This window comes from Myotis yumanensis, unplaced genomic scaffold (genome assembly GCF_028538775.1).
Source record: "Myotis yumanensis isolate MYYU_CA2020_CCGP unplaced genomic scaffold, mMyoYum1.0.hap1 SCAF_10, whole genome shotgun sequence".
In the NCBI taxonomy this organism is placed as follows: Eukaryota; Metazoa; Chordata; class Mammalia; order Chiroptera; family Vespertilionidae; genus Myotis; species Myotis yumanensis.
In genome coordinates, this window is record NW_027223761.1 from 72435180 (window position 1) to 72960440 (window position 525261).

Consider the following 525261-nt stretch of genomic DNA (forward strand, 5'->3'; position numbering starts at 1 on the left):
TTATAAAATATGGCCATGGTGTAAAAGGTCTACTTTTTTTAATATGGAAGATATTTTTGTAGTAAATCCTTCTTGGAAGATGTTGGTTTTTTTTTTGGCGCTGAACTTTGACATTTTGTCATGAAATGTCAAATACCTAGGATTAGTGTGACATGTTCTCTAGATTAATTCATAATTCTACATAGTTTTTATTATTATTTCATAGTTATTTTTAATATTGACATGTTATTTCATTAGTATGTTACAAAAGAGAAATGTTTATGTTCTATCTCTAATTCTTAAATTTCACAATAAGTTGAAGTTAAATGGGTTCAGTTTCTTAATATTTGCAATTTAAATATGTTTATCAAATAGATACTTGATAGTATTTTATTTATTGCAGTTTTCAAACTTCAGGCTTTGCTGTGATGTCTTAGAGGTATAACATTCATTTATTCTGTGTCGGTGAATTAACAAACAATTATTTGCAGGGCATTTTGTTACTTGCTGGTAGTGGAAAAATAAAAAACTACTTACCTACTTTGAATAATTTTAGAGTCTAGTGGAGAAAGAGACATGCTCATAAATAATTATAGCACATTGTACAAGTTCTAAAATGAGATATGCACCAAGTGTGTGCAAGGACAGTGCTAAAGGACTGTTCCCATCCCTCTGTCTTCATTCTTAGCTGATGACCTTGTCCTGTTTTCCTGAGGAAATACAACCAAACAGAAGGGAGTTTGTACCATATCTACCAATAGACCGGCCTCTGTATCCATGTACTATACGTTCCCTCTTGCTAACTGTAGATAAGTTATTTTGTTACTCTTATTTAGGGCTAATCCACTCACTTATACCTGGATTTCATCCTTTTTCACCTTCAATTGCCCCTGTTTTCTTGGTGGTGTTAAGTTTTTCCTCTATGTAAGATTACTTCTATTTAGCATACAAATCATTGTATAATATGTCAACACAAACCCTGGCATCCTATTCCCCTCAGCCATTTCTCGTCTCCAGTTGACAGCAAAACCCATTTTAAAAATATATATATTTTATTGATTTTTTAACAGAGAGGAAGGGAGAGGGATAGAGAGTCAGAAACATCGATGAGAGAGAAACATCAATCATCCGCCTCCTGCACACTCCCCACTGGGTATGTGCCCGCAACTGAGGTACATGCCCTTGACCAGAATCAAACCTGGGACCCTTCAGTCTGCAGGCCGACGCTCTATCCACTAAGCCAAACAGGTTAGGGCAGCAAAACCCATTTTTAAAAATCTGTTTCTTCTACTAAAACTAATTATGTTAAGGTCCTCGGTGAACTTTCTACAGGGGCAACTCGAGTAACTAATGCTCAGTGCTCGTGTTACTCTACCCATCAGCATCACTGACGTACTCGGTCACTCCCCTTCTTGAGACACTTTCTGTGCTTTGCTTCGCGAGCACCATCTGTTATTCATCCTCCTTCCTTACTGGCTGCATCCTCTCAATCTCCTTGCTGGTTCCTCTAATCTTTTCCACCACTAAGTGTTGAAAATGCACGTTCTCAAACCTATCTTTTCTCTAATTCACTCCTTCACAAAGGAATCTCATCACTAAAAAGGCCTTAAATACCATTTTTAAGTTGGTTCCCTTATTCAACAAATATTTGAGTGTCTGTTTCTATATATCAGTCACTGTTGTGCATGCAGGGGATATGTTAGTGAATAAAACAAAAATCCTTTGTGGAGTTCACACTGTATTGGGGAAGACAGACAGAAGACATTAGACATAATAAATAAATTATCTAGAAAATGTCAGAGGTGATAAGCACTATGGAAAAAGGAACAGTAGAACAGAACAGAAGATTCTCCCAAGTTCTTATCTTCCCTCTGGACCGCTTCACCGAACTCCAGAACGTATATCCAGACACCAACATGACATTTCCACTGTGTGTGTGTGTCTGCCGCTTCACCAAACTCCAGAACGTATATCCAGACACCAACATGACATTTCCACTGTGTGTGTGTGTCTGCAACAGGGATTTCAAGACTGAACTCCACTTTTCCTGTTTGCTATTCACAACAACCACTGTATCTCATGGTTTTAGGCCTGAGGAATTTGGTCGGGGCTCAGCTAGATGACTTGTCTGCTTCAGGATGTTTGGGGCCTCCGCTGGAGGGGCTCAAACATCTGGAATGACTGGGGCCATGTGTGTAGGTCCTCTGTTCACAGGTCTGGTGTCTGCCTGGGAATGACGAGCAGCTGGCATCAGGCTGATCATGCTCTTCTTAATGGATGTGCTGTGTGGCTTCTGGCTGCCTCCAGAGCAGCCATCCCAAAGACAGTTCCAAGAGAGAAGTGGAAGGTGCCATTGTTTTTTTTTTAGGACTGGGGCCTTTTTAGCAACAAGGCCCAGAAGTCAGCACAGCTTCATTTCTGCTGTATTCTATTTGTTAAAGTTGTCACCTGCTGTGTAGTTGTCAGAGCCCACCTACATTCAAGAAGAGGAGTCATAACCCGACCTGCCAATGGAGTAGTGTCAAATAATTTGTGGCCATCTATCTACCACAATCTACCCACTGGCTACAAATTTACACAGTCCCTTCCCCACCCCATGACAGATATATCCAAATCCTTCCAGAAGTCTGATCCCAGCAGGCATTACGTTGCAGCTCAGAATTTAGAATCCCATCTAAAGCAGCCCCGATGGAGAGGAGGCTGCTCAGTGCTTCAATGTGAAGGACTGTGGACTTAAAAGACAGATTATCTGCAACACACACACACACACACAAACACACACACACACACACACACACACACACACACACACCATACAATAAGAAGCATACAACCAAAGACAGTGGGCGCAGTCATTGAAAAAGACCAGAAATCTAAGGCACATTGCAATCACTGTTCACTAGTGATTCTCAAATTAAGTGGAGCCTATGTTGCCGGTTGCTTGATTAGGGTTGTAGTCCTGCTTCTTGAGAATGATTCTCTGGGGGCTCCTTGGTTCAACTCTGAGTCAGCCTTTCTTTTTCATAAGAAATAACTCAAGACTTACGCTTCCACCTAAGGCAAAGTAGTCATATTATCTTGCTGACTAAAACAACCTAAAAATAGATAACATCTATGAAATGATAGTTTTCAAGACCTGGGACATCAGGCTAGAAAGTACAGTGATCCCGCAGAGACGGGAAACGACGAGATGAGCCCTGACATTGCCCTGCCTTACTGTGTTCAGAGCATTCCCATCTTGTGGTGCCAGGTGGGTGGGGTCGGGGCAGAGCCTATTCAACTGAGTGGAGGAAATGGAGCTCAGCGAGTCTGGGGAGATCAAGACAATGGGTCAGGTTACTGGAGAGAGGATCACCGCCCAGAGAGAGAACTTCAGAAGGTCCCTTCTAGCATCTGCACTGACCAGTGCACGCACGTGCAGAGACTACCTGAGAGGCAAAGTTCACCTACCTGAGCCGAGCAGAGCTAACGTTTCCCACAAGCGGGAATGGAAAGGTCAGGGTTGACCAGGAATTGGGGAGAGCACACAGAATGGTAGTGTGTAGTGAAGAAGAATCTAAAGACTTAACACTGATCTAGTCTTGACAAACCAATCTTAAAAGCAAGATGCAAAAGGGATCAAACTGTTTCTAACCTGGCTGGAGTGGTTCAATTGGTTGAGTGTCATACCGAAAAGTTGCCAGTTCGATTCCCGGTCAGGGCTCTTAATGGAAGGCAACCAATCGATGTTTCTCTCTCATGTTGATCTCTCTCTCTCTCTCTCTCTCTCTCTCTCTCTCTCTCTCTCTCTCCCTTCCTCCCTCCCTCCCTTCTCTAAGCATGTCCTCGGTGAGGATAAAAAAAAAAAAAAAAGGAAGAAAAGACAGAAACAGAAAGTGTTTCTAAGTAACTTAAATGTATCCCAGAACAAAGCTCAAAAATATTTACAGGAATAAAAATACATCCAGTAGTCACAACATACAATTCAGTGTCTGGCATCCAGTTAAAATTGATCAAGCATACAAAAAAGCACTGGAATGCCTGTGTAAATACTAGTATATGGGCTTTTTTTCGTAGATTTCTTTAAAAGATATTTTACTGTTTAAGCAAAAAACAATTAGTGTGAACTTTATAACACGTAAAAGCAAAATAAATGGCAATAATAACACGAAGGTGGGAAGGGAGAAATGGAAGTACATTATTATAAGGTGGTTACACTGCACTTGAAGCAGTGTAATATAACTTGAATTTAGACTTGATAAACATGTATAGTTAAGAACTCTATAAAGCAAACCCTAAAGTAAAAAAAACAGGCACATAAAAATTTATAACAGCCAAGAAAGAAGATAAATTGGAACATAAAATCATCTCAATCCAAATGAAGGCAGAAACAGAGGAAAAGAGCAATAAAGTACAGATGGAACAAATAGAAAACACGACGCAGATAAATGAGAGATTTAAACCCAAATGTTATATTCATAATATTTTTTTTATTGCTGCATGGCAACCACAAATGTGGCCTAAAGCAACACACATTCCTTATCTCCCCACTTCTGTGGGTCGGAGGTCAGGTGCACCTTGCCTGGGTCCTTTGCTGAGGGTCTCACAGCTGTATCGAGGTGTCGCCAGGGCAGGGATCTCATCTGGAGGCTGGACTGGGGAAAGGTGCGCTCCCCCACTTACGTTGTTCTTTGCAGCATTTAGTTCCTTTCAACTAGGACTGAAAGCTTCAAGGTTTTTTTGTTTTTTCCACCTGTGGGCCAGAGGCTGCCCTCTGGTCCTTTTCAGCATCAGCACTTCCTTACCGCACGGGCTTCCCCAGGGGAGGAGACTCCAGCAAGGTGGCCACTGTAATCTCTCACGGTGCAAGCACGTAATCATACAAAATCACACTCATCTGTTACCATTCACTATTGGTCAGAGACATGGCACAGGTCCTGCCCACACTCCAGGGGGTGGGATCACGCAAGGATGTGAACACCAGGCTCAGAACATAATGGAGACTACCTAAGAGTTTGTCCACCAAAAGTACGCCACTTTCCATTGTAAGAACCTTAAAACTTGCTTTCATGTCTCTGATCTTGTCCTTTGTTGTCCTACATTTTACTTCTGCATCCGAATTCACAAGAATACATTACTGTCATAGCTTTAAATACCTTATTCTATTTCAAAGCAATTTTTAATGAGAAAAAAATCTGTTGATTCAAATGCTTGCTGTTCCCAGTCCTCTGCATTCCTTTGAGCAGCCCCAGATTCACATTTGGCGTCACCTGCGTAAATGGGCACAAAGCCAGTCTGATTATTTGTCAGCCTGGCCTATTCTGTTTGATGCTGTTTCTAATTTGTTAATTTATTATGTAGTGATGTTGTTTGTTCAATTTTTGCTTGCTCATTTTTTATAGCTCAGTGATTGTCCAGATTCTTTTTTGTTAAATCATCTTGTTTCTGAGCTTTTGCTTATTTCATTCAAATTTTCTTCACGTTCCTTAAGAAGCAATTTATAGAAATCTATTTCTTTTGTGTGAGTTTTCTTCAGATCATGATCTTTGTAGTTTGCATGCTTTGTTCCAGTTTATTTATATATTTACTCTTTCATTCATTGGTTGTCACAGTGTGTATGCAATTACCAGGATGTTTCTTTTCATCTTGCTCCTCCTTGGAGGTCTGTGCTCTACATTCTATAAAAACTGGTATCACTTGACTTTCTTCACACTTTAACTTGATCAGTTGTTTCCCAGTTAGTGCTATAGTTTGAGACCTGGATATTTTATATTCTCTACTTTTTTTTTTTTTTTTTTTTTTTGACATAGGGAATTGTCAGGCAAGGTGGAGAGTGGAGGTGTGGTTGAGATGGTTTCTTGTTTTGTGAGATTACTGATCTCTCAACTCTTTCTCTGAGATAGTAAATGTTTTGTGTCAGAGTTTATATTATCTAGTTAGGAATCTTTCCCATGGGGGAAGACCCGTGAGGCTTAAATTATTTCCCAGTTCAGTGTCTAGCACTGCAACATTCACTTTAAAAGGTCGGTTCCATTGGTCACTTTTTCATAGATTAGCCTGTTTATCTCCAGTCATTTGCACTGTTTTCTCCAGTAGCTACTTATTTTTGGAAGCTACAATAGCTGTGTTGATCCAGTTGCCCAATTCAAAGCAAATTAACCCAGAATACTTTTTACCCCAGTCTTCATCTTAGTTGTTTTCTCTGTGGGAATGGGCATTGTTCAGTGTTACTTGAAACTCCTCTTCTTACTTCATTGGTAGTCTTGTCTCTATTTTCTTATTCTCTAGTTGTTTCTTACAGGTATTGTTTCTGGTTCCCTTTTCTTTGTACTCTCCTTAAATGAGTTATCTACCTAAATACTCCATAAGGTACTTCAGAATCAACATATCCCAAGGAAAACACATTTTACTCTTCTCCAAAACTTTTCTTCCTCCCACAGTTTCAGATTTGGTGAATGAATCCACCAGCCCATAAACTTGAGAGTTATCTTTTGCACATTTAATCAGCAATCTTGTCCCGAACAGTATACTCTCTTAAACATCTCTCACGTAGCCTCTTTATGTCCATTCAGTGTGACCTCTTCATCCCCCTTCTGGATTACTGTAATAGTTGTTTCCCTTCAGCTTTGCTCTCTCTTCCAATAACGTCAGAATTATTTCTCTAAAAGATCATGTAACACCTCTTCAAGGGCTCTCTACTGTAGGATGATGTCCTAGTTCCTCAACATGAGAGAAATGTTCTTCATAATGTGACTCTATTCTACCTTTCTATTGTCACTTCTTCCTTTTTATGCCAATCTCACTCCTGGCAAATCATTAAATAAACCAGATAAAGAAGGTTTATTTGGTACAGAAGAATGCACAAGGCAGTGTCGGTTTAGAAGTGATGAACATCAGAGAAGTCCGGCATTGGGTATCACCTCTGAGGTTACTCACCGATTCCAGAAGCCACGCAGCATTACATCTGCAGCATCTCGTTATTTAGGCAGCCATACAGGTCTTCCCGGTTGCATGGGGAGGAGAAATAACTCCTTTTGCTAGGGGAATGGTAAGATACTAGAAGAGCATGCAAAACAAATGTTAGAAACATTTTTGGAAAATACAATTTGTTATGGGAGGTAAATGAGCTAAGTTCAAAGTCTGCATTGAAGAAGACAAAGTACCCACTAACATTAGACTTTGACAAGTCAAGGATGCATGGTGTAATGGTTATTTAACAGCTGTAAGAACAGTTAAAGAGGGATAGATGGGGAATATGGAATAACAAAAGAAGGGAAGAAAGGAGAGAGAAAACATAGAACCTAAATATACCAACAGGAAAGATTATCAATCTGTTTAAAAAGATCACATTTAACCAATTTTCTGTGAAATGTAGAGCTAAGAAGGAGGGTCATGGTTTCTGCTCTGCAATCTGGTCTTCCATTTCCCACAGTTCATTAGTTAAATAAGGATAGAGTCAAATTGGCAAGTATTTACTGAGTGCCTACTATAAACAACAAAATGTTTGGCACAGTGAAAATGTGGAAAAGAGTGAGATGGGCTTTTTATCTTCAAGGAGGTTAAAGTCTAAGATGTTATAAAGAAGTTCAATCATGTGAAAATATTCAATTAATATTTTTTTGCATTTATTTTTTAAATTCTTTATTGTTTAAAGTATTACACAAGTCTCCTTTTTTCCTCCATTGACCTCTTCCCCAGCACCCCTTCCCCCAAACACAAGCCCTCACCCCCTACTGTCTGTGTCCATTGGTTTTGCTCATATGCATGCATACAAGTCCTTTGGTTGATCTCTTACCCTCTCACCCTCCTATGCTCAATTAATATTTGACAAAGGAGGCAAGAGCATACAATGGAGTAAAGTCTCTTCAATAAATGGTGTTGGGAAAATTGGACAGATACATGCAAAAAAATGAAACTAGACCACCAACTTACACCATATACAAAAATAAACTCAAAATGGATAAAGGACTTAAACTCTAACACAAAACATAAAGGCAGGAAACCATAAAAATCTTAGAAGACTCCATAGGTAGCAAAATATCAGACATATGTTGTAGCAATATCTTTATCAATTAATATTTTAAGACAAATGAAGAACTTGCAGACCACGTCAAAAGGATCTCGAGGGATGAGAGGTAATTCAGGGATGGGACAATTTTACAAAACTACGGAATTTGTAAGTCAATGGATAAGATTTGATCAGACAAAGTTGTTAGGATATCATGCTTTGGTTGGAACAGTGAGAGAAAAGTGCAAAAGTGCTAAATACACAAACCACATTTGGAGGATAACAAGTCAATCAAGTGTTTCTACGAAAGCCATTTGGAGAATTCTTAGGAAGTGAAAATACCCTGAAGGTTTGGGGACAAATTTTGCAAAATCTCAGAGTCTAAGTAATTGTGGCTTTTCCCTGTTGGCATTGTGGCATTTGTGCAGAGTTTAGAAGGATGGTAACCTATTTGTAGTAGTGTATTAAGAAATTAACCTTGTTGTTCCCCCTGCTTAAAGCAATTGATGCATAACTATCTCTGTCTAGCACAATTCCATAGCTAGGCAGAGACGCTTGGCCTCAAATATGGTTAAAAAAAAAGAAAGAAATTAACCTGGAAGAGAGTATAAAATGAAGGTCATTTTGAAGGCCTTACCGTCATCTTGTTATAACAAAATAAGGGCTGGAATGAGCGTTTTAATTTTGGTCAAACATTCCACAGACACGTCAATGTAAAGATGAAGGAACAATGCTTCTAGAGTACCAAAAGGAAAAGATTTATTGTACTCTCTTAGAGATACTGATCTATGCATCTTAGTTGATGCATGCAACCTTCTCCCTGTTCAGGTAGAAAGGAATTGGAGCAGGCTTCTCTGGTCCCATGGTATTCATAAAGAGCAGCAGTTAAATGAAATGGTATCACTTACAGTTTTTCCTTCTTTTATCATTTGTATTTTTATATCATTAGAACAGGTCAATTTATAGTACTTGAGAGAGAATCCCTGAGCTATTGACCACAACACAGCTGTGGAATTAAATGAGTTATTTACCTAAATACTCTATAAAAAATGGAGAGTCCGCTTTTGGATAGAGAAGGTGATTCTCTATCAAGATTCCAAACTCCTAGTCTCTTAAACATTTTGATAAAAGTTGATAAAGCTTTGGAGTCTTTCAAATATCACAAACTCCACTAGCAAAAAGGGCATTTTCTTTCTTGATGATTTATCTGTATCTCTATGCTCCAGAATGATCATCCTGGATTTATCTCTATGAAATATGTGGTAACAGAATTTATTGCATAGTTAATGCTTTTCATCAATCTTATCTTTCAAATTAGTCTCGACTCAAACATTTTAATGATAAACAGTAAGACATGCCAACCTTCCTATTAGTTATCTTTTATGTGCTGCATATTAAGGTATTGCTCATCATTTACACAACTGTCATATTTCATTATAGTTAGTGTTATTTGGTGCAGCTCAATGTCAGACTGCCCACTGGGTGCTCTATACAAGTCAGCTATCATAATAAACTCATGTATTTTGGGGTTTTAAATGAAAGTGTGTAGCAACAAAGTAAATGCAACTTGCTTCAATTTATTTAGATTTTCCCACTAATATCTAATATCTTATTTGGAATCATTGTAAAGAGCATGGATTTTTTTCTTCTTCTTTAGAATGTGTTTCTTTAGGCTTGTTTTTCTGCAGAGTGTAACTCAAGGGAGTGAGGAACAAGGCATCATTGAGATGTATTAAATTATGAGCTGGTATAATTTTTGAGAATTTCTGTGCAGCTATACAAGGTGATCATAATACTAAAAGGAGCTTACTTTTCTAGACCTTACTTGAATATTTCAAGCGATTCATCTTTAAACACTATAAAGAAGATCCAAATGGGCCATATTGGCAAATCAGTGATCAGGGACTTTGAATGCCCATGGTAATATATTCTATTAGAAGACAAAATCTGTTTTTTCTCAAGGGGTTTACTATAATTAAATCTTACGAACTGTTCTTTAAATTAAAGACCTGCCCCTAATGAGGCATGATATCTGAAGAGATTTGACATAGCAGTGATGAGAGTCTGCTCATCTAGCTGATCACTAATCTGACATTTGGACTTAAAGTGTGCATGGCCCAGAAGGAGCTAGACATACAGCAGACAATGACAAAAAGACACAAAGGACTAGTGAACTGATTAGATTGGAGGAGACTAAAAAAAAAAGAAAAAAATAATTAAATACTATGTGCATTTCCTGATTAGTTTCTGGATAAGAAAAAGAAAAGAAAACAACTATAAAGGAACAGTTGGCAAAATTTGATTGGAGCAAATGGCAAAAGTTGAAAAGGGATTGTATCTTAGGTACTTGTTTTTATCCATGATAAATTTCCTGAGTATAATCATTGCATCGAGTTATGGATAAGAATGCTTTTGTTCTTTGGAGATGCACACTGAAGTAGTTAGGGATGAAGTGTCAGAATCTGCAAGTAGTTTCAAATGGTTGATGAGAAAATAGATAGGAGAAAGCAAATGTTAAAACTGGTGACTCTAAAAGACTATCAAACAGGTATTTGTAGTAGTATTCTTACAAATCTTGAATGTGTGAAATTTTTTAAAATACAAAATTTGGAAATGCTGATACAAATCATTGAAAAATTAGATTGGTTTCCAGTTATCAAGCATAGCACACCCAGTTCTCATTTTTATAATAAATACTAGAGGCCCGGTGCATGAATTTGTGCACAGGTGGGGTCCGGCCGGCCCGCCCTGATGGGGGCTGATTGGGGCCGGGTTGGCAGGGGGTGGGGATGTGGGAGGTTGTCTGGCCAGCTCCACCCCCAATAGGGGTGGGAGGGCCAATCAGGGGCTGGGCTGGTGGGGGGAGGAGCCCCGGGAAGTTGCGGGTGGGGGGGAAGGGGGACAATCAGGGCCTCAATCAGGCTGGTTGGCTGCCATAGTGTGCATCATAGCGACTGGTTGTTCTGGCCATTCCAGTTGTTCCATCGTCTGGTCGCTTGGCTTTTATATATATATAGATTTTAATGCCATCTTTACTATCTGGATGAAATTCATAATAATAAAACCTACTTAAACTTAAAATCTTAAAAATTGATAGAATGCCCTATTGTAACATAAAAGAGGACAAACGATCATGTTCTTCAATGGTTTAATTCTTATTATAGCTGCTGTTAGGATAATGTCCCCATAGGTTTCCAGAACTTCCCCTAGGGCGTGGTAGTGCCCCTGTTGTGAATAACTCAGCTAACTATTTGCTGGTGTAGCAGGGATACTACCCTGAGACATCACTGCGATAAATCATGACCATATGTGTTTACTAGTGGGTGAGAAGGCCCAGGAAACAGCGATCTGTATGCACTACTTTGCCTGAAGGTCTTGAGTTTTGGCTACACTGGGAAGGAGAGTAAGTGGGTGCCTGAGTTACAGGTGAAAGTACTGTAGGGTACTTGTTTTCCCGCTTGGTTCCCATAGGTTATATTTAAGCTCCATGGAAGATTAGCATTCTATGTAAAGTTGAAGAAACTTTTTTATTTTTAAGTTTCTGGGGGAGAAGTAGGCACCAATGTGTTATTTGTGAATTGATATGTTTACAACACGGCTGAATGCAATTTCTTCTAGTCTTCCTTTTTTTTTTTTAAATTTATACAAAGGAGGAAGTTTTCCCCACACCCCGGGATGAAATTTGGGCAGGCTCCTGGTTTTCCTGAGCAGTGTGAGGTAATGTTACCTAATAGTAGGTGACGCTGAGTTGCCCTGATTCCACGGTTCAAAATGCTCAGCTTGATGTATCAGAACACTCTTCATTCCAAGGTACAGACTTCCTACTCTCTACTTGGGGCCTGTAGTGGGTGGACCCCAACCCTCTCTGGAAGAGGGTGTGGTTGACGTCTTGATCTTTTCCCTCCTTCCTTCCTAGCCACTCTTATACTGACAACAGCTCCAGATGGAGTTGGAATGCTGAGTGGGGAGGGGAGGGAGACCGGACAGTTGCAGTAAGTCTTAGGGTAACTTCAGGCTCCCTGGCTCTGGCAGATGTGGGCAGTTGACTAACCTGTGGCCTCACTCATGGCATTTTGAGGGTGCCCTGCTGGGCTGTGCTGACTGTCCTGTGATGGCCTCTCCTTCTTCATTGTCACTTGCTCTCAGCCCTAGTTTTTGGCAGCTCCAGTCTGGCTATCTGCCACTGGAGCCACTTTCCATGGAAAACATTCACGAGTCCTTTGACGCATAAAGCTGAGGAGGGCAGGGCAGCACCAGCACAGCTGCCTCTACTTTGCTCTGACCATTGGACACCAGCTGGCCACACTGTAGTGGAGAAGCCATTAGATCTCTTAGGTGTGACAGTTTAGTCCACTGCTTCTTCCAGACTTTAGAAGCTACCTGACAAGCCTTCTGAGTGACCACACTGAAAGTCGTCTCTGCAGACCAGAGGGGAGGAAGCAGAGATGCATTAGAAAGAAGCAGAGCTGTGTTAGAAGGAAGTGAAGCTGCATCTTTGCCCCACCCCTTTGGGGAATGGGTGGTTCTCATAGTACTCAGTTGCTTTTTTCAAATATTTTAATATATTTTCATTGATTTCAGAAAGGGAGAGGGAGAGAGAGATAGAAACATCAATGATGAGAGAGAATTATTGATCAGCTGCCTCCTGCACACCCCACACGGGGTCGAGCCCATAACCCAGGCATTTGCCCTTGACCGGAATCGAACCTAGGACCCTTCAGTCTGTAGGATGACGCTCTATCCATTGAACCAAACCAGCTAGGGCCCTCCAAATTTTTTCACAAATCTCTACTACATTCCACTACCTTGATTCTCTTATATCCTTGATGTGACTTCAGAGTTGTCCAGCCTCCTTTCAAAGTCTGCACCTTAGAACAAATCACTATGGAATTTTATGTCTATTTTGTGGTGGAGCCTCAGTGGAAACTCCCAGTTTAACATGTCACTCTGCTTAGGTTCCCAGGTGGGCAAGGGGGCAAATGTGGGTTAAATTTAAATTTGACTTTGGATTTCACCACTAGCAAATTACATAACCTGTTTGTAAAATAAAGGTAATGTATTACTAGGACTGTTGTAGGAAGTAGATCATTTAGACTGGGGCATAGTAAGTGCTTAATAACATCATTATTATCCTCTCCATGTCTACATATAGCAAAGGGCTGCTCTGCTGCCTTCTGAGCTGGCAGATTTGGGAACATTATAACAAGATATTTTCTGGAAATGTATATCAGCATTCTTATGGTAGGCCACCCAGAGCAATGATGAGGTTCCCTCTGTGGTTTCATGGGCAGCAGGCACCAACCAGGGGGCCGGAGCAGTAGGAATGCTAAGCTGGACTGTGAGTGTCTGTGAGACACCCCGGGAGGTGCCTCGGTATAACCTGGTGAGATTCAGCAGGAACAGAAGCCCTGCGTGACCTTTCTGTGGAAATTACAGTGAATCTGTTATTATTGATAAAGAGCCCATCAGCCAAGTGTCCCAAAGTAAAGAGCAGAGCTTATCAGGTGTACTTTTTAAAATTTTTATTAAATTTATTGGGGTGACATTGGTTGATAAGATTGTATGTTTCAAGTGTGCAGTTCTATAATACATCATCTCTATGTTCACACCCAAAGTCAAGTCTCTTTCTGTCACCATTTATCCTCCCTTTATCCTTTTCTACCTCCCCTCACCCCCTTTCCCTCTGGTAACCACCGTACTGTTATCTGTGTCTATGAGTTTTTGTTTATTTGTTGCTTTCTGTTTTATATCCCACATATGAGTGAAATCTGTGGTTCTTGATTTTTTTGTCTGTCTCATGTCACTGAGCATGACATCAAATTTGTTAAGACATGGAATCATATTTTCTTTTGTTAAGAGACAAACACTGAAATTGTTAGAATGTGTTAGCTGCAACTAGAATACCTAAGGGAATAAAACTTCATTTTCTCATATAACAGCAAGTCTGGGAGTGGGCAACGACTTGTGTTGGTCAGCTGACTCCAAATTCTCATGGCCAGCCATCTGCAATTCTTTTAGCCTTCCATCCAGATCACAAAATGCTTTCTGCCTTTCCCAGCACCAGCCAGTTGAAGGCACCCCGAGGCTCACATATGACACAGCTCCAGGGGCGTCATCACATAGCCCAGGAGGCGGCACCCTGGAGCTGAGCAGTGCACACTTTGCACAGTTATCCTATTGGGAGTGTGCAGGGCTAACACTCAAGGTCTCATCTCTTTTGACTCCAGAGACCACGTGTTCTCCCTGCTATACATATCACTGGGGTTGTGGGCCCAACCAGAAGGAGCAAGCACAGCTCTTAACCCTAGAAAGGCAAGTTCTGTTACCAAGTCTCAGCCTAGAATCTGAGAGGAGTTTGTATTTGAAAGGTACGGAGTGGGCCCGGGTCGCGCACCTCTGACATGAGGCCGTAATGTATCAAAGGAACTTTTATTCCAAGCGTCTGGGTGCAGTCGGGTTGAATCTGGAAAAAAAAAAGGAGTCAGCCTCGACTGAAGAGGAGGAAGGCTTTTATCAGCCATTGCTGGCTGCAGGCAGTTTCTGCTGATGTGAGGGTCCGGTCCTTCGTTCTTCCTGTCGCCAGGTGTCCTCTGGTTATCTGAGCTGTGCGGTGCTCAAGGCTGCAAGCTTTCTGCAAGATACCTGCTAAACACAGTACGTTTCCTCTGCCCCGTTTCATTCTTTTTAAGCCTTTCAGTATTATCTCAGGATCTTCCGATTTGGAAGTGAAAATAACCACAGCCACGCTTTTCCTGTGCTACAGGTGCTGGTGAGTACACAAACACTTCCCCGCAGCCTTCAGAGCTGAACTCCAGGGCTGTAATCCAGGTGTGAGCGCTCAGGTGAATTCTTATAAACTCTCTGAGTTCATGACCAACGCGATGCCTGCTTAATCCCATGTTGTTGTTAAGAGACAAAGTCTAGAGAATGTCCCATGTTTGGTTTCCCAACAGTGGCAAATGCTATGATTTTAAATTTGCGTCCTTCAAATCAACATCTTTGGTAGAAGACTGTTGAGCCTTGCGTTGACCGGAAGCATGCACTGTGCTGTGTTCTTACTTAGTTATTACATTTCTTGCTTCGCTACCTAAATCTTTCGTCGTTTGAATTTCACATTTGACAAAATAGTTTACACATTGCTAAACAGCACTCATTGTCTTTCAAAGCTAAGAGTAGACAATAAATAGTCTGGCATTTTAATGGGATACTTGCCTGCGTGTGCATTTCAGCAACCATGTAGCAAAGCTGAGTAAAAGGTGACAGTTTGATCTGCCTTCAGGCATCCCCATCCCTCCGCCTGCATCAGGAAGGTGACAGGCGTGCAGGATGAGAACACCTCCAGCCGGACCTCGCTGCTCATTCCCACTGCTGTTCCGTTCACTCGATGGCTTTCTCTCCGTTCAGCAGTGCAGTGGTGCTTGTCAGCAGAGCACCTGCTATCCTGATACAGAGTTGTTTTTAAGATGTTGCCATGAGGAGATGAGATTGTAGCAGCCCAGGTTGCCCCCCTCTTCCTCTCTGTTCTGTGTCTCCCACACCTGACAGGTGAGAGCTCGAGCTCTGGGTCTGGGCTGGTCTTCTGGGAACCTGGGACTGGGAATGCTGCCCTCTCTCGGGGCGTGAAGCTGAAGAGAGGAATCCACAGGCTGCCTCAGTCAAACCAGGCAGACCATCCAACCGGATTGTGGATCCAAGAGGGCTAAACCGAGAGGGAGAATCTAGGTGGGAGACAATGGGTCGAAAAACCAGGGAGCCCAGGTAAATGCTAGAATTGGAAGCAAATGGTGGGGGCCAGATACAGAGATGACTGAGGCCTTTCTGTGATAGATCACATTACAGCAGCAGCAAGATGTGATTCCTGTCCTCAGAAAAGCTTAGGTAACAAGAGAACTACAATACGGGTGTTAGGAGAGGGGTGGACACCAAGTACTAGTACAGTGAAGGAAATTCAACTACCTGCAGTAGGTCGGAACAAGTGGAAGGTCAGAGACCAGGTAATAGGGAAGAAGGTATGGGTGCTGAGCCTTGAAGGATGAATGGCCTTTAAATACGCAGGAGATAAGGGAGAACATTCCAGAAAGGGACAACCTAGTGCAAACTCATCAAGTTGTCAAAGATTTCAGAACTGCTGTAACCCAAGGTGAGAATGGAGGAGACCCAGGAAATGATGCCGGTGGGTGGGAAGGAGCCAGCACTTACACGGACATTCCTTCTATACTCACAAGTTAGGGTTTTATCTCTGGGTCCTGGGAATTACTGAAGACTTTAAGGTGGCACAGAGAGGTGATCAGATTTATTGTTTATAAATACTGTGGAGGATGCCTCAGAAGGACCTGACATGAGAGAAGGGAGATTGGTTTATAGGCATTTGCAAGAGAGGAAAGGACGTGGACCAAGGAAGTGGTAGCAGCAGGTAAAGCTATATTTGAGAAATGTTTTGGAAATAGAATTTTACAAATGGGTCATAGATGGGAACCAGATTTTGGATGGGTGGAGGGGACACAGGGGGAGGAACAGGGGAGATGAACCAAATGAAGTTGGATTCAGAATTTTTGAATGTTGAGAGTTCTAGGACATCCAGGAGGCTGCTCCCAAAAGCAGAAGAGATCCCAGGGCAGTGGTGATCCTGGAGGCAAGTCTGTGTTTCATCAACTCATGGATAGGAGTTGAATCCATGGCCTGGATGAGGTTAACCAAAGTGATGTGAGTAAATTCTGGAGTCATAATGCACAGCCTGATGACTACAGTGAAAAATGCTATCTTGTGTATTAGAAAGTTGCCTAGACAGTATATCTTAAAAGTTCTCATCACAAGAAAAAACTCATGACTGTTAGGTGATGGGTATTAACTAAACCTGTGGTGATCATTTTGCAATATGTACATAGTACATCAAATCATTATGTTGTACACCTTAAACATATACAATGTTATGTGTCATCTCCATAAAACTGGAAAAATCAATACAAAATATAAAGGCCAAGGACAAAGTCATTGAGTTTTCAGTTTTGTCCAAAGTGTCTGAGAGTAAGTGAAGGGTTGCCAAGCATTGTCAGATCTGACAACAGTGGTCTCGGACAGAGCATTTACACGGAGGGTCAATTTTGGGTTGAGGAGAGGTGAAGAAGTCAAAACTGTGACCACTCCATTTTTCTAGAGGCTCGACTATGAAGGGAGAGAGAAAAAGATGTGTAACAGCTGGATGAGATAGGCAGGTTGATTATTATCTTTAACAGATGACAAACCTGAAGCTCCGAGAGTTGTACTTTGCCCAGTGTTAACACTGGTCAGTAGCACAGCCAGCCACAATGAACTTCCTGGTCTTCAGATGCTGAATTCAGATTCCCTTCAGCTTGCCCACCCAAGTAACTGAAAGATCACCCAGTACAGTGAGTGACATGATTATAATCAGTGTAAATGTGGTATTTCGTCCAGAATTTTAAGTATTATAGTGCAGGGGGTGGTAGGGAAGGGGAGAATTATTTTGGTCTGAACTTGTGAAATATGGACAGAAAAACTTCATTTTAAGCCTCATTAGGCATGTTTTCTTGGCTGGGTATGAATGTTCCGGCGAACAAATCCTATTTTCCTCCTTAGCTATGCCCTGACAGCCTTGTGCTCCTGTTGTGATTTCAATTCGTGACCCGGCCAAGGATGATAAAAAGTAAATTGCATTCCCAGGTATATTCATAGCACAGGCCAGTTACTTAGCTGCCTCATATACTCCCATCACTTGGAAACATGCATCAGATGGAACCTTACTTCCTTGATTAAAGAAGTGCATTTTAGCCGGTGTTTTCTTTGGAAATGAAAGCAACTGTCCTTGCAATGATATGCAGGCTGTTGGAGTCAGAACAGCCATCTGCACTAGTGAGGATTACGTAACGTTCCTGCTTCTGTGTGAAGATAAACTTCACATGCAGATGTGATGTCACCAGGTTCTGTTCTGAACCCAGGCACTGGGAAGGGGCAACCACTCCGGCCTCCTCACCAGGGACCTAAAGTCCTGAAAGTAGCATTAGAGGCAGTGCTTGGAGACAAAGTTCACCTGGGAAGATGGTATCCATCTGCATTCCCACAGCTTGTGAATGAGCCTCACCTAAAAATGGACTTTTGCTGTAATGACTCAAACCCAAATATTCCTCAAGCAGCCAATTTGCCTCCTTCTTGTAAGAAGTAGCAAGTTAAGGAATGATATTCCTTGAAATAGATGCTAAGTTCATTTAAATATTATATATATATATATATATATATTGATTTTTAAAGAGACAGAAAGGGCGAAGGATAGAGAGATAGAAATATAGTTATCATTGATCAACTGCTTCCTATATGCCCTCTTCTGGATGGAGCCTGCAACCAGGACATGTGCTCTGATCAAGAATTGAACTGTGACCTTTTGGTTCCTGGGTAAGCTTCTTAAGAGTAGGAATTGAGTCTTCCACTTATTTCCTAATAATTATGTATAATTGCTATATCCCATAGATTAACAAATGTTATGAGCTAATACTTATTACTTTTTTAACATATAGTGATGCCAGTAAATAACTGCTGGTTGATTTTATCCCATTCTAGGTTTCCTTAGCAACTTAACTGCAATTTTTTAAGTCGAACTAATGCCCACTCAATCAAAGAACCAGCACTAACAAACTTCAATAAAAGCTGCCTGCAGGGGTTACTTGCTATGCTGAATGTGATGCATCCAGGAAAAAAAACACAATAAAAATGCGACTGTTTTCTTCAACATTTTCTCTTTCTTTTTTTTTTTTTTTTGTCCATTAATTGTATTAACTATCTAGTTACATCTTATCATAGGTGCAGCTAAAAGATAGCTAGGAGTTTTATTTATTTTATATCCAGTTATTAAATGGCTTTATGAAATAAAAGCTTAGCAATGGTAAGATTTTCTTCTCTCCTGCATCCTGAAGTTCAGTCCTCGCCTGTCTCAACAAGTTGTTCCCCACCCCTTTGTATTCCTATGTATTAGGAGGACCTGAATCTAATATTAAAAGGCCCCATGTGGGCGTCCATCAGAGTTTGGTATTTTTTTATGAGAGCAGAACTCTTCTTGAGCCAGAAGCCCTTCTCCCGTTCTCAGATTTGTGAAAAATATCCCCATCTACAGTCTCACCAGCCAGCCTTCCTGCCTGACCCAGTTTGAGTAAACAAAGCTCGAGTTCACAGGCCACTGAGGCAAGATCCTAAGTCAGAGAAGGCGCTGGGCTGCTCGTGAAGGGAAAGCGCCCCAGAGTTCTTCCTAACTTCACGACTGTATTAAAACTAACCTCAAAATCTTCATAGGCTGCACATCCAGACAAGGAATACGAACTCACTAACACGTTCACGGATCTCATTGTGCAACGTGGCTTGGATCCTGATTTTCCCTCATTGCTGGGGAATGTAGGAAAGCTCTATCTTTGAAACAGTGGCAGCTTTTGCCACTTTAATGAACAAATCCAAAGACAATATTGAAATCTTAGCCTGGTAAATAGGACACAGAGCCTGATACTGTATCTGGCACATAATCAGTGATCAAAAAATACTTGTCACTTGAGTTTCCCATTCCCCCCACTCCACCCAACCAGATTTGTCTTTTAAATTTGCTGCATACAAAAAGACAAAGGGTATACAGCTTTTTTTTTTTTTAAAGAAATATGTTTTTATTGATTTCAGAGAGAGGAAGAGAGAGAAATATTGATGAGAGAGAAACATCAATCGACTTCCTCCTGCACACCCCCTACTGGGCATGCGCCCTGACTGGGAATCAAACCTGTGACCTCCTGGTGGGATGATGCTCAACCAACTGAGCCCCATTGGCAGGGCACCCGACCAGATTTTTAACTCGGAAAGAAATGAATGCACTTGAGCATCATTCATGGCCTTCATTACTCCTTATTCAAATTTACTTTTTGGAGGCTCTACTTAGCCAAAAAGTATCAAAGGAGAAAAGCAATGGGTCTACCTTTCCCTCTGTCTATATAATTGGTTCATAAACAAGTTCAAGTCGGTTACTCACATATAGCAAAGGTAGAAAGGGATTTTTAGTACTAAGGCTCCATTCCTGGCTTCTTTTTTCTTCCCCGTTCTCTAAGGGAGGTCATGACTATCCTCAAGGACCTCTGGACACCTGGTAACTGACATAAAATGAAACCGAGAAAACGATTCCTCACTGTTGGAATGAACAGTCAAGGTTCGTTTCCAAATGTAATAGGCTGTTTAGTGGGACATATGTTATCGCCTCCGAATTTCAGCGCCAGCCTCAAAGCTGAAGATGATGGGGGAGGTTCACTCACACTTCCTAAGAAGAGATGTTAGAGTCCCTCACACAGGGCCTAAGAACGGCGCCCATCACTCACCTCTGGTCCATAAGAGGAGCCTAGGAGTGTCAACAAGATTCGCTGAGGGAATTTGTAAGAGTGAAGGATGCTTTGTCGTTTGTCCTCTTTCTCAGCTTCCAGCCAAGTGGTAGAAGATTCTAAGGAAATGGCTCATAGCGATTAGGACTCGCAAGAGGGGAATACTGGAAATCACAAGAAGGGAAGCGGTGTCTCACTCACTGGCTGAGAGGTTTACTTAGCTGTGGGAATTCCTGGGTCCATCCTGGGACGGCTGCAGATTTGGAGCATGGCGAGGGTTTTTGGAAGGTGCTGAAATGGGTCCCCATGAGCTTGAGGGAGCACCTGAACCAGAGACTAGCAATTGCCTCTGTCTGGAGGACCTGGAAGACAGGAAGCGGCTGAAATTGCCTGTGCTGACAGCAGGATGGAAAGCAGCCTGCACGGGAAGGTCAGGTGGCTGCCGTGGAAGACCCTGCCCTGCCGCTGAGGGCTGCAACCAGCGTGAGGGTCGCCAGCGGAAAGTGGCTGTGGAGGTGTCGCTGGGTGGCATGCAGGTGGCTGACAAAGGTCAGAGTTCAGCAAGAGAAACATCCATATTGGGCAAGAGACAGCACAACGTTGCCCAAGGGGGCTCTGTTTTTGGAGAAGCTGCAGATGTGCCCCCAGGAGAGGGCCGGCTTCCCATGTCCGTCATAAGGGGTCTCAGCAACCAGAATAGGACAGCCTGAGCCACTCAAATCTCAGCGCCTTTTGCTCTAACCCCCCTTTGCCTGCCCCTGCCCTGGGAAGAGCCTTAAGCATCAGAACTTGGGGTGGCCCAGGAAAGAGGGTGACAAAAGCCAGGAGCATAGTCTAAGAGCAGACTCTGAGCCATTCCCCTTCCCTGCGGTGGGTCTCAACCCTCAGAGGCAGACCCTGGCTTACTGGGAAGGGAACAATGTACAATAGGAAGAGAGATTTAGGTTTGATTTAGGTGGACCTGCCATTTTCATACCTGAAAATGAACTAGATTAGAGAGCTGTGCGCTCTGCCTGATCATAGAGACAGGAGGGGAGATCTGACAGCAGATGGATGGCAGCAGTGGAGAAAGCCTTTTCTTTAGAAACCCTTCAAGTTAAGCAAACCGGTCACATAGAAAGTGAACGGTGAGAGCTTAGCGAAGACATTGGGTGGAAGTGGGGCGTAGTTGTACTGGTGTGAGCATGAGCAGCTAGAGAATGAGACTTTCCTGTTTACTGGGCAAATCCACTCTATTTATTAGCAGCTTTGTTCGTATGTCAGCAGTTTTATTTAGAGCAGCATCTACTAGTTGCTAGTTACCAATGTGGCCTTTTCCTTCTTCCTTAATTAAAAAACCCTCAACCATGGGACCAGGTCATACCTAATCTCATGCAACAAGTCTTGGCTGTGGGGTTAACTTCTTGACAATAAGAGTTAGTGGAACTTATTGGGAGGAAATTCTAGAAAAGCTTTTGTCATGTGAGAATTTTTCCCAGGACTTCAAAGTTAGGAATAAAAAGGTCTGCCTACACCAATAGTCTAAATCCAGAGAACTGCCAAAATGGACCGCAGCCATTTATCCATATAGCTTACTGAAAAAATCCTAGCTCAGAGAATTGGCCTAGCATTGCCTCTCTGTTCCTCCAACTGCCTCCCCCCATCTCCTACTTCTCATGCTTAATATACAGAGAGATCTGCCAGCAGGAGGCTGCCTTGGGGAAGTGTGATGCAGTTACCTGATGAAACTGTGATTTTCTCCCCTCAAGACTTGCAGGGTCTATAGAGAGGTGATGGTGGGGGAGGCATTGGTCCCTGCAGTGAAGGGAGAAGGGCCCCTTGTAAAGATGGGGTGAGGGGTAGGGAGAAAGGGGGACTGGCAGGTTATCCCCTGCTAACTTGCCTCTGTGTTACCACAGCAGGGCACAGAGAACGAAGGGCATCGCCTTGGGGAAGGAACTGCCAAACAAAGATGGGGCCACAGCTGGTTCTCTACATGGAGGCCAATAGAATGATTCCTCATGGGCTGATGGCGCCCAAGATGTGGCAGCATCGCCCTAATGACACTGCGGCCTAGAGTCGTTGCTGGGAGAGGACAGGGCAGGACAGGTTGCAGGGACCACCAGCGCACAGGGAGCCCACGGTCCATGCCCTAGAACAGGGGCCCTGGATACAACCGAGACCTCTCTCCGTCGAGGGTGGAGATGTCTGATTTCTCCATTCCCCTTGCCTGCTCTGCCTGGGAGGAGGGCATGGAAGGAGGTGTGAGAGACGCAGGCACGCCTGGTCCTCCCGCACAAGCTGCTAGGACCATAAGGCGAGCCTGAGTTAGGCCTGGGGAGGGGACGAGGTAGGGAAAGAGCTTTGAATCATATGAAATTGAAGTTTAAAAACGAACAGAACTGATTCCTAGCCATTTTCCTAAGACATTTTTGAAACCCAAAGGTGACTAAAATGTGATGGAACCTAGTCAAGAGGAAAGATGGGTGTGGCCTCCTAACATAGGGTGGCAATTTTTGTGGGAAAAGGGTTTCTCTTTTTATCCCAACTATGAGACTCCTCAATAAACTGGTTGCAGCATTTGCCATTCATCTGCATGGGAAGGAGCACAACTTTCAGGGAAAAGCCACTCTCTAGCTGATCTTAGAAACAATTGCTAATGCGTGACAAGCTCTGCTTTTCGGGGGACAGTCTTAAAAGGGTGCTCATTAGCAGTTGATATTTAACGTGAGTGCTTCTAGCGTCACTTCAGTTAGAGCTGTTTTTAGCTAATGAGCCTTGGGAGGCTGTAATGAAGCAACACACCCCTGTTGTTCTCACGTGTTTGATGTGGCAGAGAAAAGTAGGAGCTTTGACACGGAGGCACGCTCCGCCAAGACATGGCACAAACGTGGCTGTGGGTCTTATCTAACCTCAGTAAAGAATTAGCAGTTTCAAAAATGGTGAATTTTGGAGAACTAGAGTTAGGCTGGAAGCTGGGTTGGTCCCACAGCCAAATATGTGAAGTGATGCCTTCCCTTCTTGCTCTCTCTTCTCCTGGCTGGTCTAGACCCCATCTCTTCTTTATTAGGCCAGCTCTTCTTAGTCACTCAACCCGTCATCCCTAACCTAAAACAATGTTCTTTTTTCTTGCGTAAAGGAATCAACAGGTAGCCCGCTAAGCAGAAATATACAGGGTTCTCACTGAGAAAGGTTCTTCAAATACCTGGTATTTGAAATAGATCTTGTTCTGCAAAGTGACACTTGGCTGCCTCAACCCACTTATGCACATGTAAGTCAACTGGACCAGCTCGTGCTGAGAGTCGCTGTCCGTTCTGTAGGTTTGGAGGGAGGTGGTCACCTGCTTGGGAGGCAGATCTAAGAAGGCCTTACTGAATTGGGAGAGGCTGGAGAAAATGCCTCAGTGACTGTGGGTACCGCAGTTAGGGCCCCACTGACCCCGTCACAGTGCATAGAGTTACTGGGCCCAGCTTGTCCCTTTGAGGGTAACCTCTGAGCCCAAGCCTGAGTCCTGCCAGGGCTGTGTGGGGTCAATCTGGCATTGCTGTGGGGAGGAGCCCATGGGACTCCACCAGCCTTTGTGTGAGCTGAGCTGAGAAAGGCACGGGGAGAAAGCAGCTTCTTCTTTCACACGGCTGCCTTGAAGCAGATGCAGGGCAACTTTCTCCCCTACTTCTGGGTGGTGTCTTGGGTAAATCCCATAGCTTTATCTAGCCATTTGCATGTATAATAGATAATTCTAATTTTCAGGCATTAAAAATTCAGACCAGTCTTAATATATAATTTTCAGCCTCATCCAATTCAGAGTTCCTTCCCTTTTCAAGCCAAGCCTCCCAGATGGGGGACCTGCAGTAGAAAGGTGGTCATGGGGATGCTGTAGTCATGCCCTTTCCCTGCTCAGCTTGCTGAGCTGCCTCTGGCTCCACCACAGTTGGAGCAGGAGAGAAAAGAGAGGTAAGGGGCAAAGCAAAACAACACAGAAAACCTCTTGTGACGTGGTATCAGGTCCCTCTGGGGGTGTCAGACGTCCCAAAGCTGACTTTTTTCTGCAATTTCCAGAAGATGGTTCAGGGACTCTTCAGAGAATCCCCTTTGAGGGCTCTCTTTCGAGTGGGTCTCCAGTCCAGGTCCTGCCCTTGGGAATGTCTGCGGTCTGTCCCACACAGACTTCTATTTGGGGGTCAAGATGGTCCTCTTGGCTGGGATTTTTTTCAAAATGACCCAAATCCACCTATCTTTCAGAGGGTCCACATCTTGGGAAGTACCGATGAACCGTGGAAGCACAGGCCATTTCTGAAGCAGCCCTGGTTCTTTGCTTTGTCACTAAAGACTGTTCCAGTCAGCTTCTCACTCTTAGAATAGCTTTGTCCCTGCCTCCTCCAAGTTCCAGGAGAAATATGTCACCATCTCAGTGATTCCCTGAAGCCCTAAATGAATCCTCAACGTACAACCTCTAGTTCTACCACGAAGGGTCCCTCTTGTGTGTTGGGTCACATCTGCTGGACTGGGTTGTAGAGATCATCCTAATGAGTTTTGCAAACATTGGTACTTCTCTTTGGAATTGTGAGTACTTAATACCCTTTGTTCTTAGCTTTGTAATACTGGCCCTGACTGAGAAAACAGAAGTTCAATTTTTAATGTCATCTTACACTAAGATGCATTGGCAGGAATCAACAGCAATTCTTGCCTACCCTCTTCACACTTCCCTGTGTGCCCCACCAGAGGACACATCTACTCTTTTGTGGCACCAACATTAGGAAGGTGCATCAATAACTGGCCATCTGGTCGCCCTGCATATTGCTGCTGTACCACCATCGCATAGGGTCCCTGTGGTCCAAGACTCTGCACCCAGCGCTGGGAATCTTTGTGAAGTCATGAACCCCAGTGCCTGTGGTCCAGTGGTTTCCTGGGAGGTGTCCCTGTCTCTGTGAGTGCTGACGGGGAGCGGAATGTGTGCCATGCTCCTGTCCCTGATTCTGAGGAATGTGCCTCTTCTGCTGCTGCCTTCCTCTTGCTCGGAGTGTCCCCACATGACCTCCTCAACAGGTCAGGCTGTAAGGAAACAAAGCAGAAGAAGGCCCAGTTTTCTTTGAGAAGCAGAGTAGGGGAAGTTTTAGATAGAAATAGACATACATTAGCATCTCAACACATTGTTATGCCTCACATGGGTGAAAATGTGTTTTAAGAAGGGAGAAGTATAGGGAGCTGGCTATATGAGCATAATGAGGGGACCGAATTTAACTTTAGGGTGGGGGTAGGGCATCAGAGTGTCCCAGGCAAATGGACTGTGTTACTTTCCTTGACTGCTGTAACAAATGATCACAAACTTGGTGGCTTAAAACAACAGAAATTGCCCTTGCCGGGTTGGCTCAGATAGAGCATCAGCCTGCGGTTGGAAAGGTCCTGAGTTCAATTCAGATCAAGGGCACATACCTCGGTTATAGGCTCCTCTCCAGCCCGGACCCTGATCAGAGCTTATGCAGGAGGCAACCAATCAATGTGTTTATCTCACATTGACATTTCTCTCTGTCTTTCCCTCTCTCTAAAAATCAATGGAAAAATATCTTCGGTGAGGATTAAAACAAAAAAAAAACAACAATAAAAAAACAGCAGAAATTTATTCTATCATAGTTATGGAGGCCAAAAATATGAAATCAAGGTGTTGGCTGGCAGGACCATACTCCCTCCAAAGGTCCTAGGGGAGATTTCCTTTTTCTCTTCCAGCCTGTGTGGGCTAGATCACTCTAGTCTCTGCCTCTGTGTTCATATCATCTTCTCTTCTCTTTCTTTGTCTCTTATAAGGACGGTGTCATTGGGTTTAGGGCTCACCCAGGTAATCCAGGATGATCTCACCTCAAGATTCTTTTTTTAAAAAATATATTTTTATTGATTTCAGAGAAGAAGGAAGAGGGAGAGAGAGATAGAAACATCCATGATGAGAGAGAATCATAGATTGGCTGCCTCCTGCATGTCCCCCACTAGGGATCAAGCCCACAACCTGGGCATGTCCCCTTGACCAGAATCGAACCTGGGACCTTTCAGTTCGCAGAACAACACTGTATTCACTGAGCTAAACCAGCTAGGGCACACCTCAAGATTCTTAACAGAGTTACATCTGCAAAGAGCCTTTTCCCATATAAGGTCACATTCACCGGTTCCAGGTGTGTGGACATGACTTTTGGGGACCACCATTCAGCCCTCCACAGGGCCCAACAGACTAAGTCCCTGAAGTTTCTATCCTGAACTCTGAGAGCAGCTCATTTCTGTGTCTCTACTTTAACATGCTCTGTGCTGTTTGCATTATTGTCTTTGGTTTGGGAGATGTTTTCTACCTCCAGAGCAGGCGTGTGTTGAAGGCAAGGACTTGTCTCTGCTAATGATGTGTCCCCCTCCCCCACCACCCTCTACCCCTAGAGCCCAGCACAGTGTGTGCACTCAAAGCACTGAATTCAGCTGCAGATTCAGCATCATGTCTACTCCAACTATTGGGGGACAAAGTAAGGAAGTGACAGGTCTTGAAACTAAAATTAATAAATCATCATAAATGAATTAGACGGCCTATCTGTAGAAATCTCTGGGGGGAATGATTTTGGTGATGCTTCTGATAAGATCAGGGAGCTGCTTAGTTCCCAGTCAGGGGCCCAAGGTGCTCCCCCCCGAAAAGGCAGGCATCAATTTCTAGTGTAACTAATGAACGAGAGGCTGTCATCTTGGAAAGGGTGACATGTCTATCTTGAGGGTCTATAATAACAGAAGTCTCTGGTGGCTGTTTAGGGACGTTGAAGAAGCGTTTGGGATGAATTTGTAATTGCTACTCTGTCATTGTCAGAGGCTCAGAGACATGGTGTCTGCGGTCGAGTGAAAGCTGCACCGCCGAGTGGAGTTGGGATAAAACCCCAAACGTCGCCATATCTCTTTGTCTGTGATAGCATGCTTGCCACAGACCTTAGGGTGACACGTCAGTTTCCCAAGTAACTTGACAGCTGGAGGTGAGGTGACAGGGGTGAGGGAGGGCTGTGCCCTGCACACTATCCATGAGTGTGCCAGTCACCAATAAGAGCAGCCTTCTGTCTAAATTAAATCGGCCCTGTTGGCAGTGACTTATGACTTTGGACAGCAGCAGTTCATTCAGAGTGTGACTGATCCTACAGCAAACAGATAAAAGGATCTGAACTTGGCAGACCTGAGGTAGGTTCCTCCTCTCTTGGTTGTCCCTCTGGGAGGGCAGAGACCCGCCTATCTCTCTCTTACCACTGAGGTTTGCTGTTGGAGTGATTGGGCAGCAAGGCCAGGGGAGGGAATAGTGGCCCATAGGCAGGATCTAGCTTTGACTATTGACTTGGCTGCTGAGGAAAGAGTTAAGTGGGGAGGTAGGAGAGAGAAGGGTGAGGGAAAGCAGACACAAGATTTTATGTGGAAGGATGCTCAGATAAGGTGTCTAATGTTGCCTTCTTTTAAAAGCATGGAGAGCATCTGCAAATAAATCAGACCAGAGACAATAATTCAGCACAGACGCCAGACTCCCAGATAAGCATCGGTGGCAGCACCATCCCAGGGTTCTCTTCAATTTTCTTTAAGATGCTGGGATGCCTGAGACCCATGGGCCCGAGTAGCAACAAGGAAAATGCTCTTGGATTGATAGCTGCATGTCATCTACTTAAACAGCCTAGGGAGAAATGTAAAAAGGAAGAAACCACGCTTGGCTCAATCACAGACACTCTGCTTTTAAGCAGATGCACATTCAATTGCAGACTTTGTTTTTCCTCCAATTAGTCTCCAAATGAGTAACTCACAGTTTCCATTTGCACGGTTCATTTTGTTTCCTAATGAGGTAAATGATTATTTCTTGGTTCAAAGAAAGTCTTTTCAAGGACACCAGACTGATAGTGTTTTAATCCTTTAAAGATGAAAAACTTTTCCTTTTAGTAGTAAAAACAACATTTTGAACTGAGATTCCAAGGTATTTGCTTTTTTCCCCTACCAGCCTCGGTGTGTGGATGGGTGTCATGTGCCTCTCAGGAAACGGTAGAGAGACCAACGGATCCCCTCTCTGGTTACATCTGACCCAAGGGCTGTCAACCCATGGGCCTGTGAGCTGGCCTGTGAGCTTGCCCGTGAGCTGGCCCGTGAGGTGGTCCGTGAGGTGGCTTGGCGATGAGCTCTGCTCAGAGGACGGAGCTGGGCTGGCTGGACGCCCTCTCTCTGGAACTCAAAAGGGGAAATACGGAGACAACTAGGCGGCCAGTAGTAGAATCTGAAGCTGATGAGAAATAGGATAAAAAGAGGCCAATCTGAGAGCCATGATATATCATGAGTAAATAACCCAAAGTTGCAAATAAAAGTTATTCTATAGAAAAAGTCTATACAGACAGAGGTCAACAAGCCCATTGGGAGTGGAAAAGCACATGAAGAAGAGCTGAGTCATGTTCGGGGCAGACACCAGCATGAAAAGTCATGAGCTGGGAAACCATGTGGCCATTCATTCCCGATTATCTTCCATTTTTGGCTTCAAGGGGCCCTGTGGCTCCAAAATGTAACCTACCTCCTTTGCCTGAGGTCCAATCACTTTGCTTGGTCACCCATTTCCCTAGTTCCACGTCAAAGAGCCCCATGGTTAAGACACTATTTTTGTTTATTTTTGATCATGAGTGGAACTTATTGGCTCGGGTAACCAGGGAGTCCCAAGTTGGGAGATTTCAGTGGGCATTTTCCATGGGAGCAGGACCGCTGCCACCTCCGAGAATTCTCACCTGGGACCCTTGTTAGGCTGAGTTCATGGTCACACTGGCTTCTTTTCCTTCTGGTGTGAATGGCAGCAGCTCCTGGGGACTTCTCTCTTCTCTAATTGCTCAAAAGAATTCCTGGAGTTCACTCCAAGTTGCCAGCTAATGGACCGTACCTGTCTCAGCATGGGCCAGTCTCCCCTTTACTTGAGGGGAAATGGAATACCTGCTAAGGAGGAACTGCTGTGTTTACTCAGGTCTTCATTCATTGCACATTTTATGGGTTTGAAACCATCAATGGCTTCCCATAGCAATGAAAATAAAATAAAAATTTTCATCTTGGCCTGGGAGACCTGTGTGACCTGATTCACGCCTGATTCCAGGGCTGTGTCCTGAATCCTTCCTCCTCCTCCTCACTTTGCACTCCATCCACACTGGGTTTGTTTTTCTTATTTTTTCCACCACCATTTATTCCCCATGTACCCTTTAGCAACCTCCCCCCACCCTCCCCATGCAATCACCACATTTTTGTCCTTGTTCATGAGTTCTTTTTTGCTCAATCCCTGCCCCCTCCCAAGACCTGCTCCCCCTCCCCCAACACCAGAGCTGTCAGCCTGCTCTCTATCTATGGGTCTGTCTCTATCTTGCTTGTTAGTTCAGTTTGCTCATCAACATTGAGTTTTTAATTCCTCAAAAGGTCCAATATCATCCCCACTTCAAGGGCATCACGCACGCTGCTGTAGCATGCTCTGCTTGGGACTCCCTTCACCTACTGTTCATCTAGATGTCAGCGTGTAAGCTTAGGCTTTAAGACGAGGACAGGGTCTTGAAGGAAAAGTAAGTAGAGCTAGAGAGTAAAGAAGGGGAGGAGACCTGATCTCGATGAGGGAGAGGCAGACAGGAGGGCTCAGGAATAGCCTGCTGAGCTGGTGAGTGAAGGCTGGCGAGCTCTCATCTGTGTGGTACCTGATTCTCTCACTAGACAGCGCTCCAGAGGTATGCTTATGGGCTGGCTAAATGGGCCAGCGCTATTGTTTCCGAACACCAACGAGAATGTCAAGACTGGGAATGCGGACATGACTTGCCCAGTGTCATCAGGACGAGTCCTCTAGGAAGTGACTCAGACAGGACTAGATCCCAATAGCAACCCCTGGCTCGTGTGCGCCACAGGGCCCCCCAAACAGAAGCTGTAAGTGGATTTGTGCTTCAGGTCCAAAAGGCGAAGAACACCCTGAGCTCCGCTCAAACTGGATGCTCTGCCACAGCTGTCCTGAGCTTTCCACCCTGCGTCCCTGCCCCTTCTATTTGTTCCACCTGGAAAGACTTGCCTTCTTGTCTGCCCAAACCCTGCTCCCTGTTCAGAGGCCACCTCAAATATAGCTTTTAAACTCTGTTTGTACTTTTGTTACGATGCCACCATCTGCCTTATGTTAGGATTATTTATGTACACCTCTCTCCTGTCAGTTAATTCCCTGGAGAGATGAGGTCATATCCTATTTGTATTCATCACCCTTAAAGCACTTAGCACAGTGCCTTGCATATGCTCATGACAAATTACAAGCCTGGATTCTGAAGCCTCACCCCGTGCTCTCGTCCACAGCTGTGTTTCTCACTCAAAAGACAGGGAGCTTGGCTGTCCTCTTGCTCACTGAACAGTGTGGACGAGAAAGCATCTTGCTTGACTTCCAGGCTCGCCTCTGCTGGGGACCAGCCAACTTACTTAGTCTCTCAGCCCTACCCCCAGCCCCTTTAAAAATAAATTGGGAAACCTAAGATGATATATATAAATATAAATTTAGATCCGCATGGACACAAGTATATAAACGTGAACTATTATATCGTTCGACCGTTGCCTCTTGGTGTCTTGGAGGTGTTGGCTGGTCAAACATGTTGATGAACCAACTTCCTGCTCTGATTGGCTTTCTCAGGTTGCTTTCTTTGTTCCAGCTCTTTAGCATTTAAGTGGATGCCTGGCTCATGGTTTGTCAAGTAAATAAGTGCAAGAGAAGGAAACAGAAAATGTACTCCCTCCCAGCACTCCCTATAGTGGTCTTACACCAAACTCTCATGATCCAGTCATCCACTCTGGTTCACCAGGCTGTACACCAAGAAGCCAGCTGGCGGGGACAGGTCACCCATTTCTTGAGCTTGTCTCTTGGCAGAAAGCCCAGTGTACACACGGCCACGTCAGCACCATCAGGAGGGCCTGACCACCCTGTTAAATCCTGGTGACCTAATGCTCAGGCGCAGGCCTGCGCTCTGCCTCGATGGCCTCGTTCTCCGTCGCCCGCTCTGCTCTGGGGAACTCTGTGTTTCCGGGGTGGCAAGGCAGGGCTCCAGAGTGAGGCTTCTCTTTGCCTTTCCAGACAGCAGTCTCCCTTCCCAGGCCACCTGGATGCCTGGCTGGGAAATGTCCTTACCGTAGTCATATGATAACTCTAGAGGCAAATAGAAAGCATCATTAGCTCTTGAAAGGTAGTTTTCATGACACATATGCCTCAGGGCTTGTAAGGGACAATCTGGCCAAGCCTGTGAGTGAAAGAGAAAAAGCGCTTTGCAGATCCCCCTCACGTAGTTTTAGGCCTTTGTTATACTTGTCATTGAGAGAAGAAAAGTCCCTGTGAAACTCCCATAATGAGTTTGAATGACTCATGTTCCTGCCTAACTATTAGAAAGCAGTTTCAGCCGAAACCGGTTTGGCTCGGTGGATAGAGCGTCAGACTGCGGACTGAAAGGTCCCGGGTTCGATTCCGGTCAAGGGCATGTGCCTGGGTTGCGGGCACATCCCCAGTGGGAGGTGTGCAGGAGGCAGCTGATCGATGTTTCTAACTCTCTATCCCTCTCCCCTCCTCTCTGTAAAAAATCAATAAAATATATTAAAAAAAAAAAAAAAAAAAAAGAAAGTAGTTTCATAGACTTTTGTCTGGTCCTAACCTTCATCTTCAAATGCAGAAAGCCTGTCATCGCCAGGGAAACTGTTTGCATCTGAGGATTCTGTGTGACGTTGTATCTACAGCTGACAATCTGATGAAGAGGCTGTGAACGGGAGTCATGAGGTGGGAACTCAAGCAAGCACCGAGGTCACTGCTCAGCCAAGGCGAGGCCCGCCTGTGGGACAGTGAGAGTGGGGTGTGAGGGCAGGAAGGTGAAGAGCTCAAGGTCTGCCTCTCAGGACTATTGGTGTGTGGGAGGCAACCAATCGATGTGTCTCTTCCACATAGATTTTTCTCTCTCGCTGTCTCTCCCCTACCCTAACACTATCTCTAAAAAAAAAAAAAAAAAAAAATCAATGGAAAAAGTATCCTTGCATGAGAATTAACAACAAAAAATAATAATACATACATAAATGAATAAATAAATAAATAAATAAACCCAGAAGGTTGGATAGGTTTTCATGTGTTTTTTTTTTTACCATTTAAAGTTTTCCTTTGTAATTTCTCCATTTAGTATATCTATATTAATGTATTTTAATAGATATCTAAAGAAATTTATGCTCTAATAAGGATATAGGTATTACACTTAGACATACACACACATACACACATATATTGTAGTTGCATGTCATATCTGTTACAAGTATTGCAATTGGTACTTTGGTTTTATTTTATTTATGGAAGATTTTTAAAATAAACTATTGAAAAATTTAAAAATTAGTTAAAACTATCAGTCTTTTTCAAGCTTTACTAAAATATAATTGATAAATAAAATTATAAGATATTTCTTAGGTTGTTTTTCTTTTGTGAAATACTTGGAAAGACTTCTTCCTTCAATCAAGATTATTTAAATATTAACCTATTCTTTTTTCCTAGTTCTTTGAAGTTTGCTTTATTTTGCATTTAATTACATTTGGATTTATTTTGATATAGTGTGAGGTAGGGCTTTTACTGCATTGCTTCATAGATGCTCCAATATTATTAATTGCATAATTCAGAATTCTCCACATTATTCAAAATTCCACCTTTGCTCATACTACATTTTTATATATATGTTTCTATTTTACTGAACTGTGTAGAGTTGGTTGGTTGTTGTTGAATACTGTTATAAGTTGAAGAGAAGAAATGATAAGCTTAGGTCAATTAATTACCAATTTCAGATACCAGATGAAATCCGTAGGCCTCCTTGACAGTCTTTAAAGATCTCCCCCATCTCCTGAGTTGAGTCCAATTCTGCTAAAGACCAGGCCCAACACTTAATTGTAAAATTGGCAGAACTTCATAGAAGGCTGAATTTGCAGCCTCACAAAATCGCCTGCTCCAAAGTCAGAGCTCTAGTAAGGAGACCCTGGGATTAGGGTTGGGGTCTCCTGGGCAGATGCACCTCAGAACTATTACCCCCAGGTTTCTCTGAAACTCCTGGGCCTGCAGGAATGGTCAGTTGCCCTTCGTAGAAAGAAGATTGCAGCCTCCTTTTGCTCCCAACGACCAGGTCTGAACTAAAGCAGACACCATGCCAGATACTTAATAGCTTATTAAATTCTAGCTTAAGAGAAATAACATGGACTTTGAAATCAGAAGTGCATGGGTTTGACTCCTTCCTGTGCTACTACCATGTGACCTGGACAAGTTATTTATTCCCCATGAGCCCCAGTTTCATCATCTGTAAAATAAGAATCATACTAGCCATTTCACAGTATCGTAATGAAGCTAATTATTATTATTATCAAAGGAAGATGGAGATAGGATAAGCTCCATCCCCAGGCATTAAAATAGCCAGCAGAGGTCTATGTAGTCTCACAGAGTCCATATTTTTAAATGTGGCTTTTTTTTGGGGGGGGGGGGGTGGTGGTTATAGAAGTAACAGTTACTTGTTAAAATCTCTGAAAACTATTGAAAGAAATTATTCATGGTCCCAACATACTAAGCAACCAGCACAGTGATTGGCCTTCCCATTGAAACAGTGCATGCAAGGTAGAAACCTGAGTTGTTTGTCTAGCCCTGTCTGGGTTACTTTTACAATGTTGGCCAAGGCACTCCACCTCTCTCTGCCAAGGGGGTGCTGGCTTCCACAGGAAAGAGTAGCTTCCCACCTGGTCACGGAGGGCAGGCCTCTAGCAATCTTACCTCTCTAGAGGCCTGGGGGCAGATTCTCCTAGAGCAGTGATGGCGAACCTTTTGAGCTCAGCGTGTCAGCATTTTGAAAAACCCTAACTTAACTCTGGTGCCGTGTCACATATAGACATTTTTTGATATTTGCAACCATAGTAAAACAAAGATTTATATTCTTGATATTTATTTTATATATTTAAATGCCATTTAACAAAGAAAAATCAACCAAAAAAATGAGTTCGCGTGTCACCTCTGACACGCGTGTCATAGGTTCGCCATCACTGTCCTAGAGTGTTTTATGTAGCTGGTCCAGGAAGAACAGACGCCCTTTCATACAATTAGTACCCATTTGAGGTGTTGAGGGGAACATTATAGATGGGTCTTTCTGCATTAATTTTCTGGCAGTCAGGTGCTGTGATTTCTTTCTTTGGCTTATTGGTATGCATGCAAAATGTGAGCGATGTCTCCTGTTTAATTCTGCTGGAAGTTATCTGATCCCGGGGGACACATGCTTTGACCCTGAGTTGTCTGCCTCTGAATGGGGTTCTTTGATGGTTTCAAAAGGCAATTCAATCTGAGGTTGTTCCAGAATTTTAAAGCATAAAAACCAACAAGTACAGATATGTATGGAAGAGGCATTCTGAAAATGAACTACTGTTTACATAAAAGAGGTGGGAAGAGACTGTTACTGCCAAGGGGATTGTGGTTCCAGGGGATGAATGGGCACCTTTTCCAGGGCAAGACCTACCTCACCTCCCAATCATGTTGACTTGAGCACAGAACCAGCCTGAAGAGCCTGAGTAGCTATATTCTAGAACATTCTCCAAAGCAAATAGTCCCTTGCCTGCATTTATGGCCTCTCTAGCACCATTTATGGCCTCTCTAGCACCATTGCCCTGCAGAAATTAACCCACACACACCCTGTTAACTTGTTCTTCCCTCATGCTTATATCACTCTGCCCTGGGATGGTTTTCTTTGTCTCACCAAATCCTCCCTAACCTTCGAGCTGCCCAAGTCCTTCCTACAAGGTTGGAGCCGGTGTTTTGCACGCCCTGAGCACGCCACTGCCCTCTGAAGCAGCGTCTCTCTCTCTCTCTCTCTCTCTCTCTCACACACACACACACACACACACACACACACACACACACACACGTATACTTTCCTGGCTCAGCAGGAAACAACTAAAATATTCATACTCTAGGGAAGAGCTAACTGGTGATTATACCTCCTTGTGAAGCAAGATTAGGAGCTAAATTCACTTGGGTTAACCAGAGGCACCCAGTCACGTGGCTGCCCAGGGTGCCTTGGTGGGGAGGAGCATGCTCTGGGGACTCCTTTGTCCACAGAACACGAGCCTCTGCACTCTGCGGCCGGGAGGGCCCTCCTGGGTTTCACCCGAGTGCTTGTCTTGTAACCTCTTGTTAATAACGGGGACACACAGCTCACCACAGCAGACATTTTGATGATTTGCCTAATTTGAATGGGCTTTAGTGCCCATGGTACCTCTACCCTCTTCAATCTGCGAAGGGCTGGCAGTCAGCTTTGGGTGCCTGGGCTGAGAAGACAGGCCGGTGGTCGGGCCAGAGAAACTGCACTTCCCTGGGCCCTGTCTTGCTGTCCCCTTGGCCCATCCTTAATCCCATGTTTCCAGGCTGGGCGACCTGTGCCTCCAGGGGACGGGATGGTGCGCTGAGGTATGAAGCATCTTCCTCAAGTACCACTTCTGCTTGGAAAGTAATTTTAAAGATTATTTTTAATTAAAAATATGCATAATATTAATTTGATTAGAAACTATACATTCATTAGAAAAACTTGTATTTCCAAAATATTTTATATCTCCAAGGCCCTGGAGTTACAGGTTTATTTCATCTTTGTTTATGTATTAGGGGCATTCTAAAGGAAAAGCTTTAACAGCACCGATTTAATATTATTCACCTGTTTCTTTTTCTTTTTTAAAATCCTTATTGTTGAAAGTATCACATATGTCCTCCTCTTCCCCCATTGACCCCTTCTAGCCCGCCCCCACCCACCACCCCAGGCCTTCACCACACTATTGTCTGTGTCCATGGGTTACGCATATATGCATACAAGTTCTTTGGTTAATCACTTCCCACCCACTCACCCACTCCCGCCTTCCTTCCGAGATTCATCAGTCCTTTCCATGCTTCTGTGTCTCTGGATCTATTTTGTTCATCAGTTTATTTTGTTCCTTAGATTCCACATATGAGTGAGATCATGTGATACTTGTCTTTCTCTTACTGGCTTATTTCAATTAGCATAATACTCTCCAGGTCCCTCTAGAAGCATAAGCATGCTTATGCTTGGATATGAACTAGTAAGCATTCTTTGGACCAGAAAGGGTTAGAGATAAAGGGTATGACAGAGGAACCTGTCGGGAGGATGGTGGACAATTGGTGGTAGGTGCAGTGGGAAGTGATGCTAAAACCAAGGCCATCTGAGCTGAGGCCAGTATAAACAGTTTACCATGCTTCAGGCACCTCTCCCATGATGCCAGAATGATACAAAGCCCTTAGCCCCTTCCAATATTTAGTTCCATCCCTAGGAAGAGAAATTAAGATTAAGAAGGATGTTGAGAATTTAAAATTAATTGAATTAAAAATTTTTTATTGGGATGATGTTAGTTAACAAAATTATATAGGTTTCAGGTGCACAATTCTATAATACATCATCTGTATATTTGTATTGTGCATTCATTACACAAAGACAAGTCTCTTTCCATCACCATTTATCTCCCCTATACCCTCTTCTACCTCTCCCTCTGGTAATCACCATCCCTTCACCTTTTCCATCCAGTGCCCACAACACCCTTCCCTTCTGACAGCTGTCAGTTTGTTCTCTGTATCTATGAGTCTATTTCTGGCTGTTTTGTTTGTTTATTTTGTTCATTAGATTCCATATGTCAGGGGTCCTCAAACTATGGCCCGCGGGCCACATGCAAATACAAATATTGTATTTGTTCCCGTTTTGTTTTTTTACTTCAAAATAAGATATGTGCAGTGTGCATAGGAATTTGTTCATAGTTTTTTTTTTTTTTAAACTATAGTCCGGCCCTCCAACGGTCTGAGGGACAGTGAACTGGCCCCCTGTTTAAAAAGTTTGAGGACCCCTGCCATATGTAAATGAAATCATATGGTATTTGTCTTTCTCTAACTGGCTTACTTCACTTAGTATAATACTCTCCAGGTCCATCCATGATGTCACAAATGGTAAGATTTCCTTTTTTTTTTTTTTTTAATGGCCGAGTAGTATTCCATTCTGTAAATGTACCACAGCTTTTTTTATTCACTCATCTACTGATGGGCACTTGGGCTATTTCCAAATCTTGGCCACTGTAAATAACACTGTAATGAACACAGGTGTGCATATATTATTTTGAATTAGTGTTTCTAGTTTCTTTAGATATATTACCAGAAGTGGAGTTGCTGGGTCTTAAGGCAGTTCCACTTATAATTTTTTGAGGTAACTCCATACTGCCTTCCACAGTGATTGCACCAATTTGCATTCCCACCAACAGTGCACAAGGGTTCCCTTTTCTTTACATCCTCACCAACACTTGTTGTTTATTGACTTATTGAGGATAGCCATCCTGACAGATATGAGGTGATATTTCCTTGTGGTTTTAATTTGCATTTCCCTGATGATTAATGACATTGAGCATTAATCTTTTTCAATTAGTCTCTTGGTCATTTGTATGTCCTTTTTGGAGATGTGTCTGTTCAGGCAGGTCCTTTCCTCATTTTTAAATTGAATTGTTTATTTTTTCGGTATTGAGTTGTATAAGTTCTTTATACATTTTGGATATTAACCCTTTATCAGATATATCATTGGCAAATATGTTCTCCCATACAATGGGTTGTCTTTTCATTTTGTTGATGGTTTTCTTTGCGGTACAAAAACTTTTTAGTTTGATACAGTCCCATTTGTTTATTTTTTCTTTTGTTTCCCTTGCCCGGGGAGATATATTAGAAAACATATTGCTAAAAGAAATATCCTAGATTTTCCTGCTTATATTTTCTTCTAGGATGTTTATGGCTTTGAATCTTATATTTAACTCTTTAATCCATTTTGAGCTTATTCTTGTGTATGTTGTAAGAAGGTGATCTAGATTTATTTATTTTTTGCATGTATCTGTCCTATTTTTCCAACACCATTTATTGAATAAACTGTCTTTACTCCATTTTATGCTCTTGCCTTCTTTGTCAAATGTTAATTGACCATAAAGGTGTGGGTTTATTTCCAGGCTCTTTTTCCTGTTCTATTGACCTGTATGTCTGTTTGTATGCCAGTACCATGCTGTTTTGATTATTATGGCCTGGTAGTATAGTTTGACATCAGATAGTGTGATTCCTCCAACTTTTTCTTCTTTCTCGAGATTGTTGTGGCTTTCAGGGTCCATATAAATTTTTGGAATATTTTTTGTAGTTCTGTGAAATACACCATTGGTATCTTGATTGGAATTGCATTGAATCCATAGGTTGCTTTAGGTAGCATGGACATTTTAATGATGTTAATTCTTCCTATTTGTGAACATGGTATATGCTCCCACTTATTTATATCTTCTCCAGTGTCTTATAATTTTTCCAGTAAAAACCTCTTTTACATCCTTCGTTAAATTTATTTATAGGTATTTCCTTTTTCTGATGCCATTGTAAATGGGATTGTTTCCTTAGTTTCCCTTTCTAATATTGGTGTATAAAAATGCAACTGATTTCTGGATATTTATTTTGTATCCTCCTACTTTACTGAATTCATTTATCAGTTCTAACAGTTTTTTGGTGAACTCTTTAGGATTCTCTATATACAGTATCACGTTATCTGCTTAAATTAACTGATTTTTTTTAGCTCAGAAAGAGTCAATTTGAGTTTCAAAGCAGAAATGATTGGATTTGTGTTAAACTACAATATTTGTTTTTCTGCCATTAGTGAAAGTGGGATGTTTGAAACTGAGCAAATTCCAATTATAAGAAAAATAACTTTATATCCATGCAAATCAGAGTCCACGATTATGTTAGAATTTACATTCCATAAAATGTTTACTTCAAGTATGCATGTTTATACCAGCTGTGTATCCAGTACATGGGTTTCGGGCTGGTCTGCTTTGCTCAGGTGCTCAGAGGACTCTGTGGTACTTAATGAGAGAACTAGGTCAGGCTGCTGTTCAAAGAGAATGCTGAGATTAAGGCAGGATTTGGCTTTTCTTTATCCTGAGGCTTTGGAAAGAGAGAGAGAAAACAATTCTTATGGATTTAGAAACATGAGGCAGGAAATTTTTCCCCTTAGATATCTGCTGTATTCACCTGTCTTTAAGAAAACCTATTATACTAAAAAAAAAAAAATCAGACTGTATTAGGAGACAACAGAAGAAATAGAGCTCATTATTTGACCTAGAAAATAATTCTTGGTAGTACAAAAGTAGTTTTTTCTTTCCTCAAATTCTTGTTTATGGATCATTAGCCACTTGACAAGAGAGATTGGGAGGAGTCATACTAAAAGTTAAAGCACTAAGGACAAATAGCAAATTGGAGATGAATCATAAATGAAAAAGTATCTCTTGGTAATTGCCATTCATTGAGAAAATATAATTTAGTTTACAAAGTTATTAAAATTCATCTGTTGGGGAGTGGCAGGAAGCTGACCTTTCAGTAAAAGCATTTCTTGTTTTGATATTTTATAAAAAAATGTAGAGAAATCTCTTTGCCAATATAGCCCAGGAATCTGGAATCCCTCCCCAACCTGCCACCTAACTATCACCCTGTGTTGGTTTCAACCTGTAAAGTGTGTAGTTATGCAGGGGTCATATTTGTTATAACCAAGGCTGTTTGTTTTCTATTGAATTTCAGTAATATTTCTGCAGCCTGGAGCTTGCTTACATCTCACCTGTGTCTCACCTGTGTGGCTCTCCTCCCATGTCTTACATTGTTTTTCTGCCAGCACTTCCCAGGGCAGGATGCAACTTGCTTTCAATTAGAGTTCTGAGGACTCTGTCCAACATCCTTCTACCCTAAGCAAAACACAGCAGCTGCTATGCTCACTCTCTCTGTATCCCCCTCTCGCACTCCTCCCTCCCTCCCTCTCCCTCCTTCCCTCCCTCCCAAATGTTATCTCTACCAAGAAGAAGGCACTTGCCTCTGCACAGGGAAACACAACTTCCTCTTCAAAGGGAGCTCAGTTAGAGACCTCTGTGTGCTACTCGAGTGAGCGGAAAGAGCCAGAAGAAGGGAGAGACTGGAGGGAGAAGAAGGAGGATATTGGTGGGGGACAGACTAGAAGGAGGGGGGGATGGGGAGAGGAATGCTGAGGGAATGCAATTAGTGGTACCCAGAGCACAGGTATACACTGAGTGGCTAGATTATTATGACCACCCCATCAGTACTTCGTTGGACCACCTTTTGCCTTCAATACTGCGGCGATTCTTGGCATTGACTCCACGAGATGTTGAAAGGTGATGCGAGGAATCTGACACCATGCCTGATGAATAGCACTGTCCAATTCTGTGAGATTTGATGGTTGTGGAACCAGCTGCCTGATGGCTCTTTTAACTTCGTCCCACAAATGCTCAATTGGATTGAGATCTGGTGATTGTGGGGACCACCTAAGCAAGGTAAAGTCTCCCTCATGTTCTTGAAACCACTCCTGCACAATACGAGCACCATGGCATGGCGCATTGTCTTGTTGGAAGAAGCCATCTCCATTGGGATACGCCCTCAACATGATAGGATGAACTTGATCAGCAATGATACTTAGGTATGTTGTGCTATTCAAACATTTATAACGATCTGGCCCTCTAGCAACTTCAGCGCAAAATTATAGCTAATTTGCCTACAAACGTCAAGTGGTCATAATAATCTGGCCACTCAGTGTATATATTTCCTTCAAATAGGGCAAGGGGCAAATTTTCCTTTGAGAAAGGGAACTTATTTCAATTAAGGAAAATTTCTCAGTGAAGGGGGTAGATGTTGACCTGGCCATTTGACATGGCCAATTAGACATAGTGCTTTTTACAAAGACAGAAGACACTTTGAGAAATCCCCCATTATTGAAACGCATTCCTTTACAGGAGGCTGAATAACGCTCCTGCGTGTGGGAGCAGGACCACTGCACCTGCTGTGCTACTACAGGAAGGGCATCTGCAGGCGAGGCGGTGGGATTTGGAGCTTCTGCTGTGACCTGGTTACTGTACAGATGAGCATCAAGCAAGTACAGTTGTTTTAGCTCTTTGTTCTAGGTTTACGTAACTTTACCTCATGTGGGAGGTTAAGAGTTTGGGGAAATTTTTTTTAAAGTTTGAACTCTCATCTGGCAAAATGTAGCCAGTGAAATTTGACAATTTCAATCCCGATTCTTCTCATTCAATGAGACGTCTCTGAAAAAGCTGAAAAAGCAAACAGGGATGCTTTATGAGGTAGCTGATTAGGCTTGCGATGCCTGTAGGCACTGAGATTTGCGCTGGAGGACCCCTGGAGTTGCCACTGTTTTCAGGCTGGAAAAGGAAGCAGGGAGAGCTAGATTTACTAATCCAGCCGCGTGATTCCATCTGAGGCATGAGAAAACGTGCCTAGATTTTTTTTTTTTCCTGGAGAAAAACTGAAGCTAGTGAATGGGAAAAGCAGGTGAAAGCAGATAAATCCAAAAACGTCAACCACAGTCTGCTTGTCAGAGGCAACGCTGATGGCACGAAGTGTATTCTGGGCGTCTCTCACCTTGCCTCTCTCATTCTTCTTTCCTTGCTGGGCCTCCCCACCCGACCCCACCTTTACTCCAGCCTGATCCTAAGAGCTGATGTCCCCTCATGTCAATTTCCCCTTCTGAGATACCATGATGACAATAATTTCATTTTCTAGACAAAAATTATGTCACGTTGCTTGACAAGAGGTTTACAAATGTATTTATGTAAAAGTCACACACTTTTTATAGTTGTAAATATACATAAATCCTGATTCAAAGTGACCTTTTTCTCATCCCTTCCCCTCACCCCAAGCAGTCACATTCCTTTTCCTTCAGTCCACCAGTGCCACCTAAAATGGAGTGGATAAAAGAATATACTTGGAAGTGCTGTTGGCTGATAACACCTGTTGTGGGTCTTAGTGATGTGTGTGTGTCCGGGACCTCTTTCTTCTTCTGAGATTCCCACTTCCTTCCTTTCTGTGCAGCAGTTTGCTGCCTCCCCCCACAGTCCTATGAGACAGATGAGAGTTTTTATCTTCTAATGACTCTGCCTCCCTGGCCATAGTGATTGGTTCAGAGATAAAAACCTAATCTAAACTGGCCAGTCAGAGTGCTCCCTAGGAATTCCTACAACGATCAAGGAGATAATAGTCTCTTTTCTCTCTGATTTTTGAGGGCGAAAGAACAGAATCCCATAGAAGGCTGTAATTGCTAGTGTCCAGGTTTTCAACTGTAGAGACGTTAAGATAAAAAGCGAACACATCTGAGAGTTAGGGAGAGTCCTACAGTGCAGCCAGGGAAATGTAACTTTGGCAAGCCTCTACTTCCGGTTTAATCGTGGGCCTACCTCTTCGCTTGCCTTTCCTGCAATTTGCTCATCGTAGTCCATAAATATCTACTCCTCTGCTTCCTGGTTTTCTCATTTTTTCCCCCTTAAATATCCATCAAAGTTCTGACTAATATAATTCCACAATGAATTAACCCCATCTAAGAAATGTGTGTTTTTTTAAGGGACATGGCACTGAGATTAATAAAGCCCATTTGCTGGCATACCCGGTAGTGTGGCCATTGGAAGAGAAGCAGTTTGCTCCACCCGGAAGCCTCTCAACTCCCGCCACAGCAGTGCCCGTTGGTGCTGCTCACCGCCAAGCCCAGCCTCGCTATGGATCTGTTTAGCACGTGGAGGCAGCTGAGTTGGTGACTCTCTTCAGAACCGACAGCCATGTCCGGCTGCTTCCTGAGAGTTCGGCCTGCGTTAAGCGGTGCTTCCCTATTTCGCCCTGTGGGTCTGATCTTCCTAACAGCCCTGTTAGGCTTGATGCCACCAGGCCCTGTGGCAGGAGCCTGGGAAAAGTCCTTGCCCTGGCAGAGAGGATGTGACTGCGGGCCAGCCACGCTGGGGTTTCCTCGAGACTGCGCAGCCTTTCAGCTGTGCAGAGCCTGGGTGATGTTCTTTCCTTCTTTTTCCAACGAGAACCTCAGCTGGCTGGCTGTACAGGAAGTTCTCAAGCTTGGGGCCAAGGTTCCTGGGAAGCGCAAAGTCCCTTTTGCCCTCACGTCTTTGAAGCTGACCCCTGGAGGAGCAGGCGTTCCCAGCGTGGGACCAGGAGAGGAGGAGAGAGTTTACTGCGGGACAGATCCACTTGCAGCCACGTGTGAAGACAGTTGGTGGATATGCTTCTTGATCTTCCCTCTGACAGCCTGTTGGGTCAGGCTGGCTTTGAAATATCCTCATCGAGAGTCTGTGTTGACAAGTGACAACATTTCTGCATCTGTTCATGGTGGGAACGAGCCTCATGGAGCATAACAGAAAGTTCCCAGGAAGCCTTGTGCAGCTCTCAGCCCAGGAATGAGCGTGGGCCTAGTGATGGGCCTTAGAAGCAGTGTTGGGTGTGACTGAGGCACTCGGTGGGTGTAAAGTGAGTATCCAGCATCGTGTTTCTAAGAGAGAATAGTATCAGCCATGTAACTTTCATTGAGTACCTGTTATGGGCTATGTGCTCTTCTAACTAGGTTAAGTGGACTCCTCCTAATTCCACCAAGTAGCTACCTTTGTCACCTCCATTTTATGAGAAAATGAAATGCAGAGAATTGGAATACATTGCCCAGGGTTACTGTGGTAGCTCACCTCCAAAGGTGAGTCTTCTAATGAGCCATGCCTCCTGATACCTTGAATGTCTCCTGGCCACTGTGACTCATGCTTGACCATCAAAACATAGCACAAGTGATGTCACGTGAGTTCCAGAGCTAGTTCGTAAGCCTTACAGATCCTTCCTGGTTCTCTTGGAATGATTGCTCTTAAACTTTTCCTGGTTGCCTGTAAAAAGTCTAGGAACTCACCTACAAAAAGCCTAGGAACTCAGTGGGAGGCCATGGGAATGTGTTCTGTTCAGTAGCCCCACTGATCTACCAGGTGGGCCTTCAGATGACCGACAGCATCTGACTGCAGCTGCAGTAGAGACTCTAAGCAAGTACAACCCGGGTAACCCCAGCCACGAAACCATGAAAGCAAATAATTAATTATTGTTTCAAATCACAGTCTTAGGGTGGCTTGTTACACAACAATAGATAACACGAAACACTCGCACAGCCAGTATGTGGCAGAGCTGGGATCAAAACCCCAGAAGCTTGGGTCTAGACCCCTTATTCTCAACCAGTGTTCTACACGGACCCTCCACTGCTTTCTGATGTTCTGTCCTCATGATGAAGATGAGAGATGCACTGCCCCACACAGGCAGGCATGCAGACAGTAAACAGAGTGGGTGTGTGGAGAAGCTGGATGTAAGTGGAGTGGACTATGCCTGGGATTTTGAGTCTAGTTTTGTGACTCAGACAACTTACCACCATTTGGGGTCCTGATGGTGCCAAGGGTCAGGGTCTCAAGTCAGCAAGTGCAGTCAGTTCTTTCAGTACAAATATTTTTTGTCATGTGTCTCTGTGTGGCCATATACTCTTTAAGGTCAAATCTTTTCTCTGTAAGACACTGTTTGACATCTGAAGCAAATGCTCACTGTGTGACATGTTTGGGGCTATGGGCACTGTTAAAAGTAAGTCTTTTGTTTTAGATTTTGACTGGATTTGTATATTTGGATTCATTTAAGTTGAATGTGTTTAGGAAGAGTCTTCATCCTACCTTTATGTGCTTCAGTTCCCTCCTATGTAATATGGGAGTTAAATGAACGGCACAGGGTTCATGCGGTATTAACTGAGATAATGTACGAAGAGTGTTTGACACTTGCTTCATTCAGAGCAGAGAATTCCTTAGATGCTCTCAAGGCCGGACTGGCTGTCCCATCACTTACTAGGCTCCTGTGGGGAGAAACATAGATTGGTGATATAAAAAAAAATTTTATGGGACCAAAGAGGTTCATTTACGTCACCAACTAGTAAGTCAAACTTTTTTTGTGTGCCTCAGACAGGGCTCCTCAAACTACGGCCCTCGGGCCACATGCGGCCCATCGAAAACATTTATCCGGCCCGCCAGGTGTTTTTGCCGCAACTGCCTGTCCTGCTTAGCAGCCGACTTGCCCTGGGCCCACAGTGCGCATGTGTGGAATGTCTGAGGGACAGTGAACTGCCCCCTGTTTAAAAAATTTGAGGACCTCTGGCTCAGAGATAGAAAGTTTTCTATTTGCAGTACTTCTCACTGTATAGTGGACGAATCAAAAACATGATATGACAATTAAGTAAAGAGAACTCGTGTACACTAATCATGCAAGGGTTAGTGTATTTCCTGAGAGTCTGGTTGTAACAAATGTAAAGTTTTTCGACTTTATGCTTGTTGCTTCCATAATTAACCTGAAGAAAACTGTGATGGGAATCCCTGCCAATTCTCTCATGTATGAACAAGCAGTGGAAAGAGAGAATGGAGGAGACTATATTTGAGGGTCCTATTTCAATATTGCCGTATCTCTGCTTTTTAGAGGACTTGATTGCTAAATCCAGCTGTGTAAACCCAGCTGTAGCTGTGTAACCAATCACCCTACGCTCTAGCACAGTAACCTATTATTCTAGGAATAATAAATAACAATTATTCCTTACTGCTCATGGTATCTATGGGTCAGGAATTCAGAGAGGATAAAATGATGACTTGCCTCCCCTTCACATGTCCCAGGACGTGTCTGGAATACTTGACGGCTAGAGACTTGAGTCGTCTGGAGTCATAAGGACTCACATGTCCCATCATAGATGCTGCCTGTTGACTGGGGTACTAGCTCGAGCTGCCAGCTGTGTTGGCTGGAAACACTCATGTGTTTGTTTTAGGCTGTGCATAGGCTCTGCCCAGTTGCCAGGTTGTCATGTTAATGAATCACACTGAGAAGTCCTATGTCAAGACGTGAACCACAGTCAGGGAGGAGCCAAAGGCGTTCAGGGAGCTCCACTAGGGGAGGGGCAGGGAGGAGTTTGGGAGGGTTTGAATAGTGAACCCCCTCACCAGGGTGTCACTGTGGATACTCAATTAGAGAAAAGTGTTGAGACAGCGATTCAGAGCTTCCTGGCATGGAGCGTTCCCACAGTGCTGGCTGCGGCTGAGCCGGTGTAAATACACTCAGTGTCTCCCTGAGCCACGTGGTCTTGCCCACTGTGGGCATCGCTAAGAAAGGGAGGTCACCTCTGAAAGAGGAGGGAGCTCAGCATCAATGGGCTGGAGCGGTCCGCAGTGTCCAGCAGCCGCTCTTCGCTGTGTGCTGTCCCTCAGGATTCCCTGAGGCGGCTGAACGCTGAAAAGACAATTCTTGGTGATGATGAAGGTGCAGTCAAGTGAGCAGATTTGAATTTTGTAATTACGGAATGCGACCAATGTTACTTTATTTTCTTCAATTAAATATATTCCTGCAAGTCATTCACTTATTCATGTACTTATGGTGCTGAGAAAAATTATCCAAAAGTTGGAAAAGAGAAAGAAAAAGAATCAGCTCCCCACATTCATAAGCTGGCCTGGCATTCACAGCGAGGCTATGTTATTCTCCTATTAGATATAAACCATCTCACAGAATTTCAACTTCAGACAAGGTTACTCAGGGAAAATGAAATCAAGGTTACCCTGATAAAAATGAGACAAAACCAAACCAGTTTTAAGCACAGAGAAAATACAAGGTCACTGTGCCATTCACAAAACAGCAAATACCCCCTTTTTTCGACCAAAATGAATGTCTGCTATTTTTTTTTTTTTTTACCATCAAAACATTGTTCTTGATTTCTTTTTTCTCCCTATAGATGTGACTCAGTGAGACACCCAACCATAAAATTGCCCCTGCTCCCTGACAGCGCCCAATCTAGGGCAAACCCTGGCTTTCTTAGACACCTTTCCCCAAAACTTAACCACAACCCAAATCCTGTAATAGTTTCTTCTTCCTCGTATCCTCTTACTGAGACTCCCATAGTTCTCTATGGTGAGCACTGTCCCTCTTTACAGTGAGTAATGAACCCAACTTGTTCAACTCTACATGTGTTCTTGGTGGACTTTGGCTGAGAGTGTTAATAGAATTGAGGCAAAAAGATGATTATGTGAAGTTTTAATGTCATGGGAAGAGAAATCATCTAATGGGTCTTAAAAGATACTTTAACTCCGGAGAATCAATTTGGTACAATTGAGTGAACCATTCTGTAAGCTTAATAAGACATAATAATTTTAGATGACATTTTTCATTTTCTGTAGAGAAGATAACACCAAAGATTCTGGTTCCATTGTCCTGGAAGAGATTGGCCAATTTGACATTTAATGTAGTAGTCTAATTTTAAAATTTCTTTTTTCCATTGACAATACAAATCTTAGTTCTTTAAATTCTCTTGGAATCAATTTTGTAATTCTTTTGGTACCTGCACTAATGCTCATTCTCTATTTGTATGCAAATTAAGTTGTTAACATTTCGAGACTTATACACAGATAGTTTGGACACTAAATGGAATGCTCAAATATGGAATCTCGAAGAAACAAGCCAAGATGTTGCTTGAACCTCACCTACTAACCCAGGCTTGTGGGCAGAGGTGTGAAGTGAAGTTGTGGAGTGGGGAAGGAAGGGGAAGTTGAGAGTGCTGGTGAAGCAGAGGAGTTTATTTCTGACCAGTTTAAATTTTCCCTGGTTCAAATCCCTCTCTCCCCTCCCATTGCCATTGTGCCCAGCCCTGAGGTCGTATCTCCAGCACCACGACTGCATGTCTTGGAGGCGGTTATTAAATCACATTTAGACTGTTCTTCTTTGCTCTAAATAATGTAGGAACTCATCAAATATGCATCCACATTTATACATCTGGGAAAATGTGCTGAGGTTTTAAAAAACGATCATATAAATGACTCTCACAGTGATCTTTGACCAAAAGCAATAAGATCTCAGCTGGGTAGAGAATGAGATGACTTGAAGCTTTACTCCCAAAGGATAGGGTACACTCCCGGCTTCTTAGTTTGTAGAACAGCAATGAATACAAAAGCACAGCGGTTTTCCAGCAGCAAGTAAATGAGTACACACCCAGAGAGCAGAGCTGTGAAACATGCAACTGCATTCCGAAAAGGTTTATTTAAGGGATGTTTTCTATCTTGACATTGTAGAGAAGCTAGCCGTTCTATATCCAGGTTACAAAAAAGATAAATGGCTGTAGGAGATTGGATTCATGGTGACTGGTTCGCCCCCTTACTTTCCTGTGAATGACTGTTTAAAGCAAGTATTTTTACCTATGGATTTATTATCCTTGTAGGATGTCAGAGCTGTACCTCTTATACAAGAGCCTATATGGTACCTTGGATAAGGACTTGGGAGATTTATGATCTAGGTCTATCAGAAACAAGTTCAAATTCTTTTTTTTTGTGTATGAGATTTTTTCTTTCATCTGTACTTTCTTCTGTTGTTAAATTGGGGAACAGATAATCCTATATAATAAAAGGCTAATATGCAAACTGTCCCTACCTCCTGGAGTTCAACTGAAAGTTCAACTGGGAGTTCCTCCAGGGGGCGGGCCGGCCAGACCCCACACATGCATGAATTCGTGCACCGGGCCTCTAGTATCAATATAAGTCAAGCTATAGCCACTCTTCATCTTGTGTAATTTGCCTGGGTCCTGGGGATAATGCAGGCCAGCTGCAGATTACAGTGAGAGGCCTTGTTATTTGCCTTTTCATTAATTTAACAAGTGTTTTTGGGGCCTCATTAAATGCTAGGCTTTGGGGAATGTAATGGTAAAACAATGGTAACTGAGATCAGCAATTTACTGTCCTTATGGAGATCAGAGGGGAAGGATTAAAAGGTAAACTTAATGAAGTGTCTCTGGACATCAACTGGTCTCTAGAGAGAGATTGCCTGGGTTCATGCACCACTTCCGCCCCCACTGTTTTATGACCTGGGCACATCACTTAGTCCATTCAGGTGCTATAACAGAATGCCATCACAGACATTTATTTCTCAGTCTGGAGACCAGGAGTCCAAGATCAAGGCACCAGCAGATTTGGTGTTGGGTGGGGTTCATAGGCCAACTAGTTCAGAGGCCATTGTCTTCTTGTTGTGTCCTCAAATGGTGAAAGGGGCCAGAGAGCTCCCTGGGGTTTCTGTTATAAGGATACTAAGCCCATTCATGAGGTCTCCACCCTCATGACCTAATCACCTCCCCAAATCTCCACATCCTAATATCATCACCTTGGGCATTAGGTTTTTAATATAGGAATTTGGGGGAGACACAGACATTCATTCTATAACAATGTAGGTGGAGGGGGGTGATTAGTAGATTGAATGGGGAGGGAAGATTGGGAACTGTGGGAGCATAAAAATAAGTACTTCTAACCTAGACTTGAAGAAGGGGTACAGAAGGCTTTCTGTAGAAGGTGATAGCTAGGCTGAAACCTAAAGTGCCCAGGAGGAAGCCAGCTCTGTGGGGAGAGGGTCCAGAAAAGGAGCAATGGCCTCTGCCAGCACTTCTGTCTGGGAGAAAGCTGCCCTTCCAGCCCTCGCCATGATACCAGGCAATTTAGTTCCTCCTTGTATGTCCAAGGTTTTTCTCTGGGCTGCTTCCCCAGCATTGGAGCAGGTAAGTCCATGCACAACTCCTTTAAGAGGAGCACCTTGGACTCCAGCAGTCCTCTGTCTCACTCAGCCACAATCCTTACTGGTTTTTACAGCCAGAATTAATGGGGCCTTCTCTTCCTGGCACTGGAATCCTGGGCTGGGGACATGGTGTGGGGCGGGGACCCCCTCACTTCTCAGGGGGGACCTCCGCAGCTGAGATATCCCTCCTGATTTTTATCTGACACATGTGGGTGTGGGACCAGCCTGTTCTGTGTTTCCCTCCTACCAGGCTCGATGTGGCTGCTTCTTTAAATCCCTAGTTGTAGGACTTCTGCTCAGCTAGATTTCAGGTGGTTCTGAATGATGGCTCTAAACTACAGGTGGTTCTGTAGTTTAGTTGTAATTTTGGTGTGATTGTGGGAGGATGTGAAGACCTCATTGACCTACTCTGGGCCACCTTGACTGGCAGCTCTGGTGGTCAAGTCCTCGGGTGACCTTCTCCAACACTGACTAAAGCAGATTGTCCTCCCAGCCCGTTGAAGGCCTGAATAGAACACAAATGCTAACCCTTTCCTGAGTTGGGAAGAAGCCTTTCTTGCCTAACTGCCTGAAAAGTGAGACGTTGGCTCTGTGTCCCAGTTTGGACTGGAACTGGAACAGTACTCGTCCTGGGTCTGGAGCTGCTGCCCTTTGGATGGAAGCTATGCTTTTGGCTCCTCTGGTTCTCAGGCCTTTGGACTCAGACTGGAACGAAACCCTCCAACTGGGCCTAAACTCTTCTCTCTCCAGCTTGCGAGCTCTCCTGTGCATCTTTGGAACTTGCCTGCCTCCCTAGTCACATGAGCTTATTTCCTATAATAAATTCAAATATATATATAGTTTTCTGTGTGCATATATATTTCTGTTTCCCTTGGGAACTCTATGGCAATGTTTAATTGGCCAAAGGTGGTTGGTAAACTGTCTTCTAAGGTTGGGAGACAGGAATTTTTTAAAAAAATATATTTTATTGATTTTTTACAGAGAGGAAGGGAGAGGGATAGAGAGTTAGAAACATCGATGAGAGAGAAACATCGATCAGCTGCCTCCTGCACACTCCCTACTGGGGATGTGCCCGCAACCAAGGTACATGCCCTTGACCGGAATCGAACCTGGGACCCTTGAGTTCAAAGGCTGACGCTCTATCCACTGAGCCAAACCGGTTAGGGCAAGGGAGACAGGAATTTTGTCTTGCTGAACAGACCATGTACGTTGGGGCCAGACCTGGGCTGCTCGGTATTTACAGAGAAGAAGCTGAGCTTCTCTCTCCACTGGCATCAGTTCAGATGCTTTCAGTGGTTCTCAACCTTCCTAATGCCGTGACCCTTTAATACAGGTCCTCATGTTGTGGTGACCCCCAACCATAAAATTATTTTCTTTGCTACTTCATAACTGTAATTTTGCTACTGTTATGAATCGTAATGTAAATATCTGATATGCAGGATGTATTTTCAGGGGTCGCGACCCACAGGTTGAGAACCACTGCAAATGGAAAGTTAGAGAAAGCTTTTCTCAAACTACCTTAAGCAGTAATGTAACTTGCATACTTAGCAGTTCAGCGGTAGGGTGGGCTTTAAGGTGGGTTGACTTAGCAGCACAACTATTGCATCAAGAACCCAGGTTGTTTTCAGTCTACCATCCACAGACTTGGTGCCACTGCAGGCATAATTTCCACTGTAGGACTAATATGGCTCCACTATGAATAGCTCAACAAGGCTACATGCTTCCTTTCTTTAGAGAGAGGAAGGGCGTGGAGGCACAAAGGATGCCACAATAATGGAATGAGTCACTTTTTTGGGACCAATTTAGATCAGAAGCCTACCACTGGACCAGTAACTAATGCTAGAGAAAGGCCATGAGCTGGTTGATTATGTGTAGGCTCCTGAAATAATCACTGACTTGGGGTTACCAGGGTTGTCATAGACCATACCATGGCTCACAGGGGAAGGACATTCACTTCAGGGGAATTTGGAAATTTGTAGTGAAATCTTTTGGTTGCCATAACGACTTGGACATATTGCCATTTTGTGGGAAAATGGCAAAAGATGACAAATAGCCTGTACATCCAGGACAATTTCTCACAGTAAAAATTATTTTATATCCTAAGCAATTTCAAATACCCCAAAACACTAAATCCACTCTAAATATAATTATTGGTAGAATTTTTACTACATATGATAAACAATTTTTAGTGAAGTTACTTGAGATATGTAAGAATAGATTTTTTTAATGGAAAAAGTTTAAGTTAAATAAAAACAATTATGATGGAGTTGCTTCTGGCAGACAAATATTTTGTACTGAGAATAACTAAAATAGTCAGGTAAAATGGAGAAAAAAAATGTATTTGGAGGCATTGGAGGGTTGCTGAGGAAGTGAGAGACTTAAGACTTTATCCCAGAGATAAAGGAAGCTGCATACCACTTCTACCCTCAGACCATTCACTGATTCCTGGCTTGGGGACGAGAATCTGGGCAGAAGTTGAAGGTCCCTTTCATTACTGTTGGGATAGATTTCTGGTTTGCTACTGTGACCGTAACTGGTGTGAAGGGAGCCTGTCCTTCTCTTCCTTCAGTGAACAGTGGCACCTAAGGGCACACCACCAACTCCATGGTGCTTAAGATGATCAAGTACCTGATAGGCTGGCGAGATTGCTAGGTGTCCCCTGCCATCTGGACCCCATCTCCACTTGCCACGGATGACAGTCTGAGTCATTGTGATGCTGTAGCATGCTGGGCACCATCAAAACCCCACTCGTCAACAGCAATGGAGCTCCGGTTGTCATCTGACCTTGACTGACCCAATTTCCGAGGCTCTTCTTAGGAGCACTGATGCTACCAATTGTTTTAGATTTGGTTCCCCCACAAGTGGGTCTTATAAGCATCTACCATTGTGAGCAGCTGGAGTTAATTCTATGGAAAAACTATGGAAAAAACCAAGAACACAGCACTCACACTTCAGTGTTATGTCACCTAAGGGGGGAGGGAACCAGGGTATTTCTATATCAGCTCCCAAGTGTCACTCATGGGGACATGCTTCTAGGGGCTGATAGTCTTTTTCTGGACTGCCATGTATATACAGGTAGAATAGCCTTCTGCAGTTCCAGAAAAGTCCCTCAAGTAGGTAGATTCAAGATGGAAACAGTTAGAGATTGGCCAGACCACAGTGAAATGGCACAGACAGGTTCGCAACACCTGGGAAGTCACAGTGGCCACTTATGCTCTGACTTCAAGACTTTGGTGATAGGAAAGAAAAACATGACTCAGAGCATCCAACAAAAGTTTTTAGAGGAGAATAATGTTTTTAAAGTGGAATAAAGATATTTCTACTCCTCTTCCTCTTAGAAAAAAATCCCACAAAAACAAACACAAAATTTAAGACAAAACAAGGAAAAGAAGCAGTAGGCGCATCAGTAACTCTAAACCAGCAGGTGAGGATGAAGGGGAGATGAAGGAATGGTCCGCTGGCAGCAGGGTGGAAGTCAAGCTCAGGTGCATATGGAGAGGATACTGATGAGACACAAGCCAATCCATTCAGCTGGTTCCCAGAAAGTTTCAGGAATTAGATGCATCAGGTGCCCAGAAAGTGTGAGGCTAGGGGAAGAGGAATGAGTTAGGAAGCTGAAAAGATGGGATTCCTGGAAAGTTTTATAAGGATGAGAACTCTCATTTGCATAGTGAGCGCCTTTCCTCATACCCTCCCTCTGCCCAGCTCTGGGACACTAGACCTACTAGCGGGGGCAGGAGTGAGGCCTCAGGCCCAAAGTTGAGGAATTGTATAAAAGTGAAAAAGTGGAAAGAGAAGGCCTGCTTCCCCAGACAGCTCTGAAACATGAAAGACAAAGAAGCAATAGTAAAAAAAGCAGAGAGTAGAAGAAATGAGAAAGAGGCCCAAGAGATGAGACTTTTTTGGGGATATTTATAAGCAAGATTTAGGATGCTATAAGATGATCAGAAAATAGTAAAGGACTTTTATAAATAAAAAAAAAAATAGTAACATGTAAAAATTAAATGAATCTTCTAGAAATGAGGTTTAAAAGGCTTACAAACAAACAAATAAAAAAAAGAGCAATAAAGGAAAAGAGTTAAAAAAAATTAGAGGACCAATTCAACATTGGACTAATAGGAATTGCAGAAAGAGTAACAGTAAAGATGATTTCAAACATAGGATGTTTTCCAGAAAGTGGAGTGAAGAGGTGGACAACAGGAGAGGTGATAGCAAAGCTCCAGGAGCCCCAGCGTCAAAACGTAGGTTCCGGAAGACGAGCAGGAGGACAGAAAGGAGTTAACATAATAATACAAAAAATGTCCCTAGAACTGAAAGATAAATTTGTTGATTGAAAATGCCTGTTGAATACCCAGTGTAATGAATGAAAGTCACAACACAGGGATTAAAAAGAGATTTAAAAACTTCCAGAGAGAAGAAAAACAGATCCCATACAAAGGCCTGGGAATCAGAATGGCATTGCAGTGCTCAGTACCAACACTGGATGTTAGAAGATAGTGGAAGAGGTTTACCAAATTCTGAAGAAAATGATTTCAACATAGACTTCTAAACCAAGAAAAATTATGAGTTCAGGATGAGGTAGAATAAAAAATATTTCAGGCATGTACGATTTCAAAAATATGCCTGCTAAGTGCCCTATTTCAAGAGGAACCTAGAGGTTCTCTATTAAATTAAAAGCTAAAGGAAGAAAGAGGAAGACAGTGGAGTCTGGAAACTGAGAATTCACACGAGAGAGGCAAGGAGGGGTTCACCCTCACACCAGGCTCGGGCCAGCCAGTCCAGACCAGATCCGGGAGAGGGAGGCCTCCGGGAGAGAAATGGATGCAGTAGGAAATCTGACAGGTTCGACCAAGAGTAAAATCGTTGTAAGCAGCTTTTCAGACGATATGGAAAGAAAATTAAGAAATTTTAAAAAGTAATAACAAAATGAGGTAATTATTAACTCTAGGGAGAAAATTTTGTACAAGGAAGAACCATAATAATAGTTTGCAACTTGGTCAGCATAAGCAATGTAAACGGAGTCCAATAGTGACTTTATCGTGATTAAAAATATCGAGGATGTAGTAAGAGAACTGAAATTCTCTTCTACTGCAAGAGTTAGTCAGTAGATACTGTTTAAAATTCAAGGGAAGAGTATGCATAAGTTATTTAGGAATGTGGAGGTAGTGAGAGTGTATGGACAGCTAAGAGTCAGTGTGCCTCTGAGGAATGAGATGGGGGCGGGGCAGTAATGGTGCTGGGCTCTCTCCTGCCCTGGCCTTGGGACTGCCTGAGTTTACCTGCGCTATTACTTTGCTAGAATGGAAAGGCAGACGATGTGTTCAGGAAGTAGAAACTTTGCCAGCAAAGGCATGGGTGGAGACCAGTGTGATCCCCACTCATTTAGGAACTGTTGAGAGACCCACTGATAAGAGGGAAAGGAATCTGGAAGGGACAGGAAAGTGGAAGCTGGAGTGAAGGCCTGGGCTTTTGAAGAAGGACAATATGGTAAAACATATTTGAACTGATGAAAAGTCTTCCCAAGTTGAATGCATCTCTAATTCCATTCTTCTTCATGCTGTAAAATATGGAAGCCAGAGTACAGCTGGTTCAACATAGTAGCAATTCCAGGTACATGCTGTACCATGGTCTGCTCTAGACAGTACCGCCTTTTCAGGGGCGTTTGGTTCCAGAGTGCTAGTGTTTGGTTCCCGAAACAGCCTCCTCAGGTGGGCGCTGCAATGCGGCTGATTCATCATCTACTAAAGTAGCTCCCACCAGACTTGGGTCGATTGACTTGGTTTGGAATAAACTTTACTTGCCACATTTATCTTAAAGTGTTTGAAGGCATATTTTCCTGAAAGCGCCCTTATTTTAAGAGAAGATTCAGGAGAGTAGGGTTAAGGGACCAAAAGGTGTAAAGGTTAAGTAGTTTGTCCAAGATCCTACAACTGGTTAGCGGTGGAGCTGGAACTTGGAGCTGGAGATGTTATACTGTGAGCCTCCCCAGCCTGGGTTCTGTCCCAAACTGCTCACAGTCGCAGGCAGCTCAGCAAGATGGAGGTGGAACCGTTGAGGTCTTTGGTTCTCTGATTCCACTCCAGCATCTGAATGTCACCCTCGAGCACGGTGGCCTGTGAAGAGTGACAGCACTTAGAAATGCCAACTGTCATAGAAACAAAGGGCCATCTCTGGCACTGCAACACCTGTGTGTACAATGATACATGTCATCATCAGCCATGTCAGTGATTAACCAACAAATGTGGGCCAGGTGCTCTGTGCTGCCCGCTGCTCTCCACCGCTCTGTCCTGAACTGTGGCATCAGCAGACGCCCACAATGCATATTGCCACAGCTCGCTGCCCTCTTGCTTTGCAATGGCAACCAGCTCTGGCTAAAGGGTGCTCTCAGTTTTATGGAGACATTTTCTAGTCCTCAGATCTGTAGGCACTTGGTACAGAGATAGGTAATAAAAGGATATATAAAGGAGCTACTTTGTCATTAGGTGTAATGCCCAACTTATTCATACTCATGATTCTTTGCAACTCACTTGTTCTTAAGACATTATTATTAAAAGCAATTGACTTACATGCAAAAAAAAATATGAAGTTCAAGCACTGTTTTTGTTGCTGTACCCGGGTGGTATCTCGTTTGCAAATGCAGAGAACCAATAATAATATCAGTGCTAAAATTTTTGTACTTCTTTATGGCGTATAAAGTAAACCATGGAATCATTACAAGCCCTCTGTGAGGTAGGGACCATTCCATTATTTTAGAGAGAAGGAAACAAAAGCCCAGAGGAGTTAGAGCGTTAATTATTTATTCATTCAGCACTGTGCAGCATAGCACAGTGTCGGGACCATAGACTTTGGAAGCAGACCAAACTTTTAATTCCATTTCTGGCTATTTTAGTAGCTGTGCAATGCTAGCCAAGTCTCCTAGCCCTACTAAACTTCAGTTTTCTTCTCTGTGCTTTGGAGCCAATCAAAGTATCTACTCATAGGGCTGTAGTGAGAATTAAATGAGATAATTCCTGTAAAACATTAAGCACACTATTTGAAACATAGCTGTTGCTCAATAAAAATGGTGTCTGATATGGCTATCATATTAATATTACTGCTTTTTTTGCCTATGTGTTGGCTATTGTGATAGGCACTGGTGACCTAATAGTAAAATACATCGTCTGGTGTCCTTGCATAAATATTCCAACTAGTAAGTAAAAGAGACAACACATGTTTTCTGTTTCTTACTATTTAAACGAATTCAGTGTTGAACGCATTAATCTCTTTGCAGTGAAGAACATGGAGAAATTCAAAGAAATGCAAATAAAAGCTAATTAGGCAAATGCCGGTGCCTCCTCAGTTGCTCAAAGTAAAAATGTTTTTCCTGAGTTCTGGGCAGATTCCCTTTTCCCTGAAGTAGAGGCCATTCTGATTTCCAGCGGATGAACCCGCCTGCAGTGCAGCTTGTGTGCGCTGTGGCCAGCTGATCCTTTTCTTATGGAGCCTTCACAGACTCCAGGCTTTCTCAGGCAGATGTTGAAATCCAGATCAAAACATTTATCAGGGATGTATTGCAAAGACTATTCATCTTGAATAAGATGCCATGTTGCAAACTGTCTTGTTTAACAGGATTACAGAATAGTTACAGTTTCCATAGAAACAAGACTAACTCCTTTTAATACAATCCCGGAAGTCTTGGAGGTCTCAGAAGACTTGCAAAACATGTCATAGACTGTTAAAACATTGCTTCTGTGACACAGGGAGGGAAGCATTATGGTTCCATCAAGCTGTCCTTGTGTGGCACGGTGCACTGGAAATTTCAGTTAGGATTCTGATTTTTATCAAGAAAGTGCATCTTCCTCAAATATCCACTTCGCTCTTTAAAGCAATATTCAGCAGGCCAATAGTCCCAGGAGTTAAATCCAGACCTTTTTTATACACACTGTGCAGGAAACTTCTAATAGAAGAGTTTTCCAAATGCAAATTCACCTGCTGTAGTTTCTTCATAGTAGACTTGTCATTTTATAGTAATTACACTTTGTCCTTGACCTACAAGGTAGGTAATATAGTTCACTTTTCATTTGCTGGAAAGAAGCAGCAAACCATTGGGAATTTTAGCCATCACACTGCCAAAAAGCCCTTGGACTCAGTTAATTTATAATTCTCTTATTGTGAATAAGAATAAATATATTGATTGATCCACACTATAGGGAAGCTCTGAAATACATAAATAACTTAAAGGGATAAAAAAAATTCAGGCTTCAGTATTTTGATTTTAAACCAAGATGGAATAGATAATCCATTTGAAATGGTCAATTACTATGGACTAGCAATAATAAATTCTTAATGGTGTGATTATAGTGGTAAGACTAGCTCTTGTGATAACCAAAGTGGATACACAGGTAGGTAGAGAGGTAATTAACTAGGGAAAGCAGGATGTTAACATATAATTTTAGTATAATTTTTTTTGTTTAATAGTTAATTCTGGACTAGGTCAATGACGTGTTTGTGAATAATTTTTACCCTTTATTACTATTTTTTTCTCTTTACCTTTGGCCACTTACTTGCTCATTAGTGTCCCATTGAATGACTTTAATTCCCCCATTTTTTCTGTTTTTCAAAGAAATACATACTTATTGCAAGAAGTTATAGTGAAATTCAGTAAATTACAAAGAGGAAAGCAAAGGCCAACCATAAGCTGATTGTAATGGTAGTCTTACTACTTGGGTGTCCATTTTCTTAGAATTTATGCACATATCCTCGCATAAATAAACTTTTTAAAGACCAAAACAGCCATGAATGAAAGACATCTTGGAACTCTCAAAGGAGGGTAAGATTGAGCCGGGGTATAGGTGTTCATAAAACATAATGAAAATGCAAACTTCTTCCTACAAAAGCAATGTTTCCATGTGTAGGAGGCATCTCTATCCCTGGATTGGACGCATACTAGCCAGCATCAGACATACACTTTCACTCTGGTCTATAAAACTTTAAAAACGTCTAGATGAAACATCATTCCTGTTAGGTGCATCTCCATTTGATGAAAGGCCTGTATTTGGAAATATTCAGATGTTTGGTGTGAGAACAACCCAATTTTCACTGCAAAGTTTTACTTCTCCTCTTGAGATTTTCATTCACTATTAACAGTGTTTTAACAACTTTGATTCAGGGCTGAGTGGCAAGGTCAATCAGAAGTTAGAGCAAAGGCCCAGCGGTTGGATGAGGTTGAGTGCCTTCCTTGTAGAACGGGCTTCCACCTGGCAATGGCAGAGTTAACCTCTCGGTCTCACCTGTTGCTACAGGCAGTTTTCTGCAGACCAGCCAGGTCAGTGGTTCTCCACAGAGCTGGTCGGGGTCTTTAGGAAACTTGTGAGAAGGTTTGGTTGTCATATGACTGGGAGTGCTACTGCCATTGCAGAGATCTGAGCCAGGGGTGCTAGACAGCCCGCCCTGTATGTATGCAGAGTTGATACAACAGAGATTTGTCCCACATTCCATGTGGGACATTTAAATATTAAAATGTTATTATTTTATTACAAATGAATTCCCCTTTATTTACCTTTGAATGAGATAGATGCTGGTGACCAATTCCAGCATGTCATAATTTCAAGAGTTTCATCAAAAGGTTGATGAGACTTGGGGACTCAACATGGTTGAGTCACACGTGTAGTCACCTGCATCTGGGAATGGCTAAAGGCATTTCCCCAAACCTGAATAGGTTACATTAAATTGATTGTGGCTGCTATCAGTTAAAGGGCGTCTTAATCTACATGTTATTGCCTCCTACTGGCCAAACACCTGAACAGCCGTAGGCTAATTCCCCCATTTTGACAATGGACTCTGTACTAAACCCTGACCCTTTGAAGTGTATATCTCTTCCTTGCCTCAGGACAAATTGTGTTAATAAAAAGCATGGGGTCCTGGGGACTACGAGAAAACTTAAGACCTTAGACTTAAGATCTTGGATCTTAGCTCCTTTAGCTAAGCTCCTCTGACCCCCAATGCCTTTCAAAATTATATTTAGTCTCCGGATTCATTATTAGTCTCTGGATTCCTATTAAATCTACGCACAGCCCCTTCTCCAGATTCCTGAACCTTTCTTGAAGCTGGGACAAGAGCACCAACGATGGATAGACAGATAGATAGATAGATAGATAGATAGATAGATAGATAGAGATATAGATATGTTGTAGGCAGCGGGAATGGCACCAGGTGTTAAGACTGGTGGGGTTGGACCAGACCTGGGCTCAGCAACCTCAGTACTTGAGTTCTGGCTAGGAAAGAATTCAGAGCCAAGACTCCAACTATAAGAGAACATTTATGTATAAAATCACAGAGGTGGAAGAAGTAATTCGTAGAAGAAATGGGCTGAGGAAACAAGTTGTAGAAGCAGAGAAAAGGCCCAAGGAGGATGGGAGTGAGACGGTGATGGCAAAGTGGCTGGGGTAGGGGGAGATGATGGAGGAAGGGGAAGGAAAAGGAAAGGGAAAGGTGCACTGGGTCCTTGTCCTAAGGGTTTTAAGGGTGGAGAGTTAGGAGAGGTCCCAAGGGAAGATCTGTTTTTTTTCTTTTCTTTTCTTTTCTTTTTTTTCTTTTTTTCCAATATATTTTATTGATCCCTTACAGAGAGGAAGGGAGAGAGACAGAGAGCCAGAAACATCGATGAGAGAGAAACATCGATCAGCCGCCTCCTGCACATCTCCCACTGGGGATGTGCCCGCAACCCAGGCACATGCCCTTGACCGGAATCGAACCCGGGACCCCTCAGTCCGTGGGCTGACGCTCCATCCACAGAGCCAAACCGGTCTCGGCCCAAGGGAAGATCTTAAAAGAATATTCAGCAGAGTCTAGGTCTTCACTGATTGATTGACCAGCACAAGGGCAGGGGGTCATTATCCAATGCAACTGGTCCTGAGGTCAGCCTTGGGGTGACTCGTCTGTGTGTTGCTGCTTTTCTGGGCCTGGAACTGAAATACAATTGAGGCCCAGATGTTATCTCTATGGAGGAAAGTCAGAGGGTCCAAACCGCATGGCCAGCGATATGCTAGGGGAGGAAAGGTCACCCTGGGGGCGAGGTCCCCCCTACAATTGTCCTTTGCTAGGCACCCGGGGCTTTCCACCTGGTGACTTTCTGCACCTGGCCTCTGGTCCTTGCTCTGCTTCTGTCTGACTGCCTACCACAGACAGACAATAGATAAATAGGTAGATAACTTATCTTAATTTTATGTCTGGGGAGTTAAGGGGGCTTTAGAGAATATTGGTTTTGGGGGAGTATTGGGTCTCAAAGAACCGGATCACACACTTCCAGAATAAAAGTGCTCTGGATGAGCACAGGGTTTCATTTTCCTTAGAAACGGAATTCTAGGTGAAAGTGAGTAGGTGAGCCGTTTGGTGAAAATTCAGAGAGAGAGAGCTCCTGAATTAACACTGGGACGCGTAGACTCTGACACATGTCAAGTCTCCCCGCCCCACGTCTGTTGGTTTCCTCTCCTCTTTCCCCCTGAGCGTGAAAAGGACAGCGTTTGGGGAGGGCAGATTTTCCTAAATGCACGAGAGGAATGCAGATCGTGCAGCCTGGAAGCTTCCTGCTTTATGTCTGACACGATCAGATGCTGTCTTGAGGAGGATAAATCTGACAGCAGACTGTTGGGCAATTTTGGATAAGAAAAATCACATCTCCCAGGTGTGATCTAAAAAAAACATGACATTTGCCATTTTTTCTCCTACTTAAATCTTGCTTTTTCCTTTCTGATCATGCTTCCTGATTCTTAGAGCTCTTTAATCCCCTGTCCTGAAATCTCCGAGGAGAGGATTCTGTACACGAGATTATGTAGATAATAAAGTTGAACCTGTGACTGATTTGGGACAGCTCCCAGTGTTGGTTTATCACCTTAATTTCTCAGCTTGCCCTTGGGGCGGCAAATGCAAGCTTGTTTCTTTACTTTCTAGACTAACTCCTCTTTGAGGCCTGCATCCTTGGTGCTGTGTGAATATAAAATTCTACAGCTAGGGATTTCAGGATCTTACCTATTATCCTATGAGAGTATTTTAGAATTCTGCCAACGCGGACTAAACTTCAATTTCTAGCTCCTCTGTCCATTTACATTTCCCAAAAGGCATCTTGTGTCTTTTGCAGGGAGGAAAACATGGGTTGATAACTAGCCACAGTCTACTTTCCTCCTCATTATGTAACAGTTTCAGTGACCATGGTCTATTTTAGAGGCAGTAAAAAGGAGGATGGGCATGCTTCCTGCACCAGTAATTATAATCCTAAACTACATTTCTACCTGCACAAGGACAGATTCCTAACTGACCTCTTTCTGATGTTGGGTTGACTCTTTTGTCCTCTCATGTTTACAAGAAGGAGGTAAACTTTGGAAAACAAACAAGCTCCTGTGAATTTTCCTGATGGTGTTTGTTTTGTTTTTGCAAACACAAAGGCAAAAGCAAAACCAAACAAAAATCACCACTGAGGAGATAAGAGCCTATGGGAAGGAGCCAAAGTTCCAGAGGAGAGGGGGGCAGAGGGCTGGGAAACCAGTTTAAGTGAGACTTCTGTTCCCAATACTGTTTCTATTAGATTAACAAACAAACCCAAGGCCACCCAGTACTTTAAGGCTTTAAACCAAGGCAACTGGGACTGGTTTGAACATCCTGATGTTCATTGGACCAAAAATTCTATCAGAAGTAAAGGCCTTGGACATTCTGGAAGGCCACGGTATACTGAAGTCTGGGAAAGGAAACTCAGTAATACATCACCATCCATCAAATCCTTGATCAGGTTAGATGTCTAGTAAGACCTTGGGCAAGGGCATTGGAAGAGAAAAGGAGGAAGAAAGAGGACAGGAAAGCTCCATAGACAACTTTGCTAGGAAGGCAGGTGGGACTCACCAGGAAATTACGTGAGGGCCCTGACTGTTGAGGGGCAAGGGGACCTGGGAGGTAGTAGAAGGACAACTGACAAGGGGGTCATGAAGGACTCAGCAGCAAACTCCCCCGATGTGTACAGTGCCCAGCATAGTGCACAGAGCACAGTGAACTGACACCACAGATCAGTTCCTCCCCTTTCCTCTCAGCTCCCTCTAAGAGGGGCCTGTCCGGCAGCCTCTGCAGCTGTCCAGGACTTGCACTGGCTGGACCAAATTGTCCTTTGGGCTCCCAACCCTGCTGCTCGGTCAGCAGTCAGCTATAGGACTCAGAGTGATGCTGGCACCACTGCTCTCCCGGCGACTCGCCCACATGCTGTGCGCTGCCTCCAGGCCTCTCCGGCAGCTCCCTGTGTGCCTGCAAGACACTGTCTTCCCACCCTGCCTCTCCTCCCTGGAGTTCCTGTGTCAGGACCTGAGATGCTCACTCTTCGATGACGAATGTACGGAGTTCTTCAATGATGAATGTATGGAGTTCTGTGCGTATAATATAGAACCCGATTTTACATTAAACTGTCTCAAATATTATCAGACTATTTTATCCTAAGGAATTCAGTCTTGCAGAAAGTGTGAAGTTTGGAGCTAGGGTATAAAAAAAAGCCGTCTTCCCTAAGAAAAGCAACTTGGAAATCTCCAAGTTTTGCATTGGGAGGGCAAATTTTGCTTTGGGCGGCCCACTTGCATCAGTGATTATAATTACTGGTTGTACTTACATTGTCCTGATTTTACTTTCTCTAGGGATTTCCTTATTTGGTTTATTATTGCCAGCACTCTTGCTTCAAAAGGAGTACGGATCCTCTTCGACATCTTCTGCCAGGTGTCAAAGTCTTTTCTAAGAGCCCTTTTAAAGTGGCTGCGTGAGTTTGAATGTCCGCACTTATTTTATTACATTGCGGGGAATGACAAAACGGAAATAAAGAGTTCAAAATGCCTTCATTAATGGCATCCTCCTGAGGTGTTGCTTTTCTTTTTTTGAATGAAGTCTACAGAATGCTCGTTCTCCAAGCTACTTATAACCCTGGAAAGGGCTTCTCTGAGCAGCAGGCCCTGCATTCTGACCCCAACCCCAGTGTCCTGGGCTCTCTTTTCCCAGGCTGCTCCTTCCTCCGTCCCAGGTCATGGTGCAGTCAGACAAGGGGGGCATTAAATGCCGCGTTTAGGCAGGTTTAGGCTCTGAGGCTGAGCTGAAAGTGGAGTCTTCCTGGAGTTGGAGATGTGACAGCCACGAAGACTCCTGGGCACCACGGCCACTACATGTCTCACTGGCTGCCATGGATTGGAGTTTTTATGTAAACACTTCATCCAAATGGGTGAGAATATCCTTCACAATTTGTCTCACAGATCCTGTTTCCCTGGGAAAGTCTGTACGGTACAGAGCACATATCTTATACCTGAGTAGGATCCTAAAATGTTCCTCAGTGTCTCCTGAGGCCCCTCGCTCACCAGATGAGTTTAAATCTCTCTGGTGCATAAGAACTTTGGGTTCAGAGAATCTTTTGACAGCTGATGAGCAGAGAGGTGAAGATCCATTAGAAGTATGAGTTCCAGACCTGGCCTAGCCCCGCTGTAGGCCCTGTGGAAAGTCACTCACAGTTCTCTGGGTAACTAGACACTGAGGCCAACAGTGCCTGTCTCACCCTGGAGGACGGCTGACAGAGGCTGAGATTCATTTTTAAGTGCCTCTTTATGGGTGTGCTGCCCAAGCCCAAGCCCATTTTCACGCTCAGGTTGATGAAGTCTGGGAAAACACAGGTTATACTTGGATTGAGAAGTCTGCTCGGTAAGCCCATCCATCTGTATCCTCTTGCCTCTTCTCTGCCTTTCACTTTCTCGTTAGTGTTCCTGTTGAAAAATTTCAACAGATTTTTGCCTTGTTTCATTAGGCCAAGAAGGAAAGGCATTTTTCTACTCATGCCTTCCAGCCATTTATAGACCACATTGAAGACATCCTTGGGGGTTCAGGAACAAAACTCCTTTTTCAGTGTTAGAACAATTATCTATTCCCTTTTCTCTCCACCTTCCTCCCCCAGTTATGCCATTCATTTTTCTGGATAAGGGGTTAGAATCATAGTCTGTGATCCCTTGTTTGTAAAATGCAAGGGCCCTTTGTAATGGAAGAGCAGGCCAGGAATGTTCAGTGGAGGGGTGGGAGAGGGGGTTTCCTCCTTTCTACCACCCTCCCTGCGGGAAGTGGTGTGCAGGCTGTGCAGGCCTCCGGTGTGGATGGGCTCACACTCCTTTTGGAGGTAGATCGGTCATTCCATTTCATCTTGTGCAGGCATCTGAGTAGAATGGGAGGGTTCTAATTATTAGTTAGTGAAGTGACTCTATAGGGCCCTATGGAGCCTGCTTTTAGGGAAAGGAAATTGCCTTTCTTCTCTTGTCAGTTTTTAATAATCTGATGGTTGGCCGACCTGAATTTCTCAAGTGCCTGATTTTGTTGTATATTGCAGAAATGCTTATCTTCTGTTCTTTTGATGTGGTGGGTGGTTCTACACAAGAGGGGAGTCAAAAAGAGAACCTAGGTGGGGCATACCTATCAAAAGAAAACAGAAATACATGTGTATCAATAAAAGAGCACAGAGAAACTCCAGTTGGCTTTGCCCCATATTCATAAAGGAACCTGACATTGTCCCAACTCTCTCTGGGTATCACTTATTTTTGAAATCGTAAGAAATGGTGTGAAAAGTAACATATCACACACACACACACACACACACACACACACACAGTGAGAGAGAAATAGAAAAAGCAAGTAAAATACAACTCAAATGAAAAAAATCAAATTACTACAGAGGCTCATGTTAACTTTACCTGGCTTCGGGTTGACATTCTATCAGCTGCCCTCTGCCCTCTGGTATTGCTGCTTGAGTCCAAACCCTGGCCAGTGATAACATACGCAACCAGCGTTAGCCCGAGAGGGTGGCCAGACATTGCATGTTCTTGGGGACAGAGAGATGAGCACAAGCACTTGCTCTTGGACAGGTGTTACTCATTCTTGAATTCTCCACTTGCTGATGGCTCCACAGGCTGACATCACAGGCAGGACTTTGCTAACATTTTTGGCTTCAGCCAGAGCAGTTTGCTCTCTCTTGTCTGTTTTATATAGTGAGGTCCTATAAAATATTTGGTTTGAAGGAATGTTTTCTGCTCTTAGAACAGGCATGTATCTCATGGCTTTAGGAAAAACATATATTTAAAAATAGCATGTAAGCTCATTTGTTTTCTGAAATCCAAACACTTAAATTCTGGAAGGAAGCTCATTATTTCAAGGTAACCTCTTTAGTGTATTCTTCTGGGAAGCAGAGTATTTTTGTAAGCTTAATGATGATTGCTAAGTTTTTTTTTTCCTGAAAATCCAGATCTTTCTTAATATGTTAAATTTTCCTAAAGGGGGGAGGGGTATGTCTGTAAAGATCCATCAGAGCACTCATGCATATCTCCGACTTCTCCCCTTGCTGTTCCCATGCTTGTCGATGCTCCATGCCTTTGCTTATGATTCTTCTACTTTTCTGAAATAGTGACCTGCCCCTCTGTCTTTGCACACCCTCCCTTTCTGCAGGGCCCAGCTAGGAATTGGCTTCTTTACTGAATTCCTCCCATCGATAGACACTTTGTTTTCTTCTTTTTGGTTTTGTTATATAGAATGGATAGTATGTGGGCGCTTAAACTCTTATTGTGGCTTCTAGAATATTGTGTTGTTATGTATTACTCAACATTTCCACCCGCACAGGAAGAGAGAGGAATTAGTGTCAGAAAGCACCAGTGAGCACCTACTCAGCAGTAGGCAGTGTGGCAGGGGCTGGCCTGCACTTTCTCTCCTGGTGCAGAGCTACGCTGTAGATTCCAGGTGAAAGACTAGCTCCTTTGCTCCTGGGCTGTGTGGCCTTGTGCAAGCTTCTTTGTGCTTCAGTTATTATTTGACATGGAAATTGGAGCCAGTAACCCCATTTGGTTGTTGTGAGGATTAAATTGGATTATATATGTAAAAGATTTGAATACCTGGCACATTTTAAGCCCTCAATATATATTAAATACTAGAGGCCCGGTGCACGAATTCGTGCATGGGTGGGGTCCGGCTGGCCTGCTGTTGGGGGGCAGATCGGGGCTGGCCAGGGGGAGGGGCTGGGGGCAGTTGGCCAGCTGGCCCCGTCCCCTGGTCGAATTCCAGGTTGAACTCCCAGTTGAGGGCACAATTTGCATATTAGCCTTTTATTACATAGGGCTAGTGGCCTGGTGCACGAAATTCATACACATTTAAAGGGAATTAATTAGAGGAAATATTTTAATATTGCTATTTGCCCTTTCTCTATAATAGAAGCGTTAGAGATGAAAGAAAATTAGTAAAATGTATATGAAAATCTCCCTCCTGTCAGAGTCTGGGGTGTGCCGTGGGACCTAGAGTCAAGTCCCTGCCCACCTCCCGCACGTGTTTCGAAAACACAGGAGACCCAGACCCAGCCGGCCCCACCCCTATTGGGTGAGACCCAGACTTGGCTGGCCCCACCCCCATCAAGCCCCTCCGGGTGGGAGGACACGGGTGCAGCCTCAGGTCCCCCAGCCTAGATCCAGGTGTGGGGGCACAGCCTCAGGTCCAGCACTGGGGCGTGGGGGGGGGGCACAGCCTAAGGTCCCCGTCAACTCCTGCAGGTTGGGGGGAGCAGCCTGAAGTCCCTCGCCCTGGCCAGGTGCCATGCAGCCTCAGGTCCCTGCTGTCCGGTCGTGACGTTACGGCGTCTGGGCTAATTTTCATATTCCTTATTATTTAGATAGATTATTACTAACCTAAAGAGCCACCCTAACAGGTAGACATTCTCTCCATCTTGCAGCTGAAGAACCTGAAGCTGGCAGGTTAAAGGAAAACCATTATTGACAAGCACACATCTTTTATACCATCTCTTGAACTCTTCTTAGCAATAACATTGTTTTGCTTTAAATTTATATAGAATTACCTATACCATATGACCTCCTTATATATATTTTTTTTGCACTTCCTATAACAGCTGGCTTAGTGGTGGCAAATTGGTAAAGGCAGCAAACACATGTCAATTAAATGAGGTCATGAATGTGAAAGCATCTGGCAAAATGCTTAAAACTTATTCTGTCAGATGCTATGAAATCCTTGGTGGGAAAGGCCACACAAGCATAATGAACTTGTGTGGTAAGCACACACCTCATAGTGATGAATAGTGCAATGGGAAGACTTAGGTTTTACTGAGATTAGAGGCAAGGAATGTTGTATTAAAAAGGGATGGTAGACCACCGGTTTTCAAATAATTTTTAATTATTGCATTCTTCCTTTTCTCTTGATTAATTAAATCTTTCTTGTAAGTTCAATCAATAATAAAATAGGCCAAGGAGAACTTCAGGTTGGAGTTGGATAGAGGGAGCACATTTTCTCTGTTAAGATCACCCTCTTCTTCCCTTGAGGCACCTCCTCAGAACCTTAGATGACTTCAAGTCACAATCCTATTCTTTATTTTTTACTGTGAAGTAAATGGGGCTGAGAAGTTATTGGTCCAATATCCTAAGTACAAACTCAAGAACTTGGTTCTTCCCACTCTGCCTTTCTGCTCAAGGAGACACATGGTCACCTCTTCTGCTTTGTTGTCTAGGTTCTTATGACTACTTACACTTGGCATAGTGAAGACAAAAGTTACCTCTCTCACTTCCCAAGTACAAGGACACAAATGCAACCAGGCATGTGTCAGAAGCCAAGAGCTTTGACAGGCAGTGAATTGCCAATGCAAGAGTTTTCCAAGGAGACCAAGTTTTAAAAGTCTTTCATTTTAATGAGTGCATGAAAAGAAAAGGAATAAAATGAATATTTAAATTTTTTCTTTTAAAGGACATAATGCATTTCAAGGCTATTTAGCTTAAGCGAGTAGGAATGATCAGAAGGTGACTGAGCCCCTGGTTTTGTGGTCTAATTTTGAGGAATGTTCTTCACATTAATTGGCTCTCCTTGGTGTAATTATTGTACGAGACTTGAAGATAGACAACGAAGGAAAATATGATATGTGAAATAAAGCCCTCATCTGTAAAACCCTAATAAGATCAGGGGATGCCATCAGTAAATAAATGATTTCAATCCTACAAGGTCAGAATGGGAAGTCACAAGCAAGTGATATCCAAGAGACAATAGGAAATGATATTGCTTACTAATCACTAGATAAGCATCTAGTTCCCTCTGGGAGCTCTCTGTAAAAAACTGATAGGGGAAATGCTTAAATCCAGAGATATTTAGTGAGGCCTCCTGAATCAAAGATGGCTAGGTCAGCAGAGCCTGTCCTAGTTTAACTTATCCATGTAGTTATAGATCAGTGGTTCTCAACCTTCTGGCCCTTTAAATACAGTTCCTCATGTTGCGGCCCAACCATAAAATTATGTTCATTGCTACTTCATAACTGTAATTTTGCTACTGTTATGAATCGTAATGTAAATATCTGATATGCAGGATGTATTTTCAGGGGTCGCGACCCACAGGTTGAGAACCGCTGCCCGGGTCTAACCAAACAAAATTATCATCTTTTTCTATATCAATTTTATATTGCACTTCCAGAGCACAACACCAGGGGGGAGGAAGATCTGCATTAATTCATTGCCTCCTGGGATTTGTATTTATTACCTAAAATGGAGAGTCTGACAGAGACGGATAATATTTCAGCAGGGCCACATGGGATAAATGCTTGCCATCCACTGTAAATTGGATTAGGGATATACTCATTATTATGTTTCTAAGTTTAGATTTTAAATAAGCCATCTAATGCCATAAATGTCCAATGAGGAGACACTTGAGGACACACAATTTACCATGTCTGTTGGCAACACTAGACTTGATTAGGTCTCAACTTAGTCAACAATCAATACAAAAAAAAAAAAAAAAAAAGCAAAGCAAAATACTTAGGTCAATGAAATATTCTACAGCACCAAGAAGTACGGTTAACTTGAAAGCTCAAAGGGATAGTAGAATTGAAAATTATTTATGTTAAAAAATAGACAACCTAGATAATCTATTTAGTGTTTTCAGTGAAAGGTTTGAAGGTATGACTTTTATGAAGCACCAGTAACTAATAAGAGAATACGGTCTGGGATAAAGGACAACATGGAATGGAAGGTAGTTATTATGAAGAAAAGAATGCAGGAGCTTCAGTACCTAGGAGCAGAACCAAATTATCTGTACGACACAGAATTGGCAGTCTAGAAAATTTAATCATGAGACGAAAAACTTTCAGTTTCACAGACTAAGTGGGAAAGGAAATATAGAAATAGAGAGAAAACAAAACAATAACAAAAATGGATACATGGGGTGTCTACAAATTTTGTGTTCCTAAATGAGGTTAAGATAGATAGACCACAAGCATTAATATACACTAAAATAGGAATAGAATTTCAATGTAAGTCTATAAGTTATAAAGGACCACTGTTTTCTAGGTAAACTAATGGTAATACATCTATAAGTAGGCATCATAGAAGACACTGAAAATTTCAAGAATAATGAAAAATATTCATGACCATCAAAATGGAAAATAAAGTTCAGTTTTGTTTAAGCAACATGAAGCACGCTGACTTCATACTTTTAAAATAGTACATGCTGGCCATGGCCCATGTGGCTCAGTTGGTTGGGCATTGTTCTGTGCACCAAAAGGTTGCTGGTTCCATTCCCAGTAGGGGAACATGTCTGGGTTGCAGGCCTGATCCCTTGCGGGGAGTGTACAGGAGGCAGCTGAGCAATGGTCCACTCTCACATTGATGTTGATCTCTCTCTAAAAATTAATTTAAAAAGTCTTGAAAAAAGTAAAATAAAATACTACATGCCATAAAAAAATGGGGCAACATAGAGAGAAAGTATCCAGTAGAACTGTCCTTCATTATCATATATTAAGGCAAAAGATATTTCTTAATGTAGTCAAAGCTTTAGCATATGTCAGTTATGGAAAACTGAATGAAAAATAATTACTCAAAGGCATTCTTTCCTAAAAAGATTCTTTTGGTTGAGAGATGAATTATCCAAATCCAAAAATAAAAGTGGAGAAGTCATCAGGTAAGTGTTGAAACAGTATAACTATAGAGATCAGAATAAAAATATTTTAAGTAGAGAAAAAAAATCCAAATGTTTAAAAATTCTTAAAAATGAATAATTGCAGAACTAAACAATATTATAAATAAACAATATTATATGCTGGGATATTACATCAAGTAAAAATGTTCCTTAAAAATTAAGAGAGAGCCCTAACCGGTTTGGCTCAGTGGATAGAGCATCGGCCTGCGGACTGAAAGGTCCCAGGTTCGATTCCGGTCAAGGGCATGTACCTTGGTTGCGGGCAACATCCCCATTAGGGGATGTGCAGGAGGCAGCTGATTGATGTTTCTCTCTCATCGATGTTTCTAACTCTCTATCCCTCTCCCTTCCTCTCTGTAAAAAAATCAATAAAATATATTTTAAAAAATTAAGAGAGAAAAACTTTCAGATAAATAAATATTTGGGACTATTTGCTGCTATCAGAAACAAACCACAAGGAATGGAAAAGGCCGTTCTTTAGGCTGGAGAAAAGTTATCCCAAGTGCAAGGAGAGCACTATACGTGGTTAATATGTGCATTTAAAACATCCACTAAAATACCCTTAAAAGATTATTGATTGCTTAAAGTAGAAATAATGAAAATGTATGGTAGATTTATATTATGTTTAGGGGTAAAATATTTATGACCAACGTGACACAAAGGGCAAGGAAAATAAAAAGTAATTTTACTGTTATAGGTTTTTACACTTGATGTGAAGTGGAGTGATATTGGTTCAATGTAGACTGTGACTGTGATAGGTTAACAATTCATATTGTAATCTATAGAGAAATTATCAAGGAAAACACAAAGAGGTATAGATAAAAGGCCAATAAAAAGTAAAGTAGAATACTAACATACTCAATTAACCCACTTATATCAGTAATTACATTAAGTGTAAATAGACTAACACTCTAAGATATGTTAGACCTATATATGAAGAATCATAAACTATATTCTGTTTATAAGAGATATCATTTTAAATCAAAAGACACATATAGTGAACATGAAAAATGGAATATATGTATGTATGTATATATATAATAAAAATACTAATCTTAAGAGAGGTAATATGGCTTTATTAATTTTAGATAAAATAGATTTCAAGACAAAAAGTGTTACCAGATATAATGAGGGATTCTTCAAATGCTAAGATGTTTTATCTAAAAGATAGATGTATAACTTCCAAACATCTAACTTTTATAAAAAGGTAGCTTCAAAATTTATGGAAAGAAAAATAACTTTACTAATAAAAAATAGATAAATAAACAAAAAGAATTGGATATTTGAAAACTCCTCTCTCAGAAATTATTTGAACAACAAAGAGAATTCTTAAAAACATAAATTTGGAGAAGTCTCTATTCAGGTCCTTTGCCCATTTTTTAATTGGATTGTTGTTTTTTTGGTGCTGAGTTTTTTAAGTCACACGGCTGGCAAATGAGATATGAGAAGAAGCTCAAGGTCACTAATCATCAGAGAGGTGCAAATTAAAACCACAAGAAGCTATCACCTCACACCTGTCAGAATGGCTATCATCAATAAATCAACAAACAAGTGTTGGCGAGGATGTGGAGAAAAGAGAAGCTTCATGCACTGTTGGTGGGAATGCAGATTGGTGCAGCCACTGTGGAAAGCAGTATGGAGTTACTTCAAAAAATTAAAAAGGGAACTGCCTTATGATGCAGCAATTCCACTTCTGGGAATTTATCTGAAGAAACCCAAAACACTAATTTGAAAGAATATATATGCCTCTATGTTCCTTGAAGCATTATTTACAATAGCCAAGATTTGGAAGCAGCCCAGTATAGATGAGTGGATAAAAAAGCTGTGGGACATTTACACAATGAAATACTACTGGGCAGTAAAAAAGTAGGAAACTTTAGCCTTTGGGACACCATGGATGGACCTGGAGAGCTTTATGCGAAATGAAATAGGACAGTCAAGGAAAGACAGGTACCATATGCTTTCATTCATATGTGTAATCTAATGAATATAATGAACTAACAGCAAAATAGAGATAAACACATAGATAGAGAGCAGGTTGACAGCTGGGGGGTGGGTAGTGTTGGGGTGCTGGGGGGGCGGGATGGAGGGATTGATCAAAAAAGAAAGAAAAGAAAAAAACCATGGACTCAAACAACAGTGTGGTGATTCCTGCGGGGAGGGGAAGGGTTGGGTGGGAGGAGGTAGAGGATGGTATAGAGGGGATAAATGGTGACGGAAGGAGACTTAACTTGGGGTGGTGAACATACAATACAGTGTACAGATGATGTGTTGTAGAGTTGTGCACCTGAAACCTGTATAATTTTGTTAACCAGTGTCACCCCAATAAATTCAATACAAAAGAACATAAATTTGTACATTACAGACTAGACTAATCTAATCGACAATTATAGAATACTATATACCCAATAATCATAGAATACTATATACCCAATAATCATATTATTTTCTAGTGCATGTGGAATATTCACTGAAAACATGCTGGAGTGTAAATAATCTCAACAAATGTAAAAGAATGGAAATCATACCATGTAAGTTCTGTGGAATTTTCTAAAATTCAATGTTTTAAAGGATAGCTAGAAAATCTCCAAATATTTGGAAATTTAACAACATAGTTCTAAATAACCCATTGAAATTAGAAAATATTTTGACCCTAAACAGCCAAAAAGACACTGTACACATTATGAGAATGGGAACGAGCGGCCACAGCTTCTCTTTGTTCTCAGCTGGGTATGTGCCTCTGAGGGCACTCAGACTTTTGGCTGCTGTGAACATCTACAAATGACGATGAAGACACCCTGAGTATGGTTTTGGGGGTTACAAACACATTTGAATGAGTAGGTACATTTGCAAATTCTTGGTGAATATTATTAGAAGATCAAAAAACTCTTTTCCAAATCGGTAAAATGAAGCTCAAAAATAAAATTAAATAGAAACTCTAAGAAAGATAAAATATTAGAATTATATAACTCTATAGTTATACTTCATACTCTTGGAAGAAGTTGATCATTTTCTGTTAAAATATAAATCAGCAACAAACTAAGAATGTTTTTTAATATATGCTAAAATTTTTCAGAACTTCTAACCAATTAACGATGACTTAAAACAGAATAAACACACACATCAAAAGATAAGACAGCCCAGCAGGCATGGCTCAGTTGTTGAGCATTGACCTATGACCCAGGAGGGCCATGGTTAGATTCCCAGTCTTGAGCCCCAGTAGGGGACGTGCAGGAGGCAGCCGATCAATGATTCTCTCTCATTATTGATGTTTCTATCTCTCTCCCTCTCCATTCCTCTTTGAAATCAATAAAAATATATTGAAAAAAAGATGAGACCAATTCATAATTTCCAGATATATTTACATTTTTTCCCTTTCTCTCTTTTTAAAATATATTTTATTGATTTTTTACAGAGAGGAAGGTAGAAGGATCAAGAGTTAGAAACATCGATGAGAGAGAAACATTGATTAGTTGCCTCCTGCACACCCCCTACTGGATGTGCCTGCAACCAAGGTACATGCCCTTGACCAGAATCAAACCTAGGACCCTTCAGTCCGCAGGCTGATGTTCTATCCACCGAGCCAAACCAGTTAGGGCTCCTTTCTCTTTTTTTATTTAGAAATCCAGAATAATATACCAAGAAATTATTAAACCGAAAAAGCTTATTAAGGTAGTTGTGTATAAAATAAATATTTAAAAATTCAATTTTCCTATACCAGAAAAATTATAACAATATGTGAAAATGATGCAACAAAAATGGAACTATACATGAAAACTATGTATAATGTAAATGAAGAAAAACACAAAACTTTATTAAGTGGCACAAAAAAACCCAGGTTAAATTTTAAGGCTGAATATTCATCCAAAGTAATCTAAGGGTTTAGTGCAATAGGATTTCTTTTTAAGTTTGCAAGTTTTCTTAAGTTTATTTTGAAGGATAAACAAAAATATCTAGAATAATATTGAAATAAAAAGTATTGATAAGGTACAGTGGAATGAAAATGGACTGATTAATAACAGATTCAATTCCTGATATTGAATAGATGAATAAAAACTACGATAAACCAGTCTTCATTTTTGCATAAATTAGTGCAAAAATGAGAAATTACTCAAAAAAATGATGCTGGGTAATAAATACTAATTTTCACCTTATACTGTATTTCATTATTTGAGGTTCCGAAAGTATTCATTTTAAAAATCAAAACAACAACAAAAAATTGATAGAAGACCAGAATGCAGAAAGAATACTTACAGTTGAATAATCCTATATAATAAAAGCCTAATATGCTAAGTGTCTGGTTGTCAGGTTGTCTGTTCAACCAATCAAAGTGTAATATGCTAATGATATGCTAAGGCCGCTCAACTGCTCCCTATGACGTGCACTGACCATCAAAGGGCAGACAGTCAACCGGGTGACCAGTCACTATGACGTGAACTGATGACCAGGGGGCAGATGCTCTGACTGGTAGGTTAGCTTGCTGCTGGGGTCTGGCCGTTTGGAACTGAGCGAGATGAGCTGACATGCCCTAGAGCCCTCCTGTGGTCCCTCCTAGGCTGGCCAATCTCCCGCATCCTTCCCTGGTCCAGCGATCGTGCACAGGTGGGATCCCTCGGCCTGGCCTGTGCCCTCTTGCAATCTGGGACCCCTCAGGGGATGTCGGAGAGCCATTTTTGCAACAGTGGGACAACTGGTCACTATGATGCACACTCACCACCAGGGGGCAGAAACTCAACCCAAGAGCTGCCCCTGGTGTCAGTGTGCTCCCACAGGGGGAGCACCACTCTGCCAGAAGCTGGGCTCTTGGCTGGCTAATGCAACAGCAGTGGTGGGAGCCTTTCCTGCCTCTGTGGGCCTAAGCTGTCAGTCGGCCATCCCCCGAGGGCTCCTGGACTGCAAGAGAGTGCAAATTGGGCTGAGAGACACCCCTGAGTGCACGAATTTTGTGTACCAGGCCTCTAGTTTAGCAATAAGAAGACAACCTGATTTTTGAAAAGTGGCAAAATATTTAAATAGACACTTTATCAAAGGATGGAAAATAAGCAAAAGAAGAGATGCCCAAGAGCATTAATTATCTGAGAAATGCAAATTAAAATGACAGTGAGATACCTCTACGTAAACACTAGAAGGTACTCTGTGGCAAGGTGAGAAGGCCAGTCTGAGAAGAGCATATAGAAGCTGGAGTGGGGCTTTACAGGCTACATTTGTGGGTGCATTCAAGAAGAGAGTAGTAAGACCAGTAGGTGTTGGGTCATGTTCCAAGACAAGAGGTGGCAAACTATAGCCCACAGGACAAATCTAGCAAGAATAGCAACACACACTCATTTGGAAGAACAAACAAGCAAGAATAATAAGGATATTAGTGAAGAAGAAGAGCAACTCACGAACATAACCCGATTATGTATTAATGAAACAGTGTAGTATACTAGTAGGTGTGAACAGACAGACCAATAGAGCAGAGTAGAAAATCCAGAAATAGATCCAATTACATATAAAAGTTCACCACATGATAAAGCTGGCACTTCAAATAATAGGACAAGATGGACAGTATAATAAGAGGTGATATGATAACTGAATTGTCACATAGAGAAAGATAAAATTAGATCTATTCCTTAAATGCTAACCAGGATAAATTCCCAATGGATCAGGGATTTAAATGTAAAACATGAAGCCATTTAAGACAAGAATAAAATGTGAACTCCTCCATTAGCTGGAAGACGAGAAACATTCCTAAATAAGACAAAATTCAGATGGAGTATGTGAGAAAATTGATAAAGTTGAAAACATAAAAGTAACTTTTAAAAACTAGGCATGGAAAAACACATATAAATAAAATAAAAAGAAACACACAAACAAACCTACACACCAATAAACTAAAGGATGCATTTAGAAATATATAAAAACTAAAGATTAATATTCATGATATATAAAAAGCCTCTGCAGATAGAGGACAAAATGGTGAACACTATGATGGAAAATTGAGCTAGAGAAAGTAACAGTTCACAGGAAAAGAAATGCAAATAGTTCTTACTCATATGAAAATATGATCATTTTGCTCATAATAACAAAAATGTAACTTAAAAGGTGCTCTGTAATTGCACTTCTCAACTATCAGACTGAAAAAATTCAGAAGTTTGACAATTTATTCTGTTAGTGGGACTTTGGAGATGTAGGTAGTTATAGATCCAATATTAAAAAGAGAAAAAGATATATATTTTTTCTTTTTAGCTGTTTAAATCCCATCCTCTCATTTGGTTGAAATACAGACATAATGCTATCCTGTGACAAAGTTTGGAATTTCCAGGTGAGAAATTGGCCAGTCTCATTGAAGATTAACATACCACAGAAAAAAGGCACAATCCCCACAAGCCAGGTCTGTGTCTTTAATAAATGCTAGGGCTCAGTGAGTGTGTGGTTCTGAGTTCTTAAATGTGCTCTTTATCTCAGGTGCTCTGCCCAGGCAAAGAAACAAAGAAGGGAACCTCCCTCCCAGGCAGACCTTGGGCCTGTCAGGTGTGATTTATGACTGTTTATTCTAATCGCTCTATGAGTAATCAATTCTCCCCCCACCCACCCCGACAATATACACTACTGTGTAGTTTTGCCAAGTTTTTAATAATGAATAGAACTGGATTTGGAAATTGAAATGCTGCCAGCCGTATATGTGAGTGTGCATGGAAAGCTATAGAGGAGGCAGCTGTGTCTTTCTTGACTTTCTATTTCCCAACACTTGAGACAGAATAGGTGCTGAAAAAGTGACACTGAATAAATAAAACAGTACATCCTCTGGAATCTTCTTAAAGAATGGTACTAGGTGTAGGGAGCGGCTATAGGGTCAAGCCTCGGACTGACCTGTGGCAGGGCCACAAACAAGTCCCAGCTTGGAGGGCAGAGCCCTCTTAGCATAATTAAGCTTGACCTTATAGTTCCTTGTTTCTCCTTTGTTCCTTCTTAGGTAGCTAATGGGCTGTGAGAGGTGCAGCAAGTGCTGCCAAAACAAGGTGTAAACATGTTGACCACTTCCCTTGTTTTGCTTTGTGTGCTCTGACTATAAAATAAAGCCTCGGCTTGCAGGCTGTGTCACTGTGTCCTCATCCAGGCACAAGTGAACCTACCTATCCCCAACTATATTCTCTTGTCTGTCCTCTTTAATCCTTCACCACCCCTCTTCAGGTACACCCCTAGCCGTGCTGGATGCGGTTCAACTAGGAATGGAGATGCACCAATACCTATCCATTGAAGCTATGGAATGGGATCTCTGGGGGTGTCCCTGCAACCTTGACATGCTTACAATAGCCTTTCTCTCAATTAAGTCAGGACTCTTGGTTGTAAGTGGCACAAATACATTCATTGTAGGCATAAAAGTAGATTTGTTACTGCTCTGGACTGAATGTTTGTGCTCCCACCCCCAACACATATGTTGAAACTCCAAACCCTTTTGGAGATAAAGCCTAAATGGAAGTAATGAAGTCATAAGGGTCAGGTCCTGATCTGATAGGATTTAGTGTCCTAATAAGAAGAGAAGAAAGATGAGAACTCTCTCTTTCCACATGCCTGGGAAAGGCCATGTGAAGACATAGCAAGCAGGTGGCCAAATGCAAGGCAGGAAGTGAGATCTACTAGGAACTGAATTGGCCAGCACTCTAGAAATGTGATCTTAGACTTCCCAGCCTCTAGAACTGTGAGACATAAATTTCTGTGGCTTAAGCCACCCAGTCTGTGGTACTTTGTTATAGCAGCCAGAGCAGACTAATACAGTCATTCATGTGGTAGACTAGAAAATTGCATAGCTCACAGTGTTAAAATAGCTGTAAGAAGTTTGGCCTCAGGGAAAGCCACCAAGACTTGCTATCTCTCTGTCTTTTGTATGTGTTTGTGTCTGCTTTTTCCTATTGAAAGGCTTTCCATGTGGCAGAAAAAACTACTCAGATTTAGACTTGCATTCTCCTACTTCAGCAATCCCAACAGAAAAATGTTCTGAAAATCGTGTCTGAAAATCAATCCCAGAAAAACACTTTGTCACTGCTCAGAACACAGGTTTACAATTTGGGGTAAATCTCTCTTGTTGTGAGGACAGTTGGTATTGACAAGGCCTGGGTCACATGCCCATCACTGTCACTGTGGAGAAGAGAAGCGCCAGGTGCAACCCCATCAAAAACATGCAGAATGGGTTAGTGGCGGTTCTTTAAGGAAAAGGAAGGGTTGATGTGAAAGGATATATGTCCACTCCACGTAGGCTGGGGCAGCCAGGCCTATGAGTTGGGGGAATTGAGCACCTCCAGCAGTGCTCAGCAATTCAGAATCAAGCCATATTTGGACCAGTGTAGCTCTGACGGTGCTTCCCATGTTCATAAAATAGGCTCTGTCTAGTTCCTGAGCCAAAGCTGTTGCCCAGGACTTTGGCTCTGAGTATCTTAACATTGTTTTGCCACCTGGTAGTTACAGAATAGTCACGGAAATGTTAAGTACAGCATAGGGAATATAGTCACTAATATTGTAATAACTATGTACGGTGCCAGGTGGGTAGCAGAATTATCAGGAGATCACTTTGTACATTATGTAGTTGTCTAACCATTGTGCTGTATACCTGCAACTAATCTATATACATAAAAGCCTAAGTGACCATTACGACCGGATGACCGGATGACTGGTCAGTAGCTATGACATGCACTGACCACCAGGGGGCAGATGCTCAATGCAGGAGCTGCCCCCTGGTGGTCAGTGCACTCCCACCGCCAACCTCCTGTGGTCCTTCCCCCCGGCTGGAAGGCTCCAATCAGGGCCGATCGGGACTGGGCAAGACAGCCCCAATTGGCCCTGATCAGCCTCGACTGCCCCCGATATGCCCTGATCGACCCCACGCGTGCACAAATTCATGCACTGGGCCTCTAGTATAAAATAATATTAAATGTCAATTTAAATATAAACTTAAATATAAAGCAAAAACCCCACTGTTTTGTTTCCATAGGGGGCAAATACATCTTTATCACATCTTAGTGTTTCTAGTTCAGTGATGGCAAACCTATGACACGCGTGTCAGAGGTGACACGTGAACTCATTTTTTTGGTTGATTTTTCTTTGTTAAATGGCATTTAAATATATAAAATAAATATCAAAAATATAAATCTTTGTTTTACTATGGTTGTAAATATCAAAAAATTTCTATATGTGACACGGCACCAGAGTTAAGTTAGGGTTTTTCAAAATGCTGACACGCCGAGCTCAAAAGGTTCGCCATCACTGTTCTAGTTCCTCTGGAACTGAAATGACCAGAAATCAGAATCCTATGGTTGGATCTACTCTCTGAGACCACGTTTTTGCCTTTTTGTTTCCTGAGCATCATTTGCTTCTGGATTTCACATTACCATGCTACGTCCACAGTACGTTTATTTGAAAAAACCATTTTCCTCAAGTTAGGCTCAGCGAGGCTGGCTGGTGTCTTGGACTTATTACTGGTGATGACCACGCTGGAGGGGCTTAGAAGTTTGAGTGCAGGGAAGCCCTCCTGACCCTCTTTCAGACCACCTGTCCTGGGCGACTGACATGGTCCCTCTCAGTCCTCCTCCGCCTGAGTTGTCCTCCTGAACTTTATGGCTTTACTTGAGATAGGGAAAAACTCATTTCTAACTCAGATTGTCCAGGGTGTATACAGTGCCCTTTGATCTTCACATTTATGTAGTTTCTTCTGATGTTAGTCATTAGCAAACATGACACAAGCAGAAGCTTGAAAATCATTTGCATAGCGGGGCATTATATGCTTGGACTGTTCAGTCTTGGAGTCCTGAGCCACTAAGGAAAGAAATTCCGCTCCTCTATTGAAAAGACCACGTGAAGAAAGAGAGAGTCCAGAACCGCAGCCCCAGCGGCGGCGCCAGCGAGCCTAAGTACCACATGTGAGAGAAGTCAGCTGGGATAATCCAGCCCCAACAGAAGAAAAGCCAGCTGAAGCCTACCTAGACCGAAGAATTTTGAGAAACAATGAATGAATCATCACCGTCTTAAACCACTGAGTTTTGCAATGGTTTGTTACACACAATAGATAACTAAACACTCTGCTTTTTATCAAATATGGAGATGCCAGTCTTTTGTCTTTGCCTTGCTCTGGTTCCATTCCAGAAGTCAGGATGAGTGCTCACTCATCCATAGATGCCTCTGCTTCAGCTCCCATGCAAGAAGAAGGTAATAGGCTAAGAACCTTCACTCTGCAGTGGGGCTAGAAATATCCGGGTCCATTCTCTGTCCACGGGTGGTGATGTCTGTATGATCCTTTATAAGCTATGGGATGTTGGTTATTTCTTATGGTGGCTGAGAGGATTTGATGCAACGATACACATACATAAAGCATCGGGCTGAGAGTTGACTATCTGTAGCTATACTTCATTCTTCTAAGGTTTTCATTTTCTCTGTGGCCCCAGAACACAGACAACTGACTAGGGGTTTGCAGGTGGGATGACTCTCTATTTCTATCTAACTGACTGAGGATTTCAGACATCTTTGTCTTTAATTTGAAGGGCACAAAATCTAGGGAAGAATTTGTCAAGGATTTTTTTTTCCACCTGATCTCTCTCCATACTTCTGAAACCACATTCCCACCATGTTCTCATAAATGCAATCTTCCTCCGGGCTTCTGCTCCGTGCTCTGGAATCAAGGTGAATCCCTGATCCCCATGCCTGAACTTAGTCTTTTAATATCCAACAAATCCTAAGCACGTGGATTTGGCTATTTTCCCAGCTTTGCTTATGTTTAGCTGGAGTTGTGACACACATTAGAAAATATGATTTTTGACAGATTCACACATTAGGTCTGAAATATGTTGTGGAAAGGTAATTGGCTAATGCCCATGTGATAGCTCTCTCTTCTTTGGGGATTAGACATTGAGAATATTTGAAAGAAAATGAGCTGCGCAATCTGCTGATGAAACTTTTTGCCAAAGGTTATGCTAGTTGCATATACATGCTCAAGTGATATTTAATTAAAAGTTAGAATTTCTAGTCCATGGTTTTTAGAGCATCAGAATTTTTTAATAAAGCTTTCCTTGTACAGATATATTTTCAAGGATTATTAACTAAAATGTAATTAGAAAAAAACTTGATTATTTTGCTTTTTAATTGAATTTATTGGGGTGAATTGGTTAATAAAATTATATAGGTTTCAGGTGTACAATTCTATAATATACCATCTGTATATTGTCTTGTGTGTTCACCACCCGAAGTCAAGTCTCCTTTCATCATTTATCCCCCATATATCTTCTTCTATCTCCCCATGGCTACCCCTTTCCATAACCACCATACTGTTGTCTGTATCTATGATTTATTGTTTTTTCTTTGTTTGTTTTTTGCTTAATCCCTTCACCTTTTTCACCCAGCCCAGCAACCCCCTTGCACTCTGACAGTTGTCAGTCTGTTCTCTGTCTCTATGAGTCAGTTTCCATTTTGTTTGTTAGTTTATTTTCCTCATTAGATTCAACATATGAGTGAAATCACATGGTACTTGTCATTCTCTAACTGGCTTATTTCACTTAGCATAATGTTCTCCAGCTCCATCCATGGTGTCACAAAGGATAAGATTTCCTCCAAATGTACCAGTTTTTTTATCCATTCATCTACTGATGGACATTTGGGCTGCTTCTAAATCTTGGCTATTGTAAAGAATGCTGCAATGAACATATGGGTGCACATATTCTTTCAAATTAGTGTTTCAGGTTTCTTTGGCTATATTTCCAGAAGTGGAATTGCTGGGTCACAAGGCAGTTACATTTTTAATTTTTTGAGGTAACTGTCTACTGCTTTCCACCGTGACTGATTCAAGCTGCATTCTCACCTGCACAAGGTTTCCCTTTTCTCCACATCCCTGTTGCCAACACTTGCTGTTTGTTGATATATTGATGATAGCCATTCTCATTGTGGCTTTAATTTGATTTCTCTTAGTGACATTGAGCATCTTTTCATATGTCTTATTAGCCATCTACATGTCCTTTCTGGAGAATTGTCTATTCAGGTCCTTTGCCCATTTTTTTTAATTGGATTGTTTATTTTTTTGTTATTGAGTTGTATAAATTCTTTGTAAATTTTGGATATTAACCTCTTATTAGATGTATAATTGGCAAATGTGTTCTCTCATTCAGTGGGTTATCTTTTCATTTTGCTGATGGTTTTATTTGCTGTGCAAAAACGTTTTAGTTTGATGCAAGTCCCATTTGTTTATTTTTTTTCTTTTGTTTCCCTTGCCTGAGGTGATTTGTCAGAAAAAATATTGCTATGAGAAATATCTGAGATTTTACTGCTTATGTTTTCTTCTAGGATTTTTATGGTTTTGAGTTTAACATTTAAGTCTTTAATCCATTTTGAGTTTATTCTTGTATATGGTGTAAGAAGGTGGTCTAGTTTTAATTTTTTTGCATGTATCTAATTTTCCCAACACCATTTATTGAATAAACCATCTTTACCCTATTGTATATTTTTGCCTCTTTTGTCAGATATTAATTGACTATAAAGGTGTGGGTTTATTTCTGGGCTCTCTATTCTGTTCCATTGATCTCTATGTCTGTTTTCATGCCAATACCATGCTGTTTTGATTACTATGGTCTTGTAGTATAGCTTGACATCAGGTAGCATGATTCCTCCAACTTTGCTCTTCTTGCTCAAGATTGCTGTGGCTATTTGGGGTCTTTTGTGGTTTCATATAAATTTTTGAAATATTTGTTCTAGTTCTGTGAAATATACCATTGATATCTTTATATGAATTACATTGAATTTATAAATTGCTTTGGATGGTATGGACATTTTAATGATGTTAATTCTTCCTCATGAATATAATATGTGCTTCTACTTATTTGTATCTTCCTCTATTTCATTCTTCACTGTCTTATGATTTTTTGAGTACAGGTCTTTTACATCCTTGGTTAGCAATTACAAGTATTAGTTTAAAATGTCAATATTCCCTTGACAACTGTACCCCTTTTTTCTATTTCAACTATCATCTAAATTTCTGTTGTCACTTTCTTCATGGTGTTCTTTTAGACAATCTTGATTTTAAAGTACTCAATTCTATTAATCTTTCATTTATTTTTAGTGCCTTTTTGGGTCTCATTCAATGAATTTTATTAATTATTATAGCCTTATCATAAATCTTGATAGCTAGTAGAACAAATTTCCTATATTATTCTCCTCAACTATTCTTGGGCCTTGATCCTTTAATGTTAATTTTAGAATCAATTTGACAAGTTTCTCAACAAACTATGTTGAGATTTGATATTGCATTACTCTATAGATTAATTTGGGCAGAATTTACATCTTCAGAATAAATTTTCTATCCATAAACACTGTATATATCTAATTTATTAAGACTTATTCAGTGTTTTTAAGTATATTAAATATATTTTAATATTTTTATCTTGGGTGTTCAGTTGTTGGGTGTGTGTGGTTATGCTTCATAACTTAAATATATGCATTATGTATCAGACATAATCTTTTTTAAATGTGGAAATATGTCTTATTTGGAACCTAACTATTAAAAATGATGGTCAAGTTATTGATATGGAAAGATCCATAGCATATTAATAAGCGAGAAATGCCTTTTCATAGTATAATGTGTTAGGTAAATGTCATTTATTTAAATACATGTAAAATCATAAGTATGAAATAAAGAGATATTTGGACAGCTGTTAAAAATGCAGAGTAGAATAGGAGAGTCATATGGAGAAGCACTTCCAGAATGGTGGAGTAAGGACTTTTGAAAATATGCTCCTCAGAAAAGCAATGATAACACTGGCAGAAATTGTCAAAATTAAATTTTCGGAACTTTATACGTTAAAGGATTGCAACATTTGAAGAGCATTGTTCAAGAAAATCAGCTGGATCCTGGTAAGAACATTGAGCTTTATGGTGTTTTACTTTGCTCTCTTCTACCTCCCTCTCCTTAGATCTGCAATAGCTTTGAAAACCAACACTCGCAATCACAGCAACTATAATATCCAGCAAACTCATAGCTCCTGGAGGGGGTGATATGGGCTTGGAGCTTTCTAACAGCTTTATCCCCCAGAATTTGAAATTCCTTAACCTGTTTTGTAGCTCACTAAAAAGCTCCATTTCCAGGGCTTGTCTTTTGACCTGACTCAAAACTCACTGTATGTGAATAGCCATATCCCTGAAACATTTGTCAAAAACAATCAGCAGCAATTGTTTAACACTGACCAAGGTGATATTATCTACCAGTTGGGGCTAAAAGAGGCATGTCACAACAATAAAAAGGGAAAAAGTTGGGAATAAGATAATGTATACATGGGGCTTTGAAAATCTCCAACGTATTCCTGGGAATCTAGAAGGCCACACATGGATATGTGCATGCCTAGAAAAAACCTGAGAAAGCCCTAATTTTTCATTGATCTTGAGGTTGTGCAAGCAGGAAGTAAAGGCTAAGGAAGAGTTGTGAACTGCCTTCCATAGCATTGAAGGCATCTCCCAACACATTCACAGAGCTCCTCAGCAAAGATTGGGACACTTATTGATCCAAGGTATTAAGGGAAAATCTCTGTCCAATCTTTACTTGGCCATTAAGTTAGTCAAGCAGAGACTTCAGTGGCCATACACAATTCATAGACTTTATAGTATTATTTCAGAAAAGTCATTAAACAAACAACAACAACAAACCCTGGGCAGGGGTATCAGATTTTTTATATAATTAAATAATATGTATCTTATTTAAACTATTTAGTATTAATTGAAAATTCAGAGACATACAAAGAAATAAGAAAGTATAGCCCATACGCAGGAAAATATGCTGTTAGTAGACACCATCCTTAGGAAAATCTGACACTGGATTATTACACAAAGATTTTAAATATGTTCAAAGAGCTAAAGGAAACTATGTTTAAAAAACTAGTGAAAGTGTGCATATATTACAGGAGAAGGTGTTGGGAGAAGAATCTACTTCAGGGAGCCTGATGTGCAGCTTCAACATCCCCGTGGCCTTTTTCACTTGTCGCACTCTCACTGGCCGGTTGGCCAGGGAGGGAGAGAGCGTGAGACAACAATCAGGAAATGTGAGTGGGTGACCTTCTGAAGGTCACTTTACCCAGTTCAGGGATTTACTCTCCATCCTGCCCCAATATCCTTCAAAAGCTACATATTTAGTGTTTCTCCATCTTAAAGTTTTTAATGTCTCAGGGGAGAGCTCATTCTGTGCCTTCTGGGTCTTCTTCCAGTCCCTTAAATGAAGAAGGAAAGGGGAAGAGAAAAAGGTAGAGATATGAGGGTGGGGAAAGAGGAAGATGTGATGCCTAGACCAGTCTCTTAAGGTATTTTAGTATTTTTAGGCTCCATTCCCCTGTCAGCTTAAGTCATGTAGATGAGTCCCTTTAGTCCTTCTCCTCACAGTTCATCCTCAGCTGTCTCTAATTTTGAAGAGCAAACTCTTTTTCTCTAGATGTGAAAGTGGATTTGCTTCTGTGCTGTCTGCGTAGATAGAACTGATTCTGAATATCTAAACTCTATTCAGTCAGAGAGAAACTGCTACTTTTCCAAGCACCCTCTCCCCCTTAATAGAAGGAACCAACCATGAAAACTTCCCTGTTTCCCAAGGGGTACACATGACCCATCAGAGGTAGCCACTGACCTCAGAGCCTCGGAGGCCCCGAGGGAAACAGCCTTCCTTGCTTTCACTCCACAAGGTTCTTCCAGGAGGGAAGAATTCATATCCTGCTAAATGGAACAGGCTAAAACTGCAATGGAAATAAATGGTATTTTCCTGCTTCTAGAAGCATATTACAAAAATAGAAGCTGAAAGTTAAAGGGAAAAACAAAGAATTCTCATCTGCAGTGTGATGAATTGAAATTTCCCTGAAGAATTTTGGTTTCAGGAAAACAATTTTTGCAACTTCCCACACCATCCCGAGAGTGGGATGTTAAAATCCTTAATAAATAGTATTGTTAATTCAGGACAGCTGAGTAAAAAATGTGACTGTCACTCAAGGTTTCCTCTTCCTTGCCATCTTTTGATTAAGAGGCATTTTCTTCTCACCATACCTTAACTCCTTTCTAGCTAACCCACAATTGCCTTGGTCTCTAGGCTAGATATCACTTTCAGTGGTTCTCAACCTTCCTAATGCCGTGACCCTTTAATACAGTTCCTCATGTTGTGGTGACCCCCAACCATAAAATTATTTTCGTTGCTACTTCGTAACTGTAATTTTGCTACTGTTATGAATTGTCATGTAAATATCTGATATGCAGGATGTATTTTCATTGTTACAAATTGAACATAAGTAAAGCATAGTGATTAATCACAAAAACAATATGTAATTATATATGTGTTTTCCGATGGTCTTAGGCGACCCCTGTGAAAGGGTTGTTCAACCCCAAAAGGGGTCGTGGCCCACAGGTTGGCGACCCACAGGTTGAGAACCGTTGGCTTAAGTGGATTAGTATGCCATTTAAAATATTTTGCACAGTCTACTGCAAATTATTTAAAAATACAAGCAATCAAATCAACAAACTCATGACCCCTGCTATTGCTACTAGAAAACACAGTTGCCAAGGGAAGCATGTAGGTTACCAGAGATATCATTTTCACGGTGTGTTTCTCTGCTGTAGCTGGGACAGGTCGGGTAATAGGTTGGCTGAGAAGCAGGGACACGCTCCTCATACCAGGGGACTGTGTGCAGCTGGAATGAACACACATCAGATGAGATGTCACACTTGCAGAAACACTGGAGAGCATTTAACTCCGGCCAGATCTCGGCGGCGTGCGCTGCCTTTCCCTAATCTGTATGTCTATGCGGAGAGTGAATTTATAAAACGCCAGAGTGGGGCTGACAGGCTGACAGCCGGTGGGAATTAGAAAGAGAAGAGGTGAGATTGTCTGTGATATTGGGGCCTGGTGGAAGTGGGGCCTGGTGGACAGGGGCCTCGTATTGCTATTGCATTAAGTTAATGTGTTGGGACAAGGCTGTACTCAGGACTTGGATTGCTCAGTGTTGCCGGCGTGCAGAGAGGCTCCTGCAGCTAGGCCTCTGCAAAATGTAGAGTGCAAGATGCGAAAGGGCTAACCATCCGTTGATACATGCTTTAGCTGTGGCCTTCTAGAGATATTGTTTCTAGCTTTGCTGCCCAGCCTGGAGAGTTACGCACAGTGGGGATTTCAGGCCAGAAAAAGCAGGGGGCTATGTTCATGCAGAGAGAGCTAATTGACCAAGGCCCTCAATTTTGTCCTTCGTGTGGCATCCCTTGCTCTCTGTACGGTAGCCCTTTATCACTTTCCTGGCCTATGTCCTGGATCCTGTCTCAGGTTTTCCCTAGTCCACTGATGGCGAACTATGACACGCGTGTCAGAGGTGACACGCAAACTCATTTTTTTGGTTGATTTTTCTTTGTTAAATGGCATTTAAATATATAAAATAAATATCAAAAATATAAGTCTTTGTTTTACTATGGTTGCAAATATCAAAAAATTTCTGTATGTGACACGGCACCAGAGTGAAGTTAGGGTCTTTCAAAATGCTGACACGCCGAGCTCAAAAGGTTCGCCATCACTGGTCTAGTCCATGCTACCTGCCCCATGGGCCACACACTGTGCTCGGTGCTGGGAATACATATAGAGGTGCCTGTGGTCTCTGCTCATGAGATTTATAGTGTGGGGGGAACTGCAATTCTATGAGCTGCCAAAGACCTGGACAGAGTGCTGGGAGAGTATCAGGCATCTTTTTCTCTAGTAAGCACTATTGATTTTAAATCAAGGGTGGTAGTTTCTTTATCTGCAAATAGCCAGTTAGTTTTAGAGTCCTTTGGTGGGAGGAGTGGTGTTTCTGGTCATCCACAGGCAGGGGTAAGTAAGAATAGTCATTTTAAATTTATACACGAGAGGCAAGGCATTCAAGTCCATATGGCAAATATGTAGTTGATTACATTTTAAACCCTTCTCAACAGATAGCCAGTTATATAAGCATATATCACTCATCAGAAGCAAACACATCTCCAGAACTTAACAGAGGAACTCTAACTTAAAATTTATAACGAACCTCTGTACGTGTATCAATAGTGTAACTCAGACAAATCTTTCCTTGTATTCATGGTTCCCTTAAATGTAACACACTAGGTGCCAATTTCCAGGCCTGGCACCAGAAGCAAACTGAGGAGGGAGAGAGAAAGTCTGGGAAGACCTGTGAGTACAGAGCTGTAACTCCTCTCAAAGGCAGGAACGGAAACTCTGAAGTGTCTGCAGGACACCAGAGTTTTCTTGGAACAGGCTGATTCCCTTTCCAGCCTTCCTAATGGGATTTGATGACTCCTTAAAGGCATTTTTAATTAGACACTCCGATAACCAGAAGACATATGGTGCTAATGTTTCCCTGGCCTTTTACGAACAGAAGCAGCTGGTAAGCAGAACAAAAATATTTTTTAGAGGAACAAGTAAGCCTCAGGGGATAGAAATTGTTATCAGTCAGTCCTGAGGTCTTCTGGCTTCATTCATGTCTTCAACGAGCTGGAGTGGGTGGAGAGCACGCCCAGGGCTGGCTCTGCTGGAGGAGCCTGGCTGGGAATGTGTCACCTGTGATAGTCTCCTCATTGGGCCTATGGGCTCCTTTTGTGACAATATATGTGATTATCATATATTTCTAGGTGCATTGTTCAATATGCAAGTTAATACACCTAGAAACTATGTTTCTAGAGCCAAGACGCGATGCGAGAGGCTCCAGGGAAGGTGGGGAGAGGCTGGTTGCCATTGGCCGTGTGGGTGGGGTGGAGGTGGTAGAGGGTGGTAGGAAGTGGTAGCGGTTGACCAAACTGCCCCTGTGTCTCCCTCTTAGTTCTCAGAAGCAGCTCAATCTCATTTTGTAAACTAAAACCAGGGTGACTAAACTTGGAACAAATCCAAAAACCAAGTGGAATGATTCACAGTGATATTGAGAGGTAATTTTTTTTTAACCAACTAACTTCAAATTATATTAGGCTCCATTTCTGTGGCTTGTTCTGTCTTCCATATTAAGCAAATTCCCAAAGACTTCTGGAACCGTCTCTGTTTCATTTGAAGTCCCTTTTATGATAAACAGATTGCTTTTTGAATGCTGGACATGTACCAGGTATTGTCTAATTTGAGTCTTGTAAAGAACATATTGCCCTGCCCAGTTGGCATGGCTCAATGTTTGAGCATCATCCTATGAACCAAGAGGTTACAGTTTGATTCCTGGTCAGGGCACATGCCCAGGTTACGGGTTTAATCCCCAGTGTAGGGCCTGCTGGAGGCAGCCGATCAATGATTCTCTCTCATCATTGATGTTTTTCTCTCTCCCTTCCTCTCTGAAATCAATAAAAAAATATATATTTTAAAAAAACATATTGCCCTTCTAGAGATAAGGAAACTAAGGCTCAGAGAAGTTAAGGCACCTGCCTTGTCCAGCTAACCAGTGGCAGAGTTGGATTTGAACCCCAGCTTCCTTGACTCCAGATATTCTCTGACTCTTGCCATATTTGGTGGTGGAGGAATCCTAATTGCTGAGATCCTTCCATGATCACACTGTGATCTTGGACAAAGACTGCCAAGGCTGTGTATTTTTAAAAAATATATATTTTATTAATTTTTTACAGAGAGGAAGGGAGAGGGATAGAGAGTTAGAAACATGGATGAGAGAGAAACATCGATCAGCTGCCTCCTGCACACCCCCTACTGGGGATGTGCCCGCAACCACAGTATATGCCCTTGACTGGAATCGAACCTGGGCCCCTTCAGTCCGCAGGCTGACACTCTATCCACTGAGCCAAACCGGTCAGGGCAAGGCTGTGTATTTTAATGCTGCTAAGGATGAGGATACACTTTACAAAGAATTGTGTAATTCTCAAACAATTCAGAGACTGGGCATTGGTCTGAATTTTGTATCCTTGGCAGTAGAGACTCAGGGCAGCACCGTTTAGTGCTCCTGGAAGTTTGACCTGATGGAAGAGAGGGCAGAGTCCAAGTTCTGCTTGGAGTATATTCTCTGACTTGAGTTCTGAAGCTCTATGGCAGCAGTTCTCAACCTGTGGGTCGTGATCCCTTTGGGGGTTGAACGACCCTTTCACAGGGGTCACCTAAGACCATCGGAAAACACACATATAATTACATATTGTTTTTGTGATTAATCACTATGCTTTAATTATGTTCATTTTGTAAAAATGAAATTGGGGGTCACCACAACATGAGGAGCTGTATTAAAGGGTCGTGGAATTAGGAAGGTTGAGAACCACTGCGCTATGGGGAACCGACTGCCCAAGCTCTAACTCTGCGTGCTCTGGGAAACATTCTCCTCCAAAGCTGTTTTATTAAAAATATATTTTTTATTGATTTCAGAGAGGAAGGAAGAGGGAGATAGACACATCAATGATGGGAGAGAATCATTGATTGGCCGCATCCTGCAGGCCCATTACTGAGGATCAAGCCTGCAACCCAGGCATGTGCCCTGACCGGGAATCGAACCGTGACCTCTTGGTTCCTAGGTCGACACTCAACCACTGAGCCACGCCAGCTGGGTCTCCAAAGCTGTTTTTTTAAACATGAGGTGAGAAGTCCTGAAGAGGAAGGTGCACCAATCATTCTTCTGAAAGGAAAGAAGGTTTTAACACCCACTGACAAAATGTGCGCCACGAGGCAGCTGAAATAGATAAAACTGTCACTGATTTCTTTATAACTTGTCTGAGACAGCGCTGTTGGCCCCTTCCCCTTCATCTCTGGTCCAGACAAGCCCTCTGCTCCACCTCCTCAGCTCCTGGAGGAGAAAAGAGAAAGAGCCTTTCTACTCAAGCCCTGTCCATAGAGTGCAGGTTTAGCCCTTACAGCTTCTGCCTTTTCTGCTACGTGACTTTGAGAACAAGTCATCTTGCTGACAATGCCTGGCATATTTTGTATATTTATATGTGATCACAGGCGTAATTCCTGTAAAGGTCTAGCTTCCTCTAGTGACTAATCCCTCACATTTTTATACTGCTATTTATCTGAATGCTTCCAAACACACTGTCTCATTTAATCCTCACATTAATTCTATGCCATAGGCAATATTATCCTCAAATAAAGAGACTGAGAATCGAAGGCCCGTGGTCGTGGAGCTTGTAAGACGCAAAACTGGAATGCAAGTTCAGGGCTGTCTGATCCCAGAGCCTGTGCTTGTTAACCACCACCCCACTCTGCCTTTTACAGACGTGGAAACGAGGGCCCAGAAATGGGAGGCAACCTACCGAAGGGAGAACGAGGCAAAGGCCACGTGACTTATTTTGTTGTTACAACTCTCTGCTTTTCGCTCTTAAAAAAGAAAGTGGCATTTTTTATTATTATTTATTCCTTTATTCGTTCCTTTTACAAATAACCTTTAATTCTGAAACAGTTTTAGATATACAGAAGAGTTGCAAAGATGGTACAAAGAGTTTCCATATGCCTCTAGCCCAACTTTCCCCATTACTAACATTTTATATGAGTATGGCACATTTGTTATGATTAATGAATAAATATTGATGTATTATTATTGACTAATGTCTATATTTATGCAGCTCTCCTTAGTTTTTACCTATTATTTTCTATTCCAGGATCCCATCCAAGGTACCATTCAGTTGTCATGTCTCTGTAGGCGCCTCTTGGCTGTGACAGTTGGGAGAGTACTGTCAGGAACCTTGCAGGATGTCTTTCTATTGAGTTTTTCTAATGTTTTTTTTTCTTTTCTCATGACGAGTCTGTACTTAGGAGGAAGAGCACAGAAGTAAAGCGTCATTTTCCTCACATCATACTAAGAGACATACTGTCAGTGTGATTGCTGTTGACTTTGATCACTGGGCTGAGGTAGTTTATGGCAGGCTTTTCCTCTATAAAGTTGTCCTTTTTTTTTTCTTGCCCTGGATACTACACTCTTTGGAAGGAGGTCACTGCACAGCCCTGTTTAAAGAATGAAAATTTATTCTTTGTTTTCTTGAGGGTACAGCATCTGCCATAATAACTTGGAATGTTTCTGCATGGATTTGATTCTTCTCCCCATTTACTTATTTGTTCAATAATTTACTTATGTCAGTATGGCTTTATGGATATTTATTTGTATTTGACATTAAAGAATATCTAGTCTACCAGCAATAAGAAAGTAGGTTAGTAGAGTCCTGCCTTTCTTTAGTTAAGTGGTAAACATTTCTGGTTATTCTGAAGAGTCAGTGGTGTATCTAAAGGGCATAGTCTTTCTGTGGGCTGTTTATTGACTTATGGAATGTTGACCCTGGCAAGTATCATAGGCATGTTTTATTTCCTCATGAGGGAAAGTACTCACAGCCATTATGGCACCACTGGCCCAGTTTATTTTTTCCTGTGTTCCATCTCTCCTGTCGCCCACATCCGGCCAGATACCGAGGGAGGCCAGAATCTATTCTGTTACTCATAACTGCGTCCATTCCTGGTCGGAACCAAGACAAGCAGCTTGCACCTCATGGCATGCAGTTCCCATCAGGGTGCTCATCTTTGCAGCACAGTGAGGACCAGCAAGCTTTGCTCTTTCCTTTTAAGACACAGAGAGAAGGGCCAGGTTTTCTTTAATGCCCTGTAGCTATTAGAAGGATGTGGAACTTGAACTTTTGTTTTCCCTTAAGTACTTAAGGTGTTGTGTTTTGGCAAGATGAGCCAAATATATCTGGGCAGCACACTCTAGTGTGATTTTAGTACAGATTTTCAAATTAAAATGGTAATAACTTGGGATTTGCACCAGCCCAGCATGAAAGAAACCCATTAGTAAGTCTTGGCAGCAAGAGTGAAATCGTATCCACCTCCCCATGCTGTCCGTATTAATCATCTGCACCACGCTCTGTGCTGAACAGAGGTCTCCTCAGCCGGCTCTAACATTTGCCAGCACAAGAGGAGTGGGACCCTTACCTTCCGCCCTTGCATGGCTTCCTTAGGGAAACAGAGGTCCGTTGCCCCTGACTTGGAAAATCCTCATACACCTGTAATTCTCAGAAAATAGTCTTGGTTTTAAATATCACCATTTGGGTGAGATCGCTCTGCTGCTCTGGGACCTCCCAGGGCATCAGGGATTACTCGCCGTATTTGCTTTCTTGTCTGGTGCTGCTCCAAGACGGAAATTGTTTTGTGTCCTTATTTCAGTGACATAGTCTACCTTTCCGGGACACGTCAAGTGTGTCTGGTCTAGGGAAGCAGACAGCCCTGCAGAGGCGGGAAGCTGCCAAATAATATTCGGTCTCTTGGTGGAAGGCTGTCCTTCACAGAGTGGTGTGGGGCCACCTGGGGCAACCTGCGCAGGGGAAGTGGAGGGTTCCAGCTAACACTAAAGCCAGGCGGCGTAGAGTAGGAGGGAAGCACTGACATAGTAATAAGAGAGATTGGACTTGTAACTGCTCTGTCCCTCATTAAACAAGTGGCCTTGGGCTGTTACTTTACCTCTGTGAATCTGTTTTGAAATGCTTACTTTAATTGATTTCTGTATGCATAACTATGTAAAAAAGGTATAAACAGAGCCTGGAGAATAATAGGGGGTCCATAAATGCTAGGGGTTATCATTCCCATCATCAAAATGTTGTTGTTATATTCTCTATGATTATAATGCCAAGATTCTGAAATCCACGTGGTATGTTCCAACTTTTCTCCCTTTGGGCTTGGCTTCAGTAAGTATTACCTTCACAAGGGAAAACCCTCTTACCCACCATCACTACAGCATCATTTTCAATTATTTTCCATGGTAGGTTAATTGGTTCAGACACATTCTCTTTTTCTTTCTCTCCTGATTTTATTTATGTTCAGCAATGAACATTTATAAGATCATTGGCCCTGGATGTGATGGTGGTCAAATAAAGAAATGGATACTGTTACACGGGGATTGGAAACAGGACCATGACCTCACAACTGTGAGCAGAACTAACTGATCATGGCAAGTATTGGCACTTCCTGGAAGAATGTCTCTAAGCCTGCAGGAGGTTCACTTGTTTTCATCATTGTAAGGTGGTTTCTTTTCCTTAGTTGCCCCATAGCAAAGCAAGCTCAACTCTTTTTATCTATATATATAAAAGCCTAAGCGACCAAACAACTGAACAATCAGTTGCTATGACACACACTGTCCACCAGGGGCAGACACTCAATGCAGGAGCTGCCCCCTGGTGGTCAGTGTGCTCCCACAGCCAACCTCTTGTGGCCCCTTCTCCCGGCCAGCCAACCTCCTGCAGTTCCTCCCCGCAGCCAACCTCCTGCGGCCTCGATCCTCCTTGATAGCCAGCTAGGCCAAGGGACCCCACCCATGCATGAATTTGTGCACCAGGCCTCTAGTTGATGTATACTCTGGTGTGCAGAGATGAAAGCTGCTTTAAGGTTTTACCCAATACATATAGACATAGACATTCAAGGCTCAAGGAAACCTCACTAGTTTTGCTGTCCTAACTACCCTATAATAACTACTTGTGGGCAGTTAGGGTACATTTTCAGGTTTTTTGCTGGGTTGGACTAAAGATATATAAGCATTCACTTGCCATAAAAATGTTTTTGACTCTCACCTAACATTTCTTAGCAACCTCTCCATATTCCTGGCTAGTCCCTCATGTTATCACACTATACCTTTTCTGTGACCTCTGTGAATGTAAGAAACATTCAAACCTGTGAGTTTAGTTGAGCGAAACTGTCAACAATTGCTAGGAAGCAGAATCTCAACGGATTGAGATTATGCTCCAGAGAATGGCAGGTTTTCACTTTGTTTCATACATTACAATAAAAAAGGAGACATAAGTGGGTTACATGAAATCCATTAATGATAGATTGGGAGGCGGGGAGAACTTCTGGAACTGGATAAAAAGTAAAATTATAGACACATGCTTCTTTTACATAGGTGGGTACAGGGTACAGGATAGTTAACAGTCAAGAATTAACATGATAACAATAACAATGAGGGAATTTGTGATCTCTGCCCTGGTGCATCGATTGTGCCCCGAGGGGCTGGAAAAAGGAAAGTTACCCTGACATTCCAAAGGTATGTTATCATAGATGCAAAAAAACAGAGGCTCAGTTAAGGTCAAAGTTGATCTTTGTCAGGGAAGATACCGCCTAAGACACGACTATTAGAAGTCAAGGACGCAGTTGCAGAAAGAGGAAAGTATGCTAGAATGTCAGATACACTAGGAAGGAAGATAGAATTGAGGAAAGGTAATTTATTAGACCACTGGGAGGCTACTGAATACGTGGCCCTCAGAGGAGCAACTTCATAATTATGGTGGAGACAAAAGGCAGAGTGTAAATGAGATAAGGAGTGATCTAGGAGAGTATCTATTCTGTTGTGAAATTTGGACGTGTGGACGAAAAGGGACCACATGCCAACCTGACAAGCTCAGAGAAGGCCTACACAGCAGCCTTGCAAACTCAGAAACATAAAGAAACCACAAAGGAAGGTCTGCAATCAAAAATTTTAAAATTAAAAGCAGTGTATGGCAGGTAGTCATGTCTTCTTACCAAAGGCTCCCAAATCTTTATCCAGATCTTAACTCTCTCAATCTCCTATTCTCTCTATTCAGTTGCTTGTTGAACCTTTTCACCTGTGGATCTATTAGTACCTCAAAAACTTTATATGTAAATTTCTGTCATTTATTTGAAGGGTTTTCAAGTCATGGTTTCCAGATCGCTATTGTTCATAAAAATGCCTTAGATACTAATTTGGGATGGGGCTGATGGTTGTGAGAATGAGCTAACTTGGAGGACTGTTTTATATATGGGACTTCCAAGTAATATTTCATTTTTTTCTCAAGGATTGTGATGCTGAAAAAAATGTTTGGAAGCCACTGAGTTGCCCAAATTAGTCCTGAACTAGTTCCTTTTACTTTTGATTTTTAAATTTCAGTTATTGCTATTGGGAATCACAAACTCAAATGCCTACAGGGGCCAAGCAGGAAAAGTAAATGAGAGAGATTCCCTGAGTCCAAGACAATAACAGCGAGTAGTGGCAATTCTGGTGTACTGAAGATAACTACCTCTAAAGGCCTTCAAGTAAAAAGTTAACTCAGTGGATGAGCCATAAGTTCATATCTGTAAGCTTCATCTTCCCAAGAGTTATACAGTTGCAATCTTTGGGTGGCAATAATATCCTAATTGCCCAGGCTAACCACCTTGGAGGGATTTCTCTCCTTCCTTTTTCTTCCCTGTCCTTAGTTTGCTTTCTTGTCATTGCATTCGTGACCAAATGTAAGGCTTCTTCCTCCCAAGGATTCCCTCAACTGTCCTTTTCACACTGTTGGTTTAACTTCCTTATTAACTTGTTCCTGGGTGTTTTCTTTGCTTTTCCCTCTGAGTTCTTCTACACGGTTGTCCACATTTGCTATGGTGAGAAGCCAGTTACTTCAGCTTGGTTTTCAAGGCCATTCACCTTTCTGCATTATCTTTGCATTTTCACAGAATCCTATATAATAAAGAGCTAATATGCTAATTAGACCAAACAGCAGAATGACCGTCCAGACAACCTTCTGGACAAAGCCAGGGCCACAGAGCTGGCCAAGGCTGCGAGGGGTTTCGAGGGCTGATCCCCTTGCACAAATTTTGTGCACTGGGCCTCTAGTCTGATTATAGTCATCATCTGATATCTAAAAATATCTAATTTATTTACTAGATTGAGAACTTCTACTGTTTCATTTAATACTAGAGGCCTGATGCATGGATTTGTGCACCAGTGGGGTCCCTCAGCCTGGCCTGTGCCCTCTCACAATCTGGGACCCCTCGGGGGATGTCGGATAGCCGGTTTTGGCCCAATCCCGGCAGGCCCGATCCAGACAGGAGGGAGCCCCAATCCCTGCAGGCCCAATCCCCACAGGCCCAATCCAGACAGGAGGGAGCCCGATCCTGTGTGTTGAGCGTCTGTCCCCTAGTGGTCAGTGCACGTCATAGCGACTGGTTGACCGGTCACTCGGTTGTTTGTGGTTTGGTTGCTTAGGCTTTTCTATATATAGATAGGTATGCATTTTTTCAGTAACTACCATGTCTAAACAGGTACTGTTTTAAATGCTCTGGACATAATCTTTATTGTCAGAGAGATCACAGATGGACCATGCAAACAAGTAATTAAGACGTTAAATAATGACTAAAGATATGCACAAAACACTATGGGAGTATAGAAAGAGAAGTAGTGAATTCTGAACAGTTTGAAGAGTCAGTGACAGATCAAGGAAGGACACTAGTGCTGGAGCTTGAAAAAGGTCCCCTTGATGTAGCAGTTCACCAGGATGTAGGAGACAGAAGGAAAAATAATTGTAGGCATTCCAGATGGCTGAAACAGGATCTTTGAAATAATGTTATAAAAGGACATGCAGAACGTATTGGAGCTATATGTCTGGAGAACAGGTAACATATTTGAATAGGGAATGAAATCTTCCTAGGTAATAGTAGAACTCATCTATGGAATTTACAGAGAGAAATTTTGGATTCAATATGATAAAGATGCATAGGAAAAATTGGAAATTAGCTAAATGTCCATCAATATGTAATTGGTTAAATAAATTATGGTACATTTGTACAATGAAATATTATTTAGCCGCTAAAATTAACATTATAAGAAACATTTAACAACATGGGCAACCATTCACAACCTATTGTTAACTTTGAAAAAACAAGTTTCCTAAGTACTGTATTCTACTTTTATCCTATAGATGCATTGATTTCTGAGATTTGTGGTTATGGAATATTTTAGTTTTCCCTCTTATTTATTTGTAGTAAACACCTTTCTACACTATACATATAACACCTTTGTAATAATTTAAAAGGGTATTTTTAAAACAGAAGGAAAAGAATCCCTAATTTTTTATGAAGAGATACATTTAAAAACTTTTTTAGAATAGGATTATAGTTTCTTAGGTATCAAAACTTTAGGGATTAATGGCCCAAGTCAGTTTAATTCAGATGTGAAGAATTAAATGTTGACAAGCAACATATTTGTTACTAAAGGAACACAGTATTCCCCACCCGTTTTCTTGAGGGAAATTTTCTAAGACCTCCAGTGGATGCCTGAAACTGCAGATAGTGCCAAACCCTATACACACTGTTTTTTTTTTATATACACATACCTATGTTAAATTTTAATTTATAAATTAGGCACAGTAAGAGATTAACAACAACAACTAATCTATCTACATAAAACCCTAATATGCAAATAGACTGAATGGTGGAACAATGGACCAGCCGAACAACCGGTCACTATGATGTGCAATGACTACCAGGGGGTGTGCGCAGAACATGGCGGGATGGTGGAGCAGGTGAGCTGGGGAGCCAGACCAAGGCAGGGCACCAGTCACTGTCATTGGGGCAAGCCTCTGGTGGTTACTGAAAATTCTTTGTGCTTAACAAGCTGTACTTGTTTTAAGGATCCACTTTGGAAGGGAGACACCCCTTTTCTTTGTGCTTTATATCATAATATAATCATGTTCTTAAAATCTATTCATCTTTCTCCCTTTTCCTTTCTCTTCTCTCATCTCTCCTTTCCTCTCAGCTCCTTTCAAGGTGCAGAAATTCATGCTCTGGGCCCCTAGTAATAAAATAAAATAATTATAACAATGTACTATAATAAAGGTTATGTGATTGTGGTTTCTCCCCCCCCGCCCCCCCCGCCCCCCGCCCACCTTTCTCTGATAATCTGATACCAAGGTGTCTCCTAAGTGACAGGTGAAGCGTTTACAGCGTGGAGAACGGGACAAAGCGATGAATCACATCCCAGGCACGACAGAGTGGGATGGCGTGAGATTTCATCACCTTGCTCAGAATGACACACAATTTCAAACTTATGAATTGTTTATTTCTGGAATTTTCCATTTAATATTATGGACCATGGTTGGCTGCTGGTAACTGAAAGCATGGAAAGCAAAGCCCTGGGTAAAGCAGGACTGCTGGACTTTGAATGCCTAAATAGACAAAACCCAAGGTAGTTAATTAGACGAAGTGCTGCTGGGGAAGGCTCTCCTCTGGCGCATCGCCGGGAGAGATGATTAAGGATGCAGAAAAATTAATTTTGCATCCAGGGAAAGGTGAAAGATGCCCAGTGATTCATTCAGTGGCTGTTAAGGATGTTTTGGCATCTGAGCTGTAAAACAAAATGCTGTCTTTGTGTGAATGATGTTTCCCTGACGGTTCCCGGGTGGACACTGCTAGGCCCAGGGCTCACCTTTCCCTCCACATGTTCTTTCAGTTGGGGGAGGAGGGGTGTTGGGGGGAGATTATGGATCAATGAGAAGATATTGAAGAAGCTGTACTTGTTTTAAGGATCCACTTTGGAAGGGAGACACCCCTTTTCTTTGTGCTTTACATCATAATATAATCATGTTCTTAAAATCTATTCATCTTTCTCCCTTTTCCTTTCTCTTCTCTCATCTCTCCTTTCCTCAAACCTTTTTCCCTTTTCTTGTCATAAACCCAAATACTGTTTAATGAACTCAACATATCAAGCAGTCCAAAAATTAATTTATTTGATAACTACGCAAAGTGAAGGGGCACAGTCTGCAAGTTTGGGCTCAAAAGCCCAGTGTTCTTAGCTATGGGGATCTTTTCTCTTACACACAGGGAATACTGACAATACTCTTTAGGTACTGAAGTCAAAGGTCTGTATGGTTCTGCTTGTTCTGCACCAGCTTTACAAATATGCTGAAAAGTACACGAGGGCGTGCACTCACATTTATAACTCCTAACTGTAAAAGGAGACATAACATTTATCTGCTCAAAGTTCTCATGCTTTCAGAGTAATCTCTCTAAGCAAATACAATTAGGAAATGCTACTAATAGGCCAGCAGGACAGTAGGTCTTTGAGCTACAAACACTGCAACAGCATGATGGTGTCAGTGTTCAGTGCACAAACGTGTTTCCTGTGGGTCTAAATGCCAATTAGTATGATGTAGGAACTGGCAACACCAATGCGGGGTGCAAATGTCAACATCATTAATTGTTTCTAGCTGTTAATTAGAGACTAGATGCATGACTAGGAAAAACTCTGAATGTCCTAAGTCTGTTAAATGAATGTTAAATAAACTTTCAAGTTCCTCATTTTGATTCAGCAATGGAATTGTCAGTGAAAAATACATATGAACAGAAATTTTATTATTATGTTCTCCTTATTATGTTCTCAATATGTTCTTATGTTGATCTTTTTTTGTTCTTTTACTTAAAAGCATCCTAATTTACTTTCATCCTCACTGGGCATAATAATCTGGTTGAAATATGCATTGAACTTCCTAGCCAAAGGCCAGGCATTCAACACATGTTAGATAATTGGATGCTTCCTCCTTTATTACTTAAATTAGAAATTTATTATTTTAGAGCAGTTTTATCAATTATTTTTTTCATGAATTGTACCTTTGGTTTTTTTTTTATCTAAAAGGTCATCACCATACCCAAGGTATCTTCTAAGTTATCTTCTAGGAATTTCATAGTTTTCAATTTTCCAGTTAGGTCTGTGATTATTATGAATTAATTTTTGTGAAGGATAAAAGGTCTGTGTGTAGATTTACTTATTTTACATGTGAATGTCCAGGTGTTCCAACACCATTTGTTAAAAACACTTTCTTTTTTCCATTGTATTGCCTGTGCTCCTTTGTCAAAGATTGGTTGACCATATTTATGTGAGTCATCAATTTATTGTCTATTATTTGTCTATTATTTCACGAATACCTTAATTACCATAGCTTTGTAGTGAGTGTTAAAGTTGGGTTCAAAACTGTGTTGGCTATTCTGGGTCTTCTGTATCTCCATATAAACTTTAGAATCAGTTTGTCAGTATCTACAAGATAACTTGTGGGGATTTTGATTGAGATTGCATTGATTCTATAGGTAAAACTGAAAAGAACTAATATCTTGACAATATTATCTTCCTATCCATGAACATAGAATATTTCTCCATTTATTAAGGTCTTCTTTGATTTTGTTGATCAGAGTTTATAGTTCTCCTTGTATAGATCTTGTACATATTTTATTAAATTTATTTTAATATGAGCCAAACTTGTTCATATTTTTGGGTGCTAAAGTAAATGACATTTTGTTTTTCATTCCAAATTCCACTTGTTTGTTGCTAATGTACAAGAAAGCAATTGACTTTTGTGTATTAACCTATTGTGTAACCTTGCTTTAACTACGTATTATTTTCAGGAGATTTTTTTTTGTCAATTCTTTCAGATTTTCTACATAGACTATATTCTCATCTGCAAACAAAGACAGTTATTTTTTTCTTTCCAATATGTATACCTTTTATCCCACTTTCTTGTCTTATTGAATTAGCTAGAACTTTGAAAGGAATGGTGAGAAGGAACATCCTGACCTTGTACCTCATCTTAAAGGGAAATCTCCAAGTTTCTCACCACGTAGAATGATGGTACCTATAATTTTTTTTCCAGATATTCTTTATCAAGTTGAAGGAGTCCTTCTCTATTCCTAGCATACTGAGAGAGTTTTGATCATGAATGGTTATTGGATTTTGTTGATTGTGGTTTCTGCATATATTGATACGGATATGATCATGTCAGTTTCCATTTCTTATTTCACTTGCAAAACTCTAATTAACAATAACAATAATGATGGTGTTATAAGCATGATATGTTTCATTGCCCCTGGAAAACTAGCTAGTATGACTTTAAAAATAGTCCAGCATAGTATGTGGATGACTAAAAACCCAACAATATTTGACAACAAGCCTTTCTACCTGTTTATATCTACATGTTGGTCTGCAGTTGTAGACATTATAAAAAGATTCTCAATTCTTATCTCTCTGTCTCTGGATGTAAAAACCATTCCCTCATGGATGTGCCTGAGTTAGGTCTCTAAGCCAACCTTGTTTTATAGAGACCTATAGATATGCTGCATTATGAAAAATGGAAGATCAAGTTCAAACTTTCTCCTAATTGCCCTTGAACCTTTTATTGCCAGCAGCTTCTAAGGTATCCTACACAATGTCATTTCTTTTCATCCTCTTACAAGTCCATTCTCAATATATAACATGGCTCGTACTCCAGGGCATGGCTGAAGAAAAGATATTATTGCACTTATTTGGATAGGAAAACATATTGAGAAAATAACAGCAAGATAATAGTGAGAAAATAATAATGATGTTGAGAAAATAACTAGCAAAAATCTCTTCAAATATTCATTTTTCTTTCACCAGACTAGAATTTCAGATGGAGCAACACATCAGCCAAAGTGCACAATAGTGGGTAATGGCCTATTTCTCTTGGAACACTATTCATGTGAAAAGGGGAGGGGAAATTGAAGGCAAGAGGAGATTGGTCCCCTAGCATAGGTGGAAGAGTGGCTTTAATAGCAGCCCAGACCCCTCACACACAATGAAAGGGAGGGGAGGGGAAAGAAGAGAATGTGAGTATAGGTGCCCAAAGGTGAGACAAGGAGGTCATTATTATATCTTTAAATCTATTTTTCAATGAAATTTGAGTGGGTGCATGAAGGCAAAGAGAACAATTGTGAAAAGGTTATTTTGTAGAGTGGGAGAGTCCATATGTTAGAGAAAAATAATAGGTGTGCCAGGCCATGCCATGTGCCTATTTAAATTTATTGTCATGAATTCAAATGATGAACAGTCAGAACAGTGTTTTCTGATCCTCCACCCATTTTCAGCTACTCAAACAATGGCTCAAAGAAAGTGGCATTTGAGATTAAGCAGCTCTGAGTTTTTTCAAGTTAGGATAACATAGGAAGAGAAATGAGAATGGTTCCCAGATGGATTGTATCAGATGGAAGTGAGAAAGAAAGAAGTGACAGATAATGAAAAAGAAATTGGGGTCAATGTATGAGATGTTCTGATGAGAATAGGAGGTAATGATCAGAGAATGTGAAGCTTAGAATCTAGATTTCAGACCTGATACAGTTATCAGGGGGATTATGGGTCACGAATATGACTACGAAATTGGGTAGCTGAGGAAAATTGTATAAGCAGTGAACTCTTCATGACCATGTATATTCATGTAAACCAAATCTGAAACAGAAATAAAAAGCAAGTTCTCCTTATATTTATTTCTGTGTTGACTCTTCAACTATATTATTAGGTACAATACATCAGAGCTATATACCAATATAGTAAATCCTTGGTCATAGTAACCTTCCAGATGCAGGATTCTGTAGGACTGAACTTGGTTCCACATTTAGAAACAAATGTCGATTCCAATAGTGTCAGTTAATTCCTTTCCAATTCTGTGTACTTGAACTATGTGAAGCAGAAAAACATAGTCTAAGACACATCCATTACTTTACATATCTACCTGTGTATGCGTTTAAACATGCATGTTCTACTCTTTTAGCATATTTCAATTATATAATACTTGAGCTAGATAAGACGCTTGGGTAATCAAATCCATTGGGTCCCTGCATTGTCATGGCTGAGAAACTGTTCCGTGTTTTCGCTACCCTGGCCAGGAAAATTTTGTCTACTATATAAACTGAAAAGAAAATCATGGTTTAAATCACTTTTCAATATTAAATAAGGGCATATAATCTCAATGTACAAGGTTAGCATTGCATCTGGGCACTATTTGGGACCCATGTAATATGCTTTTTAGACAGGCTTCTGCACCAATAAAAACCTCATGGATGGAAGAGTGAATTATCTTTACTTCAACCCTCTCACTTCCATTGAGCACCATTTGATATCAGGCATTGTAAAAAACACAAGACTTACAAAAATAGAAATAAAAACACTTCCTTGTGTTTGTGATATGTATGGCTGTATATGTATGTGTGTATTTAATTTTTATATAAAATAATTTTTTGAAGTTAGTATATGACTGACCATAGATACGTGTTATTGATTGAAAATAAATCATATTCTCCTCCTTAAAGAAGAAATGAGTTAGTGGGAAGAGAGATATGCAAATCAATTATTATAATACTAGTGGCCCAGTGCACAGATTCATGCACATTGAAATTAATTAGAAGAAATATTTTAATATCATTATTTGACCTTTCTCTATCATAGAAGTGTCAGAGATGAAAGAAAATTAGTAAAATGTATATGAAAATAATATATAAATTGATTATTAAATAAACAATACAACATGATATAACAACAACAAAGACACGATATAAAAACAACATTGTTAAAAACAATGACTGATAAATTGATTAAATTTATTCTAATATCTCCCTGTACACCACATTAAGAGTGAAAACACTTTCAGAGTGGTTGACTAATTTCCCTTGTGATGAAGAATTTACAACTTTAACTAACATCACATGCTCTTCGAATTCGAGAGAAAGCAACATATAACTGATCATGTGCAAAAACGGGTTCAGGTAGGAATATTCCTACTCTGTCTAGAGTTTGTCCTTGTAATTTATTAATTGTCATTGCAAATGCTGGCATCACGGGAAACTGTCTTTGAATTAATTTAAATGGGAGGGGAGTGTCAGATGGGGATGTATATCATGCATGCACAAGTCAACGTTTATTTTTAAATTAGAGGCCCGATGCACAAAATTCATGCAAGGGTAGGCCTTCCTTCCCCTGGCTGCCAGTACCAGCTTCTCTCTGTTACCTGAGACCTGGGCTTTCCTCTAGCTGCCAGTAGGCACTGGGGACCAGGGCTTCCCTCGCAGCCCCGGCTTTGTCCGGAAGGTCATCTGAAAGGACGTCTAGTCTAATTAGCATATTATGCTTTTATTATTATAGATTGCCAGTGCCTGTCATATGTACCGGCTGGTCGGTCATACAGTCGTATGGATGTACAGTCGGTCACTTAGCCTTTTACATATATAGATAATAATTGCTATCATTGTGGTTATTATCAAGAGTAGTGGAAACATTGGAGAAAAAGAGTCTGCATCCTTGGGAGAGTTGGGGAACCTCCATAGCCTGCAGCTCTGTTGCTAACTTTTTGAAGGAGTTCATGTACCTGTGGCTGAAGTGGTAATTGCATACTTAGATAGTGAATTGAATGTACCTAAGATATAGGTATACATAAGGTGTTGTAGAAGCTAATATGAAAGGAAGCACCACTGAAGCTGGGTTTAGAAGGATGAGCAAGTGGAAGCAGAGAATATGGTAGAGTTACCATTATCTGTGGAATAGAGATCAGCATGAAGTCACGACTTAGCTTCACCCAGGGCCTGATTTTCCAGTCCATCATCCTGAGCAATCATAAAGCATTACTCCTCCCCATGGCTGGGTATTTAGATTAACCTTTGGCATCATGGCATTCTGGGGAATTTTCTTAGGCTCACCTTTCAAGATTTCAAGTATTTAATGGAACTATTATTGAGAATGACACGATTTAAATGAAAATCAAACACACACATAATTTCCTCACATGTAAGAAACCCTTCTATTATTCATTGGGCATAATACTTTTGCAATGCCATCTAAAATCTTATTATTCATCCTTTACGGGAAGATTAATTCAAAGATTAAAATGGGTGGACACATGAATGAACACAAGCAAGTGATGGAATGCAGACATCTATGCTTTCATGCATTAAAGCGTGATAACTATGGTGCACTGCGATGGATCTTGTAAACACATTTTAATACAAGAACATAAGTGAGATTTGACAAACCTGAGGAAGGAAAAATGTACTTCCTCTTTCTTGTTCTTGAAGGAATCCCCCTCCACAGACTATATGCTCATATAAATGAACGGCACTGTATGTGACATTATGTTGTTCACAGAATAAGAGCATTGTGTGATTTCAAGTTTTAATGAGCCCCCCCACAGCAGTATTTCATACAAAGGGCCTTCCTTTGCATAACTTGTGAGGATTACTTGGAAGACAAAAACTTAATGTGTTCAATGAGCACAGACATATTTTTAAAACACGTTCTCTTCAGGAAGGTCTATAAATATGGATTAGTGTCAACAATAAAAAGAAAGTTTAAGAAAAAAATATTTGAGTTTCCAGGATAAGAGGAACCAAAAGGACTCCACCTGAGATGGAGGGCACATGCCCACCGCTTAAAACCAGGCAGTGGAGTGGGACTCTTTGCAACCATGAACACATAAGAGGCTGCAAGAGACTGCTCTGAACTGATGCCCGGGGCTATCACTGCTGCGGACTGAAGGTTTAAGGAGGCAGGAGAGGATGGACACATTTTTTCTAAGAATCTGAGAAAAGGCATTTGCTGGCTCTATGGCTTGGTCTACAATATTCTCAACATTACCATGGGGTAGTTACTTGAAAAACGCACCCTAACCCCTGATTCTGGGTCAGTGAGTCAGAAGGCGGGTAGAGATAACCATAAGACTAGCTTAGTGGATGGGAGGGAGAAAGAGGAAGAGGGAAGACAACATGTGTTAAACAAACAAATGTCACTTTCCGTTCAAAATAAGGTTGAAAATTAATATCTCCAAACTCAAAAGACAATCAACAATCAGAAGTTGAAATTAACCCAGATAAAATTAATATAATATAGCCTGACAAAAAATTTAGAACAAGTATTTTGAAGATGTTCAAAGGCCAAAATAAAATCTTTTTTTATTTAAAAAGCACCAGAAAGTTTGAAACAAACAACATACAAGAGAAGCAAGAACAATGCATATGAAAAATATATTATTTAAACTAAAAAATGCAATCATGGGTATAAATTCTAACCAGGACATAGAGTGAATTTGACAAGAATATAGTTTCCAGATACAAAGAAGCAAGCTTTAAAAAGAATGGATAAAGGTATGCAAAGCAGATCAAGAGGTTCTGTATTAGTTACATATTATTGCATGACAAATGACCCCAAAACTTAGTGCCTTAGCCCAACATTTATATCTCAAAGTGTCTGTCGGTCAGGATTCTAGCTTGGTTCTGGCTCAGGGTCTCCCAGGAGGCTGGGATGTTGATTGAGGATGCTGTCATCTGAGGGATAACTGTATGATGCAGCAAAATTTATAAAAATTTATACTTTATTACTATCAATTATCCTTTGTTTCCCCATGTTTTCTTTTTTTAAACCCTATTAATATCTAACGTCTAGTTTCCTCGTATACTTCTGTGTGTAGCGTATTTTCCTAGGGTGATTTGGCCCATTTTAAAAAAAAAAACTTTCAATCTTCCTGAGTGCCGAAAATGCATTTCTTATGGACAGAAAATATTATGTCTTTCTCCCCCCACCCCCTAGTCTGACAGTGTTTTTCTTTTAATAGTTCAGCTTTTCTCATTTTCATTATGACACAGGTTTGATCCGGGCTGTCACTGTATTCTGGCAAAATGAGAATTCGTGTTGGTTTTCGATTTGGAAATTGTCAGAAGAACTTCTATTAACTCAAGCTTGTCATAAACAGCAGCAGCAGGAATCACTAATAATATAACCTATCTCAACCACCAGAAGTTTCTCTGAAGTTTTATGGTGTGTGTCAAGCAGGGCTTAATCCAAGGTGAAAAAGGGGAGAGAGAGGAGAGGGAAGAAAATTTGCAATAAATTCTCTTGTGTTTAAAATGATCAACAATGGACATAATTATGAGTTATCAAATTTTTATATACTGTTTATAAAATTATTTGAAACATGTTTCATAAAACTTGAGAGTCATATATTCAGAATATCATTTCCTCAGCTTTATAGAAGTATGTGATATATAATAAGCTATGTCTTTTTAAAGTATATAATTTGATAATTCTGGAATATGCCTAAAACCATAATCACAACTAAGTTAATGAATATAGCTATCTTCCTTAAAAACTATATCAAGCACTATCATTTCTGCACAGAAAAAAAAGACCCACCATCAATAAAATGACAGGAAAACCTACTGTAAGGGAGAACATATTCGTCAATGATACATTCTTTTAGGGGTTAATTTCCAAAACATATAAACTCATACAACTCAACAGTAGGAAGACAAACAATCTAATTAAGAAACGGGCAGAGGACCTGAATACTTCTCCAAAGAGGACATACAGATGGCCAACAGACATGAAAAAATGCTCAAGATCACTAGTCATAAGAGAGATACAAACTAAAGCTACAATGAGGTATCATCTCACACTCATCAGAGTGGCTAACATCAATAAATCAACAAACAAGTGCTGGTGAGGATGTGGAGCAAAGGGAACCTTTGTGCACTGGTGGTGGGAATGCAGACTAGCACAGACACTGTGGAGAACAGTATGAAGTTTCCTCAAAAAATTAAAACTAGAACTGCCTTTTGACCTAGTGATCCCACTTCTGGGAATATATCCTAATAATCCCAAAATACCAATCACAAAGAACATATGCATTGTTATAGCAGCATTATTTACAATAGCCAAGCTATGGGAGCAGCCCAACTGCCCATCAGCAGATGAGTGGATATAAAAGTTGTGGTACATCTACACAGTGGAATACTATGTGGCTCTAAAAAAGAAGGAACACTTACCCTTTGTGACAGCACGGATAGACCTGGAGAGTATTATGCCAAGTGAAAGAACCCAGTCAGAAAAAGACAAATATCATATGATCTCACTAATATGCGGAATCTAATGAACAAAATAAACTGATGAAAAAAATGGAACTGGAAGCATTGATACATGGAACAGACTGGCTGATGTCCGAGGGGAGAGGGGCGGGGATGACTGGATAAGGATGGTGAAGGGATTAGCTAAAGAACATATATGAATACTCTATGGACGTTCGCCGCAATAGTTTGGTGAAGGCCAAGGGAGGTGGAAGCAGGGGTGGGTGGAGGTGGGCAAAGGGGGTGGGGAAATGCGGATACCTGCAATAATGTCAACATTAAAAATAAGAAAAGAGAAAAAATATGCCTAAAACTATAACCACGAATAATTAATGAATATATTTATCATCCTTAAAAATTTCTTCAAGTCCCTTTGCACTCTTCCTCTATGCCCGCCTCCCTCTTCCTCCCACTCCCAGCATCTATAGTCAACCATCACTTGCCTCCTGGCACTGTACATTTCTTCACATTGTCTAGAATTTTAAGTAGGAGAAATCATGCACTCTTATGTCTCTTTTCTGTCACTCAGCGCATAATTATTTTGAGATTTGGTTATGGTATTGTATGTGTCGATATTTCATTTTTCTTGCTCATCAGTATTCCTTTCTATGGATATACAGTAGTCCCCCCTGATTGTGGTTTCACTTTCCAGGGTTTCAGTTACCCATGGTCAAATGTGGTTTAAAAATATTAAATGAAAAAACACAGAAGTAAATAATTCATAAGTTTTAAGTCGCACACCATTCTGAGGAGTGTGGTGAAATCTTGTAGAGTTCACCTGTTGATGGGCTAGTTCCAGTCTTTAGCTATCACAAAGAGAAGTACTAAGAACATTTGTGTACAAGTCTTTGTGTGGACATTTGTTTATATTTAGCTACACGCCTAAGAGTATAATGGCTGGGTCACAAGTTAGGTGCTGTAAGTTTTCTTTAAGAAACTGCCCAACTGTTTTCCAAAGAGTTGGTACAATTGCACATTCCAACAAGGGTATTGCTGACATTCAGTTTGATCAGGCTTTTAAATTTTAGCCATTCTAATGGGAGGAATCTCATGATTTTAATTTCCATTTCCTTAATGAATAATGATGTTGAGCCTTTTTATTTTTTATGTGCTTATGCTCTGTGCATATATTGTCTTTGGTGAAGCATCTGTTTAAATCTTTTGCCCATATTTATTATTAGGTCCTTTGTCTTCTTATTGAGCTGCAAAAGTTATCTATATATTCTAGATATAGGTCTTCTGTCTGATAAATATTGTACAATTATTTTTCTCCCAGTCTGTGGCTTTTCTTTTTATTTTCTTGATATGTCTTTTGAAATATAAAATTTTTAATTTTATTAAAATCCAATTTTTTTTCTTTTATGGTTTGCGTTTTTGTATATTTAAGAAATCATTATGCAAGTGAAGGTAACTAAGATTTTCTCCCAGGTTTTCTTCTAGAAGTTTTATAGTGACAGCTCTTATATTTATATCTATGATACATTTTTATTTAAATTTTGTGTGAGGGTGTGAGGGAAGAATCCATACTGATTACAGTTCTTGCACAAATAATCAAAACTTTATTTCTTTATTTACTTATTTTGCCACTTTCCCAACTTTGTTAAAAATCAATTGACTATATAGGGGTGGATCCACTTTTGGACTTTTAAGTCTGTTCCATTGATCGATTTGTTCATCTTTACATTAATACCATACCTTTTGATTAGTGTGATTAGTGTAGCTTCATGCTAATCTTATAATCAAGTTGTGTAAACTCTTCAAATTTGTTCCTCTTTTTCAAAGTTGTTTTGCCTATTGCAGTTCCTTTGCATTTTCATATAAGTTATAGAATTAGCTTTCAATTTTTACACAAATGCCTGGTGGGGTCATCCTTCAATATTGGATTGAATTTACAGGTCAATTTCATAGCAATATCAGGTCCTCTGATTTATGATCAAGTTTCAGACATCAGTGGTCTTTAAACAGGGGCCAAATGTTGATGGCTGGTATTTAGGGAAAACAATGCAAGGGAAAGAGAAAGGGAACAAGCTAGAGCAGTAAGTAACTTTAATAATTAACAATAATACAGGTCATGGGGTCTCTCAGTTACAGCTCTGACCTGGGTGAGCTGGAGAGTTACTCGGCTAATAGAGAAACCATACTTCTCACTGGCCCTTAGCATGCCTACCTAGTGTTGATTTCTCTACACATTGCAAAAATGATTGCTACTCACTCCTTCTTTTCTACTCTTCCTCACTAACAGCTCACAAGTCTGAATAAACCCTCTTTATACCTTGTTTCCTTTTCCCTGTGGCTTAGTCACAGTCCTTTTGCCCAGGCTCCTAGATCCTGCTACGTCAGGCAGCGGGTCATTGGTTTGTTGCAATTTGGCCACCCAATTTAGGTGGGTTTGGGGCACTCCCAGAATTCTACAGAGACATGTCTGTTCTCAACATCTCTCCTGCACTTGGTACAAACTGTACTGTATTTGAATACTGTCCTTGTCACATTGTGACTCAGAGTTGCAGCTGTCCTAGTTTCATCAGAGATGGGGTAGGTTCTTTTTATTGCTCTTCCTTCCTCCCTCCCTCCCTCCCTTCCTCCCTCCCTTCCTCCCTCCCTCCTCCCTCCCTTCCTCCCTCCCTCCCTCCCTTCCTTCCTCCCTCCTCCCTTCCTTCCTTCCTTCCTTCCTTCCTTCCTTCCTTCCTTTCTTCCTTCCTTCCTTCCTTCCTTCCTTCCTTCCTTCCTTCCTTCCTTCCTCCCTCCCTCCCTCCCTCCCTCCCTCCCTCCCTCCCTCCTTCCCTCCCTTTCTTTCTTTTGTTTCTCATTCTTTTTTTTTATTTTTTTATTAGGGCTTGTTTTAGAAAGGACATCGTAAAGGGAAAAAACACACACAACTAAACAAAACCTTTGTCATTCCACCTTGGTTAACTTTAAGATGTTAAAACCATCTTTCCCCCGCTAGGGCAGTGCTTGGCTGAGGAGAGACAGGAGAGCAGGGATGGGGAAGGGACTTTGCTACAAAGGACTCTGCAGGAATCTCTGTTTTAATCTTCCTGGCAGGACTTTCTCAACATGGCTTCCATCCGTGCCCTGCAAAGATCAATAACTGCCTTATCAAACAGATTTACCAAACATCTTGTCTGTAAGCCAGCCGAGATCAAAAGGATGACAACTTCCAAGAATTCACAAAGTTACAGTTGACATACCAGTGTTCAGGAACCTTCCTTCTAGCAGCTACATACCAGTGTCCCCTGTCCGCTTAGCTCAGACCATTTCTGGCTCTCGTTCTTCAGGCTGGATTCCTTTGTATGGATCCGGTGCATGTTTGCCCTCCAGTAGCCTGCAGTATTTGCATACATTTGCAAATAAGCACCAACAATATTTGCATACAGTGTGAAGAAACTGAAGTTCAGAGTGTTAAGTGACATATTCAAAGATGTTAATTCAGACAAGGCAGAGCCGAGACTTAATTCTATCTTCTTAGCGATAGGTGCGTTTACTTTATTTTAAAAATATATCATATCCATCCCTGTACGGGTGGCACCGTTGGTTGGAGCATTTTCCTGTACACCAAAAGGTTGCAGGTTCAATTATCAGTCAAAGCACATACCTAGGTTGTGGGTTTGATCCTTCCAGTTGGGGTGCGTACAGGAGACAACCGATCAATGTTTCTGTCTCACATCATTCTCTCTCTCTCTCTCTCTCTCTCTCTCTCTCTCTCTCTCTCCTCCTCTCTCTCTCTTTCTTTCTAAAATCAACAAATATATCCTTGGGTGAGGAATATATATGCGATGTTCAAGGATATATATATCCTCCAGTAATTGTCCAAGGATATATATATCCTCCAATAACTGTCCTAGGAGGATTATATTATTTCTTCAGAAACTGACTGAATCAGAGAATCAGTCACTTACCTCAGGTCATACAGATATAATTGTAGAGCTGAGCTAGGACCAGGTCTGACCTAAATCCAGGGTGTTTTTTTGGTGCAAGAGGCGACAACCTAAATTGCTTAACTAGCGCTTTCTTCCTCTCTCAAACCAGCATCTCTGACCATATTTCCTTGGCTATATTACTATTTTTTAAGTCTTGTCTGTACTATCTGCATTCCTCAGATAATTTTGTGAATTAGTCAAAACAGTATAGTTCAGTTTTTCTCTATTATGTCCCCGGGGTCTGGAACATTGTGCCGGCTGCTTGTGAATATTTAAAACTTCTCAGTCCTTTTACTCCCACCAAGGCCGTTTCGGACTTTGAATGAAGCCCATGGAGAAAAACCTGTGCTTACTTATAAACTCTTTATTGACACTGTTCTAAACAGTCATCAAGTAACAGAGATTTGGAAAGTTCCCACCATAACCAGTGCTAATTACTGAGTGAGAGGATCTGGGAGTCAACGGCCTTCTTGTAAATATTGCAGTTTAATTTTCTGACCTTCTTTCAATGTTTACCCTGCCTTGAAGAAGACCGGACTGCTTATTGCCTGGAATGGCAGAATTTTCATGAGTTATCAGAAGTATTACCCTGGTAGGAAGGAAAATTATTTTCTTGAACTCTTTCAAAGGTGTCTTTTGAAAGATGTCCACCTGTATTTGGAGATATGAATAAGGGATCTTAACATTTCATGAACATCAGCTGATTTCAGGCCAGAACATGGGCAGGCCTCAAACTGCAGGGTTACTGGGGAATGTGGGGCTCAGGCAAACATCTTAAACCAAATTCAAACATATTTAATTAAATAACCTTCTATTCAAAACACCTTTGTTAATTACAGTCAAGCGAATTTCAACCTTACAGAACGTGGTTTATGAGATTGCAATGTTATTTGGAAAGAATATGATCTTTTGGCTTTTAAAAGGGAGCATGGATGTGGATAGTACCTAGTGAGTTTAAACTTGTAACATGTGAAAGGGTGAAAGAGAATAAAACGGGGCAGAGAAAAGCTTACTATGCTTAGCAGATACCTTGCAGAAAGCTTGCAGCCTTGAACACCACATAACTTAGATCAGGGGTCCTCAAACTACGGCCCGCGGGCCACATGCAAATACAAATGTTGTATTTGTTCCCGTTTTGTTTTTTTACTTCAAAATAAGATATGTGCAGTGTGCATAGGAACTTGTTCATAGTTTTTTTTTAGAACTATAGTCTGGCCCTCCAACGGTCTGAGGGACAGTGAACTGGCCCCCTGTTTAAAAAGTTTGAGGACTCCTGGCTGAGATAACCAGAAGACACCTGGCGGTGGGAGGAACGAAGGACCAGACCCTCACGTCAGCCAGCCGAACTGCTTGCAGCCAACAATAGCTTATAAAAGTCTCCCCCTTCCTACACTCTCCGCTGACTCCCCTTTGTCCATTCAGCCTGTCTGCACCCGGACGACTGCAATAAAAGCTTTTTGATAAATTATAGCCTCATGTCATAGGTGCGCGATCCCCGCCCACTCCGAACCTTTCAACATGTGGAATCACTTGTTCTTAAGGATTCTGAATGATTTAGGACTGCATTCATCAGTCTTCTTTAATATCCAGTAATCAGGGCAACAATCTTGCCCTTAGCTTGTTGTTTACAACAATGCCCACTGCATGCTGGGTGACATTGTAGACTCTTCCGGTTTGGCCACAGGAACGTTTGTGGGGCATTCCTTCTGAGCAGTGCCCATTCCCTCGATGTCTACAATATCACCTTTCTTGTAGATTTGCATGAATGTGGCCAAAGGAACAACTCCATTTTTATTAAACGCCTAGAGAACATACAGTAGGTGCCTCTCCTCTTTCCCTTTGTGTTGGTCATTTTGGTGCATTACTGGAAGATGGAAGTTCCAGCCAAAAGGCTAGTCTGAATACATGTTTAAAGAGCTTTTGGATATCACAGTGCTGTGAATTAGTGGATGTTAAATTAACTGGACTCATGTGTAAAACTGCCAAAGGCAGAAGGACAACCTTAAAACATCATGAGAAAGTAAAACATTGCCTTTTATAAGAATAAATCAGCCTGGCCGGTGTGCCTCAGTGGTTGGATGTTGACCTATGAAGCAGGAGGTCACGGTTCGATTCCCAGTCAGGGCACATGCCCGGGTTGTGGGCTCAATCCCCAGTGTGAGGTGTGCAGGAGGCAGCCAATCAATGATTCTCATCATTGACATTTCTATCTCTCTCCCTCTCCTTTTCTTTCTAAAATCAATAAAAGTATGTTTAAAAAAATAAAGAATAAAGCAATATATTCAGTTTGATATGGAAGGAATTTGAGAGAGCAACATGCAATGATCAAAACTGGTCTTTGATCAGGACATGAAAACTAAAAACAGTGATTAAAAGCTACCCACAACATCCTTTGCTTTTGTGAGCTCAAAAGTTGGAGACAACCTACAGACACCATATGAACAATATCTGAAAGCTTCCGTCCCAGAGCAATCTGAATTTCAGAGGAGAAATGTTCTTTTTCCCAACAAGATTCCCAGAAATACTTTAAGCACAACAAAGCGACCCACTAACCTTTGATGCTCTCCACAGATTGGGCTGTTTTGGAAAGAACTCAAACGCCGTCTTCTCACGGAAGCCAGAAGTCAACACTTGTTACACAGAGCCGCATAGTCACCTCCTGGCCTTTTCATCAGAAAAAGCCAGGGACACCCCTCCCCCCACTCCCACGAGCAACAGAGAAGGGCAGTCCACGGAATTCCCCAATAACAGAATGACTGAGCAAAGGGGAAAGCAGTCAGGCTGCTTCCGGACTGGGCTGCCCTAGGTAGTTATGGCATATTATCGACCTATGCAATTACCCACACCGTGATTCCTCCTCTCGGCTGTACTTGGGCCTTCCGTTAGGGAGAGTAAGATACTCTCCTAATAGACTTCATCACCACACAACCCGTGAGATGGTTATTGTAAAATGAAATGGAAGCACAGAAAGGTCAAGGAATTTTCCAAGGGCATTTTAATCAATTACTAGTGGTTGAGTTGAAAGATTCAATACCTGGGTCAGTCTGAGGTCGAAGTCTTCTCATACTCCTCTTCTACCCTACATTCCCAGGAGCCTTCCATTTTATTCTCTGGCTCCTTGAGATGTCAACTCTCAGAGCCTCGCAAGGCACTGTTTTCCAAATTAGGGGTGGGGTGGGGGAACCCGTGCTGTTGTTTCTGTTCTGTCAGGGATCAACTCCACCACGGGCTTTGGGGACTTTACTGCCCTCAGGAAATACAACTCCTCTCTCAGCTACTTAGTTAATATCAGCCTTTGATCTTGACACAAGCTCTGGCATTTCCCAGAGTTTTCCTTTATCCACAGAGGTTACTTCAGAAATTCCATTTTTGGATTCAGAATTTGTTTTTCAAGTTGTATCGCTATTGCCATCTCCCTACATTCCCGACTCCCAAAATATCACCGGCTCCTCTCTACCACCGGTCTAAGAGTTAGGCATTTCCACATTGAACCCTGCTTACCCACAGCTGACTTCCAGCACCAGCATTCCTCAAGCAGTCTCCTGTGCACCATTGCCTTTGCAGGAACATAAGGATTATGAAGAATTCTTTTCTAAGTTCTAACAATTCTAGCCTCTTCTTCAGGAGCTACTTCCTACGTTTGTTGCCTCCATGATGTCATGGTGTTCTCCTTTCACTTTCCAGTTCTTCAGTGCCTGCTTAATCATCCTGCATATGAAATTCTCTCTGTTGAAATTACTGGTATGGATTTTTTCTCACGACAATACTGATTGATCCAAGACTCAGAAGCAAGAGATTATAAACTTTTCTCTTTTTGATCTAGAGCAGAGCCATCACAGTTACTCAGAGCAATGACAATTTTGCTCTGGCCGTGTTTTATTTTTTCAAATGTCCAGGACAGATTGACTGGCATATACCAGGGGTCTATTTTTGGTCTAGCTTTAGTAGAAGGGAAAAGGCCAGGTAGTTAAAACATGTTTCATTGGGAGCTGGCCCCAGAGAAAGAAAAATTATAAAAAGGGCATCTACTATGTAATTATGACTTCGGGTAATTAAACAATCCTAAAGGACTGAATCCTTTTGAATCATGAAAGGAAGAATACAGTATTTCATGCAGAATTAGTGTTGATTCTATTGTACCACATTCTATTTTTTTAAAAGAATTGTAAGAACTTAATTAAACTTGCCATTCTATGGATGATTTGATAAATAAGAATATTTCAATTTTGCCAGAATCTCAGCATTTAAAACATCTAGTTTCTGGAAAAGTGTTTATTCTGGGAGAGAAGGAGAAAGGAAGGGAGTGGGAGAGAAAATAAAAATATGAAAAACAAATTAGTTGAGTAATTTGGTATATATATATTACTCTTACTCTTAATTTGTTTATATCTATACTAGAGGTCCGGTGCACAAAAATTTGTGCACTCCGGGGGGTCCCTCAGCTCGGCCTGTGCCCTCTCGCAGTCTGGGACCCCTCGAGGGATGACCACTTGCTGGCTTAGGCCCGCTCCCTGGGGGATTGGGCCTAAGCTGGCACTCAGACATCCTTCTGGCATCCCGGGAGCCCTCGGGGGATGTCCACTTGCCAGCGGGGAGCAGGCCTAAGCTGCAGTTGGACATCTTTAGTGCTGCTGAGGAGGTGGGAGAGGCTCCCACCACCACTGCTTTACTGGCAGCCGTCAGCCTAGCTTTTGGCTGAGCAGAGCTCCCCCTGTGGGAGCGCACTGACCACCAGAGGGCAGCTCCTGCATTGAGCGTCTTCCCACTGATGGTCAGTGTGTGTCATAGTAACCAGTCATTCCCATTCGTTCTGCTGTTAGGGTCAATTTGCATATTACCCTTTTATTATATAGGAGTGCCTGGCCAGCCTGGGTGAGGGGCTGATGACTGCTTGCAGGCTGGCCACACCCCCTTCAGGGTGGGGGTTCCCCCTGGGGTGCCTGGCCAGCCTCATTGAGGGGCTGAGGGCCATTTTCAGGCTGGCCACACCCCCTTCAGGGTGGGGGGGTCCTGCTGGGTTGCCTGGCCAGTCTGGGTGAGTGGCTGATGGCAGTTTGCAGGCTGACCAAGCCCCCCAGGGGAACCCTCACCCCATGAGGGTGTGGCCAGCTTGGGTGAGGAGCTGATGGCTGTTTGCAGGCTGGCCACAGCCCCTTCAGTGTGGGGGTCCCCACTGGGGTGCCTGGCCATCCTGGGTGAGGGGCTGAGAGCCATTTGCAGGCTGGCCACAGACCCTTCAGGGTGAGGGGTCCCCGCTGGGGTGCCTGGCCAGTCTGAGTGAGGGGCTGAGGGCCGTTTTCAGGCTGGCTAAGCCTCCCAGTGGGGACCCTCACCCCATGAGGGTGTGGCTATCCTGGGTGAGGGGCTGATGGCTGTTTGCAGGCTGGCCACAGCCCCTAGCCACCCAAGCTCCCAGTGGAGGCTGGCTGGAAGCAGGTATCTGGGATTTATTTATCTTCTATAATTGAAACTTTGTTGCCATGAGCGGAGGCCATAGTCAGCTCAGGGCAGGTGGGAAGCTTGGCTTCCTCCATCGCCCAGGCAACCAAGCCTCCTGCTTGCTCCAGCTCCATGGCTGCCGGCCGCCATCTTGGTTGGGTTAATTTGCATATAGTCGCTCTGATTGGCTGGTGGGCGTGGCTTGGGGTGTAGCGAAGGTATGGTCAATTAGCATCTTTTTTTATTAGTATAGATATCTATATATCTATATATCTATATCTATATCTATATCATCTATATCTATATCTATATCTATATCTATATCTATATCTATACCTATCTATATCTATACCTATCTATATCTTCAGTGAGGACATACTTAGAGAGGGTAAGGGAGAGAGACAGAAACTTTGGCAACTTTTTAAAAAAAAATATATTTTATTGATTTTTTACAGAGAGGAAAGGAGAGGGATAGAGTTAGAAACATCAATGAGAGAGAAACAATGATCAGCTGCCTCCTGCACACTCCCTACTGGGTATGTGCCCACAACCAAGGTACATGCTCTTGACCAGAATCGAACCAGGGACCCTTGAGGCTGCAGGTCGACGCACTATCCACTGAGCCAAACCGGTTAGGGCTTTGGCAACTTTTTAATGACAGGACAACACTGAACCAACTGAGCCACTCTGACTCAGGCCAGGGTGGTTTTTATATTTTTATGTTCTGTTTGTGTATTTTCAAGAAGCCATTAGTAACTCATGGATTCTTACTCTTACCCACCAAATAATGTTGATACTTAGAAGTATAGTCATGCTGTAATCTAGTGAGTTCTGTGAAGAAAAATGTATAGGAAGTCTAGAATTTATTAGTCCCAAATCATAGAATGTAAGAGCTAGAAGAAATGTTATGATTTAGGAATTCCTTCATTTGGAAAATACAGAAACTCAAATTTAAGGAGGTTAGGTAGCTTGCCTAAGGTTATACAATTTGCTGGCAGGAGATTAGAGACTACATAGAATCTCATCAGTCAAAGCAATCTAAATGTTTGCTAAATATTCACTTTGCTATGTGTTGTGGCTATTTATTTATTTATTTAAAATACACGAATTAATGATATTTTAAAACATAAAAGTAGAGGGAATGACATAATGAACCTTCATGTATCCATCATCCAGCTTCCATAACACATGCTCATCATAATCCATAAACAAAATCTTAATTTATTTCTTCTTGAGTGATCTTTGGTAGTTTGTATATTTCAAGGAATTTGTCCATTTCATATTTTATTGTTCTCTGAACAGATGGAAGATCTATAGTGATGTACCTCTCTCATTCCTGATATTGGCAATGTGTGAATTCTCTCTCATTTTTTCTTTATTGCTCTGTTTCATAGGTCTTTGAGGCACTGTTCATTTTTCTTCATTATTTTGTTTTTCTTTTCTTCAGACTGAATAGTCTCTACTGACCTATTTTCAAGTTTGAGATTATCATTTTTTAAACCAGCTTAGATCTGTTGTTTATTCCCTGTAGTGGATTTTTCATTTCAGTTATTGTAGTTTCAACTCTAGAATTTCTGTTTTTATAAGATAGATGACTCTTATCTCTTTTGTGTATAATTTCTCTTTTTTTCCATTTGACAAGAAACCATTGTTATTCTTTCCTTTAATTCTTTAGGAATGGCTTTCTTGAGTTCTTGGTCATTTTTGTTATGGCTGATTTAAAGTGTATGTCAACTAATTCTAAAATGTGGGCTCCATTAAGGACATTTTTTGTTTTTATTTTACTTTTTGCTTTCCCCTCTCCACTCCCTCTCCCCCCCCAGGAGTGTAGTAAACATTCTTTTTCTTTTCATATCTCATAGTTTTTGTTGAGAACTGGACATTTTAAATCATATATTATAAACACACTGGCATCAGATATCTGTATTTTCCTTGAGTTGGTTGTCATTTCTGGGCTTTTGTTGTTTCCCTTGTTGCTGCTTATATTTTTAGTAACTTTCCTGGACTAATTCTATAGATTCTATAGTCTCTGTTGGGTGCAATTATTAAATTCCTTGCTAGATTTTTAAAATTACAAGTAATCATTTAAAAATTTCAAACATGGCTTTCTAGGGTCATCCTTGGAACAGCGTAATTCAGTGATAAGTCAATAATCAATCAGAAGATTACTTTAAATGCCTTGTCTATATGTCTCCTTCCCCTTATAAAGGGTAATTATCTGAGAAAGCACACCTTCAAACTTCCAGAAGTATAAAAACAGTCTTAGCTTTCATTTCCTACTTTTGCAGGGCCAGACGGTGATTGGGACCTACTTCTTTCTCTGTCCCCTCTCTCCCTCCCCCATTTTCTGGTCATTCACATAGCCTCGTACATATACACAGGAAATCTCATAGATTTTCAAAATTTCCTATGGCCATTTATTTTCCCAGGATTTCCTTTTAAATTCACAATCAGGTTCTTGTTTGCCCCTCTCGAAATCACAGTCTTAGGTAGTATTGTCAGCACTTTGTTATGTTTCTGGTAGGCTTTGGGGCCTGGGCATTTAATTGTTTTTCTTGAGGTGACCTCTTAGTCAAGTCAAATAATCACAATATCCTGGGAATAGAGATTTTCCAGGGGACTGCAAGTTTGTAAAAAACATTGACCGTTTTCTGAGGATAGTGCTTTTAATAGCCTCTCCATTGGCTGCAAGACTGGTGGGTGAGAAAGCAGGGATCGAAGAAGGTAATAACCCCAAATTAAATATCACATCCCTCACTATTTTATCAAGGTTCAGTAGTCTCTCTTGGATAGTCAGTTTTTTTTCCAGTTTATCTATAGCATTGATATATTTTTAGAGTTCTGAAATGATTGAAGTTGTTCTGCCATTACTTTCATTGCTTTCATGGGAAAATTAGTTCAGCAATGTTTTCAATCCATTGTTCTAGAAGTCAATCCACCTGTCTTTTTGAAATATGTTTTGGCTGAATATAGAATTTCAAGAGCTTAGTCCATTGTCTTCTGATTTGCATAGTTTCCGATGAGACATCTATCTTAATTCTGATATTTACTCATTTGTGCATAATGTGTATTTATTTCTCTGCTTTTAAGATTTTTTCTTTTTCATTGGTTTTAGTCATTTTACTATAATTTGCTCTGGGGTGTGTTTGTGAGTGTGTGTGTATGTGAGTGTGTGTGTGTGTGTGTGTGTGTGTGTGAGTGTGTGTGTGTATGTGAGTGTGTATGTGTATGTGAGTGTGTGTGTGTTTTCTTGTTTATTCAGTTCAGAGTTCTTTGTCTTGGGCCTTGGATCCACGAGTTTATAGTTTTTATCAAATTTGGAGAATTTCTGGTGAATATTTATTTATTTTTGTCCCCACTCTTCTTTCATCCTTGGACCCCAATGAAATAAAATTTAGTTGGCCTGTTAATATTTTCCACAGGTCACTGATTCTGTGTTCTTTTATTTTTCAGTTTTTTCTCTCTTCATTTCAATTGGGATAGTGATTATTGCTCTGTCTTTAAGGCAAACCATATCTTATTCTATACTGTTTAGTAAGCCTATTCAGAGAATAATTTATTTCAGATACTATCATTCTCATATCTAGAAGTTTCTTTGAGTCTTTTTCTTTTCTCCCATTTTCCTCATTTATGACATTTTTACATCTTATGTATATGGAGCACATTTAAAATAGCTGTTTTAATGTCTCCTATCTTTAATTTCTGTCATCTTTGCAGATTCTACATCTGCTTATACTAAGTTATATTTTTCTGGCTGTGGGTAATATTTTCTAGCTTCTTCACATGTCCAGTAATTTTTACTGGATTGTGGTCACTGCAAATTATACATTGTTGAGTGCTTTATTATGTTCTTTTGAAGAAATTAGAATTTTAGGGTGTACAGTTACATTACTTTGCAAGCTTGATCTCTTTGAAGTTTGTTTTTAAGCTCTTTTAGGACAGATCTAGAGGGGTCTTTATTCCTGGGCTAATTTAGCCCCTACATAAGCCACGGTTTTTCTAAGATCTCAGGCAACTGTCCATTATATTCACAATGGTCTGTTCTCTGACGTGAATAAAGTTGAACAATTTCCAGCCCTTAGTGAGCTCTGCAAGTTACACATCTAACAGCTTCTTAATAATTCTTCTTTACTCAAAAGTAGTTCTAATCTGGCCTCAGGTGGGTTTTATTGAGGATATATAAAAATCTACCAAAACTCAACAAAAAGAAAATAAACAATCCTCCAAATGCCCAAGCTGTTTGAGCAAACATTTCACCAAAGAAGATATATGGATGGCAAATAAGCCCACTTAAAAGTGCTCAACATTATTACTTATTAGGTAAAGCAAATTAAAAACACAATGCCATACTACTGTACACCTATTTAAATGTCTAAAAAACTGACACCACCAAGTGCTGGTGAGAACTTAGAACAGCTGAAAATATCATATACAGCTTATATGAAAATAAAATAGCACAACCACTTTGGAAAATACTTTGGTAATTTCTTAAAAAGTTAAACATACACTATTATTATCTAGACATTCATACTGAGTTGTTTACCCAGATGAAATGAATGCATGTGATCCTACAAATACTTACCCATTCATGTTTATTTGTAATAGCTCAAAACTGAAAATAACCCAAGTTTCCAGTAGCAGTTGAATGAATAAACACATTGGGCTATATACATAAAATAGAATATTACTCAGCAATAAAAAGGATAAACTATTCATGCATGCAATAACCTAGATGAATCTCGGAATAATTATGCTGAGCAAAAGAAGGCAGACAAAAACAAACAAACAAAAAAGATGTTATGCTGGGCATTATATAACATCCCTGAAAATGCAAACTGGATAGTCATGGTCATACTTACCATATTGTGCAATTTAAATAAAGGACTTTTTCCTTATCTTAGAGAAAAAGCTTCCAATATTTCATCATCAAGTATAATGTTACTTGTGAGTTTGTCAAACATATAAAAAATGTTCAGGTATGTTTTTTCTGTACCCACTTTGTTGAGTTGTTTTTTTTGTGTTTGTTTTGTTTTTAAATCATAAAGGTTGTGGTTTGTCAAATGCTTTTTTGTGCATCTGTTGAGATGATCATCTGATTTCTGGCTTTTATTTTATTAATGTGATATACTGATTTGTGTATGTTAAACTGTCCTGGCCTCCTAGGAATAAATCCTGCTTGACCATGGTGTGTGATCCTTCAGATGTGAATTTGGTTTGCTGATATTTGTTGAAAATTTTCGCATCTTATTCATCAGAGATATTGGCTTATAGTTTTCATTTCCTCTAATGTCCTTATCTGACTTTGGTATCAGGATAATACTGGCCTAATTAAACGAGTTTGAGATTGTTCTTTCAATTTTCAACCTCATAGAGGCTGTGAGCGTATTGGTCCCAGGTGAAAGGGAGAGGGAAACAAAAGGGTTTTGTGGGTCTCTACTCACTAACCTGACAGAGTTGTGTACTTGCTATTCCATATTGTTACAATTTCTCTTCTTTTTCTTAAATCTTATCCCTACCAACCTTTTCTTTTTACCACTCTGTGTGGCTATCTTCCGGGTTTCTCTCCCATATTCACTCTCTACCCTGTCTTTGCCCGAAAATGTTCATCCACCTCAATAGCTCCGTTTCTTCAAATTCAAGTTGAATTTGGCTAACAGGGAGAATCACAGGGGTTGGAGGGAGGAAGCGAGTGAGGGCAGGGCATTTATTCTCCTGGTTCCCACTTTTCAGGAGTGGGGGTGTTGGTTCCTCTTCAAATTATGAAAGGCCACAATGACCCCACATAATCTTTTTTTGTCTCCAGGTTCTAGTTAACTCTCCATTCCCTCAACATTCCAGGGCCCTGAGGGTGAATGGAATCATTATTCCATATGATTTCCCTGATGCCTGCTTACACCTTTGTAAATAGCCCCTTTATTAAACTCTCATCAAATTCTCCAATTTGCGTGTGCCAGCTGTTTCCTGCTGGGACTCTGACTGATACAGGCACTGTGCTCACCATCTTGCTCCCTTCCTCACTCTATTATCCATTCTTTATTTGAAGAAAACAAAGGATGAATGCCTTCCTCTTGTAACAGCATATGTTTTAATTAGTTTTTTTGTTTGTTTCTTTTGTTTTTAGGTTTCAAGGAGCTGAGACATACTCATGCTACCGTAAGTAAGTGGGAGTTTATTGTGAGGTCATAAACAGAAATCAAGAAGACAGTAATTTCTATCACAAAATCAGCCTTTACAGAAGAGCTGAGGCTGCACGAAGTTAGCTCTCAAGGGAACTATAAAGCAGTTCAGTTTCTATTCAGTCGCAATCCCTTTTCACACTCCTGTGAGCACCAGGGCTCCTATACACATTTTTCTAGATTCTCTCTTGACCTTAAGACTCCTTGGGAAATTTAGGGGCCATACGCAAACCTTTTGAATGTATTCAAGGGCATATGATTATGGCTAAGTCCTATGAATCTAGCATCTGCCAGCCCTGGCTTGAATTTTGACTTTACTTACTGTCTGTGTGTTTTTGGGAAAGTTGTTTAATATTTCTAAGTTAGTCCACTTGTTAAATGGGAATAATGACCAGTCTTATTTCATTTGATTCTTGGAAAAAATTCTATCTGAAAAAGATGGGCTGGGTAAAGAACAAATGCTTCAGGATATGTAAGGTACTGCTCCTATCATTTTCATTAGAAACAAAATTGTTTTGACAATGACTTGGGGGAAAAGAAATCACTGAACCCCCAGTCTGGCTGGCTGCCCATGGCAGGAAGATGAGGCTCCGGTGCTACATGATGTGATCAAAGGAGTTCTGTGGACAAGGACTGTACAACGTTGCTGAAATGGGTCCAACCAGGGTCAAGCTCAACTATCGGCAGGGTGCCTTGGGGACTGGTTGCAGCACCAGCTAAACAGGGAGCCCTGGTAAATCTTGCGCCTCAGTTACTAGTTAGGGCTCGTTCACTCCTCCATGGAGTTGGTACTTCTCTTTCAGCTCTAGGGAGCAGACACTCCCATTCATCCCTCACAGCAGTGATTCTACTGTCTCTCCTTTATGTGCTAACAGATCCACATTTGGTCTCTGCTACATTGTGGGTGTTAAAGGTTAGCTTCTAGGTCTTCAATTCTCTGTTCCAGAGAAGGATATGTACAGGTGGTCACCATCTTTCCTACTTGGTGGAACTTTGTTATTCCCTCACCTCCTGGGCTAAGGGACACCTTTGGACTGGCTGCCTTTGGGTCTGGAGGGCCTCCTTATTGAGTTGCTGGCATAGCAGAAACACCATGACTTATGTGAAAGTAGTTAAGAAGGAGACTCTAGGAAGGAGCCCCTTACAAGGAACTTTGCAAATAATAGTTATTTGAGAAATTGGCCAGCAAGGGATATAAATTCTACCACCTGAGTGAATTTTCTGGCATGTAAATTATACCTGATTAAAGCTGTTTGGTAGGAGTGGAACAGAAAAGTCAAATGAAACAGAGTGTGTGTAATGACCATTGGGGAATCATTCAAAAACAAGTATTTGTTGACATCTATGTGTCAAATACCATCCTAGCTATTGAATACAAAATATAAGTAGATATATTTCCTGACCTTCTTGAGATAATACATGGGGTATTGATCTTATTTTTAACTTCTTGGTAGAGGTGCAATGTAGATGGCATTGTAGTGTAGAATAGATTTTGTTTTTCTGGGCATGTGATAAAAAGCCATATTTCTGTATCCTGTCCACCAAGTATAAAATATTTATGGAGTGACACAGTGTGTGTCAAGGAAAATTATGTTTCAGATCAGGCAAGCTTTCCCCCTGGGCTATAATTTCCAATATTGAGTAGAATTACAATTTTGGTGACTTGATATCCCACTGACAATATAAAACTAACTATACATATTTTTTCATTTCCTGGAGATGTCAAAGAAGTAGTTCTTGGCCTCGTGACAATAAAAAATACTTTTGAACTTGTAACTGTCATAGGCATATATCTCATAATTCTTTTCATGGCCTTGGAACAATCTGTTTAATTTACTGTCCTCATAACCCACTTCTTTCCTTTTTCTTTTTTCTTTTTGTTTTATTTGTGGATCTGAGTCGACAATGGGTGAGAGTATATAAGAGGTTTCTGGCTGTTTGGTTTTCCTGAAAGAGCGTTTCCAGCTACACCATCGAGCAGGCAGTCATTCTCACTTTCATTTATGGAGGTGTACATAGTTGATGTTTTACCATATTCACCTGTCACTCAACATCTATTCATTTATTCAGCAAACATGTTTGATACCATTTGTCAGGCTGCGGTCTTGCTACTGGATATACAAATGCAAACTGTAGTCCTTAAAAAAATTACTGTCCAGTGAATGATAAACAGTGTCCTGCACGTGGTCATTCCCTCAAGTTTTGTAAATTCCTGAATGTTATATTATTTCAAAGAACAAATACAATTAAACACAATTAAACACAATAGTTTAATTGACAATATCAATCAGGGGCTTTATTATTCTCAAGTCAAAGATGTTCGCTCTCCTAGTAAACATATCACTCTGTGAGCTGATGCTGCCCACACTTCAGCTAGGAGCCCATGGTTGTACTTCAGCTATAGAATCTGGGGACAAAAAGTATTCTGAGTTAAATTTGGTTAGATTATGTCAAATGATTTATATTCTTACCTACAGTGTACAAACTTGTATTTCTCATACACTTGCCAGTCCTGGATATTATCAGTTTTAGATGACATTGGAAGCTAAGCCCAATGTGCAAAACAGATTTGGGCTTGGCCACCTTGGCAGCAGTGGGACCCAGCTGGGGAGGGCTCAGCACCCTGTCCTGTTGGTTTTCCCTTTTTTTCCCCTCTGGGTGCTCCCTGGCATCTCTGAGGGCTCCCAGGACTGCATTCATCATCGCTTGAAAATCGTGGTTTTTCTAGTTTGTCGTTTGTGGCTGCAATTGGTTGGTTTCTCATGAGTGTAATGACATATCTTTTATGGTACTTGAAGCAAAAATACATGGTTTTGAAATTAACAGTGTGTTTCTTTTGTTAGTAATGTTTGAGTTATAGTGGTATTTAAATATTATTTCTAGTTTTCCAGACACAAAATAAAAAGTCATTATATGCTTTATGCATTGTTTTAAAAAAACTTCCTAAGATTGCAGGAGGATGCCAATAGAGAGCTTTGTTATTTTCAGGGCTCACATGCTACCCTCACTACAAATTCAGCCATGTATGTCATATTGACTCATTCAGGTCACAAGAGAAACAGCTAGCACACCCCAAGAGGAACATCTCTAAACTTAATACATTAGTGTATTCCATTATGGCGTGAAAGGCTTTCCAAAGGACTGATCTAATGTTTATGGAAATATGCATGCTTAGGTTGGAAGACTTGTAAATACCAGGACAATCTCGGGAATGTACAGGGCTCTAAATACACCGCATTAGCTTGGACAAGGGTAGAATGTGGACAGATGTACCAGTGACAATGGATCTTTTGGATCATGCTCTCCACTTACTTTTCCCATAAAGGCACATCCCGAAATTGCACTAAGTATGCATCAGTTTATAAACATGGTCTGAAGCACTGAGATGAGCTGACTAGACATGAACTCTTTAAAAGGTGATAGGCTTCCAGGGCCTCTCAATTTGGGAAAAAAGTGGAAGGGAGAGCAGTAGTGCCCTGCCAGTCCAGGAAGTCAACAGAGTAGCCACTATCGCAGAGCAGTCAAGAGCCTTGCTTTCAGACATAAATGATGTGTCAATGAACCATGGGGTAGGTAGCTCCTAATGACTCCCCTCAGGGTATTTATACCCCTGTGTCAATCCCTCCCAATGAGTGTGGGTTGGGCTGGATAACTTGATTCTAATGGACAGAATATAGAAGAAGTGATGTGATGTCTCTGAGATTTGATTATAAAAACACTGCACTTCTATCTTGGGTACTCTCACTCCCATGGCTCTCCCTTAGGGCTTGAATACAACCTCAACCTCATGAGAGCCTTTGGGACAGAGGTCCCCAACTAAGCTATTCCTGGATTCCTGACTCAAAGAAACTGCTTTTTGGGGAGTTATTTTGTTATTTAAGCTGCTAAATTTTGCCGTTAATTTTTTATACAACCATAAAGAAACAATATAGACTGTTTTAAAAATACAGGTCTGTAGGGAGCTGCTATAGGGTTAAGCCTCGGACTGACCGGTTGGCAAAGCCACAAACAAGTCCCAGCTTAGAGGGCACAGTCCTCTTAGCATAATTAGGCTTGACCTTATGACGCTCCCTAGATCCTTCCTAGGTAGTTAATGGGCTGCGGGAAGTGCAGCAAGTGCTGCCAAAACAAGTGAAACTCACAAGAACATTGTAACTATGGTGACCACTACCTTGTTTACCTCTGGCTATAAAATAAAGGCTCAGCTTGCCTCTGGATCTCTCTCTGTGGCCTCAGCCAGGCACAGGAAGATCCACCTAGACCAGTGATGGTGAACCTTTTGAGCTCGGTGTGTCAGCATTTTAAAAACCCTAACTTTGGTGCCGTGTCACATATAGAAATTTTTTGATATTTGCAACCATAGTAAAACAAAGACTTATATTTTTGATATTTATTTTATATATTTAAATGCCATTTAACAAAGAAAAATCAACCAAAAAAATGAGTTCACGTGTCACCTCTGACACGCCTGTCATAGGTTCACCATCACTGGCCTAGACCCAGCTTATTCTCTTTGTCTGTCTTTTCTTCATCCTTCACTGCCCTCCCTCAGGCTTTTGGAACTCTTGGCTGAGCTGGCTGGGCACACAGGTCCTTTCTATAACATGTAAACAAAGGGGAAGAAAGTTCTATGCTAAATGGTCCTCTGTTAGTAAAACGTCAGGAACCTGGATCTTTGATGATAACTCATCCAACAGAGAGGCAACTCGCTTGGCCAACATAATTGTCACCCCACATTTCAGGATAGCCATCATCACCACTGATTTTACAGCATGCTTAGGCTTCTTTACAGCATCTAAGTAAAGAGTGTTTAACTGACACTACCCTCCATCTTACTTAATACCCAGGTTCCATGAAGCAGTCTAGGGACTGCAACTCTACAGAGTTTAGAGGTTGGTAGTACCATATTAGACATGCCCTATATACTAGCCTCCTCAATCTTCATAGGAGCACTGTGCAATAACTATTGTCATCATTATTTTAAAGATGTGGAGACAAGCAGATGTTAATACACTAGTCCAGGAATCATAGGTAGAAAAACTGAAGAGAAAATTAAAAGCCAGGTCTGCCTGGCTCCAAAGCCAGGGCTCTTTCCTCTTTATTATTCCTCCTCCAGGTGTTGGGCTGACACTCCGGTGAGCAGGGTGCACACAGAGATGATTATTTGGGGTGGAGAGGGCTTCACAGAGGGGTGCAAATTTGAGCTTACGTGTTTTACAGGGAACCCAAGAGACCTGTGAGCAGGGAAGGGCGAGACACAATGAAGCACCAGGAAATGCATCAGTGCAGCCAGGAATGAAAAGAAATTAACCTCATACCATTTGCTGATGGGATCTGACACAACCCTGCCAATTCTAAGATAAAATAAACTGCCACTTACACTCATTTGACCTCCTTCTAGTCCTAATTTATTGTCCTGAGGAGAGATCTTGGAGCAGGAAGTTGCTTCAAATCTAAATACGCATCATCTTTACAGCAAATACTTTACTTACATCAGGCTTTAGTGTGTTCTATTTTGTTAGCCCAAAAATACCAGCAACAGTTTGTAATTATTTCCATTTTTCCCCAAGTGGTTACAATCTTTATAACATTGAATTTAAATAATTATATCCTTCTGGGATTGATTTTTTAAAAAAACATTGTGTGTTAGGCTGAATTTGCAATGTTTCATTTAACATTGCCGAAGGAAAGAACACATATTTAAAATATTTCGAGCTGGAGCTTTACATAGACAAAGAGAAACTTCAAATATTGATTACTAGTTCCACTCATATTTTGCACCAAAAAAATAGGAGGAGTTGCAAATACAAGTTTGAAGCTGACCATTATGGGTAGTAAGAGCATCAGCAGGTGATTCCTCATTGGGGTGACTGTCTCAGGAGTTCTGGAATATAGGGGATCTATGGAGAGTCCTATTTGCATGAGGATATACAAACATGGCTGATGGAAGAACTCTCCAGCACTGGGGCTGAGGGTTTTTTAAGAATATCGTTATTGTTGAAAATCACACAGTTCCTCCTTTTCCTCCCATTAACCTCTTCCAGCCCACACCCGTCCCCCCCCCCCCCCCATCCTGGGGCCCTCACCACCCCATTGTCTGTGGCCAGGAGTTATGCATATATGCATACAAGTCCAGTGATTGATCTTTTCCCCCCACCCTCCCCTGCCTTCCCTCTAAGTTTCAACAGTCTGTTCCTGCTTCTATGTCTCTGGATTTATTTTGATCATCAGTTTATTTGGTTAATTAGATTCCACATATGAGTGAGATCATGTGATACTTATCTTTCTCTGACTGGCTTATTTTGCTCAGCATAATACTCTCCATCCATACTGTTGCAAACGGTAAGAGTTCTTTCTTTTTTATTGCCACATAGTATTCCATTGTGTAGATGTACCACAGTTTTTTAAATCCACTCATTTGCAGATAGGCACTTAGGCTTTTTCTGAGTCTTAGCTATTGTAAATTGTGCTGCTATGAACATGGGGGTGCATATATCCTTTCTGATGAGTGTTTTAGGTTTCTTAGGATATATTCCTAGAAGTGGGATCACTGGGTCAAATGGAAGTTCCATTTTTAATTTTTTGAAGAAACTCCATACTGTTTTCCACAGTGGCTGCACCAGTCTGCATTCCCACCAGCAGTGAACCAGGGTTCCTTATTCTCCACAACACTTGCCATTTGTTAATTTGTTGATGATAGCCATTCTGACAGGTGTGAAGTGATATCTCATTGTCATTTTGATTTGCATTTCTTGGATGATTAGTGACTTTGAGCATTTTTTTCATATGTCTCTTGGCCTTTTGTCTGTCCTCTTTTGAAAAGTGTCTATTTGGGTCCTTTGCCCTTTTTCAATTGGATTGTTTGTCTTCCTTTTGTTAAGTTGTATGAGTTCCCTATATATTTTGGAGATTAACCCCTTATCAGATGTATCATTGGCAAATATACTCTCTTGTTATTTTGATGATGGTTTCTTTTGCTGTGCAGAGGTTTTTATTTTGATGTAGTCTCATTTGCTTATTTTCTCCTTAGTTTCCATTGTCCTAGGAGATTTATTGGTAAACATATTGCTACGAGAGATGCCTATGGTTTCTTCTAGGATTTTATGGTTTCACATTTTACATTTATGTTTTTTATCCATTTTTGTTTATTCTTAAGTATGGTGTAAATTGGTGGTCTAATTTCATTTTTTTGCATATATCTGTCCAGTTTTCCCAACACCATTTATTGAAGAGACTGTCTCTGTTCCAATATATGTTCTTGCTCCTTTGTCAAATATTAATTGAGCATAGTGGCTTGGGTCAACTTCTGGGTTCTCTGTTCTGTTCCATTGATGTATATGTGGAGCTGAGGTTTTTAAAAGAAGTAGTGTGGGGGGAGGGAGAGTCAATGCTGCCTGCCAACTGGTGAACTTGAGGGTTATAGCTCCTACGTTTCCTCTTGGAATCATGGACTTGAACAAGATGTGGTGTTGTGTCCTTTAACAGCCTAAAATGTAAGGGCCAGGCTACTGTTTCTGAAGCCTTGTAAAAGGTTCAGTATTCCTCGTCTGCCTGAGATCTGTGTATGTGGTAGAGGGTCAATTGCAGAGAGGATGGAGAGCTTGGGGTTGGCAAGACCAGCATCTGTAGTCTCAATGAGAGTTGCTGAAACAGTCTGATTTTTCACCATGAAGATCTCATGACCTTAACAACAACGTTCAGGTTCTAGCTCCTGATATCATCAAGCAGCATCAACAGACACTTACACTCTCATTTCCACGTAATCTCCACAAAAATCCCACAAGTTAGAGAACATCGGCTTCATTTGGAAGATTTAGAAACTGAATGGAAAAGGCTAAATAATTCTGTAGTTACTATTTGAGCCTGGTTTGCACTTAGGTTCATCCAACTCATGCTATTAGCTCAAAAATTTGTGAAGAAACATAGCTGTACTCCTGAGATATTCAGACATCCTGGAATTTCAGGAATTACACCCTTGTAGAAGGCTACCCTTATTCTGTGTGTGTGTGTGCATGCACACGTGTGTGTAATAACTTTGATAAATGGGTGGAGCTCCAGGGTATTGTGTGGAAGGCTGAGTTATAAGAGTGATCATGGCAGACATGTGACTAAATCTTTACTGATTTGCAATCTACTTTGCCAACCAGTGGGAAACAAAATTGATTCTCATTAATTTAGTTATCACAGTTTAGAGGGAAATTGACAGCATATTGAACTGTGGTTCTAAATTTTACCCTGAGAAAGCCCCATTCTAAGTTAGGAATGTTTTCTTGAGGACTGTTTGCATGGTATTATTTTTCAGTCAAGTGCAGTTGAGGGGTAGCCATTCGAATTAAGAAGAGTTATAGTTCACGGCAGATCCTATGGATTAGCTGGCTGAATTACATTCGAAGGTCAACTTGAAAGGAAAATTGGAAATGTTGCCACTTGTTTATGCACAGAAGGAATAAGGAACAGCATAAAGGGAGGGGAAGAGAATATCAGGAAAGAACTTTTAATAACAAATTCTTAATATTTGTTGATTTTAAGTTCCTTTTTTTCTAATAAAATATTTAAGCTTTTCATTATCAAAGTGTGTTTTTTTTTGATAGGGAGGATATATTTCTAAATTTATCTGGTTTCTCCTGTTTATATTTATGGCCCAGGAAGAATTATTAATCTCTCCCTTTCTTTCTCGAAAGTGTTCCTGTTGGGGTGATTAAAACTACATGGTCACTCTATTTATTGAACACTTACTATATGCTAGGCCCTGGATATGGACACAAAAGTGAATAAAACAAACACCTATCCTCAAGGAGCTTGTGTTCTAGGGGAAGGTCCAGCCCTCACCTTAAAAAAAAAAGTCACAGAAAAAAAATAAACAAAAGAATTGCAGGGTAATATGAAAGAATCAAGCCAAGACCTGAGCTAATCATTGAGAACGGGGAACACCTTTAATAAGAGTAACTAGAAATAGAACTTCTGAGGAGGAGACATTTAGGCCAAAACCTAAGGGATGAGGAGTTACCCACACGGAGTCATGGGGAGAATATCTCTGGCAGGGGAGTGGCAGATGCAAAGGTCCTGAGGGCCTAGTACTATGACACGTTTGAGAATTTGAAAGCATACAGTGAGGATGTTGTTTAACAGCAAAGAAGATTGATATGAGGTGAGGGATAAGGCAGATCATGCCGAGTCTAGGATTCACATGACAGTAAGAACCCTGGATCATATTCTCTATACATACTAGGGAGCTACTGATGATATTTTAAAATAAATTTTGTTGTCATTTCTAAGCAAAATTTTCTTTTTAAAAACTGTACAGCATTTGTCGTTTGTGTTTTAATACATAAAAATGCAAAAATTAAATGATTTGTAATCTTCCTGCTCAGATAGCCTAATGATATTTTTATTAAAATGAAAGTTTTGTGTTTACATATTTACACACACACACACACACACACACACACACACACACTTTACTTTCTTACTTTGATGCCCTTGCCTTTTTTCCAGTGTAGCCACTATTACATTTTTCTTGTGTTTCTTTCAAAATTTCATGCAAATACTAAAATATTTGTATATATAAAAAAGATCACATTTATTTATGTTATGTACTTTATATTTTCATTTAATAGTAACACTCAAAGAATATCTCATTCTTTTTAAAAATATATATTTTTATTGATTTCAGAGAGGAAGGGAGAGGAAGAGAGAAATAGAAACATCAATAATGGGAGAGAATTACTGATTGGCTGCCTCCTGCACACCCCACACTGGTGGAATCAAATCTGAGCCTGTACCTGGGCATGTGCCCTGACGGGGGAATCGAACTGTGACCTCCTGGTTCATAGGTCAACGCTCAACCACTGAGCCATGTCAGTCAGGTGAATATCTCATTCTTATAAAAAACTGCATAATATTCTATTTTATTGGTGTACAATCTTTCCTTTTTTAATCATCACCTATTGATTGATATTTCTATAGCTTTTCTTTTTGTTATTGTTTTGTCATAAAAACAATGCTACCCAAAATATCCTTGATAATAAATCTTGAGACATATTTACAAATGTCATTAATGAGTAACATTATTATGTGTTTTTAAAAATTAAAAGATTGCTGAATTGTTCTTGCAGAATGATTTCACCAACTTAACACTCTAGGCATGTGAGAGTGCCTGTTTTCCTGCACTCTCCTGAATACTGGATATCATGAAATATTTCAATTCTTTCCTATTTGGTAAGTACAAAATGGTATCTCAATGCCTTTTGAAATGAATTTCTTTGAATTGTGATGGGATTGAGTTTTTGTGTTGATAAGTTTTTATATTCACATCTTTGTGACTCTCTTGTTCATACATTTTAATCATTTTCTACTGGGTAATTATTTTCATTATTGATTTATACAAGCTCCTTGTGAAATGACTAATTTGTAATTAAGAAAACTATGCCTGGCAATATTGCAACAAATATGTTTCCCCAGCTTGATATTTTGCTATCCACAGTTTAGATTTTCAGGTAATCAAATTTATCAAGTTGTTCTTTTTTTTTAAAAAAAATTATCTTTATTGTTGAAAGTATTACAGATGTTCCCTTTTTTCTCTCATTGACCCCTTCTAGCTCACACCTGCCCCCCACCCCAGGCTGTCACCACACTCTTGTCTGTGTGCATGGGTTATGCGTACGGGCATATAAGTTCTTTGGTTATCAAGTTGTTCTTTATGGCACCTAGATTTTATGCCAGGATTAAAAGACCTTTTCCATAAATAAATTATAAACAAATTCAACTATATATTCATCTGAAACTACTATTTTGAATCATTTTAGGCAGAGGTATGGAATTGAGGGAAAAAATGGCTCTGGGGAGACTATTAAGTGGCAATTAGGTAGAAAGAGAACGGGGCCTGGCTTAGTATGGTAGCCAGAGCTCCAGGGAAGTGGACAGTTGCAAGATATTTTGGAGTTTGTGCCCACAGGACTTAATTATGTACCAGATGTGGGTGGAGTCAAATCCAACCCATGGGTTTTTAGTTTCTGCAGTAGGGTGGATGTCAGGTTACTCAATAAAATTAAGAAGGTTGGAGTTGGCAGCAAGGGTGTTTTGTAAAAGAAAAATCTCAAGTTCTAGTTTAGACATGTAAAGTTTGGCATGTTTGAGAGACATCCCGTTGTAGCTGCTCACTGTTAGGTTGATGACTAAATATACTGATCTGTAGCTAAGGTAAGCTCTGACTTGGATGGTATTTCAGTAATGAGATCAACCAGAGAAGAATCTAGAAAACTCTGACACTTCGGTCAAGATAAAGGAAGGAGAAAAAGCCAACAAAATAGGATGAGAAACAATGAGTAGGAAAGAATAGAGAAAACCCTGGAGAGAGTGGTATTGCTAGAGCCAAGAGAGGGGAGCCTATGGATTTTGTGATGGAGGGAGCAGTCAACTCTATGAAAGGCTGGTGAGAAGGCAAGTGATATGAGGGTTGGATTGGTCTATGGCCATCATTGATGTTCTTCATAGAAAAATCTCAGTAGGGTTGTGCTGTGGAAGCCAGACTTGATGGATTAAATTTGGATGGTGAGCACATATTCATGTGTGCTCCCGTTCTCCAACACTCACAACACTATCTGCTTTGAATTTACAGGAATAGTCTCATTATGGCCATTACATATGTTGTGTCTTTATTAGAATCCTGGTTCTCTTGGCGCACCCTCATGTCCCATACTCTAATTATCATAAACACCTGTGCACTTCTTATTATATTAACTTCCCCTTTCTCCTCAACTTCTGAAATGCTTTCACAGTGCCCTCTGAAAATCACAGTCCATTACTGGCAAAAATTTCTGTATCTTAGCCATTTCTCCGAACACCTCTCGTCCCTTCTTGCTACAACAGAAACCTTGCCCGCCCAGAGGACCTTATTTTTCCTGCAGTCATCCTAAATGATGGCTGTTTTTTTTTTTTTTAATTTCTTTACAAAATTATCTTTATTGTTGAAAGTATTGCAGATGTCCCCTTTGTTTGTTTGTTGTTTTTTCCCACTGAACCCCCTCCACCCTGCACCGGCCCCTCCCAGGCCTTCACCACTCTATTGTCTATGAGCTATGCATGTATGTATATAAGTTCCCTGGTTAATCACTCCCCCCTACTCCCCCGCCTTCCTGCTGAAATTCGTCAGTCTGTTCCATGCTTCTATGTCTCTGGATCTATTTTGTTAATCAGCTTTTTGTTCATTAGATTCCTTATATGAGTAAGATCATGTGATACTTATCTTTCTCTGCCTGGCTTATTTCCCTTAGCATAATGCTCTCCAGGCCCATTCATGCTGTTGCAAATAGTAAGAGTTCTTTCTTTTTCACAGCTGCATAGTATTCCATTTTGTAAATGTACCACAGCTTTTTTTATCCCCTCATCTGCTGATGGACACTTGGGCTGTTTCTAAATATTTTCTATTGTAAATTGCACTGCTATGAACATAGGGGTGCATATATTCTTTCTGGTTGGTGTTTCTAGTTTCTTAGGATAATGATGGGTGTTTTTACTCCCATAACCCTAGCAGTCCTGGAGAAGGGATGGTTGCCTTATTTCCTCTTCATCGGTGTTTTCAGACCATGCTCACTCTTCTAAAAATTTCCACCTTTGGCTCTCATGTCATTAGATTTATATTACTTACTATGCTCATTGTTCCTTTCATCTTCACTCTCCGGAAGCATTTCCCCTTATTTCTCCATTATTTGAGCTCCTGCCTAATTGGGATTCTCTAATATGACTCATTATTCTTAGTTTATTTTTTTAAATAAAATTGATCCTTTTAATGCCTGCACTGTCATTCCTTGAAGTTATCTCTTCCAGTGTCCTCCACTCTACCTGAGTAGCTCATTCCCATAGGCGTACCCTAGAGCTTGTTACATAAATACCTGCAACTTTTCCATCATGTCAATGGCATCCTCTTTTCCATCTCATTGCTGTTAGTACTCCAATTCTAACAATTCTTTAGTCCCACTAGAATCACCAATCCATTGATTGGTTTTATCTCTTTTTCATTGACCTTCACCCCTTGATGTCTCCTCTTCCCCTCTTACTCAGCTTATATTTTATGACCAATTATTATAATCACTCCTTTGACTCTCTTAACTGCCTTGTTAAATTTGTGTACATGAACCACAAGAATTCCCTTAATGTTGCTGAGCTCTCTTGCTGTATTTTCCCAGTGTGTTCATTCTCACACTCTCTAGACAATTACTTGAGACCTTTTTTCTCCTCAAACATCTAACATCACCTTCCCCAAATTAAACTCAGCCTATGAATTCTTTTACTTCACTAAAAATTTGAAGCACCCAGACAAGATCTTACACTCTCATTCACACATTTATCCACCTACCAACACTTTCATCAACATTTCCTGCTTTCTCCCTCATTACCATAAATAACATATTGATAATCTTATTTAAAACCAATCTTGCCAGTTGCTTACTATGTGCCTCTTTCACCTCTCTCACTTACTTAACCATATTGCTCCAGCATCTTTCCTTCTCTCACATTATAAAATTTTACTCTTTACTCATCAGCATATAAACATAGCTATTTATCCTTTTTAAAAAAATACAGAAACAGAAACAAAACAAAATCTCCTCCTACAGACCTATTTATTTGCATCCCCTTTTAGAAAATGTTATTTATTGATTGATTTTAGAGGGGAGGGGTAGAGAGAGAAACATTGATTTGTTGCTCCACTTATTTATGCATTTATTGATTGACTCTTATATGTTCCCTGACCAGGGATTGAACCTGCAACCTTGGTGTATCAGGACAACACTCTAACCAACTGAGCTACCTGGCCAGGGCCAGCACCCTTTTTTTAAGGAACTCCTTACAAGTACTGTTTACACTTGCCATTTCCAAGCTTCCCAATTATTCTCTCCTTCTCCCTTAAACCAATTCCAATTCACCCCTACTACTTTACTTAAATTACTCTTCTCATGGTCATCATAACCTTCATATTGCTGAACTCCGTAGTCGATTCTTACTCCTCATTTTAGTTGAACACTCATATAAAGTTCTTTTGAAATCTCTCACTCTCTTCTGCTTCTTATACTTTCTTCATCTGGCCTCCAGCACACCACACTATCCATATTTTCTAATTACAAGTCATTCCTCTACAGTCTCTTTTGGCTGAATCCTCTTTACTCTTTGACCTCTTAATTTTGGACTATCTCATGGCTCAGTTCTCTGTCCTTCTTCTTTTGTTATATGCACTTACTCTGTTGGTGATCTCTGGATAACAATGATTCCCCTTGTATCCCTCTGATCTAGACCTCTCTCCCAAACTCCAGAGATGTATCCAGCTACCTACTTATCACATTCACTGAGAGACTTCCAATTCAGTTGTCCAAAACTGAACTCAATTGTCCTCACAGACCTGCTCCACCTACAACTTTCCTTTTTGCAATTGGGGGCAGCACTATTCCTTCTTGCAGCTTCTCACCCCCGATGATGTTATTCTTTTCTCCCTTTCAATCCCCATATCCAATCTCTCAGGACATAGTTTTGATTCTACCTTCCAAATACGTTCAGGATCAGACCCTGTCTCACTATCCCTAGTGCTGTCATCATTGTGTTTCCCAGATTTTGAAACAGTCTCCTAATAGATTTCCCTGTTTCCATTCTTTCCCAACCCCTTGCTCCAGTCCATTTTTAACACAGCAATCAAAGTAACCCTTAGAACAGCAGTGGCTCCAATTCTTACAATGTCCTCCAGAACCCTGCATGACCTGCACACTCAACCATTCCTTTTTCCTTTTTGACCTCTTTTCTTACTAGTTGGACCTTAGCTCACTCTGTTCTAACCAAATAACTTCCATTAGGTTCTTCAAGTGCTTCAGATATGTCTAAGTTCCTCACCTCCTTCACATTTTTCTTTGAATGTCAATAAGGCCTACCCAGATAACCTATAAAATGACAATCCCTTCCCCTTACTATTCCTATCATCCTACTCTATATTTTCTCTCACATTATACTTAGCACATTCTAACATGTCATTCATAGTTATTTACCTCTTTATTATAACTATTAGAGGCCCGGTGCCAAAACCAGCTCTCTGACATCCCCCGAGGGGTCCTGGATAGCGAGAGGGTGGTTCTCAGGTGATGCACCCCAGAATCAGGCTCCCTCCTCTCTGGTTCTGGGTGCGTCACCTGAGAACCGCAGCTGCCAAGTCACCGCAGCTCAGCATTTCCTGTGTTGAGTGCCTGCCCCTGGTCGTCAGTGAGTATCATAGCTACCGGTTGGAGCATCTGTCCCCTTGTGGTCATTGCACATCATAGCTACCGGTCGGATGGTTGAATGATTGGATTTTTGCTTAGGCTTTCATATATAGAGATTGCTTATTTACTCTTTCTTCCTGTTATAATAAAACCTCCAAAAGGGCAGGGAGCTTAGTTTTGTTCTTTGTTGTATCACAAGTACTTATATTGCCTAGCACATTGTCAATACTCAATAAAATATTTTTGAATGATTGCATAATATTTTTGAATATTATGTTCTCAACAAATACTACATACCCATATACCACATCTTCCATCACACACATATATACACCAAAGTTGTTAAAATAATAGAGATTAAAACCTTAGGAATTGACGTGGAAACATTTCCACTTCTAAAATGTTTCCAAACTTGTTTAAATATATAGTTCCAAAGTTACCAGTCATCGGTAGAGTCAGGGCCCCATTCTTGTGACCAGATACTGTAGCTTGAGCTCTTTCTTAATCAATCAATTCTAATTCCTTTCAAACCCTGTATTAGACAAAGAGTAGATGTTGCATGTACAAAGGCAAAGGAAATTGGCGCAGACATTTATTACTCTGTAAGACATGATCAAATGGGCCTACTTATCATTCATAAGGGTTACTTTGATTGCTGTGTCAGAAATATATTAGTCTCTCTAGGGTCTGTTTACCAAGATCAATACTACAAGCCATAATATCAAAGAATTATGATGGCAACAATGAGAGCTGGAGTGCTTTGATACACAGCCAAAGATGTAGGCAAGTGAAGCCAAAAGAACACTCACTGTCTCTTTTAATATTTCTGATTGATTAAATATGATCAGTGAATTAAGTTCTACCTAAGTTATTTTGTTAACCGAAAAGGCAGAAAAATGAATAGTATTCAACATTGTGAGTCTGTGATTAAACTAACCCAAATGGTTCTGGAAAGTTGTATAGAGTTGACAATACTGCATTATCCTCCCCTTTAAAGAGGCGATGATGATGATGATGATTTGGTGGTGACAATGACAATGATAGCTATATTGATAGTGATGAGAAATAATTCAGTTCTGATAGCTAGATACCATGGTATATTTAATTATTTCTCATATGGTCAAGAGAGGCTGTATTTTCTTTCACACTGTATTTGCAGATTAGACACTGATTTATTATTTTTTAAACAAGTTTGGCAACATTTTAGAAGTTTTGGAAATGATTCCACAACAATAAATAAATGAATTTTTTTAAAACCTTTGGTCTTAAATTGGGATAGCGAGCGGGGATAAGTTGGTAGGGTTTGTACACAAAGTAAGCAAAGACCAGGGCTCAGTCAACTTGTTGCTTTGCACATTCCCAAAGCTGAAGTTTATCTTAGAGTATTGATGAGGTTGCACCTGGTTGTGACACTTCATTTGAAATAATTTGAACATCCTGCTATGGGTAAAAGTGAAGTGAAAGACTTGCACTTGAATAGAGCTCTTCCAAATTCTGAAAAACCTACCATAATTTTAGTTCAGAGTTGAATATTTATGTATCCAGAATTTTACTGATCACAGAACTACATTTTATTTCAGTCTTAGTTACTAACACAACTGCTTCTTAGGTAAGGCAGGTTTCAGTTTCAGTTTGAATGCCTAAATCTGTTTTACAAAGCATCTTGAACAAAGGATATGTTAGTCAGGGTTCACCAGAGAAACAGAACCAAGAGGATGCGTGTATATATTTACATTTAAAGAATCAGCTCATGCAATTGTGGAGGCTAAGTCCCAAGATCTGCAGTTGGCAAGCTGTGGACTCAGAAGCGCTGTTGGTGTAGTTTCCGTCTGAAAGTGAACAGGATTGAGACTAAGGAAGAGCTGACGTTTTTGTTTGAGTCTGAAGGCAGAAAACCCCCCCAAAAAACAATATTCCAGCTCAAAGCAATCAAGCAGGAGGAATTCCCTATTATTTCAGGTTGGAACGGGTCAGCCTTTTGTTCTAATCAGGCTGATCAGTTGAGGCCCACCCACAGTAGGGAGGGCAATATGTGTTACACGTATCCCTAAACACCCTCAAAGAGACACTCCTAATAATGTTGCACCAAATGTCTGAGCACCCATGTCCTAAGTCAACTGGCACATCAGTTAACCAACACAAATTCTTGCCAACTTGGCACCCATATGCATCTTCTTAAACCATTCTTAATCTCCAAATGAAGATGATAACAAGGTCATAGTTCTGCCTGTCATAATGCAACAATCCTACGTAGGGGTGCAATGTTATGGACTGAAATTGGTCTCCTTCTGCCCAGTTCATCTGCTGAAGCCCTGATCCCCAGTGTGGCTATATTTGGAGACAGGGTTTCTAAGGAAGTAATCAAGGTTAAATGAGTTGTAAGGGTGGGGCCCTGATCTGACAGGATTAGTGCCCTTCTACAAGGAGACACTAGAGCATTTTTCTGCACTTTTTCTCTGTGTGAACCCACCAAGGAAAGGCCCTATGAGTAGGTGATGAGAAGGTGGCCATAAGCAAGTCAGGAGGCAGCCCTCACCAGAAACCCGAGAGGTCAGAACCTTGATATTGGACTCCCACCCGCTAAAACTAAGAGGAAATAGGTTTCTGTTGTTTAAGTCACCAGATTATGGTATTTTGTTATGGTGGCCCAAACAGACTAAGACAGAGGAAATCTATGGACAGAGAGTAAATCAAATCGTCAAGCTTCTTGATATTAGGGAGTCTTTTTTTTTAGCAGCACATTCATTGCAGGTTTCATGACATATTGTTAAATGATATTAGTTATTAAAGAACAGCAATGAGAAATGGAGAAGTCCTTTCTGAGCAAGTGTTTCTATCTGTACATTGAACAAAACAGAAAGTGAATAAATGAGTGAATCATTTAAAGTGAATAGTGAGCATTTATAAAGAAAATAGTTCAGAGAAAAAATTGAAGGTATATTCACATTGTATTCACATGTGCAGGGGTGGGGAAAAGTAGGATTACAGTTGTGACAAAAGTAAATAATACAATAATTAATAAATAATAATGCAAGAATAAATTCTCTATTTTCCATAGTCACAACTGTGAATCTTCTTCTGCCCACCCCTGTGTATTTAGCAAATTACTCAAAATAAAGGTACAACAGAAACGACTTTAATTATCTACCAGAAGAGGGTAGTTACATAATTTATGGTTGACCTCCTCAGTGGAATCTAACATGATAATCCAACATGAGAGCTATGAATGCCACCTGGAAAATGTTTATCATTTATATTATATGAAAAATATACAATGTATTCTGCTGTGATTATACTTATGTAAGAGTGTGCATGCATATTAATAAGACCTCTCTATTTGTTTCCTGGTAATTTTATACTAATAGTGCTTTTAAAATAATGTTTAGAATAATGTTTACTTAATGACATAAGGGCCTCAGAGCTGCCAGTATCTATGCTCTACAGCCTGTCCTTCATACTCTTCACATGGGTGATAGATCCCTTTGCTCTAAGGAGCCAGATGGCACGCATACATCAGAGAGGTCTGAGCTTGACATCCATTTGATTTGCACTAAATGTTTGGTTAAACATTTTTCTACTCTGAATCATTCACATTAAGAGCACAGTTTTCCTTTTTTCCTCTGCAGAAGCTTAAGTGATACTGAAGGGAAGGAAGTGAGGATTAAAATGATTAAAGATGTCAGATGGAAGAAAACTTTGAAAAACTAAAACTATGTTTGGAATCATAATCCTTATTGTTAAAGGGACAATCGTCCACTTTAGCATCAGATTATTACTTCTTAGCAAAATAATTTCCCCACACTACCATCCTTTCACACTTGTGCACAGACTGCTTTAAGTGCTTCTAAATGGCTCAATATGTCCTTGGCGTTTATTGACTATAACATTTAAAAGGGCATTAGATGTCTTTAATGGCCATTCCAGCACCTTCTTGCAGGCTGCTGTGATTGTCTAAAAGAGAGGTCACTTGGTGCCTGGCATGGGCTTCAGTCCGTCACTGCCACAGGGATCTTTCAGCTGAGGCTTAGGGGCTGGACAAGGAGACGAGTTAGAGGTTTATGGAGAACATGACTAGACAGGTAACACAAGTCCAGACCGCGAATGTGCCAAGTACACACCAACATTATAGTCTTTAATATCTGTTTATGTAACAAAAATATTCTGTCTGCCCGAAAAGAAAGCTGGAAAGACGTTGGAGAGAAAGGATGATAAATTTTAGCCTTTCTTCAGAGACTCTTGTATCCATAGAACCTATTTGTCATTTTCATAGATTTATAGCCTAATTATTTCTTTGGCAAAATTTCCTCCTCGGGAACATTTTCTTTCAGATATTCTGACATTTTTCTATCTGACATTAAGGGGCTGGGGAAGGGAACTCCCTGATGTTGTACCTCCTGGACAGCTCAGGCACCACGCCAGGCCCTTGGCACATGCACTCAATCGATCATTAAACAAATATCAATGAGTTCAAGCATCAATTCAGCTGATATTTAATTAACTTCTGTTATGTTCCAGGCGCTGTTCTGGAGCTGGGATACGGTGGTGGGCATGACAGACAAGGCAGCTTGGAGAAGGGAGCATCTTCTTTATACATTATCCATTGACAGGCACTTAGGTGTTTCCATACATGTTCATGAATAATGCTGCAAAGACATTGGTTTTTATTTCCTAATAAGAGTGGGAGGCAGTTTCTACAGGAGCATCTAGGGATAGGCCTGGCAGGGAGGCCAGAATGGGATGTGCATGGCCTTATGGTCAGACTCTCTGGAGAGAAAGCTGCAGGCAGATGCTACAGGCGCTCTTTCAGCCACGGTATCTGTGAAATTGGGGAAAGACGCTGTGCTTCAGCTGGATGGGCAGTAGGGGTGCCTAGTTCCAGAGGACTTGCTGAACACAAGTGTGAACACTTGTGGGCCAACAGCTGCTGAAATGTTGCATTATTAATATTGATATTATTTCATCTAGAGCAGCTGTTCTCAACCTGTGGGTCGCGACCCCTTTGGCGGTCGAATGATCCTTTCACAGGGGTCGCCTAAGACCATCCTGCATATCAGATATTTACATTACAATTCATAACAGTAGCAACATTACAGTTATGAAGTAGCAATGATAATAATTTTATGGTTGGGTCACAACTTGAGGAACTGTATTTAAAGGGCCAGAAAGTTGAGAACCACTGATCTAGAGGCAGACAGGTGGATGCGACTTGGAAACAATTAAGCATACTAGTAAGTCAAATGTTTCCTGGATTATTCTTTGCTACTAACTGTAAGCTGTCCCATTTAATAACAAATATTTCTTTTTTCTTTGCAGGGATTAGAATCAAGGTAATAGGTAAATTAGATGTCTATACCAGTTTTAAGAGACATCCTGATGCCAGAAACTTTAAAATGTGGAAGGGAAAATGTTTCTTTAGGAATAAGAAGTAAGGTATACAATATGGCATTCCAAATATAATAGCATATTTTATTGGCATCAACTCAATTGCATCACTTTCCAGCAAAAGCTTTGGACTCAAAGATCTATCTGGGCTTGTATCTTGGCTCTTGATCTGCTCTAAGTTACTTAAGGATTTATTTAGGCTCCCTAAAGCTCACTTTTCTCTTTAGTAAACTGAGACAATAACCTATATATAAAAGGCTAAATGCCCACCTGACTGGTAGCTATGACATGCACTGACCACTAGGGGGCAGACGCTCAACCCACGAGCTGCCATGCCACACACTGGCCATCTACATATATAAAACCCTAATATGCAAATAGACCGAATGGTGGAGCAACCAAAAACTGGTCCCTATGACATGCGTTGACCACCAGGGGGCATGCGTGGAACATGGCAGGCATCGGCTGCAGTGGGATGATGGAGCAGGTGAGAGGGGGCACCAGATCAAGGCCAGTCACTGTCATCGGGGTGAGCCTCTGGTGGTTACTGAAAATTCTTTGCTCCTGCAAGCCGTGGTCCTGCCTGGTGCTCACACCTGCTGCTGGCACCTGCCCTGCTCACACCCGCTGCCAGCGCTGGAGCCGCTGCTTGCACCTGCTGCCAGTGCCCGACACCGGACCTGATCCCTTGGCACCGTCAACAGGTGTGAGTGGCGGCTGCCACCCCGATCACCCCTCAGGGATTCTCCGCCTCTCCCTGCTCCTGAGGAGCAATCAGGACTGGCAGCCGCTGCTTGCATCTGCTGCCGGCACTGGAGCTACTGCTCATACCCACTGCTGGTGCTGGGCCCACTAGCACCTGCAACCAGCGCCAGAGCCACCACTCGTACCCACTGCTGGCGGCCAGCACCGGTCCCGATTGCTCAGCGACCTCAGAGGCTGCTGGCCCTGATTGCCCCTGAGGGCTTCTCCACCTCCCCCTGCTCCTGAGGGGTGATCGGGGCAGCAGCTGCCATTCGCACTTGCTGATAGCGCTGGCCCTGCTTGTACCCGTTGCTGGCGCCAGCCCCAACTGCTCCGTGCCATCAGCAGGTGCTAGTGGGGCTGGTGCCATCAGTGTGTGGGAGTGGCAGGAATGGGGCTGCTGGCAGACAGGGGACTGCTGCATGAAATTTGGGCACTCGGGGTGGGGAGTGTCCCTTAGCCCAGCCTGTGCCCTCTCGCAGTCGGGAGCCCTCAGGGGATGTTTGACTGATGGCTTAGCAGTTGGACATCCTTAGCACTGCGGAGATGGAAGAGGCTCCCGCCACTGCTGCTGTGCTCGCCAGCCATGAACCTGGCTCAGGGCTTCTGGCTGAGCGGTGCTTCCCCTGTGGGAGCATGAAGACCACCAGGGGGCAGCTCCTGTGTTGAATGCCTGCCTCCTGGTGGTCAGTGCGTATCATAGTGACCAGTCGTTTGCCATTCGGTTGATTTGCATATTAGCCTTTTATTATATAGGATTCTTTTATTTTTGTGCAGTAAAAAGTAAAGTTTTACTGATTACCAAATCACAACTTAACAAGAACATTAACATTTGGAGAAGGATATCCAGGCTGCAGAAGGATCTACTCAACAAATCATATGAATACTTGCTGAAAAAGTGAAAATAATTCGCCGTGAACAAAGCAGAAGTGAATTGATAAAGAAAAACAGCATAATTATTAGCTGAAAAGTAGAAGTACAGTCATGTATGGAAAGTGGGTATGTAATTTGTTGTGTGAAAACTTAGATTTTTAGAAGGTAATCAGTTCCATCCATGCTGTTGCAAGTGGTAAGAATTCCTTCTTTTTTTACAGCAGCATAATATTCCATTGTGTATATGTACCACAGTTTTCTAATCCATTCATCCGTTGATGGGCACTTAGGTTGTTTCCAAATCTTAGGAACTGGAGAGCATTATGCTAAGTGAAATAAGCCAGTCAATGAAAGAAAAATACCACATGATCTCACTCATTTATGGATAATAAAGACCATTATAAATTGATGAACAAAAATAGATACAGAGGCAGAGCAGCATTAAACAGACTGTCAAACTACAGTAGGAAGGCTGGGGAAGGTTGGGGGGGATAAGAGATCAACCTAAGGACTTGTTTGCATGCATATAAGCATAACCAATGGACACAAGACACTGGGGGGTAGGGGAGGCCGGGGGAAGGTCAAGGGGAAAAAAAAAGGAGACAAATGTACTACTCTTTGTAATATTTTAAGCAATATAAGTAAATAAATAAATAAATGAATAAATGAATGAATGAATATTAAAAAAAAGAAGGTAATCATCCTCATGCACTAATGACCGGAAATTTAAAAATGAACAAACCTTTATACATTCTTACTCAGACCAAGCTCTGTTGACTCTGATCTGGTCACCATTGCTTTTTCTGACCACTTACTGCCTCCCATTGCTGTTGCTCATTTTCAGCTTTGATCTCAATGGAGGGAGTGACAGTAAGACTTGCTGAGTTCAGTGCCTTAGAAAGTTGAAGCTAGTAGGTTGCTCTGACATAAGGTTAGCATGATTTGGCTTCTTGGATGTTTTGGTGGCCTCTAAACAGCCTTTATTTGGGGCCTTTCATGTAGTGATGGGAAGAAGCAGGGCATCTCTTGGGAAGAAGAAATTGAATAGTGGCTGAGGCAGGCTTAGTCTTTGCGCTATTAATCACCATCACTAGAATGTTAGAAAATTCCCTCTAATCGCTCAAGCTACAAGCTCCTTATCTATAGAAAGAAATTAATGAGTACAGTGCTGGAGCCGCATATAAAAGGGTTATTTTCATCTGGGTCTTATCAGTTTGACAATGTGCTCGAATGAATGGCAATGAAAGAACAAGGCTTAGAGTTCATAGTATGAGTATCGTGATGTCAAGATTACCAGTGTATTCAATACGGCCTTCAAAATAGCAGTGTCACTTGTGATTGACTATGAACACTGAACCGTATTCTTCAAATGCAAAACACGGGCCTGGCAGAGCCTGCAGATGCTCTGTAGCAGAGCTGGTATTTCATCTGTCTCATTAGTAGACCTGACCCAAATGTAGCATTAGTATAGTGCTCTGTGTGAGCTGATAGAATACTTAGTTTATTCATAGTTGTATGTCTCCCTCTGTCATATGTTTAACAGGTAAGTTGCTCTGTAGGTGTTGCAGTCCTGTGATGGGAACAGGTGCAGGTGTAAGGAGCTCGCAGAACAAAAGGCAAACACAAAGGCAAAGGAGAAACATTAGCAACCTAAGGCTTGGGACTGGGGAAGCTTCATCGTAACTGTCCCACAGCACTGCTCATGTGACGTTGGCCACGCTAGTTTCATTGCCACAGGCAAGTAGCTGGATTAATCTGCTTTCTGCATGTGTTCCATTGTTGACCTGTCACATTTGCAAGAGTGGAAGGATGCAAAATGTGGATCAGGAGCTTATATGTGCCAGATGGGAGTGTGTGCTGTGGTCTCTCCTGACTGCGGAAGAGCCTGGCTTAGAATGTTCCTGAGTTACAAAAACATCTCCTCATTACCGTGTACAATTAATTACACAGCGTATTGTTTGCTGTAAATAGCCACAGATTTGTCTTCAGTTCGATTTTAAAAGGCTTACTCTTTGCCTAACAAAGCATTAATTCCTCCCACCCCCCAACAGGGATGTGTTAGAAATGCAGATACTGTCTCTCCAAGGGAGATGTGGCACAATCCTGACAGGACACTGGTGTTTTTAAACAGTGACTCCTAGTTACAGATTTTCCTCTTTTTAATCATTAAGGACCTCTTTTATTCTTTAACTCTGTCAAGCATACCATATTTTGAAAATTGTTGTTCATCAAGCTGCATGTACTAAGTAAAATTTCTTCCCATTTTAATTAATTACAACACCTATAATTCAATAGTTCTGATCAATTAACACAATTATAGCCAAGAAAGAAAAAAATGATGTAGTCAGGTTTTTGTTGATTTTTTAGAGACAGTGTTATTTCCATTAGTTATTATTGAAAAATAATGAGAAACAGATCTACAACTTTTTTTTATCCTCACCTGAGGAAATGTTTATTAATTAGAGAGAGAGAGGAATAGGAAAGAGGAGAGAGAGAGAGAGAGAGAGAGAGAGAGAGAGGAGAGAGAGAGAGAGATTGGTTGTCTCCTTTACATGCCCTGACCTGGAATCGAACCTTGGTATACAGGAGGACACTCCAACTAATTGAGCCACACAGCCAGGGCTACAACTTTATTAATTCCTTCACAGTCCACTAGGAATTCAGGTACTTTATAATAGACAACTTTGAATTACCAATGTCCTAACATCATATAGCTGCTATATTTTTATTAGTAATTATAATTACAATTGAAATAAATAACTTGTTATGCAGATATTTTTGTATTATCTTATGTAAGTCATCAGAATAATTTCCTCAGATAAATATGTTGTTCTCCCGTATCACATAGCTGTTCTGCGATGTCAGCTTCAAAATCAGGCTCAAAGCTCCCTTTTCAAACATTTTGGTCATGCACACTCATTCTGTAAGGTTTGAACAACTCTGCACTCCTTTATGCATTTTAAAGTGGATATGTAAAATTTTTCATTACAAGTTTAAATAATTTCAAATGTAAAGTTTCCAGCATATTGTAAATATTTTCATTTTAACTAGAAAACTGTTCCACCAGTCTTTGAATGTGTAAGAATTACACCCACGTGTAAAATAGAAGTCACACACACACGCACATACACACACTTAGAATGTGTAAAATATGTAAAAAATATCATTCATTTAAAAATATATATTATTCATTTCAGAGAGGAACGGAGAGGGAAAGAGAAATAGGAACATCAATGATGAGAGGGAATTATTGATAGGCTGCCTCCTACTGGGGATGGAACTTGCAATCTGAGCATGTGCCCTTGACCAGAATCGAACCTGGGACCCTTCAATCCGCAGGCCGACACTCTATCCACTGAGTTAAACCAGCTAGGGCTCATTCATTTTTTAAAAAAGAAACCCCTAGTTAATTTTATAGCTGTATTTAAATATGTCACATACCCAAAACGTCGCTTAAAGTATCTAATTCAACCCTGAAAGAGATCTCATACTCATAAGCAATCAATCTCAATCACTGCTCCTCCAGCCCTAAGCTGTACACAAATCCACTTCCCTCCCCAGTTTTATTGGGATGTAAGTAATTTATAATATTGTATTAATTTAAGGCTTACTACATAATGATTTGAAATGTGCACATATTATGAAATGGTTACCACAATAAATTTTGTTAATACCTATCACCATCCACAGTGACACATTTTTTTCTTGTGAGAAGAACTTTTAAGATCTACTCTCTTATCAACTTTCAATTATACAATACTAGAGGCCTGGTGCATGAATTCATGCCCGGGTGGGGTCCCATAGGTTGGCCTGTGGGGATCGGGTGAAACCCACAGTCTGTTGCTGCCTGCAGCTCCTACCTGCCACTCCCACTCATCCCAGCCCCACTGCGCCTGCAGCGGGCTGGCGCCCAGTCAGTTATGATCAGAGAGGCTCATGCTGCTGCAACAGTGCACACCAGCCATGAGCCCTGTCTCTGGCGCCCTCCCAAGGGGAGTGGCCTGTGGGAACAGCCCTCCAACATCCCCCAAGGGGTCCTGGATTGCGAGAGGGCTCAGGCCAGGCCGAGAGACCCTACCGGTGCACGATTGGGGCTGGGGAGGGACTGCAGGAGGGCTCCAGGGCATGTTCGGCCCCGTCTTCCCCAGTCCCGATTGGGGCTGATCAGGACTGGCCAGCCAGGGAAGGAAGTGGGAGGTTGGCCAGCTGGGGAAGGACTGTGGGAGGGCTCCAGGGTGTGTCCAGTCCATCTCTCTCAGAACCAATCGGCCAGACCCCAGCAGCAAGCTAACCTACTTGTCGGAGCATCTTCCCCCTGGTGGTCAGTGCATGTCATAGTGACTGGTTGACTGGTTGACTGTCTGCCCGCTGGTGATCAGTGCACATCATAGTGAGCGGTTGAGCAGCCTTAGCATATCATTAGCATATTGCGCTTTGATTGGTTGAACAGTCAATCGGTCACAGGACGACCGGACACTTAGCATATTAGGCTTTTATTATATAGGCTAATATTGTGAACTATAGTCACCATGTTGTACATCACATCCCTAGATCTTACTTATTTTAAACTAGATGTTTGTATCTTTTGACCCCCTTCCTCTCCCTCCACTCCCTTACAACTACCAATCTGTTGTCTGTGTCTATGAGTTTGTTATTTTTTTTAATGATCTCACATGTAAGTGCGATCATACAGTATTTGTCTTTCTCTTTTTGACTTATTTCACTTAGCATAATGCCCTCAAAATCCACCCATATTGGCACAAAGGGCAGGATTTTCCTCTTTTTGATGGCTGAGTAATATTCCATTATATATATTTCTAAAGATATATAGCTGGAATTGCTGGATCATATGGTAATTTTATGTTTAACTTTTTGAGGAACCTCCAAACTTTTTTTCTATAGTGGCCTTACATTCCTACCCACAGTGCACAAGGATTCCCTTTTCTCCACAACCTTGCCAACACGTGTTATCTTTTTGATGACAGCCGTTCTAACAGGTGTAAGGTGATATCTCACTGTGGTTTTACTTTGCATTTCCCTGATGATTACTATGTTGAGCAACTTTCATGTATTAATCTACCTTTTATCTCTATAAATTTGCCTATTCTGAATATTTCATATAAATATATATGTGGTCTTTTGTAACTGACTTCCCCACCTTTATTGAGATTATAATTGTCAAATAAAAGTATATATTTAAGGTACACTGTGATATTTTAATATACATGTACACTGTGAAATGATTGCCACAATCAAGCTGATTACCATATCCATCATTTCACACAGTTAAGATTTTTTTTTGTATGGTGGAAACACTTAAGATCAACTCTTTCAGCAAATTTCAAGTATACAACACAGTTTTTATTATTAACTATAGTTATCATACTGCTCATTAGATTTCCAGAATAATCCTTAGTTAATTGATCAGTTTATTTATGAGAGTGATTGTTCAACAGTATTATTAGGGATAAAATTTAGTGATGAGAGCCCTAGTCGGGTGGCTCAGTTTGTTGGAGCATCATCCCAAACACCAAAAATATTGTGGGTTCAATTCCTGGTCAGGGAATATACCTGGGTTGTGGGTTTGATCCCTGGTCTGGCGTGTTTGAGAGGTAACCAATCAATATTTTTTTCTCTCTCTCCCCCTTCCTCTCTCTCTAAAATCAATAAATATATCCTTGGGTGAGGATAAAAAAATTAGTGATGAGAAATTTATCGAAATTACAGCAGTATTGATTTGTCTTGCTTTGAGATATCCTACAAAAGACAATTAAATGCATTAAGCTGGTAAAATAAGAATACTTTTTTATTCCAAAATTATTACTTTTTTTAAAATAAAGATCAGAAACACTACAGTTGGAGGAATCGAAGATGGCGGCATAGGTAAACACCAGAGACTGCCGCCGTGGACAACCACTTCAAAAATACAACTAAGTCGGAGCGGACATCAACCAGAACCACGGGAAGGCTGGCTGAGGAGAGTCTCTTCAACTAGAAGCAAAAACTACAGCATTCCGACGCTCAGCGGAGGCGCAGTGTGGAAAATTTAAAGGTACAGCGGTGCGGTGCGCGAGTGTCGTTTTCAATCAGGAGCGAGTCTCAGACTCTGGGCTACAGATCCGGGCGAGTCTCTAGGGACCCAGACTCAAACGGGAGAAGCGGGACTGTCTGGCTACGGCCCCTCCGAGGTTTGCAGCGATTGCTGGGACAGAGAGGCAGAGCCTCTGGGGACGGACTGAGAGCGGCCATAGCTGCTCCCTCCCCCCGCCCTGTTGAGCCTGCCCCGCCCAAACCCTGCGCACAGCCATTTGCCGATCGCCTCAGGCAAGGGCTGGACTAGCACCTCCCCTGAGGACTGAAGTTTTCCCACAGCTGATTTCCACAGCCAGTCGGCCTGGTGGTCAAATCCCTCTAGTGTTAACTACAACAATTAAGGCTTGGCTAGAACAAGACTGCGCACAGAGACCACAAGGGGGTGCACCAAGAAAGCATAAAAGATGCGGAGACAAAAAAACATGACAGAAATGGAGGATATGGAGCTAAGAATCGCAATTTTGAGGGCTTGCCATAAATTTGTGCAGAGCCTCACGAAAACTAATGAGACCCTCGATGCTACGATAAAGAAATTAGAAAGTAAGCATACACGGACTGAAATAAAGAATATTATACCCAATAGCAGACCAGAGGAGCACAAGAATCAAACCAAAGATTCGACAAAAAACACCCAATTGGAAAAGCAAAATGAAAAAAGAATCCGAAAGTGTGAAGATAGTGTAAGGAGCCTCTGGGACAGCTTTAAGCGGACTAATATCAGAGTCATTGGAGTGCCAGAAGATGAGAGACAGCAAGATATTGAAAACCTATTTCAAGAAATAATGGCAGAAAACTTCCCCCACCTGGAGAAAGAAATGGACTTACAGGTCCAAGAAGCGCAGAGAACCCCAAACAAAAGGAATCCAAAGAGGACCACACCAAGACACATCATCATTAAAATGCCAAGAGCAAAAGACAAAGAGAAAATCTTAAAAGCAGCAAGAGAAAGAGGCTCAATTACCTACAAGGGAATACCCATACGACTGTCAGCTGATTTCTCAACAGAAACTTTGCAGGCCAGAAGGGAATGGCAAGAAATATTCAAAGTACTGAATACCAAGAACCTACAACCAAGATTACTTTACCCAGCAAAGCTATCATTCAGAATTGAAGGTCAGATAAAGAGCTTCACAGATAAGGAAAAACTAAAGGAGTTCATCACCGCCAAACCAGTATTATATGAAACGCTGAAAGGTATCCTTTAAGAAGAGGAAGAAGAAGAAAAAGGTAAAGATACAAATTATGAACAACAAATATGCATCTATCAACAAATGAATCTAAGAATCAAGTGAATAAATAACCTGATGTACAGAATGAACTGGTGACTATAATGAATCAGGGACATAGAAAGGGAATGGACTGACTATTCTTGGGGGAAAAGGGGTGTGGGAGATGCGGGAAGTGACTGGACAAAAATCATGCACCTATGGATGAACTCAGTGGGTGGGGAGTGAGGGTGGAGGGTGGGGTGGGAGCTGGAAGGAGGGGAGTTATGGGGGGAAAAAAAGAGGAACAAATGTAATAATCTGAACAATAAAGATTTAAAAAAAAAAATAAAGATCAGATGGCTACCTCTTAAGATATGGGTATTTTAGTACACTTACATGTCAATTTATGATTAATTAGAAATAAAAATATAACATCTGTGAAAACAAATGAGTAAATATACCATTTAAATATGAAAATATTACCCAACCTACAAAGGACTTGGGTATGATATTTCAGGAACCTATTTTATTGCGTTAAGTAAGAGTACCTGTCTTTCCCCAGGTTTTTCCATTTACATTAGCTACTAATGATAGTACATGAAAGGGATTCTTGGACCATGTGGTTTTATGTCATATCAATGATACAATAAATTGAGTATTGGGTAATGTCACTTGAAGAATGTTCATAATTCAGACTATCTTCAAGATTAAATTTGCAGGCCACTTTGACACATATCCAAATACAGGTATTTTTTTTTTAACTTGCTGAAGCACCTAATTTAATCAAGTTCAGTTATATGGTCATATATGAGTAGTTCTCAGTTTGATAATTATATATGGGTAGTCATGATATTCAGAATCATACTATGGTTAACTATTTGAATTAGAAAAACATATATAGTGTGAATTGCATAAAACAAGTTTATTTAGCATTGGAAGGCTAAAGACATTTCTAAATGCATTTCCAGAAACTGCTGTGCTTTTACTGCCCAAAGACAGTAAAAAATGCATTTCTCCACTTAATTTTGAATGTAAAAAAAGGAAGTCAAAGAAATAAATTACAAGTTTACTTTTTATCTGAATGTCACTGATCAGCATGAATTTTTAATTTTTTTGCTAAAATGCCTCCCTTAATAGCTTTGTAAACTGTCATTTGCTCAAAAATTATAATGGTAGTAGAGATGGTAGAACAACATCATTCTGTTCTTCTTGAGTGGTCTAACTTTCCCTACCCACTTCCCCAAGATTCCTTTGAGCTTTCTTACTTCTGGTTTGCTGAGGAAGAGGAAATTACATGAGGACTTATTTTAATAGCACTGGTCTTCTGTGAAAATTATACTGAGAGCAGTGGTTTATTCAAGGAATTCAAAGTAGTTCACAAACCCCTTGAATGTCTTTATTATGTAGCCAAAGAATAGGACACCGTTCACTCAGTGGCCATGTCTTTCCCTTAGCCCACTTTCTTTTGGCCTAAACATAAGTATGAATAGTCTCATTTTTTGCCTATAGTTTCAAAAACATAATAGGACAGTGAGAGCCTTCAGTTACACTTTCCTGGACTACCACAAGGTGGGGCTAAATTTTAAGTAGAAAGCTATTTTTGTGATCTGAGCAAGCCTTCCCTAATTTTATTTTGCTATTGCTGCTGCTGTTGGGGGGTGAGGTGAGGTGGTGATTTTCTAAGAATGTAAGGCTTACACAATTTAATTAGTAATTGAAATATTTTACAATAACTCTGTACAATATTTTACAATATTTCTTCTTTACAGAAGATGTATATACTTTTTTTTTTTTCTTTTCCCAAGTAGTGAGTTTGAGTATTTACTATATAGGTACCCCAAATTATTGTACTGATTATGATCTGCATATATGACATAAAATGATGCTTTAAAAGAGAGTTTTATAGCATTCCATAAGATAAAAGAACTCTTCCTAGCCTTTGTTTCTTTCTCCCTTGCCTCCCCACTCCTACTTCTTTCTATTTCGTCTTCTTTCTACCTTTGCACTGTTCTCCAACTTTTACCAGATGACTAATATGCTAGGACATTTTTCCATTTTCTATTCTTCCTCCCACCTCTGTGACTGGGGAAGATGGGCTACCCATGCTAAGATAAAATGAAGTAATTTTCTGAGTTGGAAAGAGTGTGTACCCAAAGAATTTGGGATCTGATGATCTGATATTATGTGCCAAATATTGATACAAATACAATTATATTGATAATTATTCGTTAATCAACTATTCATAGAGAAATGGCTCTGGGCCAGGTGTTAAGTATATATTAGTTAAGAAGACATACACAAATTCTTTCCTAATCAAGTTTTTATAAATGCAGATAATACATTTTCAGTTGAAAGTCCCCTTATGCCCCTTTAGCTCATTTTGAGTCCATTTTCCCTGACCAGCCCCTGTCCCCAGTAACCATTCTGATTTATATCCCTATAGATTAATTTTGCCTCTTCTTAAACTTTATATAAATGGAATGTACTTTTCCCTTTTTAAATAAATCTTTATTGTTGAATGTATTATATATGTCCCCTTTCCCCCTGTTGCCCTCTCCCACTCCCCTCCCCACCCCAAGCCTTCACCACCCTATTGTCTGCGTCTATGGGTTATGCATATACCTATATGAGCTCATTGGTTGACCTCTTCACCCCCTCTGTCTTCCCCATTTTTTTATGTATGACTTTTTTTCCACTCAGCATATTATTTTTGAAGTTTATTCATGTTGTTAGGTGTATCAATAAAGTGATTCTTTTTATTGTGAGTAATCTTCTATTGTATAAACACACTACAAATTGCTTGTCCATTCTATGATTGGTGACACTTCTGTTGCTTACAATATTTGACTTTCATGAATAAAGATGCTATGACCTTTCTTGTACATGTTTTTTTCCACAGACATGTGCTTCAATTTCTTTTGGTTGCATATCTAAAAATGGGGCTGCTGGGTCCTAGTGTAGATGGATTTTTAACATTACAAAAAATTGCCAAATAGTTTTCCAAGATAGTTATACCATTTTATACCCTAAAGAATAGCGTAATAAGTTCCTAGTTGCTCCACATACTCAACATTTGGTACAACCTGTCTTAATTTTAGCCATGCTAGTGGGCATAAAATAGTATTTCATTGTGAGGATATTTATTTATCTCAGTTATGAGCAATAAAATAGATCTCTGGAGTCATGGTGGGAAAAACTGGGGAGATCAAGAGTAAAAAGAGGACTCTTGGAGAAGAAAACAAAATAGCACTAAAAGAACACTGTGTGTGAGGGGATCAGAGTCTTCCATGCTGAGCAGCTGTCTAGGAAAGCGAGGTAAGGTCACTGAAAGTGCAGGTGGGAGCAGGGAGAGACCTCAGGAATGTGGTGCATTTTGCTGTGTACAGCCCAAATGATAGCTTAGGCTTTATAAGGAACCTACATGATGGTAGAATGTTTACATTATGATAGTCCAGAACCTCTCCTTGATCTCAGTCTTATGGGATCTTAAAATGTGGGTCATGCTCTATTAGAGCACTTAAACCTTGTTATCGAAGACAGTCCATCCTGAAGAGTACTCTCATATTAAATATACCACTTATGGATGGGACTTCTGGTTCGAGACCTTTTAATCATAGCTGGAAAGGGGATGTTATTTAGATCTTCTGATAGTAATATGAACACAACGCCTACTAAAAGGGAATGTAGAATTTATTGGTACTATAGGTAATTTGGCAAACTTTTATTGGTCATAGATATGATAGAGTTAGTATATTTAGAACTTGGCATTAAAAAAATTTTGCATTGCCCTAACCAGTTTGGCTCAGTGGATAGAGCATCAGAGCATCGGCCTGCGGACTGAAGGGTCCCAGGTTCGATTCCGGTCAAGGGCATGTACCTTGGCTGTGGGCACATCCCCAGTAGGGGGTGTGCAGGAGGCAGCTGATCAATGTTTTTCTCTCATCGGTGTTTCTAACTCTCTATCCCTCTCCCTTCCTCTCTGTAAAAAATCAATAAAATATATATTTTTAAAAACTAAAAAAAAATTTGCATCACTGTGGTTACTTTTTAAATTCAGCATTTTAAAACTTGGGAGCCAACTTTATAAAAAATAAAAAATTCATGAAGATAATAAAGAGATCCCATATACCCCCTCATCCAAATTTACCTAATGTTAACCAGCTTATATAAACACTAGAGGCCTGGTGCACAAATATTTGTGCACTCTGGGGTGGGGGAGGTGTTTCCTCAGCCTGGCCTGTGCCCTCTTGCAGTCTGGGACCCCTCTGGGGATGTCCACCTGCTGGCTTAGGCCTGCTTCCCAGGGGATCGGGCCTAAGCTGGCAGTCAGACATCCCTCTGGCAGCCCGGGAGCCCTGCAGGGAGCAGGCTTAAGCTGCAGTCGGACATCCTTAGCGCTGCTGAGGAGGCGGGAGAGGCTCCCGCCACCACCGCTGTGATGGCAGCTGTCAGCCTGGCTTGTGGGAACGCACTGACCACCAGGGGGCAGCTCCTGCATTGAGCGTCGACCCCCTGGTGGTCAGTGTGTGTCATAGAGACCAGTCTTTCCCAGTCATTCTGCTGTTAGGGTCAATTTGCATATTACCCTTTTATTATATAGGATGGTGCATTTGTTAAAACTGAAAAATTAACATTGATAAATTCCTACTAACTCCTGAGATCTGTAAGAATTTCTTAGTCTTTTCTTGTTTTTCATGATCTTGATAGTTTTAAAGAGTCCTGGTCAAATATTTTTCAAAAAGTTCCACAATTGACATTGCCTAATGCTTTTCACATGATTAGATTGGAGTTATGATTTTGGGGGACAAATACCACAGAGGTAGAGAGCCCTTCTCATTCCATCATATTAGGGTGACATAATATCAACATGACTTATTACTGGGGATGTTACCAAATTTCTCCATTGTGAGGTTACTATTTTTCCTGTTCTACTTTATTTTTTGAAAAGTGGGAGGTTTGAGTCCCATCCACACTCAGCATGTGTGTGCCTTGGTATGGGAAAGGGGAGACTGGAGATTAAGCTCCATCTTTTGGAGGGAGGAGTAACTACATATATTTTTGGAATTTTTCTGTAAGAATAACTTGCATCTTATCTTCATGCATTTACTTATTTGCTAATTTATTTGTATCAGGTATGGGCTTATGGATATTTATTTTATACTTTGGGTTATAGTCTAATAATACACTATTTTTCTTCAAATTCTTACAACTTTGGTCTTTGGGAGCTCTCAAAGGAGTTCCAGTGTCCTTTTGACATACGTACCCCTATTTATTTATTTTCCATTTTAATGCTTCTTTACTTTCTAGCACATCTAGAAGATGCTCTAGACCAGTGATGACAAACCTATGACATGCGTGTCAGAGGTGACACGCGAACTCATTTTTTTGGTTGATTTTTCTTTGTTAAATGGCATTTAAATATATAAAATAAATATCAAAAATATGTCTTTGTTTTACTAGGGTTGCAAATATCAAAAAATTTCTATATGTGACATGGCACCAGAGTTAAGTTAGGGTTTTTCAAAATGCTGACACGCCGAGCTCAAAAGGTTCGCCATCACTGCTCTAGACTCATATTTTCTTTGTACTAGTCCTAGAGTCAGCCATTTCTCCAAGGATTCTGAATTCCTTTTATTGGAAAATTATCTTGGTTTTGAAACCAAGATCTGAGTACTAAGTGTACTTATTGTTGGGGTGTCATTGCCTCTAGGCTCTCTCTAAATGCAGAGCTATGAAATATGTGTATGCATACCAAAGATATATAGGTATTTATCTATCTATCTATCTATCTATCTATCTATCTATCATCTATCATGTATCATCTGTCTATATTAAAAATACCACAGGGATTATCCTACACTTTCCCCTTACTTATTTGTAATTTCTTTTTCTGATAATAAGAAACCTAAATCCTATTTATCTAGCATTTATTCACTTACTTTTTCAATCTTAGTAAGTATATAACATACTTCCAGAATTGTTCATGGATACTCCTATGAGAAACAAATTCGCTAACTAGCACACTGTGTTCATGTACATTTTTTGGCTTTTAGTCTTACAGGTTTCATCAAAACACCATCTTCCCAAGTTAATTAGGTAAATTCCTCTTTCCCTTTCCACCTCTAATGAGGTTATGTCATACATTATAATACAAATGAATTCATATGCCAATCAACTTTGTATAAAAAGGTATATTTTTCTCTCTGTTGCTGTTCCTTTGTTTAGCACTGTAAGTTGTGATGGTCTATGGATACCCTTTAAATTTTGAAGAGATTTTAGTAGTCAAAGCACAGTTTTCAGGGGTAGACTATCTGGGTATGAATTTGAGGACTGGCTTGTATAGTATTTAAAGTTCTCTATGAAATCTAAGTTATATTATGGAGTGTTTTTTAAACAGAAGAGAATTTTTACAGTGGCTTAGGAAATAAATTGACATGAAATATAGGGCATACCAATACAAAAGTCAAAAGATATGATGGAAAATATCTACTCCATGCCAGATATTTCTCCTTATAATGCTTCTTTTGGTAGACACGGGTGCTAGAGACTTGACAAATCATTGATAGACCATCGAGCTAATTTTTCAAGTGGCTGAAAAATTATGTTTTGATGTTTATTTCTTAGGACAGAATTTATTATTCTTTATCTCTCCTTCCTTCAAGATTTTAATCTGAAAAAGTACTGCCATAAGTACTTCTATCACAAGTACTACTTTCACTAATTATTCAGACTACTCCTGTAATTGCTTGCCACATTTTATCATTTTTACACTTCCATATTTAACTACAGTCATGGGTTTCTTAATGATGGGATATATCCTGAGAAATATATTGTTAGGTGATGGTCATTAAGTGACCATCATAGACTGCAAGTACACAAATGTAGCCTACACACCCAGGTTACATGGTATAGCCTATTGCCATAGGCTACAAACCTGTACAGTATGTTACTATGCTGAATACTGTAAGTAATTATGTAAGTATTGGTGTATCTAAACATATCTAAGTGTATAAAAAACAGAGTAAATATACAGTTTAAAAGATAAAAACTGGTACACCTGCTACAGGGCACTTACCATGAGGCACTCAAGGACTGGAAGTTGCTCTGGGTGAGTCAGTGAGTGAGTGGTGAGGCCTAGGACATTGCTGTACCCTCCATACACGGGTCACACAAGGCCTCCCCCTGCTTCTTTCTGTCAGTGTCAGAAATAGAACATTGAACTGTCAATGCTGCTCCACACACAGGGATTGGGCTGGATTGATTGGAAATAATCAAGGAGCAACTGGCTGAGTAAGGCACAGATCACCAAAATAGTGACTGTCAGGAGGGAGTGAAAGGTGGCCTGAGGATCAGTAGAAACAGGAAACCAAGATGCAGAAATGAAGAAACATAGGGGGTTGTCATGGTGATTTGGTTTTGGCTGGTGCATGTTGGTGCAGTGGTCAGATTAAGGAACTTGGTGATAGTCACACAAAAAAAGAGGGTGTGTAACATGGAGGTGGTGTCACACTCAGAAATATATATTGTTAATCCTCACCAGAGGATATTTTTTCCATTGACTTTTTAGAGATTGGAAGGGATGGGGAGAGACAGAGAGAGAGAGAAACATTGATGTGAGAGAGACACATCGACTGGTTGCCTCCCACAGGTGCCCCAACTGGGACCAGGGATTGAGCCTGCAACCGAGGTAGGTGCCCTTGACTGGAATGGGACCCGTGACCCCTTCAGTTCACAGGCTTACGCTCTAACCATTGAGAAAAACTGGCTAGGGCAGGATTCAATTTTTTTTTCTTTGGAAGTTTGTTTTTGGTTTCATTGACTCTATCTGGCACAAAGGGCTCTCTCTGGCATTGAATTGGTGGAAAAAATAAACCTTATCTATGCTTTACAGCATTAAACTTGAAAATATTTCCCAAGTACAGGGTCAGGCTGGCTCCACACTATCACAGAAAGCTTTTACTAAAGTGGCAGTGGCACTAGATACCCGTTAAGGTAGCTCTTGTGGACCTGTGTCCTTGCACAGGGCCATCGGTCCTCAACATAGAATTTACATAATGTCCTCGGAAGACCATCAGCTAGTCTGGGAGGGCTCTAGTGCCTCTACGTATGTAATGCTGGGGATATCTCCTCTGTGCTTAAATAGGCCACTGGCTGACTGATTGGGAGGTGATCTGTCAAAATTAAGGTCTTATGAGTGAGAGGGACTCTATTGCCATGCCCCAAAGATATTGCTGCTGCGAGAGAAAAAAAAATCCTCCTGAACCACGTATCCTTACATTTCTTAGTGGAAATTCAGCTTCCTTATAATCTTATGGAACCATTGTCATATATGCGGTCTGTTGTTGATGAAAACATGTGGAACGTGACTGTATTTTTCTTTACCTAATTAGTCCTGATATCTTCAACAGTTAAATATCACCACCCATAGCTACTTTTCCACTTTTCTTTAACCATCATCCTAGCTGGTTAAACCAGATACAGTTGCTTAATCCTGTTTTAATACTGCCTGCTTTACTCCTAGTATTAAGGTCTTCAAGACATCCACTTCTTTTTTTTTCTTCTCCTTTTATAATTAATCTTGGGTATCTGAGGGTTGTACTCCTTACCAATTATTTTTTAAATTTTTACTGCTATGAACTTAATGTCTTTTCTATACATCTCTCTATATTGTATGGCTTTGTTCTTCTTCTTATTTTTTTTCTCTTCTACAGATTCTTATTGTGCACATGTTCAAACTCCTCTACTCTCCTATAATATTTGACTGGATAACCGGGCCTTTATTTGTTGATTATCATTTGTTGGAGTAGTTGGGGGATATGTATTTATTTTATATTATCTCCATGTGGAAATAAGAGTAGAGAATAAAATAGTCTATACCTGATAGCTCCAACTCATTGCAAACTGACTTCTAGTCGTCACTAAAACTACTCTCTTCAAGTTTCCCGAAGATTTCTAATTGCAAAACCCTAAGAATATTTTCCATTACAAATGGCATTATTGAACTACTTTGCCATGTTTAAATATTGAGTCCTACATTCTGAAAATTCTTTGGCATGACATTCTTTTAATTCTTTCTAGGCCTTGTCACACCATTCTCTCTCCCATCTGAAAGCTGTCCTTCTTAGATGTTGGTGTTGCTCAAGTATTTTTGTTTGCTTTTATGTTCACTATATTCTCCCTATGTATGTTTCCTGTTGCTGATATAACGAAGTACTACAAACCTAGTGGCTTAAAACAACACAAATTCATCCTTTTAGAGGTTTGGCGGTCAGATGTTGCAAGACCAGTTTCAGTGGACTCAAGCCAAGGTGTTGCAAGGGCTGGAGGTGATGGGGAGAGGATATGTTTCCGGTCTCTTCCAGCTTTTAGTAACTACCTGCACTCATGGCTCGTGGTCTCCTTCTCCATCTTCAAAGCACATCACTCATATCTCTGATTCCGTCATCACCTTCTCCTGCAACTCCGATTCCCCCTGCATTCTCCTTATAAGGACCCCGTGGTTACAATATTGAGTTTCCCCAGGAATCCAGCAGAATCTCTGTATCTCAATTCTTTTGCTTTAACCACATATACAAATACCTTTTTGCCACATAAGGTAACATTCATAAATTCCAGGCATTAGGATCTGGAGATCGTTATTCAGCCTGTCACACTCTTGTGACACTCCTTCATTCTTAAGTTGTGATGAAAACCTCAATGCTCATGATTTCTGTATCTGCTTCTCCTACCCAGCTTTCTCTCCTGCCTTCAATATCCCCATGTCTAATGCTGGCTAGACATTTTCATCTGGATCTACTTCAAATTCCATTATAAGACATAGACCTTATCGTCCTCACCGTACCATTTCCTCTCCCTGTGCTCTCTGTATCAGTTAATAGTCTCCATAATTGAAACATGGGGTCATGTTGAAAAATCTCACCCCTCCCTCAGTTCCTATACTAAATCAGTCATCATGTTCAGTTAATTAACTTCCCTATATTTATCTAATCTGTCCCTTCTAATGCATCTTTACTTTAATTGTCAATGTCTTCTTTTGCCAAATAGGATGATAGTGTTTAATTCTTGTGAGCCTATTGCATCAACTTCACAGATGGAATTGAAGCATAGGGAGGTGAGGACCATGTGCAACATAGCGAGAGAGTTGGGATTTAAGCATTGGATCTGGCTTCTTCTACTGCCCTAGTTAAAGTCCTTGTACCTTTTACGGGTTCCTCAGACAGCCTCCTAACCATTTTCCTTGAGAACAGTTCTGGCTCTTTGCGTCTATTCTTTATGTCGTAGTCACATAATCCTTCTGATATACACGGCTCTCTGTGATCTGAGACCTGTCTACCTCTGATTACCATATTTTGCTGAGCCCTGCTTTAACTTCACACTCCAGAAATTTTGAACTCATATTTCTTGGTGTACTAACGTTGTTTTTCAATTTTGTGCCTTTATTCCGCCTGACCCACTACCTAGAATACTCTGCCTTTAACTCCTCTGTCTTCAAAGAACTATTTATTCTTTAAAACTCAGCTTAGACATCTTCACTTCCAACAAGGTCTGTACACTTCATTTTTAAAAGCTCTATTGCTGAATCCTGGAAAATAAAGACTGTATTATCCTCCTGTCTCTTCACAATACCTAGTACAATGCCAAACACAAAGTATTACTCAATAAATGCTTGTTGAATGAAGGAATACATTAATGTATATGTTGGTTTTATTATATTTTTCAATAAAATCATAAATATTCTTTGTGTCTTCTTCATGGGTCTTTAGACAATAATCATAGTAGAGGCAATTACCAGCAATTACCATGTGGAAGAAAAGCAAACGAAGTCTTTTTGTTGTTGTTGTTAATTCTCCCCTGAGGATATTTTTCCATTTTTTTTTTTTTTTTCCTAGGGAGAGTGGAAGGGAGGAAGAGAGGAAGGGGGAGGGGGGAGAGAGAGAGAGAGAGAGTCAGTCATCAATGTGAGAGCGACACATCGATTAGTTGCCTCCCACATGCACCTTCCTATCAACTGAAACTGGGGATCGAACCTGCAACCCAGGTATATGCTCTTGACCAGAAATTGAACCAGAGCTCCTTTGGAGCATGGACCAATGCTCTAACCATTTAGGAACACTGTCCAGGGTCTAATTCTATATTTTATATGGATTTCTGTCTTAATAAAAAATTGTTTTATGCAAAATAATAAAAAAAAGAAATCATGAAATTAATGTTTAATACTAAAAAGAATGATTTCATTACCCTTAAGAAAGTATTTTCTACTTTTCTCTGTTCAAAATAAATAAGTTAAAGGCATAATGAAGAAAACATATAAAGGATCATTATTCAAACATAAATTCCTCATAACTAATTAGTGATACTAGTAAACTTCCTTCTTGTTTGTATATGTATCAAATCAAGCATGAAAGTACCAATAACTTGTTCCAACTTGTCAATTTTCTCAACAGCTATATGTCTATTTTTTATCTCACAAACTGGGTGCTAATAACTTTGAATAAAAAGAATTGGTTTTCTTTGTGAAAAGAACATGCAGCTTTGTTTGGAAGTGGATCTTGCCACAATCTAATATCAACTTGTTATTGATTGCTGTATTCCAGTGAATTTGAGTGACAACATAGCTTTGCCAAACATTTGCTCATGTTTACTTAATTCTCAAATGTATAAAGGATATCACAATCAATTTTATACATTTACATTAGTTTTTAGTGATTAATATTGACTTCCTTTAAATCTGGCCAGATTTTATAGAAATTATTTTATGCCATTTATATAATGAGAATAAGCTATTGTCATGGACAATAGTTTGATAAAGGCCAAGGGAGGGGGAGGTGGGTGGAGGTGGGGAAGGGGGGAAAAGGGGGACACTTGCAACTATGTCAACATTGAAATTTTTAAATTAAAAAATAAGTAAATAAACTGCAATAATAAAGCTTTACAAACATAAAAAGACTAAGGTATTATTTTTTTTGCTAATGGAAAACTACCAATAAAAAGCAAACAGCAAAAAACAAAGGTGTTCATTTTTGAAATAGGACACCACCTAGAGCAGGGAACAACTGAGGAAGAAATGCTGCTACACTAATCGGAAATCAAGGACACTGAGAAGCAATGACCTCATCAGCCTGGAGACAATTAACTTTAATATGGTTCATTACATAATCTGAAAATATAAGCATAATGTAAACCATGAAAAATGAAGAAGTGACAAGAAGAACTATGGAAAGAGAACAAGTCGAGCATTTCTCCTTGGTAGCTTTAATGCTATTTGAGTTTTAAAAATACTGTAGTTATCTTGTTAAAAAATTTTGGAAGTAATTAATTATGATATTTGAGTGGGGCATTTGCTTTTATTCTCTAACCAAATTATTCAAACTACTTTTTGATGAATTTAAAGTTGCAGGTAGTGGCTACTGCCTTATAAAAATGGACAGTGACGATGGGAAATTTGGGACATGACTCTTGATTTCAAAACCTCTTTTATTTGTTGTCTCGTACAAAAGTACTGAGCACTCTCAGTTGTGGTGTCTCTGAACGAAGATGCCATTTGTTAAAATGCTCAGTAATATACTCATCTGTGCTTTCCCTGAGATGCTCTTCTTCATATTGTGCAGATCTAGCCATTGCTTCAAGATCATTCCCATCTGGTCATTTCAAATCCTGCCTGTCCATTCCTTTAGGCTGGTCTTAGTTGTAGGATTGTATTTATTGCTGACCATTTGAGTCATCTTTTCAAATCTCAGTATCCACACAGTCATGTCTCTCTTTCTCTATCCTCCTTGCCTCCTGGACCCCCTGGACCTGGCCGACAGCGCTTTCACAGTATATAATTGTTCTGGCTCACTAACTGATGAGAAATTCCCGACAGCCAATCATTCTAGTTTATGTGGATGAACATTCTCTTTTGATTATTGAAAATAAAAGGTAGCAAGCTCAAACATTTTTTCTGGTATAAAGGGGCAGTATATTAGATTTAATGTCAGAGTACATTTAATGTCAGAGTACATTACTCATATTTGGTATGAGTCAAGGTGGGATGATTTATCTTGCCCAACCTGGATTAAAATCCTCTTCACTGAGCCAATCAAGTCACAGTCTTAGGACACCAAATGAAGGATGTTGGGGCCTCTTTATTAAGTACAAGGACACATCTGGCCCTAACATAGAAGTGGCACTTACTAGATCTTTTTTTTTGTCCCATTAAAAAATAGTTTCTGTAGAGGGTAGCTTTTCTTTGTATTGATGTATTAATGACTGATGTGCTTTGAAAATCGGCCATGTTAGACCGAAAGAAGGTGAAATAAAGAGGCTGATGTATTTTATTGACTTCGATTATATTTTTGGATAATATTATAGGTAGATAATATATAGCAGGTATGTTCCAAATTTGAATGATATAAAAATGGTGTGTGTGTGTGTGTGTGTGTGTGTATGTGTGTGTGCGTGCTCTCATGTGAAGTGGGGGAGATCATGAAAAGGCTACATAGCTAAATTTTCATGGTATGCAACTGATTTCCTAAACAACTGAGGCAGTTGGACCTGCTAGTTTATGTTCCTGGGACTAATGGACTGTTATTGGATGGGTAGCTTTTTTGATCTGTACAACACTCTTTTCATGTCACTTCTCAGGTCAAAAGTTAAAATGATTTTTTTCCCAATGACTGCCAGAGAAAGTCCATCTTAAGGCCTTTTGCAATCTGGTCTTTATTTTCTTATTCTAATTTCTCATTATTCCTCAATACACATTCTCTGATTGAGATTGGATGGTATTCCCAGTATATCCAAACACAACATACTCTCTTCCTTCTCCATGCCCACTTCATTCATTTCTATCCATTCAAATTTTACTCATTTTTCAAAGACCAATTCAAATTCCATTTTCTTAATGAGGAGATATCTGAAGTTCATCTATTTTTAAAAATATTATAATACTTATTTTCCATATGACATCTGATGTGGTACTATTTTGTAATGCTATTTAATTTCTGATATTATTTAACTTCTCTTATGGTTATTAGAGTGTAACTTTTCCAAAGGCCGGGACCATATCTGATCTTTATAATATCCACTTGTGCTTGGTTTAACACCAATCTTTCAGTCACACACATATGTGTTGAGATGAATGGATATGGACGAATTAAATTAGCCACGACGAGTATGTGTAACTGGATCAATAAAAATCTATTTTTACTACCTAAGAAAATAACTCAAATGATATTTTCTACAAATAATGAGTTAGACTTTTCTTCCCTCCCCAAGGGATAGTCTTTCTTAGAGACAGCCTTCTAAAATAGAACTACGAAATGAGATTTTGCAGTGCTAAGGGCCCAGCTGTGATTAACTATGTGCCAATGGACCATGGACAGGTTCCTCAATCTTTGGATGCCTTTGCTTCTCTATCAACAAAATGCAATAAGGTACCTTCTTTTCCCTGCTTGAAAGTAGAAATCATAGGTAATAATGAGTCCTACCCTTGCCTTTCTTGTTATTTTCAAACAAAGAATAGTTATCAAGGTTTCAGGGTCAAACAACTAATCAAACAGTTCCAATTATTTAAGAATTAAATACAATATTATTTTCCACTTTACATGTATTTTCAAATGCTACTAAGTTGTTAGGATATACATAAATGCATATTAAATTATGTGGGCGCAACCACCATGTACATGGAATTGTTAGGTATTTCTCTTGGCTAAGGGTGCTGTTAAAAATTAGTTAGAAAACCTGAAAACCAAGAAAATGTGGGAATTTTCTTCTCTGAGATAAAAGTGCAAAAACCTTAATGGATGGAGCAGACACACGTGCAGTTTATGTTTGCATAACCCGCAGGGAAACACAGAGTCCCTGTTGGGAGCTGGGTGTAGAGGACTATAGGTACATGCTGCTCATTAGGAAGCAAGGATTCCTCTACTTACTAGTATGTGGCCCCAATAAGATCCTGTGCAAATTGTAGAGATGGAGCATTTCCCACCATCTGTATCCAGTGGTGGTACAGATGCCTGTCCATTTTTGTATACCAAGAGAACTTTATGACCATTTTGTTCACTGTAAGGAGAACTGAGAGAAATAGGTAAACATGTTTTATCTTCAAGGTTTCACATCTTTTGGTGGAGAAATGTTTAGGATTTATTTTAGCACACACTTGTGTTTTTAAGTTTGAACTAATCTATTTATTGCTGAAGTCACTCATTTCAATATCCATATTGAAAGTTTTTCCAGAAGTGATTACAGCATGAGTATAAATTGTAATTTGTTTTTTTAATTTCTTGCACAGAAAAATTTTCCTATTAATTATTTTAAGGGATGTGAGTACATTGCCACTTAATCATGATTAGGAACATTTGGTTAATGTTTATTTTATATCTAGTGACAAGGGTACAACATTTTATTCTTAATGTTAATACTTTTAAGAATTCCAATATTTGTGTTAAAATTGAATTTTAAAAATAGATTCTTTATTTTAAAATAATGATTAAGTAATAGATTGCATACTGGTGACAAATTGAAAATATGTAAGTAAATGTCTATTAACATTAACAAGGTTACATCAAGACACTTATCGATACTTCATGCTTATTATTGTTCACTGTCAAGCTCAGTAAGTTGCAGACAGGAGGATATAATTCTTTTCTATAATATAATAAAGCAGACAGAAGAATTAGGTTATGAAAAGACAGGGAGATGCTGAACATCTAACCAAATATAATTGGGTTGAAATTTTTCTTTTTGATCCATTTAATTCTGTGGGCCATGTTCATGGTAGCTTCATCTAAGCAAAAGACTTTAGGCGGCTATGGAAGGGATTTGCAGGGGAATTGCATTCTCAGAAAGGACAGGGAGAAAAAAGAGAAGCTCACCTTGCAATGTGCAAGGGGACATTTTTCTAGATACAAGCTATGTCTGAAAGAAAATGGATAACTCCCCAAATAGAAAACTTATAAAATATTGGGGATTGGTGATAGCCCAGAGATTTTACCCAACCCTTTTAAATGAGAGAAGAGGGGTCTGCGCCCCAAAGAGGTTAGGTAACTTGCTTTTGGTCTTGTGGCCAGTTATTAGCAGAGCATCTACTGCCAAGTAGAGCTTCTGCACAGACCAGGGCTCTTCCCAAGCCACTGTGCTCCGGGGAATAATTCCAATATGTTAATTGTGTGTGCGATATTTATTGGCAATGCAATAAACAGCTGACGTTAATTAATCAGCTCTTGTTTCTTCTCTGTTTTTAGGACATTTGAGGACAATTACAAGAGGCAGGCCGGAAGCATGTTTCAAAGGAAATAACATGGACTTAGGAGTCAGGCCTGGAATTCTGACTAATATTTATCAGCTTCATGACCTTGGGGAAGGCATTTTAAATCTTTGTGCAAGACTTTTCATATTTGCAAAACTGGAAAAATACGACCTATTATGGCAATGTAAATATTAAATGAAGCAACAAGTAAACAGGCCCTCGTCCATACTAGATTTCTCAACAAATGTTACTTTTACTTAAATAGATTTGGAAGGCAAAGGTTTGGAAATAAATTGGAAAGCAAAGGGTTTGGGTGGAAAGAAGTATTTAGGAAAATTATTAAAGGCTACAGTGGACCACATGAGAGAACATGGCTATTATTAGACACATAAAGACAATCCTGTGCACAGAGAAAGGCACAGTAATCTTCCCATTTAATCTCCACCTAATTCCTGAAAAAGAATCCTAACTTCAAAAAAGTGTGTAGAGAGCTAATGATGCTGAAGACAAAAAAGTTGGGAACAGTAGGTGGCATTGACTTACAGGGCCTCTCCTCAGAGGAGGATGGATTTCCGCAGTGCGCGGCTGAGATTGCAAAGCCACATATGGCCACTTCAAGTCAGGTAAGGAAGAGAGTATTGTCTGTCAAAGGCACCAAAAGATGCTGACTACTGTCCCTCTTTCTAGCTTTCTTGGACATGGTGACCTCAAAACAAGGCAGCCCTCCACTAATTCACAAGAATCTTTCTCATTGTACAAAGTCTATCAAGTGTTGCACTGATTTTATTGTTTTTCTCTACTTCCTCCTTGCCCCTCCCAACTCTTGTTTTGATTAACAAGTCCCCGGTCCCTTCAGGATGGTTTTGTGATGAAATATAACCATCGAATGATGAGTTGCATTATCTTCCATGTGCCCCTTTATATATGAACAAAATAGTTGATTCTTCTCATTTTGATATTTTCTTTACTATTAAGTTTTCCTTACAAAATTATGCAAGAATATAAAGCACAGTATATCTACCCTTATGTGTTCACAATCTCTCACTGAGAAAGTATGTTTGACCTGTTTTAAATAGAGAATATGAGAAAGTGGGAGGCAAAGAAAGATCTCCAGGAAACACGGACAAAGGATTAACTTGCAGGGGAGGAGTAGGTGTATGTGTGTTCATTTCTAGGTTAGGGATCCACAAAAACTTGCCCTAGTTAAGAGATCACCAGCTATTATATTTCTTTAGAAGAACTTGCTTTAATGTCACATGTACAGCTCCCGTGAGTTGCCAGGTTTATGTAAAGATGGACTAGGAGGAGAGTCCCTCATTCTCAGGACATCAGGCAAGAACTCCGTTCTAAAGTACGCTTATCAGATGTTGCAGGTTTTCCTGCTGGAGACTTAGGTGGATGGAAACAAATTAGGAAAGAGTGCAGAACTCTGAATTTGTAAAGAATTTGGGGCGTGAGGACTGCTTGTAGTTTTTACTTGAATTTGACAGAGGTGAATTTTCCCTAACTACTTCTCTGGGAAGAATGAAAAACAAATTAAACAAGCCAACGTAAGGGGCAGGAGTTCATAAATAGCAATGCTGTCTGTGAAGGTAAGGCACACACGACAACCGATGTTTTATGTTTACAGGGGAAGCAGTCACCCTCTTTATTAAGGTGGAGGAACTACTCTCTGAAGGAGTCCTTCCCATTGGGTGATCAATCTGAAGTGAGTTCTCAGGTGCCCTCGCCAACTTCACAGGCAAACCAAGTACATTGGGAGTGGGCTTTAAGGAATGTATTGAAGCACAATACCCACAGCAGAAATGGGCTTGTGGGCATGCATAGGCAAGTTTCTTTTTCTAACATCCCAGCAGAAACTTCATTTTCCTAAAGTGTTTGGATTCCTTTTACTAGCTCCAAGGCTTACACATTTTTTTTTTAAATGGAGCATAGGTTACTCCCATTGTCTCCCTTTAAAGACGTTAATTCAAATATAGAACACAGCGTTCTTCCTATCAAGAGCCTTTGACCCCGCTCCTGAACGAAAACACAAAGGAAGCCCTGGCAACCCTGAATGCAGACGATGGATCGTCTCTTGCTAGGCCTCCGTTTATTTATAGTTTAAAAATTCAGTGGGAAGATCATGATCAAAGACAGGCTAATTCCTACAGAAAGCTCTAGGACCACTTCACTTGGCGAGATGCTATAACGAGTCTTTGATTCAAATGGTTCACATGAGGCAAAAACGTCCGGTAGGTTCAGAGTTTTTTCTGGCAATAAACCTCCAGAGTAAACAGGAAGACTCTGGGGGCCTCTTGTAAATTTTAGGAACAAATTGTACTCATTGCTCAGCACTCAGTCATTTTGACTTGGAGACAAGAGTCAGAATGATTAGAAAAAGTTTGGGTTTTAAGTTCAATGTAAAGGTTATTTACCGTAACCACACAGAACATTGTGTGTGTGTGTGTGTGTGTGTTAGCAGTTTTTTTAAAAAAACATATTTTATTGATTTCAGAGAGGAAGGGAGAGGGAGAGATAGAAACATCAATGATGAGAATCACTGATCATCTGCCTTCTGCACACCTCCTATTGGGTTTGAGCCCACAACCCAGGCATGTGCCCTTGACCAGATCAAACCTGGGACCATTCAGTCCACAGGCCAACACTCTACCCACTGAGCCAAACCAGCTAGGGCTGTGTTAGCAGTTTTATTAAAAGAATGTGAAGGGCCTAATGCTATTTAATACCCTTAACAGAAGCTATAAAGTTGTGTGACTATAAAGCACTTGACAATTACATCATCATTACTAAGACAAGAACCAAGAACTCCAACTTATTATGCCATGATCAATACTGCACAGCAAGAATTTGAGACAGTTTTCCCAAAGTTGGAATTGTGTAATTTTCAAATGAACCATCCTTTGTATTTCAGAATAAAAGGCCAGTGAAACAACAATTGACTACTATTCTTTATGATAAAAAGTATAATTGTGTCTGATTTCCAGTGGAAACAAATGCATATAGATGTAATGGGGAAATCAACAGTAGATAATCACACAATGATAATAATAATAATAATAATGATAATAATAATAAATAGCAATTTTAGAAGAGAGGCCTGAATTTCCTCTCTAGAGGAGAAACTATGCAGTTAGCAACTTACTCAGCAGGCTGAGAAAAGACTATGTATATATATTTAAGTGTAGCATTTTTAAAGAGATTTTTTTCAATCTTCATCCAAGTATATGTTTATTGATTTTAGAGAGAGAGTAAGGGAGAGAAAAAGAGAGGAGAGAGAGAGAGAGAGAGAGAGAGAGGGAGAGAGAAAGTTAGATGTGAGAAAGAAATGTCAATTGGTTGCTTTCCTTAGGGGCCACTACTGGGACGAACCTGAAACTTAGGTAATGGAACCTTTAGGTGTACTGGACAATGTTCCAACGGAGCCACACTGGCCAGGGCCACGTTTTTCATGTCTTTAACTCCTATTTAAAATCTAAGAATCAGGCATATCTCTGCATCAATTTGAGTGTATTTATCCATCATATAAAAGGGAATCTCAAAAAGCATTCATATTTATTTGGGCCCTCATAAATATTTGGGAAGGTTTAGAGTTAAAAGCAAATGGGGTTGGGGTAAGAGCACAGCTATGTGTTTTGTTTTTTTCCTTAAACACAATCCACAAACTCATCTGCCTTCACCTTGGAAGGACCGGTCCTTAACAAAACAAAACAAAACAACAACAACAACAAAAAACCAAAACGCTTTGGCCTTAGTGTCATTAGGGGGCTAAAGCCTGAGCCCTGAACTTTTCTTTCCCGGGAAGGGAAAGGTGGGGAGGGTGCTCATCTGCTTCGTTGCGGAGGGAAGCACAGCCTAGGACCCCTCTTCCAGGACAGTCTTATCTGCCCCTCGCCCCCCCCCCCCCCCCCCCCCCCCAATGTCAGAACAAGTCTGAGGCTTTTCTGGAGCCAAAGCAGTGCTTGGAGCGGCTGCTGGTCTGCAATGAAGCAGCTCCACCACAAACTCTCAGCAAGAGCTCTGCTCGCGCGGTGACGCTTCTCTCCTTGGGCTTGGAAAGCCTTTCTCCCACTCCCCTTAGCTTTCCGGGCAGCAAGTGCAGCCAAGTGCAAACTGATCGTGCATTTGGCGCTAAGAGCCTGGAGAAGGAGGGGCATGGGATCACTCTCCGGGTTCTCCCCAGCCCGGTCCTAGGTGGTGGAGTCTGCAGAACTGTCCCCCAACCCGAGCCGCAGCTGACGCGGCCGCAGGTGGCACGCGGAGCTGTCCAGCACCAGCGGGAGCCGGGAGCCGGGAGCCGGGAGCCAGGAGCCAGGAGCCCCGCGCGCCCGGCGGCCCGACGCTCCGCCGCCGCGCTCTCGCCGGAGCCGAGCGGACGCCGTCCTCGTTCAGCGCCGCCCGCCCGGGGCTCGCTCGGAGCCACGCGGCCTCCGGGGCGGCGAGCGCGGTCCCCGCGAGCTGCTTCGGCAGAACAGGTGCCAACATGTGGCCCCTTTCCTCCTCCTCGTGAGCGTCTCATCCCGAATGGGTGGGCTGGCCCGCTCGGCCTTTCCCCAGCTCAGAACTTCCTAAATAAAGTCCCAGGAAGGCGGGAAAGGGCAAAGATGGACCGTAACCCCCACTTGGCGCGCACGGGCTTTCCCTGGGAGGATCCCCTCCTCTCTGCGCCCCAGCCGCCTCCTCCGCGGGCGAGGGGTAGGCGTTGGGGGCGAGGGCCTGCGGTCTGACCCGAACGACGGTGCACTCCCCGGAGGAGGAGACCGTGGGAGCGGGGAGGGCGCACGGAGGACGGCCGCCAAGTGTCCTTGCTGCTCCTGAAACGTGGCGACAGGCAAGGCAGAGACTCCCCATGAGTGCGATGGCGACACGTGATCCAGGCGGAGGGAGGCTCGGGGGGTGGTGGATCGAGAGAGACGGAGGGGGGCGGGCTGCGAGGAGAGAGGCGGGAGGAGAGGGGAAGGGGGGCGAGCGGGGCGCGCGGGCGGTGGCAGCCTCTGCCTCCGGGACGCACGGGCCGCAGCCCTCCCCGCGAGCCGCGCCGCGCGCTCACACACTCGGGGGCTCCCCGCGAGCCGGAGCGCGGCGCACGGCCAGGCGCCGAGGCGGGCGCTGAGGCGGCGCCGCGCGAGCTGCAGCCGAGCCGGCGGCGGCCCCCAGCCCAGCCCGGCGCCGCCGCCGAGCCCGGGCCCCAGCGAGCGGCGGCGGCGCCCAAGTTCCCGCCATGAGCTGCGGGCTCTGCGGGCTCCGCGGCTCCGGAGACTCCCTCCCGGCTGAGCGCGATCGCGGCGCCCCGCGGCCCCGACGCGCCTAACGCCGCCGCTCGCCGGTCCCGCTCCCGCTCCCGCTCCCGCTCCTCCCGCCGCCGCCCGCGTCCCGGCCGCCGCCTCGGCCCCGCCGCGCCGCTAGCAGCATGTCTCGAAGGAAGATTTCGTCCGAGTCCTTCAGCTCCCTGGGCTCCGACTACCTGGAGACCAGCCCCGAGGAGGAGGGCGAGTGCCCGCTGTCCAGGCTCTGCTGGAACGGCAGCCGGAGCCCGCCCGGGCAGCCCGAGCCCAGCGCGGCCGCCGCCGCCGCCACGGCCGCCTCCGCCGCCGCCTCTGCCGCCGCCGCCGCCGCCGCCGGGGCCAGGAGGGCGCAGCGCCGGAGGCGGGTCAACCTGGACTCGCTGGGCGAGAGCATCAGCCGCCTGACGGCGCCCTCGGTGAGCCGGGCGGAGGGCCGGGCGTCGGGAGGGGACGGGGATCGGGAAAGTTGGCGCCGGGCGAGTCGGGCGTGCGCAGAGCCCGACCGCTGGGGGGCGGCCCGGCCTCACCCCGCCGGCCTGGGGTTCCTGTGGCCCTGGGCGAGACCCCGACCTTTGGGCCCTGGGGCCGGGGGTTGGGGGTGGGGGGCGTTAGAACACGCCAAAGGAGTGAGACCTCGCCTCCGGGTCTCCGGACTCGGGGGCCTGCCCGCCCACCCCAGCCTCTCACCCTCGTGCACCCTGACGGCCCGGGGCTCCTTCGCACCCACCTGTTTTCTTCCTCCCAAACTTTCCCAGGCACTGTGCCCGCAGATCCTATTCCCAGGCCCTTCATCTCTGCTGTCCCCAAGGGGCGCCTGCCCCTTCCAGGAAACGCTTCCTCTCCCTTTTCCCACACTCTTGTTCTTGGCCTGACCTCCACTGACATCTCTGAATTCCAGGGGCTATCTGCATTCTGGGACGCATCCCTTTTCTCCAGTCTTCAGGCACTGGCTGTCAGATACTTGTTGAGTTGCCTTGTGATGAAAACAAAAACAAAAACCCCTCTCATTTCTTTCCCCCCACCCCACAGACTTTTTTTCCTTATTCACTGAGCACGAGTAGCTCAACCTTCTTCTCTGGGCAGCTCTGGTGTCTGGTTTTCTAAACCTCTCTGGTATATCTTGCACCTGTGCCTCACACCTTCTCCCTGTTTCCCCTGACTTCTCCAGTGCTTTTTCACTCATTTTTTTTCGTACCTTCCTTATCTTAAGACCTTCATACATATCTGTTGAGCGAGCAAATGCCTTCCTAGCCCTCGGAACTAGTGCTCACTCAGGGATGACTGTATCAGCAGTTCCAGGGGTGCCAGACTCCCCTGGTTCCAGGCGTCCTTCCAGAGCACTTCTGCTCAGTCCTGCTCAGCCATGTCAGCCACCCTTGGCGTGGCCCAGTTGCAGGAACGCCAGACCTGTGTTTTAGTCTTTCCCTCTGTGCGACCTCTGCTTGGAAGGAATTCACCCCATTGCAGACAGAACCAGAAAAAGATGCAGTGTGAAAGCCCCATCCCACCTTTCATTCCCACCCTGACCTTGGACACAAGGACTTCAACTCCTGACAGCACTTTGACCTACTCTTCCTTGAGACTTCCATTTCTCTGAAGTTTCCACAATGAAACCGAACTTTGATGTTGTTCGACTACTCTTGAGTCTCCTTGTGAAAGTCCTCTTGCAGCTGATGGTAGTCCTGCAAATATCCCGGTGGCCCTGGCATTAATGGGGCATGATCTTTTCCTTGAACCATGTCACCACTCTTCGGTCATCTTCCTTTTCTTGTATGTTTTCCCCTCACTCACCTCTCCCATATGATTCATTCATCATTGATAACTTAGGAAACAAAACTCAAAATGGGTTGGCTGCTGCTTGCTGCTCTTTACTGCAAGTATCTCCCAGAAAGTGTAATTTTAGGAACTATGTGATGTTGTTGAACCTGAGTCTTTGTTAAAGGAGCCCAGAGATCTTGTGCATCTGTAGCTTTGTGTAAATATCTAAAGCAACATTTATGCCATATACTAAATCTTTAGTACAATAGATCCATATCTGAATACAATGATTTTACTAAAGGCAATGGTTAGTTTTGGGGGAATTTTTCTTAAATAGTCTTGGAGTTTTCTTTTTACTTAAGAATCAGAATTTGCAAATATGTAAACAAGCAATGGCAGTGCCCCTGGTAATGCTAATTATGTCTACGTGAGGAGTAGATAAAAGTAACAGAACACAGGGTTTACTACAGGAACAAGAGGGAGGAAGTACTCTCTGATTTTTACCTTTATAAGTAAAATTTGAATGACACTGGCTTTCTGCTGGATAAAAGGAATGCACCAGGTAATGGTTTTTAGGGTAAGAAATTTGAAAATTATCATGGCAATCTAATCAATGCAACAGCTATACGTACTTTCCATGCTGTAAATCTCCATTTTGAAAGCTGAGAACACACTGGTGAACATAGCGTAAACATTTTCCACATCATAGTATATGTATAAATAAATCTCATTGGCTAACCATGTTGCCAATAGACTTAGTAACACAAAGAAAACAGAGGTTATATTTTAAAGCAGTAACTTGTTTCTGTGGTTGCCTCCCCCCACCCCGTTTTCTGTTATTTGGTGAGCTAGAACGTCGCTTCAAAAAGTTCTAGTAGATTCATTCTCCTACGTTGTCAGGATTCTAAACTTCTCTGGAAACACTTGAGGAAACAGTTTATGTTCTGTCTTTTATTTCTGGTTGTTTTGATTGTTATGAGCTGTCTTGCATTTGTCACAATATACTTCGGGAAAAACTATATTTGCTATGGAAGCTCTCTTCTCCGTTGTGGGTTCATCATGGAATGTTGTCCACTGGAGATTTATTACTCATTCATAATAATTTGCAAGTAGGAAAATGGAATGATTTTAATAAATACTAGCATATTGTCCACTAATTAAACTAGTTGTTTGATCAATGGGATATTCAAAGTCTGGTTTTTGATACTTTAAAGTCATTTTTAGATACATTGATGTTGGACTTAAAGATTATAACACATTATACCAGTTTAATAATAAAAAGTCAATTGAATTGATGAAATTTAAAAAAATTCCGGAATTTAGGAGACCTGATTTTCATTCCTTGTGCCTTGGACAACTAAATATTTTTTATAGCTCCGTCCATATCATTTTAACTCTCTAGGATCCTTCTCATTTGTAAGGTATTATACTTAGGGTCCCTCCTTATTCTGGGATTGTAAGTATAATACCTTACAAATGAGAAGGTATATATACAGAGACATGTAATGTATTATCAAGCTTTTGATAAACTGCCATAATGACATATAAAAGAAAAATAAGCACATATTATGAGTTTTAAATTTTTGAGGGAAGTAGATTACTTTCTTAAGTAGGACATATTATGAGTTTTAAATTTTTTAAAAAATATATTTTATTGATTTTTTACAGAGAGGAAGGGAGTCAGAAACATCGATGAGAGAGAAACATCGATCAGCTGCCTCCTGCACACCCCCCACTGGGGATGTGCCCGCAACCAAGGTACATGCCCTTGACCGGAATCGAACCTGGGACCCTTGAGTACCCAGGCCGACGCTCTATCCACTGAGCCAAACTGGTTAGGGCTGAGTTTTAAATTTTTGAGGGAAGTAGGTTAATTTCTTAAGTAGGAGCCTCAAAGCCATATTTATTCCACCCAATTATTAAACAATATTGGAGGACCTACTATGTGGCAAGTATTGTGCAAAGCACGGGCAATACAATAGCCAGGAAAAGAAATTCCCAGTCTTTGACCTCATGCGACTTCTTTAGTTATACCCTTTATTTTAATGAAACTGTATTGAGGGAAATCACAAGAACTCCAGTTGTCCTGGGGATGTCTAGGATGAGGTTTACTTACCATCCACTTTGGGTAGTTTTGTTTACTGTGAATCTGTGGAGTGCAGCCATAACCATAAAAACAACCCTAAAGTCCTGACTGCAGGTGCATAAATCACCTATTCTGTTATTTGTCTTGAAGTCACTTACCTGGGAACACATGTGGAGAAACAGCTGGGGATTATACGTCAGGGGTGGATTTAGTAACCCATTTATTTCGATTTTATTCTTATAAATGAGAGTTGCGGAGAACGCTTTCAGTCTGACATCGGTTTTGGGTTTGCTGGTGTCAGCCTGTCAGTGAAGATATTGGGACCAACTGGAGGGCTAGGCTTCCCTGGTTTTCTTGTCAGAGGACGACTGGCTGTTACAACATTGCAGGTGGCTTTGAAGACTTCAGAAGCTACAGAGCAGAATGGCAGGAAGAAAAGTGACAGAACTGGAAGGATGACAACGAAGGGGAGGAAAGCTACTGACATAGGGAATAGTCCAAGGAAATGAGAGAACAGTGAGCAAAGACAAAACTGAAGGGAAGGCTGGATTCAAGCAGCAAAAAGGGAAAAATGGTTTCACTATTTTTGGAAAGGTATTATATTGATGCAAGCCTGTGAAAAAGTGAAAGGACATAAAAATACATATGTAGCCTCCCCTGAAATTGAATACTAGTAGCTTTCTGACATGTGTAAACTTTTAAAAAAGCCTTGAGAGTGTGGGTGTAACTGGCATGTAAATGACGGAAAATATATGAAATATATTTGTGAGGTGGGATATTTGATAAATTTTATCTTAATTGAAGTTTTTAAAATCTGGGCTCAATTTAGCTAACAGAGTTTGAGTAACAGATTCTTTGCAATTAGAAAATTAGAGAGAATGTGTTCCAGTAGTTTAATGTTCTCACATTTGTAAAAAATAGATACTGTAATCTGAAATCAGAATTTACTGACCATTTGTTGCTTTCCCTACTGCATCCCTGATCCTGGAGAAAGAAAGTGGCAGAGGTGAAAGAACAAGGCTCAGAGTTTATCAGGGGTTTGAATAACTCCCTGCTGAGCCCCTTTCTGAATGTGAGCCCCGGTGAAAACCAACTCTTATCTTCTTAGAGCCTTGCTTTCCTATTCTGTGAAATAGGAATAATAACAATCTTGTAGATTTGTTGTGAACAAGGAGCAACGTTTTTTTAAAACTCCTTGAACTCAATACATGATAGTTTTGGGCCGAGATCCATTACTTTCAACCAAATTTGAATGCCTCCAAATGATCTAAAAATGTCTTCTCTCTCAATAATTTACTTGCTAGTAATCTTTGAAAGAGTTCATAAGTTAACGGATGTCATGTACCCAAGAAAGAACAAAACGTAATAAGAAGGAGTTTATTTTGTTGACATTGCCCAGTCAATCCGTTAAAAAATTAGTACTGGAGTCCCTTTCAGCTCCCTGGCTATGACTCTTGTGTGTATGTAATCATTGCAGATTTGAACATTTCTGTCAAACTGCAGAGTGCTTTGTGACAATATGGAAACCGCTTTTACAAGTTTTATAAGAATATGTACAAGGATATACATATTTGGTAGAATGTAGGTTATTTCACAAAAAATTGTTTTTAAATTAGAAAAAAAATTGGTGAAAGAGAAATTGCTTATTTCATTTGCCTGAGAATGTCAAATGTTCTCCATTCATTGCATTCAAACTAATTTGTACATATGTTCAAAGGTTTAGGCGGTGAGATGCAGCAATTACCCTGCTAATGGCATTTATGTTTTGTGTACAGTGATCTAGTCTTGTTTGGCTACCAGCTCAATTGTTAGATCTTCATTTTAAAGCTAAATTTTGACAATGGGAAAATAACATCCACAATTATTAGTTAGTTCGTAATTGATCTACCTTGAAGAACTCTGAGCTGTGTGGGAAGTGTGTTCGAGTGCTGTTATGTCTTTTCCCCTCAGTATCATCGTTGCTCTTTTCATTCACCTTTGGTTTGTCCTGTTGTTTCTGTCATATGGAAATTAAGGTAAAATTTAAAAAAATACATATTTTATTGAAATATTATATAGTAAAATAAATGCATTATTTCCAGATGTATGCATTCTTCACCTATGAGTTTAGGGAGAAGGTAGGATGACACCTTTTGGAACTTCACACACCTCTAGAAAGAAAAAAAAAATGAAGTGCATAGGCAGGGAAAATATTTGCAAGGCCTTTCTGGTGACTGGGTTTTCTTTATAAGCCCTTGCTTATTACATGAGCCAGTGATGTAGCTCAAACTTTAAAGTTCCTATTTTTAAATCCTGACTCTAACCTCAACACTCTTAACGGTTATGTCATACTAGAGGCCTGGTGCACGAAATTCATGCACTGGAAGGGGCCCTAGGCCTTGCTGGCGATCAGGGCTGATTGGGGCCTTCCAGCTGTCAGCCAGGGCCTTCCTTCGTTCTGCGCCACCCCCTGGTGGTCAGCGCATGTCATAGTGAGCCATGGAACTCCTGAGGGGGACAATTTGCATATTAGGCTTTTTTATAGAGAGCTAATTTAGCATAGTACCTAATGGGTAATCAATAAAATGCTTAGAATAGATGAATGGGTGTTTTTGTTTAATCGTCTTCTTACACTTGCCATTTAAAGCAAACCTTCAGAATGCAGCTGTGCTAACAAGCAGATGGGGTAGTATCCTCCTCCTGGTTTTTGTTAGGTGGCCCATTTATATTTTAAGAAGTTAGGTACATGAAATGATTCCTTCAATCTCCTCCAGTCTCCAGTCTGCTTATAGTGTCTGCACAATTCTCTCTCAAATGAGAGGGAAATGTTTGTCAGCAAGTGGGCTACTGTTGCCAAAAAAGCATTGCTAGGAGATGGAATGACAGTCTTCCTCCTCAAAACTCACTTCAGGACAGAATCTGAAGATCTAGAATTATGTACTGTAAGCTCAGAGCACCTCATAACATTGCCAAGTCCAGCTTAGGGTGACTTAGGAAGTAGGGGAACTGCAGATATCCCAGAAGCTGGAGACTTGTGGGGCTGTGGTGAAGAGTTGAGAAAGAGTGAACATTCTTATGAAAACAACAGCGAGGAAATCACTTCCTGATACAGGCTGGATTTGAGACTTATTAAACAGTTCTTCATTTAAGTAGTGGTTATCCAACTCTAGTGAACATAAAAACACCTGAAGAAAATGGTTAGAATCAGATTCCTGGGGCCCTCAGCAGGTCTGGTTTGATAGCTCTGAGGAGGGGGGAGGGGAGGGACTTGGACTTTATAGTTTAAACAAAAGCCCACCTGGTAGCTAGGACCCCACAGCCCTACCTCAAGGACTGGATTCCACACCTTCAGGATCACTGATCTAGACTCCAGTGGACAGTGAGCTCTGCAGACTGAATTTTTGGAAAGAATGGTCCTGGACACGACTCCTTTGAGGTGACTGTATCCAGGTGAATTTTTGTGTTTATAGGGACAGAATAAAAGTGGTGCCTGGGAGCTACATCCTATGGTTGTGTCCTTTGTGTTCAAAATAATCATATTGATTGTGTGGCAGAGGAGTTCGGGGTGTCGTGGTTTGTGGTTTTAATTACTTGTGGACTCTGTGGCTGTTTTTCCTGAAGACGCTTTGTTAGCTCCCCTAAGTTTACATTCAAGGTCACATGCCATTGCTTAGTGTGCTAGGGCCCCTTCAAATAAACTATTAGAAAATGTGGAGGAGGGCAGAGGAGAAGGGAGAAGGGTTATCTTGAGGATCCTGTGACAGGACCACCAGCCTTTGTGTTTTTCAGAGTGTTACCCGTACAACATTTCTCAAATGCTCCATCTACTGGTTCATCCTGAAGCAATAACTTGTTCACATGCCTACAAAAAATTTCTTTAAAAGGTGAAGGAGAAAAAAACAGATCTGGATGCCAGGAAAATATATATATATATTTTTTTTTACTAGAAAGGAAGCAGTAGGGGATTCGGATATTAGGTGAATAGAGCTACCTATCAAACCTTACTAAAATATAATACCAGCTACTCATCTCTACATCCTTAGCCAGTTAGTCTTTCTCTCATTCAGTGGATAAAAGTTGAATTCTCCAAAATAAATGGTGAGCCGACATTTGAAGAATTTGCATTTGCAGAGAACTCTGGAACCAGTCTATCAAGAGAGGAGGCCGTCTGCGTGGAATTCCTGGTGGTACCTTAGTTGCAAGTCCTTGAAGTCTGATTGACTCCTTTTCTATTCACTGTACTATATTTGCTATGTGTGGCTCTGCTGTGCCCAATAGAGTAATTAAAAATGTCAAAAAACATGCTTACATTCTTTGTTGCTTTATGCCTATGCTTCTTCATGCATGAACTCTCCAATTTAATATCGGGGAAGAATGGTTTTTCTGATTAGTTTTGTGCACAACACACACACACACACACACACACACACACATTCTGTTTTCTCTCACTGCAGTTTCCCCTATAGAATACTGTTATTGCCCACATGTCTGTATTAGGACTTGTGTTGTACTGTGATTTTGGTTTATTCTGCCTCCTTATGACAGATTTATGCATGTCTATATCTAGTAAAAAGTCTGATTTATAAAGGCACTCAATACATGCTTGTTAGGAGAATGAATAAATGAGTGAAAAAATCCTTGTGTAGCTTGTGATGTATTAGTAATTCTTTGTAGGCTATGATGATTTTGTGCTGACATATTTAGTTGACTATTTTAACTGTTCTATTTGTAGCTTTTTCTTAGACACAAATAAGAGTAAATATAGTTGTAAAATTATTTTTTAGAATGCTTCAGGGTTTGAAAATCTTCTCATGTTGAGTCTTTTATTGGAGCTTCACAATAATCTCTAGATTTTATGCCAGTTATCTCTAACTTTGGTAACCATGATTATCTTAAAATGCTTGTAGTCATAGTAACTATTTGGGGAAGCATATGTGCTGACACAGTGCATTCTAGCTCTTAAAGATCAGATGTGTATCTCTGGAAGATATGGAGATGGTATCTATACCATGCTGTTTTGTTCATTATTATTTCAATGTATAAGAAATCTTTGTTATCAAACATTATATTAAATAAGAATCTCAACAAACCAGCACATCCACATATTTATCCTACAGTAATCATTATAGACATAATAATGGTGTTGGAGGGATGGAGTCCTTGGGAACAGTGATAAAATTAGAAATTGTTGCTTTAAGAAATGGGTAGGAATAGTGACCAGGAACAGGTAGAAGTATCATTAGGTATTTTTTTGAGGGCCCAATTGAGGTTGGAGATAATTAATTTGTAGCCTAGTCTGAGAGGATGAGTATGACTTGGAGAGGTATAAAGTGCTGAAGGTATTCATTGTATATTAAATGGCCTATCTGTCAGCTTGAACTTCAGGTGTTTGGGGGGAAATCCATTGGAGCAGTGGATGATGTCTTGGGAAATAATGAGAGTGAATGTCAAATGAAGCAGACTGTAATATTCGAAAGCATTTCTAGCCTTCCTGTGTTGCACACAGATTTGATATTAAGCTTATTTAATGTATATCTGGGTCTTACTCTTTCACTATTCAGTTAATGCTCCTAGAATAGCTCATTGACCCCCCAGGCCACCCCCTTCCGCCAAACCAGAATCGATAAACTGGTTATTAGTTAGTTTTTGAGAAACTCAATGCAAATTTCTTGATTAGTGTTTACGTTATGTTTTCAAAGTTAGAACAGAGCCTTGAAAAATTAAGGCTACTCAGTTATATCATTCAATGCATTATTTATGGGCCTTAGTTGTTACACAATGAGTTTCCTTGGCTCAGATTTGGTAGTACATTGCTTCTTGAAAATAAAGGAGCCTATGGGATTCAAGTAATAGGTGGCTACCAAAACATTTCCTATTGTATTGGAGAGCACAGCTGATATTTTCTTATCCAAAATGGTAAAAAGTCGTTCTGGTTAATCAGACATTCTGACAAAGTATACTATCTCACATGTGCAGTATCAATTTGTGAGTAGATGAAATCCAATAAAATACACTTAAGAGTTAAGCACTTTTCAGTTTGTGAATCAGTGTTTGATCATCCCAAAGTCTCTCCTATGTGTGTCATTGATGCAGTGTCATTATTATGAGTCTTAGCTATCACTGGGCTATAGGTGTGTGGACATCCTGGTAAGTGGAGTGTTTTAGATAATCAAATGCTACATAACAGGAGTTTTTTTTCTACATAGAAACACTGAGGAACTACATGGTTCTGGTGGTCTGAAAGAGTTAATGTGCATACTTGATTACTAATACTCTACCAGGGAGTCTCTTAGGCAGAGGGAGGCAAATTAGGAATGGAATTTAACAAAAAGCTTAAAACAACTTTTAGAGATCTGTGCATAATTTGGTTAATGTGATTGCCTTGTTTTCTTGAAAAATACCCGTTCGCATATGTGTGTGTGTGCAGGATGGGGGCAGATGCTGCAGTTCAATAAATGTCGCATTCTGATTTTTGTTTTAATTTGACTTTGGGGAAATAACTTTCCTGTCTTTGTTTCCCCGTCTCTGAAATCATATATAATCATACTAATCTCTCACTCCTGGGTAAATATGTAATAAAATGTGAACAGTGAATCGGAGACATTGTGTTTACTGTTATTAATTTCTTCATTGTGCTGCTATGCTGATTCCTTGAGGACTAAGGTCTTGGTTAGGATTCCTTTCCTCTCTACATTCTGGGAGAATAACGGGTTTTGGAGTCAGACACTAACTCCTGTGCTATCTTGCGCATTCTTGGATAAGCCTCTCTGAGGCTCAGTTTCTTTTCTATAAAATGAAGGTAATAATTTATAGAATTATGAAGATTAAAAGTATACTGCATAGCACAGTATTTGGAATACAGTAAACAATTAATTTTGGTGCCTTTTTCTGACCCCTTATCAGTTATCCTACAGATCTGTATATTGGTTATCACATCTCCTGATACTTTATCTCCAGCCACAGTCTTTGGGGAAACCTCCAAATATTTCCTTCCTTTATAGTTCTTGTTTAGCATTCTTGTGCTTTTCATGGAAAATATGTTCAACATTTTTGGGTGTGCAACATCTTAGGATTATAAAATCTCCCAGAAATTTCTTCCCAGAAATCTTAAAAACAGATGTGATCTTACTGGTTACTTATTTATTCACTCAGTCACTCCTCACATGAGTTCATTCGGACAGCATTTATTTAGCAAGTGAGGATTTACTAATTCACTCAGTATATATTCCATATGCATTAAACACACAAAGTGGACATTCAAACAAAATTTGATATGGTCCTTTCGGTTTTAAGAAATGTAAAATCACATTTTAAAAATTACCAAATAATGTGTCTAACGGCTATTTCAACCCTCCCTCTGCCTCCCTCACTCGTCCTATCTTGACCTTTCCTTATTTGGCATGATGTGGAGGACATGTGGACAAAGGAAGAGCCTGTATAGAAAAAGACCTGTTGAAACTGTAATGATGATGATGATGATGATGATGATGAGGAGGAGGAGGAGGAGGAGGAGAAAGGGGTGAAGGAAGATAAGAGTGTTGATTTATCAAGCCTTACCATGTACCAGGCAGGGTACCAAGTGCTCTAGACATGGTATTCCATTAAATACCCACAACAGTAATGCAGGAGTAATGCCTTCCCATGGTCTATAAGGTGTCAAAAGCCTACCTTTCTGACCTCACCTCCTGACACTCTAACCTCCGCTCACAGTTCTACAGTACACTTCTTGCTCACACCAGGCAAGTGTTATCTTGCCTCACTTTTGTCCCATTCCCTGTGCCAGAAATGCTCCCTTATTCCAGTTTCCCACATGGTTGGCCCTTTTGTGGCGTTTAGATTTCTGCTCAGTGTCATCTCATCACCGCCCCCCCCCGCCCCCCCCGCCAATTATTCTCTCTCACATCACTGTTAGTTTCCATCATAGCATTCACCCTCAGACGGTATCTATTTACCAGCTTGCTTATCTATTACCTGTCTCCCCTCACTGCAATTTAAGCTCTGCACGAGCAGGACCTTGTCTGGGTTGCTCACAGTGGTCTTTGCGGTGCCTAGAAAAGTCCTGGCTCGAGGTAGGTTCTTAATACATCTTTATTGACTGAATGAAGTAGAGTCATTTTGAGAGAAGTCTTAGCACTTGGACAAGAAAGAGCATAATTAAAAAAACACAGACACATAGGGTGGGAGAAGGAAAAAATAACATGTTAGGTAAGTACTATGGACCCAGCATTTAAGTGTTTTTATAATATGTTTCACTGGATTTTCAGAATAATTTTATGAGTCAGAGAAGTCAAGTAACTTGCCTATGATCACAGCTAAAGAGTGATAGAGATAAGATTAGAATCTTGGTCTATGTAGCTCCAATCTCTGTATTCCTTCTAGTGGAATTATATGTTTCAAACCCCTGTGAGTGTGGTGGACATTGTAGTGCCTAGATGCCCCTTTAGGAATGAATGACTTACCTAGATGCTGGGAATACTACTGGCTGTCACCCTCAACTGTCAGTCTCTTCCATGTGTTGCCTGGGCTGAAGGGAGTTGCCTTGCCCAAGGTCATGCCCCTTCCAGTGACTGATCAACATGGGGATCTGAAGGCTTGTCCCCAAGCAACAGTTCAGCCAACTCTGAAGTAGAACTCCATGTAGGGTCAGCTGAGGCCCTCACTGAGGCTGCATCTCAGGCAACTTCTCCCTCTTTCTAGTTCTGCTTCTTCTATACTCTTTCCTGGGTATGGATCCCAAGAGCACCTCCTAATAAGCTTTCTGCATGCTAATCTTTTCAGTCTGCTTCCCAGGGAAACCAACTTGCTGTAGTGATTTCGAGAACCATCATGACATTAAGAGAAGTGCAGAAGGCAGCACCCAGAAGGTGGCATTTGGAAGAAATATAATGATAACCTTGAATTTGGAGTTTTTGAATTTAGGTGCACATGGTCAGCTCTGGACTTTGAGTTCTCTGAGGGCTTAGTATTACTGGATCACTAGCTTCAGCTCAGTGCCCATCACATGGTAGGCAGCCACTCATTAAATAGACTGTTGAAAATTTGGGATTGGAGTTGGGGTAAGAGCTTGTGGAAGTAATAGCTAATAGCTTGAAAATTGACAAGCTCTCAGAGTGAAAGAGAGAAATCTAAGAACAACAGAGGTTTGAGAAGCAGTACACTAGCACATAGAGACCCAGAAGAATTCAGGTACCAGGATGCTTTTTGGTTTGCTTGTGAGGGTGGGAGGTGGCTGGGGAGAAGCTGGGAGCAAGGCCTGTAGTGGTTGATATCTGGGAAGTAATGAGGACAATTTAAGGATGGCACTCTCGAGCCCAGCATGAATGAGGTTGCTGGTGGCCTCAGGAAAGCAATGCCAATTCTGCATCTGAGGTAGAAAACTACTTAACAAGGTTCAAAGAGGATATATATGATGAGTCAACAAAGGATATGATGGGCATACATTTCTCATCCAAGGTGTTTGGCAATAACAGTAAAGAGAGATATTTGGCAGGCCTTCTGAGGCCACATCCAAATTTATTAAAAAGGTGGAGATTGTGTGAAGGTGACAGAGTAGTGAGAAGAGTTGGAGATGGATGAAATAGGTGCCAGGAAAGGCGAGGGTATACAGTGTCACTCTTTCACTGCTTTCTCTGTACCTGGGGAATGCCCTATGGCATCATAGGAGTATAGAGCAAAGGCAGCTGTCAGGGGTTGGTTTTTAAAAAAATATATATTTTATTGATTTTTTTTACAGAGAGGAAGGGAGAGGGATAGAGAGTTAGAAACATCAATGAGAGAGAAACATCGATCAGCTGCCTCCTGCACACTCCCCACTGGGGATGTGCCCACAACCAAGGTACATGCCCTTGACCGGAATCGAACCTGGGACCCTTCAGCCCGCAGGCCTACGCTCTATCCACTGAGCCAAACCGGTTAGGGCGAGGTTGGTTTTTATTTACACCGAATTGATTATAGTCTTGTCTCGATTTTATCCATATATCTCAGTGATGGGTCAGTAATTTTGATATCTAATGGTTGTGAAATTTAAATTGCCTTGCGATTCACCGGTCTCCAGGTTTTCCACTATGCTAGCTGTGCTGACGATGGGAGGTCAAATGAGGCCAGACATGTCATTCATTTACCAGCCAAACATTTTACATTCCCCTTATAAAATGGACATTTTTCATTTGTATATTCCATGGCAGATAGCTGTTAGATTGTCTCATCAGTCTGAAAACTTCAGGTTTTCTCTGACCCGTCTACAGACAGGACTTTATAAATGGAACACCATGTGGAGGGAACTGTTTTTGATTTGTGCTTTGTATTAGCTTTCTCTCTCTCAGTGTGCAAGGTAATTTGAGATGTCTATTTTAAAGCCATGACTCCTGGCCTTACACTCCCTGTGTCCATATGACTTTGCTTAGTGTTAGAGCCCTTTTGCACTGATGGAAAGGTCACTAATGGAAGGATCTCCGGGGGCATTAGGAGTAAAGTGGCAGGACTGCACTTTGTTGTTATGTGGAATATATTTTACACAGTTGAAAGGTGGTGTGGAAGGTAAAGTGAGGCCAAGCAGGATGTACACAATCAAATGCAGCTTCTTGGCTCCCTCCCTTTCCTTTTCCGGGTAAATTTTACCTAATTTCATTAAGCAAGGATTTACGTCTATTTTATTTACTGCCACGGGCAAGTCTGCTAGTGCCTGGCACATAGTAGTTGATCAATAATTATTAAATGAATAAATTTAGAGTGAATATAAAGATATTTATTCTAACTATACTATACAAATAGTGTCAGAAACAGATAAGGTGATACATACAAATGCACTTCAGAAAAATAAAAGCAACAGTAGTAACAAAAACAAAGTAGACAAAACAGAATGTACAGATGTAAACAACCCATTATGTCATATTATTTTTATTCCTTCGTCATATATATATAATCCATCCACTATGCACGCTTGACTTTACTGTGTATTGAGCCATAATGCAAGGTCTATGGAGCAGAAAACGGCTGTTGTCATCTGCAGAATTTAAGAACCAAGTGCTGGCTGTTCCTTAAGTATTCTTGTAAGCATCTATACCAGTCAGTTTACATTACATACTAGGAGGAAATAAGTTTTTCCTACATGATCTAACAATATTTTTTTTAAAAATTCAACATTAGTTCATTAAACAGATATTTGTTGCTGTCCTTTTCTGTGCCAAGAATTTGAGATGTCTCAGTTATATGGGGAAAATACTTATAATCCCTCCCCTCCCCCATTTTTTTCTTATGATTTGTGTTGCAAACATTTTGGGAATGATATTTCAGAAAGATTTTATCTTGATTCTAACCTCTTTCTTGATTTTAACAAGATTTAACATTTGTTAAAATCTTCCCAAGAGAAAGCAAGAACTTTTGGAAGAAAAATTTACATTTTCCCAATAGCAAAATTGTGAGAAACCTATAATAACTCAGTGTTTCTGTAGACCTCAACAAACAAGAAACATATCTGTAGAAACCCTGTTGTTCAAATTCTTGACTCTATCTTCCAAATTCATTTTTTCTTGTGTGATTGGTCTAATTTGTGCATGAGAGATATATCTTGATTTTTTAATGTCTTACTAAATACCTAATTTTCAACTGAAGGTATTTATGTGTGATTTTTGTTTCAGGGATGAAAGGATGCAGGGGTGCTTACAAATTGTGTTTTTATAGTACTTGTAGACATAAACCTGGGTTTATTTTAATAGCATTTTGAAATCTATCTGTCATTGATTATATAGGGCAGAAGATAAATGATTCTGCCATTGGATTCTCAATTTAAAAATGCCATCTAATAGAAATCTGGAGTAGGCATAATTACTCTCATTGTTTCTCTTTTTAAAATTTGCCACAAGTAATAAAAATGTGTTTTACCTCTTTATAAAGAAATCTGCCTTCAAAGGCATTTGTTGTAAGGAGTGATAATAAGATGATTGTATTGTAAGGGAACAAAGACTGAGGGGAAGAGTGAATTTTAGCTACAGACTATTGTAATTCCATTTGAAGCTTCAGACAGATATGAGGGAATTTCTAGCACGCAGCCTAGAGAAGAGAAATTTATTGTTTCCTTCTGATAAAAGATCAATAAAGCTTTGTTGACCTGACAGTGTTTGTAAGCTATAAAGACTCTTTGTGTGTGTGTGTGTGTGTGTGTGTGTGTGTGTGTGTGTGTTGTTAATTTATTGCCATTATACATATGTTTAAAAGAAAACAGTCTTTCATTTTGTTCTGAATTAAATTCTTTTTCCAAAAGTGTGCTTGTCAAGTACTGCCCTAACTTTTCTGCAGAAGAGGATCGGATGGGATTTGTCCGTAGCTTGCAAGAGGCTACCTAGTGAACTCTGGTGTGGGAGGCTGCTCCCTGGCTCTTTAAGCATTTGGGTAGTTCTCTCCTGATTCAGCTGCATGCTTGGGATGGGAGTTGGGAAAGATGTAGGAAATACGAGACTAAATTAAATGGTCAGTGTAATTTTTCACTATTGGCCTAGCATTCTTGACTATTGGGTTCAGTCTAGGTCTCAACTATCTAGTTAACATAGATATTAAATTATTTTGATTATAGCAATGGGATATATGATCATGATGACGATAATTGTAGAAATCAACAATTCCATTGGACATGTAATTGGAAAAAAAATTTACTTACAGGTTACCCCCAAGAGATATAATCATTTTTCAAAGAATACATATGAATAAGTCACTTTCAAATATGGGCCTACAAAAAAGTTACCACAGTTAAGCTATAAAATGAGTCTGCAAATATAAATTTTAAAATGATATCAGACTAATAACTTTGGTCATTAGATAAGGAATTTAGCTGTTTTATGTGATTTATAAATCAAATCAAGATGTAACTGCCTGGAAACATTTTAAAAACCTAAAATAACAAAGTTTATTATTTTGCTCTTCCAGAGTAACAGAAGCGAAAGCAAAGGCATATAAAACATTTTATACTAGTTTAAACTTGATATGATATAGGTTAAGATTGAGGAAACATTGTAAAGTGGGGACATTTACCTCTGATAGTCCCTATTTTCAGTCTCTCCCTCTCTCTCTTAATTCCTATATCAAAGCCTCATGCCACATAAAAATCTGCTATGAGTCTCTCTCATCAGACAAATTTGGACAGTGTACATTTTAAATACTTTATCCTGTTAAATTATTCTTGAAAAATACCTCCTTTGATGTTAAGTAACTTTGCAGGAGTTGAAAATAAGTTTTTTTGGAGAAGATTGGGGGATGAATGGGGTGGAGATAGCTCTCTTGGTGCTCCTAAAATCAAACCTGATGTCTGGCCCCACAAGGCTCTGACATACATGGTTAGTTTATGAAAGTGGTTATGTCTGGGTGCTTCTCCGGCAGCCATCTGGAGTTCTCTGCAGCTATAATAAATTAGCTAATGTTCTTGATCTGTAGGAATAACACAGATATATTGGGAGATATAAACAAAAAAATATACAACACCTTTGACTACGTGGCATTATATTTATTATTAATTTTTTTATCATAAACTATTTTCTGCTGTTCTAAAGAACTGTTACTACTTCCTTAGGGTTCATCCTATATAATAAAACCCTAATATGCAAATAGATCGAACGGTGGAACGACCAGTCGCTATGATGCACACTGACCACCAGGGGTCAGAGGCTCACAGCTGGCGAACACAGTGGTGGTGACGGGAACCTCTCCCACCTCCATGGCAGTGCTAAGGAGTAGCGAGCCGAGCGGTAAGGAGCAGTGAGCAGGAGGGCGGTATAAAGCGAGGGGTCCAGGACTGTGAGAGGGTGCAGGCTGGGCTGAGGAAACCACCCCCCCCCCCCACCCAGTGCATGAATTTCGTGCACCAGGCCTCTAGTTTTAAATAAGGCTCATAAGACTAAATGAGACTGATGTTGTCCTTATGTTTTATAATGCTTACAGATTCTAGAAATTTTGCTACTTACATGCATAATTCAGGAATTAATATGCGTTGTGCCACTTTTGGATGCCCCTGTACTAGGTTTGCGTGGGAAATTCCGTTAAGTGCCCTTATATATGCAATAAAATGAAAATGTCTTTTAAAAATGGAAAAAAGAGAATAATGTCCAATCAGTACCTTGTTCCTAAGTATCATGTCATTAAAATTCCCTGTTGTTTGGTGTGAATGGGTGTACCTGATTTCTGAGGGTCAACAGTTCACTGATAGCTATAAAACTGAATTGCAGAGCAAGAAACTTAAAACTGTGTAGTATTCTAGACAAAATTTGAGAAAAATCTATACTGTACCAGAAATTTCCCTTCCTCCGTAGGCAGCTGTTCCCAATATCACTTCTTAGGCATGTTCTTTCATGTCCACTTTTCCCAGCTACTAACTTTCCTTTAGGCAATGAGACAAACAAATGGCCAAGAATGTTTGGCCAAGAATGGCCAAGAATCCTTTATGCAATGTTTCATAAAGGATTCCCCTTCCTTCTCTTTCCTATGGATGCTCTCTCTAACTGCACCTTCCCCCCCAGCCCCACCCCCTTTCATCTCTTTTACCTTTGTTCATTCTATTGTCCAGTGGCCACTTTGCTCAGAGCTATATACCCTAGCTGGTGACTAGAGGTAAACATTTGGTTCTGACGTGAGCAAGTTTGGATGTCTTTTGTTAGAGTTCTAATATGAACCCCACAACAATTCACATTGTAATGACCTTTTTAAAATGATAGATGGCTTATTTTGAGTAGTTTTTAGTGTAAGCAGATTTGAAGAGAATTTTGAAAAACCAGGGGCTTTCACCAACTATATTGTCTTTAACCCCTGACAACGTAAGGCATTTTTCTTCTTAACTTTCCTCACTTCAGGGCTGTGAAAAAATGATGTGCCTACCTATACTTTCCATGCAGAAGAGCCACAGGCATTGAATGGTACCTGCTTGGAGTTTACCAAGCATGTTTTAAATACACATTATCCCACCCTGATTCACCCAGGAAATGCATGCTGTGGCAGGACCAGGATTAATTATAAACTCAACTTAAAGATAAGGAAACAAAAGCTCAGAGAGGAAGGGTAACTTGCCCAAAGTCAAGAAGCTAGTAACCATCTACATTTTGGAGCCTCGTTCTCCTGTTTCAGGTCCTAAGTTCTTTCTACTCTGACATATCTCTCGACATGTCCATGAATTGTTGCATCCCAATATACAGCATTGTTCGGGGTAGGCTCCCTATTTCATTTCCCATATGTTTCCTACTTTGTGACTTGCTAAGAGGTGGTAGCAATATCCTGTTGGTTTTTTTTTTCTTGTTTTAAAATATTTATCTTTATTGTTGAAAGTTTTACAGATGTTACCCCCCCTCCATTGATCCCCTCCATCCCTCCTGTTGGTTTTCTTGAATTTTACCTCCTCTCACCAACTGTTTAGTTCCTGACTGTGCTATAAGTCCACACAACACAGACTTGTGTTAGAAATGACAAAGGTCTTTTTCTCCATCAGACTCTGCCTCTAGGCTGACCTAGTTTGCCTTTCCACTGTCATGTTTGTATGCTCCAGGCTCCCATGATGGAGGTAACTATGACCAGATAGACAAACGCCATCATCACTGCCAACATCTGAGCTTATGCTGCAGAATCTGGGAAGAGCAATGATGTTACTTGTACATAGTTTGCTTTCTGAATATGAAAGAAGTCATTATTATCATAGAAATAGTTACATGCATTAAGGGTCTATATTTCTCTTCATAGATTGTATATAATTGTGCACACCCATTCATATACATATCTAATAAATTATTAGAAGAAACAAGGAAGTAATATAATAGTTACTGTTTGATGGATTAATACCTAGATTAAGAGATGTGCTCAGAGTTAAGTGACAAAAAAGGTACGACTTTCCATGTCATGTAGTACTAGTGTTCTGCTGCCTGCATGTTTTTGTCCTGAAAGAAGTGTGATTATCTGAACCTCAGCTTAGGAAAGTCGTGCATCATAAACACTGATGGCATGGCAGTCCTTATCTGCCGAACATCTGCCTGGTAAGCACCTTTCATATTCATTTGGACCACCCGATTATAGTCAACACTCAATCTTATTATTTTAGACCCTCGTCGAGTTTTATCTTCTAAGAGAGGTTGAAACAGAGCTGGGCAGCATCTGAGACCCTTAAACTCCAAGTATTTGTGCTGGTCATGGTCCGGAGGTAATCAGTCTCCTAGCCACTAACTGGCTAAGCAAAATGCCCACTGTTCTTTGGTTGGCATCTGATGACAATGATTTACATTGAGCAATAACTGTGAAATGAGGCTGATTACTCAAAGTCTGCACGGTCAGCGCTTTCTTACCTGTTCATGAGGAACCAAGCCATAATCAAAAGTTTGCTTTAATCCAGTTAGAGTCGAAGCAAAACGACTCTCATCCCAAATTCTTCAGTGCACTGTAGAGGGCTGTCTGATGGCAGGGGAGGCCTTGCGCATGAGCGGTGGCACTCCACGTCTGTTTATAAGACTCCCTTTTTAGTAAAGATGGTTGAAGAATTTTCCTAACATTAGGAATAATCTTCCTCAATGTGACAGAGGGCCAATATCCCCCTGAACAGTATTAGATGCAATGTTTCATAAAGGATTCCCCTTCCTTCTCTTTCCTATGGGTGCTCTCTCTAACTGCACCCCCCCCCCCATCCCCAGCCCCACCCCCTTTCATCTCTCTTACCTTTGTTCATTCTGTTGTCCAGTGGCCACTTTGCTCAGAGCTATATACCCTAGCTGGTGACTGGAGGTCGTTCTCTATCACCCAGTTACAAATTATTGTTTAAGCAGTGTGTTTAGGGTTCACAAAACATTTCCCTGTTTTATGTGTTAATTGTATATTTTAACTGTCAGGCAGAAATATTACTTCCTTTATTTCTGGGCTCTGGTTAGGAAACACTTCACTCTTGCTCCCAACTACTGGAAACAGCAGGGAATTCTTTGGAAATGCTGGAGTAGAGGCCGCAAAGGTGTTTTAAAAGGCTAGACATTATTTCAGACATGAAGGCTGTTGCTATCCTGTGTGGTACTCCAGAATCGAAAAGACACTAATTAGCTTTGCAGCATCTCATTGGCATCTTTGGGCTGTGAGGCAAGCCGGGCAACAGTCCTAAATGTTAGACATGGGCAGTTTATTTCAATTTAACAATTTTTTGACTACTTCCTCATTAAGAGATTCCACCCCCCCCCCATAGGATCATCACATGACACATATTTGTATAATACTTTATAGTTTTATTTCATTTTGACCTTATAGCAACCCTGATAAATAGTATGCTAGTAATTTTTCTATTTTATCAGAAAAGAAATTGAGGTTCAGAAAAATAAATGGCTGCTTCCCAAAATCACACAAGCTAGCCAAGATGGCTTCTTTTCAACTGTAACCTTTTCTGCCTCTGTGAGGATAGAACATTTCTGTTCAGAGGAGCAGATTAAAAGCTTGGCCCTGGGAGGCCCTCAGACATAGATGAGATCCATCCATAGACTCAGACGCTTACCACTGAAGTGACTTTGGGCAAGATTTTTAACTCCCCTGGGTTTCGTTTTCACGTTTATAAAATTGGGGTAACACCTTCCTCTCTCATGGGATATTTATGAAGATTAAGTGAGTTGCTGCATGTAGCATGTTAGGCACAACTTAATATTGTTGACAGCTGCTACAGTGTTTGATCCAGGAGGCTTACCCTTATTTCACTCTGCATACAGAGTCAGCCCCACGCCACCTGTGAGATTCTGCTTGGTTTAAGGGTTCAGGACCGGAGCCATGTCCCTTCAAATGTTTGAAATACAGCAGGACTCATTTTCCTGACAGTGTCTACAAGTGATACCACCTTGTCTCAAAGGCAGTATTTGTAGTCAGACGGCCGAGTGGCCACGATGATCAGTGGAGCGAGTTTCTCCTGAAGTTCTCCTACTAAGAAGTTAATGATGATACTAGAGCTATTTAAATAACAATGACAACATTGATACATTGGGGAAAACAATTTTACATCATTTTCATATTCATTAAAAAAACAACACAAAAGAAAATAAGAGATTTCGGGTAGATACATGGAAGAATTTCCTCATAGTCACCAAAGTGCAAAGTTACCAACGTGAGCAACAGGAGACCGCGGTCTTGTTGGCGGTTCTTCCAGCTGAGGCAAACCACTTTGACCTTTCTGAATCTTGGCTTTTTCCTCTGTAAAATGTGGATTTGTGGGTAATGATATTTGAGACTCATGATGTTCATGAATATCTAATAAGTAAAGGAAAAGAGAGTGATTTGTATACTGTGGTGTTATTGTTTTCTGGAGTGCACTGAAAACATCAGGTATTCTTGGATGACTTATGTGTGCTCTTGTCTGAAGGTAGGTAAAGGATTAATAAATAATTAACTCTTTGGATCTATTTCAGTTGAAGGAATGTATGTTTTCAGTTTAAATTAGTATTGATGGTATTAAGTCTTATATCAAATCAAATTCAATGGCTGTTTTTAGAAAGACATTAAAATAAAATTAGAAGAAAATGCTTGGAAGGAAAACACATCCGTTGTATAGAAATACTTAATTACCATATTGATTATACGTTAAGTACATTCAGTTACAATAAATAATTACAATGATAATAACCACTGGTCTTTGATAATTAGAACATACTTCTAATAAGACCAAGGTTATCAGTTTGAATCCCTTTATGGGTCAATTAGCATGATATCAACCTTCACCCTAAGCTCTCATGAAGTCACTGAGATGTATACCCATGTTCACAAAGAGAATAAAGTGGAGATTAGATTGAAATCATGCAGATGTTCAACCAGTATGGTAGAGGAATTCTATATTGTAATTCTATATTGTAATGCATCTCTAGCTTTTATTTTTTTCCTTGTAACAGTTATTATTTTTGCATTTCATAATTCATTATCTGGACTACTGATAGTGACAGAAAAATGGTAGTAGGTGTTAACTTCAGTTCAGCAATCTTGGTACTTGAGTTCTGGCTAAGAAAGAATTCAGAGCCAAGACTCAAACTATAAGAGAAGGTTTTTCTAGAAAGTCACAGAGGTAGAAGAAGTGAGCCATAGAAGAAAGGGGCTGCCCTGGCTGGTTTGACTCAGTGGATAGAGTGTTAGCCTGCGGACCGAAGGGTCTGGGGTTTGATTCTGGTCAGGAGCACATGCCTGGGTTGTGGGCTTGAACCCCAGTAGGGGGTGTGCGGGAGGCAGCCGATCAATGAGTCTCTCTCATTGATGTTTCTGTCTCTCTTTCCCTCTACATTCCTCTCTGAAGTCAATAAAAACATATTAAAAAAAATATGTTGAAGAATTATTCCATCTAAGGAAGAGCAGCACGGATACTAGCCAGAATAAATGTAGAAGTTAAAAAAAGAAGAAGAAGAAATGGTCTTAGAGAACAAATTACAGAGGCAAAAGAAGGGCTTAGAGCTTAGGAGAGAGAGATATGTGCCTTGAGAGAGGAAAGAGGGAGGAAAGGCTCTGGTAAAAGAGAGAGAAAGAGCATGTCCTGGGATGGGGAAAGGCTCAGACCTGCTCCAGAGAGAGACCATCTGGGTCCTCCGTCCTGAGGGCTTTTATTTGAGGCCTCAGGGGGAGGATCCCAATAGAGTTTTCATCAGCTTTCCAGGTGTGTCTCCTTAGGGAAATGGTCTCCATTGATTGGTTAGCATCAGGGTAGGGGGTCATCAGTCACTGCAGCTGGTCCTGACATCAGCCATGGCATCCCTCTGTCTGGTTTTGCTGCTCTTCTGGTCCTGGAGCTGAAACACAGCTGAGGCCTAGATGTCATCGGCAAGGCTTGTAGTTTGCCTGTTGCTAGGCACCTGGGGCTCTCCACCCTGGTAACCCCTTTGCACCTGGCCCATCCTTCCTAGTCTCATGCCCATCTAACTGCCTACTACACTACCAGTTTTGTTTGGCAGAGTACTAGTGTCCATCACTTGAAATGGCCTTCCAAGTTTCCTGAAAGGTGGTTTAATTACCAGTCTGTTCTGACCCTCTGTGTACCAGGGCTGAACTTTGCAATGCTTTACTTCAAAACAACCCTGAGAACACAAACTTCTTTTTTTTTAAATTTTGTTTTATTGCTTAAAGTATTACGAAGAGTATTACATATGTCTCCTTTTCCCCCCAACTTGACATTTCCCCAGCCTCCCCTACCCCCGCAGTGTCTTGTGTCCATTGGTTATGCTTATATGCATGCATACAAGTCCTTCAGTTGATCTCTTACACGGCTCTCCCCCCCCCCCCCCCCCCCCAACCCTCCCCGGGCTTCCCACTGTAGTTTGACAGTCTGTTCAATGCTGCTCTGCCTCCGTATCTATTTTTGTTCATCAGTTTATAATGGTCTTTATTATGAGTGTTTTTCAGATGGGAAAATGGAGGCATTCCTCTTCTCCCCCCTCCCCCCAATGTTCCTTACTCCCAGGTGAAGAGATTTGGGCTAATTTTATAAAAAGGTCAATAGCACAGCTGGGTTTGAAATACAGAGGTCCTGACTCAAAGTTCTATATTTAATTTGCAGTCTGGTGTTTTTTTTCCCCTTTTGGTTTATATGTAGTAAGTTTGTCCAAAGGCTGGGAAAATGAATGAATGTTGTATCTGGATATTTAGCAAGATTAATGATTATTACAATTACATCTCTTTCAGAAGTAATTAATCTGGTTGTTTGAATTGACTTATTATTTTTCCAGTTTTATTAATAATACCAATCATGTAATTTGATCCATTGGTGTCTAAGAGCTAGCCACAAAGACAGGGTGTCTATCTACCATTATAATTTTGATCACTTTAAATGATGGAATTTGGCATATCATGTTCTCATAAGAAAAATGCTTTTATGTGGTGGAGAAAGTGGAGATCTTCATCTTGAGGCTTGGAGGATGATGAGAAAGGTTCTTTGCCCTCCAATTTATCCCTCACAGATAAGCCTATTTACCCAAATTCCACCATCAGTGGTTCAGACCATCTTACATAATGTAGAGAAGCTCATTCACACCATCATCTGCCTTAAGGAGTGAGGATTGACAGCTGGAGGAAATGGAGGCATGATTGCTCCTGAGTGTCATCTGAGATCAGTGTACTAAGGGGATTTGAAATTTTGTTGAGGGAAGGAAAGAGAATATACAATAATGATTTGGGAGTTCAGATGTGGTGGCGGGGATTCGACTTATCAGAATGCACCTTAAATACAAGTCAGCACAAAATTGAATGCTGATGTCAGTGCAGCAGAGTGAAGTAATTGTGAAGGACATTAACACTACGGTGTCGGGTGAATTTCCCGCCAAAATATAAGATGGCGCAGGCAATTATTTAGGTTTCCCGCGCAAAATCAGAGTTAGTTTAAAATGCCTATATCTTTTGAAGTATGGGTTCGAAGTATGGGTATGAAACGGTTCGCATACGCAGGTAGGTATCTTTGTGAACGGCAAACAAACAAATATTTGGTAATACGCAGTTACAATCGGCCCGAGTTTACACGTTTCCCGCACTCCAAGTGCTTAAAAAAATCCTATATATATACCACAAGCAATATAGTTATTTGTTTATCTAACAAATTTGTATTGATTATAAGCCATTAGTGACAGCTAATAAATGGAACTGTGTTGAATTTAGCAGTTATGTGTGAACATCTCTCAGAAGCTTACTTCTCTTTCCTTTTTTTTATATGAGAGAGGCGAGAGAGAAAGAGAGAGAGAGAGAGAAAGAGAGAGAGAGAGAGAGAGAGAGAGAGAAACATTGAGTGTGCCCCAACTTGGGATCAAACTTGAAACCTGGGTATGTGCTCTGATCAGGAAGCGAACCTGCCACCTTTTGGTGTACAGGATGATATACACCGGCCAGGGCAGAAGCTTACTTCTCTTGATATTTGGATAAACTACTCTCAGTAAGGCTGACTTATTCAGGAATGGTTTATGGAGTATTACTCTTGGTCATCATGTTTATAGTACCTAAACCCTGATAATACATGAGAAGCAATCCGAACCCCAGACTAGTTGAACTGGAAAATTTGGGAGTGGCGCTCAGGTATTGGTATTTCTTATAAGCTCCCCTGGGGACTTTAATGTGAAGACAGAATTGAAAACCATTGGCTTAGAGCATTAGTAATTAAATATATATCCATATCATTTAATTTCTGACACTGAAATATAATTTTCTCATATTTAAGTAAATATAATAACATGGTTATTTATAGCTATTTCTTTAAAGGTACACCTATTGTTTCCATTAATTCTGTAGCTTATGGATGAACTAGAGGCCTGGTGCACAAAAATTTGTGCACTGGCGGAGGGGGAGTGTCCCTCAGCCCCACTTGTGCCCTCTCACAGTCTGGGACCCCTGGGGAGATAACGACCTGCTGGCTTAGGCCTGCTCCTGGGTGGCAGAGGGCACGCCCAATCCCTAGGTGCAGCGCCTGGTCGGGCTCAGAGCAGGGCCGATTGGGGAGTTGGGGCGCCGGCCCCTGTCATGCACAGAGCAGGGCAGATTGGGAGGTTGCGATGCCACCCCCAGTCATGCTCAGGGTAGGGCAGATTGGGGGGTTGTGGTGCCACCCCCTGTCACGCACAGAGCAGGGCCGATCAGGGGGGTTGGGGCTCCGTACCCTGTCAGACACAGAGCAGGGCCAATCAGGGGGTTGGGGAGCTCCCCCCATCTCGCACAGAGCAGGGCCGATCAGGGAGTTGGGGAGCTCCCCCCTGTCATGCACAGAGTAGGGCCGATAGGGGAGTTGGGGCACCGCCCCCTGTCACCCACAGAGCAGGACGGATCAGGGGTTTGGGGTGCCACCCCATCACCCACAGAGCAGGGCCGATCATGGGGTTGGGGCACTCCCCCTGTCACACTCAGGGCAGGGCCGATGGGGAGGTTGCGGCTCTACCCCATCATACACCAAGCAGGGCCCATGGGGGGGTTGGGGAGCTCCCCCCTACTAGGCACAGAGCAGGGCGGATAGGGAGGTTGTGGCCCTGCCCCCTGTCACACACAGAGCCGCAGGGCGATCAGGGGGTTTGGGTGCTGCCCCCGTCACGCTGCTCCAGGGGCCAGGAGGCCTTGCGGCTCCGCTGATCCCAGTGCTGGGAGACCTTGAGGCTCCGCTTGACACGGGGGCAGTGAGGCCTTGCTGCTCAGCTGATCCTGGTGCTAGGAGGCCTCGCTGCTCCGCTGATCCCGGTGCTGTGAAGCATCGCGGCTCCTCTTGACACAGGGGCAGTGAGGCCTCGCTGCTCCGCTGATCCCAGTGCTAGGAGGCCTTGCTGCTCCGCTGATCCCAGTGCTAGGAGGCCTTGCTGCTCCACTGATCCTGGTGCTGGGAGGCATATTACCCTTTTACTATATAGGATAGAGGCCTGGTGCACGGGTGGGGGCCGGCTGGTTTGCCCTGAAGGGTGTCCTGGATCAGGGTAAGGGTCCCGCTTGGGTGCCTGGCCAGCCTGGATGAGGGGATGATGGCTGTTTGCAGCTGGTCACACCCTCTTCAGGGTGGGGGTCCCCACTGGGGTGCCTGGCCAGTCTGGGTGAGGGGTTGAGGGCTGTTTTCAGGCTGGCGGGCGACTGAAGCTCCCAACTTCTCCTTTTTTTCTTTTTCTTTTTTTATTCTGGAATTTATTTACCTTCTATGCTGTCACTGGAACTGAGAGCTGGCTTTAGCTCTGAGGCCCGGCTCTAGCTCTGAGACCTCAGCTGCTGAAAGCAGTTATCTGGGTTTGTTTGGGTTCTATATTTGAAACACTATTGCAACTCCAGCTCGGCCGGCTGGCTGAAAGCATGGAGTTTGTTTAGCTTCTATAATTGCAACATTGTTTCTTAGAGTGCAAGCTCAGAGCTGGGCGGCGGCAGGCAGGGAACCTTGGCTTCCTCCTTCACTGGAGCAAGCAAGCCTCCTGTTCGCTTCAGCTACCTGGCTGCCGTCCGCCATCTTGGTTGGCAGTTAATTTGCATATCTCGCTGATTAGCCAATAGGAAGCATGTTGGAGGTACGGTTAATTACCATGTCTGTCTATTATTAGATAGGATATATGTTATAAAGCAGAAGTGAATTTTTTTTTATTTTTTAAAATATATTTTTATTGATTCCAGAGATGAAGGGAGAGGGAGAGAGAGAAACATCAATGATGAGAATCATTGATTGGCTGCCTCCTACATGCTCCCTACTGGGGATTGAGTCCATAACCTGGGCATGTTCCCCTTCTGGGAATTGAACTGTGTTCTCTTGGTCCATGGGAGGATGCTCAATCCACTGAGCCACCACAGCCAGGCAATTTGTTTTTAAATTACTTGTGGAATTTTTGTTTGCTTATTTTTGGCAAGATGAAGTGTTGTATATATAAAAATGGACATAGAGACACAGAATACTAAAGGTGACAGGGACCTCAATGCATCTAGTGGGAAGAAGACACACTTAAAGCTAGTTCTGATTTGCAGTTACTTATTCACTTACTAGTTGTGTGATCTTGGGATATTCACTTAACCAATAGGAGCCTCACCTTCTTCATGTCTATAAAATTTTGATGAACGTGTACCTAGTATGATGACAACTGTGTTTCGTGCTGTGTGCATACAACACCCCCCCCCACACACACACACAACTTGTCTCCCTGTCTCCTGCACGCACACACACACACACACACACACACACACACTGACACACACAACTTGTCTCCCTGCCTCCTGTACACACACACACACACACACTCACACACACAACTTGTCTCTCTGTCTCCTGCACACACACACACTCACACACACAACTTGTCTCCCTGCCTCCTGCCCGATGGGTCCCCACACCGTCTGGTGCAGATGTCCAGAGCAGGGCCTGACTGTGTGGGAGCCTCCACATGGCTGTCTCAGCTGCAGGGCCAGCTGCTGGGAACTGCCTCCTCCCACTCCTCAGGGATCACTTCTCTGACCCTGTTGGGACTGTTTCATGGCTGGCTGTTTGGATCCCATGACCTTTCATGAGCATAACATTTAGTCTGTGGAGGTCAGTTACTGCTGGCCAAGGAGTGTGAAGCTGTTAATGAGGCCGGAAATGGAGATGGCTTCTTGTTGCCACAGGATGGAAGCTTTTGGGCTCCTTCTTTTTGAGCCCCAGACAGTGTGTGTGCAGGACACAGATGGCTGTGTTCTCTTTCCAACTGTCTTCTTATCCCTTGCTGCTTTGTGTTAAGTAGGGACAATAAGACAGTAAGAGGCCACTATCTAAATCCTAGTTTGGGGGAAGCGGAGAAAAGTCACAGATCTGCTGGGTTTTCTTTTTTATAAGAACAAAGGCTTTTGTCTCCCACTCTTGTTTCTCTGCTCTTCCAGCACATGGCCTTGAAATTATGAGGTCACACTGCTCTCTGGTCGCACATTCTTTGTGTTCCAGGAAGGAGGTTCATGGGTTGTTTCTTATTAGTTGTAAAGCATTAAGGCCCGGGGTGCTGATCTTAGCTGTGGTGCTTCAATGTCCTTCCCATTTATAGACCTGGCTTTAGGTCTATCCTCAATCTTAATTTTGAGAATTCTGCTTTTGTCACCCTCTCTCTAGGCCTGATCTGAGTTTCACTGAAAATATTTTAAATGTGGCTGCCACTTTTCTATTTTTTTCCCGTTGTCTATTGGAATGGGCACCATTTTCTCATTGTTTGCAGGAATGGTGGGCCTGTTGGTTTTTTTAGGTGATGAGTATCTTGAAACATTACACTTGTGGGGAGAGTGCCTTCCACTGGATTATGAGACGTTGAGAGCAGGAGCCATGTTTTCTAGCCGATTATGGTGACAACCAGTATTTATTATGTACCTACTGTGCACCAGAGGCTTTAAGTATTTCCATTAATTCCCATACAAATAATGTATACATAAAAAAATCACATATCAGAGAGGTTAAATAAATTGCCCTAGCTAGTGAGTCACAGAGCTGTATTTTGAACTCAATTTGACCCTAAATTCTCTTTTCAAAATCATCTTTCTAAACTCATTCTTGAAGAAAAGGAAAGACACAGATGAGAAAAACAGAATCTCACCCTTTAGAAAGTTGGATGGGAATGTGGAGTAGAGGACAGGTACGGAGCTGCATTCTTAAGGAAAAGAATAGTAGAAGGTCTGTAGGTTTGCATAGCCCTTGCTTTCCCTGTTAACCTACACTGACTTGCATCGCTGGCATACATAGACTCTTAATAAATGGACCCTATGACTGTCAAGGCAGAAGTCCACCCTACGGAAGGCTTTGGTCCACAGGTAGGTCTTCACTTCATGCTTTTTTATTTAGATCAGAGAGATCCTGAGATTATGTGAGGATATCTGTCTTTCACTGATAAAGCCATGGGTTGAGCGATCAGGCAAACTCTAGAGAAGGTTCCAGTGAATCTCCACTATTTGACACTCTGAGGAATCAGGTTTTTGTTAAAGTCATCCTTGGCTTGCTGAAGATCAGGGGCAGTCAGCCTCCATGCTTGTAGCTTAGACCATCAGAATGTGCCCACTGGCCTGGCAAGCAACAGGAAGTACATAAATGCTCTAGCAAGTCGAAGCTTTGTTCAGTGTGCTCAGAGAACATTTTCCTTTTAATGTATTTGGGAACTATAAGTTTAACTCCTCCTGGGGAGTAAAAAGTAACTGCTTCACATAAGAAAAAAAGTCATCTCTTTAAAAGGCTTAACTCCTTTCACAAACATGCACTTTTTAAAACCTGGGAAATTCCTGGTACTGGGACACAAAAAAGTCCTTTAGTAAAAATGAGGTCATTCTGGTCTTAACTGGCCCTGTGCACTCTCTAGTTCCTGCTTTCTGCTCCATGTTTTGGGACCAGAGGTTATGGGGAGAATAATCCCCCTGTGGATATTAACTGCATTTAGGGCATGTTGCCAGAGAAAGTTATCTTAGCTCAGAAACTGCCAAACCAGTGCAAGAGGCCCAGCTCCCAGGGGTACTGAGCCGGTGACTGATAATGACTTGGTTTAGGTTGGCTGTGGGGTGGATTTTTAAAGCACACTTTTCCTGTGCTCCAGGATTGTTGTGTCTGCTTCATCCTCCTTAGATTTCTCAGCAGCTCCATTGCTTCTTGGTTCAGGAATGATTTTTCTTTCCTAGATACATTTTATTTACTTTGCTTTGATTCTGTCCCGATGAGTAGAAACATCTGCGCCAGTCTGAAGCCTCACGTTCATCTTTTTTAACCTATTGTACTAGTAAATGAAAAACAGCCGTTGAAAGAAGCTGCCCTGTATCTCTTTCTTTGAACACTCAGAGTCTGATTCCTCCTAAAATTAGTTTCTGAATTGGCTTGGCAGGGGTGAAGATTGTGTGTGAGGCCTTTGGTTTGCTCCGGGTAAGGGTTCTCCTAAGTGACAGTGTAGAACATCTCAGTGGATGCTCTTGATTTAATTGAAGCTCACTTTTTTCCTAGCTTTCACACAGCCATTCCCCATGAAAGAGGATGTTGATACTTTGAAGAGTGTTAGGGAGTTAATTATATCTATTCTGGATGTTTTCATAACAAGGTGAACATGGAAGGGGTTCAAGTGAACCTTGACAACAACCTTTGTAGTCTCCTCCAAGTTAAATATTATTGAGATGGCCACTTTGAAAGATTGGGGATGGGAAATAAGTTGATATTTCTGAACTGCTTCTTAGGTACCAGCACAGTGCTAGATTCTTTCCGAGGTTACCCTTTTAGACTTGTCTAGGTTCTTGTCGTTTAGTTAGTGGGAGCCCACGAGGTCATCTAACTACCTTGCTGTCTCACATCTTGAAGAGTCTGTGTCAGAGTCATGATATTCCCTAAAACTCATCCATCACTATAATGGATCAATATTTTGATAAACATTTGATAGCTTTTTTCTGCTTGATTGACTACAACATTTTATTATTTTAAAATTTACACTTTTGACACTGAAAATTTGGTTTTTATCTTAACTTGTTAATAAGATGTATGTTCTAGGATCTTAGTGTCACTTTTATGGCTCCAAGGGTCTGAAATTCCAAGTTTAGGCTCTGTTGCCTAAATAAGTCTAAGAATCATTTTTTGATCTGAGCTTAAGAAACTCTCTTTTCAGCTGGCATGGAGAGGAGGGGATTATAAAATTTGGTCAGGAGCTGTTTAGGTATTTGCTTCAGACCCCATTTCTTGTCCTGAGTACTTGTGGTCCCTCTAGGAGGCTCCAGAACCCTTGTTTGGAATCTCTTGGATGGTAAGGAAGTCAGGCTTGCCCTATGCATGACCCATGTTTCTTCAGTACATCCCCTCCCACTGCCCCTGGGGCCTAGGTTTATTATAGGCAGCCAATGAGTGTTTTATTGAACTTAATAGCTGCTACAAAATAATTGGGAAAAATATGGCTAGGAAATGCTATTGTATTGGGAAATTGGGAAATTCTGGGTAATTACCGAGTGCCTCATATTAGTTCCTGTGGGGAAAATACATGGCAAAATGCATCATGGGTTAATATTATAAAGAAAAAAAACCTCTTATGAGATAAATCAGAAGCTACATATCTGCCTATGATGCTCAGAATGGGAATGACACTGATTTGCTGGTAATTTATTATTATTATTATTATTATTCTGTAGCCTCAGACGATTCAGCAAACTCTCAAGAGGACATTGCAGTATTATGAGCACCAAGTTATTGGGTAAGTAAAAATGGATTTTGGTCATTACTGGGGCAAATTAAAGATAATTACTCAAGCATAGCAGTTGAGCATGTAGTTTTCTGCCACCAGGTCAGCTTTATTTCATAGGGGCTGTGCTCTCAGCATGGAGGGTGGCTCATGCGGGACCCTGGAATGACTGCCTTAGGCTTATTTGTGTTTAATCCTTTTAAATAAAATTCCCTTTGGTATTACTTTTTATTTTTTCTTCTTCTTCTTTTTTGTTGTTGTTTTTATCCTCTCATTTTCATCCATTTCATTTCATTTCATAATTTTGCCTTAGTAATGTGCTAAGATTTAATGGTACCAACTGAGATGCTTTAATCCTTCAGTAAAGTTTACTCAAAATTATTACAAGTTTAACAACAGTTCAGTCAGAGTATTATTTTAGCTAGAGTCACATACCACATTTTTATCTTTTATGCCCCGTTTGTTGACATCATTGTGATACGGTGTAAAGTAAGACTTGAGGCCAAAAAACATTTCAGGGCTGCGTAGAACTTTTAAGTAACTATCTCTTTTGTAGAGGTTGATGATGATAATAATAAAGCAAGGATTAGATGTCATTATTAAATGAGATAATTTCAATGAAAGGATTTTGTAAATAGAAAGCTCCAAATGAATGAAAGATATACCTTTCCCCCCCTTACCTCTTTAAAAAATTATCTTTATTGTTGAAAGTATTACAAATGTCCCTCTATTTTCCCCCGTTGACTCCCTTCACCCTGCCCCCCACTCCCAGGCCTTCACCACACTCTTGTTTATGTTCATGGGTTATGCATATATGCATATAAGTTCTTTGGTTAATCACCACCCCCCCCCCCCAATGTGTCTGGATCTATTTTGTTCATCAGTTTATTTTGTTCATTAGACTCCACATATGACCTTTGATTGGTTGTTGCAGGAAGCAGTTGGCAAATACAAAATCCTAGATTTACTTTCCGATGCAATCTAGCTATTCAAATTAAATTCATTGGCATTAGGAAGGCATATTTGTAATTCACCTTGTTAATATTCTCTATGTGCTACCATGATTTTTCTTGGTAAGTTTTTAAGAACTTTTGAGGAATTAAGGTTCAAATCCTGATACCTCTTGACATGCTTTTGGAATCATTGAACATTTATGGTTACTAGTCATTTCCATGGGGATCAAGGATATATATATTTTTTCTATTAAGGTGTTACATAATTTTTTTTAAAAAAACAAAAGGGAAGAAACTTAGTAGAAAAATAACTCCATACCTAGTACGATGCCATATACTTGAAGTGCTTGATGATTATGTTGTCATTTCAAAGGGAATTGCTTTGAAACTTTGTCATATCAATCCTCAAGAGTGCCTCACTAGGAAAAACACATTATTTAAACTCATGAGATGGCTTTTAGTTTGAGGCCATTAGGGATTTTAAATGGTTTAACCTAATGGAGATAAAGAATGTAAGAATGTCAAATTAATCTCTCTCCACACATTCTAAATAAAACTTAATCACTCTCATTGGATATGCTGCTTTCTAAGTATGGTGTTGGATTAAATTTGTCAATATTCTTAGATCAGTTTCTAGTATATGGTAAGCACTACATATTTGCTGTTGGGTTTATTATCATCATCATTATTAATATTTGATGACAATATTAGTAATCAAATGCAAATTATTTTATGGAGTTATGAATGCCCTTTCTAATGTGAAATCAAATAATAACTGATAAAATAGTCCCATTTGTGAACTAAATTTTGTCTTCCAGGCAAATTGGATTGGGAATCTTGTAAATTTGATCAAATAGATAACTTGACTATATTACCGTTATCAGCAGAAAATTTATATTTTGTTTTTAAGATGGAGTTGTCTTTTATCTAAGTTACTGCCTCAACTCTCCCTTCTCTCCATCTGTGTAGAAATAGCCTGTGGTGGTTCTTTGTTCATTGCCTAAATGTCCTTTCTAGTTCTGTTTAATGCGGACACAGTATAATGAAAACAGACAGGGAATGTGACTCCAATATAAAGAGGTGTCCTGATGTCCCACTGGTTCCAAATAGACCTGTTAGCATACTTCTTACGTGGGTGCTGGCTGCCTTCTGAGAAGTTGAAGTACCTTTGCTCACTGCCTGTATTTGTACTCATGCCCATGAAGACAAAAAGGACGAGTTGGAAAATAGTGTTATATTTGCTTTTCTTGACTTTCTCCTTCCTTTCCTTCAGTCATGGCTTCCATGTCCAAAGCCCTCCTTTGCCTTTTAGACTTCTTTCTGCTTCCTTTCTCTTTTTAGTACTGAGAAAGGAGGGCATCATTACCACTAACATTTGGATTTACATGTATTCACACCAAGGTGTTGTTCCTCTTAAGAAAATACACAGGAAGGCTTTTTATCTCTAACTGTGAAAAGGAATGTTTTTTTTCTTTTCTGTTTTAGTTAAAGTGATTTCAGGTAGCAAGTGCTGGCAAGTATTATTTTACACATTCCTGGGGAGGTTAGAGTGGGGAATAGATGCTTTTCCTAATTCCTGAAATGGGGCTTTACCTAAGGCTTGTCTTGAGGTAATTCAGCTTTTAGGTGCCTTGGGGGTTGGGGTGATGAATCCAGAGGATTGCAGGGAGTAGGAGCTAGCGCCCTTCTCAGTTTCTTAAGCTAGCCTCTACCCACTGACCTTCCCACCCTCCCTTTCCTCTCCTTTAAAGCTCTGCCCTTGGACCTGCTTTATTTATTAGAGCTCCAGGATTGCGTGATTCTGCCTCTTGATGAATTCATATACCAGTAGCCTATAGACATCCTCGGAGGCATTTTTAGTCTCTAAGACCTAGACTTGAATACAGGGAGCAGCTGTTCAAAGGATCACACAGATGGAGGGATGGGAGGGGGTAGAGGATGGAGCTTCTCATTAGGGAGTAAGATAGCCTCTGTGCAGCTCAGCAACTTTATCTTTAAACGTTTGCTCTGCTCCTTAACTTATCCATTCACTTTTTCCTTTACTTATTCATAGACATCATTCAAGTTGGAAAATGAACACTAAAATAATTTATTCATGTGGTGTGATAAATCTCCTCCTCTCCACTGTCACCATCCTCTCTCAGAGGCTCCCATCTAGTTTTTTGGTATCTACTCCTGTCCCTTAACACTGTATTCTCACCGCAGCCGAATGACTAAAGAATTAGGTCATACCATTTCCTTTAGACCAGTGGTTCTCAAGTGTTAACAGGTATCAGAATCACCTGTCAGATTTGCTGAAACTCAGATTGCTGGGCCTTGCCTCCACAGTTCCTGATCAGGTTGTCTGGGAGAAGCTCAAGAATTGGCATTCTTAAAAACATCTTTGTTTGGAAATACAATTCAGATTTATTAATCACTTGTGTCTGAATAAAACATAAACACATGCAAACAACTCTACTTTGTTTTTATTGTCACACTGCCTTGTTTTTATTGTATTTACAGCATAAGATTCATATATTTTTTAGGTGAGATACCAGTATGGGAGGTCTTATTTATTATAACTCAGCCAAAAGAGTTGGCATGTCTGAGTTCCCAGAGGGATCACACTTTGAAATCCTGGCTTTGAACCATATCAAGACTGACTGTGATCGGATAAAATCTGAATTCTTTCTGTGACCTGTCTCTGCATACCTCTCTGATTTCATCCCCTTCAACTCCCCCTATTTCACTCCGTTCCAGCATTCAAGCCACCTGTCGGTATCTCAACTATACCAAGCTTGCTCAACCTCCAGGCCTTTGCATGCACTGTTTCATTTTCCTGTAATGCTTTGTCCCCAGATGTTTGTGTAGATTATTCTTTTTATACATTTAGGTGTCTGTTTAAATATAATATCTTCTGAAGGACCTTCCTTGACCACCCAATCTAAAGTGGCCCTCCATCCTCTACCTCAACCTCCAACTCTGATCATTCTTTATTGTATTACTCTTCATTATTCCTTTTCATAGTGCTTATCATTAACTTATATTATCTCACTTATTTTATTATTTTGTTATTTATCTTACTTACTTTTATATTTCTGTACCTTTGTAAATGCTTGGTACATAGCAGGGATTAACCATTTTGTGGGGGACAGTGAGGAAGTGTGAATAAATGAATAAGTTGCACCCTAGAGGTATATACACAGATATGCATATAATGGATAAAAGAGTAAATTATGCTTTGGAAGGAGATGTAAAATGAGGGGTGGGAACAATTTCTGGGGCCCAATAGAATTCTAAAATTATAGTGCTAGTAGTCAGGACCCTTTTCCTTACAGCTAAACTACCTTGACTTATTTGCATAGTTTTCCATTAACGCTTAATGTTCTGCCCCTGTGTGTCAGATTGATTTTATGGTACCTTTTGATTACTGTATGAATTCCACACAAGCATGCTCACTTGGATAGCTTCTTGCTTGTGTAGCATAGTTGTCTTCTCCTCCCTCAACCTAGAATGAGAAAAGGGAGCATTGAGTGTACACGCTTGTGCTGTTTTAACTCAAGCCTCTAGGGAATGGACTAGGTTTTTGGGCCGCATCCGGCAGAAAGAATACTGAGAAAAAAATGGGTAAGTAGGAGATACCAGGGTCCCTCTGGGAACAAAAAGGAAGTCAGGATGGAGGAAAATCTGCTTTGCGATGACATTTATGGCTGATGTCATTCTTGATACTGTCTTCTGCCCTTCCTTCTCTCTGTGCTTCTTTGTTGTGTAGTATAGAGCAGGGACTGAGAAAATGTGCTTTGGAAGCAGGCATACCAGATACATCAGACTTAAAAGTCAGGTTCTACCTTTGATCCTGGGCAGATTAGTTAACCACTCTGAGCCTCACTTTTCTTATTTTTAAAAGGCTAATAATTACAGGGTTGGGGTAAAGTTTGAATAAAATATTAATGATAATGATGTGTAAAGTCATATAATCATATAAAGTAGTACAGTGCCTGGTACACAAGGATAATCTATTCATTTGTTGAATTGTTACCACCATTAGTACCTGACTCCTATGCACCTCAGTTTTCATTGCTACATCCTTCCCCTGTCCTCCTTGAGCCTTTAAAGTTTGGAATCAGTTGTTTAGCATCAGGAGCTAAACATAAGCATGCCCCCCTCATGTTCTAGCTACCACTTTCTTCTTGCAGAGTTTGGAATTTTTTTAACCTAAATTTCTGTCTCTGGAGTGCCTAACCCGACTACTGTCACTCATGTTTGTTTATACTGCATTACTCCTACTGGTCTGTAGCTCACAAAAGTGGGTTACTATGACAGTGTAGACAAAGCAGAGATTTATTTAAAACTATGATTGGAAAACACATGATAATCACTCTTTTTAGTTTTTATGTTCATTATATATTTTAACATGAAAGTATAAAGAAATATGTATTTCGAATGATGCCATTAACTTTTTTTTTTTTGCCAGAATTAGCATTGTTGTGCTAATACCCTGGGTAGGACTGCTGCCAACCTCATATTGGCCTGGAATGCCATTTCCTATAGTCATCTAAAATTAAATTCTATTACTCCAATCATCACTGTGGGCCCTGTGTTTGTTTTATACAGCCAACCTTCTGTTCTCTTTTCCTTTTGACAATTGGGTGGGGACTAAGCTAGAATAATTTCAATTGAACATTAGAAGTAAAATTAGGAGTGGGTGAACTCTGATTATTCTGGAAACAAACTTCGATGGTATTACTTATGCTTCCGTGGTCAGATTTTGTGGTTGTAGATTTTTTTTAATCTAAAACATGATCTAGTGTTTTTATGTATTTACAAAAAATAACTATCTTATGGAATAAAAACAAGAAGTTAGATGAAAGCTAATATCTATTGATTGCTCCCTGTGTTTGAGGCAATACATGGGGCACTTTACATCTGTTATTTTATTTAGTCCTAACCATCTATTTCACAGAACCATTGTATAGATGAATAAATCGAGGCTGTGACAAAAATATTTGAAAAGGGTGGCACTTGCCGAAACCGGTTTGGCTCAGTGGATAGAGCGTCGGCCTGCGGACTGAAAGGTCCGGGGTTCGATTCCGGTCAAGGGCATGTACCTGGGTTGCGGGCACATCCCCAGTAGGAGATGTGCAGGAGGCGGCTGATCGATGTTTCTCTCTCATCAATGTTTCTAACTCTCTATCTCTCTCCCTTCCTCTCTGTAAAAAATCAATAAAATACATTTAAAAAAAAAAAAGAAAAGGGTGGCACTTGATTTAAAAACAATACTTTCTTTGTCTATGTTTAACACCCATGTTCCCCTTTCCACCTTTTATTGACTGATTACTGCATTCTAGAAGGTATAGTATGCATTTTGCGTAACTGTTTTTTTGCAGTCAGATCTCAGTAAAGTGTGCAACCATTAAACCATTTTACTTTTTCTCTCCAATCACATCGAACATGTTAGCATGAGTCCCCTTCAATATTAGCGTGGGCACATCACTCTGTTTTCCAGGTACATTCAGGGAGTTTAAAGTCCACTTCAGACCAATTGAAATCTTTAATCTCATGCCCCATCTCACTCTTATATCCCTCTGTGCCTGGGCCAGGCTTGGCCAAAGCAGTGCTGAGCGGATGTGATGTGGCTAGACACTCCAGGCCACTCCTCCCTAGGTCCCGTTCTCTTCCGATGTGTGGTGTCAGGTGAGAATGGACCGGAAAACCTCACTGGCTGTTGCAATAGTCCTTTCTTGGCTATGATGTCCTCAGTGAGGTGCATGGATGGGCCCTACTTTACTTCAGAGGCCCCTGCCCTGGACCTGAGGCCTGCACGTGTCACTCAGTCTTGCTAGTGGGATTCCTGCCCCGGCCACTGTCTCTAGGTTGAAAAACAGTGGATGGAACATCAGGCTTGCCTCTTTTTGTGGCATCTCCCTAATCCATGGAAAGCTCTTTTTTTTTTTTTTTTTTTTGCCTTGCTGAATGGTGGGACTACAGGCTATTCCCGGTTTGGCTCTCTTTCTTTTCCACTCTCTCCGGAAACTTCTTTCTCTACTCAGTGAGGCACAAAGGGATGGTCCAGAATTCCTCAGTAGATGTCCGCTGAGGAGTGAGACATCCAAGCCCCAAGCTCTCTCAGCAGCTGGGCTTCCACAGGGAGCACCCCCCTGCTCTCCTTTCCTCATGGGGGAGGGGAAAACAATAACAAAGCTCTCTTCCTAGGCCAATGGCTCTTCTGAGAATTTCCTTTTCGTTTTTGCATATCTCTTCGCTTCTGTCAGATGGTGGTGGGTGACAGTGGCAGTGGCTCTTTAGTCATTTCTGAGCTTCTGGAGACGTCTGGTCTCCTTGGCTTCTCTTTTGGAATGTGGGAGCTTTGGTGCCTTAGCTCTAAGTCAGAGCCTCCGGAGAAGTTCCAGTCAACATCTGGTTACAGCATTCTGCCATTCCGTCCGCACAACAACCCTAGGAAGCATCCCCATTTTATGAGGGAGGAAAGTTAGACTAACAGAGATGAGCTTACTTGCCCCCAATCTCACAGATAGAAAATGGTAGAAAACGTGAAGGGGCACAAGACGTACACAGTTTCAGTTATAAAATAAGTCGCAGGGCTGCCATGTGCAGCACAGGGAATCTAGTCAATAATATCGCAACAACCTTGGATGATGACAGATGGTTGCTGGACGTAGCATGGTAACCACTTTGTTACATATATTAATGTTGAATAGCCCTGTTGTATACCTGAAACTAATATAATATTACATATTGATTTTGTTAATCCAAAAAGAAAATGGTGAGACCATGATTGAAATTCTGTCAGCCTCCAATTTGTTTGCTTATTATCCAAGCACCACGCTGTCTTCCTGACTGTCTGTGATAGAGGTTAAGATGTATTTGCTTTCAACACAGTTGGTGCCAATGCACCAAATTAGTGGTGTTAATTCTTTCTCTAGGCAAGTTCTGTATAGAAACAGGTTACCAGCAGCTATGAAATACTCACATAAGGAAACGCTAGTTACATAAAGCTCATCTACCTTCTGGTTTTCCTCATTTATTTTTCGCCCAAACATAGCTTCCTTATTAATGATTGTCTCCAGTTCCAGGTCCACTCTGCTAATGCTGATGTTAATGGTGGGTAATGTCATAAATTATGTTTTAAAGGTTCAGTTATTTTAAAATGTGATTATGCTGAGAGCATAGACCACGTGCATTTGTGCGTATGTATATGAGTGCCTTCGCAGATGCTCTGACATTTTTCTCCATATGCTGATTTTGTTTTCTTCTTAGTTATAGGGATGCAGAAAAGAATTTCCACAATATCTCCAACAGATGCTCCTATGCAGACCATTCCAACAAAGAGGAAATCGAGGACATCTCGGGAATTCTTCAGTGCACTGCTAATATACTCGGTATATTAACTATATGTCTATATGGTTAGAGAGAATGAATGAGGAGAACAGGAAAAGTAAAGGTGTGAATGTTTTATTTTCTACTAGTGTAAGTTCAGTAGATTGAACCTATGGCAGATTGAGACCTTGTCTTCAAGTGATTTAATTCCAATACTCCTGAAGATGTGTAAGTGGAAATTATATGTGGCACTTACCTGGAGATTGAAAAACATTGTAATAAAAATACATTCCAGGGAAACTTTTCTAAGTATGCTTACCCTCAACTAAAATTGAGGATCTTTCTGTCCTCTCAAAGCCCATATGCTATTATTTCTGTTATGATTACTCCACTATTTCTGGGAGGCTCTGGTTGTGGCTGGGAGAATAGGTCATGGGTACTCACAGTGGACTCAGAGGCAGTGGGCAGGTCATCTCCTGAGGTCTGTGTGCCCTGTGTGGTAGTATGTGTGTCCATCTTAAAGATACTAGTATTTATGACAGAGGTGCTATTTTTGGGTGCTCCCCAAATGACTCAGGGGTGCTGTTGTAAACTGCACTTCATCATGCACTCAGCATCAAGGTACCATAACGAACCACACTATCTCACTATAATCTGTGCTATTCTTGGTGTGTGAGACCTATGTTGTGTTATATGCAAAGTAGATACCACAGCAGGAACACATCTTGCCCTAATGTCTTACAGAGGTTTTTAGTGAAAAATAACCTCTTTCAAATTTTTTTGAACCCTCCTTTTTCCTTATGACTGAGACAGGAATCCATGCAGTGGTGGCAGGGCAAAAACTCATAGTGACTGACTCCAGGGAGAGCTCAGAATGACATTTCCCTCAGAGTCAGGCGAGAGAGACTGGGGGAAAGTTGTTTGCCCGATTTTCTCTCCCTTTAGAGTAAGTACTTTCCCTGGAGACATCCGAGTCCCTTTCACAAACAGATCCCAGATGACTTCCACCCAGATTTTTCTAAACATATCTGACTCCTAAAGGTAGATATGGCTTTTACACTCAAGCTGGGACTCCAGAATCCATGACTACATTTTCATCCGAGGTAACTTTGTAAACACAAAATATTGTACTGAGAACATGGAGATTTTGTGAGGGGTGGCATATAGATGTGTGTGTAGTTTGTCTATAATAGCTGCAAGACAGTGAAAAGGAAGGCCATATATATACTTACCTCAATCTTAGTACAACTGTGGGAATGTTGTGCCCCAAGTAAATCCTATTATTGGAGCAGATGAAGGATGAGAATAAAGGAGGAGGGACATGGGCTGTTCACAGTTTTCTGATTTTGTATTTTCAAGGACTCTCCCATTATTAACATCTTTTTCTCTGGACACATTGTGATTTTCAAGGGGTGGGTGAGATAATGCCCCACTAAGAAGGATGTATCAGAATCTTGGCTGAGGGATGTTTAGTATTTTTTTAAAAATATATTTTTATTGATTTCAGAGAGGAAGAGAGAGGGAGAGAGAGAGAGATAGAAACATCAATGATGAGAGAGAATCATGGATCAGCTGCCTCCTGCACGCCCCCCATAGGGGATCGAGCCCACAACCCAGGCATGTGCCCTTGACTGGAATCAAACCTGGGCCCCGTCTGTCTGCAAGCCAATGCTCTATCCACTGAGCAGAACCGGCCAGGGCACAGTATTTTGGAAAGTTGCTCTTATTCATTTATAAACATTTCCTTGTACTTCACATCTCCTTTTCTTTTGCCCCCTACCTTGAGAATCAGTGGTTTAGAGAGAGAATGAGGTGTTCAAGATAATAAACATATAAGGAGTACTAGTGGCATCTGAACCATGACTTGCAAGCAAGTATGCCGAAGTCCACAAAGAAACCGAGGTCAGACAATTTGGCATGGTAACCACCAGGTGACACTGTGGTCCAGAGCAGCTTAGTTGCCCTTCAACAGTAGCCATGAGATACAGGGTAAGTAGTGAGTGGGAAGAACAACAGGTCCTGTGCTACCTGATGACATTAGGGAGTGAGTAGACTTAAGCTAGGTACTTATAATTTAGAAGATGACTGTATATCAGGTTTTGGATTTCTGTAAATAATACGTTTGTTCTAGAAAAGAAACACTTCCCCCTCTATGTAATCACGGGTTGTTCCTAAACTGTAAAAAGTGCAATCTTGTAAAATTTAAGTTTCTGACGAGTAAAACTAAATGCCTGCCACCTGTTGACCAGATGCTGGCCTGGATCTAACAGGTAATTACGGGCCTACGAGATAGCTGTTCTCTTTTGAATAATGTCCTTTCATAACTCTTGAAATATTGACTCTCTGAGGACAAAGGTAACAGCTTTACTGGTCATATTCACTGGAAGCTTTGTGTTTTCCCCCCATTTTTAAAAAATCTATTTGAGAGAGAGAGAAACAAAATATAAATATATCATTTTGTTGTTCCACTTTGTTTATGCAATCATCGGTTGCTTCTTATATGTGTCCAGGGATTGAACCCATAACTTAGCATATTGGGACGATGCTCTAAACAGCGGAGGCACCCAGCCAGGGCTCAATGAGACTTTTGTTTTTAACAAGTCATTGAACTATGATTAATTTTGGTTTGCTTAGAGTTTATCTTTTTAAAAAATTACATTTAAATTCTCTTGTGTAATCATTTATGAGCATGCAAGAGTTGATTAACTCACTGGACAGAAAACCACTACACAAGAGAGGAAGTTTTTTTTGTTTTGTTTGAATGTGGGGAGTTTGCCACGGAGAAATAGTTTCAACCAGTTTAGGAGAAATTTTGATGTTTGGAAACCTTCTTTGTGGATGCCAGCAGGCAGTTTTCCAACCCTATGATTTATATTCATTACCTTTGGGGAAAGTGGTTCGAACATTGGTGGGATTGGGAAATACATATTTTTCTCACCTTCTTAACCTAGAAATGGTAGAGACTAGAAATGTGTTTGCTCACTCATCTCTATGTTATTTATATTTCACCTATTAAGGAAAAAGCTTTAAAGTCATAGGTCAGAAAACATGATCAGAGTAGCAAATTTTACTCTTTTCAGAGGGACCATCTCTATTGATTTACTATACTCCTGTAGATAGTTTGATTATTTATTGGCTCTTCCGGTTGGAGTTTGAATCTTGTGGTTGGCATGGAATAAGGAAGAGGCCCCTGAAGAGAGGGAGTGAGCTTGCTACAGAAGGCCAGTGGTGCCTCTGTCCTGTGTTTGCACAGTCCCAGTTTCCCCAGGACTCCCCGAAAAAGCGCATGCACATTACAGAGCGGTTCATGCCTGCTGCTAATGGGAAAGGACTTTTTCCAATCAGCGAGATTTTCACCATTTATTTCTCTTTTGTTGGCTTAGAAACCGGTTGTTGCTATTTCTGTCTCATCATTTACAAATTAGGGATATTAAGTACAGACTGCTCCCTGTCATCTATTCGCCTCATTTTGGGGCTCTGGCAGTCGCTGGGATAATGCAGTGTAGCATCCTAACGAGGCTTTAAACTCTGGGGAAAGGCTGTACAAAGAAAGATGGTTGTGAACCGTGCCCTCCCGGATAAAGGCTTTTAGTGTTAAATTTATTGCTTTATTTGGTGGACGTCTTTTGCATACCAAAATGATCTCCTAATTTTGGTTGTCTGGAAAATGTAAACCTTTCCCAGCCATAACCTACAAAACTCATTTTTTAGCTCCAGTTAAGTAGTAAAAATGTATTTATGAGCTTGTGAGTTGCAGCATTGAGCATTTTCTTGGGAGATGTAATGGTTGAGTGCTACAATGAAGCCTCTATGATAAAGCATGAAAGGGTGCCACCTGGTACTGTGGTGTGGATTTAGGTAATATTGTGGGGAAGAGCTAAGGGAGAAGGATGATAAAATGCATAGCTCCCTTTGCCATCATGCAATTTAAAATAATCAGGGGTGATGACTATTTCCGTTATAATGTTACTAAAGGGGTGGTGGGTGTTTTGGTATAGCATCAAGAGCTATGAGTTGGAGGAGATGGTGTAGGAAAAGACATTCCACACTGGGATAGAAGTGAGATCTCTAGGTAATTTATTTGCTGATGAAATGTAGCAAACTAAGGTTTGATATTTTAATAGGTATGAGTTATTTACTAAGTATTAACAAAGCATAGCCTTATACTGCCCTTGTTAAGTGTGTTTTCTCTCAAAATAATCAGGAAGGACATGGATTGTGAAGGAGTATTCATTCAAGTTGTCTGTTTCGCAGGTCTTCTGTGAGAGTGGGGCTTTGTTGTCTCCAAAGACTTAGCATGTGTAAAGTCAGAATCCCAGTAATGTTGTCATGGGATTATTTGTTGGGAAGGTGAGGAGGAAGGAGGAGGTGACCATTGGGGCTTCTACCTCATAGTATTTTCCTGGACTCAAGGACTCTGAAATACTATGAAATCAGAGCTCTCCACAAAATGCCATAGATTCTAAAATCATGAGCTGGTCTGGAGCTTTACACTGTTTGTTTTTTTATAAGCAATAGCTTGTTGCTTACGTGTTAACTTGTATGTACTTTTTGGTTTTATTGTGATTCTGAATGTGCATCTAGAGCCTTTTAATTGGCCATAAAACTGAAGAATTAGCCAGCCTTACTTAGGGTTAAGACTACCTTGGGGTTTTCGTAGAATAACTCTTAATCATATAATTTTTTAGTGAGCTGGAAAATGTTTAACATATTTAGCACCTTGAAGGACTACTTGGTGTAATAACCATTTACTGGCTTTATTGAGGAATTAAGATGGGTAGCAACAAGTAAATTCTGCCAGTATAGTTTTGTTCCTATAAGTTGGTAAGTGATCATTTTTTCTCTTTCATTAAAAGTAGACAAGGTCAATAGTTTAATGAGATGAATTGGAGTTAAGGTGGTTGGGAGGCCCCTGGTTTATTAACTGATTTAATAATGGTATTACAATATAGTGGTTTGGAGCAAAAAGGAGCCAGACGACTTGTGCTGAAAGCAAAGCTCCACTGCTTATTAATTGTGTGAACTGGAATGGGTTATGTAATCTTTCACACTTCATATTCCCAATCTGTAAAATGGGGGTAATATAATTCCATACCTCCTAAAGTTGTTTGGAAAATTAAATAATTTATATAAAGTATTTATATATCATGAAGCCTGACACATAACAATATTTCATAAGTGTTTGCTCTTATTATTGAATATTCACAGAAGAATGTTTTCATAATACTTGGGAGGTCAATATTGCTCAGGTTTTTAGGTGAGGAGACTGATACTGAGAGCCATGAACTTGTTAAGTTCCTTTGTCAGTGATGACAAGCCACAAAAAGCAGGAATTAAGCCCACGTCAGTCTGATACCAAACCCTGCTTTCTTTTAAAACATTTTTTTTTATTGAGCACTACCTGATTTGGCTCAGCGGATAGAGCATCAGCCTTGGGACTGAAGGGTTAGAGTCTAGTCAAGGGCACGTACTTCAGTCACAGGCTAGATCCCGCTAGATCGGGGTGCATGCAAGGAGCAGGCAGCCAATTGATGTGTCTCTCTCACATCGCTGTTTCTCTCTGTCTCTCCCCCTTATTTATGTATTCATTGATTCTTAAATGTGCTCTGACTGGGAATCAAACCCACAACATTGGCATGTAGGGATGACACTTTAACCAACTGAACTACCTGGCCAGGGTAAACCCCACATTATTTCCACTACTTCATGCTACCTTCCAGAGTTGTTGGAAGGTGATTGACTTTACATGACCACTCTAAAGCTAATTATACAAGTCTCTCTATTTCTCTCAATTATGAAAATTGTCATGATATTGCATTTTACTTAGCTCATTACTATTTCAAATATACCTCGGAAACTTTTTATATGTGACCAGTAGCACCAAAAATGTTTAAGACTGTATCTCATTGGTATTGAGAGTACAATTTCATTGTAATTTGGATCATTTTCAGTTTAGAGACAGGGGGCTTGTAGGAGGCACCCAATGGATGTTGCATTCACACATCAATGTTTCTCTCTCTCTCTTCCTCTTCCTTTCTTTAAAAAACCAATAAACTAAAAAAAAGGAAAAAAAAAGAAAAAGAAAAGAAATGATCAAAGTGTATTCCAAAATGGCTGTACCATTCTCTTCTTCCTCTCCAGAAACTGGTGTCATCAGATTTTGGATTTTAGTCATTCTAATAGATATGTGTTTTCCCTTTTAATAAACAAAAATAGTACCTGCTATCACCTTAAAATTTCAACATATGCAAACTATAAGAATGTTGTTTTACTGTTTTCCATTCTGGGTGAATTTTCAAGATTTTATGACTGAATTTATACACTGCTTAAAAATTTATGGGCAGATTTTTAGCATAAATAATTCATGGTACTGATAAGTAGAATCTTTCTCTTTGATTTGGTAAAAAAAAAAAAAAAATAAGTTCCCAGAATGGAGTTAGTCAGCATTATACAGTGGGAAATAAAATCTCTTAGGAATTTGGGTATCACTTCGAAGTGATATGACTTGTAATCCTATTTGTTGACAATGTTTAAAGTATAAGACACCACGAGCAGTCTTTGCTAATATCATTATTTTCTCCTCGTCCTCAGCTTGCCATGGTTTAATTCCTTTCAACACTATCAGTGGTCAGTGAGCCAACTCACTTAACTAAAACTCTCATAACAGGTTTCTCAAGGCTCTTAAAAATCTATTATTGCTCTTTTATCAGGAGATCATATCACTTCTTTTTAGTATCAGAAAAATTCTGGGGAAAATTATGTCTGACTTAGAAGAGAAGAAATGGAAGCACAGATAGGTCAAGCTGCCTGTGTTGGGTCACACCATTAGCTGGTGGGAAGGCAAGAAGACTGAATCTCATGGAAGGGTCTGCTTCCTGACTCACTGAACCCTTGACGGAATCTATTACTAAAGAACAGTCATTATTTTGTTTTGTTTTTTTTCTCTGAGTTAGAAAGAAGTTTATTCTTTCCTTACTATGTGAAATGATTGTGGGTCCATGTAATTTCACATGTCAAACTCGTAGCTCATTTCTGTTGCCATCTCATAGAATAAATTCATAGTGATTTGGCACATTTGCTTTTTAACTTAAATACTTTTTTTTATTTGGTTTTTGAATCTTTTAGCTTACGTGAACATACCACCTTCCTTTTCCCCCTCACTTTTACCTTTATATTTGATGATTGTTATTCATTAAATTACTCATTTCTTGCCTGCGGGTTTAATTTTTTTTTGCTGCATAACTCTAATTTTGACTCAACTATACATTTTAATAATGTGCTATTTATATGTCCTGCACATTAATGAAAAATTTAAGTAAGGTTACAGTTAAGTTCAAACATCCTAGGTTTTATGCTAGATGAGTTGTCATTCTTATTAGTCTTGAGTTTAGATCTCCAATTCAGATGTCCAGTCAATTTAAATTTTTTTTGACAGCATTTCTATCACAGTCTATTTAATGAATTTGGTGAGTAGAAATTTATGTTTTCCAATAAAGATGCTTTTAAAATTAAGGCTTTTATATATGGTACATTCCCTTTATTATCTCATTGGCAGTCTGTTTTTTAAAAGTAAATATAGTGACCTCTCTTGATTTGTTTTTCATGAACCCCATATGAAATATTCCCATATGTTTTCTTTTCTATGCGGAGAGCTATGGACGGTTATGTATTGTGTATGATTTTTCTAGGTGTTTCAGAATTCTTCTTTCCTATTTTTATTACCAATAATAGTAGGTAGTTAGGTGTTCAAATGTTATATAATTGAGGCCAAACTTCCGATTTCTGGCCTAACAACAGATAATGCCCATTCCCCGCCCCTCCCCCCCTCCCCCCCCCCCGCCCCCGCCGCCCTGTATTTCTACCATGTCTAGTCTTAACTTTAAGATGAGAGATAGTAATTTTCTTGCCAGAAGAAAGAAGATGTAGATTTCAAAATACTCATCAGAATTTTATTGTATCTGTGTGGGCAGCTTGCACTTTGCTATCCACCACTGTTATGGTGAAGACTCAGTTGGGGTAGGTGGAATAGACATAGAGAATGGTTGGGCCTAGAAGGATCAGGCTTCCCTTCCATAGAGAAGGGGAGTCAGAAGACCCAGCTGTGAGTCCCCACAGAAGAGAGAAATCATGCATGGTATGAGGGACAATGTCATTTGAAGTTAGGGGAGTGTTGGTTACAGATATGAAAAGAAACCAATAGGACAGACATAGTAGTCGTTTGAGGAAAAAACAGATGTGATTTTCATAAGCAAGGATGCTCAAGTAATTTCTGACCCATACATACTGGCCAGGATTGAATCTTGTCCAGAGCTAGACAACGAAAAGGAGAGGAAAAGCCAACTCTGAAAACATCAATTTTTATTTTAACATTGATGAATTTATGCTTTTGCTCTTCTAGAGAGATTTGTTTTGCATTATTGATTTGAATCTTAATCCCAGAAGAAATGATCTCTTCTCCAGACCATAGAACAGTGGATTCCACTAGTGATTGTATAGTAAGATTGTTTAGAGACATTAAAAGCAAAAACAAAAAAAACCCACAAAAAAACCCAACAACAAACAAAAAACTGAGGCCTGTAGACACTATATCCAGATATATGTCTGGGTTAAGTAGTAGGAATTTTTGTTTTAAGAATAAGCTTTCCAGATAATTGTGATATGACTTATACAGCCATGACCTGCCACCTAAACTCCTGCTAAAGAAGTTCTAGTTTAATTCTTAGGGAATTCGGTACCAAGTTACATTTATTGGAACTTAAGGTTCTAGAGCCTGAATTATTGTCTTATTTCTGAGGAGGGTTGCTTGCTGCCTGTACATTACTCAGTTCTTTTTTACTTATTCCACTTCCGTTCAGGACTTTTCGTTCTGCATCTGAATTCCAAACAGGAAGTGGGGCCCTGCTTCCGTTCAATGTCCTTTATCTTCCTGACTCAAGCTAACACCTCCTGCTAGATACCCTGTGCTCTAGTCATGCTTTTTTTTCTTTTTGGCCTTTCTTTACATCTTTACCAAATCTTAATGTTGAGGACTCATGATTTAGACTGCCACCTTCTAAACCATACATTTATGATATAATTTTTTCTTTCTTTCTGATTTTCTCCTGTCTCTGCATAAGTGGGCATATCTAGTTCTGGGATGATCCCTCCCTTTTTCTATCCAATGTCATTAACTTTCACTGACGTGTGGCAGATTGTTCAAGGAATGTTAGGAATAGTGAGTCACATGTAGTTTTAGTCCAATGCAGACTTTTTTTCTCTCCACAGTTAGGCCCAGAAATCCTATTAATCACCAGAGGACAAATTTAGCCTGGGGGTGGGGAGGATAAAGTGAGCAATAGGGTGAATTTGCAGCTGCTGTGGGGAAGGGAAGTTTATACTTGCCTGTGAGCTTTCATCAAGCGGAGTCCTCGTAGGGTCTTTACAGAGGAAGTCAAGAGGGATTTCAGCCGACAACAGGCAGAGCAGTGATAAATGATCCGAATTCTCATGAGTTACTCTACTGAGTAGTTAGTGCCCAGGAACATTTTGACTGAAAGTACCCCAGATCGCCATCATTTTTCCATTTTTCATTCTGTTTCTCCAGATTTCATGTATCTCCTACAATATTCTGACATCTCCTTCACCTCTTCATTCACTTCTAGCACTTCGGACTGTTTTTACCTTTTTTTAAATTTGTTTGTTTGTGTTCATAACTTTTACTTTTCATTATTTCGATTCTCAATCCTACATGTGAATAAAAAGGAACAATGCAGATCTGCCAAGCATTTAGAGGTTCACTTCTCTTAATTTGTTATCATGCTTCGCTTTTGTGCTATATTTGAGCTGAATTTTTTAGATGGCAGATTTAGTAATCAAGAGGTTCTAACATGTTGCAGATCTTGAAAGCTTCTTTAGTTTAAAGTTCTAAATGATCATTGGGGCTTTAGCTGGGCTAAATTTTATTGTTGTATTACTATAGGGAAAGGTTTGTTAATCCAGAGATGTGTGTAGAGAATGTTTGCCTTATCAAAGAAACACTTTTCAAGTATTTAATTCCATAAATATAAATATTTCTTAAGTATCTACTTTTTTAGGTTCTGTTCTAGGGATCAGCAGAGAGAAAAGCAGGCAGAAAGTGGGAAGGCAGACAAAAAATCCACACAGATAACAAAAATGATAACGTCAGAGTGATATGTTCTATGAAGAAATGGAATGGAATGGAATACAAAAGAGAGTGGGAAGGGCTTAAATAATTATGTTAATGATAATTATTTTTAATTCACTTAAGCAATTCTAATAGGATTTCTGCATGACTATAGTGTTTACATTGTTTCAACGGTATTTCTGGGTTCAGAACTTTAGGGGTGAACTCTTTTTTACATGGCGTTCACCTGATATGGAGGAGGTTGATGAAAGTTCTGGTTTTCCCACTGATGTCTGAGTAGCAGTTGCCTCAAGAAGGAGGCAGTGATGCTGGGGTTGGACAAAGTCCTATTGTGTTAGTCCATTTCATAAATGTTTTTGGAGTACCCTCTGTGTACCAGGCCTGTGCTGGCGCCAGAGATTTGACAGTGGGTATGGCAGACGTGTTGTCTATTATGCCCTCTCAAATTCTCTGTGTGTGTGTGCTTGTATGTGTGTGTGTTGGAGAGAGAGAGAGAGAGAGAGAGAGAGAAAGATTATTTGATTTTTTTAATAAATGTTTTTATTGATTTTTAGAGAGAGAAGAAGGGAGATGGAGAGAGAGAAACATCATTGTGAGAGCAAAACATCGATCCACTGCCTCCTGCATGTCCCCTACCAGGCATTGAGCTTGCAGCCTGACCATTTGCCCTGGCCAGGAATCGAACTGGCAATCTTTCAGTGCCCAGGAAGACTCCCAACCAACTGAGGCACACTGGCCAGGGCTAGAGAGAGTGTGTTTTTAAATACTATTACTGCAACTTTCTTCTGAGTTTGAAATTATTTCAAAGTAAAACATTTCTAAAAATTGCTGAATAAAATTTATACTTAAAAAAGATCATAAATCCAAAGGGAATTTCTATTTCTACTTAGCCACAATAAAAAAAAAATCAAAACTAAACTAAACTAACAAACATAAATGAGTTTAAGAGCTTGTAGTCTATTTTTATACTTGTGTGTCTTTTGCTTTTTCCAATATTGTCCATGAGGGCACCAAATTCTGTATAATCAGTGTTGGTTGGAGTCCATCTATGGAGTGTATTTTCCTCAAGTTTTGTGGTCTTACATCTGATCTGATTTAGGGATATGTGCCTTGAAGATGAAATTAGAATAGTGTCTGAACGTAGTCCCGCTTTTCACAGGGTATTGCTATCAGAATAGACGACTAGTCCCCCTATGTTCTATTTGCACATGAAAAAATATTGTTCAAGAACGAGAGCACGCATTTCAAGACAATAAAATAGTAAAACAGCTTCCTGCTCTTATTGCTTAAATTACCTATTTTCTTCATCCTATAGCAAGTGACATCTACACTACAACATCTTCCTTTCTTCTTGTAATCCCTTTATGTTCCGGTGTTTCTGTATTTCCCAAATACTTTTCCTGAAATCAAAAGCCTCATCAATCATTGACATCAGCTCTTCTGCCTGCTCTGATTTTTTTATTGCTTCCCTGACATTTTAAATACCCAGGGTAAATTATTTTTCACAGTCTGTCATCAGTCATTAGGTGATGTTGCAGTGTGCTGTAAGAGTGCTTCTATATTTAGTAGCAGTGCTTTCTGCATCTCTGTATAGCAGTGTGTGCAGGTAGTTACATAGAATCTTCACCTGAAGCAGGGCACTACACCAAGTAGCTGTTTAATTTGTAAATTGAGCTAATAGGAGTTTAAAGTGAACTGTTCAGAAGATGATGGAAAACCACGTGACTGCAACTATATTTGTTAAAATTATTACTACTGCCCAGATTTTTAATTAATAATAGGTCAGAGCATCAAGCACATGCTAGATAATTCATGTCCCCTCTTGCTGGAATAGACAAAGTATCATTTAAGAAATGGTTTTCATTTTAGACACACATTATCACATTCTTAAAACCTTAATTGTTGTATAGAAATAATGAGTTTTAAGTGAATGATTCTCAAATTGCAAACTTAAGTTTAGGATCATAAGCAAACATAAGAGGCAGATAAATGTCACCTCAGGTTCGCTCTCTCAGGTCTTGTTAACTTCGCTGTCCCACCCCCTCAGTCCCTGCACTCTCTCACATACACACTTTCATGCTGTCATGGGCTTCAGGATCCTGATCATTTGGGGAAAAAATCTTTAATTAAAGGATGGGATGAATCTAGTTGCTAATGGGAGGCAAAAATCCTATAATGATGATATTCACAAACCAAGGTCTCTGCTTTTACAATGTTTAAATGTTAAGGAAGTATGAGGTACTTATAGGATGTAATAAATGTTGGCATTACCACTTAGGAGCTTGACTGTATTGGCTCATTCTTATCTTATTTATATATGTGAAGTCTTTGGCTAGATCTGATTAGTGAAACAGGGATGTTAGTAGTAAGCTTTACTGGAGTACAGGATCTGAAGACAGCAGAATTCAAGTTTATTGGCTCATCCTATATAATAAAAGCCTAATACGAAAATCAACAGAATGGTGGACCAACTGGTCGCTATGACGTGCACTGACCACCAGGGGGCAGATGCTCAACGCAGAAGCTGCCCCTAGCCTGCAGGCCCCAGGCTAGCCAAGGCAGATGCCAGCAGGGGCCACAATCGCCCCTCTGGTTGCCACACAGATTGGCCCTGATCGCTGGCCAGGCCTAAGGCCCTACTCATATACGAATTTTGTGCACCAGGCCTCTAGTAGTTCATAAAGAAGATTGTCCATGCTGTGAGATTTGCACTTAGAACAAGCTTACTTACCATAGTCACAGGCTAAAAAAATAATCTCAAATGTCTATTTGCCTTCTAGGGCACCAGGCCAGCCATTTCACTGTTAGTGGGATAGAAAAAACAAACTATGTTGACCTTTGACATCCTTCTGGAAGCTAGAAAGGAAATAGCAGCAATGTTCTGACAAGGCTTGGGAATGAGCTGAGAAAAGCCAGCATAAAAAAAAATTAGGACTCTTTTCTGGTCCACACTAAAGAAGTACTTTAAAGAGAATGTGGCATCCTTCATTGTGTGTGTTTAAGATCTTACAGCTTTGTAACATCTTTTCCTGTCAAGGACGGGAATTGGTTGACCTTTTGGGTAATGCATTTTTGTTTGCTTTCAAATATTAAGGAAGATCTACCATATAACCTTTTGTTTTCTTTAGGAGTCATAGAGTGGCGGGAAAGTGATAAAAGTTTATGGGAAAAGGAAGAGCTCCAAGTTTAGACAGTTATGCTTTAAATCTCTTTTGGGTCAGGTAGCCCTACGCTTACCTATTAAGATATGTATAAGAATAAAGTAAGTATTTGGTGCAGTTTCTTTTTTCCTGCATCTGCATTCTTTCCTCCCTCTCCTCTCTAAGTGGCATGCCCTCCTCGTTGTTCCCTCTGCTTATACCTGCTCTCTTTTGGGGATCCCAGGGTAGGGAATGTGAGCGACAGGGCACAGGTTGGAATGAGCAAGGTTTGCTCACAAGGCATGATTGAGACCAGCCTGATTTGAGAAACGATTCTTTTTAAAAAAAATAGGTTTTTATTGATTTTAGAGAGAGATGAAGGGAGAGGGAGAAGAGAAACATTGTTGTGAGAAATATCGATTGGTTGCCTCCTGTATGCACCCTGACCAGGGATTGAACCTACAACCTGCATTTGTGCCCTGACGGGGAATGGAACTGGTGACCTTTTGGTGCACGGGACAGTACTCCAACCCACTGAACCACACTGGCCAGGGCCTTGAGAAATGGTTCTTGCTGTGTCATTTTAAGAGAGGTGAATGGGAAAATAATCTTATTCCTGGATCTGCCAGGGCTTTTCACTAGATGTACCATATCCAACTTAACGACCTCCTTCCTCTTCTGCCCCAAATGTAAAGATTTGGATTTTCACTAATACCTTTTAGTTCTGACACCCTCTCTGTAAGTTTGTGGTGTGTATTTTGGTATGATAGAAACAAACTTCGTTTACTCTGCTCTAGTTGACTCTGAGTGCTTTTATTAGTTATAACTTAATTTTATTCATCTGTAACTCTTCCTCCTTATTCCCTCTGCTGCCTTCTACATCAAAGAGTACCTGACACATGCTCACATGTGCTGTCACTGTCGCCATCACTTTGCTTTGGAGTGGGAACCATTTAAGAATTTAATGCCAAGGGCTTCTCACTATCCAGTCCATATTTTCTACATTATCTACCTTTCTACATTAATGAGCACCCTTGAGTTTAAGTTAGAATTTAAAGCAACCTTAATATTCATTTATTCATTCATACATATACTCAACAAATATTTCTTTTATAAAGGGTGCTGACCTTATGTAGGTTCTGAGTTTTTGAGCCACATACAGTAGAATTATTGACAAAGTAGACCATTCTGTAGACCATTCTGTTCTCTCCAGGCCTCTCAAACATCCTAATCTGAGTCTTGAGTCAAAGACACCAAAATACATAAAATAATCTGTCCTAATTCCTTAGTATCATGATAGTGTATCTTACTATTGGACCTATGTTTACAGTCTATAAAGCCTTAATAGACTGAGGACCTTCCTAGCTTTATCTTAGTAATGACCCATACTTCAGATTTTTTTAAAGGAATGATTCAAAACAGGAAGAAGAAACATCAAATAATGGCTTGGTGTTTACTGAGTTCTCTTTATACTGACAAAACATTGGCAACAACCAACAGTCCAACTATAAGGAAATGGTCAATTAAAATATGATAAATCTGCTTACAAGAACATTAAGCAGCTGTTTCAATGAGAAAATATTTATGATGTTGTCATAGCTCTGGTTCCCCAGGAAACACTGAGATTGAGATCTGTGCTCGGGAATGCTATTGGACAGTGTCCTCAGGACCAATGACCCAACCAGGCGAACCGGTTAACTTTGAAGGCTTGAGACAGATCCTTTGTGGTTTGTAGCTCCACCTCTTGAGTCATTCTTTTCCACAAAAGGTAGCATGTGTTCTCAGTTTAATAGTTTTACCAGATTGTTTCCCCTGGAGGATGAGAAGTAAGTAGAATGGGAGAAGGAGAAGTTGAACTGCTGTGTGATGCAGTCACAATGGTCTCAGCTGATCTTCAGAATCGCCCCACCAAGGCAAGGAAGCCTCATCTTTGTATTACAGCTCACCACCTCCCAGTCTAACCATCTTTGGATGGAGGCTGCCTGGGGGAGGGATCAGGATATTGGTCCAGGCAGCTCTCTTCAGCTGAAGGCAATTTCCAGAGCCAGATGCAGCCTAGAGCCAACAGCTTCATACACTCCCAGCATAGACTAGAGATGAAATACTACACGAAAGCGAAAAAGCCAACACAAAGTGTTTGTGTGTTTATGACTGCATTATGAACCAACTATGTAAGACATGTGTGAGATGTACAAAAGCTAGGAGACACAAAAAGAATGAACACAGTCCCGGTCGGTGTTGTTCAATAGTTAGAGTATCGGCCCACACATTGAGGGTTCAATTTCTGGCCAAGGGCATGTACCTTGATTGCAGATTTGCTCCCCATCCCTGTTTGGGATGTGTTAGGGAGGCAACCAGTTGATGTGTCTGTCTCACATGGATGTTTCCCTCTTTCTCTCTCCCTCTCTCCCCCTCTCTCTGAAAAGCAATGGAAAAAATATCCTCAGGTGAGGATTAACCACAACAACAACAAAAGAAAATTAACAACAAAAAATGAACACAGCTGTGTTATAAAAGTGAAAGAATTCGTAAGAACATAACCCTTTCACCAAATATACCAGGAAGCCAGTGTCCCTTGTAATAATGGGAGAACTCAGGTGTATAGTGTCTCCTTCTCTCCCACTTTTAAAATATTACTATTTTATTAATTCTTGCATGTCTCAGGCTTTCTCTTGTGTCCTATATGCAGAATGTGTCTGGGTGTGGTATGACAGACATAGCCTATGAGATATTAACATACAAATAGTGGCTGTACCTGAGATGCTAGCTTCAGCAATTCCTAGAATGGCCTCACCATGAAGCAGGTGGTTATGCATTCAGTTCCTACATGTGCCATTGATACTTCCCCCCCCCCCCAGTATTAAATTGCTGCCCTACCCAGCTCAACATAATTTATCTATCTATCTATCTATCTATTTATCTATCTATCTATATATCATCTATCTAATGTATATATCTATGATCAAAGGAGCTGGATGTGAAAAATGTGAATGAGCATGATAAATAAATCAAATAGGAGACTAGAAAATAGGAGCTTGAAGTGTACTCTCTAGTGATGGGAATAAATACCAACATCTATTTTCCCAAGTTAGAACACATGCACACAAGAGACTGAAACCCGGACATAACCACATCTCACATTATCTCCTCTTAGCTGAATCAGATCTCCTAGAGCTCTACTGCTTTCTTGTTTCCTTCCAAATCATAATTTGTCCTAAATCACACGCACTGTCTGTCTACTTTCTAATGTACCCATATTTTTTATATATCTCTATAAAATTGTTCTTTAGAGCTGCCTTTAATGCATTTTGAATTAGTTCTTTGAAAACATAAGGTGAGAAGACAGAGGAGAACATGGAGCTATTTCCAGGAACTTTAAAGAATGTCCTGTGAGGAGAGCAGGTGGATTTGTTCAGATCATCACAGAGCATATAAAAGAATGAGCTGACTGAAGCTGTAGGACGAGGGCTTGCCTTGATGGAAGGAGGGAGGAACTATGTGATCACTAGAGGTAGTCAGTCTTGGAGAGCAAGCTTCAGGAGTTCCTCAGCTCAGGTGGTGTGTAAGCAGAGGGTGGATGACTGCTGACGAGGCCACTCTGGTTTCAGGGAAGTGGAGCTGAGTTACCAGTGAAGTTCCAGTGTGTTTGTGGACTTCATGTCTTAACATGTGAAATGCGTTTCTCTCTTAAATAGACGTAGAGTCACGTGCTGTCATCCTCCAGAAGTATAAAAGTGTTCAGACTGATGCTTGTGAATGCTGTAAATGCCATCAGATGCTACTGAATTACCCACATCATGGATGCATGATGTTGCACTCATTTCTGTTACACATGAAGTCTGATGCTGTTTGGCTAACGAAACACATACAGGGGTAGGAAAAAGTAGGTTTACAGTTGTTTGTCTGAAAAAAGACATGATTATTACAATAGCTTTATTAACTCAAAAGAGTGTCACAATGGCACAGTGGTACTCACAACTGTAAACCTACTTTTACCTACACCTGTATTTCAGGTCTTTGGCCAAGTATTTATTACCTAATGCAATAGGAAAGTCTTACAAAATTTCAGATTTCCATCATTTTAATTTCTTTACCACAACACAATTTTTATTCCAAAATCTAATCCTCTGTACAAATTGGATAGAGGCATAGCTCCCAAGACTGGGTTGGAGCAGTTGAGGAGTGGGAATCTCAATTCAGCCACTATAAAAAGCGCAACAATTAAAGAGTCATTAGCAGTGATTAACAGCTCTGAGTAAACCCTGAGGATTCATCCTTGTGGAAATTATGCTCTCCTGCAGCCCCTTCTGTGGCCTCCAATTTGAATAGGACTGGTCATCAACAGCAGAGGCCAGAATCCATTTGTTTATTTGCATAGTAATTCCCTCCCCTCCCCTCTTATCTATCAGGTAAAAGACTGACAAAAGGTGCATGTGAGAGAAATGCTGAGTGCACATCTCTTTAGGGAGACTGAAAGCCTGTGAGCCACTGCCATATTTTCACACTGTGGCCGATTGCATTTCAGAAGCAGGGGCCAGGTGTGGGCACAGGGCTGAGGCTGGTGCACCTGCAGTTCCTCTTTGTAATTAGCTCATATCTGTGCGTTCTTTGAATCTGCACCACACTGCTGTTGGGCTGTTGGCTTAGTGTCTTCCATAGTAACTTGCCAGGGTGCTGAGGAAGGAAGGCTGGGCAGTGTGATCAGCTCTTAGTCACCTGATGGGTGGCCTGCTTCTGACAGCAAGCACAGCACAGAGCTCTGATCAAGCTGCCTGATTATACTTGAGTCTGTCCATTTTTTTTCCTGTTATTCCCTTTTTTAAATTGAATTTATTGGAATGACATTGGTTAATAAAATTATATAGGTTTCAGTTGTACAATTCTGTAATACACTCTCTGTATATTGCATTCTGTGTTCACCACCCTAAGTCAACTCTCCTTCCATCACCATTTACCCCCTATACCCTTTTCTACCACCCCCACCCTCCTTCCCCTCTGGTTATCACATTGTCTAAGGTTTTTTCTCTTTTGCTTAATCCCTTTAACTTTAAAATATATATACTTTTATTGCTTTCAGAGAGGAGGAGAGAGGGAGAGAGAGAAACATCAGTGATGAGAGAGAATCACGGATTGGCTGCCTCCTGCACGCCCCACACTGGGGATCAAGCCTGCAACCCATGCATGTGCCCTGACTGGGAATCCAACTGTGACCTCCTGGTTCATAGGTTGATGCTCAACTCCTGAGCCTTGCTGGCCGGGCAATCCCTTTACCTTTTTAACCCAGTCCATACCGCACTCCCCTCTTACAGCTGTCAGTCTGTCTTCTACTTCTGAGTCTTTCTATTTTGTTTGTTGGTTTATTTTGTTTATAGGATTCCACATATGAATTATAGATGTATTTTTATTGATTTCAGAGACGAAGGGAAAGGGAGAGAGAGATAGAAACATCAATGATGAGAATCACTGATTGGCTGCCTCCTGCACTCCCCTCCTGGAGGTCGAGCCTGTAACCCAGCATGTGCCCTTGACCAGAATCAAACCTGGGACCCTCAGTCTGCAGGCTGATGCTCTATCCACTGAGCCAAACCAGCTAGGGCTGTACCATAGCTTTTTTATCCACTCATCTACTGACGGGCACTTGAATTGCTTCCCATCTTGGCTATTGTAATTTAACTCTGCTGTGAACATAGGGGTACACATATTCTTTCGAATTAGTGTTTCAGGTTTCTTCAGATATCCCCCGACATGGAATCACTGGGTCACAAGGCAGTTAAATTTTTAATTTATTGAGGAAACTCCATTCTGCTTTTAATAGTGGCTGCACCAATCTGCATTCCCACCAACAGTGCACTAGGGTTCCCTTTTCTCCACATCCTCACTAACACTTTGTTGATTTATTGTTGACAGCCTTTCTGAGAGGTATGAGGTGATAATCTCATTGTGGTTTTATTTTGCATTTCTCTGATGATTAGTGGACATTGAGCATCTTTTAATATATATATATATATATATATATATATATATATATACACACACACACACACACACACACACACGCACACACACGCACACACACACTATTGGCCATCTGAATGTCCTGTTTGGAGAAGTGTCTGTTCAGGTTCTTTGCCCATTTTTTAAATTGGATTGTTTGTGTTTTGGTATTGAGTTGTACAAGTTTTTTTTATATAAATTTTGAATATTAACCCCTTATTAGATGTGTCAGTGAATATGTTCTCCCATTCAGTGGGTTGTCTTTTCATTTTGTTGATGGTTTCCTTTGCTGTGCAAAAACTTTTTAGTTTGATGCAGTTCCATTTGTTTATTTTTTCTTTTGTTTCCCTTGCCTGAGGAGATATGTCAGAAATAATATTGCTATGAGAAATGTCTGAGATTTTACTGCCTATGTTTTCTTATAGTATTTTTTATGGTTTTGAGTCTAACATTTAAGCCTCTAATCCATTTTGAGTTTATTTTTGTGTATGGTATAAGCAGGTGGCCTAGATTCTTTTTTTTTTTTTTTTTTTTGCATGAAACTGTTCAATTTTTCAACACGGTTTATTGAAGAGACTATCTTGACTCCATTGTATGCTCTTGCCTCCTTTGTTAGATATTAATTGACCTTAAAGGTGTGGCTTATTTCTGAGCTTTCTACTCTGTTACATGATCTATGTCTGTTTTTATGCCACTGTCATGATGACTGTGGCCTGTGGTACAGTTTGATGTGATTTCTTAAGATTGCTGTGGCTATTTGGAGTCTTTTGTGGTTCAATATAAATTGTTGGACTATTTGTTCTATTTCTGTGAAATATGACATTGATATCTTGATAGGAATTGCATTGAATCTATATATTTCTCTGGGTAGTATGGACATCTGAAATATGTTAACACATTGTGCACCAGTAGTTTTATTGCTAGCTTTACCCAGTGGCCAGATAAGTTTCTATTGACCTAGTACAAAAAACATTTTACAAAGTATCATACTTTAAGAAGATATTAGCCTTTAAGAACATGTAATAAAAAACTTCATAATGCAGTGGGTATTTAATTTTAAGGCGTGCCTTTAACATTTATGTAAAACACTGTGTAATATGAAAACACGAGAATGCTTGTGACCCATCCACAATGTGTTGTCTTCCTATCCATGAACATGATATAGGCTTCCACTTATTTGTATTTTCTCCAGTTTCTTTCATCAGCATCTTATAATTTTTCAGAGTATAGGTCATTTACATCTTTGGTTAAATTTATTCCTAAGAGTTTTATTTTTTGATGTAATTGTAAATGGGATTATTTTCTTAGTTTCCCTTTCTGATAGTTCATTATTGGTGTATAAAAATGCAACTGATTTCTGGGTATTTATTTTGTATCCTGCTACTTTACTGAATTCATTTATCAGTTTAGTAGTTTTTTGATGGAATCTTTAGGGTTCTCAAGTCTCTTGATTTCTTAGTTCTCACATCTGGCTGTTTGTTGGCAAAGAAACAAGAACTCATCAAATACTTAGCATTCACACCTACTAAATGTTATTTAGCACAATTTTCTCTGCATCTATAAAAAGCTCTACCAGCAAGTACTGAAGTGTACAAAAACCAGCAATGGAAAACCTACACATATACATACTATGTGAGTATATATATCTACTCTATATATTATATAATTATATCATATGATCATATTTTATATATATATATAAAATACATGGACATATGTTCAGACACAGAGCTGTATTCATTTGTTGATTCATTAATTGATTTATTATTTTATATATTCATTCAAAAAATTCACTGTGTCAGGTATTAGGGTGACAAATTGTGATCTTCATTTAGCTTCTCAAGTGTACCATGTTAGTTTCTCTTTCAAGACCTTTGCATAATGTTCCTTTGGTCTGGAATGGTTTTCTTTCCTCTCCTGTCTCCTTGCTGCCCAGTTGACTTTTACTTATATTTCAGATATGTCACTTTTTAAAAGGAAACCCTTTGATATAGTAGATTACATTAGACCCCTATTACATTCTCATAGCATTCTCCACCTTATCATCACACTTGCCATCAGGTGTTTTCTGGAACAGTTGTGGGATTATGTGTACATTTATTGGATTTTCTGTCTTTCACCTACCTCAGGAAGGGTGAGACCATGTCTATTCTGATCACTACAGTGTGTCCAGTGCTCACACTGAGACTGATGCAGAGCAGGTGTTCTCATATTTTTAAAAATAAAGAAATGACTAAGTGGTGGATTTCTGTCTTCAAAGAGGTTACGTCTGTTTGAGTGGGTGAAGAAGCCAGAGGCTATTGTCTGATAAATGCTAAGGTGGAAGTAATCACAAAACGCTTTGAAAGCCAAAAGAGCAGAGGCATCTATCTCTGTCTTGGAGTGTCAAGGAATGATGTGCATGATGAGTCTAAGCCAGGGGGCCTCAAACTACGGCCCGCGGGCCACATGCGGCCCACCGAAAACATTTATCCGGCCCGCCGGGTGTTTTTGCCGCCGCTGTCTGTCCTGCTTAGCAGCCGACTTGTCCCGGCCCGCAGTGCGCATGTGTGGAATGTCTGAGGGACAGTGAACTGGCCCCCTGTTTAAAAAGTTTGAGGACCTCTGGAAGCAGATAACTAGCTAAGTGGGATAGGTGGGAGAACAGAATTCCATTAAAAATCAAAACCAAACACAAAACTGGTATGTACAGAAGCCTGTAAGTGAGAGAGGTAGTGGGGCATGTTCAGAAAACTCCAAGTGGTTCACCATGGCTTGTGCAGAGATGTGAAGTGGGGAAACGGAGAGATGAGATGGGCCCACAAGTAAATGGTGTATCAAGCTCTGCGGAGCTTGGGCTTTTTTCTTAGGGCAAAAATGTCCTCATTAGAGGACATTAAGCAGAGGAATTTATATGATAGGATTTATGATTTTGAATGGGTGTGTAGAGAATGTATTGCAGAGAGATTGGAAAGAAGATTAATTAGTTAGGAGGCCTTTGAAACTAGACTATTGATCATAATGGCCTAAAACAACAAAGTGGTATTTGGGATAGAAAGAATAGCAGAATGTCACAGGAGTGCATCACACACACACACACACACACACACACACACACACTTTTACTAAAATAAAATTATATTCTGTATATTGTTCTGACAGTTTTAACTTAATTATATATCTTAAAAAATCAAATATATCTTTATGTCTTTTATTTGCCAGTCTTGGTTCAGGCATACATATACTCTCCTAGACTTTGCTAAAATATTTATTGTTCAGTTTTTTTACATTTTAAGCTTTTAATTGATCTGGAATTTTGTTGTTGTTGTTGTTGTGAGATGGGATTTAATTTTATTGTTTTCCAGATGGTTAGTTAGTACCAGTTATTAAATAAACCATTCTTCCTCCATTGAATTAAAATACAATTTTGTGACATATTAAAACTTACATGCACAAATTTACTTCTGAATTTACTTGTTCTCTACTATGACTCAATAATCTTTGTTCATATGGAAATAAAAATTTTAACTATATTATGTTATATTTATTGTAATATCTGGTTCTTCCTTAGTAGTCTTCCTAATCAAACATTTGGGGATATTGTAGGCATTTATTCTTCCATGCAAATTTAAAATTACTGTATTGATAATACTTGTTGAGACTATTTTGGTAGAATTGATATTTTTACTAGAGGCCTGGTACACAAAATTCCTGCACTGTGCAGGGAGGGAGTCCCTTAGCCTGGCCTGTGCCCTCTCGCTGTCCGGGACCCCTCGGGGGATGTCCACCTGCCCGCTTAAGCCCACTCCCCAGGGTATCGGGCCTAAGCTGGCACTTAGATATCCCTCCTGCAGTCCGGGACCCCACCTGGGGAGAGGCCATGGGAGGTTGTGGTGTCTTGGTTGCCCCCGTCCCACCTCTGAGGAGGCGCTCGGACCACGCCGCCCCCTTTCCCTCTGCCTCTGCAGAAGGGGCAGTGCTGGAACCATGCCCGTATGCCGCCACCTCCCCTGCCAATTCCGTGGAAGGGGCAACGCCAGGACTGAAACTTGGTCTGCACCGCCCCTTCTCCTGCAGCCTCTGCGGAAGGTGGGGTGACGGGACCACCATGGCTGGCCTGGCGGTGCAGGCTCACTGGCCCCGCCCCCTGCCCACTGGTCGTTCCGCTGTCCAGTCTAATTAGCATATTATCTCTTTATTATATAGGATGATGTAAGGTCTTTGCATCTTAAAATATGGAGTTCTGTATATGGAATATTTTAAGATGCAATAAAATATGGAAATGTGTTCACTCTTTGTTTTCTGTGTTAAGATTTAATAGTTTTCTTAATTTAAGTATTATGCCTTACTTATTAAATGTTTTGCTATGATTTTAAATCTTTTGTTGCTATGTTGAATAGAATATTTTCCCATTTATATCTCTTGATCTTTACTGCTAATATACAGAAAAGCTATTGAATCTACCTATATTTATTTCATATTAAACTATAAACTACATTTTCTGATCAATTCTAGTAGCTTTTTTTTCTATAAAATATATCTTTAAATGTTTTGATCAAAAAACAGCAAAGCAATAAAATAGATATTATAAACGTTTTGATCAATCACAATCAAAAGCAAAGCAAGAGTCTTAAAATTAAAAGGACTTTCTAGGTTTTCTAAGTGTATAGTATTTTATTTTCATAGCTTATAGCATTTGCTAGAATCTTCATATAACTTCCCGTGTTACAGGTGAAAGGAACAATTTTGTAAAATTTTATTTTGAAAATTACTTGTTTTTTTCCAACTGAAAATATTTTCTTCTTTAAGACTAAGTAATTTTTATCTCTGTATCTTAGTAATTTAACCAGATGTATCTAGATGTGTGTGTGTGTGTGTGTGTGTGTGTGTGTGTGTGTACATGTTTACCAATCCTGGCTGGAACTGGTGCTCTTTCCACCAGCAGATTCAAGATTTTCTACATTTTGGGAAAATTCTCTCTGTTAATGGTTTATCATTATTTCTCCATTGATTCTGATTTCTCCTTCTAGATCATGCCGGTTTTAGAGATTGCACTTTTTCATGAGTTGTCTTACTACGTCTGTTTGTAGTCAACAGGAAGATTGCAGACAAATATCTGTAATTCCAGGGAATACCTACTATTTTATAAGTAAGGTGCAGGATATGCTTTGCTATTTGAACTGAGTGTTGGAGTGTACTTTTCTGATGCTGTGCTTTTTAGTTTAGATGTAATTCTTGGGTGAAAAAAAGTATTCCACAGTCCTCAGGGCTTGGCTTCATCTCCATTATGCCATGTTTCTCACTGTTGAAATTATATCCTATGTATATTTTAAAGCATATCTTAGCATATCTTCAAAATATAAAGACTGTAAACTTAATCATTACAAATATTTTTGTGCCAGAAGCACTTAACTATGCTTTTAATAATACCTATTCCTTTGGGTATTAAAAAATTAATCTTAAATATATTAGAGGGTTTTCCCTATTACTATGCTTAGCAAATTCATTGTTAGATCAAAACTATTAAAATCCTATCTTTTTTGTATCTGAATATGTATCTGTTATCTTAAGCATCTAATCAAATTTTAAAAACTATGAAGGACAATCAATTTTAGTTCACGTACATTTAGAAATGGGTATATGACATATGCTCTCTTCTTCTTTGGAGTGAGACAGAGATGCCTCAAATGCAATCATAGGAGGGAAAATATATACTCTAATATAGTAGAAAATCCCTGTTCAACCCTTTATAGATTATGAACAAAATTAATGAGGATTTTTATTTTCACTATTATCCTAAAACTATTACTTATTGAACTATAAAGTACTCTAAAACTACAAGGTTTTACCTCACTTCTCCAAGATTCAAATGAGACTGTAAGGGCACATCAGATTCAGAACAGCTTCCTTTAAAATTACAATTTGGTTAGTGGAATCTCTATTTAACCGGTTCCCTTTGTATTTTATATAAATATATAATTATATAATATATAATATGTAATATTTATTTATTCTTAAATCTCCTCTGGGAGGCAGAGACCAACTTCATACATTTCTTTGTAGACTGGCATGACACTAGAATAATATATCAAAGGTAGTTGGCAAATGCCTAAAATGTTTCTTGACAAATCCTGTATGCTGTCACTTATATGTAGAATATGAAAAAACAAACTCAGAGGAACAGAGAATAGAGTAAGTGGTTATCAGGGGCTGGGTAGCTGGGGGGGATATTGGGAGATGTTGGTCGAAGGCTACAAACTTCTAGTCAGAAGATGAAGAAGTTCTGGGGATCTAAGGCAGGGCACTGTGATTATAGTTAACAATAATGTATCATACACTTGAAAGTTAAGAGAGTATATCTTAAATGTTCTCACTACAAAAATGAGATGGTAATTATGTGATGTGATGAAGGTGTTTGCTAACACAGTGGTGACATCATTTTGCAATATATGAATAGCACATTAACACATTAAAGTCACATAGTGTTATATGTCAATCATATCCCCATAAAGGTGGAAAAAATAATTGTTTCTCTAACAAGATAACCATCTCCTTAAAATATTGAAATCTCTTCACAGGTTGAACTTGAGATATAGTTACATTACTTAGATATTAGGTTGATGATGCTTAAGTAATTAATAAAAAATAATTATGAAGTGTCTACAGAAGTGAGTAGTTGGTAGGTATTCAGCTCCTTGGTTGAAGTTTAAGGAACTTGCAGGTACAGGTCTTTCTTTTGCTATTTTCCCATGTTAGTGGAGACTGATGCCCTTGTTGGATGATAAGTATGATCTCTGGACCAAAAAGACACTAATTTGCCTCTTTTATTAATAGATCTCCTCTAGAGGATCCAGGACCCCAGATAGCACTATAACTTTGGTGCCATGTCCCTCTATATTCACTTAGTTCTCAATGAAGTCAGTATTTCCATTTCTGGTCATTCTGGTCTTTCTGGTCGTTTGTTTGTAACAGTCTCTTAGGCTTTTATGTATATAGATCTGCATGTTCTTTTCTTGATGGCCTTTGAACAACCACTTTTTCTGCAAGTTTCCCCTCAAATATTATTTCCCCGAGGAAAGAGTCAGATATTGTTTTTATTTAAACTCCTTACTGAAGGACATGTTTTTTATTGATGAAAGAGAGAGGGAGAGAGAGGGAGAGAGAGAGAGAGAGAGAGAGAGAGAGAGAGAGAGAGAGAGAGAGAGAAAGAGAGAGAGAAACATTGATGTGAGAGAGAACCATCTATCAGTTGCCACCCATAAATGCCCTGACTGGGGATTGAACCTGCAACCTGGGTATGTGTCTTGACGGATTGAACCTGCCATCTTTCTGTGTACAGGATGATGCTCTGAACAACTGAGCTACACTGGCCAGGGCCAGACATTCTTTTGATATCACTTCATAGGTACTCAAGTGCGACACTGTTATAGCCCAATCACATTGTAATTTATTTATCTGTAGGGGCTCATGTGAGAAAAGAATGCGTTTAGTATCTTTGTATCCTTAGATGGGGCACAACTGTAGCTTTAAAGACTTGATTTTAGTTATCCAACAAACACTTGGATGAATGTATAGTTTCTATGAATGAAGTCTTACTCTCCATCTGCCAGGCATTATGCTGATGACAGGTATGCCGACATCAATGGGATAAGGTCATGGAGCTCAAGAAGTGCCCAGTGGGAAGTCAGATGGATAGCAGATGAGGGACAACAGTTTCATGTCATGATGAACAGACTGTTTCATTTACAGTTGAAGTATATCAGCAGTTAGGCTACTCATTTTTTTAAAGAGGTAGATTAACAGTAATTTAAAATTCTGACTTCTAACTTACTCATTAATAAAAGCAGTTTTCTTATAAGTTTGTCTCTTGAGGAAGTCTTTTCTTATAGACCTAAATGTCAAGCTGCCATAGTGTCTTGTGAAAGGTGAGCACTGTCTATATGTTTCAAGAGATATACTATACGTAGGGGGTTTGCATTAGTCGTAGGTGGAACCCTGGGAGTGAGAACTGCACTAGTTGTCTGAGCTGAACTACTTTCTCTGTACTTTCTACATTTTGAGATAAAATGGAAGTCTTGGCTACTGATTCATAACGTATTTGCAAAAGTTGAAGGATCTTTCCATAGTTTTAATTTTTTAAATTCTAAGAATTTTTCCTTTTCTGATCCTGTACAGTTTAACAATTGTAAGATCAAAAAATATTAGTTAACTAAATATTGTGGTTTATATAGAATTACCAAGTATAGCATTTGAGTGTAATATTAAGCATGATTCAGTTTTTCTTTATTGATACAAGTCACTTTTACATTCTAGTAGGCCTTGGTGCTATTTGAGAACTAGCAATTCTTGTACCTTAAAGTCTAAAAATGCTTTTTAAGGCAGCAGGATTTTAATTGAGAGTGCTGGACTCACAGAGTAATTTTGTTGCCTCAGGTGAATTGACTTATTTTTCTGGAAGATTTTTTGGGATTTTTGTTATTGGAAGTAGAACATAAGCACATAAGCTTATTGTATTATATTTGTACCTGTGTTCTTTATTTAACCATGAAAGCACTTTTAATGTTATGAAAAAATGCAAGCTAGAAGAAATTATAATTTTCTTTTCTGTGTATAAAGACCCTAAGCCCTTAAGATACAACTCTTCAAAATGTAGAAGCAATCCACGGATTATTTCCTGTGGCACATGAAATTTTGTAGTTCAGCAAATATAGTCAGGTTGTAAGAAATTTTATTTATTCTGAGTTTAGTTTTTTAAAAATTTATTTTATTGTTATTTTATTGCACATTTCCCTCATTCCTCCCCCTTTGCCTCCCCTCTACCCATCCCCTAGCCGATCCCAGGCCTTCACTTGTCTAGTGTCTGTGTGTATGGGCTATGACTAACTTTTAATTCTTAATCTCTTCTCCTTTTTCAACCATCCACCCCAACACCCATCCCATATGTCAACCATCAAAATATTCTCTATAGCCCTAACTGATTTGGCTTAGTGGATAGAGCGTCAGCCTGCAGATTCAAGGGTCCCAGGTTTGATTCTGGTCAAGGGCATGTACCTTGGTTGCGGGCACATACCCAGTAGGGAGTATGCAGGAGGCAGCTGATCGATGTTTCTCTCTCATCGATGTTTCTAACTCTCTATCCCTCTCCCTTCCTCTCTGTAAAAAAATCAATAAAATATATTTTTTACTATGAACATCGGGGTGCATATATCCTTTCTGATTGGTGTTTCTGGTTTCTTGGGATATATTCCTAGAAGTGGGATCACAGGGTCAAATGGGAGTTCCATTTCCAATTTTTTGAGGAACCTCCATACTGCCTTCCATGGTGGCTGCACCAGTCTGCATTCCCACCAGCAGTGCACAAGTGTTCCTTTTTCTCCACAACCTCTCCAGCACTTGTCGTTTGTTGATTTGTTGATGATGGCCATTCTGACAGGTGTGAGATGGTACCTCATTGTTGTTTTGATTTGCATCTCTCGGATGATTAGTGACTTTGAGCATGTTTTCATATGTCTCTTGGTTTTCTGAATGTCCTCTTTTGAAAGGTGTCTATTTAGATCCTTTGCCCATTTTTTGATTGGATTGTTTATCTTCTTTTTGTTAAGTTGTATGAGTTCCCTATAAATTTTGGAGATTAAGCCCTTATCAGATATGATGTTGGCAAATATGTTTTCCCACGAGGTGGGTTTTCTTGTTGTTTTGTTGATGGTTTCTTTTGCTGTGCAGAAGGAAACAGCCTAAGTGCCCATCAGTAGATGAATGGATTAGAAAACTGTGGTACATCTACACGATGGAATACTATGCTGCTGTTAAAAAGAAGGAACTCTTACCATTTGCAACAGCATGGATGGAACTGGAGAGCATTATGCTAAGTGGAACAAGCCAGTCAATGAAGGAAAAATACCACATGATCTCACTCTTTCATGGATAATTAAGACCATTACAAACTTTTGAACAATAATAGATACAGAGGCAGAGCTGCCTCAAACTGATTGTCGGACTGCAGTGGGAAGACCAGGGAGGGTTGGGGGACTGGAGGGAGGGGAGTAAGAGATCAACCGAAGGACTTGTATGCATGCATATAAGCATAACTAATGGACATAAGACACTGGGGGGTAAGGGAGGACAGGGGCTTGTTAAGGGCAGGGGGGAAAAAGGACACTTATGTAATACCCTTTGTAATACTTTTAGAGAAAAATAAAAATTAAAAAAAAATATATATATATTTTTTAAAAAAATGTTCTCTATATCTATGAGCCTGTTTCTGTTCTGCTTGTTTGCTTATTTTGATTTTTAGATTTAATTGTTGATAGATATGTATTTATTGCCTTTTTATTCATCTTATTCTTTTTAAAAAATTATTTTTAAAGTATATTTTTATTGATTTCAGAGAGAAGGGAGAGGGAGAGAGAGATAGAAATATCAGTGATGAGAGAGCATCATTGATTGGCTGCCTCCTGCATGCCCCCTACTGGGGATCAAGGCTGCAACCTGGGCATGTGCCCTGACTGGGAACCGAACCATGACCTTCCTATTCATAGGTCAACGCTCAACCACTCAGCCACACCGGCTGGGCTATTTTTCTTATTCTTGATCTTATATGTTTTTCTTCTTCTTTTTAAAGAAGACTATTTAATATTTTATGTAATACTGGTTTGGTGGTGATGAACGCCTTTAACTTTTTCTTGTCTTGGAAGTTCTATATCTGACCTTCAATTCTAAATAATAGCTTTGCTGATTAGAATTATCTTGGTTGTAGGCCCATGCTTTTCATCACTTTGAATATTTCTTGCCATTCCCTTCTGGCCTGCAAAACTTCTGTTGAGAAATCAACTGACAGTCATATGGCACTCCTTTGCAGGTAGCTAAATGCTTTACTCTTGCTGCTTTTAAGATTCTCTCTTTGTCTTTAACCTTTGGCATTTTAATTATGATGTGTTTTGGTGTAGGCCTTTTTGGGTTTGTCTTGTTTGGAATTCTCTGTGATTTCTGGACTTGTATGTATATTTCTTTCACCAGGTAATGGAAGTTTTATGTCATTTTTTCAAATGGGTGTTCAGTTTCTTGATCCCTTTCTTCTCTTTCTGGCATCCTTATGATGCGAATCTTCGTTCACTTGAAGTTGACCCAGAGGCTCCTTACGCTGTCTTCATATTTTTGGGTTCTTTGTGCTTTTTGCTATTCTGATCTGGTGTTTTCTGCCTCCTTATATTCCAAAGTCTTGATTTGATTCTCAGTGTCCTGTACTGTTGAATCCCTGTAAATTATTCTTTATTTCAGTTAGTGTATTCTTCATTTCTGACTGGTCCTTTTTATGTTGTTGGTGTTCTAAGTTCCTTGAAGTTCTCAGTAAGTTCCTTGAGCATCTGTATAACCATTGTTTTAAACTCTTTATCTGGTAGTTGTCTTGCTTCCACTTCATGTATTTCTTTTTCTAGTGATCTCTCATATTCTCTTATTTGTGACATGTTTCTTTGTCTCTGCATTTTGGCTGTTTCCTTGTGTTTGCTTCTATGTATTAGGTAGCTCTTTTATGTCTTCTGGACTTGGTAGAGTGGCCATGTGTAGTAGGTGTCTTGTGGGGCCCAGTGGCTCAACCTCCCTAGTCACCTAGTTGGGCACTCCAGGTGCACTCCTATGTGAGCTTTGTGCACTGTCCTATTGTAGTTGACCCTTGGTTGATATTGGCATCAGTGGGAGGGATTGACCACCAGGCCAATTAATTGTGGGGATTGGCTGAGACTACAGTGGAATAGCTGCTGTGCACGAGCTGATCCTATGGAGCAGGACTTGCTTCAGTGGGGCTTTGGTACTCACTGAGTCTGCCCCTTGAGTGTGTCACTCGTGGGGGTGGTAGGGTTGTGATCCTGCTTGGTCAAAGCTGACCACCAGGTGCCTTGGTTCTGGAGCCTTCCTTTGCCCTGCCCAGGGCCACCAGCATAAGGTACAAAACAATCTGAAGATGGCTGCTACTTATATTGGGCTTGGAGGTGCCCAGGAGAGACCAAGCTACAGACCAAGGTGGGCTGCCGCTAGTGCTGGGCCTAGGGCATGCCGAGGCCAGATGCTGCTTGTTTGAGAGATTTTAGTAAAGTCCAAAGCATGAGACAAGAGAGGCCAGTTGTGTAGAAGAGCTACTGGAAATGGCTTGGATGAGCTTGCAAGTAGGGAGGAGCGGGGTCTCAGGAAATCACCAAGGTGGGGCAAAAATGTCAGCCAGGTTGATGGATATTCAGATATAGTGCCCTGCCTGCCAGCTCAGTGGTAGGGATGGCTCAGCAAAGAAACAATGGCCTCTGACAGCACTTCTCTCTGGGAGAAAGCTCCCTCTCCAGCTCTCACTCTGATTTCAAGCAAGTTAGTTCCTCCCCAAATATACCAGGTTCCTTTCAAGCTGTCACCCCAGTGCTGGAGGTCAGAGGGAGTATGTCTGAGTAAGGCCCTTTAAGAGGGAATTACCTGAGGCTTGCAGCCTCTGTGTCACTCAGTCACAATCCCTGCTGGTTTTTACGGCCAGAAGTTGTGGGGACTTCTCTGTACTGAACCCCTTTACTGCATGGCTTGGTGTGGGGCTGTGACCCCTCACTCCTTAGGGAAACCCCACAGCCAAGATATCCCTCTTGATTTTAAACTACCACATGAGGGTGTGGGACCAACCGGTTTGAGATTCCCACCCTGCATCTCTGCCCCTCCTACCAGTCTTGATGTGCTTCTTTTTTAATTCCCTAGTTGTAGGACTTGCATTCAGCTAGATTTCAGGTGGTTCTGAATGATAGTTGTTCTGTATATTTCAGTTGTAATTTTGATGTAGATGTGGGAATTGGTGATTACCATGTTTACCTACACTGCCATCTTGACCAGAACTCCTGAATTTATTTTTCTTTTTAATTTTTAAAAATTGATGAGAGAGAGAGAGTCAGAGATGTGAGAGGGAAACAAACATAGATTGGCTACCTCCTGCATGCACCCCGACCAGGGATTGAATCTGCAACCTGGGTATGTGCTCTGACCTGCAATAAACCTGCAATGCTCAACCACTGAACAACACTGGCTGGGCCATAATTAAAATTTTTAATAGTGGCAAAGAACATTATTGTTGAAGGGACATAAATTTAATTGGTATTAGAATTTTTTAGTGATGGCCATGTAAAGATTTGGCATAGGAAGAAGTTTTAGTGAAGGAATTTTCAGGCAGATAGTAATCAAATCAGGAGAGCATAGTTTTATAAGCCAAGAGAGAAGGGGGATTTATGAGGAAGAGATGATCAGTAGAATCAAATTAAAGGAAAAACAACAAGGTTAACCAAGAAAAGGACAAAACAGTATGTACTGGTTTAAGTAATTATAATGGTAGTTTCAATGGAGGAGTTGGATCAGGAGCCAAACTGCAGTGCATATCATCTGTCTTGTTTTCTCCCACACTGGCTAACTGGACAGATAAATATTATTCTTATCAATTTTGGCAGGTATTATTGTTAGTGGATGCAACATATGCTGAAGGGCAATCTTGTAAAGTGACAATGTTACATGAGTGGTGACTGATGTTTTTATTTTAATAGGTGACTTTCTCAGCTAGCTTTGAACATCAATTCTATGAAACTAAAGTTAATGTAAAATGCTTCTTAATAAAGGAACTCTTTTTCAGTTAGATTTTGACTTCTTTTAATTTCACATTGATTGTAAGAACTTCTTTGTGAAACTGGCCACTTACTTGGCTACCAAAGTTTTAGACTATAGAAAGCTCTCAAAAAAATATTTGATGGTTTTGTTTTACTCTATTTGTTAACTAATATTGTTGACTGTGTTATTGCCTCACTCCTTAAAGCATGGTAGGTGGGGACAACAAACCAAGCCGTAGATAGTTTATTCTGCTCTGCACTCTAGCAGGGCACTACTAAAGTATTGTCTAATTTCCAGGATCTTTTTATACAATGGAGTAGACTAGGCAAGGGAATATTAATACACTAGCCGCCCCATGCATGAGATTCATGTACAGGTGGGGTCCCTAGGCCTTGTTGGTGATCAGGGCCGATTGGGGCCTTCTAGCTGCCAGTTGGGGCCTTCCTTCTGGCTGCTGGCTGGGGCCTTCCCTCCTGTGGCACCTCACCTTGGCCGGCCCCGCCTTCCTGCCAGCAACTGGCTGTTGACTGGGGCCTTCCTGCCAGCCGCCGGCTGCCAGTCAGGGCTTTCCTGCTGGCTGCCAGTTGCTAGCCAGGGCCTTCCTGCCGGCTTCTAACCAGGGCCTGCCAGAAGTGGGGAGGGATCATGGGAGGTTGGCTGTGGGAGTGCACTGACCAATAGGGGACAGCTCCTGCATTGAATGTCTGCCTCCTAGTGGTCAGTGCACATCATAGCAACCGGTCATTCTGGCATTCCGGTCGCTTAGGCTTTTATATAGTATATAGATAAACTACATGTATTGATTTTTGCTGTTGGGAAGGAGAAAAATCCTCTATGCTTCTAGGTTCTTCTGGCTGGTCTAAGAATTAAATGGCCATGAGACAGATTTACAGAAGAAAAAACAACTTAATTACATATGTACTGGGGCTCCATAGGAACATGGGGCCCAGAGATGGTCAGCAATTGGGGCATATATGCCATTATGAACTAAGAAGAGGGGTAGAAATCTGCTACTTCAGAGGGGAGGAAGGCAGTTCACATGGAGATGAATAAACATATGTTTATTGGGCCATGAGTAGACAATGGGATACAGAGAGGACTTTGGTCTCTAAGCCCTATCACACCTAACTTATACTCTTTGTAGTCATCTCTGGTGAAAGCTCTTTCTAGGCTAGGCTGTTTATCTAAATTCTCTTAGGCAGTTAAGGGGGAGGTAAAAAGCCCTTCCTGAATCTTTTGTTTCTTAAAAAGAATCAGCCTAAAATAAACTCATGACGAAGAGACATATTTTGGGGTGGTAAATTCCTGTTTCCCAACACAGCCAAAATCAAAGGAGAAGCCATAGAGTGAGTCTAATAGAAGCTTTCTTCGTGTAAAGAAATATTTTTATTGATTTTCAGAGACAGAGGAAGAAAGAGGGAGAGAGAAAGAGAAACATCGATGTGAGAGTGCAACATCAATTGGCTACCTTCTGCACTCCCCCTACTGGGGATCGAGCCCACCACAGGGGCATCTGGCCTGACTAGGAATTGAACCAGCAACCTTTTGACACACAAGGCCCAACCAACTGAGCCACACTGGGCAGGGCAAAGCTTTCTTTAGCATACAGATTGAACTCTTTTATATGTATTCCTCTTTGGACCATAAATTCCCTCCTTATTTTGCCTCAGATCATCCTGAAGAGTGAATCTACTTGATCACATGTGCCTCTGTTTCTAATTACTACATAATACATTGTGTGTGTGTGTGTGTGTGTGTGTGTGTATGAATTTTTCATTATAATTGCATTACTATGAGGTAGAGTTCTTTTTTTCCATAGCATCTAGGAATAAATATGAACTTAGAAAACTAAACAAAGACCTTTAACTCTATCTGCTCAGACTTCTACTCCACTCCTGGCTGTTCTTACCTTTGTTACAGGTGAAAGAATGCAAACCATTTCACAGTTCTGCCATTTTAAATTTCTTGTTTTTGTCTCTCCCTGGGGACCTATAGGACTTCCCCCGAGACTGCTAACTTAAGTCCTCTATTTTCCCTAGATAACCTGACACATTTCCTCATATACCACAGATGCCCTTTCTGGTTGATATTTACCACTTAACAAATGAATTTTGATAAGTAAGATGGCATATTGGATGGACATAATATAGAGCCAATCTTATAGTTACCTTTATAAAGATCCTTTAACAATGAGGGAAATCATTAAGGAAAAGGTATTATTTGTGCTAATTACAGCAAATGGAGTAGGGTGTTGAAAAGAAAAGTTAGATTAGCAGCAAAATTAAAAAGTTATTGCTCCATGCGCTGGGGGAGGAATGAATAGGTGAAACAGAGAGAATTTTTAGGGCAGGGAAACTACTCTGGATGAGACTTTAATGGTGGACACATGCCATTATACATTTGTCATAACCCAAGGAATACAATACCAAGAGTGAACCCTAATGTAAACTCTAGACTTGGGGTGATAATGTTGTGTCATTGTAGGTTCATTGATTGTAATGCATGTACTGCTGCAGTGTACTATGTTGATAGTGGAAGGGGGGCTTGTGTGTAGAGGGGAAGGGGGGTATATAGAAAATATCTTTACATTCTGCTCAATTTTGCTTTGAACTTAAAACTATTCTAAAAAATGAAGTCTGTTTAAAAACATACAAAATAGTTTATGCTCATTAACATGTTAGAACCATCCAGAAGATGAAATGTGCTTTCTCTGACTCAAGATGAATGAGTTAACCTATTTGGGAGATTTGTCTACCTCTCATGTTTCACTCTCTAGCTATGTCATTTAATAAGTACTTAAAAGCTTTAAATTTAGTTGTTTATATTATTCTTCACTAACATTTGCTTCCCATTTACCTCTAGGATTGAAGTTCGAGGAAATTCAAGAAAGATTTGGTGAGGAGTTCTTTAATATATGCTTTGATGAGAACGAGAGAGTCCTTCGAGCTGTCGGTGGCACGTTGCAGGACTTCTTTAATGGTTTCGATGCTTTGTTGGAACACATTAGAACTTCTTTTGGAAAACAGGCCACTCTGGAGTCACCATCATTCCTATGCAAAGAGCTCCCTGAAGGTGCTCTCATGCTCCACTACTTCCACCCTCACCAGATTGTGGGCTTTGCGATGCTGGGGATGATTAAGGCCGCAGGAAAGAAGATCTATCGGCTGGATGTGGAAGTGGAACAGGTGGCAAATGAGTTATGCTCTGATGGCTCAAACCCAGGCAACTGTAGCTGTCTCACTTTTCTTATCAAGGAATGTGAAAATACTACTATCTCGAAGAACCTTCCACAGGGAAGCTCCCAAGTCCCCGAGGACCTCAGAATTAGCATCAACACCTTCTGCAGAGCCTTTCCTTTCCACTTGATGTTTGACCCCCACATGGCAGTCCTTCAGCTGGGGGAAGGCCTGCGGAAGCAGCTTCGATGCGACACTCACAAAGTGCTCAAGTTTGAGGACTGCTTCGAGATCGTTTCTCCGAAGGTGACTGCCACCTTCGAAAGGGTCCTGCTGCGACTGTCCACCCCATTTGTGATTAAGACCAAGCCTGAGGCTTCTGGCACGGAAAATAAAGACAAGGTAAGTGGCCGTGAGCTTGAGATGGGTGATGGGAACTAGAAGAGTGCATAATTATTTCAGTAAATTACATGCTGGCTGTACTTGTAATTATTTAGGCAAGAGAGCTTAAAGTGCCATTTAGAAAATTACTGGTCCCTGGATGTATGTAATAAGATTTGGCCCTATTCCCAGCCATTTTGCATAGTGTTTGCCTCTTCCATTAATTTATTTCAGCATATAAAAAGAAGTCATTTATTAATATGAGCCATAGTAATTATAAAAATGATAAGGTTCACTAAAAATCTGGTATTATAAACCCATGAATATATCCACTGATTGAAGACAAATTATGAGAGAAAAGGTAACCCTGGTTTCAGCATTGTGGGACTTGCTTGCCTTATCCCTAAATAAATATAGGTCAGGAATTAGCTACACTTTGAATATGTTCTGTTCTAAATTTCATAATCTAGGAACATCTGGTTTACATTCTAGTTTTGTCTTAACATGCAGAATAATGTATTTTCTAAAAGTTGGAAATGAAGCAACTATCTCAGAGTTTAAATTAAATTTTAATATTGAAATAAAGACTCATTTCCTTGAACAGTGGACCTAGGAATGTTTATTGTGAATTTTTTTGAAACCCTTTTGGGAACATCTGGATTATAAATTATAAATAAATATGAAAAGACAGCAGAAGTACATCTTAAGTAGTTGAGTGTAAACAAATCTATTCCCTCAGGTAAATTTTATTTTTAGAAAAAGTCAACATTAAAATAAATAATAAGATATAAAGAAAAATTAGCTATGACTGTTTTAAATTTGGTAATGTAATTTCAGTAATTAAAAGGAAAACGAATGCTAATTATCAGGGCAGACATTTGAATGTACATTTAGTTTTAAATAGAGATTTTTTTCAATATTTTGTATCAAGATAAATAAAGATGTGTTAGGCTTGTTCCCAATCATTTTGGAAAAGCTGTTGGCTTTCAGAAATGAATTGGTTTCTCTGGGCCAAAAGAAGAATTGCAGAAACAATTAAAAACTCAGTGAATGAATAATCTACACATATTCTAGAGTGCCTGTAATAAAAAAGGAAATAGTTTCCTAAAGGATTTTAAACATTAGTTTTATAACTGATTCATTTTTATAATTTTGAAAATCAATGGAAAATTTTTAAACAAAATATTAGAAAAAGATGGAAGGATGCACAACCATTTAGTACAGGGGTCCTCAAACTACGGCGTGCGGGCCACATGCGGCCCGCTGAAAACATTTATCCGGCCCGCCGGGTGTTTTTGCCGCCGCTGCCTGTCCTGCTTAGCAGCCGACTCGTCCCGGGCCCGCAGTACGCATGTGTGGGATGTCTGAGGGACAGTGAACTGGCCCCCTGTTTAAAAAGTTTGAGGACCTCTGATTTAGTATAACTGAATCAGGTGATTTAGGAAAAATCATCCAGTCGTATTTTCATCATATAAGTTCAGAGACTAGAAAACATCTAAGGAAAGCCTGAAGATTCCGTTTTAGTACATTTTTGGATATTTTAGTCTGAATGAACTATATTATTCCTATTTGATTATACCTGATGTTTTAAATAATATTTTTCACATGTGCAAAATATCCTATCTAATAAAGAGGTAATATGAAATTGACCATCACTCCAGCACACGAGATGACCGCCCCCATGTGGACACAAATGGCCGGCAGAGGAGAGCAGTTGGGGGTGACCAGGCCTGCAGGGGAGGGCAGTTGGGGGTGACCCAGGCCTGCAGGGGAGGGCAGTTGGGGGTAACCAGGCCGGCAGGGGAGGGCAGTTAGGGGCAATCAGGCTGTCAGGAGAGCAGTTAGGCGTCGATCAGGCTGGTAGGGGAATGGTTAGGGGGTGATCAGGCTGGCAGGTAGAAGCGGTTAGGGGCAATCAGGCAGGTAGGCAGGCGAGAGGTTGGGAGCCAGCAGTCCTGGATTGTGAGAGGGATGTCCGACTGCCCATTTAGGCCCGATCTCACCCGGTGGGATCAGGCCTAAACTGGCAGTCGGACATCCCTCAAGGGGTCTCAGATTGGAGAGGGTTCAGTCTGGGCTGAGGGACATCCCACCCCCATGCACGAATTTGTGCACCGGGCCTCTAGTATGTTCAATAATTGCTATCCATTTTGAAGCTCTTTAGATTGGAAGATAGTTGTTAAATGTGTATTTTTGTCCCTATTTGTAGCTGTGTTAAAACCGGAATTATTATAGCTTTGTACCATAGGGTATATTAAAGCTGTTGATTCTGTCTTAAAGAAGTACAATATTTGGCTAGGAGGATTTACAGCATCTTTGGCCTTTAGAATGGAAGTTAATATTTTTGAAATGGGCCTACAGTAGAATGTATTATTACCAATGTTAATTGCTTTATATTTCTTGGTAGACTTGAGAAAAATTAATTCAATTTAAAGTTACTGCTTCAGATTCCCCCCACCATTCATAATTCATCTGGCTGGTATTTCTATTTAATTTGTATACCAGGGTAAGAAATAGACATAATGAAATGATGACTCAAATGTCAAGGCCCCCTGCCAGTTCCAATAATAAGGGGCTGTGCTTATTGAGAAGATGCAATTATAATTTAAACATGTTAGTGGCAGTTTAAAAATAAAGCAATAGGCAGGATTTTCAGTTAGAATAAGAATAACAGTCTAGCTATCCTATGTTAGCATTTCTGCTTTTTACCTGGGTTTACCAGGATGGATTATTTGGGAGGCTATAGTTGGCCCAAATGGGAACCATAGTTAATAAAGTTGTGACATGGAGTCTTAACTAGATAGATAACATTTTTACATTATTATGTTGCCAAATTCCAAATTTGTGGTTACTTAAACCATGGAAAGAAGAAAGAAAAATCAGGGTTAAAAATTATGATTCTGTTGATAAAGTTGACCTTGATATTCATTATTTTCCCTATAATAGCTCCATGTTATTTCATTTTTCTAATTCTTTAGTGGGCTTTGATAATAAAGTGCTTTTAAAAAATAATTTAGGATATTTATTTTTTACTCTAACAGTGAAGGCTTTTATAGTAATTTAAATATTTTGGCTATTCATTTTAATACCTATGAGCTACCACCCCTGTTGTCAAAAAACAACAACAAAACAAACCAACAAAAACATGAAGTCAAATGACAGTAAATTATTTGCAAATTGAACAATAATGCTTTAGCTAAACCATGATCTTTGTTGTTTTGTGTTGTCAGTCAGTGGTTAATTGCATGCGAGGGGTGGAGCATACTTGTGAGCAATTTGATGAGATACTGACGAAACAGAAAATCATCATTGTAGTTTTAAAGAGTTATAAAGACATAAGGGTTGGTTACCAAGAAGCAAGAATGTCGCTGACAGGCAACTGATGGCAGTAATTGTGGCCAGGTTTTAATTAAACAGAATTTTGAGGTAGAATGAACTCTTCCAGATGGCTTGAACAAGCTTTGATTTCCATTTTATTTTTTTCCCTCTACATCTTCTCTAAGTGATCATCCATGCCTCACATATTCTTTCTCAATTTTATTTTTTCCCATATGGCATTCCTATGTTTTTGTTTTTCTTTAAGCTCAACTTCCTTTTTTTTCATCATCTTCTCTTATCAGATGTCAGGCATGAAATATGAATCAATTGGTTAATTATTTTATTATTTAAAAAATTTTGTTGTTAAGTTTCACCCGGGGATATTTTTTCCATTGATTTTTAGAGAAAGAAGAAGGGAGAGAGGAAGAGAAAGAGAAGGAAACATCAATGTGAGATAGACACATCAATTGGTTGCCTCCTGAACCTGCCTGACCAGGGCCTGGGTCCAACTTGCAACCCAGGAATGTGCGTTTGATTAGGAATCGAACCACGGATCCTTCACTGTGCAGGCCCACACTCTAACCACTGAGAGAAACCAGCCAGGGAAGTTAATTATTTTAAAAAACAGATTCAGCATTGGGAATTAGGACTGAATTGGTTATCCATGTTATTGTGCTGTGTATCTTTCAGGTCATTCTAATGTAATATTGTTCTGAGAATTTGGAAGTTTATCACATAGGTCTTTTGAGGCATTGTGGCAGTTTAAGAAGAAATTTTTGCAGTCCCATATGCAGTTTACTTATTAACATTTGGGCACATAAACCTAACTCATTGACACAGACTCCAAAGTGGTTTTTTTTTGTATGTAAGAGACTGCGTTTGTAGTAGGACTATTATAAATTAGTGGAATGGCACATAGTCTCCCTCTCTGCATTGTGGGTTGTGAGGTGTGGGGCAAGTGGCCACAGACTGAGAGAGAGGTATCTCTGACAATCATGATTTTACTAAGTCTCATAATCTCTGAGCCTCAAATTTATTCATTTGGAAATTAAGGAACCTAGACTAATAATTAATATTTCTACTCATTAGAAGTCATTCTTAGCAATATATAAATTTATATGAATTCAGTTGATCATGAAGCTTTCTATCATTCCTGTAATTCAACGAATTCAGATCCATTTTTAGAGAGGCAGAGGGGAATCTGACTCTTCAACCATAGAGAGCTCATTCTGTTATCAAGGCTAAGTTAAAATAATTCCCTGGCAGCTTACGCTGTCAAATAACTCAGGAAGTTATTTGTGAGGATTAAATGACACACTCCATGTAAAGTTCTTATTAAATCTTCAGCTCTAGGTGAAGTGTTAAATAAATGTTCATTATTTTCACTTCTACCATGATTAGCATTATTGTTTCTTTCTACTTGTATCATTCCTCCTATCCAGTTTCTGCTTCATTTCTTGCCACTGGAGGTGGTCAGCATGTTTAATAATTTTAGAGAAATAAGAAGGATACCTAACATCTTCACAAAATATGACTTGGGCCCTGCTTCTTGTCTTTTTTAAAAATTGATTTGAGAAAGAGAGGGAGAGAGAGGTAGAGAGAAGGAGAGAGAGATCCATTAGTTGTTGTTCCACTTACATATGCGTTCATTAGTTGCTTCTCATCTGTGCTCTGACCGGGCAATCATACCTGCAACCTTGGTGCATGGGGAGGACGCTCCAATCAACTGAGCAACCGGCCAGGGCTTGTCTTCTTAATAGACTGGAAGACGCCCTTGTCACTTATTCTGTAAGAACTCTGGATCGGCTTTCTATGTAGACTATCATTGCTTTAAAATTCCTAGCCTCCTTTTCAGTTCGGAACCAAGTTTCTATTACCCGTGTCTACTAACGTCTCTCATGCTCCTTTGTTACAGCACTTGGCTGTGCCTCTGGCTTCTAAAATAACATGGACTTGTTATCTTAGGCACAATCTGAAACAGCCATGGATTTTGAGAAACAATAAGAATGTGAGCTCTGTTGACATTTTTTTTTCTTAGTAGCAACGCTTCAAAGAACTTTAATAACACTGTGGAAGGAGTCCAGCATTGGAAGTACATCATCTCTAGGACAGAGCAATGGCATCGTTACTCATCTTCCTGTAGTCCTCAGGTTTGGAACTGAAGAAGCATCACAACACATTTCTTTTTCGATCCCCAGAAATATCCTCTTATTTGTTTTATTAATTAGAAGCTGTGAAACAAATACTGGGGAATAATTTCCAAAGAATAAGGGAAGAATTAACCTCTGATATCTGTGGTCAAATCAGTTTTCAAAATGCTTTTTAATCTTTTCCAGACGCATGCCCCATGCTTTCTGACATGATGATCGAAAAGTTTAAAATATATTTATTCATCGTACCATGCCATAATGACACTGTTGAAAGACAAGTTTCATCGGGCTGTCAGGAATAGATTCTTTGACTTCAACTTTAATTTAATTTGGGGAAATGTGAGCTTTTCTTCTCTGTTTGGATCATAATATTCTTTAGAAAGTTTCAAATATTGAACAATATTTTTAGTGATGGACAACATGACAGAACTTTCTTTAAAATTGGCATTATAGAACATAGACATAACATCATCAAAGTTATCGAATATTTTGCTCTTGCAATTATAAATGGGATCTATTAATTTTTGTGTTGTTCATTTTTCTCTAGAACTGTTCCCTTAGAGTAGGCTAGACAAATTGAGGTTCTGATGCAGTTATTACTGCAGTTCATCCTGGCTCTCTCTCGATTTTTTTATGCCTATAATGTTAGCATTACTGTGTAAGTGCTATGTTACTGTACAGTTACTGTATTCTCTATGTCAGAGGATAGGTAGATGATTATATAGGGAATTATAAATTTCTTGGAATGATCCTTATGCTTAAAGTGCACATTTTGCCATGTTTTTATTTTTGTTAGCAGGAAATATTGCTGTCCTGAATTCAGAAGGGAGAACTAGATATTGTTTAGTTATTAGAGGCCCAGTGCACGAAATTTGTTCACTCGGGGGCAGGGGTCCCTCAGCCCAGGCTGCGCCCTCTTGCAGTCCGGGAGTCCTTGGGGGATGTCCGACTGATGGCTTAGGCCTGCTCCTGCCTATGCCATCAGTCGGACATCCTTAGTGCTGCTGCGGAGGCGGGAGAGGTTCCCGCCACCGCTGCTCCACTTGCCAGCCATGAGCCCGGCTTCTGGCTGAGCGGCACTCCTCCAGTGGGAGCTCACTGACCACCAGGGGGCAGCTCTTGCGTTGAGGATCTGCCCCCTGGTGGTCAGTGTGCATCATAGTGACTGGTCATTCCACCGTTTGGTCGATTTGCATATTAGCCTTTTATTATATAGGATAGTGTTGTAGGTTCTGATGTGGGTAGAAATTAGCCCCTTGATTAAAAATTGTTTACAATCTTCCATTAATTCTTCCCTTTCAACTTAGAATCATTTAGGTGGTAACTTAAGTATCAATAAGTTAAAAACCAAAGAGCTGTTAATGGTGTTCTCTTCATTCACATTAACATTTTTGTAAGTATTAAGTGAAATAATTTTTAATAAATTTTTATAACTGGGCAACTATCAACAATTTTAGAACACCTTATTACCACTCAAAGGCTTCTATACCTATTTGCAGTTAATCCCTGCTTCTACTCCCAACCCCAGACAACCACTGTGCTACTTTCCTTTTATAGAGTTGCCTTTTCTAGACATTTCCTATAAATGCAATCATACAATATGTAGCCTTTCTTTAAAACAATGTTTTTGAGGTTTATTCACCGGTTGCACTTAGGCGCAATTTGCTCATTTTTAATACTGAACAGTATTCCATTGCATAGATATACCACTACATTTTTTACGCATTCATCAGATGATGGACACTGAATTGTTTTCAGATTTTGGCTATTACCAGTAATGTTCCAATGAACATTTGCATACAGGAGTTTGTGTTGAATACATTTCCATTCCTCTTGGGCAGATTATTATGACAGGAACTGCTGTGTTATATGGTAAGTATATGTTTAACTTTTATGAAAAATTGCCACACTGTTTAAGAAGGAGGCTATGCCATTTCACATTTGACCAGCAACATATGAGGGTTCAAGTTTCTTCACAACCTCACCAACACTGGGTATTGTCACCTTTTTTGGTCATACCCATCCTAGTGGGTACAAAGTGGTATCTTGAGTTTTAATTTACATTTCCTCAATGTCTAATGATTTAAGCATCTTTTCTTGTGCTTAGTAGCCATTGGTATAATTTCTCTGATTAAATGTTCTAGCGAAATATTTTGCTCATATTTAATTGTGTTGTTTGTCTTTCTATTTTTGAATTGTAGCTTTAAAAAAAATCCTCACCCAAGGATATGTTTACTGTTTTTTCTGGGGTGGGGGGGGGGGGAGAGAAAATGAAACAAAACAAAACATAACTGTATGAAACATTGATCAGTTACCTCCCATACACACCCCCACTGGGGATCAAACCCATAACCTAGGTATGTGCCCTGACCAGGAATCAGATGGGCAACTTTGTGGTGTATGGGATAATGCTCCAATCAACGGAGCCACTGAGCCAGAACTAAATTGTATTTTAAAAATATATATAGCCCTAGTCAGTTTGGATCAGTGGATAGAATGTTGGCCTGTGGACTGAAGGGTTCTGGGTTTGATTCCGGCCAAGGGCACATGCCCGGGTTGCAGGCTCAATCCCCAGTAGGGGACGTGCAGGAGGCAGCTGTTAATAATTCTCTGTCATCATTGATGTTTCTCCTTCTCTCTCTCTCTCTCTTTCTCTCTCTCTCTCTCTCTCTCTCTCTCCCCCTACCTCTCTAAAATCAATAAAGAAATATATTTAAACCAAGAATAGTTCAAAACTATAGAAAACATTTAAAAAAATAAATAAAAACATACATTATGGACATTACATTGAATTAAAAAGGTACTGTATTTTGAAAGACAATTTTAATTCCTTTTTTTAGTTATTCAAATGTAAGTTTATTATAGTTAAAAGTGATTTTTTTTTGTCTAAAGTTTTACATATGTCTCTTTTTTCCCCCCGATTGACCCCCCACGTACCCAGCCATTCCCACCCTGGGCAAACCCCCACTGCCCCAGTGTCTGTGTCCATTGATTATGCTAATATGCATGCATACAAGACCTTTGGTTGCTCTCTAACCCCCTCTCTTCCCCTGCCTTTTGTCTATAGATCTATTCTTGTTCATCAAATTATGTTGATCATTATATCCCACATATTAGTGATATTTATCTTTCTCCGACTGGCTTATTTTGCTTAGCATAATGCTCTCCAGTTCCATCCATGCTGTTGCAAATGGTAAAAGTTCCTTCTTTTTTATTTTGATGGTACCAATATTTTCTTTTATGGATCATGCTTTTGGTATGATATCTAATACATTTTTGTAACTTAAGACTATAGACATTTTTTCTTTTATTTTTTTCTAGAAGTGTTATAATTTTAGTCCTAAATTTAGGTCTGTGATCCATTTTGAGGCATATTTTGTGTATGCCATGAGGAGCTAAGTTTTCATTGTTTGTTTGCATACAGACATCCAACTGTCTCAATACATTTTATTGAGAAAACTCTAATTTTACCATTCTATTGCCTTTGCAACTTTTTAAAAAATTAATAACCACAAATTTCCTCTAGCCTTTCTATTCTATTTTTAAAAATATTTAACTTTATGCTGATAATTCAGTTTTTTGATTACTGTATCAAAGTTAAGCTTTGCAATTGGATATGTTAAGTGCTTCAAGTTTGTTCTTTTTCGAAATTTGTTTTAACTATTCTAGGTTCTTTACATTTCCACATAAATATTAGAATCAATTTGCCAATTTCTAAAAAAGCTTCCAGAATTTTGATAGGTATTGTGCTAAATCTATAGATCAATTTAGAAATAATAGGCATTTTAACAATAATGAGTCTTTCACTCCATGAAGATACTTTTCTCAATTCATTTAGATCTTTAATTTTTGTCAAAAATGTTTTACAGTTTTCAGTGTTAGAGGCCTTGAATTTTTTGTTAAATCTATTTTTGGTTTTGTTTGTTAATCCTTACACGAGGACATTTTTCCCCAATTATATATAATAATTGTTGTAATAATTATATGATATATGGGTTTTTTAAAAGGAATTAGGAAAAGAAAGAACAATATATTAAAGTGTATGCATACATTCTTACATTTATCTACATATTAGCCATTACCAGTGCTTTTATTTCTTCCCATTTATTCATGTATTTCAACCGAAGGGAGTTCCTTTAGTATCCTTTGTACAGTACATTTACTAGCCAAAAGTTCCACTACTCTGTTCATCTGGGAATGTTTTTATTTCACCTTAATTTTCTATAGTTTTTCTAGATATAGAATTCTTGTTGACAGTATCCCCCCACCCCCAACAATTTGAATATATAATTTGCTCTTTTTGGCCTCTAATTATTTATAATGAGAAGTTGTTAATTGTATAGAACATGTTGTTGTAATAGAGAGTGATTGATCTCAGGGGTTGAAGAGATTGGGCAGAGAATACCTCAATGAAAAAAATGGCATGTGATCTTTTTATTTTTTTTAATTTTTTTAAAGTTTTTTTTATTCTTTTTAAAAAAATATTATAATAAGTATTACGAAGGGTATTACATATGTGTCCTTCCCCCCCCGCCCTTGACAATCCCCTGCCCTCCCCTACTCCCCAGTGTCTTATGTCCATTAGTTATGCTTATATGCATGCATACAAGTCCTTCGGTTGATCTCTTACTCCCCTCCCTCCTGCCCCCCAACCCTCTCTGGCCTTCCCACTGCAGTTTGACAATCAGTTTGAGGCAGCTCTGCCTCTGTATCTATTATTGTTCAAAAGTTTGTAATGGTCTTTATTATCCATGAATGAGTGAGATCATGTGGTATTTTTCCTTCATTGACTGGCTTATTTCACTTAGCATAATGCTCTCCAGTTCCATCCATGCTGTTGCAAATGGTAAGAGTTCCTTCTTTTTTACAGCAGCGTAGTATTCCATTGTGTAGATGTACCACAGTTTTCTAATCCATTCATCTACTGATGGGCACTTAGGCTGTTTCCAGATCTTAGCTATGGTGAATTGTGCTGCTATGAACATATGGGTGCATATATCCTTTCTGATTTGTGTTTCTGGTTTCTTGGGATATATTCCTAGAAGTGGGATCACAGGGTCAAATGGGAGTTCCATTTCCAGCTTTTTGAGGAAACTCCATACTGTCTTCCATAGTGGCTGTTGCAGTCTGCATTCCCACCAGTAGTGCACGAGGGTTCCTTTTTCTCTACGTCCTCGTCAGCACTTGTCATTTGTTGATTTGTTGATGATAGCCATTCTGACAGGTGTGAGATGGTGCCTCATTGTTGTTTTGATTTGCATCTCTCGGATGATTAGTGACTTTGAGCATGTTTTCATATGTCTCTTGGCTTTCTGAATGTCCTCTTTTGAAAGGTGTCTATTTAGGTCCTTTGCCCATTTTTTGATTGGATTGTTTATCTTCTTTTTGTTAAGTTGTATGAGTTCCCTATAAATTTTGGAGATTAGGCCTTTATCAGATATGACATTGGAAAATATGTTTTCCCACGCAGTGGGTTTTCTTGTTGTTTTGTTGATGGTTTCTTTTGCTGTGCAGAAGCTTTTTATTTTGATGTAGTCCCATTTGTTCATTTTCTCTTTAGTTTCAACTGCCCTAGGAGCTGTAGCAGTGAAGAAATTGCTTTGGCATATGTCTGAGATTTTGTTGCCTTTGGATTCTTCTAGAATTTTTATGGTTTCCTGTCTTACATTTAAGTCCTTTATCCATTTTGAGTTTATTCTTGTGTATGGTGTAAGTTGGTGGTCTAGTTTCATTTTCTTGCATATATCTGTCCAATTTTCCCAACACCATTTATTGAAGAGACTATCTTGGCTCCATTGTATGTTCTTGCCTCCTTTTTCAAATATTAATTGAGCATATTGGTTCGGGCTAATTTCTGGACTCTCTATTCTATTCCACTGATCTATATGTCAGTTCTTGTGCCAGTACCAGGCAGTTTTGAGAACAGTGGCTTTGTAATACAGCTTGATATCTGGCATTGAGATCCCACCTACTTTGTTCTTTCTCAGGATCGCCGCAGCTATTCGGGGTCTTTTTTTATTCCAGATGAATTTTTGGAGAGTTCGTTCTAGATCTTTGAAGTAGGCCATTGGTATTTTAATGGGAAGTGCGTTGAATTTATAGATTGCTTTGGGTAGTATGGACATTTTAATGATGTTGATTCTACCAATCCAAGAACATGGTATGTTCTTCCATCTCTTTATGTTTTCCTCTATCTCTTTCTTCAACGTCCTGTAGTTTTCTGAGTAGACGTCTTTAACCTCTTTAGTTAAGTTTATTCCTAGGTATCTTAATTTTTTTGGTGCGATGGTAAATGGGATTGTTTTTCTAATCTCTCTTTCTGAAAGTTCACTATTGGTGTATAGAAATGCCTCAGATTTCTTGGGGTTAATTTTGTATCCTGCTAGCTATGTGATCTTTTTAAAACATTTATAAGGCTCATGCATTTCTCTTATATCCTAATGCTGAAAGGATTCCTAAAGTGGTTGCTCCATTATGCCATGTGACACATTTTGTGTCCTTGCACACCAGTTTAATTTCTTTTTTTCAACATATTTAGTGTTGACACTATTGCTGATGTCTCCATCTCCCCATTTCCCCCCTCCACCCAACTTCTGCCTCCCCTTCCCTCTTCCTTTTTTAAAATAGAACTATATCTTTTTGTAGCCACTGCAAATTTTATTAATATATTTTATATTTTTTCAATCTGTTATTATGTTCTTTTTGAGTTTTTTTACACCATAAAATAATTTTTATTTTTTGTAAAGTGCAGAAAAGAAGAAAAACATCTATTTTTATTATTAAGAACCCTGAAATATCTACGGATGACATTTTGGTGTACCTATTTTTTACTCCCCCCCCCCCCCAAATCTCATTAGTCATATAACTGTAAAAAATTAAAATTTCAAAACTCGTTGTTTTTCTAATAAAATAATATGTGCCAATTTAGTGTTTAACATTTTTTTCAGATTTATTTTAGTAATGCATTTAGCTATTTTTGGTGTAATATTTTCTCTGATTACTCATTAGCAGCCCATCATATTTTGGCACATCTAGTACCCCCACCTTTGTTACTTCCTATGCAGTAGTTTTTTATTCTCTTCAATTTACTCTCCTGTAAAAATATTTATGAAGAAATTTCTGTTCAAAAACTTCTGATGTAAATCTAGACTTTATCAGTCAATACTGTTTACATGTTTCACATCTCTTCTCTTAACGCTGAACTTGATGTTTTGCATTGGTAGCTTAGATTGAAATTACAGATGTATTTCTGGGTATATATTTTTCTATGTGGTCATATGGTAACTCAGCAGTGGCAGCTGAACCACAAGGCCCATATGTACCTTTAGACTTTCTTTTTCTCTCTGAGCAACAATAGTACTCTGTGGGCCAATCGAACCTTCCAAGTACATTAGAAAAACATTGATATGTCAGTGTTGTTATGACAACACTGCAAGATGCATCACCTAAGAGCACATGCAGCAGTTATCTTAGCAACCGTAACCCTAGATTCATCTGAGGTCTGCAGATTATTACTGCTACTCTGTTTTCAGTGTGTTGGGAAGATAGCTTAGGTGGTCATAGTAACTGCCTCTGATTTCCTGAAGTGTAATCAGGACAGAAAAAGGTATCAGAGGCATGGCAACATGATACAATAGAGTCTGTTTTCTCCTTATATCAAATTATGTTTTTACTCTTCAAAGATTCTGAGATTTGGTATATGGGTACCAGAATTGAGGTCACAATTCTTGCTTGCAATGGCAATTTTAAAATCATAAATTAAGTCTTCCTTTTTAAAGTGGGCTTTGTGATGGTGTCTGTTATGATTCTGATTGAATCAATTAGCTTCACATGTGTCTTGGTTTGGCATCTCTTCTGAACACGCACAGTCGTGTTGACAGGCAGTGTTGTGTGCGATTAAGAATATATCTCTGGAGCAGACCTCCACAAGTTCCAAGTCTCTGTCATTAACTAGCTGAGTGACTTGGAGCAATTTAAAAAAGTTGTTTTTCTTGCCAACCTCATGGCCAGTGGGCTTCTCCTGTCCCCTCTCGTTTTCTTGGCACGAATAACTATCACATTTTTCTGACTTCCACAAATGTTTACTACTTCTTTCAGCTTTTCCACCAAACTTATCTAACATTCTGTGGGTTGCTTTCTTTATGTTTAATCTTTAGTTTTGCTTAATCCCTTTGTTATATTTTAATATCATTTATTCTTAATGTGGTTTAATCTTTAAAAAGCATATTTATGTACTTGTGTGTGCATGCATAGATACATATATGCACACACACAAACACATAGGGTTTGCAAAAGTAGGTTTATAATTGTATAGAAAATAATATAATAATAAATAATAAAAAAATAAACTCTTATGTTTCCTGTACTCACAACTGTAAACTTACTTTTGCCCTACTCTGTATATATGTGTATGTATTAATATATACACACAAAGATCTTTCAATATTCCAGGTACTGTTTTAAGTACCTGCATAAAAATATTTATAAGAAAGGGAAACTGCCATAAATTATTTGAATAGTAATAAAACAGAAGAGGGATATTATTTATTCTAATTTGTTTCAGAAGGCAAAAATAGGATCAAAGAGTAGATTTATAAGGAAGTAAGTAGATTTGGTTTAGAATTAAGAGGAACTTTCCAACTATTAGATATATGGAAAATTAAGAGTTGCCTTTTGAGTTAATGAGTTGTATAATACTTGGGGTTCAAAAACTATTGAATGAAAACCTCTTAGAGATATTTTATTGAAGATTCATAGAGGGAATCCAAATATCTTCAAAAGTAAATAATGTGATCATATTATTTTTATGATACTATTTTTAGGGAGTAAGAGTAGTATTCATAAACTTTTTATGCTATTAAGAGGAAAACTGTCTATACCATTTTATTTTCACAAAGGATATCCTATCTAATAAAGAGAAAATATGCTAATTGACTCTCACGCCATCACAAAGATGGCAGCATCCACAGCCAATAAGGAGGGAATATGCTAATTAACTGCCATGCTGCTATGAATATAAGGGTGCATTTATCCTTTCTGATCGGTGTAATTCCAGAAGTGGAATTACTGGGTCAAAAGGGAGTTCCATTTTTAATTTTTTGAGGAAACTCTATACTGTTTTCCGCAGTGGCTGCACCAGTCCACATTCCAACCAGCAGTGCCCAAGGGTTCCTTTTTCTCCACATCCTTGCCAGCACTTGTGGTTTGTTGATTTGTTGATGATAGTCATTCTGACAGGTGTGAGATGGTACCTCATTGTTGTTTTGATTTGCATTTCTCAGATGATTAGTGACTTTGAGCATGTTTTCATTTGTCTCTTGGCCTTCTGTATGTCCTCTTTTGAAAACTGTCTATTTAGGTCCTTTGACCATTTTTTCATTGGATTACTTATCTTTTGTTAAGTTGTATAAATTCCCTATAAATTTTGGAGGTGAGGCCCTTATCAGATATAACATTGGCAAATATGTTCTCCCATGCAGTGGGCTCTCTTGTAGTTTTGTTGATGGTTTCTTTTGCTGTGCAGAAGCTTTTTATTTTGATGTAGTCCCCTTTGTTTATTTTCTCCTTCGTTTCCATTGTCCTAGGACAGTGGTCGGCAAACTGCGACTCGAGAGCCACATGCGGCTCTTTGGCCCCTTGAGTGTGGCTCTTCCACAAAATACCACATGTGGGCGTGCATGTACAGTGCGATTGAAACATCGTGGCCCATGCGCAGAAGTCGATATTTTGTGAAAGAGCCACACCCAAGGGGCCAAAGAGCCGCATGTGGCTCGTGAGCCATAGTTTGCCAACCACTGTCCTAGGAGCTGTATCAGTAAAGATATTGCTACAACATACGATATTTTGCTGCCTATGGACCCTTCTCAGATTTTTATGGTTTCCCATCTTATGTTTAAGTTCTTTATCCATTTTGAGTTTATTTTGGTGTATGGTGTAAGTTGGTGGTCTAGTTTCATTTTTTTTGCATGTAACTATCCAATTTGCCCAATGCCGTTTATCGAAGAGAATGTCTTGACTCCATTGTATGTTCTTGCCTCCTTTATCAAATATTAATTGAGTATAATGGCTTGGATAGATTTCTGGGTTCTATATTTGTTCCATTTGTCTATATGTCTGTTCTTGTGCCAGTACCTGGCAGTTTTGAGAACAGTGGCTTTGTAATATAGCTTGATATCTGGTATTGTGATCCCTCCAACTTTGTTCTTCTTTCTCAGGATTGCTGTGGTTATTGGGGGTCTTTTTTTATTTCATATTAATTTTTGGAGAGTTTGTTCTAGGTCTGTGAAATATGCCATAGGTATTTTAATGGGGATTGCTTTGAATTTATAGATTGCTTTGGGTAGTATGGACATTTTAATGATGTTGATTCTACCAATCCATGAGCGTGGTGTATTCTTCCATTTTTTTATATCTTCCTCTATCTCTTTTTTCAATGTCCTGTAGTTTTCCATGTACAGGTTTTTTACCTCCTTAGTTAAGTTTATTCCTAGGTATCTTAATTTTTTGTTGCAATGGTAAATAGGATGGTTTTTTTAGTTTCTCTTTCTATGATTTCATTGTTGGTATATAAAAAAGCCATATATTTCTGGGTGTTAATTTTATATCCTGTTACATTGCCAAATTCATTTATTAAGTCTAATAGTTTTTTATGGAGTCTTTAGGGTTTTCTATGTACAATATCATGTCATCTGTGAATAATGACAGTTTTACTTCTTCTTTTACAATTTGGATGCCTTTTATTTCTTCTTTTTGTCTGATCTCTATGGCTGGCACTTTCAGTACTATGTCGAACAGGAGTGGTGAAAGTGGGCATCCATGTGTTATTCCTGTTCTTCGAGGAAATGGCTTTAGTTTTTGACCATTGAATGTGATGTTGGCTATAGATTTGTCATATAAGGCTTTTATTATGTTGAGTTATGATCCCTCTGCTCCCACTTTGCTGAGAGTTTTTATCAAGATAGGGTGTTTCATTTTGTCAAATGATTTTCTGCATCAATTGATATGATGTAATTTTTGTATCTCAATTTCTTTATGTAATGTATCACATTTATTGATTTACGGATATTGTACCACCAGACTTTAATCCCCAGAATAAATCCCACTTGGTCATGGTGTATGATTTCTCTAATGTATTGCTGGATCTGACCCTGCAACTTAAAGAATTAGAAAGAGAGCAACAAGAAAAGCCCAGAGTAAGCAGAAGAAAGGAAATAATAAAGATCAGAGTGGTAATAAATGACATGGAGACAATAAAAACAATACAAAAGATCAATAAAACTAAGAGTTGGTTCTTTGAAAGGATAAACAAGATTGATGAACTTCTAGCCAGGCTCACCAAGAAACAAAGAGAGAAGATCCAAATAAACAAAATCAGAAATGAAAGAGGTGAAGTAACAACCGACCCCACAGACATACAAAGGATTGTAAAAAAATACGACAAATAACTGTACTCCAACAACCTGTCAACCTGGAGAAAATGGACATATTCTTAGAAAAATATAATCTTCCAAAACTCAATCAGGAAGAATAAAAAAAACCTGAATAGGCTGATAACTACCGATGAAATTGAAGCAGTGATCAAAAAACTTCCAGCAAACAAAAACCCTGGTCCGGACAGCTTCACAGGGGAGTTTACCAAACATTCAAAGAAGAACTAAAACCTATCCTCCTCAGACTATTCCAAAAAATTCAAGAGGAAGGAACACTTCCAAGCTCTTTCTATGAAGCCAGCATCACCTTAATCCCAAAACCAGATAAAGACATTACAAAGAAAGAGAATTACAGGCCAATATCCCTTATGAGCATAGATGCTAAAATCTTCATCAAAATTCAACTCAGTAAAGTATCTTTGAGATATTACCCATATTTTTGGGTTTTCCAAGTGTAGCAGCCAATTTTCATTCCCCATAATACAATGAAAACTTGATTTCTGTCATCTTTTATGAATAAGCATAGTAAAATCTTTCTGTAAAATATCTGCAATTTAGCCGAACTGGTTTGGCTCAGTGGATAGAGCATTGGCCTGCGGACTCAAGGGTCCCGGGTTTGATTCCGGGCAGGGGCATGTACCTTGGTTGCGGGCACGTCCCTACTGGGGGGCGTGCAGGAGGCAGCTGATCGATGTTTCTCTCTCATCGATGTTTCTGACTCTCTATCCCTCTCCCTTCTTCTCTGTAAAAAATCAATAAAATATATTTTTAAAAAAATCTGCAATTTAGAGGAGTGTTTTATAAGAAAATTATTTATTTATCCTTTTCAGCATTTATGAAATTGGACCTTTAGGAAATCCTGAAATTGTAAACAAGTCATACTGTATGAGTTTTTGATGAGTTTTATTCAGGCTTACATTAGTAATTGAAAATATAAAGCCAATGTTCACATTTCTATATACTAGGTGATTAAAACTCTTATCTCTTAGTAGATAGTTCTGTTTTTACCATAGTTGAAAAATATGATCAGAACCCTTGATAATGTTTAATAGTATTTTCTTATTTTGTGATGGAATGAGTAGAGTTTGCTACATTTTATTTTTTCTGAAAAGAATCATAGTATTTATGTTTAAATCACTTAATAGTCTTGGTTTATTTTCACTTTTCATTTAACTAGAGCCAGTATGTGTGTTTTTCATGAAGGTTGAGGCGAGTCAAGAATCTGTCTTGTTGCAGGAGATAGAGGAGGAAGAAAGTTGATTCCCAACTCTTTCTCTTTGAAGGAGAGGTCAAGAACTGTATTACTGTCAGGACAGACTTATCTGTGGTGCTGTTGATGGTTAATATTGAGAATGATTGGGTAACATGTATGACTCCTCAAAAGGATTGAGATTTCAAATGGACACATCTTAAAATTATGAGTGAATGACTCTGTTGACCATTCAACACTGGCTTCAGAATCCTTCCTTCCACTTTTGGAAAGATACGAGGGAAATCTATCTTCATTGACATATATGAAAAACTTATACTATGTTTTACAGTTCCTTGCATTTCCATATTTTCTAATTTGGATGCAATTTCTAACTTGGATGTTCCTATGAATGCAATAGAAAGTATAGCTTTAATACTAGAATTTTAATTAATAAGAATTGGAAAGATGTTCTTCTAAATTGAAAGGATTCTGTGGTACTTTGATGCATTTCCTTGGTAGGTTATAAATTCTTCTAATCTTAATATCTTTATGAAACTAATTATGAAAACTTATTTTCAACTTATTAATTATCATTCTGCTCTGTTCTGTGGCTTTAGGGACTTTTCCCACATTACAAGTTGTTTATTCTGTTAAATAATATACGTATTATTTTACATCATGTTTACATTCTATATAACTCAAAAGGATCTAAATTTTTGTGAAGTTATAGTCCTTGCTTATTCTCCATTAATTTACAGAAAGAAATAAATGTATAATAAATTATTTACAGGTTCTGTTTTCAGTTTCTCTATAATCCTTTGGATTTGATGGGACTATGTATTTCATAGATTTGACATGTCGGTTTGCCAGTTTTTCCATTTGTAAGTAAACACTTTTTTAAACTTTTATTTTATTGTGGCAATAAGAACCTAAGATCTACCTTCTAACAGATTTTTAGGCATACAATGCAATATCTTTAACTGTAGACACAATGTAGTACATGGATTTCTAGAACTTATCTTGCATTACTGAAGCTTTATTCCTATAGATAGGACATTTCAACTTGTATCCATACTACTAAACCATAGCAGAGAATGAATAATTTGGTCTTTATATGAGAAAAAGGACTCCAGTTTTATATCCCTGAGAAGGGATCATTGGACACTCTAAAAATGTGTTTGATTTTCTTACATGGTCTCCTTAGCTTTAGTCAGACATTTTTTAAAAGAGAACCACTGTGCTATAGTGTGACTTTCTAAGCATTGCCAATATTCCATATACTAAAAAAAAGTCCCCACAATATTTCAAGAACAGTACCTCTTTGTACTCTCTGAATGACTATGGCATGTTTATGGGGATGTGATTCTCCATAACTTTCTGGGTCTTCAGAAGATGTTCTGGGAGTTCACCTGGTCTAGTCACATGCCTGACCCAGCCTCTGTGTCTTGTTTTATCCTTAATTTTTCAGTCAGATATGGCAAATTTTCTTTATTACTCTACCCTCAGCATTTTACCATTGCATTCAGGAAATGCTTGCTGAGGCAGTCACTGAGTGATTCTGTAATTCATTCTATTTTGTTGTTAAGGTCTGAGGTACATGTGACAGCACTTTGTAAAGTATTGTTTAATTATGATGTATTACTAGATAGATCAAATTAATTTTCATTAATCCAGGGTCATATTTAAACTTTCTCTGTTAATATAAAATAATTTCGTTGCTTAGACAGCACTTCTCTGTCATTACAATTTGCCCGGCATAAAATAAAAAGGATTACAAATAAAATCCTAATGAAGTAATTTTCTGATAATGGGTCCTCATTTATGATTATTAGTTCGATTACAATCATTGCCCATTACATAAGTAATTCAGTCGTATTATAATGCCCCTTCATTTTCTAGCATGTTTCTACAATGGGTATTTTGCATTTTGACTTCCAAACCTTTGTTTCCCTTCTTCCTTTGCCATTACCTCCATCTATTCAGTCATGGTTCAGTTTAAGACCATGTATTGACCATGTTTCATTACAAGCATATTGAAAGTACACATATGAATATAAGGCACGTTCAGCCTTCAAGGAACCTCTTATCACTCACTGTATTGTGTATGTTTCTTGTTTGCCTAGCTACTGTTTATCAAGTGCTTAGCATGAACAAGGCCTTGAACTACATTCTTTATACAGTCTCATTTAGTTATTCCAACAGCCCTGTGTGGTCAAATGACTAGTCCCACTTTACAGATAAGAAGATTGAAATATGAGTATTGTCTTGTGGGACCATCAAAGAGTGAATCATTGGTTCTTTGTAGAGGGGATTGGAGAAGGAAATTGGGAATAGGAGAATTACATGATCATATTGGTCAAGGAAGAGCCCTAAAAGATTTATTGAAAGCATAGTCTTAATAAAAAGGGGGCAGTTTTTCACCAGAATTGTTTTAGTCTTTTAGTCATCTCTGAAGCCCTTTTTGGGTCACATTTTGTCTTGATCACATTTCTGGCATGGATCCCTGGGAATACGAGGACAGGACATCTTAGAATGTTCCAGCTGGCTGGAAGTGTGGAAACAGCTGATAGATTTTTCTGGTCACGTCCAGTAGGAGCAGAAATCATGCTTCGAGTTCTGGTCTTGGAACATTTCAGGATATGGGAAATTGAGTCCTGTAAACATGGAAATAATGATGAGAAATCCAGAAACAAGATGTAAAAATAGGTGACTTTCATGCCCTGCTTCCTGCCTTTCCCATGGTGTCACATAATTACATTGCCTTGCACGTAGACTAAGGCAGAGGACATAACCTTAAAGGCTGATACCTTCCACTAGTTTTACAACATATTGCATATATGCATTGATTATAAAATGTGAAAAGAAAAATCTAAACTAGGCTCATCCTAGGATTCTAAATAGGATAAACATTTCAGAGAAAGCAGAGGTTCAATTGCTTTTTCTTTAAAAAATCTTTATTGTTGTAAGTATTCAATATGTCCTCTTTTTTCCCCATTGACTCCTGCTAACCCATCTCTGCTCCCCACCCCAGGTCTTCACCGCACTATTGTCTGTGTTCATGGATTATGCATATATACATATAAGTTCTTTGGTTCCATTGCTTTCTGTTATTAGAATTTCATTGCTTTCAGGAGTTAATGAAGCACCGAAGTACCATTATTTGAGAGTAATTGCAACAAGGACAGTCTGAATGAGGGAAACTCATGAAACAGATTTTTAAAAATAAATATAATTTTTTTACAGTCAACTTTATTCAGTATTGTGAAAAAAAACCAATAACTTCTACTCACTTGAATTGTTAACAAAGTATTAACCAGGACTTGCTTTAATGACTATACAAGAGTCATGTGACATTATATGATCTAAATGGCAAACAACTGGCAATATTTAAATCATTATACATGGTTCAGTGTCCTTTAATAAATTAAAATTGCCCTGAAAGAGCAATCTTATTTACACTTTTAATGGGGGCTAATAAATTTATACTTCACCCACGCTGACATATTATAAATTTTGTTTGGTGGAATGTTATTTAATGACTTTTTCACTTATTTCCAGTGGAAAAAATAAAGCTATTAGTCTGCTTTTCTGCATGCTAATTAATTTTGCTCTAGCCTAATTCTGGGTTGATCTGTCTTGTGTGTCTCCTCTAGTCCTGGGTAACTATGGACAATCTGACCTATTCTCAAATTATCTGTTGGAAGAGCATGCAAGCAGCTGTTTGTAAATCTAAATTTGCTTCTGGAGACAAGGAATTGCTAGTTTCTCAATTGCTCATGTGACATGGTTTTCAGAGATCGCACCATGCAGTTTGCCCTCCAGTGGGCAGGTTCTCACTTGTCACTAGGTCCTGAGGTGAACGCCATAATATAGATGTGGTTTGGCCAGGGAGGATTGGGAGTGCTTGATGCAAGGTGCATTTTTTTTTGAAACATTATGCATTGGGTTCATGTTGCATATGTAGTCAATTACCATGCCCAGATCACTTTGAAGTAAACTGTTTTAAATCAGTTCTTCTGTTTGCCTTTGAATTTTGTCTTTGTGTAAATTATTTATCACTGTTAAATCTCATCAATTTGAGTTTTAGCTTATTGCTCCAATTATTCAAATATTTTTGAAGTCTGATTCTTTTTTCAATGTGTTAGCTATTCCTTCTGTAAGACTGATTTAGAATGTCTTCAAAAATGGAAGGAATATGGAGGAAAATACAGTAGGGAAATCAACAAAAAACACATCATACGATGCTAATGTGAATACAACGATTGTTGGTATTTGTATAGTACTTTTCATTTTCACTGTGATACAAATCTTCACTTATATTTACATATGCTTTCAGAGGTAATTATTTACAATAATGCATCATAATTGCAATACTTCTGTTAGAGCACATAAAACAGCATTACTAAATATTTTTTATTTACTGCTGGGATAACCTATTTTCTCTATTTTAAGTATTTATAAGTATTTTAAAGTGAATTCAGTAAATGCATTTATGTGATTTTTATCATGATTGACAGTTTAAAGCTCTTTTTTATAATTATATCAGTGATCAGCTTCACAAGTGTTTTTGGTTCTTTTCAGAAAAGGCCCATAATATTATCACTACTAAACAATGAATGAGCCCTTTTCTTTATATTCTTTGGTTACATACTCTTTGATTATTATTTAAATATGTTTTCATTGATTTTATGAGAGAGAGGAAGGGGGAGGGAGGAGAAAAAGGTGGGAAGAAGGGAGAGAGAGACAGAGATAGAGATAGAGGTAGAGCCCTAACCGGTTTAGCTCAGCGGATAGAGCGTCAGCCTATGGACTCAAGGGTCCCAGGTTTGACTCCCGTCAAGGTCATGTACCTTGGTTGCGGGAACATCCCCAGTAGGGGGCGTGCAAGAGGCAGCTGATCGATGTTTCTCTCTCATTGATGTTTCTAATTCTCTATCCCTCTCCCCTCCTCTCTGTAAAAAAATAAATAAAATATATTAAAAAAAGAGATAGAGATAGAGATAGAGAGAGAGAGGTCTGAGAGAGAAACATGGATCTGCTGCCTCCTGAATGCACCCCAACCAGGAATCAAACCCGCAACCTGTTTATGTGTCCTGACCACAAATCAAACTGATGACCTTTTAGTGCATGGGATGATGCCCAACCAACTAAGCCACATGACCAGGGTGATTTTTATTATTTTTAAATCTAGAAGTTAGTGTCTGGGCCTTTGATGTTTGTTTCTATTGTCTATGGCATTTCAAGAAAAGATATAAACAAGGAAACCATATTGGATTATGCTGTACCTCACTTACCTATATAATGATGAATTGCTAGCTATTTTCCAATATTCAGTAGTACCCACTGCCTATGAAAGCTTCTCTTGACTTTCTCAAGCAAAACCGAACAACTGCCCATCTTTAAATCCCCTCAGTGTTCTGCCCCAGTTTCTAACAGAGTCCCTGTCATACTTGATTATACTCCTTAAATTTTCATTTTACACACCAGAGTATAAACATTACTGCATCTATTTTTGTATAATGTGTCTAGAGTCATTTCACTGAGTGATGAGCCACATCATAGTTCTCTTTCTAATGCCTGTACAAGGGCAAATATCAGGTGCGGAATAAATACCCAATAAATTTTATCAAATGAAAATGAATGAGTGAATGAAATCTGCCCCTAACCCTTTTCCAGCTCATTGGTTGCTGCTCAGAGCCCTGCTGACATTGACTTGCTCCTGATCTACAATTTCCCAACTTTCACCCCCTTTAATTCAGTGTACCTAGTTTCCCAGTAAAAGTAATATTTAGTCCCAGCCTTTACTTTTGAATGAAAATGAATAGATGGCTAAAATAATTCTTGGGCTAATAAAACTGTTTTGGTCAAGAAAAAAAGATTTATCTTGTATGGTTTACTTTTGTTTTAAACTATTACTGGGTCAAGAAAAGCAGGCTAAAAGGTGTTTGAGGACTAGTGTTTACAAGCATTAAGTTATTCCTACAAACCATTGTCCTAAATAAAAAGTGCATAGCTAACTAGAAATGGTAGTCCTACTTTTTGTCTCACCCTTATTAAATTTTTTTTACATGATGGTTTTTGACCTTTAGAGTAAATAAGATTCTTAAACTTTTAAAAATAAGTGTGCTGCACGTTGGTTTTTTTAAGAAAGGTTTTTAGGAGAAAATAGAGACTTGTCAGTTAGAAGTCAACAGAATAGGAGCCTGGCCAGCTGGCAGGACAGAAGTGATGAGGAAGTACGGGGCAAGCTTTTTGAGGTACACATTTGCCTAGTAGTCCCGACTGGCACTTGGCTGTGAGAAATGATCGCTAACATGTGCATGTAGGAGCAGCAAGCCTGACAGAGAGCTGGTATCCACACAAGTTCAGCTGTCCTGTGGTGAACAGGTGCAGCTAACAAGCAATTTTCAGGGACCCACAAAGACAGAGTTTGGCCTGAGGCACTGTGGGAACGCTCACTAAGGGAGGCTTATGAATGACCAGCCAAAGTGTGTGCCATTACTTCTTGCCCAAGACAATCACCATTCATGTGCTTGAATTAACATTGTAACAAGAGGCAGGTAAGTGGAAGGGTGTGGCCTAAATTAAAAGGAAAGGAGTGGAGGGAATGGAATCTTATTAAAGGATTTCCCCTTCCCCCACCGAGTCTTAATTCATTCAACATGTACTAAGTATATCCTATGGGTCAAGAGATGGTAGCTCTACAAATTGTGACTCATTTAATTCTTACAACAATGCTATGAGGTTTTGAAATTTTTTCTTGACAAATAAGGAAGTTGGAGCTCAACTGAATAAAGTAATTTTTCTAAGACAGTATACTATAGAGACAGTTCTTATGGCCTTAGTACTGGAGTCCTCACTCAAAGAATCATGGACAGATTTACAAGCACTAACATTTGTAAGGGATTCTTTTCCAAACTCTCAAAGGAAGATGTACTAACAAAGGTATTTGATTTCTTTTTGTACTTTGAGGTAGCCAAGTACAGCCCTGACTTGGAAGATTAAGAAGTGCATGTTCCTAATGAGATCAATCAACACTTTGATTGCTGATTATTTCTAATAATTCAAGGGAACCAAATAATGATTATAGAGAATAGGACCCCAAATACATTGAAAACTGCTTGTGCCAACCAAAGGTCAATTGCTGTCTAAAAGGAAGAAATGTGAGAAGAGTTAGATATAATCCATGGTGGTGAATACCAGTATTGTGTTCTAGGCAATGTAGGTGTCAGGGGATGCTATTCTAGGAAGGAACAGAGTACAGCTCACAAAGATGCCAAGGAACCTGTTGAGTAGCCTATTCAGTGACCTAACCAAAAAGTCTTTTTTTAAAGATATATATATTTTTATTGATTTCAGAGAGGCAGGGAGAGGGAGAGGGAGAGACAGAAACATCAATGATGACAAAGAATCATTGACCGATTGGCTGCCTTCTGCATGCCCCACACTGGGAATCGAGCCTGAAACCCATGCGTGTGCTTGATTGGGAATCGAACCGTGACCTTGTGGCTCATAGGTCAACACTCAACCACTGAGCTATGCTGGCCAGGCTAACCAAACTTTAAGGTGGCAATTAAAATGCAGCTCAGACAAATTTGGAAAACAAGATGTCAAAAGGCATAAAAAGAAAATGCCTTTGTGTAGTAACTAACATAAAAAAGCAGCTCAAAAGAGTTAAAAACGAATGTTATAGCCTCTGTTCAATATATACTGCTACACATTTATGGGTAATAAATTGAAATAGAAAGTTTAGTACATTTTAGTCCCATGGGTAGCATCACTAATACTTTGCAGCATTGTGACTCAGTGGAAAAGTATACTTTGTTTTAGAAAAGAGATCTGAGAGAAACCAAAGATTAGCAAAGAAGTAAATCCCTGTGTAAACCAATCAATCGAAACATGAAGGCATTACAAGTACAGTTTAAAAGAGAGATAAATTAAGGTGATGGTTTCATGGGAGTATAATACCCTAAATAGAAGATGTCCAGAAGATGTGACAGATGCTTTCCAAACAGAAATTGTTCAACACAAAGCTAAGATATACCAGGGTGGGCAAAAGTGAGTTTACAGTTACTTGCATGGAAAGTAATATGATCATTAAGAAATAATAATACAAGAATAAACTTTTGCATACTCACAACTGTAAACCTACGTTTGCCCACCCTGTATGTAGGGACCTCAGTTTTCCAGATGTCAGTGGACAGTCTGTTGGCAGTTGACTGAAAGCAAAACACGTGACAGGCATATTTTACTTGCTTTGATGAAAATTCAATATTTAAAAACATATATCAAAATTATAAAAAATTATAAATGACTTCTCTGGACATATTTCTTTCTAACAAAAATGGTTGGTGGTGGAAATAAAAGTGATAGGAATCTTGAGAGAACATGATCAAATCCTAGAATTCATAATAGCCAAGAAAGGGAACACTGGGTAGAGTTAGATTAGTGCCCTGAATTTAGAAAAGTAGAAACCAGAAGTTCTAGAAAAGATGAAAGTATAATTTCATGGAATAAGATTCTACTAGTAAAATATGATGAAATGGAAATTCTCTCTCTCTCTCTCTCTCTCTCTCTCTCTCTCCATTCATTATTTAAGGAAGACTTCACTTAAAGGAAACACTAACTAGTAAATAAAAAAGAAACAGATAAAAAATCATTTGAAAAGTCCATATCTATTATTTTATAGCAATTCATTTTTCATTCATTAATTTTTCCTGTATTTATTCATTCATAGATTATAGATCACTAACGTATGCCAGGCATATAACAATTTAGATGTTTGTATCTTAAAAGTTTTATAAAATAATAGATTGTGAATTGCTTATAATCTATTCCTTCTAGCTTCTCCAAATGGTTGTTAATTTGGAATTGAAAGAGTCAGTCTAAGACATAAAAATTTAGTAAATCTTAACAATTATTCACACATTGTCTTTAAACTGAAGAATTGTTTTAGAACTTTTATTTTCATTTCTTATTTTTTATTTATTTTTAATTTAATTATTTTATTTTATATTTTTCTTTATCGATTAAGGTATTACATATGTGTCCTTATCATTTTCATTTCTTTTACTTGTGTGAGATGTGCCCTTTGCCTACAAGTGGAAAATAACTGGATTAAATTTGTAACATTTCCCCCAGCTTGAAAACACATTTTATGGTTTTAGTATTAATTTCAGGCCAGGATGACCAAAATCTTCTTTTCTGTCTCTCTTTTTTTAAAGTTTAAATTCTTTATTGTTTAAAGTATTACAAGAGTCTCCTTTCCCCCCACTGACCTCTCCACAGCCATTCCCACCCCCCAACACATGCCTTTACCCCCCTGCTGTCTGTGTCCATTGATTATGCTCATATGGTCCTTTGGTTGATCTTTTACCCCCTCACCCTCAGCCTTCCCTCATAGGTTGGACAGTCTGTTTGGTGCTTCTTTGTCTCTGATTCTATTTTTGTTCATCAGTTTATGTTGTTCATTATATTCCACAAATGAGTGAGATCATATGATATTTTCTTTCATTGACTATCTTATTTCACTTAGCATAATGCTCTCCAGTTCCATCCATGCTGTTGCAAATGGTAAGAATTCCTTCTTTTTCACTGCAGCATAGTATTCCATTATGTAGATGTACCACAGTTTTCAAATCCACTCATCTGCTGATGGACAATTAGGCTTTTTCCAAATCTTAGCTATTGTAAATTCTGCTGCTATGAATATAGGGGGTGCATATATCCTTTCTGATTGGTGTTTCTGGTTTCTTGGGATATATTCCTAGAAGTGGGATTACTGGGTCAAATGGGTGTTCCATTTTTAACTTTTTGAGGACTCTCCATACTGTCTTCCATAGTGGCTGTTGCAGTCTGCATTCCCACCAGTAGTGCACGAGGGTTCCTTTTTCTCTACGTCCTCGTCAGCACTTGTCATTTGTTGATTTGTTGATGATAGCCTTTCTGACAGATGTGAGTTGCTACCTCATTGTCGTTTTGATTTGCATCTCTCGGATGATTAGTGACTTTGAGCATGTTTTCATATGTCTCGTGGCCTTCTGTATGTCCTCTTTCGAAAAGTGTCTATTTCGGTCCTTTGCCAATTTTTTGATTGGATTGTTTATCTTCTTTCTGTTTAGTTGTATGAGTTCCCTATAAATTTTGGAGATGAGGCCCTTATCAGATATAACATTGGCAAATATGTTCTCCCATGCAGTGGGCTCTTTCGTTGTTTTGTTGATGGTTTCTTTTGCTGTGCAGAAGCTTTTTATTTTGCTGTGGTCCCCTTTGTTTATTTTCTCCTTAGTTTCCATTGTCCTAGGAGCTGAATCTGTGAAGATATTGCTACAACGTATGTCTGATCTGAGGAACAGATTTCCCCTAAACACAAACACCATTTGAAGTTTGCTTTTGATCTTTTTATTAAGTAATCTTTTATAAAAGGATATTTTATACAGACAAAATAACAATCTATATATAATACAAATACAAGCCATGAAGCATAAGGTTAAAAGAAACCTTTGAATCTACTCTCTAATGCAACAATCTAAACATTTTCCATTTTCTCCTGAGCAACTCCCAGAATCCACTGCCTTGCCTCTCTTTCTGATTCTGCACTACTCCCCCCCACTAAGAAATGATCATGCTGGATTACGTGTTACCACTCTGGGGTTTTTGTTGTTGTTTGTTTTTACCGATCTAATCTACATAGCTGTAAATGTATATTATTTACTTCTACTTGTTTTTGAGTTTAGGAATGAAGTAATTTATCTAGTATTCTCTAAGCAGGAGCATGAATGACATCTCAAAATCACTTCCATGAAAATAACGGTGGATAACTGAGAGCCTGCGCTGTGATCCAGGCGCAGGACTGCCTGCTTTGATTTCCTCACATTGAACACAGCAGCCGAGTAAGACAGGTGTTGTCATCACCATGTTAACAGTGAGGGTTACAGCATGGATGGAGCTGGAGAGCATTATGCTAAGTGAAATAAGTCGGTCAGAGAAAGATAAATATCACATGCTCTCACTTATTTGTGGATTATAATGAACAACGTAAACCGATGAACAAAAACAGATGTAGAGACAGAGAAGCATCGATCAGATGCTCAAAACTCAGAGGGAAGGCAGGGGAGGGTGGGGGTGAGGGGGAAAGATCAACCAAAGGACTTGTATGCATGCATATAAGCATAAGTGATGGATGTGGATAACAGGGGGTGAGGGTGAGGGCAGGATTGGGGGGATGAGGGGACATTGGGGGGATAAGGACACATTTGTAATATCTTATTCAATAAAGGGGAAAAAAACAGTGAGGGTTATAGACAGTAAATTATGCCAATTATCTACATATGTAGACTGGTAAATTTTCAATGAAGAAACTTTTAATATTTGTTTTTTGCCAGACAAGTATTTTTTCCTGTATAACTAAGTGGATAATAAACAGGACTGATGTAACAGCTGTTGTCATTTATGATTTGCGAAGACATCACAATGTTTCCTTTTTGTTCTTGCATAAGCTTTTACTTCACCCAGGATTAACATCAAGCCAGCAAGTATGCAAAGTTCTAGCCACATTCTCAAAAGTTTTTTGTTTCTCACTGATAAATCATCGATTGTGTAAACATGGTACTTTTCATTCTGCTGTGACTTAATCTTAGTGGTTGCCTTAGATTTGCAATATAGCTTTACATCTAATCCAGGTCCACTTACAAATAACACTGCTTTGTGGGTAGTGCAGATACCTTATAGCAGTGATGGCGAACCTATGACACGCGTGTCAGAGGTGACACGTGAACTCATTTTTTTAGTTGATTTTTTCTTTGTTAAATGGCATTTAAATATATAAAATAAATATCAAAAATATAAATCTTTGTTTTACTATGGTTGCAAATATCAAAAAATTTCTATATTTGACACAGCACCAGAGTTAAGTTAGGGTTTTTCAAAATGCTGGCACGCCGAGCTCAAAAGGTTCGCCATCACTGCCTTATAGCAACGTAAACCCAATTCCTTCCTCCCTGTTCCCATAATATCACTCTCATGCGTTTCACTTTCCACTTGCTATAGTCACACAATACACATTATTATTTTGAACAAAGTTATCTATTAGGTCAATTAAAAATAAGAAAATAAAAGATTCATTTTGCCTTTACTTAGTCTTTCTCTGATGCCTTTCATATAGATCCAAGTTACTGATCTATATAATTTTTCTTTTTCCTAGAGAACTTTTTAACATTTTCCTGCAGGACAGTTTTCAGTTTTGCTAGCAATGAATTTCCTCAGTTTTTGTTTGAGAGGTTTTATTTGTCCTTTATGTTTAAAGTCTCACTGGATTGGAATTCTAAGTTGATGTGTTTTTTTTCAATTTTCAACACCAAATATTTTACTACACTCTTTTCTTGTTTGATTCAAGAGAGGTTGTTGATTTTCAGTTTGTTCGGCATTTTTTCTTGTTAGGAGACAGAATGACAACTTGCAAGCTCTTTACACCCAGTGCTAAACCTGGATGTCACCTTGTGACTTACTCTTTATCCTTCAAAATACTTTTTACTGTTGGGAAATTCTGAACATCCATGCAATATTCTTAATTTTCTTAGAATTTAAGTTTTTAAAATGTTATCTTTATTTAATTTTCCTTGTAATTATTTCTTGTCTGATTAGCATTTTTAATATTGTCACTGTATTTGCACTTACTGAACATGTTATGGCAAATAGTATTCTTAAAATATCTCAAAATCAAACAGAGAAATGACTTTCCTACGTGATAAGACAATTAACTTGCTGTCATCACCATTGTTTAATGTATAGTATTTGCTCTACTGTAATTGCCTGTTCCCCCTCCTAATAGCTTTTTATCTTTTACCTTTATCTGATACCAAGCCACAATTTGACAAACATTGGCATTCCTCAAGTCCTAGTCTTTGCCCCAGTGATACACGATAGGGTGTACTGAATCAGGCTTAGTACTCTTTCCACGTCGTGGTTCAGGGTATTTTGGTCCTCGAGGATAGTGTATTTTCCTCTATAGGAAATCTGTTTGGAATTTAAGAATAAGCGGAATAAGCTTCAATATCTTAATTTAAATAATTTTGAGATGAAGAAGTCATGCCCATAAATTTACATAGCACATTAAGTTTACACCTGTCTGTTGGATTTATATTTTAAACAGCTTTACTTTGTGGTGTGTGTGTGTTTTGTGGTTTAGACAAATCGTATTGAAACATTTGGGTGCTTGTAGATATATTTTTATTAAAAAAACCATCTCACTACATAAGCAAAACATCAATTTGCATTTGTAACTGTGTGTAGAATGCTAACATGATTTCCTAGGTTTGGCAAATCTCTCCAGAAAGTGTTGGCCAGATGCAAATAGACTGTGTCTACATGATGCAAAAATATGTGGTTGTTATGAAAGTTGTGGTAGAAATCAGTATAGGTTGTTTGGAAGCAGGCAGATCACACTCCTAGTTGGTTTGAACAACTGTTCAGCTGGTTGTTCTGATGCTGTGTAGACATAACATTAGTCAATCAGAGAAACAACAAGTATTATTAAAGGTACAGTCAACAATTTTCTTTTTGTATATTGTGCTTTTTCTTTCCTGGGTTGATAGTTTATCTACATTGTTTTAGTATCCTAGAGAAATCACGTAGTCTCTCCCCTGGCTGGACTGTGCTGAGTTACTTCCCAAGCCTTCATTATGATTGAATACAGAGAATCACAGACTCAAAGTTGACCCCACTGCAGTTGAGGAGGAACATTTAGTTCTTGAGTGGAAAATACTCTAGATTAGAAATTTACACTGTTCTCTGCCCTTCAAAGCTATTTATGTGGTTCTGGGGAGAATATTTTTTTAAACACAGAGAATATCTGAGTCAGAGAGAAAAGCTTGGGTTTAAATGGAATTTTGGCCTTTTCTCCACAGATATGTTTCAAAAAGCTGGGAAGAGTCATGCACCAGTATATGGCTTAACACATATTTTAAAGTATTTTTTAAGTATTCTACGTTGTGTGGGAATTGTTTTGAGAACATTTAAACAGTGCTTTTGAGGATGGCTTTGCAGTGAGAGCTTATTAAAGAAAAAGGGTGGGAATTGATGTGGAATTTAGGTATGAATTTATGAGAACCTGTGAGTTAATTTGAGCTGTAGGGTGTAAATAAAACTGTCAGGTGACTTCCAGGTGCTAACATGGTTTCCTAGGTTTGGCAAATCCCTCCAAAAAGTGTTTTCCATATGCAAACAGAGTAGTATTCACTTTTATTTTTTCCATCAGCTAGTTGCTGGGGTAGTAAATAAACAAGATAAGCAAGTGACTATGAAATACAAATTTCCTGCAAGTGATTAATTGAAGTACCAGAATTAGTAAAATATTTGGTTATTTTGTCATCCAAAACAATGGAAACGACTACGTAACTTAAAATTTTATTTTACATAAATTTTATTTTACTTTCAAATTTTAATTTACATGCAAAACCAATATTTGGACATTGAAGGGATGTGAATCAAATCGGAGGATTGTTTAAATCCTGTGCTGCTTCTGTTTATCATATATTTCTTTACTAATTGCTATCTTCTCAGAGGTGGAAGAGGAAGAAGAAGGGCCTTCAGTGCAATGTTATGACTGATGGTTAGTGTTTGGAGGAGTTTAAACAAAGTGGTTAAAACAGGGTTCATCATGATCAGTGGCTTTCAGAGAGCTTCTTTCCCGTTTTGCTGGATAGTAAAATACTTGCGCTTACTTTGGCCTTGGTTGTCTTGTGTTCAATAGAAGTGGCCATTACATTTTTAATGCATTTTATCTTTAGTATATATATTGAGGTTAGCCCTGGGTAAGCTTTTTAAAAATTGTGCAGTTTGTATTCAGTATGTTATCCATTTTTCTTGACTGTTAGCTTTTTCCTCTTCAAGTGCCTTTTCCTTCTTTTATTCCTTCCCTCCTACCTCCATTCTCCCTTCCCTCCCTCCCTTTCTTCTTTCCTTTAACAAATACTTATTGAGCTTGACCTGTGTGCCAGGCATCTAGGTCTGCATATGTCTTAATGGTAGATGTCGTGGAGGAAATCTCAGTGTTCATAGCTGGCCAAGGACACAATTAGATGACTGTCTCTGTACTCATCAGATATCCAGCTGACTGGATTGGTGCAAGTCCTCTTCCCTTGGAGTCCTTGCATTAGTTATGGAAATTCTGCCATAAAATATCACCAATACGTAATAGCTCAAGGAAAGTTAAAGTCTTCTTCAGCTAGCAGTTACTTTCAAATGTTCCACATCAGAGGAGGGAGCTCTGCTCTACCTAGTCATTGAGAGTCTTGGCTGATGCCTGGCTCATCTGGTCTTCCATTTCAGCCTATATCCTATATAATAAAAACCTAATATGCTAAGTGTCCAGTCATCCGTTTGACCAATCAAAGTGTAATATGCTAATGATATGCTAAGACCGCTCAACTGCTTGCTATGACATGCACTGACCACCAGGGGGAAGACGCTTTGACCAGTAGATTAGCTTGCTGCTGGGATCTGGCTGATGGGGACTGAGCCAGATGGGCCCTAGAGCCCTCCCACGGCCCCTCCCTGGCTAGCCAACCTCCTGTGTCCTTCACTGGCCCTGATCATGCACAGGTGGTGTCCCTTGGCTTAGCCTGCACCCTCTCACAATCTTGGACCTCTCGGGGGATTTCGGAGAGCTGGTTTTGGCCCAATCCCGCAGGCCAGGCCAAGGGACCCCACTGGTGCTCAAATTCGTGCACTGGACCTCTAGTAAGGGGATAAAGGTGTGGGCTGTTGTGAGGATCTAGGAGTAGTATACCTAATTTTGTAGTCACACTAACTGCAAGGGAAACTAAGAAATGGAATCTAGTCCTGTGCCAGGAAAAAAGTGGGAACTGATTTTTTTTTAATTATTTATTAAATTGATTGGGGATTGACGTTGGTCAACAAGAAGTACACAGAGGTTTCATGTGTGGGTTTCTATGTTATAAGATGTCTATATTGCACTGTGTGCCCACCACCCAAAGTCAGATATTCTCCTGTCACCTCATATCAGGACCCCCTTCTTACATCCCTTTCTCTCTAGCAACCACCACTCTGGTATTTGTGTTCATAAGTTTCAGTTTTATATCCCACATATGAGTGAAATCATATGGTTCTTAGCTTTTTCTGGGTGGTTTATTTCACTTAGCATAATGTTCTCAAGGTCCACCCATGTTGTTGCAAATGATTTTTATCTACAATTAATGGTCATGAATTCACAGTCACGGATGGCCATCTTCAGCCAGAACTAACCAGTAGCTTACCCAAAGATGTACCCTGTTATAACTAGTTTTTACTTTAAAAACCTTAAAATATGCCCTGACCGGTTTGGCTCAGTGGATGGAGCGTCAGCCTGCGGACTGAAAGGTCCCAGGTTTGATTCCGGTCAAGGGCATGTACCTTGGTTGCGGGCACATCCGCAGGAGGCAGCTGATCGATGTTTCTCTCTCATCAATGTTTCAAATTCTCTATCCCTCTCCCTTCTTCTCTATAAAAAATAAATAAAATATATATTTAAAAACCTTAAAATAACTTATGACCCTTTTTGTTTCTGTTTACAAAAAGTTCTCCTTGCTCTTTGTAGGAGACTTAATATATATAGATATAATTATATGTAATATTTAATAAAATAGTATATACATGAACTATTTAGAATCACATAGCCCACAGAAAGTTATCATAATGATGTTGTATTTCTTCTAGCCTTTTATATGTATTTAAAAATATAATTGGGATTATTCTACATATAGTTTCAAATTATATTTTAAATTTAAAGTTAATATTTGAATATTTTCTCATGCCACTAAAATTATTTCAAAACATCAAGTTATGTCTTTGTAGATTTTTATCATAATAATGTACCATAATTTATATTGATGGAATTGGGGCTGTTTCCATTTTTTAAATTATAAGTATGATTTTGGTGAATAACTTTTAAACTTAAATTCATGCCTGCATTTCTAATTATGACCTTGGTAGACTTGTTGACTCAAAAGGTATGAATATATTTTAGGTTCTTCATACATATTGACTGTATTTTCAAAGAATTTTTACCAGTTTACTTTCCCAATAGCAGGAATAACAGTGCCATTATGATGCATGCAATTACCAGATGACCCAGGGAAATGAGAACTCTTGTTCTTATAAAAACCTATACAGGGATTTTCATGGAAGCTTTATTTATAATAACAAAAAACTGGAAACAACCTAGATGTGTTTTAATGGATGGAAAGTTAAACAACCTGTAGTATCTTCATATCACGGAGCACTACTCAGCAATAAAAAGGACAGAGCTATTGATGCGTGTTGAATTTGAATGAACCTCCAGAGAATTATGTTGAGTGAAAAAAGACAATAAAAAATTACAAAATGCTACATGATTCCATTTATATATACTTTTGAAATGAGAGCAAAATCAACGAGTTAGTAGTTGCCCTGAGTTAAGAATGGGGGAGGGGCAGGCAGGGACCTGAGTGTGGACATAAAGAGTCAACACAGGAATCCTTGGGGGGTGGGGGGGGGGGTGGACCCACCCTGCATCATGTATGGTGGATACACACACCTGCACATGTGATAAAACTGCCTAGAACACACACACAATTTAGTATAAGTGGGAAATTCAGAACAAGATTGGTGGTGGATTATATTAACGTCAGTATTTAGTTTATGTAATTGTACTATGTTTTGTCAAGATGTTATCATAGGGAAATTGGGAAAAAGGCATAATGAGATCTCTATTTCTTACAGCTGCATGTTAATCTGCAATCATCTCAAAAGGAAATGTTTTATTAAAAAACAATAATGCACGGAATTTATCATGTAACATTAGTTAGTACTTTCCACATAATAACAATTCTGTTATTTGATGGCTTTTCTGTTACTGTCATTAGGATATTGTCCCTTTCTTAACTCTACTATTCCTATCTGGTAGCTACACATTTAAAATATAGCTGAGACCTTTTTCTGTTTCTTTGTCCTCATTTTTTTTCTTTTAGTTTTTACTAATTTTACAGTACAGTAGCAATTCCTAAAATCATTTCTTCAGCCTCTTGTACTTTGGTGTGAAAATATGATTACAAATCTTTCACTGCCAAATTACTCTTTTGGGGCAGCATTGGTTGTCTTCGTGCATAATGAACTGGGCGCTCCGGTTTATATGCTCTCGGTCAATAAGTAGTGCTGTTAGAAATATTCTTTTATCAAAAAGAATATTATTTTATTCACTTATTTACTTTTAAAATTTTCTCTAAATAAGATATTAAGTTAATGAAATTTTTTGCATCCTTACTTTATAACATTTTACTGTCCTCATTCTGGGCCAAGCCCTTCTTTTCTTTCTTTATTCATTTGGTTATTTACCGTTTATCCTTTCTCACCGTTGCCCACTCCCGTACTCCGTATCCCATGGTCAGTGTTCTATTTTATTTATGCGTGTGTCCTTGTAAAATCCTGGAGGGCTTTTTTTTTTGTGTTTCACATTTACATAAATATTATATCTGTGTATTTTATATCTGTTTAAATATAGTTATTTGTGGATAAATTTGAGTATTAATTTGTTGAATTCTTTAAAATATTTAGCTAGAATTTTGGTTAGGATTCCACTGAATTTTTAGATTAATTTGAGAACAATTGAGCCTCTTCAGTGCTTAGTGCACGCCTCAGAAAGGCCTAAGTGATGGAGATTACACCTGATAGTGTCTGTGTTTCCTTCTGAGATTTTAACAAGGAAGCACTAGTATCATTTGCCTAATGTCTCTTTGATGATGCTCTTAGTGTCCAAGCTTGAATAATTTTCACTGCATTTTCAGGACAAATTGTTGGATATAACCTAACACTTAGATGGTTGTTATAATATTAACACTAAAGTTACTGTTATAATGCTTGTAAATGTTCCCTTATTATTGTATTGTATAATTTTCAGTTATAGCATTGTGTCAGAAGGATTTGAAACCCTGAATATATCTTTTTTAAATCATGTGGATAAACTTATTTGCATAAAGATCACCACACCTATGTCTTAGCTATAGCTAAAATAGTCCCAGGCAGATGGGCTTGGCTTATTTGGACTTCTCTTCTGCCAGTGATGTGTGCTTGACTTCAGTTTTCTGGGTGCTGTGGACAGAATTATGCCCCCCATATTCATATGTTGAAGACCTAACCCCCATGTGATAGTATTAGAGACAACATTTAAGGAGGTGGTTAAGTTTAAATGAAGTCTTGATCCTATAGAACTGGTGCACTTAAACAAGACACCAGACACCAGAGCTCTGTCTCTGCGGTGTGAGCACAGAGAGGAGGAGCCCTCTGCAAGCCACACAGGGGGTGTCTCCAGAGCCTGGCCCTGCCGGCTCCCTGATTCCGGACTTCCAGTCTCCAGAATTATGAGCATGTCTGTCTGTGGTATTTTGTTATGGCAGCTTGAGCTAAGACACTAAGTCTGACATCAGAGTGATTGCCAAGTTCATTAATGTGTATCAGAATCATGAGTCAGCTTTCTATTAGAAGACATTTTATAACAGTTTTGTTTTAGGTGTTTAGGCATTAATCAAGTAGTGAGCCTTGGGCTGTATCTTTCCCAGTTTGCTAACTCCTGTGGAGCTACATGAAATGTCAACTGCTGTTTCTAGCCATCTCGGTGCCTGACATCATGGTTGCGTTTTGTGCACCATTTCTTGTCTTTTCTGACACACAGGATATGAAATTATTTTGCTGTCTAATTCAGTTAGGTCAACTGTGACACTTAGAAAGCTGGGCTTCTGAAATGTAAAATAGCATTGTTATCCAAACAGCAAGTGGGAGTTCTTATTCTGGGTTCTTGTCCTATGAAGTTTGAAGAATAAAATTTGCGGACTGCCGAAACCGGTTTGGCTCAGTGGATAGAGCGTCGGCCTGCGGACTGAGGGGTCCCGGGTTCGATTCCATTCAAGGGCATGTGCCTGGGTTGCGGGCACATCCCCAGTGGGAGGTGTGCAAGAGGCAGCTGATCGATGTTTCTCTCATCGATGTTTCTAGCTCTCTGTCTCTCTCCCTTCCTCTCTGTAAAAAATCAATAAAATATATTTTAAAAAAAATTTGCGGACTAAGATTGTAAGCAAAAGCATGGGAATTTATTTCAAGCATACCAGGTATACAAACTCCCGCCTGGGGAGGGGTACCCAGATGGGTAACCAGTGAGTCTCTTTCTCTAAGGGGTTATAAATGCTGGCAGCTTCATTGTCTGTACATGCTGCTTTCGAATTGGACCCTTCTTCATTTTATGTCCCCTTGTGTTTTTTCCTAATTGGCTAATTTCCCCCTTCCCTGCCAGGTATCATTTTCAAAGTTTCAAAGCTCACCCCTGTGCCCCCCTTTCGTCTCCCCCTTCTCTTGTAACATTGTGCTGCTCTTGTAAGATAAACATTCTGGTGGTTTGTAGCTGGCTCCACCGGTCACATCACATAGGCATTCCTTTGCCATGGACCCTACCCTAACTGCCTCCCTTATCTCTAAATCCTCTCAGTATTGCCTGTACATCTTAATATGTTTATTTTTTTCTAAGAAGGGCCAGTTTAGGAGTCCAAGCCACCTAGAAAATTGTAAAATTTCACTTATATTATTATTTTTTTCTTTTAAAAAACTTTTATTGTTGAGAGTATTATAGATGTCCCTCACTGTCCCTCACTTTTCCCCTCACTGCCCTTCTCTACCTGGCTCCTGCCCCACCCACACCCAGGCCTTCACCACCCTTTTGTCTGAGTCCATGGGCAATGCATATATGCATTTAAGCTCTTTGGTTAATCACTTACATTATTTTTTATATCATGCACTTTTTTCCTCAGGGAGATATGTCATAGCAATTCAGTGTTTTCTCAGGTCTATTTTTATGAACTTATTATCAGTGATTACACATGCTAAATATTGAGTCAACCTAATGGAATATTGAGACAGCATTATAGGAGCACAAACACTGCTGTTGTCATTGGAGGAAGGAAAGCAACGAAAACTTAATGTGATAAACACTTTCAGGATATTATTTATCCTGGACAAGATACAGGTGAAGTCCTGCAGAGCTCAAATGCATTGCAGAAAATTGGCCACTGCTTTGCTCTGAGGATGTGTAGGTCACTTGCAGAATAGTTTAGTTAGCTTTTTATTTTTTTTACAAGCCTTTTAACTTCAGTAGCTCAGGCTTGTGCCTGCTATCAAATAAGTTTGGTTGCTTAGAAATAATCTGAGGTTAAGTTATGATAGCTATCAGAGACTTAATAGCTTTCTTTTTGTCTGAAAAAGAATAATTCTGGTTACTTCTATTTCCTTTAGTCAGCCACAGTTTGTGATATAAAGAAGGGCTTAGAGGCTAGATTAGAAAATGTTTCTTAACCTATAACAAAATGTTCCACATTAGCTATGTCATCTTTATGCTATTTTCTGGGACTTATGGGCTATTATGTTGTGAGTATTCTTACAAGAAGGCTTGTAAACAATTGTAGACATTTTTACACAATTGTAACCATGCTGTAGTTTGATGGTAAATCAGAAGACAGGTAATATATTTCACAGAAAGCCCTTTGTCATTTTCTAGTACCTTCTTGCCCTTGGCCATTTCTTTGTCTCCTTTGTTATTTACATAACAATAGGTACCGAGGATTTTCACTTTAAAAAATCCTATTCCCATTTATTGTTGGTAGGAATGCAAAATGGTACCATTTCTTTGGAAGACAGCTGGGTTGTTGCTTACAAAATTGAACATAGCTTTACCGTATGTGGCTGATACAGCAGCCAGGTTCCTTGGTATTTATTTACCCAAAGGATTTGAAAACTTATATCCACACAAAAGCAGCTTTATTTATAAATGCCCAATTTTGGAAACAACCGAGATGTTCTCCTGTAGGTGAATGGATAAATAAACTGGTACATTCAGATAGTGGGATACTATTCAGTGGTAAAGAGAAATGAGTTATCAATCCATGACATGACATGGAGGAACCTTAACAGGATATTATTAAGTGAAAGAATCCAAAGTATAATGACTGCATACTGTGTCATTCCATATATATATATACTGGAAAAGGCGAAACTATAGAGATAGTACAAAGATCAGTGTTTGACAGAGGATAGGGAGGAGGGAGGGATGAATGGATGGAACACAGAGGATTTTTAGGGCAGGGAAACTACTCTGTATGATACTATAAAGGTGGATATATGTCATTAGGCATTTGTCAACACTTATGGAAAGTGCAACGTCACCGGTTAAAAGTAATGTAAATATGGACTTTAGGTAATTATGATATGCCAAGTAAGTTCATCAGTTTCAACAAATGTACCACCTTGATGGGGATGTTAAAAAGGAGGGAAGCTATGCATATGTGGGAGTGTGGGGTATATTGGAAATATCTGTACCTTCCATTAGATTTTTCTGTGAACCTAAAACTGCTCAAAGTATAAATCATAATAAAAAAAAATCATGAATCTCCATTTGACTGGTATTTAGTCATTTCAAACCAGAGAGGTAAGTCATGAAAACCTGGCTTGCCTTTCTGGGGTTCCCTGCAAAGTCCTCCAGGGCCTGAGAACCATGATGGCTTAAAATGAACCCTGACAACAGGTTCATGGCTTTGTCTGAAAGAGAAGTTTGGTTCTGATTTAGTCCAAATTGGCTATGGGAAAGTTATAGAAGGAAATATTTCTTTGGTGTGGTAAACTGAAATTTACTGGCCTCCAAGGAAAACTCTGTAAGTTACTGGTTGCCTTGCTCTTACGTTTTGGTGCAATATAATGCCATAATAGGCAATGTAAAGCTGAAATGTACTACAAAGGAATTTCATATCATTTTTTTCTCTAGAGAGTTCAGATAGGATCAAAGTTAGATTGAATCAAGCTAGGGAAGCAATGCCATTGAACTGAGAAAATTTGATATGGCCAGACAGCATTAAAGAACTAATAAAATGAAATTGAGTGGTTGTGGAAAGACTTAGAAATTGGTAATGAAAACCTTTTACAATTCAGTGGCTATCATAAGTGTTAAATAATATTTATTCAGCACTCTCCTGTGTTTGGGTCCTTGGTTGCATCTATTTAATATTATACAAATTTATTTTTTATCCTCTGGAATCTATTCTTAAAAAAATTAGAATTTGAGGACAGAGTAAGTCATGGGACACATGCTTGAAGTTGGGTTAGAGTTTTTACATCTGAACTATCTGTGCAGGACATAGCTTCATATTCAAGATACATGCAAATGCTGTCACAATTATAATGGAAAACTGGTGCTGCTGGCCACCTGGTACAGTTTGGGGCCACTACTGTATCTTAATGTTTAGGCACCAGCAGTTTTATCCACCATAGATTTTGTAGTATCTGTGAAAATGTCAACACAGTGAAAAAACAAATAATATATTGGATTATTTTGAAACCAGTTTTTACTTATGGATCCCCTGATATGACTTGTAAAACTCCCAGAGGTTTGAGAACCACATTTAAAAGTACAAAAGTTCTAGTCTAAGATTTCCAAGAAGAGAGGCCATGCTCTTTCTTCTTAGCTCTTCCTTCTGTTTGATCTTGAAAGTGCAACTCTTTTCTTTAAAACTTTTTTAAATCCCGTAGCACTGGGAATACCTATATTCTTTAATTAAAATTTCCAGTTTTTTCTTTTAGAAGAATTACATTAACTTTTGGGAGAATATTACTTGCATAGTGGTTTTGTTTTTTAAAATATTTTTTTTATTGATTTCAGAAAGGAAGGGAGAGGGAGAGAGAGAGAAACGTCAATGATGAGTGAGAATCATTGATTGGCTACCTCCTGCATGCCCCCTACTAGGGATGGAGCCCACAACCCAGGCGTGTGCCCTAACTGGGAATCGAATCGAACCATGACCTCCTGTTTCACAGGTCCACACTCAACCACTGAGTCGTGCTGGTCAGGCCCTGCACAGTGTTTTGATTAAGGGTAAGAATACAATGATTTTTTTTTAATTGATGAAAAGTTTTGTACACTTTCTTAAAATGTATTAGCATTTATATAGATATCTGTGAAAGAATGCCGAAAAACTAGAGATATAGATATTTTCAAAAGTTATTAAAAAGAACATATTCTAGCATTACCAAAAAGCCTCTGATTTTCTGTAGTGATTATGTGTTTATTGGAATATAAATATTTTCTTCTTAGGTTTTTTTTTTTTGCTAAATTGAGCCATGAAATTATGGCTAATAGATAAATAATTATTTTTATTTAAAAAAATATAGTAGTTACAAGATATCATCTAGGCGCTCCTTCATTGTTCAGGACATCTGCTTACATCCCAGCAGCATATACACATTCCAGCTCACAGGGAGGAGAAAGGGATAGAAAAACCAGACACTTTTTACTTGAGAACACTTTTCTCTAGGGACGCATTTAACATGATATTTCAAGTTATATCCTATTGACCAGAATTTAGCCTAAGAGCCACAGTTGGCTGCAAGAGAGGCTATAAAATAGTATCTGTTCTAGACAGAAATATGCCCAGTTAACCATGACAACTCTTATCAGGAGGAAGGGGGTCAGCTTGAGAACTAACAGTGCTTGCCACATGCCTGTAGTTAGCCCCCTCTGTCTAAAGAATATGTGGTATTGTGTGTGTGCAGTTGGCATGCTCTTAACATTTCTTTCATTTGAAACACACAATCAGCACACATTTGTGGGCAACAATAACATTTTATAAGTATGAGCATGTTTCAAAATGATTATGTTTATGTAGTTGGCTTATAATGTATACTACATGTGAGGATTGTAATTGAGTTGCAAATATATAGAGGTTTAAACTTTTTACAAAGTACATTCACACCACCCACGTCAATCTTGTATAATCTACATAGCATTTATAAGGTATATAGGATAAAGGTACTATCCCCATTTCATTATGGAAAAATGGAATTATATGGGTTGATGTTGAAACTGGGATTAGTATTTATTGATCCATACTATTGGGCTATTAATAGAAGGGAATAATGGCATGGGTTTTTGAGAATAGAGGATAATTAGAAATAATTTATATTTTAGTTTGAATGATGATGTATCCTAGTGGGCATGACATTCTTTTCATTTGAAAATGTAGCATCCCAGAATCCATTTTTTCCCCTCACTCACCTGAGCAGTGATATCTTGGCCAGGGTCAGAGCCTCCCATTTTCCATTGCTGTGACTGTTTTCTCCTCCCAACAGACACATGGATTGTTTGGTGTTGCTCAGTAACCTAAGTTCTATAGATAAACTTATCCATCAACTTCCTTCCAACTGCAACGCACAAAAGTGCCCTACATATTAATTGCCTTTTTGACATATTCCCTGTATAAAATAATAAGAGAATTCAACTATCTTTGTTTTACTGTAATATTACTTTGTGAAAGCAGTACCCTGGTAAATATTGCCATAAACACAAAATGAAGCAAATGCTTTCAACAACTGACTCACATCGTGGTGTTTTGAGCTAATGCCATATATTGCTCTGGAGGACAGCATCTGTAATGTCTTCTCCAGTGGTCCTTCCGAAGAACACAAAGTTTATCTTCACAAACTTTCTGAAGATACCAATAGTGTAGTGAAGCTTGAGGTAGGGTGGGGGCTGGGAGGAGGGAATGAAAGGTGGTTATGAGGGACACCTAAAATACTGTCAACAGTAAAAAATAAACTTAAAATTTAAACATAGCAAAGGAGAAGAAAGCTATTGAGTCATTGACTGGGCCAGGAGCTGAACCTCCTATTTTTGAATTCTTAATTAAAAACTCAGATGTCATTGTTTAAATTTTAAACTCCTATCTGGTAAGAACTAAACTGATTACGAATCAAGGACTAAAATAAGATCACCTCGCATGAAGTTTATTTGATTTGAATAAAGTTATGTGTTGTAGGAACTAGTGATATAGCTTTCCATTAATATTAATAATCTCTACTTCTCTGTTCAGTAACATTAACTATTATTAAATCCTCTCTACATCCTGAAGCACATTCTCCCCTTGGTTTCTGTAACTTTACTGTCTTCCCCCCCCCCCCCCCCCCAAAGACTTGTCTGCTCCTTCTTGGTTTACTCTGCAGGCTCACCTTTATCCACCCAGCCATTGGATGGTAATGCAGGCACAGATCAGAATGAATTTAAATTGTTAAATAGTGTCACTTTAATCCCCTTCAATAATTCACTTTCTCTGGGTACCTTTAATATATAATGTGAAAGGCAAATATCGTTTTTTCTTTATCCAAATACAGAGAAGATGACAAAAATATTGAAAAGTCTGTCAGTTAACTAAATGATGACCCTCAACTATTGAGTTTTCATGCATTTCTCCGATGAGAATTTGAATGATTGAATGTAGAATTGTGGGGCTTTTGGCATGGATCAGTTATATAGTTTGTGGGTCAGAATGAATAAAATATTAACATCACATAACATGTAAGTTAATTACATTCTTATATATTTTTTAGCAAGCATATATTGTGTTTTCCTCTAGCGACAAATTTTATTATTTTGGGGTAAATTTCAATGGCAAAAATGGATATTTTTGATGTGTAATTTTCCGTGAAATGACAGTGGGAAACTGCAGATATCGTGAAATGAGAATGAACATTCACGCTCAGCCCTAGGCTCAGATAGTTTCTTTTATGGATTAGATTTATAAAATCCTGTAGAAATACTTTGTATCTGTTTTCACTATATATTTTAAATCTTATAACACATTTTATCCTAACCTACCCACTGGGAAACACTAATTTAGTGATTATTCAAACAATTGTTTCTCTTCCTCCCCAAACCCACCTCATTTTAATCCATTTGTTATAAAATGACTGTTCATTCTTACAAGAACACTTTGGAAACTAGAATTATTGGGGAAAAGTACACAGTTGGCAGTCATCTGAATAATTTGATTCATGCAAAATTCCATTTTGAACAAGGAAAATCCTATTCCACTCACTTATGTGTATTGGACTTATGTAATAATCTTGAGTAAATGCTTTGGCCACTTGGATGACACTGATGCAATTATTAACCTCCCACCTCCAGATATTATATACTCAAATGGAGTGTAGATAGCTGAGTCCATTTTTATTTTCTTTTGGCAAAACATCAACTATTATATATATGAGAAAAGAAGAAATAAGGAAGGAAGGAAAGGAGGCAGGGAGGGAGGATGGGAAGGAGGCAGGGAGGCCAGAAGGCAGGGAGGGAGGGAGATAAAGATGCTTAGCAAAAGCTTCCAATGGGAAAAGTGAGCAGTCATGCTAGAGCCTTGCCATAGACAGAGCAGGCCAAGTCTGCGATGTTATCAAGGAGCTTCTGATGGCTGCTCTTCTCATATATTGTGATAATGTTTGGATAATTCCTTATTCATTTGCACATAAGTTATCTATATATATAAAAGGCTAAGTTGACTCACACATGTGCAATACACATAAAGCTGGCGCCAATTGCACTATTGTGTTTCAATCTGTCATTGTCAATCATAAATTTTTATGACACTTCTATTATAGGGAAAGGGTAAATAGCGATATTAAAATATTTCTTCTAATTAATTTCCTTTCAATGCACATGAATCCATGCACCAGACACTAATATAACAATAAATAACATAACCCCTTTATTAGTGATTAATATTCCAAAAATCCTATAAAACAAAATATGTATTTATGCAAAGAATATTTAAATCAATAACTTGATATGTCGGAAATTATTCTGAACAATTCTGTAAAATTGGTTGCCATTTTATGTGCTTTGGAGCTTTTCTTATTTATTTCTTTGTTTTCTGTTGAAAGTAGTATAGATTATCTCTGAGGAGAGGAAGAATCTAGTCTGGGAGAGAAGACCTATGTGGCTTAACCATATTGGCAATATTTTACTTCTTTAGCTGGATGATGGATAAATAGGTATTTATAGTCTTATGCCTTTTTTAAAAAATAGAGGAATCTAGAGGAAGAGAGAGATAGCAACATCAATGATGAGAGAGAATCATTGATTGGTCATGTGCCTGACTGGGAATCGAACCATGACCTTCTGGTTCACAGGTCAATGATCAACCACTGAGCCACACTGGAATAGGAAAAGGAAATATTTATTCCTTTTGATGTAATAAATTTTTAATAAGAATACAATATTATAAAGCAGACTTAATAATCCCTTGCTTTGTGAACCTGAGCAAGTAAGTTGTATAATCATTCTGGATCTTAGTGGACTTTATGTAAAAAAAATTAACATGATAATTCATGAAGTCAGCAATAGATGGATTTATGGCCTGCTTTTGAGGGCTACTTCAGTTTTATGACCATTAATTAGATCACTTATAAATCATTCATCCTTTTAACCTTTATGAAGTAGCTAATGTTTACATGCATATGTCACTGCTTTAAATGTATATACTGGTAAAGTTAAGTTTATTATAAGATTTCTAACATTTAGAAGGAAGGTGCCTTTTCTAGAATCAGGGTAATAGGAAGTGAAAGTATTAGTTGTTTATTGTCTGAACACAATCTGAAACAGTGTACAATTAGATTAATTTATGGAAAATAGAATCAGAAAATGATAGAGCTGGAAGGAACCTCAGAGATTATCTAATTTGCGTCTTCAATTATAAATGGGGAAATGATTATAGTTCATAGTGGCCTTACACAACTAGTTAATGGAAGAGCTGGTACTAAAACTAAGATTTCAGAGCTTTTCTTGCCCTTTCCTTTCCTCTGTATTGGTATTTCCCAAAGTTCTTCTAAAATTCTTCAGATGAGTGTAAGGAAATAAACGACTAACAAACAATAACAACAAAAGTAGGATTTTGTGGTATAGTCACTTTTTGAAATTTTGCATTCTAAATCCTCCTTGTGGATTCACAACACACTCTAGTGTAGTATAGGCTCCGAGAAGACCTGCAGTGAAGGAATCTATAACTGTTTAATCCACTCTTTCCAAAAATGTTTAGCAACTAAGACCCTATTATATGAAATGGTACATTTTGAAGAATAAAGTTTGAACAATACTATGAAATATCATATCACTTTTTATTATCATGCAATCTAGTTGAATAATAGATGAATTTTAAAAATTTGGTTAATTGATATGGTAGCCTTGAGATCCATCTTAACCTAAAGACAGTTTCTCAATAAAGGGGTCAGTGTTCCATAAGCGCTTTTAAAACTTTCATTCATCACTCAAGGGAGGGACTAAAGAGAGAGAATACAGTCCTCTCTAGTGAAAACTGCAACATGCTCATGAAAATGGTAGTTAGTAATTCTAATGTAAATATAGGTGTTAGGCTATGGCAGAGGAAACAGAATTGAGAGAAGAGAGAGAGAGAAGAGGGATCAGAGCCATTTCAGAATGACAGGTTGTTTTAGACCTATCCTTGTCTCACAGAGGCACTCCTCGAGCCAAGTGAAAACATGAGATAGTTTCCTGAGGAAGATGATCAATGTGAGGGAAGGAGGAAGAAGGAATGACATCACACATAGACATGCTAAAGATAAGCCGGGCAACATGCCACTTCCTCCATGAGATATTTTTGAATCTCCCAACAAAATAAACTCTTCCATATCTAAACTCCTAAAAACTTTTCTTCTTTTACTCTGTAATTTTGCATAGCCTGCTTTTGAGTTTCCTTCAGTTAGTTGAGTACATGTTTTATCACTCCCAAGATATTGTTCTAGAGGACAAGGACTGTCTGTAGTTGTTCCCTTTGCTGAGTTCCATGGTGCTGGCAGATTACTTTGCATAAATCGTTCCTCAATGAATGTTTGCTTGATGAATACAAATATGACAAAATCAACAAGCATGCATTGTATACCTAGTGCATAACTACAGTTGAGAACTGATGATCCCTTCTCTCAAGAGGGTTACAGTTTACTTGAGGCAACACACTAGAAAAGAAAGGCTATTCTGTATTAAAACCTTGATATCAGACATTTCCATAAAAGGGACAGGTCAGAGAAAGCTTCAAAGAGAATATAGTGTTGAAAATTATTATTTATTGAAGGTGGTGTTGGTTGGGTGCATTACTTTCTGACTGCCATTTAAACAAATTATCATAAATTTAGTCTTAAAAGAATACAAAGTTATCACCTTACAGTTCTGGAGATCAGAAGTCTGAATTGAGTGTCATGGAGCTAAAATGAAAGTATTGGTAGAGCTGCATTCTTCCTGGAAGTTCCAGGAGTGATTCTGTTTCCTTGCCTTTTCTAACTCCTGGAGACTGCTTGCATTCCTTTGCTTATGGCCTTTTGCTGAATCTGCATACTACAACCCCTGCTTCCATCTTGAAATCCTCCCGACTTCCTTTTGTAAGGACCCTGTGATTATATTGGGCTCGACTAGATAATCCAGAATAATATCCCCATCTTAAAATCCTTAACTCTATCTGCAAAGTCCTTTTTGCCATGTAAGGTAATATGTTTGCAGTTTCTGGGGATTAGGGCATGGAAATCTTTGTTGGGGTCATTATTCTTTCTACCACAGTGGAGAATCAGCATGAGCTAAGTTCTGGAGGTTGAATAAAAGCATGCAGGGTATAAACTGAACAATAAAAAAGAACAAAAGAAAATGTAGACTACATGTTAAGGAGTGCGGCAAATGGAATTGCTGGTAGGCAGGTATTAGTTACAGAGGGCTTTACAGTTTAGGACAGGAGACTTAGATTTAATGCCTTTAATACCAGAGAACCACTCCAAGTCTTTAAGAAGTGGCTAGTGTTGTGAAATGGTATTTATTAGAGATTAGTCGTGCAGGATTTGTAGGAGAGCCTGGTAGAAATTTTGAAGGCAAAGTTTGAAGAAGGTTTAAATGTATAATTGGGTATGTTGTTGTCTTACATAGCTTTTTTTTTTTTTTTTAGATATATAGATACTTAATACACTTCTATAGATTTTTTTGATTAAAGAATTTATTTAGAGTGAAAATTATTAATATCTCACAAATCAGTAATTTGATATCTCTATTTGGATCCAGGTCTTGGTTGTCTTTCATGACCATGTAATCTCCGCAGCAAGGCTCTGACCTGGCTGTCAATCCGTGTTTCCTCCTTGCTTTCTTATCATCTCTCATTCTGCCTTACGATCTGTATTCCATGGCTGTCCTGAAGGGACTCTTCTTTATCTCTGGAGAAATCTCCTTTGAATGATACATGACTTTTTCTTTTAACTGTTTTAAACTTTCTTCATTAATTCTTATCTTTGTGATATTGATGCCTTCTTCCTAGGTGGAAGGCACTCGTATCAGATTGAATATTTACTTTTAATACATTTTAACTATAGCCTTTCTTGCTTTCACCTGGAAAGGGTGAACAGTGAATTGGATAAGAAGGAGTTACCTTTTCTAATTGTAATAGAATGTCTTTGGTGGTGGTTTTGGATTGTTTCTAGGCCATGGAGTCTTAATTAGATATAAAGTCAGTGTGAGGTGCAATATGTGCCCTGGCATCAGAAGGGAAAGGGCTGCGTGTATAATAGATATTTATTGTTTTTGCTTATCTAGCATCTATCCTTTGTTTCTGCTGGTAATAGCCCCTTCCATTCTTTCCCTATTACAGTCCATGAGTTTTGTCCTTCCTCTAACCCCACTCTTGGCCAATTAGTGTCAGAGTAATGAGTTATATAGTTGGCTTTTAACCTTGCTTCAGTCAATACAGGTTAGGCCTGGGACTTTTGCTAAAACTACTGGCATGAGGTGCCGACTACCAGGGTGATGAAACTGGTAGGATCTAAGTCTGAGGTGCTTGAAAGTTGGCATTAGAGAAAATTTCTGTTGTAGTGAAGCCAATGCAGAGGAAAGCAAAGCTATTAAAAATAAGAGTGTCTTAATCCTGGTTTAAGATTATTTGAACCTTAAATCCAACTAGGGCTGATGCTGAAAAGTTTCCTAGCATTTTGGTTTATAAGGCAGTCTATTTTCTTCATTAGTTATGCTGATTTTAGCTGTGCACCTATCAATTTCAATCAGGAGTTCACTTTAATATCATACACATATAATTCCCAGAATCTCGCTTGGGCTCCATGGTCTCTTCAAGGTCCTTCTCTGAAATGTTGGTCTTCTCCCTCAGTTTCCTCGCCTTGTACCCTCAGCTTGTACTCTGAGCTGGACTTTGGACTGCCTGATAATTTGCAGGGGCATAAAACTCTCTGAAAATGTGACATTATTAGTATTAGAACCAATAAATGTATTTTGCAAAATAGAATTTCATTGTCTCAATGAAGGTTGAAACCTGGTTGCTGAATCCTTTCTCATATTTTTCCTGTTTATATAATTAGAGGAATAGACACGTGGTTGACTCCAATTTATTTATTGCCATTATGGATCACACCCATATTTCAGTAGTGATGTGAATCCTGGGGTAGTTATAAAGAATACAGAGATGGTTTTGCTATAAGACACTTAAAAATTTTTTTAACACATGATATCCAGTAAATTATAGTTATCAGACATTACTAGTAAAACCCTTTGTTGGAATGCTTTGCACTTTCCAGAGAAGAGAAACTGAAATAACCTGTGAAACAATTAGTCACAAATACAGTCCTGGAGGATTTCGCCCATTCACGAGTGTTGTCTAACACACGTCTTCTTTGTAGCAGCAAGGCCCTGCCACCACTGTGCTTGGCTAGTTCACAAATCTGTTGCAACCTGTAGCTTCCCTGTCACTTCTCTGACTCTCCTCTCCTGCTAGGCTTTGTTTCCTGGCAGTAATTTAAACCTTCTGCTACTGCCATAGCTACTGCTGCTGGAACCGCCACAGCCACCTTGGTTTTGTGGTTTGGCAAAGTATTGGCTTCCATCACCATAGAGGCCAGAGCTTCTGCCTCTAAAGTTTCTTCCTTTCATGGGTCCAAAATTTGAAGATTAATAGCTATAATTGCCAAAATAATTGGAGGTTCTACCACCTCTAAAATTGCTTTTATCATTACTAAATCCATTACAGCCATCTATTTGCCAACATATCCACCGCCACCATGGCTGCCACCAAAGCCATCTCAACCACCAAAGATTCCTTCCGCAATCAAAGTTGTCATTCCTACAAAAACTACCTCTAAGATCACCTCGTTCCCAGAATCACTTTGACTTCTTTGGCTAGATGAAGCATGAGCCATCTCTTGCTTAGATAGGGCTCTCCTCACTTCACAGTTGTGGCCATTCACAGTATGGCATTTCTGAATAACAGTCTTGTCTACAGAGTCATGGTCATCAAAGGTTACAAAAGCAAAGCTTCTGTTTTACTACTGCCTCCATCAGCCATGCTTTCAATTACTTCAACTTTCCCATACTGTTCCAAATAGTCTCTTAGGTGACGTTCTTCAGTGTTTTCTTTAATACCACCGACAAGTATCTTTTTCACGGTTAAATGTGCACCAGGTCTTTGAGAATCTTCTCTTAAGACAGCCTTCTCTGGTTCTGTCCACCTCATGCGGCCCTGCATTCATGGCTACATCCATGAGGATAAGATAAATGCCCTCCTCAGTGGCATCGTGACAAACCCAAAGCCTCTGGAGTGCTTGGTGTTTGGATTTCTCACCAGCAGAGCCTGAGAGAACCCATTGATCAACATAGCTCCTCAGACTCTCCTCGCTCGTTTGAAAGCTCAAACCTCCCATAAAGAGCTTCCAGAGCTGTTTGGGCTTTTGGGGAGACTCTTAGAGATGATGACTGTGGGAGGAGAGACTCCAACGATGCTTACTCCATGGCCTCCAACAGCAGAAAGGTCTGATTTCAAGTTTTCTTTCTTTTAATAGTTTTCCATTATCATCATCCCATACAACAAAGAGGCGGAGGGAGTTAATCCCATTATTAACTCTTAGTAAGAGCCAAGTTTCTTTTGGTTTGCTGAAAATTGTATGCCAATAATAGCTTCAGTCCTTTTCTTTTGAAAAGACATACATTTTTAACACAGATGACAAAAAAAGAAATATTTACGAAGTAACACTACCTGCTTTGAAGATCTTTAACAATATGATAGACAGAGGGAGGGAAGATTTTTTAAAAAAATATTTTTATTGATTTCAGAGAGGAAGGGAGAGGGGGAGAGAGATAGAAACATCAATGATGAGAGAGTCATTGATTGATTGCCTCCTGTATGCCCCTACTGGTGATTGAGCCCGCAACCCAGGCATGTGCCCTAACTGGGAATCAAACCCAGGACCTTTTGGTCCATGGAATGATGTTAAATCCACTGAGCCACCACAACCAGGCAAATTTTTCTTTTTGGATAGATAATTAGAATGCCTTTTAATTAACATCAGGCCTCATATGTTTGATGATTTTATTCCTCAACACTTATACCTGCTATTTCTGTATTAATTGGTTTTATATTTAATTTTACTGTATGTACAAAGGCTACAGTCTATTAGATTTCAAAGAGCTATTAAAGGTTAGCCAACACAATATCCTACTCAGTAGAGGAATGTACTCTACAACATTTTTTCAGCAAATATTTTTGATCACCTGTTAATTAGCAGATATCTTGCCATGCATCAGGGAAGGCTAAAATCAAGAGAGCCCTTCTACCTCCCTGGAAGTGAACAGTCTATTGCAGTACCTTGTAGTAGAGGATAAAATAAATGTCTATGTTTGAGGTAAAGGAGCACTGGAGTAGGAGAGCTAACACAGGTGGCAGCAGCTGGAAAGGTCATTTTGAGGAGTAATATTGGAGCCAAGCTTTGAACATGAAGCTTAGATAATAAAGAACATGCCAGATGAAACTGCACCGTTGGTAAAGACTACTAATACAGGCTATGTGTGTATGTGTCAATCTGAGGACCTGAGATGTAAATTGGTCTTCTAGACAGCACGATCACCTCCAGAGTTCACAAAGCAGCAATTGAAATTGTGAAGAGTGCTTATTGCCAAATATTGTTGCCTATATATTTTGCTGAGATTTGCCTCCACTTTTTTAAACTACATTACTTAAAACTAGTCTAATTGTTCTTTCACATGACTATGTTTCAGATATTTAAAGGTGTTTCTTTTTTACCTTCTAAACTCAAAACTTAAAAGTTCCAGTCATTTAACCTATTCATCCTGCTCTTCTTGCAACACTCCAACCTCAGAATTGGGCTAGTCCAGTGAATAAGTAGCCTACCCTGTGTGTAGCAATATTCTGACCTTCTTCTGGATTCTATGAGAGGTCTAGGTGCTGAAAGGGCGAGGGCTATGCCCTCCATCTTGCCCCGTATCCTCCATGTTGGGGCAGCAGCCATGTGCTCAGGATAGTACCTTCTTCCCGGAAGCCCAAGCCTCTGCTAGCCATGCCCAGGATTTCTTTAAACTAACCAATGACAATCAAGGGAAGTGCACGCCATAGAGATGACCACATCCTGTGTAACGAGACACCTACTTGCGCCTGGCCAATCGGCAGGGCCCACAGTCCCCTCTCCTACCCTGACTCCACCCCCCTATAAAACTCCTCTTCATGCCGGGCTAGGCCTCTCTCTGCTTCCTGCCGCTGTGTCGGCGAGGTGGGGGAGCCGAGCTAGCTCAAATAAAAGACTCTCTGCTTTTGTATCGGACTCGGCTGGCTCCCTGGTATGGTCTAATGGGGATCTTGAAATCTGGGCATAACAGGTGCCACTTATGATTGCACTGAAATTTTTTAATTTTTCTCACTGTTAATTACCTTATATTATTGGCATATATTGACTTTAAACCCCATAAATTGCTTTTATATGATCTACTACTGGGTGATCCTGTCCAATCTTGTTATTGTGCCCGTAACTTTTTAAACCTTAGAACAAGATTTTACATATATCTTTGTTCAATTTAATTAATTTAATTTTAATATAGGTCTTGCCTCATTAATTGTAGAGATGCTTAAATTTTTATACTGCTTTTCTACAATGTCAACCCCTTATGTTTTTATGTGATTATTTTTATTGGGATGGCATTGGTTAATAAAATTATATCGGTTTCAGGTGTACAATTCTAAATACATAATCTGTATATTGTATTGGGTGTTTACCACTCCAAGTCACATCTCCTTCCATCACCATTTATTCCCCCTATAGGCTCTTCTACCTCCCCCCACCCCTCTCCCCTCTGGCAGTCATGCTAAATGCTTTATATGCTGTATCACTGAATTCTCACACCACCACCATTATCCCCACTTACGGATACCTCAGTTTCCTCATCAATTACTGATGAGGAAACTGAGGTATCCGTAAGCTCTTTGAATCCAAAGATTATGCCTATATTTCCACTACCTTAGTCCGTGATACATAGTGAGCAATCAGTAAACAGATTTAAATGAGTGAATAGTGGGATAAAGAACAACTAACATAAATAAAGATGTCATTGCCTATTTCTGAGAATTGGCAGATATTTTAGCTCCCTAAAGGAGTAGCCCAGTAGCAGTAGCCCCTTTTGAAAATTAGCTAAGTAATTTATATGGGGGAACTCAGTATTAGTTATATGTTGAGGTGCATGGGGTGTAGTTTAAAGAAAGCTTTGTTAACATTTAAACTCAAGGGAAGGCACTATTTATGGCTTATGGAAATTTAGAGGATAGATATGATCTGTGCTCTTTCAAAATGAATTTCATGTATTGAAAAAGGTTTTAGTCCTATCAAGGAGTAGCAACTTAATTGATTGCTGGAGGTTGTTACTGAAAGATAAGATTCTTGTTATCTGCATTTCAGAAAAGACTGTCCCCTGTGTTCTTCCATAGAGAAATAGATAGCAATTCTAAACCACTGAAGTGCACACCACTGATACTATGCATTTTAATTGAGTGACTTGGCTCTTCACCTTAGTAATCAAAAAGACTTGGAGCCCCATGGAAGCTCCTGATTTAGCAAACAAAGAGAACAATGTCTTTATTACCCCAGGCCAAGTAAAAGAAAAGGTACAGCTGTGCTAACACAACCTACAGGACCAACTGCAGAATGACATTGGAAACTGGTGATTTTCAGTCACTCATCCACATTCTCTTTCTGTATCTAGCTGGGCATGGAAAATTTCATTTTTCCTTCAAATTCTTGTCAACTCATCAAAATTTGTCTTTAGTTAAATAGTAACAGCGATTTCCACATTCTCTGAAGCCCTATATTAAAATCATTAAATGACAAGTATGATTCCTTAGGGAATTTTCTTTGATTGAATTTTTTTCTGATAGGAGAAGTACCCTTTCATCCTTTCTCTCTTCTCTCTTTTCTTCTTCTTCTCCTCCTCCTCCTCCTCCTTCTCCTTCTTCTTCTACTTTCTCTCTCTCTCTCTCTCTCTCTCTCTCTCTCTCTCTCTCTTTCTCTCCTCCCGCCTTCCTTCCCTCCCTCCCTTCCTTCCTTCTTTCCTTTCATTTTAGAGCTCAAAGTTGAATTAGAGATCATCTAATTCAGCTTTTTAGTTGGAGGCCAAGATAGGTTCGACAGTGCCAGAGGCAGAACTACATCCTAGATTTTCCTGATCCAGGCCTTTTGGCACCAGGCATACGACCTCCTTATAAGTGCTAATAAGAGTACAAACAAATGCTATAAGCCTTGAGCCATAGATGCTGAGCATTTGCTGTGTATAACGTGCTATAATCAGTGTTGTGGAGGAAACCAAGGTGAATGAGACAAAGGTTATTTCTTCATGTAGTTTGCATTCTACCAAGGGAAATAAGTCGTATTTGTAATAAGTATCACCCGAAGAGTTTTTTGTTTTTTTTTAAATCTTAGGTAAAAAGAATCAAGTTTAGGGTTATATTTTACTTCCCTCTCTTTTCTTCTTATTACATAGCTCTTTAACTATAAGTTTGTCTTTGAGGCCCAGGCAGGGACTGTGGGCTGACATAGTCAGGGTCAGCCACATCCACCTCAGTCCCTGGTCACACATAATTCACAAATGCCCCAATGTTGGGGAAATCCCCTAACCCCTTAGTTTACAGAATATAGTATTTTCAAAAGAATTCTCTAGAAATCTAAAAAAAGAGAGAGAGAAGCATAGAAACAAAGAACTGTTTATACTGATCAGGTTTCTTGAATCAGTATAATGTTTCTGAAAGTGTGGTCAGAGATCTGTTTGATCAGAGCAGTTTACAAAGCCCTTCCATGCCTGCCTTCTCTCACGCCAAACCCTCAGTAAGTTACCCAGAGAATTTCTACGTCTGTTCCTTTCCTTATCCCAGTTTTGGGTCAAGGAAAGAATTGGAACAGAATTTTCCAGTCACTCCAGCAAAACTGTAGACTATAAAACTGTAGACATTAACTTCCTAAGGGAGAAAGCAATCATTACCTTTTTCTGAGTATTTCCAATGACACAAACAAAAGTCTTAGCTATTTTCTTCATGCCTTCAGTGAGGTACGCTTCCTCCAGTTTCCACAGTAGAAAAGGCTATTTCTTCCCCAAGATTTACATTAAATTCAAGAGCTGTTCAGAGGGAAGAGAGAGGAATTTATTTGAGATGTGGCTAAACAATAACTATGATAATGATGACAACAATAACAATATCAGCTACCACTTAATCTCCTTCTTGTAGCAGAAACTAATGTATTACCTTTATTCTCTATAATTTATTTAATGCTTATAACAGTTATATGAAAGTCTAATAGTATTGTTTTCATTTTACAGATGAGATGCTAAGTAATTTGTCCGAGGTCAGTAAGTAGAAGATATGTGGTTCCCACACGCATCTCTGACCTCAAGCCATGCCATACATGCTTTCCACTATTAACGATGCATCTTTTGAAAAAGGGGTGGGTTGCGTGGGGCGACCGATGCTCGCGCTATCTTGCTTTCTCAGTGCACTTAAGGACATCTGTGTGCACTATCACAGCAGCTTGCTTCCTTTCAGGAGGAAGAAACGGCCAACTGCGTAATTCCTCAATTTTAGTTTATTCTGTCTTTAAGCACAATTTTTTTTCCAGTGCTTAATGAGGAGGACACCCAAAGAATATACTTAACACTTGCTTTTATAAATTTCTTCTTTTCATTGTTAGTTTTATTTTACAGAAAATTTGGCATAAAAAAATCACACTACAAATGGTGATTTTGACTATATGCAAATTAGACTTCAATTTTAAAAAGTAGGGTAAAAGCTAATTTTAGCTGATGATAAGCGTTGGTAAGAGACTAACACAGGAAAATGAGATAGAGCAAAGAAAACGTTTTTCTTTTTTTTAAACGAGTGATTTTCTCATATTCGATTCTGAGCATTTCATTTTTAATAGCTTGTTTGTTCAAGAAAAATGCAATTACCAAATTTTGATCTTGCCTAGGCAACATATAAAAGGAAACTCCAATTTTAAATCCTATCCTTCCACACACTTCTCTGCCTTCAGAGCCAGGGATGGAAAAGCATTCTGATCTTGCTAACAATAGCTATGACCACTCTGGATGACATAGCCCAAACTTGCATCTGAAGTTTGGTGCTTTGGGGAGGGGAATTGTTCTAGGATTGAGACTTGATGGGCATATTGCTGACAAATGGCAAGTGTATGGGGAAGCAAAAGCTCCTACCAACAAAGAGACACCGATTCACATCAATATAGGGAAAAAAGAACACTGCTTCATTACCGGGTGAACACTACAGAAGAGTACATGCATGTGGGTAGCCCTCAAAACCAGGAAGTCAGGATGACCTGTCACACAAGTTATACTGCTAAGTAGAAGAAAATACAATAGAACTCCTATTTCCTCTGTTACATCTCAAGATAGGTTCCTAGGTTAACTCTAGAGCAGCGGTTCTCAACCTGTGGGTCGCGACCCCTTTGGCGGTTGAACGACTCTTTCACAGGGGTCGCCTAAGACCATCCTGCATATCAGATATTTACATTACGATTCATAACAGTAGCAGCATTACAGTTATAAAGTAGCAACGAAAATAATTTTATGGTTGGGTCACAACATGAGGAACTGTATTTGAAGGGCCAGAAGTTTGAGAACCACTGCTCTAGTGGCATATGTTTCTGTTTCAGATGGTGATGAGACCCACACACCTGGAGAAATCTTTTCACTGTAAGATGAGACTGGGCTTAGCTCCTCCTTGCAGAGGGCCATTTTTATTCCAGTGAGTGAGAGCAAGGACTCAAGTCCAGATTTTTCCCCGCAAAGAGACCCTTTCAAAAGGGAAAGAGAAGGCAGCTGCTTCCTTTTCTTTTATTAAGCAAAGCAAATTCTTCTTCATCTGCCTCTCCTCCTCCTCGTCCTCTTCTCTCCTCCTCCTTTCCCTCCTGCTTCTCTTCTCTTTCTTCTCCTTAAATCTGTCTCTATAGTAAGAAGGGTGGCACTTTCCTTTTCTGATTTATGACCTATCCCTTGGACTGGGGTCAAGCTGAAATGAGGGTCAGCATAGATACTTTGAAGCTATTCATGATGGCATTATACATCCAGTGACAGCAACAGAAGATGCACGCTTTTAAATTTGTGGGTAAATTCAACCATTATAACAGTCAGTGAAAGTACAGACAATACTTTCTCGACTCAGCCAAGTATGAGAAAGGGCAATAACCAATACAGGTCTCAGAATTTGTGTCCCACGATCTCTGTACAGTCTCTTCTCGCATATGTTCTCCACCCACGGCAGGTTAGATATAATGTGTGAAAATGTGCAAAATGGGGAGAGTTGCTTCTAATAACAGCAAGTGTAACAAGCCTGATGTCTGTGGAGCTATACAGGAAACAACCTATAATTTAGAAGATAGGAACTCTAAGGATATGAACATCAAAATATGTACTTTATAGAGATATATAAAGTGCTGAGTTAGCTGTCTTATATTTTTCTCTAAAAGCATTATTGTATTTCACTGCAGTACAAAAATCAGTGTTTATAACATTACATTAAGTTTTGAGAAACTTTTGGGGTCAGGGTGATCTGCATTAAATAGCAGAGCAGTGTATGTGCCTATGATAAGCTCATTTTAACCCACAATGTTAAAATTAAAGCATATTTTGGTATTTAAAGACATGAACTTAAGTAATTCACAAAATCTAGACATGTTGGATAGTAATAATAGCTACTTTTATTCAAAGCTATTTTGAGCACTTTACATGCATTAGCACAGCTATTTTCAATCAGTGTGCTGCAAGAATTTTCACAACATGCAATACCTGACTATTAGTCAGGGCAAGGACCTCTTTTCCCTTAGATTGTCAGATAAAAAAATGACAACAGCCAACACAACAACAGCCATCTGGTGTGAGTGGATAAAAATTATACCTATTTTTTGTCAGGCAAAAGATATAGTATATTTTTGGTGTGTTGCAGAATTTCAGTAATTAGCTTATGTGTGCTATGAGAGGAAAAAGGTTGAAAATCGCTGCATTAGCATGTTATTTGTATGCTAAATCAGATGAAACTCTTCCCATCTGAGCTAGATTATATTATTCTCTACCTAGTTTTATTTTTAATATCATTATTTTTCAGGTAATCTTATTTCATTTTTAAAAATGCAGGTCCAGTTTTTTTGACCATGCCTTTTCATAATAGATGCTTTATAAACTTTATGGATTTAATAATTAATTAAATTCATTTTAAAATTTTATTAGCATTATGTTTTATCTTGTAATTTATTTTTTAATGGGGGAGGGATAGATATGTATGAGATTCTGTAGAACAGTTATATGAATTAAGTAAGCATGGATGGCTAGCTCAAGTTAAATATGGAACAATGTCTATTATCTATTGGTGATAAATTGCTATTCTTTAGGGAAGTTTAAATATTCCTATTTTTAAAAAGCTTTAAAACAAGACTTAATTTAGATTTATTTACTTATTTTTCCCGTAGACTGATAGTGACTGACTCATTTTGGTGTTTTTGTTTGTTTCTTTTTAAGTTTTATTTTTCAATTACAGTTTTGCATTGACTATTGTAAAATTCAGTATCATTTTGTACCAGAGGCCCGATGCACGAAATTCTTGCAAGGGGCTCGGCCCTCACAGCCCTGGCTTCATCCGGAAGGACGTCCTGAAGGTCATTCGACTGTCTGGTCTAATTAGCATATTACGCTTTATTATTATAGATTAGTTTCAGGTGTACATCATAGTCGTGAGACATCATATACTTTACAAAGTGTCCCCTCTGGTATTTACAGTACCCGCATGGCCCCCTACATAGGTCTTAATTTGGATTTAAAGCTGCCAATTCTGAACAACTGTGGTTCACAATTAGGTGTCTGATAATTTAATTTTTGATGTAAACACATTTATAGTTACTGCACTCTTACCTTTCATTATAATCTGAATTAGTTAAATAATTTTACATAATGTCAGTAGTAAAGTATTATGACAGTAAAGTACAGCCCCTAAAAAATACGACAGAAGGAGGCCAGCACTAATTGTAACATAGACTTTTTAGATTTCCTAACTTACTTACGCTTATATGTGGTCAAAAAGTCCTCCACTGAGTGGCTGTGGTTTCAATAGGTCATTTTTTTTTTTTAAATATATTTTATTGATTTTTCACAGAGAGGAAAGGAGAGAGATAGAGAGTTAGAAACATCGATGAGAGAGAAACATCGATCAGCTGCCTCCTGCACATCTCCCGCTGGGGATGTGCCCGCAACCCAGGTACATGCCCTTGACCGGAATCGAACCCGGGACCCTTCAGTCTGCAGGCCGACGCTCTATCCACTGAGCCAAACCGGTCTCGGCTCAATAGATCATTTTTAAATGAGCTGTTTGTTATCTATGCAGATGACAGGTTTCTTTACAAAAAACTATTCTGTAAGTAAAAGGGCTTGGGGTGTCTGCATTTACATTTTGACCTCAAGAAGTGTGTGTGTGAACTTAGCACAATGATTTTGCTAGCTGTTTCCTAGATCTAGGACTAGAATAACATTGGCTACCAATGACCATTGTCTGAGGAATGGTCCCACCAATCTGCATTTCATCTTTGTCTTATAAATTCTGGTATTCAGTCTTTAGGGGACCAGTCATCATAGACACTTAGAATTCATTCTAAGTTCAGACAGATTTAGGTTAAAATTCTGGCTCTACTTCTTGATCATGTGTCCTTAGATATGTTTCTTAATCTACCTTACTGTCAGTTTTCTAATTTATATGACAAAGATGATAATGGTACTTTTTTTATAGGGTTGTCTACAAGATTAACTTGAATAACTCACTAGAGTTGTGCTTATAATATACTTCGTACGTGATAATTGTCACCATTATTGTGCCCTGAGTCCTTTACTATAGAATTCTGCCAAATACTTTCAACTTCAAAAATTGCTCCTCATGCAAAATGATCTTAATCTGGTTTTTGTGTCCTTCCAAATAACATTATTCATTTCTTCAATATAGCTGATAGAAATCGGGTAGATCTTAGAAGGAAAGCATTTTAATTATATTAGTTTTTACTGAGCTGTGAGTCACTGGTAGCCATAACCCTTCAAGCATTATTAGGTTTTTTAAGAAGATATTTATTATTTTTCTTCAATGTAATCCCTAATTGTTAAAGATGTAGGCAAGTAAATAAATTGAAATACAGGTTATAGGTAATGTAGGGAAAAGGTACTTTTGTGGCACACTGTCATTCAGGTTTATTGGCATTACTCAGAGGCTTATCTTGGCTTCAGCAAAGAGAAGTTTAATTTTCTATCACAGTTTTTTTTTTCTTTTCTTTCTTCCCTTTCTAAAGCATACATTCTCTAAAAAGTATGAAGTCTTTGGCAAAGGCAATAAGTCCCAAGATAGGAGGGAAGGGTTTGGGAAAGGATGAGGTGTGTTGGAGGTTGGGAGAGCAAGGTATGAGAAGCCGTGGTGGCTAATCTTATGTAATTCTCAAGGTTGGAGAAATAAGTACATTAATTCACTGAACACTAGGTTTGGACATTTAGGTAGATGGGTATCAGTTCCTTTAACTAATTTTATAGGTAGTAAGTAGTCAATTTTAGGAGAAGCACACGCATTATTTGGAGGTGGGCTTGTTTTCTTTGCAGTGGAAAGCGCTGTGGGGATTAGTCTTCACTGTTTAGATTAAGTGAATAGAATGTCCAGATAATGACTGATTTTCTCATAAAGAAAATTTAATTGGCAAGTAGGGAAATTGGCAGAGCTCTGACTTCTACTTTTGGCAGCAGAGGGTTTAGAAGAAAGAGTAATGGGAGGGAAAAGGAGCTGGGGAACACATTGCTGCAGGTACTCCTTTTAGTACAGTGTGAACAGCACTGCAGTTGCCAGGATACTTGCCCCAGAGACATAGCTGAAGGTGCCGGCATGCTTCTCAGATACTTAATGGAAATTTCGACTACCTGCAGACACAATTTTGCATAGTGAGCCAAGAAATACTAAACATAATAGGGTAGAGTAGAATGGCATTTTCTAGTTATAAAAAAGCTTTTACATTCATTATTTCACTTATTCTTAAAAAGTAATCCTTGAAAATAGGCAGAATGGATGGTTTTACCTCTAAATTACAGGCATAAAAATGAGATTATCAAAAGTTATATAGCTTCTTAATAGTAGAATCAGGAGAAAAAACACATAGGTTTTCTCTATTTTTTGTGTTTCTTTCTATCCCATTACTTTTATAAAAAGATGATAAAACAAAGCAATTTCCATACTTCACTGGTGAATTCTACCAACCATTTAAAGAAGAATTCATACCAGCCCTCATAAGCTCTTCAGAAAAATAGAAGAGGAAGGAAAACTTCTGAAATATTCTATGAGGCCTGCATTATTACCTTGGTACCAAAACCAGACAAAAACATCACAAGAAAATAAAACCACAGACCAGTGTTATGAGTATAAATACCAAATCCTTAACAAAATAGTAGTAAACTGAGTGCAGCAACATATAAAAATATTTAGACAACATGACCAAGTTAAATTTATCTCAGGAATGCAAGGTTTGTTTAACATCTGAAAATCAATCAGTGTAGTGCACCTTATTAAAGGATTAAAAGACAAAAACCTCATTATCATCTTTATAAATGCAGAGAAAGCATTTGACAGACCAACATCCTTTCAAGATCAAAATAGTAGGCTAGAGAAGCAAACTTCCTTAACCCACTAAAAGCAATCTTCCATAAAATCACAGTTAACATCAAAACTAATGGTAAACGAATGCATGCTTCCCTCTTAATTTCAGGAACAATACACATGTCTACTGTCACTTTTTTCAGCATTATACTGGAGGTTCTAATCAGGGAAATAATCTAAGAAAAAGATAAAAAAGGCATTCAAATTGGAAAAGAAAAAGTATAACTATCTGTATTCTCTAATATGATGTTCTCCACAGAAAAACACTAAAAATTCCACAAAAATATTTAATGAATGTTATAAAAGTTGTAAGATATAAGATCAATATGCAAAAATCAATTGCATTTCTCTACATTATCAATGAACAATCCAAAAATTAAATTAAGAAAATAATTCCACTATAACAGCATCAAAATAAGTAAAATTTTTAGGAAAGAAATATAACTAAAGAAATGCAAGATTTGCACACAGAAACTATAAAATATTTTGAAAGAAATTAAAGATCTAAATAACAAAAAGACATTTATAAATTGCAAAACTCAATATTGTTAAAATGGCAATACTATCCAAAGTGATATACAAATTCAATGTAAGCCCTATAAAAATTTCAGTGTTATTTTATTTTAAAGGAATTAGCAAGTTTATCATAAAGACATGGGAATGCAAGGGACTCGAAGACCCAAAACACTCTTAAAATGTGAAGGACTCACACCTCCTGATTTGAAAACATTTTGCAGTGTTCCAATAATGAAGACAGTATGGTTCTGGCATAAGGATAGGCATATAGACCAATGGAATAAAATTGAGATTCATTTATGGTCAACTGTTTTTGACAAAGGTCCTGAGATAATTCAATAGGGAAATAATAGTCTTTTTTTTTTTTTTTTAACAAGTAGTGTTTGAACAACTGGAGAATAAGTTTTGGATTCCCACCTCATACTATATAAACAATTTTTGTTTTTCCAAAACGGATCTTGGACCTAAATGTAAGAGCAATAAAGCTCTTAAAGATTGAAGAGAGAAAATGGCAGCTGAATAGGCAGACTTGTTATGTACCTCCTCCCAGGACCAGATTGGAAATACAACTAAATTGGAGAACATTCACCTGGAATTACCAACTGAGGTCCAGCTGAGGAGAAGACATATCAAGGACGGCCAGAAAACACCTGGAGACCACACCTCCACAACAGCTTGACTTGCATGATGTGGTCGGGGTGAGCCACATAGCCAGCCTGAGAGGAGATTCAGTCCACGAACAAGACAATAACAGTCAAGACCCAACTACAACAGGAGAACCCAAATAACTCACACAAGAGACTTTCCTAGAGCACCCAGCTTAGGCGACCTAAGAGACTGCACCATTGGGTCCCACAAAACACCTACTACATAAGACCACCCCACAGAGCCTGGGAGTCATAGCAGTTTGATCTAATACATAGAAACAAATAAAAAGGGACAGTAAAAATGGGAAGACAAAGAACCCCCCAAATGAAAGAAAAGGAACTAAATGAAATGGTGGCAAGCAATTTGCAGATAAAGAATTCAGAGTAATGGTAATAAGGATGCTCAAACAATTCAGTGAGAACCACAAGTAACAATGAAAACTACAACTTAGAATTATAAGGAACTTAATGAGAATTATAAGTGATTAAATGAGGAATGGCATAACTGATATAAAGAACACCCTAGAAGGATTCTACAGTGGACAAGAAGAAGCTGAGGAACGAATCAGTGAGTTAAAAGATAAGGTAGGAAAAAACAGCCATTCAGAGCAAAAAATGGCAAATAAATAAATAAATAAATAAATAAATAAATATTTTAAAAATAAAAAGCAGGAAGTGAGTTTAAGGGAGCTTTGGGGTAATATGAAAGGAAACAACAATCAATCATAAGGGTACCAGAAAGAGAAGAATCCTAGCAAGGAATAGAGAACCTGTTTGAAGAAATAAAGGCAGAAAACTTCCCTAATCTGTTGAAGGGAAAAAGTCACTCAAGTTCAGGAAACACAGAGAGTGCCAGCCAAGATGAATCCTAAAAGACCCACAGCTAGGCACTTAATAATTAAAAAGGCAAGCATTAAAGACAAAGAAAGAATCTTAAAGGCTACAAGAGAGAGAAAGAAAATTACCTACAAGGGAACTCCCATTAGACTGTCAGATGATTTCTCAATAGAAACAATTCAGGCCAGAAGGGAGTGGCATGAAGTACACAAAGTAATGAAAACCAAGGGACTGAACCCAAGACTACTTTATCCAGCAAGGCTGTCATTCAAATTTGAAGGTGAAATAAAGAGCTATGCAGACAAAAAAATTTGAAGAGTTTATTACCACCAAACCAGCACTGCAAGAAATGCTAAAGGGACTGGAGAAAGAAGAAATAGAGAGAAGAGAAGAACAGAGGCATAAAAAGTAAGAATGAAAACAAATAAATACCTACCAATAATAACCTTAAGTGTAAATGGCTTGTGTTCCAATCAAAATACATAAATTAGCTGAATGGATAAGGAAACATGACCCATATTTGCTGTCCACAAGAAACTCACCTCAGAACAAAAGACTCATAAAGAATGAGTCTGAAGGGATGGAAAAAAATTTTCAGGCAAATGAAAAAAAAAGTGTGTGTGTGGGGGGGGGGGGGGCAGGGTGAGGGCGGCGGGGATAGCAATACTCATATCTTGCAAACTAGACTTCAAAGTGAAGGCCTGACAAGAGACAATGAAGGATACTTCATGTTACTAAAGGGATTGATATTACCTGAGGATATAACTCTGGTAAACATATATGCACCCAATACAGGAACTTCCAAATATAGAAAAAAACTTCTGGAGAATTTAAGGGAGAGATAGACAGCAATACAATCATAGTAGGGGACTTAACACCCCACTGACATCACTGGATAGATCTTCTAGACAAAAATGTCAATAAGGAAACAGTGATCCTAGATGACATACTAGATCAGATGGAATTAATCAACATCTTCAGAACATTTCACCCCAAAGCTACAGAATATACATTCTTCTAAAAGTGCACATGTGATATTTTCTTTTTTTAAAATATATTTTATTGATTTTTTACAGAGAGGAAGAGAGAGGGATAGAGAACTAGAAACATCGATGAGAGAGAAACATCAATCAGCTGCCTCTTGCACACCCCCCACCGGGGATGTGCCTGCGACCGAGGTACATGCCCTTGACCAGAATCGAACCTGGGACCCTTCAGTCCCCAGGCCAATGCTCTATCCACTGAGCCAAACTGGTTAAGGCCACATGTGATATTTTCAAAGACAGACCAGATCTTAGGACACAAATTAAGTCTCTACAAGTTCAAAAAGATTGAAATCGTATCAAGCATTTTCTCAGATCACAATGGCATGAAGCTAGAAATCAAGTACAATAAAAACACTCAGAAACACTCAAACCCATGGAGGCTAAATAGCATGTTATTAAACAACTAGAGGCCCGGCGCATGAAATTCATGCATGGATATGGTCCCTAGGCCTGGCCTGTGATCAGGGCCATCTTCCCCAGCTGCCAGCAACTGGCCCTACCCCCTGCAGCCACCCACCTCCAGTTGCTTGTTCACCATCCGGTGATGGGAGCCTGCCGGTCAGGGGAGGGACTGAGAGGTTGGCTGTTCCCACCCTCACACCATCCCCATCCCTAGCTGCCACCCACCCGTGGTTCCCCATTTGGCATCAGGTGATCGGAGCCTGCAGGCCGCGGGGGAGGGACCAAGAGGTTGGCTGTTCCCACCCGCTCGCTGGCTTGCACACCACCGTGGGTCACCCTTTGTGTGTGGGGTGACCGGCGATGTGGGGGCCTTGGCCTGGCACGGCTCACATCTGCCGCCACCCACTCCAGGTTCCCACTTCCCCATCAGGCGATCAGAGCCTGCCTGCTGGGGGAAGGGACCGAGATGTTGGCCAGCAGGCCCTGATCAGGCGATTGGGGCCTGTGGGCTGGGGGCAGCTCCTGCGTTGTGTGTCTGCCCCCTGATGGTCAATGCGCAGTGACCGGTTGTTCTGCTGTTCAGTTGATTTGCATATTACCTTTTTATTATATAGGATGAATGGGTCACCAAAGAGATCAAGAAAGAAATGAAAACATTCTGGAAACAAATGAAATGAACACACAATAATCCAAAATCTATGGGACAAAATAGAGCTTGAGACATAGAACCATGGCACCAACTAATGAATTTCAGATGGAAGGTGGGGGTGGGGGTGGTATAGGTGAAAGATTAACTGGGGAACTTATATGCATATATGCATAGCCCATGGACACAGACAATAGTGTGATGAAGGCTTGGGAGGAGTGGGTGCAGAGTGAAGGGGGTTCATTGGGAAAAAAACAACAACAAAAAAGGGACATCTGTAATACTTTTAATAATAAAGATAACTTTTTTAGAAAAAGCTCTTGAAGAAAACATGATATATCATTCCATTTATATGAAATGCCTTGAAGAGACAAATTTATGAAGACAAAAAGTAGATTAGAGTTGCCTAGGGCTGAGGAGGAGGGAGAGAGGGATAGGGATTGAGTGCTAATAAGTATGAGGGATTTTTTGGGGGGGAGGTGAAAATTCTAAAATTATTTTATGACTAGAGGCCTGGTGCACGAATTCGTGGGCAGGTGGGGTCCAGCCGGCCCACCCCAATCAGGGTCGATTGGGCCGGGTGGCCGGGGGGAGGGGCCATGGGTGGTTGGTTGGCTGGCTTCGCCCACTGGTCAAACTCCCCGGTTGAGGGGACAATTTTCATATGAGCCTTTTGTTATATAGGATGATGATTGCACAACTCTGAAATCACTGTAAAATCCATTAAATTGTACACTACTTATTTTTTACTATGATATTTTATTTGCAAGTGAAAAAAAAACCCTGCTATTTTATCTGTAAATTCTGGGTAATGTATACACTAGTGGCTATGTTTTTTATTTTTTTTTTTAAAGATCTCAAAATAAAATGTTAATAAACTTTTAGAAATCAATTCAATATAACATACAGCCTTAAAGTATGTTGCAGAGTTCTGAATTTATAATGAACATTTCATAACTTTTAGACATTTCTATTATTACTATTCAATATATTTTTTAAGCCTTTGGAGAATAAAGTGGAAAGATTTGGCCTTCCCGGTGGGAAAACCACGTGAGTAAAGGCCCACCAAGAAGGAGCATGTTCAATTAATGAGATGTTGTCCACACCTGTGAATTGTAGCAGTCCTCCACACGGGAAGTATTTCCATGAACCTTGTCTTTCCTGCCCATGACTCAGAACAGAATGCCCTGGGAGACTGGAGTCATCAAACAGGCCACCCCACCAAACAGGAAGGGCTCTGGTGGAGCATGGAGGATCCTGGTTCAGGGATGTTGCTAAGCAAGATAAGATAAATTAGGGAAGAAAAATAGTCACTCAATCTTTTTTTGATTTTCTTCTCCCTTTTTTAATGTTGTTTTTTTTTTTTCCACTTCAAGAGGTGTGCCAAAGAAGAGTCTTTTGTAATTAAATAAGCTAGAATATACTATGTAATTTATTCTCCTCTTAGAGAGTCATGATATATATTTATTAGAATGTTAAAGGCTCTGAGGAATCCTGTTTCCTTTTTCAACCAAGTATCTCCCAAACTGATTACTAGTATTAATTCATAGAACTTACATTCATTTTGGAAACACTTTCCATCACCATTTATCCCCTCTATGCCTTCTCCTACCTTCCCCAACCTCCCTCCCTCCACCGCAAGCACCACACTATTGTCTGTGACTTCTCTCTCTCTTTTTTTCTCTTTTGATAAATCCCTCTGGCCCCCCAACACCCTCCACCCCACCAGAACTCTCTGCTCTCTGTCTATGAGTCCATCTCTAATTTGCTTGCTAGTTCAGTGTCTTCATTAAATTCCACATATTTGTGAAACATATGGTGCTTATCTTTCTCTGACTGGCTTATTTCACTTAGCAGAATGTTCTCCAGGTCCACCCATGCTGTTACAAAGGGTAATTTTTCCCCTTTTTAAAGCAGAGTAGTATTCCATTGTGTAAGTGTACCACAGCACTTTTATGCACTTATCTACTGTGGACACTTGGGCTGCTTCCAAACTTTGGCTATTGTAAATACCACTGCAGTGAACATAGGGGTGCATGTATTCTTTTGAATTAGTATTTTGGGTTTCTTTAGATAAATTCTGAGAAGTAGAATTCCTGGGTTGTAAGGCAGCTCTATTTTAAATTTTTAAAAAATTCTTTATTGTTGAAAGTATTACATATGTCCCTATTCCCCATGTCTTCTCCCAGCCTGTTCCTGCCCCCTAGCCCTGGTCTTCACCCTCCCCCCCCGCCCCCATTTTCTGTGTCCATTTGGTTATGCTTATATGCATACAAGTTCTTTGGTTGATCTTTTTCCCCCAAGTGCTTTCCCTCCCCCACCCTTCCTGCCCTCCCTCTGAGATTTGAGGGTCTAATAGATGCTTCTATGTCTCTGGATAGGTTTTTGTTCATCAGTTTATGTTGCTCATTATATTCCATGAATGAGTGAGATCATGTGATACTTATCCTTCTCTGACTGGCTTATTTTGCTTAGCATAATGCTCTCCAGGTCCATCCATGCTGTTGTAAATGGTAAGAGTTCCTTCCTTTTTACAGCAGTGTAGTATTCCATTGTGTAGTGTACCACTATTTTTTAATCCACTCATCTGCTGATGGGCACTTAGGCTGTTTCCAAATCTTCACTATGGTGAATTGTGCTGCTATGAACATAGGGGTGCATATGTCCTTTCTGATTGGTGTTTCTGACTTCTTGGGATATATTCTTAGGAGAAGGATTACTGGGTCAAATGGGAGTTCCATTTTTAGTTTTTTGAGGAAATTCCATACTGTTTTTCGGAATGGCTGCACCAGTCTACATTCCTACCAGCAGTGTACTAGGGTTCCCTTTTCTCCACATCCTCACCAACACTTTTAGAAGGTAAATTTTATGATATGTGAATATTTTTAATAAATCTGTTAAAAACAAAGACAGTGGGGTCTCCTCATCTGTATATCGTGTCCTCTTGACTACGACTTTTTTCCCCTAAATTTTCTCCAATGTTATATACCTAGTTGAGGTTGATTACTAGTTCTGCTTTTATTGAAATTATCTGATAGATTTGGCTTACATCAAGTACTTCTTAAAAGAAAGGCTTAAATAGGGGCCACCTTTTCCTTATTATTATTTGAAACATAGCTGCAGATATTTGGCCAAAGTTTTAAAATGCAGTTTTAGAGCTGGGGGAGAGATGATTTACATTTTGTGGCCCATGTTTTTCTACTTTATTCCTCAGAATGCACTCAATCAAATAAACTTACCATAGTAGCTCTTTACCAATTTGCAAATATAACAGCTGAAACCATGAACCACTAATTGCTACCTCCTTTGAACTTCTGTAATGCTTTTTTCTAGAATTTATGTCAATTAGCATATGTGCGCTTGTATAGACTTAAATATACATATGTATATTTACCTAGTTTATGTATGTATTACTAGAGGCCTGGTGCATGACATTTATGCACTGGGGGACAGGGGGTCCCTTAGCCCAGCCCGCACCCTCTCGCAGTCCAGGATCCCTCGGGGGATGTCTACTTGCCGGGGAGCGGGCCTAAGCTGGCAGGTGGACATCCCCCAAGGGGTCCTTAGCACTGCCACAGAGGCAGGAGAGGCTCCCACCACCTCCGCTGCTACCCTCGCCAGCCATGAGCCTGACTTTGGCTGAGCGGTGCTCCCCCTGTGGGAGTGCACTTACCACCAGGGGGCAGCTCCTGCATTGAGCATCTACCCCCTGGTGGTCAGGGCACGTCATAGCGACCAGTCGTTCTGCTGTTTGGTTGATTTGCATATTAGGGTTTTATTATATAGGATATGTGTCCTGTATATTCAACTAAATTTATAAATTATAAGTTTCTAGAAGACTTTTAAAAGTTTGTAAATTACCTCAAACAATTCTATGAAGGTTTCTGTTGGATAGTTTATATGCCAGTCTCCACATCAGAGAGAGACCCTGTGAGTGGTCTTTAACTCAGAAAATTATAGAATGGGTTAAGATTAAGAATGCTCTGTACTCTCTACAAGGCTTATCATTTAGTAGCCAACTTTTGTCCAGAAAATGGTAGCTCTTTGTAAAATACATTTGGCCTAGAAGACTTCGACTTCCTGGAATTCTAAATAAAGTTCAAAATATAACTTTTTCTTTTATAAATTTTTAAAAGTGAGAAGAAAATTCCCCAAATACTTCATATTAGACAAGTAAACCATATATTCATAATGTAATATAGCAATAAGATGGTTTTTTCAATAAACATTTAAATAAGCATCTTTCATAGTAGGTCCTTGACAGGCAACACAATTTTTTTCACTAATGGTAATATTATAAAAGCATTTTTGAAGATTTTTTTTGGAATCTCTGTCAAAGCCAGTGTACAAATTACATGAGTAAACAACCTTAATAGCTTTTAATCATACCTGATTTGTAACCAAAATTATATTACTCAAGTTAGTCAACCATGTTATTCTAGGCTTAGCTCAGCATCACTATGTTACTTCCAAAATTATATCCACTCTCCCAAAAGGGAGCCATGCTGCCATTAACATTTTTTTAAATGGGTTTTAAGCTTTGCAATATAACAAATGTGTATCTTGGTTCCCTGCCAGGTACATGGTGAGCATTCCATTAAATGTTGCTTGAATGAGTGAGTGAATGAATGAATGGGTATCACGTTTGTGTTACTTTGTACTACTTTGAAGAGAACAATACTCATTTAACAATATCTGTATGTTTCTCAAAAATCAATTATTTCATATTCATATAAACATACTGATTCTCTACTTGCTGTTTAAACTCATTGTTTCCTGCTTATGAAATGGCCTTTGACCTACTTATATTGGCATACATTCTATCCATTTACATACCTCTGGGTAATCATGAAAATAAAATCTAAACAATAACTAGAAGATAACTTGTTTCAGATTCCTCACCAGCCTTCCCTGTTATGACTTGTACAGCTCTGTGATGTCTTCAGCCCATTTATAAATGTCTGCATAAGAATCATTGGACCTACAGATTTTGCCACAGTTTCCTGGACCGTATTGTCAGTGGCTGTTGTTCTGGCAATTAGATTAGAGCCAACCTTCATACCAGCTGAGTTAAAGATACTGCTGAAAGTCTGTAACTTTGTCAAGTCACTTATATTCTTGCTTACTCCATTTAATAAATCTGTGGCATGTCTCATTTTAAAAAAATGTTTATTTCTTATAGTGTTTTTCAAAACTTGTTATTTATTGTTTATTCTATTCTTCCTTTAGCCTCTTATTTCATGAAAAAAATAGAAACATATGCTGAAATAGAAAAAAAATACAGTGGATTTTCAAAAATGTTTAGGGCTCTTCCTTTACAAATTTTAATTAACTGGTCATCGTTCTCTGTACCACTGAAATTTACTAAGGGCATCTGGGATGAAACATCACCTCTTCCTAAAGCCTCCACTGATGGGGCTCACTTTCAATGAGCTCCCTTTCCTTTGGGTCCTCAGAGCTCTCTAGCTTTGTTTATTTGGCCTTGTATTATAGGTATGTGTGTTCAGGTATTAGTTGTCCTAAATAATAAAAACATACACACTGACTACTGTTGATTAAGCATTTTCTTTGGGCTAGGCACTTTATATAAGATCTTACTTATTTCTTACAACTAAGTTGTGGTCAGGGTACTATGATCATCTTCATTGTATCTCATATGTATATATATATATGGTTTTTAAAAGATTATTTATACCATAATGAAAAGTCAAGTAAATTACTCCAGGAAAAAAATAACCTTGGATCATATTTTTTCCCCTAAGAACCGCCCCCCCCCCCGCACCCCGCCCCGGCATCTAATGCTCTTATAGTGATGTTTGAAACTAGCCTAGTTTGGATCCCTTGAAGGGACTTGCTTTATTACTTTATTACTACTTGAGTACCTGAAGAATTTTTTCATTTAATCTTGAAGTTTAGTAACCTTTTCCCTTGATATATTGTGTGCCATTTCTATCCAAAGATTGAATTCTCTCCTTATTTTACAGGAAGTTTCCCATGTTTATATATATATACTCACCTGGGGCTATTTTCCCATTGAGTTTTAGAGAGAGCGTGGAAGGGAGGGGAAGAGACACAGGGAGAGAAACATCAATGTGACAGAGACACATTGATTGGTTGCCTTCCACTACCAGGGGTGAGAACCTGCAACTGAGCTATATGCCCTTGACCAGGAATCAAACCCAAGATTCTTCAGTCCTCTGGCTGACACTCTAACTACTGAGAAAAAAAACACAGCCAAGGCTAAAATGCTATACTTGATAATGTCCTATAGCTTATCATTTGCAGCACCACAAGCCCATTCACTCCAGTCCTGTTAGGTCCATTTGTATAAGGAAATTACACCCTTTGCTGGGTGGCAAGATATTAAACAAAATGTGATTTATTGAAAATATGTTCTGATTTAGCAATGATATTGGAAAAGAGCAAAAACATCCAAACTTGTTTTCATGTTCTGTTTTAACCACAGAAAAAAGTGAATTTCAAATTTATAAATACTGCTTATGAGACACAAGAAACATAATGTAAATATTTTGAAGGAATAGCAATTAAGAGAGCTGTGACTCACAGATAGCTACCAGATGAAAAGCATAAAACCAACTGCGTCAGAGCTTTGGGTCAGAACAAGGTTTCAATTTTGATATCCACTGAGCATAACTAAACTGAAGATGAACATGAGTAAATAATGACAATCCACACTATTGCATTTTGTCTGGTAATAAATGTTTCTTGGGGTTTGTACATTCTCCTAATGTAAAAATACATATACTATGTGAAAAGATGGGAAGAAACCCTTTGGGCATGTTTTCTGTTCCTGTATTACATTTTCAGAAAAGCGTAAGTTTTAGAGAATCAGATAAGTAGAGTGACAGACAAAATGGAGTCCTGAAGCTAAAATATTTATGGCCACAGATTCCAGAATATAGAGAAAAAGTTGTCAGTCAAATTTTAAAAATAATACTATTTTTTTCTTTGCATTTGAAAACATTGCCTAGGACATCATCTATCTTTATAAGATGATGGTTACTTTAAGAGTGCCCTCCAACAAGATTATAGAAGGTGACCCCATGTTACACCCCATGCCCTTAAAATTTCTAGATATCCTAAGATCTGGGTCCTAAAGTGCAGGGTTTCAAGAACCTATATAAAAATAAATAGCCAGGCCAGTGTAGCTCAGTGGTTGAGTGTCAACCTATGAACCAGGAGGTTATGGCTCTATTCCCGGTCAGAGCATATGCCTGGGTTGTGGGTTTGATCCTCAGTGTGGGGCATGCAGGAGGCAGCCAATCAATGATTCTCTCTCATCATTGATGTTTCTTTCTCTCTCTCTTCCTCTCTGAAATCAATAAAAATATATATATTAAAAATAGATTTTTTCAGAAATTTCAAAGTAATGTTGAAAAATGGAGCTAGAAAGAAGAGAAGGGGAAAAAATAATAAAGATATAAGAAAATGGGCAGTGGTGTCAGGAGACCAGAGTCTACTTGTGTCTCTGTCACCAACTGGCTATGACTTTGGATAAATCATCTTATCTACTGACTCACCTGAGAAGTAAGCATTAGGCCAGTATTTTAGTAGTGTATAAATGTTTAAGGAAATAGAACTATTCTCCCCCTGGAATTAAATCTCACTTGGAATCATAATATGTAAAACATGAATATAATGATTTAGGGGAGAAGTCCTTTCTCTCCGCCTTCCCCACACTTCTGAGACCAACTTGAAGGCATTGCCATTGTCACCCCAAGGATTTAATACTAAAAGCCTGGTTTAGTACCAGAAGCATCAGCTGGTTAGAGATGCAGAATCTCAGAAGCTAGTTAGAAATGGAGAATTACAAGCCTCTGCGGGATCTACTGAGTCAGAATCTGCATTCTTGTAAATCCCCCACTGATGTGTTTCCCAGAAAAGTTTGAGAAGCCTTGCTCTAGAGCAGTGGTTCTCAACCTTCCTAATGCCGCGACCCTTTAATATAGTTCCTCATGTTGTGGTGACCCCCAACCATAAAATTATTTTCGTTGTTACTTCATAACTGTAATTTTGCTACTGTTATGAATCGTAATGTAAATATCTGATATGCAGGATGTATTTTCATTGTTACAAATTGAACATAATTAAAGCATAGTGATTAATCGCAAAAACAATATGTAATTATTATATATGTGTTTTCTGATGGTCTTAGGCAACCCCTGTGAAAGGGTCGTTCGACCCCAAAGGGGTCGTGACCCACAGGTTGAGAACCACTGGTCTAGAAAGAGAAGAGATCATGCATATATAACAAACTGAAAAGATTGTTATTGCCAAAGCAGAAAGCAAAAGAGGCATGGTGTTTTGTCTTTATCTTTAAAGCCATGTGAATAATGAAATATTTTTTAAAAATAATGAATTACTTGATTAAATGGAAAATTATGAGTATAAAATATTGGACTGCCTATTATTATCACTTTAAAGCTTTAATTTATTGTCTACTTCTGAAGTTTTTCTGAGAAATAATCACAGAAAGGCATTTTTATCAGACTTTTTCCAGTTTTAAGTTTTTCCTCTGATATAAGAAAAGAGCTCAATTGATCTGAATTTTCTGTCATGTTTTGCTGTTCATCAACATAATGACATCTTTTTAAAGAAAATCCATGTCTTTATTAGTAAATTATAAAGATAAACCATGTTTAATTGATAGTTGCCAAAGGTAGGATGAAAAATATATCAGAATAATATTGGCAGGTAGGTAGTAAATTTCATACTTACCTGTGCATGTGCAGGAGCACACATGTGTTGTGTGTGTGTGTGTGTGTGTTATGTTTATTGCTGAAAATTCTTCAATCTCTTTATGAGTAATAGCATTTACCTTCAGGTTCCTTCATGTACTATCTCAGCCTATTGATACCTCAATAACAATGCAGTCATCTTGCCTACTGGAACAGGTAACTCATGAACAATATGTATTTCTCTGAATGCTAGCCAAGTGAAAAGGACATACAGAATCCCTCTTGAGCTAGAATCATCTATGCAGACACTATTATTTCATAAGATCTAGTTATTGTATAAATCCATGGTAAGAACACTGTCAGAAGTATTTGGGAGCCTGCCAATCACATTCTCTACAGCACTATTTGTCCAAGTGTATTCTTTTACCCCTACAATAGTCCTGAAGGATGCTGACACAGAAAAATGAATACTACCATCAACAACACTTTATTTCTTCCAGTACCAGTATTGATATTATTGGTGTAGATGAGAGGTTATACATTATTTCTCAGACATGTGAATCTGTTCATGGATGGACACGATTGAAGGAATGATTTCCTAACCATCTTACAAAGTCCCGTTTTCAGGCAGTATGGATTCTGTGGCTCATTTTAAATGATTTTAAGGCAAATGTTCTTCAAATCATGAAGAGGACAGGAAAATTTGTATATTTAGGCTCTGATATTACCAGATGTGGGAGTTCCCTGATGCACAGTCTTTAATAGATTAGATCCCGAATAGTCTCTAGTTGCTTAAAAAGATGGAATCTTGATGGTCCATTAGTTATTAGTTAAATATAGATACAAATATACAATTATGAATGTATATACATAATTTATATAGATTGCAAGTGATTGATGCCTCTCAAATTGTTCCTGAAATTTTACTTGTTTCTGAGGTGTTTTCCATTTCATCTGTTCATTCATGCATTTATTAATTCCACAAATATTTATTGAGATCCTACTGTATGTAAGGTCCTATGTTAAGGCTCTATTTTTCTCTTTTAGTTTAAATAGTACTTTAAAAATTTTTCATTACAGTTGATGTACAGCATTATATTAGTTTCAAGTGTACAATAAGGTGATTAAACATTTTTATAACTTACAAAGTGATCACCCTAGTAAATCTAGTACCCATCTGACACCATACATAATTATTGCGCTACTTAGAGGCCCAGTGCATGAAATTCATGCATGGAGGTGTCCCCTCAGCCCAGCCTGCATCACCGCCAATCCGGGGAATTTCCAACTGCCAGTTTAGACCTGATCCCGGGGATCGGGCCTAAACCGGCAGTCAAACATCCCCTCTCACAATCCAGGATCACTGGCTCCTAACTGCTCACCTGCCTGCCTTCCTGATCACCCCTAACTGCCCCATTACCAGCTTGATCACCCCTAACCGCCTCTGCCTGCTGGCCTGATCACCTCTCACTGCCCCCCTGACAGCCTGGTCACTCCCAACTGCCCCCCCTGCTGGCCTAATTGCCCCTCACTGCCCCTGCTTCCAGCCTGGTTGCCCCCAACTGCCCCCCCTGCTAGCTTGGTTACCCCAATCGCCCCCCCTCCTGGCCTGGTCACCCCTCACTTTCCCCCCTGCCAGCTTGGTTGCCGCCAACTGCCTCCCTGCTGGCCAGGTCACCCCACGCAGCCTGCTGTTCAGTCATTTGGTCGTCCCTCACTAACCCCCCTGCTGGCCTTGTTGCCTCATGTAGCCTACTGTTCAGTCGTTCTTGTGAGGGCGTCCTGACCAGTTTGCATATTACCCTTTTATTAATATAGATTATTGACTATAGTCCCTGTGTTCCCAGTTTACATCGCTATGACTATCCTGTAACTACCAATTTGTACTTCTTAATCTGTTCACCCTTTTCACCCATCCCCCAGTTCCCTCCCCTCTGGCAACTGTAAAAATGTTCTCTGTATCTATGAATCTGTTTCTGTTCTGCTTGCTTGTTTGTATTAGCATACAATATGTGCTCAGAGTAGAGTGGTGTGGTTTTGGCAAGGACATAAAGTGTGGAATAAGACTGGATCTTGAGGTGGCTTGGAATGGAGAATTGACTGCATGTTCTACCAAAGGAAAATGACTGAAACTGTTATTCAACAGAAATAATCATGACACTCTTCTCAGGAAGAAACCAGTGATGCTCTGAGGGTTATTGCTTTATTTACTATTTATTTTACAATAAGTGAAGAATTGCAATCTAGCAGTGATCGGAAATTTACATGTCCTAACTTTTCCCTACGCTATTTTCATTCATAATAATTTACCCTTTTTAAAGCTCTATGTGGTTTATAAGCCTTTTTAAAAAATATATATTTTATTGATTTTTTACAGAGTGGAAGGGAGAGTGATAGAGAGTTAGAAACATCGATGAGAGAGAAACATCAATCAGCTGCCTCCTGCACATCTCCTACTGGGGATGTGCCCGCAACCCAGGTACATGCCTTTGACCGGAATCGAACCTGGGACCCTTCAGTCCACAGGTCGACCCTCTATCCACTGAGCCAAACTGGTTTAGGCTATAAGCCTTTTTTAATAACAGCATTGTTTCTTTTTTTAAAAAGACAGTCTCTTTTATTTTATTTTATTTTTTAATATATTTTTTATTGATTAAGATATTACATATGTGTCCTTATCCCCACGTTAACCCCTATCCCCCGCTCATGCCCTCACCCCCCTGTTGTCCGTGTCCATTGGTTAGGCCTATATGCTTGCATATAAGTCCTTTGGTTGATCTCTCCCCCTTTCCCCCATCCTCCCCTACCTTCCCTCCAAGGCTGGACAGTCCAATCAACAGCATTGTTTCTTAATCTCATCCAGTTAAAAAGTCATCTGGAATGCTTATCAAAAAGTAGCGTATTATAATTGCTATTACTATTTCATGTAATATGAAATAGATAATATTTGTTCATATTTATCTATATTTTTTCTCTGTTCATTTTTTATTCTAGACTATCCTTTTGGGTTCATTTTTCCTTCTTTTTTTTCAATAATACATTTTTAAAGTTGTTTTGTGTTAGTTTATTGGTAGTAAACCCTCTTGGTTTGTGTTTATCTCATAATTTTTTCAAAATATAACTTTTCTGAGAGCACCATTCTAGAATGACAGTTATTACTTCTCAGCCCATCGAAAACACCATTTTATTGTCTCTGGCTTCTATTATGGCTGTCTGCTGTCAATGTATCTTTGTACGTGATCTTTCTGTCTACTCTTATGATCTTTATCAAAGCTGGGTATTCTGCAGATTCACTACAAATATCTAGGTCTGGATTTCCTTTTAATTTTATTTCTTAATAGAAATTGTGCTTGATAGTGGGGATTCATATTTTCTGTTAGTTCAGGAAGATTCATAATCATTAGTGCTTGAAATGTTACTTATTTTTCTTTTTTTATTGAATTTCTTTGGATGACATTGGTTAACAAAAGTATACAGGTTTCAGGTGTCCACTTATACAATACCTCATCTGTACACTATATTATGTGTTCACCACCCCAATAGATATTACTTTTCCTCCATTTTTTACATTCTCTCCTTCAGATCCTCTGTTTAGACTTAGGTTAGATTTTCACATTCTTTCTTTTATATTACTTGACCTCTCTGACATATTTTTCACTTTTTTTTTATCTCTCTGTGTGACATTTTACAATGTTTTTAGATCTACCGGTATTTTCTAGTTCTAGTTCACCATTTTTCTTTGGTGACACCTAATACTCTGTTCAACCCATCTCCTTTTTCATTTTGTTTAAATTTTAACCATTACATTTTTAATTTAAAAAAACTTCTATTTTTCCTCTTTTTTAAACCTCCTGAGTCAGTTTTGATTATATCTCATTGTATGCATGGTTGCGGTGCCACCTTTCATTTCTGTAAACATCCCATCCGTATTTTGTATAACAAATCTGAAACTCCAATATCTGATGTCTTTGGTGGTTTAAATCTATTTTTTTTTATTTCTTTTGATTCTCACTCCTGATGGCTGTTTTTCCTGTAAATTTTGTGATTTTTATCTTATATTCAACATTATGTTATTTGGAGGAAATCTTGGAGCCTAAATTAAATATGAATTCCATAGGAGAGAATGATCATGTGTTTCCGTGGGGATCCTGGCAGTATTGCAGACCTGGGACTGCTTTCCCCTTTCCAGATTCTCAGATATAATGCAAGCATCCCAGGTCCAGCGCCCTCTCCTTACTGCTAATGTAAGGTTAAGCCTCCAGTCCTCAATGCTGATATTGGCATTTACCCTCAAATGACACCATCTTAAGTTTGCACATACAGCTCATATCAGACATCTTAGCTCATTGTATTTGCTCTTATTTTTGCTTAGACCCCTTGAATACTTTTCTCACCTATTTCCAACCCAGCAATGCTATAAAATTATGTTTTATGTAGGATATGCATTTTTACTTTCTTTTGAAGAGGTTCTTTTAGAGTCTCTTAATTGGCCTACTATTAGAAGCTGAATATAGATAATTGTTTATAGCACAATAGCAGTCTGGGAATTATCAAAATAATTTCATCAGTATAGGTCACTATAGATAAGACAAATCAGAATATTTTAGGACAACAAAAATGAATTGGTATTTGATTTGTCCATATTAGTTATCTGTACTGATAACTTGCTACTTTGTGCTTTTTTTCCCCAGTTTTTAATTTTTTATTTATTTAATATATTCTGATTGATTTCAGAGAGGAAAGGAAAGTGAATGAGAGATAGAAATATCAATGTTCTACTATGTGCTGTTTGGATACAACCTAAACTATTGTATTAATAAAATATATGAAATATTGCTGTTTTACAAAAGAAGTAACTGGGCCACTAGAAGATTACTACCTTCTAGCTTTTCTTAAAATTTCTATTTTCTTATTCTAATATGTTTAGTATGTTCAAAGGAAAAGGGAGAGTTGGTTCATTAAGAAATCAAAGAACCAAAGTAAGATGAAAGATGTCATTTGTCAATTCTTTCTTTAGTTAATACTATTTATATACTTATGCATGAATACCTTCATATAGATTTACTTAATCATCCAATTAATATTTATAGAGTGTTTGCTATATGGAATGTACTATTTCACATGGTAGAAAACACAGCAAGAAACAAATAGAAATCTCTACACTTACGGATCTTGTGTCCTAATATCAAGATAGACATAAACAAGGAAAAGTAGTAAAATTATATGGTAGTTCTAGGGATAAAAATAAACCTTAGAAGAGGGATAAAGTATGATGGGGGTACAATATTAATGGGTAGATAGATTTACTGCTTCTGATCACTTTATTAATGAACCTTGGAATCAGAGCTGACATGTCACAGGTAAAACACTGCCATAATCAGGGGACCATAGTAGTTATGGGTTGAGTTGTGTCATCCAAAAAGGTGGTATTGTTGGAGTCCCAGTATTTTAGAATGTGACCTTATTTGGAAATAGAGTCTTTACAGAAGTAATTTAGTTAAAATGAGGCTATTAGGGTCCTTAATCCAACATCACCGGTGTCCTTATTTAAAAAAAAAAAAGGAAAATTTCGACACAGAAACAGACTTGCACTCAGGGAGAACCCCATATGAGGATTGGCTTGTGCTGCAGAAGCCGAGGAGCCCCCAGAAGCCTGCAGAGGCATTGAGAGGGAGCATGGTCGCACCAACACCTTCATCTCGGACTTCTGGCTTCCAGAACTATGACACAATAAATTTCTGTTGTTCAAGTCACTCAGTGTGTGGTACTTTGTTATGGTAGCCCTAGCAAACTAATACAGCCATCATTTATTGTAATTAAATCTTCAAAATATTCAGAACAATAGTAGATGGATGATGAGCTAAAGGGTTCTAAAACTACTTATAACCCCCTGTAAGCCAGGCAGTTTTTGGTTAATAAATATATATTTACTATATACCAGTAAGCATTCTAAGTACATTGTAAATATTAACAAATATGTATCTAGATAGCAATCGTACTATGTAGGTTCATTTGTTATCTCATTTTAAAGATGCGGAGTCCAAGTTTGGCCTCACCATCTACTTCTACTTCCCAAGAGAAGGAAAACAGTCAAACAAACATTAAATGACAGTGCTGAGATCCTTGGGTTTCATATAGGAGATTTCCCATAACATGTGTGTACATACACAATTTTTAAAAATCCCTTTGTTGGTGATGGTGAAAAAAGGACATGCCCGTGTTCAATCCCACCTCCACGTTTCCTCAGCCATACACCTTGGCCACCTCAATTAACCTTTATCAGTCTCCATTCTTACACTTGCTCATTCTAACTGGGTTATTGAAAAATTAAATCAGGAAATAGATATAAACATAAACATAAACATAAATAGGAGTAAAGTTTTTAATCGATAGTTTGCCCTGAGGATTTTCATTTTTAGAGGGAATATTTCTTCATTACCCCCCAAATAATGTATTAATTTATACACAGTTTGTGAACATTTAGATCTAAAAAGGCATTTAAATTATTTGCACTACACTGAGTGGCTAGATTATTATGACCACCTGACGTTTGTAGGCAAATTAGCTATAATTTCGCGCTGAAGTTGCTAGAGGGCCAGACCATTATAAATAGGGAAGCAAGTTGTTTACCACGATAGTAGAAGTGATTTTTTTTCTGAAGATATGGGTAAACAACGTGATTTAACAGCCTTTGAACGTGGGATTAAGTTTTGGCACCATCTTACTACAATGAAAAATACACATGCAATCTAGTTTTAAGGAGATAAAAAATTGATATTAAGTTATAATTCATGATGATTTATGTTGGATAAGCATAAAACTAACCATGTATCAGTAAATCAAGGGAAACTTTGGATTCAGACTTATAGATTGAACTATGTATCAGTCTCAGGTCTCTTCCTTTCATTCACCGATGACATCGAATTTTAAAATGGGAATGATAATATTTAGAATGACAGTGAATTCAGTCAGATTGGATGGGAAAGAATTGTGATGAATTCTTTTCACTGGGGTCCTAGCATGGAGAAGGTGTTGGTCTAGACCAGCGGTTCTCAACTTGTGGGTCGCGACCCCTTTGGCAGTCGAATGACCCTTTCACAGGGGTTGCCTAAGACCATCCTGCATATCAGATATTTACATTATGAATCATAACAGTAGCAACATTACAGTTATGAAGTAGCAACGAAAATAATTTTATGGTTGGGTCACAACATGAGGAACTGTATTAAAGGGCCAGAAGGTTGAGAACCACTGGTCTAGACCATTTCTCAAGTGTGTGATGGAGACAGGGGATAATGATCTTTACCAAGACCTGGTGTGTTCAGTGAAGGTAAGTAATGCTAGTTGGTGTAACAAACAGTCTTTAAATCTCAGTTCCTTAACACAGGGAAGATTTGTTCCTTGCTCACATCACAGGTTTGAGGGAGGTTAGATGTCTTTTCTGAGCAGCCCTGGTGCAAAAGAGATTTCAGACAGTAGACTATTTCTGATGTCCCCATATTTGACATGTGACCTCCATGGTTGCAGAGCAGAGAGTGGACCAAGGCCCACTCCAGCCTTATTTGAGGGGGGGGGGGGGGTGTCAGCTCAAGACTCTCTGATGAGACTCCTTACCCATACACATATCCCGTGTCTCAGAATCCTGATAGCAGTGTTCTCTCCACATGGCTCTCAAGGCAGCCTGACTTCTCTCTGCCCTGCCAGGGCTCCAAACTAAGGGTGACTTTTGGTTTATTTGATTTGGTTATTCCTTTTTCTGGGGTGTGCATGTGGAGGTATCCTTGGAAACCTTTCCTACTTTTTTAAGGGATAACCAGTGTCTCAAAAGTTTGTGTTTTTTTTTCTTAAATCAGAATCTATTTGTTATGCAGCAGCAGGGTCCATCAGCTCTTCATAACTTATACATTTAAAAAATAATATGTATATATTAGAGTTTAATATTCTGTTAGAATATAATAATCATGAGGGCAGAGACCATGACTGTCTTAAACTCAACTCTGTCTTTTGTACTGAGTAAAGTTCCTACACATAATATTTTCTCAAACCTTCTATGTGACATTGTTAACAACAAAAACACACCTGCGTGACTCAAATATTCCTCCATTTCTTACCCATAATCAAATGAAAAAGAATTTCTAGACTAAATGATGGATTGTATATTGGAGTCAGAATTTTACTTGAGAGCTATGCTGTCCAATACATTAGCCAGAAGCTATATGTGGCTATATTCATTTTAATTTAAATTAATGAAAATAAAATTTAAAATTTAGTCCTTCAGTCACACTCATGATATCTTCATCACCACAGGAAAAAAGTTTATTGAATGACAATCCTATGTACGATAATTCAATCCTCTACCTAAAAACTAGATTTTGTAGCTCTCTGAATTTCTTTAGTAGTGGTATGTGCCCTGGACTAAGCAACTACCTTATTATTTCATTAGAAAATTTTCATTTCGTCTGCACTCCAATATCCTTAACTCTATTTATCCAACAGCCTGCATCCCCTCTCTATAGCAATAGGCTTAGCCAACTGGGGTTTAAGCACAAACTCTAGTTATTTCTTTTAAATAATTAATGCAATTCAGTCAAAATGAAAAAAACCACTATTTTTGTTATTAAGCAATATATTAAGTAGCCACCCCCAATTTTCTGCCCTCTCCCTGATTCACAAGAATGAAATGAGATATGGGAGAACAAATATTTCAACATAAGTGCACATACACACAGCACACACATGTATAAATAGTACATAATTAGATAATTGAAGGTAGTTTTTGTCTCAAAGGCCTTATCAGAACATCATCATGTTCAATTGGCTGGTTCAGAGTGCCCAATTCTTTTCACTCATCCAAATACTAGTAACTCTGTTACTATGAAGGGCTTCATTCAGCCTGATATAACCATGTGTTAGTGCTTTGTTTAGAATTATTTTTGTAATATTCCCTTGAAGAGAAGGTGCAGTGTCCTGTCTTTGCAGAATATTTTAGTGACAGTTCCAGAAATTTATTATACCTTTTGAAGTGAAGTTTTATAAACTAGATATATAGGAATATAACCACACTTTCCCGTGGATGTGTGAGCGACAGTGTGGTGACAAAGGCTAACTGCTGTGTTAAAGAAGGATGACTTTCAGTGCTATCCTTGAATGTGTGTGACTTACTGATTGTGTGACTGTGATGAAAAATAAAATCACGTTCACCCTTTGGGAAAAAGGCAGCCTGTGTATGCAAGGTATTACAAGTTGCATATCAATTTAATATTTCGTGTGTAGTGTGAAATTTAATGCTTGATAAATAACAAAGAAATGAATAAGGAATCTAAAAGCGAAACGTAAGCATTTCATTTGGTCCCCTTTGCACAATAGAATGCCAAAACATTTGCTAATACCCTTCTTTCAGCTCTAAAGCAAAACCCCATTTCCTTTAAAATATTACCCGAATCCTGCTGTGATTTAGAAAGAAAAGTGGCATCTATCTAATCATGGAACATAAAATTGACTTGGTTGTGTAGTTTACTGCCTTATCTGTCAAAACAGAATTCAAATGTATTTTAGGATTAATTTCTGAGATTTAAAGAATAGCAAGGAAACTGTTCTTATTGTAACTAGCTAGTTATTAATATTATAAAGGAAAGAAAGCAAAGGGAAGTCGGACACGGTAAGCATGGTCACCTGGGAAACTTCACCAGGAAGCTACAGCGTCACAGGGCATTCCTCCTCCAAGGGGGTTAACACCCCGCCCCTTCCCCATCCAGTACTGGGCTGTTGGGGGTGAAGGGGGAGGTAGGCACATGCACAGTAGAAGTCAGAGTGGTGCAGGGGAGGTGCTTCCTGTCAGTCTAGCCTGGGAAACAAAGGATTGGCTAGGGGTGGACCCCACCAGAAGCATGCAAAATCTTGAAAAGTTAATGGGTTAGTTTGAAGAAGCTCCTGGTTAAAATCCCCAGAAAGAGTTCCTCTCTCTTGTTCTCTGCTGCTCCCTCTTGCTTAGTAACCTACACCTGCCCCTGTGTCCTGCATTCTCTCTCCATAGCCACATGGCCCTAACAGCATGGCCCATGGCAGGATGTTGGGCTGGACTGGACTTTAATGTGAAGCAGAAGCTACGGGCAGGGGCCTTAATTCTGGTCTTGTTGAAGACAAGATTGGATGTCTTTTATGTTGGGATGGACAGAAATGGGACCTTGGAGAGGAACTCCCTTAATTTTACACCATCAATGAAGCTTTCCATGAAATCCCATCCTTCCATGGGGGCCCCAGGAAATTCATTTCCTTGTGGCACCCCAAGAACTCCACTTCCACTGTTAACAAAACTAAGTACAAACACAGGGGCAAATAAAGCAGGCACGGAAAGATAAAACCTCTGAAGTGTTATGTTTTGGAGTTTTTAGCTGATGTTAGCCATAAACAATGTGAATTTTAATGTATCTTATCGCGACAAAGGCAATGTGGCAATCCATAGGATAAATGGTAGTACAATTAGACTCAGATGTTAATGTCCCTCCAGCTACATATGCACTTTACTCTTGAATATACTTTTCAATTCAGTAAAAAAGCAGCAGATCTGTTTAAATTTAAAGTGCTTAGCATAGTACTGGCAGGTTGTATATCTTAAGCAAATGTTTATAAAACAGATGAATAAATGAATGAATGCTTTAATTTTCTTTTAAATTATATTTAGTGTACTTGAGTGAAGCATTTTTGCATTGCCTCTTTAAATAAGAATATTTAATGAAGGATTTTTGCTAGAGACATTAAAAATATTTTTGCAGATTAAAAAAACTGTGGCTATGATAAATATAGATATTAGGTTGAAATTGTAAAATATTAATAGCCCTCTGGGAGAATATTGGTTTTATTTTAAAATACCTTATTTTTTGGAGAATTATAAGGATAAAAACAAATAATTGCATGATAAAAATAAATAAGCAAGCAAGGAAAATAAACCTTTCTATTGAGCAATTTTTCCACTCAGCATAATTCCCTACAAGTACAGGTAAAATTGTGCCTATGTCAATAGAATATTTCTTCCTATTGCTAAGTAGTTCTCTACATTTGGCTTAACCATTCACCCTTTAAACCACATCTTGATTGTTTCTTATTTTTACTATTACGAATATGTCCTATGGTTATTGATTTCTAGTTTTATTCCATGTAGTCAGAGAACATATTCTGTATAGTTTTTTAAATTTGTTTTGATGTTTGTTTTTTAATGTGGCCCAGGATATGGTATACTAAGATTACAGAACCAATTTTTTCATAGTCTCTCGAAAAAATGTATATTCTGCTACTTTGGGATGGATCATCTTATATAGGTCAATTAGATCCTATTTGTTTATTTTATTGTTCCAATCTGTATTAGTTTCCTGCGGCTGCTGTTAAAAATTAACACAAAGTTTGTAGTGTAAAATAAGAAGGAATGCATTCTTTCACAGTTATGTAGGTTATTATCTGAAATCAAAGTGTGGATAGGCCTTGGTCTCTCTGGAGAATTTGGGGAAGAGTCCTTTCCTTGGCTTTCTAGCTTCTGGTGACTACTGGCATGCCATTGTTACATCAATCCAACCAATCAATGTCTCTGTCTTCACATCCTCTACTCTTGTGTGTGTGTGTGTGTGTCTTCTTTCTTCTTCATTTTTATAAGTACATTTATGGTGAGGATCAGATGATGTTATAATTTTTGTTTCAATCACCATGTATGATTTGGACACCTCATGAAGAGGACAATCTATTATGTTTACCTGTATTTCTAGTATTTCTGTTCTTTTTTCCTTCCTGATGTTCTATGTTTCTTTTCCTTATTTTCTGTTTAAAGATCCTTCTTCAGCATTCCTGTATTATATCCTATATAATAAAAGGCTAATATGTAAATCGACTGATTGGTGGAACAACTGGTAGCTATGACGTGCACTGACCACCAAGGGGCAGATTCTCAATGCAGGATCTGCCCCCTGGTGGTCAGTGCGCTCCCACAGGGAAGCATTGCTCAGCCAGAAGCTGGGCTCATAGCTGGTGAGCACAGCGGCGGCGATGGCAGGAGCCTCTCTCACCTCCATGGCAGCACTAAGGACCCCTTGGGGTATGTCGCCTGCCAGACCGTGAGAGGGTGCAGGCAAGGTTGAGGGACCCCCGCAACCCCCAGTGCACGAATGTCGTGCACCGGGCCTCTAGTAAGTAATATGCCATTTCTTTCTGGCTGCCTTGAAAATACTTTCTTTGAATTTAGATTTTAGAAGTTTAATTATTTTGTGGCCTGAAGTGAATTTCTTTGAGTTTACCCTATTTGAGGTTCATATAGCTTGTTGAATCTATGTGTTTATATCTTTCATAAAATTTGAGCCATTTGCAACCATTATTTCTTCAAATGCTTTTTCAACCCTACTCTTACTTCTCTCCTTCTGAGACTCCTATGATATAAATAATATTTCTTTTTGTTATTGCTCTGCACTTTATTGTCTGTCCATTCAGATTGAGTAAATTGTATTGAACTAACCTCAAATTCACTGTGTCATCTCTATTTTTGAGACTACCCTACCCAGTAAGTTTTCTATTGTAGTTGTATTTTTCAGTTTTATAAGTTCAATTTGGTTATTTTAATATCTTCTGTTACTTTCTGATTTTCTCACTTTTCACTATTTTCAAAAGAATTTGTAATTGCTTGTCAAAACGTTTTTATGATAGCTTCTTTAAAATTCTTGACACATAATTTCAATATTAGATTCATTTCAGTATTGGCATCAATTGATTGCCTTTTCTTGTTGAAGATATGATTTTCCTGAGTCTTATTTTGGTGTTTGGTTTTCTATTATATCCTGGATAGTTTGGCTATTATGTTAGAAGACACTAGATCCTATTTAAATTTTTTATTTTAACAGACAACCACACTGTTTAGGTTTGGTCCTGTCCTACTTTTGTAGGCTGTAGTTGCAATTACAGTGTAATTTTCAGAACATATATGATACTATTTTCATCTACTTGGTTTATTTCATGCTTCTTGGGCTCCCACTGGTCCTTCTTAATGCTGCTTCACGGGGCAGATTAAGCTCCCTGAGATAACACTTATTTATTACATATAGCAGATGCCATCTAATATTATTTATGCATATACTCATATACTAATTCCATACTGAATAACAAAAAGGCAGAAAGGACCATTTGTGATGGGAAATGTGGAAGTTGATACAGAGGAAGAAAAGTGAAGGAAAGAAAAAGGAAAAACTAATGAGGAAAACCAGTGATGAGAGACTAAATGAAGCGAGAATGCTGAAAAAAAGTGTAATTCCAAAGAACAAAGGGGAGAAGGAAGGAGAAAGCAAAAAAGAGAAGAAAAAAAAAGTGATTAGAAGAAAATATGAGGAAGGAAGGGGAAACAGACCCCAATAGAAATCTAAATCTTTGAACATCAGAGGTTTGCTTTTACCTTAATTTTAAGAAAATATTAATATACAAATTTTTACTATGAAGTTGTATATTATGTATATCTTTCTTATTATGCCTTTAATATTCCAACAATGGGAAATTATAGGTAATTAATAGCTCCTCTTCCCTCCAAAAGCAAATCAGGCATATATAAAACAATTTGGAAATATTTTTCAGAACAATTATTTTCTTTGTATTCAAATCATAGTGTGCAGGCAGTTTTTGAAAGTTTGCCTTGAATTGAAAGTGTCCTGTTTATACTATTCTCTGTGTTGTATAAATTTGGCTCCCTCCCCACCCCCATACTTTGATATCTTTGAAAATAGAACTTTATTTTATCTTTTTATGCTTATCATCCAGAGGTGTACTAGTAAATAGAGAACAACAAATGCTTCAATGCATAACTGAGAGTATTATGTATAAAATAATGAAACACCAAACACTAGAAGAAACTGCATAAGATAAAGTGAACATTTGATCCCATAGAAATTATAACATCAAGCAAGAATTCAACTTTATTTCCTTATGTAGATTAGATCTTGGTGATTGGTGCAGGGGGAACAAAGTAAATGATAGTTTCAGACTTTGGAATCCAGATCTCTATAGTTTTACCCCATATTTCTTCTTTGCCACTTGTTTCATCAAGTAGCCTAAGTACTTTATGCTGTGAAAAATAAAGACAAAAACATTTATTGAGTATGTTCATGGTAGTGGAAAGTGACGTGGGTGAAACTGATGTACAATCTTGGTTGGTCAACTCAGGCTGTTCTTTCCAGGTAACTGCAACCACCTTCCTGTCCAGGTGTTCTGAGATACCTTATTTTAACCCAAGCAACTTATGTAGATGGCTAGATTGTAAGGCCATATTCCTTTCCTATGGTGCTTATCCCCTCTGAGTGGGCACCAAGCTAAGATGGCATAAGCCTGTGTTCATTAAGTTTTCCATTAAGCATCAACTCCACAAATTCATCAAAAAGCACAGGAAGAAGGGATAGATTTAAAATACTAGATCTTCAGATACTTTATATTAAATTAATTTCTTTAGTGCTATCTTGACTTAGGAGGTTTATTTTTAGTTTATATTGAACATGCTGGTTGAATTAATATCTGACAGTTACTTTCCAATAATGTTAGCTTAGTTATATCTAGTTTAAATTTTTATTTTTACGACCAAGGGAATTGTCCGTTAATATAGTCAGTGCAAAGACTACTACATAGTCAAAGGACTGTAGCTGGTGGAAACATGACTTATATAAGGCCAAACAATTATTTTGATTTATTTTAATCTCTTGGACTTATTCTCTGAGTGTTATTTTAATAACAATTAAGTGTAGTTATTCTGTTATTATTAAGAAGATTGAAAGTTTTTGAACTGGCTCATGAACCAGTTTCCTTATGTACCTGGGTTTAATTTAATTTTGAATGACAATGTTTTCCTCTTTATTTCTCCTTGATCTCAGACTTCATTTTATCATTGTCTTTAGAACGTGGCCAAGTAGAAAACAATAACAAATGTTTTGATTCAGAACATAAATTTTACACTGGCTGTAAATATTAAATAAATTTGCTTGAATGAATGTAGAATGTCAGTGTGGCTAATAAAGCATTTCTTGCTTTTCCTCTTCAGATAATAATTGCATTTTTGGGAATCGACTACGTGAAAAACACTGATTAAAATCCCATGTTAATTTTGCAGGTGATGGAAGTCAAAGGACAAATGATCCACGTCCCAGAATCAAATTCCATTTTATTTTTGGGCTCTCCATGTGTGGACAAGTTGGACGAACTCATGGGCCGGGGACTGCATCTCTCAGACATCCCCATCCATGATGCCACCCGAGATGTCATTTTGGTTGGCGAGCAGGCTAAGGCCCAAGATGGCTTGAAGAAGAGGATGGATAAATTAAAGGCAACTTTAGAAAGAACTCACCAGGCCCTGGAAGAAGAGAAGAAGAAAACAGTGGATCTTCTTTACTCTATTTTTCCCGGTGATGTAGCCCAGCAACTGTGGCAAGGGCAGCAAGTGCAGGCCAGAAAGTTTGACGATGTCACCATGCTCTTTTCGGACATAGTTGGCTTCACGGCCATCTGCGCACAGTGCACCCCCATGCAAGTGATCAGCATGCTGAATGAGCTCTACACCAGATTCGATCACCAGTGTGGATTTTTGGATATTTATAAGGTAAAGGGGTTTAATTGTTTATATATAAATCCTTTTTAATAAGAAATTGTGATCTTCATTAAATTGTAGGGACCTACTTTTTCTTTTTGTACTTAAACTTGATAATAAATGACTGATATCTCTGATTTAGACATCTGTGTACAGGACACAGGTATTTCTGCTTTATTAGTAAACTTCTATTATGAGTCAATTTGTAGTATTGATATACTGCAGGTAACTGTGAATCACGGTATTGCTCAGTAAGGAAAAATTCTGTAGAGCTAATCCTTTGTCGTCAATATTTAAAAAATTAAACTTGCTGAATACTAGACAACTTTTAACCACTTAATGTCTTTCTTGGAGAATGGGATTCCAAAGTAAGAACTTTATGTTGACAGTTAAAAAGAAGCAATAAGCTATGCTAAAATATACATTGCATTATCAGTTAAATCATGGTTAATCAATATTTTGCATTGCATTGTCAATTAAGTGAGGTCCTTCTAATTCTGAAAGGACACATGTAAATATTTTAGCTATTGCCCAAATGACCGATGGTTTTTAGTGGAAGAGAAGAAAAATAGTGGAAGAGCTTTGAAAATGAGTACTAATCACCACTGGGGCGTCTGTTTTGATGAACTCCTTATTATTATTACAATCATAGCAATATTTTGTGTGATTCAGTCCCAATCTACCTAGTATTATTTTGGTATAGGATAAAACAAAGCATGGCTTTATTATGTGAGACAGAAAGTACGTTTAGTCTAAACGAAGAGCAGTGAACTGTAGGTTTTTATTTTCTTCTTTACTAATCCATCTAGACAGCTATTTCTTTTTATAATAAGTTCTGCAAATAAGCATATTTGGAAAAAACCTATCTGTTTGCATTGCTTTCATTAAAGCATATCTCCTTCAGAGAAAGGTGTTATCTAGCCATTATCCTATCCTATATAATAAAAGGGTAATATGCAAATTGTCCCCTAGACTGGGAGTTGGAACAGAGTTCAACCAGGTGGTGGGGGCAGCTCACCAACCACCCAGGGACCTTCCCCGGAGCCAGCCGAGTCCCATGGGACCCGATTGGCAAAGGCCGGCCTGACCCCACCTGTGCATGGGCCTCAAGTGTATAATATGTAGCCAATGCTATCTTTTTTAGTGAGTCTCTTTTGAGGGGTAAATATTCAGTGTGAAGTGTATATGAGAGATTTGTTTTGTTATAAAAAATAAGATTACTTATAAGTTATTTTTAACTTTCTTATAATTTATTTGTATACAGTTTATGGTAGTGGTAGCCAAATGTCTGATTCGACACCAGAGACTCTGCGATGAGTGTGTCATGTAATTCCCAGCCATGTGCAGAAGACGAGCAGGTCAGCCTGACTCTGCCAGTACTTTTCTTTTTTTATATTTTATTATTTTTTTTTACAGAGAGGAAGGGAGAGGAATAGAGAGAAACATCGATAAGAGAGAAACATTGATCAGCTGCCTCCTGCACACCTCCTACTGGGGTTGTGCCCGCAACCCAGGTACATGCCCTTCAACCGGAATCGAACCTGGGACCCTTCAGTCCGCAGGCTGACACTCTTATCCACTGAGCCAAATCAGTTAAGGATCTGCCAGCACTTTTCTTCCTCCAGCCTTGGGCACTAGTGTACTAATCTCTGCAGCCACCAGTCTCCTCCCTCTGCACCACTGACTTGCTGTGTTAGCTTCCTCCAGCTGAAGTCATCATATGTTATTTTGGTCCCAATTTCATACAACTAAATGAGAGTGATAAACAAGTGAATAGATTCTTTGGAGAAACATGGGTATCCCTGATCTAAATATAAGCATCAGTTAGGTTTTGATCTTAACATGGGATGTCTTTTGAGGGTAACAAACAATTTTCAAGTTTTAAGAATATTTTTAATTATATTTTTTTAGACATCAAATATCTCTTCTTTGGAGATAAGCTAGAATACTTCCCAGAAAAAGAAAATCTATGGGAATATCCTGTATGAACCTCAAATTTTTCTATATGTTATTAAGTCATGGACAGTTCCATATAGTGATAATTATCAGCAAATGTTAATAATAACAAAGCATATTATGAGGACCATTTGAGGAGGAATGCAGATTAGAAATCATGTATCTGACTTGCCTAATTTTAAATTTCTAGTCATCATAATTATTTGAAGTAACTTTCTAGGAAATTTAAACAGTGCTACTTCCATGAACTATATGCTAAAGTTTTAATTATTATTGGAAAAAAATATCAAAGACAATAGAATATTTTAAGGACCATAAATATACTGATTTTATAAAATGAAATGGAGTTTTGCTGGATTTAAAATTTGTGGAATTTTTGTAAAATAATCATACCACAGAGGAAAAGGACAATATAGCCCAGTTTTGTTTTATGTTAGAGAAGTAAAAGGAAAGTAGGTAAAGCTGAATGCCAAGAAAAAAGAGCCAGAGAGAGTACCCCACAAGGGGCATTCATAGTCTGCTGTGTACAGTGACCCCAATTTCAAAATTTGTGGTTGTGCCTTTCTTGATCATCTTATTTTTCATGTTTTCCATCACTAGGGAGATGACGCAGTGATGAATAATTCTAATAGAATTCAGCTAAGTTAAGCTATAATAAAAACTTTCTGCTAAAATAATCAAAACCTTCTATAAAGCAGGATATTTAGGAAGAAGCTATAGACTTTACTGTACATATTTCATTTCCAATGTTGAGAAAATTAAAGTCTTTACAGTGCTTGGCTGCCAAGCTGTTACAGGTGTATGACTAGTAAATAAGAGCTAGGTAACCTGAAGGAAGCATGGATTATAATTTTGGTCCTCTTATAATTAGAAAAATATTTAGTAAAAAGTCAACATGAATAGTACAATATGTAATATTTTGCTTCTCAGGTTTTATAGGTTATGGAGAATGAACAAGATAAAGAACTATTAACTCTTTTTAAATCAATGTCATATATCTATATATATAAAAGCCTAAGCAACAGTCTGATTGTTTGACCATTAGCCTGGTAGCTATGACAGACAATGACTACCAGTGGGCAGACACTCTGACCAGTAGAGGAGGGAGCCTGATTCCTCACGGAATTGGCCGTGGGTTAGGTTGCTGCTGGGGCACTGTTGGCCCTGAATCTGCTTCACCCGCACCCCAGACCCAGACAGGAGGGAACTCAATTCTCGGGTGTGTCACCCAAGAACTGCCTTCTCGTAATCCAGGACCCTTCGGGGGATGTCGGAGAGCCAGTTTTGGCTTGATCCCCGCAGGCCAGGCCGAGAGACCCCACTGGTGCACATATCCATTGCACTGGGCCTCTAGTACTATAATAATTGTATTGGGAATTGAAGCAACCTAATGTGGATTTTGCCTGAATTTACATATTCGCCTCTGGAGAGCCCTTTAGTTAGAAATAAGGGAGAGGAAAGGAGTAGGATGAGTCCTTTTTCATTTTCCTCTCATTCCATTCAGCCAAGGCTATGATATCCCAGGACTACCTTCAATACACTCCTTAGAGTTCTCATCTTTTCACCTTTACCCACTGTTTTTACTTTTCTCTAGTTCTATTACCTATGAAGCCTCGATTCCAAATCAGACTAATATGTGTCATTGTTAAATTATCTTCATTTTCAGACAGAGAAACTAAGTTCTAGAAGGTTACATACTCCAATTAATACAGCTGATGAGCACTAGCCAGTATTACTCAGTGGTTAGAGTGTTGACCTATGCATCGAAGGGTTGCAGGTTGGGTTCTGGTCAGGGTGTGTGCAGGAGATTACCAATCAATATGTCTCTCTCACTTCGATGTTCTTTTTTTCTTTCTCTTTCCTCCTCTCCTTCCCTTCCACTGTCTCTCTAAAAAAAAAAATAAGTGGGAAGAATATACTTGGTGAGGGTATATATATATATATATATATATATATATATATATATTTATTAGAGGCCTGGTGCACAAAAATTTGTACACTCGGGGGGGGGGGGGGTCCCTCAGCCTGGCCTGTGCCCTCTCACAGTCTTGGACCCCTCGTGGGATGACCACCTGCTGGCTTAGGCCCGCTCCCCGGGGGAGCGGGCCTAAGCTGGCAATCAGACATCCCTCTGACAGCCCGGCAGACCTTGGGGGATGTCCACTTGCCAGCAGGGAGCAGACCTAAGCTACAGTCAGACATCCTTAGCGCTGCTAAGGAGGCAGGAGAAGCTCCCACCACCACCACTGTACTGACAGCCATCAGCCTGGCTTGTGGCTGAGCAGAGCTCCTCCATGTGGGAGCTCACTGACCACCAGAGGGCAGCTCCTGCATTGAACATCTGCCCCCTGGTGGTCAGTGTGTGTCATAGTGACCAGTCATTCCCAGTCTTTCTGCTGTTAGGGTCAGTTTGCATATTACCCTTTTACTATATAGGATAGAGGCCTGGTGCATGGGTGGGGGCCGGCTTGTTTGCCCTGAAGGGTGTCCCGGATCAGGGTGGGGGTCCCGCTGAGGTGCCTGGCCAGCCTGGGTGAGGGGCTAATGGCTGTTTGCAGCTGGTCACACACCCTTCAGGGTGGGGGTCCCCACTGGGGTGCCTGGCCAGTCTGAGTGAGGGACTGAGGGCCGTTTTCAGGCTGGCTGGCGACTGAAGCTTCCAGCTTCTCCTTTTTTTCTTTTTTTTTTTATTCTGGGATTTATTTACCTTCTATAATTGAAACTTTGTTGCTGTCACTGGAGCTGAGAGCCCGGATCCTGCTCACTCCAGCTCTGTGGCCATGGCCTGCTGAAAGCAGGTATCTGGGATTTGTTTAGCTTCTATAATTGAAACTTTGTTGCCGTCACTGGAGCTAAGAGCTGGGCTCCTGCTCACTCCAGCTCTGTGGCCACAGCCTGCTGAAAGCAGGTATCTGGGGTTTGTTTAGCTTCTATAATTGAAACTTTGTTGCTTTTGGAGCTCAGAGCCGGGCCGTGGCAGGCGGGGAACCTTGGCTTCCTCCTTCACTGGAGCAAGCAAGCCTCCTGCCCGCTTCAGCTGCATGGCTGCCAGCTGCCATCTTGGTTGGGTTAATTTGCATATCTCGCTGATTAGCGAAGGTATGTTCAATTACCATGTTTGTCTATTATTAGATAGGATATATATATTAGAGGCCCAGGGCACGAAATTCATGCATGGGGTGGGGGGTTCCCTCAGCCCAGCCTGCACCCTCTCCAATCCAGGACCCCTTGGGGGATGTCTGACTGCTGGTTTCGGCCCCATCCCAGGGATTGGGCCTAAACTGGCATTCAGATGTTCCTCTCACAATCCTGGACTGCTGGCTTCTAATAGTTCACCTGCCTGCCTGCCTTCCTGGTTGCCCCTAACTGCACGCCCTGCCAGCCTTATCGCCCCTCACTGCCTCTGCGTACCAGCCTGATCGCCCATAACTGCCCCCTGCTGGCTTGGTCACTCCTAACTGCTCCCCTCGCTGGCCTGGTCACCTCTTACTGCCCCCCTGCCAGTCTGGTTGCCCCCAACTGCCCCCCCTCTGCTGGCCTAGTCGCCCCTCATGGCCCCCCCCTCCAGCCAGCCTGGTCACCCCACGCAGACTCCTGTTTAGTTGTTTGGTCACCCTTCACTAACCCCCCTGCCAGCCTGGTCACCCCACGCAGCCTGCTTGTTCAGTCATTTGGTCATCCCTCACTAACACCCCTACTAGCCTGGTTATAGGCAGCCCTCTTGTGAGGCCGTGAGGGTTAATTTGCATATTACCTCTTTATTATATAGGATATGTTTTTGATCAGAATTTGAACTGAGACTTGTCTGATTCTAGAGCCTACAATATTTCTACAAGTCTAGGCTGTGGTCTAGACAAAGATGAAATACTAAAAGCAAAAAATAGAACCTGTTTCAGGACTAAGTTACATGATCAATAACTACAGTTATATTGTCAATTGATAAGAAAAGCTCTAAGAACACCTTAACCAAAGCCACTCCCTCCCTTTCCAGTAGCAAGTAGTTCAGAGTTCTGAGAAGCTGCATCTTAAAAGTTGGGCATTCTCCCATCTGCCAGCTTCCCTGTGTGTCAGAAACCAGTCAGCATCTTCTCCCTATTTCTCCTCACAGAGAAATAGCATATCAAGAATGGGACAGAGGGATCTACGATCTGGAGTGCAGGCAGTAGGGATATAACTTTAAAATAATGAATCTTTTTTTTAATCATCTTTCTCAGGCGACTCTGAAAAATGGTGGTAATAAAATACTTTTCTCTGTTGGGGTAGGGGAGCATTCCCTCATCAAAACCTGAACTGGGTTTGGATATGCTGGTGGAGTTAAACATCAAGTATCGATTTCAGGCTTGGGTTGGGGAGAGAGAGTAAAACAAGATGGAGCAACCAAGAAATGCCAGGAGCAGAATTTAGTTAGATCAGGGAATCTGATGTTAAAAATCTAAAAAGCAACAACACAAAGTTCATATTGGCAAGGGAATGCAAGTATTGTAAGTCCAGGTAGGAGAGCTAAGTCCAGCAGAGTAGGAAGTGGCAGAAATCCAGACTCAGGAGACACAAGACCTTGGGCCTGGGTACAAGGGGACTGGAAATGGAAACCAGGCAGTGTGTCCTGGAAGTAGTAAGAAGATGGCATCAGGACACACTTTGATACAAAACCAAAGGCTTTTCCCTGGCCAGGAGCAGATGTAGAGTCAGAGAGGACCCCCTCTCTAGAGTCAAAGGGAACCAACTTGGGCAACTTCATCGAAATACAGAGATGTCTTTTGAGACCTTAAATGCCACAACAGGAACTAGACCCACAGAGATGCTATAATTAGCAGGTTATTTCTATCCGTTCTTGAAAATGAATAAAATATATTTGGGACACTCATGGCATTAATTCATTTTACAAATTGCTAGATACCTTGAGCTCTGAAAATCATCAAAGACCAATGGAAATACTCTATTGACTTTATAAGCTCCAAACCTCCATAGATACAATAGCAATAAAAAGGACTAGTAAAACCATTAAAATCATGTATGTTTCATTTAATTGATATGTGTAGATTGATATGTGTAGATTGTTTAGTCTCTCTTTAGTCTATTAACTATAGATTCCTATTAACTATAACTCCTTGGCTATTTTGTGGGGAGGGGGGGGAAGTCTGTACATTCTAAAAATAAATACGGACTGCAGAAGTAAACAGGATAGATATCCATGATAGAAAGGTTTATGTAGAAGGTGATCAGTATTCACTTTTCAGTGGGCATGTTCATATCCCAGGGAAGCTGAGAGCCAGGTGAGCCCTTGAATTTATATGTCTTGGTGCCGATCCCCAAGGCTTTGCACCGATGCGCTAGCAGTTTGTAAATTAGAGAAGGAGCTATGTCAGATTTGAATCCCCCTCTTAAACCTCCTTGGTAAGGGCTGAAACAGACGTTTCTCACATCAAGTTACAAGGCTGCGGAACTCTCTGCCTTAGGAATATTGATGTGTTTTGCCATTTGACAGTATGGAGCTCCTGCAGCGGCTGCTCCCTGCACCTTCAGCCAGGCTTCAGAAAATACAGCAGAATCTCAGGGATATCGCTCCAGTGTGACCTGGATTTTGCAGGGGGGTGGCGGGAGGTGGGGGTGGTAATGAGGTGCTTTCTTTTTCCCTTATTTTGTTTTATGATAAAAAAGCCTTTTAAGTACTTAGGTACTTAGGTTATTCTTGGCATTTTATAAATATGTATATAACATGTTACTCCATTACCCAGCACTAAATGCCAGGTCCATCTAGTAAAGAATGAACGTTTCGTTCTCTGTCCCCCTCCCCAAGATTTACATGTTTTCTGCTTTTGAAATGAAAAGCTACTAAAGATTTATATTAGTTCTTTTTAGTGGATTCCATCAACATCAATGCCTTTTACTTTTGCTGCTCTTTCATTGGAAATGAAGTAACAGTATCTTCCTAGAAAATCTAGAAAAGAGGAATTTCTGAAGTGAAAAAACACACACACCATTCTATTCATTTATTCACTTAATCAATAAATAGTTTTGAGTCACTCACTTAATAACAGGGCATGAGTCCCGTAGAAGCCTATACAATGTTATGGAAATTAATATGTATTTTTAGCACAATTTTAATGAGAAGAAAAGAACTAATTTATATGCTTTAGAAGGTAAGGTGAAAGTCACAGATAAGCATTCTGTTCTGATATCTTTTCTACTGGTGGGGTTATATTGTCGAATTTTAAAATACCCTAAAAATTACCTGACAAAGGTTTTGCTTCATTTATATGTTTGCCTTTGGCAAGCACTTAGGCTGAAGGTAAAGGTCAAACAAGGGGAAGGCTGGATCCTTTATCCTGTTGCTCTCAATCCGTTCAGCTAGAGCTGCTGAATCCCAATGCTGGCTTTAGTACACTACCCGGAGTTTTCATCTTTCCACCTTTAACCACTTATTTAACCTCTCTGCTTCAGTTTTGCCATCTGTAAATAGACTAATTTTATCTACCGCATAGTTATAGTTTTTGAGCTTTTAAATGAAATTTATGTAAAATGCTTATTACGATATTATATCCATGGCAGTAAATGTAAATGTTAGCGATCATTCTTCAAATAGGTGTTTCTGGGTATGTATGGTGAGTGTGTTTCGTATGCATATGCTTGTATGTGCATGTGTTTGTGTGTACATAAAGATTGTGTAGCTGGTGCTTATTACATAAAGATAAAATGCCTATTTGCTCAAGTTAATCCTTTCAGGTTATTAGAACTACATTGTCTGCTAGCGGAAGACTGAAGGAAGGGTAGGTAGAGAGGTAACAGTAGGGGGAGAGACTTAGATCCCTGAAATACAGGATTTGTATGATCTTTACTGGGTCCTTGTGGACATTATTTCTCGAAGATGGGTCCACAGTTCATCTGCATGGCTTAGTTTTATCTAAACAACCTGAGCCACAATATGAAATTCATGAAGACAAAAGTGTTGCTTTACGTCATGTCGACTTGTGCCATGTCTTGACCAATACTATGAAACTGAACCTAAAATGTTTATCTTTTTATATTCTAATATGACATCCAGGATTTTTTTTCTCTATATATTCAGAGAACATTTCCTTTTACTCTTGTGGCAAATTCTGAAACAGTTAAAAGGCTAAAATAATTTGGATTGCCAAGCAGAAATTGAAATTGATAAAAGTGTCTTGCTGAATTTATCAAAGTGTTTTGGGGTTGTTGTTTATATCCCTGTTGATTTTTAATTTCCTAAATAGTTGGCAATTGCTAAGCTATTGATGTTTTTGATTTGTATAATACCGAGTATTATGGACTGAATGTGTGTGTCCTCGAAAATTTAATTATTGAAGCCTGTCTCCCAGGGTGATGGTGTTTGGAGGTAGAGCCTGTGGAGGGTAATTAGCTTCAGGTGAGATTATAAGGACAGGGGCACCATGATGGGATCTGTGTCCTTATAAGAAAAGTAAGAGACCAAAATTCTCTCTGCCAGGTGAGGACACAGGTGGCCATCTGCAAGCCAGGAAGGGGCCCTCACCAGTGAACGGAACCAAACTGGCCAGGAGCTTGATTTAGGATTTCTCAGCTTCCAAAATTGTCAGAAAGAAAACTCTGTTTTTAAGCCACCCGATCTATGGTATTTTGTTCTATCAGCCTGTATGCAATCAGACACAAAGGAAATGTGTATCAGTTCTGAAAACAGTCTGAAAATTTATGATGCAAGTCTCTAGCAAGTTTTCTTAGTGTATTTGGTCTATGCTGCTCGGATTTCCGATGTCTGTAAGGGTAAATATTACACCATGATGTCTTATGCAGTTTATGTCATTACAGAATGTCTAACTTTTGTGTGGCCATAAACTGTAAAGAAGTTCTGAGCTAAGCTGTTTGTCACTAACACCTTTTTCAAAAGAGTATGACAAACTAGCTTTTGTGTCCATTTTGCAAGTTTTACCACATAGTGAATTACTTCAATATGTTTATTTTAAAAATCCACCTAAAATACCAACTTTTCTTCATAAGGAATTATTGTCATTTAGTAATAATTTATTTTACCCTGAGGTCCTTTAGCAGAGGATTTCTGGCATGTTTCAGAATGGGAATATGTCAGTTATGTTCCCATCAGGATTTATCATGCCTGGCTATTGTATGAGTTTATGAAAATAGAAATTGATCTAGAGGAGAGACTTCTCACTTACACTTACCTGATAGGATAGCATCAATGCCATCAGCAAATCGTATTGAATTTGATAGTTTCTATTACCTTTTTCACTAAACCTTTAATGAATGCTGTGCTGTAGGAGAAACATTGTACACAATCCTCCCTCTGTTTACCAATTAACAACAGTGATTTAAAGGGTACAGATTCCTTAATGCAACATGGAACTAAAGGGATGGGATTCACATTTACTCAATACAAACTGTGTTCCAGATGCAGTGGAAGATGCCTTAATTGTGATATTTGTTTTCCAGGAGAGCCCTGAGGGATGGGTGCTGTTATGTCCTTTTTGAAGATCGGTGTAGCAAGTGGCAGAGATATTATTGGAATTTAGTTCTGATTCAGCTAAAAGCTTGTATTTTAGAAAACAATGGCAGAAATCATTTATGAATCAGATAGCTAGTGTTCCTAATTAGTTAGAGGCAGAAATAGGACCAAAGATTGTTCTAGCATTTATCTATGTATACTTCATAAATTGGTATCCTGTAACTTTGACAATCCCCAGGAAAATTTTATACCTTTAAAATGAGAACAACATGCCAAAACCGGTTTGGCTCAGTGGATGGAGCTTCGGCCTGCGGACTGAAGGGTCCCAGGTTCGATTCCGGTCAAGGGCATGTACCTGGGTTGCGGGCACATCTCCAGTGGGAGATGTGCAGGAAGCAGCTGGTCGATGTTTCTCTCTCATCGATGTTTCTAACTCTCTATCTCTCTCCCTTCCTCTCTGTAAAAAATCAATAAAATATATTTAAAAAAAAATAAAATGAGAACAACAGTATATCACAGGATTGTTCACAGGGTAAAAAAAAGCTAATAGCAAAAGACCTTTTTATTATGAACAAGAGGCCCTTGACATAATAGTTGGAGGGTGAGCTTAAATTTTTAAATTGCAATTTGAATTTTAGCCTAGAGTTAAGAATATAACTAGTTTCCTTTTTAAACTCATTCAACAAATTTTCACTACTTATTAGTATGTGTGGCCTTCATAAAGATTTGTTCTCTCTGGCTCAAGGAGAATAGAGAGGGTATTTATGAAGAAGTTAGACATTTCAGCTTAGTGGAAGATCCTTATAAAAGTCAGTGTCCCAACAATGAAACACATTGGCTGCAGCTGTATGATCTGGTCATTGGAATGATTAAAACACAAGCTACAATCTTTTGATGGGATTGACAGGAGAAATTCTCAGAAAGTCATTTCATTCTTTGAGATTCTAGATTCTAGATACTCAGTGTTGGAACTGTATTTGGTTGGCTAGGAAAATGTCCCCAAAGTGCAAATCAATCCTGCTGACTCCCTATTAATAGGTTATTTGTGTATGGTAAATGATTTGGGTATATGTTTATTTTATAAACATTTTTAAAGTGGAAGAAATGATAATGTAACTTTATCTTAAATTCGAGTATTTGGTGGTAAATGTTTATACATTTTGATGCATTTTTCAAGCTTTGAATTGTTAACATGGCTTTGAATAAGTTGGAAAACTAAGAAATCATTGAAGCAAAATTCTTGTTAGATGGCTGACCCAGGTGTGTGTGTGTGTGTGTGTGTGTGTGTGTGTGTGCGCCTTATGTGTTGAAATCTATGAAAGCTACCTATTAAAATAATGCTGTTCTTAAAATAATGTAAAGGAATATTCTAAAATATATTCCTTTGACTTTCAAAGTTTGATATTGTACAGATTTTTTTCTGTTGTCATAAAAATAAAACCGTATGCCTCTCCCTTTTCCACTTATTACTAGTGTCACTGCCTTGTAAACGGTAGGTCCTATTTCAGACCTTTGATGAAAGAAGGTGCTTTGACCATTAGGAAGAAGTCAGACCAGGACTATTGAAGCTGCTTATGACAGTGCAATCAATGACAGTGAAATATAGGGGGAAGGGTATTAGATATACTTTTTATTCTGTCCTTTTTACTTAAGTCACATGACCGATCTGTGCCCAGCTTCTACTTCTATAAACTGGAAACAATGGTATTGGTCTCACACGTTTGTTGCAGGTGACACATCTGGAGTCATTTATATGAGAGAAGACGAAGGCAAGAGAGAGTGTCTTGAGGAATTTGCTGTGAAGGGAGGGAAGGAGATTGATTGTCTTAGTCCATTCAGGCTTCTAAAACAAAAAGACCATGGAGTAGGTGGCTTTTAAACAACAGAAACTTATTTATCACAGTTCTAGAGGCTGGGAAGTCCAAAATCAAGGTGTTGGCAGATTAGGTGTCTAGTGAGGAACCACTTCCTGCTTTAGTGATGGCTGTCTTCTTGCAGTGTCCTCATGTGGCAGCAGGGACAAGGAGCTCTCTGGGCCTCTTTTAGAAGGACACTAATCTCATTCATGAGGGTAGAGCTCTTACAAAGGTCCCCAATTGCCTCCCAAAAGTCCTACAACCAAATATCACATTGCAGATTAGGTTTCAACAAATGAATTTTGGGGGGACACATTCAATCTATAGTAAGGCTAATATTTGTTGAGTGGCTCATATGTGCCAGTTATCATGCTAAATTCTTTATATGATTATTGATTTATTTTATATTTAACCAATAATTATTGATTATTGTCTGTGTTCTAAGTACTAAATTAGGCAGAGGGGCAAAATGGTAGATAAGACAGTCATGTTTCATATTGTTAGTTGCTTATAACTGAGCACTAGGGATAGACATTAAATAATTAAATAACACCTAGTTAATGATTAATTAAAATTACAATTATTACTAGAGGGTTATAAAATTATCTTCTTTAATCTTTTCAGAAACTTTGCAAAATAGATATTATCTCCCATTCACAGAAGAATAAAATAAGATTTTAAAAGGTTAAACAGCTTGTTTGAGCTCACAAAGCTGATAGGTAGTGGAGTTAGCATTGCTCAGTCCTTTTCTATTCCATCAGGTTTCTCTGGGAGGTCTCACAACTAAAGAAACTGAAGAAATTAAGATTAGCATAATATAAATGATACAGAAGTAATTAGGAGCTAAAACCTACACATGTTTTAGCCATTTCAAGAGTTTTGGTCTTAATCATAGGAGTGATCCAGCAATTGTGACGTCATTAAAGATTTTTGGATGGCAGTGTGACGCAAGTAGATTTGCTTTATAAAAATCACTTTAAAATAGGGTGGGGTATAGGTTTGGATAGTTATTAGACAAAAGTAGAACATAAAGATAGTTTTGCCATAATTTAAATACATACCTTACCTGGGCTGGCAAGATACAAGAGACTTAAGTCAATATTGGAACCCTGAATGAACTGGTCAAGTTTGTCTAGTTAGTGGAAATACTTCCATTCCATTGTTTACCCGATCACTGGAATATGTTCTTATTTTGGCATTATGTAGACTTAACCTGAGTTGATAGAATAGACATATTTTGGAGTCATTTAACAATGACTAAGTTTTAAAGGTAATTTATACATTATCTCTATTGACATAGCTCTTGATAGAGATGTTTATAATACAATTTGACTCAGTCATAATTCTTGAAGTGTCTACTATACCAGCACTCTGCTAGTCCCTGTGGGACTTAAAGAAAAATATAGCCAACATAGTGTCCTTGTCTTCAAAGTTAAATGACTTAGCCATCTAGACAGGATAATAATAAAAAAAGTATAAACACAATGACTGCAGTATAAGAGGTGTAGAAGCCAAGTTTTATTGGGGTTCTAAAAGAAGCAGAGATGATATCCTACTGAAGGATTGGGGACACTTTCAGAAAAGAAATGACTTGAAAGGTGGATGTGGAAATGTGACAAATTTGGCTCATGGAAGAGGGGGTGGGGAAGGCTTGTTTTCTAAACTGTAATTAATCTGGATAAAAGAAAGTAATTCCATAAATACCTGAGGCTATTGGGATTTATGGACGTTAGCTTATGTTTATTTAAAAAGTGAATTTTTAATATTTCCACTTGATTTATTAACTGGGCTGTCCTATCTACTTCAAGAAAAAAGACTTTATTTTTCCTAAAGCAGTTTTATGTTTACAATAAAATTGAGAGAAAGGTACAGAGATTTCCCATATAAACCTGCCCCATCGTCTTCGGAATTATCAACATCACTCACCAGAATGGCACATTTTTTTTACCAAAGATGAAGCTACATTGATTCAACTCCCAAAATTCATAGTTTATCTTGTGGCTCACTCTCATATTTCAGAGTCTGTGGGTTAAGGCAAATGTATAATAGCATATATCCATCATTATAATATCATACAGAGTATTTTCACTGCCCTAAAAGTTATCTCTGCTCCACCTGTTCATCCCATCCCCTCAATCACAGGCAACCACTGGTTTACTTACTGTCCTCACAGTGTTACTTTTCCCAGGAATTTATTTAGCTGGATTCACACAGCATGTAGCCTTTTCAGATTTGCTTCTTTCACTTAGTAATGTGTATTTAAGTCTCCTTGTCTTGTCATGGCTTGATAGTTCATTCTCTTTAGTGCCAAATAATATTTTGTGCCTGGATATACCACAATTTATTTACCCATTCATGTACTGAAAAGTCATCTTGATTGCTTCCAAGTTTTGGCAATTTTATACAAAGCTGCTATAAACACCTGTGTGTAGGTTTTTGTGTGGACATAAGTTTTCAACACCTTTAGATAAACACCAAAGAGCACAATTCCTGAATCATATGGTAAGGATATGTTTAGTTGTGCAAGAAATCACCAAAATGTCTTCCAAATAGACTGTACCTTTTTGCATTTCCAGCAGCAATGAATGAGAGTTCCGGTTGCTTCACATCTTCATCAGCATGCAGTGTTGTTAGTGTTCTGGATTTTGGCCATTTTAATAGACGTGTAGTGGTGTATCTCAGTATTGTTTTAATTTGTGTTTCCCTGATGACATATGATGTGAAGATCTTTTCATATTAATTTTTTCCATCTGTACATCTTCTTTGGTGTCGTGTCTGGTAAGGTGTTAGTATCATTTTTAAAAAATCAGATTTTTTAATTGTTGAATTTTAAGAGTTCTTTAAATATTTTGTATAATGGTCCTTTGTCAGTTGTGTCTTTTCCAAATATGTTTCCCCAATCTGTGGCTTGTCTTCTCCTTCTCTTGATATTGTCTTTCATAGTACAGAAGTTTTTAATTTTAATAAAGTTTAGCTTATTAGATTTTTCTTTTATAGATTGTGTCTTTGTTATTGTATCCAAAAAGGCATCACAATACCCAGGGTGGTCTAGGCTTTCTTTTATGTTATCTTCTAGGAGTTTTATAGTTTTCCATTTTATATTTATGTCTGTGATCATGTTGAGTTCATTTTTGTGAAGGGTGGAAGGTCTGTGTCTAGATCTTCTTTTTTTGTTTTTTGTTTTTCCTTGTGGATGTCCAGTTGTTCTAGCATCATTTGTCTTAGAGACTACCTTTGCTCCATATATTGTTTTTCTACCTTTTTCAAAGATCAGTTGACTATATTGGGGGTATATTTATGAGATCTCTATTGTGTTCCACTTGTGAATTTGCTTATTCTTCCACCAATACCACATTGTCTTGATTACTATAACTATATAATAAGTCTTGAAACTTCACTGTTTTGACAACAACTAACATTGTTTAGAATTCATTATATGTTTACTAAAAATTATAGCAGACATTCACCATATTCTGGGAAAATGTTCAAAATTCTGGTAAATCAAGAATCTCTGGAAACTTTGTTTTTGAAAATAATAGACTCAATATTTATTTTTATAAAGAGTGAATGGATGGATTTCGAATAGTAACTGAATATAAATGCAGGGATGGGAAATATAGAAAGTTTGTAAAGATCATTGAGTTATTCATTGTGATTGGGACATGGACTAAATTAAAGTGATAGTGGTGAATAAAAGTGGACATTGGAGTCATATTAGTGATGATCTTCGAAGACAGTTTACTATACAGTGGAAAGAATTGTTCAGTCTCCCACATCTAACTTGAGAATTTAGAAAGAAATTTTGACTGGTATTTGGATATATTTTTCTTTGCTAATCTGCCTCGGTATTCAATAATCTTCATGATAAACAACCTGGAGCCTGGCAACAGTATTTTCTTCATGATTGAGATTCCTGGGCAGAGCTGAAATGTACTTTGATAGATCTACTGAGAGCTTTATCAGGAAAAGAGCTTTCTTTGATAGGCAGTCATTTGGGTTCTATTTTCCCTCATTTGGGAATAGTTCCCAGGCTAAATCACTGTTCTATTTATATCCATGACCTCCTTTTTGATGCTGTATCAGCTGAGCACTACCGAGACTTCCTTAAGAGAAGTAGTATTTGGGTCAGAAACATCAACTAAAGTGAGTGTAATTAGATAGATTTTATTTTTAAGAAATGAAGATATTTTTTGAAGCTTTGTTAGTGAATTTTTAAAGTTGTTTACATTTGAATTGCTAAACCGTTATGCACAATTCACTTGGAAGTATTTAATTAAACTCAACAAACTTACTTTGGATCATTGAATACCTACTGTGCTAGGTGATTCTCAGCATTTGGGGTGTATGTGTTGGGGCCAGAAGTTGTAATCTAAGTTTCTGACAAATAAGGAAGTATCTGGAGAAGTTTATTGTCCCTATGGGTAGAGTGAAAGAGAGAGGTTTTATGGGAATGAATGGCTGGAGTTCAGGATAGAAGTGCTTTTCTCTTTTCTGAAAGCTCATTGGCTCTTAAAAGAAGTGACTATCTGAATGTTGTAATATTTTTAACTCATATCATATACCACGAGTCTTCAAATTTTGAGAATCATAAAATACACCATATAATACACGTGAAAATGCATATAGCTGGGAGTCTGATTTAGGTGGGGCATGGGGATCTAATTTTTACCAAGTACTTTTGGGTGATTCTTACACAGGTGGTCCTGAGAGTTGCATTTGAAAAGCCTTCTGAGAGGACAATTCCTGGGAAATAATTTCAGAGTTTCCCAAAAATGTAGAAATTAGATATAATTTAAAACAATTGATAAAACTCTTACTTAGTATTCTGACCCTTTGCCCCCTTCTTTAGCGTTAGGTCACAGGGCTGTGGCAATATTCAGGCTACCCCATCCTGCCAGTCATCACCTGTGATGCCTCAGTTTTCTCTGGAATCTCTGGTACTGGTGAGTGATCTGCATTCAGGAGGGAAGCCCCACTCCACATCCTGTTAATGTTGGGTGGAATGCCCTACAGAGACCTGGTTCACAGTGGAATAGAAGTCTCAGGCAATAGCTGGTATGGGGGTTTGCCTGACAAATACGCCATCTTCTCAATGGCAGCTAAATAGATTAGGAGAGTGATGGAAGTGGTGGATGAAAAGCAGGTGGAGAGATGGGGATCCTGGAAAAAGAAAAGGTAGAGGAGGAGGAGGTACAAGTGAAGATGATGGAATGATGTCCATGGGGAGAGGAATAGAAGTTGTGAAAGAAAATAAAGTGTTAGAGGTAAAGGAGGTGGTAAGGCTGTGGTCACTGGATATGATGCCTTCAAGGACTTTCTTCAGTCTGGATTTAGGGACAGTGAATGCTCAGGCTGGCAGGGCCCTCCTCCAGCTGGAACCCACATTTGGGCGAATGCAGTGGCACTTGAGTGAGGGTACAAGATTCATCGATTAAAATGTACCCACATTCTGGGACACCACCTTTTGCAATAAACCCTCCAACAACCATGCTTATTGGCTACTATGCAGATTTCCTGATGTTCATATCAACTAGGAGTGAAAGAGTTCAGATATCTCAGGACAGGCTACAAGTTCAAAGACATCACCTGCAACTTCCTCATCTGGTTTTCAAACTACAGCCTGCCAGAATCTGACAAGATCGTTGTTATTAAGAGAATCTGTAGTCCAAGTCCTGCAATACTACCTGCTCTGTGATGGGAACTCAAACTATTTCATCAGGGCAGCTTGAGGAGGTATTCAAGCCATTTGGGCACTAGTGTGATTAATTCTACCTTGGAAATTGTCCCTGTGCCAGGTTACCTGCCATCAGCTGTAGGAGCTCTGTTTGGCCAGCAGTGAAGTGGATATGCTGGCCTCACTACACCTTGGCTCCTCTGGGCCTTCAGTGCTTCCAACGTCAAGAATGCAGCTTTAATGGCCATGGCCGTCACTTTGTCAAGCCAAGAAAATGATGCTGAAGACTGCACTGCCTTTGTCTACATTGCTTGAAGCTTTCTCTGTGTCAGGACCTTCCTACCTGTTTTTGAGGAAGGAATTTATAAGTCATATTTGAAGAGGATAAGTACATCTTCAAGAATTGCACCCTCACCCTGGCCAATGTGGTTCAGTTGGTTGGGCATTTTCCCATGTACCAAAAAGTTGCTGGTTCAATTTCAAGTCAGGGTACATGCCCAGGTTGTGGGCTCGATTCCTTGGTAGGGGATATACAGGAGACAGTCGATTAATGTTCTACTCTCACAAAAAATTAAATTAGCTCTCTCTGAAAATCAATAAAAGTATATATATATATATAGAGAGAGAGAGAGAGAGAGAATTGCAATCTCAAGAACAATGAAAAACTGCGTTCATGCTTGCTGTCTGTGGCAAATTACTCATTTTCGATATGTCCAGTGGACATTCTATGGCCCTAAGACCTCTGCTTGGCCACCAACACCTGGATTTTTATCTTTGGCCTGGAGCACATTTCACCCACCCTGCTGAGTATCAGGAAAAACAGACATAAACAGTGGAGCCTGTATGAGGTGAAGAGCAAAAAGTAAGGGGCTTCAAAATCTACCCAAGTTCAGTTTTTCCTGTTTTTCTGCTACCGATAAGTCTTCACGAAGGCTTATGCTATGCTCAACCTTTTCCGCCCAGGCTTTTCAATAATCCGTGTCCAGACCACTAGCAACCCCAGCATCTGGTCTCTGCAGAACTGCTTGTGGACTCAAACTCCTTGCCAACCATTGGAAGACTGAGTTCTCTTTTCCTGTCACACAGGAACCTACCTAATGTCAGACAGGTGATGGGGCTGACAGGTGTGGCTCCATCCACACAGCAAGGGTGGATGTGGTATCCCTTCTGAGAATCAAGTGTTCTTAGCCACTACCAATGAGCCCATGAAGAATATAGCACACATGCAAGCCCCTTTCACTCACATGATTATGATCAAGTGACCAAGTGCTCTGTGAGGTGCTAGGAGACAAATGAAGACATTTGTCGTCTTTAGGCTTCACTTGTCTGCCTACATCTTTTTTTAAAATATATTTTATAGATTTTTACAGAGAGGAAGTGAGAGGGATAGAGAGTCAGAAACATTGACGAGAGAGAACATTGATCAGCTGCCTCCTGCACACTCCCCACTGGGGATGTGCCCACAACCAAGGTACATGCCCCTGACTGGAATCAAACTTGGGACCCTTGAGTCCGCAGGCCGACGCTCTATCCACTGAGCCAAACCAGTCAGGGCCTGCCTACATCTTATTCCAACTCCTCTCCTGTCTCCTTCCTCTCTCCCTCCATCTCTGTCCCTCTCTTTTCGTTTCTGAAGACATTAGAAGCAAAAACAGAAGCATAACAAGTAGAAAACAGACTTTGTAATTTGCTTCTCTTCTTGGTAATATCCAGAGGGAGAGAGAGGTCGTGCAGTAAGGTAGACTGACAAAGTTTGCTGACCCTCTGCTCTTATTACCTCTACCTAAGCTCTCTTTCACAAATCATAGAAAGTTCAAAGGAAGGCAGAATAAGGGTTGTAGGACTGAAGGACTGAGGTATCATGAGTCCCAAGGCACAGGGTTGATTAATTGCCTTATTGTATGCAGTGTTCTTTTAGGCTGATCCAAACCTCGCTCCAATACCACAATCTCCCTACAACAAACACACTCTTCTCTCCCCACTGTGCCCAAATTTCCAAGAAACCTCTTTGATATTTCTTGAACATTAGCCTGGAAGGAAGGGAGAAGAATGTTACAGGAATGATATTCTTTTAGTGCTAAAATAAATTATTTTACATGATAAAACTTACGTCAGTATGAACATAGGGGTACATATATTCTTTCTAATGAGTGTTTCTGATTTCTCGGAATATATCCCTACAAGTAGGATCACTAGGTCAAATTCTAGTTCTCTTTTTAACTTTTTGAGGAAACTCCAAACTGTTTTCCACGGAGGCTGCACCAGTCTACATTCCCACCAGCAGTGTACCAGGGTTCCCTTTTATCCACATCCTCGCCAACATTTATCATTTGTTGATTTGTCGATAATGAGCATTCTGACCTCTGTATGCCTACCCTGGAGAACTGTTTATTTGGATCCTTTGCCCATTGTTTAATTGAATTGTTTATCTTCCATTTGTTAAGTTGTCTGAGTTCCCTATAAATTTTGGAGGTTAACCCCTTATCAGATATATTATTGGCAGATATGTTCTCCCATGCAGTGGGCTCTCTTGTTGTTTTGTTGATGGTTTCTTTTGCTGTGCAGAAGCTTTTTATTTTGATGTAGTCCCATTTGTTTATTTTCTCCTTATTTTCCCTTGCCCTAGGAGATGTATCTGTAAACATATTGCTACAAGAGATGTCTGAGATTTTGCTGCTAATGGTTTCTTCTAGGATTTTTATTGTTTCATGTGTTACATTTACATTTTTTGTCCATTTTGAGTTTATTTTTGTGTATGGTGTAAGTTTGTGGTCTTGTTTCATTTTTTTTGCAGGTATCTGTCCAATTCTCCCAACACCATTTATTGAAGAGACTGTCTTGACTCCATCATATGCTCTTGCCTCCTTTGTCAAATATTAATTGACCATAAATGGCTTGGGTCGATTTCTGGAGTTTCTGTTCTGTTCCATTGGTCTATATGCCTGTTCTTGTGCCAGTACCAGGCTGTTCTGAGTACAGTGGCTTTGTAGTATAACTTGATATTTTGTATTGTGATCCTTCCAACTTTGTTCTTCTTTCTCAAGATTGCTGTAGCTATTTGAGGTATTTTTTGATTCCATATAAATTTTTGGAGTATTTGTTCTAGGTCTGTGAAATATGACATTGGTATTTTAATAGGGCAATTTACAATAGCTAATATTTGGAAACAGCCTAAGTGCCCATCAGCAGATGAGTAGATTAAAAAACTGTGGTATATCTACACAATGGAATACTATGCAGCTGTAAAAAAGAAAGAACTCTTACCATTTGCAAAACATGGATGGAACAGAGAGAATTATGCTAAGAGAAATAAGCCAGTCAGAGAAAGATAAGTATCACATGATGTCACTCATATGTGGACTCTAATGAACAGCATAAACTGATGAACATAAATAGACCCAGAGATATAGAAACAACGAACAGACAGTCAATCCTCAGAGGGAAGGCATGAGAAGGTGGGAAGGGAGGAGGGAAAAGATCAACCAATGAACTCATATGCTTATACGGCGTGACCCATGGACACAGACAATAGAGTGGTGAAGGCCTGGGGGTGGGATGGGTGGTGAGGTCGATGGGGAAAAAGGGGACATATATAATACTTTCAACAATAAAAAGTAAATAAATAAATAAATAAATAAATAAATAGAGTGAATACATAAGAAGTTTATTTCTGCCCTACCTAACCAGTTTGGCTCAGTGGATAGAGCGTCAGCCTGGGGACTGAAAGGTCCCAAGTTAGATTACGGTCAAGGGCATATACCTTGGTTGTGGGCACATCCCCAGTAGGAGCTGTGCAGGAGGCAGCTGATCGATATTTCTAACTCTCTATCCCTCTCCCTGCCTCTCTGTAAAAAAAATCAATGTAATATACATTTTTAAAAATTTTAAAAAAGTTTATTTCTGAAATGAATTTTGACAACAAGGGATTGAGAAGAAGATATATTGAGATAGGCCACTTCTTTAAAGTTTGATAAAGACAGCTATAAAAATAATTGTGGGACAACATTTGTACATAATATTTTTAATATTTAAACCTCCTCTTCCATGTTCAGAAAAGAATATAAAGTTTGCAGACATTTGCATAGCACTGTCTTTTCCATCTCCATGCATAGTCTAGCCATCCTTATTTTCATTCTTATTTAAGAGCAGGTTGGAGATGCTGAAAATAAAGGAAATGCACTATTTTAAGTGATCCATTGTATTTAACATTTTATTTTAAAAACACTGAAGCAATTATAAAGGAATTCAAAACATAGTCAACTTTATGGCAGCTTTTTTGTAGTATGTTCACAATTTCCATTTGTTTTACTTTGGTTTAACTCAAGGAAACATCCTCAAGATCAATTGTAATTGATACATAATGCTTTCACTTCTGCAGCTCCTCATGAGACAAAGTCAACTAATGATTTTGAATAGAAGCCACTAGAATTTTCACATGCTGAACATGTATAGACCTGATAGTGGTGTTTTTTTAGAGAAAAGCACGGAGCTTTAATAGAAAGCTGCATTACTAAGGTGGTAGTATTTCAGTCAAGATTTTCAGGTTAAGATGCTGAATATATCTGCAAGGAAAGAAAAACCTCACACAAGATATACTGCCTGTTCTTTACAGACACCTGAGTATATGAAAACTTTTAAACTATTCCCTATTCACTCATTATTCACTAGTGCTATTTGCCAAATGTTACTGGCTCTTCTATGGGCACAAGATTGGTAGCATTTCCCCATCCTCTTTATGTTAAGCATATAGCCGTGTGACTTTCTTCGGTGACTAAATCTTGAGAAGAAGCAATATATGTCACATCTGGGCACAGCTTTAAAAGCTAGTGTATAATTTGTCAGAGCTTCCTTTCCCCTGTCATGACAACCAGCTCCAGGTGAGGAGGTGCTGTTAGCCTTGTCCCCTGAGTGAAGAGACATAGCAAGGTCTTTCTCTCCTCTGCCACCGGCTTTTAACCCACATGAATATGTAGCACGAATCAGAAACAAACCCTTGTTATTTTAGGGCAGTGATGGCGAACCTATGACACGCGTGTCAGAGGTGACACACGAACTCATTTTTTTGGTTGATTTTTCCTTGTTAAATGGCATTTAAATATATAAAATAAATATAAAAAATATAAATATTTGTTTTACTATGGTTGCAAATATAAAAAAATTTCTATATGTGACACGGCACCAGAGTTAAGTTAGGGTTTTTCAAAATGTTGACACGCTGAGCTCAAAAGCTTCGCCATCACTGTTTTAGAGCATTCAGGTTTGGAGGTTATTTTGTTAATGCAGCACAGTTTTAAAAAAAATCTTTTAGATTTTTTTAAATTTTATTTTGGGTGTTTATGAATAATTGTAAGAATGCTACATTTTACCAAGGGCCATTCTTTTGTGTGTCCATTTATTGACTCTTGATCCTGTTATTTCTAATCGCTATTCTGACTTCAAATATTTGGGAACTAAATGCTATAAAATCTTACATGATATGTATGAGTTTTAATGTGAATTTGTTATATTTATGTTGTGCACATATTTATCTTTTACTTCATTAGATTTATGTTTTGTATCAATTAGTAACATATTGGTGCATCTTATCTGCACTATTATGTTACACTAGAGGCCCGGTGAATGGCATTCGTGCACTTGGAGGGGGGGTCCCTCAGCCCAGCCTGTGCCCTCTCACAGTCCGGGACCCCTTGGAGGATAAGCGGGCAGATGGACTCCTTAGTGCTGCTGAGGAGGCTGGAGAGGCTCTAGCCACCGCTGCTGCACTCGCCAGCTGTCAGCCCCGGCTTCTGGCTGAGTGGCACTCCCCCTGTGGGAGTGCACTGACCACTAAGGGGCAGCTCCTGCATTGAGTGTCTTCCTCCTGGTGGTCAGTGCACGTCATAGCAACTGGTTGTTCCACTATACAGTCGATTTGCATATTAGGATTTTATTATATAGGATACTCCTATGGAGAAAGTGTAACATATAACTAATTCTTACTCTTTTGGTACAATTTCTGGAAATGCACATTTAGTGGTACTCAATAAACTTTTGCTGAAAAGATAATGGAGATGATGCTGCTGAGGAAAATGATGACAGTAGGGATTTCAAGAAGAGATCATGCTCCAGGAACACATATGTGCAGAGTGACTGTGATACAATTCAGTTTAAACAAATACATTGACTATGTGTTCTAATATCCGGAAATCAGAAGTTAGTTTCAAAGTACATAGCTAAAAGTCTTCTAGATTTTAAAATTGTGTAGAAATACAGAAAGATGAGATAAATGTGAGAATTAGCAAAGGGTTTTGTGTTTCTAAGGAAGAAATAATAAATGGCCACAGATTAACGTTTATTATTTGCTGGGTGTCTTTCTGAGTGGAGATTCTTTGGGGGTAGTATATTCTAGTCTTAGGAATAAATTCTTTGCCAGTTCACATTGCATCATCTTATATGTTCTTATATGATTTTATTTCCATTTTTCTGGCACCAGAAAACAGATCTTGAAGTGAAAATTTTGAACTTCATTATAGGTCTGAGGGTATTGGAATCATTTTTTTATGTGTATTTCCTGATAAGATTCTGATAAGCAAGTGATAATTTTGGCTTCTTCGGCTTCTTAAGTTTTCTTATCATATTGTCTAAGTTAATGGTCACAGAATTTAATGCAGTACAGTACATCTTTTAATACATCTATAGTATTAGAATACATTCACGTGAAATTTAATTATGGCTGCCGAAACCGGTTTGGCTCAGTGGATAGAGCGTCGGCCTGCGGACTGAAGGGTCCCAGGTTCGATTCCGGTCAAGGGCATGTACCTGGGTTGCGGGCACATCTCCAGTGGGAGATGTGCAGGAGGCGGCTGGTCGATGATTCTCTCTCATCGATGTTTCTAGCTCTCTGTCTCTCTCTCTTCCTCTCTGTAAAAAATCAATAAAAAATATATTTAAAAAAAAAATTTAATTATGGCTATTAAATCTTAACTAATAGAATATCTTATAATTCTTGGTATATTTAGAATAAAGCATGTCTGGCCATTTTTAGGCATTTTTTCCTACACAGATCTACATGACTTTCATGGGGAAAAATAGTGAAATGAGAAAACAACTAGGATGTCTGTTGTTATAATCATGGTAAACATGGTAGGTTAATTTATTCATTTGGTGGATATTTGTTAAATATCTACATTTTAACACCATATAAGCCCTGTGAATACAAAGATAAAAAAACAGATATTGCATTTTTAAAGAGCTTACATCATAACCAGGAGTATATATTGATTATACATAGAGAGATGTTGATTATAGCCTATGATTAAAACTATAGCAAAGTGGTGTGGAAAGTGCTAAAACAGAATAGAAGAAAGGATTTGTTCTACCAGGAACTAATAGAGGGCCATGGAGGGCCACAGAGAAAATATGAAATTGGAATTGAGCATTTTATACAATATTTCATCTCTTTTCTCTAATTAAAAGATTAGAACACTTGAAGATTTTACCATCGTATTTACTTTGGATAACTAGTGAACTTTCCTCTGAAAATAAGGTGTGCCCCAATTTTTATGCCTATTCTATGCTTTGGAAATTTGGGAATTTTAACCTGGGGTCATTGTTTAAAATATTGAACAAAAGCAATGGCAATTCAGAATGGATGCTGACAACAGAACTAGAACAGGGTCAGAGAGACCCTCACAGTGCCTGTTAACTCTTTCATGGTGGGACTATGCATGGGATTGTGCACAGGAATTACTCATCTCAAATATAGCCACTATTGAAGGTTTGAGGAAGATGAGCAGGCGGCTTTGGAAAAGGTCATTATTTAGAAACTGTCTGGATAAAATACTGACTATTCTTTTTTTTGCAGAGCATATTATTTTATGTTCCAGTTGTTCTTAATTTCAGGGATCATCCATAGTGATAATGGCGATGAGCAGCCCTGGCGTGAGATGCCAGCATTTGACTGAGGCTGTTTGCAAACTCGGCTCTGATTATTCTCAGTGGTCTAATTGCCTAATTTGCCGGTGTTTTGCTGACATGTTTTTCAGCAACATTTGTGATTGCAGATAACTAATCATTTCTATTCCGGCCGTTTATCACATGTTTGCATTTGATTTGTCTGATTGCTGCAGGTGGAAACAATAGGTGACGCATACTGTGTCGCTGCAGGACTGCACAGAAAAAGCCTCTGCCACGCCAAGCCCATTGCGCTCATGGCCCTGAAAATGATGGAGCTTTCAGAAGAGGTGCTGACACCTGACGGGAGGCCCATCCAGGTAGCTCTCTCAACACGACGCTTTGAGTAGTAGTGCGTGCTTAACTGAAGGGAGCAAGACATTCCCTTCAGCACCCTACATACTAGAACAGAGATCTAGATAAGTTGCGTGCTCAAGGAAGATGAGGGATAGCTAGAGTTGACTCATAGAGCCAGGACCAGAACAAATGGAATGCGGTCTAAAACAGGAAAAGGTGTGTGGAAGGCAAATTACCATGGAGGGGAAACAAAGGAGCTAAAGGATTAGATCAAGGAGAAGAACTTGTTTTCAGTGACCAGGTTACCAAATCCAAGCATGAATGATGGTCAGAATCAGAGTCAGAGAAATAATCCAAAAAATGAGGAACAAAAAAGGTAAGAAAATGGACCTGGGCAACTTCCTGTGAGTGATGTACAGCTATCCCTCATGCAGCCTCAGGGTGCCTTCTGCAATTTTTATGTGGCAGAGCTTGAAGGTTGGAGCCCAGTAACTGAGGAAACTTTAAAAATGGAAAATGTAACCTTTGGTGAGCTGTGCTCTTTGTGGTACTGATGGCTCCCTGCAGTCTGGTAACTACCTGTGAGAATGGATTAGGTCACATCACTATCGTTTTGCCAGAATCCGGTGGATCCCAGATGTGTTGTTGTTATGAATCCTTATAAACCAGAAATCTTGCATTTGGAGAAGTAACCTTGAACTTAAGGGAGCCCCTTTGTAACAGCTCACTAACTATGAGTTAAGAAAATTAGAGAAAATAAAGTCTTAAAATATGAGTACATTTCTAGTTCTGGCATTATAGCAAATTAATCCCTGCATGTCCCTTCTGATGGAATTATTAAAATGGAGGGTTAACCATTTTTTAAATGTTGTTTAAAGATTACTAAGCACAACACTGAAGTTATAGAAAAGAGAGAAATGTGCCAATCACACGTGGCTACAGATTGAACAAAATTTAAGTGGTGAACTTAAATGAAGGGCTCTGTCACTAGCAGTGAGAGTAGGAAACAGTATTTCCTCTCTGGGGGAAGACAACTTCAATCTCATCTTCAAAGACTTTCCACAGATAACAATCTCTGGAAAATCTGTGGCTGATATTCAAAACGAAACAAAATAAAATAAACAAGCAAACACACACACATTCACTCTGGAAAACAAAGCACTATAGATAAGATGAGAAAAACAGAACTGGAGTGTTGTCAAATATCACAATTTTCAGGCAGAATAAAAATTACAATATTTAATATAATGAAAGAAATAAAAGTGAAGTTTTAAAATGTGAGGCAGAAACAGTAGATTTGAAAAAGAACAAGAGAACTTGTATGGAGTCAACATAATGTTTTTTTAAAAAGCTCAGTGGATGAATATAAAAGCAGATTAGACATAGCTGAAGCAAAAATTAGTACACTTGAAGTTAGAACTGAAGAAATTATCCATATTAAGTTCTGAGACTTAACAATGATAAAATATGAATCAGAGAGTATAAAATATAAAAAATGAAGGAGTCATGGAGGAGTGAGAAGATGTAATATATGTCCAATTGAGGTTCCAAATGGACTTAATAGAGGCAATGCAAAAAGGAAAAAATTTTGGAACTCTTAAAAGACATTAATCAATTCTCAGACACAGTAGTTCTAAAGAATTCCACAAAAGATAAATCAGGAACCCAAAAACTAAACCTCTCTTAATGACACTTCAGTACGTCAGAGAAAAAGAGGATTTGATAAATGACAATGGTGACTTTTATCAAAGGATGGGCTATTCAATAAATGGTTTGGGATAATTGGTTATCCATGTAAAAAAATGTTAAAATTAAATACCTAGTTCATGAGTCTGCACATAAAGAAATTCTGGATGGGTTAAATGTCAAAGATAACACTATCTATAATACTAAAAGCGTAATATGCTAATTAGACTGGATAGCTGAACGACCTTCCTGATGAAGCCAGGGCTGCACGAATTTCATGCATTGGGCCTCTAGTAAAACTATAAATTTATAATTTAGATTTTTTGACTTGGAGAACAATTTTTTTTTTTGCAAATAGTAATATTTTTTTGCTACTAGTGTGGCACAACTTCGAAAGTCTGACAGTGCCACTGTTGGTGAGGCTGTGGTGCTGAAGCAAACCTCACACACAGCTGGTGGGAGTGTAAATGGTATAATGTCCTTGGCATTAACCAGTAAGGTTCACTTTGTGCCTTTTCTACCACCCAGCAATCGCTCTCCTAGGCATTTGCTCCAGGGAAGTATTTGTGCACGTGTAGCAGAAGTTACACACACGATTATTTACAGCAATACTTTTCATAATAATCTCAAACTGGAAATAACTGAAATATCCACCTAATGGATATACTTACACCTTGGGATACTATACAGTTGGGGAAATGAATTACTTCAGCTATTACCATCAACATGGATGAATGTCAAAAGCATAATATTGATCAAATGAGGCAAGTCATAGAGGAATTCTGTAGTTTTACTGCATTTAATTACATTTCACAACTGGGAAAATTTGAAAACATGTGCTATTTAGAAATACTTGCATTGATGGGGAAAATGTAAAGGAAAGAAAGGGAATGATAAATACAAAATTCATGATGGTGCTTAATTCAAAGGGAAAGAAAGTGATGACGCGAAGGAGGAGGCAGTAGGGAAAATGGACATAAGGGTCATAGTGTGCAATTATTCCTTTTATTACTACTCTTTAGTGTGCACATATATGTTTATACTTGATCATTTTAAAACGTAGAAAAAGAAAACTCCTACCAGTGGTGAAAACAGAAAATCATGGAGCATTAAAAAACAACACCTAGTTCAAGTCAGGACATAATTATCTAGTTAATCAAGTATAGGATGGCACTTCTATCACGGTCAGGAGAAACAGGCAAACACAAGGAAGCTGTCTCAGATCAGCTGCAAACTGCAAATAGACACATTCCACGTTGCATTCCTACCAGCTCTTACATTTTCAAGACTTCCAGCTGGGCAGTGCTATCATTTGGGATGGGTTTTCTATTTTGGATTTTCTTTTGCAGGAGATATGTTTGTATTGATTCATCCTTGTCAAAGCAATTTAAGTGACCAAAGAACAAAACCAGGGAGTTGTGTTTTACAGTGTGCTCATCTATATTGTTATTTGTGGGAGACACCATTAGCTCTGTCTCATGAATCAGACAGTCTTATTAAATCCAGGAGAGGAAATGTCCATAAAGATTTAATAAGAATGCAGAAAGAGAATTCAAAATATTAAAACCACCTTAATAATTTTAGCTTCATTATTATTTTATATTATTTCATGGTTTGGGATTGTTTTCTTTTAGTACATTAATTTGATTTTGAATTGGCTTCTAACTTGGTGCCATGGGAACATTTCTAAATTCATTGAAATAATCATTCATTAAAAATAGTTGGGTGTTACATTAGAATTGATATGTGATCTGTTGATTGTTTACTTTAAAATATTCACGTTTTTAGGCTATTTAAAATTTAAGCCATTTGAGTTGTAATACTTGCTCAAAAGAAAACTCCCCAAACCTCGCAAATTTTGAAAAATAGATTGATAATTTTTATATGCCTTATAAATTTTTGAGGCACCTGTCATGATGGGGAATAGGAAACTGAATTATCTATTATAATTGCTTGTAAATGTTTGATAATATCCTTGAATCATTAACTGTAAAATTGACTGGGTTAACTTTTTTAACTAAACACACACACACACACACACACACACACACAGAATATAGCATTTCATATTTTCACTTCAAGCCAATTATCTTTCTACTAGAAGAACGATGCAGGAAATTTGTGCAGGAGTAGCCCTTCCTTCCCCCAGCTGCCAGCACCAGCTTCCCTCTGGCCCTGGCTTCGCCTGGAAGGACATCCGGAATGATGTCTGGAAGGACATTTGGTCTAATTAACATATTACTCTTTTATTATTATAGATAAGAAGTCTAATGAAACTCAGCATAGTTCTAGATTGACTCTACAAAGCATGATACACAAATATGGTCTGTTTATATAATAAATTCTAAAAATTCAGCCCAAAGTGACTTTAATTAAAATTGTTTTTAAAAATAGTGACTAAGAATTTTTTTTTTACTTTCTCAATATGATGTTTATTCTAATGCTGCAATCTGCCTATTCCATTTTTCCCTCTCTAGAGGAAATCTGGTTTTCTTATTTCTTAAAATATACACAACTGAAGAGAAGTAAAATCAGCTTCACATTCTCTCTTTTGTTTGAACTAGCTATCTGGTGATTTCACTAAAAAATATGATTTCATGCTGTTCATTAACTTGTAAACCTAATATTATGAAAGTATTTTAAATATACTTTTTTTTATTTCAGAGAGGAAGAAAGAGGGAAAGAGAGATTGAAACATCAATGATGAGAGAGAATCATTGATTGGCTGCCTCCTGCACATCCCCTACTGGGGATTGAGCCCGCAACCCAGGCATGTGCCCTTGGCCGGAATTGAACCCGGGACCCTTTAATCCGCAGGTAGACACTCTATCCACTGAGCCAAACAAGCTAGGGCTCAAAGTATTTTGAATAGAGTTTTTAGTGCATAAAGACTAACTTTTACTAATAATTTAACCACTCTTTGATTAAAATGAGAAAACATTTATCACTGTGCTTTTTTTGTTTTAAAAAAAGGTAGTAAGGAAAGGGAAGCTGGGTTGAGGTCTGACTAGAGTATGTGATTAAACATGTAGTAGAAAGAAAAGTAACATTTTCATGATTTAAAGCTTTTGAAAACTGTGTTAGTATCCAGACATCTAAGTTTTATGTCTAGATTTCAGTTTTTAAAAATATTTCCATTGAATTTCATCACATAAATATAAAAATGCAAATTTTCTTCATTAGTTCAGAGAACAGTACATTTTATATAATGAAGCAATTATAGAGATTGTGAAATAGAGTTTAAAATAACATTGCATAGTCATGTTCTAATACTAACGTGTTTAGCAATCTCAATTGCAAATAAGGGAAATGCTATGAATTTCTTTTAACTGCTTAGTTCAAAGGCAGGACCATTAATGTACAATACACATTAAATTCTAGCTCCTTAACTCTTCAATTAAGTCTTCTAATGAACTTACAGGATTTTTGAGATTATGAAATAAATATTTTCCAGTTAATTTAAAAGTAGCTGTTATTTATAAAGGAAACCTAATGCTATTATTTTAATATTTGAAGGGATTTATTCTTTGCAAATGTAGTAATATTTAGTTAGCATCATGAGAGTACAGCCAAAGACTGTATTTAGAAAACAAAACTATTTGAGAACTTGGATTAATTCCCTGTGATTCTTGATAATTTTTTATTTATAAAATTCTAATTGATACTTTTCATCTTGAAGTGTGTATACTTATTTGAAAGGTTCTACCTCTAGAATCTATATCTAAGATGATAAACCTAAGAAGTCAGAAAGAAGTGCATAGGCATTATATGAACTCACTATCAAGATACTGAGCCCACTTATCCTTGCTTCTCATGTTTATCCATTAAACACATTTTAATTTGTAAAAAAAAAATTTTATTTATTTGAGAGAGAGAGGAAGGAAGAAAAACAATTGTTCCACTTATATATGCATCCATTGGTTGCTTCTTGTATGTACACTGACCAGGAATCAAACCTGCAACCTTGGCACATTAGGATGACACTATCTAACTGAGCTACCCCGTCAGGGTCCATTTTAATTTACTTTTAATCTCCTGGATAATGCACATACTGGCATTTTAGTAAATCATTGTTTTATTATAACAATAATATCCAAAAATATTACATAATATTACTGCTAAAATGTATGCCTAAATCTATTTACTAGTAGATCTATTCTAATAATGAATTTATTTGATACTAGAAATAGGTTTATGTTTTTTTAAAAAATAATGTGTTTAAAGTATGTTTCACTGAGAGTTTACCAATAGATAAGGTTACAACAGATTCCCTTTTGTATTTTGCTCATGTTTAATTATCAGAGCTTAAGTTTACATATTCTCTTGAGATCTACCTTCTCACTAATACTCTCCCCAATCAGTTATGAAAATCATCTACTAAACCCATGTATTTAATACTTAATGTTGCTTATAGCAGTTTATAGTTTTTTTATTGATTTTTTACAGTGAGGAAGGGAGAGGAATAGAGAGTTAGAAACATCGATGAGAGAAAAATTGATCAGCTGCCTCTTGCACACCCCCTACTGGGGATGTGCCGGCAACCAAGGTATATGCCCTTGACCAGAATTGAACCTGGGACCCTTTAGTCTGCAGACTGACATGCTATCCACTGAGCCAAACCAGTTAGGGCTATAGTTTTTTTAAGTTTTCATTAATCTGGAAAATTTTATATGGTTTTTATTTCCTTAAATATACAAGCCATAGTTAATTAAAACTCTTTGATTGATAAATCCATTCTCTAGATCCCATGTGGTCTATTACATAGTTTGTTTATTCACTTAATTTTTAGTCATGTTACTTGACTCATGTGTGCCTAATTATTTTATGTTTTGAGTGCTAGAGATTATGTATCAAAAATTATAGAAATAACTTGTGACCTAGAATGATGTTACTCTCCTGTAGGGAAATTTTGCATGTGCTCTGGTTGGAAATTGCCAAGAGCTCAAGCAATCAACACTGGGTTTAGGTCTTTGAGGGGAAATTTACCTCTGATTCACCTTATGTTGATGTTATTGCCATTACACCTATGGTGTTGCCTTTCAGGGTCTCCTCTCAAAGTATGAAGGGTTAGCTAAGACCGCTAATGTTTGTCCCTGTAGTCCTGTGATGTTGTCAATAGTATAAAATTAACTATGGAACTGCCATTTGACCCAGTAATCCTTCCAGGAATATATCCTAAGAAATCTGAAACACCAATCAGAAAGAATATATATATATACCCCTATATTCATAGCAGTTCAATTTACAATAGCAAAGATCTGGAAATAGCCCAAGTGCCCATCAGTAGATGAGTGGATAAAAAAAAAAAAAGCTGTGGTACATTTATACCATGGAATACTATGCAGCAGTAAAAAAGAAGAATTGGACTTGGAGAGTATTATGCTAATGAAATGACCCAGTCAGGGAAAGACACTATCACATGATCTCACTCCTTTGTGGAGCCTAATGAACAACATAAACTGATGAACAAAATAGATCCAGAGACAGAAATGTGGATCCAGACTGTGGAATCTCAGAGAGAAGGCAGGTGGGAAGAGATCAACCAAAGACCTCGTCTGCATAGACGCATAACCCATGGGCACAGGCAACAGTGTGGTGAAGACCTGAGGCAGGGGAAGGCTAGAAAGGGTCAATGGGAACAAGGGGAACATATGTAATATTGTCAACAATTTTTTTTTTTAAAAGTACAGCTAATTTTCTCACCCTCTCAGTCACTTCTGAAGGCAGAAGATGCCCATAGTGGAAAAACATGCTCAAACTAGTGCCGATCTCTCCTCTGGCTCATCTTCTCCCAGGTCTCGCTGCAATACATTTTCATTGCTTTGTGAGCCCACTTGCAGAGGGTTGTTCACATTATATCATCTGCTTTGACTAGAAATGGCAGTTTAAAGTGATGTATATTTTTATGTGTTTTTTCTTACTAACAATGAGTCACCCTTACTAATCTACATTTATGCCTATTTTCAACCCAAGTCACAGATGAAATTATCTTTAAATGGAGAAGACAGGAACACTTAACTGTATTTAAACTAGCTACTGCAGAACAATACGTAACTGCGGTGGAAGCACTTAAAGGTGTGCCAGTCACGGTTCCCAGTTCTTTCCATGTCATCACTCTTTCAAGTCTCGCAATGATTCCCGGAGAGAAGTATTGCCATTAGTTCCACTATATAAGTGAAGGAAGCAAAAGCAAATAGCCAGAGCTCCTAATTGCCAGACACTACAGACATTAAAGAAAAGCATACTAAATACATTTTATAATGTTGAAGCTTCTCTAGTGCTTTTAGTGATGAATTGCCTAACAAGTTAGACTTCATAGCTTTAGTCTTCAAGAATATTTAAATTTATATTAGATGTTCTATTTAAGAGAATGGAAATAAGCAATCTATTTTAGAGATAGTCCACCTAAAATGATTAATTTTTAAAATTAGAATTTAAGAGAGATAGGCTCAGTTAGGTATGTGGGAGGATAGTGAGTTTTATCCCATTACTATTTTGACAATTAAGTTCGCCAGCCAGGTTGAGTTGTGGGCATCTGTTAGCCGTCATATTCCATTGCTTTTTCCCTGTTTATTTTCCCTTTTTCATTTTTTATTGTAGATTGTGAGGCAGAAGCTACATATTTTTAATGACATTATTTTTTCCATAGGGTTTTCTTTGAATTTAAAGATTGTGTCCTAAATCCTAGTTAAGTGTTTTTATGTATTGAGTGAAAAATTTGTTTTAACGATAGAATTGCTGTCCTGGCTTGGTGCTCTAGGCCAAGCTTTAATAGACAGTGCACCCTTAAAGCCTTATATGACAATCCTTCTGTAGGATGTCAGCCTAATGATTTAATACACGATACTATACAGTAATGTGTATATCGATGAGATAGGATTCCATTGCTAATTTGTCATGATTAATCCTAATATAGTCACAGACTTTTAATTGTATATTCAGTCTGTCAAAAATCATTTATCAGACACACATTTCAAAAAGTGCTGGCCTTGCTGAAGAGTTCTGTTATATTTGTCACACAGATTTTCCAAGCAGTTCTTCATGAATGTATTTGTATCATTTTGCCACAGGAAAAAAAATTAGTAATAATACATCAGTGAAAGGAAACATAAAACCAAGCAATGAGGAAAAGCTGAATTGATTTGCATGAAGTTGTGTGTAAAACACAAAATTGCCCCTTTTGATTTTTTGCAGCCATCTTCACACTTCCCCATTTTCAGAAGAGAAATGCGTTTTTAGTGGAGACGTGGTTTAAACATTTTAGGAAGTTTCCCAGTTAAACCATATCACAATGGGGTAAATACCCTTAAAGAGATTATAACCTATTTCATTTATTTAGCCTATCTCCAGAGGGTGCCCCCCCCCCCCCCCCCCCGAGAGTATTTTACAATGTCCTAACAAAGGGCTAAACCAGTGGTCGGCAAACTGCGGCTCGCGAGCCACATGCGGCTCTTTGGCCCCTTGAGTGTGGCTCTTCCTAAGCCTTAGGAGCACCCTAATTAAGTTAATAACAATGTACCTACCTATATAGTGTAAGTTTAAAAAATTTGGCTCTCAAAAGAAATTTCAATCATTGTTCTGTTGATATTTGGCTCTGTTGACTAATGAGTTTGCCGACCACTGGGCTAAACATTATATTAGGCATTCATTTTCATTTGATTCTGTGTGGTAAGCTTTAGAAGTGTGAGGCCTCCAAGTAGTTAGGTAACTCATGTTCTTATTTACCTGAGTTTTAGTAAAGAGTCAGAATCTCTGCCTTGCCATTTCTCACTCATAAAGAGACTTTAAGACATGATTTCCCAAACCCATTTTGGGGATAGGTCAGCCCATTATATTTTGGAGTAAGGTCCCTTTTTCTGGCATTATTGAACAAGAGAGCTCTTATCTTTTACTGCCAGTTTGACTTACTCTCTTTTATGGCTAATTGTCATATGCACTTATGTCCACATTAGCAGCTTGAATCTGACAATACCAAAAATGATGCACAATTAGCAAGAGAGATTAATTCGTAAAATAGTAATGTGCTGTCTGCACACTAACCACACTGTTAGGTTCTATGTCCTTGGTTATTCTGTCTCAAAATCTCACATCTAGCTCCAAATAAACATTTAAAAATTATTTCAGAGTAACTATAGTTTTCTGAAATTACACAAAGTAAATTGACCCCTGAAAATTAGCACACAAAAGATAATCAACCAACCATAATCTCAGCATATATTTTGTTTTGTATTGTTTTTTTCTACAAATCAGAAGGGAGGAAGGAAAGGAGAGAGAGAGAGTTGGTGGGGGGAATGAAGGTGAGAGATACATCGATGGTTGTTTCCCCCTCATGTGCCCCAACTGAGGCTGGGGATCAAATCCGCAACCCAGGTATATAATCTTCACCTGGAATTGAACCCGTGACCCTTTGGTGCTTAGGCCAATGCTCTAGACACTGAACAACACTGGCCAGGACTGTTGTGTATTTTTTAAAATATTTTTTTATTGATTTCAGAGAAGTAGAGAGAGGAAGAGAGAGATAGAAACATCAATGATGAGAGAGAATAATTGATCAGCTGCCTCCTGTACACCCCCTACTGGGGATGGAGCTTACAACCTGGGCATGTGCCCTGACCAGAAATTGAACTGTGACCTCCTGGTTCATAGGTTGAAGCTCAACCATTGAGCCACACTGGCTGGGCTATTGTATATTCTTAAAGTCCTTTTTTTTCCCCTCTAAATATACAAACACTTAGTAATGCAAAAGTAATTTTTTAAAAAATATATTTTATTGATTTTTTACAGAGAGGAAGGGAGAGAGATAGAGAGTCAGAAACATCGATGAGAGAGAAACATCGATCAGCTGCCTCCTGCACATCCCCCACTGGGGACGTGCTCGCAACCAGGGTACATGCCCTTGACCGGAATCGAACCCGGGACCCTTCAGTCCGCCAGCCGACGCTCTATCCACTGAGCCAAACCGGTTTCAGCAAAAGTAAATTTTTTAAATAATTAAATGGACTTCATTCAATTAAGCAAAGTTAGGAGATACCAAGTACCAATTACATACCTGTGTCCTAAATACATAGGAGAGACGTGGCAAGCTCCAGGAAGCATTTTTCTTGTTATTAATTCAATTTGATTTTGTATTTTTTTTGGTCCCTACAATTGAATTTTTGAGTAATTGAAAGGCAACTCTTTAATCAGCTGAGCTGCAAATATGGTATGAACAATTCAATGTCACAAGTGATTTCAGAACTCTGTTAAGCATTGTGTTGATGTCATGTCAGCCATATGGTAATTGTCTGGGTCACTACTATAATATTCCTTATTTGGAGTGTGGTTTCCTAGCAACTCATGCTTTTTCCTAATGGCTGAATTGATTTCTGCACATTTGTAATGCTTCCTACTACATCAGAAATTGTCACCTTATGTGCCAATGTTACAAGATCAAATTTACATGTAGATTCAATGCTAAGAAATTATTCTGCTTTATAACTTGCCCTTTCTTGTTGTTAAAAGGTTAAACCAACCATAAAAATATAAATTAATAAAACCTCATTAATTCACACCTCACTCTTTGAGGAAATATAATTTTGACAGTGATGTCTGAAATACATGCATATAGCTCCCAGTGGGAGACATGTTGAAGTTGAAGAAACAGAGTTATTTTGATGGTCAAATGATCATACAATCAGCAGGTTGATAGGAACATAAGCTCAGACTATGCACTGAATGTTTCAGAGGATGAAAGGCTTTTACTTTGAAGGCAGTTTGTTGTTCCAACTGAGAGGAAGCCTGCTTCTGTGTGATCCTGGCTGGAAACTTGCTGGGAGTGACTTTCACTCCTTTGTTCAACAGGTGTTTTGGGGATACTTACTGTTTTCTAGACAATTGGTTAGGCCCTGGGAATATAAGGGAAGCAGATATAATATGGCTCCAATCCTCCCAGAAATTACATTTTATGGAATCAACACCTATCAATCACTGACATGGTTAGCAAGTGGAAATAGACACTTGGATTTCTCTCAGTAATGTTTCTGTCTTAATAGTGACAGATTTTTGTTAGGTTTTTGGAAACATTTGGCTGAGACTTAAATTATTCTCAGAGAGAATATTTAAGATGTTGTACATTCAGACCTACAGTATTTTGGTGTCTTCGTAGACTTGGTATATATCTAGGGAAGTGGAGTTGAAAGACATTGAAAACCAACTATCTGCACTAGCTGTTGGTTTGATAATTTATATGTCATCTCATTTAATATACACAATAACCCTATGACAGTCACATATGCAGTTCTTACATATTTTAAAGTTCAAGAAATAAGACCTCAAGGGGTTAAAGAATATATGTTAAGATCAGGGTAAAATAATATATATCCTATATCGTCTATATGTCAGATTTGTGCCAGGTCTTTTATAAACTTTTTCTCTTTTATTCTTGCACCCCCCCAAACCTTACAGAGTAAGTTTTATTCATCTTATTTTACATTTAAAGAATTTGGGATTCAGAAGCTTACATAATTTGACCAAGATTATGCAGCTAGTCAATTGCAGAACTAAATTTGAACATGCGTGTATCTGCTTGAAAAAAACAAAACAAAAAAACTTTGAACTTTTGTTACACCATACTGGTCAGTAGCTCACTAGAATACCCAGAATAGAATCGTTATCTGAATATTTAATAACTGTTGCTTCTCATATATGTCTACTATGTTCTAGGTATTGTGCTAAGGTAGAATGTGTGCACACTCTCTCTCACTTGTTCTCTCTCCATTCTCTCTTTCTACACACACACACACACACAGACACACATGTGGTTAATTTACTTACAGTATTATGTGTATCTGCTAAGCATATTTTAATACTTGTGAGATAAATATATACCCTATATTTATTATGTTTTCTGTACGTATACACCTATGATAAAGTTTAATTTATAAATTAGACCATTTCATGGATAGAAAATTTTTTCTTACTGTAGATCTTAGCAATCTCAGCATATGATTTTTTCTTTCCTTATTAAATAAAAAAACTTTCAACTTTTTACCTAAAGAAAGCACTTTTACAACTTCTCCTTGGCATATCTGAAATGCTATGAGGTCATTATTAAGTAAAATAAGGGTGACTTGAACACAAGCATTGAGATACCATAACAGTTGATTTGGTAACATAAATGATTACTGAGTGACTAGTGGGTGGGTAGCATATACAGTGTGGATATGCTGGACAAAGAGATGATTCATATCCCAGGTGGGATGGAGTGTGACAAATTAAGACTTCATTATGCTGGACAGAACAGCTTGCAATTTAAAACTTATGAACTGTTTATTTTTGGAATTTTTAATTTAATGTTTTCAGTTGACTGCGGATAACTGAAACCTGGGAAAGCAAAACCGCAGATGGGGTGAGGACTAATGTATGTATTGCATGTTATTATATGTCTTAAAATAACGTGGATCGTGAGTCAGTCGTTATCCTTATTTACAAATGATAAAACCAAGACTCAGAAGGTTAAGAGACTTATTGTCAAATAAAGGTAAATAGGTAAATACGACTAAGAGTAGATTCAGAATTGGAATTCAAATCAAAGCCCATGTTCTTAACCATGACTTTCTCCTACCTCTATAATTACAACATATGATTCCTAATCTTATGACTAAGGTAATAACTTTAATCTTACTTGAAAAAAATCCTGCTCTTCTCTCTCTTTTTAAGAAAGGGGTGTTCATTTAACAAATAAATAAATAATCAAATTCCATCAGAAAAAAAAGGAAGGCTGTTTAGATGGAATAGCAGTGCAATGATTGGAAGGCATCCTAACTCGAGGCAAACTCTATTGACTCTACTGTACATGTGTTGCCGGAGGACTGGGTGGGTGGAATTCCTCCATCTCTAGTGGGAGTGAGGTTCTCGCGGTAGCTTTAGAAAGGCATTTTCTAAGACTTGCATGGGAGAATGAGTGGATTTTATTTGTGTAGCGTTACAGCTCTTGGTTTCCAAAGTCCCGTTGCCTTTATTTTTCTCTCTCCTGGCTTTATTGAGATATAATTAAAAAACAAAATTTTATATATTTAAAGTGTTCAAAAGAATGTTTGCTTTTTTAATGTTTCTGTTGGGAAAAGTGTTCTTTAAAAAATAATTCTTTATTGTTGAAAGTATTACATTGACCTCTTAACCAGGCCTGGAAAATGTGCAGCTGAGGTCTCAGTAGAGCTAAAAGCAGGGCCAGTGTCCAGAGCTTCTGTTCCGTGGTGAGCTGGGTCCTAGGTAGCATTACGCTAGTTAAAGCCCATTAGTCCATTGTGTGGGGTCCACATGGGGTGCAGAGCATGGGGGCTCCGCAAGCCAGGAGTCAGGCATCAGCAGTAAGAAAGAGAACTTCCTTTGTTTAGGAGTTAAGTATTTTAGATTGAATGCCCTTGCAGTGGCCATGCCTATTCTGGCCACTGACTCGCTCCCAGGTGTGACTGATAGTATTTTCTATGTCACCCGGACCTTACTAGGCATGTGTCTGTTGTCTAGTCCCTTCTCCCACTGATCTGTGGGGAGCAGACTTGGAGAATGTTACCTGACGCTTTCTGGCAAAGCTGTATAAATGTAATGCCTATATTATTTAGTCTCCACTTTGCTCCTTTCCTGTTAAATAAGAACCAGGTTATTATATTGGTATCACATGGAGATGTTGAAATAATGAGGATAATTTAGTGTGCATTCAAGATTAGAAGCCCCAAATTGGTAGTTTTATAAAACTTCAAAATCTCTGGAGAAAAATATTTAGTTGGGAATACTATTAAAATATAACTTTCTATAATATCAGCTTCGTATAAAAGTAGGAATCTCTGTCTTCTCCAGGAAAACAGATTTAAAACCATAACTGAGAATTCAAAAGAAACACTGCTCTTTAGGATATATTATTTTCCAGATGGTATCAGTTGATCCTTTGCATATTAAGTTATCCAAGATCACTTTTATATTTGTAATAACCAAAGCACTGATTGGAAAAATATAGTAAAATGATTTGATCACTCAGCCAGCAAGCATTTGCTGAATTTCTCTCATGTGCAAAACTACATAATTGAGTTGCAGACTAACTGCGGGAGTGCCAAATACTAATCTGCTTTTTTCTTGGTTCTCATTAAGTCAAAATTCTCTCTACACAATCCCGACACATCTGGTCACTTAAATCCATTCAGTTAAAAATTCAATCAGCCACCCAGATTTTCAGACTGTAGGATTCCATTCAACCCGTTTGTCTTGATTATTAGTTTATCTGAAAGCTAATAGCCTATGTTCGATTATTTCACCGTGCTTGGCAGCTTACCCAAGAAAAGGTACAGACATGGAAGAGAGAAAACACAGAGCACATTTCTCACCAGGCTTCCGCCACAGACCTGAGCGTTGTTCTCTGCCTCCTCTCTGTTTACCTTCCACCCCTCAGGTTCCCTTTCTCGCAATTTCAGAAAAGTGCTTGCCATTTTTCTATGGGCTACCTAAGAATTAATTACTCAAAAAATATTATGAATAATGCACTAGTTAATTTATGAGAAGGGCTTTTGTTTTTACTTTTAACCTGGAAGTTTTAGATTTGTTTAAATTTTCCATATGTGCACAAATTACTGTATGTATTCATTGTTACAATGAGCGGGAGTTATACAGACAGCACCATCATGGACTATTTTTTTCCTTCTTTATCTGTATCTGTACTTTAAAAACTCATAAATATAGTTTAAAAATAAAGTAAACACAAGATCTCTCCTATGTATTCTATTTATAAGGCACAATCAGCAGGCAGTGACTAAAACTGAACAAGGAAAAAAATTTCTCAGCTAACAATTGGTGGGAGCATCAACTTTTTTTGGACACAATTGTGCTGACAGGCATTTGGCCTGGAATATTAAGGCAGTTAGAAATAATGGTCACAAAAGAAAACTGTACTGGCAGAAATTAATACGAGCAAATTTCTTATTAATGAGTCACAAGTCATCACTGTAAAATTTAAATGGGAAGGAACCGATGCCAATTAAAACACGTTCAGAGAAACAACTGGAAAATACAAAATATCAGAATTAGTTTAACTGCATTATATAGAAAACATATAAAGGAATTGAATTTACTTAATGGCCTTTCATCCAGAAAATAATTTCTTTATGATAATTCCTCAGCATTGATAAATTGAGAATTTCATTTAGTTGCTATGGCATTGATAATTATATCTTTGCATTATATTGCTTTTTCTCTCTGATCGTTAGCTGTGCAAGTCAATATTCTTTTATATTTGCAAAGTTTTTGCCATATAATTTACCTGGTACACTGACTTTTGGTATTTGTATAAATTTATAGTAGTCTCCATTCTTTTAATCTTATTTTCTCATGTTCCTCTTTCTGTAAATTTCATATGCAGAATCTTCTTTTTGAAACATACTAAATGTATCCCATGCTCATATTTTACCTTTACTAGTCAAAATAGAAATGAGTAATTTGCTACCAAAAATATAATGAAATAAAGTGGAACAGCTTCATTGTGCTGGTATTGTTTGTAAAATGAGGTTATGATATAGTGTGATGTCTTACTCCATGCCATGGAGCATCCTATGCTATATTGAAACCACTTTTCACTATCTAGCTATGTTATTATTGCAAACTATATCCAAACATTATTATCTATAATTTTTCTTTCTCTTACTTACTTTTTTAACTTTAATTTGTGAAAATTCTCATCTTATGGTTAAAAAAGGCATGCCCAGGAAATCAAAAGTCATACCATATTTTAAAGATATAGACTTTATCAGAAATCTCAGCATAATATATCAGCCATAAATATTATGGCAAAGATTACCTTTTAAATTTGATGTTTTAAGGATTGTTTACGCCTTCAAAAATTTGCTCTAAAATGAGTAATCCTTATTCAAGAAGGAAAAGTTGTTAATGTGTTCAAGTAGATTAGTATTTTGATTCCAAAAAATGTCGCAAGAAGACATGTTTCTATCCAGCTTTATGGCATTGCTATGGCCAGTTAATGCCAGATTCTAGAGCCAAATGTATTTGTCTGAAGACTCTGATGTCTTATGATATGCTGTGCTGTCTGGTAAAGCAATTATGACTTTAAATTAAGCTTTCAGCTTTATGAACTGGGGCTAAAATGCCCTTCCTTTTTTTCTTATATTCTAATTTAGCCAGCACTAACCAGAGATAAATTACAGAAGGGTAATTATATAGGACTTAAGAAATGCAGTTATGAATAACTAACAATTGGTAATTTTAATATTAAAACAAGTGGAGGACAATTCTTTCATTCCACATACAATAAAACAAGTATAAAAAATATATGTAACTATTTAGCAATGAAATATTCACATTTGAAACTTACCAAGGTAGCTAGTGAAGAAGATAAGGCCAACCAGAAGGAGAAATAATTTTGAAATCATTTCTGTTTTTTTCCAGCAACTGTTCATTGTGCTAGAAGAAATAATCATTTGGGAAAGGTGCTTTTTGAGGCAATTACATGAAAGAAGTAGAAAACACTGCACAAATCTGTGGCAGAAGTCTAATTATTTTGACCTCTTGAGTGTCATTTTTCTATCAACAGAGTATTAACTATTTTTACTGTTTCCTTTGAATTATTTCAAAGACTGAATTGTATTTTCCCTGTTCCCGAGTCATCCTTCTGCTAGAACCCCACGAAGATTTTGAGACAACTATTCACTAGAATTTGGTCAAAGTTTACAAGTAAATTTCTTCTTCTAACCTTCAGCATTTCCCACTGTTAAACTAGGTCAGTTGTTAGCTTAAGAAGAGAAAACATCAATATGTAAACGAGTACCCGTTTGAATCCCCAAGCCTTTTGCATCTCACCTCTAACAATGTATTCTTTTTGAAAATAATAGAGTGTATTGATATGTTTTCAGGAATGAACATCTTTTATTATTTCTTATTGTTGCCATCTTCAAACATGTCAAAGAAATTAGAGTAATTATTTTTACACTTTGCCCAGATTTGAAGTTATAGATACTATTAACTTATTAAGAAGCTAGTCTAAGGGATAATTATGAATATTATAACAATGTATGCTCATAAATTTTTATAAATGATAATTCTATATTAGCATTGCTGTTACATCCCAATTCAGAAATTCACGCACAGCCATACCCCAGAATTTAACAGCTTAGACTGTCCCAACTCTAGAATCGCAACTCTTAATGTCCTTCCCTAATCACATCCTCTATTCTTCTACCATTTCCTGTTCCACCTTTTTCACAATCACTGACCTCCAGGCCTTATCCATACTTAGGTTTTCAGTCTATTATTTATCTTTTGGCTTTGTCTTCTGTATCCATTTGCTATGGCTGCCATAACAAAATATTGCAAACTAGGTGACTTATGCCAATAGAAATTGATTGTCTCACAGTTCTGGAGCTAGAAGCCTGAGATCATGGCATTGGCAGGGCCCCGAAGTCCTCTGAAGGCACAAAGGAAGGATGTGTCTCCTAGCTCCTGGCAATTACTTGGCAGTCTTCACATGGAATTCTCCCTGCAAGCATGTCTGTCTCTGTGTCCGAATTTCTCCTTTTTATATGGATACCAGTCATATTGAATTAGGGGTTCACCCTACTGCAGTATGTCCTCATCTTAACCAATTTCATCTGCAAAGAAACTATCTCCAAACAGGATTACATTCTGAGGTCCTGGAGTTTAGGTTTTGAGCATATGAATTGGGCCTGAGGGAGGACTCCATCCAATGCATATAATACCTTATCTAGCCAGGATTCCATGGTCTCATCTCACTCAACATTGCTCCTAACAGCTCTCTAGTTTTACTTGTCCTTATATTTCATCATACCAGACTACCTAAATAGAAAATTCTTGGTCTGGAATTAATGAACACTAATGGAGAAAATAACATAATCAAGGTAATGAAATACCCATTATAAATGCATATCTTTTTTAACTCAACTGGTCCCTAAATTTTCAGGGATGTCATTTTACTATATCTTAGCTGCTCTAGCTGTGTCAGTTGCAAATAATTTTACTGGCCTTAAATTGTCTCTTAACCTTACTACTTTAATCTCAATAGACCCTTTCTTTCCTAATTAAACGAAATGATAGAAAACATCCTATGAACAATCCCAACTTTTCTTCCACAACTCTGTCCTACATTGCTCTTTTTTCTTTTTCTTTTTTCCTTTGACCTATCATGATCCGAGTTTTGCCATCAGTCTCATTTTTCTATACTTGACATTTTGTATAGCATATATAAGCCACTAAGAGGGTATTAACAGTTATTTATTCATGTTCACTAATCATAAACAGAAAAACCCAAAGGACAGGTATAATTATTGTGATGAGTAGTATCATTAGCAGTCAGGTAAAGGCAATCAAACAAAATAGATTCTGAGTTCAATATTAATCTGTAGGTATACAGGACTTAACATAGTCCTTTTCTCAAGTGTTTTTTTTTTTTGATATTTTTATTGATTTCAGAGAGGAAGGGTTAGGGAGAGAAAGTAAGAAGAGAGAAACATCAATGATGAGAGAGAATCATTGATTGGCTGCTTCCTGCATACCCCCAACTGGGGATTGAGCCTGCAACCCAGGCATGTGCCCTTGACTGGAATGGAACCTGAGACCCTTCAGTCCACAATCCAACACTCTATTCTCTAAGCCAAACCAGCTAGGGCAAGTGTTTGTTTGTTTTTTTCATTGCCTCTTTCATCTCTCCTCCTCAATTGGCCCCCAGGTGTCAACAAAATTTCCTCTGCTATTAACAAAAAATTGTCATCTTTTAAAGCTTCCCTCTATCCCTATGCTAAATTCTTCTTCTCTGTTTATGACCAAACAGCCACTCTGTTGACTCTCTGTCTCCTGTAAAATAAGGACTAAACAGTACCTTTAATCTGTTCCCAAGCTACCTTTTCAAGCTGACATCCAATTAAACAAATAACATCCCACCATGATATTATGGCATTAAACATTCCAGACTAATTGCCATTCTGTATAATGCCATCTCTTTACTTTAGCCATGTTTTTATTGTTTTATTTGTCTTGTGTTTTTGTTTGTTTGTCCTCCTATTCTATTCATCCTTCCTTGGCCAGCTTAATTCTATTATGTTATCCCCAATACTCACATTCTTTTTTAAAAAATATATTTTATTGATTTTTTACAGAGAGGAAGTGAGAGGGATAAAGAGTTAGAAACATTGATGAAAGAGAAACATCGATCAGCTGCCCCCTGCACACCTCCTACTGGGGATGTGCCTGCAACCAAGGTACATGCCCTTGACCGGAATCGAACCCGGGACCTCTCAGTCCGCAGGCTGACACTCTATCCACTGAGCCAAACCAGTTAGGGCCTCACATTCTTTTTAATGATAATTATTTGGGTGTTTTTTTTTTAGGAAATTTATAGCTTTTGTCACACTCGGCTGTTGCAAATAAATTGTTTATGCATATCCTGTGTATTAGAACTTTCATCTCCAGGGCTATGTCTTGTTGGTCTTTATATATTATAGTGTAAGCAATTAATTAGTACTTGTTCAATTAAGTTAAAATGGATGCCTTAATGCAGAGTATTCATTCTGACAAGTAGGGAAAGTGATGGCCTAATATATATTTATTTATTCTTTATTTAGTTTACCATACATTGCTTTTCCATCTAAATTATTTATCAAGGAACTACTTTTGCTTGATACCAGGTACTCAATAGGTGTATAAAACTGTAATTTAGTATATAATTTTATTCTACAAGTAACCCCATTATGATAGTACTTAGGGAACATAATATTATCTTAATTTTTAAATTCAAAAGATAGAAGTTTACTCTTTAAAATGAATCAGAAAATTCTTGTGGGTGTTGTATATAGTCTATTAATAACCTTAGCTCAGGAACCTGGCTTGTAAAATAGTACCATTCCTGTCTGTAGTCAGACATATTGGAAACCACCCATGTCCATTCCCAGGAAGGGAATCTCTAAGGGAATAGAGAAGTGATGTATCTAATGGCTAGATGAGTGACACTGGCCAAAGAAGAGTAAAACTTCAGAAGGGAGTCTTCACAAGCTGGGCTTAATTAAACTGATCATATCCAATTCTACTGTACATCCTTTACTGCCTAAGCTAATGAGACTTTAGAAATTGAACATATTCATTCCTTTGACATGTACATTTTAATGTAGTGATTCTAGAGACAACTTCCAAAATTCACTGAGGTTACCACAGATTGGATAATTAGCCCTTCCTCTCATTAACTATTATTAGAATTGTCATTATCAAGCCTTTGCTGTGAAAAGTACAAAATGCACTAATGATTGGGCTATTCAAATATTTTACATAGCAGCACTTTCCTATTAGGATAGCATCCTTAAAGAGGAGACATGTGAATTAATATGCTGTGGCACATAGAGATAATTAACTAGGCATCTTTTCATTTCAGAGGAACCCACATGATTAAATTCCAGAGCTAAAAATTTATACTTAAAAGTTAAACTTTAGCAGAATAGCTAATTTTATTTTATAGCTGTCAACTTGATTGACACGTAGGACCTATCAGGTATGTTTCTATTCTTGTAATCCAGGGACACCTTGAAAAATATTTCCCAAAGAAAAAGAAAGAAATATATGGAGAAAAAAATAAAAAAGGAAATTGCCTTTTTGGTTGAAAACATATTTAAGATAAAATATAGAAATTTTTCTACTTCCACTATGATGCTAAAACTACTACATTAAAAAATGCCTTGTTGTGAAGAGTTTTGAAGTGATTGGTGTAAGTAAAATATTTCATTCTTATTTGGCAACTATTTATAATGCTGTTTAATTCATTTTATTCCTGGCAGGGTCATACTGTATTTTTATGCAATTTGAATTGGTACTATATTTCTAGTTGCAGCAAGGGCTAATCCTTCCTGTATAAGGATTTGGAATTTTAGTTTTATGATAGCTTATTGAAATATTTAATATTGTATTATGTTGTTACTACTGGCACATTTAGTGCTGGATGTTTACATGTGGCTGTGCTATGTTGGATATCATCTAAGTCACGTGAATAGATGAGGTTTCATCACCCACTTTCACGGCTGATATGCGTTTCTCAAGAACTGCAGCTTTAGGGGGTCTGTGTTCCAGGTGGCATTTTACTCTCATGTCCTTCTGTTATGGTGTAAGACAGAGGGGGACTTCAATACCATATTTTTAAAGTGATTTTTAATTAACATATTATAAAATTCACCTTTATAAAGTGTACAATTAAGTGGTCTTCAGTATATTTAATTATCACATTAAATTTGTTCAAGCATCACTATTATCTAATTCCAGAACATTTACATCACCTCAGAAAGAAACACTGTACTCATTAGCAGTCACTTCCCATCTCCCTCCTCTCCTCCTAGCTTCTGACAACTGCTAATCTTTCTGTCTCTATGGATTTACCTATTCTGGACATTTCATCACACACTATGTGGCCTTTTGTGACTTTTTTTCACTTAGCATAATTTTTCAAGGTTCACCCATGTTGTGGCATGTATCAGCATTCCACTCACTTTTATGGCTGAATAATGTTCCATGTTCCTGGACAGACTGCATTTTGTTTGCCCATTCACCAATTGATTGACCTTTCTTTTTTTGTGTGGGTTTTTAAATTTGTTTATTTATTTTTTGCTATGATAAATACTGCTGCTATGAAAATCCATGTACAAGCTTTTAAATGAACACTTATTTTCAATTCTCTCGGGTATGTACCCAGAAATACAATTGCTGGCTCAAATGGTAAGTTTATTTAACTTTTTCAGGAACTGCCAAATTGTTTCCCAAAGCAGCTGCACAATTTGCATTCTGACCGGCAATGTTTGAGGGTTGCAATAGTTACACATCCTTATCAACAGTAGTTATTATTGTCCATATTTTTAAAAATTCATTATAGCTCACATGATATTTTTGCATAGGATTTTGAAAAGTTTTATGTTTATGTCGTATACATTTCTCTTATTTGGTGAGTATTTTTGAATCCTTTCATAACATAATGTCAGTGTAAAATGATGTAATTAAAATATTATTAAGTTTATTGGGATAACCTGTTAATAACATTATATAAATTTCAGGTGTACACCTTTGTAATATAATCTATTGTGAGCTTACCACCTTATCTTCTTCTGTCACCAAGTATAAAAATTTTGAAGAAAAGCATATTGTACATAATTTAAGATTAATACTTTGATGTGGGATTCAATTAAGAGTTATAGGTGAAACAGAGTATATTTCATTACCTGGAATTTGGACTTTCCTCACCTGCCCTATATATAAAGGCAATTGGTTATGTAATTCCACTGTCCCAAGCTTTTCTCTTTATATTTCTTATTTCTACTTATCCATGACAACTATAGGTAGAGTTTCCTATAGTATTACCATAGAATTAAGCCGTGAATGAATATTTGATGTGTGCAGTACATGTTCCTTTCAGACACTCTAGCTTATATGGGTTTAAAGTTAACATCCAAGGACATTAACCCTCTCCCTTCCAGGCTGCATTAGAGAAACCTCTAATGCTGAGGTTATCAATACAAGAGGTTATCAATACAGAGTGAGTCTAAGGCCTTCTAGAACTATCCAAAACAGCTGTGGCTGAACTCAGAGGTGGGTCCAGAAGCTGCAGAGTGGGACACCAAGGGATATTGATAAGCATGATGCAGGTAATGTGATTTATCCCACAGCACAAATGAGAACCTGACACCCAAATATTACCTAAAAGAATGAGTTTCAATTTTTCTTATGAACAAAAGTAAGAAAAAATTATATCATGATTCTACTGGGCATACAGAGGCAAAAATCAATGAACTAATATTTACCCTTAATACGTACAAAGCAAGCTGATATTTTCTATTCTATACTATGCTATGTTATTCTCTTCTGTTCTTAATTTAAAAAATGCTATTCATAACTTCCTAAATTATTTTCAAAACCTGGAGTTTGGAAAAATCATTGGCTGAAAAGGTAATTAAACTAAGGAACCAAGAGGTTGAAAGATAGCATCTATAATAATAAAAGCATAATATGCTAATTAGACCTGACATCTTTCCTTCAGGACGGAGGAAGCTGCGTCAGGCCGGGACTGAGGCAGAGGCGACCACCGCAGGCAGGGAGGGGCCAAGGCAGGCGGGGAGGGACCAAGGAATTTTGTGCATCGGGCCTCTAGTATTATATAATTGAAATCATATGGCCTGGAGTGATATACAATGAAATTTTTAGAATTAAGTTCATACTCGAAAGGTCAGTTAAAAGAGAGTTGACTAAATTCTTAAGAAACCATGTTCCATAGTTCTGAATTTCATCTGTCAGTATTTGAGAGTCTAATAAATGGGTAAAAGCATCTAGCTCCTTAGGAGTATGAACAGGGTGGGACACAGAAGGGCTGGATCAGGAGGTGCTGGGTCCTGTTTTCCCCTCCTTTGCCATGTCTCCTGTTGTCTCATTCCATGTACATACATGCAGAGACTTAGTGTGTACATTCTGCATAGGTACATGCATGTATCCACAGCCGGTGGCATGTTGCTGCAGTTAGCGCTGGCTAGTATACTTTCAGGATCCTTTTGCATTTCATGTTTGTTTCAGGTTTATTGTTTTGACAGTTGTCATTTTTAAGCTTCTTTTCTCCTTTCACAGAGAAAAAGCTTTTAGTCTCCCAAGAGCAGAGCTCTATTATCATAATCACCTTTTAGAAAAGAGAAAATTACCTGTACTTTTTATGCTCTGAAGGTGTATCATAATAATTAAACCACCCACCTTGCCCTCAAAATCAAATGTGTGTGTTTTTAAGGAATACTTTGTTCTTTTTTACTTCTTCATTTTCTGTGGAGGAAGTGAGAGCTTAAGACTTTAGAAAATCCCACCAACCATCTCTGAGCTTTGACTGCCTCTTCCTGTCAGCTGTGAGGTTCAAGGATATCGCTGCACAGGGACGGACCCACAGGCAGTGCTGCTAGGACACAGTGTAACGAAAGGATGTTGGGAACACAACAGGGTAGGCGAACAGGCGAGGTGATGGGAACCCTCACATCAGCTATAACCTTCCCACAAAGTCCTTCACACACAGGAACAGCCCCTTGGCTGGTGTATACAGCCCCTCCTGGGAGCCCTCACCCCACCCCACACGCCTGTGAACCTGTCTCAGGTGATGTTACATGGGTGGCACATTAAACGAAAGGTTCGTGATGAAGTAACTGGGAAATGCTGCCTTCGACATGAGGATTCACAAAGCACATTAACATGTTAGCGATTCTGGAAAACCTCGAAGTTAAGACAATTGTTTAACTTTTATGAACCCAATACTTCTCTAGTATATTATTTCATAAGACATTTTGATGTCTTGAAAGCCAGTGGTTATTCATACCTGTTAGTATGGAAAGTGGGTTCTCACCAGTGTCGTTAGTTTCTTCTGGTGCCCTCAGCGTTTCTTTCATATCATGCTCTTTCATCTTTCTATATTCCCTTGGAAAACTTTCTGACCCTTTCAAACAACAAACCCTCCTCTCCTGAATAATTTCTGTATCATATCACCATCATCAACTTCAGTGATATTAGCTATAACCCACACAATCATGGCTATTTGTATATGCAAATTAAAAATGTCACAATATTGATTCATAATCCTTGTCCTTTGACTCACTTGCATTTCAATGTGAGGTTTGGGGCTCCAGAGGAGTGAACGCCTTCTCTCCTTTCCCGCCCCCATTCAGCAGTTTTTGGATCAGTGTTAGAGCTGAATGGAGTTGCGTACTGAAAGGGAGAGGTGCTTCACTTCTAGGGAGAAGGCAAGCAGAAAATTTAGATAAATATAAATATGCATTTTGGTTATTGCCTTACTTCCCTGATTATAACTGCCTTCATTCGTTCAAACATCATCATTATTTTAGTAGTAGAAATACTAGGAGTTCATTGAGTGTCTACTTCAGGCCAAGCTTTATGTTAGAGATCATGTAATGTTAATTGTTGTCTTCACAGCAACCCTCTAAAATATGCCGTGCTTTCCTCATTTTACAAATAAAATAGGCTCAGATGAATGAAGTGAGCTGCCCCAGTCACATGATAATGTATGGCAGAGCCAGAAATCAAACGGAGGTCATTTTAGTACAAAGCTTCTCCCCATAACCTACTGCTCCCCAATATTAATCACCTCTTAGGTGCCAGGCACTGATGTGCTCCCAGATTTCAGTGGCAAGACATCACAGTGAGCGCGAGGGGCTAACACTGCAAATATAGTTTATTCTGAGAGTAGCTGTGTTGCATATTAGGGCAGTCATTACTTATGGTTAGTCATTTTTTATTGGATATCTATTGTGTACAGACGGGCAAGTAGTTAAAGAGGAAGTATTCATTAGTGCTGATTGCTATGGAATAAACATGCTTAATGTTTATGCCATGTCATAAAAAGCATTTGAATATTAAAATATCAAACAACTGAAATATTGATATGTACTACAAATGTTAATTACAATAAAGATTTGATAGGATTTCATTGTATAAAATGGGGTGAAATTTAATGAGAGGTGTAATACACAATGATAAAATAAAATGGCTAATAAATACCGTATTATTTGAAGAAGGCAAGAATCTATTAAACAAAACATTTCTCAATTATTTTTTGTGTGCATTTGTGTGTACAGTTTAGTAATACTCTTTTACATGCAGATGCCATTAAATAAAAATACAAGAGCTAACTAATTTTCATTTGAATACTGTATTCTAGTAACTGTTAGTTACACTTACTGTGATCTATTTAGAAGGGGTAAATCTTTTCCAAATAGCTCAACATTTTCTTGCCTTTCTTATGTACTCTGTTAACTTATGGTGAATTTAACTTGGTTTACTCACTCCTAAATCTAATACAATTTATTATTTTTCTTCATGAGTAACAGTGTTTTAGCATTTTAAGTAATTTATTCAAAACAGTTTGTACTCAGGAGCTTAAAAGCAACAACAAAGTATTTGATTAGACAACCTTTTTGGAAATGTCAAAGAGGAAGCATAATTTAAAATACAGCAGTTTAAGGACAATATAAGTCCCCACTGAAATATGGGTTTTAATGAATATATAATTTGCTGCTTCCCATGTACCTTAAAATGAGTTCTGCCCCTACCCTCCACCTGACCATTGTGGGATGGCTAATTACCTTGTTTAAATGTTAGGGATATCCTAGAAGGCTCTGTTTTTATGCAGTGATACAGGCTCACAATTGCTCTTCAAGCGTCTCCTAAAACAAGCTCATTATATGTCATGACAAGAAAACCTTCCTGCTCATTACCTTTCATAAACTTGTCTTCCGAAAATGTAAGGGTGAGAAAAGTGTGAAAAGAATTTAGATTCAGGGATTTAAATTCCTTCAAGAAGAAAGTTACGTTCTTCAAGAAAGCAAAAGCTCTGATAATTGAAAAAGCGTTCATTTTAAGCACACAGGAAGTCTCTGCTGAATGGAACTTTCCAAAGGCTCGCACACACTCCTCAACTTCTTTGTCTTCGGTGCCCTTTCAATTCTGAGTGATAGCAGCTGTATTTTCTTCACTTAATGCAGTAATGGATGGCAGGTAGGTATACTCACCACTTAATAATGATGTATATGGTACATCTATGGTCTTCTTGGCAGTTCATTTCTGATCTGATTTCTGATTTAGAACATGATTCATCTAAGATTGGGGTGGATTCTTAAACCAAGGACTTACAAGAAAGGTAACCATTTCGTTTTCAGAATATTATATTAAAATTCTAGAATTTTTTTACCCAACTCAGGGCATCTGCATAGATCTAATTCATCTGGATAAACATTTACTGAGTGCGTGTAAGATTTGAAAAACTAGGAATTAGGTTCTCCTTCCAGATTATGGAATATATCATATCATGTGAAGAACTAAAGGTTTAAAAAACAAATTACTTTCCCTGACCTCAGTGAGCTCAAAAATTCATGGGAGAGACAGACATATAAACACATAATTATATGTGAGTGAGAATTGAGTATATGGATAATATATGAAAGATCAAGGAGGACCCTATCCCAACCTGCTGTCAATAAGAGCACCAGTGCAGTGTTGATACAAGTAAATGGAGGGCAATCAAGGGCATGAAGGGAGGTGTATGGGGCAGAAACCACATGTGTGGAAGGCTCTGGAATCAGGTTGGAGCATGCCTTTTTTCAAGCAGGGAAAGGACAAATCTGGTTGATTTGTGGTTTATGAATTTGAAAGGACAAGCTTGGAAGCAGAAAGATTAATTAGGAGATTGTTGTAGGAATCCTGTAAGAGATGGAGCAAGCCTGAACTAAGGCATCAGTATCAGAGGAGATGGAGAGGGGTTCAAAAATACATATGAACCTGAACTGACAGAAGTTATTATTGATTAGATGAGGTACATGAAGGAACACAAGACTTCTCCCAGGATCTTAGCTTGGGTAGTAGCAAGTTAGTGGTGTGATAGTATGAAATTATCACCCTACTCTGGTTTGGCTCAGTAGATACAGCATTGGCCTGCAGACTAAAGGGTCCCAGGTTCGATTCCCATCAAGGGCACATGCCTGGGTTGTGGGTTCAATCCCTAGTAGGGGGCGCGCAGGAGGTAGCTAATCAATGATTCTCTTTCATCATTAATGTTTCTATTCTCTCCCCCTCTCCCTTCCTTTCTGAAATCAATATATTTTTTAAAAAAACAAGGACCTATCAAATATCAAAGAATGTATCGACACTTCTATTTACTTTTGCTTATCAAAATGTAAAGAAAACTCTCAGACTAATAAATACCAAACAAAACCACAATTAGATCTTCATAAAAAAAGCATTTCTGAAGTTCAGAACATCTTAAATATTTCTTTACCTACTGAGAAATCCATTTTGAAATTTCAGGTGCCTGTTCTTTTTCTACTTATTTGATTTTGTTAAATGTATTTTGATAACATCATGAATTGTGATAAAATAACTCAAATGGCACTCAGTTGAAAGACAGTAATTGCTAAGCAAGTAATGCTAAGTAGCTGTAGTTGGGTCATTTCATTTTATCAAAGGATAAATTACTCTGAGAAAAGAAAATGAGCAGCCTTGTTACATATTTAAATGTCATAACTTTATTCAGCCTTGTCTCTTCAACTATATTCACTGTGTGGAAATGAATATTAATCAAATTCATGAAGCAATTATCTAGATTAAGAACTACTAGTAAAAGAAAGCAGTGCCCTTGATTGTAACATTTAATTTAATGGTAAACTCTATCATAGTAAGCGTAATTGCTGGTGTCTGCAAAATGGAGAGGTTATATGTATTTGTTGTCTCATCATTATCACTATCATACATTTGTTTCTAAATGCCTATATGTGGGTGGTGCTAGAAGTACCACACTTTTGGCAAAGGCATTAATCTTTCCTTCAGAATAATTTAACAATGCCACAAAACGTATTACCTTTTATTTTGGTCTTTTGAAACCTCCCATTTCCCATTAGTCTACTCGTGGACCATATTCGAGTATTTGAAGCTCAGTTTTTATGAGTATTTTCTATTTTTCCTTATTCCTTCTCCCGTGATGTACAATAGCATCACACCTTGCTGATCTTTTCATTGAACTGACTTTTCACTCAGTAAAAATGTGAGACCTCCCTCCTCATGTTCAAGCTCCAGTTGAAGTTCCCAAGCTGCACTGTCCACTGAGGTAGCCTTGAGCCACCATGGCTAGTGAACACTCTTCATAGGGCCAATCCAAACTGAGATGTGCTGTAAATAAAAAAAAGATTTCCAACACTTTCTACAAAAAACAAGGCATAGAAAAGTCTCAATAATTTTCAATTTGATTACAGTTTGAAATGGTAATATTTTGGATATAGAAGGTTGAATAAAATGTTACTAAATTAGTATCACCTGTTTCTTATTTTTAATATGACTACTGGAAAATTTTAAGTTTCAATGTGGCTCACGTTTTTGTGGCCTGCATTGTATTTCTATTGGACAGAACTGCCATAAAGGCCCCTAGAGTTAAGGAAGGCGTACTTTCTGCTCTGAGGTCATGCAGCTCGACATGAAGGTAACTATTATATAATGTGATAAGATCCACAGAGAGGTGTAAAGAGAAGGGTGAGTAATCATATCTGACAGAGCATCCTAGGGAGGATTCATGGAAGAAAATATATCGGACCATCATTGGAGGACGATGACAGGAGTGCTAGCATTTCAAGTACAGTAAACAACATAAGTAGAGCCCCGATGACAAGAAAGGCTGTTGAAATAGTCTCCTCAAATACTATTTAATAACATCACTGCCCTATGGCCAACCATAGAAACTAAAAATCTCTCAGGAAAATATTGCAAACCCCTTCTAGCACCCATGCCTACCTCCAGCAAGGAAGGCCCCTCTCCATGAGGAAGGAAGGAGAAGAGTGTTGCTTAATGACAGACTAGAGATGCTACAAGGGAACTTTGAGGACTAGCCTATGGGTGTGGCTCCTGAAAAAAAGGTAAGATGAGCTCACCTGACACCAGGAGTAACTCCAACAGGGACTAGAAGGAGAAGAGTGGAATTCTAATAGCATGTCTTCTGAGAATTAGGATATCTTGGTCACTCTAACGTGTCTGATGAGTAAGAAAAAGTGGACAAAAAGAGGGAGAGGGGAATGAAGGAAGTAGAGGCAGGGGATGAGTCAGTTTCCAAAAGACAAGTTTTATATAGATAGAGGTAAGCACATAGGGAAGTAAGTGATGAGAGTTGTAGATGAGGCAGTGAAGTGTCTTGGGAGCATTTGAAATAGGCTATGGTATGTGTGGCTTTTTGATTGTGGGCAAGTTGCTCAGCCTCCCTGAGTTTAAGTTTCCCGACGTATAAATACATATAACAAAAATATATAACAAAGCCTTCCATGGAGAGTTGTGAGAATTAGAAATAATATAAATGATAATGTCTAGCACCTTGCAGGGTTCAATAAATGTTAGCTATTATGTTTGACCACTCTTGGTTAATAATTTTGAATATTTATCTTCTTTTGGTTGGAAGGAACTGGAGTGGTTTAGTGTCTTAATCTCTATCTCTCACTAATCATTTTTAAAGGGACAGTAAAAAGACAATATAAAGAGAATATTTTATCTAATCAATTACAAAATACACTTTTTTCTCCTCCTATTTAATATCAGTGAACCTAGGATATGTCTTATAATTGATGGTGTCATACAAAAAACTCAGCCAGGCTGAGGTAGCTCCTTTGCCTGTGCATATTTGAAGCTGTTATTACTTTTGGTGGCATGAGTACACAGATGCAATTCTAGGTGTTTCATCCTAAAAACTAATTAAGGATTATTTGAAGACCATGAGTCCCAGTGATTTTTTACAAACATTATTTTGCACGTCTTCTGATAAAATGCCGAAGTTTCAGCATCAAAACTTGCTGAAGAGTGAAATTTCTTAAGATGTCACAGACTATGGCATAGATGGAAAAACAATCACTCTAATTTCAAAAATGATTTAGAAGAGTCTGAAAATGAGGAACTTTTAGGAATAACTTCGAGTAATTATTTTGCTCATATTTTTCTTTTTTTAAGAGAAAAATAGACTTTTTTTGTGTGTCCATGAGTTTTTTCTTAATCCATTTACTACCCCTTATAGCTTCCCTCTTCGAACCCCTGAGAGCTGTCAACCTATTCTCTACCTAATGAACAAAATGAACTAACAAGCAAAATAGTGACAAGCTCATATTTTTCTTTTTCTGGATAGACAGAGTGAATATGATACAAAATCTATATTTAAATAAGTATAAAGAAATACTTTAGTAATTAAATATTAATTAAAGGAAATTCTAAGAGATTTGAAAGATTATGTTATGGTTTAATTGCTTATTTGTTCCTTTCCTTTCCTTTCATGCATCTTATAATTTATAGCCCTTGGGTTCTCTCTATGAAATACAGTATTTTTTTCACTTATTGAGGAAGAGAATAAATAAAGAAATGAAAAAACTCCAGAGCAGTGTCCTCAGGTTTACTGGATATTCTTAGTATGTCCTAAAGCCATGGCAGGTCAAGGGCAAAGCCATGAGGTAATTGAAGTGTATCTTTAATTTTGGATTTTTTTGTCCCCTCTTAAATGGAAGGAAAAGCAGGTCAGTGTAATAAAAGGGCAAAAGATTTGGATTGCAAAGATTCAGGTTTTAGTTCTTGCTCCAATAATTGCTGGTTTGTGAACTTGTGTAGGTCCTGTCACCTCTGAGTTTTCTTGTGGCATAATAAAATACCTGCTTTATGTTCTTCAGAAGGTGGTTAGTTAAAAAGCACATTTGAAAAGTTATATGCAATCTTAAATGCTCCTTTTTTTTGTTCTACTGATTAAAAAGAATTCGGGTTTATTTGTCTAAAAGAAATAAGGTGAACCCACAGTCATATGCTCTACAGTCTACATATGGCCAAATATTTAATTCACCGAGAGTTAGAGGAATGCTCCTCCAGGAGGAGTTGGTGAAGGCACTCTCAGGAGAAGACTGGTAATATTTCTAAGATATAACCCCCATTGCCCCCCAACCCCCTGGTAACCAAGTGTGGGCATCCCATTGCCAAGCGTCTTCCCCTGACCCAGCAACCTCACTCTGTCTTCTGGCTGTTGAGGACCAGGCTCCCTATCCAAGCTACTCCTTCTGCCCCTACCAGTTCCCTGCTGGTCCCCACCACTCCATCGCCTCCCTCATTATGAATGTTCTGTATCTCCTGTTCCTACAGTGCCAGTACTTCTGTAGCTTCAGTCCACTAAGTAGCTAATATCATAAGCTAGACTTCAAAACTCATCTCACGTTTTTAGTCTCAAAGAAGGACTACTGGAAATGGGGAAATATTGCTCAAAGGGTAAAACTTTCAGTTCTAAGATGAACTAGTTTGGGGATCTAATGTATGGCATCGTGATTATAGCTAATGATACTCTGTCATATACTTGAAAGTTGCTAAGAGATTAGATCCTAAATGCTCTCATGACAAAAAAAGAAATGGTAACTAGGTAATGAGATGGAGATGGGAGCATACTATGGTGACAATCATTTTGCAATGATTGTATGTCTTCAATTTACACAATGTTATGTGCCAATTATATCTCAATAAAACTGGGGTGAAACATAGAAACGGTGAGACTTAAGGTACAGTAGAAAGAGAATGATGCCTTGTCCAGTGACTGGGGAGTTAACTTGCTGAGGAACAATTACTTATAGCCCTCTGGCGACATATCATACACATTCGATTCGTTTATTTATACCTTGAATTAATCTTGCCTAAAGGTCTTGAAACATTTCTGTTAAATATAGTTAACTTATTCATGTTCCTTAAAATGATGGCTTTCATTTTTTTAGTAAAACTCATATAAAATACATTTATGCCTTGACCAAAAGCACACATAAAAGTTTATATGTGTGTGCAAGGTACAGCAAGAAACACAAAAGATTAAAACAACACTTAACCTTACAGATCACTGAAAAACACTGATTTAGAAAACAAGTACTTTTCACAAACTTGATCAGATATATGTTTGGTAGCCTTTAAGTTAATTTTCTGGGAAATAAGTCAGAAAACATTAAAAGAACGTTTAACGGATAATCTTAGATTATGATTGTCTGTGATTATTCCAAATCTGATTTTTTTCATTCATATGTTATTTTCTTCTAAGGGACTAAATTTCTACACATGCTTTTGTAGCAGATAAATGACAAAGGAAAAGTAATGACTTTGTTTTTATAAAATCTAGACTATATTTTCTTCCAGTCTTGTTTCTACTATCTTTTATCCTGTCTAGGGCTTCCTTATCATTTGGTTAAGAAATGATTTCTGTATTCTTTGCATTGTTCACAAATGAGTCAGTTGCTTCCCATTTCTTACTTTCTGGAGTGAGACAAATTGTCCTGAAGACAGAGCTTGAAGAATTTCCTGCTCCCAATATTTTTTTCACTAAGTCTAAGCACATTAAACATTTCATTGTTAGGAATAACATTTTTTTTTTTTATTTTCCTTCAAGGAAATAATAATGCTGCTGCTTCTTCTCCTCCTTCTCTCCTGTCTTCCTCCTTTTCTCCCTCTTTCTTCTCCTTCTTCGTCACATAAATATATTATTGGCAGTATGAAAGGCAACTATAATTTTGATATTTAAAAATCGTATAAATATTCATTAAATATTCTATTTTGTCATAGTGAACAAGTTCAATAAAGTGGATGATGTGTTTCAAAACTAACTTTATCTACATAAAATTGAAGAATGTGAATATAAAAATACACCATCTTAATTAAAGAAAGTTGTTTAGCCATTTAAGGAGTCTTTTTTCTTATCAGTTTAGAATAGTATGTTTAGTTTTGCCAATGCAGAAAAAAAAATATAATTCTTCATTCATTCCATCCAATAAAAAAAAAGATAACTTTGACACCAGAAGGTTATAATCTAGAATGGAAAGCAGGTTTATTAAAAATAAAGTACAGTGCGATCAATGAACTGGTTGAAGTATATGTAGAGTACCGTGGTAACTGAGGAAGAAAAAACTAAATATCTTGAGAGAAGGGTTCAAAAAAAAGAGCACATGGATCTTGAAGGACATGTTCAGGGGACATTTTTTCAAAAGAAGAATAGTTGTGAGAAAGTCCCACGATATTTTCAGTCTTCCTGGCCTGTCACAATTAATTGTGGTGACCTCGGCACGGTATGACACCTTTTAAATTTACAATGAGAGATATTTTGCCATTTCCCCTGATGATTTTACAACAATATGCGGGTTTGTGTCACTGCAGAAAATTGTCTTTAATTACATTTTACTGAACTTCTAAAGAGCAGGTTCCACTAAATGGCTGTAAATTTTTCCCTTTTGTTTTCTCAGCTAAGACCTGGTCCCTGTGACCAAAGGAAGACCTTTTTAAAATATACCTCTCAGTTTGCTGGCAGAATTTCTCATTAGCAAAGTCACACACTTGGCCACATAAATGAACAATTATTCATTTGGTAATGCTTTTTATACAAACCAGCCAGGAACAATACAGGGGTTTGAAATATAGCCCAAATGTGAAATTGCAAAGCTCAGGTCAGTACTGTGTGGTGGCAGCAGCACAGAGCTGAACCCACCAGTGCTTCATCTTCTTAACTTTGGGCACCACATCTAACTTCTCCGCAGGTTTTAAAAAGAACAGAGGCATTTTTCAAAGTATAAATTTGTGGTGGTATTTGTTATTGTTTATTTGCTTATTGTGTGTCTCCATTAGAATGTAAACACCACAAAAGCAGAGACTTCGTATATTGTATTTATTCCTGTATTCCCAACACATAGAAAAGTGTGTAGCATATATTAAGAACAAGTATTTTTTGTGTAAATAATTAAGTGAAATACATCAATATTGAATGAAGTAAGTCTTTTCCTCTAGCAATTATGTTTTTTATAAATAGGGAGATGTTGTCACATCTCATTCTCAAGAGCAGTGGGACAGGGAATAACATTTGTGATTGTTTTAACATTGCAATTGAATTTCAGGCATCTGGTTTGTTCATTCATTAAACATTTATTGAACATCTACAAGTTCTCACACAAAGATAAATAGACACAGAGCCTCCTCTCATGGAATGTAGATTTAGATGTGGTTGTAAATGTATAAACAAGTAAGTGCCATAATATTGATCCTTGGTATCTATAAAATTTACAATCTCAGTTTCAATTATTCACAAGTGAACTTAGAGTAGTTATAAGAATATAATAAATAATATTTTTTTTGCCTGGACATGCATGTAAGTCACCCATGCCATGAGGCTTGGACAGAGACTAGTCAGTGAGTTTATATGGCTCTTCACTATCTGAACATCCACATGGCTTGTGTTATGTCTCATTCTTTGATAAACACTTTTTAGGAGAAATTACTTGATATTGTGGCATTGTGAATTTAGGGTTCCAAAGGTTTTTTGTTTGTTTTTTTTGAATTTACAACGAGGGGTCCTCTTCTTCAGTAGAATTTCAAGAGTCTACTATTATCTACACATATTAAAATAGTGGAATGTGCAAAAAACCAATGTAGCAGAGATGATGGGATAATAAACTGTGGCAAGTGAAGGTTCAGAGGAGGAAAGACTATATTAAGGGGAAATATGAAGTATGTATTGAAGGTTAATAGACTGAGTAGGAATTTGTCTGAAAATTATGTTAAGGAGGACAGTACTAGTACACACAGAAGAAATAGCATGTGTAAAATCCCAGAAGCATGAAAATGTCCAGTGAATTTAGAAAACAACAAGGCATGTGGTGTTTTAAGAGCAGAAATTCATAAGAAGGAGGAGTGTTAGAGGAGATGGGACATTGGCAAGGAGCCAGACCATTAAGAATTATGAATTCCTTGCAAAGGAGTCTGGATGTTCAGTAGGAAGTTAGGAGCCATTGAGAGACTCTAATTGGGGAGAGAAATCTATTTAGATGAATGTCTTAGAATGTTTTAGAAAGTACCATCTGACAGCTATGTACTGGAAGATCAAGGAGGAACTAGAGACAGGTAGACAAATTAGATTAGTGTGACAGTCCAGGTGAGAGGCTGAGACCCCATGCTGAAGTACATGCTGAAGGGATGGAGAAGAGAGCCATTTAAAAGAGACTGAGGAGGGAGAATAAACAGGACACTTCCTCAGTGATTTTAGTGTTCAAAATCTAGTTTCTGAACACAAGTTGTTTTTCTTTTTAATAAATCTGAGATATTTTTCCATAAGTGTTATGGTTTTCTTCTTGTTGTTGAATTCTTCTTAAATGACTGGGGCAAAAGAACAACTCAAAAATGTGACCTTTGTGCTGTGTTTTAATAGATTGAAAATGCTTCAGAGGCTTAAGAAATTAAGAATGTCTGTGGTTTCCTTCCAAGATCAAGAGACTAAGTCATCTAACTGAGACTCTCATGTCATCCAATCCATGTTCTCATCTTGCAGATGTGAAAAAATGCCAGCAGCTGGATTCTGTTTGCTAGGTTCAATGAGCCTGGTTCAGAGGACTCTGAGAAGGGAAACTCGCAAGATGGGCTGCGTCTTTCAGGACATCTCGTGAATTTGGTTTCCCCTTTCAGGATGGGCCTCTGATACTTTGCTCACCATAACGTGCGTGACCTTCTTGCCTGCTTTTTTCTTTCTCCAGATCTTTTGCAGGCTCTACGAAGGGACTCACTTTTGTCCTAAAAAGATTTGCTTTGTTGTTAAGGTCTCCTTATTTTCATTGCTTTAAACTTAATCAATTGACTTCTCAGGTAGTTCCTACTTTCTGGTTTTGTCCCTGCATTTTGATCTGCTCTTCAACCTTTACCTGTCTGCTCTAACATTTCAGACCCTTGATCTAGCTTCAGATCCTTGGTTTTATTTTGATTGTCAATCTTTTATTTACCTTCCTTTTTTATTGGTCAACAAGATCATATAGGCTTCAAGTGTGCAGGATATTTACACTGCATTGTGCTCCCACCACCCAGAGTCAAATCATCTTCCGTCACCATATATTTATCCCCCTTTTCTTTTTACTACCCCTAACCCCTTCTCTCTGGTAACCACATGAGTGAAATCATATGGTTCTTAGATTTCTCTGGCTGACTTATTTTGCTTAGCATAATATTCTCAAGGTCCATCCATGTTGTCTCAAATGGCAGTATTTCATCTTTCCTTATGGCTGATAGTATAACATTGTGTATATGTACCACATCTTTATTAAATCCTCTATTGAAGGACACTTTGGTTGTCTCCATGTCTTGGCCACTGTGCATAATGCTGCAATGAACATAGGGGTGTATATATCTTTATGAATAAATGTTTTCAAGTTTTTCAGTAGATACCCAGGAGAGAGATTGTAACTCTATTCTTAATTTTTTGAAGAGCTTTTATACTGTTTTCCATTGTGTCTGTGCCAGTTTACACTCCAACCAGCAGTGAATGAGGGTTCCTTTTTCTCCATAAGCTGTCCAATACATGTTATTAATTATCTTGTTGGACCCCAAAGGCAAAGGAAGTAAAGGCAAAAGTAAATGAATGGGACTATAGTAAGCTAAAAAGCTTCTGCACAGCAAAAGAAAACAACAACAAAACAAAAAGGCAACCAACAAAATGGGAGATGATGCTTGCAAACAACAGCTGACAAAGGGTTAATATCCAAAATATATAAAGAATTCATACATCTCAACACCAAATTCACAATCAAGTTTTTTCATTTTTTTATTTTTTTTTAATATATTTTATTGATTTCTTACAGAGAGGAGGGGAGAGTGATAGAGAGTTAGAAACATCGATGAGAGAGAAACATCGATCAGCTGCCCCCTGCACACCTCCTACTGGGGATGTGCCCATAACCAAGGTACATGCCCTTGACCGGAATCGAACCCGGGACCCTTCAGTCCGCAGGCCGATGCTCTATCCACTGAGCCAAACCGGCTTCGGCAACAATCAAGTTTTTTAAAAGTGGGCATAGGACCTGTACAGACACTTCTCCCAAGAAGACATACAAATGGCCAACAAATGTATGAAAAGATGCTCAACTTCACTATCTATTAGAGAAATGCAAATAAAAACTACAATGAGATACCACTTCATACCTGTTAGAATTATTATCAATCCTTTATATTTCCAAATTTATTCACTCAACTCTTTTTATGCCCCTATGCCATAGCCAGGGCTTCTAAAACCACTTAGAAGCTGATAGCCCCCAATTCAAATTTAACTTACCTTTAAATTTCCCACTCAAAATTAACTCACAGTCTCCCACATCTTCATCCCACGTGAAAGGAACTTATTTTTTCTTCTTTTGCCCTTATTTCAATCCATGACACGCATCACACTAATCCAGAGCTTTGGGAATCCTCCTTTATAACTTCTTTTTTTTTTATCCTTGACATCCAGGAAGTCACCAAGTCCTGTCAAATTTCCACCTACATATCTCTCTAATAAGCCTTCTGCTTTCCATCAGCAGTGTCACTCAAATTTCACTAAGAAGTTTTTTGTGTTTTTTTTTTTAGCTTATCATGGTTCTTGCTTAGCCATAAATCTAAAGTCATTCTCCATATAGCCCATACTAACATTATGAATCAGAAATATAATTTGCCAATTATAATTGTTTAGTTTGTTTGCTTAGTACATGTGGCATATTTAAGTTTAGCTTGTTTACCTAATACATAGAGTATACTTACCAATCACCTATGTGCATGTGAAAAGTCGCAGGGTTATCACAATAAATAAGGTAGACATGACTGAGTCTCAAACTCTTAATGGCTTTCAAAATCACTTCTAAAGTCCATATAATGGAAATCCCTGGTTGGCTCTTGTCAAACTACTGAAAAAAAATTGGGAATTATACAGGGTGAGCTTTATTTTCCTTTGGCTTTTTGCCCCTGAAAGGACTCCACAGTGCATGTGTGGCTATACAAAAGGCAGACAGAAATGATCTGGTGTAAGAAGCTCAGGGCCCAGGCTGCCATTGTGATAGTCATGGGAGAGTCAGGCACTTACTTAAAGGTGGGGATGTCTCTCCCCAACGACCTTTTAAGTTCCTAAAATAAACTGACATCTTACCATTTCCAATATTTGATTCAAAGTGCTCAGAAACACTTCTAACGCCTTTCATTGAGAACATACTCTTAATTAATATTGTGACAGAAAGTAGTTACCAATTGAAATGTGTTACTTTATATTAAAAAATAATATTCTACCACGACTGGATTTTTGTTTTGATAATACCCTTACCTACTTGAAATATCTTAAAAATACATTTTTAAGGTGGAAGTATTTGGCATAATTTTGGTAATTGTAGGATATATATGTCGTCCTACATGCACCACTCAAATTGATATCATTGTTAGACACAAAGGTTGACATTGGCCACACTCTGTTGTGTCCCTGGCTCCTGGTGTACAGCTCTCACTGGCCGCTAGTAGGTAGTTCCCTGGGCAGGTGTTATTGCTTGGATACACTCCCTTAACTTGACCCAGCTTGTGTGTTTTGTTCATGTGGTTTTTTTTTAAACCCTTACCTGAGGATATTTTTTTTTATTGATATTTTTAGAGAGAGTAGAAGGGAGGGAGGAGGGGGAGAAAGTGAGAGAGAAACATCGATGTGAGAGAGACACATGGTTGGTTGCCTCCCCTATGGGCCCGAACTGGGTCCAGGGATCGAAACAGCAACTGAGGCATGTTCCCTTGACCAGGAATTAAACCCATGACCCTTTGGTCTGAGGGCTGATGCTCTAACCACTGAAAAATTGGCCAGGGCTCATGTGTTTATTTTTAATTTGCTAGAGTGAAAGGCAATGCAGGCATAACTTAGGCAAGTTTCTGGTAAATTATTCTTTAGTTAAAATTATTTTTTTAGAATATTATTTTTATGAAGAACAGTTGAAGAAAACAAAATATATTTAAAAATCTAATTCAGAAGGCATAGTAGTTTATATTCTGAGGTTTTTGAAAGAGGTGGTTCACATTTCTATTTCACTTCAGTATTTATTGGCTCACTACTGTGTTCAGGAAAGTTCTGGTAGGTGCTGGGGCCATAATAGTAACATAGATGCTATTCATGTTCTTCCAGAATTTAACGCCAAGTAGAGGAGGCAGATAATTTAAAAAAATAATTAAAGTGTAGTAACAGTAAGGAGAAGGGAATTACAGTGAATACAATTCACACCAAGGACACTAACTTCCTGATGAAAGACTTCCTGGAGAAAGGGACTTCTGAGCTGTGGTCTAAAAGGTGAGAAGCCAACAAGACAGATCAAGAATTGAAAAAAGCAGGGGGGACAACTTATGCACAGGCATCGAGCAGAGATGGTGGGTCTATGGGAATGATGGCAATTACCCCAGAGAAGTGGTAGAGGCAGTCTAAGCAGGTACACAGCAACAGAACTCCCCGAGGAATAAAGTAGATTGGTGTGTTTGGAGATCTGCACGTGATTGGTACCATAATAAAATATATCAAAATAATGGTATATATTTTAATAGTTTTATGACGTCATACATGAATAAACAAAGTAATAATCAGAATTTTATTTTTTTCAGAAATTTATTTTAAATAAACTACACATTTTTTATTCTGAAATTCATGTGTCAGGGGAATGGAGTTAAAACAAAATAAATCAGTACACACTTACAGTTGTAGGAGTTCAATGTGCTAAGAGATTCCTTAAAATTGACATTGTATGGAACACACACCGAGAATTGGTCTTTGATTATTACTCTGTGTAGAGTCTTCATTTATCAAATTCTCTTTTTGAAGAAGAAAGTTTCCTATTTTTTTTTATCTTTTGTTTACTTGGATGGGATCAATGGCATGGTAATTACAAATAAATAATATAAGACCTTCAGTTTCAAACTTCAACTTCTTCTCAAAGCCTGGCTAAAACAGTGCCTTAGCTAAATCAGATGACTTATTCCAGTCCATGGATTAATTGATTTGTGAGAATCTATTATTCTTTTATTTGGTAATAGAGGACACCATCAAAATAAAAATGTCATGGCTGGACTTAAGCAGAAAGAGCAATTTTAAGTTTTGAGGCATGATTTTAGCCCCAGTGACTAAACTTTTTATTTTTATTTTTTGCAGCCATTAACTAATTTCATCTAAGTTTTAGTCAGATTTGGGTGGATCTAAAGATACATTTTTTGTTGTTAATTTACGAATTATTAGATTAATGTGACAAGCAGAAGTACTGGGTATAAAGCATTGATTGATTCAAGGTATCTTTTTTCCAAGGTGCTTTACATTCTTAGTTTGCAAACATTGATGAGGGACACAAACATGAATGAGTAGCCAATGACTTGAACGGTAAAAATGTAGTGCTGCAAGTATTTAGAGGAAAGGAAGGTTGACATTTTTGCTCAGCATAGAATTTCCTTTCATTCTTCTGATCAAGTCACATATTCACACATTTAGTAAATTTTTAAGAATGTGTACTAAATGCAAAATTCAGTGGTAGATGTTGAAGATACAGAAATGATTTGAAACTGAAAGAGACATTAAAGTAATGGTTCTAAAATATTGGGGAATCCATTGGCTCTTTTGCAAAGCTGATAAACACTGTGGATACAGCATACACACAACAAGTTCAGGGGATCTGTGAATGCTTTGAGGTTTACCATTTGTAAATCCTGTTTAATGATTTCTTAATTTCCAGTTTTATTCATTTTTTAAAATTTGCCAACAAACTCAAGGTTTATTTAAACCTTATTATGAGGGTTAACTTTGTTTACACAACTTACCCTCTTCCAAATTAATATTGGGCCAGATCTTCCATACACATCTTGAGCTGAGAAATATATTGCTGATATTAGGGAGCCAACCTGCTCAGTAAAATGAGCATGAGCGCCATCTAATGTCCAAATGGAATAACTGTTGGTAACAACAGTAATATACAACAGGATTTAGGGTATGTACCAAAGGATTTAGTATTATTACCCTTTGGTTGGTTGATTGGTTCCTTTCTTTCCAATATTCATGAATTATTATTTTTTATATTATCACCTTCAGTTCTTTTATTCCATATAACAACCCCTTGAGTTAGTTTTTACTGTCTCAATTTAAAACTAAGAAACATTTTTAGAGATAAGAAACATTTGGAAATTTGTCTTTTTGTTGATGGAGGAGCATATGATTTACATTTTAAAATAATTTTTATATTTTATAATAGTTTTGTATTTTCAGAATAATTGTGAAAATAGTAGAGTGTCCCCAAATACTCCACATCCAGTTTTCCCTAAAAAGTGGTACTATTTTTATAATTAATGAACCATTATGGATATATTATTATGAACTAAAGTTTATATTTTCTTCAGGTGTCCTCGAATTTTTTCCTAATGTTCCTTTTTTAGGTTCCAAGATTCCTTCTAGGAATCTGCATTACCTTTAGTAATTGTCTCCTTATGCTTGGTTATGATAGTTAGATATACATTTGATTTGGTGTATATTTGAAGTTTCTTTTAGCATTGTTACTTTTCAAAATAATTTAAAATTTTTTCTCAGAAAACACTTTTAAGTGGATTTTTATAAACAAACTAGAGGCCCGGTGCATGGATTCGTGCACTGGTGGGGTCCCTCAGCCTGGCCTGTGCTCTCTCGCAGGCCTGCATGGATTAGACGAAACCAGTAGCCCAACATACCCCAAGAGATGTAGTAGTGCACTAAGCAGCAGGCAGCCGGGGAGGAGCCCAAGCCCGGGCCGGGCACCTTGCCACTTCTGCTCATCCCAGGCCCGCTGCACCTGCTGCCCAGTAACACTGCTGTGGAGGTGGGAGAGGCTCATGCCACAGCAGCTGCGCTTGCCAGCTGTGAGCCCGGCAGCATCTGGCGCCCATCTGTCAGCTGAGCAGTGCTCCTGCTGTGGTAGCTCACTGACCACCAGGGGGCAGCTCCTGTGCTGAGCGTCTGCCTCCTGGTGGTCAGTGCACGTCATAGCGACCAGTTGACCGGTCGTTCAGTCGTTCTGTCACGTAGGCTTTTATATATATAGATTATCATTATGCATTTTTCGTCTCTATAAATGAAAAAAGGAAGGATTAAGTAAGAGAACTTCTAAGACGTAATGATAGATTAATTCAGTGGAAGCCATAAGACTTACGTTTCCTTTTGGGTTCTAGTCCTCGCTGGTTGTGCTCTATACCAGGCCTTTACCCTTTGTGTATCAGTTTCCACATCTGTGGAATGAGGTGTGGGAACCAGAAAATTTCCCAGACCTTATACTGTGAGAAGATAAATAAAAAATAATCACCATTTTCCAAGTAAAAGTTAACAATCATAGTGTTTCACATAGGATGTAAATGAATGCTTATTATATACCATTCTAAGCTGGCACACATTATTATCTGCAGATTATAGATGATGAGTTTTAGGGAAGTACTTTCCCTGGGATCACATAGCAATTAAGTGATGGGTCAGATTCTGAAGCCTATGGCACTTCCAAATAGACAACGTTCCTTTCAGATCTGCCATGTTGGTGCTAGGGCTCCTCTCATGACCACACTCCAAGATGAAAAACTTGGGACGCTATAAAATGCTATAATGAGCCTGGGTTGCTACCCACCCCAAAACAGATGTGCTGAATTCCACAGGAAACCTCTGTCTCCAGCCAACTAAAATGCGTGATCTGAGGTGTATTCACAGTTCTACCCCATTGGTTAATATTTTAATGAAACGTGTGTTTCTATTGCTTTGAAAAGTCTTCAGGAAGCATAACTAATGATAGTAGCCAGTTTTTAAAAGATTGGAGCCCAGCTTGGAAATCTGTGAGAAATATATGAAAATATATTTTGAGATTTCAGCTAATATGCCATAAGCCTTATAAATCTTTTTATTTAAAAATAAATTACTGCTTTTATTAGTAATAAAAATGTCTTCAAGAGATATATAGGAATATTCTGTCTCCTGGGAGCAAGATAGAATAATGTGTGTTGTTGTTGTTTGTTTGTTTGTTTTCTAAAAATTGAAAAGTAGGGCCCTGGCCAGTGTGGCTCAGTTGGTTAGAGCATTGTCCTGTGCACCAAAGGGTAATGGGTTTGATCCTGGTCCGGGTGCATACACGGAGCAACTGATCAATGTTTCTTTCTCACTTGGATGTTTCTCTCTTTCTTTCCTTCTCCATTCCTTTCTCTCTCTCAAATCAATGAGAAATATATCCTTGGGTGAGGATTAAAAAAGTAAAAGAAAATAGATAATATAAAAAATAAGCAGGGGCGTGGAGGGATTGAGCAAAAAAATAAAATAAAGAGAACAGTGTGGTGATTGGGGTGGTAGATGGAGGTGGAAAGGGGTATAGAAGGGATACATGGTGATGAGAAAACAGAACAAAATAAAAATTTAAAAAATAATAGAAGAATAAATAAATAAATTGAAAGGTAATATATATATACACATATTTATATGAAGGAATTTACTCAATGCTTGTTGGCTAAAACCCTTTGCTGGGAAAGAATAGAGCTGTGTAAATTAGTTGGCCCCTGCAGTATTGATAACTTGTAAATATATCTGAAACTTAACATTCTATATTTGTAGTTGGTTCTTGAACTTTGGATGCACCTTAGAAACCCGAGCGAGGGTGAAAAGCCCCAATACTCAGGCCTCATTCCATATGCGCTAAATCGAAATCTCTGGAAGTGAGATCCAATACAACAATTTTAAAATTCCCTAAGTTGATTCTCATGCATAGCCAATGGTTTTACATTGTAACTCTGGAGTATAATGTTGTTATTGTACTTCTACTCTCAAAAGTAAACTTGTCTAAAGGTAAACTATTTTTATAATAGATAAAACAGTTAAGGCTTACCAAAACAGATAATAATGATTAATGTTTAATAATTAAAGTCATTTTTTAATTTCTTTTTTTTTAACTTAAACACTTACCAAATACATTGATTTCAGTCAGAGATATAGAATTTTTAAGACATCCTTCCAGACATCCTTCCGGACGGACGAAGCTGGGGCTGTGAGGGAAGTCTGGGTCCCACGTGCCTGCTGGCAGCCAGAGGGAAGCCCGGATCCCGGGTGCCAGAGGGAAGCCAGTGCCGGCAGCCGGGGGAAGGAAGACCTACTTTTGCACGAATTTCGTGCATTGGACCTCTAATTTAATATAATTGGGCCTTCTGAAAGCAAACAGAAATGCAAAGAAATATAATAATATTGCAAAATGCTTTGCTAATTTTAGAAAAAAAAGTGCTTTACACATATCTTGCTTAAAATTAACAATACCATTCAGCATTGTGTTTACCTTTAAATTCAAAATGACAATCTCTCATCAGAAATAGGCCTGAATTTTTCAGATAGCTTACTTTCTTTAAAAAGAGAAATGTGTCTCATTTCTGCTTCTAGTCAATAGGGTAATAGGGACTGGATTTATACTTCCACCTTAAACAATAAAAAATCTGGTCAAAATATACAAAGAAACAACAGTTTTCATGATACTGGACACTAGGGAATGGAAGACAGAGATAGGAAAAAATTAGATGAGATGTGATTTCCCTGGCGTATTGCCTTGGGAGATATCCATGCTGTGGAACAGGGTGGAGCAAATCAAAAAGTACCCAACAATCTCCCTGAGTTGAAAAAATGGAGCAAAGAGTGTGGTGAGACCAAGGAGGCTAGAGGTCACACACAGTTACCAGTGAGGAATTTGTTGCACAAAGGTTACCAGGTATCTTCTCAGAGGCCTCCTGTATGTTCTGCATTGTACTGATTACTGTTTGTATGTGAGAAAATCACTGAGCCCAGTGGAGGAAAAGCCTAAAAGGATTGAATGAAAAAGTTCATGGCACTCACACAGAACTTAGAAAAAAAATGCCTGTGCCCATCTGGAAGACTGGAAACCCACACATATCATGGGCCTGGAGAAGACAGTTCTTGTGTCAGTAGTGGGGAATAACTAGCTGTACATGGAATATTGCTCAAGACTGATCTAACAATTCTTAAAAAGCAAGACTTGAAAGGAACAAACTGTTTCCAAGTAACCTGACTGTATCTTAGGACAAAGCTCAAGAATATTTATAAGACTATAAAAATATTTGACACCCAGCGAAATCAATTCATGATATCTAACGCCCAACTAAAAATGACAAGAAATGGAAAAAAGCTGGAAAATATGTTCCATAATGATCAGAAAAATCAATTAATCAAAACTGGTACATAAATAAAAAAGATATTAGAATTAGCAGATAAGAAAATATTACAAAGTTATTTAAACTGTATTCCATATGTTGAAAAGTTAATTTGACATCTTAAAGATAAAAAGAAATCCCAAATGAAACTTTTAGAGAAGAAACTCACAATGATTGAGATGAAAAAGATACTGGATGTGATTAACATTACAAAAGAAAATATTAGTAAATTTGAAGACATTGCAGCAGAAATTATCCAAAATAAACAGAGAGAGAAAAAAGAACATTTTAAATGAACATATTATCAATAAATTGTGGAAATATCTCAGGCATCCTACTAAATATGTAATTAGTTTCTCTGAGAAGGTAGAGTGGATAGATAATAAATTTGAAGAAATAATGGTGGATTTTTTTTCTTAAATTTGGTGAAAACTATAAAACCTACAGATCTGAAAGACTGAACAAATCCCAAACACAAGAAACAGTAAGAAAACAGCATCAAAGAAATCATATCTAAAGTTTTTCAAAACTAGAAAAAAACAGAAAAATTTAAAGCAGCCAGAAGAAAAAGATATAAAAATGCTCCTTGACTCATGATGGCATTACATACCAGTAAGTACTTCATAAGTTAAAATAAGTTGAAAATCCATTTCATACACCTAACCTACCGAACATCATCCTTAGCCTCTCCTATTAAAACATGCCTAGACCACAATATACAAAAGATGCTGGCAAGTATTCTGTAGAGTATCAGCTGTTTTCCATGTGACCATGTGCCTGACTAGGAGCTGCAGCTTGCTGCCCAGCATAATGAAAGAATATCATACCACATATTATAGGCCTAGAAAAAGATAAAAATTCAAATTTTGAAGCACAGTTTCTACTGGATGTGTACTACTTTTGCACCATCTTAAAGTCCAAAAATTTTAAGTTGAGCCATCATAAGTTGAGAATGATAGGTATATTACATATGGAGGAATTAAGATAAGCATGCCAGCAGATTTTTCATAAGAAACAATGCAAAGAAGGAGACAGTAGAGCACCATCGCTAAAGTACCAGGAAAAAATATTAACCTAGAATTCTATACCCAGTAAAAATATCTTTCAGATATGAAAGCAAAATAAAAAAATTTTCAAACATATAAAAACTGAAAGAATTTATTGCTAGTAGGCTTACAGCTAAAAAAAAGTTTGAGGAAGTCTTTTAGGCAGAAGGAAAATTATACTAGATGTAAATATGTATCTAAACAAAAGAATGAAGATTACTTTAAAGGGTAACTTCAATACTCACACCCTGGACTTCTGTTATCTAACCACATCATGAGTTGGAACATGAGGATGCTCCTGACCCAGCTTCAAGTTTTCTAAAAAATATAAACAGAGGTGTCCCCAAAAATGTATAAACATGGATGATTATAAATTCAGTGTTTATTAACATTGTTCATTTTCAAAATTTGAAAGATCTACAGAAATGAATAATTGTTTTTGTCAATGCCTATTTCAAACGGATGACCATTCTGGTCCAAGCACCTCTGATAATACAAAGCTATAGAATCACAAACATAAAGAATCATTTCCTTTGGTATTATTGTGCCCTTAATTTGTCAACTATTGCCAGTTTTGTACCATAAACTTTATCTTTTATGTGTCCCCATAAAAACAAAATCTAGTGGTACTTTAGGATAAATTTTAGTCTGGCTTCACCCATTATTTCAAGCCACTTAAACCTGAAAAGGTGTGAAAATTAAGTGAGTTATCAGATATGGAATTGTGTATACCTTTGGAGGGGACACCCTATATATGACAAGATATGAAGAGGAACACAGTGATAAGAACTTGCTACCTGACTGACCAAGGGGAACAGAGCTAGATGCCTGGCAATCTGGACCACTCACCTTAAATAAGTTTTCAGTAATGAAGTTACTAAGAGACTAATAAAAGTCTATAGTTTTTGGTGTCTATATTTTAGGTTTTAACTGATACTGCAGATTTGGTTATTAGATCAAGGGTATACAACGTCATTACTGAAACCTTATTTAAGTGTATATTAACTGCACCTTGAGAAGTCCTTCAAGGCATAGACCAGACTAATATTTATCAGATTCTCAGAGAATAAAATATACAACACTTATTTATAATTGAAATAGTTGTTTTTAAAGCTGTTATATGGTAACTTTTACATTAAGATCTTTATTGTACTCAGGTTATTTTTCTACACGAAGACACAGTTGATACAGAATATCCTAATGGAAATGCCATAATTTTTCTAACTAATTTGAAATGCCAACTATATCATATATTAATCACCTATATATGTATTAAAGTTTGGGGGGGGGCTATTTGTTTTATTAGTCTTTGTCTCTGTGCATCAATATTATAATATCTGTGTACTAATTAAATGTTTATACAAAGACTTGATGTCTCATAGGGCAAATATTTCAACTTTTTCTTCTTAAGTATATCTTGGTTCCTCCTAATATATTGAATTTCTAAATAAATTTTAGAATCATTTTTTAAAGAGTAGATGACGAGGTTATTAGGACCTCAGCTAGATCACATTGGTGTTAACCTGTCTTATTATGGATTGATACATGCAGAAGTCTCCAGTCTGATGAGCAGGGTTAATCTAAGAGTAGCATTTTATTCTCCCAACTATAGCAGCAATAGCACACATGGTATCGAAAAGCTGACACTGCCCACCTAGTGGACATCTAGGGATCAGATCTCCCCCTCATTTCCCAGAATTACACTCCCCTAGCAATAAGGGTAGCATTTTCCACTTGGTCGCCATTAGCTTTGGTTATTGGGGGTGGATCATGGGGATACAACTTCATTACTGAAGCCTTATTTAAGTGTACATTAAGTGCCTATGAGGGCTCCTTCAAGGTGTGGACCAGACTAATATTTATCATATTCTCAGAGAATAAAATATACAACACTATTTTACTCTTCAGGGTTTCAATCGACTCTTATGGAGAGACACCAGGGTTGAATGCTGTATAACTCCATTTTAATACCATGTTGGGGAATTTAGGTAATTTAGTCAACTTTCATCACCTACTATTGAGTGTCTACTCAATACTTTTCTCTTGGTACAGAACTAAGTGTTGAATATTCAGCAATAAAGAAATACATATAAATTCTTCTCTCACGGGAAAAAATCCAACATTGAAATATAATAAACAGAAATATAAATATTTAATTTATAATTCTGTTTAAGGCTATGGAGGGGAAATGTGGTTTTATGTGAGAGTAAATAACTAGAAGGAGAATAATACATTTTTCATGTTTAGAGCATTTAATGTACAAATGAAACCTGATTTAACTTGTAACATAACTAGATTTATGTAGCAAATTAAACGTAGTTTTAATAAGTCCACTTATTCATTTATTTCACAGCATCCATGTTTATCCAGATATTGGGCTCACAATAACAACCAAGGCCTTTGAGGAGTTCATTGTTTGTGGCATCATTAGCAGTACTTCTCATTAAAATAATTGCATACCAAATGAAAACATAATATATCCTTTTTCTTTTTTTTTAGATGAGGATAGGCATTCATTCAGGCTCCGTGCTGGCTGGAGTTGTTGGGGTAAGAATGCCACGATATTGCCTGTTTGGAAATAACGTCACTCTGGCAAGCAAATTCGAATCGGGGAGTCACCCTCGGCGCATCAATGTCAGCCCCACCACTTACCAGTAAGTGTTCTGGTTCCGTCCCCTGGTCTTTGACACTGCCTTGGGCTAACATCCTATCATTTGTAAGACCCTGTTTTTTTCTTGATTCTGTCATTACCTAAGATGATATCAGTCTATCTGCCCAGTCTGAAAGATAGCAACTGTGACACAAACTTTTCTTCCCACCTGAGAGAGTTCATGGGAAGCCTCACTTGACTGAGAGGTAAATACATTTGTCATTTCCCACAGTCTCTGTTCTTCTGAGGTATACCTGCTTAAAATATATGAGAGCAAAGGTTAAGGGTTAAGGTTAAAGGTTAAGGTTACACTAGAAACTCTAATATTTTCAAAATGTTCCTCAATGTTATGAAAATTAAAGGAATATGATAGAGAAGGTGGTTTGTCTGTTTTTCTTTTGAATATGAATATGAATATAAATAAGGACTCTCTCCAGTGAAATATATACTTTAAACACCATTTCTCATAAAGGTCTTATTTCACAATTCTACACTTTTTGACAGCTGAATTCATCCTTATTTTGTGCCTGGTAGATGTCATCTCACCCAGTAGATATTAAGTTCATATGGGCAGTGGCCACATCTCTTTGGCTCATTATTATACACCCAGAATTTACCAATGTTTAGCACATCAGAAGCACTCTATAAATATTTACTGAACTAATGAATGAATGCATTAATAAGATGGACTTCTCTAGAATAATAAAACAGTATGACTATCTCATCCCTGTAGACTTTCACTTTCTGCTAGGCATTGTGTGCAAGCTGTTCAAATAGTCCCATGATTTGGGTAACTTAGAAATTATTATAAAACTGTAAAGTAGAAATAGTGATCAATGCCTTTTTAAAAAGAGTTTTTTTATTGATTTTTTTTGAGAGAGAGGAAGGGAGAGGAAGAGAGAGAAACACGGATTAGTTGCCTCCTGCCACCCCACCTACTAGGATCAAGCCCATAACCCGGGCATATGCCCTGACCGGGAATCAAACATGCAATTTTGGGATGAAGCCCAACCATCTGAACCACACAGGCCAGGGTGATCATTGATATTTGTAATTAACATGGCTACAACAAACAAACAAACAAACAAAAAACCCTCAAGCGGAAAATCTGAATATATAGGTAACAAAATTTGATTATAATTTAAAAACAACAACAATGGAAACAAAGATAGACACATTGAGATGCCATATAGAGATAGCTTCTCTGACTGGCACCAAATCATGTAATTCTTCCTAATGCTTTATAAAACAATTTTTACATTTAGTCTGTCCTCAAACCTTTTCCTTGCTCTTCCCTGTGTTCCTCCCTCCTTTTCTTTTTTCAACAAATGCTTGTTGAGTACCTACTGTATTCCAAGCACTATGAGAGGCACTAATGTTATAATAATGAACCTCATAAGTTTGATCTCTGCCCTTGAGAAGGAGACCACGGACTAAATGTTGGATGTGCCCAAGTAAACAATTAATTAAATAGAATGGGGAGGAGGTCAAGAAACCCTGATTAGAATATTAAAGTACGAGAAGGGGTGGACTAAAATGAGGAGGAAGAGACAAAGCTGATAAGTCAACTTAAGCGGTTTCAACCTAACCCTAAGAGCAGCAAAGGACATTGGAGAGTTTTTGTGCGTGTGTTTTTTAGTTTTTTTGCTCCAAAGTGACTTTTTATTTACTTACTTACTTCTTTTATTTTTTCCATCACTATTTATCCGCACTATGCCCTCCTCCACTTCCACCCTGCATTCACCACACTGTTGACCATGTCCATGACTTCCCTTTTTTTCTTTTTTGCTCAATCCCTCCATACCCTCCGAATGCCCTCTGCCTTCCAATCCGCCTCCTCCCCCCACACACAGACACACCAGAGCTGTCTGCCTGCTCTCTATCTCTGAGTCTGTCTCTATTTTGCTTGGTAGTTAGTTTGTTCATTAGATTCCACATATGAGTGAAATCAGATGGTGCTTGTCTTTCTCTGGCTGGCTTATTTCACTTAGCATAATGAAGAGTTTTAAGCAAAGGAGTGACTTGACCAGATTTGTACTTTAAAAAGATCACTGAAGTTACAGAAAGAAGAACAGATTAGGAAGTGGGGAGGAGGAGTAATCCAGTGATTGAGAGGAGTCACCATATCCCCATTTCCTTGATTACTGAGATCTTAGAGCCCCAACATTTGCTTTCAACTTGCCTTGCCCTGTTTCAGAAGAGTGGTTGGGTTCAATGACTGAACATCCACTTTTATCTGGGATGCCATTAAAAACACGCTGGCCCCTGGTTAAGTTTCTAGCAAATTATATATGGCTATGTGGTTTTAGTAATTGGGTTTTCATCTCCTGGATCGTTTTGTGCTTAAGTATTTTCTGTTTGTTCCGTCTACCCAAGTCTATACAGTCCAGCTGTAAAATTGTTAGATTCCACATGGCACAGGTGGTTTAGGAACCTACACCAGGATGCTCACAGGGAAGTGCCACGAGTGACTCCTGAGGGACATTCTCTATCAGGAGACAAAATTGCACTTTCTTAGAGCACATAAGAATATGTGAAATAAAACTGGAAATTTCAAGCTCTCACGAGCTTAAAACTTGGTTTCATTTCCTGAATTAAATTTGTAAAATATCCAATATAGTCTTGTCATCTTGGAATCTTCAGAGAGGTTTATACTGAATTTATTTTTAGTAAGACTATATGATTATCATAAATTTTGAGAGAGTGAATTATTTGGTTATTATGATAAATTGAAATAATTTTCTGAATGATTTATTTCAAATACATTTTGCCCAAAATATTTAAGTAGTAAATATTAATACTTTATTATATTTGTTCCAGTTATTATTTAATAAGAATAAATAAAATATTTCCTTTGGATTTTCCTCCCTTTCATTGTGACAAATAACCTAGTAAATTTGGTGTATTTCAAAGTCTAGTGTTTTATATACATGAACTTTCTCATATATACATACACACACACACACACACACACATATATATATATATATATATATATATAAATATTTTTTTTACCTGTTTTAATTTGTGTAGGTGATATGTCACTGTATGAACCTTTCTCTAACTTTTTTAAATTTCATATTTTAAGATTTATCCATATGGAGACATGTACCTGTAGCTCAACATTTTAATTACTATATTATTCCAGTGTATGACTATGCCATATTTTAATTTTACTCATGTTTTCCTCTATTAATGAACACAAGGTTTTTAAAAATAATTTTTAATTATTAAAAAGTATGTTCCCATGAACATTACTTACCTGTTATTATATAAGTTTTCTACTTTACTTTCAGATGATATAAATAATTGAGTTTCCTATAGGTCATTAGAATTGAAATGATGAGCTGTTGTTTATTTCAAAATTAATTTGGATATAAGGAATGAAGATTTTAAAATCAGGGCCATAACTTTTATATGAATGGCCTTCATTTTTCCAATAATGAACAAGGGCCATTTCCTCTTCACCTATAGCACTTTATTGCTGGACAAAAAGAAATATTTAATGACTTTTGAATTTTCCATATTTGATGTTTTCATTTCTGTTCAATAAATGTGATGTTTACTCATCTTTGTCTCCACTCATCCGAATTTAAAAATAATGCACACATTACAAATAATTGTCTTTTAGCATCAAGCTACTGATCTGTGAAACTGAAATAATTGCTTATGTTAAGGACAGTTTTAGCAAACTTGGAAATGGCATGAATAATTGAATGATTTACCTGAGCAAATCATTACTTGTATTTCCTTGTTATTACAAGCTAAAAATGTAGAAAGACTCTTTAATTACTTTGATATGAAATTTTCCTTACACTTAAAGATTTTTGTTTTTCTCATTTTATAGTTGATCTATTTCTGAACTCTTCAGAATGCCTGTCTTTCATTCACTGTGGAAGGCCCTTTCTGTTAAAACCAAGTTGCCTTCTGACCACTGCAGTATAGACAGCTCACCACATCAGAGGATGTACAATGGGGAAGGATGAGGTAGTGGATAAGTACACAAGCTCCAGAAGCAGAGTGCCTCGGTTGGAATCCAGGCTTTAAAACTTAGTGCCTATGAAATATAACAACTTAACTTAGTATTAAATATGATGTTTATAAATCTCCTAATACTTGGAACACAGAAGACATCCGTTTATTGCATCATCCTGTTCTTTTCTATGAAGGAATAGACTATCTTATTCCTGCACTTGAGTCTCATATTTAATGAGCTTAGCCACATTGAATTATGTGTAATAGTGCATTACAGACCTCATCTGGCAATCCCAAAGGTGTGGGTTTGGTAATTTGGGCAAAGGCATTTTGAGCTATGACTCAGTACCCAGCTAGTAATCACCTTATTCCTACAAGTTTTTATTAGCTAAGGCATTTACTGATGACTAAGTCATAATTATGTGAGAAAAACTAACTGTTTTCTTGGCAAATACTCAAATTTAAGTAGCAGTACATTATTGCATATATGTTAATTAGGTTAACATAAACATTGACTTAAATGACACAAATTTATTATCTTACAGGTGTCCCTGTCCACAGCAGGGCTGCATTCTTTAACCCAGTGGTTCTCAACCTTGGCCGCACATTAGAATCACCTGGGAATCTTTTTAAAATCCTGATTTCTGGGCCTCATCCTCCGGAAATTCTATTTCTTTGTTACTAATGTTGTGGCCCCACCCCATAATAAAGAAACAGAATTTCTAGAGGATGAGGCCCAGAAAGCAGGATTTTCAAAAGATTCCCAGGTGATTCTGATGTGCAGCCAAGGTTGAGAACCACTGCTTTAACCTGTTTACCTCTTCCAGCTTTTAGAGGCCACCTGCATTCCCTTTTCACAGTTTCCTTTCTCTACACCTGAAACCTATATAATTTTAATAACCAATGTCACCCCAATAAATTAAATTTGAAAAGAAAGAAAAATAATAAAGCCAATAGTAAAACATTTCTCTGACACTGTTCACATCTCTTTTTCTGACTCTTTTTCCTTCTTATCTGCTTTTAAATTCCCTGTGATTATATTGGGTCCATTGGATAATCCAGGGTAATTAGCAACCTAATCCAGCTGATTAGCAACCTAATTCATCTCTTTGCTAACAGGTTCCAGGGATTCTGAAATAGAGTTGTTTTAGCAAAGGTTGAGAACCACTGTTTTAGGGGGTGGGGTGTTATTCTGCTCACAACAAGGGAAAATCTGACAGGTAAGATCTGCCTGGAGCTGTGGTACAGCCCTACTTATGCTTTGCACTTAGCCACTCCCCTATCCTGCCCCACTGTATGTCCTCTGATCGGGCGAGCTGTTTATATTGCAGTGGTCAGAGGCAACTGGGTTTCAACAGAAGATGGTTTTTTCACAGTGCATGAAAAATAGGCATTCTGAAGAGTCCAGAAATAGATCAACTATAAAATAAGAAAAGAAAAGCAAGCTTGTGAGTTTAACATACTTTTTAATGTATCAATTAAGTAAAAAGAAAAAAAATCTGAGAAAGAAAAGAACTTTTGCATGACAAATGCTCTGGCTTCTAGAGGATTTTTTCAGGAACTAAAGGAATAGATTCCTGAAAAGGGAAACTGGCTTCAGGACTGTCCTGGTCATTTCACGCTGCTATTACAAAGTACTGTAGACTGTGTGCTTATGGACCACAGAAATCTTTTCTTACAGTTGTGGAGGCTGGAAAGTGGAGGTCATGGTGCCAGCAGGGTCACGTCCTGCAGGGATCCCTCTTTGTATCCTCACTCAGAGGAGAGGGAGAGAAAGCAAGCTCTCTAATGACTCTTATAAATGAGCACTAATTCGAAACAGCATGGGTGGAACTGGAGAGCATTATGCTAAGCGAAATAAGCCAGTCAGAGAAAGATAAATATCACATGATCGCACTCATTTATGGAAAATAGTGAATAACATAAACTGATGAATAAAAACAGATCCAGAGACAGAGAAGCATCTTTCAGACCGTCAAACCTCAGAGGGAAGGTAGGGGAGGGTGGCGGTATTGGGGAGAGATCAACCAAAGGACTTGTATGCTTGGATATGAGCCTAACCAATGGACACAGACACCAGGGGGGTGAGGGCATGAGTGGGTAGTTGGGGGGCAATGGGGAGATAAGGACACATATGTAATACCTTAATCAATAAAAAAAATTTGAAGAAAACAAAACAAAACAAAAGAGCACTAATTCTATTCATGAGAGCCCCACCTTCATGGCTTCCTCTCATTGTTCTCATTGTAACTTGTACCCAAAGGCCCCACCTTCTAATGCCATCACATTGGGGGGTAGGGTTTCAACCAATGAGTTTTGAGAGGATACAAACATTAAGTTCATAACAATGACTAAATTACATTTCTATATTTAAGAAGCAGTAGAGCCTGCCAGTGTAGCTCAGTGGTTTAGCATCGGGAATGAATCAGGAGGTCACAGTTAGATTCCCGGTCAGGGCACATGCCTGGGTTGTGTGCTTGATCCCCAGTGTGGGGCATGCAGAAGGCAGCCAATCTATGATTCTCTCTCATCATTGATGTTTCTATCTCTCCCTCTTCCTTCCTCTCTGAAATCAATAATATATATATTTAAGCAGTAGAGTCCTTGGCTTGAGGAAGAGATTTAGGAGCAGTCCTGAAAAACATGGAATTTTTACAAAGCTGACTGCAGTCTCCTCACTTTGCAATCTGCCCTTAGATGTAGCTACCCCATATCATCTCTTAAAAAGCTGGGCATCCAAGAAGTTGTAATAGTTAGCTTACAGCTATCTTTAAACAACAAGAACCAAGCTTAAAATTCCCAAACAACATTGTTTGTGCTTGAGTTTGGTATATAAATTCCTAGCCTAGGAATCGGGAGCACTGAATCTCATCTTGATTCAGATGTTAACTTGCTGTGAAATTTTTGGCAAACTCGTTAATGTTTCTGAGCTTGGTCTCCTCATATCTACAATGAGGAAGACCAAGATAATCTCAAACATATCTTTTACCTCTAAAATGTCATGATAGCAATAGCAAACATTTATTGAATTACTTATTTTCTCTAAGCAATTTCTCCTCATTACATTTACCATATTTTTCCGTGTATGAGATGCTATTTTTTTCTAAAATCCTTAGACTGAAAATCGAGGGGCATCTTATACACAGGAGTCAGCTGCACGGGTGCATAGCTGTCCATACCTTGTCCAACAGGCTTCCTCCAATCACAAGCTTTACTGTTACTGACGTCAGCTGATGTTGTAATTGGAGGTGGAGGTGGGAGTGCGTAAATGCAACAGGGACCGGAGTGTTCTGAGCCCATAAAGATGTCAAAAAATAAAAAAGATAAATACCAGTAAGTGATGGTCTTACTCTGCAAACTTCAAACTGAATGTAATCACCTATGCAAAAGAGCATGGAAATAGAGCTGCAGAGAGACCATTTGGACTTCCTCCCACTGAGTGTATGATCAGAAAGTGGAGAAAACAGAAGAAAAACTACTTAAGATGCCAAAAAAGAAGACGGCCTTACGAGGAAAACCAGCAAAACGTTTAAAATATTGATTTTTTAATTTTGGGTTGGAAAAGTGGGGGGCATCTTATACATGGAAAAATACAGTAATCTTCACAGCCAATCTGCGCGTTAAAGGTTGTTGTTATTTTTATTTTTCAGAGAAGAAACTGAGACTTAGGAAGGTTAAATAAGCCATCAATAACACACAGCTAAATAAGGGTGTGAGTCAGAATTTAAATTCATAGCTGCCTTACTCTACTAGAGCCTGAGTTCTTATCCATTGCCAAACTGACTTTGGAGTCCATAACTAATGGAAAGGAACAATAATTCCGAATATAACTTGCCGGGTTGTGAGGGTTTCCTCTGTGAGAGAATGGTGAAGAGAACAGTAAGGCCCTAGTTGGTTTGGCTCAGTGGATAGAGCGTCGACCTGTGAACTGAAGGGTCCCAGGTTCGATTCCAGTCAAGGGCACATGTCCAGGTTGTGGGCTCAATCCTTAGTAGGGGATGTGCAAGAGGCAGCCAATCAATGATTCTCTCTCATCATTGATGTTTCTATCTCTCTCTTCCTCTTCCTCTCTGAAACTAATAAAAAATATTTTTTTTTAAAAAAAAGAGAGAGCAGTAAGGAGCAAGCGGGATCAGAGCAAGGGAGGTTCTGTTCTGTTCATCTGCTGGCAGGACATTTGGTCCTTTCAAAACATCTGTGGAGAATTTGGTCCAACCACGTCATCTACCGACCCCATGTACAATTGCCAGAAAGAATATCATTGGCAAACCAGCCACGATACAATTATTGGACTGATAAAACATGATCGTGTTTTTAGTGTATTAATCCTGTAAACTAAAAGTATCAATAGAGGTTATGGGCTATTTGAACCCAGGAACATTTTCTAAGCCTGGGAGTTTTTGACAGGACCAAATTTCCGCTAATCTTCTTTCCCGACTCTGAATATATAAAAATTCCAGGTTTTACTTTTCATTCTCAGGGTAATTAAAGAGGAGGTATGTTCTTCCTAAAATATTTTCCCGGTGTCTCCATATTTCTAACCACATCAGTATCTGTAATTCTGAATCCAAACATGTGGGAATATATGAACAAAGCTTCAAAAAACAGAGGCTTCCAAGGTAAACAGAAAACTGTCTTGCTATGCAGGATTTTACTCTATAGGCAATATGGAGGAATGCAACTTTCTAGTATATTGAGATATGCATGGAATGATTGAAGAAAGGTGAAGTAATGTGGGTATATTCTTTGCACATAAAAGTTAGTTATTAATACTAGTTAAAAGCAATAGCTGGAAAATCTGCTTCTATCCCTTTGTCAATATGATTATTGAACACTATAGGCCCGGTGCACCAATTCATGCACTGGTGGGGTCCCTTGGCCTGGCTGGCTATCGGGGCCAATCAGGGCCATCTCACCCAGTCCCAATAGTCTGGACCCCAGTAGCAAGCTAACCTACTGGTTGGAGTGTCTGCCCCCTGGTGGTCAGTGCATGTCATAGTGACTGGTCGAGCGGTCGACCAAATGGTTGACCAATCGGTCAGACATTTAGCATATTAGACTTTTATGTACTAGTATATAGATGACCGAGATACTATATTGTAAATACTCCTCTTCCTACTTAATGTGGAAAAGACATCCCACAAACTTCAGGAAATTTCTGTCTAGTAGTTCACCTCTAGCCTTCTGTCTTTTAAAAAATCAAAATGCTCATCTGCACTAGTGACCTGATATTTAAAAAAAATAAAAAGTATTTGGGCTGATTAAAAGGTGGTCCTGCTGGTCTTTTACGTGACTTTATTGATCTTCTTATGGTTAGTAGAAGCACCAAAACAGTAAACATGATATTTTACAAAAGGAAAATAATCAGTAAAGACAAATAATTTTCTGAAAAGGAAAACTTGAGCTGTGCCTCGAGTTATATTTTCATTTTTCCAATTACAGATGGCAACATTAATATTATCCTTCTAACTGTGCCAATAAAAGTTCCATCTAGCAAAATTGAATGAGATATTTCACTCTTTTAGACATTTTTATTTTTTCTTTCTTTCTTTGTCTCCCTGCTGTATCAAATATCATTTTCCCCCAGAAAAATATAATTTTAAATATTGGAAATCATAAGCCTTCCTAATTTTAAAACATAAATCTGGCCTAGTTTTTGACCTTTAGAATATCCCCTCTCAGTCATTCTATGTATTCACTAGCACCTTTATGGTCATAATGGTGAAATATTTGAGGATCAGAATACAATGTTGTGGTTATTTTTATAGTAAAAATTGTATATATGTACCCATTTGTTCACTTCTACAGGACAAAGTAGTTGTCAGAATTAATGCAAAAATAAATAAATACTGGCACTTTTTAATAGCTTTTTATTATTTAAGAGATAGGAAATGAAACAGAGTCTGACAATGTTGACTTTTTTTTCTTCATGGTTTGGTTGATTATTTGGCATATGATTATTTGGTCCATATGATTAGCCCAGAGGTTGAATGTAGAGTATTTCTGGTTCTGTATTAGGGCACATTCCTTACTATGTATGAAGGCTGTTTTTTTCCCATGACAGTAATGCTAGAAAGTAAATTACCCAGTTTAGTTTTCATAATTTAAAGGCACTGATCTGATTCATATCAATAGTTCTTATATAGGAAACATCTATTAATTGCACACACAAAAAATGAATTTTTATGAAGTATAAATAGCTCTTTTCTTGGCCATACATATTTTTATAAATAATGCCAAGTTCAACAAAATTCCCCCCATTATCTAAATTACTGTAAAGTGAAAACTTACTAAGATAATTGAGGGTAATCTAAAGCGAGAGGGAAAACCAACCCACATTTTCTTTTCTCTTTCTCCTTTAAAAACTGCACCATTTCAGGTGACCTGGAGGACAGTGTTTATTTTGCAACTAAAAAACGATAAAAGACACTTTCTGAATTTTTTAGATGTTCAAATTTTAGCTAAAAAGGCCAAGTAGAAAAGTAACTTTTAGACATTTATTGGTTATGGAACCAATTAAAGTATTTGATTTACAAATCCAGGGTAGAAGAGAGATAAACTAGTATTGTTGAAGTGTTGGGGTGTTGTGTAGCATTTAAGGGAGTCTTAGGGTTAGCGTGTTCATAAGTTTCCTGACACATGCTGTGTGCTTACTCGCATGTGTACTTTATGGAAAGACGTTTCTTCTGATGCTTTCAGTAGATTTCCAAAGTGACCCATAATTCAGAAAACATTACAAATTGCTCCTGACTAATTAAATAAGTGAATGACCAATAAAAGACATCAGGAGACGGTAGCTCACACTACCGCTCTGCCAATTAGTTTATGACCCTACATAAGTCACATGAGTAATATCCTCTGCTTCCCAGGAGGTAGAAAACAATTGGGTCTAAATTTCTTTATAAAAATTTTACCCTAAATCCTGGAGTAGAAAAAAGGACATCAATGGAAAAGCAATGAAATATGAATAGAATCTGTAACTTACATAATAATAATATACTTTTATTAATTTCTTAGTTTTGACAAGTATACCAGGTTACGTAGAAGGTTTATATGAGAGAAAACCAAGTTAAGAATTTAGGGGAACTCAGCTGTATATAGTATCCTTGCAATGCTTCTGTAAATATGAAATTATTTCAAAATAAAAAGTTTATATAAAAGATTATTACAGCTCTAGCCAGTTTGGCTCAGTGGATAGAGTGTCAACCTGATGACTGAAGGTTCCTGGGTTCTATTCCAGTCAAGGGCACTTATCTAGGTTGCAGGCTCAATCCCTGGCCCTGGTCAGGGTGCGTGCAGAAGGCAACCAATCGATGTGTCTCTCTCTCCATCTCTTTTCTTCCTTTCCACTCCCTCTAAAAATCAATGGAAAAATATCCTTGGGTGAGGATTAACAACACAAAAGGTTATTGCAGTTCTAACATCGAGTGAGATTGAGAATTTATTTTCAGCTTAGATATTAGTGGACCTTACATGCTATTGGAGACCCATTGAATGTTTTTGAGTCTGGAAACAGCATGATGAAAGGAAAACATAATCGGAGGTGATGTTCCACATGGAGCAGAATAAGGAAAATTAGAGGAAATAGGACTGTTAAGAAGAGACAGTGTTATTCCAGGCCTGAGGTATGGTCATGAACTAGAACTGTGGCAGTGGAAACAGAAGGAAAACCAATAAAGTATGAACACCTTTAAAGAAATAATTACAGCTCAGCCAGTGTTGCTCAGTGGTTGAGCATCGACCAGGAGGTCACAGTTTGATTCCCAGATAGGGCAGGTTGTGGGCTCCTCCCCACTATGGTATATGCAGGAGGCAGCCGGTCAATCAATGATTCTCTCTCATCATTGATGTTTCTCTCTCTCTCCCTTTTCCTTCCTCTCTGAAATCAATAAAAATATATTTTTAAAAAGGAAATAATTATGGGGCCAACTGGGCAAAAAAATGTATACATTCTACTTATTGTGTGGTCAGTGCTGAGCCTTAAAACTGGAAAGCCGTTTTTCTATTATTACTCATTTTTTAAAAAAATAATCCCTTATGCCTTTTTCTTTCAAAATTCTTGCTTTGGGGTTAACATGTAATCAAACTTCTAAACCAATTTCTCTTTCTCCCTTTTTCTCATATATGTGTATTTTTTTAAAGGAATTAGAAAAAGTTTATATCATTATAATTGATATGAATTACATCATTTATATAATTATATATGACAACATATCATATATTATATTGGATTTGTTATTGTATTGTTGCATTAAGTAAATAAGTAAATAGGTATGTTTCAATTTCCCTCAAAACAAAGCAATGCACCATCCAGTAAAAAAGGTCATGAATTACATTATGAGAATGCTTTTTTTTAATCCTCACCCAAGGACATGTTTTTATTTATTTTAGGGAGAAAGAGAGACAGAGAGAGAGAGAGAGAGAGAGAGAGAGAGAGAGAGAGAGAGAGAAACATCGAAGTGAGAGAAACATCAATCGGTTGCCTCCCTTATGCGCCTCTACCAGGGATCGAAACTCCAACCTAGGCATGTGCCCTGTCCAGGAATCGAACCTGCACCCTTGTGGTTTACAGGATGATAATCCAACCAACTGAGCCACCCAGTCAGGACAGAGTACATTTCACTATCTAACAAAATAGAGTAATTTTGGAGAAGTCATTTTTCAACTAGAGCATTGAAAGTGGTCTCAATTGGAACTTAATATAATTTTAATTTTAAAAATAGTAAATTACAAGTTGACATTCAGTATTGGTTTCAGGTGTACAGCACAGTGGTTAGACATTTATACGACTTACTAAGTGATCCCCTTGATAGAGACTAAATACTTTATCAGTCAGTTCCTCTCACTGTTCTTTTGTGTGTAATGCTCTGTGCACTTGGAGAAATTTCTGCTCTAAATGCCACGCTCTAGAATCATTTTCATCTCTGATTAAAGATTCTCATGCATTCGTCACCCACTACTGAATCAAAATTGCTCTATAATCAGTTTTTATGATATTGGCCAACAGAGCAGTGTTTTCTCTGGAGATCTCACTTGAGATGCTTTCAGATTTGCAAGTCTAAAACTAAAGTAAATTCTAAACCCCACCGAATGTTAGAGCTGTAAATAATCTTTAAAATAAATTAGATCAAAATGTTAGGTGACTTTATCAGGGATGTGAGCTGATTTGCTATTATGCCACCTGTATAGGCTGGCAGGGTGACCCTAAAATGTAAGAGACCAAATTTACAGAGTTTACCCTCTAACCTCTTCACCTGTCTCATCCCAATAATTTACCATAGTTGTTCTCCACAAAAATTAGTATTTCCAAGAAACATCCAATCAAGGGAATTTATAAGGAGTGTGTGCTGTAAATATTGTGCAAGAAGAAGTTAAAAGTTGTTTGTTTGTGTGTTTTTTAAGGGAAAAGAGTTTGCCTTTCGTTTTCTAGCCCCTAAATATTTCTTCAGGCTGACTTGCCTTCTTTGCACTGGAGTCATTACAACTCCGTGTGTTCTCTGTACAGTGTACCTAGGCTAATTCCGCTGCTGTTGGTTCCGGAATACCCAAACTATAGAACGCAGAATTTCCTAAAATTGACTCTGCTCCTGATTTTATTTATTTATATTCAAATTAATGAAGGATCGTCCATTTCCAAAAATAAATGGGCTTCTTTCCTTCTTTTTTACTCGGCCCTTTGTCTTTTATGCAGAAAGGCCAGCACGATGATGAACTTGTTTTTAAGAAAGAATTTTGATTCGAGTAGTGAAAATATGTGAGGCATTATTTAATTTACAAGAACTGATTATAGGTATCTTTTATAAGCTCTCATCTGTCATCTCTTTTTTAAGTTCTGGCTGTTGACATGTAAAAATTTTGAGTGAGTGTTTTAAATTTCAAATCTGTGTGGTATTTAGTCTGTTGAGTGGAGTTTTGAGGCTGATAAAGGTCAAAATTGAAAGTTAGCCACAGAAACCAATGGTGCGAAATCATTTTTAGCTATTCAGCATTCCAAAATTCAAGAATTTCAGAGGCATTCGTTTTGACACTGAAATGGGAAACGCACGCCAGAACGTGCACTCCAGCAAACCCCAGGCATGCAGACTGTGGGCTCCGCAGTCAGCATGCTTTGCCATTAATATTAACTCAGGGCGTTGCAGGCAGAAATGAGCCAGGGTGTCACCGTAGTGTCTCTGAGGTATTTTGCCTTAAACTTTTCAGGATACATATAGGGAAAATATCTCTTTTTGAAAACATGTGTTAACTTGAATTTTCAAACCTACCAAGTGACAATCTTATAAAATTGCCACCAAATCTGCAACTTAAAATTTGCATAAGTTTTGTAACCTTAAAATGCATAAAAATTTGGTGAGTTCCTTCTTCACTTTTACTTCATAGTGAGCTCGATTCTTACTTTTCTTATCTGGATGGGAGTTTTATTTCCAGGGGATGAGTCACTGAATTTCATGGGATTTAATGCTGCCTAGCTGACTCATAACTATCATTTCATGGGGCTTATCTTCAAACTGCATCAGGTGTTGGAGCAGTGAAGCACAGAGCAGAAACACAGAGCAGATTAGTTCTTCACTCCACTCAGGTGGGAAGAAGAAGGTGCATAGAAAAAAAATGAAGGAATTACAGAACACTTAGAAAACACAAGGAATCTTCATCTTTTAAAATTTTTCAAAACTGTCATCATTCTCCAACCCTCAAAGACATAGTAGCTAATGCCATTCTAGAGTCCAAATGCATTCCTTAGCAAAAATGCATTCAGATGAATAACTAGCAACAAATACTTCAAATTTACCACAGCAGATTGACCACCTGGATTTTTCATTCATCTCTTCTGAAACAACAGTAAGCTGGTAGTGAAGACAGAAAAGAAATGCAGCCCTCTCCAGCGTGCACATACAGTGGTCAGGGGAAACCCACCATGCCACAAAATCTTGCCACACATAAAACTTCCAAACAAATTTCAATGCCTCACACTTAGAGACTTTCAAGTATATTAGTCATTTGTTGAGTGCCTTTAACATGAAAGAGGAAATCAAAATAAACAAGCAGACAACACCCCATCCCACCAAAAGACAACAACAAAAATTGGTTGTTGGAGAAAAAGGGGAAATGGGCGCTCAAGAGCCCAGTGAGTCAGGGCAGCTCCCTTTCTGCAGCGGTGAGGGAGCAGACCCACCAACCTCCATGGCACCCCGCGCCCCTCCCATGCTTGGGGGACATTCATTGATCCAAAGCAGCAGTGAATTTTCATCTCGAAAATCAATTTGTAGAAAAACTCTGTTGCGAAGAGGAAGGGTGACAGGCAGGTAAACTAGGATTTGTGTGGCTTCTAAATACTCACTAAACATGTGGCTGAAACTCCCCGGTTGTCCATCAACCAGCTGGGGATTACGGCTGGGGATTAATTTAGATTTATGAAGAATGTAAGCTTCCATATCAGTCCTGAGTTGCTGAAGAAATAGATTGTTAGGCCGAGCTTGAAAGCCAGCCCAGGGACTTGGACTTACTCTAACATTTCGGAGGGGATCAGAGGCTATGGGGTGACCGGTGTCTAAATCCCTAATCCCCGCATACACATTTGATCATTTGTTCACACCGTGACTCATATCATCACCAGGCAAGCTGTGTGAAACGCCTCCCCTGACCGCCTGCACAGCCCACCAGTAACTCATGCAGATTGTCCTATTGGAAATAATCTGGATATCGCCCTTCAGTGTTCATAGCTATAAAGGCTGCAAAACCCTGGATATCACAGGAGCTTGGGCCCATTCATCCTTACATGCTATCCTTTTTATTATTGAAAGGTAACACTGTATTTAGTTATTGATATCAAAATGTTTACTTGGAAAAGAATAAGACCTGATGAAAGCTTGTTGTCTGTGATTTTGGGGCGCAGTATATTGGAGATGTATTTAAATTGTGAGAAGATTGATTTATGATGAAGAGCTTCCTCCCAGCCAAAGTGCAGTGAATTATTTTAAACTTGTGGCATCCAAAGCAGTGCCTGCCCCCTTCTTTTAGTCATTTACAAGTACTTTCATAGATGTAACCCAGTTTATTTTTCAGTGTCAGAATATTCCAATTGTAGCAAAATATCAAGACCTTGGTGAAACAAACCGACCATGGAAGAGAGAAACTAGAGGGCTTAAAATATGAGGCAGGGGTGGGGGTTGGGAAGGGAATGATTATCTGGGAACTTATATGTACACTAGAGGCCCGATGCATGAAATTCATGTAAGAGTAGGCCTTCTGTCCCCCGGCTGCTGGCACCGGCTTCCTTCTGGCACCTGGGACCCAGGCTTCCCTCGCAGCCCCAGCTTCGTCTGGAAGGTCATCAGGAAGGACGTCCAGTCTAATTAGCATATTATGCTTTTATTATTATAGATATGCATAACTCATGGACACAGGCAATAGAGTGATGAAGGCTTGGGAGGGGGGCACGAGGTGAAGGGCGTCGATGGAAAAACACAAAAACAAAGGGAACATCTATAATACTTTCAACAATAAAAATAAAATAAAAATATATATGGGGAGAGAGGGATGTAGCTCTCTCCTATTTGTTGATTATGGGTCCTTAAGGAAACTTAGAAAGATTGAGCTTATGGTCTATTTTATACTCGGTGGAAGTGAACTTCATTGCTCTGCTTCTTGTCTTTTGTACTAAGATCCACAGCCATCATTTCTTCTTTTTTCCTACGGAATTTCCTCCTTTGAATTGTATCATGTGGGCTACCATATGCTGTCTTGTATTGCTAATTTGTTTCTATCAGTATTTCTTGTTTTAAATTTTATATTAACTCATTCTGGGCATCCCCACTTACTCCTCTCCTTTCAGAGTACAATTTTAGCATGCAACAGACACTCAACAAGTGTCTGTTGATGGATGGATATCACTGATTGACACCCACATGTTGCACATCGATAGATGTTCTACTTGAGCGAAACAAAATTGTTGTGGAATTCATTGTTAAATTACACTATTGTTTAGGGAATCTGAACATATATCTGAAGTGGTTGATGATACAGGATATGTAAAGAAAATCATCTGTTAAAACAAAAACGAAGCACCCAGTACTGATGAGTTCCGTACTGATTGCCATTGGGCCCAAGCTATATCTCAGTTTAGTTTTGTAGTGGAAAGCTAAAATAATAAGTAGTCTTATTATTTTCTGTAGGGCTAAGCATGACTAGGAATTAACAGATCTGGGTTCCAGTTCCAGTGTCACCATTGTCTTGTTACTTCCATGAGAAAATCACTGTGATTTATTGTGGATTCACCTTCACCCTCCATATATTTGTCAGAGAAGAGCATGTCTGGCTTTGGCATAGAGCTATCTTATGTGGATGTAATGAGATAAGGCATTAGAAAGAATTTTGAAATGTTAGAATAAGCCTCATTTTCCTATACCCCAAGTTAATATTATCATCATATCCTATTTTTAAAGAAATAGCACTGCTTTTAAAAATTATTTACAAAGCAAAATACTATTAACTCTGGTTCATAAAAGTAAATATAGATTGTTCATATTATAAGAATTCTTAGTACCACCAACTGTTATTTTCAGAGAATATGTTTTGTCCATCAAGAATGTTTGAGAAGGAATGATTATTTGTTCCTTTTTTTAGTGAATAAATGATGATCATTGCTTGTGCAGTGATCTTACATTTTCATACATCCTTTGTTCTCCTTCCTCTTATTGCCTCTTTTGACTTTGCCTTCTCTCTGTCACAATGGTTCCTTTCCTCAACTCACCTCTTCCATTGCATAGCTTGTTAACATTAACCTGTCTTTGGAGGATGCTTTGTTTTTAGGAAAAAGGTGATGGGCTTGGCTCCACTATGCCTTCCAAATAAAGTCTAAACTTTTAGTTTAGGATTTCAAAGCTTTGTCTTAACTTACTGCTTCGGCTTTAGCGCTCATTCTGACCTTATTCTGTGAGGGTATCACATGGTTGGAAATGTGTTGATCCTGATCATAATTGTCTTGTTTCTAAACCTTTGATCTGCTGTCCTCCACATTCACTTGTTGGAAGTCTTTGCATCTTGAAGTGCTGTCTCTCCGAGGAAGGTTTTGTGAGCTTCCGCTACAAATGTTTTTTTCTCTTCTAGACTTCAGTGCCTTTAATATCTACTTTTTTTAGGGCATCTAGCCCAGTCTCTCTTATATGACTTTTATATTACTGTGGTTTTGTGTGTTTATTCAGTAATTATTTTCTGCTCCTTTTATTCCCTGTTTCTATCTCTGTTGATAAAACTTTGAGCTTCTTTGGCTGTGTCCTACTTATCATTATATTCTGAAGTGTCTAGAAGATTTTTCTTGGGCAGTAAGAAGCAGCCCATGAGAGTCATTGAATTAAATTGAATTGCAGGGCCACATCTTTAGGCATGAGTATTAAACTGAACCTTTCATGGGAAAGAGTAAAACCAGTGTCCGTGTACTAGCAGAGTCTTTAAGTGTGACTGGAAGGGAAGAAGTCAGCTGTTGGACAAACATGGTAGTGAGGTTAGAAAGGTGTATTGCCAGGAATCAGCATACATCAGAGAGACTTGGAATCATGAATATTGTTCTACGAAGTTAAATGTTTGGTTTAGATGTCAGGATACATTTAAAGCTTAGCAGGTGTCTACAAAACATAAAAGGAGTGCTGTAGAATCTGGGCAGATTTTAAAAACATAGAGTGTAAATCCTTTGTGTTTGAATAAAAACATGTATTATGCAGTTTCCTCAGTTTGTTTAGGGCAGTGGTCGGCAAACTCATTAGTCAACAGAGCCAAATATCAACAGTACAACTATTGAAATTTCTTTTGAGAGCCAAATTTTTTTAACTTAAACTATATAGGTAGGTACATTGTTATTAACTTAATTAGGGTACTCCTAAGGCTTAGGAAGAGCCACACTGAAGGGGCCAAAGATCCGCATGTAGCTCTCGAGCTGCAGTTTGCCGACCACGGGTTTAGGGGGAAAAAATCAAATTTGAACAGATATTTTCAAGTAGTACCAGGACCAGCTTTGTTTTTATTATTATTACGATAACATGGAGGGATCTTTCCTGAGACGTAACATTTCCTACTGGTAGGAATCCCATGAAGGCCACATCTGTACAAAGAATAGAGTCAATGGCAGGAGCACAGTTATTGATTAGGTTCCTGAGTCTTTAACATGTCTGTCCATGCATGTGCATTTCCCCTGCTTATTAGATTCACATTATCTGTATCTTCTTCTTAGATTATTAAAACGGGAAGAAAGTTTCACATTCATTCCTCGGTCCCGTGAAGACCTCCCTGACAACTTTCCAAAGGAAATTCCCGGGATCTGCTATTTCCTGGAGGTAAGGACTGGCCCCAGGCAGCCAAAGCCTTCTCTTTCCTCATCGAGAATCAAAAAGGTTTCCTACAACATCGGCACCATGTTCCTCCGGGAGACAAGCCTCTGAGACGTGCGACAGATCACAGACTCCTCCAAAAGCACAAGCCCGGAACACGGGGCACGACGGGAAGGTGGCGAGGGGTTCTCTTTCACTGCTTCGTTGGGAACCAACAGCGGACTTTCTGTGATGTCAGGCAATAATCCTAGAAAAAGGCGGGCGATGACTGTCAATTAAAAAACAACTGGAGGGTGGGGAAAACAAGGTGTGTCCATTCATAGGAGTGTTCTTGGTCACATATATATTTTAATTACAAGTATGGGCCCCCTTTCAAAACTAACCGATAAATAGCGTTCATGTTTGCTTGTTTGTCACACATACAGATATCTTTCCCTCTATATTTGTATCACTTTTGACAGCCAGTTTTAGTATATATTCCTACATTTAGTGAGGTGGTATGTGAAGGATATTTTCTAACTTTGTTTTTTTCTGAATAGACATTTCATACATATATCATGGCAGTGTGGTAAGCTTCCCAGCAGGAAGAACTGTAACTCAGCAAAATATTTTAGGGATATTACCTATTTTTATACATATCTCTTCTAGATAATTACCTTTCACACAACATGATTAGATGTCCTGAATCTGTTACTGTATAGTTGGTAAATAGTGTAACTCTAACCTATTCTTCGAATATAGTTTTACTTACCTAGAGTCGTTAGTGTTTAGACTGAGGACACATATAACCAAGAATTTCAGATGCTGAGAAAGAATTGTACATCTGCTTAGTAAATATATTCTGTAGATTTAATTCATGTAACATGGGACCCAGAGCAAATGGAATTTCCTAATAGTAGCTAAGATTAAAGAAAGATCCTTTTTCTGCCATTTTCTAACAAGAATCAGTCAAAACTAAATGCTCTCTTCACTGAATGCTTTTCAACTTTGCATTCACAAATACAGGTAGTTATTATAAGGTACTGAACTGCATTCTAAAAAACAGCAGCCTACTAAGTGACATGCTCACACTCCCCCACCCCCTTCATGATGGATGACGCCTAAGGCCACTCTCAGGAGTGAATGCCTAGATCAGCCGTGGGCAAACTACGGCCTGTGGGCCGGATCCGGCCCATTTGAAATGAATAAAACTAAAAAAAAAAAAAAAAAGACCGTACCCTTTTATGTAATGATGTTTACTTTGAATTTATATTAGTTCACACAAACACTCCATCCCGCCCTCCGGTCCAGTTTAAGAATCCATTGTGGCCCTCGAGTCAAAAAGTTTGCCCACCCCTGGCCTAGATACTGCCATTAGTGAGAACACTTTTGCCAACAACTTTGTTTCTTCATGTATAATAAAGAGCAAGGAAAAATACCTGTACTGAATGGCTTTAAGATTAAAATACATGTTCACCTTCAGTTGGATTGAGTTGGCTTTTAAATTCAGTGAATCACCTTCAAAACAGTGTAGCAGGTCTAACCTTCACGTAGTAATCACCATAGTTACCAATAGGCTTCTGTCACATGACCTGCTAAAATGAAGACCAGCTCCCAATAATTAGCACTGCATGAAAATATTATTACAGACTCACCTGAAATTAGGAGCACGGTGTGTCCAGAGATTTTCTATTTTGGATCAGATCTAAAACCTAAGTTTCTATTGAGGTTAATGAGCTGTATTTTTTCCCTTAAAACCTTAGGGTGTCCATTTTCTTACTACAGTACATACACTCATTAGTCGCTCATGTCTACTGAATATAATATGTTTCTTCTTCTGGTCAGTGATTTGGGCTGCATTATGATTTCCTTATGGCATAACTCAGCAAAGGAGCATATTAACTAGTGTCCAATGTAGTCTGTGCGGCTGCTTTAGTATATTTAAGTTCTCTAAGTGGGTCGCTAGAAAGCATTTGCATATTTACAAATGCAAGGTATTTGTTATAAGGTGATCACTTGCATCATTGTCCTCGCCCTGGGGCTGATGAGGACACCCGTGTGTCACTCTTCATGTGGGACGGGACCTGGACCAGCGCTCTCTGAATCCTGGCCTGGCCTTCTCTTCCCTGAGTCTAGGCCTCTGTTTACAAGCACATGGGGCGAGAAGGCCCGGGTGTTCATGGGCGGCTGTGTAGGGTGCCCTCCTGGGAGTGATCACTCACAAAAGAATTCTGCAGGGCCCTGGGAGATGAACGCACTTCCTTCACAGGGGGCGGGGCCCGCCGTCCAGTCAGTGCACCGAACAGGCGGGGGCGCCTCAGTCCTTGCTGGGCAATGGGGGCACCCTGGTCCTCGTGCCGAGAACAGGACCCCTTAGCTATCCATGTTGGTGGGCTTCTCACATCACAGGGGCATGCGGAGGGAACCCAGCTCACTGAATCATTTATGCTTATTCTGCACAGTAACTTACAGCTTATCCTGACATGGTAAATTAATGCATGTTTTGGCAGTAAACGATGCATTCTGTAACCATTAGCCTGAAAGGGACTTCCCTGAACAATCCAATCCATTTCCCTGCTTCTTTAAAGGTTTGTGTAAGCAACTCTTCTAAACATATGGCTACTCTCTCTAAACTGTGATTACCTATGGGAAGCATATTTTAAAAGCATTGCTGGAAATCCACTTTGTTATCTGTTAATGGAACTAGGGCCCCAAACCAAAATTGTAGATGCATTCAGTTTGTCAGAAGAATAACAAACTCTTTCTTAGTTTATATGATTTTACTTAGAGAAGTTGCTGTTTACATTGTCACAAATGTCACAATGAAGAATATGCCAAAAACCTATTAAATATCACAGACACGATGTAAGCTCCAGTTTTCTTACAATATAATCTATATATGTCTTTCAAGCTATAGTCCCAAGCAATGGTCTAATCTGTTACCATTTTGCCAATTTAGTACAATCGATCATCATAGTTGCACTGTTGCTATGTGTTTGCAAGGCTGTTTAAAATGGCTGTTCATGCTAGCTGTACTCATAGAATTTAGAAGCTGTGAAAAAGCATCCTACTTTGCTCTACATAATACACTCCACATGCATTCTGTTAGGAATTGTGGCTGTAACAGTGGGTGATAGTTGGTATTTCATCTGCCTCATATCTAGTCTTCTCACTTACAAGCTACCACACATATCATGCATGTTAGTGAGAAAGCCTAAAAGTAATGTACATGGATGTTCCGTGGAAATCAAGTGGTATTAAATTGGGTAAATGGCTTTAACCCACTTTAAAAGGGATACTTTAAATATAATGTGGCACCTGTTTTAGTGTTTTTTCAAGCAACAAATTGGAAGAAGTCACTTTATGACTAGCCATCAGTGCCAAAGCTTTCAACAGCTAGAGTATCACTTTGATGGAGAGGATGTCATTGTTTGCAAACAAATCTGTTATCTAACGAAGTGAGAAACCTCCATAGGTAGCCCAAACACACTGCATGGGATGTGCTTTGTGAACCTCAGTAGGTAATATCAGCCATAACTAAAGAATAATACTCAATGCCTGGAGAAAGGCAGTGTTAAAATCTGCCTTGATATTCATCAATTCTCTTATATGTTAAATTATATGAGGTTTCCTTTTAGCACCTGACTATAGGCTGTCCAGTGGGGTGTGACCTGCCGATGGCTAAAACCAGAGAGCAGGTTCATGGAGTCGGCACTTCAAATGTGACTCTCGTGGTCTCAAGCTTATTCCTGAGACAATGGTGTCAAGAACATAGTGTTTTATTATGAAAATGCAAAAGTGTGGGCCTCTCCAAGAAAAACAGAGCAAGGCAGAACAGCAGCCTAAACAATGGCACTCATGTACAAGTGCAGAAGGCGTTTCATTCTGCAAATTCCTCCCAAGAGTTCCAGCAATAAAGCAAAATTAATCTGATACATACAAAAGGCAAAGCCACAGAGAATTTGCAAAACCACCAGGCTTGGTGTTTCGAACAGAATCATATTGCTCCCAATTGAAGTAGGATAGTTGAGGTTTTGAGGTATCAAGAGAGGGCACAAGATTATTACCGTCATTCAATACATTTCATGAAGGCTCCTTGGGTTCCTGACTCGCTGAGGGCACTGGGCAGAGAGTAAAACTTCGACATGTAGGTTTCTATCGTCTCACGCATTTTGAGCACTATGTAGTCCATGCCCAGACCCTCTTTTACTCCCCGCATTACTGAGAATCATCCCACCTTCTCGCGCCTGGCCCCATCAAACACTTCTCTGTACCTCTGAGCCTAATGCGGCCACACAAAGAGTTTCTGAGGCCTGTTTCAGGCCTAGAGGAGGATTCACACAACATCAGGCCCAAGCAACAGTGCACTTCTGAAGGGAACTAAGCCCGCCACCCCCCGGCCCCACCACCAGGGGTGCTGGGGTACTGCTGACATCTGAGCTTGTCCTTTTGCTTTTTCTTCTAAATACAACCTGCTGAGCACTCGCTGCACCCACTGAATGGCCCTTCGGAATGAGTGATATATGCACGGCTGTGGGTGGCACCAGATGCCTCTCAGCCAGCAATACCTAATGCTCAAGACCAACAACAAAGTCCCACATTAAACTGGGCATTTCTGTTATGAGACTACAGATCTTCAATACAAAAATAGTCATTTCAGAGGCTTTTAGGAACATACCTTATTAGACACAACCTGAAAACACGATGCATGAGAGACTGAATTGTTAAAGTATAATATATTCCATTCTGAATGATGATTCTTTATGGGTAGCTCTGACACCAATATACTCAATCCACAGTCAGCTGATTTAGCACACACATACATTGTGTTAAAATGACTGAATGCATTTTACTATTAAAAGTGTAAATGAACCCCAGCTGTGGGCTCAATTTCAGGATCCTCATGGTGGTGGCTGAAGAACAGACACTGATATTATACACAAATTATCATAAATTTTGTCAGGACATGTTGAGATAGTGTGCAAAATTCCTTCCTCACACTTGATTCAAACAATTGAAACCTAAGGATTATTGTGCTCCCACTTTTCTGTTTCCTTCCTCTGTCTCATCTCTCCTTCCTTCTTCCTTTCATTAAAAGAAGTCATTTGTACACACGGTGGGGCAAAAGTAGGTTACAGTTGTTCACATGGAAAATAACACCATAATTAATAAATAATAATGCAAAAATAAATTCTGTGTTTCGTGTACCCAAAACTGTAAATCTACTTTTGCCCCACCGTGTGTGTGTGTATGTGTGTGTGTGTATGTGTGTGTGTGTGTGTGTGTGTGTGTTGAGTGTTGAGTGTAGCTATTTTAAGAATAAAAGGAGTAACATTTTTTGGAGGACTTTGGAGGTAGAGAAGTAAAATTTGTCCTTTTATTTCTAATACACTGTGGCCAGAACACACAGTTTCATTCAAGTGTCTCGTCGCCATCCCATCCTTATTGAAAAACAATGCTGTTTAATGGTTCAACTCATGAACTTGGCAATATCTGGCTGGCTTCAAAACACCTGGGAAGTGTTTAGGAATACAAAGTACTGGGCTTTGCCTTCAGAGATTTGGATTCAATAGGTTTTAGGAATCTGTAGCTAGAAAAACCACTCTAGGGAATGCTAATATGTAGCCAGATTTGGAGATCATTGAAGAATACTCAAAGAATCCCAATCACTAGGAATAACTATAGATTGACTGACATAGCAATATATTATTTGTAGTTATTTTGAAAGCTATACTCTGAGCTTCATAGCATTATTTTTTTCCCAAGTTTTAATTATTTTAGCTGTGGTTTCAAATGTACTCTCTGCTTCATAAACATGAGTCTTTGAACTTGTTAGAGACAGAAATCAGCACTGATAAGCATGAGGGATGAATATTGCTCACTATAGGGCTATTCGGCATACTAGATATGGCACCATTTTCCTAATTACTGCCTGAACTGTGCGGTATATCACAATATTTGCTGATCCTCACCACCAATATACTTATATATACCATGAACCTTTGGACAGAGAAACAAATGAGGAAGTGACAGCCTTGTTTCTGAATGCTTTGATGTTTATGTTAAGAAAAGTCAAGATAATACTTAGTCTCACTCTGTGCTTTTCACATCGAACTGTACATTCATCTAAAAATATTCCCGAGCAATACCTTGCACCAACCTTTCAAGCAATAATTTAAGCCATGGTGTTGATGCCACAGGAAACGTGCAATTTTGTGCACTTCATAGAACCTTTAGGGAAATAGAGGCATGTTTTATATAAGCAATAACATAGCTGGTGTGAACTTTTAAAAGATATTCACCATATTCTACTACAGCAAGATGGGCAACAGCTGATGACCCAGGTAAAAAGTATCTGAGAAATGCCGTGTTCAGTGTATCTCAGAAGACATTCAGCTGCACACAGGCCACAAAGTACTTAACAGAATCCTATCAGATTAGTTATGTTGTATAATTTTTAAAATACCTATAATAATATTTCTCTCAAGAGATGTGTACATATGTAATGCTGCCCAGGTTTTCAGTCTTTGTCGTACATAATGGTAAGGAGCAGTTAAGGATGGATACATGAGTAAAAGTAGAACAGAAGTTGATTGAGTTGATTGAGAATGTAGGCTTTGCAAACATATAGATGGGTCTTGGGACAAGTTAATTAATCCGACTGTAAGTTGGATAGGGTCTTAGAAGATGAAAGATTAAAGATAAAAAGAGGTTATTACCACTCTTTTCTACGATGGCAAGTGTTCAGTAAGTATAACAGTGTTTTGGCTTCAGAATATGGTTGAAAGTCATTTGTAGTATAATTAACAAACATCTTAAAATGATTATGTAGTTGTATTGAAAATAAAGTGCTCCCTTCAGCTATTTTGATGATAGTATGAAAGCTTTTAGTCCCTTAATAGTTAAATTACCCTTCCTTTATTTAGAATAATGTATGGGGATTACAGCTAAAAGCCACTGGTAAATTGTTACACTAAGGATATTCTAAGCAACAGATTATTATTTAGCAAATTATATAAGTTTAAATCCATTCTTAAGCTCTATGACTATAGTTCTTATTGTTGTCTCACTGGGCAAACTCCCTTCTAACACAAATCTGAGCACAATTGGAATGGTGGGTGGGTTTGCTAGTATTTTAAGTTCCTAATACCCACACCAAAACTTAAGTTAGCATCCTTTTGTCTACAATTTAGAAAATGACCCGATAAAATCAGTCAGGGTTGTTGATTCACTGAGACAGTTTTGACAGTTGTATTTTTGTATATTATTCAATGCGTAACCCTTAATAAGCATGCTTTTGATTATTATAAATAATGACAAATTGTTCATTTGAAACTATTAAGTTACATTGAATTTATCCTCTCAGTTAATTCATCCAGTAACTAAGATCATTCTTAATATTAGACTTAAGCACTGTTGCTTATTACCTGAAAGCAGAAGACAAAAGAAAAAAACAACAACACAAAATGGCAAGCCTAAGTAATAACTTGTTTCTGATTCTTTCGAAACATTTTTTTTAAAAAATGGTCAGTTTCTATTCAGTCTTCCTCTGTGGCCTTTTCACGATTTGGAGATAAAGAAGGGATTCTACTAAATATACTTTTGCTGCAGTCTACTACATGTAATTATATATAAGTTGGGCAATAATGTATTAATTGGGGTAAAAATCAGAAGTGTACAAAATTGCTCCTCACACCCCCTTACTTTTTAAAGAGAATTTCTCCTTTTATGTTGTCTGGCCATTAGTTATACATCAGACTCCGGACAGGGGCAGATGGAAGGGCTGGGATGGGGAGGGGCTCTAGATGAGATTGAGCAGAGATTTAATTTCATGAAGGTGTAGACACTCTCAAAGGAGAGGCGGTTTCCATAATAGACACGTGTGGCTCCATGAGAGCCAGATGATTTATTCGACTGGTGGTCATTCTCACTTTAAGAAGCAAAGAGAAAACTTCACAGGCCGTTCTCAGTGTCCTTAGGGTAGTGTCAGCCTCTCAGCAGCTGCGGTGTCAGTGGCACTGGGACTCGGGGGCTCGGGCTCGCAGAGCTATGAATAGAAACTCTCTGAAGGTGGCAGATAGCACCACCACGTTGCACTGATGAAGGTAAATGAAAGTGTCAGAGCATCTGGGCTGAAGGAACAGAGAAAGCCAGATACCAGCTCTGCCCTAAGTCATGGAAAAGCTGTTAAAATTAGCACAAAGGGACAGATGATGGGTGTGCAACTGATAGGAAAACAAATCCCCCTCCCCCTCCCACCTCTATAGCATGCCTGGCTGAGCTAACATTCAGCAAGAAAAATACAATTTGACTTTATACATCCTTTTTAAAATTCTGAAATTATAAAAACTATCTTTCCCTAGTTTGAAAATTTAATCAGAAAGAATGAGAAATATTTGTTCTGAGTCCTAAAATCTATAAAATCCTTCCTTGGGCTGTACTATGTTCCATGTCATTCTTCACAATGTTATCAAATGAGGTTTTAGCTGCTAGCAAAACAAGTGCTCAGTTTTAGAGTAGGCAGGAGCCTTTATGACCCGACAGCTTATCCATCGCATTCAGGGTGCTCCAGAGGGTCAGAGCCAGGGAGAGAGGTATCTGTAGCCTTCGATGGCGTGCTGTGGGAGAGATGAAGGTGACTCTGTCTTCCAATATTAAAGTTCTTAGGTAATCTCTGTCATTCAAAGATGTTTCACATACAAGTAATTGGTTAATTCAAGCAGAGTTTGATTAGAACATAAATGTTAAAAGGAGGAAATAAACATGAACAGTTACCAGTTAGAAAAATAATGCAGGCTAAAGATTTGCTGTTTTAGAAGAGTAGACGTACTCATATCCAAAAGATGGAATGCTAGAGACTTGAAAGTTTTCTAACTATATCAAATTGTTCAACACTGAGAAAGGAAAATAATTTTGTTGATGTAGCTCTTAAGGTTTTATCCCCTGAAGATAACATATAATTATAAATTACATTTAAATTATTTTTTCTCCATATTTTTTGCTTGTGGAAAAAAATAAAGATGTAGATGATGTCATAAATAAGACAAACTTAAAAATTGTGGCATTGAGCCATGGTTTGCAAATTTGTTAACATTCTTCTACCTAAAATAATAAACTTTTATTTTATTTTTATTTTTTTAATATGTTTTTATTGATTTCAGAGAAAGGAGGGAAATGGAAGAGAGATCAAAACAACAGTGATGAGAGAGAACCATTGATAGGCTGCCTCCTGAACACCCCACATTGGGGATTGAGCCTGCAACCCGGGCATGTGCCCTGACTGGGAATCAAACCGTGACCTCCTGGTTGACAGGTCGATGCTCAACCACTGAGCACCCTGGCTGGCGCAAACTGTTTATAATAATGTAAGGGTTAAGGAAAGCCATTAAGTACTGTATTTAGACTTGTTCACATTAAGATATAGAGCAAAGCAACTCAAACTTCTCAAAATAAAATCTAAGTCAAAGGTCTTTTAAGTTCAAGTCATTTGAACAACACATGTATTTTTACATCACCTCTAACAAGAAACTATGCATTCCCTACATGTGGAAACCTCAATTCCATTATTACTTTCCCAAAAGCATGCCTTTATGGTCAATATCACTAACTTTCAAGGTTAGCAAGAGAGTATGGTGTTCTTTTGAGACTGGGGTGATCTGTATCAACATATTTGTGTATAGTCACTTAAAAGGCTTCCCTCTTTTTTATAGCTTTTTTTTTTTCTGTTCAAAGCATCATAGAAGCAAAATATTGGAGCGAGCAGATGATTTTTCAATAACATGAACCTCAGACCATTCAAATTTTATTGGTATAAATTACTTTGTTGAAATCAAAACCTAAATTTGAAGTCTCAAATAAATTGCTTTTGTATTATTTGACTATAATTTATTATCAAGAAGGAGAAATTAATTCTTATGTAGATCTCATTTTGACCAAGAAGGTCAAGGTAAACTAGATGACTCTATAATTACCTACAGTAATTCAGGGAGTTTTTAAAAAATTCTTTAATTTTTGCTTTTGTTGTGCAAAGATAATTATTAGTGGATGGCAGCTAAAATTATTATTCCTATCTTTTACATTTGTTTCAAGTGTGTCACTAGGTACTTGTAAAGTCAATTCTTTTCATTTATTATGTAACTCAATTACCTGGAATAATAGTTACCCATTGCTCTTTCTTTTGATCCTTAAAAACACCTCATTTTTCCTGTCTAAAAGATTTCTCCTGCTAAAATGCAAATGAGCACCTGACTATAGGAGGTATTCCATTTTGTGAGCTTATGTGAAGTACTGTAGCTAAGTTCAACTGGACTGCAACAAAGAGACACCAATAGGGAAGATGAAAAAAAGACAGAAAAATCAAACTTCGCCTGTAGCCCAACCCTGCTGACCTAGAACAAAACTGAAAATAGATGGCAAGGTTAACTGATTACAGTTGACCCTTGAACAATACAGGTTATATCTGTGCAGATCCAATTGTACATGGATTTTCTTCAATAAATATATAGTCAGTAATTTAATCTGCATTTGTGGGTTCAACCAACTGCAGATCGAAAAGAGTATTTTTAGTCTGCAGTTGGGAACCCGAGGATTGGAGAGCCAATTATATGCAAAGTTCTATGCCATCCCCTATAATAAAAGGCTAATATGCAAATCGACCGGACAGTGGAACAACCGGTTCTTACAATGCGCACTGACCACCAGGAGGCAGACACTCAATGCAGGAGCTGCCCCCTGGTGGTCAGTGCACTCCCACAGGGGAAGCGCCACTCAGCCAGAAGCCAGGCTCACAGCTGGCGAGCGCAGCGGCAGTGGCAGGACCCCTTGGGGGATGTCTGCTGAGGGGCTCTGGACTGCGAGAGGGTGTAGTCTGGGCTGAGGGACACCCCCCAGTGCGCAAATGTCATGCAGCAGGCCTCTAGTTTTATATAAGGGACTTGAGAATCCATGGATTTTGGTATCTGCTGGGGTCCTAGAACCAGTCCTCAAATGCCCAGGGACCACTGAGTTTTGGGGAATCAAAGTTATATGTGAAGGTTCAGCTGCATGGCGGTCCAGTAGCCCTAACCTCACACATTGCTCAAGGGTCAACTGTATAGATACTTAAACACAGTATTCATAGTTAACAGACCAGCATAAAAGTCAGCATGTCAAACTGTGATGAAACAAATAAGAAACTTAAAAAATATGCTAATCAGAATGAAAGTATTAAGAGACAAAAATAACTGCTTGCATTACATATGCCCACAAGTATAGAATTTATTTTCTGTTGGGAAAATTTCTCTTCAATCCATATTGGCTATATGATCTAATTAGACATTAGGATAGCCTTTATAACAATGAGAACGCATGCAAGAGTCCAAATATCAAGTGTGGCCATAACTTGGATATTAACAGAATTGAATATTATTTCTGAATAAGACAGCTGCTGAATGTGAAATGAGTGGGCTATATGTATAGATACTATGTGCAGTAAACTAATTAGGTCCTCAAAGTTTGTCAGTATCCTCAGCCTCTCTCTCTTTTATTTTTATTTTGTGTTTTTTTCTTCCCTTCCTCCCTCCTCTAATTCCATGCCTTTGAGATTTTAACATATAGCTACTTATAACCATAATTTTGGCTTACTTGCTAGAATTAACAAATTCTCAAGTTCTTAAATACAAAAAGACATGAGTTAGATCATTTTATGATACATCAAGGGGTCAACCATTATAAATCTCAATTCCAAAAGAAAATTCAATCATTTCTAGCAGAGTACGATCCATAAGGAAAAAGAAATAAAATATTTTATTTAAAATAATAAAAAAGAGGAAGACAGAAGAGTATGTCCATCCATTTTTAGGTACCCTCTAAAAACACTATAATACTTTGAACAAGTGTTGAACAAGATTTAAAGAATCTTTAATCTCCAAAACTAAAAACTTTATCTTATTCATGCTTTTATGTTAGTGTACTAACATTACATTCAAACTACTTAACTTGTTGTGTCCATGCCCTAAGTTTGTGTTCAGTTACACAAAAGCATATAGGAATAATACAGCCTTTTCCTCTCTGGAAGGATATGCTTCACGAAGTCAAATCCCTTTGAATTTGGCTCTTTTTCTCCTTTGGACTTCTTTGTTGCACACCTCAGGGTTTCTCTGGTTTAACATGTCAGGTTGTCAGATAGAGATAGGGATATGAAAACTTCAGAAAATTTTAAAACTTCAAAAGGGAAGAGTTTCTGTGTTAAACGACTTTTATGTATTTAACATCGATAATTTTTAAATTGTGAAAAACAAAAAACAGGCAGCTACCATATAAATTGACTGTTTTGAAAATGCCAATTGCTTTCCTCCTGTGATTTTCATTAAGAAAGCTTTTGTCCTGAAATGATAGACAATCTATAGACTTATTCAAATGACGAAATATGGAATTCAATAACTTTACCATTTTTATGTCTTGAGGGAAACATTTTAATAATGAATGTAAAAATAGAACAAATGTGGTTGAGAAAAACAGAAGAATTTAAGATGAATTTGAATAGCTCTGATCCAAAGTCCCATTTCCCCCCTCCATGTTGCTGCCTCCTGCTGAATTGATATGTAAGGCCCAGACTAGCAAAAGTCACAAATTATTGTCTCCTTTAAGAATCTGGAAATAAACAGAAATTACTCTGTGTGGAAATTGAATCACATCGCCATGGTGGGTTATGCCTACTAGGGAAGTCAGGTTAGGTTCAAATAGAAAAAAGTGGTTCATGGAGAGAAAGACTTCTGATATTTTTAAGAGTTGGCTAGACAGACTATATCATTATTTAAAAAAATCTTTCTGAGAGTTTTGCCTTGGAAAAGCTCTAAATTTTTATAACAGCTGCCTGTAACTACATTATAACATTGGTAATCAAGTGACAAAACTGTCTCATTATGCTTTTAAAATGTACTGATTAAGTGCATTCCCGAAATAATACATATCGTTCTTCATTTCAAAATTAACCTACCTGAATTCTGACTCTTCAACTGTGAGTAGCCATTTTACAAAACCAAAGGGTCTAATATCCCAAACAGTATTTTAGATTAAAAAACAAAACAATAAACCTTGCCTGCTCATTTCAATGCATAAGACGAACAGCCAATGCATTTCCATCCAACATTCCCGCACCATATAATAATAAATAGGATTCCCGACACACTTATTAAAAATACATAGTTATAATGTGCTGGGCCATCTTTCACTTCCTCTGCATGGGATAGGTTTCACTTAACCAGATACATGAATTATTTTAATATTTTGTCCAATTCATTTGCTATAATTTCACGGGTCTAAATTTTTGATTTGGTTTGCAATGTAAATAATATTGTATATCTGCTATTTTGCTATCAGATTATACTTTGTAAATCATTTCTTTTAAAAATCTAGTTACCCAAACTTAAATTACAATGTCATCAAATAACACTACTTAAATATACTAATATATCTGTAGGGCATGGTTAAATGAAACATATTTTGAAATGTCAAGCTATTTTTCATTTTTAAAAAGATGAATGCATCTCTTAAGCCTGTACCATTAATTTTTTTAAAGTTTCATTTGGTGTTTCATATTATATTTTAAAGTAGTTTTCTTTATTCAGTAGTACAGGTTTAGAGAAATGATAAAATGTGTCTCATTTCACTAGAATTTTAAGACACTTATAGGATTATAAACATCTACTATAACTTCTTTGCTTTTCATGTTACACCACTTTTTACTTATTTGATTATGTTTATTTATAATTATGCTAAATCATGCACAATGTAAATAGCATGTTTCATTATGCAAAATGTCTTTGTATTTACACACTGCAGAACAAGGTAAATTTATATATAAAAATGAGTGGTAAAAACCTGGGTTCCTTATAAAACAAAGTAGAAATAACCATTGTGTGTTATATTTACATAATTCATTATAAAGCTATCTGTTTAAGTCATGCACTTATTTACTGTATAAATCCAAACTGTCACGTAAAATATTTAAATCAATAAATGATTCCAAAAAAAGAATGAGTCTATAGATTCTTTTTAGTATATTTTTCACACCATGAATGACAATAACTAAGAGTATGACTGAATGGTAAATGAAAAAATAGGAAACAAACGAATGAATGGAGTATTCTCAATGCATTATTATGGTCGATGATGATACTTTTGACAAAATATTAGGCAAGGCCAATGCTTAATTATTTTTCTAATATGAAGTATCTCCTTAATTATCTTACAAAATCCAACTGCACAGGTCATCCTTTCTGTAGTTTTATCCACTCTGAATATATTTCACACAGAAAAGGCATGAGTCTCCTGTCTATGGCCAGAACTTTGCTTTCAGGAAAGGATAGAAAAAAGGGATCATTTTACTGTCATTATTTTTTAAAATATTTTTTTATTGATTTCAGAGAAGAAGGAAGAGAGAGATAGAAACATCAATGATGAGAGAGAATCATTGATTGGCTGCCTCCTGCACACAGCCTACTGGGGATCGATCCTGCAACCTGGGCATGTATGTGCCCTTAACTGGAATTGAACCTGGGACCCATCAGTCCCCAGGCTGACGCTCTATCCACTGAGCCAAACAGGCTAGGGCATTTTGTTGTCACTATTAAATGTCAGTTGAATGCCCACTGGGTGCTTGTAAGTGCCCCATCCAACAGTTAGTTTGGATGCAGCACATACCTATGAGGAGAAGTTTAATCTAACGTCCCTATGTTTCAGCAGTGAATATTTACAAAATCAAGCCATCTTTATTTTCTCGGCCCTCTCCCACAAAACCACTTGGTCTCGATCATACAAGTTTCTCTCCTAGATACAGTTCTTATTCTTACCTTCTTGCTTTTTCTTCGTGATTGTCTCTTGATTTATTGGCAGCTGTGGAAGGGAAGGCAGCAACTCTTAATCTGATCTATGCCATAGGACCAAGTCTCTGTTACACTGAGAAATCTTCATGGGTCTCAGTTGCTCACTTCAGAATTCTTTTACTTTTTCAGGCTTGTCTCCTTTTTGTGGAGTACAAAAATCATTATTAGCATTCTCTAAATTTTGTGAGTGAACCACCCAGGTCTATCTTAAACTCAGTTCTTTCTCTTAATACCTTGCCAATACGGCAAGAGGAAGCCAACATGCACTAGTGTTCTGGCTCCCAGAACTACTTCCTCTAGAGGTGCAGACTCTGAGGGCAGGTGCTCTGCCTTCCAAGTTATCCAAGGTCAACAGTTTTACCATTTTCCTCTCACCTAGTAAATGCCCTCCTCTTTTCAACCACACAGACCCCCATCTTGCCTGTAAGGTTTTATATTCTGCACGCTGGCAGGGACAGAATAGGCTGCACTTACAAAAAATCCAAGATCTCATGCCATCAATGTATATTTCTCACCATATATCAGGACAGAAATGTTCCGAGTTGCTGTAAATCTACTCCATGTTATTACTAAGAATCCAGTCTGATGGTGGCTCTGCCTAGTAGGATTGTACAGGCCAGGCATAGGAACAGTATATTCCTTTCATTCGCATTCCCACCCATAGACTCAGTCACACAGCTACACCTAACTGCAAGGGAAGATGGGAAAAAGTAAGAATCTGATGAAGAGCTAACAGCTTCTGCCATAATTATAATTTACTTTGAGATTTTTTATTATCTTATTCTAAATGCCTAAACTAAATATTTTAAACTAACTCAGGCTTAAGCATTTGTCTCCCTATAGACAACAGACCTGGAATCTCTTAGAAACCATGCTCATGATATTAGTTATGAGGTTGTCTTGCTTCTCTAATTCTCATGGGACAGAGACATTCAAAAGAAATTAATGATTAATATCTGAAAACAAATCTCCCAGATAAAATATCTCTACAAAGTTCCCAGATGCCTGCTGAGTGAGCTCTACTAATCAGGAGGGAACTCCATTTAAAGTGTCATCACCACCATGATTCAATAAGAGAACTGAAGGTGACAGAAACTCCTCAGGAGACAAAGCCCATCCCATGTATGTGCCACACGTGTGAGAAGGGGCTATCAATCTTGTTGATTGGAAAGGCTGGCATATATGAAGACCAAAATAGGGGTTCCTGCATTGATTTAAATAGAATTGCAGTGGCCAGAACAAGAGAAGCAAGAAACCCCTAATCATCCCAGTACTGAACAGATTATGCAGTTTTGGATTTTCAGCTTGGGACTTCAAGCCTAAGACATTTTCCATCATGAAGAGGCAATGTACATAAGATTTCAACATTCGAAGTTATATAGAAGCACATCACCAAATTTTGATCTGAATTTACGCCTTTTAGTTGAAGGTTATGATTACAGAACCATATGTGCAAAGAAGTAAGCAGAAGTTGTAATAGTTTAGGTGTGTGACATTGGACATTATGCCAATCTGAGACTCATCCCAGTATATGATTTATTAGCTGGGAAACTATCAGGAAATACACCTACTCCATTTGACAGCTGTGCTTCTCTCAGCCTAGATTTCCATTGGAGGAAAACTCTCCATCTCTCTTGCTGAAATCCAACATGGGAGACAGGCCCAATGTCTTTTTAAAAACAAGATAAGGCTCTTTTAGAAGTTATCAATTTTCTTATTTAACATGTAACTTATCTGATGCTCTCACTTCAAAGAGGGTGATGTCTTTACATTCAAAAATGTTATTTGATAATGGATCTGTGACTAATCGGCCTTTGTTTCTCAATGCAGAATGCTTGAAGCGCCAACTTAAAGTCAACATGTTCTGTTGCCAAATTACAAATTAATGGCAAGGAATCTGTTAAATTTAAGTGGATTCTGAGAAAAACTCTTTAACACCATTAGTGCTTCAGGTGGCCTCCGCCTCAGGATTTCTCATGAAGGTTGTTGTTGTTGTAACAAACAAATGACTATGCAAGACTAGATCAATGACATTTCCTTCCAAAGGCTAAGTTTACAGTGTTGGCTATCTTTAATTTACAATCTCCAAGACTTATTTATGTGGTGCCTTCTGTGCAGCTGATGAGTGTTGGTTAGTAGGAAGTAACTGGGACTACATACATCAGACTACAGCTGAGCCCGTGCTCCTACCCACTCTCCCACATGGGTATTTGGATCTTGATCAAAATTAAAGCATACTGTATTATTCTACACACCATATCACTATGTTCTTGACTCTAATATATTAATGCATTTCTGCTGGATGAAGGTTAAATGTCTACTTCCTCATTTATATTAAATATGCTATAGAGTGTCCTAGCTAAGCTTAAGAAGAAACTGGATGAATGAGCTTAGCTTTCATTTTCATGAAATTTTTATAGGTGGAAGTGAGGTGTGCACCGGTGGGAGTAGGGGATCTCTCTCCCCACTAATGCTGGGGGTCAGGTTCTTACGATTGAGAAAAAGAAATTTCTAAGACTCGCACAGGAAGATGAGTGATTTTTGTTTGCATGGAATTATATGCCTTGGTTTGCAAATCCCCTTTCCCTTTCCCTTAAGGCAGTCCTGGAAGAGGTGCAGCTGGGGATTCAGCAGAACTGGAAGCAAAGGCAGTGTCCAGAGCATCTGTTCCATGGTGGAGTTGATCCTGGTACCACATAGCCTAGCTGCAGTCCATCAGTCCACTGTGTGGGGTCCACATAGCTGTGGGCCACATGGGCGAACACAAGGGAGCATGCCACCTGCAGCAAGAGAGCCAGGAGCCCAACACACAAGAGGGGGAACGTCTTTGTTTAGGAGTTAAGTATCTCAATCTTCCCATGCATGCAGTGGCCACGCCTACTCTGGCCAATGACCTGTCCCTAGGCGTGACTGACAGACACGCCGTCTAGGCCTTACTGGGCATGTGTCTCTTCTTCCTTTGCCCGGCCCCTCCCCCCAGGATCTTCCAGGCACAGACCTGGAGAGTGTTAAACTGCAGCTCGCTGGCACAAATGGCATGCTTATATTATCTGGCTTTCCCTTTGCTCCTTTCCAATTATTCATAACTAGTTCATTACAACAGCATCAAGATAAGAAATGTATTCATATGCTACCGCTATCAAAAAGGAAGAGATGTAGGTGGACTCTAAGGGCACAGACTAATGAAAATTGGAAAATGAGAAAACAATATGGTAGCTGTTCCCCAGCCTGGCCCTAGAAAATAAGTGTGAGATCTTATAGAAAGAAATGTAAAAAGCCAAAGCTAAAGGGGCTGCCCTGCTCATACCCATGTGATACCTGGACCACACAGAGTACTGCTTCACAGCCTAGATCAGTGATGGCGAACCTATGACAGGCATGTCAGAGGTGACACGCGAACTCATTTTTTTGGTTGATTTTTCTTTGTTAAGTGGCATTTAAATATATAAAATAAATATCAAAAATATAAATCTTTGTTTTACTATGGTTGCAAATATCAAAAACTTTCTATATGTGACACGGCACCAGAGTTAAGTTAGGGTTTTTCAAAATGCTGACACGCCGAGCTCAAAAGGTTCGCCATCACTGGCCTAGATGATAAATCTGACATTTTGCCTATAAACTTTAGAGAGGGGATTAAAATTTAAAATGTCACTGAGTTTGTCGAGTTGAGGTCACATCAGATAAACCTGTGGCATAATTCAATGGAACAGGTAACATGTGTGTGCTATCAGCAAACCCTGAAGTGTCTGCTGTAGGGACTTCACCATCACCAAAGGCGTCTTAGCTCTTGCCCTTATAGATACTGCACGTGCAATTATCTCCTCTCTAGACAAACCTTCAGGAGCACTGACTCCAGCAGAGCACTTTGTATAATAACTTTTCTTTGTTCATAAAAGAAAGAAAATTTGTCGTGAAGCCAAATCCATTCAATTAGAAAAACTGTTTTTAATTTGGAGATTAACAGAAAACCTAATGTAGCTGTACTGAGGGGTATTGTTGACAGCAGATTTTTTTTTTTCCTTTTTATACATCATACTTTTCAAGAATACCTGCCCCTTGCTCTAACTTACCCAGAGAATGTTTATTCATATCTCAGAATGACTACTCTTATCTCTTTATGCAATTCCCTGACCTGCTCCCCAGCACCCTGCACTGCCCTGTGGGGTACTATTGGAGCAAGGAATGACAGTCTTGGGAAACTAAAAGGGAACACAACCATTATTCATTAATAACCGATAATTAAAAAGCAAGTTCTGTCTTTTTAGGTGGGTATACTAGCGAGTATACTTGACTCAATGTTTTGTTTTGTTTGGGGGTAAAGAAGTTACATTGGCTTGTGAAACTAAGAATTTGGGCTTCAGGTGTGGTAAACACAAACTACTTACCTGTGACTCCTCCCTCCCGTGTGTATTGGCCTGGTTGCACACGGGCCTCCCTCGTGGACACGAAATGGCTTTGACAGTACTTTTGTTTAGTCGTTGAAGAAGAGCAGCTCCTCTCTTTTCCTTTAGATCAGTGGTTCTCAACCTGGGCTGCACATTAGAATCACCTGGGAATCTTTTTAAAATCCTGATTTCTGGGCCTCATCCTCTGGAAATTCTGTTTCTCTGTTATGGGGTGGGGCCACAACATTAGTAACAAAGACACAGAATTTCCGGAGGATGAGGCCCAGAAATCAGGATTTTAAAAAGATTCCCAGGTGATTCTAATGTGCAGCCCAGGTTGAGAACCACTGATTTAGATAATGTTCTGTGTGGATGCAAAGCCTGAAACAAATCTAAAGTAATGACTTGGACCCGAGGAGCACTGTGCTCTCACTGTGTTTTAAAAACACCTGGTTTAAAGAGGGAGCAGATTATACTGTTATCCTGTGGCAATAAGGAACATCTATGCACTTTTAACTGGCTATTATCCAATGGGAAAGGGCTGGAGTGGATTCAAGGAGGTCTCCATAATGATGCAAAATATTTCAGGGTTATTTAATATCCTTATGGGCCATCTACAATATGCAACCTTATTTTACACGCATGGTGCCCCAGTGCAGCCAATTCAATGTACATATGTTCCCTCGCTTACAGTGGCTCTACTTAATGATTTTTGGAGCTTACAGTGATATGAAAGTGATGCATTCAGTGGAAACTGAACTTTGAATTTTGATCCTTTCCCAGGCTAGCAATATGTGGTAAGATAGTCTCTTGTGATGCTGGGCAGCAGCAGGGCGATGATTTTACCCAACTGCAGACTAAGATAAGTGTTCTGAGCATGTTTAAAGTAGGCTACACGAAGCTATGGTGTTTGGTAGGTGACGTGTATGAAATGCATTTCTGACGTGATATTTTCAATTTACGATGGGTTCATTGGGACATCACCCCTTGTAAGTCCAGGGGCATCTGTATTAAAGATACTTGCATTTCATTTTCAAAGTAGGAATCAACTGCAAGGTGAAATGTGGCATTGAGGCTGACATTTCAGGATGAAGGATCATTTCTGATGTCTTTTAAATGACAGCATGCAGGTAACCTTCTGTTCTGTGCGTGCATAAAGTCAGCTCTCTCAGCAGATGAAATGTGAGGTGATTTAATGGCACTGCAAAATCATACCTCTCTTACATCATTAACCGCATGGAGGTCAGGGACTTTGGGATAGAACCTACCATGTGAAGAGATATTAAAGTCTTAATTTAAACAGTTTTCTTAAGGTCCTCTCCCCCACTCCCCCACTTTGCTCCTCATCTTTCACCTGGAAAGAGTCCTGCGTGCTCTCTCTGGAAGGAAGTCCATGTTCAGCGGGAATACTGAGCTTGTGGGGACTAAGCTGTTCCCATATGGCTAGAAGGCTGACTTTTCTTCAGATCGCAGGTGAAGCACTTCATTATCAAGATGCCTAATTAAGATACTGTAACTGAGCATATTAGTGCTAATGTGAGAGAGTGACAAGAGATTTAAATACCTGCTATTGACTGAGTAACACTTGTAAATGTAGAAGAAGCCATGCAGTCAGTTCAAGGGGTAGGAAATCTCCCAAGAAACTGTGCTGTTCTCCCTGGCTATGTGCAAGTAATCAGCACACCGGGGTAGGAAAGAGTTAAATGGCCACCGAAGCCACACCCACACACACCTCAAGACCAGATGACTCAAACCCACTGCACATAATCCCAGTGGCCCCACAAGAAGGGATCCAGCAGAAGCAACCAATTACCCCAAGCTCACTGGCCCCATTCTTGCACATTTTTATACTCAGGAAGGATTTCTTGGGACATGTCTAATTTTTTTTTTCATCAAAGTAAATTCTCTTTTAAAGTTTCACAGATGTAGAAGGGCTATGGTTATTAGTAAATCCAGAATATGTTCTAGGTGCCATTTTATAGTCTTTATTTAGCTTAGAACTCATAGCAACCTTACCATGTGAGCATTATTATCTGTCAGTGAAATAAAAGCAAACAACAGTGGATGAGCAACACTTCTAAAATTACCTGGTGAAGTTTAGAGCTAACCATCAATTCAGTATTCTCGGTATTTCTCCAATGCTTAAAGGGGGAACTTGTCTTTCCTTTTGGCACTTTTCTTCTTAAAATCAGGCCCAATTTTCTTCGTTTTATATTATAGAGCCTACAGTCCGACATCTGAATGATATCTGTTAATGTTTTATTGTTCTTCCCCAAGTTTTTCATACTCATTCAGTCATCAAATATTTACTGAACATAAGCTTTGTGCCTGGAACTGTGCTGGTTCCTATAACTATCATGAAAAAGCAAAATATACATGTTTCATTTAGTAATGGAGTTGAATAAATAGTGTGTGTGTGGGGGGGGGCAAAGATAAATCAGAATTGCACAATAATGTAATTCAGAGTTGAGATCTGAAGGGTGATTACGAATTCTACAAAAAATATTAGGGGGCTCTGACCGGTTTGGCTCAGTGGATAGAGCGTCGGCCTTCGGACTGAAGGGTCCAGGGTTCGATTCCAGTCAAGGGCATGTACCTTGGTTGCGGGCATATCCCCAGTAGGGGGTGTGCAGGAGGCAGCTGATTGATGTTTCTCTCTCATCAATGTTTCTAACTCTCTATCCCTCTCCCTTCCTCGCTGTAAAAAATCAATAAAATATATTAAAAAATATATTAGGGGAAGACCTCTATCTCCAGCACTGTGATAGAAGAAAAAACCTGAAAAAAAAAACCCTTCTAAGAAAGAGCTAGAAATTAAGGATACAATGGACACCTTAATGAGCCAGTAGCATGAACTGGAAGACAAAAGTAAAGGGAACATGTGAATGGACACTGCAGAAGCCCTGTGTTGTGTGGGGAGAGGTGGTGAAGTCAGGAGGGTCTCATTAAACAGGGTACTTAACACACCTACCTGCATGGGAGGACAGGCCACTGGGACCTGGATGCTTCAGGACAAGGCCAGGACTCACATGGGATGGCACTGTCCTAAAATGGTGGGCTAGCAACAAAAAAACACAACAAAAACAAGCGAGCAAAAAGCCTGGCTCCACACTCTGGTGCATTGAATATTGGCCTTTCTTTTGACTCCATCATGTGCCCTGACAGGGGATCGAACCCACAACCTCGGCTCCTGGGGAGGACACTCCAACCCGCTGAGCTACCAGGCTAGGGCTGGCCTTTCTTTTGAAGTGTGCGGCACACTCACCTTGTCCCTGTCACATACTGGTAGTTTCATTCTTTTCCTGTTTCTTTGTATTGACTGAGGTTGTTTTAGTCCCCTCCCCTCTTTTTCTCTCTCTCCATGCTTGGCAGTTTTACCACTTATTTCTGTTTCTGTTGAGCTTACTCTTAAATTTTAACAGACATAATGTTAGCGTAGGCAGTTAGTTAGATATTAACAATAGAGGAGAGAGTGAGTGGAACCAGGTATCTGATTAAGTAGGAAAAAAACATCTTTACAAGGACCCCAGGGAGTAACTAACATTGTTCAGCCAAACCCAGCAAAACATCCCATTGGGCAGGAATGATGGCTTTTGGTTGACCCTGGGAGTCTGAAGTGGGATTTATGGAGGTTGGAGGGAAGAAAACAGCCAGGGAGTTCCTTTTCCTAAGTCTATCCAAAGGAGGAGGCAGGACTATGAGGCACGCAAAAGAGGAGCCACAATGGTGACGATACAAGGGGGTGGAGGGGGGGGGAGGGGGGAGGGCAGAGGGGAGCACAAGCCGGGAAAATCCAGGAAAGAGATTGCAAAATTTGAAAGAAAAGCCTGCTCTTTCCCAAACCCAAGAAAATTGAACAAAGACCTCACTCAGGGCAGCCACTGCCCTCTAGTCTGCCCATCTGCCTCTCTGAGAGTGTAGTCAACTCTATAAATCTTGCCACTATGACTTAAAACTCCTGCTCTCTCAGTGTTCCTCAAAGTCTTTTCCCAGGACACCACAGAATAGCCTATTTCCTCCAGTAACAATAACTGATGTAGAAAGTTTAATGTTTTGTTTTGTTTTTAAATATCTCCCCCATAAGGGATTTTTTTATATTCTTTTTTTAATATATATTTTTATTGATTTCAGAGAGGAAGGAAGATATTTGCCAATGACACATATGATAAAGGGTTAATATCCAAAATTTATAAAGAACTCATACAACTCAACACCAAACAACACCAAACACAGTCCAATTAAAAAATGTCACAGGACCTCAATAGACATTTATCCAAAGAGGATATACAGATAGCCAATAGACTAGTGAAAAGATATTCAACGTCACTAATCATCAGAGAAATGCAAATTAAAACCATAATTAAATATCATCTCGGATGTGTTAAAATGGCTAGCATCAATAAATCAACAAACAACTAGTTTTTTTGAAGAAAAGGAATCCTTTGTAAATTTTTGGTGGAGATACAAATTGGTACAAGCACTATAGAAAACAGTATGGAGATTCCTAAAAAAATTATAAATAGAACTACCTATTGCTTAGCAATTTCACTTCTGAGCATTTATTTTAAAAAATCCAAAATGCTAATTCAAAAAACAAATGTATCCCTATTTCATTGCAGCATTATTTACAATAGCCAAAACATGGAAGCGACCATATGTCCATCAATATATGATTATATAAAGAAGATGTAGTACACATATCCAATGAAATATTACTCAGCCATAAAAATAATGAAATCTTGACCATTTGCAACAACATGGATGGATCTAGAGAGTATTATGCCTATTGAAATAAGTCAGACAAAAAAAGACAAATACTATTCTTCACTTATATGTGAAATCTAAAGAACAAAATAAACAAAACAGAAACAGACTTGTAGATACAGATAACAAACCAATGGATGCCAGATGGCACTGTGCTTGGGGGACTGGGTAAAAAAAGGTGAAGGGATTATGAAGTACAAATTGGCAGTTAAAAATAGACTCCATAATGTAAAGTACAGCATAGGGAATATAGTCAATAATATCATAAAAACTATGTATGATATCAGATGGGTTCTTGACTTATGGGTTCATATGGAAAATAATACAATAATCCTATCTAATAATAGACAAACATGGTAATTGACCATACCTTCGCTACGCCTCCCATCAGCTAATCAGCAGGATATGCAAATTAGCCGCCAACAAAGATGGCGGCTAATTTGCATACTGCAGGCAGGGCGGGACAGCGCAGCCACCTGCGGGAGCCGCCATCCCTGGCCGCAGGCTGGCCCCAGAAGCCCAAGAAGCTGCCCAGAAGCCAGTGATCAAGGGAGATGGGGGTCCTCTTCCCAGGCCTTATGCCTCTGGCTGAGGCGTCAGGCCTGGGTGAGGGGCAAATCTGGCAATGGGAGGGTAATGGGGGTTGACGCCTCTGGCCGAAGCATCAGGCCTGGGCAAGAGCAGAGCCAGTGATTGGGGGGATATGGGGGTCCCCTGCCCAAGCCTGAAGCCTGGGCCAGAGGCGTCAGGCCTGGGGTAGGGGTGGGGGGGGGGGGGGGACGGTGATCTAGGGTTTTTCACCACACTCCTAGAAAAAAAAACAGAAGTCCACTGCTGGAGGGCTAAGAAATGTCATATCTAGCCCTAGCAGGTTTGGCTCAGTGGATAATGCCTTGGCCTGTAGATGGTATGGTCTGAGTTCAATTCTTACCAAGGGAATGTACCTAGGTTGCAGGCTCCTCCCTGGCCGGGGCCCAGGTAAGGGCTCATGCAGGAGGCAACCAATCAAAGTGTTCCTCTCACTTTGATGTTTCTTTCTGTCTTTCTCTTTCTCTTCCACATTCTCTAAAAAATCAATGGAAACATATCCTCAGGTGAGGATAAAAAAATAATAAGGAAATTATTATTATATGAAAAACACATCTTGAAAATGCCTAAAGAAAGTTGTCATTTTTTCATGGTGAAGGAACTGGCGTCCGTGTTGTTGAAAAAACCTTGCTGGCTGCGGTGACTGGCAGTGGCTGCAGCAGCGGGGTGATGGGGCTGGTGCCTTCCCCTGATGAGCCTGGTCACCTCCCACAAAGGGAGGCCAGACTGCGGCTTAGGCCCTATCCCCAAGGGGAGCAGGGAGTGGGCCTATAAGCCATCACTAGGACATCCGCTGAGGGTTCCCAGTATGTGAGAGGGGGCAGGCTGGGCTGAGGGACACACCCCCCCCCCCCCCAGTGCACAAATTTCATGCACCGGGCCCCTAGTTAATGAATAATTAAACACGAATAAATTATTTTCATGTACTCACAACTGTAAACCTACTTTTTCTCCACCCTGTATAAATAACCACTATTATGTACACAGTTTAAAATAATATTGAATGTCAACTTGTAAATACAAAATGAAGTATCACAATAGTAAATTATTGGGTAACATTAAAATAATAGAAATGGATTGTAAAATAACCAAAGTGGTAGAGCAAAAATATAATAAAAAATAAAATAGTTACTTAATTCAAAACAAAGCAAAATAATAAAGAAAAAGAAACAGAAAAAGCTGGGCAAAAGAAAACACAAATATTACTAGAAATAAATCCAACTACATCTGTAATTATAATAAAGGGAAATTAATTTAAAGGTCAAGTTTAAAGAAGAGATTATCAAGTTGTGGGAAAAGTTTCATCTGTATTTATTTACATAAAACATGTTTATAATATGGAAAGGTAGAAGTAAAGTGCTAGAAAAAAAGATATGTTGAATAAATCTTACACCAAAAATGTAGCTATGTTCATATTATGGAAAATAGATATTTAGGCAAAAAGCATTATTAGATATTGAGAAAGTCATTTTCATAGTTATAAAATGTTCAGTTCATATTAAGATAGCAATGGATCAAACAGATAAAAGCTCCATAAGGATGTGGAATGTCTGCACAACACATTTAACAACATGTGTAAAACTTTACCTAATTGCTGCACAATACTTTTCAAGTGCACAAAATAGGGTTGATATTGAAACACCTTAGACCATAAGACATGTCTCAACAAATTTCAAAGGATTACCATCTTTCAGTTTAAAATATTAGTTAATTTCCCTTATGGCTCGTCCTTTGACCCATAAGTCATTAAATTTCATGATTTTTAATTGTAAAGCTTTTTCAGTGATCCTTGTAACATTCACGTAGGAAAAACTAAATCAAATCTCTAGTTCATATCATAACCAACATACATTCCAGATGTTGTAAAAATTTAAATATATAAGGCAAAATTATAAAACTTTTAGGAAAAAAAATAGAGAAGAAAATATTTGTGATCATAGGTCAGGGAAAGCTTTCTTAATAAGACACAAAAAGTATACGACATGAAGAAAAATGCAAAGGATATATGCACCCCTATGTTCATAGCTGAACAATTCACCATAGCTAAGATGTGGAAACAGCCTAAGTGCCCATCAGCAGATGAGTGCTTTAAATAACTGGTACATCTACACAATGGAATACTACACCACTATAAAAAAAAAAAGGAACTTTTACCATTTGCAACAGCATGGATGGAACTGGAGAGCATTATGCTAAGCGAAATAAGCCAGTCAGAGAAAGATAAATATCACATGATCTCACTTATATGTGGGATATAATGATCAACAAAATTTGATAAACAAGAATAGATCCAGAGACAAATGGCAGGGGAGGGGGGGTTAGAGAGCAACTAAAGGACGTGTGTGCATGCATATTGGCATAACCAATGGTCACAGACACTGGGGTAGTGGGGGCTTGCCCAGGTGGGAATGGCTGAGGGGGGTGGTCAACTGAGGAAAAAGAAGACATATGTAAAACTTTAGACAATTATATATATATATATATATATATATATATTTGTTGAATGAAAAAAAGAAAAGAAAAATGCTGGTACATTTATTTATGTGAAATTCTGTTCATTTTACGGACCAGAGAGCAGTGCTCTTGATGGTCCCCTGAATCTGTCTCTTGCTTTTGGATAGTTTTTGGACAGAACAGACCCAGGAGTGCCCCCTTTTCCAGCCTCTGGCCACCATCCTACCTCTTTTCACCACCTCCAGAACCATTTCAGCTATCCTTATCCTCCAAGACCAACCAACACCCTTTTTAAAGCTTAACTTCTTATTGCTGAGCAACCATGATCTCCCAAATTCATCAAAATTATTCTGCCAAGGTGGAGGCCTCTGTCAGCCACCTGGTCAATGTGTATCTTCAGGCTTCCTACACCAGCCTTTCTCTGGGCTTCTATTTCCACCAATGACATGGCTTTGGAGGGTATGGGCCATTTCTTCTGAGAGTTGGTCAAGAAGTGTGAGGGAACAGAACATCTTTTGAAGATGCAAAACCAGTGAGGTGGCCGCATTCATTCCCAGGATGTGCTGAAGCCTTCCCAAGATGAGTGGGCTAAAACTCAGGATGCCCTAGAAGCCACCATGGTCATGGAGAAGAGCCTAAGCCAGGTTCTACCCTCACAGGCCTTCATCTCTGTGACTTCTTAGAGAACCACTTCCTGGATGAGTAGGTGAACCTCATCAAGAAGATGGATAACCACGTGACTCACCTCCGCAGGCTGGTCGGCGCCCAGGCTGGGCTGGGCAAGTTATCTCTTTGAAAGACTCAAGCACGAGTAGCAGTTTTTGAAGTTCAGAGGCCTGTGAGGGACCCCTCTGAATCTACCTTGCATCTGGCTTCTGTCTGAACCTCTTCCTGAAACCACTAGGCATCCTTTCAATCACCCTGGAGCCCTCTCCTATGCCTTAAACTAAATGGCATATGCGTTCATATGCCATTTAGTTTAATCACGCTTTTGCAGAATAAAAAGAAAAAAAGAGAACCACAGAGAAAGTGAAAAAGCAAGCTTAAACTGGAAGAACATATTCTCACCACATATAATCAAAACATCATTTATATCCAGAATATATCAAAGAACTCCTACAAATAAGTGAGGAAATAGTAAAGTATTTCATAGGTCAATGAGCAAAAGGAAAATAAATTTCACAAAAGAGAGTATAATGGACTCAAACACAGGAAGAATGTTAAATCTCATAAAGAATTAGAAATATGCAAATCAAAACAACCATGACACCATTTCCACCCTTCATATGGGTAAAAGTAAAACTCAAACAATATCAAGTGATGACCATAGTGTGTGGAGGAATGGAAATGCTCATCTACTTCTGATTGGATGTAGAACAGTAAAGCTATTTTGAAAACCAATTTGGCATCACTTAGTAAAACTGAATATATACAATGTACCCATAACTTGTGACCTATTAGTTTCACTGTTGTGTGTATCCCTGAGAGAATTTTTTCCCATTTACACCAGAAGACAGGTTCAATGATATTTACAGAAGTCTTATTATAAAGTAAAATAATAATAATAATAATAATAATCATTGTAATAAAACAACTATCCGAATGTTCATCAACCATAGAAAGATTAAGTCAATTATGGTATATTCCTAAAATAAACTACAACAAAGTATACAAACTTAATCAAATAAAATAGGATGCAACAATAATAAATCTCTAAAACATATTGACCAAGAGAAAGAAGTTTCAAAAATGTCATACAGTATTTCATTTAATTACAAAATGTTCCAAAGAAGATAAATCTAAAAATGTATTATTTAGGGATAGATAAATATTTAACTCAAAAGAGGAAATACAAATGGCCAGGAAACATATGAAGGGCACTAGGTTCACCATGGAAATGCAAATTAAGAGAACAATGATATCCTATTTCTAATCCAAATGTTGGCAAAAAATTTAAAGTGTCTCCAAACCAAGAATTGATGAGGCTAGAAGGCCAAGGTAAATTTTTAGCTACCTACATCCCAAAATCCATCAGTTCCAAACCTAGATTTATATTCAGGAGAAAATTCATGGATATGGGCACAAGAAGACATGCACAAAAATAAAGTGTGATATAATCCTACTTAGCTGGAGCTAGAATTACATGTATCAACATGGTTAAACCTCAAATTCAGAATAAGGGCCACCTCTGGTGAGAGAAATGGCCAGGAATATGCCCAGAGGTAACACTCTATCTGTAAGGTTTAATATTTTATTTCTGAAAAGGGAGTGATCTGAAGCAAATATGACAAAAATGATAGGATTTTGTAGAGCTAAGTGGTGGAATGACACATGTTGTCCATTATATCATTCTCTATATAGTTTTATATTCTTGAAATATATGTTAATAATAATGTATTAAGAGTAAAAGTAAGAATAGAAAGAGTAGAATGCCATTTCTAGGTATAGGGAAGAGCATATACTATTTTGTTCTCCTGGTCTCCTTACTTCTCTGGCTTGTGAAATCAAACTCATTCTTAAAATTCACCTGAGGTATCTCCTATGTGACTTATCTCCCCGGCCCACATAAAGACATACTAACTGTAGCTATACCTACACAGCATTTATCACACTGCGCTATGGTTGTAAAACCTGTTTGCAAAATGCATAGTTCATAGCAGCACAATTTATAATAGGTAAGACTTGGAAACAGCTTAAGTGCCCATCAGCAGATGAGTGGATTAAAAAACTATGGCGAGGATGTGGAGAAAAAGGAACCCTCATGCACTGCTGGTGGGAATGCAGACTGGTGCAACCACAGTGGAGAACAGTATGGAGTTTCCTCAAAAAGTAAAAAATGGAACTCCCATTTGACCCAGTGATCCCACTTCTAGGAATATACCCCAAGAAACCAGAAACACCAATCAGAAAGGATATATGCACCCCTGTGTTCATAGCAGCACAATTCACCATAGCTAAGATTTGGAAACAGCCTAAGTGCCCATCAGCAGAGGAGTGGATTAAAAAACTGTGGTAATCTGCACAATGGAATAATACACTGCTATAAAAAATAAGGAACTTTTACCATTTGCAACAGCATGGATGAAACTGGAAAGCATTATGCTAAGTGAAATATGCCAGTAGGAGAAAGATAAATATCACATGATCTCACCCATATGTGAGATATAATGATCAACATAATTTGATGAACAAAAATAGAGCCAGAGACAAATGGCAGAGGAGGTGGGGGGCGGGATTAGAGAGCAACCAAAGGACTTGTATGCATGCAGATGAGCATAACTAATGGACACAGACACTGGGGCAATGGGGGCTTACTGGGGGGTGGGAATAGCTGGGGGGGTGTCATTCGAGGGAAAAGGAGACATATGTAAAACTTTAGACAGTAAAAAACAACTATGGTACATCTAGAGAATGGAATACTATGCTGCTGTAAAAAAGAAAGAACTCTTACCATCTGCATCAGCATGGATGAACCTGGAGAGCATTATGTTAAGTGAAGTAAGTCAGTTGAAGAAAGATAAACAGCACATGATCTCACTCATTTGTGGAATATAATGAACAACATAAACTGATGAACAAAAAAATAGATCCAGAGACATCGAACAGACCATCAAACCTCAGAGGGAAGGCAGGGGAGGGTGGGAACGGGGATGAGTAAGAGATCAACCAACAGACTTGTATGCATGCATATAGGCATAACCAATGGACACAGACAGTGGGGGGGGGGGTGTTATTGAGGGCCTATGCTAGGGGTGGGAGTGGGCGGGGAGAGGTCAATGGGGGAAAAGGAGACATATGTAACAATTTCAACAAAAAAGATTTTAAAAAAAGAATCAAACAATGAATGCATTGAAAAATGCACAGTAGTTTCCAGCAGAGGCTGTGCCCTCGTTTTTATTTTTCTAGTATCTAACACCCGGTGTTTAGCACAGAGAATATAGTCAATTAACAATTGTTGATGAAGTTGAAAATAATTCCAGCATAGTATAATGAAGAAATAATAGAATTTTAAGACCTGGGTTCACCTATATTAGTTAAGCTGATTAATCTCTCCGGGTTCCATTTTTTAAAAAATCAAGATAGCATATTGATTGCCTACTTATACTCCAGGAAATTAAGGCAGCTGAAAACTTAGAGGTCATTTAATAAACCATACATACATGTTTTTGATTGGATGGTATAACTCTATTTAGAACAAAATAAATTCTATAATCTAAAACGCCTGGAACTATCCAAAGTGTTGTTATTGAAATGTTTCAACATAGTGCCAGTAAAAAGTATACAGGGTGGGGCACAAGTAGGTTTACAGTTGTTAATATGGAAAATAATAGAGTAATTAATAAATAATAATATAAGGATAAACTCTGTGTTTCACATACTCACAATTGTAAACCTACTTTTGTCCCACCCTGTATATAGAACCTAATATGAGTAGCACCAGGGTGAGGGAGACAGCCCGCTATTAATAAAAGTGAAAAAATGTTTGAGATCAAAAGTCCCAAGAAGAGGTAAAATAGAAAGTCAATGGTATGTGTCAACTTAGTTGCTTATAACTGATGCCTGTTGTGACCGAGTTGTGCCTGTGCCACACCAATTGTTAAATATTTTGAGTGTCACTCCTGCTTTGACATAGTGTGATTCAATCAAGCATTTACCTAACAGCAAATTCTTACATACACCACTTAAAAATGGCCAGGCTACAGATTGGTCAAATGAAACATAGTCATTCCTAAAACTTTATCTTAATTAATTCAGATTTTCCTTTTTAAGCCTTTTGGTGATACTAATATTTTTTTTTTCATTTCTTGAAGTGCTTCAGGGCTATTTAATGAAGTTCAAATAACTATATAATGTACTAAAGGCCTGGTGCACGAAACTTGTGCACGGGGGGGTGGGGGGGAATGGGGGGGCTCAGCCTGGCCTGCACCCTCTCTCAATCGGGGACTCCTTGGGGGATGCCCGAATCCCTGCGGGATTGGGCCTAAACTGGCAGTCGGACATCCCTCTTGCAATCCGGGTCCGCTGGCTCCTAACCACTTGCCTGCCTGCCTGATTGCCCCTAACTGCCTCTACCTGCCTGCTTCATTGCCCCTAACCACTCGCCTGCCTGTCTGATCACCCCTAACCGCCTCTGCCTAACTGCCTGATTGCCCCTGACTACCTCTGCTTCAGTCCCTTCTGTGGTGGCTTCATTCGGAAGGACATCTGGAATGATGTCTGGAAGGTAGTTAGGCTGTCCAGTCTAATTAGCATATTATGCTTTTATTATTATAGATGTGTAACAAATGGAAGTAGAAACAAACAAACCAAAAGCCCAGTAAGATTTAATGTATTAGTTTTGCCTGAACTCATAAGGTTTTTTGTTTGCTTTTTATTTTTATTGTTGAAAGGATTTCAGAACCCACTTTTCCCCCTATTGACCCCCTCCCCCCAGCTCCTGCTCCCTCCCCAGACCTTCACTGAACTATTTTCTGTGTCATATATGAACTCATAAGTTTTTTAATTTAAATTTTCACAACTTCTTGGTAAGTATATATATATTGGTACATGAAGGGAAGGCAAGTGGTTAGCTTTCTCTAACTAAATGACCAAAAGTTGAGAAACTGGACGTGTGACTTTCCTTCTAAAATCCAGAAAAACAATGCTTTCCTGAAGAGCTAGTTTAAGACAGAATCTGAGGTTCCATAACTCGGCTAAATTGTAGTTCTTCAAAGAGAACCAAAAGGAACAAGAGCTTTCCAGAAAGATGTTCAAGAAAGAGGCTGGAAATGTCAAAAATGTATAAAGGAAGAAGACTGCTCAAGGAGGTTTTTGAAAATACCCTGTGCTAAGGGGAACTCTATGACTTTTCTGTTCAAAGCAAATGTTCTGTATTCAGGTAAAGGACTCCCTATGAGTCCAAATCTCAACACACACCCACCAGGACAGTGTGTGCAAGGAGAAATACATTTTGAGGAGCCTGGGTACAGTTTGTAAGCATCATTTAAGCACAAATTTTTTTAGGCTTTACTGAGTTCCAAAGTGCTGATATCAAAAGGATATATTGAGTATCTAGAGTTGGATAAAAGGATGGTTTCCCTTCATCACTTCCCTTATCCATCACCGGATTTTTTCCCCAGAAGGAATAGAAATATTTGCATGATAGAAAGGGCTAATGAGAAAATGGAATGTTTTCTCTCCCATGGAAGCTCTGGAAAGAGAGGTTAAGGTTAGCAATATCTAAGGAGGAGGGACTAACAAATTTGTTTTGAAACAATATTTGTATACAAGTACACTGTTTATGCATTGCTTTTATTGTAGATAGAGACCTACATCTTCTTCTAACACTATCATTATGTTCACCATCACTATCAACATAACCATTTGAGGGAATTGTGGTATTGATGGAGATTATGGGAAGTACAAACCACCTACTCACATTGCCATGACCAGAGAATCCAAAAAAGTCAAATTCATGTCTAAGAGTGCATTGACATTCTCAGGGGACAGATTAATGGAAGTTCAATTCTCCAGTAATTTGGATACAGGATTCTCAGCTTCTTTCAATAGAGATGAAGAATAGCATGACATTTCATTTTGAAATTTCACTTCATTAGTGTTTTATGCATATGGAGTAATAAGAGGTAGCAATGAGATTGAATCTTTTTAATATTTATTTTAAACTAGAGGCTTGGTGCACGAATTTGTGCATGGGTGAGGTCTGGCGGGCTCGTCCAGATAGGGTTCCATTGGGCAAGGCCAACTGTTGGGTCTAATGCTGGAAGCTATAGCTTTCCCCCAGCTGGATCTAATTATACTTTAAGGATGACCAAAAGAAAAACCACAACAGAACTGTTTTGCATTTCACATGCCATGAGATGAAGTTGTTTATGTGTTGTTTGCAAACGTATATCAAGATGGATGATGGCCCTTTAATGATTTTTGCGTTCTTCCAAGGGCTCTGCCCTCAATTTCCCAATATGATCTTCATGTCTGTTTAAAAGTTTTTCTGTTTTTGAATGTGTCTACCCTTCACTGTTGCTCCTGGCAGCCTGCAGGTCCTCTTCACCGTCCCTTTTAAAGAGAGATTGAAAGCTCACCTAACCTGCAAGGCACCAGAATTTCACAAAATCCCCACCCAGCCTCTCTACATTCCTCAGCAAAGGGCTGCCATCCCCTTAGCAGTGGTTCTCAACCTTCCTAATGCTGCAACCCTTTAATACAGTTCCTCATGTTGTGGTGACCCCCAATTTCATTGCTACAAATTGAACATAATTAAAGCATAGCGATTAATCACAAAAACAATATGTAATTATATGTGTGTTTTCTGATGGTCTTAGGCAACCTCTGTGAAACAGTCGTTCAACCCCCAAAGGGGTCGCGACCCACAGGTTGAGAACCGCTGTGTTAATGCTTAGGTTGCCTTTTTGGCTAATTTGGAAGGTCTCATGGGGCTGCGGGCCGGGCCGTGGAGGGAGAATTCCACACCTTGGCTGCAGTATTAGCAGAGCCCTCTGGAGACTCTGGTTGGGAACAGACGGGACTGATAATTATTTTCTTGTGCTTTCACTAAATGTACATGCAGCAGGGAGCCAGGCAGTGATTTAGGGGTATTGGGGGCCAAGCGGGGGTGGGGTTGGCTGGGGCGAGGGGCCCTGGTCATTCCACCACTCAGTCGCTGGGCTTTTATTATATAGGAGATTTCAGATATACAAAAAAACACCCACAAAAAACAAAACACACAGCACACACACACAACACACACACACACACACACACACACATACACACACACAAAACATACTAGTATAATGACAACTCATTTAACAATCAGCCAGATTCAACAAGTTTTGCTAGACTAGCTTCATCAATAATTTTATGTTGTTATTTGATTTTTTACATATAATTTATACATGGTGAAATATGTAGATCTTAAATTGTGCAATTCCAAGAGATTTGATGAGTACATAAGCCCAGGTAATTCACTTCTAGACATTTACTACAGAGAACAAAAAATACATGTCCACAGAAAGACTTGCCCAGAATGTTTATAACCATTTTATTCATAATAGCCAAAAAGCTTTTAAAAAAAGGGTAGATCTATGTTTAAATGTAAAAATAGTTTTCCAAGTTGGGTTTAGACTATTACATCCCACTGACAACGTATGAGTGTCCTGATTTCCCTGCACGCTCATCAACACTTGATGTTGTCAATTCTATTAATAGTAGCTATTTTAGTGGGTGTGCAGTGATGTCTCACTGTGGCTTTAGTGTGCATTTTCCTGATAATTAATTTTGTTAGAAACTATTTCATGTGTTTATTAGCCTTTCCTTTGGGACGTACTCTTGAGGGGGGAGGGGATTGGAGAGATTGAGCAAAAAAGAAAAAAACAGAAAGAGAATTCATGGACATGGACAACAATGTGGTGTGTGTGCGTGGGGGGGGAGTTGGAAGAAGGCATAGAAGGAATAAGTGGTGATGTAAAAATAAAATAGAATAAATAAATTTTAAAAATAATTATTGAGTTATCCGTTCTTTACATATTGTGGATATAAGTTCATTGCCAAATATACATACTCATTTTTTATCCCAATCAATGGATGGCCTACTCATTTTCTTGATGTGTCTATCCCTGAATATTCCTGTGTCCAAACATATGTTCCATGTATAATACAAAGAAAAGTATACTCTCCATTACAGGAGTTTCAGGTTTTATTCCACTGGAAGAGCTACCTTATGAGTTTGTTTGTTTTTAAATTTTTTATACAAATTCTATTTTGCTATATATTTGAACTTCCTGAGATTGAGAAAAATATGTCAAAGTGACCTATTTTAGATTTGTCTATTTTTTTCTTTTCTCTTTTATATCTATTCATTGGGAAGATTACTGCTGTGTTTTGAGGGCAATATTTCACATTAATAATTCTTACTTATTTTAATAAACCTAGCTCATATTTTAAAGAAATTCTTATAGCTTTAATATTTGCTGTCCCTGAAATTATTAAAATATAAAGAAATAAAAACCATATCTAGAGATAATTCTTTATTTTTAAGACTTTTTATTGATTTTTAGAGAGACAGGAAGGGAGATTGAGAGAGAGAGAAACAGCGATGTGAGAGGAAACACAAACATGATTGGCTGCCTCTTACATGCCCCTACTGGGGACAGAGTGCCCAACCCAGGCAGTGAGTGGATTGACACCCAACCAACTGAGAGCCACACTGGCCAGGGCTAAATATAATTCTTAAATATTTTTCCTTGAAAGATTATTAACCTCCATATGGTTGCTAGTATACTTAAGACATTCCCTACACACTTTTTTCCAATACTGTGTTTATGGGTCACTAACACATAAAGTATATTATTTGAACCACATAATATACTTAACAGTAAATGACAAAGTTGAGTTGAATACATCTACCAGGTCTACCTTCCTATTTTATTGTACCAGGATTGCTTTTCTCATAAGTGTTCCCCAGCTAGTCTATATAGAAATCTCTAAGAAATCATTTTAGATCCCTGGCCTTATTTGGTCTATGTAATCTCTTTGGGGAATTAATTTGAATCATGTGCTTGCTATTTATTTCAGAATCTAGACCCTTCTTTATCATAATTTGGGATATTTACATAAATATTATTTTTATAGAGGAAATAATGGATGTTGGTGGCTGGCTGCAATTAGCTGCAGTTAAATTTTTCCAAAATAACTTTTAATCATATTGGATTTAATAGGATATTTCTATAGCAAAAGGAATTGCAAGTGAGTTGTTCTTTCATTTCAAACCAGCCGCTAAATGCACCTGTTACCTGATTCCTTGTCATCTGGCACAGTGGTGTTAAGAGGTTTGTCATCTGACAAAGAGAAGCTTATGTGGGTGTTAAAGGGCATGTTTTTGTAATCTTTGCAGAACTATTCTCCAAGCTGTTTTCTTATGTTCTTGGCAAATGAAGACTTTCTAGACTTCAGTATAGCAACCCATTTTTGCCCCCTATTTCTGTGTAATAAAAATGAACTTGAATTTCTGTAGTTCTGCTCACAAGCAAGTTCTTAGATAACTTGATATTCTCTACATTTTGCCTTCAGAAATGACTATAAAATCCCGGTCTTGGATTGGGAGCAGGGTCTTGAATAATTAATAGAAAGTGACACTGCAGAGCTATAACCTGTCAAACTAATCTCATTTCTACCTACTCTGTCCATCATTAAGAAGACATGTGAGATACAGAAGCAGGGATGGAAGCCAAAGCTTAATGCTGACCAGGGCAGATGGCCAACAGCAAACCTCACCTCAATGGTTCTATAATCCAAAATTCTAATGCTGATGATTCATTTCTTTAGATTAAACCAGTCCTAGACATGAAAAACTAAAATATTAATTAGTGAAAATAAGCTATTCTCAAGAATCTTCACCTCTATTTTAGAAGATTTAAAAATATTTTCTCAAGTGTTGGTTAGAAGGAGAGTATTATCCTACCTAGCTTGCTATTGACATGAGAATCAGTTTAAATTTTGAACTCACATATTTGTATTTGTATTTTATTGAACCTACTAGAGAGGCCCGGTGCACAAAAATTTGTGCACTCAGGGAGGAAGGAGGCGTCCCTCAGCCCGGCCTGTGCCCTCTCGCAGTCTGGGACCCCTCGGGAGATAACAAACTGCTGGCTTAGGCCTGCTCCCGGGTGGCAGAGGGCAGGCCCAATCCCTAGGTGCAGCCCCTGGTCGGGCTCAGAGCAGGGCTGATTGGGAGGTTGTGATGCCACCCTCAGTCATGCTCAGGGTTGGGGGGTTGGGGCACCGCCCCCTATCACACTCAAGGCAGGGTCAATGGGGAGGTTGTGGCACCACCCCCTGTGATGCACATAGCAGGGCCAATCAGGGGGTTGGGGCACTGCCCCCTCCCCCGTCACGCACAGAGCAGGGCCCATCAGGGGGTTGGGGAGCTCCCCCGTCACACACAGAGTAGGGCCAATAGGGGAGTTAGGGCACTGCCCCCTGTCACACACAGAGCAGGGCGGATCAGGGGGTTGGGGTGCCACCACTGTCACACTCAAGGCAGGGCCGATGGGGAGGTTATGGCTCTACCCCGTCACAGACAGAGCAGGGCCCGTGGAGGGGGGGGGGGTTGGGGCGCCACCCCCTGTCACACACAGAGCAGGGCCTGTGGGGGGAGGGGGGTTGGGGCACAGCACCCTGTCACACACAGAGCCGCAGGGCGATCAGGGGGTTTGGGCGCTGCCCCCTGTCACGCTGATCTGGTGCCAGGAGACCTCTCAGCTCCGCTGATCCCGGTGCTGGGAGGCATATTACCCTTTTACTATATAGGATAGAGGCCTGGGGGCCGGCTGGTTTGCCCTGAAGGGTGTCTTGGATCAGGGTGGGGGTCCCCACTGGGGTGCCTGGCCAGCCTGGATGGGGGGATGATGGCTGTTTGCAGCTGGTCACACACCCTTCAGGGTGGGGGTCCCCACTGGGGTGCCTGGCCAGTCTGGGTGAGTGACTGAGGGCCGCCTTAAGGCTGTCGATTGACTGAAGCTCCCAACCGCACCTTTTTTCTTTTTTTTTTTTTCTTCTGGGCCACCTTTAGCTCTGGCTCTAGCTCTGAGGCTTCCGCTGCTGGTTTGTTTGCCGTTCTATAATTGAAACAATGTATAACTCCAGCTCTGAGATCCCAGCCTATATTTGTTACAAAGTTTCAAACTGCCAGCTCAGAGGCTGGCAGCGCAGGCGGGGAACGTTGGAGTCCGCAGTCACTGGAGCAAGCAAGCCTCATGTTCGCTTCCAGCTGCCTGGCTGCAGGCCGCCATCTTGGCTGACAGTTAATTTGCATAAGGATACGCTGATTAGCCAATGGGAAGGGTAGCGGTCGTACGCCAATTACCATTTTTCTCTTTTATTAGTGTAGATTCCATAGTTTATTAGTAGCATTAATTTTAACTCTGAGGGATTTATTATGAATATAGATGTGATAGCTGATTTTTTGTATAAACTTGATTGGGTTAGAGGGTGCCCAGATGTTGGATTAAACATCACTCTGAGTGTGTCTGTGAGAATTTTTTGTGGTGAGATTAACATTTGAATCAATAGACTGGATACACAGATTGGCCACACCAACATGTACAACCCTCATCCACTTTCTTGAAAGCCTAAAGAGAACAAAAGTCTGAGCAAGAAAGAATGTGTGCTCTCTGCCTAATAGTCTTGAGCTAGGACATAGGCTACCTCCAGCCTTCGGGCCAAGACTGGAATTCACATGTCAGCTCTCATGGTTTGGGGGCCTTTGTACTGTAGATCTTGGTACCTCTCAGCCTCCATAATCGCATGAGTCAATTCCCTATAGGACTTATATGCAAGCATATAGGCCCAACCAATGGACACAGACAACAGGGGGGTGAGGGCATGAGTGGTGGGGATAGGGGGTAATGTGGGTATAAGGACACATATGTAATAACTTAATAAAAAAATTTTAAAAAATCTTTCTTTTTCTCTTGATTGATTGATAGCTACATAGAGAGATAAATAGACGATAGATGGATAGTCTATCTAGCTCTTATCTGCTCTGCTTCTCTGGAGAACCCTGACTACTACTCAGGGTTCTAGACTAGCCCCAAGTCTATATAACTCACAAGGGCTTGGCTGCACTACCTGTTTGTGTGTGTGATTAAATATGGGAAGGGGGATGTAGAGTTAACAGGAACTTAAATATCTTTGGGTTATTAAACATTCTATTTGATTAATATCTATGACATTAAAGAAGACAATGGACTCAGTGTAATGATACCATTTTATATCACGATCATGGGATAGTATGTTTAAGAATAAATCAAGTTGGTATTGAAGCACAGGAATTCAAGTGTACTCCCAGGCAGCCTAGGAAAGGATCTGGGGCATGCTATGCACCTGATGTGTTCACAGTAATCCTTTGATAACATGGTCTTAGCATAAAACATTATTTTAAATATATTTTATTGATTTTTTACAGAGAGGAAGGGAGAGGGATAGAAAGTTAGAAACATCGATCAGCTGCCTCCTGCACACCTCCTACTGGGTATGTGCCCGCAACTAAGATACATGCCCTTGACCGGAATTGAACCTGGGACCTTTCAGTCCGCAGGCCGACGCTGTATCCACTGAGCCAAACCAGGGAGGGCAGCATAAAACATTTTTAATGCCAAAGTCCTTGAAGATGCACTAAATTGTTCATTTGTCAATTTGCTTTTCTGTGGAGGAAAATGATATATAATACATGTTCATTATGACTATTATGGTCCACCCAAAGCATTTTCAGGTGTCTGAATGCTATTTTGGGAATAAGACACTTGCCAGTTTTCACAGAGAGTACTCACTGCTTCTCATTTCCTCCACTACCTGGTTAAAAGAAACAAAGATTTTAGCCTATATTTGGAAATAACCTGCCATGGGGATAATAAAGAAATGCTGGCTGGTGATGGCCAGCAGCTGCATATCAATGTTACCTGGACATTTCCAGGCACTGGGCAGCAGTAGGGCTGTGAAAGTCTGATAGAACAGCTCAGGTGCTGGCATAGACCTGGAATCTCAGAAGGTGCAACTATCTGCGCCCTGGGAGGGGGGACAGTGGGAACAACAAAAACTTCTGAGTCCTTGTGAAAAACAACCATATGGCATTTACTTGCCAGGAAGTCATGAATAGAAGGCTGACTTCTTTGGGTGATTGCTCTAGATTCTCTTTGGAGAGCAGTCAGCAACATATAAAAGTTTTGGAACCCATCTATAATATCTATAATAATAAGAGCATAATATGCTAATTAGACCAGACATCCTTCTGGACATCCTTCCGGACAACCTTCTGGTTGAAGCCACAGTGGTGGGGGCCAAGGCTGAAGTGGCCGCTGTGGCGGGCAGGGGCTGAGGCAGAGGATCCCAGCTGCCACTGCGGCTGCGGGGCTGAGCCCCTTGCACAAATTTCGTGCATCATGCCTCTAGTATAGAAATAATGACAGATTCCAAAGGAGCTATTCATCATGTAAATAGCTCATTTTATAGCAAGGTTTCTCAGCCTCAGCCTGGGCCCCATTAACAGTGCCGAATAGTTCTGGTTATTGGGGGCTATTCTGTGCATTATAGAGCGTTTAGTAGCATCCTTGGCCTCTATCCACTAGATGCCAATAGCACTCTGATGCCCAGTTGTAACAAAACAACAAAATTACCTGCAGACATTGCCAAACATCCACGGGTGGGGGAGGGGGGGTGGCAGGGGTAGGGGTGGAGAATTACTCCCAGTTGTGAACTGCTGTTCTATATAGAAAAGATTTCTTCCCTTGAATAGCTATGATATTAAATATTTTTCTCCCTTTTTATTACATTTATTGGGGTGACACTGGTTAATAAAATTATATAGGTTTCAGATGCACAATTCCATAGCAATCATCTGTACATTGTATTGTGTATTCACCACCCCAAGTCAAGTCTTTATCAACTCTGTTGTTACAGCATAAATGCAGCCATACCATAGATAAAATGGAAAAGAATGGGCATGGATGTATTCCAATAAGATTTGGTTTATTAATGTAAATTTTTTATTGTGGTATAATTGACATAAAACATTATATAATTTGACATTTGTGTGTGTATATATAGAGAGTGAACTGTTCACCATAATAACACATTTGTCAGCATACTAGTTACAAGATTTTTTTTAGTGATGCATATTTTTATGATTTACTATCTTAGCAACTTTCTTAAAATACAATATTATTAGCTATCTTCACCATACTGTACATTACATTCATGACATTTACTTTATAATTAAAACTTCATATCTTTTGAGTCATTTTATCTATTATTTCACCCCACCCCCTGCTTCTGGCAACCACCAGTCTGTTATTTGTATCTCTGTATCCATGAGCTTGTTTTTTTTTTGAGGGAGGGGAAAGGTTGTTTGCTTTTTTATTTTTATATTTCACATAAAAGTGAGATAACTCAGTATTTGTCTTTCTCTGTCTGACTTATTTTGCTTAGCTTAATGCCCTCAAAGTCTATCCATGTTGTTGCAAAAGTGGCTATAAAAATAAAAGGCATCCAAACTGAAAAGGAAGAAGTGAAACTGTCACTATTTGCAGATGACATATTGTACATAGAAACCCCCAAAGACGACCAAAAACTGTTAGAACAATAAATGAATTCCATAAAGTTGCAAGATAAAAAATCAGTATACAAAAACCTGCTGCATTTGTATATACTAATAATGAAATATCAGAAAGATAAATTAAGAAAACATTTCATTTAAAATTATACAGAAAACTATAAGACCTTGATTTAAAAAGCTGAAGAAGACAACAACAAATAAAAAGATATTCTGTGGTCATGGATTGGAAAAATATTATTAAGATATCCATACTACCCAAAGCAATCTCCAGAGTCAATGCAATCCCTATCAAAATTCCAATGGTATTTTTCATAGAAATAGAACAAATAATCCTAAATTTTGTATGAAATATAAAACTTCTCAAGCATTATTTTTGACAGGCGGCTATTGTTACCACATTCACAATAGAGAACAAAGAGCAGAAGGGATTAACATTAAACATAAAAGAATTGCTCTCCATTTATAAAATACTAGAGGCCAGGTGCACGAAATTTGTGCACTGGGGTGGGCAGGGGGGGTCCCTCAGCCCAGCCCCTGCACCCTCTTGCAGTTTGGGAGCCCTCGGGGGATGTTCGGCAGGGTGTGGGCCTAAGCCAGCAGTCGGACATCCTTAGCACTGCTGCACTCTCCAGCTGTGAACACATCTTCTGGCTGAGCGGCGCTCCTCCTATAGGAGTGCACTGACCACCAGGGGGCAGCTCCTGTGTTGAGTGTGTGTTCCTTGGTGGTCAGTGCACATCATAACAAAAGGTTGTTCCGCTGTTCGGTTTATTTGCATATTAGCCTTTTATTATATAGGATAGTATAGAAAGAAAGAGATTATTCATTAAGTCTCTACTTCATGACCTGCACTATGTGAAGTTCGTGTGTGCATTATTAATCTCAAATTTCGTGTAAAGATACTGGCACAGAGAATTTAGGCTACTTGAATAAGGTCACACCACTAATAAGTGACAAAATTCTGATTCAAGATCAGGTGTTCTGACCTAATTCTTATGCTGTTCTCTTCAATGCCTCATTCTGCTCTATCTTAGAGATTTCATTCTGTAGCATGAAATCATCTTTCTTTTACAAAATCTGCTGAAACTAGTCTCCTCAGTCTGGATTTCTGTGATTCAGTAGTGGAGCCATTAGGGGAGAATTTTATAGCAGATGTCAACAGTATCTATTAATGACATTTTATAGTCATATTTTTAAAGTTGCATTTTGGTATTGAGAAGGATTATTGTAGGGTAGAAGTTAAAATATGTATGTGAGATGTCCCAGCCAAGATGTCTGACTCGGTTTTTAATCAGTAATTCTCTCAACAAATATTTATTAAGAACACCCTCCCTGATCAGTATGGTGCAGTTGATTGGGCATCATCCTGTGCACCAAAAGGTTGCTAGTTCAATTCCCAGACAGGGCACATGCACAGGTTTTGGGCTCAGTCCCCAGTGGTGAGCATGCAGGAGGCAGCCCATGGATGGTTCACTTTGACATCGATGTTTCTCTCTCACCCTCTCCTTTCCTTTCTCTCTAAAATTCAATAAAAAAATCTTTTAAAAAGAACATGCAGTATACATTGCCTTGTTCTGAGTATTGAGGGCACTGTGGTGAAGAAAGAAAATGAGATCACTGTTCCCACAGATTTATATGCCAGTGCAAGAGACAGCCAAGCAAATAAACAAAATTTACAAGCCAACAAGATCATATAAAGTGGTAATCAATCCTAATAAGAATATAATGTAGAGAGACAGAGGTTATATGTGTGAGGTGATAGTGGCAGGAAACATCAAATGCTCTCTCAGGGAAGGCCTTTCGGAATATGGGACATTTGGAGGGACACTTGGATGACCAGATGAAACGAGGCAGGACAATATCCGCCAAAGGAGTTCCCAGCTAGAAGGAGCAACAAGTCCAGATGTCTTGAGCCGGGAACAACTGTGATCTTAAAATGAAGTCTGGCTGTTTGACAAGCTCCATCCATGTTTTTAATCAGCTTTCCACTGTATAATCCTGAAATACAAATGGGCAACCTAACATCATCTATTATTTGAGGAAAGATTACAACATGAAAGAAAAGTAATGGGGAGAGAGAGAGGGAGACAGAGAGAGAAAGAAACCATGACTGTGAGTAAAACAAGACTTAATTCAAGGTAAGAGAGCGGAGCATCCCTTTAAACAACAGTAACTCAAATAAGTATCTTTGGACAGACTAAAGAAGATATTGCATCTATGAATCCATTACAAGATGGCAGCTAAAGGAATAATCAGAGAAAAAGGTCCTGAAAATTACAGAACAAGAGTGTGAATGTTGGGAAGACTTCACCAGGGATGGCTATCTTTGGAGCTTGGTCTAAGGCTTGGATCCTAGGATCTTGTCTTTTAAAGTAGGTCCCAGTGTGGCTAAAGCTCTATGGGTCTGCGTCCTTTAAATGTGAAGACATGTGAACAATAGGGTGTTAAATGTTCCCTTTCCCAACCACCACCCAACATACAGCGGTGAGAGAGGGACAAGAGAACCACAGTAGTCACTTAGGTTCAAAGGAGGAAGAGAAACAGGAGACAAATAGCAGTCACTGTGTCCTAACAAAGCTGAGCTGCAGCCAGGAGCATGTTGCCAGTTCTGACAAAGAAACATCCCCGTTCCCCGGAAGTCATTACCCATGGCTTTTGGCTCCAGCCTCTGAGTCATTCTTCATTTTTGTAAGGAGTAACCTATTTCATGGCTTTCTCAGCCTGCTTCTTGTGATTTAGGGGCCCACAAACCTTTTTTTTTTTTTATCATTTTGAATGTCCTGTCACCTTTTCAGTCCAAAATGGTATAATTTCTTTAAAAACATTGTCAGCTTTCTTGTGATTCCAAATATCATTTGTTCTATTAGACAAAAGCCAGACCCATCTATCTCCTCAAAAAGGTCCCTATCCCCATTGGGTCAGGAGTCAGGTGCTATAAAACAACACCTTGGAATTTAAAGCCCTTACTTCTAGCTGAAAGTGTCTATAAGGGACCAGCTTAGTTCTTTGAGAACTTAACAAAGAATTTTGAGATCTTGACCCTAAAACCACATTTTACCTGAGAGACCCTGAATCTGATATTTCCTCTAAAGCCATTTCTTACTTTGAGAATCTTTTGCCAGGGATCCAGAAGGTTCTGACTTGGAAATGTTTCTTTTATCTGCTAGAAAACAGAACAGTTCCTATTTTAGTGTATCTTTTCTTAAATATATATATTCTTATCTTAGTAAGTGCAGCTAAAGGCAAACATTTATGCTTCTAACATTATGCTGAAAATTTCCTTAGCCAAATCTACAGTCTATTAGGTATATTGTCTCTTTTCCATGTTATTGCAGATGACAGTGTTGAAAAACTATTTGTCCTCACATTATATGGGTCACAGTTACTGCAGCCTCCATTGAAAATTTCTTCCCTGTCCTTACAGCCTTCTTTGACAGTAACCTTTAGGCCTTTTGGCCTCAGTTATGCTGTCCTTTTCCAAAGAGAATGACACATGTTTAGGTTTTTCTTACAGCAGTACTCCACTTTTAGTTTGTGTTTTGATTATGTATTGTTATCCAATAAACCATCCAAAAACTTAATGGTTTATAATGGGATACTACTCTGCCGTAAAAAGGAAGAAAATTTTACCCTTTCAACAGCTGGATGGACCTAGAGAACATTATGCTAAGTGAAATAAGCCAGTCAGAGAAAGACAAGTACCATATGATTTTACTCATATGTGGAATCTAATGAACAAACTAACTAGCAAGGAAAATAGAGACAGATTCATAGATAGAGAGCAGGCAGACACCTCTGGTAGGGGAAGGGATGTTTGTAGGGGGTGGAGGAATTGAGCAAAAAAGAAAAAAGAGAGAAAACTCATAGAAATGGATAACAGTGGGTTTATTGCAGAGGGAAGGGTAGAGGTGGAAGAGGGCATAGAGGTGATAAATGGTGATGGAAAAAATAAAATGAAATAAAATAAAAATAAAACACAATGTATTGTCTCTCATGGTTCTGCATGTTGACTAGACACAGTGGGTGGCTCTTGCTCTGGCTCCCTCAGGTGCTTACAGTCCAATGGCAGCCGACATAGCTGGGATACCCGGCATCTCCCTCTCCAGGCTGCCTCGGGGCCCCTCTTCTCCATGTGGCCTCTTCCAGCCATTTCTCCTGCAGGGTAGCTGATTCTGCATTACATGTGGCTCAGAGTTCCCAAACACACAAAAGTGGAAACTGCTGAGCCTTCTTAAAGCTTAGACTTAGACAACAAATGTCACCTTCACCACATTTATGGTTCAAGTCAGTCATAAGAGAGCTCATATCCACTGCTGTTGGCAGCTATATAAATGTGTGAATTCCTAGAGGGCTAGTTATTGGGGCACTTTTGGAGAATGGCTGCTATAAGTATTCTTCTGTAACCAGGTTATTTATTTAAGAATATATTTGTAAGAGTCGTTCATTTGGTTTCATGTGGTCGGAGTTCAGGGTCTCCATGATCCCCCATGTGTGAATATGCCATGATTTCCTGTTGAGATTATTTGGGTTGATTCTAGTGTTTGTTATAAATAATGAGGTCATAAACCTCCTGTGCCTGTCTTTTTTTAGTGCATGTGTTAACACATTTATTTTGTATATATAGCTAAGGATGGGCGTACAGAGTCTAGGATATACTCACGCTTAACATTAGGAGATAATGCCAAGCTGTTTCCCAAAATAGTATTACTTTTTAAAAAATTTCACTAGTCTGCTTGAAATGTTGCCTCCATATAAGTTACCCTGTACACAGCAGCAAGTTTATACTTTTAAATGAAAGCTTAACTATGTTTCTACTCTGCTTAAGACAATCAAATGATTCACACAACACTTAGAAGAAAGTCCATGCTTCCTACCCTTGTGTCTAAAGCCCCCCAGGATCTTGTTCTTCCTGATCTCCGCAACACAACTTCTTATCACTTTCCCCTGTCACTGGGCTGAGCTACACTGACCTTTCAATTTCATGAGGATGCCAAGCTTATACCTATGTTCTTTACTTTTATTGTTCTCTAACTCTGGAATGATGTTCCTCCTCACTTTTTATAAATGTCACTTTTTAAGTTCATGCAAGAATAATTTATTGAGCAGCTATTATGTATCAGACACTGTTGTATATTAGCATGATACATGAATGAACAAAACAGACAAAAACCACTGTATCCTGTGGCTTAAATTCTAGAAAATAAAAAAAATAAATAGATAATATATAAAGAAATTATGTCATTTCTTAGAAAATGAAAAATTCTATAGGAAATAGATAAAAAAATTAGTGCCATATGAAAAAAATTAGAGTAGGAATAGAAAAACTGACGAAAGGGGCTGTTGTAATTTTGAGTACCAAGTTCATGGTAAGCCCCTTTGAGAAAGTAACATTTGAACAAAGGCTTAAAGGAGGTTCAAGATACCTGGGAACTATCATTGTAGAGGTCAGAGACAGTACAAAGGCCCGAAGATGGAAGCCTGCTGTTCAATGGAGGCAAAGGCCAGTGTAGATAACGCAGAGTGACCTGGGGTGACTTCAGAGTTACTGGGGAGTAAGGAGTGGTCAGAAGGAGTTAAAAAGAAGACTGAAGAAATATGGGGTAAAAATTTAAAACTTTAGGAGTGTTATCTGGCTGTGATATGGAGGCAAGAGTGGAAACAAGGAGACAAGTTAGGAGGCCACTGCAGAAACACAGGAGGTGAGGTGACTCGCAGGAGGGTGGTAACAGTGAAGCTGGTGGGAATTGTCAGGAATTGTTGAATGTAGAGCCAAGATGTATGTGGTATGAGATAGAAAGAGAGGTTTATAGGCTGAGTGACCAATAAAATCCAGGTGTCATTGATTGAATTGGAAAGATTGCGATTAGAGAAGTTTTGGGGTCCAGGGGAATCAGGCTATTAATTTGGTACATTTTAAACTAAAATTTGTTAGAAATCATAGGGGAAATACTGGATAGGCAATGGGATATATTCAGGAGAAAAATCTGTGAGATAGAAATCTGGGGGCTTATCACCATATAAATGTTACTTGAAGGCATGAGGCTAGAACTCTCTATGGGAATGAGTCTAGATAGAGTAGAAAGGAAAACAAGGGTCTGACTTTGGACTCTGGCTCTGACACTTGTGTTACTTAACCTCTCTGTGCTTAAGTTTCTTTATCTGTACAATGAAGCACTAAGGTATGGGAAAGACTAAATGAGTTAATGCGGCATATATAAACAGGACATGACTAGCACCAAATAAGTGCTATATAAATATTACTTATTACTTACTAGAAGGTAAACCCCATGATATCAGAGATTTTCTTTCATTTTTGTTGATTGCTATATTCCTAGCACTTCAGATAGTTTATGGTCCATATAGTTGATATATAAATATTTGTTAAATGAATTTTTAGACCCGATTATAATAGTGGAATTCAGACAATTGGTGATATAAGGTGATGAAGAAAATAATTCCTTAATTGTATAATTATTATGTCAAAAGTCAAATCATTTGTTTCTACATGAGAATTTGAGTGGAATTCAAGACTTTCATAAGAATAGTAGGTGAGAAATTGTCGGCATTTGAATTAGAATCAAGATGGAATGGCACTTCCCATGTCTCTGTCTCTATGTAGAGCAGTGGTTCTCAACGTTGGCTGCACATTAGAATCACCTGGGAATCTTTTTAAAATCCTGATTTCTGGGCCGCATCCTCCGGAAATTCTGTTTCTTTGTTAGTAATGTTGTGGCCCCACCCCATAACAAAGAAACAGAATTTCCGGAGGATGAGGCCCAGAAATCAGGTTTTTAAAAAGATTCCCAGGTGATTCTAATGTGCAGCCAAGGTTGAGAACCACTGATGTAGAGAGTAAACATGCCTCCACAAAGGATCACAGCCATGATTTTGTTCATCTCACTTTTGCATCTGCTTTAGCAACCATCCATTTTTGGCAAATTTGTTTGATATCAGGTAGTTAATGAAGCTACACCATATTGGCTTCTAAATCTCACTCTCTGTACTTTAAAGAGCAAAATATTAAAGAGGCAAATAACTTTGAACTACACCTGGCATCACTTGAAGCAACCTGGACCTCTCATTACCCCACAGGTGAGCAAACTCAGCAGCTGGCCTTAAAGTAGTTAATGATCTGTAGAATGCATCTGGTAGCTTCCTGTGGTGCGCTGCTGTTTGGAGAAAAGATTTAAATGTTTGCCAAATAGAGTTTTGTTTCTGCACTGAAATTGGGACTTCAGTTGTGGGAATGACATCTCTGAGTGCCCCGAGTTGTAGGGAAAATACAAGCCAAAGAAGAAAGAGCCCTACACCTGAGATCTGCCATTAGGACTCTACACCTGGACCTGCCATTAGGATTTTGATCAAGTTACTCTTCCTTTCTAGAACATTAGTTCCTAGTCTATCAAATGAGGAGTGGGATAGCTCACCTATCAGGAGTTCTAGGGCTTTATGTCCAACTCTCCACTAGACATCTACACTTTCATGTCCAAGTTGATCTCAAAATATAACAATTCCCAAATCAAACTCTTTTATATTTCCTTTCTTATAGTTATAACTAAGTCCACACAGTCATATAAGCTAACAATCTAAAAATCATACACAACTGTCCTAACTTCTTCAGTCCAATCATCAAAATGTGATCATATTCCCTCCGAAATTTGTTTCCATTCTGTTATCTTCCTGCCATGGTCTAAATTTTTGTGTCTCTCCAAAGTTTACACTATGAAACTTACTGCTCATTGTGATGGTTGTAGGAGGTGGGGCCTTTGAGAGGTGCTTAGGTCAAGAAGGTGAAGCCATCCTGAATGGGATTAGTGCCCTCTTAAAAGAGACCATAGAGCCCTAGTCGGTTTGGCTCAGTGGGATAGAGCGTTACCCTGTGGACCGAAGGGTCCCAGGTTCGATTCTGGTCAAGGGTACATACCTTGCTTGCAGGCTCCTTCCCTGGTTGGGGCACATGCAGGAGGCATCCAATCGATGTGTTTCTCTAACATCCGATATTTCTCTGTCTTTCCCTCTGTCTTTTCCTCTATCTAAAAATAAATAGAAAAATATCCTCAGATGAGTATTAAAAATTTTTTTTAAAAATAAATAAAATAAAAGAGACAATAGAGAGCTATCTGGCTCCTTTTACCAGGTGAGGTCACATGGAGAAGGTGGCATCTATGAACCCTCACCAGTTATTAAATCTTCTGGTGCCTTGATCTTGGACTTCCTAGCCTCTAGATCTTCTGGAAATAAACATTTGTTGTTCAAGGCACCCAGTCTCTAGTATTCTGTAACAGGAGTGCAGACTCACTCAAGACACATTGTCTGCACTGGTACTTGTTGGTCAAGGGCAAGCCTATTTAAAAATATTTACTTTCTGTCCTGTACACATGTCAGGTGAAGGGCACAAAAGTTTTGGCACCCTGAAGCTGCCTTCTGGGGATATTGATTTTAAAATGTCTATTAGGAAATAAGACTCAGAAAGAACCTTCGGCCTTCTCCTTTTCCTGTCCAGGATATCCTATATAATAAAAGAGAAACATGCAAATTAGCCATCCCTCCGCTACACTCAAGCCATGCCCACCAGTCAATCAGAGTGATATGCAAATTAACCCGACAAAGATGGCAGTGGCCACTGAGCTATTGGCTTGGATTGCCCCTGGTGACCTATGGAGGAAGCCAACCTTCCTGCCAGCATTGGCCTCCACTGAAGGAGTGGCTGGGGGCCTGGGTTGCCGGGAACAGGGTGGGAACTACACAGCTGGGAGTGGGGCGCTGGGCCGCTGGGACTGGGGTGGGAACTACTCAGCCAGGAGTGGGGTGCTGGGCAGTTGAGAGTGGGGTGGGAACTTCCCAGGACGGGCGCCAGGCTGCAGGGAGTGGGGCGGGAACTTCTGCTGCATCACCATGGTTACATGGCAGAAGTTCCCGCCCCATAGCTGCTTGCTCATTCACTTACTCGCTCATTCATTCACTCATTCACTTACTCACTCACTCACTCACTCACTCACTCACTCAGCAAACACTCCCAGGTCCCTGGCACCAGGCCAGGCACTGGAGGTGAAACAGGATAAGACAGCGCTATGTCCTCAAGATGTTAGTAATTCAGTAGAGCGAAGCAGGCACATGAACGAGACAGTTGTACACACAGATGCACTGTACTGGGTTTGGTGAGGGCTGTAACTACCCCGACTTTGTTCTCTTGATAAAATGGGGCCTCGGGAGCCAGGCCACCTGAAGCCTGTAGGCCTGCACCTAAGCCCGGAGTGGCTGGGGTCCTGGAACATGACAGAGGGTGCAGGTCAGGCTGAGGGGCCTGCCTCCCTTCCCCCCGTGCATGAATTTCGTGCACTGGGCTACTAGTTCAGACAGAAAAACCTTCAGGAAGGAGATGTTAGGATGTTCACTCCACCTAATTTGAATTAAAAATGGTAAATAAGAGGGCTGCAGACAGGGGCCTGTTGGTTAGATACTCCCCATGTTCCATTGTTTGAGTTGCCTACCAAGAATTTTCCTGCCATGTATGTTCTGCTCTTCCTCAGCTACCTATAAATCACCCATTCTCACTTCTGAAATTTAATATCTCACCCCCTTTCTCTTTTGTCCAAATATATCATATATACCTAAAGTTGCCTCATTATCTGCATTTTTATGCTTATGTGAGTTTCCCTTGCACATGTATTACAATTTCTATTTTCTTCTGTTAATCTGTCTCTGTTAATTTGATTATTAGCCCAGCTAGAAGAACATAGAAGGTGGGAGGGAAAGCATTAATTTTTTCTAGCCTTCACATAGGCATTGCCAATTAATTATGTGCACTTTCCTGCGCAGTCTTTCTGCAGTCTCAGAATTCTCAATATATTTGGGACAGCCAATACTATGTTTTGTTATACATGCTTATGTTCAAATTATTGGGCATTACAAAACATATCTGACAAACAACTAGTGTTCAGTATGTATAAGGAATTTCTGCAGCTAACAATAGACTAAAATGCAATAGAAGTGAGTAAAAGGTTTGAAAAGACACTTCACAAAATCAGATATACAAATGATATGCATATGAAAAAGTGATTAATATCATTATTTATCAATAAAATGTAAATTAAAACCACAAATAGCTACAACTACAGGTCTATCAGAATGGCTAGAATTTGAAAGGCTGACAACCGCAAAACTAGTGAGAACATGGAGTAACGGGAATCCTCATACATTGTTTGGTGGAAGTGTTAATGGAAGGCAACCATTGTGAAAAACTCTTCAGCAGCTTTTCATAAAGCTAAAGATATGCCTACCCTATGATCCTAAAATTCCACTCCTGGGTATTTACTCAAGAGTGCTCACAGCAGTTTTATTAATACTAACCATTCACTAGACACAGCTCAGACGCTCATCAATAGGAAAATGGATAAACAAACTGTGATATATTTACTCATGCAGAGGAATATTGATGTACAATAAAAATAAATGTGCTAGGATATACACAATGGCATGGGTGATCTCAACAAACAATTATGTTGTGTGGGACAAAACTTACACAAAAGAGTATATATTGTAAAAATTTATTTATATGAAATTCTAGAATTGCCAAAACAAGTCTATGGTCAAAAGAAAATCAAAACAGTATTTGCCTCTGGGAGTGGGCATGGGAATTGATGGGGAGTGGTATGCAATGATTTTTCTGAAGTAAGGGGAATGTTTTATATCTTGATGGAGGTTAAATATGTATAGGTATTTGTCAAGAGTACATTTACAATTTGTACATTTTATTGTGCATAAATGTTACCCAAGAAGGTAAAAAGTTGTCAAATATTGAACTATGGTGAATAATATCCACGATTATATCTACAGTGAGAAAGCAAAGGATGTTTAAAATTTACTTTGAAATGAATAAAATGTTAAGTGAATTCATGGCTCAATAGATAGTTGGATGGATGGATTGTTTTGGGGGAAATTAAGGTATCCCTTTCCCCACTGAGTGCTGGGGGTGGGTCCTTACCATATCTTGAGAATAGGAATTTTCTGAGACTTGCTTGGGAGGATGAGTGATTTTTATTTGCATGGAATTACATCCTTCAGTTTCCAAAGTCCCATTTCCCCTAGCCCAGTCATCAAAGAAGTGCAGCTGGAGAGTCAGCAGAGCTAGAAGCAGAGCTAATGTCCAGAGTTTTCCTTCCATATTGCAGGCGTGTCCAGTTCAGCAGCAGGCTAGTTGCAGTCCATTAGTCCATTGTGTGTGGGGTGCACATGGTTGTGGGCCATGTGGGTGAATGCAGGGGAACCAAGAGAATGTGCCCCCTGCCATAAGAGTCCCAAAAGAGCCAAGAGCACCAAGCGAGACCAAGAGAGCCATGAGCAATCAAGAGTACAAGAGAGGGAGCTCCTTAGTTTAGAAAATTAAGTATCCCAAATTTTGTGCCCTTGCAGTGGCCATACCCACTCTGGCCAATGACCTGTTCCCGGCTGTGACTGACTGGTTAGTGCCTTTACTAGTCATCCCAACTTTACTGGGCATGCGTCTATTGTCCCTTTGTTTGACCCCTGGGGAGTTTAATATTAATCTTATTTTAGTTTGCCAGAAAAATGAGGGATTTTTCTTGCAATTAATATAGCAAGCACAGAAACCTAATTCCAGTGCAGATAAAACTATTCCTCTATTTAATCTCTTGCCCCTCCTTCATTACTTTCATAGTTGTTCTCCAGTTGTTTCAAGTGGTATCCACTTCCAGGGCAGCCGATTTGGTTGTGACAGGAATGAATTCTTAGGTTTTATCATTTGGACAAGGCACAAAAAGGACCTGTCAGCTTGTTCTCTTATCTCTTTCACTATGTCCATTTCTAATGGTGTTTCTGACCCATCCATCAAGTCACTGGAAAAGTTTGTCCAAAGGAAGAAGATAAGTGTAGAAAGAAGAGGAGGTTGTGAGGACATAGGAAAAGAAAGATAGGAGGCATTTAAAAGATAATTACATATATTTTTTATTGGGAGGCAGAAAAAATGTTGCTCTGTTAGCCTACTTCCTGATTCTCCCATAATCCTAACAATTGTTAATGTGTATTAGTTGCTGTGTGTCAGATGCTGTGCCTGCCCTGTGTACCACGAAGCTCACATACAAATCTCATCTTACCACTCTGTGATCTGGTTAGTAATACTTTATCCCTCTTAAAGATTATAATACTAAAAGCCAGAGGGATGAAGTAATAGTCCAGTTACCTAATTACTAAACAGTTCCAACCTTATTCATCTAACTCCAAAGTCTATAGTCTTGTCAATACAAGGCTACCTCCTATTTCTCATCTTCACATCACTTAGTTTCATAGGTGCTCCAGCTTTACTCACTGCCTCAGTCTAAACCCCCAAAACTGTCCTCTTATTTTCTACCATATCAAAAGAGAAGTTTTTCTCCTGGCCAAAGTGGCTCAGTGGTTGAGCATCAACCTATGAACCAGGAGGTCATGGTTTGATTCCTGGTCAGGGCACACGCCCAGTTTTGGGGCTCAATCCAGAAGTCAGAGAGAAAGAGAGAGGGTTGTGTGTGTGTGTGTGTGTGTGTGTGCGTGTGTGTGTGTGTGTGAAGTATTTTAAATATCTTGACTAGATCATTGGCTATATTTACCACACATTGTGTTCCATATTCTAACAACCAAAACTTAAAAATACATTAAATAGGTTCCAACTCTCAATACTCTAATGTCCCTATATTTAAATGATCACTTACACAGTATATTCCTGTTAGGATTTTCTTAACCTAGGACCATTGTGATACAAGTAAAGGGTGCAACTATGTCTCTGTCTAGCAGACGAAGTGCCTCTATTCCCTCTTTACCATTTCTTTCTAAATGTACTTCTGACCCATCTACTGGAGAAAATTGTTAGGGGCTGATTTCAGAAGAAATTGATCCTCATAGAAGTCAATAGGTAACAACATTATTTGGCCCTCTCAAGATCTTGCATAGTGTTTTGGGTTACCTGTATAATCTAGACATTATTGCATATCAGTACGAGATATGCAAAAGGAGGAGGTAAAGGAAAGGGGTGGATACTAACATCAGGTGAACAACTACCATGTACTAATGTTTCTTAGATACTTTATTATTGAATGCCCAATACAATCTTAAGAGGCAAACATCATTTCCCAATTTATTGAAAATATTTATTGACCATATATTATATATCAGGCACTGATCTATGTACTAGGAATAGAGCAATAAACAAGATAGATCCAGCTCTTATATTCTAGTGGGTGGGAGCATATGATAAGAAAAACACATACCGGGATAGTGTTTTTTTAGAAAGCCAATTTTAAGCTCCTGTTCATGGAGGACCTCGTCATGAGCTAATCTGGGGTCTGGATATTCTAGGTAGAGGGCAAAGGATCAAAGCTTCCTGCATTCTAGGACTGAAAGAGTATTCGGAGTATATGGAAGGAGTTGTTGAAGTCAGAGACTCATGAGAATATCATGAGGGCCTTATAGACCAGTGCTTCTCAATCTGTAAAGTACATATGAATTACCTGGGGATCTTGTTAATAACAGTTAATTGCTACAGGTCTGCACTAGGGCCTGTGATTACGCTCCCAGGTGATCTGATGTTGTAGGACTTGATAAGGAAATAACATAAAATTCCAAGTGTCACTGAAGCCACAGAAGGGTTTTAAGTGGGCAATGAAGTGATATGATTTACTTTTCAAAAAAAATGTATTCTGGGTGATGGCTTTTACTAGGGTAAGATTAAAGCATGACACCAGATTGATTAAAACATGAGAAATCACATAGAAAACTGGTGTTTACAGAAGTTCAATAATTTGCCAAGATCTTCTGTAGATGCCTAAAACACGGCCAGGCCTTATTTGACCCAGTGTGTAGTCCTTTACCCCCAGGTCATTGTCTAGCTCAGTGGTCGGCAAACTCATTAGTCAACAGAGCCAAATATCAACAGTACAACGATTGAAATTTCTTTTGAGAGCCGAATTTTTTAAGCTTAAACTATATAGGTAGGTACATTGTTATTAACTTAATTAGGGTACTCCTAAGGCTTAGGAAGAGCCACACTCAAGGGGCCAAAGAGCCGCATGTGGCTCGCAAGCCGCAGTTTGCCGACCACGGGTCTAGCTGAGAGAAAGCTTGCCTTTGACTATGCGCTCCTGCAACAGAAGCATCCTAAGGCAAAACGGATGGATTCACTGGCTTTGCCATGCTTCTAAAATTGATCTGCCGAGCGGGTACCATTCACTGGATGCTGGGATAATTGTGTTCATTCTCTGATTGTGGTCAGAACATCTTATGTACCAGACACCCTAGAGAAGAGGCCAGCTCCTTAACGTGGGAAGCTCATTCTTTTGATCTGTCTCTTGGTAGAGATGGATCATCTTCCAAGGGGCCTTTGATAGCCACGCTGTTTACTTCTCTACTGGCATTAACTGCACAGCAGGAGTGAACCTCAGACAGAGCCCCAGGGTGCATTCCAACTACCTGACAGCTGCAGCAGGTAGCAGAGACATTGCTGGAGCGAGCACGCTTGGAGCGGCTGGAACATTAGGGCAAAGAAACAGCAGCAGCTGCTTAATTGTGTGTGTGTTGTCAGAGAAAGGGGTCCCGCGTTTCTACTGCAGAAGAACCTCCCAGATGTTTCACCTCCCGAACAGTCTGCCATGCGTGCACCTTATCCAAGTTTTGCTCGTGGACTGCAACAAATCTAGCCATTTATTCCCTGAATTTATCCTCAGAAAATGCCGGCTGTTCACATGGGAAGGAATCCGATATCCTTTTCAGTGTTGCCCACATGCTACTTTCCTTTTATCCTCCTTTTTAACCTTCCCACTGATGTTTTTCCTTGCCTCAAATAACTGATGTGCGGAGAAGGACTATTATGTTTTTTTATTCCATTTTGGGTTCCTCAAAAAGTTTTTCCATCTGGTTTGACAAGCAATGCTTGACATTTATGTAGCAATCACGCTGGAAGCACTGTGCTAAGTGCTCTGCAAATATTATCTTATTTAAACTTCTTAGGAGCTCAGAAAAGAAGGCTCTCTCCCTGTCTACTCTGTAGCTCAGGAAGCTAAGATTTTAATGGAGTTCAGTAAGCCGTCCGTTCTCCTAGCTGGTGAGTGGAAGGGTGGGGATTTTAATCGAAGTCTATTACCGCTAGTGATTGTCCACCTGTGGTTCCTGGATCTGCAGCATCAGCAGCAACTAGGAACCTGTTAGAAATGCAAACAATTCAGTTCTACCCCAGACCTTCTGAGTCAGACACTCTGGGGGTGGCTATCTGTTTTAGACCCCGCCCAGGTCTGCAAGCTGAGGCCAGAGAGCCAAATCTCGCCCACGATCTCTGCTGATAGGGCCCTGAGCTAAGAATGTGTTTTTTTTGTGCTTTTAATAAGTGGTCAAAAATAAAACAAAGGAGAATATGTGACAGAAAATGCATGTAGCCAACAAAGCCTAAAATATTTACCACCTGGCCTTTTAGAGAAAACGTTTGCTGAGCCCTGACCTGGACTGTGCTTTTCAGGCGACTGTGATGGCTGGACGTGCTCCTCTCGCTTATTCCCTATAAGTAATCACTGCTTTCCCGCACTACTTCCAGTTGCTTTCTCTCCATCCTAATTTTTTTATTCCAATATTTTTAACGAAGGATAGAAACTCTTTTCTAGACGTCACTGGTCTTTTCTATTGGCGTATCTGTATGGATTTACGTTTAAAGGAGTGTTTTAGAATTTGTTCACTTTGCTTTTCAGCACTCAATTCCCTAGCAGCTTTGTTGTGATCTCTGTGTACATCAAAGCTCCCCACGTGCTTATTAATATGCTTATGGCATGTATGTATTTTTCTTATGGAAATATTTAACTCGTAGAAAGTAAATAAGTAGTTTTTGGTTATTCTGACACTTTTTCTTGGAGTACGTTTTTTAAATCTCTAAAGTAAGAATGCACTTTAAACTCTCAGGTGCCTACAGTTGTTTTGATGTGGCAGCGGTCATGCATCCTTCTCATTTCTTACAAGCATGAACTGGGCCTTAGCTATGCATACAAGGGTAGTCAGTACTCCCTTGTTGAGTTTCATTGCTATTTAAAATGTATTAAAATATTGCATGATGTTTCAGTATTAAAAGGAAAGCTTCTCTTTATTCAAAATAACACAGGGAAAGAAGAGAATGAAGCAAATACTCATTGTTGGGAGAATGACCACAGCCTCATATTTTCTTACAAAACAACCACGTGTTCTATAGGATCAAAGAAAAGAGGATATTCATGAGTATGTGAAAGTGCTGCATTCTGTTTGTGAGAAACATGCAAAAGAATTGCCTGACATACACTAGGCAACACAAAGTCAGGAGAATTTACCAAGATGCACGGAATAGAGGAAAGCAATTTCCAAGCAATAAGAGGCTTGTGTGAACAATTCATGCATCACACAAAATTTCCTTTAATGCGTTGTGCCATATTTAATTTTGCAGAGTTTTTGTCTTTCTTAGTGGCTCATAAAATAGTAGTGGGTCTAGCAATTGATGTCTTCGAAATTTTAAGAAACCGAGTCTTACAAATGGTATTGAGTGTTGCCAAGTATTATGCAATTAAAATTTAATTAAAACAACCTGAACTTTATAATATATATTTTTAAAATGCCAATATTTGGAAGCCTCTTAGCCTATGTATACAGATATCATCAAGGTTGCTCACAAATACAGGTAACATTAGGGTTGCTTAATTAATTGGACTTACCCTAGCTTAATTAGAAATTATTTTATCATTTATCTTAAATCTATCAAACTAAACTCAAATTTTTTCCCGAGGTAAAAAAAGGCCAGAGTCGTCTTGATTGAGTCTGTGTTAAACTTTTGTAGATTGCTTCTTGTTTTTATTTTACTTTATTTTTTATCTCTTTTTTAAAGAAAGACTTTTAACCATCGTTAAGCCATCTGAAGAAAAGCTTAGCTGTATTACTTTTATGAGAAACCATATGCAACCCCAGCTTCATCAGAGGAAGAAGAAAAAAGAAACAGAAAGATAATTTCCCATCATGAAAATACTGGGTTTTTTTTTACATGTCTGTGATTACTAGTACATATCTCAAATACATATAAAGGAGGTTGATTTCTACCCTCACTGTTGGCTTGTCTTTCTGAGAAGGCTTCATTGCTTCATCCTTCCATTTGACATTTTTCCCCTTGCCAATTATACTGTGTTGACCTGTGAAAACTGCTTAGCATTAGGAAAAATGAAAACCAAATTAATGGTCAAAATCTAACAACTTATTCATATTTAAATGAAATGTGCATTTAAAAAATTATACCAAATAGTTTACTGGTTTTTGCAAAAAGAACAGTAACATTGCAGCACTGGTTTTTGCAAAAAGAACAGTAACATTGCAGCATTCATATGCCCTTTATCTGAATCAATAGCAATCCAAAATTTATTTCCTATTTTACCCACCCTTCAAGTCATTATACAGAAAACTACACAGTGAACATGGAAGACCAGCTCGGTAATGACCTAATATTATATGAGTACTTCTAGGTGAGGAAAGATGCATCCCTACACTTGCAATTACAAAGACAAGTAGCACTTAGATTTTGTGAGTGGAAGATTGGCCCTGGCAAACCAGCGGCATCTCATGTTTAGCTCATTTCCCCTGAATTTCACTGACGAGAGCACCCTGCAATGTTGTCCTGATGAAATCACAACCTGCAGTACTAGGGATGCAGAAAGAAGTAGGTGAACACTCCTTGAAGCATCGGTTGAATGGAGAAAAATACAGCATTTCAATGTTAGTGTCTTCCCTATGAAAATAATAGAGAAATAACAGTCTCTCCCTGACTCAGGTAATTCACTGTCTAACAAAAGCTTTGTGAGGGAGATCACTTTCTCTACTTAGTTTCTTTAACAAAATCCTAAGATTGAAGAAAACTGTGACTTTAAAGACATGCTGCATCCTGAAATATGGGCACAAATCCACTTTAGAATTAAGAAATGCCTTGAAATAGTCTTTATATTCTTCATTGTCTGAAAGCAATAAATCAAAGATGTATCCAGTACTTTAAAAACATTATTTCAAAGTTTTCTTGATTAGCTTTTACTGAGTGAGCTGAATGATCAGCTGGTCTGTTGGATTAAGAGTACCTTCATGGCCAAGTCGTGCCTGATCATTTATATGTGTCTATGTAGTGAAAGGGCGAGATCTCAAACCTGCGGACTCGCGGCCCCCGCCCTTCCCCAAGTTCTCAGTGGAGGGGCGGGGACTGCACCCTCCATCTTGCCCTGGGTCCTCCATTTTTGGGCAGGGCCACGTGCTCGGCAAAGGCTTCTTCCCGGAAGAAGCCTCTGCTAGCCACACCCAGGATTTCTCTGGACTAACCAATGATAATCAAGGGAAGTGCACGCCATCACTATGACCACATCCTGTGTAATGAGACACCGACTCGCGCCTGGCCAATCGGCAGGGCCCACAGTCCCCTCTCCTGCCCTTACTCCACCCCTCTATAAAACTCCTGGTCCCATCAGGCCTCTCTCTCTCTGCCACTTGCTGCTGCATCAGTAAGGAGGGTAGGGGAGCTCCAGCTAGCTTGAAATAAAGGACTCTTTGCTTTTGCATTGGACTGGCTGGCTCCCTGGTGGGCTCTTGGGAATCTTGAAATCTGGGCATAACAGTAGCACCTGGCTTAACATACGTAAAATGTTGCTAAGAACACAGGAGGGCAGAAAGGATTAAAAGGAAGAAACAGAAGCAAAGAGAGAAGACAAAAGGAAAAATAGAGATGAAAGGAAAGAGGGGGAAAGGGGAAAGTTAGGAAGGAAGGAAGGGGAAGGGAGAAAGAAGAGAAAACACTAAGATGGTTTATAATGTGTTATGAAAATATTTAATATTTTGGCTGGTTTTCCAAAATACATAGTTATATCTAATAAGAGAAGCAAAATTTCAATTAAAAAGAGCTGACTTTGGCTATTTCAGTTCATTACAGATGAGAAATAGGTTTGCAGTGCTGATTTCTGGCAGAGATGATAGGGGACTATAAAATAAAGCACTCTAGGAAAAGGCAAACACATATAAGTGAGGTCATATGGTATTTGTCTTTGCCTGACTGGCGTATTTCACTTAGCCTAATACTCCCCAAACTGATGATCAAAGTAGAATCAGAGGTATGGGTACATGGAACAGACTGACAGCTGCCTTAGGGAGGGGGGTTGAGGAGCTGGATAAAAGAAGTGAAGGGATTAAGCAAAAAAACAAAACCCATAGATATACATAACACATAGACACAGACAACAGTGTGGTGATAACCAGAGATAAAGGGGGTGGGGGAGGTAGAGGTGGGCAAAGGGGGACAAATGGGGAGGGAAAGAGACTGATTTGGGCAATAGGTGCACGACAAAATGCACAGCCGTTTTGTTGAGTTGTACATTTAAACACTGTTCACTTTTGTGAACCAATGTCATCCCAATAAATTTCCCAATAAACTCAATATAAAAGAGTCCTTTATCATAACTTTTATTTTATTTTTTATTGATTTTTAGAGAGGGAGGAAGGGAAAGAAAGAGACATTGACGTGAGAGAGATACATCCATCAGTTACCTTCCACTCACATCCTGACTGGGGATTGAACTTGACACCTGGGCCCTGACCTGAAATGGAGCCTATGGCCTTCCAGGGCATGGGACGATGGTCCAACCTCCTGAGCCACACTAGCCAGGGATGGCATGACTTTTAATTGGATGTTCTAACTCTCTATTCAAATACTATGAGCATGATAAGAGGACTCCCATCTTTGATTGATAGAGTACATTAAATCCAAAGTGATACAGCAGTTGAAGCTGGGCTTATTTTTGCTCCTTGAGTAAGACATTGTACTGAGCCAGCTCAGCCAAGGGTTCGAAAGCCTGAGTGAGGGCGGCAAATGGATGAAGAAATGACAGACAAAGAGACTAAGCTGGGTCTAGGTCAGTGGTTCTCAACCTTCCTAATGCCACGACCCTTTAATACAGTTCCTCATGTTGTGGTGACCCCCAACCATAAAATTATTTTCGTTGCTACTTCATAACTGTAATTTTGCTACTGTTATGAATCATAATGTAAATATCTGATATGCATGATGTATTTTCATTGTTACAAATTGAACATAATTAAAGCATAGTGATTAATCACAAAAACAATATGTAATTATATATGTATTTTCTGATGGTCTTAGGTGACCCCTGTGAAAGGGTCATTCGACCCCCAAGCCGTCCAAGGTTGACTCACAGGTTGAGAACCGCTGGTCTAGGTGGATCTTCCTGTGCCTGGCTGAGGCCACAGAGAGAGATCCAGAGGCAAGCTGAGCCTTTATTTTATAGCCAGAGGTAAACAAGGTAGTGGTCACCATAGTTACAATGTTCTTGTGAGTTTCACTTGTTTTGGCAGCACTTGCTACATCTCCCTCATCCCATCAGCTTCCCAGATAAGATCTAGGGAGTGTCATAAGGTCAAGCCTAATTATGCTAAAAGGACTGTGCCCTCTAAGCTGGGACTTGTTTGTGGCTTTGCCAACAGGTCAGTCCGAGGTTTACCCTATAGCTGCTCCCTACAAGACATGAACATATAAGGTGTGTGTTTTTCTTTATTTGGCTTGTGGGGAACATATGGGAAGCATGGAGCAGTAGTGCTAAGATTAAAGGGATCCGGTTCTAAATGGGAGGGCTTGCTATTGGATGAGAGGCCAGCTCTCCAGGGACTGGACCCATCAATGAGGCAGAGGAGGTAGCAGGCTCCATCAGCATCCTGCACCTCTGTTAGTCTTGATAATTTAGCATTAATTGAACATAAGGACTTTAGAGGATTTGGGGAAGGTTTATTAATCATCACGGTTCTTTGAACTCTTTTGGTATGAAGTAAAATACATTAATTTAGTTATTTCTTATCTATTTCTGGAGTCAAACAAACACTGCAAGGCTAATAGTCACTTGTCATTTTAAATGTGTAGCAAATTGCATCTCATTTGGTGTGATAAGGGAAAACATGAAGAATAAAAAAGGTCATGTAAGGAGTACTGAGGAGTTTAAGAAAATATTGTGAGCACATTTTGATTTTCTTGAATAAAAAAATGCATTTTTAAAAGAATACACAGAAATGTCCTATTAAGCTGATTAAAATTTCTAGTGGAACTGTTAGGTCATCCCTCTTTCACACAATGTGAACATTGGGTAAGATGGGCCATCAGATAGTAATTCAAACATTAGACTTGCCCACTATTTGTCAATACCTAAATGGATGCTCCCATCTCTTCTCCTTATTGAAAATGCTTCAGTATATATGACACTCTTAGTACTAATCCTATCCACACAATGCATTATATTGTCAGGTATCTTTAGACATCTATAACTATATTATAAATTCCAAAATATCAGGTTATTTTTCATTTTAAATCACTGTGGTTCACAGAAATGATCATTTAAAAATCACTAACATTTACAGAGTTTATCATGTGAAATTACATACATTATCACCCCACTTTCATAATAACTCAGCAAAGAAAGTTTCTTTAGCCTCATTTTACTGACAATATATAGTTTTGGGTAAAGAGTGTGGGGTTTGTAGTGTCACAGAACTGGGTTCATATCCTAGCTCTTCTCCCTACCTATGAAATGCCTCCCTCGCTTTTCTCATGCATAAAATGGAATCACTAGTACTTATTTCCAGGATGTATTATAAGAATGTAATTAGAAATGCACTAGCATATAGTAAGTGCTCAATGTGTCTTAGCTTGTATAGTAGTGGTAAATAGAAATTCCAGGAATCAGATCTGGACCTATACAACTCCAAAATAAAAGTCACATTTTCTACTATAGTATGCTATTCACAAATATCACAGAGGGATATTTCAAATACATTCAAAGTGTGCAGTAAGTAATACATAAATTCACTATGTTTTGTGTCTAGAGTCACAGAAAATAGATTTTATATATACAGTTAGTATTTTGTTATTAGATTTTAAAAAAACATGTCTTATAGACCAAAGTATCACAGATGGCTTATCATTTGTAATATTTAATAAAACCTGGGATTGCCTTTAGCCAGGCACCTGAAGATAGTTATATTGAGTTCATTTAAGAGCAAAACTTGTCAGATAAGATTATGAAGTGATAAATTATTAAAACAGTAATAATGGAATATAGCTGTTTTTAAGGTTCATTCTTTTGCATGACATTATGTTAAGTAATCACAACTGAACCTCCGAACAAACCTCAGGAGGTAGTTCCTGCACTTCCTGAATTTGTGGGAGAGCAGAGGAGTCATGAAACAGCCCAGGAACCAGCTAAGTGGCAAAGGTCAGATTTGAGTCCAAATGAGCCTGATAACTTTTTTTTTTTTGTATTTCCAGACAACTTTTGTTCTGCTAAGGTATTTTAATATTCATCACAATGTCCCTTTAACAAGTTTAGCTAAGGAATGTTTCATAGGTTGTTAAGTCAGGGTACTGAACAAAACCTACTTCTTAACCTTTAAATCAAGAGTGAATTTACTGAGACCTTTGAATTAAGGCACAAGAAGCCATTTACGGGGAAAAATAGCCCTGGATAGAACCAGACATGAATATGTTCAGATGTCCATTCCAAACATATCCTCAGGAGGAGAAGCAATAAACTATCTATAAACTTTCAAAAGAGAACTGTCTTACCTGAGCCGCTCTGGCCTCCCCACCATCTGGGTCCTTTCCAGAAGGATGACTAAGCAACTTTCAGCCCAAGTGTGGGGCAAAGGCAATCTAAATCATCTGACTTTGCAGCTCATGCTACCTGACACCTGCGCTCCCCAGGCAATCAACCACCTGCAGTCCCATCCTTTACTACCACTGGCCACAATGCCTGTCCTTCAACTCACCACATACTGGGATAGAGTAACCGGTCACCTCATAATATTCCAAGTAAGAACTCTTTCCAGTCCTGCATGGCTGATCCTTTATGTACTATTGGATAATGTTGCCCACTCAACCTTGCCTTAAAGTTGGTCTCTCTTTCTTCACCCTCCTCTGTAATGATCAAGCACACTATTAACACTCAATATGGTTTATTACATTTTACATATGCTTATTATTACCCCCTTCATCAATTTCATTCATGGCCATTCTTTCTGCATTGTCTCCCAGCTATTCAGCTAACTGGAATGGGTATAGAGGACCACTTGCAGATTCTCAAACATTCCATGATGTTTCATAGCTCTATTTCTCTATCCTTGGTGTTTGGCTACCTAACTCTATTGTTTTTTATCTAACAGCTTTAAAAACTTAATTCCTGCATAATCCTCCTTAAGTCATTCCTGACCATTCCATATAAAATTAGACACCCCCCTCTTTATATCCTTGCTTAACCATATGCATATTTTAGTTTTGGCACTTAGAGTGCTTTATTGCTCTTATTTTTACTCACCTCTTCCATAACGAGGCTCTGAATTCATTAACTTCTCATGGACCCACTACAAACTGTACTTAGTGAAATTAAATCTCTCTCTCCTCCCTACCCCCAACCCCAGTTCTACTCTCTGATGTCATCAGTAACAGACTAATGTGTATGCTACCAGCAATTTTCTATGTATATGCATTTATATTTATAATATTTAAGTTCTTATTTTTTAAATCTTGATTGTTGAAAGTATTACATATGTCTCCCTATTTCCCCCAGTGAACCCTTCTAGCCTCCCCCCTGACCCGACCCTCCACCCCAGGCCTTCACCACCCTATTGTCTGTGTCCATGGGTTATACATATATACATGCAAGTTCTATTTGAAATAGTATACAAATTGGCCAAAAGCTTACTTTTTAATATACTTAACAGTATCATGAACATTATCCCATATCAATACATTATTTTAAATAACTCTATGATATTCTATTATGTGCATAAACCTGAACTTATTTAAACAGAGGGAATATATCTTATTTATTTTGTGAACCTTCCACTTAGTATGGTGCTTGGTATACAAAGCACACATAAAAGAAACACATGCCTTTTCCACTTCCAAAAGAGGTGGGCTTTAGCTTGAACTAAGTCATAGCAATTTGCCACTGGTTCTTTTACACTCTAGCTTCCAGCTCCTACCTTTTTCTGGAACATAGTTTTGGAGTGAATAACTATAACCTTATCTGATTAAGCATCTCTCTCTCTCTTTTTTTTTTCTTTAAGAAGAGCACCATCTGGACAAAACCAGAATGCGTGATTCAGAAACTGACCTTCAAGATGACTTGGTTCCAACCCTAGGGCCACTTCAGTGCTGTACCTCTGCAATTAGGATGAGTCAGGCAGCAGCCAGCAACAGTGGTCTGATCCACATTTGTTCTATCCAGTTTGTGGCTCTAGTCAAGGAAAGGAAGATTTGATTAGTGGTTGTCTTAGCTCATTGTTGTCATAACAGAATACCACAGACTAGGTGGCTTAAACAACAGAAATTTATTTTCTCACAGTTAGGGAGAGAGAGAGACTAAACCATATTTAATGTCTCCATGTTGGGTTAAGTGCCCCTTTTTGGTGATTCTATAGTACTCAGTGTTTACATGTTTAAAGCATTTATTTAACACTGGCAGGTGTTTTCAGTGGTTAGAGTGTCGGCCCCAGTACCGAAGAGTCTCAAGTTCTATTTCCTGTCAGGGGCATGATTGCAGGTTAGATCCCTGGCTTCTTCTGTCAGGGTGTGTATGGGAGGCAACCAATCAATGTGTCTCTCTACACATTAATGTTTTTCTCTCCCTCCCTCCCTCCCTCCTACTCTCTCTAAAAAGCAATGGAAAAAATGTCCTCAGGTGAGGATTAAACAAACAAACAAACAAATAAAGCATTTATTTAATTATTCTTTAATAATGCTTTTAATTTTTCACTCTCCTTGACTGACTCCAAGTTTCTCTGCCACAATGAGGGTACCATAATGGTTTAGTCTTGAGCAAGTCTATATTCCTGTGGTTCAGAGATTGGAAGACAATCATGTACTGAGGGTGGGAGTAAGTGGGGAATATCTCTGTCTCTGCTGTCAAATACAGTAACCATCAGTCACATTAACTATACTGGGGACCTGGCCCTTGGCGGGTCTGCTTAGGGCCTGCCTACTGGTAGTGTGTGGGTTCTTGACTTTGTGTAGGAAAAATTTCACAACATGAATCCAGGTGACTATGAAGAAATGTGTTTTAAAGCTGGAAACAGTAAAACAATAAAGGGTTTAGCATAGAAGCAGCAACAGGAGAGCCTAGGTTCAGCTGCCTTAGCTCTCTGGGAAATCAGAGAAAAGGGGTTCTTGGGAACAGGTTCAGGGGTTAGCCTGGGAGGAGCTGCTGCTGCCCATTGCTCCCCTAGTTGCAAGTCTCATGGGGTTCTTTAGGGTTTAGGAGATGCCTGCCTGTGGGGGGAGAAGTGGAGGGAGGGAATGGTGGGGGTGTTTCCAGAGGGAGAGCAGGAGATGTATCATTTATCTTGAAGCTTCTATCTCTTTCTTGTAGGCAGAAATCTCAGGGAAGGGTTTCGGCAGATTATTCATCAGTTTTCTAGGTGTGCTCCTTCAGGGTCATGGTCTCCACTGATTGGTCAGTGTCAGGGCAGGGAATCCTTAGTCATTGCAGCTGGTCCTGGTGTTGTCCACCCGGTTTTTCTACTTTTCTGGACCTAGGGCTGAAATACAAATGAGGCTCAATGTTATCTCTAGGGAGGTGACTTTCCATATTTGCTGTAAGTTGCTTTGCCGGTTTGCTCAGCTCTCTGTCTGTTTCCCTATTCCACTTGTCCTGGCTTACTGGCCTGCCTCATCACTGTTGGGCATTTGAAATGTAGTTACTGCACCTGAGGGATTGAATTTTTATTTTATTTAATTTTAATGTACTTCAACTTAAATTTAAAACTGAAGCAGTATAAAATATTTTCAATTAAACGCAATCTTATTTTCTCAGAACTCTACTTAAAATGTGAATATTTGGGATTTGCATGGAGATGTGCTGTAAGTGTAAAATACACACATGATTCTCAAATTTGGGCTAAAAATACTATTAATAATGTAATTATATTAATAATTTTATATCTATTACATGTTGGAGTGTTAATTTTTGATACATTGGATTAAATAAAATATTATTAAAATTTCACCTTTAATTTTTTAAATGTGGCTACACTACCACACACCTTTTAGACTGGCAAAAAAATGAACAAAACTTGACCATACCAAGTCCTCACAACAAAGCAAAGCAACTGCAGCGCTCATGCACTGCTGGTAGGAATGTAACAGGTGCCGCCATTTTAGGAAATAGTTGGACAATTTCTTATGAAGTTAAATATGACACTTTCCTTATTGTCCACCAATCCTGCCTCTTGGTATTTACTTAAGAAAACTGAAACCTTATGTTCACATCAAAAACAGTATGAGAATGACTATAGCGACTGTATTCATAACCACCCAACTGGAAATAATCCAAAGGTCCATCCGCAGGTGAATAACTAACTGTGATGTATACATACAATGGAATAAAAAGAAATGAACCACTGATACTCATTACAACACTCATGAATCTCAAATGCATGGTGCTCAATGAAAGTAGCCATACTCAAAAGGCTATATACCAGCAGTTCTCAACCTGTGAGTTGCGACCCCTTTGGCGGTCTAACGACCCTTGTGCAGGGGTTGCCTAAGACTATCCTGCATATCAGATATTTACATTACAATTCATAACAGTAGCAACATTACAGTTATGAAGTAGCAACAAAAATAATTTTATGGTTGGGTCACAACATGAGGAACTGTATTTAAAGGGCCAGAAGGTTGAGAACCACTGCTATATACCGTCTATATACCGTCATTGACAGCAGAAGAGACTGTTCAGAATGCCCACAACTATGCATGGAGAAAGTAGATTCAGGGTTGCCTAGGGCTGGGGTGAGAAACTGGGGGAATTGGAACGTGACTGCTAACTCATATAAGGTTTCTTTTTGGGGATAATGAAAATGTTTTATAATTGATTGTGGTGATCGTTGCACAACTCTGTAAATATACCAAAAATCATTGAATTGTACACTTTAAATTGGTGAATTGTATAATATGTCAATTAGATATCAAATAAAGCTGATAAAAACTAATTAATAAAATAGCAACTAAAATGAATTATTTCTACTGGGTGGCTAGTATAAAATTTAGCATTACAAAAGTAAAAAATAAAAAAATACATATATGGTTGCATTATTTTTCTGTTGCCTGACATTTAATTGGTGCTAGAGTGAAGGAGACTCCGAGAGAAGAGTGCAGTGGTACAACCTGACCTCTGTTTCTGACTGTCAGGGAGGCCTGGATCACACCACTTACTCGTCTTTCGTCAGTGCTCTTCCCCACACTTTAGAGAATGTGATTCCGCTAGAGCCCAGAAATGCCACATGGCATAAGCAATTGAATGGCCAATATGCCAGTTATAAAGACTTTTTTCTCCTATTTGCAAATTAGAGTTAAACCACAAAACAATCATAATATTTTCAATTAAACACAACTTTGGGCAGACTAACATTTTTAATAGTGTTACAGAATCCTTAAAATTATTAATTTCTAAAATGAAGTGATACAGTTTTTAAAATCATATTTTTAATTATTTAGACTTCAGCAGAGTTAAGAACACAAATTATATCACAAAACTGAGAAGGAAAATGAAGCCAGCTAAATAATTCCTTTAAGCCACTGTTGGATATAATAAATGTAGCCTCCATTAATTCGGAACTTTCTCTATCCTAGGTAGATGTTTCACACTCTTTAATTTAGTACTCACAGTAACCTTACAGGGAAAGATGCTAGGCTTAGAGAACTAAATATGCTCAAGGATTCATAGCTATTAGGTGGTGAAATAGGTCATTAAACACAAATCTCTCATTGCACAGGACTTGAACTCTTTATTCATTATGGGTGAAGGCCAGCCGTGGGCAAACTACGGCCCACGGGCCAGATCCGGTCCGTTTGAAATGAATAAAACTAAAAAAAAAAAGGACTGTACCCTTTTATGTAATGATGTTTACTTTGAATTTATATTAGTTCACACAAACACTCCATCCATGCTTTTGTTCCGGCCCTCTGGTCCAGTTTGAGAACCCATTGTGGCCCTCGAGTCAAAAAGTTTGCCCACCCCTGGTGTAGGCCCTAGGTGTCCTAAATGCCATAATGGAAAAACAGGTGGCCAAATGAGCTCCAAACACCTGGTAATGGAATATGATCCAGGAAATCAAATTGTCATCATGGAGGTCAGGTATGCAGGAAGAATTCAGAAGAATTCATTGAAAATGGGCCAAGATCAGATGGGCCCTGGCTGGGTGGCTCAGTAGGTTGGAGTATTGTCCCCATGCACCAAAAGATTGTGGGTTTGATTCCTGATCAGGGCACCTACCTAGGTTGCAGGCTCCATCCCAGTGAGGGCATGTACAGGAAGCTTCCTATTGATGTTTCTCTCTCTCTCCCTTTTTCTCTCTTTGGGATCTACAGAAACACATACTCAGGTGAGGATTTAAAAAAATTAATAGACTAGAGGTGCGTTCTTGAAAACCTAACCCCAAAATAAATGTCAAAAACAATTTTGCCATAAGAGATGATAGTAAAAGACTTTATGATACAATTTCTAGGCTTCTAGGCATGTTCATTGCTAAAGGAGCAACTAATGTGACTCATTCTAGACCTGATCCAACCCAGGGGAGTCATTAACACACATTAGATTCAATTACCCTCCTATTAGTTTGCTTCCTGTCACAGTTAAATCACACACACACACACACACACACAGAGTCTATGAAAGATACCTCTACTTCTTTACCCTTGATTCACTCAATATGGTTGTTACCATACCATTATACCAAAACTGTTCTCCCAATGGTTGCCAATGTCTTTCCTATTGATAAATACAATGGAGGCTTCTTCATTATCTTCCTCTTATTTAACCTCTTAACAATAGTCAACATAATTACCTAGCACTCTTTTTCTTTAATACTTTCTTCTCTTTGCTTCCCTAAAACCACAAATTCTGATAACAAATCTGTTAGCTCTCTGGCTATTCTTTCTAAGTTTATTTGGCTAGCTACTCCTCCTGCACCAAATTCTATTTATAGGGGGAACTCAAGATTTGATTTTTGCCCTTTTATTTAGCTGTACATTTGTTTTAGATTATCTTATTTATATCTTTGGCTTCAAATAACTTTTAAATGTTAATGATGTCTGGCTAGTGTGGCTCAATTGTTGATCATTGACCTATGAACCAGAAGGTCATGGTTTGATTCCTGGTCAGGACACATGCCCAGGTTTTGGGCTTGATCTTCAGTAAGGGGTATGCAGGAAGCAATGGATCAATGATTCTCATCATTGATGTTTCTCTCTTTCTCTCCCTCTCTCTTCCTCTCTGAAATCAATAAAAATATATTTTAAAAAATGAAATGCTAATGATGTCTATATTTTGTCCTGTGGCTTAGACCTCACTCTAAGCTCTTAACCCATTATACCAATTAGCTCACCTGCATCTCAATCTACAGACATCCTTCAAAGTCCTTATGTCTTAGCTTGGGCTGCTATAACAAAATACACAGAAATTTATTTCTCAAACTTTGGGAGGCTAGAAGTCTAAGATCAAGGTTCAGACAATTTGGTTTCTAATGAAGTCTCTTCCTGGCTTGCAGATGCCACCTACTTATTGTGTCCTCACATAGCAAAGAGAGAGAATTTTGGTCTCTCTTCCGAGGGATAAAGAGTAGAAACATTGATGAGAGAGAAATATCAATCAGCTGACTCCTGCACACCCCCTACTGGGGATGTGCCCGCAACCAAGGTACATGCCCTTGACCGGAATCGAACCTGGGACCCTTCAGTCTGCAGGCTGACACTCTATCCACTAAGCCAAACTGGTTAGGGCTCTCTTCCTCTTCTTATAAGGGATCTAGTCCTGTCGTATTAGACTCCTCCCTTATAGCCTCATTTAACTTTTATTACATCCTCACAAGGCCTTATCTCCAAATACAGTCATAGGGGGTTAGAGCTTTGACATATGAATTTGGGAAACACAATTCAGTTCATAGCACCCTATCCCTTCAATCTTTCCCCCCTCAACAAATGACACTACAATGCACCCAACTACTTAAACCCAAGTCCTGGTGTTCTCCTGTTAGACTCAGAAACAATAGAACTTGATGAAAGATTGGATACATCTTGGGATGCATTGAGTCAATCCACTTCCCTTATTTCCATTGCCTTCACTGCAATTTAAAGCCACTTTAGTGCACTTTCACTCTTGATCCTGCCTATTCCATTCCATCATTATTTTTAACATAAATGAGGTCTTCATCCCTGGCTCAGAATACATGAATTATTTTCAAGCTCCAAATTGTTAACTTGCACCTCAAACTTTCAGCTTCTGCATATTAAAGCCAAGAAAATATGTCATATAAGAAAAGGTTAATCTAATTTTTAAATTACATTGTTGTCTTGTCTTCCTCTCCCTTGAATTCATTAGGAAAAGTGGCTTGACTTCCTGGAAATGGATCAAATATTCCTTTTGTAAATCTCTAGCTGCAAGCAACAGGTCAGAATATGTAATGTTTGCAAAAACTAACTTTAAAGTGATAAAAAACCTAACATTTTCTTATTTCAATAAGAGAAAATTAATCCAATATTTTAAATTTGATTTAAAAACACACACACACAAAGTAGCCCTGACCAGTTTGGCTCAGTGGATAGAGCATTGGCCTGCAGACTAAAAGGTCCCAGGTTCGATTCCGGTCAAGGACATGTATCTTGGTTGCGGGCACATCCCCAGTGTGGGGTGTGCAGGAGGCAGCTGATCAATGTTTCTCTCTCATCAATGTTTCTAACTCTTTATCCCTCTCTTTTCCTCTCTGTAAAAAATCAATAAAAATATATTTAAAAAACAAACAAACCCCCCCCCACAAACTAAAAGGTATCAGTGGTATTGAGAAACAGGACAACCAAACATTGATTAAGATTTCCATTACTTCATTGACTCTTAAATATATTTTGAAAAGTTGAGTAAGACCTACTAGTAAAGGTATCATGCTTTGGAAATCTTGGAATTTTCTGGCAAAATCCAAATGCATTCTTGTTGTTATTAGTGTAATATATAAGCAACTCTTCACTGTAGACTTGGGGGAAGAGTGTCAAACAGAAACATTGTAAAAACATACAAACTTTATTATGGGAATGGAAATAATTCAACCTCAGAGGCTTTTTGAGTAAAGATACATCATCCAGTTTTTAAAAATACATTTGGTCAATGGGGGGAAAAAAGGAAACATATGTAGTACTATTTGTAATACCTTAAACCAGTGGTCGGCAAACTCATTAGTCAACAGAGCCAAATATCAACAGGACAACGATTGAAATTTCTTTTGAGAGCCAAATTTTTAAAACTTAAACTATATAGGTAGGTACATTGTTATTAACTTAACTAGGGTACTCCTAAGCTGGCCTTTGCTAAAAACGTCCTCAATCTGATTGAGGTACGTTCACTGAGGTCAACCCCTTCCAACTCTCCCATCCACACTCGTCTTGTATACTTGTTTCGTCTATCTCCTTTCGTTCATCCTCTCTATATGTCCAAACCATCAACATACCTTTCTCAATCCTCGACACTACATCTTCTTTCACTCCAAAATGTTCCCTAAAATTAACTTAATAAACTTTACTTAAAGTTTTAAGTCAACTTTGCACTGTATGTGCATGCCCGAACTTGGTATTTTGTGGGAGAGCCACATTCAAGGGGCCAAAGAGCCACATGTGTCTTGCGAGCCACAGTTTACCGACCACTGCCTTAAACAATAAAATAAAATAAAATACATTTCCATTGCAGGAGACTTGAAAACTCCTACTGTGGCTTCAATATTGTTATTTGAAAACTAGTGGCCTGGTGCAAAGATTCATGCACATTGAAAGGAAATTAATTAGAAGAAATATTTTAATATCGCTATTTGCCCTTTCTCTATAATAGAAGTATCAACCAAATTCATAATCGACAATGACAGATTGAAACACACGTGTGCAATTGGTGCCAGCGAGAGCTTTATATGTATCGTGCATGCGTGAGTCAAATTAGCCTTTTATATATAGAGAATAAACTTGCTTAATTAGACCCACTTTCTGATTTAGCTAAACTTTTTCCAGCCCAGTGAAGCACCCCAACTTCTTTCAGGTAATTGTCAGCAACACAGCAGTAAATATCAACACAAAGCTGATTATTATTGTAGATCCTGCAGGGAGAGCAAAGGGTAAAATATTTAACTGTAGCAATGTTTGACTATATTCTGTGCAGTGAGAAAACCTGAAGTCATCTTCAAGTTCTACCACTTCTTATTTCTTTTCAGTTGGGTCAAGTTCCTAAACTTTCTAAATCTCCATTTTCCGGCTAATGAAAAGAAAATAGGATTCCACCGAGTCTCCTATCTACCTACTCCAGGACTTCTGTGAGCATCAAATGAGATGAGGCATGTGAAAACATTTCACAAACATTTGGTTAAACTGTAAAATGTTTGCATCTGGCTATAAAGCAAGTCAGGCTCCTGGGCTGAAGAAACTCCAAGGAGGCTAGTTGCTAGGGAGAGGAAACCGGGCGTTGCTATGTGACATCATTACCGAGCACCCACAGTGACTGTTTCTGGACTGGGCTGAATTAGGCTGGGCTGTGGACCGCTTTTTGTGCCATGGGGTCCTGGTAGCATTGGCTGTGACTTGGTGAAGTGTCCTCCCGGGGTGGTGGCAGGGCCTGTGTCCCATTTGGGGGAAGCCAAGGGTTGGTTTTGTGGCGCCAGGTCTATGGTGACGTTTATTTTTAAATGGCCAGTAAGCATCATGGCAGCTCCTGCATTGAGCATCTGCCCCCTAGTGGTCAGTGCGCATCATAGCTACTGGTTGGATGGACAGACAAACACTTAGCCTTTTATATATATAGATTGTTTATCTATTTTCTATTGACCTGAAAGGTAAGGAAAGAAGAGGCAGCATTTTGGACATTTATTATACACAACCACCAGATATAATAATTATAATTAACTTGCGTATACTCTTTATTTTAGGAGCACCCACTCAGGCCACTACTTTTTCTAGAATGTACCCCAATCATAGCCCCTTTTGTAGAAAGTGACTCCTCACCACTAGCTGTCTTGGCTAGGGTTGAATGCAAACATAAGGATCAGTATATAGACTGGTTGAACTAATAGCTTTTTCTTAGGAGAAGTTGCTCTTGGAGACACTGGAGTTATTGTTTAGATAATAGTGGACAATTGAATTGAAATATCAGGGCAAATAGACAAATGTGAAGCTAAATAAGAGAAAAAAGTAAGAAGTAAAGAGGAGGAAGAAACTCCTGCTTTAGAAACACAGAGCATATTTGTGTAACAGCAGACTTTTTTTTTTAAATCCTCACCAGAGGATAATTTTCCCATTGATTTCTAGAGAGAATAGGAGGGAAGGTGAAGGGAGAGTGAGACAGAGAGAAACATAAACATAGAGAGACACATAGATTGGTTGCCTTCCGTACACGCCCCCCCCCACCCCCCCCCCCCCCCCCCCCGCCCGCACTGGGGTTGGGGATCCTGCAATGGAGGTACATGCCCTTGACCAGGAATGGAACCTGTGAACCTTCGATCCACAGGCTGGAACTCTAACCACTGAGCAACAGGCTAGGACACAACACACTTTTTTGTTCTATTGTCTGTCCCCATTGTGGCTTGACTCTCATTTCTAATCCTTAAATGCCTATGAGGTTGCCTACCTTAGCCTAAAACTAACTTCCCCTTAACTCAAGTGGGTTTAAATGGGGTTTTGTTCCTCATAACTAGATCCTATGCCGATATCCTATCTAATAATGGACAAAGATGGTAATTGACCATACCTTTGCTATGCCTCCCATTGGCTAATCAGCGTGATATGCAAATTAACCCAACCAAGATGGCGGCCGGCAGCCACGCAGCTGAAGGGAGCAGGAGGCTTGCTTGCTCCAGTGATGGAGGAAGCCAAGGTTCCCCGCCTGCTGCGGCCCGGCTCTGAGCTCCGAAAGCAACAAAGTTTCAATTATAGAAGCTAAAAAAACCCCAGATACCTGCTTTCAGCAGGCCGTGGCCACAGAGCTGGAGCGAGTAGGAGCCGGCTCTCAGCTCCAGTGACAGCAACAAAGCTTCAATTATAGAAGGTAAATAAATCCCAGAATAAAAAAAAAAAAAAGAAAAAAAGGAGAGGCTGGGAGCTTCAGTCACCGGCCAGCCTGAAAATGGCCCTCAGCCCCTCACCCAGACTGGCCAGGCACCCCAGTGGGGGCCCCCACCCTAAAGGGGGTGTGACTAGCTGCAAGCAGCCATCAGCCCCTCACCCAGGCTGTCCAGGCACCCAAGTGGGACCCCCAACCTGATCCGAGACACCCTTCAGGGCAAACCAGCTGGCCCCCACCCATGCACCAGGCCTCTATCCTATATAGTAAAAGGGTAATATGCAAACTGACCCTAACAGCAGAAAGACTGGGAATGACTGGTCACTATGACACACACTGACTACCAGGGGGCAGACGCTCAATGCAGGAGCCGCCCTCTTGTGGTCAGGCGCTCCCACATGGGGGAGCTCTGCTTAGCCACAAGCCAGGCTGATGGCTGCCAGCACAGCGGTGGTGGCGGGAGCCTCTCCTGCCTCCTCAGCAGCGCTAAGGATGTTCGACTGCAGCTTAGGTCTGCTCCCTGCTGGCAAGTGGACATCCCCTGAGGGCTGCTGGGCTGCCAGAGCGATGTCTGATTGCCAGCTTAAGCCCAATCCCCCTGGGAGCGGGCCTAAGCCAGCAGGTGGTCATCCCCTGAGGGGTCCCAGACTGTGAGAGGGCATAGGCTGGGCTGAGGGACCCCCCCCCCCCCAGTGCACAAATTTTTGTGCACCGGGCCTCTAATATCCTATATAAAAAAAGCCTAATATGCTAAGTGTCCAGTTGTCCAGTCGGCCATTCAACCAATCAAAGCTAATATGCTAATGATATGCTAAGGCCATTCAACCGCTCGCTATGACATGCAGTGACCACCAGGGGGCAGGCAGTTGATCGGTCGACCAGTCACTATATCATGCATTGAGCACCAGGGGGCAGATGCTCTGACCACTAGGTTAACTTGCTGCTGGGGTGTGGCCCATCAGGATTGAGTGAGATGGGCCAGACACGCCCTGGAGCCCTCCTGCGGTGCCTCCCCAGCTGGCAAATCTCCTTTGTCCCTCCCTGGCCCTTATCGTGCACCTGTGGGGTCCCTCAGCCTGGCCTGCATCCTTTGGCAATCGGGCTGAGGGATGCCCCCTCCCTCCGAGTGCATGAGTTTTGTGCACTGGACCTCTAGTTATTTTATAAAATGTTCTATGGCTGAAGTTAACTACCTTTCCCCTTCTCAAGTCAGTTTGTATGTGCACACACAACTTGAATATGTATAAATGGACTCTTGGCTCCTTAGTCAGCAGCAACCCTTCTACCAGCCAGTCCTTACACTTTTAAATTGACAATGACCATCAAAGAGAAGTTCCCAGGGTCAAGCATACTCTCGTCCTGTTTCTCCATTGCAGATTCTCCATTGCAGGTACAAAGTTCTAGCAGCATCCTCCAGAAACAGCCAGGAGGGAGTCATTGCATCTGGGGCCTTCAGGTTCTGAATGCCAGTTCTCTAGCTGTGTAGGTAGGGCCTTTGAAGCTCCATCCTAAAATGGCAGTGCTCTAAATAACACAGTTAAAACACACTGAGATGAATCCCCAACAGTCTGCACAAAAAAATCTCCTGCTGACGTCAATGGGAGCTTATCCTGAGGGCCTAAGAATTAGGTGAGTATTAATAAATGTTGCTGAGTTATTTCAATCTGATCTGAAAACTTTAGCTTTTTCCTTCTCGAGAGTGGGCTGGAAAAGAGGAGGATGTGACTATGTGAGAACACTTTGATGTTCCCAGTGTTTTACTTGGAGATTTTATTTAGGAAGTTCAAGTTAGAAGAAACTTAACACAGGTTTTTATTCCTCTGTATGCTCTGACTCTCATCTCTCTTTCTAACCCCTTTCTAGAATTCTTGCACTTCTCCTGAATGATTTCAGTTTTCACTGATTATCAGAAAAACTTCTGAAAATGGCATTTTGATTTAAGAGCAGGTGGCATTGCAGATATTATATATTGAATCATTAAGTCTGAGGGTCTTGCTGTACTTGGCCTTTTTTCATTGTTTCTCTTAAGAAATCAGCTTGTTTTTGGCAGGGTGAGTGTAAGCACTCAAAGTGATTAATTTAAGTAGAACCATTAAATTAGGCAAAACCTTTTAGACGTGGAAAAAAGCAAAAAGCAAATGCTATTACTTTGGAAATGCATAATGTTTTTACAAACCGTACACATATGAATAGACCATTCTTCATTTACTCATTTGGAAATTCTTTTTGCAGAGACTAAAGTTCATCGAAAAGAGATATTTTTTCTAATGTTTCAGGTGTTTAACATTAGAAAGCATGCTAAAAATAGACATATACTAATTATTTATTGTCCAAATTAGGACACTTTGGAAATGAAAGGATACTATTAAAAATTACACTGGGACAACAGGTCTCAACCAATAAGTCTCAAAAATGAGGTCCCAGTTGGCACCATTTTCTCCTAAAAGTTCAAAATCTTTGAAAATAGTTTCCCTCTAGTTTTCTAAAGAGAATAATAAAAATATCCTCTACTCTAGTTCACACAACTGAGTTTAATAAAATATTCCTTCATATAAACAAATTGAAATTCAATGATTTTTATCTTTGAAATTAGTTTTGATTCTGTTTCATTTTTTTCTACAAGTTACCCAGCCTTCCTTATTATTATGGTATTTAATTATTTTTTATCATGAAATATGATAGAAACATAGAAATGTACATAAAAGAAAAATTTATTGAAATTATTATGAAGAGTACCATCTCACACCTGTCAGAATGGCCATCATCAACAAATCAACAAACGACAAGTGCTGGAGAGGATGTGGAGAAAAAGGAACACTTGTGCACTGCTGGTGGGAATGCAGACTGGTGCAGCCACTATGGAAGGCAGTATGGAGGTTCCTCAAAAAATTGGAAATGGAACTCCCATTTGACCCTGTGATCCCACTACTAGGAATATATCCCAAGAAACCAGAAACACCTATCAGAAAGGATATATGCACCCAGATGTTCATAGCAGCACAATTCACCATAGCTAAGATCTGGAAACAGCCTAAGTGCCCATCAGTAGATGAATGGATTAGAAAACTGTGGTACATCTACACGATGGAATACTATGCTTCTGTTAAAAAGAAGGAACTCCTACCATTTGCAACATCATGGATGGAACTGGAGAGCATTATGCTAAGTGAAACAAGCCAGTCAATGAAGGAAAAATACCACATGATCTCACTCATTCATGGATAATAAAGACCATTACAAACTTTTGAACAATAATAGATACAGAGGCAGAGCTGCCTCAAACTGATTGTCAAACTGCAGTGGGAAGGCCAGAGAGAGTTGGGGGGCAGGAGGGAGGGGAGTAAGAGATCAACCGAAGGACTTGTATGCATGCATATAAGCATAACTAATGGACATAAGACACTGGGGGGTAAGGGAGGGTAGGGGTTTGTCAAGGGCGGGGGGGGGGGGGAAAGGATACTTATGTAATACCCTTTGTAATACTTTAAGAGGATAATAAAAAAAAAAAAAAAATGAAAAAAAAAAAAAAAAAAAAAAAAAAAAAAAAAAAAGAAATTATTATGAAGAAAAAACAGATATAACAATCTTCCTGGTAAAGACATGAATTACTGTCATTATCCTAAAACCCCCCACAAGCATTTCCCAATAAAAATGCTTTGTTACCCACAAAGGAAACCAGTAAGAAAATCACTTATTTGATTTTTTTAAAGATTGAATCCTGAAGTATGAATCCTAAACCGTAGTATTTTAGTCTTGTCAATATTATTTTAAACTTATATAAATGAAGTCATATTGCATGTTTTTTGTTTGTATGAATCTGATTTCTTCTGTTCATTATTGCATTTTAAAGAATTATCCATATTGTTGTGTGTAGCTGTACTTGTTCATTGGTATTGTGGTGTGTTATATCATTGTCTGAACATGCCACAAATTGATTTTTCATTCTATTGTTGGTAGATATTGGGTTGCGTTTAGATTTTGGTCATCTATATTAATAAAAGGGTAATATGTTAATTAGACCGGGTCAACCAGACATCTTCTGGATGTCCTACTTCCTTCTAGACAAAGCCATGGTGGCGGGGGCCAAGGCAGAGGAAGTTAGGGGTAATCAGGCTGGCAGGGGAGCAGTTAGGGGGTGACCAGGCTGGCAGGTGAACAGTTAGGGAGCAGCCAGGCCAGCAGGTGAGCACTTAGGGGGCAACCAGGCTGGCAGGGGACCAGTTAGGGGGCAATCAGGCTGGCAGGAGACCAGTTAGGGGGTGACCAGGCCAGCAGGGGACAAGTTAGGGGGCGATCAGGCCTGCAAGCAGAGGGGTTAAGGGCGATCAGGCAGGCAGGTGAGCAGTTAGGAGCCAGCAGTCCTGGATTGTGAGTTGGACATCCCCCGAGGGGTCCTGGATTGGAGAGGATGCAGGCCAGGCTGAGGAACCCTCCCCCCCCCCCCCCCCCCCGCCGCATGAATTTCATGCACCAGACCTGTAGTTAAAAATAATATAGCCAAGAAACATTCTTATACATATCTCCTAATACATAAAACTATGAAATTTTGGTAAAAGCCATGCTGAGGAAATAAATAGTTGGATAGTGTATACATAACTCTACTTTTAGCAGTTAATACTAAACAGTTTTCCAAAGTGATTCCATCCAATACTTCCCCACACTTGTATTATCAGCACCACCTAGGAACTTGTTAGAAATACAAATTTTCAGGCCCCTTTGTAGACCAGCTGAGTCAGAAACGGAAAGTGGGGCCCAGCAATTTTTGTTGTGACTAATCCTCTATGCCCATGGTCGGCAAACTGCGGCTTGAGAGCCACATGCGGCTCTTTGGCCCCTTGAGTGTGGCTCTTCCTAAGCCTTAGGACAGTGGTCGGCAAACTTGCGGCTCGGCAAACCACGGCTCACGAGCCACATGCGGCTCTTTGGCCCCTTGAGTGTGGTGGTATTTTATGGAAGACCCACACTCAAGGGGCCAAAGAGCCGCATGTGGCTCGCGAGCCGTGGTTTGCCGACCACGGCCTTAGGAGTACCCTAATTAAGTTAATAACAATGTACCTACCTATATAGTTTAAGTTTAAAAAATGTGGCTCTCAAAAGAAACTTCAATTGTTGTACTGTTGATATTTGGCTCTGTTGATTAATGAGTTTGCCGACCACTGCTCTATGCTATTCTGTTTCTTTGCTATGGGGTGGGGCCACAACATTAGTAACAAAGAAACGGAATTTCTGGAGGATGAGGCCCAGAAATCAGGATTTTAAAAAGATTCCCAGGTGATTTAATGTGCAGCCAAGGTTGAGAACCACTGCTCTAGAGTTAGAGTCCTAGAGTTATTTCTTATTTCATACTGAATTATCTAAAGTGAATCTCTAATTGGCAGAATAGAATTTCAGGTGGAATAAAAAACTGAAAGAATGATTTGGAGTGGAAAGAGCTATTCTGCAGTTCTTAAATCTCATAAAGCATAGTCCATTTGAGAATGTGATAACCTCCTTTTTTATTTTTAGTGTCCACTTCTAATTTATTTTTTAATCTATTGGAGATTATTTTATCTCTCAGTCATCCATTTCCCACTGAAAGACGTCCTTATTTCCCTTTAAAATGGAATTTAATGGAACATTTTTATAATGTTGTAAAGTACCTTGGGCATCTTAGAAAGAATCATGTAAATTCAGTCTATTTCAAGAAGATACAAGGGTACCAACCTTCTACCACATCAACCCAAAGAAATTACTTTTTAAAAAATTAGAAGTAAAATTAACCAGACCAATTTTTTAGAAAAGCCAAAAATTTGTTTAGCATTTGACCTATTATTTAAGGTGGCTCCTAAATTCAAAATAATGTATCCTATTTATGACTACTCCATGATCCATATTGTGCCGAGCCAGCACAGCCATGGGTGAACCTGAGAGGGGCGATTAAGGATTTAGAAAAGACAGACAAGAGAAGAAAGCTGGGTGCTAGGTGGGACGCTGCCCTCTCTGATGGAGAGACAATGCCACAGCCTGTAAGCCAAGTCTTTATTTTATAGCCAGATTCCAGGAGGCAAAGTAAGGGTGTGGTTACAACGTTCTCGCGGGTTTCGAATCTACTCAATTACATGCACCTGATCAAGCTTTGTTTACTTGCTGCACCTCCTGCAGCCCATATCACTTAGCCATGTGGGGCTACAGGTCCGGACCATAAGATCAAGCTTACAACTATAGCCTTTGGCTATAATGGTGCTGGGACTTGCATGTGGCTTTGCCACGAGAGGATCATGCCCTCTCATTAGTCCCAGGCTTGAACCTGTCCAAATGCTGTAGCTGCTCTCCACACCATATAATGCTTGAAGCTATTATAGAGAGTTCTGTTTTCAACATGTTTAACCCAACAACCTTCATGAGTTCTGTTAGTAGGCAGTAATTTTACAGTGTAGCAAACAGTGAAAAATGTATTCAATAATTTTTAAAAGGCTTTTTTTTTTCTGGCACCATAATGTAATCAGCACTTAATCACAGAATAGAGCATTCAAGATTCTCAGCCAAAATCATGTTTTTCATAGTTCTGGTGTGATCTGTCAGTGAGGACTGACCTACAGAAGTAGTATCACATTCTTCTCTTTGATTCCTGCTTCAAAGCTTTGGCAAGGGCCAGATTTCTTCTTGTTGTTGATACAAAATGTAGGAACACAACCAAATATTAGCAAATTGAATATAACAAACAATTATATACTCTGATTAAGTGGGATTTCTCCCAAGTATGCAAGGCTGGTTCAACACCAAATATCAATTAATGTAATCAATCACATCAACAGACTAAAAAAGGAGAAATCACATAACATCAATAGATACAGAAAAGCATTTGACAAGATCCAATATCCATTCATAATAAAAACTCTGATACAATAGGAATAGAGAGGAACCTACTCATCTTGATAAAGAACATCTATTTAAAAAAGCCTTACAGTTATTATCTATATATATAAAAGCCTAAAGGATGGAATGACCAAAGGACCAGTTGACCAGTCGCTATGATGCGCACAAATCACCAGGAGACAGACACTCAATGCATAAAATCAGGCTCCCTCCTGTCCGGATCGGGCCTGTGGGATTGGGCTAAAACTAGGTATCCAACGTCTCCCGAGGGGTCCCGGATTTCGAGAGGGTGCAGGCCAGGCCGAGGGACCCCACCAGTGCATGAATCCATGCACCAGGCATCTAGTACTCAATAAATTACTATTGCCCTGGCCAGTGTTGCTCAGTAGTAAGAGCGTCAGCCCAAGTTCCAAAGGGTCATGGGCTTGATTCCTGATCAAGAGCATGTACCTGGGTTGCAGGTTCAATCCCCAGGCAAGTGGGGGAGGCAACCAATCAATGTGTTTCTCTCACACCCATGTTTCTCTCTCTTTCTCCCTTTTTCTCTCTTCCTCCCTCCCTTCCTCTCCCTCCTTCCCTTCTTCTATCTTAAAAATGAATGGAAAAAATATCATCAGGTGAGGATTAACAAAATAAAAATAAAAACATAAATAAATAAACCAATCACTATTATTTTACCCTACTTTTATGATACATGAAATTATGCTATATATTTATTTGTCCAGTTTTCACAATAAAATGCAAGCTTCATGATAACAGGGACTTTGTCTTGCTCACCACTGTGTCATCGATCCTTAACACAGGGAGGAAGGAAGGCTCTCAATTAAAACTAACAAGCAAACAAACAAAACCACAAAAACGGACCACTCGAGAGTCTCTAGAGAGCAAGCAGGGGGGGGGCGAATTCAGCTCCTCAGTGGCCAGGCTGGGCAGGGGCGCTCCAGGGTCTGGCCGTCTGGATGACGCTGAAACAGGACGGAGAGCTCAGGAGAAGGAACGTGAGGGGAGACAGAAAACAGGTGGCTTTCCTGTCCCGAAAGCTGGAACTCAGTTTTCATTTCCTTTTGACATTGATGTGTCTACATTAGGGCACCCACTGGGCAGAGCCTGAGATCCTGAATATCCTACTGAGGGATTTGGAGGTTTTTTTAATTCTCCCTCTGAGCTCCGATCACCATGGATACTCATTATCACATGCTAACTGTCTAGGTTGGTGATGGAGCTACAATTCAAATCTGAACAGGGAGGGTATTCCCTTGGGAGGTCTATTTTGGCCCCCATTTGAAATAGTCAATCGTTTCTCTCCTCAAGATAGCGCATGTCCTGAGGGCCACTTTCCAGTTAAATAAAGCCCAAATCCCAAATCCTCTTGCTTTTTATTTCCAGCCTTGCCAGCCCCACACTGCCCTCAGATCCTGGGACTACCTCAAGCAGCTGCGCAGCTCCCGGGGAGGAAGACTCTTGCTCTCTCGCCGGCTAAGCTTGAGGGCAAAGTTTTGATTTCTTTGACAGCTTGGGTTTATTTTTAGAGATATTGGGATGACTCACCTCTCCTGACATTTGTTTCTATAAAAACTAACTTTAAAATGTCACACTTCCAACTCTGTACAAAGAGCGAGAGAAAAGCTGCAAAGGCAATCGAATCCGAAGAGGACTCTACTTGAGGGCTCCTTTCATCCCGCCTTGTCTGTCCTCCCTCCTTTTCCCTCCAAGATTGATATGCCCTCTCTGACCACCCCCCACAGAGCCACAGCCTGCAGATGTCTGTGTGCCTGAGTGACCTGGTGACAGACACTGGGGGCAGGAGGCCAGTCACCTGCCCAAATAAAATGCACTGCTTGCATGGCCGCATCTGCACGTGAATTACCGCTTACAATATTATGAACAGTTAAAGTATGCACGTGGTTCATAGGATACCAAAGAGATATTAAAAATAATTGTTGGAAGAATGTACTACAACACAGAACGTGTTTATGATATAATATTCAGTACATTGCCCTTCCCTTTTATTTTATTTCATTTTCTCAAAGAAAATTGACAGATTTGAAACAAAGTCGATAACAAAGAATCTGAGGCAACTGATAAGTTTGTCATAATAGATTTCAATGTGAAGTGGGAAATATAAAGTCAGGCTCCAAAATGAATAGATGAGAAGGGTAGATAGAGACGCATAAAAATGGAAACATCTGTGAAATGCAGTTTATTGCGAAGCTGGGATTATAAGGATTTTCTTCTCTGTTAAAAATTTATAATGTCTTTTTGTTACTTTTAAAATTAAAAAGAAAAGCATAATGAACTTGAAAAATACCGTTTTATCAATGTCTCTAAATGAATGTGTGTGTACTTGACACGTATTTTCCTTTGAAGTTTGCAAATTCCTAGATTGGTTACATAAAAGGATCCAAGGCAGCCAGTAACCAAATGGCATAAATAGAAACACACCGTGGCTCAGTGATCCCAAAAGGCTACTATAGGATCCAGTTGGGAGTCAGGAGAATGGGTTCTGGTTGACAGATAGATGCAGAAAGTCTAAAACTATTGAGAAAGGTTTTCTCATATATCTAAATTAGCTATAGAATATGAGAATATGCAACT

General features: G+C 39.2%; 1 protein-coding gene and 1 pseudogene across 1 annotated transcript; one reads left to right on the forward strand and one right to left on the reverse strand.

The window, feature by feature from the left end:
* Positions 1–175580: 175580 nt before the first annotated feature.
* Positions 175581–440779, forward strand: GUCY1A2 (guanylate cyclase 1 soluble subunit alpha 2). Its single transcript, XM_070425990.1, has 8 exons — positions 175581–176103; positions 208044–208105; positions 216304–216425; positions 252100–252815; positions 343662–344147; positions 370185–370328; positions 420081–420235; positions 439427–440779. Exons 1-8 carry the CDS (start codon positions 175813–175815, stop codon positions 439632–439634), a joined length of 2184 nt encoding a protein of 727 aa, XP_070282091.1. The 5' UTR covers positions 175581–175812; the 3' UTR covers positions 439635–440779.
* On the reverse strand, positions 303531–305491 carry LOC139017638 (heterogeneous nuclear ribonucleoprotein A1-like; annotated as a pseudogene).
* Positions 440780–525261: the final 84482 nt, after the last annotated feature.

Bases quoted from the DNA above. Each gene is read 5' to 3' on its own strand.
- GUCY1A2 (XM_070425990.1), top strand. From the start codon at position 175,813: ATGTCTCGAAGGAAGATTTCGTCCGAGTCCTTCAGCTCCCTGGGCTCC. The intron at 208,106-216,303 runs GTAAGTAAAAAT...TTTTCTTCTTAG, and splicing joins TATGAGCACCAAGTTATTGG to TTATAGGGATGCAGAAAAGA. The intron at 252,816-343,661 runs GTAAGTGGCCGT...TTAATTTTGCAG, and splicing joins GCACGGAAAATAAAGACAAG to GTGATGGAAGTCAAAGGACA.